The 486814-nt window shown below is 43.0% G+C and overlaps 6 protein-coding genes across 34 annotated transcripts; 2 read left to right on the forward strand and 4 right to left on the reverse strand.

Moving 5' to 3' along the window:
- Positions 1 to 46990: 46990 nt before the first annotated feature.
- On the reverse strand, positions 46991 to 150541 carry LOC115143988 (transcription factor 7-like 2). Of its 26 annotated transcripts, none has more exons than XM_065002403.1 (15): positions 149900 to 150530; positions 149688 to 149754; positions 149422 to 149546; positions 110594 to 110695; positions 102147 to 102206; positions 65270 to 65402; positions 62434 to 62536; positions 60967 to 61053; positions 56495 to 56617; positions 56167 to 56353; positions 55858 to 55966; positions 55227 to 55289; positions 54418 to 54468; positions 52351 to 52423; positions 46991 to 49276 (listed from the first exon to the last, which is right to left on the reverse strand). In XM_065002403.1, the coding sequence occupies exons 1-15, from the start codon at positions 150086 to 150088 to the stop codon at positions 48814 to 48816; spliced, it is 1935 nt and encodes a 644-aa protein (XP_064858475.1). In that variant the 5' UTR covers positions 150089 to 150530; the 3' UTR covers positions 46991 to 48813. The 26 variants fall into 26 exon arrangements, with proteins under 26 accessions (XP_064858475.1, XP_064858473.1, XP_064858486.1 ...); XM_065002401.1 differs by lacking the exon at positions 52351 to 52423 and adding an exon at positions 52947 to 53019 and having other exon boundaries at positions 56495 to 56632; XM_065002414.1 differs by lacking the exon at positions 52351 to 52423 and adding an exon at positions 52947 to 53019 and having other exon boundaries at positions 56167 to 56329; positions 56495 to 56632; positions 149900 to 150528.
- A 45570-nt stretch (positions 150542 to 196111) lies between these two features.
- Positions 196112 to 370622, reverse strand: LOC115143991 (vesicle transport through interaction with t-SNAREs homolog 1A-like). Of its 2 annotated transcripts, XM_029684546.2 has the most exons (8): positions 370416 to 370622; positions 363508 to 363566; positions 362464 to 362574; positions 332390 to 332467; positions 312080 to 312164; positions 249056 to 249126; positions 246747 to 246808; positions 196112 to 197784 (listed from the first exon to the last, which is right to left on the reverse strand). In XM_029684546.2, the coding sequence occupies exons 1-8, from the start codon at positions 370507 to 370509 to the stop codon at positions 197691 to 197693; spliced, it is 654 nt and encodes a 217-aa protein (XP_029540406.1). In that variant the 5' UTR covers positions 370510 to 370622; the 3' UTR covers positions 196112 to 197690. The 2 variants fall into 2 exon arrangements, with proteins under 2 accessions (XP_029540406.1, XP_064858487.1); XM_065002415.1 differs by lacking the exons at positions 196112 to 197784; positions 246747 to 246808; positions 249056 to 249126 and adding an exon at positions 307887 to 310859 and having other exon boundaries at positions 370416 to 370621.
- A 383-nt stretch (positions 370623 to 371005) lies between these two features.
- On the forward strand, positions 371006 to 375621 carry LOC115144391 (RNA-binding protein with serine-rich domain 1-like). Its single transcript, XM_065002416.1, has 8 exons — positions 371006 to 371078; positions 371947 to 372082; positions 372288 to 372438; positions 372550 to 372720; positions 373018 to 373100; positions 373285 to 373438; positions 373630 to 373715; positions 375048 to 375621. The coding sequence occupies exons 6-8, from the start codon at positions 373327 to 373329 to the stop codon at positions 375168 to 375170; spliced, it is 321 nt and encodes a 106-aa protein (XP_064858488.1). The 5' UTR covers positions 371006 to 371078; positions 371947 to 372082; positions 372288 to 372438; positions 372550 to 372720; positions 373018 to 373100; positions 373285 to 373326; the 3' UTR covers positions 375171 to 375621.
- A 330-nt stretch (positions 375622 to 375951) lies between these two features.
- Positions 375952 to 376878, reverse strand: LOC115143992 (cytochrome c oxidase assembly protein COX19). The gene is made up of 3 exons (XM_029684548.2): positions 376690 to 376878; positions 376335 to 376446; positions 375952 to 376205 (listed from the first exon to the last, which is right to left on the reverse strand). The coding sequence occupies exons 1-3, from the start codon at positions 376769 to 376771 to the stop codon at positions 376118 to 376120; spliced, it is 282 nt and encodes a 93-aa protein (XP_029540408.1). The 5' UTR covers positions 376772 to 376878; the 3' UTR covers positions 375952 to 376117.
- A 1366-nt stretch (positions 376879 to 378244) lies between these two features.
- Positions 378245 to 428807, forward strand: LOC115143995 (arf-GAP with dual PH domain-containing protein 1). 3 transcript variants are annotated; one of them, XM_029684552.2, is made up of 10 exons: positions 378245 to 378647; positions 404502 to 404588; positions 405558 to 405649; positions 415891 to 415973; positions 419440 to 419552; positions 419854 to 420018; positions 423449 to 423532; positions 423621 to 423755; positions 423928 to 424156; positions 428052 to 428807. In XM_029684552.2, the coding sequence occupies exons 1-10, from the start codon at positions 378597 to 378599 to the stop codon at positions 428078 to 428080; spliced, it is 1068 nt and encodes a 355-aa protein (XP_029540412.1). In that variant the 5' UTR covers positions 378245 to 378596; the 3' UTR covers positions 428081 to 428807. The 3 variants fall into 3 exon arrangements, with proteins under 3 accessions (XP_029540412.1, XP_029540410.1, XP_029540411.1); XM_029684550.2 differs by having other exon boundaries at positions 378246 to 378647; positions 404458 to 404588; XM_029684551.2 differs by having other exon boundaries at positions 378248 to 378647; positions 404458 to 404588; positions 419872 to 420018.
- Positions 428808 to 432402: 3595 nt separating this feature from the next.
- LOC115143993 (transcription factor Sox-8-like) lies at positions 432403 to 435827 on the reverse strand. The gene is made up of 3 exons (XM_029684549.1): positions 435197 to 435827; positions 434596 to 434843; positions 432403 to 434379 (listed from the first exon to the last, which is right to left on the reverse strand). The coding sequence occupies exons 1-3, from the start codon at positions 435661 to 435663 to the stop codon at positions 433637 to 433639; spliced, it is 1458 nt and encodes a 485-aa protein (XP_029540409.1). The 5' UTR covers positions 435664 to 435827; the 3' UTR covers positions 432403 to 433636.
- Between the last annotated feature and the right edge of the window lie 50987 nt (positions 435828 to 486814).

The following is a 486814-nucleotide window of genomic DNA, read 5'->3' on the forward strand; positions in this document are numbered from 1 at the left end:
TATGCATAATATGCATAGTCTTTTTGCAATGTGTCATGCATATGAACTCAATATTTTGTATTATTACATTATCATACCCTGTGAATACAAACATAAAACAAGCAGAGGTCTAGGTTCTTGAGAGAGCAGCCTAAGAAGTCCATTCAAACAGCAGCGAGGGTTGAAGAAATAGACTGAATGACACTGAAGGGGTACGTTGACAAACCTGTGCGAAAGAGAGGCTATGATAGAGTAGCAGAGGCACACAGGGTTTAATCTGATGACATGGAGCCTGAGCTTGCTAAACAAGAATGTCAAGATACCACTTTCATGGGCTTAGTAGCCTCAAATGCAGAGAACTTGCCTCCGAATTGGCAAATCGAAGCAACATCCCCTTTCCCAGACAACTGGTCAAGAAATGGAAGGGTAAGTGATATTGAACAGAGAGAGCTATATCTGAATGTAGGCATACATTTAAGATACTGTATACTATATAACATACCCCCAGTCCATGAATTAAACGTTGATCTACCAGCACCATCATCCTCTATCACAGAACACCCACTTACCCTAAAGGTGTCTCAAGACCACTTCTTTTTTTTTGACAAGCTTTGTTTTCAAAACTTTTTATGTTTACATTCATTCAGGTTTATTCCCAGGGATACGCAACGTCATGAAATATATGTAGATATCTTTGTTAGAAAGAATACACTATTTCCCTTGACGTAGTGATGCTGAATGTAAAAAAATGTCTCAACTTACCCCACTCACCCCCTATGTCAAACCGTACCAGTATCTAATCAGGTCATATTATTGTTTTGAATGACCTCACCAGGCTCGTCTTCACCATAATGCTAGCGGTTTTGTAGCCAAGGGTAGCCAGTTAGCAATGGTAAAAAACTGTGTCTGGAAGCATGCACCCCCCCCCCAAAAACAAAAAATGTGAAGGAAAATAATGTGGAGAAAAGGGGTACGATACTGAGGGCCAGACACAGGGCCAGATGCTTGAAGGAGGGCAGAGGCCTGGAATTGGGAAGCCTGAAGAGTCAATATGAAGACATGAGGGAGACAAGAGGAGATGGGGAGACTGGAGGGAGAGACAGCAAGTGATTAAGGCTGGGGAGTGGGAGGAAAGAGTTGGCGAGGTTAGAGAGGGAGGCAGAACAAGGGAGACAGAGTGTCGTAACGTCACTCAAAAAGACCATGTGTCGATACAGCAGATTGCCACAGCGAAATGGCTCTCCCAGACCTGCCTTGAGAAAACAATACCATATGTGCCTGCTTATTTACGAAGTGCTGACACGAGGGCCTGAAAGAATTAATATTCTGTTAGGTAAATGTTTTCCTCTGGGCTCCCCTCTCTGCAACAGCTTACAGATGTTTCAGCCATGCAGAGAGCGTGAGCCTTTCCCCACTACGCTATGAATGAAAAAGCATGTATAAAGTTCTCCCCTGGCCAAATTCTGACTGTGATCTATGACTTATAGCTGCATACACTTCTCTGTACTACCCCCAGCATCAGCATCAGAGTTTTGTCTGTCAGATACAATATTTAGTGCTGCTTCTACAGACCCCATTGCATATTTTTTTATGCCACAAAGTTTTCAAATATTATGTTTAGCTGGCATCTGTCCAACAGCAGATGTGTTGGCAGCGATGCAACAGAGGGAGAAAGAGCTGACACCCCACGGCCCTGTAAACAGAATCCTGCTAGCGCAGGTGACAATGGCGTTTTGAGCTTGGTATGCAACGTAAAATGCTAGGAATGCACCCACCGTCCTGCAGCCTTAGATGGATCTGAAGACGTCAGTAACTGGCAACATGGCTGCTAAACTCTGTTGAGGGCCAAGGGGAATTATGGAGACATAAAGCACTTTTACTATTTTTGTGTTTACACACAAAGGAATTTAGCTGATTGGTAATATTTGGCTTTTTTGTCTGTGACATTGGAGATGGAAGGTACTTTGTAAGTAACAGACACAGGCGCACGCTCACAAACACACACACACACACACACACACACACACACACACACACACACACACACACACACACACACACACACACACACACACACACACACAACACAGAGGAAACGTAAAAGCCAACAACCCAATCTTGTTTATGAGAGTAGCGTTGGTCTTGCCAGACTGCCGGTGAAGAGGCTTGACTCCCATTATTAATAATAACTGAGGGAGTCAGGCAGGGAAAACATTCTTATCAGCAGGCCAGATAAAACCCCTCCAGAGGTACCAGGGATAGAGAGCATGTCTGCCGCTGGCCAAATACAAAGATAATATCTCTTTGCACTGAGCTGAGCCAGTCGGCCAATCAGACCAGCAACACAAAAACGTTCTACCAGGGAGATATATAGAAAGGGAGGCAGAGCCAGCTGACCTAGTCTGGTTTGGAATGGTTTTGGAGGGAAAGTGGATATTGTCGGGCTTTTTGGACACTGTCGAGTGGGACTAGACCAGGTCTGGTTTTAAGACGATATGGAGAGCACATAAACCGGACCTTGCTTTGAGAAGGTTCTAGAGGTGATAGTACTGTAGACCAAGTCTGGCTAAAGAGGTCTTCAAAGAGCATAATGTGGATTGAGTAGTGTTAGCAGGTGGAAGGTATTGATTTAAAGGGGATATACATAGTAAATAGATGTTGATAGAGCAGTTAGAAGCCACCGGGCTATAGCCGATATGGATTGGCTGTAGCCGATATGGATTGGCTGTAGCCGTTTAGTGAGGAGCCACCACAGAGCAAAATCATAAGCATATTGAAATGAGAATAGGCTGTTCAGCCTACAGCATGTAACATAGGGTACAATCTTAGAAAAAAGGGTTCCAGAAGGGTTCTTCAGCTGTCCTCATAGGATAACCCTTTTTGGTTCCAGGTAGAACCCTTTTTGGTTTCAGGTAGAACCCCTTTGGAAAGGTTTTCACATGGAACCCAAAATGTTGTTTTTTTTAACCTGGAACCAAAAAGGGTTCTCTTACAGAGACAGCCGAAGAACCCTTGTCTTATAGGACAAGATGTGGCTTTCAATTTAAGCACCAACACACCCGATCCAGTCCATGCCTTTGGGTAGCTTGCTTGCACCATAAGTCTCACAGTATTCTGCTGCTCCAGTAGTACTTTTCAAGGAGGACTTTTTGCTTCTTGGTTTTTGATAGAATTTGTAAAACGCATAAGGCTTGAATCGTACAACTGTCAAATGTGTGATTCTCTCTCTCTCTCTCTCTTTCTCTCTCTCTCTTTCTCTCTCTCTCTCTCTCTCTCTCTCTTTCTCTCTCTCTCTCTCTCTCTCTCTCTCTCTCTCTCTCTCTTCTCTCTCTCTCTCTCTCTCTCTCTCTCTCTCTCTCTCTCTCTCTCTCTCTCTCTCTCTCTCTCTCTCTCTCTCTCTTTCTCTCTCTCTCTCTCTCTCTCTCTCTTTCTCTCTCTCTCTCTCTCTCTCTCTCTCTCTCTCTCTCTTTCTCTCTCTCTCTCTCTCTCTCTCTCTCTCTCTCTCTCTCTCTCTCTCTCTCTCTCTCTCTCTCTCTCTCTCTCTCTCTCTCTCTCTCTCTCTCTCTCTCTCTCTCTCTCTCTCTCTCTCTCTGTCTCTCTCTGTCTCTCTCTCTCTCTCTCTCTCTCTCTCTCTCTCTCTCTCGGTCTCTCTCTCTCTCTCTCTCTCTCTCTCTCTCTCGGATGTTCGAGTAGTCCCAGATTTTTTTTAATTGACCTTGTCTTTTTCATGGTCCTTGCTGTAATTCGGCACCAGGACTTGACGAAGTGTGATGAGTCAAATGCACACTGTACGGGATGGAGATATATATAAAAAAAAATCCATCTCTCCTCCTCTCAGGGTTCCTGTTGTGTTGTCTAAGTCTATCGCTGTCTGTGCTATTCCTCTTTCTACTTTCCCTCTCCAGGTTATTGTGGTTTGCTTATTTCCACTGCGCTCCCACCTGTCTTTGAGGGTTTGCCAGAGATGAGGGAGGCAAGATGTTCTCTCTCTCCTCATGAAACAATGGGCTTAGTCCTCAGGGTATACCAAGGGAGAGTTAACTGAACAACAGAAAAGACCATTCCACTGCACAGATATCTATGTGTCTGCCTATGTCTCCAACATGCACCGCACAGCGTGATTCATGGTGGTGGTGAGGGGCCAAAAGCCCTCTGACAGACAGGATGCAGGTTTATACGCTGATTTGAGCGATGTGGGGTGAAGAGGCTACACCTGTCATCACTAATCACAATGGCCAGGATTAAAGAGCAGGAAATGTGGAGGCTGAGCAGTACACATGATGAAAACACACAGTCACACGAACACGCGCGAGTACAACACGAATACGTACACGCGCGCAAATAACGCACACGGGCGCACGCACAGGGGGCATTGCCTGTGACAGATGTTGTCAGGAAGAAAGCACTTTCATTTCTTTCCATTCTTTTATTTTGAAATGTCTACAGCCACACACACTGTGGCCATGTCCCTGTATCTTCCTCTTTTTACCTCCTGATGTTAAAAAAAAAAAAAAAAAAAAAAATTGTGAAATTGTGAAATTGAAATGGAATAATTTGTGCCAACCAAGATTAGAAGGGAACTGGTAAAACGGGGGGACATTAGTAAAGATTTTTTTTTTCTCCCAGTAATGAGCTTATTCTGTGTATAGCGCAGGCGAGAGAGGGGGTCTAATGATAATGTTAGTACAGAGAGAAGAATGGACTCTCAGGAGTCCACAGCCAGAAGAACCGCAGCTTTAGTGATCAGCGTCACTCTGTTGCTCTATTTAATTATGCAGATTATCCCATTGGGCTCCCATCGCCTTCACTTTAATGATGACGTGGTGCGTAGACAGACATGCCGTTATTTTTCTTTAGGATTCTTTCTTTCTCTCCCATAGCCTTATTTCCTACTTGTGAGAAAGTTAATTATCTTAGTCGTTAAAAATAGGTTTCACTGTCATGCAACTGACTAAAGGAGAAAGGGAGACTGAGGAGGATATGAAGACACAAACAAGGAGAAAGGTTTATTTTTTGCCTTCTGGGCTGAATCTCTAAAATGCAATCATCACATTTGATGAAGGATAAGAACTCAACTTGCCAAACTCTCATGTGTGCTGTGCAACATGATATCATTGAAAAGCGTCAATCTGGTATGTTTGCAAAAAAACTTACCTTAAAGGAACATGACGCTTATGTGGATACATTGCATTCATTGGGGGGAATATTAGTATCACAATTTTGATGCCTAGAGATAAGCACCAGAGACATGATGCCGAAGTGAATACATTGCATTCAAAGAGATTTACACATAGACATTCATAAAGTCGTTGATACATAAGTCAAGTGCATTCTTGTCTGTCGGTTTTCTCTCTCGCACTCACTCTCCATTCTCTAATCCCCTCTCTCTCTTCTCTCTCTCCCTCTGTCTCTCTCTCTTAACCTCCTCTTTCTCCCCTCTCCTTATCTTCTCTCCCCCGCCCCTTCTTTCACCCCTCCATCCTCTATTCCCGCTCTCTCTTCTTAACGTAACTACTTGAAACTCAGGACATTGTTAAGGAGTGTCCCCAGGAGGCGGTACATTGTGATTACAGGAAGTGACTTAATTGGGTGATCATGGGGACTGTTTTGAAGGGTTGAAAAAGTTAAATCTTCCCAAATAAATGATGACCCTACATAAAAATGTAAAGTAAATCGGCCCAAAATTATTATTCTTTTTTTTAACAGTAAATCTGTCTCTGTCAATCTTTCTGTCTGTAAATGTATCTATGTCTGTGAGTCTGCCTGTCTGTCTGTCTGAGTATTTTTCCAATTGACCCATTTCCACTTTATCACCAACTTTCTTGGCCTCGAATGCAATGTATTGGCATAAGCGTCCAATCAATGGATGCATATATTTTTGCATTGAAAGCAATCTATGGACTTATATGCATAAATATCCAGTCTGTGGAGGTGGGAGAAAAGAGGAAGAGAGAAAAGATACAGAAAGAGACAGAGTCGAGGGGATACGGAAAGAGAAAAAGAGCAAGGGTATTAATAGGAGAGGGGGAGAGAGGGGGGAATGGCTGAAAGAAGTGGGAGGGAGAGAGAAGAAAAAGAAGGGGGGTAAAAGAGGATGTAGAGAGAGAGAGAGAGAAAATAAACTGACAGACATGAATGCAACTGACTTGTGTCAACTACTTGATGCACATCTATCTATGGGTCAATCTAATTGAATGCAATGTATTCACTTAGGCATCATGTCTCTGATCCTTATCTCTAGGCATCAATATTGTGGCACTAATCTTGCCCCCATTGAATGGAATGTATTTACATTAGTACCATATTCCATGAGGTAGAAAACCTACCGGATTGACGCTTTTATGCTGATACCAGGCTATGCAACAACAGACTTGAGCTATTCGGAGAATACGCGGTTTCTCCCTTGTGACCACCGGGTGGCGGTAGAGTACAAGGAACACGCACGCTTTGAAACAGAATCGGCACCAGCGCTCCATCACAAGAGACAATTTATTACTTTGTTTGCCTGGATCTAAGGCATTTACAAAAACTATGCCCGACAGGCACGGCGATTCATTGTTAACTTTTGAACGTAGGCTATAGTAATCTGATGTGATTTCAGATCATATGTTTATGGCGGTAGGTAGTACATTGCAAAGTAGGTCTGCACATTATTAGGCTATTGACCCTTTTGACAAGGACAGGAGCATATTTGGTTTTATAGGTTTATAATGGCATGTTTTTTAATATGCTGGCTAACAGTAATACATATTATAGGTCATATATTCCACCTTGTTTCAGCTTCTTGCCCTAGAGTAAAGTTTATTAAGATGATTTATTAAGGGTGCATTTGCAAATCATTGCAAAACATGCATCAGAAAATGGGTTCCTATACTACGGACCGTTTATAGCCTATAGGCCTATATGTTATAATATACAAATATGTTAGAGTTTAGAGAGGATATTGGTTTGATGACGATTGTGCCTTGTAGTCTATTTAGTGGGCACTGCATGGACCTTATGACTTTGGTCTGTTAAATCAAATCATTCAAAATCAAATAAAAATGACAGCTTCTCATACCGAAGGTTTCCATTTCATAACTAACACAATTTAATTCGTATTGATGTCTAATAACAAGTCAATATTATAATTGTAAATATTATTGTTATGGCCTTATTATTAGGCTATTGTGGTTTTCGGTCAACTATATTGGTTTTATTATTTCATTTTATTTAAATCTTGAGTGAATTTTGAGAGCATATAAATAGGGTAGGGTGTATTTGTCACGGAATTTGCCTAATCCTGACACTTCTGAAATAGCTGTCTGTAGGCCTAATTTCCGAACTGAATAGTTATTATAGTGTTTTAGCTCTGTGTGATATAGAGTATTTTGTGTTGTAACTATTAACATTATTCAGAGAATACACTTTGTTGTGTGCCTTTTGTGCCATTTCATGGTTCTTCTCCCTATATAATATTATGTTGCGCTCTTGTTGATGCTCGCTATTGGTGAAATAACCCAGCTCTTATTTAGGATTCAAATATGGAAGTGTAGGCCGATGTTTGCAGTAAAGGCAATAAGGACAGATCAGTAGCAGCGAGATGACTGCGTCACAGCCTAATTATTTAACTTAATGATGGAGAGAGAATTTAGGCACATTTAATTCAATGCAATGCATTAGTACCGGGGTGTGCCCATGACAGAGCATTGCAAAAATGATTAATATAGGCCTAAATAATTGCCCAGATCTTGTTTTGGCATCATGCATTATCTCAAAGGGCATAATAACTTCCCTCCATAGCCTAATAATTGTAAGTATTTGTGTAGGCTAATTGTCTGTTACTGAATATAATGCAGGTAGGGCCTAACACTGTAGTAAGGCTATGCGGGTTTTAAGTTTAATCTTAAAGTTGAAAACCATTCCAAATTGGCCTATAACATTGAAACATTCTAAAGTTGGCTTATTTCCATTGTATTTCAGTGTATGCTACATCAAATCTGCTTATTTCTGACATGCTGGGGAAATGCGGCTATTTCATCCTTTGGTTGTAGGATTTGTTCCAAATCCAATGCTGTCCTTCAAGTACCCTTTTACATAATGTTTATTCAGAATTGTTACAATGTTGGCATTGTCCCTTACTGTGTCCGGTTTCCTAGACCATTAAAGCAAAATATCATCCGTCAGTTTCCGCAACCCTTCGTTTCCCCATGTGCTGCACGCGATGCCGGACATTGTCTCCATGGAGACCGTAGGACCTACTACAACCAGGCCTACTCATATTAACGAAAAAATTACCCCAAGTTGCCAACATTAAGGTGAAGATAGAGGCAAGGCGTGCTGTCATGTGCGTGTCATCTCATCCAACGATAGGTCAGGTGTCCAGTAAAGTTGCGAGAGGACGCCCTCCTTCCCTCCCTTTCTCAACGTTACTGTACACCTGACCTATCGTTGGATGAGATTCTTACTCCCTTGCGTTGACGTGTGTTGATCGCGATCCATCCCTGAAGTGACAGGGGCCATAGCTCATTCGTTCCGCGCAGCTCGGTGTGCGCAGCGGGAAACGTGCTCTCCCTTCTCTCACTCCTTGCGCAATCGCTCGCGGTCTCTGCGGAGGTGGTGTGCTAATAATTTAAACAGCAAAATCAAAGGAAATAATGTTTCACACGAGGAGAAACAACAACAAAAAAAGCAGAGGAAAGTGGTTATTAGTGTTTGTGAGCCGCAGCGAGAGTGATTGAGTTGAAGGGGACTTTGATTTCGGTCTTTCTGTTTTTACGATGCCAAATGGTTCAGCTGCTAGTCTTCAGGAATCTATGGGTAGCTGTCGTCATGCAATTGGGAAGTTTAAAAAAAAAATGTTTTACCCACATCAAAAATCTCTTTCAGTCGTGGAGGCCTCCCTACCTGTTCAGTTCTTGAGTGGGCACGAAATTGGCTTTTTCAAACATGAGGCTTTGATGTGCGTGGTATTTTTTATTTAGGAATATCATTGTCTTTATCTTCTGTAGTCTCTAGTTTTAGAAAAAGGAGAAAGAACATTTTAATACAATGTTTAATACACATTCAGGTACGGGAGAAAAGTCAATGGGAAAATATCACATCTAAGGAGCGCCGAGTTAAAAATAGCGAGGCCTTATTCACTTCAGTTTTGTTCTTAGACTACATAAAAACACGATCTGAAACCCACATGAGCACACACTCAAACACAGCCCTGAAGATGAATCACCTTGGCTCTTGGAGAGGTTAGTTAATAGACACAGTTTATGTCATGTGGCCCCACTTGTGTTGAAAGGGATTTGTTAGTGTGTTGGTATCACCTCCTGTGCATAAAGCCCCACTTTAAACAATAAACAGCAGAGAGCATATCCAAGCAGCCACAGTTTAACTGTTCCCTTTGATACCTGATACCTATTACTGTGGGGTTTATCTAATGGACTGGCTTCCCACACTATATTCTAGTGCCTTTTTAAAGCACAGACCATTAATATGACTATGTTAATGTGATCAGTGCAATAACTAATAAAGACAGTTGAATGACAGCAATCAAATAGTGAGTTGTGACCTTTGACCTTTTGAGTGATGCCCATTGGGCCTTACTGTTTTTCCTATGGCTGTAGGGCTGGGATTGGGCTGTGTAAATATAGCCATTGTAACTTCTAAATAGATTTCAAGTGGTTTAATTTTTTGGAGTACAAAAACAAAAATGTCGCTGTAAAAAAAAGCGGCCCTTTTACACCGCCTGTTATAGAGGTCCTGGATGGCAGGGAGCTCGGTCCCAGTGATGTACTGGGCTGTCCGCACCACACTCTGTAGAGCCATGTGATTGAGGGGGTGCAGTTGCCATACCAAATAGTGACACAGCCAGTCAAGATGCTCTCACTTTGGTAAAAATTCTAGTTGTTTCAACTAACTATTATTAAGTAACTGGTTCCACAGCCTTTTTAAGTTTACTCAACCTTTCAGTCAACGTGTAACGTGAACATAACATTTTTAGTTCGCCTAAACTTAGCTCCAACTTTGGAAAACATATGCAAAAAATATGTTCATTCAACTACACTGAATAAAAATATAAACGCAACATGTAAAATGTTGTCAATATGTCTCATGAGCTGCAATAAAAGATCCCAGAAATGTTCCATACAGTCAAAAAGAAAAAGCTAATTTCTCTCAAATGTTGTGCACAAATTTGGTTAAATCCCTGTTAGTGATAATTTCTCCTTTGCTATAAGATAATCCATCCACCTGACATGTGTGGCATATCAAGAAGCTGATTAAACAGCATGATCATTACACAGGTGCACCTTGTGCTGGGGACAATAAATGCCCACTCTAAAATGTGCAGTTTTGTCACGCAACACAATGCCACAGATGTCTCAAGTTTTGATGGAGCATGCAATTGGCATTCTGACCGCAGGAATGTCCACCAGAGCTTTTGCTAGAGAATTGAATGTTAATTTCTCTACCATAAGCCACGTCCAACGTCGTTTTACAGAATTTGGCAGTACGTCCAACCGGCCTCACAACCGCAGACCATGTGTAACCATGCCAGCCAAGGACCTTCCCATCCGGGTTCAGGTAATACTTTGATTTAAAAGTTGAGTAAAATAAATAAGAACCGTTACTTAATAATAATTAGTTAAAACAACTAGAATGTTTTACAGTGTAGAACTTTTTGAGGATATGAAGTCCCATGCCAAATAATTTCATCCTCCTGAGGGGAATGAGGCGTTGTCACACTTTCTTCACAACTGTGAGTGGGTGGGCAATTTGAATACTTTGTTATTTGGACACAAATATGTTTTTGTTGAGGTGGCAACAATGCTCTATTGAGCTCTGCTGAATTCCCTGATCACAGAGCACTCCTCTCTTTCTCCCTTCTCTTGTTCCCTCTGTTCTAAAACAGGAGTGGGACAAAACCTAACACACCAAGTTTAGCACCACTCAGTACCGTTGGTCAGCCTAGACTCTACGTTTTGAAGTGCCCGATAAAATAAGAAGGGAAAATTGTTAGTTGGGTTGACAGATTGTGTATTTATTTCAGCATTTCCGCCCTTTTAAAACAGGGCCCAACCAAAATAGCTATGCCATTCAGGTCTGTAGAATGTCTCCATGCTACTGAAATTATATGTAATACAGTATGTCTGAGTCGATGCGTTTGTATGTTTATAATGATATTTTTAGGAGATATATCATTAGTACGTATGGTAATAGCTATAATATACATGTACGGTGCCTTCAGAAAGTATTCATACCCCTTGACTTATTCCACATGTTGTGTTACAGCCTGAATTCAAAATGGATGACATAGATTCTCCATAATACACCATAACGGCAAAGAAATAATATAACATGAATATCTCATTTATATAAACATTCACACCCCTTTGCTATTACACTCCAAATTGAGCTCAGATGCACCCAATGTTCTTTGATCCTCCTTGAGATGTCACTACAACTTGATAGGAGTCCACCTGTGGCTAATTCAATTACATTCTGTCAGAGCAGAAACTATACCATGAAGTCCAAGGAACTGTCCATAGATCTCAGAGAGAAAATTGTGATATAGGCATATATCTGGGGAAGGGTATAAAACAATTTAGAGTGTTGAAAGTTTCCAAGAGCACAGTGGTCAGAAAGACCACAGAAAAAAATGGAATAACACCGACTGGCCATCCGACCAAACTAAGCAACCGGGCAAGACTTGGTCAGGGAGGTGACCAAGAACCCAATGACCACTCTGACGGAACTACAGAGTTCCTTGGCAGGGATGGGAGAACCTGCCAGAAGAACAACTGTCTCTACAGCACTTAACCAATCTGGGATTAATGGGAGAGTGGCCAGACAGAAGCCACTCCTAAGAAAAAGGCACATGACAGCACGCCTGGAGTTTGTAAAAAGGCATGTGAAAGACTCTGCCATCATGAAGGCAAAGATTCTCTGGTCTGATGCGACAAACATTTAACTCTTATGGCCTGGATGGAAGCGCCATGTCTGGAAAAAACCAGGCACAGCTCATCACCCGTCTAACACCATCTCTACCGTGAAGCATGGTGGTGGCAGCATCATGTTATGGGGATGCTTCTCAGCGGCAGTGATTGGGAGACTGATAAGGACAGAGGGAACAATGAATTGAGCCAGATACAGGCAAATCCTTCCTGCAAATCTGCTTCAGAGTGCAACAACCTTAGATTGGGGTGAACATTTCCGTTCCAAAAGGACAATGACACCAAACATACAGCCAAAGCAACACTGGAATGGCAGAACAAGAATGGGAAAGTCCTTGAGTGGTCCAGCCAAAGCCCAGACTTGAATCCCATTGAAAATCTGTGGAGATACTTGAAGATTGCTGTTCATTGGGTTTGAGAAAATCTGCAAGGAAGAATGGGAGAAAATCACCAAATCCAGATGTGCAAAGTTGATACAGATATACCCAAGACGACTCAAAGCTGGAATTACTGCCAAAGGTGCTTCTACGTATTGACTCAGGATTGTGAATCCGTATGTACATTTGATATTATGGGGTATTGTGTGTAGATGGGTGAGAAAAAACATGTATTTAATCCATTTGGAATTCAGGCTGTAACACAACAAAATGTGGAAAAAGTCAAGGGGTATGAACTACTTTCCGAAGGCACTGTAAGCGTGAATGGATGTAAGCTGAGCGAGTGTGTTGACAGTGTGTTTGTGCTCGTATGCCCTCCAGAACTGTAGCAGCGGGCAGCAGAATCCTCAGACAGCACAAACCAAATAGCTCCTGAAGGGCTCGGTTGGACTACAGCTGTTTGTTTATTTAACTCCAACTTGTAATTATGGCTCTGACAGACTGCACCATGGAGAAAGCCCATATCTGTCTCGAGTTTGAACAGGTAGGCATATAACGAAAATGTCTAGCAACCCAAAGGTTGCGTGTTTGAATCTCATCACAGACAACTTTAGCATTTTCTTGCAACTACTCACTACTTTTTAGCTACTTTGCATCTACCTAACATGTTAGCTAACCCTAACCTTAACCCTACCTAGCTAACTTCTAACCTTAACCCTTCTAGTTAACTTCTAACCTTAACCCCTAACCCTAACTCCTAGAGCTAACGTCGCAAGCTAGCCACCTAGCTAACGTTCGTCACAACAAATTGAAAGTCGTAACATATCATACATTTTGCAAATTCGTAACATATTATAAGTTTGGCACATTCATAATATAATGTACAAATTACAATTCGTAACATATCATATTAATTGTAATTCGTAACATATAATGCGAAATGGATGATTGACATCCACAAATGAACACATACCATACGAAACGTAACTTATCACACTAAATGTCTATGGCAGATTTACGTACAGAATAATACAAAATGCTCTGAGACCACCTTGGTTTGAAACCAATCCTCAGAGGCTGTGGTCAATTGCTCTTGATTGCACTTCATTGTTGAACCCATTCCTTCCATGTAACAGGGTCAAGTTGTGTGTTTAACCCATTCCTTCCATGTAACAGGGTCAAGTTGTGTGTTTAACCCATTCCTTCCATGTAACAGGGTCAAGTTGTGTTTTTAACCCGTCCCTGCCATGTAACAGGGTCAGGTTGTGTGTTTAACCCGTCCCTGCCATGTAACAGGGTCAAGTTGTGTGTTTAACCCATCCCTGCCATGTAACAGGGTCAAGTTGTGTGTTTAACCCATCCCTGCCATGTAACAGGGTCAAGTTGTGTGTTTAACCCATCCCTGCCATGTAACAGGGTCAAGTTGTGTGTTTAACCCATCCCTGCCATGTAACAGGGTCAAGTTGTGTTTAACCCATCCCTGCCATGTAACAGGGTCAAGTTGTGAGGCAGCAGATTTTTGTAATGTCAGTTATCAGTTATGCATCCAATATGGCACCGGACTTTTTGATGAATTGTACACTATATACACAAAGGTATGTGGACACCCCTTTAAATTAGTGTATTCGGCTATTTCAGCCATACCCGTTGCTAACAGGTGTATAAAATCAAGCACACCGCCGTGCAATCTCCATAGACAAACATTGGCAGTAGAATGGCCTTACTGAAGAGCTCAGTGAATTTCAACTTGGCACCGTCATAGGATGCCACCCTCCGAACAAGTCAGTTGGTCAAATTTCTGCTCTGCTAGATCTGCTCCGGTTTAACCGTAAGTGCTATTATTGTGAAGTGGAAACGTCTAAGAGCAACAACGGCTCAGCTGCGAAGCTCACAGAACGGGACCACCGAGTGCTGAAACGCGTAGCGAGTATAAATCATTTGTCCTTTGTTGCAACACTTACTACTGAGTTCCAAACTGCCTCTGGAAGCAACATCAGGGAGCTTCATGAAATGGGTTTCCATGGCCAAGCACCCAAACACAAGCCTAAGATCACCATGCGCAATGCCAAGCATTGGCTGTAGTGGTGTAAAGCTCTCCATCAAAAGACTCTGGAGCAGTGGTAACGCTTTTTCTGGAGTGATGAATCATGCTTCACCATCTTGCAGTCCGATGAGCGAATCTGGGTTTGGCGGATGCCAGGAGATCGCTACCTGCTCCAATGCATAGTGCCAACTGTAAAGTTTGGTGGAGGAGGAATAATAGTCTGGGGCTGTTTTTCATGGTGAAGGGAAATCTTAATGCTACAGCATACAATGACATTCTAGATGATTCTGTGCTTCCAACTTTGTGGCAACAGTTTGAGAAAGACCCTTTCCTGTTTCAGCATGATAATTCCCACATCCACAAAGTGAGGTCAATACAGAAATGGTTTGTCGAGATCGGTGTGAAAGAACTCGACTGGCCTGTACAGAGCCCTGACCTCAACCCCATCAAACACATTTGGGATGAATTGGGACGCCAACCTCGAGCCAGGCCTAATCGCCCCCATGTTCGACGAGCAGGTGTCTACATAATTTTGTTCACGTAGTGTAGAATGTCTAAACTTTCAGTGTTATGAGATAGTATAATTGTATTGTGTTAAAGTTTAAATGAGAGAGAGAGAGAGTAATGTTTTATACATCATTATGCAATCAATCCATACTCCATAGATGAAGGTCGATCAGGATTTTGCTTATTAGACAAACTGTGTGTAAATACCAGCTTCAACTGCTGCCATACACATTTCCCTCATTTTCGTGAGTTGTCCTGATGATGAGTTGGCCAATCTGTTTTGCTTTCATTATTAGGCCTATCCATAAGGTGGAGTTGAGACGGAGACGTGTAGTCGACGAAACCACAGACCTCAAAAGGAGCAGGAAGAGAGGGACTATTCTTCACAGCAACGACACAAACCCAACCCAATCGCTCTCTCCTTCCTCACTTTCCCTTTCTTCTCTCTCCTTTTTCCACTGGTTAAAAGTTGTCCTGGCTTTTATTTTCAGAAACATTAATTTGGTTGAGAGTGCGCCGCATCAGAACACACCAAGAAGAAGAAAAGAGATGGAGATGGATAGCAGGGAAAACGGGGGGCGTGGGGGGGGGGCGGCTGTGTGTCTCTCTCTTGACGTTTTGCTGAAGTTTGTACGCCACTTGAGCCCGCCGTTTCCCTCGCTAATGATACCAGCGGAGCCTCTCTGGGGAATGGCGTCCGTCGCGCACCTGGCTTTCACATTTCCAGCACTGGATATTTCGGGAGGCACGAGCGAGGCCTATGAGGTGCATCATTCCAAGAGCTCATCTCGCTCTTTCGATCTCTCTCTCTCTCTCTCTCTCTCTCTCTCTCTCTCTCTCTCTCTCTCTCCCTCTTCCCCCTCCAATTCATTCCCCTCCTCTCCTTCTCTGTTTTGTTGTTGTTGTTGTACTTCTGCACACGCATACATTCTCTTAGTCACTCTCTGTAGGTTTGTCCCCCTATTGCCCTCTCTCAATTTTTTTGTTGATTTTCCGATTGATGAGAATATATAGAGAAGAGGGATAAAAATATGTGCATGGTAAAAAGCCGTATTCATTGTATATAAAATCAATAGTTTTCTTCCTCTCTCCCTGCTCTCTTCTTGGTTAAGGCAAATGAATGTTTAAAGAGGTAATTTACTAGGCCCTGGCAGGATCCACATTGTGCATCATACAAACACACGGGAAACAAATGGAAAATCTAATCTAGACAGTAACACGACGGCACAGAGGATTCTCTGCGGGGGGCCAGATGAATTATACAACAATCTGTGTTCTCCCACATTTCATTTAAAGGTCTGTTTTCAAGGCTTTTGCCGGTTCAACATCAGAGAGGAGGGTTCGCCCGTTGAGGTCAAGCCCATATTGACAAATATGAAGAGGCAAAAAGAGCGCCCAAAACGAAGTTATGAATAAGTAAACGCAAAGATAAGCATAAAGTAACTAGGGAGAGGAGGCTGACACACACACACACACACCAAAATGGGCTTGGGTTTGTATGGATATTGAAAGAAAAGAGATGAAAACAGTGTAAGGTCATTTCTCTTCATAAATAAAAAGAAGTGTTTGACTGTATTGCTTAGCTGTGATGGTTCTGTGCTTTTACCTGTGCCTGTACCTACAAGTAGAATTTACCATTTAGGAATTGGAATTTGATAATATGTACAATCAGAATTAAAAATTGATGATCCATAGCTACATTTGAAGTCGGAAGTTTACATTAACTTAGGTTGGAGTCATTAAAACTTGTTTTCAACCACTCCACAAACTATAGTTTTGGAAAGTCAGTTAGGACATCTACTTTGTGCATGACACAAGTAATTTTTCCAAAAATTGTTTACAGACAGATTATTTCACTTATAATTCACTGTATCACAATTCCAGTGGGTCAGAAGTTTACATACACTAAGTTGACTGTGCCTTTAAACAGCTTGGAAAATTACAGAAAATGATGTCATGGCTTTAGAAGTTTCTGATAGGCTAATTGACATCATTTGAGTCAATTGGAGGTCTACCTGTGGATGTATTTCAAGACCTACCTTCAAACTCAGTGCCTCTTTGCTTGACATCATGGGAAAATCAAAAGAAATCAGCCAAGACCTCAGATAAAGAATTGTCGACCTCCACAAGTCTGGTTCATCCTTGGGAGCAATTTCCAAACGCCTGAACACCACGTTCATCTGTACAAACAATAGTACGCAAGTATAAACACCATAGGACCACACAGCCATACCGTTCAGGAAGGAGACGGGTTCTGTCTCCTTAAGAGATGAACGTACTTTGGTGCGAAAAGTGCAAATCAATTCCAGAACAACAGCAAAGGACCTTGTGAAGATGCCGGAAGAAACAGGTACAAAAGTATCTATATTCACAGTAAAACGAGTCCTATATCGACATAACCTGAAAGGCCACTCAGCAAGGAAGAAGCCACTTTTCCAAAACCGCCATAAAAAGTCAGACTACGGTTTGCAACTGCACATGAGGACAAAGATTGTACTTTTTGGAGAAATGTCCTCTGGTCTGATGAAACAAAAATAGAACTGTTTGGCCATAATGACCATCGTTATGTTTGGAGGAAAAATGTGGAGGTTTGCAAGCCGAAGAACACCATCCCAACCGTGAAGCACGGGGGTATCACCATTATGTTGTGTGGGTGCTTTGCTGCAGGAGGGACTGGTGCACTTCACAAAATACATGGCATCATGAGGAATGAAAATTATGTGGATATATTGAAGAAACATCTCAAGACATCAGTCAGGAAGATTAAAGCTTGGTCGCAAATGGGTCTTCCAAATGGACAATGACCCCAAGCATACTTCCAAAGTTGTGGCAAAACAAAGTCAAGGTATTAGACTGGCCATCACAAAGCCCTGACCTCAATCATATAGAAAATGTGTGGGCAGAACTGAACAAGCGTGTGCGAGCAAGAGGCCTAAAAACCTAACACCAGCTCTGTCGGGAGGAATGGGCCAAAATTCACCCAACTTATTGTGGGAAGCTTGTGGAAGGCTACCCGAAATGTTTGACCCAACAATTTAAAGGCAACGCTATCAAATACTAAGTGAGTGTATGTAAACTTCTGCCCCACTGGGAATGTCATGAAATAAATAAAAGCTGAAATGAATCATTCTCTCTACTATTATTCTGACATTTCACATTCTTAAAATAAGGTGGTGATCCTAACTGACCTAAGACAGGGAATTCTTACTATGATTAAATGTCAGGAATTGTGAAAAACTGAGTTTAAATGGCTAAGGTGTACGTAAACTTCCGACTTCCAACTGTGTGTGATACACTGTCATTAAGAGGATTAGGATGGAACAATATCATAGACCTATATGTAAAACATTTTATATTGATATATCATGAAAGGTTCCATGAAGGTGTCCAGATATAATTCTCAAGGCCAAGAAGTCCTCAGATGAACTCATAATTCCACAAACACGTGTATAAACACACAACGGTAGGAAATCACAAACATTCTCTGCGTCTTGAATCATTGGATAGAGCGAAACTCTTTTTGGCCACACGCCTCTCAGCTATTCACTTTCTCATCCTCCCACCACCTTGCTCTATTGTCTGGTACCTACTTCCACTATCTGTCAGGTTGTCAGCTGGCGACAGAATTACGCGGCCACCCCGAGTCGCCTCGTGTCGCCGCTGATTTCCCTCATAGCTCAATGGAGCCGTGCTCCCGAGCGTCACACTCCATCAAACCGTGGTGAATCAACAGGTCTCGCCCCCTGACCACACCCCGCTGCTCGCCGCCTGTGTCATCTTGACAGGATGAGTTTGACCTCTGACCTCCCGGAGCAGACAGCTCAATTGACTCTTTTTGTGCCACTGGGAGGCTGTGGCAGAGAGCTTAGCAGGGTTTCATCACCGCGTCGGCTCTTTGACAGGAGAGAAGTCTATGTGCCTCTTCTATTTTTCCTTGCTGTTTTATATGCCTCTTTTACACTGTTGACGATCCTTTGACCTTTGGAAAGGATGTGTATGTTGAAATACTTACTCACAATTAGAAATACTTAGAAAGGATGGATATCACTTTGACATATATTCGAAGTAAATTATTATACGTTATTTCCTTCCATTGAAAAACTCGGGGCAGATTTTTGCTTGTTAACTACTTTCATAAGTCCTAACCCTTGCCAATATCATGTACTTGCCTTTGGAAAAAAGCTACATTTGCCCCAAACCTACAGCCGTGCAGCATGCTGGAGCTAAGTTGGTTGCTTATATTCAGAGTTGTACTGTACCACTGATTTAACCTCCTGGGAGAGGAGCGATCATCACACACAGAGGAAGTTTAAGGCCTCTCTCTCCAGAGGACGGCGCCTCTCATCCCTCTTCTCGATCTGTCAAAAAAGGAAGGTAAAGATAAAAAGCACAGTGTGTGTGGGCTTCACACAAGTCTAAAACTGCGTCATCAGCACAAAGATTTAACTGCGTTTCTGTGTGTGAGTCATGTTGGGGGAAGGTGGCTGCCCCGGAGCTAGATTATGAGCAGGAAAGCAGATGGGAGATTTAACGCAGACCCAATGGGGTATTACTGTGGTAGAACTGGCACACAGAACTTTCTCAGAACCGTTCCCAGCCAGAATGGATGCCAGCACTGAGGTTGAATGACAGCGTGTGTGTGTGTGTGTGTGTGTGTGTGCGTGCGTGCGCACGTGTGTGTGTGTACGTGCCTCTCATTGTTCCCTTCACCCTTTATTTCGCTCTTCTTTTTGTGTTTCACATGCTTCCCTTATCACACTCTCTAATCCTCCCATCCTGTTTGACTCCCTTCACTTCTGCTATCTCGTTCGGCCGTTTTTATTCTTCATAAATGTCAAATACACTCTGTGTGAAAGGGAGTCAGGAAAGCTCACCAGTAAAAAAAACACAAAAAAACAAGTACATTTATCCAAATCTAACTGTAATGTGTCCAAATTTAGCCCCTCAAATACTGTCAAAAGAAGCATTATGAGAAATGTAGTACACTTAAAAGCAGCTCTGTATGACTGTCCTTTAACAATACATTACATTTGTGTGTATTTGTTGTATGAAGATGATTGACGTGGAAATGCTCAGTGGGACATCTTTGGAGAAGACAAGTGAGTTGTTTGTCAACCCACAACCCCCTGAAATCCTGATAAAATATACAGACAAATCATACTTATGTGTATGCACACCCACTCAGCCTAGACAAGTATGAATGGTTTAACATCAACCACTATGCAAACAGACAAATGCACAGCACACAGAGTATAAAATGAGTATAGCCTGTACTTAGTTGCTCTATACAGTAATAAAAAAATGTGACAGTACGACCTGGAAAAACCCCGTGCTAATGTGAAAGATCATGTATACTTTGCAACAACAACAAAAAAGATATGTAAACATAGTGGCACTGACTGCACTGAGTTTGCTGATAGCTGCTTTATCGAGGGGAAAATGTACTTTCTACAACTGCGATATGTCTCAACGAGCTATCTTAAGACGAATGCGCTAATGGCAAGTCATTCTGGATAAGTGTCTGCTAAATGATTTTTATTTTTTATTTTTTTATAAATCATTCAACAACAAAACACAAATATTCCAAATATGTACCCAAACACTCATTAATCTACAGTACCAACGCTGAGTCCTAGTTCAGACTCTACATCCAAATCACTGGGGGCCAATATCTGAGTTCAGTAAATCTGCATCTCCCTGTTCTAAAACAGTTGGGGGTTTGAAGAAGCTCGCAGTGAATGAGAAGCACATGTTGCTGCTGGATGGGTGAGGCTGGTGGAGGAGAGGAGGGGAGGGGAGGGTTAATAATGAGGTGAGGGAGAGCTTCTCCAGTCCTGACCTGATTTACTTTCCCCCTGTTTCCCACATTATCAGAGCAATGTTAAGGTCAGGACTGATGACGGAGAGAGTGGGGTTTGTTTTGTCAGTAGCAGTACAGCTGGTATGTATAGTAGAGTACATAGCATCCTTCAGAGAGCTATAGGCCTTGTACGTGAGGCTTACTGGGTACCAAACTGACCCATAAGCCCAGGGTATACAGGCCTCCTTTCTAGCTGAGCGCATTGCTGCACTTTGTTGCTGAGGCCACCCTAATGTTCAGAAGTCTGGGGATTGCTGGTGTCTCTCCGTCCATCTCTGTCTCTCTCCCGTTCCCTCTCACACACACGCACGCCCCTCCTCTCCATACAAACCCTCAAGTATGATTGATGAGGAAATAGCGGGCAAATTGCAGTGTCCATTCTGATGGATGACATCATTTGGCCAATGTGCTGATCACGTATGACAAACAGACCCTGGCTCTCTTCCCTCCCTCCTCCCTACCTCCCTCTTTTTTTTTGTTGCTTACAATTGATCAGTTGGAGTTTGTTTTTGTGTGCACCCGTCTCCTTTGAATTAAATGCATGAGGAAGACCACACGGAAGGGCTCTCTTTCTGCCCATCTCTGGCTATCAGCCGCGGTCCGCACTATCCATCCTTATCTGGGTGGGCGCTGGCCGTGACAGACAAACAGTGGCAGGCCGTTAGTTTGCTTACATTCACTGTTAGACACAAGACTTACGGTGTCTGTTAAATTGGTATTCTACTCTGTTTTGGGTTGATTTTGGTTTGTGGTATAGTTTACTAAGAGAGATGATTTAATACAGAAGCACAGATAAACAAAGTGCTTATAAGTGGTGGTTGATGTCCCTAGACATTTATTTGGAAATTTCTCTCAAGTAGCAGAGGTTCTCAAACTTTTCTTCACACAGACATTTTTTTACAAGGACACACACTACAAATGGAGCAGATGCCTTCGAACCTGAGAAAAAAATACATTTGTTCACAAAAACTTCCTAAATGTATCTCACTTCTTGATAGAAATATATGCTGTGGTATCAGCATGCTATAGAAATTGCGTGTCACTCTGAATAAGAGTTCTAGTTAAATGCCTAGTGCAGTCAAAAACGGGCTTTTCCTGTGTTTTATATACACTGAGTACACCAAACATTAGGAACACCTTCCTAAAATATTGAGATGCCATCAGAACAGCCTCAATTCGATGGGGTGTCGAAAGTGTTCCACAGGGATGCTGGGCCCATGTTGACTCCAATGCTTCCCACAGTTATGTCAAGGTAGCTGGATGTCCGTTGGGTGGTGGATCTTGACACGCACGGGAAACTGTTGAGTGTGAAAAACCCAGCAGCGTTGCCGTTCTTGACACAAACCGCTGCGCCTGGCACCTACTACCATATCCCATTCAAAGGCACTTAAATATTTTGTCTTACCCATTCACCCTCTGAATGGCACACTTACACAATCCATCTCTCAATTGTCTCAAGGCTTAAAAATTATTCTTTAACCTGTCTCTACCCTTCATCTACACTGATTGAAATGGATTTAACAAGTGATAGCTTTCACCCATGTTCACCTGGTCACTCTATGTCATGGAAGGAGCAGGTGTCCTTCATGTTTTGTATTCTCAGTGTATGTTTCCACACTATGACGTTGGAATAATACTGTGAAATTGTGAAAATTATGATAATGTCCTTTTAAACCCCCTCAAACGTCTAAGCCGTTTTGCATTATGTTAAATAAGGTGCTTCAATCTACTCTTAAGGATTAAAGAGCGGGAAGAGCTGTTGGAAAAGACTGGCTGAAATGTCAGTCTTTTTTTGGTGGGATGGAGTTTTGGCCTTCCGTGGTGACATCACCATGTGGTAAGTTAGGCAATAGACCAATAAGAAAGAGTTCCAAACCTTTCTGCCAATAACAGCACATTTTCAGTTTTCCCGTCCCCGCTCAGACCACTCCCGGAGTCCTAGCTAAATTCTTGCTTGAGATATTGCTCTTAGCTAACAAGCTATTTTTGTGTATCTTTGACCATTTTAATTGAAAAAATAGTAGTAAGTAGTAAGGTGAGGGAGAGCTGTTACCCAGAAATGATTTGATATTGAGATAAAAAATGGTTGCATTGGCCCTTTAAGGTGAGAGAAAAAGCTGTCCCATACTTTGAGGGAAGAGGTATGCATACAATATTCCTCAATCAAAATTACAGCCCCTAACACATGTAACTGGTTTGCAAGACCTCATTCTCCCTCCGGCTTATTTGCAGAAGCCATCCAAGCGCCACCTTATTTTCAGATGGGTTGACAGATGAGGAGGGCGGACACGAGTTGATTGATGGGCCGTGCTGTGTGGGTTTATGAGGCAGAGAAAATCTAAATATTGAGAGAGCGTCCGTCGAGTCACATTGCCATATTAATAATTATTTGACAATGCATTATCTTGGAGATCTGTCACACAAAGAGATGAGCGAGGCATCCCCTGTGGCTGAGATGATGGTTTGTGGTGTAGTGAGTAACACCCCTTTTCCAACCTCCCCCATTTCCAATCCTCTGTGGACTATTCCGACACGAGTCCCATTGGTCGGCCACCCCCACTTTCTCAGAATTAGCAACTACCAAAAAGGACATTTTATCATGTATTTCAATATATATATGCATGTATTTCAATATATATATATTTTTTAAAGGTGAGAAAATCGCTGTGCGAAAATCGCTTTCCTGGTTGTTAAAATTTGAATAGTTTGCATAATTTCAGTTTATCTGACAAAACAAGCAATGTATAGTGTAGGGAATCATTGTACCATCTAAACTGTTGTGAAATATATTTCCAATAACCAAAAATATTTTATTTTCACCTGTTAGAAGCTGGTGTACAAAACCGGAAGTAAAAAACGCAAAAATGTAACTTGGGAATGAAATAACAGATTCTTAGATTTGCATTCAACGGGATCGACAGATCTATAAATAAGTCACATTTCCAAAAAGTGACATATTGCAGCTTTAAACCACTGCAGAGGTTTGTTTTAGGATATGAGGCAGCTTATTAGCTCTCATTAAAGAGATTGAATGGGATCTTAAGCACTTGCAAATTCGTAACATATTGTACAAATTGGAATTTGTAACATGTTTTTTTTTTGCAGGATTTAACATATCATATGAAATGGATGATATTGTACACAATTGTGCACAAGTTTGGAGCGTTACTTTCAAAACTGCTGGCTGAAATTATACAATGTATTTTATAACGCATTTTTAATGAGAATGAACTGAAATGTCCCCCAATTAGCACAGAGGTACAATACAGATCCACTCACATTGCGCTGGAAATGTCAAATGTATCTGAAATGTAATTGTAAAAAATGACTTTATGTGAGAGGGGAAAAAAGTGAGTTAAATACAGAAAATGATGCAATAAAAGGTATTTTAAAACTAGATAATAAGGGTTGAATCATAGATGTGACAAAGTTGAATCTTACTTCATCCTGTGCAATATAACATTTGCAAGTGCAGCTATGCATAATATACAGTGTCTTCAGAAAGTATTCTAAATGGATTAAATCTACACACAATATCCCATAATGACAAAGTGAAAAGATGTTTTTTGTATTTTTTGCAAATGTATTGAAAATGAAATACAGAAATATCTAATTTACATAAGTATTCACACCCCTCACACCCCTCAGTCACCTTGGCAAGCGATTACAGCTGAGTCTTTTGGAGTAAGTCTCTAAGAGCTTTGCATACCTGGATTGTACAACATACAATTGTACAATATTCTTTTGAAAATTCTTCAAGCTCTGTCAAGTTGGCTTTTGATCATTGCTAGACAGCCATTTTCAAGTCTTGCCAATTTAAGTCAAAACTGTAACTAGGCCACTCAGGAACATTCAACGTGGTCTTGGCAAGCTTGAGTTATTGTTTGCTGAAAGGTGAACTTGTCTCCCAGTGTCTGTTGGAAAGCAGACTGAACCAGGTTTTCCTCCAGGATTTTGCCTGTGCTTAGCTCTATTATGTTTCTTTTTATCCTAAAAAAAAACCTGTCCTAGTCCTTGCCGATGACAAGCATACCCATAACATTATACAGCCACCCCCATGCTTGAAAATATGAAGAGTGGTGTTCAGTGATGTGTTGGATTTGCCACTAAACATGAGGCTTTGTATTCAGGAAAGAAAGTTAATTTCTTTACCACGTTTTTTGCAGTTTTACTTTAATGCAGTGTTGAAAACAGGATTCGAGTTTTAGAATATTTTTTATTCTGTATAGGCTTCCTTCTTTTCACTCTGTCAATTAGGTTAGTGTTGTATAGTAACAACAATGGTGTTGATTCATCCTCAGTTTTCTCCTACCACAGCCATTAAACATGGTAACTGTCTTTTAAAGTCACCTTTGGCCTCATGGTGAAATCCCTGAGCGGGTTCCTTCCTCTCCAGCAACTGAGTTAGGACGGATGCTTGTATCGCTGTAGTGACTGTGTGTATAGATACACCATCCTAAGTGTGATTAATTAACCATGCTCAAAGGGATATTCAATGTCTCCTTTTTTACCCGTCTACCAATAGGTGCCCTTTGTGAAATATTGGAAAACGTCTAAGGGACCTTACATATGTGTGGGGTACAGAGATGAGGTAGTCATTCAAAGGTCATGTTAAACACTATTATTGCACACAGAGTAAGTCCATGCAACGTATTATGTGACTTGTTAAGCACATGTTTACTCCTGAACTTATTTAGGCGGATGAAAGGGGATGAATACTTAACCGATAACAACAGATAGCTCCAACAACCAGAGTGACATACTGTATGCTATTAACTGAAATTAAGAAAACATTTTCTCCACGTGTAAACACTGATGTAGATGGGTCTTTCTCCAGACGTGGTGTAAATTAGGGGATGCTGGTATAAATCTTGGCCTTGGCTCCTGGATATTGCCTTAGTCTTTGGTTTACAAACCATAGGCAACCCAATTTGAGGAAGACAGTGCTCTCTGATCATTGGCCGATCACTCCCAGCCCATAGGAATCCATACCCAGTTGATTTCTTTTAAATGGTGGAAGCACTCCAAGGCAATGTCTATACTAAAATGAGTTATTTCCATCTAGAGTCCTTTATTGCTGCATCTCTATGATTGACACTTGACACCGAAATGCCTGTTATTTTGTCAAAATAAAGACAGGTAAAGTGATTGTTTAAACAGCAAACAACATCATTGTCACGCCCTGACCATAGTTTGCTTTGTATGTTTCTATGTTTTGTTTGGTCAGGGTGTGATCTGAGTGGGCATTCTATGTTGGATGTCTAGGTTGTCTGTTTCTGTGTTTGGCCTGATATGGTTCTCAATCAGAGGCAGGTGTTAGTCGTTGTCTCTGATTGGGAACCATATTTATGTAGCCTGTTTTGTCATTGTGGGTTGTGGGTGATTGTCTATGTGTAGTGTTTGTGTCAGAACGATTGTTCATTAGCTTCACGGTTGTCACTTTGTTGTTTTGTAGTGTTCAGTTGTTCCCATTAAAATGACGAACACTTACGCCGCATCTTGGTCCTCCTCTCTATCTCCAGACGACATCCGTGACAATCATTAATTATATGCATAAGTAATTCAATCAATCAACAAGTTTCAGGTTTATACAATCAACATTGAACATTTTACAGAGACCAATAGAAATTATAGTTCTCTAAATTCAATTTAAAGGTTTTGAAAATCAGGTAAAAAAAAAAAATGTTTTCACTATTTTGTTAATTTGGTATGTAAAAATATCTTCTAAAATGTACCTGTAGTAGAAGGTTAATCAAAAGGATCACTACTGTTCATGGTTCTTCCTTTGCTGCAACTTTGACACTGTTTATGTTTATGTAGAGACAAATGTAGTAGTGTTAAAGAATTCAGGTAATTATTTAAAATATGCAATAAAAACAAAGTGAGTGAGTAGTATATACAGTGCATTCGGAAAGTATTCAGACCCTTTGACCTTTCCCTAATCAATATTCACACAATACCCCATAATGACCAAGCTAAAACAGGTTTGTAGATTTTTTGGGCAAAAAAACAAAAATATCACTCAGTACTTTGTTGAAGGACGTTTGGCAGCGATTACAGTCTCGAGTCTTCTTGGGTATGACACTACAAGCTTGGCACACCTGCATTTGGGGAGTTTCTCCCATTCTTCTCTGCAGATCCTCTCAAGCTCTGTCAGGTTGGACGGGGAGCAACTATGGGGCAACTATTTTCAGGTCTCTCCAGATATGTTTGATTGGGTTCAAGTCTGGGCTCTGGCTGGGCCACTCAAGGACCTTCAGAGACTTGTCCTGTGCGTTGCCTGGGCTGTTCGCGTAGGGTCATTGTCCTTTAGGAAGGTGAACCTTCACCTCAGTCCGATCTCCTGAGTGCTCTGGAGCAGGTTTTCATCAAGCATCTGTCTGTACTTTGCTCCTCCAGACGTGACACTTGGCATATAGGCCAAAGAGTTCAATCTTGGTTTCATCAGACCAGAGAATCTTGTTTCTCATAGTCTGAGAGTCCTTTAGGTGCCTTTTGGCAAACTCCAAGTTGGCTGTCATGTGCCTTTTACTGAGGAGAGGCTTCCGTCTGGCCACTCTACCATAAAGGCCTGATTGGTGGAGTGCTGCAGAGATGGTTGTCCTCCTGGAAGGTTCTCTTATCTCCACAGAGGAACTCTAGAGCTCTGTCAGAGTGACCATTGGGTTCTTGGTCACCTTCCTGACCAAGGCCCTTCTCCCCCGATTGCTCAGCTTTATGAAGAGTCTTGGTGGTTCCAAACTTCTTCCATTGAAGAATGATGGAGGCCACTGTGTTCTTGGAGAACTTCAATGCTGCAGACATTTTGGGGTACCCTTCCCCAGATCTGTGCCTCGACACAATCCTGTCTCGGAGCTCTACAGACAATGCCTTCGACCTCATGGCTTGGTTTTTGCGCTGCCATGCACTGTCAACTGTGGGATCTTATGTAGACAGGTCTGTGCCTTTCCAAATAATTTCCAATCAATGGAATTTACCATAGGTTGTCTCCAATCAAGTTGTAGAAACATCTCAAGGATGATCAATGGAAACACGATGTACCTGAAAAAAAACCCAGGATGCACCTAATAAATAAATAAATGTATGTTTTTTTCATTTTTTAATTGCAAACATTTCTAAAAAACAAACAGTTTTTGCTTCGTCATTATGCGGTATTGTGTTTAGATTGCTGAGGATTTTTTTATTTTATTTAATCCATTTTAGAATAAGGCTGTAACGTAACAAAATGTGGAAAAAGTCAAGGGGTCTGAATACTTTCCTGAAGGCACTGTGTTGCTATGTAAAACAGTTTTGTTATATTTCAGTCTTCAGTGATGTATATAAAGTGTAATATTGGGATGCAAACTCGAAATTGAATACATTTCAACTCTTTATCTAACATGGTACAGGTGTCTTCTTTTTTCTAAGCCCATAACTATGTGTGTGAGGTGTAGTATACTTCTGTTTCAAAATATATATATTTTTAAGACAACCAAAAATCACTTTGTGTGACCCTGATTTAGCGCACTGCAGTGAAAGGTTAAACAAATGAACAAGCTAGCTAATACATTATCTTGTTAAACTGTTAAATTAGTAGCTAGAAAGCAACAAGTTATTCCAAATAACAGACACATGATGTCTTCTTCAGTGGCACTTGGTTGCGACCAAAATTCAGGGATGATTTTCTCTACACAGATGATCAGTGATACCACTGTTGTAACTAGCTCTGCTGCAATCAATTGTGAGAATTTGATATTGTTACAAGGGCTATGTAGAGTTAAAAATGTATGTCACTGATAATGATGACGGCGCAAGTCAAAAATCCCTACAAAAAGTTACATATACATACCATTACACATTTGTAATAAACCAGTTATTCTCATGTTCATCCAACATTGACGCGCTAATTGCAAAGTAAAAATGCATTTAAGCCCACCTTTACTTGTAAATTACGACATTTTCTATCCTCATGGTGCATTTTGTCCATGTTGCTAGCTAGCTAGGCACAGATTGACGTAGGCACAGATTGACGTAGGCACAGATTGACGTAGGCACAGATTGATGATGCAAACTCTGGCGACTCCTAAGCTTTTGATGTAGTTTTAGCAAATTTTGGGGATTTTGAGCACAAAAAATACCAGAATCATTGCAAAAAAAACAATTGAGAAAATAATGGAAAATATATATAGAATTTTACTTTGTATTTGGCTTTTCATAACAGCTATTTTAATATGATTATCACAGGTTAAGCACTAGTGCCACAGTCATTGTAATACAGTATACATTAAAAAAATAGTTTCCAGGCTAGACATGATTTAAAAGCCCTCACTCTGCGTCTTGTGGTTTCTGCAGAAAGTCGGTACACTGAGACCGTCACAGACCTAATAAGGTCATGGTGTTACGTAATGGGAACCAGAAGGACCTATGACGCTGCTCCCCCCCAGCCCCTCTCAGATGATTAGTCACACATGGGCACGGCTGTTGGGGTCGACTGGGGTGAGATGTGGGGATATTATCATATAGCAAGCTCATCTGTTTGTGTCGTGTCAGCACTTTGGTGATGATTAGCTCAGGAGCTGGGTGGGCCTAGCCTGGGTGATATGATCAGCGCACAGCCATCGTCTTTGATTAGGACTTACTTGTGTGTGTCTCTGTGTCTCTCTCTGCGTGTGTGTGTGGGTGGGTGATCTTGGGGGGACCAGGAACAGAGATGGACAAAGCCAGAAGTCAAACGCTTTCAAGCTGCTGAAAGGAAAGATTTGTAGCTACTAGTGCACAATTTAGATGCCAACGCTCAAAAAAGGAGCCTTCTTGTTTTTCTTCAACGTATGATCTCAAGTACCAGAAAGGGTTTTCTGTGTTGATGTGACTCTTTACCACCACCAGGAGCATATATTGATAGTGGAATCTATCAAGTCTCCTGCACGGAAAACAATATGCTTCGGAAAGGTATTGGCGCCACTCGAACGGGTTGGGGTATACAGCGTTTCCCATATTTTGTTGGTGCGAGCGGTGGAGATTTATGGTTAAGTTAAGACGCAGGAGGAGAGGCGAGAGGGACTTCCACAGAGAGATTGAGGCTCAACCCCCCCACTTCAAAGCTTTGCCCACTGGCGGTGTCTTGTGATATTTATTTATTGAGATGATTTTGCCAGAAACCCACTGCCCTCCCCATGCCCTTCCACTCTTTGATATGCTGCTTCATTCTTAGCTCAGTGTCCTCCGAGAAAGAGGGGTCAGGGGTCGCCAAAGAGACCTCCTGAGTAAAACATGGCTCACACACTTGCACACAGAGATACACACACACACACACACACACACACACACACACACACACACACACACACACACACACACACACACACACACACACACACACACACACACACACACACACACACACCTCAGATGATGCACCGGGAGAGAGCAGGACAATGGGAAATTAGGAATTGATTGTTGTTAAAAGGCCAATCGTCTGTTTCCTCCACCATGTAGAGGCCTGCACCTCACATCTTAATAAACACCAGATTAGCACCTTGAAATCATTACCATGCAACCTCTATTACATCAGCACAGAGTGTCATACTTGAACTAGCTTAATGCTGCAACCCATAGCCACTGGATGAGGCCTTTCACCATAGTGAAACTCAGTAGTGAAACTCAGTTTAACTTTGTGGTTAGGGGTACAAAACACCCCGAGGCCTGATTCCACTCATTTAAAACCTCCATAAAACAGATTGACACCAAAGTAATAAAGTGTCATGACACACAGAAGCTGTACATAGGCACACACACACACACACACACACACACACACACACACACACACACACACACACACACACACACACACACACACACACACACACACACACAATAGTGTATTGAAATCTAGGAACAATGTCACAGAATGAATTCCCCTGACTGATACCAACAATACCACACATATCATCTTCGATATGCAGTAAACCCCTCCCTCTCTGCACTCTCAGACCAGTAGCCTTGATTATGTGAAAGTGGTGCAAAGCAAAATTCTTCATCATGCATATGTGGTCTCTCCTCCAAGAGAATCCAGTTGCGCAACACAATGTATGCATGTTTCGTTTCCAAGGCTACAAACAAATGTTGATTTATGCCCAGTATACTTTATCCACATAAATCTGACTAATTGTATAATGATCCAGGCAATTAACTCTGTAATCTGCTATGAGAGTTAACAATATTGTTAGGGGAGCACCATCGGGGAACAGTTTTGTTTTTACTTTGGAAAATAATTGCCAGTGAAAAACTGAGCAATTTAGTTTCTTCAAGGGAATTTTGTGGCTATTGCTGGCTGTTGCCTCACTCTGTCACAAGGAAGCGACTGTGTGTTTGTTGGTGACCCTGGGGGGATATGGAATGTATTTTTCAAGTGGAAGTACAATCACGCTGGAAACTGGATTTTTGCTGAGACTGATTTGTAATGGATGATAATGGTAGCGGTGGCTTACTGTGTAACAGTGCCTCTTAGAGCAGAACATTTATTTTATACAGGGTATAGTAGTTAGAGTATAGTAGCTAGCATATACCTAAATGGTGTGATGAGTATTGTGTAGTCTTACATGAATTAACATACAGGTATTGAATACATATCAGGAGGCTGATTAAACAGCATGATCATTACACAGGTGCACCTTGTGCTGGGGACAATAAAAAGGCCAGAGCTGTTGCCAGATAATTTAAAGTTAATTTCTCTACCATAAGCCACGTCCAACTCCGTTTTAGAGAATTTGGCAGTACGTCCAACCAGCCTCACAACCGCAGACCACGTGTAACCACACCAGCCCAGGACCTCCACAATCCGGCTTCTTCACCTGCGGGATCATCTCGGACCAGCAACCCGAACGAACAGCTGATGAAACTGAGGAGTATTTCTGTCTGTAATAAATCCCTTTTGTGGGGAAGAACTCATTCTGATTGGTTGGGCCTGGATCCCCAGTGGGTGGGCTAATCTCACAAGTGAGTGAGCCTATGCCCTCCCAGGCCCACCCATGGCTGCACCCCTGCCCAGTCATATGAAATCCATAGATTAGGGCCTAATGCATTTATTTCAATTGACTGATTTCCTTATATGAACTGTAACTCAGTAAAACTGTTGAAATTGTTGCATGTTGTGTTTATATTTTTGTTCAGTAAATATACTGTATGTCTATGGCCATAATGCAACCAGCTGTAAGCCTATATTTGTGCGCATTCTGCCCAAACTGTGGATTTCCCGACTGTAGGCATACCAGTAACTGCCAAAATAAAGGAAACACTCTGGTAAACAAGGGATACCAAGTATATGTTATGGTGTGGGGTTCATTTTCCTGGCATAGTTTAGGTCCACTTGTAGAATCTATGCCAAGGCACATTGAAAGTGTCCTGGCAGCTCACGGTGGGGCAACACCCTTGACACTTTATGTTGTTGCTTCCTTCATTTTGGCAGATACTGTAGCTTATTTTTTATAAACTATTTATCCTCTGTGGCTAAATTGTGCTCTCTGGTGTACTTAAATATATATATTTGTTTGCCTTTTAGGTCCAGTCCCTGACTCACACAATTGACCAGTCGCATTCATCTATTATGCAGTTTATTTTAATCAGTTACTCAATCAAGGCAGGGCCACCCAGTTACCCACAAGGGCCCCATACCTCTTCTTAGCTATCTGATGATGAGCAGAGCAGCAGCAGGGAGCAGCAGGTTGTCTACACTCATTGAGAGCGGGCTCCTGAGTCCTCCTGTGGTTGGCGGTTGTGAAAGAATATAAAATATATACTACATGCAGTACCAGTCCTAAGTTTTGACACAACTACTCATTCCAGGGTTTTTCTTCATTGTAACAGTTGAGAGAATGCCAAGAGTGTGCAAAGCTGTCAAGGCAAAGGGTGGCTACTTTGAAGAATATGAAATGTATTTTTTGGTTAGTACATGATTCCATATGTGTTATTTCATAGTTTTGATGTCTTCACTATAATTCTACAATGTAGAAAATAGTACAAAATAAAGAAAAACCCTTGAATGAGTAGGTGTCCAAAAATTTGACTGGTACTGTATATAATTGATATAAAATATACAGTATATATATTTCCTTAATATTTTTCATTTATTTAGAGCACAGTAAAGAAAAGTCGAGTCGAGTATAGGTCAGTACTGTTCTGTAGAGTAGAGTTTAGTACAGTAGAGCATACTCGAGTGGAGTACAGTATAATTTACTGTATTGTACTGTACGTATTAGAATAGTAACCAATATGAAGAGTAATACCCAAACAATTAAAAGAGGATGTTACGAATCCCTTTTGGCCCGACAGTCTGGGGGGGGGGGGGGGGGGGTAATGAGACCCGTAACATAACTCATGCAAATTATAATAGTGACAAAGTAAAAGTGTGAACGAAATAACCACGACAACTGAAATCTACAATCAAACTCAAGGTTTATTTGTAAACACACAGTAATGGGGGGAGCAGGAAAAGGGGCTGAGCTGGACCCAAGGAAAGAAACAATAAGTATTCAAAAACCTCCTAAGCTAGACTAGCCTACTTTAACAACAGCTAACTAACTAACCAAAAATACAGTGGGTGGTCCACCCAGTTCTAACTAGTGCATTTAACAAAGTCTACCTACGGGTAGTGTATGCCCATGGGCGACTTGTCTTGGTTTCCCCTTTTCCCACCAGCAATCAAACACAAACACCATAACCAAAACAATACTCACAGGTGAGGACAAAGTGCTATGGAGGTGCTCAAACAAAAGATAGGTTAATACACAAAGAGAGAGAACCACAGAGACCTACAGACATGGCATTTACAGAGAGATTGAGCTCTAGAGCAAACAACTGATGGGGTTTTTAAACCAAGGGAAAGGAACTGTGATTGGGTAGGAACCAGGAGGAGGTGTGTCTTCTGATTCATGATTGGATTGGTGACTGGTTGGGGAGTGATGATTTTCACCTGTGAGGGGAGAAGGAGAGAAAACAACACAGGATACATACAGACACACACACACACAGGATACCTGTATCCGTAACAGAGGATATTTCATTTTCCTTTGTGCACCGATTCAGGATAAATCACCATGAAGAGAATGACATTCATAATTATGCATTTCTGTATGGGACAGATCAGGGACCCATGATGTCATTCTGTTACCACCACTCTGTTACCACCACTCTGTTACCACCACTCTGTTACCACCACTCTGTTACCAATAGTTAATCCACTTCACTTACTGTAGTTCAATAACCAAAATATATTTTTTTTCCTTCTCAATCTCAAGGTGTCATTGCTGACACCCCATTCATTCTGCAGACATCTTTTGAAATCTTAGTTCAGAGTAGATATTTAACAGAGTTTTGGGGAAAACATTGACATGTAAAAAAAAAAACGGGAGATTTTACCATCCTTCTATTACCAAACTTTATATCTGCACTGTTCTTGGAGTACATTTTTTGTTGTTGTAAAATGTTCAATAGAAATTGTTAGAGGTAGTCCATATATAGTTGTATGGTTTGTTTAACTTTGCAATCAGTGGTTTAAAGTGGAAAAAGCTGAGTCTCAGCACCATTCTGTTACCGTGGAGTTGGCCATAACTGCTGTTCTTGTGATTCTATGAAGCACAAAAATGGCCATTCCCAGTGTCTATCTACAGTCATAGAAACAGCAAAGAATGGCATATCATTATATTTCTCCCTCTTAACTCAGGTACTGATGAACATGACCGCAGATATGACATCAAGTCATCACTATATTGCAACAGTGTATGCTTTGAAACCCGTTACAAGCCAGTACTAAGCAAGCATCAGCCCTACAGTACATGCGAATGATTTGAAAGGGAAGGTCGGTTTTTAACCAACAGACTGTTATTTTCCTTTCAGCAACAAGAAGCTCCCTTCTCCTATCCCTGTAATGTCACTGTCAGACTGTAAGGTTATCAAGCCGTCCTTTCCATCCTTTCTCATTTAAACACGGTCCCATTCACCGCACCATCACAACACCGCGGACACAAATAAAGCAGGAGGAGGAATAGCCCGGAGGGTGGGGGACATTAAACTCTGTAAGTAGTCAATAACGCTTAGTCCGTCACTAGCTGAGTAGCGGTGGGGGAGTGCAGGCTTGAACATGACTGAGGAGCGCAGTGGAAAACCGCAGGCCCCCAGGGAATATGTTATTGACTGTTGAACAGCCCAAATTAATTTTCGACAGCACTCTACAGTTTGACAATAGCGCTGGATTATGGTTGTAAAGCGCCCTCGCATTGTTAACCCCAGGCCCTCCTCTGTAGATAGCGCTTTCACGTCTCTGTGTGCTTTTTCCGTGAATGGAAACGGTTCTCTGTAGCGATAGCTCTCACATTTGGGGTGGTGATATTTTGTATTACTTACACAACTGACTTACTGGGGTATTGTTGACAGGAAATGTCGTAAATTGCTTTTTGTTTTCACTCAGCTACATCCTTATTCAGAGGACACTAATTGCATTAGATTTATTCTGCGCATGATATAGATATGAATGCGTCTGTTTAGATTGTGTAATGCAGAGGCACCGGGAGGAAGTCAGGAAGCAGGAAGCAGAGTTGAACAAGCTGCATTGTTCATTTGAGCATCCTGGCTTATTAGTTCGGGGTTTGATCTGTTTCAAGTGGTTGGGTGTCATCGCAGCTCTTGTTCCCTCTCCCACTTTGAGTCGTACAAGTGACAAAGCCCCCCCACACACACACACACGGTGGAGTCGGTGTGATCGCTCGCACAAAGAGACACGGGAAATGTCAGCACTAATCTCCTTTAAAATGGCTCTCTTGTCTGCTCCAACACTCACCGTAGCGTGAACGCTGACTCTCTCTAATTATCTCCTCTCTGGTGTACTTTCTGTTGCCATCATAGATTCCTGCTACGCCTCAGTGAAATTACAGCAAATCTACCGCTCTCAACTAAAGAGGAGAGCAACAAAGTGAGAGAAAAAAAAACGTGTGGTTTGTAAGTAACGATAATACGTATCAGATTATGGTTAAGAATAAAAGATATGGCTCTTGGTTAAAGTGACCTGAGCTGAGTTAAAGTGGAACTAGTAATATGACTGATATCGGTAGATGACGGAATAACAGGGTAATAACTGTGTAATAACAGCAGAAATGGTGTAATAACCGATTCACACTGCCTCTGCTTGTTTAATGACACTTATGTGAAGTATTGGTTTTGATGTGAACCAAAACTATGAAACCAGCCCAGATATAAACAAAGTCCCTGAGTAAAACCAGAATCAAACAACTTCTGATGTCTGTCATCATTATTTCCCTGTTTGATCCGGAATAAATTTGATTTTTAATCATCTCCTTTCAGCATATATGACTTTTTTGTTTGTTGCTTTGTCACATTCTCAGGCCCTTGCTCTATTGTACAATGTACTGTACGGTGCATGTTAAAGCCAGAACACATGTTCCGAGGTGACAGTGACATTCATTTGTTACAACAACAGATAGGTCAACGTCGGTGGAGTAGTACAACCTCCTGTCTGACAGAGTAAGGGGGTTGGTGAGGGTAGACAACTCCACCAGTATCTTCTAAGATTAAAAGAACTCTGGCAGTGGAAAACCCTTGTAAATGTCTACTCACAATCCCTAAATGGGGAACTTTTGTTGCGTAGTTCCCAGAGCAGTTGTGACAGATAGGAGAGGAGCCATGTCTGAGGTTTCTCAAGCTCACAGATCAGATGATGAGGAGCAGTACTGGCTCAGTACATCTGGACACTATTATATCACATTGGAATGTGTTCCTCTGTCTCCCCTACTATCTTTGGGGGGGGGGGGGGGGGGCAGACAGACCGGCCGTGTCCAGATACCCGTACTTGCGTCCTCAATAGTAGGCCATTTGGGTATGTGAAAATAGAACGTTTTATAATATGTGACATTTCCAAAATGTAGTATGCTTGAAATGAAGCCTGACGACTCACACTAAATTCTTAGTCAGAGACTCTGCCATCATCGAAGTCATTTGTGGTGATGAGGGGCACAAGAGGCGTTGTACAAAACAAAGCAATGTGATTGGATCGTCTCGAAAACATCAACGACAATGCCGAATTTTCAAACCGCTGCTTTACACACGTGTTCTGGCTCTGGCCCAACACAACAGTTTCTGGCCCAATCAGACGGCCCTGAATGTGTTCACATTCGGGGAAGTGTTGGAAAGGTACTCAGATCCACGTAACCCCCAATACCCCCCCTTTACCCCACGCCCTACCATCTTCCCCATATGCCCTCATCCACACACCCCCCGCCTCACTCGTCTTCAATTTTGCAGATGAAATCAAAGAGACTAGTTTTCGCCTGTACGACTGAAGCTGTGCACTCGACCGTGTGGCTAAGGGGGAAATCAATGTGTCCAAAAGTATAAGATCAAACTTGTACGTTTGGATTGGGCGACAGCGTCTTCATTACAACCAAATAAATCTGTATGTATTTGAGCGGGGCTTGTTCAAGATTTATTTGTGCAGGTTTGTCTGAGATGTATCTAGACTACAACTTACAATAACAAGAAGCTATCTCTATTCCTTCCAGTCTACATTGTGTTCTAGGACACGTGGCACATTTTTGGGTGGTAAATGGCTGAGGTGATTATAGTTTGCAACACCTGATATTACATAATGGCTCACCGTGTCATAATTGCATCATCCACATCTGCAGGACATCGCTAGAAGTGATGGTGTCATGTGATTATAATAACCTCCATTGACCCCAGCCTTATACATTTGTCATTGTGTCCTTAGACTACTTACCACATTTAGTACAAATCAAAGAGGGGTCATTGGTGAAGTGTAAATGAAACATGTGCATGTAACGTATACAAAGAAATTGAATACATTTTTTTGGGGAGTGATTCGAGGTGTTATATCTGGACCTTTTATAGAGATGCACAATTTATTTATTTGTTAAAGTTGGATTTACCCTGAGAATTCTGAAGGTGACAAACAACATATCCATTTTTTTTGTACATTTTGCGAGACGGCCATTCAAAACCACCGCGCCAAGGATTGTATTATACTGTCTCAGAATGTCACAGAGTTCCAACACCTGCTTAATGAGGTAGTGTGGCAAACTTTCAGGCAGCTATGAATTATTTGTCATTGAGAGTGTGTATGTGTTCCTGTCTTTTGAGTGGGCCGGTGTAACACAGGATGAAGGAAGGCCTTGACGGAGAGATGTGGCACTAGCCTGGGGGCTCGCTCCACTGTGAGGGTAGTTAGCTCACTATAGGCTACACACCGCCATCATTAGGGACTGTGGCAGGGAGAGGAAGGTGACACGCACACACATACACAGTCGCATGCGCACACACACACAGGCACCAATACGACGCACAAGCGCAAGCGCACACATTCTGTTTGTGTATATGTTGTGTATGTGTGTGTGCGTGTTTGTGTGTCTGTTTGTCAGTCGAATACTTATCAAATAACACTTTATTGTTGTGCGTATTAACATGTCCTTGTAAAAGACAGACTGTAGGATACTCTGTTCAAGCATTGTGTACTATATTGTTCCAAATCTCCTATTGTCTTGGGCGGTCAGTATTTTCTAGATTGAAAAAGAGTTTTTCAAAATGTAAAAACCTTCTACCATATTCATCTTTTGTGTGCCGCGTGTTTCCCAAAGTTGTAAGACAGTTGCCTCCTTACAAAATACCATAGAATGATTTCTCTTGTCTGAATAGAAGTATCTTTGTTGAGAGCGAAATCTTCAGAAAACATTCAGACACATCCCCACATCACCGTAACAAGAACCAGAACAGTGTAGATACATGAACGAAAACAGATGAAATTCGCACCTAATTTAACATAAGAGAAGACAAAACAGTCCAGTAACCTTCCAATTTAAATAACTGTTCCAATGATGCTCTTCAATTACAGTTGCTCTCAAATGTTTTGGCACCCTTGCACTTTACAATGGAGTAGAATGTTGTTTTCACTTTTCAAAACTGTTTGAAAAGCTATTTTGACCTTGTAAAGCACCTGCAATTTACCACAGGTCAGATCAATTACACAGTAAACAAGAATCACCTGCCTCCAACCAAATTCATTTGAATTCTTCTGAATTCTAAATATTTTAATCTAGGATTTTTAAAGTGAGAGGGGAAAAAAGTGTGGTACTGTGCAGTTGTAAATCAAATGATTTTTTTTTAAGAAGAAGAATAAATAGTGAATTATAAAAAATAAAAATGTTCAAAGGTGGCAACAGACAGTATGTGAGTGCAAATGTAAAGGCCAAGCAAAAGAAAAGTTGTGAGAGAATTTCACATGTTAAAATCTCCAGAAATTATTATAGATTAGATGAAATATATGGAATTAAGATGGGACAGGCACTTCTAATGTTTGTACATTCTAAAGCCCTCACTACCAAACATTCACCCCACCATACACCCACACACACTCCACTAGTGAAGAGTTCTACAGCTGTCACACGATTCCTCAATGGCACAGCAGTTGTCTCCAATCAAAGTCAAGTCTTCTAGGACTCTTGGGCTACCAGCGAAGGCATTGCTCAAATCATTAGAAAGCTACACAGCGTCTCCATGGGATTTCTACCTTGTCTCGTCCTCTCTGTCTTCCATCCTCTTGAGATTCATATTCACTCTCTCTCTCTCTCTCTCTCTCTCTCTCTCTCTCTCACACACACACACACACACACACACACACACACACACACACACACACACACACACACACACACACACACACACACACACACACACACACACACACACACACACACACACACAAAGTAGGATGCAGCCATGATCATACTGTACCTTTCCCTTCACCTTCGTTTCTCATCTTCTTCATTTCTGTTCCCTCTTCATGATCCAGTTGTCATTGATATGGACTAAGGTGCCACCTGTCTACCAGGAAAGCTAAGTGGGTGCAGACTAGGTGAGAAAGTTCACTTTCTCTTTACAACGGCCACAGAAACACACCACTGTCTCTTCCAAGAGTCAGTCAACCTCGATTCTACTGTAACGTTGGAATTCATTAACGATGTAGCAATGTCACAATATGCCACACAACAAGCAACCACATTTTTTGCATTGTCACATCTGCATTGTCAGGGGGTCCAATTAGTTAGCATGAATATCAATATTTGAGACAATCTGTGGTTATATGTGATCCATTTCTCACTTTTGCAGCCATAGAAACACGCACAGCTAGCTACAAGCTTTGCTGTCCCACTTGAATAGGGGTCACACAAGACCCGATTCAGCTCGTTTTAATAACTCAGGACAGACAACAATTCATTTCTCAGTCCCTGTAGGTCAGGGGATATACTTTAGTTAGATTTAAGCAGGCTCTATGCTATTTGTATATTTGCCTGCAGCATGGACCTACCCTACAATGTCAGCCAGTTCTCTCCACACCAGCTTACTTTAAAAGACACCATTTTCTTTACTCGGGTACACCAAGCTTTTTATCCTTTAAATCTAAGTAAACGTCTACACAGATGTGTTAAGTAACTCATTTCAACAAAAAAAACATAATTCTGTCCTGTGGTTGTTTGTCGTTAACTATTATGTGGGCACCTGCAATTTACCACAGGCAAAATCAAAATGTATTTGATAATTAATTTAGTCCAGGCCATTTGACTTTGAAGTGAAACATTTTAATTTCAGTTTAAAAATATATATATATTGGCCCTGTGCAATTGTAAATCAAACAAATACATATGTGAACACACACATTTCTTTCTTTAATGTATTTTAAAACATGCAAGGATGCCGGCATATTTGAACACAACTGTAATCATCTTGATCCACTGAAGTTAGACTGATATTCATATACCAAAGCAGGACAAAAGCATGAAAATAAAAAGCAGTTTTTTTTTACAATATCAATACCAAGAACTGCAATAGTTCAAATAAGGCAAAAAAACGTTGAAATAGCAATGAAAGGAATTGGATAAAATAATAAGAATGAAATCAAAGGTCGAATCAATGGTCCCCTCAAGGTCAAGAGTGAGTTTCAGTCAAGATAAATTCTGAATGGAATGTGAATAATATACACTGAGTCTACAAAACATTAGGAACACCTGCTCTTTCCATGCCATGGACTGACCAGGTAAATCCAGGTGAAAGCTACGATCCCTTATCGATGTTACCGGTTAAATCCACTTCAATCAGGGTAGATGAAGGCAAGGAGACAGTTTATAGAAGGATTTTTAAGCCTTGAGACAATTGAGACACGGATTGTGTGTGTGCCATTCAGAAGGTGAATGGGGAAAAAAAGATTTAAGTGCCTTTGAATGGGGTATGGGAGTAGGTGCCAGGCGCACCGGTTTGAGCGTGTCAAGAACTGCAACACTGCTGGGTTTTTCAAGCTCAACAGTTTCCCGTGTGTATCAAGAATGGTCCACCACCCTAAGGACATCCAGCCGACGGCAGGCCAGTGGTCGAAAATGGATTATTAATGAAAGAGGACAAAGGAGGCTGACACAAATTCGGCAGAGCAACAGACGGGCTACAGATAGTCAACTGACAGTCCAGTACAACATTCGTGCCCAAAGACCATCAAATAGTGCACAACACGACAGCAGACAACCTTACAGAGAGTTCCACTTCTTTCAGCAAAAAACAAGAAACTGCGGTTGGAGTGGGCTAAGGAATAAAAACACTGGACACTGGAGAATTGGGAAAAACATAGCCTGGTCTGATGAATCCCGGTTCATACTGTTTCACGGTGATGGGAGGACAAGGGTATGGAGAGAACCACAGGAGTACATGTACCCATAGTGCCGCGTGTCTCGGTGAGGCTTGTGTTCTCATGGCACACGTTGGGCCATCATTGCCAATCAGGTGCATCCCTTCATGGCAGCAGTGCATCCCTCTGCGAATGGCTTTTTTAATGTCCCAAATGTTTTGTACACTGTGTGTGTGTGTGTGTGTGTGTGTGTGTGTGTGTGTGTGTCTAAAGATACAGTAGTATAATGGCTAGCTAAATTCAGGACATTGTAAATCATTTCAAGGGACAGACAGACTGACAACATACACACAACTCACTAGGTTCTTTCACTTAACCCCCCTCTGCCGCCTCCGCCCTCCATCCCATGCAGCCTTGAAATAGGAACGTTTATTGCAATGACAGAAGGACTGTGACTATGTTAAGTGGCCATGGATGAAGGGGCTTTGTTAACCGGCAAACAGACCACACTCTGAGCCTTTACTTACTGATGAGATACACTCCCCAACGTATGTATTTGGACAGTGAAGCTAAAACTTAACTTGGCTCTATACTCCAGCATTTTGGATTTAAGATTAAATATTTCATATCAGGCGACAGAACAGAATGTCACCTTTTATTTGAGGGTATTTTCGTACCTTATCTTTTTTATCGTTTAGAAATTAAAAGCACTTCATGTATCTAGTCCCCACATTTGAAGGTGTCAGAAGTATTTGGACAAATTCACTTATACAGAGCATTCGGAAAGTATTCAGACCCCTTAACTTCCTCCACATTGTGTTACGTTACAGCCTTATTCTAATATGGATGAAATAAATAAAAATATTGAATCATGTCGACAAATCTCCTGGCAAATCCTTTACAGTCCTTGTCATATGAAGAGAAGATGAAACTTAGCGGTGCTCATCGCCCATTGAACATAAACATCACACAACATGTTGGAAATAGCAAATTCAACAATGAGTGGTTTGGAAGGAATCAGTGGCAAACCATAAATCCAGAGAATGACAGTCTTTGATGACAAAGTTTAATGACAAAATTTGCCCACAAGAAGGAACGTCACACTACCTTTCTGTCCAAAAATGTCTTGTATGCTGCTGCATGAATGATGTAACATGCCAGAGAGATATGTATACTGTAGCTAAGAAATTAATACTAAGTGTAAATTGTGTAGTGAGCTGTTAGTAGCCCATGTGCCTCACCCTCTTTTCCCCCTTCATAACTTAGCCTACTGTTCATTGGTGGTGCACATGTAGCCTATACTAGCCTGTTTTAATGTCATCATCAAATATTGTAAGCGCTGTAATTGTCAGTGACTCAGACTGCTGCACCACTTGGGAGACTGTAGGCCTACACGTAACTAAGTGTTGCAAGTGGTTCTGGTACTGAAAGGAAGTGGAAGGTATAGAGGAAGAGTTGAATGAGAATGTACTTCAGGCGAAAGAAATAAACAAGAGAAACATAACAATATACACCGCTCTTCCTGACATGGTGTGATGTATAATTATTACTGGTACATGGTTTGGGATAGTGTTGTGTATGGGTGCCTAACAAATAAGTACACATACAAAAATGGACCGTTGGACGAACAGTTCAAACTTGGCTTTGTGCACGTCTTTTTAGCTATCACTGAATAAAGCCACTTCCCGAGACTTGGAGGAGAGAATACTGTCTCCGGTGAAAATGTTCTTTGATCCAACTGCGCTAATTCTTTCTTGTCATTTCAAACTGAGCTCAAGGAGTTATCGCCCTTGACCCAAGGTGTCATGGTAAGGGAAGGCAGGCATTGTGACATTTGAGGTGGTTTCATCCAATTCACAATCCATCTGTGTCTCTTTAAGATGCCTTGATGTATTTAATTGTGTCTTTCAAAACATTTCCTCACTGATATATTCTTAAAAGCATTATAAATATTTATGATGGCCTGTCGTTTCTCTTTGCTTATTTCAGCTGTTCCTGCCATAATATGGACTTGGTCTTTTACCAAATATGGCTATCGTCTGTATACCACCCCAAACAAGTCACAACACAACTGATTGGCTCAAGTGCATTAAGAAGAAAATAAATTCCACCAATTAACTTTTAACAAGGCACACCTGTTAATTGAAATGCTGGTTGAGAGAATGCCAAGAGTGTGCAAAGCTGTCATGAAGGCCAAGGGTGGCAACTGAAGAATCTCAAGTATAAAATATATTTTGATTTGTTTTACACTTTTTTGCTTACTGCATGATTCCACATGTGCTACTTCATAGCTTGATGTCTTCACTATTATTCTCCAATGAAGAAAATAGTAAAAATAAAGAAAACCATGGAATGAGTAGGTGTGTCCAAACTTTCAACAGGTACTGTGTATCTTTATATATAAATAAATGTCCCTTTTTCAGGACCCTGTCTTTCATAATTAGTAAAAATCCAAATAACTTCACAGATCTTCATTGTAAAGGGTTTAAACACTGTTTCCCATGCTTGTTCAATGAACCATAAACAATTAAGGAACTTGCACCTGTGGAACGGTCTTTAAGACACCAACAGCTTACAGACAGTAGGCAATTATATTTGCACTGAGTTAAAGGGTAGAGCTGCCGCTTTCAAGTTGCGGGACTCTAACCCGGAAGCTTACAAGAAATCCTGCTATGCCCTGCCACAAACCATCAAACAAGCAAAGCGTCAATACAGGGCTAAGATTGAATCATACTACACCGGCTACGACGCTCGTCGGATGTGGCAGGGCTTGCAAACTATTGCAGACTACAAAATGAAGCACAGCCACGAGCTGCCCAGTGACACGAGCCTACCAGACGAGCTATATCACTTCTATGCTTGCTTCGAGGCAAGCAACACTGAGGCATGCATGAGAGCATCAGCTGTTACGGACAACTGTGTGATCACGCAACCCCTCTTTTTACGGTCCTGCTACTCTCTGTTCATCATATATGCATAGTCACTTTAACGATACCTACATGTACATACTACCTCAATAAGCCTGACTAACAGGTGTCTGTATATAGCCTTGCTACTCTTTTTTCAAATGTCTTTTTACTGTTGCTTTATTTCTTTACACACACACACACACACACACACACACACACACACACACACACCTTTTTCCCCCACACCATTGGTTAGAGCCTGTAAGTAAGCATTTCACTGTAAGGTCTACACCTGTTGTATTCGGCGCACATGACAAATAAACTTTGATTTGATTTCATCTCAATCCCATTGAGCACTTCTGGGACCTGTTGGATCGGAGGGTGAGGGCTAGGGCCATTCCCCCCAGAAATGTCTGGGAACTTGCCTTGGTGGAAGAGTGGGGTAACATCTCACAGCAAGAACTGGCAAATCTGGTGCAGTCCATGAGGAGTAGATGCACTGCAGTACTTAATGCAGCTGGTGGCCAAACCAGATACTGACTGTTACTTTTGATTTTGACCCCCCCTTTGTTCAGGGATACATTATTCCATTTCTGTTAGTCACATGGCTGTGGAACTTGTTCAGTTTATGTCTCACTTGTTGAATCTTGTTATGTTCATACAATTATTTACACAAGTTAAGTTTGCTGAAAATTAACGCAGTTGACAGTACACACTATACACACTACCGTTCATAAGTTTGGGGTTACTTTGAAATGTCCTTGTTTTTTAAAGAAATGCCAATTTTTTGTCCATTAAATAACATCAAATTGATCAGAAATACAGTGTACACACATTGTTAATGTTGTAAATGATTAATGTAGCTGGAAACGGCTGATTTTTTTAATGGAATATCTACATAGGCGAATAGAGGCCTATTATCAGCAACCATCACTCCTGTGTTCCAATGGCACGTTGTGTTAGTATAAATGGTTAATTGATCATTAGAAAACCCTTTTGCAATTATGTTAGCACAATATGTTAGAACTCTAGGCAGATTTCCTCTGTCCAGTGTCTGTGTTCTTTTGCCCATCTTAATCTTTTCTTTTTATTGGTCAGTCTGTGATATGGCTTTTTCTTTGCAACTCTGCCTAGGAGGCCAGCATCCTGGAGTCGCTTCTTCACTGTTGACGTTGAGACTGGTGTTTTGCGGGTACTATTTAATGAAGCTGCCAGTTGAGGACTTGTGAGGTGTCTGTTTCTCAAACTAGACACTCTAATGTACTGCGGTTGTGAGGCCAGTTGGACATACTACCAAATTCTCTAAAACAACGTTGGAGGTAGAGAAATGAAAATTAAATTCTCTGGCAAAAGCTCTGGTAGATATTCTTGCAGTCAGCATGCCAATTGCATGCTCCCTCAACACTTGAGACATCTGTGGCATTGTGTTGTGACACAACTGCACATTTTAGAGTAGCCTTTTATTGTCCCCAGTGCAAGGTGCACCTGTGTAATTATCATGCTGTTTAATCAGCTTATTGATATGCCACACCTGTCAGGTGGATGGATATCTTGGCAAAGGAGAAATGCTCACTAACAGGGATGTAAACAAATATGTGCACAACATTTGAGAGAAATTAACTTTTTGTGCTCATGGAAAACGTCTGTCATTTTTTTGTTCATGAAACATGCAACCAACACTACATGTTGAGTTTATATTTTTTATTCAGTGTAGTTTGGGGGTGGGGGTGCAGCAACTTTTTTGCCGACAGTGGGATGCAGACAAAAATGTTGCCCGTGCTGACGACATCTATATAGGTCCGTTTATATAGGACTAGCACACTTTGGCATTGAATGAGTAGGTTTGTCCAAACTTTGACTGGTACTGTATGTTTTCCAGTTTCTTGAAATACTTTGCAAATGCAACTTATTTCAATGTACAACTGAAATGGTCTATTCATTCCTTTTCCATTTTAGTAGACGCTCTTATCCAGAGCAATTTACAGTAGTGAGTGCATACATTTTCATACTGGTCACCATGTGGTTATCAAACCCACAACCCTAGCATTGCAAGCGCCATGCTTTACCAACTGAGCTACATCATCACAAACCACTTGAGGTCTCAAAGTACCTTTCATGGTGATGGAAAGTCTACAGGTACAAACCTAGATGGCCAGCCTATGTACAATACACTACACTAATGTACTTTGACAATAAGTGATTTGTAAGGATGGCAAATTAAAACTGCACAAAAAGTGGTTGTTTTCCATGTTTTTTGATCAAGAAAAATATTTAATTTGATGTGGATGTTTTGTGTGTTTGTCCATAACTTTGCACCTTTTGATGTAAATGTTTGAGGACAGGGTTTTGTTTGTTCTGGATTCCATTAAAATGACCATTGCAGAGAAAGGGACAGGGCAACAACTCTTACAATTCCAACTATTGAATCCTGCAAGTTACTGTACTTAATTATACTACCTTTTTTTTGCCATAACGGACATGCAAAACAATAAAAAATGGCCCACGCTACAGACGTCTATATTGGTCCACTAATATTAGTAAAGGCCCAGTGCACAAAAAAAAGGTACATTTCTTTATATATTTTTTATTATGATTTTTTAGGGGGTGCTGCTGCACCCTCAGCACCCCTAATTCCCTGCGGCTATGCCTTTACACTACTGCGATCTCTCATTTTGTTGCTGCACTCACATATTCTATCACAAAAGTTAGACACAGATTTATCTGCACATACTAAGTCGCTTTTATTAATACAGAACTGCATGCTACAGAGACTGTACAGCATAAACATTTATTCATTACAAAAACATGGTTTTGGAACCATTTAAAATAACAGGGAAAAAAACAAAAAATTAAACAAAAGATAAGAGCATAAAATAGAACAGGAACATCACAGCCGTTAAGGAAACATTCAAACTATTCATCATTAGCATCTTAATAAACCAGAGAAGAAATCGACAGGTTACAGTCGCGTCATGTCAACTACAATGGTACCGAGTGGATGATTCTCTTGTAGCTTTTTTACAGCCTCTTGCAACATCAACATGCCTATTTTTTCTACCTACCTATATGTAGCTGTGTACTTAAAAGTGGCAGTTTGTCTATTTTTTTGTAGTTATTTCATAGTTTTTTATGAACCTCCTAATATACATAATTTGGCCCTTGTGGGTTTATACAGTATGATGTCCGTCTTTTTAATCAGTTTAAATTGTAATATTTGACAATCTGCTACCAAACACATTTGTTATAGCAACATTTATACTACATACATAGCAATCTATGTAACGTCACAGCAAAGTATGGTTTTAAAAAACAAAAAACAATCAACAACAGAAAAACCCTACAGCGTGGTTAGAGGGGGGAGAGAAAATTATCACAAAATTTGGCACGGAAAATCTGTACACAAATCTACAGTCTGGTAGAGATGAGACTGTGCAATAAAAAAGAAGGGCTTTGACACTTTCCCAAACTACTGAAGACACGGTACCCACTGTCCCTTGTTGTTTCAAGTTTCTTTTCTTCTTTTGTAAAATGGCTTATAGACGCATTTCTTGAAATGAAGTTGTGCATACCTCTGTTCGTGAAATCTACACAGTACATTGGGTGGAATCCAGGTTGTCAACAACAACAAAAAGATTTACCTTTAAAACCTCCTTGTAAAAATGGATCATTTCATATATAAGTTGCTTACGTTAAGAAAAAATATTTATACAATGTATTAAGAAAAGAAAATATTTAAAAAGGGACAACATACAAGATACAACAAGCAATCTCTAAAGCAATAAATACTACTGGTCCTAGCGTTGTGACATTTTGTATTGAATAGCGCAACCCCCCCACCCACCTCAATAGCCCTCCCCTGTCTCCCCTCCAAGTCCAACCACCCCACCTGACTCCACCCCCAAAGGTAAACAACAACAAAAAAGACAACGTAATGGAACAATGCACATTAAAACAATACCCCCCCCCCCCACACACACCAATATTTCTGTACATTTAAAGAAGAACAAGTAACATCACAATTAAAGTTGTTCCTCAGTAAGAGAGGTGTCTCCACGATCCTCATGCCCTCCAGGGTTTGTACGGGTGTCAAATGATTGGTTCGCAAGCTCGTATTTAATACAAATAATGAAGGAGAACCAACTCTTTCAAGAAAAGGGCTCATTGAATAATCATCTAACCTACCTTTTAATATCTGTGATTTAAACATGTTTAAGTGGAACTACATAACAATTTTCTGTTGCACTGTTTAACACTACAAAATAAAAAATAATAAAAAATAAAAAGTTAAGAAAATGTTGGCAAATTCCCAAAGCTATACTCTACAGCTCTTTGTATTATTCATTCATTATAATAATTATATATATTTTTTGATAATGATGGGTCAAATATTGACCAATGAACTTTGATAAAACAATAACTAATTTTCAAAGCCTTATGGCACAGAAATAGACAAAAAGATAGAAAAGAAAGAGGGCCCGAATAGAGGTGTGCAGAGCTAGAAAAATAGGAAGGAAGGACAGGAGTGAATAAGGAGGGAGGCTACTCTATAGACTTGGTCACGAGCGACAGAGGCTGAGGGGCCGTGGAGTTGGGGTGTAGCGAGTGGGAATGACACAGCGATGCTGCCAAGGGCCTGGCCAGGGAGGCGCCTGAGGAGCCCGGTTGCCGCGAGGACGAGACATTGCCGTGGTCATGGGCTCCATTGTGGGCTGCGCCAGGCATTTTACCCGCTGCAGCAGCAGAGTTTTCCAGCAGAACCAAAGATGGCGGAGGAGGATGCCCAGCCAGGAGGTGCGGGTGGTGGAGAGGCTGGTGGGCCGGTTTCATAGTCAGTGAGAGAGGTTGCATTTGTTCAGTCTGAGGTTTGGACTCTTTCGAGGAGGGGGAGGGGGCCACCGAGGAGGGGGAGGATGGGGGGGAGTCTAGTAAGCTTCCGTCCGAAGAGGGAGGACTGGCACAGCTGCCTTCACCTTGGATGTAGCGAATGCACTTTTTTTTTCTCCTGGAGATGGGGGACAGAGAAAGACGCTTTTTAGCATGACATCCCAGAACTGACAGCAATCTGCTGGGCAATAGCTGAGCCTTAGCAGTCAACTTAAATGCACCATCTTGTTTAATTTGCATAATATCAGTGTCTTAAAGATTCAATCTAAAACCTATTTCTGGGCCTTAAATTATTGTTGTTTTCTGGTGCATTTAAGTGGTTGCCACCACTACAGCCTAGCTGAGGATTAAGGCTACAAGTGGCCTTCTCAGATTCCCATATACAGTACATATACAGTACATATACAGTACAACACAGTACACCAAACAGACAGACAGGATCATGAAACAGGAGAAGCAGCAGGATGATGAAAATGATGGATGAGAAATGGATTAAGAATAAAGAAGGATGAAAAATGGTTTTCATGGCAAATCTATAACAGCTCACTTTTCTTTCTTCTATTTTAAAAAGTATTTTAATCTTACAAAAGCTCTGACGAAGGCCTTAAGGCAGATAGGCTTATTAAAGAGCAGAGATACTATCAAGAGCCGTGTGCAGGTTTCTTCTTTTTTCTCAAACGTTTCCTCATAGACTTCTGATCTTGACTGAAACAAAGAGCTGGCCCTGGTGAAGAGCTACCGCCAGGGATCACCCTGCTCTTCTGAAATACTAGTCCTCCCTCCCTCTCTCCTCCCTTCCCTTCACTATCCTGACCTCTCTCTCTCTCCTTTCCTCAGAGGGGAGACTTTGGATGCAGAGGTAAGAGTTCATGAACACTACGCTGCACCTGCCCCTAAGACATATGTGTGAGTATGAAGGGTAACGGCGTCATGTTTGCATTTCTGCTCGGGTTTGGACCCTCCCTTGTCTGGCGTGCCTGCAGCGTGTGTGTGTGTGTGTTTGTATCTGAGATGGCTGTGTGTGTGCTATGTTCAATTGGGGTGGAGGAAGGCTGGGAGGGAGGGGAGCCTCTGCCCACCTCGTCTTACCCTGACCTCTACAACAACTCCTTATCACAAGGACTGTGCTTGCCTGAAGGGCAAATACACTGTGGTTCAGACTGTGTTGCTAGCTCACAGGGACAATGAGCAAGGAGAAAGAACAGAATTCATAGGTGTGGAGGGAGGGAAGGAGAAGGGCAGAAGTGACTGAAAGAAATGATGCTTTGGTTCAGCTAGCCTTTGAGAAATGTCAGCATCTCTGTTCTATTGTTCAATCAAGGTATGGCCTGTTTGTCAAGTCATACCCTGTCTGTACAAACAGTGTGCGAGAGAGAAAGAGATGGAAAAAAGAGAGGGAGATCGATCAGTGAAAACTGATAAAACAGAGGAATGAAGAAAAAGGGAGAATGGGGAAAGAAAAGCAGACATTTGGACAGCCACATATACCTTACACTGATAGCATGCTGAACAAAAAAGGCAAGCACTTCTGTGACTGAACAATTACACAAAGAGGACAGGCACACAACACGGACACACAAGAAAGAAAGAGTGAACCACGGGAAATGTCAACTGAAAAGCAAGGAAAGGGAGTTGGGTTGAGTTGTCTGCTTGGCTGTCAAAGACCCTGTATGAGTATTGTGTGGTATTGACTGTTAGCTACCATCGTAAAATGCTATTATTCTACCAGTGCTAGGCTGTCTCTTCCTCTGTCAAGGCTAAACTGATAACTGCCTGTCAAACCGCTACAAATGAGCTAATATCCATTTTTTAACAGACATATCGATTGATAGTATGTGCCTGTGTAACATATTGATTTCTCAGTCTCCAGGGGAATTACGCCAGATGCATCTTTCAGGAAATGGATCCCAGTGAGGTCTGTTAACCTCTCGGCTCCTTAAACGAAGCAGGAATTATCCCTGGCTATTCCCAAGCCTGGCCCTCTGGCACCCCGTTGCTGCCTCGCTCATCATTTACCCTTGTTATGTTCATGGACTAGATCAGGAAATACTGTGAGAATATCATCCCTTTCTCAATGTGATCAACCGTGTACATCTTAATTAAAATCTACAGTAAAATTACTTGTAACTGTTAAAACTGAGTGTGGAGCATTTCTAAAAGAGTTCAACTGTATTTGTCTTTGTGGATTACTTTAATTGAATGCCATGTGAATTCAACGTTTATAACCACTCATAAAATGTGAGGGGATAAGTGACTCGGTAAGATCACTCAATATCCTGTTTTCTTTGAGGCAATGACAAAATGGCAGAAATATTTCCGGAGTAATAACTCCAGATCAATATTGAAAACAAAATAAGAAAAATGAAATGCGTTGATAGGTCGCATGCCTTGGGTTGACCAGTGATACACAGTACCAAACGGCATGTCACAATGGTCAGTGTAGAGGTGGGGACACAGTGCAAGCCAGACACAGAGAGGGGTATTACTTAGCAGAAACAAATACCTACCATGAAAATATTTCCAATTCAAAGACTGCTTGTGTCAGAACAGAAAGACAACATGTAGGGACTAAGTACGGGTTATCAGAGAGGAGTTTGGAGGAAGAAGAAGAGGAGGAGGAGGAAGAGGGCATAGAAGAAAGTCACTCTGGTGCCCTCTGAGAAGCAGGGCCAAGTCTTAGCATGACAAGGTTATCAAGAGGGCCAATTCAGACAAACACTTAAGACAGTTAGAATGTCAGGCACTTACATACAGCCTGGATAGAAAATGGATTTCAACCTTTCAACTTGACACAAGAATGGTATCAGAAACCATAAATGTGTTTTAAAAAATTACATTACAACAAAAATACCCAAAGGGCTCCTAAATTTGATTGTTTACAATGTTGCAACCGGGACCTTTCTTTACAATGTTATTGTTATTGCCGAGGTAGTGTACAAATAACAATGCTAGCAAATCCATTTTCTGCCACTGGGCTTCTAGTTTTCAAAGAAAATAAGTAAAATGACTTGCTTAGAGAAGCTATAGCAAAAAATTCCACAATCAGGAAAAGGAACAGATAAAAGAAGGCCATCAATTAACACATTGAAGAAAACATAATACATATATTTTCGAGGGATGTCTTGAGAAGACGTAAGAGAAGGAAGTGGTTGTCTATACGGTTGTCCTCCCATAGATACTACAGGGGTATACCTGCATGGTTTGCACCATAAACTCAGCTGGTCAAGCCCGAACAAGGCACGACACTTCTTTGGGGTATTTGCATCTGTTAGCCAAAGAGGTAGACACACAAACAATACAAAAACACAGAAAATGGACACGTCATTGGACAGACAACACATGTAGGCAGGGCTTAGGTTTGGGCTGTCAACACTGGGACTTCCTCCACACAGACCAGGCCATCACGTCTCCAACTCCTCTCAGACCCAGTCTACCATCTGATGAGTCCTGACCCTCATTGTGGCTAATTCCTAAAGAGAATACCCCCTATTGGACCCGCCCAACCCCACATCTATATGTAGAGAATCTAGAGTTATATACAAACACCACTCAAACAAACACACGCACACACATTGACGCATACCCTGTTAACCCTGTTCCCAAACACCAATAAAACTAGTGGATAGAGGCAGGCCAAACTGGCAGGGCTGGGTTGGAGGAAGAATTGTGAGGTGGCGAAAGCCTGGCGAAGGAAGGAGAGAGGGAGTCGGGGAGGGAAGGAGGAAGTCCCAGCTCAGAGAACAGCCGTCACCTGGCCCTGGCGTTCATGCCACACACACCATACACACCTGCACGGGCCACACCAGTTATTCTGCTGATCGAGCCCAAAGCGCGCTCGACACTTCTTAGGAGCGCTCAGGTCTGATGCCACAACAGGGAGGGAAGCCAGCAGAGGAGGAAGAAAAACCAAAAAGGAGGGAAGAGAAAGAGGAGAAAAATAAAGGAGAAAAATCGTAAAACAGTGAGGCTGCGAGTCTCAAAATCGTGGCATATTTAGCTTATTTCCCCCCCTAATTAAAAAGATGCAAGTAATTGTGCAGTATGCCTTTATAGAAAAGGACTGTCAGAAGACACAGTTAGTGTTTCAGACATTAGTCAAATCAAACCACAAGCAAAAAGTAAACAAATGGATAAATGTGCAAGGATTAAGTATAAAAAAGCGAATAAAAAGATAATAGGTATTTGTTTAAGGTAGAGAATACGATGGGGGAAATAATGCAGACATGATTACATTTCTGCAAAGTGCCATTCATAGTTATCTTTTTATCAGCATATTTGAAAAGGAGAGGGTATAGGTGATAGGTGAAAGAGGCAGCAGTATCAGACTGTTAAAATAAGGGAAGGTTTGGGTTAGTCCCTGCCAGCGAAAGCATTAAAGGGTTGAACCCTACTGAATGCAGCAAGGGCACTTCTACTTAGACCTGAATTCAACCACCTGACACAAAGTTTTCCTTTACCTTGACCTGTCAACAAACAATTTGTTGTGTAATCTTCTAGAACTCTACCAGGGGCTCTACACAGCCAGCCCAATTCAGATTCCCCCCCTTCGAATTTTGACCAATCAGATCAGCACTGAATATGTGAAAAAATCTGATGTGGTCAAAAGACCAATTAGTGGGGAAAAAATATCAGAATTTGGCTACCTGTGTAAATGCAGCCATAATGGCTTAATAATCATATGTAGAGCAAAGTTTACACTTGGGTCAAAGGAGGAATCCTGTGGTGAGTTGTTTGAATCCAGGTCCTAGTTTGAGCAGAGACAGCATAGAAGGGGAATAGGCCCAACTCATGCTGGCCCAGGGAAAGGAACAGGTGCAGCTACTGAAGCAAATAGATTAAGGAGGTTTACCCTGACTGACATCAACTCTCTGGGTCATAACTCAACATTAAGATTCTGTAACTTTTACAGTCACTGCTATAAATATATACTACATATTGATTTGGCCAAATGGGGAAGATTGTTCTGGAATGAATTACTTTAACATAGAAGCATCATTAAATAAATGTGTAAGTATATCAAATGAAACATACTTTTGCTAGTATAATAAATAAAATGGTCAAATAAATAAACATAATCAACATTTTAAGAAATAAAGCAGCAAACAAAGTCAATAACATCCTTCAAATATTGTATTTAGCTTAGTAAAACTACTTATAAATAGAATATAATACACACACATAGATAAATAAATACATGATAAACCAAAAAGAGAAAAAAAAAACAAGTTAGTAATTTAAGACTCAAAATGACATTAGCACCTGTAATCGGAGGGAGTGAAAGGCAAGGGTTTGGAAAATATTCTCTGTGTTCTGAAAAAAAGAACAGATAGAGAGGCCTTCAAGAGGGGATCCTTCACGTAAACGAGCGTAAAATACAGTTTAATATGCCGCATTTCTCCTTCTCAACTCACAATATGGATTATCAGAAGAATATGAATAATAAGAATATAAAATGAAGAAATAATAGAATTAGCAAACCTCCTTAATTTCAAGAAGTGGGTGATTTTTGTTTGTTTGTGTGCATGCATGCAGACAAGCAGGGGCAGCCCATGTTACACACACACACACACACACACACACACACACACGCACCCACACACGCACAGACACAGACACACACACAAGCGTACAGTCTATCTGCAGGGCACAGGCATTATAACACACAGACACACACAACACTGGCAAAGTTAATGGCTCTCACAACGCTTAAATTTCACATTCTCAAAACACACATCATAGTATCATAAATGCTGGGGGGCAAAGTGGAGAGGGGTGATGTTGGCGGGGGTGAGGAGGAGGGATGAGGCTGGTGGGGGGGGTCATGCATATTCAATGTTATTAGCTGGGGAAGGCTAGGGGAGGGGATGGGGAATGGAAGGAGGGGGCGAACAAGCAAGTCTACCATTTAAATATTGCATTGGGTAGCATAACTATGTACAAAAAAACGAGCCAGGCACAACAACACAAAAAAAAAAAAAAAACGGGTTAGACTTTTATCTTGTGAGATGTCACACAGTCCTGACACATGATGGGGCTCCTCTAATAGGAGGTAATTGGAGCTCACTTACCATTGCCCTCTCCTGGCTGCTTATCCCTTTTTCTCTTCTTCTTTTTGCCCTGTTGGTTACCCGCCAAAAGAAGAGAAATAGACAGGAACCTTAGTTATTATATTGCAGAAGACCCGAGACATGAAATAAAAACGGGGCCCATATTTCTGTTTATTTATTCATTCATTCTCTCGCTCTCTCTGCCCGCTGGTTTTAACTGCCACTGCAGGCCATAACAGAATTTTCCCTTCTCACTTTTTGTACTTTTTCCCCCTTCTTTTATTTTGCTGCATATAGAGGCTTTGTTGGTTTGTAGTGAGGGAGTCAGATTTGTGCACAATGCTTTGGGTAGGCTGAGAGGAGTCAGAGTTTCACTGGTCAATCTGTACTGCTGGACACACCAACGCTGGGAGAGAAACTTCCTTCAGCATCAGCATTTCAGGGCTTTTAGGCCCTGTTTAAATAGCCCAACATGTCTACTGTAAAGTATATTGGAGATTCCATCGACTAAGGTGTTTAGGGAAACAGACAGCAGGAATTGCTAAGGAGGTGAGCTCTCAGCTCAGACAGAACAGCAAGAGCACTCATCCCAGGGACATGTTCTTGTGAGGGGAGAAATACAGGAAGTACATGTTGAAAACTTAAAAACTTACATAGTTATCTCGTGCTGACCAGCCTGGGTAGAGCTGCATGTGAAGCTGTCGCTCTTTCCGGGCCAGCTCGTAGTATTTCGCCTGCTCCTCTCGTGTTAGGGCATGCCACTATAGACAGACACACAGAAAAAGAGAGAGGGAGGGGAAGAGAGAGGGACAGGACATAATACAAAGAGGTGAGTGCAAGGCGAGAAGACTATAATTGTCAACAGTAAACATGACCATGTTCAGTCAAGAGCCGTGAGAGGTAGAGACAAAATAAGATATAGTGAGTGAGCCTCTGTATAGTGGTGTTGTCTCTCTCTCACCCTTCGTCCCAGGATCTGGTTGATGGCGGCGCTCTCTTTCAACGTGCACTCGGCCACCACCTTGGCCCTCATCTCCTTCATGTAGAGCATGAAGGCGTTCAGCGGCTTCTTTATGTGGGGCTGCTTCTTCTTCTCGTCCTCCTTTTTCGAGTCCTGGTGTTTCCTGTGGAGTGTGTACAGTATAGTACTGTATGGTTGGCAAATACCCAGAATTGGTATTAAACAGATTATTGTAATGGTAGAATTTAGAACAACAAGACCAGTGCCAATTTTGACTACACTGCTGTTTAGTTTACAATGGTGAAAACAACCAGGTATGTGTACTCACGAGCTGTTGAGGCCTATGTCGCTGTGGGAGGACTCCTGCTTGACGTTGGGCGTGACGATGGCAGGGTGGGGGATTCCGGTCTGGTGCAAACTGTGGTGAGGGGGGACCATGTGGTGAGGGAACCTGGAGGACAGAAAACTGTGTAAATCGTCAGAGTGGACACGTGTGAAATGGAAGATGGACACATATTAGACACAAACAGAAACAGAATATGCTCACTCGACATTAATACAGATGTGCATATATACAGGGCCGAATCCTACCTTGAGGTCCGAGCATTAAAGTCCAGATTTTCACGCAAATCTCTCATTGACGTCCAATGCATGACGTAACACAAAAGCTTGAGTTTCGCACGGGTACATCAAGAAAGGATTCGGCCCATAAGTATCACAAAATTTAGATCACAATCACATCGAAACTGTTACACAGCAAACACACGCTACACATCATAATGAGTCATATTTCATACAGTATATTCATTTTAAAAAGAGAGTCCATTTGTGTTGGAGTGGGAAGAGTGTTAAATAGAAAGACAGGGCAGCCATTGCACTGAAGGTTTATCTTTGACAAGCCAAAATGGTCCATACAGACACTTCAACTACACGTGTCCTTGTAATGGATTCTATAAAATCCTCACTTGCTTCCATAACCGAGACAAAATAGTGACTTGGCTCCCCTTTTCTCCAAGGTGAATTCAGTGTTTAGTGCTGCCACCCCTCTCTCCGGAATGTGGATGACAAATACAGGTCCCAGGATGTCTTGCCCTACTTTACAATGTGACAAACTACAGGTCAATGGAGTCTTGTGCCAAACCGCTGTGTGAGCTGATGTCAAATCCCAGTCTCAGTGCACCACTTTATCTTTAACCATTGGCAAGGCACCTTTTTCTGTGCATCACTGTGTTAGGCCTATTCTATCTGTCCTCATGCTTGATCCGAATTATTAATGGTGTTACCATTCTTTATCTCCCCCCTCTAGATCTTCATAATACTGGTGGAATCATTTCATCATCTCCCACAGCTACAGTGATTGAGGGCAATAACCAGCATCTATTGAGCAGTGTGTGTGTGTGTGTGTGTGTGTGTGTGTGTGTGTGTGTGTGTGTGTGAGAGAGAGTAAATGTGTGTGTGTGTGCAAGATTATTTGTATGAGTGTGTCTGTGTCTGTGTGTGCACAGTATATATCTCAGCTATGCATGACCGTTCACAAATCATAGAAAAAGAGTGGAGGATGAAGAAGGGCAAAAAAAGGAGGAATATTATATATTTTTTTTAAACAGCTCATTATCTGGCTATGTCTGGCTGCATGGCTCGGAGCCAGAATATAATGATGAGCATAAACTCGCCAGGAACAACTCGTTTCTGTTGCAGGCGATCTCTGGGGAGTGTTCCCTCTCTCCCTCCTCCCTCTCTCTTGCTCTCTCCTCTCCTCCACTGCTCTTCTCTCTTCCCTTTATCATTGACACGTTTGTGTTTGCGCCATGTCATCTGCTGAGGCGACCGTGGCAGTGGCTGCGGATCACTCATCATTAGCCCGCCACACTTCCTCTACTCTCTCTCTTCCTCTCTCTTTTTCATTCCTTCTCGCCTTCTTTCTCTCTCTCTTGGTGCTCTTGTTAAGTTTCCTCTGTTCCAGCATCCAATTTTTTTCTCTTCTTCCTTCTCTACACTCCTCCTCCTCCTGCTCCCTGTCCCCTTACCACATCCACATTCCCCCTCCCTCGCCCCAGCTGCCACCGCGCGGCCCAGGTTATGGTTTAAACATGACGGCCATCCCTTTGATGTGCGGGGGCATCATCATCTTGCCTCATCAGCACAGAACAGAACAGCGCCTTGGACCAATTTAGCCAACCCCCAGGCTCCTATGTCTCAATCTGAAAGGCAAGGATGGGGGGTGGGTCATTGGCTGCAACGCAGGCCCAGTGTCAGCCAGTGCCATTTAATTGCCAATGTGAGGAAGTACCCCTGTGCCTGGTTAATGTACAGGATAACGAACTCGGCCGGCGCGCTTTCCCTTCCGCAGGAAAAAAGAGGGGTAGTGAGGGAGGAAGGGAGAGAGAGCGATGAGGGGGGAACATATCAAAGCGCAGGCGTTGGGCAGGGGGGCGAGGGGTTTACACTTCTCCCCACCTGTCACATACAGGGCCTACCAGAGATAATGGACCTGTACGGTTCCAATCCCATTATCAAAATAATGTCTCTCATTTGCTCCGTTCGACTGACTCTGCTCTCTCTTGCCTGCCTTTTTTCCTCCTTCCAGAGAATGTATTTTTTAAACAGGACCTAGGTGTAAGGTGCTCATTGAGTGGGTGCAAGGTACGAGAGCCAGACTTGCTCTCTGCATTCTAATTGGGCCGGTATGTGGCACTAGGGGCTAATACTGAAGCACTAGTTCTCTTCTTAAGATCTGGCTAGCCAGTAAAATACAGGATCAGGACATCTCAATGTAATTATTAGACACAGACTGGATGTCCGTGTCTAACTACTGGATGTCTTGTGCCATATTTAAGCAAGAAAAGCCCTTTTAAAGACGAGACAATTTTTTGCTCCCGAAACCCTGTCATATACACGATTATCCAAACCTTCCCACTCTGTGCCATTTCTCTACGCCGTTGACAACCCAATCGGACGTCTTTTATTTTTTTGTCAATTCCCCAGTGGAAGTTATAACAAGGACATGCTAAAGCCCCTTTCTCCAGAGAGATGGAGACCTCCACCTATTCAGCTATGCTAATTCAATTAGGGCTCATCAGAACGCATTAGCTCTCCCCAGCCCCACAGCCCAGCCAATCCCCCATCCAGTAGATTCAATTAGCCTTGCTGGAAATAAGATGATCACAATGTAGAGGCCGTCATTAGGGGTGAATTAGCTGTCACTTAAAACACAGGTCCGCTAGATGCTGCCAGGTCCTGCTTAGTCTGGCTGCCTGTGCTCTACCAGACACCAGACGCACCCTGCCTGTACCTGAGAGCAAGGCAACCAGGGCTAGGATTGGGAGAGGGGGTAGGGCAAGGTCTGCTTCATGGGGGTTGCTAGGGGTGGAAGAGGGACACAATAGGGATAGAGGGGAGAAATTAGCGCCATCTTAACCCTGCTACATAGATGACACCCACATATGGAAAACAAGACTGTGCTACAGTGAACTGTGAAGATGATTGGGTCTGTTCCTAAAGCCACAAGGGAGTCTGGGTCAAGGGGTGGCCAACAATGATATAAACTATCAACCTAAGTATATAGGTCATGTGTATTAATGAAGAATACACGTGAAGGTATATAGTGTCAATGTAAGGCTAACCAAGAAAAAGGACAAACGAAGAGCTATTGGCTCACCTAGCCTCTCTTTTTAACAGAAAGTGTGAAGTCAATCTGCTTTTCTGCTTTTAATTAAAAGAAGTGTACCAAGAGGCCATGTCAGAGTGTGTGTGCGTGTATGTGTGTGTGTGAGGGAGAGAGAGGGTGGGGATAAGGAACCCGAGTACACACGTGTTCAATGTCAAAGTTCTGAGGGTGTCAGGTACTATTTCACAACATTAACCTTTCCATATCCCATTCGAGGCCTCCCTCTCTCTTCTTCCCTTCTTTTGCATTCTCTCTCCTTTCCTCCCTCGCTCACACTTATCCATCAATGTCACAGAGGTCTGAACAGTCGACTCTCAGGAGCTGCTTTTCCAATCAGCACGTAATTAAACTGAAGTTTGGCCTGTTCCCCATACTCCCTAGGCCTCTGCCCCCCACCCCCCGCCCCTCAAAACTATAAACCATCCCCGTTCCAAACTCTCCAGCTGCCTGCAATGAAATGTGAATACTGTTCTGGGCTCAGGGAGAGGGACAGGGGAAAAGGGAAAGGGAGGGGCGGCCATATGGAATTGTTTGTTTTTGTTGTTGTCGTTTTTCGAAAAGACTCTGAACCTACAAATCATAGGGTACTTGTCATCCACAGTTAACTCTTCCCTCTTCCCACACAATGCAGAGAATTAGAGCACAGCCCCCAGGGGAGCCATGCCCAGTTAAAGACACATAATACAACAACAACAAACATATATGTGCCCCCCTGGGTCCACTTGAGTCCAGAGCTCTCCTCTTGAGCTGGACCTTAATGGACCCAACAAAGCATTAGCCAAGTGTCAAGCCCGAGTCTACATCATTCTCTTCTTTTAAGTGTCTATATGTTTATTTATCAATGTGTCTGGTGGCTAAAAACTAGGACATGCCCCGTCCATTACAGATGTGGCTGATATGCAGCTAGGGTAAATGTTCTTCAGGGGCCTCATTAGAAAGTGATAAATATAATTAATATTTCAACACATAGTGGGGACACTGGAGGATTGGCCTTTTGAGCACGGAGACGAGAGTGTGCACTTTCCTTAAGGGATAAGTTTACGCAAACTGTGTGTGACGCCTGTGTGTGCACCCGCGTCATGGCCTCCTCCTGTGTGTGTGTATGCCTGTTTATCTTCCAAGGCTCAACTCACCTTTGCATGGATGCATTGACAGTGAGTGCAGTCGGGTAGGGGTGTCTAAAACCCCCTGTCGTGATTGGGTAAACAGGTTGACCTTGCCTAGGAGAAGGAAAAAGAACAAAGGGAAGAGAGGGAGGTAAAGAAACAGGGTTGATGGAAGGAGAGGAGGTAAAGCCCTCTCCCTCTCTCCCCGATCGCAGGTCTCTTTATTCTCATTTGATCAGGACTAAAATCTAGGGGATTGCAGAGTGCGGATCAAAGGAGAGGCAAACTCCGAACAATTTGAATACCACAAATTTGATAGGAATGGCTAATTAAATTTCATAACCCTTCGCTCGGTGTCGACGGAGAGGGAGCCCCTTCCTCCCCGAGCTGGAACTAGGTGTTTTGTTGTGATAATTAAAGACGAAGCGCGGGACTCTTTAATGGAGCCATCACGCTAATTGAGGTCTACACATCCAAAGACAACCAATAATGAATGTAAATTTATACCAAAATAAAGTGCAGCAAATCAAAGGGTGCCGTGGCTGCGCTCGGGGCCTCTTCCGGTATTTACATCGCGGTGAGAAAACATTCAATTAACAGAGCTTCATTTGTAGCCTTTTGTCATATTAACAAGTGTTGACAAGAGTTACCAGGGGAGAGCCCCCGTGTGGAATTCTGGGTAAAATACGGGCAATCACGGTTCATTAATCTAATTGGACAATACAGAGAAATGCAAAAATGCATTTGCCACAAAGAATCAAGTTGGGGCTGGAGCAAAGGGGAGGGTTAGGAAACCGCAGTGTGCTTCTAAGGCCCAGTAGTTGGTCCATTGCCAGAATGTATAAACTGGAGACAGTGGTCAGCCAGGAGTCAAATCAGTGCTTGATCAAAACTGAGAGGGCCCAGTTTGAGATAAGTGGATACCGAGCGTTCCCTATGTGCTCTGCTTATGATGTTACCAGTCAGGAAAATACAGAAACCAAGCTCTTAGAAAACCCAACAAAACCAGAAGACATTGCCTCTGACGGAGAACCATTTGACATTATAAACTGGATGGTTCTATCCCTGAATGCTGATTGGCTGATAGCAGTGGTATATATACCACGGGTATGACAAAACATTTATTTTTAATACTCTAATTACATTGGTAGCCAGTTTATAATAGCAATAAGGTACCTCAGGGGTTTGTGATATATGGCCAATATACCATGGCTAAGGGCTGTATCCAGGCACTCGCCGTTGCGTCGTGAATAAGAACAGCTGTTAGCTGTGGTATATTGGCCATATACCACACCTCCTCGGGCCTTATTGCTAAATTACATCATCTACATTAGGGATGCTGATTTTATACCGTAACGATATAGTTAATGATCCAAACCGCTAAATAGATCTACATCTAGACATAGTTATAAACATTGTAGCCAGCACATGCGTGGAGCAATAAAAAACATGCTTGATGACAGTGGAGAAAGAGGATAGTAAAATGCTGCTTACTGTGGTACTAACCAGCCTAGCGGATGGGGGAGCTGCCCTACAGAGCCAGGCGATAGAGGGTAATAGGGAGATATGTCTGGGTGTTGTGGAGGCCTTGGAATTCCTGGAGAGAAAGAGAGAGAAAGGGTAGAGAGAGCAAGGGTAGAGGGACAAATAAAGAGGGAGAGAGAGAGATGGACCCCGAAACATCAGTCAGTGTTAAATTCCTCCTTTGTGTGTTTCATAATGAACAGAGTCGACATCACAGGAAGCTGGGTGGGTGGAGAGGAGGAGGAGGAGGAGGAAGAGCAGTTGCGCTCACATGTACACAGTGCTAAATCACACGTCCTGATCAAAGCTGTTTGAGTCTGGCGGTACGGTGTCATAACGTGCTGAGAGAAAGGGGGGGGATAAACAGGGTTCGACTTCATATAAACCTATTAAGTTCTCTTACTGTCATAAGCATGAATGAAGGGATGTTATAAACCGTCTCTGCAAGTTATTAATGGCCAGCTTGTTTCATAGCTAATATACTGGATGACACTACAGTGTTGTATTTGCCTAGCAGTCTTTATCTGACATAGGCTCTTACAAGCATTTCGCTACACCCACAATAACATCTGCTAAATATGTGTATGTGACCAATACAATGTGATTTGATTTATGACTTTCGATAACATCTATGACATGCTTATGACATTGTAAAGTAGGCCTTATAAATAGGGGCCCGTGGGTTTCCAGCTTCTTTTAACCAGAATTAGTTCATCCTATTCCTCCTAACGTTTTTAACAGAGACAGAAATAATGTAGTTTTCTCATCTGATACAGTGACAGAGATGTCCTACAGAGGACACTGCGAAACAATCACACATTTGCCAATGTCGCAATCACTTGCTGTGGCAGTTGATAGGCAAATAAAACATGCAGACAAGCCACCCAAAACATTAGGCCTCCAAAGGTCTGTCGTAAAAAAAGGAGGAATGGCGAAAGCGAGGAAATTATGTATTTTCCATTTTTCTGGTGTTGAGCGTTAAAACATGACAAGGAAGTGTTTGAGTTCCACTGGCAGCCAGCACAGCGGAGGGACTTTTATTTGCTCTGGTGCATTATTTTACAGTGGTCCTGCCTGGCCTGCATATCAGTGCAGCTGTGGAGCAGTTTTTGTTTGGCTAGTGCCAATATGGCCACAGTGGACCCAGGTGAAGAGTACTGCAGAACTAACCCTGGCCCCATGAATCCGTCCACAGCTGTGTTGCTGGTGTGTGTCATACCCACGCCACAGGGCCAAGCCAGGTATTTGAAAATCGGCCCCATGGGAAGGTTTCCATAGACATTGTTCAGTGACAGGTGCCTAAGGAACATTTTGTGCATCCAAGAAGTAGGCACACCCTCACTGAGGTTTGTCTCTCAAAACTGATGCCGAACTAATTGAGAACAATTTTTATAAAAAGTTATAAATTAAGGGTTCCAGGGTTCCAGAGTGGCGCAGCTTTCTACGGCATTGCATCCAAGTGCTAGAGGTGTCACTACAGACCCTGGTTCGTTTTCAGGCTGTATCACAACCGGCCGTAATTGGGAGTCCCATAGGGTGGCGTACAATTGGCACATCGTCAACCGGGTTAGGGTTTGGTCAGGGTAAGCTGTCATTGTAAAGAAGAATTTGTTCTTAACTGACTTGCCTCATTAAATACATGTTTTATTTTTTATTCCACATTTGTAGTTGAGGGTTTCAAAAATGTTGTATGCCCTAGTTCTATAGACATAGCGGCATTGACTGACGCACTCCTCAGAGGCAAGAGTTCCTAACGTTGCTCTCCATTGCCATCCAGTGCTGAAGTCTTAATATAACTTGTTAATTAATTCAACAACACTAAGCTCAATTAAGCAGACCATTAACTGGCACATTAAACAGCAGCTGGGTCATTATCACCCTTTTGTGAGGAAAATCATAATAAGAGACCATTATTACCTCAAAACCCTAACAAAACAACCAGAGACCCTTCAAAGCTATTCAACACTAACTCAATATTATGAACAACATATTGAAAGTGAGTTGACCTGCTAGGTCAAAATGTTTATTGCTGGTGGACATTTAACATGAAGGAATGCTACATTTAAATTAAGTTAGATGGATGGGGAACATGCTGTGTGTGTGTGTGTGTGTGTGTGTGTGTGTGTGTGTGTGTGTGGGAGAGGAGCATTCAGGCATGTGAACTTACACACACACCCACCTCCTCCTGTAGTGTCAGAGGAGAGAGGATATAGTGACCCTCCCCTCCCTGCCAGAGCCAAATCAACAGGCTTACTTCTGCAGGACCAGAGACACAATAGCACAGCCATAAGGAGAGAGAAGCTTTCTGTCTGAGTAGCCCTGACCGTTGTCTGCCCTCAAATACCTCACACCTGGTCAGAGAAAGCAGGCCCTGCAATGCTTTGCTTTGTAAGGGCTATATCTTCCATAAATAAAACTACATTTGATCAGCCAGTCATGTGTGTGTGTGTGTGTGTGTGTGTGTGTGTGTGTGTGTGTGTGTGTGTGTTTGTGGTGGTTGCATAGGCAGCAGTGGTAGCCTTTGTATGTGGACAACAATAAGAATTCTTCTGTGTTCTGTTGAGGAATTCAAAATAAACATTTTTTTTTCTCTTTTGTTGACCTTGGGAGAAGATCTCGTGGCTATTGTATGTAAGTCGCTGGAATATCACTCTTTGGATTTGAGGACTGTGTGTCTTTGGAACATTGGCTGGAGTGTTAACCATTTCCCAACCATTTTTACCATTCCCCAACGGGGCATCAATGTAGTGTAGTGTAGTGTAGCGTAGTGTAGTGTAGTGTAGTGTGTGTATGTTCTCTGTCTTACCTGTTTTGGGGTCCACGTCTCCCTGTAGGTGCGGAGGGGGGTTGCCCGGTGTGAAGTGCTCATTGCTGTAGGTGATCAGAGGCGTGAGCGGGTGCACGTGGTGAGGGTGCTGTACCACTGGGACTTTATTAGACTATAAAGAGAGGAAGAGAGAGGAGGAGGGGAAAGGGGGAGAAAATAAAACAAAAGAAGAGTGTATTAATATTTGGGTTAGGGGTAGAGATGGCAGGCGCCTGCAGAAGAGTTACAACATGGCTCAGAAAGCTCTAGAAAATTGAGAGCCATCAAATGATCAACCCCCTCAGAGCGCCAAACCGCCAGAGCAGAGTGAAAATAGTGTGCTTGGTAATTAAGAACACTTTTGCGGCGACACTCCGCGACTCAGTAATGCTATCTCAGATGCAGGGCTGTCATTTTAGTTTTGGACTGGGGCTGCATGACAAGGTGGCCTCTTACTGGGGGTAGATCGATCATGTGCAGACCACCAAATGTGTAAAATCCACACCCATTATAACAACAGTCAGCAATCCTCTACCATCCAACCCCTCACTTAGTGTTTCACCCTACTGATTCCCTCTCCTCCGTCTGCTATACACCCCTCTACCCCTCCCCTCGCTGTCCCCCCAGGGTCTGGTATTGGAGGGGGGTAGAGGAGGAGGGGAGGTAAAGAGGACAGGGGGGCATTGTAATAATAGAGGGGAGAAAATCCATTTCTACATTTTTACCAAATTAGTTTTAGCTATGTAATCTGCTCTTTGTGCTCCTAAGTGGCCCAGGCCCCTTTTTCAATTACTCAAAGATTACAGTTAAGCTGAGGGGTGCTCCGCCATGGGCCATGTTAACCAGAGCTCAGCCCTCTTCTCCAGGCGCACACACACACGCGCGCGCACACGCACAGTAACCAGATTAGTGTTCTGGTTTAAACCACTGGCGGTGAGCTGGTCTTGCTCTTCAACTCATATTCTGTCCCTCGGCAGTCAAAGAGGCATCACTAATCAGGCTTGTGGTAACATGGCTGATGTATGCTGGGGAAAAGGAGAGTGAGCTAGCTGGTGTGTGTCTCTGTGTGTGTAGAGAGAGGGAGGGAGGGAGTAGGAGCAATGGGGGTGTGGGTAATGTTCCCTTCACAAGTTCAATTTGCACTCTTGCAGTCCAAACACACTCATTTGCAGCCCTAACCATGGCGAGGCACCAACCCAAAACCTGGCTGTGGCAATTTTCCAATAGACTTTGAAATGCATTAAAGTAGGAGAGGGAGGGAGGGATAATGTATGGACTCTATGCTCATTTAACTATACAAATGCAAAGCTGAGGGCCTTAGGCAAGACACGTGTGCAGAGCTTAATGCTGAAAATCCATCATCTCCATAGGCTGAACCAACTGTGAGCAATTTATGAGATACATTTCTGTGTAACTGACAACCAGATTGGTCTGAACTGAACTGTACCAGGCTGGAGTGGGTAAAGTTCCCTTCCAGTGGAGCTGTGAGAGGGGTAGATAGGAGAGGGGAGGGGGAAGGGTAGCGCCAGGCGAGAGAGGGAGGGGGGAGGGGTGGCATTCCACACCGCATGGTCCCAATGAAAGATTAATGAACCCAGTAGAACTACTGGGAAACATGGAGAGACTCTGGGGACTCATTCACAGCCCTGAGCTCAAAATACTGGAGAGTGAGAGGAGAGAGGGAGGAAAGAGAGTGAGAGAAGAAGAGGGGAGGGTGTTGGTTGTGGTACACGACTCGTTAAAATGAATACAAGACACAAATCAACATGTTTCTTCCCCACAGTCCCCATATCTAATCTAAAAATCTTGAACAGAGGGATAAAAAAAGATGCGGAGATGACAGCTGCCAAACACAGCTGACGAGGTAGCCATTGAGCAAAACGCACTGGCTGCCCCAAACGGCCTTCTCTCCTCTACCCCCTTCAGTAATGATGTGAAAGAATGTTGTCAATTCTCCCTCTGCTGAAAGGCTTTAGAGGCCATTTAAATGAGTTATTTTGTCTCCATTGAGAGACTGTTTAAAATGCCCATCCACCAAGTATGCATTAAGAGCGAGAGACAGCGAGAGAGACAGCAAGAGATGACAGAGAGAAAAGGACAGAGAGCGAAAGGGGGAGAGAGAGAGAGACTGTTTGAGCATGATAGAGAGAGCGAAGCTGTGAGAGAGAGAAAGAAAGAGAGAGAGATTGAAAGAGATGTAGAGAGGGATTTACATGGGGCTAACAGGCCTCCATTTCAGAAGCCCCGAGCAGAGCCAGGCAAATAATAGACAACGCAAGTGCTCCAGTTTATATGGCTTCTGGGCCATGCGGACAATACTGCTGTTTGGCTACTGTAGCGGCCAGCCTCTCTCTGTGTGAATGAGGGGAGGATTAGAACCACCCCATGAAGGGGGGAGGAAAGAGGGAGGTGTAATGTCACCCATAAAGAGAAACATTCATCAGCAATGGAGGTTTGCTGCCTTACAGAGAAGGCTAGTCTGTATAAAGACGAAATAATAAATGCATTCTGAAGTATTTTTCAGTGCAGTTATTTTAAAACAACTCTGGAGAATGCCTCAATTCTATGCTCACATGCAGCAAGATGGGTGTGAGAGTGAAACATTCTGTGCAGCTTCCATTTGGGTCAAGTTGACTCACACACACACCTCTACATGCCCTAGAGTCCAGACGTCACTGACAAGTCCATGAGTTAAGCTTTTGCACTTTCACAGAGAGAACAGGTGAGTCATACCAGATTCCAACACCTACAGTGCAGAGCCCATATGGACTGTAACACACGCACAGAACTTAAGTAGAACAGCCATGGAGAGAGGCGGGATGATTTTTTGTTTTACTGATATGAGCCCAATCACACCTGAAGTTCAGGCCTTTGCAGAAAACACAGACTAGGTTCACACCATATCAACAATACAGTTTAGTCCCCCCCCCCCCCCCCAAAAAAAAATAAGATATAGCCTACACTGCGTGTGCACACACACACACACACACACACACACACACACACACACACACACACTCCGTCCATTAAAATGAAGCCTCGCACCTGCTTTTTCCCCCCATTAAAATGAAAGTAGGCCTAGGTGCAGCACCTGCTTTTAACACCCTCGGACAACAGGCGCTGACGGAATCACACCACAGCTACTCAAACAAGTGGCGCATTAAACAAAGCACACATGCTAAACAAAGGAACTACGTGGGAGTATTTTCTGTTTCTCTACAAAGGAAGGAGCAAAGCCGACTTCCTGGCCCTGTTGCCATCACTCCCACCACTTTCAGTATTACTATAGACAGAAATATACCAGGAGACTAATCACGAGAGAGCTGTTCAAGAAAGTGTACACACGCTCAAACGGGTACACAATCAACACACAATTGTATGAATTTGTATACACTACTGTTCCTTGACCTTGATTAACCATTTCAAAGAAAGTGTCCCACAGAAATTCCAACTGCTGAATGGCTAAACCCTTTACAGAAGCTCTGTAGTACTACAGCATGTGCATACACCTCTGCACACACACTGTAGCGCACTTTATAAATATATATACATACAAAGACTCACACTGCCAAGAAAGACAACTGAGAGAGTGTGTCTGTGAGAGCGTACATGTTCACATGAGTGTATGCGTGCGTACGCTGAACCCCCTTGGTGCGAGTGACAGTCGCAGTATCAGGGTCTTGACCCCTGGTGGTGATCTCACTAGTGTCTGGGCTATGTGGATGGAGAGAGGGCCTGTGTGTTTGTGTGCACGCCCTCTGGTTGCCACGGAGAGGCCGTGTCACACTCACTCAGCATCATTGTCCGACCCCTGACCCCTAGGCATTCCCATCAGCCACTCATGCAATGGGGCTGATGTAGGGTGGACACAACTTGTCCGAGTTGGTTAGGTATCCTCTTTCTTTATGGTTCAACTGACCATGGTTTTGGATCTGAAAATAAAGCGTGACCTTTATCAAGTGGTATTTCACGTTCCAATGGTACATAACTTGGTTTTTACAATATTGCTTATCATTTAGTCTACGAAACAAATCAAACTTTGTCAAATCACTTTTGAGCTGCTTCACCACAGGCATGTGGTATTGACAGTTACAAGAGGATAACCTGTGAGAGACAGAAACAAAGAGGAGGGGGACAGACAGAGAGAGAAAAGCAGGACAGGGAAAAGCTGTTGGCCTTGCATTTCCGCCTGGTGGCACCTTGCAGGGCAATTTCAAGACTAAATGTGAAGGTGGCGACCTTGTGGCCCCTGGGGGGCCCTACACGTCTCTCCATGCTTTATCTCATGATATGATGAGTTGTCACAACGCCTTGCAGGCTCTAATGAGCTGTAGTGGGGTTGAGTGAGGGGGGCAGGGGGACCAGGGGGGCTGACAGCGTATTGATGGATAGGGGTCCTCGCAGGCCCACAAATTCCAGAGCAAGCATAAAAAGCTGCCAGGGCACTGATCCCCTCCCAAAACGTGCCTGTGGCCCGCATCCAAACACACACACAGAGACACCATGCAGAAAACACACACTGTGCAAGAGGAGTGGGAGGGAGGGAGGGAGAGAAAGAAAGAAAGAGAAAAAGAGAGAGAGGGAGGGAATGATTGGAGCTTGTGTTTGTGTGTAGACTTTTACATTATCTGATAAGTGCAAAAACAAAACACATGGCAACATCAAAATTATTGTCCACGATCACAATAGGTTTTATTGGCGTGATAGGATTTATTTTCATAAAACATTCAAGTTTACCTCTAAGGCGTTAAGAGTGCCCGCTCCAGGCAAAATATTATCGTCTCCAAGCGACACCCATATCACATCTCTGTTGCCAGTAACTACATTTTCCCTCTCACTGTAGCAGTGATGGAGATCAAAGTGAACATTCACAAAGATACAGATCGCAAGCTACACATCAAATCCTAGTAACGATGCCATATTTTCATTAATGCAACACCTTGGGGCCAAACGAGCAGAGAAACACATTACATACCATTTTGTGTTGGTTTCTTTACCAATACAATATCTTAAAGCGTAATCTTCTATGAACATACTGTATATACACTCTTAGAAAAAAGTGTTCCAAAAGGGTTATTTGGCTGTACCCATAGGAGAAACCTTTTTGTTTCCAGGTAGAACCTTTTTGGTTTCAGGTGGAACCCAAAAGGGTTCTACCTGGAACCAAAAAGGGTTCTTCAAAGGGATATCCTGTGGGGACAACCGAAGAACCCTTTTAGGTTCTAGATAGCACCTTTATTTTCTAAGAGTGTACAGTGTCAGAATAAAAATACACACACTAACTTAGATCACCATATTTGAGTTAAAACTGGACAATTTCTGCAGCATTAAATACATCAATATTTTCCATATTTAGATGTGGAAACAACCCTCACTGTTGTGTTTGCACTAAAATACTAATACTATAAAATACTATCTCAATGCTGTGTTGGAAAAAAATGAAAGAATTTAGGAAAGTGCCAGGTGATCAGTATTGCTATTCCAGACAGGGAGAAAAAAAATCAGCCCACTCCAAGGGCATCTTGCTCTAGAGACCGAGTCAGTATATTTAAAAGTTAATCTATTCACTTTGCTTCTGTGACATGCTTGCTGCTGATCACAGGACCTAACAAAAAATGTATCTGGGCCAAAGCCTTTGCTCTCACTCTCCATCTCTCTTCATTCATTCATACATATTGAAGTCTGTCATTTGTCAAATTTACATTTTGCAATATATCTTCCATATAACTTTGTCAATGTGATTTTAATAAATAATTGTCTAAAATATATTTCATATTGAGTTTTATACAAGAGCAATGTGCTGTGTGTTTACACTTCCCCATTAGAATGTAATCATCTCTTGAGCTTTCCTACCCGAGTTGAAGTGGTGTCTAGAAGCAGTGATACTACAGTGCAGGAGCTACACTGAGTTCTGTCATCAGCTTTTGAAATGCAATCAGCGTTTTACATTTTCAGTTGAAAGAGGCAATTATAATTTTGAATTAGACGGCAAAATTAAGAGAGGAATATGTTAATTTGTGGGTTATTTCAATTATATTTTCCATTTCATGGTTAGACGCGAGCATGATCAAATAATGCTTTGTCTAGGAATTACTATTCAGTTGGATAATAAGGTATGATCTTTTGATAAATAATACAAAGTAATACTGAACTAACTATTTTCATTTTAATTCATGAGTAAATAACTGTTTATAGATTTGAATAGCAATTTAAAACAAAATGGCAAATGCTGCTTTCTGTCTTTGGCCTGTTTCTGTAAATGTACACTGCTCATTAGCATATCCCCACACACACCTCCCAAACACACGCCAAGATCAAGAACACCCCCTCCCCGCACATAAACATACACAGCCACCTAAAAAATAAATAGAAGCAGAAAGGAATATTTGAAAGGAAAAAGCTTTAAAGCAGATGACCACCAGCCTGCACTTACAGGAGAGGGAATACCCACCCGTCTGGGTCCCCCTTAATCACAACAACCATCATCTGAACCTCAAAGTTCAACGGTAACATAATCAAAAAGTAATGGAGAACAGGAATTGAGAGAAAGGGAGATGAAGAGAGACAGAGAAAGGAGATAGGGGAGTGTGGTTTACTCACCCAGCCACTGAGATTCAGATGCCAGCAGCCGATCTGCTGGAGGAGGGGGAGCCCGGAGGCAAGGACTCCTCCTTTGGCTCCCCTCTCCTCCGGCCCCGCTAAAACGCCCTCACTCGGGTACATGACCCCCCGCTTACTTTTCACCTGCCCCCCACTTCTCCTCCCTCACTACAGAGTTCAAAACCACTGGCCTTCCCTTTCTTCTTCACACACTTTTTCCTCCTCCACTTCTTCTTCTTTGTCTTTTCTTAGCCCTCACTTCTTCTTCACCCAAAGTGCTGAAGTGTGTGCGGCTGGGCATGTGTGTGTCCCTCAAACCGAGGCATCCTCATTGCGACACGAGTGGCCCATTGTTCCCAGGATTTTATGATTGGAGTATCCACAGACATTTGTGTCTGAGGATCCACAGATGTGGTTCAGGGTCTGGGGCCTAGCCTGCCCCCCTACCTCCCCCAAAACAGCATGAGGATCCCCCAGCTTCCTCCACCACTCTCAGCACCTCCTCACAGCTTCCTCTCTCAGGAAAGTTTGTGCCGTCACAAGAAATGAAAGCGAAAAAACTAACCGAGAAAAAAAATATAAAGTGCTGCTTCTCAGTGCAGAGAAATCTTCCCACAAGCAACAAACGAGAAAAAAATACACAACAAAAATATTGTTATTACAAAACTCCCAGATTGCACACTTGTATATGTGTGTGTATGTGTGTGTGGGCTCTGCAGTCCCTCCAGGATGCCCAGAGTCGAACTGGCAGCTTGAAAAGCTTTGGCTACAACAAGGTAAAGTGAGCAAGGAAAGAGACAAAGAGAGAGGGGGAGAAAAAAGAACAAGACACAACATCCACAAAGGGAGGGCAGGCTCAGCAAAGTGTAGCGAACAGTCACTTATCCATGTGATACTGACAGTCCCCTCTCCAACCCAACTTTCCAGGGGGGGGAAGGAGGAAACGAGAAAGAAATGTATTTGTCTTCATTTTGACATGGACGTGACATCTATCTTCTTTCTGTTTTTCCTTTTCTGTTATTTTTCTGACCAATAATACTGAAGATGGGAGGGTGGAGGATTCCACTGTTAAATCCTCCTGACCGCTCTGTGTGAGAAGATCAACTACGCAAGGCCTAAAGCCTCCATATCCCCTACTGCTCTCTCTGTCCTCCGCCTCTGAAACATTATTATCTTGAGATCATTTCCTCTGAATATTCGGGCCCCACAACCATGCTCCTGTCCCTAGCGCTTTCCAGGCTCTTACCACTTCCAGGGCCTTAGAGCAGGGCAAGCAAATGCAGGACATGTGCCTTTCACCAATTAACAAGTAGGGTTATTAACTAATTGCACAAGAACTTGCTTCACCATGGTTTAATTTGATATTTTGAATGTAAAAGGAAATATACAATTGTGGTTTTTAATAAATCTATCATTTCAATATGATTTAGTGACAAAAAAAAGTAGGTAGAGTTGACCGATGGTATATTCCAAACACATTGTCGCCTAATTTTACCTGGTGACAATGAATCAAAAATATATTTGCAAAAAAGGGGTGGCAGGTAGCCTAGTGGTTAGAGCGTTGGGCCAGTAACTGAAGGGTTGCTGGATCGAATCCCCGAGCTGACAAGGTAAAAATGTGTCGTTCTGCCCCTGAACAAGGCAGTTAACCCACTGTTTGACGGTAGGCCGTCATTGTAAATAAGAATTTGTTTTTAACTGACTTGCCTAATTAAATACAAAAATATATTTAAAAAATGGGCAACTGAAAAGGCGGAGCAGCATATTTTAATATCTGAGCAACAATAAGATGTAGAAAAATGACAACAACGGAAGCAACAAAAACCTAACGCATGGCTTTTTCCTCAATATTTTATTTCAATCTTCTTTTTTATGCCCTGCTCTTCTCTAGTATTCACCAGAGGCCCTTAATGCCAAAACAAAGCCCTGGGAATGTCCTTTACATGTCTCCCACAAAAGCAACGAGGCTCCGGCTTGACAAGTAAAAGAGCCCCAACAACGTGGCGGCTAATTGCCTTCCCTCCCTCCATTCAGCTCGGCCGCCACACTCCCGCGACCTCCTTTGTCCCACGTGCACTTTCTTAAGTAAACTGCCAGTTCGCCCGCAAATGATGGACAGCTCCCAATCAGCCGGCCACAATGGCAACAGTGCGACCAACAGGAGAAACGACCCCTCTGAAAAAAGAGAGAAATAAAAGACCCTCTATCCCACTCCACTGTCTCCGGTGTACACACTAGACCAAAAAGTGTGCAAGAAAAGAAACGAAAGAGAGGAAACCGGAATGGACAACAATGGATGGCGACCGTTACAAATCCTGCTCTTTTGGACTTAACTTTGAGGAATACAAGACTGGACACAAAATGTAAATGATTGGCATACACTCAAAGAGATGCCCCTAATCCAGGCACATTGTTTTGTGATAACATACCATGATAATTGATTTAATAGAATATTTACAGATAATACAAATTGAGTTATGATTTAAAATTCTTTTTTTTTTTTTTAAAACTATTTCAAAATAACAAAAATTAAAATGTAATTAAAAAAACAATACATTAGAAGAAACTGAATAAAAAATACCTGATATTTAGTTATTAATAGTACAATGCACTTCACTATTTTCATTACCTTAATCATAATTGATATGATTTATGATCAATATATTATTACAAAATAATAAATATAATTTTAAATTAAAGTTGACCATGTCAGACTGTCAGACAAAGCAATCAAACACTGCCTTTCAACCTGTCACTTAGCAACTAAACTATTAGAAATTGCCAAATGGAAGACATACAATAATGTCAACAAACTCCAATAAAAAATCATATTTACAGCCAAACAAACCAACTTACATTAGTTGAACAATAAAGCACAGGAGGTAATAAATAATGTTGAAGTCTTACCATTTAAAAGAGCTGTATTTGGGATGCTGCTCGGTTCCTGGTTAAAACAAGCATGCTGGCGCTCATGGTAGCACACAGACTTCAACAAGACGCCCATCACCATGTCATCCACTAATCCACTGGGGGGCAGCACTTCATCTACGGCAGCCCCTCGCAAACCAAACGCCTGATCGGCTGAGTCGATAACACACCAGCCCAAAGAAGAGGGAAAAGGACCGGTGGAGCACCAGCCAGCGATGGCAAGCCCATCCAGGTCCGACAGAGGAGAGCGAGCGAGCGGCCAAACTGGGCTGTTCACACTCAGCCCCCTCATTCATTCACACACACACTCTCAGGCAGCGTTGCTCTCCTCCACGTTTGACCAGGAGTCCCTCTCTCTCCCCCTCGCCCATCTTCATATCCCCCCTAATAAGCTCCTTTGTGTCCATCTCTCTTTCTTTGATAAGTTGAAAGGACAACAAAAAGAATTGAGAGAAAGAAGTGAGGGAGAGGGAGAGAGAGGCTATCCTTCCGCGGCTTGGTAGACATAAAGGTACTCGAGTCTTCTATAGGAGTTTCCCTAACTTGGCTAAACTCAAGCAGTGGGGTGTCCCTCGTCATGTCATTAATCCTCAACGCTAGCTACGCTCCATTCACTAGGAGTAGGACGGAATAAAACGCAAAATCAAAAAACACAACACAGGGCAAAAATACATGTTTTTAAAAAGCCAAAGAAAGTAATCCGATCGGGCAGCGAGTGTGTGGTGTTATGGCCAAATTGCCCCCTGGTCCTGCCTGCCGGTAGCCACAGATTTTGATGAAGGGACCCCGTAAAATACGATACCAAAAAGACCAACCAGACATTTATTAACAAAAGAGCCAGCCGCACTGTTAAAGCTTTGCAAACTCCACTAATCTCTAAAGACAACAGAAAAGAAAAATCAGCCCCGACTCCAAAGTCAAACAAAGCCAGAAGACAAGCCAACAACAGCAGTTAACAATAACAAAAATACTACTAAATTGAAACAAGCCGGTATGGTTCCTACCGAACTTGCAATAGGAAATTAAGCCCGGACAACTGGTGGCTTGAAGAGAGGAAGCCCACTCTTAAAGCCGTGATCCGACCATCCACCATACCACCGCTGTGAGCCTTTTAACCATAGCAGAAAAAAATTACTATTGATCTTCAAATGGCGATAATTTAAAAGATCAAAAAGATTAAACAAAATCAAGAATGTGCTGACTTACCATGTTACTCTTTTTTTTTGGTTGCAACTTTTATTAAAAAAAATATATATATTTGCTCAAAGATGAGGCATCGGAGGTGTCAAATTTTTGTAGCCGTCTCTTGATCGTATTACTTCTGCAGTCCTGGTTTCCAATGCGTGTGAACTTTTTCCGTTTCTCTTTTATTTTGTTTGTGGTACCTAGCTTTTTTTCCTTCCTTAAGACTTTAAAAGCCTTCAGCTCAGTAAACCAGCACAAATTATCTTGCCACCTTGCGCAGCTCTGATGCTTTGGCCGCTAACTTTGGAAGGCCCTTTACTACTGCATCAAAATTAGCATTGTCAAAGCAGTTAATGAATATTAATATTGTATTTGTCATTGGAGCTGGCCCATTGCTGAACTCCAAGTCATCCATCAGGGACAAGATTAAGCACACAATTATTTCTGACTGACAGGGACCAAATCTGGGAGATTTTTTTCTCTCCAACAATTTAAAGAAAAAGACAAAACATCATCTTAAGGTGCCTCCCTGGAGACAAGAGACAAGATTAATACACTTTTAATGAAGCAAGATTTCATTGTGCGTGAGCTGGAGGAACGTCAGAAAAAAAGGACGTAAGAAATATTCTGACTCACGATTTTAACCGTTTTTACTAAAAAGGACTGAAACCACAAATTACTAATATTTTCTGTGACAGCAGTCAAAAATTATGATTCAAGTACTATTATAATTTTTTTGATAGAATCTGAATTCTAATTAACGTTTCTCCCTCCTTCTGGAATACTTTTTCCTCAGGGCTTTCTAACATGAGTTGGAATGAAGAGGAATGAGAGATATAAACACGGAATAGTAAATAATTCCTGCACAAATTTGACATGAAACGTTAATCAGAAACCTGGACCTCCAGCGCTCTACGTGGAGCCCGACACAGTGCCGATCACCATGGACCACACAGGCAGTCTTCCACTACCACCCGCTACCACCATTTCAACTAAAACCTGTGAAACCCTTTCCCTACACCATCAGAACAACCCGCTTACACCATTACAGTTCAAACTAAGGAACCTTTTCCCAATAATCTGAAATACAGTACCTACAACCCGGACGTATATCAAACAACATGTCTGAAAAATCACATATTTTCTAATCGAGACTGGCCAGCATAAATTCAAGTCGTAATAACATATATACATTTTTAAATACAGTGCCTTAATCAACAGCATTCTTACCTGCACCTGACTCGCTGAGAAATTAGCCAGGTGACATGCCATTTAGTTCAGTCCTACTCTTAATCCAATATCCATTGAAATTGCTTTTGCATGTTTTTGAAGAGCAAAAAAGCACAGATCACACACATTTTTATTTTTTTAGTCTTCTCACGCTTGAGGCTTAAGATTTTGAACAAACTCTACAGTGCGATACCGGTTCTTTTCACCATTCACCGCTTTCCCTTTTCCTTTCCCGTTATCCGTCAGGGGTCGACCCAAATAGGAACCTTTTTTAGGGCACGTTTGGAATTTCTTTCGATCTTTTCATGGAAAATACCACTTTGAAATATAGTAAAAAGGCGCCAAGGGGGTGTACGAAAAATGACAGATGTGGGGCATTAATGCCACCGGCCCTGTGAATTGGTGCAGGTCGGGGGTCAAGCTATGGGCACACCTTGGGGTGTCGGGCCCCTGTCGACCACCCTGCAGGACCCCTAATACCATTAGCAACCCTTAGATGAACATAAAAAATTGGGCTTTTGTTCTCAAGGTGCTGATCCGACTCCAACAGCCCAGCGGCACTACCACCCCATAATACAGATCGGAGTGTCTTCTATTGAACTGAAGAAAGCAGCATAGGACCGCTCAATATCAACATTTTACAGCGCCTCAAAAAGCCGCAGGCATCGATGTGATTGTTTTCAGGTGTTTTTATTTTTTAGATAACTTTGCAGTATATACCTTTCATTTTTATAAGAGCTTGATTATATTTGACCTCACAATGAGTTTAAAATATCATATTTTGATATTGTAAGCTTTAAAAATGTATGATCATGGTCAATAAAAAAATGCTATACCAAAATACCAAATGCTATATTTAGAGTTTTAATTTACCGTGGGTTGTAATTGAGTTGTAAAATATAACCTATTTAGTAATATTAAATGAAGATATGGTTAATATTACAAATACAATTGTGTGTTCCTCACAATGCATTTGGCAATTTGAGATTGACAAATGCTGGTCTATATGTCTACTTGAGCAAACATTCATAATAATAATTATAATAATAATAGTAATAATAATAGCAGCAATTATAATTATAATTTTAGCAATTACATGAACACAGACACACAGCCCAATTAATTAGGTGTTCACTGGAGCTTGTCTTTAAGAGTAAACAGTAAGTAGAAAACCCCTCCATGTCTTAATGCATGTTGAGAGTCTATAACAGGTCCAATCTAGGTGAGTAGAAGGAAAGAGGAAAGGAGGAGAGCAGGCAGCTCTGTGGCCCAGCGTGATCACATCAGCACTAGTATCAAATTAACTCTCAGACTTTGAAACTTATTGATCTGCTATTAAGACACTAGTGAACTTGATGAAGTGAGTGCTGTAGGTGACTCGGGGACTTCAAAGTCTCACGCGAGCCACATAAAACAAGCCACTTTGATCCCCCTTGCCTCGGATCTGGAGAGGGGCTTCTGAGGAACCCCCAATTCGTCTCCTCTCTCTTCTACTCTCCTCTCTCCCACTCACCCGAGGCCCGGGCTTCAGTACCGGCTCTCTCTTTCTCTCCATTCCTCTCTGGCAGCCTGGAGAACTGGCACAGCACTACTGTACAACCACACACTGTTAATTGCACATATTCAAGGGAATGATTAACATGGAGAATACAGTAGCTTTTACAGTGGTGCAGATCTCCTGTCTGATTCACACAAACACTTACATGAAAACACACACAGTTTGACTGCATGATACGATGCATCAAAAATACACATTCACATCGGCTACACTGCCGGTTCTAAAGATGTCACCATTAAAATTCACTGCTGATAAAGAGGGGAGTCTCCTGACCGAATTTACAGTATTTATTATTGTAAGGATAAGAGGAACAATGCAGAGTGCTAGATATAGCATTGCTATTGTGTGGCGAACCCCCCCCAAGGAAAATCTTCACTTCCATATTAGAAACTGCAGAATGCCAATCATACCTGGGATTTTCTTTTCTCCTTTTGTGCCACTGGGTGGAGGTAGTAGTTAATGTTTTCAGTTCATGCTAAATTACAATTACATTTTGAGATATAAACAAATCCAGACATGCCCACGGAACACCATATTTTCCGGGCCAACTCTCTATAGAGCCTACTTTAAATAACATAACACAAAAAGCAGTGTCTAACTCACTCACTAGAAGCTCTATCTGCTGTCTCTCTCCATTCCACTATTAGAACGGCTGGAAAATGGTTTTAAAAAACCCCACTGGTTCTGCCTCCACTCCTCCACTAACCCACAAGGGCCGATTAAAGTAAATATGAATGGCTAAATGAAGGACCGGACAGTGTTTGCGCTTAGGCTCCGGTGCTCAAAAGGTGTGTGTGTGTGTATAAGTGTGTGTGTGGCTGCGCTTGGAGTGCCAGGGCTAAGCTGTGTCTGTTTAATTAAGAGGTGTAAACAGATGACAAATGTGAGACAGTTAAACATTTCATGTGTGTTTATCTCTCCCCTCTCGCACTCATTTATTTAGTTCAGAGAAGATTCTAGAGTGGGTGGTGTTAAAGACTGATGGGAGAGACGGCGTCGGATTAAAACGCAGCCACAACGCTACCGTGACAGTCAGCAGGCAACAGAGAGAAATTTCCTGACAATTGTTTTGACATTTTTTACTGCTCAACTAAATTCTGTTTGATAAAAAAAAAAAGATTGGGATTATACAATTAATTGAATAAATTCAAATACTTATGCTGCTATGCAGCTGTTGTTAGAGGCAATAATTACATTGGTTTCAATTTTGATGACATTATGACATTGAATGACAAAACATTGGAATTAGATTTTCCATTTCAAATAGTATCAAGTGAATTGACAATATAAAAGTTCAATTAATATTGCTATAACGTTCATGACCGCATTCTCCTTGCAAGTAAGATCACCTGACAATGTTTTTATGCTTCCTATCTCGCATTGATGTATATTGCCAAGAGTCAATGTCAAATCGGAGCTGCGCAACACCCGCAGTAAATGCAGAACGAACAACGCCTGCGGCACACGCATCCTTTTCTTAACCCACTTGCAATATATAGCTCAAAGTTATCATTTCCATTGTGACAATGTTAAAGTCAAAAAAATATGTTTGGGGGGTGGATAGGGGAAGGAGAGGCATGAGAGGCAGGAGAGAAAAAGCAAAAGAAGAAGGAGAGGGAGAAAAAGAAGAAGAGGAGCAGGAGGAGGAGGGGAAAAAAGAGCCCTGTGCCACGAGCATATATAAGAGAACTTTCACCAATTAGTGGGGAGAAACGGGAGAGGGAGCTGCCGCAGAGCCGGCACTCAAAGAGCCAGGCCTCGCGGCGGAGCTGTCATGTCGGCAGGATTGATCAACAGGCCTGCTATTTCTAATGGCATGTTGTCATGAAGCCGCAGCCATGGGGAGCCACCTGCCTCAGTCCTCCTAGACAGCAAAGTGTGTGTGTGTGTACGTGTGCGTGTGTGTGTGTGTGTATATGTGGATTTGAGATTGGGTTGGGGGGTATTGCAGCAACCATATATACCTATTCCGTGCCAGTATATCTTTAACTAACAATTTGAGAAGGGCCTCAATTCCTCCTCCCCTCTCTTCCTTCCTACCTTAACCATCCCTGAAGTGTTCAAATGTGACAGGTGCACCTGTACTGTTTTAATCTCACCTAGTCCAGCCAGACAAAGCATGTGTCAGTGCAATGACTGCAAACAGGAAAATGCATAATATTGTTTTAATTTCTATTTCCATTGATAATAATAATACATTAAATCAATTTAAACCTCTCAGCTGTTCAACTTGTATTGTTAATAGGAGCGAAATTAAAATACAATAAATAGAAGATGAATTTCTGCTAAGAAGCTATTTTTTATTCCATTTTCATAACAAATCAGAAGTACCCATTTCATTGAGCTATAAATGATTGTCTCAATCAAGAGGCTATGATAAGCTGCATTAAGTATGCAAAAAAATGATATACTATAAAGCATCTTATTTGATTAAAGCTCATTTACTGAAAATCTAGCCAATTTTAAAACATTTTTGTATAATTTAAAACGGTTCTGGGAGAAACGACGCAATCAAACAAAGGAAATCGCCCAATAAAAAATGTGTCACGTTGCTCCGTTTTTCAGTAATGCGGCAACAGTAACTAGAAGCCTTGCTTAATTTCTAGCCTCCACTGCAACACAAGTGTGGCCTCACTAACAATAAAAAGTCAAATAAAAGTTACAGAACAAGTTCAAGGTAGCGCTAGCTACTTGGAGTGTATGTCACGTACAGGTAACCTTTTTATCGGGCCTGCCTCTGGTCTCATCAGTCGATTAAATTCTCTGCCGGCGGCAGTGGCTTAGCCGAGGGACACGGACCAATAGAAAAATATTTCATTGTGTTAGCATTTCAAATGGCGAGTTGAGGGAGGGGGTGGTTTGGAGAGGTGGGGGGAAGAAGCGCAAACCGATCATTGCCAGTGGAATTAATTGGCTATTCCGAGAATAATGTCCCTTACCCATGATCCTCGGAGGGCCGAACGCCAGCGGAGGCCACTTTTTTTGTTCGGTGTCTTCAAAAAGAGGACTGCTTGGGGGTACCGACCGTATTAGGGTTTTAGCTCAGACCCCTAAAGGCCGGGTGAAATAATCAGAGGCGCTGAACCAAACTCGGCTAATCCGCACCCTAATTAAAAACTCAGAACCCCATTACACCTCACCGTAATGCCAATCGAAAAATAAATACTTTTAAAGAAATAAAATGGAGTGAAAATAAAATTCGGAACATAAAGAGAAAGAATAAAACAACGATATATGCAGAGAGAATTTTAGAACAATGGACTGCACTAGGTTTTTAGCCAACGCTCAATAAATGGCTCAAGATGGAGCTACCATGGTGGTGCTTCTATCCTTTTATTCAAGGGGATTTGGGTTTGAGCTCTGTTACACATCGCCCAAGCATATGCAATGACCCTAACTGATATCGGTGCATCTTTTAACCATATCTTAATCTAACCTTTTTAAAGCTCTGTGGCTTTTCAGACTCAAAACAGCATTAAGAATGAGCATTGTTTGGAGCATGGGGGAGGCAGCCCTAGGAGACGATTCCACAGAATTGTTGGGCCTGGTCCGGGGCAGGAGCCCTCTGGATAAACAGCTGCTTATGCGCACGAATCATCAACTCTATAGAGCAAAGTGGGAAAACAACCCCCCCCCCCCAAAAAAAAGATACAGATTAGGGTGGGGGATCATCCCAAATGCTCCATCTCTCCATATCGACCACTTTGGGTCTATAGTACGCAGTTTGTCGATTTTATCCCCCCCAAAGACGGACGGGCGAATTCGCAGTGGTCCCCATTACACGCCTCTCCTTCGCTCATTGTGAATTCAGTCAACGAAGTCAATCTTATTAACTTCCGCACTGGTTCACACATGACATTTTCTTCAATTTTCTCGGCAACATCAAAAACATCAATTAGCAGCTGGAAAATGGGAAGGAGCGAATGACAGAGTCCGATAACAGACTTATTTGAAGCTGAGGGTAAATCTATTCTCCGGTTTCTGAATGTGTTCATTACAATTGCATTTTCAAAGAAGACCTCCAAATAGCAAAGAAATTAAACGTATCTTCTAGAAATGTCCAGAAATTGTTTTTTGTGTGTTTTTTTAATCCTGTGTCTATCTCCCGGCCTCAGTGGGCAACACAAAGCATAGTGGTGCCGCATTTTCCGTCTCTCATTATAACAGCTCACAACTTCCTCCACAGAACTTGAAACCCTGTAATGCCAAATCCAACCCGGAAAATAACCATTTTAAAGAAATGTAACATTTTCCTATGATGGATGGAGACCCAGATAAAAATAACCCTTTAACCGACCTATTGTCAAAAAAATATATAGACCGACTGTATGATGATTTAACACCTACTTTTATTTTAAAATAGTGATTAAATACACCAGATATCATATCACATGGCAAATCTGAGGGAAAAATATGTTTATTGAGTATTATTTAGTTGGTTTTTACCCTTATCCTATCTTTAATTAAAGTCTAAATAAGTGAAGACTTCAATATCCAAAATCCACTGTACTGAGAAGTAGTCTTGCAATGTATGTGGCATGGTATCACACCCCCTCATAGTTTAACCTTGCTTTTAAATGCAATATTTCCTTCCCCTTACTGGATCCTGGATACTTGAAATGCTATTAAAAAAAATATAAAAAATAACATATTAAATATCATACTCATTTCAATTGATAATTTCCTGCTTTTTACATCACATGACAGTGTGTCAAAATATGAACCTGCATATAAAAAAAACATTTCTTTGCTCAACTTTTCCCCTTTCGCAACATTGATGAACATGTAACCCAGTAAACTAAGTAAAAGGCTATTTTTTGCTGATATCCAAACATCGTCAGACGGCTTCCTCATGCTTGAGTTACATCTCCGAGGGGGTGAACAAAAGCAACTTTAGTGGCTGCGGAAAGACACTCGTAATGCTATGGCGGAGAGGGCCGATCACATACAGAGATGCGCGGATCAGGTTCCTCCGGCCCATTGATTTCTGATCTTTTGACATTATTTAGTTGCTTTTTATTTTCTTGCCCGTCTTTCTTCCACGTCACAAAAGACAGGGATGTCCAAACAAGCGACGGTGGGGATATCTACTATCTGTCAAAAGAGCAGGCTTTTCCCGGCACTGAAGCAGTGGAGTGCTCTGACAGTGCCGAGAACCATCGGGATGAAAATATCACTCTTTATAATGGGGCTAATCAGATTTCGGATGCTATTTGCCTTCTAGCCAAGGGGAGACGGGTGGCGTAGAGCAAAAGGGCTGTAACCAATACACTTCCCCTAGTCCATCAGAGTCACTATCTGTCCGCACCTCAAAAAGAAGGCCTTTAATGAGGTTAGATCCATTTGAGGTGTAGCTATAGGCTATAAATCACACCAATACGGAAGAACACAACTTTAAATGTATGGTGACACATCTACCTGAATTTCTATGTACAACATTGGAAATATGGCTAAAACAAACAAGCTGGCTAAATGCAGAATGAAATGAGTAGAGGTGCATTTGTAATACCTCTGCTCGATGAATACTGAACATACAGAAGTGATCATTTCCATTAAGCAGGGATTAGATCATCTTTCCCATGTGCTTTCACAGGCCTGTTGCAGATTAGATCACTGTGAAAATGGTCAAATGGTTCTGTTTATCTCCCTGTAATTATTCTGATGCAGATGACAGAGATTGTTTGTGCGGCTGTGTGTAAGGCTTGATGACGCGCACAACACACACACACACACACACACACACACACACACACACACAGACAGTGAGATAAAGACCTCTGCATGGACAAAGCTGAGTGGCGCCTCTAAATACCATTAACCCATTAGATTGTTTTAATAAAAACCTTACAAAAGGACCCATAGTAAGTGATTTGTAATACTGTTTTAGGTAAAGGAGCAGGTCCAAGCACACACAATTACTATATTCAAGTCAAGTAATGACTGGCAGTAATGTTCTTGTGACGTGACACAAATTGACTTTCAATGAGGTAGAAAAACAGACAAACTGGGCGACCACAGCATGGCGTTTGCTATGCTAGCAGACAGTGCTTCAATCAGGGCCACCCGCACATCTCCCACGGCATCAATTGTAAGGGAGAATTCATATTGGTTGTTCTTCACAAAACATGACTATCAACCACTATCAAGTCAAACAATTTTTTGAAGAGATCTCCATCATATTTTTCCCATTACCTGTACATTGACAGTTTAAAAGAGCAATTACAAGGTTAAAAATAATAACTGTCCTTCGCCAGGGCAAGGCATTGTCAGTAACCCAGATGTAAATAATGCTGTCTTTTTATACTAACATATTTTATTAGCCTAAGGAATTATTAAAACATGTTGCAATAATAGAGGACCATGGCATTCTGTTATTTTCATTCAATTCCATGCATTTTACAAGCAAGCAATTCAGCTTTCTTTTGTGTGGCGCAATTGGTGATACTGTACCTTAAACAGTACACTCCCATCATGTCAATTGCTTTGTAAATAAGGATGCATTATGAAAGGAAAATTACATGGGCAAGAGACTGTAGTAATAGTTTTCCTCTTCGGGACTATAATACATGGCATCCAGGTCAGGATAACCAATAATATACACAAAGCACTAACCCTGACTCTCGTTTTTTAAGTGTTCATAGGTCTAGGTCTATATATTCCTGGTGTTTTTTTAACAAACATTGCTTATTTTATTTAAACGCCCTTCACAGACTGTGCTTATTTGAGACCAAAACTAGCGATCAATTGTAGAGTCGTGACTCTTTATAATCACTTCTATTTCCAGTCCATTAAAGTTTGGCCGTGTCACTTGATTACTACCTTTTGTATTTACCTTTCCAATTACTTTTAGAGTTTGGGATTTACAAATGTGCACTTTCATGTCCCGTGTTAGCAGATAAGTTGCTGCTCCTTGCCATGAAAGAAGCGTTTTAATGAGCTGCACTAGGGTTAATTGGTTCGCTAAGATCCCAGAGTCATGTGTCTCAATATGAAATTAAGCCATTTCTTGGAGTTTCCACAACTTATTTAATTACAAACACTTCAGCCCAATTTCTATTTCTCACAGAGTTGAAAAAACAGCTCTGTTGATCAGACCGTGTCTGCTTGTTTGTTTATGCTGGTTGGTCTTACCCTGCCTTCCCATGATTCCTGACGCCATCATATGTTCTTCATAGATAGCCCATGGTGTACTTTCAGATAGGCAAATAAACATGATCCAGTGTAATGCGTAGGTGCATAAGTGTGGTGGTCAGAAAATGGCACGAGTCACCAATATGATTGGTCGATTTAGTATTTGTCCTAGAATTTGGTAGCTACTGTTTATAATTATGTTTACTTTTTGGAAGAAAAAAATAACTTCTCTCACACCTTTCCACTCTCTCCATCTTACCACACACACAGAGTCCCCCCCCCCCCCCCCACACACACACACAACCAGCTAATCCCCCCTAAAAGACTGTTCCAGTCACTTGCTATTAGGAACTACATGAGGTGAATCTGCCCGTATAAAATGCCTTGTAATTAACACTGGTGCAAACGTGTTAAGGTTACCCTCTGGTAGAAGGGGTTCAGTACTCTTGGTAATAATAACTCTCAGTGTAATTACGGGTTCCCCACAACGCACCAACCATCTCACTTAACATCGCTAATTCAATCCATCTTCATTTCCCCAGCACCACCCATCTCATTGATGGATAGCTATCATTAGAGGGTGACAAAGCACTGAAATGACTGAGGCGTGTGTGTGTGTTGGGCCTAATGTCGGGGTGCCGTGCAGGAGGACGCATCCTCTCAGTATTGCTTTCTAACAGTGGACCTACACATTACCAAGGGGTGTGGAGAGATGGGACAGAGCGAATGCTTTTGGGTCAGAGAGGAGGACACATACTGGAAACACATACATAAAAATCACACGTATATTTGAGTATACGCACACCACTTGGCTGCCAGTGACCCCAACACACAGAGAGGCTATGGTTCTGCTCTGCACCCTTTTATAACATGCTGCTCAGACAGCAGACACACAGACACACGTCTCGTGTTCGAAGCAGTCCAACACTAACCACAGGCCCTGATTGAGGGAGACTGGTCTGGTGGTACTCTATATTTTCAGTCTATATATTCAGCCCCAGCCTGGCTGTATATCTTAATTATGTGCTCTGTTTCTTTGTGGAGTGGCGGAGAACAGTCTCCTAGTCATCCCAGTGCAGCAGAAGGTCTCTGTCATGAGGCTATGTTAGACTTTATGGGCTCTGTCATACCCACTGCATCATTACACAACTCACAACCAGCCGGCCCGAATGCCTCTCTAAACAGTGTGTCGCACTCAAACAGGCAATTGTGCGCACACTGTACAAGACCAACAGCTTCACATGAAGCGACGCTTGTTTGTAAAATCTTTAAAATAATCATTCATTTGAACATAATTAAGGTCCTACATACTTGTTTAATGACCCGCAGTAGGCCTATCTCTTATTACACATGGGCATCTGAAAATCAACAACCCATTCGGGCTACAATGTGGGATAAAAGAGAATAAACAACTGAGAAGGAGGTGAAGAGGAACAAATGCCCAGAAGAGCGAGCCCAGCTGACGTGTGGCTATAGCAGCCAGGCAGCCCTGCGCTCAGCTCAATGTGATTATCTCCTTTCTGGCTGCAGGTTTCGGGGTCAACGGTGCCACACACACAAGCCTGGCCTTGCCATTTCAATGATTGAATTGAATCCGGAGCTCTCAATCAATTGTGTTCAGTGACCCCAGAGACGCCACTGTGGAGAATGCCCACCACCGTCTCACCGTCCTGGGGAGGGAGCCTAGGCCTACAACAATCCCCTATCCATTAACCAGGATCCGGTGCCACCGGGTTGAGTAGCTCAAAATGGCTGCCACACCAGGCAGCGGTGCTTCATGTTTTTACCCGGAGACGTGGGGTCTACTGTGGGAGGTTTGTTTCGTTTTTTCTATTAGCAGGGATTTAAAAGGCATTTTGACACCTGGAGTTGTAGGCACTTCCACAAAAGACACAGACACTCTGTTTTACTGTCAAACTCTATTTAACAGTGAAGAGGACACAGAGGTTCACATTCAGGTGATGCTACCTGGCTGAATGTGGGAGATTCTCAGGCTTGTGCTCTCTTGTTTTGTTGGCTTGTTGTGAGGGAGGAATGTGTTGCTACAGCCTCCAAACTCAGCATTCACACAAATACAGCACAGACACACACAACCTATTGCTCACACTCACATACGCACTCAGACACACCTTGCATCCATACACTCCCACTATTAAATCACCCTCAGACAACTCCGACAATCATGCAAATACACACTAGTACATCAACGAAACCCATGCAGGCACTCATATACTCACAGCAACACACAGACACAGACACACACACACACACACACACACAAATAGATGTAGGCCTATGTACTGTATTCCAGTGCAGGCTGCTGAGAGGAGAATTACTCATAACAATGACTGGAATGGAGTGAATGGAATGGTATCAAACACGTGGTTTTCATGTGTTTGATACCATTCCATTCAGTCTATTCCAGCCATTATACTCCATTCCAGACATTATTATGAGCCGCCCTCCCCTCAGCAGCCTCCACTGCTGTATTCCCTGATACACTCCCATAGACTTCGGTGCTGGCCTGCCTGCAGATCCTGCAGTTTGTTTAGCAACACTCCATTTGACGACACCCAAAGGGTGCAATTAAGTCCAATTAGAGCCTGTCGGTTTTATTAAGAGGCAAAAGCTAGCCAGGCTTGGGGGCAGCGAGGGGAGCAGGGGGAGCTACAACAGCACCAAACTGCTGCACTGAGGAGAATAGAGCCATTACTCCGGGGAGAAGGGCAAATGCCAGTAGATGTCAGGAAAAAAAAACAGACAACTGAAAGACGACTAAACGACTCGGCTGCCAATGTAAACAGTGGAGGTGTGGAATAAATGTTCACCAGGTATTCACTGTCAGTCAAGACTCGTCTTTAACCAGCCCGGGGTCAGCGTGTGAGCTGACCTCAGATGCTCTGGTGATTACATCATCAGGGTAAGACCCCGTTTGGCACATTGAGAGAGATTAGTACTGTAAACAGCTGCTCTATCCTTGAGGTGAGATAGGTCGGACTAGCAGTCAGGTGGTACTGTGCGCCAGGCTCAGCTATACTGTAATGATGAGTTATCAAACTATAAATAACTTAAAATTGAATAATTAAACTGTATTTTTACGACAGATGATTTATCAATTCGATCAATACATGATAAAAGTAGTAGTCTGTAAATGCTGAAATCTGACAGCAAAAACGCCTGAAATGCAGATGTCACAAGCCAAATTGGGAGGGGGTCCATACAGGACTTATGTGGCAATGCCCTGGGATACTTGTGTTTAAATAGCTAAATACTACAGCTGTGATGGAACAAAACACTGGCGCAGCTTTCATCGGATCAAAAACATTTTCCACGTTTACGTCTGACCCCTCCTCAGGGATGTTTACAGATCGCTATCGTTCCGTCTTCGTCACGTTTTTCTCTTGGACCGGTTTCAAAAGACGAGGGCTTTTTATCTCGCCTCTTGCTGTGAAGAAATCTGCTCTTAATTGCTTTCAAAACAGGAAGCCCAACAACAAAAACTGGAAAGTGAGCATGCTTCCCTACCAGCCCCTTCAGTAGGCATCCTTCCCAGTGTTGGGGTATAGTATTCTGATGTGTCAGTCACAATGACCTTCACCTGACAGCACAACTTAATATTCCTGATCGATATCAAATTAAAGTCTGTAGTATACTGTTTATGGCATTCTTAGGCATTTACTGTTGTGTATCCACAACCCAATCCCGTGCCTCCTCTATGGAATCCATGCCCACTGAGTGCCCTGGACATGCCATGAGTAGATTTTCTGTGGCCCAATAAAGAGACCTGAAAGACAGCTAGCTACACACGCTTCCTCACAGTTGGATAAAACAAACCTTAACCGCACAACTCAACCTCACCAAATAACTGATTTTGATATCCTGAAGTTGTTTTTACTACCCTCCTCTCTCTCTCTGGGTAAAAAAAAGTAGATAATTTTGAGGGGAAAAAGAAGAAAAAAAGATATCCTTTCTCACTCCCTGTGTGCTGTTTCCGTGTGTGGAAGTGTTCCCTTCCATTGATTTTTCCCAGCCGGGGCCCTTCCCAACACTAGGCGCTTCCTTGACGGTGTCATCTTCAGCACCATTCTTCCTTTTAACTGTGCTTTACTCAAGTGGTGTAGTGTACTAAACCACCAGAGAGGAGGGGGGGAAGAAAGGAGGAGAAAAACTGATACATGCGCTTCAAAGTTTCATCTATTGATTTCTGTTTGATGCAGATTGGGGGAGGAGAAAGAAAGAAAGAACAGTTCACAGCTGAGGAGATTATTTTTTGATCACCGCTACAGTGGTGGTGTTTGGTAGTAGGAGTAGTAGTTATAGTAGACAGAGATGTGCGTCTGTCTGGGAATTCCTTTGTTCTGCGCTGTGTAGAGTTCATACCCAGATTCCATGCGGACAGTGGGCTCATTAAACGTAGTGACCAACGGCAAGTAGCGTAATTACACGCTGATAGGAGATCATCAGAATGTGCCAGCACGTGACCTACGCTGCCTATCCCTATGGAGTTTAACGGTAGACAAAGGTGAATACATTCACACTCTGGATGGTACAAAACTGCAGACACACGGAAAAGCATAAAAGAAGAGCACAACTATTCAACAAATCATGAGTGCAGGGAGCTGGAGATGATAAGATATGGAGAGACAGGGAGAGATTGACAGCAGAGGGAGAAAGAGAGGAACGGAGGGAGTCTTTGCAGCGTCCATTTATTTTCCCCCCATCATGAAGCAAGATACAGAGAGCCATGGAAACAGAGAAAAAAGACAGCATGGGCAGAACGATGGGTAAGGTAGAGACTAGAGAGAGAGAGAGGGGAAAAGAGAGATGGTGGGTGTCTGCCGTCTCCATTCATTCCCATGATTAGCAGAGCTGTAGACTCTTATCCAGTGCTCCCCACTCTGCCAGTCCTCTCTGTGATGTGCATCTGTGTCCACTGGGGGCTACAATTAGCCCATCAAACTCATTCCAGCCGGGACTCGGTGCCGCCTCTCAAACCCCCTCACTCTCAGGAGCCTACTCCTCCAAAGAGACGGGCAACTTGTAAGACTGGGGGAGGTAGCCTTTGAAGTCCCAGGCGTTGCCGAGGCCTCCCTTTTTGCTCATATCAAGGGTGAGGAGATATAACAATTAAAACAGCAAGAGAGGCAGGCCCACACCACGGCGCGCATGCATGCACAGCACACAGGCTTGTGCAGATGCAGGAGAGCTCGTGGGCATCAAGCACGTTCTCTCAGAAGAAGGTGGGCCACAATAGAGGAGACAAGCGAGCCGTTGGCATGGCGGCTAACGGATCACCACCGGCCGTGGTACAAGTGATGGAGGAATTTGACACATATTTCCTAGCGTCTTTTCCAACCTTCTATCCATCCCAATTTCCTCTCCTTTACTTCTCGGTCATTATCTCCCTTTCTTCAACTGGTACAAAACAGGAGTTATCGGTCTTACTGCTAGTTACTCAAGCTCAGATGGGCATTAGTGTAAGTGACCCCACATTGCATAAGACACAGCTTTACTCCTCTCTGCTCCAGTGGGGCTCAGTGGCAACCTTCCAGGTAATTACACAGCCCTGACTACCAGCCCAGAGAGATAGCCTACACACACACACACACACACACACACACACACACACACACACACGCACACCGGCAGAATCAGTCTCACACACAGCCAGACACAAACCCACATCATTTTAAGGAGGATTACAATGACTTCAATCTGAGCCTGTTCTTCAAGCCCCCTATATACGGCGATACTCCCCTGTCAACTCCTTTGCCTTTAGCGTATTGTACTATATGTATAGTAGGACTGGCTCTGTACGGTGCAGGGTCATCTGTAGTTTAAACATGTGTGCGTATGCAGATGCAACGGAGCATGTGGTCCGCATTAGCTACAGCAAGGAGCAGTAGCCAAAAAGAGCTAAACCAGCGTTTTAGCAGCCGTCTAGTCTAGCATGTCAAAAGGGTCTCTTATTATTTATTCGGAGTCTGCCCTTTTAGCAGTTTATCAACAAACTGTATCATAGTGATAGAGCAAAACAAATTGCTAATGCATACTTTTGCATTTAATTGCAAGCATAAATTGGATACCAGTTTTGAGTACATTGCACTGCAAAACAAAAGAAAAGAAAGAGTCATGCTTAATAAAACTAAGAAGCGTTCTTTCTTTTGTCTGTTATTTTAGACTCTTCTCTAAAGAAAGAATCCCATAAAAAAAAACACAAAACGGCTATGGTCTCAATGAATACCAGTGAGAATCAAATAGGCTATTCAGGCTGCCAGTTGATTTATCCATGCCTCGCTACACACCAATCAGCTCGCCCGCCGGCCACACCAACAGCCAGTCACTTGTCTGCCATTTCAACGCAAGATGGAGACAGTGCCAAAAGTTCCAATTAAAATCTCCCAAATGCTGGGCTTTCCAACCAAGTCTAGGAAAACACAAAAAAAGCTGCCGAATGCTACGGACAAGCCGCATCTTCTCGGTTTCTGCCGAGCACAAAATAAATAAGCATGAAGAGGAGGAGGAAGAGGGGGGACGTCTTGTTACGGAGGAACAGAGCATGTAACAGATAACAGAGCGACAGTGTTCAAAGAAGAAGGCAGGCCCGTAAAACTTGCGCAGATTCGACATCATTGCCTCACTGTCCCTTAATGAGCCAGTAAAGAAGAGCCTGTCGTGTGTCCGCAAAACCATGCCTGTCTCACTCCAATCACAATGCCTCAGATTCAAATCTCTCTCTCACACACACACACACACACACACACACACACACACACACACACACACACACACACACTGTCACACAGCCACTCTACATCTGTGCTGTTTATTTTGCTCAGAAAGGATGTTAACAAGACAAATGAATGAATAAATGCACAAATAATGCATTTAGATCATGTTAATAATGTATGAAAAGTAAGCTGCTTTTTTTGCTTTTTGACAGCTATCCCAATGCTGAGGACTTAGCAGACTTTGGTGGTGGGTTCATTATTTTGATCTATTTCCCGAGTTGCAACTCTTGAGCTTTTGTGCTTTTATTGACAGTCTGGCCAGTGCCTGGTGCACATGGCAGATCTGTTGATCCATCACCAGACATAAGTGTATCCACTAACTATATTATCTATTAACAGATTTTTCATAACAACGTGCCCATATTTAAATGAAATTGGGCAATGTTTCCCAGACATGTATGGCAAAATTAAAAATGTTTCTCCTTCACCTTGATTGATTTAAATGGAATGTTAATAAGCCATTTAATCAGAGATGATTTTTAGAGGGCTGGAAAAACAACTAAATAAAAAAGCATGTGCACGCACACCTGCAGAGGTATGCACATACATGCAAATACAAATCACCTGCCTCGGTGTGAGCTGTTCCGGATTTTCACAACTATTAGAAAAAAAACACCTAAGAGAGAAACTGACTTGGAAGAAAAATAGTCTCAAGTCTAATTGTATCGCTTTTTTTGAGGATTCAGACGAGACAAAAGAAGAGCCCGGGACTCAGTCATCATTGACTACACTGACTGTGGAAGAAAACATAAGAAACACAGCCAAACAAATAAAGAAAGTTCAGAGATGTCTTCACTGAAACCGCTGAGAAGAACAAAATAAAAATAAATTGGGGGTTAGTCTCGCTCAGGTTGAGCTGACACATGTGAAAACAATATAAAAGAGGTTTGAGGAAAGAGAAGGAGGAGGACAATGCAAAACTATTCAGGAATTAGATACCGAGTGTTCTTAACTAATCCCCCTGACCCGCTCTCCTGCCGTACGAGCAGGGAAACTAAACCTAATTCAGGGCAGCTTAAGGGCTCCCTGGAAACTGTCAGCATTCCACCGGCCAACACACACACACACACACACACACACACACACACACACACACACACACACACACACACACACACACACACACACACACACACACACACACACACACACACACACACACACACACACACACACACACACACACACCACACACACACACACACACAGAGGGAGAAGGAGGTGTTAAACTTTAACGGCCACAGTGCATTCAACTGTAGCAATAAATTGCTCTTTGGGGATGTGGGGTTCATTGCCTCTCCATACACCCCCAGTGCGCCCTACCCCTCTCCAAAATCCACCCAAAAATCTCTCACCCCAAAGTGTGGCCACCGCAGTCAGGCAAACAACCAGCCAGGGGATGGGTGCTCCAACACAAGGGGCGCTGTGCCAGTCCAAACAGTGGATTAGCAGGCGAGAGCGTGCTGAGGGTCTGACGGTGATTCAAGAGGACAGCAGACTGTAGCACTATATACGTAGGCCTGTGTGATGGGCTTTGCAGTAGAATGTTAGAGTTGTGCAGCCAGGGGCTCCACTGCTATTTGACCCTAACCTACGGATGAATCATTGGATATTACTGCATTGTCGCACAAGCATTCTGCTACACTCGCATTAACATCTGCTAACCATGGCCTGTTCCTTGGCCTGTAAGCAGTATATGGACAAGGTGTGACAGCAATCCATGCTATGGTTTAGTTTCCCTGGCACGGTTTCCAAATGCTAAGGTTTTAGCTAAGGTTTTAGCATTTGTGACACATTTCCCCTGCAAGTCATCAAACCAATATCAGCGTTCTTCATGCATCATGTTCAAATCATTTGTTGAGCTTCACAATCAATCTTAGATACTTTCGGATGACTTGGATATGATGAACGAAATATGCTAATATCGGTCCCATGACTCGAATGGGATTTGTGACACAAATGCTAATATGGAAACAGTGCCAGGGAAGCCAAAACATGGATTGCAGTCATACCTTGTCCATTGATTGCTTACAGGGTAAGGAAACCAATATGTGATTTTGTCATTTGGGTGAACAATCCCTTCAATGAGTGCGGTTACATATACACAATAAAGCGTTTATTGTGGATAGTCAGATTGATATAATCGATTAAAACGTTTGTATGCTTTGCAAAAATAACAATTTCCCTAATAATCATGTTTAAATGGACACATCTGAAATCAGGCTACCTGATGGCACTCTGATAAATGTAGAAAATCACCAATCAATATAGACATTCTACCACAGCGAACATGTTCTTTTTGGGAAACATATTTGATTCTGGGTACGGGCATAAATTGTGAAAACTACTTCTAAGACACATTCATTCAGTTGTTTCCGAACACACTTCACTCGCACTAAAGAGGGAGGCTCGATCGGCTGGTGCTGGCACATGCACAGATCAAAAACACCGCTGGAGATCGATTAAGGTGTTTACATGTCCTAATAGTATGAAAGATTGCTTAGAAAACTAGATGTTTTAATTGGAATATGCTTACTTAGACTTTGACCTTACGCCAATTAAGACAAATAGAGTAAGGTGTTCATGTGACTTTTGTATAACCTGCCCACTGCCATAATCAGTTTAATATAGAAGTATTAGCGTGCATGTCAATGTACTCAATGAGAAATCTTTACGACATTATTTCTAGAGGGTTCATCACTTTTGTCTTTATTTACGTTTTTTTTCCTTTAACTTTCTGACCAAGTAAGCACCCGCAGTGATTTCATAGAGACACTACACCAGAGTCATGATGGACACACAAACACATACTGTACTCTGGAGCCAAACATTGCTCTAAATTCTACTGGCGACTCTAGGGATATTCTCTAAATCACTTCACCCTACTCTCCAACGTTCATGTAAAAACTTCCTGGAAAAGGGACAGGCTGTTCTGAAGGTAAAACAAAGAGTTTCAGAAAGTTACACCTCTGTCTATAATCCCACACAATTCAGCCTAGTAAGAAAGTGAGAACAGAGGAGGAAGATTTCTATAAAAACTAATCATTGGTTCGGGAGCGGATGTGTGTAAAAACACTCTCCAACGAAGTCAATACATTTACATTTACATTTAAGTCATTTAGCAGACGCTCTTATCCAGAGCGACTTACAAATTGGTGCATTCACCTTATGACATACAGTGGAACAGTAGTGCATCTAAATCTTTTAAGGTGGGGGGGGGGTGAGAGGGATTACTTTATCCTATCCTAGGTATTCCTTAAAGAGGTGGGGTTTCAGGTGTCTCCGGAAGGTGGTGATTGACTCCGCTGTCCTGGCGTCGTGAGGGAGTTTGTTCCACCATTGGGGGGGCCAATACATTGTGTACTGTGGCCCACTTGTGATAGCGTAAATCAAATCATCTCAATTTTGCAGTAACATTGACAAAAACTAACTGACAGAGCAAAATAAGAAAAAATGCCATCCTTTTTTGGCAGTATCAGGATGGACTATAGGCCACTTGTTAAGTTAAAGCCTAAGCCTCCTTTTCCTCCTCCTCCTCATTTGCCTCCTTCACACCGCCCATCCTATTTCTTCTCCTCTTTGTCACTCAGCTGAAACCTGTCATTCCATTCCTCCGCTGGGAAAAGGAGGTCACGTATCGACTTGCTCAGCGTCCCTCTCTCTCTCCAGCCACAAGACCCTCCAAAAGACCCCCTTTCTTCTTCCTCCTCCTCCCCCATCTCAGTCCATCACTCTCCCCAACCCAGGAACATCCCATCCCACCTCTCCATTTCAATTCTTCCATACTTACCCTTCCCTCTGCTCCCGGTCCCCCCTTCCCACCCCAACCATGCCCTCAGCCCAATACTAATTGGTAAATCTGTTGAACCATAGCAGTTCCAACAATGAGACACCTGGAGTTCTGTCAAAACAAATTTCCCTGTGAAACGGCCTCAAGTACTAATACAGTACACGCTCACAGCCCAGCCACAGAATCAGATGTGGGACTTGGGCAGAGGAGGCAGGAGAGAGGATTGGTCAAGCAGGGGGATATAGAAAATATAGTCAATTATCATTATTTGGAAAATAAATAGTGGGATGAGGTGGGATATTTTTTAAGTTTCTTAAAAACCAATATGACAAATGAACTCTGTCTGCACATTGTACCATGATTTAGGGTCACATTTTGATGAGACATTTTTGCATCCAACTGCAAAACTAAGCTGCTATTTTTAAAAGATCAGTGCGACCATCACTGTCTTTCATTTGATATTTTCCTCTCAAGTGCGCACGCACGCACGCACGCACACACGCACGCACGCACGCACGCACGCACACACACACACACACACACACACACTTGTTTTACTATCCTTATGGGGACAAAACAATTGATTCCCATTCAAAATCATATTTTCCCTAACCTTAACCCTAAAGGCTCGCACACATCGCACCGGTTGTGGGTCTAGCATTCGCCTGTCTATCGTTCAGTGCGCTGCTTTAGGCACCACCCGCTGTAGACGTATGACTGACTAAATGTTTTACTTGATTCTACATGTAAAATCAGTGTGCACTCGGTTCGCAAATTACGTTCAGGGGTGCTAAGTACTCTTGGCCAGCAAACACTATTGGTGTGACTGAGCCCTAACCCTAACCCTAACCTTAACCCTAATTGTAACCCTAAACGTAACCCCTAAGCCTAAAATAGCTTTTTTTCTTGTGGGGACCCGCGAAATGTCCCCATTTGTCCAAATTCACCTTGTTTTACTATATTTGTGAGGACTGCTGGTCCCCACAAGGATAGTAAAACCAAAAACACACACACGCACAACTGTGCTTGACAACCTTACTTGACCTGACTGAGACTGCTTATCTAGCACACAAACATACACACACACCTACATTGGATTTGGCACACATACATCTACACCTTAGAGAGACACGGACACTAAAGAATATGCAGACAAACACATATTTAAGACGCACTCACACAGAAACACAGACATAGACACACCCAACAGAGCTCCTGCCCTACCTAGTCAAACAGGTTCTAGCAGACACCTTTTAGAGAAAGGAGGGAGGGAGGGAAAACTAGAAGGAGGAAAATCTCTCTCCACTTGACATTTAAGGTTGTTGTTTCCGAAAGTGTTTTTTCCAAGTGCAACGACTTTATTACCAAAACGGTCTTGATGGAGCATGGAAATTCAACAAGCAATTGATAAGCCGCATCGATTCAAGCAGGCAACTCAAGAGTCCGGGGGTCCATTCAAAGGATACAAAAATGTGTTTTCTTCTTGGCTCCTCAATGACACCCCATGTCCCGCCATTCCTGTCACTCCCTTCATCAGGCTAACCATGCAACCGTGAGCTATAATCTAGCCTAACACCCACTGATCTGGCAGTAGTTATCTCTGCAGACCAAGGCTAACCATTATGTCCCCATCCATTCAAACCCTGAATGTTTGGGTTCGTCAAGTAGGACACCATAGTTAAATGAGACACTGGGTAGTAATATAAAAATACGAAACAAAGCATTCATGGTCCTTGGATGGCTCTAAGCACCTTCTGACAACAGCAGAACAATTCAGAAAAGCTAGACAGCCTTGTCTCGTCCGAGTCCCTTGTCTTCAACATCGACCTCCCCCCGCAAACATAAATACATAGGCAGACACACACAGTCACTCACTTAGACCACACACACACACACACACACTGCATTTTCTAGTTAACTTCTTGCTGGCACACATCCAACCACAGATGTCGATAATATAGAGAATCCTCTTCAAGACAACTGTAGATAAAAAAATAGAACAGGAAGAGTATCTCTCCTGGATGGTAATTCAAACACAAAAACTAATTTGTATGTATACAGAGTACAGTCCTCCAGTAAAAGACTGTAAAACGAGTCACATCTCATAATGTGTGACAAATGTTTACCAAGAACCTCAGAACTGATGGAGATTTAGATCAACAAATACATTATCCATTAGAATTCAATCACTTTTTCACAGCACTCCTTTTGATTTGAACCAAACCTTCAATACATGTTTGCCCATTGAAGAAGTGCTCAGAAAGTGATGTTTTGGACCTGAATGCCAAGACAAAGGTGCTCAAAGTTGAGCTATTTTGCATACCATGAGACAATGTCCATCCCTGGAAAATATATTGATATTTATTGCTAATTATTGATATAATTTAAAGCTTACAAACAGGGTTGTCAAAACATTTCATAATTCATTTTTTTATAACCTTTTTTTGGTACTTTTTTCGTCAATTGTCTAAAAATGTGTAGATGCCAATTTTTATCATGTTGTAGCTTAGACCCTACTTTACATTATCTGAGGTTTTTGTGATGTGCCGCCATCGGTTGAGACACAACATGCTCTTGGATGCAGGGTAGGTGTCATGTTTTGGCTGAAAAATATATTAAAATGGGAATAAAACTGAAACGTCAAATTTCAAACATTACCACAAAGATGGTTGGATTCAGCCACAATGTTGACTTAAACGGGAATATATGTTGTTTTAATTATACTGTCAATCCTCCATAGGAAACCTATTGAAATCATATAAATATAGATAATAGAATAGACATGACCATTAAAGTTAACATTCAATGGTGGGTAGACCGGCGGCCATCTTTGTGATAGCAATTAGAATCTAAATTGTCAGTTAAATGGAAATGGTGTACCAGCTAAATTGCAGTGGTCTGAAGGGATAAGTCCATTCTATGAATTCTAGTTCTGTGTTTGAAATGACACCCACCCTGTATTCAAGAGCATTTTGTGTCTCAACCAATTATGTAAAGTAGGGTCTAAGCTACAACATATGCCAGGAATAGGCAGATTTTTTTCAACACTGCAAATTGACCACAATCAAGCCCAAAAATAGATTGGATTTAAAAATAATAATAATCTCATACTTTCATTACATTGAGACACGGTCACATGTCTCTTTTTTAATTTGTGGGACTACTTGGTGAACAGATATCCTAAATAAAATTCATTTTTAGCTGAATTCCTGGTGATGCTTGTCTCGCTTGCGGGCCGGTTTTGGCCCCTGTTGCCGACCCCTGACATACAGTACCAGTCAAACGTTTGGACACACCTACTCATTCAAGGGTTTTCTTTATTTTACTATGAAGACATCAAAGGAGCTCCCACATATGCTGAACACTTGTTGGCTGCTTTTCCTTCACTCTGCGGTTCAACTCATCCCAAACCATCTCAATTGGGTTGAGGTCGTGTGATTGTGGAGGCCAGGTCATCTGATACAGCACTCCATCACTCTCCTTCTTGGTCAAACAGCCCTTACACAGCCTGGAGGTGTGTTGGGTCATTGTCCTGTTGAAAAACAAATGATAGTCCCACTAAGCGCAAACCAGATGGGATGGCGTTTCGCTGCAGAATGCTGTAGTAGCCATGCTGGTTAAGTGTGCCTTGAATTCTAAATAAATTACAGACAGTGTTACCAGCAAAACACCCCCACACCAACACACCTCCTCCTCCATGCTTCACAGTGGGAATCACACATGCGGAGATCATCGGTTCACCTACTCTGTGTCTCACAAAGGCATGGCGGTTGGAACCAAAAATCTCAAATTTGGACTCATCAAACCGAAGGACAGATTTCCACCGGTCTAATGTCCATTGCTCATGTTTCTTGGCCCAAGCAAGTCTCTTCTTCTGATTGGTGTCCTTCAGTTTCTTTGCAGCAAGTCGACCATGAAGGCCTGACTCACGCAGTCTCCTCTGAACAGTTGATGTTGAGATGTGACTGTTACTTGAACTCTGTGAAGCATTTATTTGGGCTGCAATCTGAGGTGCAGTTAACTGTAATGAACTTATCCTCTGCAGCAGAGGTAACTCTGGGTCTTTCTTTCCTGTGGCGGTCCTCATGAGAGACAGTTTCATCATTGTGTTTCATGATTTTTGCGACTGCAATTGAACACATTTTTAAAGTTCTTGACATTTTCCGTATTGAATGATTTTCATGTCTTAAAGTAATGATGGACTCTTGTTTCTCTTTGCTTATTTGAGCTGTTCTTGTCATAATATGGACTTGGTCTTTAACCAAATAGGGCTTTCTTCTGTATAACACCCCTACCTTGTCACAACACAATTGATTGGCTCAAATGCATTAAGAAGGAAATCAATTCCACAAATTAACTTTTAACAAGACAACCTGTTAATTTAATTGCATTTCAGGTGACTACCTCATGAAGCTAGTTGAGAGGGTGGCTACTTTGAAAAATCAAAACAATATATTGTGTTTTGTTTAACACTTTTTTGGTTACTACATGAATGCATATATGTTATTATTCTACAATGTAGAAAATAGTACAAATAAAGAACAACCCTTGAATGAGTAGGTGTGTCCATACATTTGACTGGTAGTGTATGAAATTATTAGTTTTTCTCGTTTATGCGTTCTTAGATAATCAACCTTAAAACGTTTTTTAAAGTATTATATTTTAATATAAAAAAAACGTTTTTTTCCCAAGACATTGTTAAATAGTTTGACAACCCTGTTTGCAAGCTTTTAAATTATATCAAACTCAACCGTTTATCTTTTCCAATGATGAAGACATGGATGTCTAATGGATATTCCATGAAAAATCCATGTCTTCATCACTGGAAAAGATAAACGACTGAGTTGAGATGTGCGAAATGGGTCAACTTGGAACACCTTTACCGCCTAAATGTTTTGGCATTCAGGTTGAAAAAGTCCCTTTCTGACCACTTCTTTCGTGGGCAAAATGTATGCAAAGTTTTGTTTAAATCAAAAAGGATGCTGTCAAAAGTGATTGAATTCAAATGGATTTAACCTATATTGTTTGACAGAAACCTTTATGGACCTGAAAGCATCATTCTATACCATGTTCAAACAGCAGAGACTTAAATCAATAGACACTTTGGCACTGTTGTAAAGCCAAAGGGCACAATCCCTATCGATGGAGACCGTAATGCTACCTTAAGAATAAACATTCTAAACCATCTGATGTTAGCTACACCAGAGACAAAGCACAGTCAGCAACCTGAGCTGGGCTACACCAAGTATCACAACACTAGTGGGTTACAAGCCAATTACTTACAGACCACAGTTCACAGTCTTTTAAAAGCATCTCGGGAAATCAGGATTGTCAGAGAACTAGGAATGTATGTGTTGCACAAGACATGAGTACATATTTAGTGTGAAAACCATGGCTAAAAGGTCAGTAGGTTAAGGCTGTCAAAAGTATTCAAGACATATCTGCACCAGCTGCCATTTCAGAGCAACAAAGCAAGTCAACAACACAGCAGTAGCAGCACTGAATCAGTAGCAAACACAACATAGCATGATTAGGCTATCATTAGGATTATGGTTGTTATTATTACTTTTTATTTAATTTTTTATCAACATCATCATAATTTGTCAGTTGTTATTTTGGCATCATCAACCAGCTAACAAGATACTTGGAATTCAAAGTTCTCACCAACTGAAATTGGTGAAGGCTCAGATCTGACTGTCCGGGGAATTCCAAGCAGAAGGGCCCCTGAAAGGCAAAGACGGACGTTCCCGAGTCACACAATTATATCAGCTCACACACACATCATCCTAGCCTACCAGGAACATGAATGTAAAGCAGTGTGTTTTCACTTCCCAAAAGAAATAGGCCTAATGCTTTTTTTCACTAGCTAGGCTATTCATTTATTTAACCTTCTATTTCCTTTCCTTATGGCTACCTCAGCTTTCTCCAGGGTGCCATGCCTATCCATATACACACACATTACACAGATAATATGAGAACATGGGTTGGCTTTGGGTTGGTTACATGGCAGTTATACTGTTATACACTGGAGTTTCTCAGCTGTTCTCGCTGCTGGTTCAAAGACATTGCCTTATTTGGCTCTTAAGTAAATGCAGCTTGCACTAGGGTGAACATGGGGAGATGTAATTCCTGTATTCCTGTGCATTAGGTAGGTGTGCAGCTATCATGTTTTACATCACTCTAAGATCAGGAGAGGAAGGGCATGGAAAGAAAGAGGGAAGAAAAAATAGGAAAAGGGAAAAGAAACAGGGAAGGAGATGAAGAGTTCATGTATCATTTTACAAAAAAACTCACACACACAATCATTCAGACACAAACACACAGACCCCAAAAAACTACTGAACCACATAAGTTAGTTATGACAAAGTGTTTTCACCATATACAGTACTGAAACCTCACACATAACGTTACTGTACTGTACAGGTTAGCCTACTCTGCACAAAAGTCAATAAGTCTTGTGTGCTTGACCCTATGACTGCTTGACCCTGTGGGAGACAGATTTCTCTCAACAGGATTACAGTATATACAGTGGTTATCGGTGTGACTGCTTGCACGCACACAAACACAGTCTAGATCTGCCCATTACCCAGGGTGGCCTAAGTCTACAGGGGTTAGCCTACATAATGGCTAAATACCACCCAAAGGTAAAAAGGACAAATGATCTCTCAACTATTCATGTGCGTATAAAAGCCGCTATTCACATTTCTTCCTGCAATCAGATGACAACTAATGGTGGCGTGCGCTAGGCCTAGAGTGCATTCTTGAGGAAAAAATATCGAACAATAAAGGAAAAGGTACAACAAAATAGGCTACGCACTATTACAGGTCAGAATCTGGATGGAATTTTTCCTCTATAAATCCCTATAAATTCCACTATCGCTTGCTCAGTCATTCCTTTGTTGGCTGCTCAGCAGACACTGACTGTCATTGGGAAGTCTGTAAACAACTGAACATTCAGTGTTGTAGAGAAACAAGGACTTTGTCTAGATTGGGTTTCACTGAGTGAAACAGCAAACCCCTATTACCCACTCTTGTCACAGTTCCCATGATTGACACACGTCTCAGCTGGTCTCACATTTGGCCCCCAAGATGGTCATGATGTCAGCATGACAGTGCAACGTCTGGTTTGAGACAATGGACAGGGCCAAGGCCTGTTGGGTGGCCAGAAGAGGCACAAAGCCCCCTGTCTAAGGGTGAGGCCATGTCTCCTACCAACAGAAGAGCCGAAGGGGCTCTGGTCTAGAGCACTACTGCCATAACAACAGACAGCATTGCATTCTTCTGTGATAATGCTACCACTGACTTTGCTCAGTCTACCCAGAGCTTGCAGACTGAAGTAAGGATGATTATCTGAGCAAGGTAGAGGAACAGAGAGAGAGCGAGGGGGAGAGAGATAGAGAGAGCGAGGGGGAGAAGGAGAGAGAGGTCTCCCCTCGTAAACAGTGAGGGCAGTGTGTCTCCAGTCTGTGACCCTGGGGGCGCTCATTAACAGTGAGCCCAGGCTCTCCCACCAGGGCTTCCAACCCACAGAGCTATTGTCTGTACAGCCCAGGTGGACTGCAATTCATAGGGAGGAGACTTGTCTTTATTTAACATTTCTCAACATACAAAGATGTACGTGGAGTGGACAAGAGACCACTGGCCATGTCTTTTCTAAGGATGACCGGCCAAGCTGTTTAGCCACAGTGGGGGACTGAGAAGTCATTGTGGGCATTTCCTGAACAAATCTATTCTTTTTCAAAAAATTGGGAAGGAGACTTATTTTCAAGCCAACTCCCACTCCCATTCCGTAGCTCTTGTTCTAGTGCACTTTTCTATGGAGAGACAAATTGGCCTAAAACGTGAAAGCCAAGTGTTCATTGGTTCAGGTGGGAGGTCTTGCCACACATAGATGTAATGGTCAGATTCCATCACTTACTCAACGCTCATTATCATACACTTGGAGTGGGCACACAACCGGACACTATACTCCCTCAAGTTTCATTCTTCACTGCTCATGACACACACACATGGACACACACTACACTGAGGCCTGGTTGGGAAATGGTTAACACTCCAGCCGTCCCCTGCTGCCAGTGAAAGCCCAGAAAACAATGGAGACATTGTCCAGCCTGAACAGACTCTGAGGAAAGGACTAGTGTGGTGTGGAGTGTGTGTGTATGTGTATTTGTTTGTGTGTGTGTATGCGCACACTCTCTCGCTCTCAAACATATTTCTGCCCCAGTTCCCAGCATGTCAATTTAAGAAACATTGTCAAAAATGTTTGACTTGCACCACAATAGTAACTCTAAAGTGGCCTCTAATTTAGGTTATTCATCACTTAACCCACGGGTGGGCAGAAATTATGGCTCGAGGGCCACATTGGGATTTCAAAATTCTGAACTAATTTGTTCATCAAAAGCTATTTGCGGGCCAGAAGAAGGACAGTTATTTGAAAATGTAAAAAAAAAAAAATGTAAAGGTCCAGTATAATTACTACATACATCTATCTAGTTTTAGACCTCAAGAGTGGCCTGGAGGTTTTTTTTAACCCCCCCACAAAAAAAACTGACAGCCTACCATTTACGTTGTCCGATGACTGAGTTAGACAATGACTCAATATTTTAAAGCCAACAACAAGTGACGTACCCTTTCTTACATTCCCTTATACAATTCTTGCCTTACAGAGTTGAAATGTAAAGTACTCTTCTCAACTTGAATGTGTAAAGAAATGGCATGACCAGAACACCACCATGTTATGCTACTGGGACACAGCTATGTCCTGCTTGAGTAGCAGCAGTTGCCAGCTGTGATGTGGGGGCACACACACACGAAACAGATCCCGTAACAAATCAAAAATCTGTCACGTGGCTCAAAACAAATCCTATTTCGAGCACCTCTAAGCTACTAGGAAAATGGCATAATACATCAGCCGATGTAGGCCTACTGTATTTGGTGCACCAACAATTTAACAAGAAAGGATAACCTTCAGTTTTTTTTATAGATGACTGTCAACTCATTGTGTTTTGAGAATTGACTGTGCTAATGTGTGTATGAAAATGAGTCAAATGAAGATACTGTAGCATACGACTCTACGAACTGAGTGCTATTCTATACAAAATTCTCTCAGACTGTTGACTATGTGAAGCACAAGACAAAAATGTCTCTCCCTGGGTTTCTTTCTGAAAAAAATACACATCAATAGACATAAATAAATAATAACTTTCAGCCAATGGTCTAAAAGTTCAGCGGCAGCGGTTTGGAGGCTGCCCCGCGGCGCGGTCAGACACATCAAAGGGCCAGGCGTGCCCCCTTTGCGGGCATGGAGGAGAGGGGCACGCCCTCGTAACGACAAGCCCCTGTGAGGTCACTTCCTCCTTTCCCTTCATGGCTGACCCTCAAGAGTTCCACCTACTTCTGCCCCTGAAACTGACCTATCCATAGATTCTACACAAGACAGTATGTTTTTGTTTGATTCTATGTGTATCTGCCCATATGTATTTTTCCATCTCTTTGTCTATCTGTCCATCAGTCCTTCTCCATATCTCATTGCTCAATTTAGCATTTGTATGTATGTCTCAGACTTGATATTTTTGTCTTATTTAGTATTTCACTCTCTCTGACTTTCTGAAGTTGCTGAAGGGTCAGTTAAACTTCGGATCGCTCTCTCCATATCGCTGGTGCCTATCGGTTGGTTTTTATCGCTACGGTGCAGATGGCACATTTCAAGCCAAAGATCGGTCAATGTGCCCAGGTGTTTTTCCCATTTGAAAGCAAAAAGAAACGACTGTTTACGGCCACATTTTTTTATAAGGGGATTACGTAAAGCGGGATCATCGACTAGATTCAGCCAAAGGTCGATTTGTAGAATGAAAATTGACCGCAAGAAGCCCAAACAGATACAGTGAAAAAAAGTATTTGATCCCCTGCTGACTTTGTACGTTTGCCCACTGACATAGAAATGATCAGTCTACAATTTTAATGGTAGGTTTATTGAACAGTGAGAGACAGAATAACAACAAAAAAATCCAGAGAAACACATGTCAAAAATGTTATAAATTGAATTGCATTTTAATGAGGGAAATAAGTATTTGACCCCTCTGCAAAACATGACTTAGTACTTGGTGGCAAAACCCTTGTTGGCAATCCCAGAGGTCAGACGTTTCTTGTAGCTGGCCACCAGGTTTGCACACATCTCAGGAGGGATTTTGTCCCACTCCTCTTTGCAGATCTTCTCCAAGTCATTAAGGTTGAGGCTGAGGTTTGGCAACTCGAACCTTCAGCTCCCTCCACAGATTTTCTATGGGATTAAGGTCTGGAGACTGGCTAGGCCACTCCAGGACCTTAATGTGCTTCTTCTTGAGCCACTCCTTTGTTGCCTTGGCTGTGTGTTTTGGGTCATTGTCATGCTGGAATAACCATCCACAACCCATTTTCAATGCCCTGGCTGAGGGAAGGAGGTTCTCACCCAAGATTTGACGGTACATGGCCCCGTCCATCGTCCCTTTGATGCGGTGAAGTTGTCCTGTCCCCTTAGCAGAAAAACACCCCCAAAGCATAATGTTTCCACCTCCATATTTGATGGTGGCGATGGTGTTCTTGAGGTCATAGGCAGCATTCCTCCTCCTCCAAACACAGCGAGTTGAGTTGATGCCAAAGAGCTTCATTTTGGTCTCATCTGACCACAACATTTTCACCCAGTTGTCCTCTGAATCATTCAGATGTTCATTTGCAAACTTCAGACGGGCATGTATATGTGCTTTCTTGAGCAGGGGGACCTTGCGGGCGCTGCAGGATTTCAGTCCTTCACGGCGTAGTGTGTTAGCAATTGTTTTCTTGGTGACTATGGTCCCAGCTGCCTTGAGATCATTGACAAGATCCTCCGTGTAGTTCTGGGCTGATTCTTCACCGTTCTCATGATCATTGCAACCCCACAAGGTGAGAGTTTGGAATCTGATTGATTGATTGCTTCTGTGGACAGGTGTCTTTTATACAGGTAACAAGATGAGATTATGAGCACTCCCTTTAAGAGTGTGCTCCTAATCTCAGCTCGTTACCTGTATAAAAGACACCTGGGAACCAGAAATCTTTCTGATTGAGAGGGGGTCAAATACTTATTTCCCTCATTAAAATGCAAATCAATTCATAACATTTTTGAGATGCGTTTTTCTGGATTTTTTTGTTGTTATTCTGTCTCTCACTGTTCAAATAAACCTAGCATTAAAATGATAGACGGATCATTTCTTTGTCAGTGGGCAAATGTACAAAATCAGCAGGGGATCAAATACTTTATTCCCTCACTGTATGATATTTGACTAAAACATACTAATTTTAAACCTTGCTTACATTTGTATACAATCACATATACAGGTAACTGCCAAAATAATGGAAACACTTGAGTAAATGAGGGATACAAAGTACTGTATATTGAAAGCAGGTGCTTCCACACAGGTGTGGTTCCTGAGTTAATTAAGCAATTAACATCCCATCATGCTTAGGGTCATGTATAAAAATGCTGGGCAGGTTATTATTTTGGTCATTATGTTGGCTATCATGGCTATGCCCCCATAGGATAACAATGCCCCCATAGGATAACAATGCCCCCATCCATAGGGCACGAGTGGTCACTGAATCGTTTGATGAGCATGAGAACAATGTAAACCATATGCCATGGTCGTCTCAGTCAACAGATCTCAATCTTAACACTTATGGGAGATTCTGGAGCGCGCCTGAAACAGCGTTTTCCACCACCATCAACAAAACACCAAATTATGGAATTTCCAGTGGAAGAATGGTGTCGCATCCCTCCTCCAGTAGAGTTCCAGACACTTGTAGAATCTATGCCAAGGTGCATTGAAGCTGTTCTGGCCATGGTGGCCCAACGCCCTATTAAGAAACTTTATGTTGGTGTTTCCTTTATTTTGGATTTGGCAGTTACCTGTATCTCTATTATGCTTGGGAATACATTGGAACAGATTTCCATCATTCAAATCACTTGGAGTTGATTTGTTGGTGGTTTTACAGTATTTTATGTCCAACAATAATAATAATATTTATTTATTTTTTACTTTGGAGGGATGATGTAAAGGAACATATAAACCAGTGGCATTGAAACTTTTTCACCTGGGACCCCATTTCTTCCCGCAAGAATTTCTGTGGACAATTCTTTTTGCAAGAATTTCTCATGACCCCAACCAACCAAATCCAAATCTAATGACAACCATAAAACACATTTTTCTAATAAAACTTCCCTCATTTGGAGATAAATGGAGGAGGGCAGGAGGGAGAAGACAATACAAGCTTCATCTCACATTCAATTTGATCACTTACACTAACAGCAAGTGCATTCAGGTGCAGCAACACCTCTGATCTTACAAACTCCTGCGTTTTTTATCAAACAAATAAATAAATAAACAATGAAGATAGACGCGTTTTCTGGAGTAACAAGATGCTAATGCATTCTGACTACAAATCATTTTAACTGTAACCGTGTTTTGGATGTCAAACTCCTCCTAAAGCCCACGGTACGAAGGAGCAATGGAAGATATGAGGTGATAAGTATTTAAAGCCACATGACTCATGGAGGAATAAAAACTGAAGCATTTACCTGCAGCTTAACTGCCTCCTACAAGCTTAATGATTTCAGAGGAAACGGTGTCTCTTAAAATAACCACGCAAGTTGGGCCTCCTGAACTTTACGGTATAAAAATAACACTGGCGTCGCTCTGAGGATAAGGAGGGCTTGTCCTACTGAGTTTGCTTGTTGTGTTCGTTAGAGCACTGTCATCGCCATCTCTTTGTCTTAAGCATAACTTTTGACAGGGTTTCTGCTTTAAAAAACAGACTATTTTAAGCTGTACTTAGAGAAAATAGGCAAAAGACCAAGAGGGCTGGTTTTCCAACTTTTTCTTACTGTTGAACTGGAAACCATTGATGATAGTATTTTTTTATTGTAGCTCATAAAAACTAGCTCTACTTATCAAATACCAACAGTGACTCATGTAGAGACAGTTCCTTAACATCGTTTAAGCCTCTAATTATTCACATCCTTGTGTAAAACTCATGACCTAAACAAATGTTGACTACACATATTCGCTCCATGGGTCAACATGGGGTCGCTATGTGGTTAAGTCTAAATCAATCAGACACTCATATGCACAATGGGTCTATAGTGTAGCCCTAACTAAGTGTATGTCCAATATTATGCCATAGAGACCATGTATGAACTTTAACGTTGGCAATATCTAAACTATCCTAATTACAACTCTAGAAACAATGCTACCCACCATGCCAATACTGTCTCACTTTTAGTCATCTTACTAACACCATCTTTATTCCACACCTTTTTATATTCTTCACTATATACCACTTTTCCATTGGCCAAACATGGACAAATCTGTTAATAATAGAGAACTAGCTTTTAAAATATTGACATGGTCCCTATTAGACTATCACTGTCCAGTCACGTAGCCAGCCCGGACGCAGGGCGGTCATGCTCTTTGGAAAGTGAACCGTGTGGGTTAGTTAACAATATGGCTATAGCTCTTCCTTACTGTGCTCATAGAGTCAGAAGAGTATCCATCTGCAAACTCTACTGTACAGCAAGCACTGGGTTGGACCTTGTGTCGCCACACACACTGCGTCGGGAGCGGCGTGGCCGTCCAAAGAGCAATAGCCATCTGCCACTTTGTCAACTCCACTACAGCTGCCAGCTTATCCCTTTCACAGAGTGAGCTTTCCCTTACAATTGGCTTTACGCAATCAATACAGTCAATATAATGCTTATAATAGGGTTGGGCTCAATTCAGGCTCAATAAGGCAGTCAACTCAGGAAGTGATTCGAATTTAACATTCAGACATTTTTTCAGTTTATTGAAGTCATTGAAAATAAATGCATTTTTTTTCGATTATTGAATTGTAATTTTTGTTTACTTCCTGATTTGACTGCCTTCAATTCGAATTGATCCCAACCCTGGTCTCTAGGTATTTCAGTTAGTCACTGACATCCATTCAACAGATTTTGTGTTAGAAAAAGAGGGTATACAATACAGGATACAGGAGAAGGGTTGTATTTCTGTTTAGGGGCAAAAGGAGGTAGGGAAATGTAAAGGAATAAAGAGGGGGTTACTTACAACAATGTGTGCTGGTGACGGGGACCGGGCATCTTTAAGTGCTTGTCTACTTTGAAGACTTCCGTGGTTAACATCTAGCAAGGGCCATTTCATCTGTAGGTACTGTATGGTGAGAAAGAAACAAAATGGACAAAAAAAGAAATACATGTTACCAATGCATAATGTTAAAAACCAAAACATTAACACAAAGGAATCAACATTGTAAATGTGATCACATGATTTAGAACGTAAAAACAAACTCAAAAGCAAGCAGATGGGGATCCCAAAGCGGGTGACACACATGGTGGGTTTTGCCTCGTAACATTATGTTTTCGGTGTCATATTAGTCCGAAAAAACTACTACAGTAGATTGAAACCATTTATTACAGATATGTTACATAAACATTAAAAAAGAGAACTACATGTCCTAGTAGTTTGAACAGGATACAGTAGTTGTGTTGTAGGGCATCCATTCAAGAATTAGAACCGTTCCAAATCTTAGGTAAGCTAAATCACTGCTTATATGCCTGAGAAGGCTACTGTACGTGGATTATGGGTTTAGAATGATTTGATGCCATAAATGTGACCACTCTGAGATTCCAGGTGACTTGAATGACTTTTATTGGTCAGCCTCATAAAACCGTGCACTGTGGATCCACTGGCCACTATTATGGGTCTGAATCCACCTAGTGACTGTCCCAGTGAATGATTGACTTGTCTTTATTAGGCCTGAGTGACATATACACAGAGAGCGAGATTGCGAGAGCTAGAGAGAGAGAGAGAGAGAGAGAGAGAGGAAGTGGGGGGTGAGAGAGTGAGAGCGGGAGAGAAAGAGGGGGAGCGAGAGAGCATGAGATGAAGAGAGAGAGAGAGAGACTTACACAAGACAGAGCATTTTCTCATAAATTGGGTAGAGCCCTTTAAATCAGATGACATGCCAATTGCTTTGGCGACATAGTCTACCATATTTAGTTTCCTGACGAGGAAGGAAGGAAGGAGGAGGAAGAACAGTTGCTCTGAATTATGAGCTAAGCCACCAGAGAGAGCAAAGTCTAAACCACTGTAAGACAAACTTTACAGGGGCAAAACCATCACAAAGAAGAAGCCTAGCATCTTAAGTATTGTGACCAATATCTTCCTTGTCAACAGGTTATATTGACAAAAGGTACCTTCAAAGGATTCAAGGATACTCATATAATGCAATAACATTATAATGCAAAGCATAATTTCCCCCCGCTCATTCCACAACCCACAGCTGAATGCTTTCCCTGCTGTGCCTGCCCTTTGCTATGGCTAAAGCTCCTACTCCATTCTGACCCAGTGATCCTAGGGGATGACCCTGCTATCGGCTGTGACATAGTCTCCCTAACAAATGTCAAGGCCACCTAGTCGGAGGGGGTACAAACTGAGGTCACCTCAGCTGCCTGCGCTCAGAGAGGGCCCCCAACATTAGTTAAGTTACTGGGGGGTCAACAGGGTGAAACAGGCACTTATTGTACAGTGTGAAAAATAGAACTACTAAATATCAAAGCAGGGCACACTGTGTAAGATCTTTCCATACCACTTACTGCAAGAGAGTACATTCAAATAGGTAAGCAAACAATATGTCCAACAGTGATAGGAGTTCCCTGAATTTGCAGGTAGAGCTGTGCACACACTGATGGGAATGCGGACTGTCCAAATATTGAGGGCAAAATACACTGTCACAAAGAACTATAAAACCCTGTACATTTGATGTACATGTAACATGAACAACAACTAAATATACACAGGGAGAGCAACAGAAAACGAGCGCAACAAGGTCAGATAGGAAAACAGACTCCAAGCCAATAAGACAAAATGAAGAGAGGAAAGAGAAAAAGGAGAGTGAAAGAAATATGGGGTCATTAGTAGAGCCGGGACGATCATTTGTATCATGGCAAGGAAACAAAACACAAAGCAGATTTAACTTCTTAAGGAAAACAGCCCTAATGTTGGAAACAAACATCACTATGTGTCATCCAGAGTCACATTTATTTATTTATTTATTTATAGCACATACATACAACAGGTTTTTAAAGGACCAAAGAGTTTGGTCTGCTTCGTGTTTTTTTTTTACAATACTGGTATCGTCACAGCCCTAGTCATTAGAGTTGGCTAGTAGAAACACAAGAGGGTTACAGACTTGTTCCTTAACCTTGAGACCACAGGCAATGCTCTCTCTAGCGTCAAGGCCGGCGCATCCGTAAAGTATGCCGCCTCATAGCACACTGGGTCCCCCCCAAAGGAAATTTCTGACAAGTCAAGTTGGCCTTGTATCTTGGCCTCTGATGCAATCGGAACATCAACCGCTGGGCTAGCTAGGATTCTGGCCAAAGAACTCATCCAGAGCTAGAATTGGAATGTTGTCATTCCATCTACGTCTGTGTTCCTATCCTTATCCTCTAAATAAAACAATCACAATGGCCCTCCTGCTGCCCTGATATCCAATGACAACAGCTCCTTTCTTGTAGCCTATTCAACTACCTAATCAGAGCAAGTCTCTGTCCTCTAAGTATGGGCCTGTGCTAGAAGAAATCTGTACACTTCTACACTGTTGCTGTGTGCATCTGCCTGTCTGTGGTTGTTACTACATCAGCAAGAGTTTGTGTTTGCGAGCATGTGGCACGTGTGTATTTGTGTGTGTGCTTGTGTGTGTGTCACGACCTTTTCTGAGACCGTGGCTAAATCAGTGGTAATTAGCGGAGAGTTCACCACGGGGTGCATGGCTGTGGCTTGTGCTGGAAGGAGTTATTGACTCCCGTCCTCTGGCTGGCTCCACAACCACTCATTTATGACCCCCACAAGGATTTTACTGCAACTGTCTTTGTTTGCGTTTGTTTGTGCGTCGAAGGGTGGAAAGTACGACTTGTAAAGCTCCAGTGTTGTGGTCTTGTGATTTTTACAGACCACCCATATTGGGTATTAATTGCCATGAAGGGGGGTGGAGTGTTGAGAGTGATGGTACCACTGTTATCTATGAGGTAACTCAAGACAGCCTATACTGGTGCAAGAGGGGCTGGTGGATGGCAGGTTACGAATTCTGATTCCAGTCATGGGAAGGTCTTATCATATACTAGACTTGACAAATGATTGTCCAAGTTGAGCACACAGATGCACACAAATATTCAGACACAACCGCAGGGAGGCCTTCAGTGAGGGGACATCCCTTAAGCCTCTGTCTTGAGGTGGTGGGTGAAAGGTGACACTCCAGAGTGTGGCGCTGAAGCGGAGAGAGGAAGAGAGCACATGCCTAACAGGCGGCTCCACTTCAGCCTGCTATTTCAAATGTTCTCACACGCTAATCCCTCCTGTAGGTTTTACAAGCATGCCAAGGAGAACGGAGCCCCGGCGAGTGCCAAGCTTTCCGACCCCACCTCCACTTCCTCCCCATTTACCCTCCTCCTTCCCTCCAACTCTTACTGACGGATGCTTCGCCTGGGCTTGAGTAGGCCGTGACCCCCGACCCCCCTCGGCCGCCCGGCTCCTCCTCCTCCCACCCATAAAAAACTCTCCCACTATTAGGGCCACCTTGGTAACTCAAGAGCCATTCCAATGTGACAAATTGCTTTGGCGTTCCAGGATAACTCTCGCCCCCCACCTCTTCTTTCTCCCTTTACCCCCATCCCCCATCTCTCGCCCCTAAGAGCCACCCAGAGTACACACTGTACATCAGGGGCTTCCCCCTTCCCTCCCTCTCGCTCCCCCTCTAACCCTCTGCCCCTCCTCGCCTTGCCGGGCCCCACAATGGGAGCTGAATGACTCAATTGTCTCTGATGAAGTAAAAGACAAGGGAGTCCTCTAAATCCTTACAGAGGGATGAACTCTCCCTCTCTCGCCTGGAGATTTCCCATAGTGACAAGCAAACTGGCTAGAAAGGGGGTGAGAGTGAATGATAGAGGGAAAGAGGGTGGTCTTAAAAAATAGCCCCAAGCCCCCACATTTCACTACCAAGGTCCAACTGCTGGACTGTCTGCTCGCCATATTTGAGTGACTGATGCAAAAGTTCAGCTTGGCATGGTATGAGCTGCTGAATGTGACCCAGACACACTAACTTTCATCACAATGCAAAGAAGCTGAGGCTAACCCAGTGCCATCCGTTATACAGAAGGACACAGAGGGAGACAACAGAGTGCATTGTGAGTGCTCACACATCATCCTCACATGTCCACACCATAAGTTGGGTGATAGAACTGAATATTTGACTTGGAATATGAGAGGACTCTTATTTCAAATATATAACAAATAGACTACAAGAACATTTTAACCTGAAATAGTTTGATACATATGTCATTAACACTAGTCTAACGCATAATGTTACTAAAGCACTCCCAAAATGTATTTATTGAAAAATAAGCTAAGCAAATCAAATCCATTAAAATATTCTCATGCACAATTATTAGCTATAAACTATGTATACTGAGTCAGCTACCCTGAATTCTGGAGGTGGTCAATGCTGTGAAACCTGTTCTTGTTGAAACCCCATCTGACGTGTTTATTACAAGCAACCCGAGCCTCGGCACATACCGACTTGTTCATATTGTTTTGGATTAACAGCAGAGGCTTTTCCCCAATCGGACAAATAGGGCTCCTAACGTGCCAAAGTGGCTCGGAACCCCGGGAATATTCCCAGCGGGACTGCGAGAGAAGATGAAGTGAATCACGGTCTCAGGCCGAACGGGGTCCAGAGGAATTCCTGCCACATAAACAATGTTAGGGGGAGATCGACGGAAGAGAGAGAGAGCGGGAAAGAGGGGTGAGCAGCTCGGATTTACAGCCAACATATGGAGCCTGGGTCTTGCTCTGGAGACCTCGGCAGATCCCCGGCGCATCTGTGGCTGTGTGGGCTGCTGCCTCATAGTGCAGTCATGACACAGCCACCACCATCCAGACATACAGTAGTAGCAGTGGGCGTGTACCACACACATTGACATGTAGGCTACAAGGAGCAACACATGTGCATTCACACAGTGACACATGCATGTACACATACTCAAATATTATTTTGCTTTGAAAACAACAGGTTTAGACTAACAATGAAATGCTTACTTACGGGTTATTTTCCAATGATAAAGCTACCTGCATGCACAAAGAGACACACATGTTCACCACACACACACACACACACACACACACACACACACACACACACACACACACACACACATTACTGAACACATGCTCACACACAGGAACACACTGTGGCTAACTGTTCATCATGTTCAATGACACCCTAGGGACAGGGGCCCGGGATCAGAATAACAGCTTGCAGATTACACCAAATCAAACAACAAATTTAAAAGAGCTTTATTTGTGTTTGCTGTGCCCAAAACAAGTGAGAGACCCAATCGAAACAGAGTAAATCCCACTATCCCAGTGTCAAGTCCTATTGGGGTTGAGTTAGACTAAAGGTCTGAGAAAGAGTATTGTTTAGTTAACTTCATGTTCTTCTAAGGACAGCTGCTACATTCAAATAATACTTGAAAATGATGGGCAAATGTGTTTCCTTCTTGACATTTGTGGGTTCCTTTGTCTAGGCCACAGGTGCAGGGGTTAAACATACACCCAATTGTTGGGGTGGGAACAGTAATTTTCTGTAATTGGGGGGGATAATGCAATCCAGATCCTTTGAAATCCCCCAGGTCAAAAGAGAGACCTTTTCCCAATCTATAGGATACACCACACATTTGAGAAGGAAGAAGAACGATATAAGCAGGCAGAAAGTGAGGGGAGTAGAGGGAAGAAAGTCCAACCAAAACTGAGAGAAGGTTAGTCGACGAGAGAGGGCTCTTCATGACTGATTTAGTTCTTCTAATACACATTTTATGAGTAAATAAAAAAAGTCCCACCAGCTCTGATAGCCAGAGGCGTTTTGCAAGCAGGAAAATAAAAGTGGAATGTGGGAAGGCCTGGGGTTTGTGTGCCCTGGGGCGGGGAAAGGGGTCCGCTGGGCCTGTATTTACTCCAAAGCCCGAACCGTTAGGGGATTCCACAAGGCCCTGACAGCGCGGGGCCGTCGACCCACTCCAATCCCCCTTCCCCCCTTCTCGCGCAAGATAAACTCAACCTGACACTTTTATATGGACGTTTTTTTAGGCCCCCGGTCCCGCCTCCTGCATCCTCTAAACATATTCTACGGACTGTCTGAAAACAACGTGGCCAAAGCCAAGCTGGTTTCAAAAGAGTTTGAGACATTGTACTCTTCAATAAAAAATGTTTATTTTGGAATAGATTATTTTCTTTGTTTTCTCAAAATGTGTCCCTGAACCCTTTCCTTATCTGTCCTGTTCTGGACGTTAACTCTGGTCTCAAACACGGGTTCATGAGATATGTGCAGTCTTGCTCCTACACTGTTTACTTAACAGGTGTGGACAAAATGCGCTATTCAAACACCAGCTGATTTGCTGGAAAGTTTCTAAAGATTGCGCAACACATATTCAACTAAACTAAGGAATGAACAAAAATCTATAACAGCAGTAAAATGCTCCATTTGAAAGACAAAAAGCATCTGAACCAATGAGAAACAAAACTGATTGGCTGATGGAGCTGGAGTAATCCAATCCCACTTGGAAGAAGAAAGACCAGTCACAGACATACTGGGGCACTCACATCTTCTCCAAGGATGTGAAATCACCCCAGACTCCAAATTCTTGGTGGATTTACGGCATACAGACTCAGAAAGTAAACAGTGTTGTATTTCTTTGACTCCCCCTGTCTCTGCCTCCATGTCATTAAGGGCATCTCTGGGCCTGTCTATAAATAGAGCTGGGAGGTTAAGGACTGCAGGGCCTGCTGTTCCTCCGACAGACCCGGGACACTAATGAACAGCACAGGCATCTTTAACATCAGGCCTTCCTGGCTGGCTCTGCTCTCAGGTACTGCTTCGATCTCAGCTTCTGTCTCCAGTTCTCTGACTGTTACTTCTCACGTTTCTCCACCGCCCATCTCTCAATGTCTATGTCTGGACCTCTTCCCAGACATATTTCCAGCAAATAGTAAATACACATAATTTGTAAACTATATGTCGCATTGGATGAAAGCATCTGCTTGATGACTGTACCCAGGCCCTGCATGTCCCCAGGTACCCTCATTTGTTAACTTCTGTGAGCGAAAAAGCCTTGGTTTTATGCATGTCAACATCAGAAGCCTCCTCCCTAAGTTTGTTTTACTCACTGCTTTAGCACACTCTGCTAACCCTGATGTCCTTGCCGTGTCTGAATCCTGGCTCAGGAAGGCCACCAAAAATTCAGAGATTTCCATACCCAACTATAACATCTTCCGTCAAGATAGAACTACCAAAGGGGGCGGAGTTGCAGTCTACTGCAGAGATAGCCTGCAAAGTAATGTCATACTTTCCAGGTCCATACCCAAACAGTTCGAACTACTAATTTTGAAAATTACCCTCTCCAGAAATAAGTCTCTCACTGTTGCCGCCTGCTACCGGCCACCCTCAGCTCCCAGCTGTGCCCTGGACACCATTTGTGAATTGATCGCCCCCCATCTAGCTTCAGAGTTTGTTCTGTTAGGTGACCTAAACTGGGATATGCTTAACACCCCGGCAGTCCTACAATGTAAGCTAGATGCCCTCAATCTCACTCAAATCATCAAGGAACCCACCAGGTACAACCCTAACTCTGTAAACAAGGGCACCCTCATAGACGTCATCCTGACCAACTGGCCCTCCAAATACACCTCCGCTGTCTTCAACCAGGATCTCAGCGATCACTGCCTCATTGCCTGTATCCGCCACGGAGCCGCAGTCAAACGACCATCCCTCATCACTGTCAAACGCTCCCTAAAACACTTCTGTGAGCAGGCCTTTCTAATCGACCTGGCCCGGGTATCCTGGAAGGACATTGACCTCATCCCGTCAGTTGAGGATGCCTGGTCATTCTTTAAAAGTAACTTCCTCACCATTTTAGATAAGCATGCTCCGTTCAAAAATGCAGAACCAAGAACAGATACAGCCCTTGGTTCACTCCAGACCTGACTGCCCTCGACCAGCACAAAAACATCCTGTGGCGGACTGCAATAGCATCGAATAGCCCCGTGATATGCAACTGTTCAGGGAAGTCAGGAACCAATACACGCAGTCAGTCAGGAAAGCTAAGGCCAGCTTCTTCAGGCAGAAGTTTGCATCCTGTAGCTCCAACTCCAAAAGTTCTTGGACACTGTGAAGTCCATGGAGAACAAGAGCACCTCCTCCCAGCTGCCCACTGCACTGAGGCTAGGTAACACGGTCTCCACCGATAAATCCACGATTATTGAAAGCTTCAATAAGCACTTCTCAACGGCTGGCCATGCCTTCCGCCTGGCTACTCCAACCTCGGCCAACAGCTCCGCCCCCGTAGCTCCTCGCCCAAGCCTCTCCAGGTTCTCCTTACCCAAATCCAGATAGCAGATGTTCTGAAAGAGCTGCAAAACCTAGACCCGTACAAATCAGCTGGGCTTGACAATCTGGACCCTCTATTTCTGAAACTATCTGCCGCCATTGTCGCAACCCCTATTACCAGCCTGTTCAACCTCTCTTTCATATCGTCTGAGATCCCCAAGGATTGAAAGCTGCCGCAGTCATCCCCCTCTTCAAAGGGGAGACACCCTGGACCCAAACTGCTATAGACCTATATCCATCCTGCCCTGCCTATCTAAGGTCTTCGAAAGCCAAGTCAACAAACAGGTCACTGACCATCTCGAATCCCACCGTACCTTCTCCGCTGTGCAATCTGGTTTCCGAGCCGGTCACGGGTGCACCTCAGCCACGCTCAAGGTACTAAACGATATCATAACCGCCATCGATAAAAGACAGTACTGTGCAGCCGTCTTCATCGACCTCGCCAAGGCTTTCGACTCTGTCAATCATCATATTCTTATCGGCAGACTCAATAGCCTCGGTTTCTCGGATGACTGCCTTGCCTGGTTCACCAATTACTTTGCAGACAGAGTTCAGTGTGTCAAATCGGAGGGCATGCTGTCCGGTCCTCTGGCAGTCTCTATGGGGGTGCCACAGGGTTCAATTCTCGGGCCGACTCTTTTCTCTGTATATATCAATGATGTTGCTCTTGCTGCGGGCGATTCCCTGATCCACCTCTACGCAGACGACACCATTCTATATACTTTCGGCCCGTCATTGGACACTGTGCTATCTAACCTCCAAACGAGCTTCAATGCCATACAGCACTCCTTCCGTGGCCTCCAACTGCTCTTAAACGCGAGTAAAACCAAATGCATGCTTTTCAACCGATCGCTGCCTGCACCCGCATGCCCGACTAGCATCACCACCCTGGATGGTTCCGACCTTGAATATGTGGACATCTATAAGTACCTAGGTGTCTGGCTAGACTGCAAACTCTCCTTCCAGACTCACATCAAACATCTCCAATCGAAAATCAAATCAAGAGTCGGCTTTCTATTCCGCAACAAAGCCTCCTTCACTCACGCCGCCAAGCTTACCCTAGTAAAACTGACTATCAGTGTCATCTACAAAATGGCTTCCAACACTCTACTCAGCAAACTGGATGCAGTCTATCATAGTGCCATCCGTTTTGTCACCAAAGCACCTTATACCACCCACCACTGAGCCTTGTATGCTCTAGTCGGCTGGCCCTCGCTACATATTCGTCGCCAGACCCACTGGCTCCAGGTCATCTACAAGTCCATGCTAGGTAAAGCTCCACCTTATCTCAGTTCACTGGTCACGATGGCAACACCCATCCGTAGCACACGCTCCAGCAGGTGTATCTCACTGATCATCCCTAAAGCCAACACCTCATTTGGCCGCCTTTCGTTCCAGTACTCTGCTGCCTGTGACTGGAACGAACTGCAAAAATCGCTGAAGTTGGAGACTTTTATCTCCCTCACCAACTTCAAACATCAGCTATCCGAGCAGCTAACCGATCGCTGCAGCTGTACATAGTCTATTGGTAAATAGCCCACCCATTTTCACCTACCTCATTCCCATACTGTTTTTATACTGTTTTTTATTTTTTATTTTATTATTTACTTTTCTGCTCTTTTGCACACCAATATCTCTACCTGTACATGACCATCTGATCATTTATCACCCCAGTGTTAATCTGCAAAATTGTATTATTCGCCTACCTCATGCCTTTTGCACACATTGTATATAGACTGCCCATTTTTTTCTACTGTGTTATTGACTTGTTAATTGTTTACTCCATGTGTAACTCTGTGTTTTCTGTTCACACTGCTATGCTTTATCTTGGCCAGGTCGCAGTTGCAAATGAGAACTTGTTCTCAACTAGCCTACCTGGTTAAATAAAGGTGAAATAAAAAATTAAAAATAAAAATTGTTGCAACACTAGTCTACAGAAGCCCAGAGTAACATAGTGAGTGTGGGCAGTGAGAGAGTGAAATCAGGGCTGAGATGAGAAGTTCATGTCAGATCCAAGTCCTGCTGCCCGGTGGATTCTCGTACATACTGACCTACTTAGCGGCTACGTGAGCTCAGCAAGCTAGCACAGCAGGTGTGTCTGAGCCCCTTGTGCAAGGAGCTCGCTCTGTGGTAGGAAAAGTTTGGGTAATAGGTGCACATTGTGTGTACATGATTGCCTTTGTTTAGGAGAAGTGGTAATATTAAAAGTATAAAATAAGAAGTTGAAGGTTAAGCCAGAGCCCTGGAACCTCTACTTAAAGCCACCTTGAGTAGGATGATGATGATGATTGGCTTTGTGATGTTGGATGGATATCACCCTGACCTAACAAGAAGGTTACCTGTTTATTCAGGTAACTATTTAGGTATCTATATAGTTCCATGGCCGTCAGGTTGGAGAATAATTATATTGAAACATAAAGGGAAGAATGCAGTTTCCTTTAGAAGAAGCCTACACTCACCTTGTAAAGAAATAACATCCTTCAGATAGAGAACATGCGTACACACACACACACACACACACACACACACACACACACACACACACACACACACACACACACACACACACACACAGTACAGTCGTGGCCAATGACACGTGAGAATGACACAAATATTCATTTTCACAAAGTTTGCTGCTTCAGTGTCTTTAGATATTTTTGTTAGATGTTACTATGGAATACTGAAGTATAATTACAAGCATTTCATTCATGTCAAAGGCTTTTATTGACAATTACATGAAGTTGATGCAGAGTCAATATTTGCAGTGTTGACCCTTCTTTTTCAAGGCCTCTGCAATTCGCCCTGGCATGCTGTCAATTAACTTCTGGGCCACATCCTGACTGATGGCAGCCATTCTTGCATAATCAATGCTTGGAGTTTGTCAGAATTTGTGGGGTTTTGTTTGTCCACCCGCCTCTTGAGGATTGACCACAAGTTCTCAATGGGATTAAAGTCTGGGGAGTTTCTTGGCCATGGACCCAAAATGTCAATGTTTTGTTCCCCGAGCCACTTAGTTATCACTTTTGCCTTATGGCAAGGTGCTCCATCATGCTGGAAAATACATTGTTCGTCACCAAACTGTTCCTGAATGGTTGGGAGAAGTTGCTCTCGGAGGATGGGTTGGTACCATTCTTTATTCATGGCTGTGTTCTTAGGCAAAATTGTGAATGATCTCAGGATGCTTTACTGTTGGCATGACACAGGGCTAATGGTAGCGCTCACCTTGTCTTCTCCAGACAAGCTTTTTTCAGGATGCCCCAAACAATTCATCAGAGACTTTACCCCAGCACTCAGCAGTCCAATCCCTGTACCTTTTGCAGAATATCAGTCTGTCCCTGATGTTTTTCCTGGAGAGAAGTGGCTTCTTTGCTGCCCTTCTTGACACCAGGCCATTCTCCAAAAGTCTTCGCCTCACTGTGTGTGCAGATTCACTCACACCTGCCCGCTGCCATTCCTGAGCAAGCTCTGTACTGGTGGTGCCCCGATCCCGCAGCCAAATCAACTTTAGGAGACGGTCCTGGCGCTTGCTGGACTTTCTTGGGTGCCCTGAAGCCTTCTTCACAACAATTGAACCGCTCTCCTTGAAGTTCTTGATGATCCGATAAATGGTTGATTTAGGTGCAATCTTACTGGCAGCAATGTCCTTGCCTGTGAAGCCCTTTTTGTGCAAAGCAATGATGACGGCACGTGTTTCCTTGCAGGTAACCATGTTTGACAGAGGAAGAACAATGATTTTAAGCACCACCCTCCTTTTGAAGCTTCCAGTCAGTTATTCGAACTCAATCAGCATGACAGAGTGATCTCCAGCCTTGTTCTCGTCAACACTCACCACACACCTGTGTTAACGAGAGAATCACTGACATGATATCAGCTGGTCCTTTTGTGGCAGGGCTGAAATGCAGTGGAAATATTTTTGGGGGATTCAGTTCATTTGCATGGCAATTCATCTGATCACTCTTCATAACATTCTGGAGTACATGCAAATTGCCATCATACAAACTGAGGCAGCAAACTTTGTGAAAATTTATATTTGTGTCATTCTCAAAACTTTTGGCCACAACTGTACATACACACACAAACCGTCAAAGGCGTATACAGTACACACACACACACTAAAACACTCAACCATCACACATCTATACCCTCAACCAACACAATTGAATCACGTACACACACCGTTTCAACACACAACCTACAGAAATGCATTGTACACATTTACACACACACACACACACACACACACACACACACACACACACACACACACACACACACACACACACACACACACACACACACACACACACACACACCTTGGAGCAGTTTAGACTCTATATTCATGAGGCCCATTCCCTATGCAGGCCAGAGACCCATTACCAGGGCTCCAGCTCAAAATCCAGAATGGTTCCAGGACACATGAATGGTTTCAGGACACAGGCATGGAGCCCTACACCTCCAAAACTGTGAAGACAGTTTGCGCTACAGCAGTTGCAATACTCTGTACTACAGTTTTTAACAATCACTTTGGTACTAATTTCAGAACCGTGTGTTCATTTTTCAAAACTCACAGACACAACACTCAAAACGCATTCATATCTTTAAAGAAACCTTGCACTTGCAGAATCATGGGTTCAAATAACTAATTTATCATGAAATACCATAGGAACATTAATTTAGATCACCCATACACAAGATACCAATAGTTTCACTGTGTAGTTGTTCGTACAATCATTACATATTGCAGTACAAAATATGTGATACATGTTTCATTATGCTACTACACGTAAATACATCACTGTAAAAGGACTAGTAGAGAGAATACTACAGACACAGTGGAATCATTGAACAAAATATGAAATTTAGTGATGCAATACAATAAAATCACAACATAGGTTTCTTTGAATCAAAGCAAACATAATTAGCTACAAAAAAAAGAAAAAACAGTTAAAGGTCAACTGCAGTGTTCCTCACCTGGCTTACTGTAAAAAGCAAAATAAAATATTTTTTACTGTATATTTCCATCAACCCTGTCTTGTGGATTTGGCCACAGGTTCTCATCCACATCACAATGGATGTTTTCATTAGCCAAACATCTTGGGAAGAATCTTCAGTCATGGCGAATCCAGGCCTGACACTGGTCTGCCGTGATGTCATTGCATGCGTCATCCATGGCCTGGAGAAGGGTGGCTTGTTCATAAGGGCGCCTACCTTCCAACTCCATTTGGAGAAAAAATTCCTCAATCGGGTTAACCTGTTAGTACTCTAGGGGCAGTATTTCATTTTTGGATAAAAAGACGTGCCCGTTTTAAGCGCAATATTTTGTCGCGAAAAGATGCTCGAATATGCTTGGAATTGATAGTTTTGGAAAGAAGAGACTCTTACGTTTCCAGAACTGCAAAGATTTTCACTGTGAGTCCCTTAGAACAAATGCTTCGGGCAAAACCAAGATGTATGACCGACCAGGAAATGAACAGGATTTTTGAGGCTACGTTTTCCATGATCGCCTTATATGGCTGTGAATGCGACAGGAATAAACAGACTCTTTATCTTGTTTCCCCAAGGTCTCTGCAGCATTGTGACGTATTTGTAGGCATATCATTGGAAGATTGACCATAAGAGACTACAATTGCCAAGTGTCCCGCTTGGTGTCTGCATGGCATTTGGTGCGCAAAAGTCAGCTCCCAGTTTTTTTCCATTCGAATCAGACAACAAAGCAAGCTTCAAGGACGGTGCTTTCAATGGAGAGATATATGCCAAACCACCTTCAGGATTGATTCAAACAACGTTTTCCATGTTTCAGTCGATATTATGGAGTTAATTCGGAAAAAAGTTCGACGTGTAGGTGACTGAATTTTCGGTTAGTTTCGGTAGCCAAATGCATAGTAACAAAAGGGAACGATGTGTCCTACACAAGAATCTTTCAGGAAAAACTGGACATCTGCTATGTAACTGAGAGTCTCCTCATTGAAACATCTGAAGTTCTTCAAAGGTAAATTATTTTATTTGATTCCTTGGCTGGTTTTTGTGAATATGTTGCGTGCTAAATGCTAACGCTAAATGCTAAGCTAGCTATCACCACTCTTACACAAATTATTGATTTTCTCTGGTTCTAAAGCATATTTTGAAAATCTGAGACGACAGGATTGTTAAGAAAAGGATAAGCTTGAGAGCAGGCATATTTATTTCATTTCATTTGCGATTTTTAGAAATCGCTAACGTTGCGTTATGGTAATGAGCTTGAGGTTGTAGTTACGCTCCCGCATACGGGTTTGGGCGGACTATGAGGTTAAGGAAAGGAGAGTATGGGGGTAAGTACAGGGTGGTAAATTGCGGATGGGCCTGAAACCATGCTTGCACCATTTGAGCATGGTGGAACCTGACATTATCCCACACAATGACATAGGTCATGCCATCAGCTCTACAGACCTGATTTAGCTCATCAAGGAAGGTTACATTCGAACAGCGAATCATGTGGCTGCCTGCAACTCAATATGTAGAGTATATAGAGTAGAGAGCTTTAGATGTTGTTCGACCAAACATTAGAACGGGCAAGATGCGTAATCTAAGCAACTTTGACCATGGTATGATTGTTGATGCCACACATGGTGATTCCATCATCTCAGAAACAGCTGCCTTCCTGGGATTTTTACGCAGTACAGTCTCTAGAGTTTACAGAGAATGGTGCGATAAACAAAACACATTCAGTGAGCGGCAGTTCTGTGGGCAAAACACCTTGTTAATGAGAGAGGTCAGAAGAGAATGTCCAGACTCATTCAAGCTAACAGAAAGGCCACAAATGCTCAAATAACAGCTGTTTAAAACAGTGGTGTGCAGAAGGGCATCTCTTAACCTACAACACCGTGAATAATTCAGGCTGTTGTGGAGGCAAAAGTGGTCCTACCCAGTACTAGATAGGTGTACCTAATAAGGTGGCCGGTGAGTGTACAGTAATGTCAAATCTGAAAACATGGTCTGGAAAAGTGGTACATGGGACCATAGAAACAGTGTCTGATAAAGAATGATGATGAAATATTACATCCATAGATAATGTAGTCCAATTGGTTCAAGTTCCACGGTAATTGGTGTCAATGGATCTCGTTATCCTGAAACTTTCATGATCTAAACATGGAATATTGTTTGTCAGTTTCCATAAAACTATGCGTATACATAAAGCTAAGATCGTTTGTTCATTGAACTAAAATCACCTGTTCAAAATGACACAACTTAACATCAAACTATTACCATTTCAAAATTAAATTCACACACTACATCTGAAATGACTGTCCATTCATTTCATTACAATGATCTAACTATCAATTGATACAACTGCTCATGATAAGTGATAAATGATAAGTAACTGTTGGGTATCCAAGCAATTGGAAAAAGTGGTATAGTTTTGAAAAATTGGCATTTTGATCATTGGTTTTGTGGAGTTTTGTGTCTAGAGTTTTGAAAAACGACATCAAGGTTCCGAAATTAGTGCCAAAGTGATTGTAAAAAACTGTAATACAGTATCCTACAGAAAACATCCTCATACCTCCATCAGATTAAGCCTAGTTTAAACACATCGACTAATCTGCCGTTCCTGAGGGCCATATGATCTTACTGACTGTGATACAGGAATAATTATTTTTCATCCATTAAACACACACACACAATATAGCAGTAGGAAACTAGCTCTTCACTGTCGCGGCTTAATAAATAAATAAGTAATAAGGATGTGGTTATTGGAGCTCATTAAAATGGAGGATGCTGCCGTGACAACAGGACCCGGGAGGGTCAGGGAGGCTGCTACTTGGGCCGGGCTGTGTCTGCGTGGGTGTTTCTCCTTCCCGTCTCCTGTCCCTCGGTACCCCACCCAGGCGCCCCCGCCCCTCACCTCCAAATCAACTGCCAATGACTCCCCCCCTTGCACACACACCCCTCTCTGCCTTGTGCACACACACACACACACGGCTAATTACAGCCTTGCTTAATCACTGGGTGATCTGTCTGACTCTGAAGACATTCTCCTTCACCACCGACACAAACATGGGCACAAAAGCCAATTATTGATGAATCTTTAATAAGGTATTTTACCAACTCCCTGTTTGGCTTTGCTACAAATGTCCCTGTTTGGTTTTCCTAGGAGTTATCTCCCCCAGCCAAGGGAAATGTAGTGGAAAGGGAGAAAGATACAGAGGACAGTGTGAGAAAGCCTGCTGTTTGTGACCTCTGCCCTGTATAATTTAAAATAAATAAATAATCTTAAAAATAATTTATTTTTTATTTTTGTCACCAATGAGCTGATATACTGTACATCCGAAAACACTTCGTTACTCCCTTCTTCATACCTCTTCTACGAGCCCCTTAAAAACGGACAGAAATCCCACACCATGATAATACGTCGATAACGAGCTGAGGCCATCTATTGATCAGTTTCATTTTGCATCTATTAGCTGGGGAGGCGCGGCTCCGGGCCAAAGCGGGCGTTACACACACTGACAGCCAGGCTGGATGGAGATCCTAACACTGATGTTCACACGCTGTGATTGACATGGAGATAAGGTAGAGCTCAGCACAACCGCCCGCGTTACAGCAGGCAGGCTAATGACACGTGTGAGTGTGTGTGTGCATGTGTGAGAGAGAGAGGAGAGAGAGCAGTCCACAAGTCTTTACTAATTGGTGCAATGAGACAGAGATTTTTTTTAAAGAGAGGAAAAAATATTTTCCCGTAGCGCCAGAGTCTCACTATATTATACCATTTAGCCCCTATATATCCTATATTCTCACTAGTTTTGTGGTATTTCACATGGCCACATCCAGAATAAGCTAAATTCTGAAATTGTTTTCTCGAAGGGATCATTTTTGAGATACTGATGCTGATAATAAGCTAAGCGTTCATCATTAGATCAGTTATGTGTGGTTTACCAGTGAGTGAACACAATAGTGTGCCTCGCACGCCCATGTAAACACGGGACCTGAAAGGCTGGATGTTCTCCTCCCCTTAACACATTCTGACAGTTCTCAGATAAAAAAAAGATTTAAAAAACAACAGGCAGATGAATACATCTGAAGATGCGTGTAGCAAACAATATGGAGTATTATCCTCTCTTCTGGACCCATCCGCCAACGAGGCCCAGCATTGACGCAACCCACTGCAATATTGGGAGCTGCATGTCATCCACGCATTAAGAAGAAAATGCTTGGTCCTGGCATGGGCAATAATTTACACTGCACACCTTAATACAGAGGCTATGAATAAACCTATATATAAACCTATAGAGATGTAGATACAGATTCATGAGGTGCTTTTTGGTTCTTGTTGTGTTCCAGATAGGTTCCATAAAGGTTAACATGGACTAGAAAAAACCTTGACTACAAACTGTGTGTTTTTGTCAGCTGAGGGAAGCAGTGCAGCGGCGGGAGGAGGAGAGAAAAAAAGCCCTCAGCCAAGCCATCAAGTTGAACATTGAACTTCACAGTAGTAGCTGCCTTTCTATGCCTCTCCTTTTGATGTTACCTCCAAAGCAAAGGATCAAAGGCTTGGAGTGTGGCGTGGGGAAGTCCCAGGCTCTTAGTCTGCCAGCCTGTGATATATGCAAAAGTCTACGCCAAAAAAGAGAGAGCAAGCTAGGCAGAGATAGGGGAGAGAGAGTGCGAGAGTGCGAGAGAGAGAGAGAGAGAGAGAGAGAGAGAGAGAGAGAGGAAGACGGACAGAGAAAGGGGGAGAGGGAGAGACAAAGAGTGGTGTGAGTGAGAGAGCACGAGAGAGCAAGCTTGCAAGGAATGTGGCTAAATAGTATTTTTCGCTTTTAATGAACGGCGGGAGATGATGCAATCGGCTGCTTTCTCTTATGTTGTTTAAGCTACAATGAGAGGTGAAAATAATGTGTGTATGAATCAGAGAATAGGCATTTGTTTGATACTAGGGGGGGGGGGGGGAGTACTGGCAGTGTTTGTTACCCTGCCCCCAATCCCCCAACCAGCCGTGCAGTACCTACCCCCAACCCCCATCGCCTTTCGAACATCAAGGGGGTGAGGCTGTGTCGTCTCTACATAAATATACAGTGTGCTGTTAAAGTGAGGACTACAGCAAACACAGTGGAGATGAAATGCACAGACACACACAATACGGGACATGGACAAACACACACACACAAAATGTGGGCTCAGCTGGGCCAAATACTGTAGCAGGTGTGCTGAAATTGTCAAACCTTTACTAGACACATACACACACCCTTTCCCCAAGGCTATAGGATTAAGAGGTCCAGCTGGCTGACAGCAAACCCTTCGTTCCCACGTATCCCGTCGATCTCCCCCCACAGCCCCTCCACCCCTGGTCTGCCAGCTAGCCAAGTCTGCAAGGAGGACACACCTGAACTTGACATCGATCGGCCCCAAGCTTTTGCTGCACACAGACACACACACTTGCGTGCTCAGACACACACAAAATCTAACCAAAGAAAAAGAGTGGCGAAAGGCAGAGGACACCTCAGGGAGGTGTATGGTTGAGGATGGATGAAAAGCAGGGCTGGGAATCGCCAGGGACCTCATGATACAATATTATCATGATATTTTGGTGCCGATACAATATGTATTGCAATACCCACGATTCTCACAATTCTATATATATTATGATTCAATACTCAATTTTTGTTGCGATTCGATGTTGGAAACATCTTGCTCACCATATGTCTTCCGCAGAGGGACAAGAGCAAGCCATGAGAAAACTCGTTTTGATCAGTCATGGAAATAAAAGTGCTGAAAACAAATTGTCTCCCTATTTTTTTTTTTAAATAGCTTTTTTTGTGCAGGTACAGCCAACTAACGCAAAAATGATAATGCGATATTACCAAAACGATATGATACGATATATCTTACAACATAATATCCTGATCCTTTAGTAAATATTTTCTTAACTCTATTTCTTGAACTGCACTGTTGGTTAAGGGTTTGTAAGTAAGCATTTCACGGTAAGGCCTACACCTGTTGTATTTGGCACGTGACTAATAAAATGTGATTTGATTTTTGATCTGGTTTGATATGTAACTGTATCAATCTTTCCCCCCCCATCACTTTTTCCCTCCTTGATTGGGAGAACAAGGAACCATTCTTGAGAGAACTCTGAGAACCTACTATCCCTGCCATCCATGAACCAACTAGAACACTGCATAGCATACAAACAAACACATCAACAAGCAGTCTTACGCCCAACACACACATCTAAATGCCCAGCCAATATCAATGTCAGTTGTGTTTGTCCATCTACCCTTGGGTCACCGCCACAGCCCTATTCTTCAAGTTACAGATTCCTTAAGAGTCAAGGCCTTGAGAGAGAGTGGAGAAAAAAGACTGGAGGTACAACAGAATGAGCCTGTTGTTGGAGGAATAGGAGAATGTGAGACTGAAAAAGAGAGAGAGAGAGAGAGAGAGCGAGAGAGAGAAGGGGAGAGGGAGGAATATATAACATGGCTGGATCTTGTTTCGCAACAGCTGCCAGGTCAATCTGGACTTTTTGCATTTCCATGTCTTTGTGTGTCTGAGTATGAGTAGGCCTAGGCAATGTGAGTGGCTGAATGTATAGGTTATGATAGAACTACAAATTATTCCCTCGCATCAAGTGCTAAGGTATTGTATGTAAACACAAAACAGATGGGGCACTACCCATTGAAAATGAGTAGTTGAAGGATAAGGCCTTTTTTGCTATTCATTCACATGCAGAACCATTACATACAATCTACAGTATAAGACATTCAGGCTTTCATTGACCTTTAAAAAAAATAGTTAGGTTACGTCATTGAATTTCTTTGGGAAATAGTGCATACAGCAAGAGAGAAATGAAGCACACAAAAGTTAGGCTAGTGCTCAGGCTCTGTAGCCATACTAGAGCATATCTGAGTGATGGCTCAACTGTGGAGAAAATACAGAAATAGGTAGATGCACTAAAAAAATAAAAATAAGGGGACACGTTTGGGGTGTGATCAGGGCTTGTGTTGCTAAAGCTCGGCTTCAGTCTGCCTCGCCGTGATGGATAGCTAATGAGCGAGAGAAAAATCCATCCGATGATACAACAGAATACCATCGACAGGGCAGATCGCTAGCTCCCTCCTTATCAACGACGGGTTAGGGGGAAGAAAAGACAGGAGGATAGACGAGGACAGAGGGGGGAGGGAGAGAATAAGAAAGAGAGAGTGTGAGAGAAAAAAAATCCCAATGATGACATTAAGGATTTACTTTCAAAAGGACTCCCATTGATCTTTTTTGATAGACCTGCAATAAATCAAACCAGATTGACTCACATGAGGACGAAGCCTAATCCTTTAGTCAGATCCAGAAGAACTCCAACCAAACCAGCTGTTAATTTAGGCTTTACAAGATAAAGCAGGAGAAATCCAACCTGATGTACCCTAGGGCATGGGCTTACATCATCTCTGTAAAGCAATCAACTTATTGCCAGTTTCGAGAGGTAATCAGAGCACATACTGTGTGAGATAGGAGGGGGAGAGGGAGGAGAGAGGAAGAGGGAGAGAGTGAAGCAGAGAGAAAGAGAGAGCAGAGAGAAAGAGAAACAGATAGCCTGAGAGGCTAGAATAAATAAGCGCAGAGTACAACAGAACACTGAAATGGGATAAAAAAAAGAAGGACCTCAAATCGAGAAACTTAGCCCATATATTGCTACACTAGAAAGTATGGAGGGTTTTTTCCAAATTGTGAATGTCTAGGCCTACCGCTACACAGGTCTATTGACTGAAACGCTGACTACGTGAAACAAAGTAACTTTGAAAAGATACCTTGAAGGAAGACGCTGTGTATGTGGGAGTACCTTTCTCCAATTATCTCTGGAGCAACAATATGAAACAGTGAGCGGAAAGTGGTAGGAGATGGCAACAGTAGCACTTGGGGATGATAGCTGAAGTGGAGCAGGCGGACTGCTGAAGGGGTAGCAGGCAGTGGAGGCCACCGGCTCTATTTCTTGCCCTGAGCACCCTGTAATTTCCCTGGAGCCTCGCCCAGTCTCGGTCATGGTCCCCTATGGCTGGTGCCACCTCACCCGAGCCTTGCCAGGCACACTGTGGCTGCGCCATAGCAATTAAAACAGTTATTTTTGTTTCGGCCTTATTTTTCTCTCTCCCCCCTGACCGCTCCCAGCGGAAGTATTGCAAGACGCCATCCAGCCCACACTGGTAACATCGTCTAATGTCTTTTTCAGCCATGCATCCTGTGTTTGTATGTGAATGGGAATGTGTGTGTATGTGTAATCATGATATAGTTGTTAAGTTCCTTTTCTGACCTAGGCGTGTTACCACAATGGGGATGCAAAGAATATGCATACCATACACACACACACACACACACACACACACACACACACACACACACACACACACACACACACACACACACACACGCAGAGTTCACCCCTTGTCTCCTTGTCCTGTTTACTACATGCAACAAGATAAAATCTCAAATCCAATTCCGGGTCTTACAGGACCCTTCACTCTGGGATTTCAGAGGGGTGAAAAAAGCAGGCTCTGTAGTCTCTGGACACTGTCCAAGGGAAATTGATCCTCAGGAGTCAAAACAAAACCAGACGTGAAATCAGAGTTAAAACAGCTCCACCCTCGGCCCCCCTCAGCCCCCCCTTCACCTCCCTATCTCTCCGCCCTCTCGTGGTTACACTGGATGCACACAGGGATCACCATGACTTTGTGGGGCTCCTCTCGCCCCTCCAAATTGAAGGAGGTTTTGGGGCTTTGACACGGACCAGTACTTGTGTGTATTAGTGGTGCGCGGGCCAGCTGTTTGTTCACCCGCACCCGCCCGCAACTGCTAATAACCCATCCGCAACTACCTGACTATATGTGATAAATTGAAAATCTGAGGCCCGCACCCGACCCTAACCCGCAAATATAGACAATGCGCTGTAGGCTAAAGTCAGAGACAGCAGAATGTTATTTTGACAGGAGGTGCAGCATTTTTAAATATATTTTTCTGCTTATAATTTCAGACATTTTGGAAGGCTATTTGTTAGTCAACTTGTCTATAATTATATACATGCAGCTTCTCTTCTGTCATTATATGTTGCCCTAGAAGACTAAATAAACCCTTGCTCACTACCCATTCCCAAAAGCATTTGGCGATTGGCGTGTAGGCCATTTGGCACTCGTACAGTTAGGCCCGAAAGCTTAGGCTTATGCACTAATGCCGGATAGCCTAAAATAATGAAAGAAAAACCTCAGTGTAGCCTATAGATAAAAATTGCACAAGAATGATATATATATGGATTTTTAAGGTATTGTTTTCTCTTTATTCAACCAGCCTGCACGCCCACCTGCCCTTGATCCACACAATATTCCATAACCCTAAACCTGCGGATATAACTGCAGGGATTGCAGATTATGAGTAAACCCGCGCATCACTAGTGTGTATACAGGACACATCCGCCCCCCAGCCTGGGCCTGTGGTTCTGACAGCCCATCCTACCACGGCCTCAAGGTCACACTTTTAATTACACAGAAACAGTAATCTCACGAGACAGATGGCAAGCAGGCCGCCTCTCAATTACTTTATGCCCAATTGAATCATTACTGATGTTATTTGCTAAATCATGGCACACAAAAACACCACAAAACAGGATTTGTGCTACAAGTGTGGGGTGGGAGGGAGAAAGCAGATGTGCCTCTTGCCAAGCATCTGTGACGGAGATCAAAATGGAATGAAGAATACAAGCACAGGACAGTGTTAGTTAAAAAAAAACTATAATACTATAATCAGTGCCAGTGAAAATAGACCCTTATTTTTCATGAAGAAAATAATACATGGGCCTATGCAAAACAAGTCGGCTCCCAACAGCCTAGTTTGGTAAACCACATAACAAGGGCAATTTAAAAGTGAGGAAAAGTGTTTGTCTCTTAAAAAGAGAGAGGGAAGAGAGTTTGGTTTACGGGTTCTCTCTGGGCCTGGCAGTTTGTCTTTGGGGAGCATCCTGGGACTCGGCTCCTTTCCTGAAAACTCAGCAGTGAGAGAGCTCCGCTCAGTGTCCGCCCTGCTGATGCTTCGCTCTTCCTGCCAATGGCTTCTGTGAACAATTAGAGGTCGGCTTTCCCAGCATCTCTGACCACAGCTCCCCAAGCATCTCAATCTCTAGCCCATCATTTCGAAGTGTTGGCTACTCAGATGTGCTTCAAACCAACACTGATGCCGACCGATATTGATTCGATATTGACACTATTACAAATGCCAAAGCCAAAACCAATGAAGAAAAACACATCCTGGTTAGTTTAGGCAAGAACTTAATAGCACAAATATTGCTGCACCGATGCTCATAAATACTTGAACTTGAGAGATAAATGCTTGGGTCTGACTGGTTGTAAATCCCCAGGCTGATTGGCTGCTCGTTTGGTCGTTGGGTATATATCTTGTCCTGATTGGTTGCACCCTGGTGTGTCATGTTCTACAACATTTATTTGGAGCCTTGTGCTAATGGGGGGTGCACCCCAACAGGCCAGAGGAGGGCTATAAATCTGTCCTAACCACCGGAGGGACAAAGAAGACATCAATGCAACAGAACATTTCCCCTACCAACAAGAACACTATGGCGATTCCCACCTCTTCTCCTTGATTAGAACAGAGCACCATGGGCTAAATCAGCACAGGAACTTTCAGGGGGATATATGAGACTGACTCGCCAAGTTGAGTAATTTAGACTGGGCCAAGTCTGAATCCATATACAGTATAATGGTTGTGAAAAATATCTGTCCCTCTAATGACCCTAATAAGACTGGCAGCTCCCCACTAAATGAGAACAGTTGCGTCTAGTGGCACGTCCTATGTTGTAAAACGATCCTTAGCATATATAGAAAACTTCCAAGCTGTTTTTTTTTAGTCGGGGTGAGGAATTCTGTTGGCCTACAGAGCGCGACCAGCAGTTGTTCTCCCAAGAGAGTGGTGAGCGACTTGGAAGTAGGGAGGAGGGGGGATTCTGGAAGATGGTTGGATGTTACCAACCACATGGCATGTTGAGAAATTGAGGGATTCTTCCAGAGGGATTCGTAAAATGTGGGGGTCCGCAAAGCGACGCCACAGGCCAAGTTACAGGATGAGGAGGTGTGGGGGTGGTGGGCGGAGGAGGAGAATATAGACAGCATCCCAGGCAAACATAAGGCTGAGAGGAAGTAGTGTGTATGGCCCAATACATCACTGGGGCCAAGCTTTCTGCCATCCAGGACCTATATACTAGGCAGTGTCAGAGGAAAGACCAAAAATGGTCAGAGACCCCAGTCACCCAAGTCATAGACTGTTTTCTCTGCTACCACAAGGCAAGCGGTACCGGAGCGCCAAGTCTAGGACCAAAAGCTCCTTAACAGCTTCTACCCCCAAGCCATAAGACTGCTGAACAATTAATCAAATGGCCACCGGACTATTTACATTGACCTCCCCCATTTGTTTTTTACACTGCTGCTACGCTGTTAATTATCTATGCATAGTGACTTCAGCCCTACCAACATGTACAAATGACCTCGACTAACTTGCACCCCTGCACAGTGATTTGGTACAGGTACCCCCTAGATCTGTATCACGGAGGCCCTCCGCACTGCTAAAGCTAACTCTCTCTCCTCTGCTCTCATCCTTCTAGACCTATCGGCTGCCTTCGATACTGTGAACCATCAGATCCTCCTCTCCACCCTCTCCGAGTTGGGCATCTCCGGCGCGGCCCACGCTTGGATTGCGTCCTACCTGACAGGTCGCTCCTACCAGGTGGCGTGGCGAGAATCTGTCTCCTCACCACGCGCTCTCACCACTGGCGTCCCCCAGGGATCTGTTCTAGGCCCTCTCCTATTCTCGCTATACACCAAGTCACTTGGCTCTGTCATAACCTCACATGGTCTCTCCTATCATTGCTATGCAGACGACACACAATTAATCTTCTCCTTTCCCCCTTCTGATGACCAGGTGGCGAATCGCATCTCTGCATGTCTGGCAGACATATCAGTGTGGATGACGGATCACCACCTCAAGCTGAACCTCGGCAAGACGGAGCTGCTCTTCCTCCCAGGGAAGGACTGCCCATTCCATGATCTCGCCATCACGGTTGACAACTCCATTGTGTCCTCCTCCCAGAGCGCTAAGAACCTTGGCGTGATCCTGGACAACACCCTGTCGTTCTCAACTAACATCAAGGCGGTGGCCCGTTCTTGTAGGTTCATGCTCTACAACATCCGCAGAGTACGACCCTGCCTCACACAGGAAGCAGCGCAGGTCCTAATCCAGGCACTTGTCATCTCCCGTCTGGATTACTGCAACTCGCTGTTGGCTGGGCTCCCTGCCTGTGCCATTAAACCCCTACAACTCATCCAGAACGCCGCAGCCCGTCTGATGTTCAACCTTCCCAAGTTCTCTCACGTCACCCCGCTCCTCCGCTCTCTCCACTGGCTTCCAGTTGAAGCTCGCATCCGCTACAAGACCATGGTGCTTGCCTACGGAGCTGTGAGGGGAACGGCACCTCAGTACCTCCAGGCTCTGATCAGGCCCTACACCCATACAAGGGCACTGCGTTCATCCACCTCTGGCCTGCTCGCCTCCCTACCACTGAGGAAGTACAGTTCCCGCGCAGCCCAGTCAAAACTGTTCGCTGCTCTGGCCCCCCAATGGTGGAACAAACTCCCTCACAACGCCAGGACAGCGGAGTCAATCACCACCTTCCGGAGACACCTGAAACCCCACCTCTTTCAGGAATACCTAGGATAGGATAAAGTAATCCTTCTCACCCCCCTTAAAAGATTTAGATGCACTATTGTAAAGTGGCTGTTCCACTGGATGTCTTAAGGTGAACGCACCAATTTGTAAGTCGCTCTGGATAAGAGCGTCTGCTAAATGACTTAAATGTAATGTAAATGTAGATATATAGCCTCGTTATTGTTATTTTGTTGTGTTACTTTTTATTATTTTTTCCTTTCTGTTGGTTAAGGTCTTGTAAGTAAGCATTTCACGGTAAGGTCATATTCGGCGCATTTGAATAATAAAGTTTCATTCGATTTTTTGATCTCATGCACATCCACTCCATGGCCCTGACAATAAAAGTTTCCTGTTGCAATCTCCAACTCTGCCATAGTTCTGGGGCTAAGGGTTTGGGGAATAGCAGATAGGTTGAGTACGGAAGATTATGCTCTGGCAAGCTGGAAGGACAGGAGTCTACAGCTCCAATCACTAGGCCTATAATGCAAACTAACCCACACCCTTGGATTAAGTAATGAAATGCCAATATTGGTCCACAGTAGTAGCATCTAGCGGCCTGCTAACAACACTAATCCCTGCTGAGATTAGGGCGAAGAATTCCACCCAATACCTTCTCCTAACCCCACACCACAGCCATGGACTCCTGCCCTCCCAGCTGCTGTGTGTGTAGCAGGGTGGGCGCCATGGCAGGCAGCTCTGACACCTGTCTCGAACAAGTGCCAGCATTCACACAGTGACTCTGGTTTCCTGAAGCTCGCTGCCTGGCAGTCAGGTGACAAACACTAACCCACAACTCCTCTGACAGTGCACACACACACAGTAGGCACACACACAGCAACATCTTAACCAAGAGGCACTTAAGTGTGATCAAGACCACTTACAAAGCCTCAATACCATGGCTAGAGAGGCCATACCCTCTCATGTTTCTCAGATATCAAACCCCTGATTCAATCTGTGGCTTGGAGCTATAAACCAACGCTTCCCCCAGTCTCTCGCCCGACCCGCTGTAACCACCATTTTTGCATACCGCTCGACTTGCGTAACTGTTGAGTGGTTTCTCTCCCGGGAGACAATGACTGTGTACAGAGCAGGCCAAATCTTTCAACTTTAAATAGGCTACAGATTGTGAGAGAGACAAAAAGACGTTCGGTCCACTGTATAAAAATAAACATTTCTATGAGTGTTGAGTAATGTTGCTTCTTTAAAGGGGTGCTGAACTTCCTGATTTGGCCTTGGAACTTCCTGATTTCGCCAATTACCATCAGCCGAATGGTGTGCGTCTGTGGCAAAGTTGGTTTGACATTTGATAGCCTACCTCTGGGGCTAGATAGGGACTCTGGGGATAGATAGGGACTGTCAATAAATTACACAATTAAATTAAAATCTCATTAAAATCTTTCAATATACAATATACAAAAGTTTGGGATCACTTAGAAATGTCCTTGTTTTTGAAAGAAAATCACATTTTTGGTCCATTAAAATAACATCACAATGATCAAAAATACAGCGTAGACATTGTTAATGTTGGAAATGACTATTGTAGCTGGAAACGGCTGACTTTTGGGGGGAATATCTACATAGGCGTACAGAGGCCCATTATCAGCAACCATCACTCCTGTGTTCCAATGGCACGTTGTAGAAAACCCTTTTGCAATTATGGTAGCACAGCTGAAAACTTGTCCTGATTTAAAGAAGAAATACAACTGGCCTTCTTATTAAGAAGGCCAGTTTTATTGCTTCTTTAACCAGGACAACAGTTTTCAGCTGTGCTAACATAATTGCAAAAGGGTTTTCTAATGATCAATTAGCCTTTTAAAATGATAAACTTGGATTAGCTAACACAACGTGCCGTTGGAACACAGGAGTGATAGTTGCTGATAATGGGCCTCCGTACGCCCATGTAGATATTCCATAAAAAAATCTGCCATTTCCAGCTACAATAGTCCTTTACAACACGAATAATGTCTACACTGTATTTCTGATAAATTTGATGTTATTTTAATGGACAAAAAATGTGCTTTCCTTTCAAAAACAAGGACATTTCTAAGTGGCCCAAAACTTTTGAACAGTAGTGTATAGTTGTTTGAGGGTTTTTAGTCATTGAAATATTGAGTTATAATTATTTAAAAATAATGTCCCATGTACATGGTGTAATTTACTGCTGGTCCCTAACTAGCCCCATAGGGATATCGATTATCAAACCAAATTGACCATGGGAATTACGATCGGTTCACGTGCAGCTGAGCTCCGAATTGATGATTACTTGGGTGCTGCCAGCTGTGGTCATGATTGAAATAAACCCAACCCAAGGAAAACTCTTACGGTACCCTTCATTCCGCAACATACAATTTTTTCCTTTCATCTAGCAAATCCCTGTTTTTTGGACAAGACTGAATTTATGACCAAAATTATCAATGATTAAATTCAAAACGAGAAGTTGGTTTTGAAGGGCAATCGCCCGTGAAGAGAACAGTGAGAAGGAGATAGCGTGCCTGGAGTAAACATCGGAATCCATGCTGTAATTGTAACTTAATTGTAAACTCCCCTGAGTTCACTGAGAGTATCAGCGTCAAGCTGGGTCAGGGGGGGTATAATTGAGTTGTAGTCCAACAACAGCTAGGCCTACAACTGACACCACTGTAGCCACTTTGAAACATTCTACTATTACTACTACTAGTGCTAGCACTTCTTTATCCATAATATATTTACGCTATATAGTGAGCTTGTCACCACTGTTGCTTGTATGAAAAGTACTCCAGTAGTATACCACTAGTAATGGGGGGGATGTGAGGTCAGGGGTCCAGGCTGAGTGCTGGGGCAGTGGACTGGACCTGATTGAGCGCTGCAGTCTCTGGTATGGAGATGCTGCCGGTGCTCACTCTACCGCCCAGCGGACCACAGCCTCTTTCCCCGCCTCATTTGCACAGCAATCCTGCTTTTCTGCACTCAGTGTATCTTTTTGTCATTTCCCTGCTGAGGGTCCATTTGTATTATCTGCTGAAATGGCAGGCAGAGGGAGAAGGAGGTAGGGAGGTGAAAGGGGGGTCTGGTCCCAAGGAGACTGTGTTTCTTTACAGCAGTGAATCTCAACGGCAACCTCCCCCTGCACACACACAGACTGACACTCAGGCCCAACTCCCCTCCATGACTAATGTGCCCGACACTCATACATCACCCGTAAATTGGCCAAATGAATTAACCACGGCCCCTGTGTAGTGTTACAGACTTTAAATGGATTTTCCCCTCTCCAGGTCTGCCCAATAATTGCATTTATCCATCTTGTTGAAGCGCAGTTTACACACTTGCTAACATCATGCCAATCCCGGCTACATTTTCCGCTCCAATGGTGGGAGATTTGTCATTGGATCATAACAGGTAATTCAAACAACAATTAGTTTGATGACTCAACCATATGTCAATGTCTGGCTGCCCAGTAGGCAAGGCCTTGGTGGAGCAAAGGGCCCTTCTATCAGTCTGTCTGTCTCAACCCCACCCTTTCTCAACTCTCCCCTGTTTTCTGAGATAAAATACAGTCTTGTATTTATTTAATATCAATCATGCAAACCTCCAGGTTGAAGCAACCCATGGCTGTGGTACCTAAGAACTAAATGAGGCCTGTAGGCAACCATGCAAACACACAGAGACAGACAAACGAGGCTATGGCTGTGAACACTGGTGTGGGTGGGGGTCATCGCTACACTTGTGTAGTGTTTGAACAGTAGTGCATTAGACACTCTGGGGCCCACAGGACAATTCAGCTATGTAAACACAGAGGAACTTCCTTCCCTCCGGTCCTTCAGGCCTGCACTAAGACGACCCACTGTTTAAACAGCAGAGAATTCCTCCGCCCGCCTGGCCCTACCAGAGCAGCTGCTCTCCACTGAGGCCTCAGTGCAGGACAGACCAGAGACAGGCTCAGTGTTTAGTCAAAGTGCTCAGGGTAATCCTCCAAAGACAAATAAATATGTACAGACAGACAGAATCTGGACTGAATTGACAATAAAGACTTAGCATGGCCATAAAAGGTGTATTATATTTTTTTACCTCGACTGTAATGTCTGAATGGGTTTTATTTGTTCACAGAAATTATAGACTAGTCACATGGGCAAAGGCAGATTAGCTAACCAGAAGATCAAGAGTTAAAACTGGGAAAATATTCCATCCTGAAATCTTGCCACTCAACATCACCTGTTATGACAACGCCAGTAATATATCTTTATTGATATTTGAAGAATGCTCGACGCATAAAGATACCGGGGCAGTAAATGGTAAGATAAAAAATAAGATGGGGGGGGTAAAGAAACTCCTCGTTCTAAAGGGCACCGTGACAGACGTCACAGAAGCCGGTCACATGATCTTCACCTGTCACCCTCGCAAGATGGACAATCCAGACCCCTTAGTATACTTTCAATATTTTATTAATCACTTAAGTTCAAAGATCTTCATATTTGTTTTCTATAATTATTATGTATAAATCGTTTCAGTTGACTGTCAATCAAACCTGTTATAATACTGTACTAGGCCTAATCTAGAAAATCATCTTTTACTTTCATCCTTTTCCCTGTAGATATTTATCTTAGTACTATATTACTTGCTAACACCATGAACAACAGGTCATTATTTCAACCCATACCTTGGGATGCTGAATTCAATTGTTTTCTACTTCAACAGTGATACATTTCTTCTGCTTGTCAGTTGATTTGGTCCTCATTCCACATCAGTCCCCTCTGGCTGACAGCGAAGGCCACTCATCCCACCTCGGGCCAGTTGTCCAAACAGACACTCAATTCACTTTGACCCCTTGGGGAGCCAATTGACAATTCACTCAGTACTGGGAGTCAATTTCTTCACTTTTGGAATTGACCCCAAACACTGCTGACACCATTCCTCAGTTGAGAGTAGAATGCATTAGGGGCATTTAAACCTATGCTTTTCATACAAACAGCCCTCCCACCCACTCACACACACACACAGACCACAACATACAATATCCCACAACAGTGTCAGATGTGGTATTCAATCTACTCTACTGCCTACTAAGAACACAACATAGCATGTGCCCATGTGACCAGCAATTCTCATGAAATGTTATCTAATGTACACAAAGTGACAGCTGTCTATTTTAAGGGGTAGGCTAATATTATTTTATGTAAATAGATTTCTAACGGGCAGCTAAAGAGCTGACACTGGAAATGTTCTCTTAATCTATTTTTTCCGGACATTGTTGCACAGACCCGTAAAATCTCTCACTATTCCACAGTGTGTGCAAAGGGCTTACATTTCATTAGCCTTGTGCATTTTTACATACAGTAATCTCTGAAACATTTTGTTCTAAATCCTACAATAATCTGGAGATTAGTAGATACATTTCTTCTGCTTTGGCTCTAAAGCTCCCTCACCTTTTCAAGCAGTTATAAATCCAGCACTTTTAACGGCAAACAAGCAGACAATCACCTCATTAGTGCGCTCCCATACACACACAAACCACTCCGCAGAGCTTATCCTCCTGCAATTAAAAATTGAATTAGAAGATTTAAAAAAGACATGGTTCTCCATGATGTGTTTGACATATTACAAAACGGTCCCTCGCATCTGAAAGGTTTTTGTCCAGATTATTTGAACAAAGGGAAAGTTCCAGAATTCAAATGTGCATTCACAAACTAGACAGACAGGATACCAAAATTATCTATGCTCCTTACAAATCCAGAAATCCTTGACATTTGTGAATATCTGAAATACAGCAGATAATCACCATAATAGGACACTCGTCAGACTGCTGCATCTTTTTATGCAGGATTTAATATTGTAATGACAATGTCTTAATATATGCCATCTATTTTCCCTTTGAAGTTTAAAATAGACGGGTAGGTTCACTGTAGCTTATAACAATGGTGAGATGGTATAGGGAAGATTAAGTGCTATAGGGTGGTGGTTCACATATTTTCACCAAACATTGCAGGTGATGATTCATAATCACTTCTCCCAAAAACACTAAGCTCTCCTGAGTGAGATTTCCACACAGTGGAACAATCTAGAGCAATCTGACACATCCATACAAGCCTGGCCTACTACAGGTGTTCCCTGCACATTGGCATGGCTAGTCATTATACAGTCCAACATGATCTTTAAGAGCTATGATAAAGTTACACACCCCCAATGGAAAACTCAAGCACTTTTATCTCTCATCATAATAGGGTTAGAGGAGCAGCTCCTTTCCCAACAGAAAGCATGTCAGCCTCCCTGCACTTTGACCCTCCCCAAACACACTCCAATCCAAACAAGCCCAGCACCACCAAATTCCTCCACCATCAAACAATCCACTCACTCGATGACGCTTTTGGGGTCGACATTTTGATAACGAGGCATGGAAACAGGTGGAGAAGTGGCCAGAATCATTAAGAGGAAAAGCCACACACATGGCCTGTCCACATCAACTGTGGCAATAAACTCGTCCCAACCCCCCCTTCTCTTAGTCTTGCTGTTTTTTTGGAGGGGAAGATAAATGTGAGGCCTGGGGGCACTATTGTTTAGAGATCGAACCAGGAACTGTCGCTGTTCTCATTGCCCCGGCATTTACAGAAATTATGCGCCCTATTCAGACCACACACACACGTCGCTGGACGAATTTCCCGCTTTTCTTAAACCCCACATTCTCTCCCACTCTGCTAAACTCCTTTCGCTGCTGGAGACTCACGGCATAATGAATGAATGGGCTTACAGAAATATGCACACTCAGATGAAAAATAAATATACCTAGTCTTAAATTGAACAAATAAAAGTATCAATAATTATTTACCTAAAAAACATACAGTAACATATCTTACATATGCATTTAAAAAATGCTACATAAACAGTTTTTCACTATAAAAGGTCATTGGTCTAATTATCCTTAAACAGGCAATCAATACTACAGAGCTACATCTTATCTTTCTACTGAATGCAGTGCAAAAGCACAGCTCTATTGTAAAGGAATACAAACCCCTGCTAGCACCTGCTCTAAACTATATTGATCCCATAATTGATGGAAAGAGAAAACAACTTTGAGCTTCAGTAGAATTATAGAATAAAAGGATGAGATTGTCTATCAGTATCATCTAAGGAGTCATTGCCTGCAAGGTAAACCTTGACATCTCGACTAGCAGTCCAGGGCTAACGCAACCAACACTCCCAACACGTGCGTTTGTATTGGAACACTTGATAGATATAAAGACAATAGAGCAAAGAATCCTAAGAACTGCCTCTTGAAATTCAAGGAACATCCATGCATCTTACATACTTCGGATCTAGGGAGCATAGTACATGGAACATAAAACGTGAGTGCACACTGCATGCACATACTATGCCGCACACATATGGTACATAGATGCAAATGCAAACACACAAATAGGATATAATTTGATTTCCATGTTTCAGGGAGCCCCAAGTCCTGTGGGCCGGCAGTAAGACTATATTTAACAGATGACAAAAGTTGCATTCCAGATGTACAGTGAGATCTTTGTGTTGAGCTTTATGGAAATGCATGGGAGAGAGAGAAAATGAGAGAGGGGGTGAGTGGAGGGGAAGGAGAAGAGGGGGCACCAGTGCACAGCTGCTAAGCCAATGCTGTTTTTTGAGACAGAATAGCATAAAGCAGTGTGGCCCAGTGATAGGGAATTGGAAGGTTGGGGGGGGGTTAGTTGTTGCAGTATGGGGGAAAGTGTATTTGTCAGTAGTCTATGCAATGTGCCTTCCCAGCCACAGTTCTATTGAGGAAGAAAAGTTAGATATTTCAGTTATAGGCCTATTTTTATTTTAAAAATGTGCATTCAGCACAACACACATTTGAAATTGAACATGAGATTAGTAGTTCTATTACCCAAAGCTCAATTGCATAGGTTTGATAAATAAATTAAACAAAACCAGGGTTGATTGTGCAGTTGGGCATAAACTACACCAAAAAACTCTGTTCACTACCACCAGGGAACTACTCCCATCACAGTATTTAAAAAACCTCATTAAAAACACACCCATAAACATGTTGGACTGACTGATTTTGTTGTGTGTCGTTTCAAACGAACTGACCGAGAGCCATTTTTGTATGGTTTCACAGCTTAGCCTGCCAACATCATCAGCATAAGACAATTAAGTCCTGCCAGTGAAAGAAAAAAATATCAGTAAATATTTACATCGCAAATCTTTACCAGTCATTCACTAGGCGCTAACAAAACCTTACTGTACTCTCCCTCTCTCCCCCTCCTTCCCCTCTCTCTTTCTCTTTCTTTCTCTACATCTGCGATTCATTGACTTTATAATTTACCACATGTCGAGATGGGAGAGGTCGAGCCTCCATCTGAATCACGACACAAATATGCAAGTGATTTATTGTTTTAAAAACTGTGGGCCGATTTAGTGCAACTCCACTTTTCCTGAGCATTACTCCTATTGGCAGACCATGAACAATTACAGTTTGGACTAATTAAGCTTGGAGAATGTGCAGTGCGCCGCTAATGTCTAGCAGGCCTCGATTTTAGTTTAATGGTGCCAAACTTTACTTCCCAACTTTACTCCCTCAAATCCAAAACAGATTGCACTTTTTATGGGTGTTTATCAAGCTCAAGAAAAATAAGGACCTTTTATTTTCCTTGCATGGGATGAGAAAAATAAAGAAGTGGAAGGGGGGTGAGAAAGAAGAGAAAAGATAGTGGGAAAAAGAGGGCATGAGGGGGAAAGAGAGCGTGTCCTTCACAGCCTAAAAAAAATGTGGAGTGCATTTTGCGAGGAAAGACTAAATGTGGACGCGTAGTGCCATGAACCCCCTGCGGATTGCAATTAAGCCCTATTAACATGTAAAGCCAATTTGATAAGGTGTGGGTCTATCCCCTAAATCCGCATTAAGATATCTTTCCTCACCTCGCAGGGACAAGCCATTCAGAGCTGTACCAGAACACACATAATCCATATGATATACTAGTGTTATGCATATTCTGCTAACATGTTTAAAAAGATACTGTATGTGTCAATTATACCATTTTGGCCATACCAGTACATCTACATACACACAAAGGATTACACTATGTATTACATTTGGGCTAATGTACAAATAACACTGCTGATCTGATCTTGCCACAAATCCAACATTCCCTCCCAAAAATGTCAAAATTGTGTAAGTCATTAATTGTGAAGGCAAGCACCATTCATTTTTAAATAGGTGGGTCTACCGCAATAGAAGAGATACTGCTGCAACAATACAAGTGAAACAAAGAAAATAGGAAAAAGGCTATTGTTTCAATCATACAATGCCTCTTGCCAAGCTTCCTGTGGAATCGCCACGGGTTTCGAGAGTGTCTTTATTTCACTCTAAATAGACCAGGGGATGCTGGGTGTTGCGTTCTCGCTCCCTCTCTCTTTTTTGGTTCTTTTTAAAACTACTCATAATTAGACGTTGAAACCCAAAACCAAAAACCCCAGCCAAAAGTCTCCAGGCCCCAGGAATTATGGGGCCAGGGGTGGCGTCAAATATCTGAACATTCATAAGTCTGAGGCAGTAAATAAACCCGGCGGATTTACAGCCCTGCAGCCCTATGCCAGAGTGCTGGCCGCCCTGCCCCCGCTCCCTCTCTTTCCTCTCTGCATACCTGTTGAGGTGTGATGTTAGCCAGCAGCACTGAAGTTAACCCGTCGCCTTTTCAGAAAGCCCCATGTTAGCATGAGCATCTGCACAATCGCAGAGAGAGAGAGAGGTGCAAGGAACAGCATGGCACCCGGAGTTAGCTGGCCAGGCCACTTCACCAATTCAACCTGTTCCCACTGAACCAGCAGGCCTTTGTGTGAGGTTGAGAAAGGAGGGAGAAGAAGGAATGGAAGGACGAGGGGAAGAAGAGGGCAGGAGGCCTAACATCCTGGGCATAACGTCATGTCAAATTGCTAAATTATCCCAAATTGTACAGCTTTTTAGATTTAGGTGGTTGGAAAAAACAAACTCACGCTCGTTATAGCTGTCTGAGGTCAGACAGATTATAGTAACCTCCACACATTCAAACACACACACACACACACAGACTCACACACAAAAAAAGACATGCAGTAACGGAATCACAGGAAGCATGGAAAGGCATGCCCAAAATGTCAAGATCATGGCCAGTTGGCAAAAAAAAAGAGAAATCAAGTGGCAAGGCTGTAACATCACTAACATCACAATCATATCACATTGGGCCATTATATGTCCAAAAGTATGGAAACAACAAAAAAAGATTGCACGCATGCCAAATCATGAATTCCAAAATAATAGTACTGAACCGTCTGTACCAATGAGACCCAAAATTGATCAAATGAGAAAATTGGATTGAGGAGAAAAAGCAACCGACAAAGCCTGCTTTATCAAAGAACCACACAACAATGGAGTGAGCTAGCCATTTCTAATCACAGACACAGTACCAGTTATATTCTGTAGCCTTCCTTACTAGTTAGGGAGGAAGACAGATAATCAATGCCCAGGTGAATTATTGATGCTATACATTTATGAATACAACAGCCACACAAAAAAAAACACTAATGGGTGGACACACACGGTGCTAAATGTAACCGACCTGAGAGGAGGGTTGGGTTAGTGCACTAGGTAAACCATCATAAGCCAAAAAGGTATGATGTGATCTTGAATAAAGCTGTACTGAACATTTATAGTGCATTTGATCACGTTTGCAACGTCTCCTTGCATTGTAAACCAATTAAACACGGATCACTGGGTTTTTCTAAAATGTTATTTTTGCAGATGATCTTATCTTGCATACAGGGAGGTGGTGGAGTATGGAGTAGACAGAATGACGGAATGACAGTGTGTAACAAAACTGATCAAATAGGCTACTATGAAAACCTTCCAAGTTTGAATTACCTCTGACAACCACTGAACTAATGGGCATAAGGAGGTAGACTGTACACAGACCTGATATCAGATTTGAGACATGTACAGCAGCATCTTCTTACACTGCAAGGGCATTCCATGACTTTGCTCATATCAGTTTGGTATATAAGCATCTAATGTGGAAGTTATGTGCGCAAGCACTGGACCTGGCACTATAGTGAACATGTGCAAAAAGAAAATAACCCATTGAAACAAATAGCCAGCTAAAACCCAGTGTGGGTGTGTGCACTGATGGGAATAAAGGATGACTAGTCCTGCAAATGCACCAGTGTTGTGAACATGAGGGACACACTACTGCGTAATAATGGTAAAGAATGTCAAACGGTCACAAATATGCACAAGACACACATTTAATAAAAACACCAAATCATAAAATATACAAATAGCAAGATAATTCGGTAAGATGTAAATAAAGTGCCATATATGTGCAATTATTTTGTAGACATGTTATAAGACATGCTTAAAATACTTACATGTGTCAGACAGAAAAGGGTGCATTACATTGTCTATCACATGTGTGTTCATTTTCAAGGTGTGTGTGGTGCACTAAATTGAGGAAACAAATATCAGTTTCATTACCCAGAGGTATATGTGGGGGTAAGATCATATTTCCTAATGCCTGGTCTTTGCCTTAACCTTGTAAGATGAGATGACAGGTCCTAAAGCAATGACTTGTAATTGCAACCATTAATTTTCTTTTTTTTTAAGGTTTAGAAAATTATCCGACCTAAGCATTGCTATTGCCCAGTGGGACTAGGAGGTGGCGAGTAAATGAGTAAGTATGCATAATTATAGCTGAGCTGATTGCCTCTAATAAATAACATGAATTTATTTATAAATAACATTTTACATGGCACATGCTTTTAAGAGCGATGGTTTACCCATTACAGGCTAGCGTGGTATACATGGGCTACAACATGTAAAAATCAAACAATTTCCAGCCTATAAATAAATGATTTCAAATGTATTTAAATGTTTGAGGTAAAAATATTAATGTCTGCATATTCAAAGTAACTGTCAATGACAGGCCTCTTTCAGCTAATGTCAATGCAGTTTGACAAATGCAAATTACATAAATAAACTAATTAACACATTGGCTTTGTTTTTATAAGGTCCTTTCTCAATGCTTTTCTGAGTTTCCTGTATGTTGATATATTTATAGAAACTTGTGTTAGGTGTTATTATACTGCCCTAGGATTTAAAAAAAAGTTTAAATGGGTCATGTGTTTTAAGCGTTAAAGAAAAAAAACGTTTTCAATGAGGTTGTAGCGAACATAGCGAAGGCTCAGTATAACATTATATTAGGGGGCGGTATGAAATCAAAGCCAGAGATAGCCTAACAAACACTCACATAATAATACAGTAATAATAATAATAACAATAACAATGCTAATAATAATAACAATAATAATAATAAAATCAAGAAGAGGCAGCATAATGATAATAAATTTCAATTGTCCACTATAAACTGCTATGTTATTATTGAGTACTATTGAGTATATTTTGTACTATAATTTGATCACAGGTGTACAAAAAATAGAATATTCATCATGTGCGCATGACCTTGCATACCATTTGTTTTCTTTGAGGTGATGGAAATGAATTGATTATCCCTATTCCTAGAATGCTACAGAGAAACATGCAGGCACACTGTTGCAAGCGACATGCATGCCATTGTACAGTTCATGAAAAGTTGCGAAACTTCTGTCTACATTTAACAGCTAAACACACCTAGCTGTGGGTGTCAATGCGCGTTTGTTCAAGGCTACGTGGGTCGTGTGTGTCCATTAATGTACGCACATCGGTGTAAATAAATGAACTTACTGTGCGAGCTGTTGGAGAAAGTGATCCATTCGGAAGGTACGGGCTTGTAAGATCGGGGATCATTATAAATGGATAGCCCGGGTACGGTGGGCTCTTGAACAGCCCTCCATCTTGCCTTTTCGCAGCTAACATGGCGGGGGGAAAGAAGAAAAACTTTTATAAGTGCCTTGACAACTTTTATACATCTGAGATTTTAGAAGAAACCCACTCGGTACGCTCATATGCCATTGTGTACAAATCTAAGAGACAGACAAGCAGAAACTCACCCTCCTCTAAACTTTCTCTTGTTTTGTCTCTGAAAGTTTCAGACCTAGGCGGAGGCCGTCTTTCCGCCTTGAAAAACAACGAAACACAGGGGTTGCATTAAAGAAAAACAGGGAAATCATTAATTTTATATACCGTGGTTGCACATTTCGCGCACAATAAGTAAATGTTTGTAAACTACCAATGCCCAATGGATTCCGATTATTTCACTTACCTCCGAATCTGACGAGCTGTTTTGATTTGTTTCTGATTCATTTACAAGAGAAGATTTGACATCTGCTAAATCCCTTTCTGCCGATAAATTCTCCGAAATTTTTTCATCCTGCTCCCCTTCGTCTTTGAAGGAAATCATTTCATCGTTCGCACCCAAATCGTCCCCTCCACCGCCGTTGAGCTGCGGCATTTTCCCGAGCAATTTTGGGGGGCAAAAACACAAAGTTTTAAACCCTTGATCTTGGTGATCTAGAATCCGAGTTAAAGTTTAGAGTCTGTATTGGCGTTTTCCAAGCACTGGCGGTTTATACAAACTAAAAAGAGGGGAACCTTGGCAGAAAAAGAAGCCGGAGATGGAGCTGAGCCGCTCGGATTGAGTGAGTTGAAGTTGGTCGGAGTGGTTTTCAGTTCAAAGGCGGCGCTGATTGACAGATAGAGAGGGATGGAAATAGAGAGAGTCTGGATTCAGGATTATTGACAGGGAGAAACACACAAGAAACTAATGAGATTCAAAAAAGGGAGGGACTTGAAGTGACGTTTTCATAAATAGGGAGAGAGAAAAAGGCTGGAGGAAGACGACGGACGAGTGTGCAGTTCGAAAAGCGGGTGAGGAAAAGGCAATTTTGGTGAGGAGCGCGGGACAGTGAAGCGCCCCTGTTTGCTTTTGTGCTGTTATAGCAAAATATGCGAAAGTCTGGAGTTACTTGTAAATACGGATTCAATATATGGGCGGTCTCCCGCTGAAAATGAGTAGAGAGCACTTCCTTATTTTCTACAGTTTCAATGTAGCAATTTTGAAAAGTCACGACATAGGGGCCAAAAGTTTACCGCGCATGCTTTCCAGAATGAACTTGAATAAGCCTATATCCCATCAACATTTGCTTCGGGTAGGCTATGAAGCAGTATGAATACCATTTTGATCACTATGACAGCTTGAAGCCTTTCCTTCTTTTTTCTTTAACCCTTTTAAAGCAAGCTATAATATATGTCAATTATATTGGACATTTTGTTGTACATTTCTCATATCATATTGCATAATCTTCTATTCTAGACTATATCCTCAATTAGGTTGCATCCATAGCCTATGCATTTTCATTAAAACATGTTGTTCTACTTAATTAAGATAGGCCTATATTTTCATGGAGTGTGAAATATAAAGGACGCGACGATGAAGGTACAGACGTGCTCTAACAGTCTGCACACCGTTGGGAAGACTACAGGCAGGGAGGGTCTAATGAGGCCGGAGATTTAGGACTAACCTGTAGCCTATTCATTATAAAAGAACAGACAGGGGTTTGGTAAATGTGTGCTAGGTTCTTTTCTCCATCTGACAGATTTCTAAAGCCCAGTAAAAAATCAAAAATAATAATAAATGCCACCAAAAAAAACTGTACAGCTCATTTGTGTCATTGGTTCAAATTCTTAACGGCACTCGAAAGAAATGTTTCATTACATTATGGAGCAGGTTTATTTATAATGGTCATCCAGTGGTTTTAATTATAAGTTTGGCTAGACATTTTTAGTACAACAATTTAATGAATGCCACGCTAAAAATCTACTGTTTGTGTAAAAAAAAAAATGAAGCTCTAGGCCCACACCAGGTCACAGTCAGTTGACAGTAGTTTACTACGGTGTAGTGTAGGAATTGCCTATCGTAGTCTTCTTTGGATTTAAATTCTATTGAGTGTATAATAGCCTACCGGAATATGTGACTGCAGTCCTCCATGTTTATCGCAGCATGTTTTCACACCTTCATCTCCCAAATGTTGTTCAAAAACAGCAACCTCTGGAACTCAAAACATGTCATTTATTCTATCAACCTCTTTGGGTTTCGCGCCACAAGTTCCAATCAGGGTCACGCGGACATCAAACGGCAGATGAATCTCATTAATGCGATCAAGCGTTTGAATAAATTAAGGGGAGAAACAAAACGACCGCTTCGGATTTGATCTTCTGCACTATTTTCTTTATTTAGGCTTACCTTAATTCTCAAATTGAATTATTCAATTGTATATCTCTACTTAAGCCTAGGGTTCCTATTTTGATGACCCCCCCCCCCCAAAAAAAAAGGTGTCGGTGGTAGCCTATGAAAAAAGCATTGTGAAAATATAAGCAGTTTAATGAATAGGCTATAGCTGACCCTCACCTCTCACTTGGATGCTCCAGAAAGACCACTGTTTTGTGTGTGTGTGTGTGTGTGTGTGTGTGTGTGTGTGTGTGTGTGTGAGAGTAGTCCACTGGGGCTCCAAAAGCCTGGGAAAGCTATGTTTTATTTAATAATCATAAAAGTGATGTTTAATAAATCATAAAATGTTTTTTCCAGAAAAACAAAATATATAGCTATAGTAACACAATGTTTTTTCAAAAAATGGCATAATATGCTTGTTTTGAGTCTGTCTTCCACTCAGTTGTCAAAATACTGTGTTGACAAACATTTATTTCACATAGACCTACTGCATGACAGAGATAAGGGCTATATAATGAACCTGTAGCCTATATTGACTCACTTAGAACAGGCTTCTTTAAAAGCACATCCTTCTGCAATATGATCACTGATCTGGCATGACTGGATCAGCTGAAAGCAATATGGTGGAAACCTACACAATATTATCAAATTATTGAGTTCCTGTAGCAAAGGAAGGAAGGAAGGATGCATTGGAGGGGCTGGAGGGATTATAAGGATGCTTTTCTTAGGTAATCCTGTATGTCTGTGTAGCTGCAGAGAAGAGGCACCCCACCCCTCCCAGCTCTACAAACCTGGAGCCCACACAGACCAGACCAAAGAAGCGGAGTTCCAAGCTCGCCCCTTCCTGGATTGCCTCAGCAGGTGCCTGAGTTTTATTGGGGTGTGTGGAGTGTTACCGTAATTTTTCTATGGAGGAGTGTTATCAAATCTATAGGATTTATAAATTCTCTTACATTTTCACCACTTCATACAGCAATACACGCTACTGTATTAGATCACCCACTCTTCTTTCCTAGATATTACAGTGAAAATAGTCCTAGTGGTCCTTACAGCCAACCTCGGGAAAGATAGAGTTTAGCATGTGTGCAGAACTTTGTGCAAACGGTTAATTACCCACAATGCCTCCATATTCTGAAATGGCTCTGGTCTCAATTAGCATATTATAGGGTCTGTCTACCTCTTGTTTTCATACTAACAATATGTGCATTTTAAAGCTCTGTTTAATAGTAACTACAGCTTGATTCATGCCATATCCCCTCTGAGCCAGATGAATAAAGCAATATAAAGATGTCTGTCTTTAACAAGTGGAACTTGGCATTTAACCTTTTTTTTTTGCATTTAGTCAATTGCAAATTCCCCCCATTGTATGGAGAGGCGCTGCTAACCATTTCAGCGTTTTTCCCAGTACAGTTCAGATGAATTATATCATATGAATAATGACATGGTTAACCACAATTATGTGTTTCTAATGGCTCTCCACATTGTGTGAAGGACAATAATGGGGAAATTGATTTTAAAATGTATTTGATTATGCAAAGATCCTTTTATGATGTATATTCATCATTATTGTAAAAGCAAATCTGACCACAGAAATAACTTGTTCCAAAAGCTGGTTCAGTGAATGTGGTTATTTAATGTGTCCTGCCAGTGTACAGTACAAACATACAATACAACTCACAAAGCTGAAAAAATACAGAACGTATTAGGCCTACAGAGAAGATAACATAAGTATAACGTGGGAGAGTAAGTAGCATAAATGACCACATATGTCTTATGCAATCAATACTATCGCCATGCCACAATTTCTTTAACAATCTGTTTAACCAAGCATTTGTAGTTTGATTAGATTATTGAACACTATAAATTAATTCCCCAACCTATATACGCACTCTGTACAAAGGATAACATTATATTGGCATTAGAATGTTTCTAAGTAAAAAGCACAATATGAAGAAGAGATGTCTTGTGCAAGTAACAGGTCAGACTAACATGATAAATGGCAACATTCTGGTTTATTAGCTCTACTTCGGTAGGTATTGGCTGCTGGCAACACCTGCCTGTCTCCAACCCGTCCACCGTTACAAAACAGTGCGTCGTGGGAACCGTATTAGAGGAACTAAGTGAACTGCCTCCTTCATCCAAAACAAACAGCAGGCTTTTCAAAAATGAATGTGATAGTCATTAATCAGTGGATGACGCAGACCTGGAGCTCTCTAAACATAGAACCCACCTGAGACAGGACTGCAGGGCCTGGAGCTACAGTACACAGTCAGGGCATGTGTTTGCTGTCCTCAAGCCCTGTGGTCACCTCCAATATGTCAGCCAAGGCACAGCAGCGTACTCCTGTCCGTCAGAGAAATCGTCTCGTTGGACGGCGAGCCAAGTTCTGGCTTGTAAACGTTAGGTAATGGTCAATAGTAGGTCAACAACACAGAAGGTTTGTGTTGGGTGTTATTGTATTTTTATGGTACTGAATGAGAAGTGAAAACCTATGGAGGCCTACATCATAGGTTTATATATGGGTTAGTGCAAAATTTGACGATTCACACCACCACATTCTGGTGGTCTTATTGTCAGCAGTCAGAATATGAGAGTATCATCTTTGCGGGAGTGACTCAAGTTTATTATTAAGTTTGTTGGTTTTGTCTGGTCTTATAACAAATATGTGCAATCATTTATAAAGATGCTGACACGGTTTGTAGCATTAGGCTTCTACTGACAGCAGGTCAGGTGTGGGACTAGACATTACCACAAAGAAAACTGATGGAGAAGCAGCCTTTTTGTCTCTTCTAATCTTTTCACAGATCTCACAAACAACCACGTCCAAAGAGACGAACAAGAGGCATGTGGAAAATAACAGTTATCCTGACCCTCACTTTGTGTTTCGGACAAAAAAGGAAATCCCTCTTGTAATAATGGGCTTGTGTTTTGGACCACACTACCGCTATGGTTTTCTGAGATGAGGACCTTATCTCAGGAGCTTCCTTAGGAAGCAACAGCAGGTCTTTGACCAGGAGGAGAAAACCAGGAACAATGTTTCAATGACATTCAGAAGAATGGCCCATAATTACAACCATACTGAGAGCAATTTTCCCTGTTTGTTGATGACAAGTGTGTACGTATGTGGTGATGGTGGAGGGGGGTCCGATAATGAGATTTCCATACAGAGGGGCTTAATTGAAGATATTTATTCATTGTCCACATCACGTGTTTGCGTTCTCCCTCTTTCGCTCTGTCCCTTTCTCTCTGTCTCTCTCTCGCACTTTGTGGAATTGTTTTCCAATCACATTTGTATATAGAAACATATGATGAACATTAATGGTGCTCTCACATGGGTAGAGGCTGTATAGCTCCCCAGTTGATTGCGTGCAGCCGCTCTTTGAATAGGACATTGCATGTACCAAGAAAAAACAAACGCCATATTATGGATAGGGACAGTTATTTATTACATTTTATTTTGTTGTTTTTATTTTGACCGGTATTTCCAGCATTTTCCACTAGGTTTGTTGCAGGTAGGAAATCCTAGAAAATGTTTTGTGATTTACACAACCTGTCTCCAATCAATCAAATGTGTTGCGTGAGTGTTGACCCTTTTCACGCTAACTCTTTTAACTCATCATATATCCTGCTGCTACTGTTTATTATCTCTCCTGTTGCCTAGTCACTTTATCCTCACCTGTATGTACATACACTACATGACTGAAAGTATCTGGACACCTGCTTGTGCGAACATCTCATTCCAAAATCATTAATATGGAGAAGGCTGGGAAGGCTTTCCTCTAGAAACATTGCTGCAGGACATGCTTCCATTCAGCCACAAGAGCATTAGTGAGGTTGGGCACTGATGTTGGGCGATTAGGCCTGGCTCGCAGTCGACATTCCAATTCATCCCAAGGCGTTCAATGGGGTGAGGTCAGGGCTCTGTGCAGGCTAGTCAAGTTCTTCCACACCAATCTTGACAAACCATTGGACCTTGCTTTGTGCACAGGGGCATTGTCATGCTGAAACAGGAAAGGGCCTTCCCCATACTGTTGCCACAAAGTTGGAATCACAGAATCATCTAGAATGTCATTGTACGCTGTAGAATTCAGATTTCCCTTCACTGGAACTAAGGGGCCTAGCCCGAACCATGAAAAACAGCCCTAGACCATTATTTCTCCTCCATCAAACTTTACAGTTGGTACTATGCATTCAGGCAGATAGCGTTCTCCTGGCATCCGCCAAACCCAGAAATTTGACAAACTTGTTGGATAGGTGGGATCCTATGACGGTGCCACATTGAAAGTCACTGAGCTCTTCAGTAAGGCCATTCTACTGCCAATGTTTGTCTATGAAGATTGTATGCCTGTGTGCTTGATTTTATACACATCAGCTAAAATAGCAGAATCAACTAATCTGAAGGGGTGTCCACATAATTTTGTATATATAATGTATCTACCTCAGTTACCTTGTACCGCTGCACATCGACTCAGTATTGGTACCCCGTGTATATAGCCAAGTTATTTTTACTCATTGTGTATTTACTCCTTGAGTTATTATTTGTCTATTATTTGTATTTTTTCCTCTGCATTGTTGGGAAGGGTCCGTAAGCAAGCATTTCACTGTTAGTCTACACCTGTTGTTTACGAACCATGTGACAAATTCGATTTGATTTGAGTCCTGGGGATACTCCCGAGTTCATGACAATATACTTCCTTGGTGGTTTCATTGACTCTCCCCTTAAACTACCCGGAATTGACACATTTTTAGCTACAATGTCCGAGTCTGTTGGGAAGGATCAGCTTCAGCAAAATAAGATGTAGAATCACTGATTTACAAATGGTAATCCCTGCCTAATGATAGGCTTTGTGCAATTAAGATTCGTAGAGCTATGCCACCCCTGGTTTAGGCGATCCCCACACCAAACACTCAACCAGACATTGAGTGATTAATTGGAGACAGCTTGTGTAAATTAAAGAACACTTCCTAGGATTTTCTACCTGGAGCAAACCTAGTGGATAATGCTGGAAATATTTTTTTTTAAACGGAAGCCCATTACTATGGAAACCTATTTCCGCCATTCCAAATTTTCTGGGGGGGATACTATCAAAAAATGTCATGTTACTATCTCAAAACTTTGAGATACTAAGTCAACATTTAGTGATACGTACAGTAAGTACAAATTTAGAGATACGTTTACATTTTAAAAAAATACTAAGTAAAAAATCTGAGATATGAAAGTCAAAATTTCGACATAATAACTCTAAATGTTTGGATAGTAGACAATACTTAGAGGATATGTTTCTTCATTTGTAAAATGATGTGGTGATTTCATAGGTGACACCACAGGAGTGTTTTCCTGGGGCCCAGAGTTTTCCCTGATCTGGTAGGCTACCTAACCAGGCAAACTCCAGACCCTAGTTATAAGCTGTAAAACAGTTTTATGGGCTATGATGGGACCAGATTCTTTCTAATCAGGTCATATGGTTTTAAAAAACTAGACAACAACTCCAATTTGACAATCCACCTAACAGGGCTGAGTTTGTTTTATAAAGCACTGCAACGTGGATATATGGAAATAAATCGCCACATAATGCTACAAATTAAGAAACATATCTTACATTAATGTTCTACTCTCAAAAAATGTGGAGTTAGTACCTCGACATTTCCAGTTAAGTATCTTTTTTTTTTAAACTTACTTTACTTTTCAAAAGTTTGGGGTCACTTAGAAAGATCCTTGTTTTTGAAAGAAAAGCACATTTTTGGTCCAATAAAATGACATCAAATTGATCAAAAATATAGTGTAGATATTGTTGATGTTGTAAATGACTATTGTAGCTGGAAACGGCAGATTTTTTATGGAATATCTACATAGGCGTCCAGAGGCCCATTATCAGCAACCATCACTCCTGTGTTCCAATGGAACGTTGTGTTAGCTAATCCAAGTTTATAATTTTAAAAGGCTAATTGATCATTAGAAAACTATTTTGAAATTATGCTAGCACAGCTGAAAACTGTTGTCCTGATTAAAGAAGCAATAAAACTGGCCTTCTTAAGACTAGTTGAGTATCTGGAGCATCAGAATTTGTGGGTTCGATTACAGGCTCAAAATGGCCAGAAACAAAGAACTTTCTTCTGAAACTCGTCAGTCTATTCTTGTTCTGAGAAATTAAGGCTATTCCATGTGAGAAATTGCCAAGAAACTGAAGATCTCGTACAACGCTGTGTACTACTCCCTTCACAGAACAGCGCAAACTGTCTCTAACCAGAATAGAATGAGGAGTGGGAGGCCCCGGTGCACAACTGAGCAAGAGGACAAGTACATTAGAGTGTCTAGTTTGAGAAACTGATGCCTCACAAGTCGTCAACTGGCAGCTTCATTAAATAGTCCCTGCAAAACACCAGTCTCAAAGTCAACAGTGGCATTCTAGGCAGAGTTGCAAAGTAAAAGCCATATCTCAGACTGGCCAATAAAAATAAAAGATTAAGATGGGCAAAAGAACACAGACACTGGACAGAGGAACTCTGCCTAGAAGGCCAGCAACCCGGAGTAGCCTCTTCACTGTTGATGTTGAGTAGTATCTCAACATTTTTCAATGGTATCTCAAAATGTTGACTCATGATTCTCAACATTTTTAGATAGTATTAACATGTAAAAAAAATAAAAAATTGTGTCGGCAATGTGCTTCCATACTACTTTGAAGCACAAAATGTTTTAATAGACTTAGGAATGTTCCCTAGAATGTTCAAGACACCGTATAGAATGAACTTGAAAAAGGTTAAGTAATAAGCCTGTATTCTCTTGGCCTTTTTTTATATAACGAATTCAAATGTAGAGGCAACAATTAAAACACCAGCAACAGGATTCAGCACTGAGGCCATGGCATTATGATTGTTGCTCTACATTTCAATTACTGCTATAGAAATGCCAAGATAATAAAGGCCTTTTAATTAACCTAAAACTTTCTATCGCCATAACACAATATTTTTGTTTTACGAAGTGATGGCTGCAGCCATCAAAAAACATGTTTTTCTCTCTCTGTTTTTTTAATATCGGTAATTGCTTTGGCAGAGGGCACGATTGTGCATTATGCTGTACATTCACTAGGCATTCAATACCGCCACAATGGCATAGCGACTTTGGGTCAAATAAGATGCTTCACAATGCAAATGAAATCATTTTCTCATCAATTACTTGTGACTATCACCGGTTTGTGTTTGTTCAGTGTGTCTTTTCATAAACAGCAGGTGGGTGAAGAGATACAGATGAATGCAAGATCAGAGCCTATACACACTGGTGGAGGCAGAGAATGGTTTCGAGGTTAAGGGCGCAGGGTTATGGTTGATGCCTGGCAAACCACAAGATGAATGCAGCAGACACATTAGCTAGTCTTTATCTACACAGTGACAGTTTGGCATAGGGATCTGATAGGTGAAATGAGGTAGCCCTCACCACCTGTGACCATTGGATCATTACCATTAGAATCACTCGCAATGGGTGAGGTGATGTATTTTTTACATGCAAATCGTGAAATACAAAATACACGGCTTTAAATTGACAGTAAATGTACTCTTTAGTCATTATACAGGCTCTCCTATCCAGATTGACTCACAGTGCATACAGTCAGGGAGCTAAAAATAAGCACACATACAATACAGCTAAACAAAAGAACAAAACTCTTCAAAATGATGGATTATGTGACATATGCAGAGTTTAGAGAGTTCTGGCGGGATGTAAACTATTATCATGGGAATTAGTTTAAGGGCATGATGATTTGCAATATTGATTACTTCTGCCCTAGGTCAAAATATGTTATTTTCCTGAAAGTATATCAAAATTATCCATATCAAAATGGCTGTATATATATCTATTTTAACCAGGTTTGTTTATTGTATTCTGGTTTACTGTTTTGAATTGCTCCCCCATCCTCCAAATGCCCTCTTTTCCAAGTGTTTAAACTCAGCATCCCTCATGGTTGCCATACCAGGACTCTAATTAAGAAATTAATGCAGGAAAATCAATTGGCCTCAAGTTTGTGTCCAATATATTCATGATGGCTTCAAGCTCACACCAATCAATGCTTTTCACAAGGGTGGATGAAACTGCCTCTCTTTTGTTTTGAAAGCTATAGCTGAAGGATTTTTATGTGAATTAAATAAATAAATAAATTCTACACGTTCATGATGTTGTAAGGTGTATTGCATATATTCAAGGGCGTAAAGTATTTTTTGATCACTACTTATCTGTATCGCTTATCCCGGTTAAAATTGCCAGTAAGGTTTCTCATGTGTTTCGCTGTATGTTTGATAACTGGTTTGCTTACTGTCTACTTACACGTTTGAACGTGCCCCTACCGATTTACAGTTCAAATGTGCATTCAGTGATTTGTGATATTCTCCCTGTATTGTGTCAGTGGATGAATCGTGTTCAAGCCTATAGAGGACAAAAGCTCATTTGGGTGGTTCGGCAAAAGCTAATTTGGGAGGGTTGAGTTGTGCACTCCATCAAAATGGTTTCAATTGGCAACAACCTTGAATTTCCTTTGATGCAATTGACTTTAGCATATAGCAATTTGTTACCTGAACCAAAACAGGGCAAAAAGAGAGAACAAAATCCCCACACAATCATTGTCTTTTGAAGCCACAGGTTAACGCTTTGCCCAGTGCTCACCAACTACAGTCAGGCCTCATAAACCACAGCACAGATAGTGTTATATTTTGGCCAGTGTAGTTAATGATAATGAAATGGAGACCCTTGTTCCATCAGGGTCTGTGCTTTTTATCCACTTCAGGGAAATTAGTCCCATGTTCTATTTCTGTTCATTAACCAAACTCCCAAATGCATCATAAGCCCAGAGATCAGATCACAGTATATTTTATCAATATTAATAAGGATAGGCAAACTCCTCTGGTAATTAAGAGAGTCCCTGGGCTTTGATTTAGACCATTACCAACGCCTCTGCATCTTTAGATTAAAAAACCGACCTCTTTTATTTAATAACATTAAATCCCGACATGTATCTTCTAAAATCTTTAATAAAGACAAAGATAAGATTTGCATCCCCATACAAGTGTCTTTTTCAATTGATTATGAAGCCGCCATTGATGTGTGAGAAATGGATGTTTTCCTCTGTTCTTAAGGGGTTCTAATAGAAGAGGAGGAGACTTTGCCACTTTGATCTTCAATCAGTAAAAATTCCCACTTCTTCTTTGTCAGACTATATTTGGTAAATAACGGTGACAATCCATGTGCTTTATTAATAAGATGAAATAGAGAGGGGGGGGGATGGATGGCGAGAGAAAGGGGTAAAAGAAAAAGAGAGAGAGTGCACAATGGCGAGATAGCGAGGGTGAGAGGGAGATGGGAAGAGAGGGATGAAGAGAAAGAGAGATGGAGAGACGGGGTGGTAATTCACACATTTGTATTTCAGATGCTCTATATCTGCTCTCCATGGCACGGGCACCTTATGTGGCACACACACACACACACACACACACACACACACACACACACACACAGCTACCCTTTCAATGGCAATCTGGACACTAAAAAAATAGGACAACTCTGGACTGATCTCTCACACTGGCACTGGTGTCAGAAAAAATATTCTGGTTTATTTGTTTATGGGTGAATGATATTTCACAGTACTGTCCCCATGCTTGTGTGAATTAGGCGTTGCTGTGACACATTACTTTGTTTATTCCAAACAACAATCCACATCATCACAGTCTGTCCAGTCCCTCTTTTAACGCTGTCACGCCTGGCCCACACCACTCATGTTGTCTGGGTCACTCAACCCATAAAGTGAAGCTTTCTGGTAACTATGGGAGGAATACAAACCACAGGCACCACCAATGCCAATTGTAGAACCATGTATTTGGAGTTTAGATTCAGGCAATGTCCATTGCTGTGCCATGTATACTGAAGATTGTATTCACTTAGAAGATTCACTAGAAACAAAGATTCACAAAGCAAGTCTGCACAGCATCAGGTGGATTTGACTCACAGATAAAAACAAGGATATTGTTAACAAACAAGGATGCCACAAGTCATGTATATTGGAACACTTCTAAAACAGCGGAGCAGCTTTTATGCTCTAACATCTTCAGCTGGGCATCCCAACCTCTCTCCACATAAAAGGGACCATAGAAAGTGTGCTTTGTTAGAGCATGGCGGAGGCTAGGGCACCTTAGAGGACTCATTAGCATGCTATTTAGTCCCCCCATTAAAAGGGGAAAGTGCAAGTGAAAATGTTGAAATACAGGAAGTAATGTCATGTAAGAGGCCCGAGTGTAGAAAAGGAAGCTTTTCTTTCCATTTTGTCCTGTCAACAGTTCACCAGCTGACACAAAGGGACACATAGAGAGACTGAGAGAAAACAAAAAAGAGGTGTAGAAACATTAAGAGATAAACAAATAGGTATAGGTCAGTCCGATGGACTGAGGAGTAAGGTCAAAGGAAGAGATGGACAGGTGGCTAGAAAGAAAGAAGGATAGGTAGATGGAGCGAGAATAGGTTAGATGGGAAGAGGACAACAAAGGGAATAGGAGGAGAGACGAAAAGGTATTAAAAGGGATGGCAAGAGGTAGTTGGAGATGGAGATGGAGAGAGAGAGCACAGCAGAGGAGCTAGGGGCTGGCTCCAGCCAGGGGGAGAGCATGGGAGGATTTAGAGAGCAGATCAACCATAGACACACTCGATAAACCCCCACGGACAGGAGGAAACCTGACACCGCTCGACACATGTGAGCATTCATTTACAAATGTTTACATCCTTTAAAAGGAACAGAAAAAGACTCGTCAACGCCGTTCGATATCTGCAAATACTGTAGCATTGGGTCCAAATACTGTAGCATTGGGTCCAAATACTGTAGCATTGGGTCCAAATACTGTAGCATTGGGTCCAAATACTGTAGCATTGGGTCCAAATACTGTAGCATTGGGTCCAAATACTGTAGCATTGGGTCCAAATACTGTAGCATTGAGTCCAAATACTGTAGCATTGGGTCCAAATACTGTAGCATTGGGTCTCTTAATTTGTAAGTCGCTCTGGATAAGAGCGTCTGCTAAATGACTTAAATGTAAATGTAAATGTCCAAATACTGTAGCATTGGGTCCAAATACTGTAGCATTGGGTCCAATTTGTAAGTCGCTCTGGATAAGAGCGTCTGCTAAATGACTTAAATGTAAATGTAAATGTCCAAATACTGTAGCATTGGGTCCAAATACTGTAGCATTGGGATAGCACATAGTGCAGAGGGGGTTTGTTGGGTTGGTTTTGACCAAAGCCTCCGTTTTACAGAGGGTCTCGTGAAGTTCTAAACAGTGGAAAAGGAGACAAGATATTTATAAAGAGTGTTTATGTATCCAGATCCATAGAAAAAGATAAACAGCAATTGTTTTACACAACGTTATAGTGTACATGCAATGTGAGGCACAAAGAAATTATATGATTTATGGGCTACATTAGAACATAACACAGAACCTAAACACACATGTAACAATTAACCGGTCTGAAATGTAATCACTGAACCCTGTAGGCAAGATTTATAAACAGAAAGCAGACAGCAATATTTTTTTTTTTAAATCATCAGTATTTTTAAGTGAGCAAATATTAAATATATATATATAAATATATATATAAATATGAACCTCAGTATTGTGCTGTTTAAACAGAGGAGGTACAGTTGTGTGAGGGTAGTGGTTCAGGAGATGGGTTTTTGACCAGATACATATAACCAGGTACCAGGTAGATCCCCGGTGCATTTCTCAGGCCTAAAATAACGGCCCTAAATCTAATACAGCTTAAGTACAGTATATAACTACACATACAAACAGTATAGCAACATGACAAAAAAAGATACATTGCTACAGTACAGTATAGTGTGTTACTGGAATCGACTAAGTACAATCATAGTGTGTTTTTGAAATTCATGATGTACCTTACATTTTTAAGTGAAATAATTGTCATTAAAATGTTTCCTTCAATTTGGCTCTGTTTTTCTAACAAATCCAGGACAGCAAAATGTGTTTTCCTAGACAACTCAGAGCTAAGTGGGTCAGAACAGAGCCATAGTTGCTCCTAAATAGCCTGTGCGGACTGAGGGCTCGTGTAGTGGTTACCGGCTCAGTGAAGCCTCAGTCGAGCAACCACCAGCCTCTCAAAAGTAACTCAACCCAAAAGTGAACATAAGAGGTCCTTTCTTTCACTCTTGTTAGAGACAGCCACATCCATAAAAAGATCCTCTGGTCAACTGGTCTAAAGATGGCCACCTACTCCAAACACCTCAAACCAAACTAGTAAAACCTAAGAAAAACCTGTTTGACTGAGTTTAAATATATTCAAAGTCATGTGTCTTAGGGGAACACAGGGACACAGGGGACACAGCGTAGGAGCGACTCTGACATGGGGGTGGGGGGCATGTTGCTACTGAGAGAGCATGTTGCTAATGTTTTTTGAAACGCAGGTTTTAAATGCTAATTTCTAATGACTTTTCAGAAAAGGATACAGACAAATCTTAACTTATAAATGGGCAAATTTACAAGACTAAGGGGGGCTTTGCCATGGCCATTCATACTGTACTGAATACAAGTGTGACTGTTAATGTGGTTATATTCAATTAAACAACCATTTTGTACTATGCTACTGTATGATTGATGTCCTTGTTCTCACTTCCCCTATGCTATGTGGTTACTTCTGCTGCTCTACATACTATATGGTTTGAAACATAACGTTATATTTTCTGCTTAAAATATAGTTTTGTACTGTAATAATAACCAGCAATATACACAGTTAAAAACTGATTTAATAAAAAAAAGGTAAAACTGAAATGAATCAAACTCCACTACATAATTACCAAAAGTAAAATCATGGCTGCCTGTCTACTGCATGAAGTAAACACATGCAATACACCATCTAGACTTCATTTCATCAGATATCAGATCAACACAGAGGGCGTTATTTAATGTAAGCCTCTCCAACATAATCCAGGTAGAATCAGGAATTCCCCAGGACAGCTGTCTAGGCCACTTACTTTTTTTCAATCTTTACTAACGACATGCCACTGGCTTTGAGTAAAGTCAGTGTGCCTATGTATGCAGATGACACTATACACATCAGCTACTACAGTGACTGAAATGAATGCAAAACTTAACAAAAAGCTGCAGTTAGTTTCAGAATGGGTGTCAAGGAATAAGTTAGCCGTAAATATTTCAAAAACTAAAAGCATTGTATTTGGGACAAATCATTTACTAAACCCTAAACCTCAACTAAATCTTGTAAGGAATAATATGGAAATTTAGCAAGTTGAGGTGACTAAACTGCTTGGAGTAACCTTGGATTGTAAACTGTCATCATAACATATTGATCAGTGGAGGCTCCTCAGGGAATTTCATTTAAAAAATTGTAAAACATTGGAAAAGTTGTCCCTTTTAGATAAAACTACACTAAATATATTCATGTCACCAAATAATTGATTAAAACACACAGTTTTGCAATGAAGGTCTACGGTAGCCTCAACAGCACTCTGTAGGGTAGCACCATGGTGTAGCCGGAGGACGGAGCCGGAGCCGTCCTCATCTTGGTACATTGACTTAGGAGGCCTAGGAGGCTCTTGGTTCTCACCCCCTTCCATAAGACTTACACAGTAAATATCTCTCTCGACATGTATGCACCTGCGTTGTAAACTTTCATTCATAGGCTAGGTTGTAGCAACCTCATGATGGGTATAGGGAAAATTTGAGTATCATGTATTAGCCTAAACCTGTCGATGTTATGTTGAACTGGGTGAATGGAATATGAATGACAGTCATCCAATATACTGTAATAGAAATAAGACCATGCTTATGGAAAAAAACATTTCCTCCCTCATCATAAACGGCACTGACCGACACTGATATTCATACAACAGTGGGGAGAAGTCTGTCTATAATAAAGCGCTGCTCTGCCTTCTTAACAACTCTATCAACAAGGCAGGTTCTACAGGCCCCAGTTTTGTCGCACCTGGACTACTGTTCAGTCAGAACGGCTGGCCCTTTAATGTACACAGGGAGCTAACGTTAATGATAAGCATGTCAATCACTCATGGCTCAAAATGGAGGACAGATGGACTTCATCACTACTTGTTTTTGTAAGAAGTGTTGACCAGCAGAATGCACCGAGCAGTTTGTTTAAACTACTAGCCCACAGCTCGGATGCATACCCCACAAGACATGCCACCAGAGGTCTCTTCACAATCCCCAAGTCCAGAACAGACTATGGGAGGCGCACAGTACTACATAGAGCCATGACTACATGGAACTCTATTCCACATCAGGTTACTGATGCAAGCAAAAAAACATCTTATGGAACAGCGAGGACTGTGAAGAGACACATCCAAACAGGTACAGACGCATACACACACACACGCACTCTACACACAGGTACATTGTAATGTTGTTGTATGGTGGTATACAGCTAATGGGGATCCCTAATAAATACACACACAATTTTTTTTTTTTATCAAATTTGCCAGCTAGTTTGCCAGGGGTGGTGTTTGGGCAGTTTCCAAGAATTCTACTTTGAAAAAAAAGGTCCTCTATTTTCACTCTTCTTGACTTGTGGCACATCCATTGCTAACTTGCTGAACCTATGTTGAAGACTAAGACAGTAATTATGTAAAATTCACTATCAGTTTTTCACACAGCCAGAACTACCCAGTGTTAGATGAAACCTGACACAGCTAAAAAAAAATACTCAACTGTAAATGTCAATCTGACTACTGTAGCTACTAGCCAGGAGAAAGCATATAGTTGCTCAAAATGAACTTTGTTGTTGCCAACAATGACTTTCCTCGGTTCGGTGAGTAATGATGGTGGTGGTGCACAGTGCTTTTTCTCTGACTCACACACTGCCACACTGCTTGTAACAACCAAGAGTGAGAACAAAGCAGTCAGTAGGGGCGGGGGGAAGGGACACACATTGCAGCAGAGGCCGCCTTTTCAAAACAACGTCTCTCAACGAATCTGGGGACACATTTAAAATACATATATATTATATTTTTGAAATGATACTTTCCAAAAAAACATTTATTGGGGGGGACCATTTCAAGTTCTAATGTCACGTGTACAAGTTACAGTGAAATGCCTTTCTTGTACGCTCCAAACCCAATAATGCAGTAATCAATATCAATGTAGGGTAGCACTAAAAATAACATAAGTTACAATAAAAACACACAATAAATAAAAATAAGAAATAGGAAGAGCACAAGAAAGTAAGACACTACACTGAACAAAAATATACATGCAACATGCAACAATTTCAAAGATTTTACTGAGTTATAGTTCATATAAGGAAATCAGTCAATTGAAAATTCATTAGGCCCTAATCTATGGATTTCACATGTCTGAGAATACAGATATGCATCTGTTGGTCACATATACTTTTTTTTAAAAAGGCAGGGGAGTGGATCAGAAAATCAGTCAGTATCTGGTGTGACCACCATTTGCCTCATGCAGCACGACACATCACCTTTACAGAATTGATCAGGCTGTTGATTGTGGCCTGTGGAATGTTGTCCCAGACTATAAATTGCTGGATATTGGCGGGAACTGGAACATGCTGTTGAACACGTCAATCCAGAGTATCCCAAACATTCTCAATGGGTGACTGTAGGCTGTCTCATCATTGCCGGTGATCAGGCCTACCAACATTGTGTCGTCAGCCCACTTGATGATGTTGGAGTCGTGCGTAGCCATGCAGTCATGGGTGACTAGGGAGTACAGAAGGGAACTAAGCACACACCCCTGCGGAGCCCCTGTGTTGAGGCTCAGTGTGTGGAGGTGATGTTGCCTACCCTCACCACTTGGTGTTGCCTATCAGGAAGTCCAGGATCCAGTTTCAGGGTCCTAAGCTTGGTGATGAGCTTGTAGTGGACAAAGGTGTTGAACGCTGAGCTGTAGTCAATGAACAGCATTCTCACAAAAGTATTCCTCTTGTCGAGGCGGGTGAGGGCAGTGTGGACTGCATTTGAGATTGCGTCGTCTATGGATCTGTTGGGGCTGTATGCAAATTGGAGTGGATCTAGTTTGTCTGGTATGATGGAGTTGATGTGTGACGTAACAAGCCTTTAACGCACTTCATGATTACATATGTGAGTGCAACAGGGTGGTAATAATTGTGGCATGAAGTCTTAGAGTTCTTGGGAAAAGGAATGATGGAAGTCATCTTAAGAAATGTAGGGATTACAAACTAGGATAAGGAGAGATTGAAAATTACAGTGAATATGCCTGAAAGCTGATCTGCGCATGCTTTGAGAATGTGCCCTGGAATACCATCTGGCCCCGCGTCCTTGCGAGTGTTGACCTGATTAAATACCTTACTCATGTCGGCCTCGGAGAGGAAGATCACCCAGTCCTCTAGGCGGGTGGGGGCCCTCACACATGGTACGGTGTTGTTATTGTCGAAGCGTGCATAAAATGCATTGAGCTTGTCTGGAAGAGAGGCATCGTCGGGCAGATCACGGCTAGGTCTTTCTTTGTAATCCGTAATGGACCTGCCACAGGCAGCGGACATCAGAGCCTGTGTAGTATGATTCCACTTTATTCCTATATTGTCCTTTTGCTCGTTTGATGACTCTGCGGAAATCGTAGCGGGACTTCTTGTACTTGTTCCTGTCCTCAGCTGTAGCCTCAGGGTTGTCTGTGGTAGCCCCGTGTGCTGTAACCCTGTCCTTTATTTAGAGCCAACTTCAGTGTTAATCCAGGGCTTTTGACTGGGGAAGCAGCGAACCTTCACTGTGAGGGCAACGCCGCCAATGTATTTCCTTATGAAGCCAGAGGTGGTTAAACTCGTTGATGTTATCAGTGGAGTCACGGAACATATTCCAATCCACGCTAGCAAAGCAGTCCTGTAGCAGAATCTCTGATTCTGATGACCATTTCTCAACGGAGCGAGTCACATGTTGTTCCTTTTTGAGGTTCTGCTTGTAATAAGGAAGCAGAAGAATGGAGTCATGATCTGATTTGCCAAATTGTGGCCAAATGAGGGCTTTGTATGCTTGCTTGTGGGTAGAGTAACAGTGGTCTAGGACTTAATGAGGTAGAATTAAAATCGCAGCGACAAGAAAGGCATCCTCCGGATGTTCGTTTCTGCTTGTTTTTTTAGCCTCGTACAGTTTGTTAAGTGCCAGATTGTTATATTTATTGTCCTGAGGTGAAATCTACGGTGCATTCAGAAAGTATTCAGACCCCTTGACTTTTTCCACATTTTGTTACGTTACAGCCTTATTCATAAATGTATTACATGTTTTTTCCCTCATCAATCTGCCCACAATACACCATAAAGAAAAAGAAAAAACAGTTTTTTAGCCATTTTTGCTAATTTATTAAAAATAATCAACTGAAATATTACATTTACATAAGTATTCAGACCCTTTAATCAGAAATGTATTGATGCACCTTTGGCAGCGATTACAGCCTCGAGTCTTCTTGGGTATGACGCTACAAGCTTGGCACACCTTTATTTGGGGAGTTTCTCCCATTCTTCTATGCAAATCCTCTCAAGCTGTCAGGTTGGATGGGAAGTGTCGCTGCACAGCTATTTTCAGGTCTCTCCAGAGATGTTCAATCGAGTTCAAGTCCAGGTTCTGGCTGGGCCACTCAAGGACATTCAGAGACTTACCCCAAAGCCACTCCTGTGTTGTCTTGGCTGTGTGCTTGGGGTTGTTGTCCTGTTGGAAGGTAAACATTCGCTCCAGTCTGAGGTCCTGAGTGCTCTGGAAAGATCTCTCTGTACTTTGCTCTGTTCATCTTTCCCTCGATCATGACTAGTCTCCCAATCCCTGCCGCAGAAAAACATTCCCACAGCATGATGCTGCCACCACCATGCTTCACTGTGGTGCCAGGTTTCCTCCAGACGGCATTCAGGCCAAAGAGTTCAATCTTGGTTTCATCAAACCAGGGAATCTTGTTTCTCATGTTCTGAGAGTCTTTAGGTGCCTTTCGGAAAACACCAAGCGGGCTGTCAAGTGCCTTTTACTGAAGAGTGGCTTCCGTCTGGCCACTCTACCATAAGGCCTGATTGGTGGAGTGCTGCAGAGATGGTTGTCCTTCTGGAAGGTTCTCCCATCTCCACAGAGGAACTCTGGCGTACTGTCAGAGTGACCATCGTGTTCTTGGTCACCTCCCTGAGAAAGGCTCTTCTCCCCAGATTGCTCAGTTTGGCCAGGAGGCCAGCTCTAGGAAGAGTCTTGGTCGTTCCAAACCTCTTCCATTTAAGATTGATGGAGGCCACTGTATTCTTGGGGACCTTCAATCCTGCAGAAATGTTTTGGTATCCTTTCCAAGATCTGTGCCTCAACAAAACCCTGTCTCGGAGCTCTACAGATAATTCCTTCAACCTCATGGCTTGGTTTTGCTCTGACATGCACTGGTAACTCTGGGACTTTATATAGACAGGTGTGTGGCTTTAAAAAAAACATGTCCAATCAAACAAATTTACCACAGGTGGATTCCAATCAGGTTGTAGAAAGATCTCAAGGATGGTGAATGGAAACAGGATGCACCTGAGCTCAAATTCAAAGGGTCTGAATATACTTCAGTTTTTTCTATTTGCTATAAAAATAAAAATAAAGATTTGTCATTGTCGGGTATTGTGTGTACATTGATGAGGAAAATGTTTTGTTTAATCAATTTTAGAATAAGGCTGTAATGTTACAAAATGTGTAGAAAGTGAAGGGGTCTGAATACTTTCAAAATAACAGCTGAAAACTCCATCGGGAGGTAGAAGGGTTGACATTTGACCATAAGGTATTCCAAGACGGGTGAACAATGGGTTGAGACTACCACTGCACTCGAGTCAGTCCACCATTTGTGGTTGATGAAGTTGCAAACCTCTTCACTGCTCGATTTCCCTGACTCTACTTTCCTGTCCTCTCAGTAAATGGTAAATTAGTACGTTTTCTAATTAAAACTTCTTTTTTTGACAGGGAAGTCATACTGAGTCTAGGGTCTCTGTTTCAGATGAGCCCTGCATAAATACATCAAACATATACTGAACAAACATTTTAAAAATCAACATTCAACAGAGTTACAGCTCATATAAGGAAATCAGTCAATTGAAATAAATTCATTAGGCCCTAATCTATAGATTTCACATGACTGGGAATACAGATATCCATCTGTTGGTCACAGATACCTTAAAAAAAGGCAGGGGCGTGAATCAGAAAACCAGTCAGTATCTGGTGTGACCACCATTTTCTTCATGCTGCATGACACACCTCCGAGTTGATCAGGCTGTTGAATGTGGCCTGTGGAATGTTGTCCCACTCCTCTTCAATGGCTGGAAATAGGAGATAAAGGGCTGTGAGACAGGTTTATCCTAGACACATGAAAAGTGGGATGTATACAGAGGGTAGGGGGCAACAGAAGACGAACAGCAGAATGGCTAAGAAACTTGGAGATGGGGAAGGGCCAATAAAAAGGGGGGGAATGTTTGCGGGACTCTACCCGGAGGGGTACATCCCGAGTGAACAGCCATGCCCTCTGCCCAAGACAATAGCGGGGAGCTGGGGTCCGTTGGCGGTCCTCCTGTCGACGACACCTAGAGGTGGTATTGAGAAGAGCGGACCGAGCTCTCTTCCAGGTATGCCGACAATGCAGACGAACATCTGGGGAGAGGGTTTGTTGACGTCTTCCTCTTTCTCCGGGAAGAGAGGAGTCTGATAACTCACGGAGCACTCGAAGTGCGAGAGCCCAGTGGCCGAACAGGGAAGGGTGTACCGGGCATACTCCACCCACACGAGTTGCTGGCTCCTGGTGGTGGGGTATGCCGAGGCGAGGCACAGAAGAGTCGTCTCCAGGTCCTGATTGGCACACTCCGACTGACCTTTGGATTGGGGATGAAACCCGGTGGACAGGCTGGCCGACGACCCAATGAGTGTGCAGAATACCTTCCAGAACTGGGACGAGAAATGAGGACTACGATCTGAAACCATGTCCACCGGAAGTCGTTCTGGATCCGGAAGACGTGCTGCACCATGAGCTGGGCCGTCTCCTTGGTAGAAGGAACCATGGTGGGCCACCAAAAGCGTTGTCGCATAAAGGCCAGGCTTCAAACGGGAGCCAGGGTGGCAGGCAAGCCTGGAGGAATGAGCCCATTCCAAGATCGGGGAGCGGGCAGCATCTAGTGCGAATGGCCCAGTACATCACTGGGGCACGAGCTTCATGCCATCCAGGACCTCTATACCAGGCGGTGTCAGAGGAAGGCCCTAAAAGTTGTCAAAGACTCCAGTCACCCTAGTCATAGACTGTTTTCTCTGCTACCGCATGGCAAGAGGAGCACCAAGTCTAGGTCCAAGAGGCTTCTAAACAGCTTCTAACCCAAAGCCATAAGACTCCTCAACATCTAGTCAAATAGCTAACCAGACTATTTGAATTGCCCCCCCCCCCCCACCACCACTGCCACTCTCTGTTGTGATCTATAGTCACTTTAATAACTCTACCTACTACATGTATATACTACCTCAACTAACCGGTGCCCCCGCACATTGACTCCGTACCGGTGCCCCCCTGTATATATTGTTATTTTTTACTACTGCTCTTTAATTACTTGTTACTTTTATCTCTTATTCTTATCCATACTTTTTTTAAAACTGCACTGTTGGTTAGGGGCTCGTAAGTATGCATTTCACTGTAAGGTCTTGTATTTGGCGCATGTGACTAATAAAATGTGATTTGATATCCCGGAGAACGTCATTAACCAGGGCCAGGAACACAGCAGGAGCATTGGTCAAACCGAATGGCATCACTAGGTATTCATAGTGTCCGCTAGCAGTGTTGAAGGCTGTCTTCTACTCGTGACCTTCCCATCACCTTCCCTTATACGTACCAGGTGGTAGCCATCCCCGGGGTGGTGTAGTGCCCGGGAGAAGGTCGATCCCGCAGTCATAGGGTTGATACAGAGGAAGCGAAGTGGCCCGGGCCTTGCTGAAAACCTCCCGGAGATCCTGGTACTCATCGGGAACGGCGGAGAGGTCCAAGACTTCTTCGAAGCCCACATGAAGACATCCCAGGGCAGGCTGCGACAACTTCAGCCAATGGGCATGGTAGAATTGGATCCAGCATACGAGAGTACCAGCAGTCCAGTTGATAAGGGGATTGTGGTGCTGGAGCCAAGAAAACCCCAATACCACGGGAACCTGAGGAGACTTGATGAGTATAAACTGTATAGACTCACTGTGGTTCCCTGACACACGCAGGTGGACACGAGTAGTATTGTGTTTGACCCTGCCTATAGAGCGCCCATCCAGTGCTCTAACATCCAGAGGGCTGGAGAGGGGCTGAGTAGGGATGCCCAGCTCAGAGACCAGGGTGGCGTCCATGAAACTGTCATCGGCCCCAGAGTCAATGAGAACCCAGAGAGATGGATACTGGTCACCCCACAGCAGGATGGCATGGAGAGGGGTGTGAGTGAGAGGAGAGTAAGAATTCTCTATATGGCCCACCAGAGTACTCGTACCTACTGATGAGCCTGGTATCTTTAAAGGACAGGTAAACACATAATGACCGGGAGTTCCGCAATACAGACAACTCTGGGTGTTAAGTCTGTGTAAGCGTTCGGCTGTAGACAGCCTAGCTCTGCTGATTTGCATCTGCTCCAGAAAAGGCGAGTAGGCAGACCTCGGAGACTCTTGGAGGAACTTCGGTAAGCTTGGATCCTGTCGGGGACATAGACACCAGGGTCTTCCGGAGATCCTTGGAGACAAGGTGGTATCCTTGTGCGAGCAATTGGGACCGGAATCAGACATCTACTCCCTCCTACCTTTCTGTAGCCGCCCATCGATCCAGATGGTCAAGGTGATGAGCAAATTGAGATCCGTAGGCAGCTCCCGGGCTGCGAGCTCGTCCTTAACCTCCTACGATAATCCATGAAGGAATGTGTCAAACAGGGATTCTGGGTTCCAGGCACTCTCGGCAGCCAACGTGTGGAAATCAACCTCATAATCAGCCACAGTGCGGGGGTCTTGGCGAAGCTGCTTACAAGATGGCGCCGATAGAGATGGCAGCTCGCATCTAGTCCTTAGGAAACTGTGCAGTATTTAGTATTTAGACCGCACGACCCTCTGGAGAGCCTTGCGGTTGTGGGCGATGCAGTTGCAGTACCAGGCGGTGATACAGCCCGACAGGATGCTCTCAATTTTGCACCTGTAAAAGTTAGTGAATGTTTTCGGTGACAAGCCACATTTTTTCAGCCTCCTGAGGTTGAAGAGGCTTGGCCAAGCAATGGAATTTAAAGCTGTATCATCTGCAAAAAAATGAATATTATACGTTTTTTAGAGCATTACCAATGTTATTTATATAGATTTTAATAGTATCAACCTTGGGGCACCCCTTTATGTAACTAAAGGAACTCAGATTTGACGTCATCTACCTTGGCTCCATGGCCTGAGTTCTGTCATTGAGATACTGTCATTCTGAAACCATTGGCAAGCATCAGTATCCAACTCTATCGAAGACAGTTTATTCTAAAGAATAACATGGTGTACAGTATCAAAAGCTTTTGAAAAGTCTACAAACATGGCAGCACATTTCTTTCTATCGGGCATTTGCAATATAATTTGCCACAAGCATGGTAGCCATAGTGGTGCTATGTTTAGGTCTGAATCCAGATGGATTAACATTAAGAATACCATTTACAGATAGTAAATAACGTAGCTGTTTGTTGAACAGTGATTCTAGGATTTTCACAAGAGAAGGGAGCCTGGAAATGGGTCGATAATTATCGAGATGATAATGATGACTAACAGCATCACAAATCTGAACTTATTCAGTAATGATGCAGGAGTCTAAAACTACTTGCTTAGGCAGGGAAGTAGAGGAATTTTCCCCCTTCGGTGAAGTAACGGTTTTCCAGAAACTAACATAGGATCACTAACTGTTTAAACGAGGCAGTGCTCCTCCTATAGCTTCCAATCAGCTGACGAGACAGTTTGTCTAGCCTTGGCCCAAGCTTGATTTCTTATCAAGGGGAGGTACAGAAGAGTACCATGGATTAGTTCGGTTTTTGACTCTGAGCTGCTTGAAAGGGGCATGTTGATCAGCCAGAGGTAAAAAGGAAGGAGAAAAAACAGTGCCAAAACAGGGTCTGGTATGCAGCTCGCAGAAAAAAGCTCTGAATAATAATATAGATCATGAACAAACGCCAGGGACGAGGGTTCAAGTTTTTCATGTTGGTATCTCTAATGCAAGCAATTGGGCAGTGATCGCTGATACAGTATCATTTGCAAAAACACCACTAGCCAAATACTTATGGGTACGGTTAGTCAGGATAAGGTCAATCAATGAGGAGTTTGCTCGTTTTTTTTGTTGCATTAATCCGAGTGGGTTTCATTATCAATTGAGTCAAGTTGAACTCAAGACAGATATTCTTAAACTGATTTGAGGCATATTGGATATCCATGGGGGGTATTTGTCCGAAAGCAATGTTTCAGAAAAGCAGTGGACATTGCAGCTACGAAAGTCTCGTTGGTAGCAAATCCGCAATTGGAGGTCATCCATCTTATTAGCAAGTGATTGGCCAATAGAATGGTGGGAACAGGCGGCCGCTTTTCCGTTCACCTGAATCTCTCCAGGATTCCCCCTCTCCTGCCTCTTGCATATCCCCAAAATTGGGTTGGAATTACAGAAAGAGCCCAGGACAGATGAGTCGAAGTTGAAGCCAGCATTGAGGTAAGTAACCACTGATCTGATGTTCAAAAGTTCCTGTCGGTTCTAAGAAATTATAGTGGATACATTGTGAAAAAAAAGGTAAAGATGAACACCAAAAGAATCACAAAATAGCAAAGTTGGGTCGGAGAGTTCAAAACGGCGGCCATCGAATACGCCTCCATCTTTAAAGACCCCTTCAGGTAAGTACCCCATTTACCCGCTTCCTCTCTGTCCTGCCTGTCTCCTACGCCCTTGGGGGACAGGTGTGTGTCATTGAACTGTAAATAACCTTTGATCGTTAGAGGCCCCCTTATTTAAATTCTCTGAACTCTCTTGCATTTTAAACACACCCCAAGTAAAGTAAGAGAAGGACAAAGAAGGGGGGAAAAAGTTTCTCATTGTCATTTGCAGAGAACGAACATTTCAGAAGGGCTGTTGCTCCCACGCCTCACTCTGTGCACTAATATCCAGAGTCCCCGTGATCGGAGAAACCTGTGTCAAAAAGTCTGTTTTCTAACGGTGTCTCATTTGCATGTTTGAATAATACATGCCGCTTATAAGCATATTAAATGGCATATAGCTGCACGTCATTTTGAAGGATGATATTAGACCTTCCGAGTTAATTATAAAGATGTCAAATGTCAGCCGGTGAACCCGAGCCCCCGAGGTCGCACCCTTTAGTTTAGTGATTATATGCCCAAACTACAGATAAAGTGTTATCATACAGGCTATTAGGGCTCTCAGTGGTGAAGAGACACTTCCCAGGCTTTATTACTATGCTGCATCAGTAAGGTACCTGGGCCACACACTCTCAGTGCTTCAACTAACTCTTATCTCCCTCCTGTATCTCCCACACTTACAGACAGAGATGAATAACAACTAAAGAAAGATTGTTAAAAAAAGATTACAGTGATATGCATTGCAGTTTAGTTTAGCCCCACTTCTGTTTTTCAAGCTTATAGTCTCTATACATACTGGAAAACTTTAAATAATAGCCCGGGTGTTTATTTGCTTAAATCACTGAACAAAACAGTCAATTATTAGAGACAGACTTCTATTTCTTAATGCACACAGTTTTTTATTTTACATTAGCATAGTGAATTGCATTCACTGCAAACGTTTTAATCAATTTCTTAATTTCCTGCACTAAGGTGTTATCATTTACATACTGTGTCACATTTATTTTGTGTAAGTATGCGTCTATAAAGAAAATGATTAAAAAAACTTTTCCTTGACAGAATAATTATTCTCCTCTGATTGTGCAGTTCTTTCTTTCGCCTTTATCAAATCAAATCAAATGTTATTTGTCACATGCGCAAACAGGTGTAAGGTCTACAACAGGTGTAGACCTTACAGTGAAATGCTTACTTACAAGCACTTAACTAGTTTTAAGAAAAATAAGTGTTAAAGTATTTACTAAAATAAACTGAAGTAATAAATACAGAAAAAAAAATGAAGGAGCAACAGTAAAATAACAGTAGCGAGGCTATATACATGGGGTAACGGTACAGAGTCAATGTGGAGGCTATATACATGGGGTAACGGTACAGAGTCAATGTGGAGGCTATATATACATGGGGCTATATACGGTACAGAGTCAATGTGGAGGCTATATACATGGGGTAACGGTACAGAGTCAATGTGGAGGCTATATACATGGGGTAACGGTACAGAGTCAATGTGGAGGCTATATACATGGGGTAACGGTACAGAGTCAATGTGGAGGCTATATACATGGGGTAACGGTACAGAGTCAATGTGGAGGCTATATACATGGGGTAACGGTACAGAGTCAATGTGGAGGCTATATACATGGGGTAACGGTACAGAGTCAATGTGGAGGCTATATACATGGGGTAACGGTACAGAGTCAATGTGTGGGGGCACCGGTTAGTCCAGGTAACTGTGATAATATGTACATGTAGGTAAAGGTAAAGTGACTATGCATGGGTAATAAACAGAGAGTAGCAGCAGCGTAAAAATGGGGGTGGGGACAATGCAAATAGTCCAGGTAGCCATTTGATTAGCTGTTTAGGAGTCTTATGGCTTGGGGGTAGAAGCTGTTTTGGATCTAGATTTGGCGCTCTGGTACCGCTTGCCGTGCGGTAGCAGAGAGAACAGACTATGACAAGGGTGGATGGAGTCCTTGTAAACTTTTAAGGCCTTCCTCTGACACCGCCAGGTATAGAGGTCCTGGATGGCAGGAAGCTTGGACCCAGTGATGTACTGGGCTGTACGCACTACCCTCTGTAGTGCCTTGCGGTCGGAAACCGAGCAGTTGCAACCAGTTGCAACCAGCATGCTCTCGATGGTGCAACTGTATAATTTTTTGAGGATCTGAGAACCCATGCCAAATCTTTTCAGTCTCCTGAGGGGGAATAGATGTTGCCGTGCCCTCTTCACGACTGTCTTAGTGTGTTTGGACCATGATAGTTTGTTGTTGATGTGGACACCAAGGAATTTGAAGCTCTCAACCTGCTCCACTACAGCCCCGTCGATGAGAATTGGGGCGTACTCAGTCCTCCTTTTCCTTCATCTGACCACTTCCTTATTGAGCGAGTCACTGATACTTCCTTCTTTGGTTTTTGCTTGTAAGCAGGTATCAGGAGGGCGAGGGAGAGTTTTGTACGCGTCTCTGCGTGTGGAGTAAAGGTGGTCAAGATTTTATTTAAACGGGTGTAAGTTTCCCTGCATTAAAGTCTCTGGCCACTAGGAGCGCCGCCTCTGGATGAGCATTTTCTTGTTTGCTGCTGGCATTATACAGCTCGTTGAATGTCATCTTAGTGCCAGCATCAGCTTGTGGTAGTAAATAGACAGCTACAGAAAATATAGATGAAAACTCTCTTGGTTTAAAAGTGTGGTCTACAGCTTATCATGAGATACTCTACCTCAGGCGAGCAAAACCTTGAGACTTCCTTAATATTAGATTTTGTGCACCAGCTGTTATTTATTAAAAGACACAGACCACCACCCCTTCTCTTACCGGAGGCAGCTGTTCTATCTTTCCGATGGACCGAAAACCCAGCCAGCTATGTTATCCATGTCATTGTTCAGCTACGACTCGGTGAAACATAAATTATTACAGTTTGTAATGTCTCGTTGGTAGGATAGAGGGCGATCAGACGATTTCTGGGGGTCTGTACTCCCAAAGTTGTTGACTGTTTATGTGCTTTTCCAGTTAGCTAGCAGTTCTCAGCTGTTTACCAGCCAATGGCTAGCAGTTTCTTACTGGAAATAAAAACTGATTATTGTCATAATTCTTTCGAGTCATTACTGGATTATTCAATGCAACAAATCAAACAAACAATTCATGGTAACATCGTCTAAACTTAATTTAGACTGCATTTAATTTACATTTTATGGTTTGTGCTTGTGTGGGGGGGGACCAAGGACTGTTTGCTTCGGTCTGGTCATTACTGTACCATTAAGACCAAATCAACTCAGGGAGGCAGGGAGTGGAACGGAGTGTAGGGGAGCGCCTCTGGGTGCACTTTGACAGGGCCGCCAGTCAAACGGGCTGGCTCTCTCTGTGTTCCTGTCAATCTCCCCCCTCTGAAGTTCATTTAAAGGGAGGAGGGACGCCTCACTAGCTCCTAACAGGTAAGAGAACCCATATTATCAGCCCTCAGAGAAAGCAGTAGAAATCTGATGTGTTCTTTCAACTGTACTAAACTGAGCCAGGCTCACTGACTACAGGCAGGCCACTGTCAGCTGATTAAGAATGAGGGAGAGACCGAGGGATAGACAGAGAGAGGAGGTGAGAAAGGAGATAAAGGGAGGGATATGCATATGATATGAGAGTTGGAAAAGCGTAAAGAAATGTATAGATTAAGGGGGTGGGAATGAGCAGAGCACAATTAAATCTATGGGAGCTAAATATGTACGTGTATGAGAGAGGGTGTTGAGGACAGTAGGAAAACACACACACACTTGTACAACTAGCCTTGTGGGGACACAAAATTCAATCCCATTCAAAATCCTATTTACCCTAACCTTAACCCTAAAACTAACCCTAGCTCCTAACTCTAACCATAAACCCCCTAGAAATATCATTTGACCTTGTGGGGATTAACAAAATGTCCCCAGTTTGTCAAATGTTTGTTCATTTCCTATTCCTGTGGGCCCCACAAGTATAGTTAAACAAGTCCACAGCTTTCTCAATATTTCATACAGCCCCGACGGAGCACAAACCTGGAACACGGGCTCCATGGTTCCCCATAACCAACTATAAAAAAAAACACAGTTACCTCCAATTTGCAACAATCTGACAGACTGTATTTTCACCCAAAACACAATATAATGACTTATGCTTAACCAACCATTGAGGCTTCAGGTTCACACAACTTCAACAGAATTTGAGTATAATTGTACACCATGGTATGCATTGATAACTGTCCATATTATTAGGTGTTTAGAGCAATTAAACAGTTCAATATTCTGAGTGTTGTTGTGTTTGAGCAGATGGCTTTGATTTAGTAAACCAACAGGGAACTACAGTATACAGTAGCCTACTGTGTGGTGATATTTTCTGTCTACTGGGATAAATAGTGACTGACCTCATCAATATGAGACGTGAAGGTGAGGATGAAGATGATTGTAAGTACCTTTACTGTACGTTTCATGAAAAAGAGAACATGGTAACCATCTGTTTTGGCCCAATTTCTCGCTTTGAGCCCCCTCTCAAACCGAATATCGAATCAAACACACAATTCTCGCCACTCTGTTTTGTTTTGTCTGGTATTTTCTTCAAGCTGGGTGTCATCGGAGAGTAAATTATGTGTACGTTTTCAGCTCTTTGAGTTTTTTCCCCCTCTCTCTCCACGTGTGTGTGTGTGAGTGAGTGTGTGTTTGCGAGCGAACGTGTGCTGGCTTTGTTTTTCTTTTAGAAAATCCCTTTGATGTGCCCTGTTTGTTTATTTATTTAGTTGCCGCGAAGGCCTTTTTGCCGGTTAGGGCTACGGTGGGTACGGCGGTGCTCGGAGTGCCATCCATCAACGAGGAGCCTCTTTGACGGATGATCCGCTGACCTCGCCTTCCCAGCATTCTCTGGTTTTGCTACAGTACGGAAAAAGTGGGGCCTTTTTTTTTTTTTTTAATGAGACGCAATGCACTCAGGAAGGTTTCATCCCTTCCTCATCTGTCTGAGTATCAATGTGTGTCAGAGTGTGCATAAACTCATACTGTATCCCATTTCTAAATATGAACATATTATTCTGACTTGGTTTAAAATAGAATCTTTCCATCCCTTGGTAAAGATAACCTTGGTAACTAAGGGCTCCCTACTGTGTGGATGACACGTGATTTCATGCTGTTGATATATTGCAGCAATGATTCATGATATGAACAAGGTTTGATTGTAAAAAAAAAAAAGTTCTTCATACATATTATTACATGTTAGTAATACCTTCCTGTATTTGAATGTACAGTGCCTTCAGAAAGTATTCATACCCGTTGACTTATTCAACATTTTCTTATGTTACAGCCAGAATTTAATATTTTCTAACCCATCTACACATAATGACAAAGTGAAAAAATGTTTTTGGAATTACTTGCTAATTTATTGATAATGAAATACAGAAGTCTCACTTACACAAGTATTCACACCCCTGACTTAATACTTTGTAGAAACACCTTGGGCAGTGATTACAGCTGAGAGTCTTTCTGAGTAAGTCTGTAAGAGATTTCTACACTTGGATTGTGCAACATTTACCCATTATTATTTTCAAAATTCTTCAAGCTCTGTCGAATTGGTCGTTGATCATTGCTAGACAACCATTTTCATGTATTGCCATAGATTTAAGTAAAAACTGCCACTCAGGAAAAATTATTGTCTTCTTGTTAAGCAACCCCAGAGTAGATTTGGGCTTGTGTTTAGGTTATTGTCCTGCTGAAAGGTGAATTCATCTCCCAGTGTCTGGTGGAAAGCAGACTGAACAAGATTTTCCTCTAGGATTTTGCCTGTGCTTCGCTCCTGTAACGGCGTTCTTCGTTTGTCGAAAGAGAGGACCGAAATGCAGCGTGGTGGTTACTCATGTCTTTAATGAAGAAATGACGATAATGAAATAACTTATAAATACAAAACAACAAACGGAACGAAACCTAATTACAGCCTATCTGGTGAAACTACACAGAGACAGGAACAATCACCCACGAAATACAAAGTGAAACCCAGGCTACCTAAATACGGTTCCCCATCAGAGACAACAAGAATCACCTGACTCTGATTGAGAACCGCCTCAGGCAGCCAAGCCTATACTAGACACACCCCTAATCAACCACAATCCCAATGCCTACAAAAACCCCAATACGACAATACAATAACCCCATGTCACACCCTGGCCTGAACAAATAATTAAAGAAAACACAAAATACTAAGACCAAGGCGTGACAGCTCCATTCCATTTCTTTTTTTATCATGAAAAAACTTCCCAGTCCTTAAAGATTGGAAGCATACCCATAACATAATGTAGCCACCACTATTCTTGAAAATGGAGCGAGGTACTCAGTAATGTGTTGTATTGGATTTGCCACAAACATAACACTTTGCGTTCAGGACAAAAAGATAATTGCTTTGTCACATTTTTTGCAGTTGTACTGTAGTGCCTTGTTGCAAACAGAATACATGTTCTGGAATATTTGTATTATATAGAGTTTAAATGTATTTCATTTTAAGTTTCCATCCCAATATTACACTTTATATGACATAGAAACGCCGGAGAAAAAAAAGGGTATTAATTATGAAATATATTCATAACATTCCATCCATGAGGTCACTGGAGGCTGATTTGCTCATTTGATTGCAGGAAAGGGCTACACACTCTGTTAAAGTCACCTTTGGCCTCATGGTGAAATCCATGAGCGATTTTCTTCCTCTCCGGCAACTGAGTTAGGAAGGACACCTGTATCTTTGTAGTGACTGGGTGTATTGATACATCATTCAAAGTGTATTATATATAATATTACCATGCTTAAAGGGATATTCAATGTCTGCTTTTTGAATTTTACCCATCTAACAATAAGTGCCGTTCTTTGCGAGGCATTGGAAAACCTCCCTGGTCTTTGTGGTCGAATCTGTGTTTCAAATTCACTGCTGCTCAACTGAAGGACCTTTCAGATAATTGTATGTGTGGTGTACAGAGACGAGGTAGTCATTCAAAAATCATCTTAAACACTATTATTGCACACAGAGTGAGTCCATGCAATTTATTGAGTTACTTGTCAAGCACATTTTTACTCCTGAACTTATTTAGGCTTGCCATAACAAATAGGTTGAAGACATTTCAACTTTTTATTTGTAATTCATTTGAAATATATGTCTATTTGTGTGTAGCTTAAATTCATAGACAGAGCTATGGAGCTATGGATACAAGCACTGACCATCCATGATATCAAAATGATAGTTTTAACCATGCAGTGTTTGATCAGAAACAAAGGGGTAAAAAAACTTATATTTTGGTTTCTGATGGGGTAAGACAGTTGAACTAAGCTCATAAGTTATATTTATGAAGAATCAAGGAGTACATACATGTATCATGAATTTAAAAGTAAAAAAATTTATGTAGCAACCGCAGATTGCCCATTTAAACACAATGAGAGCCGGATGCATACTATAGGCTATTTACTACTCATAACCACCATACAAGTGGATGAGGACTCAAGGCTATAGCAGAATTGTTGAACCACAAACACTGAAGGCTCTAGGCATCCCCAGGCATTTCCATTTCCATTGTTTTTATTAGTACCGTTCAAGAGGGAATTCATTTAGAATGAAAATGTTGTATTCATGGTGAGGGAACAATAGTAAAAGATTACTAGTTTGTTTAAACAAATGCTATTTTCTTTCCTTCATGACCTATTGTTGCCTACTGCCTAAGGAGAGGCATTTCTCACTCTTAGTGAACTTTCCGATTCATTCTTACTGAAGAAAGTGTGTATCACAGCCATTAAACTAGTTGCATAGAGCTATAAGAACATTTTCTCGCTTGACCTTCAACCACAAGAAGTACTTCAGCAGTTGTGGAGATTTTAATGGCCTCATTTATACCTGGTTCTAACATGCATCCTGTATCTTGATGTTGTCCACATTCTGATTGTGTCTGCATTTTCAGACGTGTCTAAACATGGTGTAAAAATGTGAATTTTATCCGTCCACTGTCTGCACTGTGACCAGATTTCCTTGTCCCTCCCTATATGCAAATTATTAGACAGATATTCTTTCAAAATAATATACATTTACTTTAATACTCATATTGATGGCATTAAGTCAATGGTGCCAGTTGTCAATGATTTTAGAGGGCGGGATAATGATGATTTGAATGGTTTCACTGTCCAGATCCATATACACTAGCTCCGGAGGTGGGCAGGAAGATCTGATCACATTTAGATCACAATGCGTCTTTCAATCGTCTACACCTGTCTTAAAATGTGGACACAATCAGAATGTGGATAAGATTAGGACAAAGGACGCATGTTAGCACCAGGTATAAACATGGCTAATGGTTCTCCATTCCCAGTTAAAAAGAAAACGAATACATATTCATGAAATAGATATTCAATTAAAAAAACTAAATCAATATCCTTGACAAGTTATATGGCACATGATATTCAGAGGTGAGTGCTATAGAGGATACATTGACTGTTTCACAATGTAATGCATCACTGTAGGCTGTATCCCTGTTTCTTTCTCTCACTATCCATATATCTATTCCTCTTTCATCGCGCTGGCTTGTCCGCTGGGTCCCCCCCCCTGACAGAACCCCCCAGATGGAAACCATGGGGATTAATGATTCATAAGCTGCTATATACACACAATTATTATTATTCTAATGTGTAGTAATGGCTCATGAGAATCTGATGCACACATGGCATGAATGGATTAATCTCCTTCCAACCACAACAGAAATAAACAACTAAATATTATTTGGTCATTTTGTGCAATTCTATATCTCATGCCCTTTTGGTAACGAGAACCGGTGTTCAACTTACTGAAGTGTCTTGCTGTCGATGGCAAATCTCTAGTTGATGCTGTTGTTTGGAGTTTGGCGGTTGGCTAAAGGTCACTGGTATTTCTCAGAGGGAGTCAGTCTGTGAATTCAGCGTTTTAATCCCAGAGTGTAATTGAGCGTCTCGTAGTCTTCTGAACACACTGAGGGATAGAGCTCCGGTCAATCACCCTCTATGGACAGTCCATAAAGTCAAGCTCAACTACATGTTGGTTGTATGGGCCCAGCCTTCGCACCTGTGCAATATGCTCAACTAATAAGGTTGTATTTTTTCTGTCCAACTTTTTATTTGGTTTCTCTTTTCCCTGTGAGGGGCTCAACATTTCTTTTGATTGAGAATGAACACTAGGGTCATTAAATTCTGGACAACTTCTGGACAATTCCGGTGACCTAGCAAAGCCAGTAAAACTCCCCCAAATATCTTTGTTTGGGGGAGTTAAAGTATGTGTTTTCAATGAAATGCAAACACATGTACAGTACGTACAGTACCAGTCAAAAGTTTGGACACAGCTACTCATTCAAGGGTTTTTCTTTATTTTTACTATTTTCTACATTGTAGAATAATAGTGAAGACATCAAAACTATGAATGACACATGTGTAATCATGTAGTAACCAAACAAGTGTTAAACAAATCAAACCCTTTGCCTTGACAGCTTTGCACACTCTTGGCATTCTCTCAACCGGCTTCATGAGGTTGTCACCTGGAGTGCATTTTTTTTAACAGGTGTGCCTTGTTAAAAGTGAATTTGTGGAATTTAATTCCTTCTTAATACGTTTGAGCCAATCATTTGGGTTGTGACAAGGTAGGGGTGGTATACAGAAGATAGCCCTATTTGGTAAAAGACCAAGTCCATATTATGGAAAGAACAGCTCAAATAAGCAAAGAGAAACGACAGTCCATCATTACTTTAAGACATCGTCGGTCAAGCCGGAACATTTCAGGAACTTTGAAAGTTTCTTCAAGTGCAGTCGCAAAAACCATCAAGCCTATGATGAAACTGTCTCTCATGAGGATTGGAACGGGAAAGGAAGACCCAGAGTTACCTCTGCTGCAGAGGATAAATTCATTAGAACTAACTGCACCTCAGATTGCATCCCAAATAAATGCTTCACAGAGTTCAAGTAACAGATACATCTCAACAACAACTGTTCAGAGGAGACTGTGTGAATCAAGCCTTCATGGTCTGGATTTCATGCAAAGAAACCACTACTAAAAGACACCAATAATAAGAAGAGACTTGCTTGGGCCAAGAAACACGAGCAATGGACATTAGACCAGTGGAAATCTGTCCTTTGGCCTGATGAGTCCAAATTTGAGATTTTTGGTTCTAACTGCTGTGTCTTTGTGAGACACAGAGTAGGTGAATGGATGATCTCCCCCCTCCTTCCTCTCTGCAGATGACTTCGTCAACCATTTTGAAAAGAAGGTCGACGACATCCGATCCTCGTTTGCTAAGTCAAACGACACCGCTGGTTCTGCTCACACTGCCCTACCCTGTGCTCTGACCTCTTTCTCCCCTCTCTCTCCAGATGAAATCTCGCGTCTTGTGACGGCCGGCCGCCCAACAACCTGCCCGCTTGACCCTATTCCCTCCTCTCTTCTCCAGACCATTTCCGGAGACCTTCTCCCTTACCTCACCTCGCTCATCAACTCATCCCTGACCGCTGGCTACGTCCCTTCTGTCTTCAAGAGAGCGAGAGTTGCACCCCTTCTGAAAAAACCTACACTCGATCCCTCCGATGTCAACAACTACAGACCAGTATCCCTTCTTTCTTTTCTCTCCAAAACTCTTGAACGTGCCGTCCTTGGCCAGCTCTCCCGCTATCTCTCTCAGAATGACCTTCTTGATCCAAATCAGTCAGGTTTCAAGACTAGTCATTCAACTGAGACTGCTCTTCTCTGTATCACGGAGGCCCTCCGCACTGCTAAAGCTAACTCTCTCTCCTCTGCTCTCATCCTTCTAGACCTATCGGCTGCCTTCGATACTGTGAACCATCAGATCCTCCTCTCCACCCTCTCCGAGTTGTGCATCTCCGGCGCGGCCCACGCTTGGATTGCGTCCTACCTGACAGGTCGCTCCTACCAGGTGGCGTGGCGAGAATCTGTCTCCTCACCACGCGCTCTCACCACTGGCGTCCCCCAGGGCTCTGTTCTAGGCCCTCTCCTATTCTCGCTATACACCAAGTCACTTGGCTCTGTCATAACCTCACATGGTCTCTCCTATCATTGCTATGCAGAAGACACACAATTAATCTTCTCCTTTCCCCCTTCTGATGACCAGGTGGCGAATCGCATCTCTGCATGTCTGGCAGACATATCAGTGTGGATGACGGATCACCACCTCAAGCTGAACCTCGGCAAGACGGAGCTGCTCTTCCTCCCGGGGAAGGACTGCCCGTTCCATGATCTCGCCATCACGGTTGACAACTCCATTGTGTCCTCCTCCCAGAGCGCTAAGAACCTTGGCGTGATCCTGGACAACACCCTGTCGTTCTCAACTAACATCAAGGCGGTGGCCCGTTCTTGTAGGTTCATGCTCTACAACATCCGCAGAGTACGACCCTGCCTCACACAGGAAGCAGCGCAGGTCCTAATCCAGGCACTTGTCATCTCCCGTCTGGATTACTGCAACTCGCTGTTGGCTGGGCTCCCTGCCTGTGCCATTAAACCCCTACAACTCATCCAGAACGCCGCAGCCCGTCTGGTGTTCAACCTTCCCAAGTTCTCTCACGTCACCCCGCTCCTCCGCTCTCTCCACTGGCTTCCAGTTGAAGCTCGCATCCGCTACAAGACCATGGTGCTTGCCTACGGAGCTGTGAGGGGAACGGCACCTCAGTACCTCCAGGCTCTGATCAGGCCCTACACCCAAACAAGGGCACTGCGTTCATCCACCTCTGGCCTGCTCGCCTCCCTACCACTGAGGAAGTACAGTTCCCGCGCAGCCCAGTCAAAACTGTTCGCTGCTCTGGCCCCCCAATGGTGGAACAAACTCCCTCACGACGCCAGGACAGCGGAGTCAATCACCACCTTCCGGAGACACCTGAAACCCCACCTCTTTCAGGAATACCTAGGATAGGATAAAGTAATCCTTCTCACCCCCCTTAAAAGATTTAGATGCACTATTGTAAAGTGGCTGTTCCACTGGATGTCTTAAGGTGAACGCACCAATTTGTAAGTCGCTCTGGATAAGAGCGTCTGCTAAATGACTTAAATGTTAAATGTAAATGTAAATCTCCGCATGTGTGGTTCCCACCGTGAAGCATGGATGAGGAGGTGTGTAGGTGTGGGGTGCTTTGGTGGTGACACTGTCTGTAATTTATTTAGAATTCAAGGCACACTTAACCAGTATGGCTAACACAGCATTCGGCAGCAATACGCCATCCCATCTGGTTTGCGCTTCGTGGGACTATCATTTGTTTTTCAACAGGACAATGACCCAACACACCTACAGGCTGTGTAAGGGCTATTTGAACATGAAGGAGAGTGATGGAGTGCTGCATCAGATGACCTGGCCTCCACAATCACCCGAAATCAACACAATTGAGATGGTTTGGGATGAGTTGGACCGCAGAGTGAAGTAAAAGCAACCAAAAAGTGCTCAGCATATGTGGGAACTCCTTCAAGACTGTTGGAAAAGCATTCCTCATGAAGCTGGTTGAGAGAATGCCAAGAGTGTGCAAAGCTGTCATCAAGGCAAAGGGTGGCTTCTTCTAATAATCTAAAATCTATAATATATTTTAATTTGCTTTACACTTTTTTGGTTACTACATGATTCCCATATGTGTTATTTCATAGTGTTGATGTCTTCACTATTATTCTACAATGTAGAAAATAGTAAAAAATAAAGAAAAACCCTTGAATGAGTAGGTGAGTCCACACTTTCAACTGGCACTGTATATAAAACAATGCAGAATCGCCCTCAGAGGTTTTCTTGGCCAGCCATGGTTCTAACTTCCATGTTGACATATGGCATAATTAATATATCCTGACCCCCACATCAATTGGTCAAGTGAAGGCATCCAGCGGCCAGAAGGTTTGTCTTGTTTACCATTAATGAGTGCATTTTTTTTAAATACCTGGAGACACAATTATTTGGCTGTGTGTTTGGTTGACATGGCAGGTTAAGACAGCGTTGGCCTATTGAAGACCTTTAGCTAAAAGGGACCATCATATTGGCAGCATCATCATGAGTAATAAGTTTGTGACTATATATATGTGTGTGTGTGTGTGTGTGTGTGTGTTTGTGTGTATGTGTGTGCCAGTGGAACTTTGCAGGGCCCACCCACAAGATCTGGGAAACCCTCTATGGAAAGTCCATAAGGTCAAGCTCAACTACAGTTCTACTTGTTGGTTGTAAGGGTTCAGCCTTCACATTTGTGCAATAACCATTTAAAAAACACACAAACTTCCTACAATTCTACACATTTTGCCATGAGTCTGGAAAAAAAGTTGCTGTTCTAATGCTAATGTCCTGCAATTCTACACATTTTGCCATGGGGCAGAGAAGAAAATGTTCATTTTTACAGCTAATTTCATACTATCCTACACATTCTGCAATGAGGCTGAGAGAATTTAGCATTTGTAAAGCTAATTTACTGCTATTCCACACATTTTGCCACGAGACAGAGAACATTTGGCAGTTTTACAGCTAATTTCCTGTCATTCTAATATGTTTTTGTCATGGTTTATTAAGTGTTCATATCCTATCTGGGGAGAGGGGCTACCATAGAGATCCTATTAAATTACTAGAGGGGCTATGTCATAAACCCTTGAAGTTCCAGAATGGGTTGAAAATGGCAGCCATATTGGTCAGGGAGAAATCCAAACCAGTCTAATTGGAATGAATGGCAGTAGAGCCATAATCCTGATTTTACTTATGGAGGAAAATAAAACAAAGGCAAGTGATATATCGGAAATTGTGTAATAGAATTACTGCCGCTGAGCTGGCGGGATGTTTCTGTCTGCTTCTGTCTATTGGAACACACTCTCTCTGTGTTCTGTTGAGCCATCCCTCTCTCCCACTGTCTCTTTCTTTCTGTTAATCACTCTGTTTACCTCTTCCCTCTCTCCTCCTTCTCACCCCCCCTTAAAAGATTTAGATGCACTATTGTAAAGTGGCTGTTCCACTGGATGTCATAAGGTGAATGCACCAATTTGTAAGTCGCTCTGGATAAGAGCGTCTGCTAAATGACTTAAATGTAATGTAAATGTAAATATTGTCATATATCATAAATACAATTTATTGTTGATCAACAAGACTGCATTGAATGTTCCTGAATGGCCTAGTTACAGTTTGAGTGAAATCTACAGCAAGACTTGAAAATCGCTGTCTAGCAATGATCAACAACCAACTTGATAGAGCTTGAAGAATAAAAAAAAAAGAATAATGCAAATATTGTAAAATCCAGGTGTGTAAAGCTCGTAGAGAGTTACCTAGAAATACCAATATTGTGGGCATTCCTGTTCCTTTATGAACACCCACCCCCTCGAGCATCCCATTGGTTCCTGCATGAGAAAAACGTGCCCTCACAGGCGAGGGCGAAGAAAACTGTCGTCCCTGCTTCCCGATAGCACAGCAGATGGGAGGCTATGGCGACTAATTTGTTAGTTAGCTAGTACACAGTGTCGCCCGCGCTCCTGCCTGCTGTGTACTGGAGTCCTCCTTAGGACTAACTGGCTAAGCTAGCACGCAGTGCCATTCGCTCCCGCCTGCTGAACACCTGCACTCGCCGTCGTTAACGGAACATCGGGAAAACAATGCCTGACAGGTGGGGGAGAAGGACGCTGTCTACCCGTTTACGGCTAGCTAGCTACTGTTGTCGCCCCCGCCCCTTCTTCTGTGGGGTTTTTCGTTGACTGGAATCCAACGTTATTGTGCATTAAAACCACCTACTGTACTGGAGCGTCCCCGCCTCCAGCCTGTCCTAAATAAAAAATGGGCCAATAGAAGTATAAAGAAGGTTTCCTGCAGATGCAGGAATGCCCACATTCAGGAAAGCCCCGAATTGCGGGTCACAATTACACTTCTCAAAAAGACTCACAGCTGTAATTGCTGCCAAAATGTGATTCTAGCATGTATTGACTTGGATACTTATTTAATCAAGTAGAATTTTTTATTGACATTAGAGTATCTTGTGTAGATTGTTGTAAAAAAAAGTACAATTAAATCCACTTTGTAACAACAAAATGTGAAAAAAGTCAAGGGGTGTCAATACTTCCTGAAGGCACTCAATATCATTATTCTCTCGAAAAACACTCAATATCATTATTCTCTCGAAAAACCCTCAATATCCTTATTCTTTCGAAAAACCCTCAATATCCTTATTCTTTCGAAAAACCCTCAATATCATTATTCTCTCGAAAAACACTCAATATAATTATTCTTTCTAAAAAAGCTTTAACCCACCACCACCCGCTGTTATCTAGAACCTTCCAGTGTATTGTTGATGAGTGAGATTAAGGTTTGGTCCTCTCTTTTTCTTTCTCTCCCTCAAGACTTGGCCAGTAAGATTCCAAAGATACCCTTTATTCATAATCCCCACGGACTCCTTTCCCTTTCTCTCACCTGATTAGAATTTCTGCCGTGGCCTCTGGGATTGGACAATTTGAACATATTTTATTTAACCGCTTTTGTAAGGCCTAATATTCAACAGCTGTGATCTATAGAATAATTTAATTCTCAGGGTCAAGGAGGGATTCTGCCATGGAAGGGGAGTGTACAATCACTCTTTAGAAAATAGGAGTGATAGAGAGATGAGAAAAGGGGAAGAATCACACGAGTTGTCTTTAAAAATGAATGAGAAAATGGGTAATCACAGTCACTGCATGGCAAGGAGAAAAATCAATATGGGCTCTCGGTTCATCGGGGCAGTCCGAAAATCCTTGAGATGAACAAAACTTGTGCATTTTGTTGCCTTCGCCGTACAACTCAACACAGGTATGTATGTGCCTGTGTTTCTGTGTGTTTAATAAAAGCATGTGTGTTCCTGTGTGTGCGTGCGTGAGTGACTGACAGAATGTGTGGGTCTATGTGTTCAGTGAAAGTGCATTGAATGATGTCTGTTGGAGTTAGTAACTGAAAAACACCCACAGTTTGAAACCAAATATTGTTCTGCATTCTACAACACTGATAAACGAGCATGATATCCATATAAAAGCAAGCCGGCCGGTATTCCTTACTGTGTTAGATGTCTCCTATTGTATGAATGAGGGAAGGGTGGTTGGGGACATAAGAGGACATCAAATAGATTCTGGTACTGCTGAACTCCCCATTCAATTGACCCCTCATGCCAACCTGCAGGGTCCCCCCTCACTAGAATCCAATTCAACTTCCTGCCCTGTGTAGAAAGACCGTCAGACGAGCTCTCTGATTGGACACAACATGAATATTTAATCACCACCCTCCATCTAAGGCGGAGGTAGCATGGAGGGGGATAGAGGACAGGGAGAGGAGGGTTCGATTGCCCTTTTCTAGGGTTGCGCGTAACATTCAGACAATACCTTTCTCTCATCCCCACCATCCTATCTTCCTCATCTCCATCCATCCATAGTATATTTATGAGCTTATGTTTATGTTTGGACAATCATGCATATGAAATGCCTCAATGCTTCAATTCGACCCCCATCGCCATCCCCGCATCCCTAATCTCCCCCCATCCCTTCTTTTGCCATGCTGCCATGCTAAGCGATGCCCCCCCCCCCCCCAGTTCATTAGCGAGCTCTTCAGTAGCCTGTCATAGAGGATGTGCTCCATCAAAGCTGATCGACTCCCCGTTCTCCAGAAAGATGTCGTGGGTTATCACCGTTTGCTCAGATCTCCGGCTACGGGGAACATGAATGGCAGGCCGTTGTTTGAAGACAGTGATTTCTCCACTGATGCCTCCCAGTTGGAAATTTAGAATCTTGTCTGGTAAGACACCATATGCAAAGTAAAGTACTGTACAGCATGGAACTAGCTCAACAGTCAGGGCCTGCCTTCCAGGCTTCCAGCAACCTAGTCTGATCCATCCATCTATCCCTCTATTTTTACCTCTCTGTCAGTCCCTCTCTAGCTCAACCCATCTCTACATTACACTCTGTCTCAGGGTTGAGCAGAAGAAGAATATTAGTCTCTGAAAAGTGAACAGACAACGTTCCCATTGACCACTGATTTCAATTTGTCACCATGCTTCTGGGAAATGACATTCACTGTACCACCAAACATATATTTAAATAATGGACCATAACAAATGACCTCATTTAAATATGTTGCAAAAGCATCTTAAACATTTACTGCACTACATTATATATTCATATAATAGCTATTAGGACCCTAATTAAATTATAAGCATTTTGCTTAACAAAATGAGAGGCTAAAAGTAAGCAAATATTTAAGAGACATAATACTGTGTCTACTGGGTCCATTATATTAAGTCTCCATTATCATGCAAATGGGAGCGCTGGTTACAACTGTATTCCTTTGTAGTGGTAAAGCGTTAATTTTAGCTCAAAGGATATGCCAGTATACTACAGGGAAAGTGATGAGAGAGAAAGAGAACGAGGGAGAGGGAGAGGAGGAGAACGTGCAGTAGTTTAAGTCCACTTCAGTCTGACCTGGTCTGTGAGTTTCCATGTTCATATTGCATGACTAGTTCGTCTGGGTTGGGACTTTCTCTGTGCAAGTTTGAGGTGTGCCTCTGCCACACACAACAGCCAAATGGACGGTAATACAGACATGGGATTTGACTGTGGCTTTAGCGGTGGGTGAAACGTAAACTCGCAGGCGCCGCCTTCTCTCCTTGCCGAAGTGTCAGGTTGAACGACAGAAAGAGAGGGTGGCGGAGGGTAGAAGACAGGAACTCATGACAGGGCACCTTGGTTGTCCCAATACAATACTGCTTTAATGACGACAAAAGCAGTCTTCCCATCTACAGAAATCCGAAAACGTCTCGGAAAAACTAAAACAGCCCCCCCCCCCAAAAAAGGATGAAGCGCGTACAGCTCAGCTACGGATGAAGGGTAAAATGGACCTGATCATCAAGACTTACGCTACGGGTGGACATGTTGGACAGACGGACAGACAGACACGCGCACACAATGCACACACACGCCGACAACTGCGCCCAACAGGACTTCGCCCCCATTGTGCTGACCATGCTGGCTACATCCCCTCACTGAATCAATGAACACGTGTACATGCGTACTCGCGCAAGGGGAGGCCCGTGACTTCCACAGAGAATAGGGTCATTGTCATGTCCTCGTGAGCATAAACACCATGAAAATGAACAACAGCGTTCGTGGTGGTAAAGAATGAAAGCCATTCTACTTGGACTGGTGGTGTGTACAAAGGGGGGACATATCTCTCTCTCTACTGCCTAACAATAAAAGGGGGATGATGGGAAGGGGGGTTAGTCCAGCACGTGTGATAGTGGAGATGCCTGTGTGTGTAATGCGTCTATGGATGTGTGTGGACAGTCGAAACAGAGGTAAGATTCATTCGTATTGTCAATTGTGGATTTCTGCTCCGTGGCATGCGTCCCTTGTAGCGGGACACTGAGACTCACAGAAACTCTCTGGGAGATAAACCCGTCTGCCTCCCATCGCGATCCCACTGTTGGAGCTGTTTATCCCGTTTAAGGCTCACCCTTCAGAGGAAGAACTGCTCAAACGCTCCTTGTCACAATCCCTGTCCGCCCTAAACGGCTGACAAACGGCAGGATTTTGTACTGGAAGGGAGCGCCGCCGAGAGGTTGGCTTGCCTGGGGAACAATTTGCCCCCATTCACCGGTTTTAGAAGCACATCTTACAAATCTTCAGAAGAATAGCCCTGGTTTGCGCATCAAACACCAGGAGTTGTAAGCTTAACTTAACCTGCATTGTGGTTGAGAGGGCCCTTGGTAGGCACATACGGCCTATATGGTATTGTGCTACAATCAACGATGCACATGGCCAAGAACATACGGCTCCAAAACAAGGACATGACGACGCACCAGATACGCAGACAATGTTCATATAACCATGGCCAAGGACACCCAAAGACTAGCCTGTCTGGCGAATCAGAGGCTTTGAAAATGCTTTAGACATCAAATGACTCATCACTCACACACCCCCCTCTCCCTGTCTGTATGGAGCCCCCACACCTCCAGTCACTTAAGGAGGGTTAACACGGGGCTTAATGAAATATTAAAAGGTGTCTGTACCTGCTGCTATTGTTGCCCCTTGGAATAAGATATAACCTATCTCTTGACAAGTTTTCATCCCCCTCTCCGTGGCGAGACGCTCGTCGAAAACCCCAAAAACAGTCACAAAGAGGAGAAGGGGGTAATGGATCATCTATTTCATATTCCAAAGGCGCCCGCTGCTCTGAGGGAAAGAGGGAGGGAAGGAGAGGGAAGGAAGGAAAGAGAGGGGGATGGATGGATAGGGAGACGTGGGAGATGAGGAGAGAGAGGCGTAGGGAGGCATGTAGAGATACTGTATTAGAGGGATGGGGAAAAAAGGAGACTAGGATGGGCAGAGAAAACGGAGAGAATGAGAGAAAGAATGAGAGGAGAAGGAGAAAGCTGGCAGATGATACCAGGCGTCTGCCAAGCCATTACATACGACAGGCTTCCTGTTGAAATAACCCCCCCACCCTAAATAAATTGTCCCCCCCCCCATATCTAAAGTTGTTTAATGCAATTTCTTAATGAACATAATAGCCAGAAATAATAATGAAAGAAAATAAAAACATCTAAACGGAGCCCAGGCAGAGTTGTCGCCGGCGCTCAATTATTTCCCTGTCAAGTGGGTCTGTTTTTAATGAGGCCCTGTGGGACTGATGGCTGTCAGTCAGCCCTGACTTTTTGACACCGTTACAACTTCAAATAGAGCCGTGCTCGTTGCCTGCCGCAGCCACGCTTGCACGGCGGAAGGGAGGCTGCAGCAGCGCTACAACTCAGCTCATCCTGACAGGCTGGGAGAGAGACGGAGGAAGAGACAGAGGGAGGAGTGGTGGTGTGAGGGGGGGGGAGCGCACGCAGGCACACACATAGGTGAACAGCAGACAGATACATACAATATTACGTTATTTTGCTCATATACACCGGCCTCCATGTATAGACTCTCACACAGACCTCCACACACACACCAGTTTCTCCTTTTGATGGAAAAACCAATTGCACAGGTGCTTATCTGATGAGGTTTGTCAAACTGGCAGGGATTTCTCCTCCCTCACTCAACCTCCTTATTTCCACTTCTGCTTCTTCTCCCCTTCGTTCGTTATTCCTCAACTTAATGATAACTCTCCACGGGCTGGCCTCTCTCTCGTGCGCGAGCTCGTTCTGCAACACCGAGGCAGGTTGGCCGTCTGGTCTGAGCCAGGCAGAGACCACCGGTCTCGTGTCTGTCTATGAGTCTGTCTGTGTGTTCGAAGGAGGTGGACGTGGGGGGTACCGGTGAAGGTTTTAGAGAGAGTATGTTTCTGTGTGAGTGTAATATGTGTGACACATAAGAGCATAATTCAGCCCTCAGGACTGCACACTGGAATCCCCCTCAACAGTCCAACATTTGCCTTGCCTCTGATTATACACATAAAATCCAACAATATTAACCTGCCCACAAACAGTAGAATGGCTTTTAACTACAAAACAAGGACTTAAACACACACAGTATTGTGAGTTGGTAAAAAGAGCATGGAACATCATTGTCAGCTTGAAGACTTTTGGGTAAAAGGCTCTATGTAAAAGTACTGCATTATTATTGTCATCATTTCAACTCGACAAAAAGTAAAGAAAGAAGAAATACAATCATTTAGACAGGACAACAGAGCAATTTCACACCTATTAAAAATGGCTTAAGTCTGAACTCACACACAATCAAAGCAATCCATGTTTCAATTGGTCCTGGACTATACAATACTATACATGTCATGTGGGGTGGCAGGGTAGCCTAGTGGTTAGAGCGTTGGACTAGTAACCGGAAGGTTGCAAGTTCAAACCCCCGAGCTGACAAGGTACAAATCTGTTGTTCTGCCTCTGAACAGGCAGTTTTAACCCACTGTTCCGAGGCATTGAAAATAAGAATTTGTTCTTAACTGACTTGCCTAGTTAAATAAAGGTTAAAAAAAATATATATAATAAAAAATGTGATTCGCCGGCCAAAGACGATTGGTCACATAATCTTTAACGCTAAACACAAAAATCTATCATCAATTCTAAAACAATGTTTATAAATACATATAATTGCTGTTGAAACCCCCCCCCCAAAAAAAACATGATTTTTCTACAACAGTATGTACACCTGTTTAGAACAGTATGTTGCCTACTATTATCAATTCTCCATTAATGTCTTGTGTGTAAAAACAAAATGGAGTCTGGACACTATTAAGATCCCTTACAGTTAGATAACAGTGATAGGAGTCAGTAATGTGACGAGGGTGGATAAAAGGGGGGATTTTCCTTCCTTGAGCTAAAACAGAAGCAAACTTGTTCATGCATTTTCTATGGGTTGTATATATCTTCCATATCTCACATTCGGGCCCAACCGTGCCCCCCCCCAAAAAAGGTGACTCTGAAAACCACCTCTTATTTGAAGGCACTGTCCTTTGTGCTGTATGTTCCGTTCATAAAAGAGGATAGCTAGGAGCTACATGTCAGTAGGCTGGGTACATTCATATAGTAGGCCCCCATGTTAATCTGTTAATCTTGCACACAAAGAGTTGAGTCGAGCGCTTAATAGACTAGACGTGTTGAAAGTTGGTCTGATAGAGGGAGAGAAAAGCTCCGCGTACAGATATACACACACACACAGAAATGGGACCCGCAAACACCTTAGGTCAGACCATGGACGTGGCGAATGAACAACAGTAGGAAGTTGTACATATTTGAACCCGTCTAGACTTTTTGAATCCCCTACAGGCCCTCTCTACCCAGGGAAAAGATAGATCTCCAACGCTAAACGCAGTCCAGTGACGACGACACCATGAATATTATCAATAGCAATAAAAGACACAGAGGGGGGCTGTCTCAGAGAGAAAGCGAGTGAGAGACCCCTGTCAGGGCCCAGAAAGAGTGATTCATGGGCACCATTTGTTCTAATTACTCCAGAGCAAACACTTTTGTCGCTATTAATCATGCGGGTGCGTGTTTTGTGTGTGTGTGTGACGGAGTGCGTGTGTGTGTGTGAGAGCATTGGGGGAGATCAGTGCCCTCGCACATTGAAATAGATGGCCAGAATGATGGTGAGGAGGATGGTGGCACCGAGGACGAAGACCAGGACTCGGTTCTGGATGATTCTGCAGCGAGAGAGAGAACGAAAGAGAGGTAGAGAGAGAGAGAGGTAGAGAGAGAGAGGTAGAGAGAGAGAGGTAGAGAGAGAGAGAGGTAGAGAGAGAGGTAGAGAGAGAGAGAGAGAGAGAGAGAGAGAGAGAGAGAGAGAAAAATAGGTAAAGACAGGGTTAGCCAGGGGTTACAGTAGCCTGTCTGAATCCACAGAGACATTTGAAACACACCCAAACTTTTATGCATTTATGTGTAACAAAATGACCGGCCCTTAACTCCGAGGTTATCATGTTTAATGGGTACCATGAGGGCCTCATACAAGGGTATTTACTGTTCACAGTGTTCCTACTGTCAAGACTGCTGTCCAAAAGCGACAACACACACACACACACACGCACACACACACGCTAGCACAAATACGCATGCACACACACAATTGCTTGTTCCAGCATCTCCCAAACACAGACTCGTAAACACACATCCAATCACACAAAACTGCAGACAGGCTTTAAAAACATTATTTTCATAATAAAGTGGAAAATGTGGCTCACAAGTTTCCTGGAGGTAATAAAATCAGTGAATTACTGATGGAATGTGCCATAAAACGCCTCGCTCTTTTTGCACATTTAAATTTTCTCACTGTTGCCTAAGTAGACTTGACAAAAAATGTACTTTGAACAAAAAAATTATACAAAGAGAGGTAGTGAGGAGAATGAGACACAATTAATGTGTTAGTTTGTGTGTGTGTGTGTGTTCACGTGTATCTATCGCTGTGTGTGTGTGTCCGTAGTCCCAGAAGTAGTCTCCAGTGCCTCTCCCCACACACTTCCCCACCCTCCGTCACTCCTGACAAATGACAGAATTATCACATTTGCTGACATGTGGAGGGGGAGTGGAAAGGGAATGGAGGGGGAGGTGGGCCAGTGTCCACTGCTCTAAGCAGGAGATGAATGGCCCATGCTCCAGCCATTCATCACTGGGGCTGTGGAGCTGCAACTCAGGCCTGCTCACTCACCCCCTACCTACCCCTTCCCCAGCCCCAGCATCTATCCTGGCCTGAGGATAGTAGCAGTGTGCTTTTAACTCCAGTTGTAGACCTGCTCTTGCCTCTAGCCTGTGTCCTGATCTTCTTTAGTCAGACACTTATTCCAGCCTGAGTTTCAGCTTCTTACACCTTCTTCTATGGCCCCCTCTTGTACATTCCCCTTTGCCCCCTGTCCACTCCCCTTTGCCCCCTGTCCACTCCCCTTTGCCCCCTGTCCACTCCCCTTTGCCCCCTGTCCACTCCCCTTCGCCCCCTGTCCCCTTCGCCCCCTGTCCACTCCCCTTCGCCCCCTGTCCACTTCCCTTCGCCCCCTTTCCACTCCCCTTTGCCCCCTGTCCATTCCTCGCCCCCTGTCCACTCCCCTCGCCCCTGTCCACTCCCCTTCGCCCCCTGTCCACTCCCCTTCGCCCCCCTGTCCACTCCCCTTCGCCCCCTGTCCACTCCCCTTCGCCCCCTGTCCACTACCCTTCGCACCCTGTCCACTCCCCTTTGCCTCCTGTCCACTCCCCTTTTCCCCCTGTCCACTCCCCTTCGCCCCCTGTCCACCTTCCAGCTACACCCTCTAAACTCCTCCCCATGTCTCAGTCCTTGCTGTCTATACTCCTTTCCCAGCCTCCAGAATGATCCTCTTCCCCCCCTGTCCTACTCTCACAATCCCCCTCAGTTATGACTCCTATCTCCATCCCCTAGCCCACAGCCTGAACCTATGCTACCCGAGCTCCAGTCCCAGCCTGACATAGAGAGAGTCTCCAGGGGCCCGAGCCATCAGCCTGGAAACAGCTCGGCAGCCCTGAGAGCCCCAGCCTACGCACCAAGACAACACTTGTCTCTACATGCACCGGCATGAGCCTTTACCTGTACCCGTGCCTGTGTCTGTATAGAGTTTAAGTGTGTCGGAGCGTGTGTCGTGAGTGATTTTACGAGCGCCTGCCTATGAGCAAAAGTGCGCAAGCATGTTTGTACAGTACACACTGGTTGCGTTTGTGCGCGCACGCAGGCTACGCACGCAAGGGCGAGAAAAGACGTTCCGCAATGAGAGTGAAGTAATTTCTGACATAACACTCCCCCTGACGCACCGAGTATACCCATTCGCAATGTTTATCAGAGATTGATTTGAATAAATGGGCCTCGTCTCCGTGGCTCTGGCCTCTCCTGATAGGGTCCTGGCGCTGCAGCACTTGCATAATGCAGAGCCGATTGGGGGGGGGGGGGAAACATTAATCAGTGCGTGTTTAGCTAGGCCACATCTCCCCCATGTCTCCCTTTAATTGCCATTCATTATTCAGCATGATTATTTACCCGCAAACGCCCCAACAGAGATGCTAGCGTGTTACTGTATGTGATGTGTTTTGGGGATCCTGCTGCAAGTTCATTTTACAGCTGTGGAGGAGGGGTTGAGTTGAAGGGGGGGGGGTTGTGGGAAATTAGTTTTGGGCTGGCGAAAACTTGGTTAGGGGGATAGGGAAGTACCACCTTAAAATAAGTTGTATTTAATAAGCTTAATAAACTATTTATAAGTAGTGTAGCTATCGGCCTATACTGCTGATAAATTAGTCTTCTAGCTTTCATAACCATTCATTAACAAGGCATGTATTATAAAATGACTAAATTAGCATTTATTATAATTTAGAAAGCATTTATAAAGTATAATGGGGCATCCTATAGAGTGATTTTTTATATATTTTTAACACTACACCAAAAAAAAGACATACTCTCCTTAAAAAACGAGACCCGTCATTTAGTCCAGCCAGACTTCCAGTCATTGACTGACTTCCAGCCAGACCTCCAGTCATTGACTGACTTCCAGCAAGACTTCCAGTCATTGACTGACTTCCAGCCAGACTTCCAGTCATTGACTGACTTCCAGCCAGACCTCCAGTCATTGACTGACTTCCAGCCAGACTTCCAGTCATTGGCTGACTTCCAGCCAGACTTCTAGTCATTGACTGACTTCCAGCCAGACTTCCAGTCATTGACTGACTTCCAGCCAGACTTCCAGTCATTGACTGACTTCCAGCCAGACTTCCAGTCATTGACTGACTTCCAGCCAGACTTCCAGTCATTGACTGACTTCCAGCCAGACCTCCAGTCATTGACTGACTTCCAGCCAGACTTCCAGTCATTGGCTGACTTCCAGCCAGACTTCCAGTCATTGGCTGACTTCCAGCCAGACTTCTAGTCATTGACTGACTTCCAGCCAGACTTCCAGTCATTGACTGACTTCCAGCCAGACTTCCAGTCATTGACTGACTTCCAGCCAGACTTCCAGTCATTGACTGACTTCCAGCCAGACTTCCAGTCATTGACTGACTTCCAGCCAGACTTCCAGTCATTGACTGACTTCCAGCCAGACTTCCAGTCATTGACTGACTTCCAGCCAGACTTCCAGTCATTGACTGACTTCCAGCCAGACTTCCAGTCATTGGGCTAACGCTAGTCAGCATTGGCTTGCAAAAACTAACTTCCCTCAAACTGCACGCAGTTTACATAATTAATGGTGTCCATGAGGTCATCAGACTCCGGGTAAGTAGAAAAACGGCTCGATTGCGTGAATCTCTCCGTATCCCCTTACCACTTAGCCTAGGGAAGAGGCGGTCCATTTCTCTCAAGCCCTATTTCTCCTCATATTTTTAGACTTCATATCCGCGTTTACATAAGAACACAATATGCATATATTGCAATCCCTAACTGGGGGTGTCTAGTTCATTGGATATGGGAAATGCCTCCTTAATAACACCGGGAAAGTGGATTGGAGAGAAGGAGAAGACCGAGGGCTGGTCTGTTTGATGCCAACCAGGTCATTTGAATGAATGAGTAAAATGCATGGGACGGGGGGGCTCTCTCCTGCCTACAGTCATGTAGATTAATATACCGGAGATTAGGCGCCTCTGAAAACACCCTCCGAGGGGGAGGAATAGGCCCCCAGGCTGCCAAACGGGGAGGAGGAGAGGAGAGTCCAGAGTGGAGGAGAGGAGCGAGGGATTAGAACGGAGTCATAATTCACTTAAGCCATGTTTCAAACCATTTACTAAACAGTGTCTGTGACACTTTAAAGAGCGTACGCCCTGCCCTCTGACAGCCAGTGAAATGAACCCTGGAACCCCCACGACAGAGCGAGAAGCTAGAGGTGTGAAAGGAGGAATATTCCATTGGTTTGGCTAGTTATCCGACTGATGATCTCAGTAATCTACATGTGAGTCACTCAAAAAAAAAAAAGGATCACCTATCTGTGTCATGTGTTCATTTGAATTGTTCACTACAGTCCATCATAAAGTGTATGAATGAAATCAAATCAGAGTTTATTTGTCACGTGCACCGAATACAACCGGTGTAGACTTTACAGTGAAATGCTTACCTAACCAAAAGTGTGATTTTTAAGTAAAAAATAGGTATTAGGTGAACAATAGGTAAGTAAAGAAATAAAAACAACAGTAAAAAGACTGTAAAAAAGAACAGTAGCGAGGCTATATACAGGCACTGGTTAGTCGGGCTAATTGAGGTAGTATGTACATGTAGGTATGGTTAAAGTGACTATACATATATGATAAACAGAGAGTAGCAGCAGCGTAAAAGAGGGGTGGGCAATGTGAATCGTCTGGGGAGTCACTTGTTCAGGAGTCTTATGGCTTAGGGGGTAAAAGCTGTTAAGTAGCCTTTTGGTCACAGACTTGGTGCTCTGGTAATGCTTGCCATCCGGTAGCAGACAATTTTTAGGGCCTTCCTCTGACACCGCCTGGTGTAGAGGTCCTGGATGGCAGGGAGCTTAGCCCCAGTGATGTACTGGGCCGAACGCACTACCCTCTGTAGTGCCTTGCGGTCGGAGGCCGAGCAATTGACGTTCCAGGCAGTGATGCAACCGGTCAGGATGCTCTCGATGTTGCAGCTGTAGAACTTTTTGAGGATCTGAGGACCCATGTTAAATCTTTTTAGTTTCCTGAGGGGGAATAGGTTATGTCGTGTCCTCTTCACGACTGTCTTGGTGTTTTTGGACCATGTTCGTTTTTTGGTGAAGTGGACGCCAAGGAACTTGAAGCTCTCAACCTGCTCTACTACAGCCCAGTCGATGAGAACGGGGGTGTACTTGGTCCTCCTTTTCCTGTAGTCCACAATCAAAACCCAGATCAGTCAGCGATAGCACTGTCCCCCTTAATATAATCCAATTGACCTAATTTGCAATGATACCTTTAGCTACAAAGTTGTCCATCTAACAGATATCTACACTGCAAAGATGATATGTCACACAAAGAGATTCATTTCAGTCTACCAGACACACACGATTACAAGCCTTATTTATTCAAATGAAGTCACATAATGCCATCGTAAAATTCTCCAAACATATCTTTGACCAGAGAGTTTCAGTTTGAAAAACATGGTTTATTCTACCTTATAGCAGATCCAGCTCTGAGACATCACATCTCCAGACAGAACAGAACTTATCAAACCGGATCCATCCTCTGTGTTTGACACTTGACATAAGAGAAAAGAATGGGAGGGGTGGAGAGGTGACTTGGGATAAGCCTTATACACCCCCCGCGCACCTTCTCATGAGGCCCTTCTGTGATCCCCCAACATTCTCTCTCTCTCTCTCTCTCCTCTCCTTTCTCTCTTCTCTTTCTTCTCTCTCTCCAACAAACAACCAAGCAGTTCACTAAAGAGCAAAGCAGCTGTGGCACTGCCCAAAGACCGGTGATGCTGTACATGCATGCAAGTGAGGGAGAGAGGGGCAAGAGGAGGGAGAAGTATAAGAGAGATGGGGGGGGGGGGGTAGGAGAATGAAAACGAGAGAGAAGCAGCAGAGAGCGCAGAAACCCTAGAAGAGTCCGTTTACCCAGAGAAGAAGGCTGGAAGAGAGTCTCCTCAGAGACAGATGAAAATAATGAGGACTTTTCTGTCAGGAAAGATTTACAAAATCTTACCCATGTTATTAAAATTTAAAATCTCTATTTTTTTTCTCTCTTTTCCCTCTCCCTTAGTGTATTTTCTTCACAGCATACCCTTATTACCAGTCCTAATGAGGCCAGGGATACACCTCTATGGTGTGAGAGTCAGTGAGACTGTGGGTGTGCGCGTGCGTGTGTGTGTGCCCTAAAGCCCCACACACACCCCCTCTCTGCTGGCTCTCTGAGGTGGACTTGTGGACATACAGACACACATTCAGACAGACAGACGGACACAGCACATCACTACTACCTTAGAAAACAAACTTAACACCCAGAGACCCCCCCCCCCTCCTTTCCACTACTAGGCCAATAAAACTAAAATCAATGTCTGTCTGACCAATTCTGGTTCTTTCTCTCTAAATCCTGGGAATATGCAGCATGGGACAGGAGTGGAGGAGAGGATAGAAAAGAAGGGAGGGAACAAGGGAGGGGAAAAGAGGGAGGGAGGGGTGCCGGAAGGCTCAATGTGTTCACAAATAGTGAGAGTAATGGAAATGGTGCAGAAAGCTGGAAAGGGGGGGGCGAGCCCTGACTAACGCGTTTGCTTGTGATCGTGAACTAATACAAATAAATATTTGATTCTATTGCCCGTCTTCACACCCCTCCTCCTCACTCACACTCACGTCAAAGTACTCTGTTTAAATTGACCGATTCAATGGAAAGAGCTGTAAGAACTGGCCTTGTTTCAATCTAATGAATGAAACAGATCTAGTAAAAGGAGTCAAATCAGCGGCAACAGCGTACTGTACAAAATACACGTGTTAAGACGTAAATTGTGTGCGAAGAACCACATGAAAAAACACAAACATGAAACTATTTGAGATGCTGGGTTAACAGCTTGGACAATAGGCTGACCTGAAGTAGTGCAATGTTACCCCTCTATATGCATGTTCTGCCCACACACACACACACACACACACACACACACACACACACACACACACACACACACACACACACACACACACACAGGGCTGAAAAAAATAGAGCTCTTTAATTGCATATTATTTACTTTAAAAAGTCCCCGACATCATGTAATTCCCGAAAGAAAAACAGTACTTATGCACACATACATACTATCACACCCTAGCCAGAACTGAATGCTGTATCTCAATAAGAACCTGAACGTTATTATACATACTATCACACCCTAGCCAGTACTGAATGCTGTATCTCAATAAGAACCTGAACGTTATTATACATACTATCACACTCTAGCCAGTACTGAATGCTGTATCTCAATAGGAACCTGAATGTTATTATACATACTATCACACTCTAGCCAGTACTGAAATCTGTATCGCAATAAGAACCTGAATGTTATTATACATACTATCACACTCTAGCCAGTACTGAATGCTGTATCTCAATAGGAACCTGAATGTTATTATACATACTATCACACTCTAGCCAGTACTGAATGTTGTATCTCAATAGGAACCTGAATGTTATTATACATACTATCACACTCTAGCCAGTACTGAATGCTGTATCTCAATAGGAACCTGAATGTTATTATACATACTATCACACTCTAGCCAGTACTGAAATCTGTATCGCAATAAGAACCTGAATGTTATTATACATACTATTACACTCTAGCCAGTACTGAATGCTGTATCTCAATAGGAACCTGAATGTGTGTATACATACTATCACACTCTAGCCAGTACTGAATGCTGTATCTCAATAGGAACCTGAATGTGTGTATACATACTATCACACTCTAGCCAGTACTGAATGCTGTATCTCAATAGGAACCTGAATGTGTTTATACATCATTTACACAAGGGCTTATTAGTCAAATTCCAGTGTAATTACCCACTGGATCTCTTCATGAAAGTAGGAGTGATTTTTTTGGGGGGGGGTTACTAGTACATGCTCATATACACCACAATGAGGACTCTCTTTTCCTTCCCACACGCGCCCTCCGACAGGCTTGTTCAATCTCTAGCTCTATTTGTTGTATTCTACATTCTGTGCCACGGTTGGGAGGGAGTCTGTCTCCGTTTGGAGTCCGTGGTCTGAGAGAGGCGCACAGCCGCTCCATGACGGAGCACCCTTTCTTTCTTTTTTTTAACGAGCTTCGCACCGACGCATGAGAGCAGCACCGGGGCTCTACAAGTTCATCCATTTTTTATTTGGCGGCTAACAACCCAGCCAGCAGCCGAGGCTGGGACTTGGACCTCTACCTGGAAATGTGTTGGAGGGAGGAGGGAGATGGAAAGTGTGGTATGGAGGGAGGATGAGATGCAGAAAGGGAGAGAATGAGAGAGAGGAGTTGGGCACTGAGTGTGTGTGTGTGTGTGTGTGTGTGTGTGTGTGTGTGTGTGTGTGTGTGTGTGTGTGCGTGTAAAAGAGAGCCAGGCAAAGAAAGTGAGAGAGGAGAGCGAATGAGGGGGAAAAAAATAAGGGGAGAGAAAATACCTTTTTTGCAACTGTTTCTGGAATTTTCAAGAACTTTTGCCTGTAGTGGTTTCAGGCAGCTGCAGCCTCCTGTCCCGGTGAAATGTACAGGTGGCTTTTTGAGGCTCTCTCTTATTTTTATAGGTACACAGATCACTTCCCTAGCTGGCAGCCTGACGGAAAAGTAGCTCTCTTTCCTTCCCTCCCTTTCTCTACAATCTCTCTCCCCCTCACCCGATCCCCCCGCTCCCTTTCCTCCCTTCATGTTCTCCTTTTCTGTTTTCGACTTACCTTCCTCTCTATTTTTTAGTTGAACCACTTTCTCCTTACCTCCACATGATCTCTCCCACCCTACTTACCTTTCGGTCCCCCTTTGTCTTTTCTTGCGTCCCTTATTCCACCCTCTCCCCTATTCTCTTTTCACTCCCCCTCCTTTTAATATGTGGATAATATGTGCATTGTGTGTCCTGCATACTTCACTTATCTCCCATAGGCATCTCGGGAACAAACAAATAGCTGGAGAAAGGACAGAGGACATCTTTCGAATATGTCCACAATGGGGCTTCTTCTTCTAATATAGTGGCATTTAATTAGGTATTTTTCAGAGGAAGGCCCCCCCAAAAAATTGTTGAAGACTCCAGCCACAGACTGTTGTCTCTGCTACCGCACTGCAAGTCTGGAACCGACAGGACCCTGAACAGCTTCTACCGCCAAGCCATAAGACTAAACAAGACTGCTAAACAACTAATCAAATGGCTACCCTAAATACCCGGAATAGCCGCATTGAACCTTTTTTGCACTAACTTACTAACTTTTCTGCACATATGCTGCTGCTGTCTACCCATCCTGTTGTCTCGTCACTTTACCCCTACCATATGTACGTAGCTACCTCCATTACTTCGTACCCCTGCACACCGACTCTGTACCGGTACTCCCTGTATTTAGCCATGTTCTTTTTTTCACTCGTTATTCGCTGTGTATTTATTCCTCGTGTCACTATTTAAATGTTTTATTATGTTTTGCCTTATCTCTGACTCTGCATTGTTGGAAGAGGACTCGTAGGTAAGGATTTCACTGTTATTCGACACCTGTTGTCCACGAAGCATGTGACAAATTAAATGTGATTTTGACCCCTACGATGCTCAAGTGTGCCTACACAGGATTCTTAGAAGAGCCTCGACTTGGAGGGCAAGGTTATATTGCTGTGCAAATGCCACACGACTGAGTATGTAGGCCATACATGGATGTTGCATGTAAAGAATAACACAAAAAAAGACTTCTATACCTTAATCTTTACAGTACAATGTATTATTACAAAAACATACTGTATGCAATGATATATGGGGTTGAATTAAGTGGTTGGAAAAGCAATAGGGTAGACTTGACCTAACTTGCTGTTCAAGCATTAACCCCTGACGGGTCCCACCGCTGCACCCAACTGCTGTTGTGACTGATGCTATGTATTCTGGGAAGGTGGCTGGGCAGAGCGGGACATTGAGATGGGAATCCCTCCAGCCTGGAGGTTGATAGTGAATAGTACAGCGTTTATACAGCACCCGATAAATTACTTTTCTCACCATTTCGTCTCGCTTGCTAAGATTTCCGAACACAAAACCTCTCGGCCGCATTCCACGGGAGGGCCAGCTGCGCATCGGATTAACAGGGCCTGCTGTAAGGGCGTGACATTAGCCATGGAGCCACAGGCCTCCAAAACTATGATGCACATACATTTTTATTGTTTGTTCAGTATTGAAATCTCATTAGGCCACATAAATCATCCTTATGGGCTCTGTCCATTCGCTTTCACTGAGACGGTGGGGAGGAAAAGGAGAAGGGGGGGGGGGGTTGAGCAGGGATGCGCTGAGCATTCTAGAGCAGACCCGGGGCAATGGTTTATGATGTCACACAATACCCGCCACAGACAGAGTGAAAAGAGAAAGATAGATGGGGTTTCAGTGGATTCGTTCACATGGCTGTCTCGTTAAAGACTTTCAGGAAAGTTACGACGTCAGTTCTATAGGTGCATGTTGTGCTGCTTTTCTACGTAGAAGTATTGGGTCCGACAATGGTAGTAGGAATACAGCCAGAATTGACATTTGACACCAAATTCCTTTTTTCATGGAATTTGGCAACTTGAAGCCATTGGATCAGGAATAGATAAGAGATTTGAAAAGCTGTTTGGAATTGCAGCATTACAGAAAAGGATGGGGGGGGGGGGAACAAACAGAAATGACAAACAATGTTTATGGAAGCGTCGCCAAGAGTTTTTTGCCATGTTTGTTGTATCTTAAAACATTCAATAACTTGACATCATGGCACCACGTGACATTGTTTGCTGAAGCAAGCAGCCAGAGTCCTGTCTCTGCTCCAAACAATGCTTTAAAACTAATTACGTCGTAAAATAGGGGCTGTCTAGGATTCCACGGAGGAGAAGTAATGAGGAAACGTGTGTTTATGTCTGCGTCTTTTTTCAAATTAAATAGTGTGGAGACTATTTTTGTGTTTGTTTGCCGTTTCGAATAAAGTCTCCAAATATTTGCTTAAAACCCCCTGTGGCTTCATTCAGCATTCTGTGTCTCCAGATATGGGTAATGTTGACATAGTGATCTCAACCCCAAAATACACACACACACACACACACACACACACACACACACGACAGAGTATTGCCTACTCAGTTATCGCACAAATAGTTCACTCAGAGCACGAGGAAGTACACCTTTCTTCTGAAATGAAAGGCATTTCTTCTGTAAAGAAATGTTTTCAGCAAAGTTTTTTTACAAAAGCTATTTTTGAATAAGTATAGTAATTAAACACAACGTGAGCATTTAACGTTTGTTCTGACACGGAGTCACGCAGAGACCAAGGTCTCTTTTACAGATGAGCCATCAAGTACCATTGACCATTGTGTGTGCTTAACCACAAACACACTCAAGCAGGACCTTGGTTGCACAAAGCGGAATAACTGAAAAATGATGGCAAGACTGAATCAACATTTTGCATTTCATTCATTTAGCAGATGCTCTTATCCAGAGGGACTTACAGTTAGTACATTCATCTTAAGATACCTAGGTGGGACAACCACATATCTCAGTCATAGTAAGTCAAATTTTCCTCAAAGTAGCTATCAGAAAAGTCTGTGTTTAGTAGGGGGGAGGGGCGAGTGCAATGGGATTATTTAAGATACTCTTTGAAGAGGTAGCGTTTCAGAAGTTTTTGGAAGATGGGCATGGACTCTGTCTGGGCCAGCGACGGTGGGTTTGTGTCCATAGGCGATGTTGTTGCCGGTGATGTCTGGTGAGGACCTGCCTTAGAACAGGCCTACAAGCCCTCAGTCCAGCCTCTCTCAGCCTATTGCAGACAGTCTGAGCACTGATGGAGGGATTGTGCGTTCCTGCCTTTTTGGCCTGCCTTTGACATTGGGTGCTGTAGGTGTCCTGGAGGGCAGGTAGTTTGCGTTGGGCAGACCGCACCACCCTCTGGAGAGCCTTGCGGTTGCGGGCGGTGCAGTTGCCGTACCAGTGGGAGATGCAGCCCGACAGGATGTTCTCAATTGTGCTTCTGTAAAAGTGTGTGAGGGTTTTAGGTACCAAGCCAAATTTCTTTAGCCTCCTGAGGTTGAAGAGGCGCTGTTGCGCATTCTTCACCACACTGTCTGTGTGGGTGGACCATTTCAGCTTGTCAGTGATGTGTACGCAGAGGAACTTTCCACCTTCTCCACTGCGGTCCCATCGATGTGGACAGGGGGGTGTTCCCTCTGCTGTTCCCTGAAGTCCATGATCATCTCCTTTGTTTTGTTGACGTTGAGTGAGAGGTTATTTTCTCGGCACCACACTCGCAGAGCCCTCACCTCCTTCCTTAAGCCTTAAGGTAGGGAGGGGCAGTTCCTCTCGCTGCTCCATAGGCAAGTACACCATGGAGAGGCGGGGCGACACGTGTTTGGCGCACGCAAACCACTCGACAGAACACTCCTCTGTGGCACACAGCCTTAGCGACCTATGGAAACAATGGCTGTGACAGTTAGCAGCCTCGCACTTCAAAACTAGCGCTTAGGAAAAAACAAAGAGCTCTTTCCTTCTACCTCAGGCCATTCACCTGGTTTGAATAGTCTGTCATACACTAGCAGTACAGCTACAGTTCTATGGACAGGCCAACACACAGGGTGATGGTGACTGACTGGAAACTAGCAAGAAAAAAACGGCCTCTGACTCATGTCTTGATTTCTAAAGTTTCATTGTTTGGGCCAGTCTGAACAGACTGTGTTTACAGGTTAAAGTTGAGCCAGGTTATTTAGTGGTGTGGATAAAAATTTGCTCCAGCAAGAGAGGTCAGAGGTCAAGCCCACAGGCTTCAGGGCAGCAGGCCTGTCTTAGAGTTAACCCTGCGACCTCCGGGGTTATGGACACACTACGCTACGTGGCCGGGAGGCAGAAGCACAGGAGATGAACTGAGGTCCACCGTGTGTGTGTGTGTGTGTGTGTGTGTGTGTGTGTGTGTGTGTGTGTCAGTGTATGAGAGTTTGTGTACGTGCATGTTCGCATTACGAGGGCGTAGTGGAAAAGTGGAAAAGTGGAAAACTACAGGAGTGCAACTGACGAGTCCGTGTGAAATAACCATCGGATTACACAAGAAGCCTCAACAGAATCTGGGTTTGTGATTCATCGGTTGTTGGATAACCACTTGTTTGGGCCTTGTGTTTCTTCTCAAAGCCGACCAGCTCCATTCTGTGGATAAACGGGCGGAAGCTCCAAGCTGGTTGGTCAGTCCAGTAAGAGGGGAAAAAAAATGATAATGTCATCTACCGTTTGACACTACAAGGGAGGTTTTAGTCAGTCTAAATAATCCATGCCGATGCATTAAATTTGCAGACCCACCTTCCTTCTCCTTCTCCAGTACAATCCCAGTCTCAGCTGTGAGAGAGGAGGAGGGCTAGTGGAGAGTGAGAGGGGGGATAGTGGGGATGATGAGAGAGAGAGAGAGACACCTAAGATGTGAGCGAGTGGAGAAAAACAATGTCCTAGAGGAAGAGGAAAGAGAGAGCGAGAAAGAGGGGCCCAATCCAGCAAGAGAGAGGAGGGGAGAGAGAAAGAGAAAGTGAGAAAAAGGAGAGGTGAGGGGATAGGAGGGGAAGAAGCCCCGAGTGACACTGATTCCCTGATTCCCTCATGATTGACCCCCCCCCCCCCTCCGCAGTTAAAAAAATAACAATTTGAGGATGGGGCCAGCAGTGAGACGGGTTTGTTGCATTAACTGGGTTATTGACATGATGCTCTGGCTCCATTTGCTTAGTGCCCTGGAGGCTGGAATCCATAGACTCCGCTCTCAACTAATCAAGGCCCGCAGCCACACAGGGTCAGGCTGAAGAAAACGCAGAAAAAAATCTATAGGAAACTTTGCGATGGAACGACAGGGAGGAAAGCGGGAGAGAGAGAGAGAGTAGGGGTTCAGAAAGTCCTCTCTAAGCACAAATGAATTTACTACACTTTCCTACTTTCTTGCATTTATTGCCATCTCTGAATGTACGGAGTGGTGGAGTGTGCTTGAGAGACGCAGATTGCTAGTTCACCTCTCCATCCCTAACGAGTCAGGGTTGAAAGGTAAGGGGTTGTCAGGGCTGCTTGGGGACTCCCTCTACGAAACGGAAGTCAAGAGATGAAGTCCCAATAACAATCTGCTATGAGTTTAGTTCCAGCTGGAGACTTTCTTGTGGACACGTAACTCACACAGCATAATGCTCCGCCCACTCTTTACCCCTTCTCTCTCCTTAACAAACCCTCAAAACCTTTGAGCTAATAGTGAAAGAGATTTCTTTCCAAATCGGAAAAAAAAGGTTGGGGTGCAAAGTGACGCGGTGCACATCTTGAATGCGAGCGCAATTGATCAAAACCAGTAATAAATGGTAACGGTTATATTGGGCTCAATTTCTGAGAGTTGAAAGACATCTTTGGCAGTATTATAAAAAACTTCAAATATCTGGTGTCTAGTAGGCTACAAAAGTAGAGATAAGGACCTATTCTTTCTCTGAATCTCCCAAATCTTGAAGGATCCAAATGTCCCGTCGATGACTCTCCAAATACAGTATCGCACTCAGTGTAGACACGCGTGACATGTCCAAAACATCCCTTACACTCGGTCATCTACATACAGTAAGGCTTGACCCTGTCCTAGGCGTCGAGTCCCTTCTCAGACACTCTCCATTTCCATCACCATACATTCAAAACATCATAGGCTAACCAAAGGAACCAGAGTTACACAATGGAAAATTCATGGGGAACCATCATCCATTATTAATACTGAAGACTTCGATTTTTCACACACAGAGAGAGAAAGTGCGAGAGAGGAGAGATAGTTTTCTACCAGGACACAACCCTGTTTGGGTTTGTCCCTTCACACTGAAGGAGAGTAGGTTTATGCTATCAAAAGGGATTTTTCTTCACTTGCTGGTCTATTTATCCACAGTCGATTAGAGGTTGGGGAAGGGGGTCTGGGATAAGGCAGATGATTGGCTGTAGGCTAAGAATTGTGGCTAAAACCTCAGACAGGCAGATCCAGGGAGAGGCAAATTAACTAAAGTAAAGCGTGGTTTTATTTTGAAGACAGAAAGATAGGTGTGGTGAAGATCTATTTCGAGTATGCAAATTACATAGTAGCAAATAAGAGAAACCACACACACAATGCCAAAAAAATGCAGCCATGTTTTTTTTTTATACCTGGGAACACTATTAGATCTAGAAATCCATATATTACCAATTGGATAATTTTATAGTACATCTTCTTTGAATAACAAAGGCCGATTCTCCTTCGCTCCGCTAATAGACGTTAACTTGTGTCTTTGCTGCTAACCTCCAACGGCTAACGCCCACCCTCCAACGGCTAACGCCCACCCTCCAATGGCTAACGCTCACCCTCCAACGGCTAACGCCCACCCTCCAACGGCTAACGCCCACCCTCCAATGGCTAACGCTCACCCTCCAACGGCTAACGCCCACCCTCCAACGGCTAACGCCCACCCTCCAAAGGCTAACGCCCACCCTCCAAAGGCTAACGCCCACCCTCCAAAGGCTAACGCCCACCCTCCAACGGCTAACGCCCACCCTCCAACGGCTAACGCCCACCCTCCAAAGGCTAACGCCCACCCTCCAACGGCTAACGCCCACCCTCCAACGGCTAACGCCCACCCTCCAACGGCTAACGCCCACCCTCCAATGGCTAACGCTCACCCTCCAACGGCTAACGCCCACCCTCCAACGGCTAACGCCCAACTTCCCCAGTTAGGGGGAAGTGCAGATCAGCAGCCCCCCGCCATCGTGGCGTCCCTGATATTCTAGATATTCTTATAATTAGCCCTTATGAACCCCATAGGATCTTCCTGCCTTCATCCTCTATCTATCCCATTCTGGTTGCTGTGGAACAATGATGCTTGGATACATTAAAACACCTGCCCCGTGATCAAACGAACAAATACCTCCCGGGTCAGCGGAGGGCTACCCAACGTCAGTTAACAATGAAGCTTTTAAAACATCAGTCGTATGCAAAGCGGCTGGTACACAGGAGAGACAGGGGCGGCAGAGCAGAGCCAGAGAGCTCGAGCCTGGCCTTCTCGATCATTTACATTTTACATTGTAGCCATTTATTTTTACACTTTCATTTGTACTGGTCCCCCATGGGAATCGAACCCACAACCCCGGCGTTGCAGGCGCAAGGCTCGACCAACTGAGCCACACGGGAGCTATCAGAGAATGGGGGGCCTTTCCTAAAGAAATCAAGCTATTTATCACACAACTATGTCAGTTGATCCCCCAAACAGCATGACTATGGGAAAGAGGGTTTTGAGACTGTATCAGCTACAACATAGGATTTACTGCAGGAGAGTTTACGCGCAAAGGCGGGCTTGTGTTAGTTATGTGGTCCAACACAGGCACACATCCACAACATACACCAGGAGTCAAGATTGCCATTGAACTGTGAACATCTGTCCATACAAAAGCCCAGATCCTTGTTTTCTGACGAGCAGCAGACACATTTCAAACATGCGTAAAGGCCTAGAGTCGTATCTCCTCTTTACCTCCCTTTTGACAAAAACACAACAAACCAAAAATACCAAATGACCCAAATACCCAAAATTACACTTCAATTGGTTTGACAAACGTGATTTTTTTGGAAATAGTGTGTGATTGCAGCCCGCAATTCGGCGTTTTCCAGCATGTGGGCATTCCGAGCTTGCTAACTACCTATCCACCTGTTGTGTACTGGTGTCCTACCTAGCACACGTTGTCCTTTCCTTACACCTGCCGAACACCTGCCCCTGCCTCGTGAACAGAACTGCAGGAAAGCAGTGCCCGACAGGCGGGTGCGAAGGACACTGTCTACCTGGGTCCTAGCTAGGAAGCTATCGTTGTCACCCCCATCTCTTCTTCTTCTGGGTTACTATACTGAAGCGCCCACAATTACACCCTTCTCCTTTTTGGTGGAGAGGCTGTTTTTTTTAAGCCAAGGGGGTGAGGTGGCGGCGAAAAGGTTTTTTCTTCTCTTCTCCCCCCTGACTCTCAACTGCTTGGTTAACCAACTGACCTGCTGTCAAAGGAGCCTTTGTGAGCGCGCTCTGGCAGCGGGCCAATCAGATCCTCCGGCTTGTCTGTCTCCGGGTGGAAAATGGTGCCCCTGGTATGTGATCTGCGGCAAAATGCGCAGACAGGCTGACTGCAGACAGGAGCGGGCAGGCTCTGACTCTAGGCCTTCCAAAATATGCCAGGGGGGGGGGGGGGGGTGACCTGTTTTGGCACTCAGCCAAAGTGACACTGCACTATGGGGTTCTGTGGTTATTTACCTACTTATTATCTTATTCTTTATCACTCTTCCTTCCTCAGGGCCTGAGTGAGCTGCTTGCCAGGTAAAACAGGTGCACGGTGGAATAGGGACACCAACGTGATGTAATGACAAAGTCCCTGGTCTCATTACATACAGTATAAACATCTCATGACGCAACCGTAGGTCTTTCTAAAACCATATGTCTAGTCGGAGGAAAAAATAGAACAGACTGAGCCACTAGGCTCACGTGGTGCAAGTATGTGTGTGTGTGTGTGTGTCACATCAAATTAGATTCCTCACATGGTTCCTAAACAACAGGTTTAGACTAACAGTCAAATGCGGGTCCTTTTCCAATGCAGAGTTCAAGATAAAGATAACCGAAAATGTATAATACTAGAAATAGTGACACAAGGAATAATACACAGGGAATAACGAATAACAATAATGATTAGAAACTGCATGGCCAAATACAGGGAGCACCAATACTGAGTCGATGTGCAGGGATAGAGGTAGCTATGTCCATATGGTAGGGCTAAAGTGACTAGGCAACAGGATAGATAATAGACAGACGCAGCAGTGTTTATGGGGAGTGTGAAAGTGTGAGTGGCGTCAGTATGCATGTGTGCGTATGTTATGGACAGGTGAAGTCGGAAGTTTACATACACCTTAGCCAAATATATATGAACTCAGTTTTGGACAATTCCTGACATTTAATCCTAGTAAAAAATCCCTGTCTTAGGTCAGTAAGGATCACCACTTTATTTTAAGAATGTGAAATGTTAGAATAATAGTAGAGAGAATTATTTATTTCAGCTTTTATTTCTTTCATCACATTCCCAGCGGGTCAGAAGCTTATTTACACTCAATTAGTATTTGGTAGCGGTTTTGGAGCAGTAGCTTCTTCCTTGCTGAGCGGCCTTTCAGGTTATATAGGACTCGTTTTACTGTGGATATATACTTTTGTACCTGTTTCCTCCAGCATCTTTACGAGGTCCTTCGCTGTTGTTCTGGGATTGATTTTCACTTTTCACACCAAAGTACGTTCATCTCTAGGAGACAGAACGCGTCTCCTTCCTGAGCAGTATGATGGCTGCGTGGTCCCATGGTGTTTATACTTGCGTACTATTGTTTGTAGCGGTCGGCCGATTAATCGGAATGGCCGATTAATTAGGGCCGATTTCATGTTTTCATAACAATCGTAATCGGTATTTTTGGACACCGATTGTGGCCGATTAAAAAAAAAACAACACCTTTATTTAACTAGGCAAGTCAGTTAAAAACACATTCTTATTTTCAATGAAGGCCTAGGAACGGTGGGTTAACTGCCTTGTTCAGGGGCAGAACGACAGCTTTTTACCTGGTCAGCTCGGGGATTCATTTTTGCAACCTTCCGGCTACTAGTCCAATGCTCTAACCACCTGCCTTACATTGCACTCCACGAGGAGCCTGCGTGGCAAGCTGACTACCTGTTATGTGAGGGCAGCAAGAAAACATATCTTATAAAAAACAATCAATCTTAACATAATCGCGAGTTAACTACACATGGTTGATATTACTAGGTTAACTAGCTTGTCCTGCGTTGCATATAATGAATGCGGTGCCAGTTAATTTGTCATCGAATCACAGCCTATTTCGCCAAACGGGTGATGATTTTATTTATTTATTTCACCTTTATTTAACCAGGTAGGCAAGTTGAAAACAAGTTCTCATTTACAATTGCGACCTGGCCAAGATAAAACAAAGCAGTTCGACACATACAACGACAGAGTTACACATGGAGTAAAACAAACATACAGTCAATTATACAGTATAAACAAGTCTATATACGATGTGAGCAAATGAGGTGAGATAAGGGAGGTAAAGGCAAAAAAAGGCCATGGTGGCAAAGTAAATACAATATAGCAAGTAAAACACTGGAATGGTAGATTTGCAGTGGAAGAATGTGCAAGGTAGAGATACAAATAATGGGGTGCAAAGGAGCAAAATAAATAAATAAATAAAATAAATAAATACAGTTGGGAAAGAGGTAGTTGTTTGGGCTAAATTATAGGTGGGCTATGTACAGGTGCAGTAATATGTGAGCTGCTGGTTGGTGCTTAAAGCTAGTGAGGGAGATAAGTGTTTCCAGTTTCAGAGATTTAACAACCGCATTCGCGAAAAAAGCACTGTCGTTGCACCGATGTGTACCTAACCATAAACATCAATGCCTTTCTTTAAAATCAATACACAAGTATATATTTTTAAACCTGCATATTTAGTTAATATTGCCTGCTAACATGAATTTCTTATAACTAGGGAAATTGTGTCATTTCTCTTGCGTTCCGTGCAAGCAGTCAGGGTATATGCAGCAGTTTGGGCCGCCTGGCTCGTTGCGAACTGTGTGAAGTCCATTTAATCCTAACAAAGGCCGTAATTAATTTGCCAGAATTTTACATAATTATGACATAACATTGAAGGTTGTACAATGTAACAGCAAAATTTAGATGTAGGGATGCTATCCATTAGTTAGTTAGATAAAATACGGAACGGTTCCGTATTTCACTGAAATGATAGTTTCCGGAATCGACCATATTAATGACCAAAGGCTCGTATTTCTGTGTGTTATTATGTTATAATTAATTCTATCATTTGATATTTGATAGAGCAGTCTGACTGAGTGATGGTGGGCAGCAGCAGGCTCATAAGCATTCATTCAAACAGCACTTTTGTGCGTTTGCCAGCAGCTCTTTGCTGTGCTTCAAGCATTGAGCGGTTTATGACTTCAAGCCTATCAACTCCCGAGATTAGGCTGGTGTAACCGATGTGAAATGGCTAGCTAGTTAGCGGGGTGTGCGCTAATAGCGTTTCAATCGGTGTCGTCACTTGCTCTGCAAGGGCCGCAGCTTTTGTGGAGCGATGGGTAACGATGCTTCGAGGGTGGCTGTTGTCGATGTGTTCCTGGTTCGAGCCCAGGTAGGGGATGAGGAGAGGGACGGAAGCTATACTGTTACACTGGCAATACTAAAGTGCCTATAAGAATATCCAATAGTCAAAGGTACAGGAAATACAAAAGGTATAGAGAGAAATAGTCCTATAATTCCTATAATAACTACAACCTAAAACTTCTTAACTCATGCTAAAAGGAACCACCAGCCTCCAGGTCGAAAGCCATGCGTCCTCCGAAACACAACCCAACTAAGCCGCACTGCTTCTTAACACAGCGCGCCTCCAACCCGGAAGCCAGCCGCACCAATGTGTCGGAGGAAACACCATGCACCTGGCTACCTTGGTTAGCGTGCACTGCGCCCGGCCCGCCACAGGAGTCGCTGGTGCGCGATGAGACAAGGATATCCCTACCAGCCAAACCCTCCATAGCCCGGACGACGCTAGGCCAATTGTGCGTCGCCCCACGGACCTCCCGGTCGCGGCCGGCTGCGACAGAGCCTGGGCGCGAACCCAGAGCGATGTACTATATTAAGTTAAATTGTCATTGTAATTGTCATTATTACAAATAAATAAATAAATAAAATCGGCATTGGCTTTTTTTGGTCCGCCAATAATCGGTATCGGCGCTGAAAAATCATAATCGGTCGACCTCTAATTGTTTGTACAGATAAACGTGGTACCTTCAGGCGCACTGTCGTACCCTCTTCACAACTGCATGGGTGTGTGTGGATCATGTTAATTCCTTAGTGATGTGGACACTGAGGAAATTTAAGCTCTCGACCCGCTCCACTACAGGCCCATCGATGATGATGGGCGCGAGCTCGTCCCTCCGTTTCCTGCAGTCCACGATCTGCTCCTTTGTATGTGTGTGTGCGTGTGTGTGTGTGCGTGCGTGTGAGAGAGAGCGAAAATATGAGGGTGGGGGGGTAGGGTAATCTTGAAAGATAATAGGGACTGTTCCCTGAAACAAACAAAACAAAGTTAGAAAATATGGCAATGTGCCCTTGAGCAAGGCACTTAACCCTAATAGGTTCCGTAAGTCGTTCTGGATAAGAGAGTCTGCTAAATAATTTCAACGTAAATCATTTCAACACGGTTTACACACAAAAATAGCCCAAGTTCTCACAAAAACGTATTGAACGATTACAGGAAAAGACAACCGAATACGAAAAAACTCCTGCTTTGACACCTCCCTTCGTGATACAAGTATTTATGCTTTTAACTTCAGAACCAACTTGTGAACGCAGGAAATTATGAAATGTGAGGGAGCCAAATATCTCTCTGACTGAGAACCAGTTGAACCAGCCTAGAGCATGCCCTCTCTCCTCCCAAAAGAAAGAGATGAGAGAGGGAGAGACAGAGAAAGAGAGACAGCGGGGGAGAAAGAGAAGGGTGCTGAAATGTGTTCATACTTGCAGTGTCAAACGCCACCGAGCAAACATCAGCCCCTCCTATCGTTTACCTGCTATTGACAGACAGGATGAGAGGGAGACTGTGTGTGTGTGTGTGTGCGCATACACAGGGCTGAAATACACATATTCACACAGAAGAATGCTGGCACTAATGCACACACAACCTCATGGACGCACGCACACACACACCTTCCATTGTTTGTAGAGTGAGAGTCAGGAAAGTTGGGACATGCTCATTTCACACCACAGGGCGAGCCGAGGAGGAGTAACAGAATCCTGTCGTAAAACATGGGGTGGGGTGGTATGGGATGGTATAGTATGGCTCCCCTTCTCTGCCTTTCTCACAGTTATCAATTATCATAATCCCGTCTCTCTCTGCACGCCTGTCACACTAAGCCTGCAGTTGGCTTTTTTTCCATTACAGAAGCACTCGGGTCAACCTCTGTTGACATAAACAAACTTTGCAAGCCATGGTTGCAAATAGAGCAGAATTCATACTGTGTTTGTTAAAAACTATCATGGAATGAAAAGGAAGAAAATATTACAAACAATAATTTCACAAATGCAAACAGGACAAACAGCGAAATGTATGTTTTAGGATCATCCGGGTACAGTATATTTCATGTTAGATCTCTCCTTACTACGCTTCCTCAGAACCACCACACAGTTTATGAGTTAACCCCTTCAGCTCCGGAGCTAAATCAAAGGCTCCTGCTCTCAGAAGGGGGTCCGCAACCTCAAACGGCAACAGTGTCGACTGGAATAACCCTCATCCTCGTCTCCACCTTCATTTGGGTTTAAGTGTCTCCGCTTCACACTGCCCACGCACCCAGAGATTGACGGAGAGAGCGAGGGGGGACGAAGGAGGGAGAGAGACGGGGGAGGTGGGAAAAGATGGATAAGGTTTGCGATATGCCAGATGCAACCTTCTCGCCAACAGCCGAATGTCGAAATTAGTCAGGAACTCTCATAAAACGCACATAGGCGGAACATTTTTAAAGTAAGCAGGCTTGATATTTATATTAGCACTGTCAGCGTTTGCTAAACTTATTTCTTTGGGGTACAAAAATTGGATTTGTTAGCGTACAGTATTTGTAGCGAGCGTATGGCCCCTAGGAATGACCACATCAGAGCGGATTTCTCGGGAAGTTCTATTTCGGGATTCGGGCCGCAGTGGTGTGTCAAATGAGAGGGAATGTTGTGTTTTGGGAAATCTAATTTGAGTCTGTTCTTTGTTTCACTGGCCTCATTTTGCAACGGCGGAGGCGGGAGGCGAACTTCCAAGCTCTAACGTCTCTCTGCCATCCATCGCAAAACAAGAAGAATGTCCAACGTTCTACTTCCAGCAACAACCTCACCAAGAAAAGGTTGTGGAGAGTTGACTGAAACGAGCTCCACTGTCCAATCCACACCGACAAAAATGTCTCTATTTCATGAAACACAAACTCTCTCCGTTTTACCACTGAATCCATTGAATTAGGCAAATAATTAATTGCAAGGTTATTCTCCGGTGTCACTGCGACATATGTACGCGTACATACATATACACATATTTTAAAAAACAAATATTAGCAGCCATCTCCTGCCGCTAATTGCGACTGACTCCCAGTAGGAGGAGAGAGGGGTCCTTGGTCGATAATTAATCCTCGTTTGGAAAAATAAATGACATTCATTAGCAGGGAATGGGGCCAAGTGCCATTATTTACATGGTAATAATCTGGAGCATTCTGGCAGCGCTCTTTTAAGGTTACGGAAATAACTCAGGGAAGAGGATGAGTACAATCACTCCTCTCCCTTTTCCTGTCTTCACACCCAGAACAATTAGGCCTGTGCGAACAGATGGGGACGCTTCTGACTGAAAAAGCCTTCTGAACGGCTTCTCATCTTGTTCTTATCTCACACACACACACACACACACACACACACACACACACACACACACACACACACACACACACACACGCGCGCTCATGCCCTCACGCAAACACAACGGCGTGCACACACAGACAACAATGTAACACAGTGAAGACATGTTGAGGCACTCGTGGAAACGCACTGAAGGAAACGGTGAACGTACATACTCGTGCACCCACAAACCTACACTACTCATCTCCACGCAAGCGCATATTCTGAAAACACATCATGAAAAGTGAGGGCATACAAATGCGAGCTTCCTGGCAAAACAGTTCCTGGATAATTTTTTTTTTTTTTAAAAACACCCTAAACATTGGTGATGGAAATACAAAAAGCAGACAAACGTTTACTCAGAGTTCACTGGTTGTAACATCGGACTTGACGTGCTTCATCGGTGACAATAATCAATAGCACGTACAGTGCCTTGCGAAAGTATTCGGCCCTCTTGAACTTTGCAACCTTTTGCCACATTTCAGTCTTCAAACATAAAGATATAAAACTGTATTTTTTGTGAAGAATCAACAACAAGTGAGACACAATCATGAAGTGGAACGACATTTATTGGATATTTCAAACTTTTTTAACAAATCAAAAACTGAAAAATTGGGCGTGCACAATTATTCAGCCCCCTTAAGTTAATACTTTGTAGCGCCACCTTTTGCTGCGATTACAGCTGTAAGTCGCTTGGGGTATGTCTCTTATCAGTTTTGCACATCGAGAGACTGAATTTTTTTCCCATTCCTCCTTGCAAAACAGCTAGAGCTCAGTGAGGTTGGATGGAGAGCATTTGTGAACAGCAGTTTTCAGTTCTTTCCACAGATTCTCGTTTGGATTCAGGTCTGGACTTTGACTTGGCCATTCTAACACCTGGATATGTTTATTTTTGAACCATTCCATTGTAGATTTTGCTTTATGTTTTGGATCATTGTCTTGTTGGAAGACAAATCTCCGTCCCAGTCTCAGGTCTTTTGCAGACTCCATCAGGTTTTCTTCCAGAATGGTCCTGTATTTGGCTCCATCCATCTTCCCATCAATTTTAACCATCTTCCCTGTCCCTGCTGAAGAAAAGCAGGCCCAAACCATGATGCTGCCACCACCATGTTTGACAGTGGGGATGGTGTGTTCAGGGTGAAGCTGTGTTGCTTTTACGCCAAACATAACGTTTTGCATTGTTGCCAAAAAGTTCAATTTTGGTTTCATCTGACCAGAGCACCTTCTTCCACATGTTTGGTGTGTCTCCCAGGTGGCTTGTGGCAAACTTTAAACGACACTTTTTATGGATATCTTTAAGAAATGGCTTTCTTCTTGCCACTCTTCCATAAAGGCCAGATTTGTGCAATATACGACTGATTGTTGTCCTATAGACAGAGTCTCCCATCTCAGGTGTAGATCTCTGCAGGTCATCCAGAGTGATCATGGGCCTCTTGGCTGCATCTCTGATCAGTCTTCTCTTTGTATGAGCTGAATGTTTAGAGGGACGGCCAGGTCTTGGTAGATTTGCAGTGGTCTGATACTCCTTCCATTTCAATATTATCGCTTGCACAGTGCTCCTTGGGATGTTTAAAGCTTGGGAAATCTTTTTGTATCCAAATCCGGCTTTAAACTTCTTCACAACAGTATCTCGGACCTGCCTGGTGTGTTCCTTGTTCTTCATGATGCTCTCTGCGCTTTTAACGGACCTCTGAGACTATCACAGTGCAGGTGCATTTATACGGAGACTTGATTACACACAGGTGGATTGTATTTATCATCATTAGTCATTTAGGTCAACATTGGATCATTCAGAGATCCTCACTGAACTTCTGGAGAGAGTTTGCTGCACTGAAAGTAAAGGGGCTGAATAATTTTGCACGCCCAATTTTTCAGTTTTTGATTTGTTAAAAAAGTTTGAAATATCCAATAAATGTCGTCCCACTTCATGATTGTGTCCCACTTGTTGTTGATTCTTCACAAAAATACAGTTTTATATCTTTATGTTTGAAGCCTGAAATGTGGCAAAAGGTCGCAAAGTTCAAGGGGGACGAATACTTTCGCAAGGCACTGTACATTACATTCCGTGAAGTAGTACATTCCATATTGTTTAGCTAGAAAACTATACCAGCTAGCTTTAGAACTCTGCATGAACTACTGTACTACAATCCTCATCTGAAAACACATCCACACTTTGTATTTACACATCCGCAAATGATCACACAATAAACAATGGGCGCGTTAGCGTTGCCCAAGCCGGTGTAACAATCCGAAAAATTACATAATAGAGCATTTGTTGTGCAACACCAGTTTGTTCACAACGGTGCCTTGGTCTCTTGATATTGTACTGATACGACACACAGGGAAAATAATCAGAGAAATGCATATAGACTGAGCTAGCCGTGAGAAGTAGTACCACACGGTTTAGCACGAAAGCCTTTAACGGGACCGCTTTCAGTTCGAGACTCTCTCTTTCAGTAATGAGTTATTGACTTACTTAAGCGTAGTTCCCACAGTCACAGTCGGCTATGACAGAATAAAGAGGACTTTGTGATGGAGGGTTCAAGTAAATGTCAATGTTCTCCTAAGCGGATGACATCTGGTCTGGTGTGATGCAAAGGCAATGTTCTCTCTTATTATGTGACTGTATTTGCTTTATATTTCTTGTATATTCTTTTATATTTGTGTTTTAACATAGTTTCTATCACTTGGGTAGCCCTCCAAGCCATAAACTATGTCCACATGTCCTATTTCTTCTGCCTATCTTGCCCTCCACCTTTAAATGTGCATTCCTCTATTCCTCCTTCAACTCACAGACCTTCGCCCTTTCTTGCTCCCCGCGTTATATAGACACTAGGCTGTGATGGAAGAGTCAAAAGGTCGCAAATCCTTGAAAAGGTGAGACACTCAAACACGCAAAACACACATTGATTTAAAGGTATCATTTGAGAAGATATGTGGTAAAAGAGCACGGTTGTCTTTGTATGACACAGTCTCTGACACTACTACTGACAATTCTCCCCCCTTACCTCATCCCCTCCCTCCTCTCTAGTACAGTATCAACAGCTCCAGTGGCCTGGATCCTGGGGGCCTTTCCACTTTGTCCCTTGTCAGGCACTGGGTCACAGCGGCGAAAACCGAGACGACAGCAATTGTCCTGCCTGTTACAGATCTTTGTCCCACTAAGTACAATGACTAAGGTATCAATCCTTTGGGAACAGCTCAGCGCAACAGAAATACCCTGACTGACAGCTTCTAGGAGTGAGTGCCATCTCCACCTCCTTCCTCTCTGGTTGTCCAGCCTCCCAACGCACCACCCCTGAGAAGGGTAATCCCAGGCCCTGTGGCGACGCTATGCGTTGAGGACAGGACGAGGAGAGGATGGGGAGAGTCCTCTCGGCATGGTGAGTCCCCACCGGGCCGGACCCCGGAGTCCTACTCTCAGAGACACCTCCAAAACAATAGATCCTAACAAAAGGACAAACCGCAGCTCAGGTTAGAGGCTGAAAGAGGTGGCGATTGTGTCTTCTTTCACACCTCTTGTATACAAAGGGATAATTATACCATAGTTGTTATGAAGGCACAGTAGACAGATGTTATGCGTCATTATTGTGATGTTCATCTAACACTGAAGAGTCATGGATGTCAAACCGGTCACCAACCTTCTTCCCTCTTCTCTGAAGCAGACTATTTAATGAAAGAGCGACCTTTTTCTGAGCTTCCAAGTCAAAACTTCCCAGAGAAATCCGATAAAACCCTGGGCCTGGCTGGCGCCGCCACTCATTTGCTCGTTCGCTTGTCGAGCTTCCTGTGACCTCATTCCACCAGCCCTCCAATCGATCAGCTTATCTCCGAGATCAAAGGCGCGCGCCGCCGCTGTACATTTAACCCCAGCCGGGTCCTCCCACGTCATGTCTAAATATTAATGATAATAAAGTCTAAAAACCCATCCTGTGTCAAGCCATTACAGCCCACATCGATCCTACAGCTCTCCTGGCCAATTAGAAGTCGGCCGTCGTAATGCGTCTCGGCACATCAAAGGACCAGAACCATTGATCCGCTCCTGGATCTTAACGTTTACCATTAAAAAAAAGCAATATTCGGAAGAGGGAAAAAAATCATTTTATTCACCGGGTCGGATGGAGAAGCGCTCAAACCCAGAAGGGAGGGATAGAGAGAGAGAAAGGGCAGCTCAATAATGGCCACTCTGACAGTTTAAAGGGCATCAGGCACATCCGTCCCCTGGACTAGATCCCATGAACAGCCCTGGGGCTGGACGGGGAAAGTATCCTGTCCCATGTTACCAACAGCAGCACTGTAATTCTGCTTGTCATGAGCCCTAACGGTTCTCCAACCCAGTTCTATTTTCAAACACTGACTGAACATAAAAAAGAAAGTTTAAACAAACTCTGTGGTTCCCAATTTAAATGGCCCAAATGCTAAGATGGCGTTGCAAGCCCCATCGCTCCTGAGAGTTGGTGGGTTTCCATAAAGTGACAGATTCATTGCGAAGCCTGTTAGACTGAGAACATTTGCGGGACTGGGCTCTTCAGGATCTTGTGAACATTTTGAAAAGCAAGGCCTTGAGCCTGAACTGTCCAGAGGACTTTATAGAGGAGGTCTCAGTAAGAGCACATGTTGACTGTTACCTCCCATTAACAGTAGACTAGTATGTATGGCTTTAGGCAAGCTAGCGTGTACATCTACCCTGGTCGACTCATGTCACAGAACATGACTTCAGGTAAGGTACAACTTTTGTCAGTTCAAATGTTAACATTAAAGTTTGAGCTCCACACGCAGTAAAGCAATACTTTGCACAAACTATACATCAGTTAGCACTCCATGAAGAGCAGTAACGCAACACAATAAAAAGGGGGGATGCACATCGTTCATAAACCAGAAACATTCCTCACACAAAAGATGCCAAACAAGCCCACCGCTGACACTACTACGCGACAGCATCTGTTTGTGTGGCCTTTATCTGCTGGAGCTGACATCTCTCATAGCCCTGGCCTAGAGGCGACCTCACTGCTGTCATTGTACTAAAGCCTGGAGGGGGAGGGGGGTGTGTGTTCAATGTCCAGGGCTACAATGACCTTCTTCATATGCGCCATAATACACCAGGACACAGATCAACGAGACTGCAGCCTCTTAAGAGGTTTTAGTTCTTCAATATATTTGACCATGACTGACTGGCACGAAGCTATTCACAACGTGGGAGAGGATTGGTACGGATTCGACTGTTTACTGAAGCAATTAGAGACAAATAACACAATGGACACCGTTTAAGTGAGTTGACTTGTTTTGCGAGAATGAAGAGAGGCCTGAATGGCAACTAGGCCAATGAAGATGGATTCACTTGTCCCATTGAGTAGGGTCGGAATACAATGGACGAGACGACAACAAAAGCTTCCACTGTAGTGACAGCTAACGAAGAGACGTTTATCCGACCTCAGATGGAGTAGTTCAATAACAGCGGAGAAGGACGACACCGAGCTCTTCTCAGAAAGCCTCCTCGACAACTAATTCGACCTGGAGAAATACTGAAGCTTTCCGAGGCTACATTGGTCAGCCTTAAAATCCTCTCTCAACTCCCAGGACCACCAACACATTCAGTTTCCCATCCACGTCTCCTCAGTATGTGATCGTGCTCCTCTCCCAACTGTCCCCTGTGGTAACCCTCATTATTATATGCTTTGGTCGCAAGGTCGCTTCGCCATAAACTCTGCGCTTTGGACTACACCAAAATATGTAATTAAAGATTTGTGAAAGGAAACCAGTGTTTAGAATGGTTTATGTCAAGTTTGTCCTGAAATGCTCCACCACAGGGAAGCTTTTTGATGGGACTGGTCTGCGTCGACAGCGTCGGCCCAAATAGAGGCAGGCATAAATGTACAGGGACAGCTTTCTCTCTGTCTGCCAGGCCAGAGGACAAACCTCCACACAATGGTGGTGCAACATTGTAGCAACGCTGGTCCTGGCTTATAATACAGCTCCTCACATGTGTATGATGCTGGGGGACGGGGAAGTGTACGCACTACGCAGGTCAGCTGAGGTTGGGGATTCACAGGCTCTGCAAACAGGCTGGGTAACTGACACAAGACTGCTAGGCCGAGACGCCAATGTAATCGCAACCTCGCCGTAACGTCTTAGCAGTGTTGGCCCCGGCGCCACCGGAGCTGGGGGTTTAGGACCGTAGGCCAGCAGACAGGAAGCAGCGGAGTGACCCAGAACACATTGGGACAAATAAACAAACTGGCCGAGTGACTCAACTTGAGAAGTTGTGGATTTGAAGGGGTTTCCGTGCAGATTCAGTGCTCCTTGTATGGAAGCATGGCAGGCGTGTTTGTATATGCACACAACCACAATGCATCGATAAACATTCGAAACACAAATACAAGCTTGAGTACATACACGTTTGAGTCCTCTGTAGCTCAGCTGGTAGAGCATGGCACTTGTAACGCCAGGACAGCGGGTACGATTCCCGGGATAGAAGCATCTGATATATCATTACAACTGTGAAGATGAATAGGGCTGTCTGAACGGCTGACAAGGAATCATTACTAACAATCAGGCTCTGAATTCTGTGTGTGCCCTGATCCAAGGACATGTCATTATTTCCTGGAAGTAGGGGTCAATTAGAGGTCAGAGTACCTCAAGCCACTCCTGCCAATAGGCCGCATTGGTAGCAGACACCTAATTCTGGTGCCATTATGGATGATAAATTGGGTTAAGCAGTCTTTTCACCCCACTTTAAAAAACTTCCTCTCTTTCACTGTTCTCTACTTTTCTGCCCTATCGATGAATGTTTGTAGATTTAAAAAAAATATATATATTAAATATATATATAATGTATATAATGTAAATAGAAGTCAAAAAATGAGGGGGAGTGGAGGAATATCATTTTAGATGTTCCTCCTGTAAGCTTATTAGATACAGTAGCCACTGAGATCTGCAAGAGAAACAAGTCCATCAAATTGTCACAATTCCATGACAAAGTATCAGTCATACAAAAAAAACATAGACAAAAATAGATAGTGGTGTTCAATCAAGATAATGACATTTCAAAAAGGAGGTACAGTAAACAGCTTTGAAAAAGTGATGTGGGTTAAAAACGTACTGTGTAATTTACAGCGAGGCTAGCGGGTTTCTGCGAGGCCGGGCCCGTCCCAACTGGGACAGGTAGCGACAGGATGATGTTGACCCTGGAGGTGTAAAACCAACCTCCTTGTCGCCACGGAGACGATGGGTGCCCAGGTTGAGCCGAGTCGAGGAGTCTGCCGTTCAGTTGGCATGGGGCCTGGGCTAGCACTGGGGTGCCCTGCCAAATACCCCCCTGCCTGCCTGATTGGCTCAAACCTTAACCCATCGGCCAGGGGAAGGTGAGTTGCAGCTGGGCCAGCACTTCACCGTCGAGCACCACTCCCCAAACAAACAACCCAACGGGCCAGAAGCCACGGCAGCATGGAACCGGTCATTACTGACTGAGTTGCATGCCTCGTCAAGGCCAGCCCTGCTCTGCCCTGAATTTGTCGAGAGCTGTCCCAGAGCAAGAATATACCAATAATTCTCTGCTGCAGAATGTCTTTTTACCCTACAAATAACAAGAAGTTGAGCACCTTATGACCTGAGGTTAATATCAATAACATCCTAATAAAAATAGGTGGATAAGTAATGTGAAAAGCCGTTTAGGCCCTATGGCACAGACATACAAGTGCATGTGAATGAGATGCTCTATAACGAGACTCAGCCTCAGCCTTGGTTACTCACTCTCAGGCATTTTCTGCATTGATCAAGGGTTATCCAGACATCCAAAGTCTACTCTGCTTTGTCATTGTACTTTAGCAGGCCTCAGAGAGGAAACAAGCATGAAAATAGAATTCTAGAATTTACTCCCATAACAAGACGACAAGCAGAGGGTCATTAGAGTTTATGAAATGTCTAACCAGAGTTTTGCCAAAGCATTCAGTTTCTTCAAAACGTATCCAGGGGAAATGCAGATAAACAAACAAAATGAGCTGAGTCACAGACTGATGGCAGTGTTTGAGATATAAGGAATTAGCCTAGTGTGGAAGCAGCATAACTCAATCTCCCATCTAATCTCCACAACATACTTTTCAGCGTTCATGCTCAAGTCATCTTCAAGCAGCAGAAATACCAATATTGAAGGTACTCTGAGGCCGTCGTGTTTTTCTCTCTGTCCTTGGCCTGCACTCAAAAAGTGTCTCAGAGTAGAAGTTCTCATCTTGGATCAGGTCCCAGTCTTATTCATTATGATTTAAACAGCAAAACTGATCCTAGATCAGCACTCCTACTGTGTGCCACTCTGTGAATATGGGCCAAGGTAGCACAGCACTGAAGAATGGAAAAACTTCCCAGCAAGTCAAACAAACACCATTCCCCAAGATGCATTATGTTTATGATTCTTTAAAGAGGTCACATTATCATGAAATATCCCTTATGTAAAAGGATAAATATGTCAACATATTTTGAGACACATTGTTGAAGTCGGAAGTTTACATACACCTAAGCCAAATATATTTAAACTCCGTTTTTCACAACTCCTGACATTTAATCCTAGTAAAAATGTCTTAGGTCAGTTAGGATCACCACTTTATTTTAAGAATGTGAAATGTCAGAATAATGGGTAGAGAGAATGATTTATTTCAGCTTTTATTTAATTCATCACATTCCAAGTGGGTCAGAAGTTTACATACACTCAATTAGTATTTGGTAGCATTGCCTTTAAATTGTTTAACTTGGGTCAAACGTTTCAGGTAGCCTTCCACAAGCTTCCCACAATAAGTTGGGTAAATTTTGGCCCATTCCTCCTGACAGAGTTGGTGTAACTGAGTAAGGTTTGTAGGCCTCCTTGCTCATACACGCTTTTTCAGTTCTGACCACAAGTATTCTATAGGATTGAGGTCAGTGCTTTGTGATGGCCACTCCAATACCTTGACTTTGTTGTCACAACTTTGGAAGTATGCTTGGGATCATTGTCCATTTGGAAAACCCATTTGCGACCAAGCTTTAACTTCCTGACATGTTTTCAGATGTTGCTTCAATATATCCACATAATTTTAATTCCTCATGACGCCATCTATTTTGTGCAGTGCCCCAGTCCCTCCTGCAGCAAAGCACCCCCACAACATGATGCTGCCACCCCGTGCTTCACGGTTGGGATTGTGTTCTTCGACTTGCAAGCCTCCCCCTTTTTCCTCCAAACATAACGATGATCATTATGGCCAAACAGTTCTATTTTTGTTTCACCAGACCAGAGGACATTTCTCCAAAAAGTATGATCTTTGTCCCCATGTGCAGTTGCAAACCGTAGTCTGGCTTTTCTATGGTGGTTTGGAGAAATGGCTTCTTCCTTGCTGAGCGACCTTTCAGGTTATGTCGACATAGGACTCTGTGGATACAGATACTTTTGTACCAATTTCCTCCTGCATCTTCACAGGGTCCTTTGCTGTTGTTCTGGGATTGATTTGCACTTTTCGCAAAGTACGTTCATCTCTAGGAGACAGAACGCATCTCCTTCCTGAGCAGTATGACGGCTGCGTGGTCCCATGGTGTTTATACGTGCGTACTACTGTTTGTACAGATGCACGTGATACCTTCAGGCATTTGGAAATTGCTCCCAAGGATGAACCAGACTTGTGGAGGTCTACAATTTATTTCCTGAGGTATTGGCTGATTTATTTTAATTTTACCATGATGTCAAGCAAAGAGGCATGGAGTTTGAAGGTAGGTCTTGAAATACATCCACAGGTACACCTCAAATTGACTCAAATTATGTTAATTAGCCTACCAGAAGCTTCTTCTTTAAGAGGCTCCTCTGTCCTCCACTCGTTACCTGTATTAATGGCACCTGTTTGAACTTGTCCACAACCTCAAACAGTCACACTCCAAACTCCACTATGGCCAAGAACAAATAGCTGTCAAAGGACAGCAGAAACAAAATTGTAGACCTGTCTGGGAAGACTGAATCTGCAATAGGTAAGCAGCTTGGTTTGAAGAAAACAACTGTGGGAGCAATTATTAGGAAATGGAAGACATACAAGACCACTGATAATCTCCCTCGATCTGGGGCTCCACGCAAGATCTCACCCCGTGGGGTCAAAATGATCACAAGAACGGTGAGCAGAACCACACGGGGGGACCGAGTGAATGACCTGCAGAGAGCTGGGACCAAAGTAACAAAGCCTACCATCAGTAACACACTATGCCGCCAGGGACTCAAATCCTGCAGTGCCAGACGTGTTCCCCTGCTTAAGCCAGTACATGTCCAGGCCCATCTGAAGTTTGCTAGAGAGCATTTGGATGATCCAGAAGAAGATTGGGAGAATGTCATATGGTCAGATGAAACCAAAATATAACTTTTTGGTAAAAACTAAACTCGTCGTGTTTGGAGGACAAAGAATGCTGAGTTGCATCCAAAGAACACCATACCTACTGTGAAGCATGGGGGTGGAAACATCATGCTTTGGGGCTGTTTTTCGGCAAAGGGACCAGGACGACTGATCCGTGTAAAGGAAAGTAAGAATGGGGCCATGTATCGTAAGATTTTGAGTGAAAACCTCCTTCCATCAGCAAGGGCATTGAAGATGAAACGTGGCTGGGTCTTTCAGCATGACAATGATCCCAAACACACCGCCCGGGCAACGAAGGAGTGGCTTCGTAAGAAGCATTTCAAGGTCCTGGAGTGGCCTAGCCAGTCTCCAGATCTCAACCCCATAGAAAATCTTTGGAGGGAGTTGAAAGTTGCCCAGCAACAGCCCCAAAACATCACTGCTCTAGAGGAGATCTGCATGGAGGAATGGGCCAAAATACCAGCAACAGTGTGTGAAAACCTTGTGAAGACTTACAGAAAACATTTGACCTCTGTCATTGACAACAAAGGATATATAACAAAGTATTGAGATAAACTTTTGTTATTGACCATTTACTTATTTTCCACCATAATTTGCAAATAAAATCATAAAAGATCCTACAATGTGATTTTCTGGATTTTTTTTCTCATTTTGTCTGTCATAGTTGAAGTGTACCTATGATGAAAATTACAGGCCTCTCTCATCTTTTTAAGTGGGAGAACTTGCACAATTGGTGGCTGACTAAATACTTTGTTGCCCCACTGTACGTGACATAGGTGAAGCTAACTGATCAATAAGTAACTATTCAATCAGATTTGCTGGAGACCAAATCAAAACAAAGTATTTTATAGAGACTTTTAGGTAAGCCACAAAGAGTTACCTATCTAACAGACAATTCAAGGCTGGACCAGAAGACTCACAGGTAAGCAAAGTGACACTGAACGCTCTCTCAAGTTGGTTATTAAATTAAAACACCAAAAATGTATTGGGGAAAAAAAGAAAGAAAGGGGGAGGGTGAAAATAAAATACATTGACAGGACATAAAATCTTCTGCCATGTGTGAGGGAGAAAGAATGGCATTGAAAGGCAAGAGATTGAGGGAGAGAGAGCGATGTGTTCAAATAAAACGAGAGGACAAGTGGCAGCTGTGTGTCTTTATCTTGGAGAGACTGAGTAAATTGAATCACCAGCGGTGCACACGCACGGCTTGAGACTTCGGTTTGGTGCATTCACACACACACACACACACACACACACACACACACACACACACACACACACACACACACACACACACACACACACACACACACACACACACACACACACACACACACACACACACACACACACACACACACACACACAGCGCTTAATTAAGATGAGCCAATTAGAATATCAGAGTTTTATCGGTGAGCTTCAATAAGGGAGTGGGTGATTGTATAGCTCCCTCTCTCCCCTCACATTTCACTGCAACCGACACTAAACGCTCCTCTCATGGTCCCAGAAACAAAGCGGCACGTATGGAGAAGTATAGGAGCTCACAGACTGCATCAACACACACACACAAACACTGTAGGTTGTGTGCTGGCGGTATAAAAGAACAAAACATCGCCCAATAGCTGCTTTCCACAGATGTGTCATCAAGCGAACGTGATGTCATGAACCCTGTCCAGCCTGGACATCAGTCACTTCCTGAAGGGTCGTTGGCCACGCTGATGTGGGTCAAAGAGTCCAAGACACTTTGCTGTGATTTACTGAGGAGGACCTGAGTGAGGCCTACACTGATTCGTGCACACTATGTTTTCTATAGAGGCAAGAGGTGTGTTGTTCCAATGGCTGACATACAATACAGATAAAGAACAATTGAATACTAAGGCTGGGATTCAATTAATTACAGAGAGGACCATACACATGTTATTAACTGTTCATCTGATTAATGAAATGTTCTGCCATCATACTTGATGTGCTAGAGGAAATAGTGTCACGAACAAAAATATAAACCATTTTAAAGATTTTACTGAGTTACAGTTCATATAATGAAATCAGTCAACTGTAAGAAATGCATTAGGCCCTAATCAATGGATTTCACATGACTGGGCAGGGGTGCAGCCATGGGTGGGCCTTGGAGAGCAAAGGCCCACCCACTTGGGAGCAAGGCCCGACCAATCAGAACAAGTCCCCCCCCCCCCGCAAAAGGGCTTCATTACAGACAGAAATACTCCTCAGCAAAATGACGATCCCGCAAGTGAAGAAGCCGGATGGGGAGGCGCTGGACTGGCGTGGTTACACGTGGTCTGTGGTTGTGAGGCCGGTTGGACATACTCTCTAAAACAATGTTGGAGAAAGCTTATGGTAGAGAAATGAACATCCAATTCTTTGGCAACAGCTCTGGTGGACATTCCTGCAGTCTGCATGCCAATTGCACGCTTCCTCAAAACCTGAGACATCTGTGGCATTGTGTTGCGTGACAAAACTGAACATTTTAAAGTGGCCTTTTATTGTCCACAGCAAATGGTCCACCTGTGTAACGATCATGCTGTTTAATCAGCTTCTTGATATGCCACACCTGTCAGGTGGATGGATTATTATTTGGCAAAGGAGAAATGCTCACTAACAGGGATGTAAACACATTTCTGCACAACATTTGAGAGAAATAAAATTTTTGTGCATGTGGAAAATGTCAAGGATTTTTTGTTTCAGCTCATGAAACACGGGACCAACAATTTACATGTTGCGTTTAGATTATTGTTCAGTGTATATTGAACTGCTTTAACTTATATTCAGCTTGAATTGTACATTTAACACATCCCACTACCATGGCAATATTTTTAGACAGCTGAAGCAAGCACACAAATTCTCTTCAGGAAATGTACCTTTTTTAGTTTGGTCATTATCTTACTTTAGAAGTGTTTACTGTGCAGGATGAAGATTGAAGTGCAACATCTCATAAATTGAATGCCCAAATCAACTTTAAAGTATCTACAAAATAAGTTTTCCTTGTATTGTTTGCAATTCTTTTTTTTCCGAAAAAATGTGAAGCTGGGCATCTGATTGTATGGCCTCTGCCCTAATGGATCTCCAGATCACACTTTCAGAGGTGTAGTGGATTTTCACAGCAGTGTGTCCGGAATGGAGGGATTTAACACTTGATACAAAAACAACCAACATCATCTTGTTGCTGTGGTGGGAAAAATAAAAAACGATCTGGTGGAACTCTAGGCCGTGTGCTAACTTTTTGGTTGCAATTATAATCAGAATAACCTTTATTCAAAGCACATTTGCATATACAGTACCTACAATTTGACTTGGTGAAATGGTGCTGCCAGCAATACATAAAATAGACAGACAGAATATAGACAGAGGAATTACAATCTACATACAGTATCTACAATCAGGATATGGACAATATGGATGACACACAAGTCCTTTCAAAGTGAGCGAACAGCGATAGGAGTCTTCTCTTCTGTGGTCTGTTTTTCAGACCTCGATTGTCCAAAGCGCTATCATTGTGTTAATCATAAAAGCTCTCAAGGCTGGAAGCTTTGAAAAAGACGAGGGACTGAATCTCTTGAGAAGTGGCATGACGGGAGCCCCTCTCAACTCTCCATAGCCAACAAAGCCCAGGCTTGATGGGAGTGACGCTACAATCTCTTCAGCTTCTTCAAAATGTGGTCCTGTTTTTATTTTCCTACCACTGGGATAAAAGGGAACCTTTTATGCTATCTGCAACACGAGTGTCAACATCTCAAAACGAGTAGGCTTGCATTGTGTTCTCCATACCCCCCCGTACCCCTCCACCCTCGAAATGCACCCACACACACTGCTAGGGTGGGTTAGGAGAGAGAGGCAGAGAGACAGACAAGACAGGGAGACGTTATTAAAAAGGATGGAAGAGAAACAATTTAAAGGAGGGAAAAAAATGAACTTCAACATTTTGTAAATATTTCACGCTTTTACACCCAGCCAAAGAGAGATCAGAGATGCAACAACAACAGCAACGTTTCAGCTTAACCATCCAACCAGATGTCAAAAAACATAGTCAAAGGTGATGTTTCTTCATGTGTTTTATCAATGCAATTGTCTACAAACGCTACATAAGGATCCCCCTCAAAGACATGATATACATTCACTCTAGTCTGATAAGTCAACAGATATTGTATTTGTATATTCCTTTGACTGAAAGCTTCATCAGTAACTGCAGTAAATCTGACAGACAATGTCTTATTCCTATTAAGAGGGCACTACAACATTGAAGGCTAGAGAGTAGTGGTGATCCAATGAATTATTACACTCCGTGGCAAAGGGCAGAATATTTAAAGTAGATAAACGCTCATTGAGTATTTGTAAAATGAGTAAAACAAAAATTGGGAAAGTGTGTGTGGGGGGGGGGGGGACTGTACCAAGTCTCCCTGAAGCAAGTCTCCCTGAAGCAAGTCTCCCTGTAGCAAGTCTCCCTGTACCAAGTCTCCCTGTAGCAAGTCTCCCTGTACCAAGTCTCCCTGTAGCAAGTCTCCCTGTAGCAAGTCTCCCTGTAGCAAGTCTCCCTGTAGCAAGTCTCCCTGTACCAAGTCTCCCTGTACCAAGTCTCCCTGTAGCATGTCTCCCTGTAGCAAGTCTCCCTGTAGCAAGTCTCCCTGTACCAAGTCTCCCTGTACATTTACATTTAAGTCATTTAGCAGACGCTCTTATCCAGAGCGACTTACAAATTGGTGCATTCACCTTATGACATCCAGTGGAACAGCCACTTTACAATAGTGCATCTAAATCTTTTAAGGGGGGTGAGAAGGATTACTTTATCCTATCCTAGGTATTCCTTAAAGAGGTGGGGTTTCAGGTGTCTCCGGAAGGTGGTGATTGACTCCGCTGTCCTGGCGTCGTGAGGGAGTTTGTTCCACCATTGGGGGCCAGAGCAGCGAACAGTTTTGACTGGGCTGAGCGGGAACTGTACTTCCTCAGTGGTAGGGAGGCGAGCAGGCCAGAGGTGGATGAACGCAGTGCCCTTGTTTGGGTGTAGGGCCTGATCAGAGCCTGGAGGTACTGAGGTGCCGTTCCCCTCACAGCTCCGTAGGCAAGCACCATGGTCTTGTAGCGGATGCGAGCTTCAACTGGAAGCCAGTGGAGAGAGCGGAGGAGCGGGGTGACGTGAGAGAACTTGGGAAGGTTGAACACCAGACGGGCTGCGGCGTTCTGGATGAGTTGTAGGGGTTTAATGGCACAGGCAGGGAGCCCAGCCAACAGCGAGTTGCAGTAATCCAGACGGGAGATGACAAGTGCCTGGATTAGGACCTGCGCCGCTTCCTGTGTGAGGCAGGGTCGTACTCTGCGGATGTTGTAGAGCATGAACCTACAGGAACGGGCCACCGCCTTGATGTTATTTGAGAACGACAGGGTGTTGTCCAGGATCACGCCAAGGTTCTTAGCGCTCTGGGAGGACACAATGGAGTTGTCAACCGTGATGGCGAGATCATGGAACGGGCAGTCCTTCCCCGGGAGGAAGAGCAGCTCCGTCTTGCCGAGGTTCAGCTTGAGGTGGTGATCCGTCATCCACACTGATATGTCTGCCAGACATGCAGAGATGCGATTCGCCACCTGGTCATCAGAAGGGGGAAAGGAGAAGATTAATTGTGTGTCGTCTGCATAGCAATGATAGGAGAGACCATGTGAGGTTATGACAGAGCCAAGTGACTTGGTGTATAGCGAGAATAGGAGAGGGCCTAGAACGGAGCCCTGGGGGACACCAGTGGTGAGAGCACGTGGTGAGGAGACAGATTCTCGCCACGCCACCTGGTAGGAGCGACCTGTCAGGTAGGACGCAATCCAAGCGTGGGCCGCGCCGGAGATGCCCAACTCGGAGAGGGTGGAGAGGAGGATCTGATGGTTCACAGTATCGAAGGCAGCCGATAGGTCTAGTCTCCCTGTACCAAGTCTCCCTGTACCAAGTCTCCATGTACCAAGTCTCCCTGTACCAAGTCTCCCTGTACCAAGTCTCCCTGTACCAAGTCTTCCTGTAGCAAGTCTCCCTGTAGCAAGTCTCCCTGTAGCAAGTCTCCCTGTAGCAAGTCTCCCTGTACCAAGTCTCCCTGTACCAAGTCTCCCTGTACCAAGTCTCCCTGTACCAAGTCTCCCTGTAGCAAGTCTCCCTGTAGCAAGTCTCCCTGTAGCAAGTCTCCCTGTACCAAGTCTCCCTGTACCAAGTCTCCCTGTAGCAAGTCTCCCTGTACCAAGTCTCCATGTACCAAGTCTCCCTGTACCAAGTCTCCCTGTACCAAGTCTCCATGTACCAAGTCTCCCTGTACCAAGTCTCCCTGTACCAAGTCTCCATGTACCAAGTCTCCCTGTACCAAGTCTCCCTGTACCAAGTCTCCCTGCAGCAAAAATGTAAGGTCAAGTATTGATCCCCTTTTTAGTCACCAGAAACCAATGTGTCTATATACAGTATGAGGGAGGGGTAGACAAAGACTGAATGAAAGAAGTTAGCCCATTTAGCTACAGCGGGTTCATCCTGGCAGCCATTGCACTACAGACGAAGACAGGCTAAAACATCCCAGCACAGAACAACTTGGCATGGCACAGTGATGGCATGTCCTGGCATGGCATTCTGCCCAACCCAACGTGGGTCAGTACGGCTCTAAAACATGGCGACAAACCAGGCCTCTCTTCCACATACATACCTAGTGTCCACGTCTGCAGTGGCATTCTGCATTCTCTGAGGCAGCTGTTCAAAGGAGCGCAGAGCCAAGATGTAAAACACACACACACACACACACACACACACACACACACACACACACACACACACACACACACACACACACACACACACACACACACGACAGCCAGGGGAGGAACAGTGTGATAGGTTCTAATTGCTTCAGAATGTCCAAAATAAGGCCCCCTATTATGGCAAATTGGTTGATAATGGTAGGCTGGGAGGGTGGAAGAGGAGGGGGGTGGCGGATGAGACCCAGGCGAAGGGGAGAGGAGTTTCTCCGTGTCGCCTCATTATTTTCGTCTTGACGGACGCCCGCGCTCAACCCCTGGATGAACAGGCCGCGCTGAATAAGTTATCACGAGCCACACAAAAGGGAGAGTGGGTCCCGCAAACAACAACGAGAAGCGTCTCTCTCTCTCTTTCTCTTTCTTTCGCCAGACGAAAGGATGGTCCCGCCACAGTTTGGGAGCTCACCTGTAATTTCAGCAAAAACAGTAGGTGGAAAAGAAAGGAATGAAGGAAACAGGGAATGAAAGAGAGGAAGTGCAGACGTCTGTGTCTGCACAGATATCCACAGAACATTCCCTCCTTTCCGTTTGATCCGTTTCGTCCTCTGCATACTAGCTCTTCTTTCATTCCTCCAGAAGGCAGGGACAGCATCGAAGATGTTTGAGGAGTGGGGGCGTTTTTTGCACTTCGTACGACAAGGCTTCGAATGAGATCACTGCGTCAACCAGTTTTTCAATGTTTATTTTGTCTCCTTTTTGGTGTTGTCGCTGTTTTGTGTTTTGTCTGGGTCTGGAGAAACATATGGAAGAAGTCACACCTTCACGCTGTCTTCTTATACAGTGAGGGGAATGAAGGTTTCACCCAGTGGCTCCTCTCAAGAGTTAAGTATTCAAGCCAGTATTCAGACCAGTTCGTCCTAACTGTCACCACAACACGTCAATACCACTGCCACCAAGCTTCCCTTGCCACCACTCAAAAGTAGTGGCAGAACTTTTGGACGTCTGACGGGCGAATCAGAGGGTGCTGCAGCCCGACGGCAGATCAAACGGGGCAGGTACCCTTGGAGTGACACCTGGAACTACTTCAAGGGGGGGCGCGCCACTGATCTCCAGTCAGCTCGTCGGAACGGCCTGTCAATGTCAGAGGGGAATAGCGCCTCAACCGGAACACAACCAGAGAGGGCGAATAAAACCATCACCTCAATGTCACACGGGGTTGACCTCACGGTGTTGGGAAAAGTACGACAGTAAAAGTCCCTCTTCCAGGGTGGAAAACGAGTTGATTGATAGGATGCTGTGGCTGCACCTGCTCATCGTCTTTAAAAGGTTACATGGCCATGTGCAGCACTAACCTTATCTGGAATTGAAATCAATTGGAAGCATTGCACAGGACTGCAAACTTCGGGCAACTTACATGCATCTTCCAAGACAATCCAAAAGTAGGGAAATGACAGACTGATACCACATATTAGAACGATATCACATATTAGACTGATATCACATATTAGACGGATATCACATTAGAACGATATCAGATATTAGACTGACCACATATTAGACTGACATCCCATTAGAACGATATCACATATTAGACTGGCATCACATATTAGCACTGTATATATAGTAAGTCAAATATCTCAACAAAACCTAGAAAAACACAAGCAGTATCTGACCCCCAATAAGGCCTAGAGGCATTGCAACTATAGGTGTGGTACAGCTAATGATGCAGAGAAGAGAAAGCCAGAGCTAGTCAGTAAACAGTCGCGTCCCTCAATAGACAAAGGCATTCCTTATATAAAACATGAGCCCATCTTTGCCCTTGTAAACAACCCCGTTCTCTGCAGCCCAGGCTTGTTTGTGTCTTTCTCCTTTCCCCAAAAGCGTCCCATCAGCATTCTCTAACGGGGGAGAGAGAAAGAGAGAGAGAGAGAGAGAGAGAGAGAGAGAGAGAGAGAGAGCGAAAAAGAGAGAGAGAAAGAGAGATAGGTGGCAGTGCTGCTTGTTTGGCTCGGAGCGGCTGGTAATGAGGCTCAGGCGCACCCTGTCATTGTCCCAGCAGCCAGACACACACGTGTGCGTAAACACACACACACTAGTGGAAACACACACACTAGCGGAAACACACACACGTACCTATCTCACTAAACTGAATGTACTGTAAAAGAACACACGCAACAACAATAAAAATCCTTCAAGTACATGGAAAAGCTATTGTTTCTCACACCAAAAGTTTTCTGCCAGCCAGTAGGCCCACTTACAACTCCACAAACTCAAAGAGGAACGCTGTAGTGGAATACACAAGACTGTCCATTTCTCCTGTTTTTAAATTTTTTTTTTTTAAAGTGTACTGAGCAGCACCGACTATCTCTGTGCTTGACACTAGCTGGAGCTCCTCCCAGTCTGCCATTGCTTCCATAGCTACACAATCAACGTATTTATGTAGATTGGTGATGAAGCCCCTCTGTACACGGATCTAGTCTAGATAAAGGTCTCCAATCCACAGAGGCCTGCTCTCATAAAGTCTTTCAGCATTGTACACTTGGCACTGAGCTCTAAAACGCTGTCCCTACTGTACCACTGTATCCCCTACTGAACGCTCGTGTACCGCAAACACACACACATACACACGAACAAAAGCCAGCTGCCTTCACCAGCGATGGGCGAAAGAGGTAGCCAGCTACGGTTCACGCTTTGGTCCTTCACTCGTTTGCCAGGGAAACAGAAGAGTAAAACATGAGAAGTTCACAGAGGGAGCAGATAGGCTGACCCAGAGGGAGGAAAAGCAAACGCCAAAGTGATATCAGCCATGCTGAATAAAATCGAGAGACGAGAGGGAACGGAGTACAAATTACCCGCCGCAACACGGAAGAACAGATCAGAGGCATCCGTTGGGATTGGTCCGTCACCCTCGGGATAGGCGATATGCGCTAGGCTATGGCTATTCCAGCCTGTTTGGCTTGAAGAAATGAGTTCAACTGGAAATATTACCCAATGGAAAACGGGGGGGGGGGGGTATTTTTTTTTTACATGACCTTTGATCAAACATGTTCCTTTAAACTATCGAAACCAAACCTCTTCAGACTCATCAAACGTTGACTTTGTTAGACGTTCGACAGACGGTCATCACGTGGATGTGACTCGTCCTAATGAGCAGGCTAATAAAAAAGGCTTGTTGGCCCAAAGACCAAGCTGAGGTGATTCGGATAGTCAGAGTTGGAAGAGATGAACATCACATCATCAGAATCGTAGCGGACAGGTGAGGTCCAACGGCAGCTCTCATTACAGAGTTGGTCGGGATGCGGAGACGCGAGTAAAGTCTACCCTGGTGTGCCGGACCTGGGACGGCAGTGCGAGTACTCAGGCCCCAGTATGACCAGAATACTTCGGCGACAGGAATAGGAAATCCATTATATGTCTTCCGCAAAAGATCATTGTGATTTTTCCAGAGGTATTATGGAGCACGCCTGGGTGAAAACTCGATAGCAGGTTATCGCCTTCACCCAGCTGAAAATGAAATAGACTGATTGTACTCGTTCTAGTGAGGGATTGTGTGTGTGTACATTAGGCGATGTGTGCAGTTCCTGTGTGTGTGTGTGTGTGTGTGCACGCGAAGAGGGAGAAGATGCCGTGCCCCCTCCGCCACTGCTCCACCCAAGCCTCTCTCGCACTCCCCCGACTCTCGCATCTTAACAAGGCTTTTCCTCCGCTCCTCCTCCAAAAAGGCAAACCAAATCAATAAAAGAACAGGGGAAAAAAAGGACTAAAGTGGAGGAACGAGAAGAGAGAAGGAAAAAAAACACATACTGAACTATAATTTGTTCTGTCTTTCAGCTTCAATTACAAAAAATATCAAATATTTTTGTTTGACTTCACAGCAAGACTTCAAGAGGGCCCCCAAGACTTCCTTCCATTTGCATCCAGCCACAGCCCACTGGTGGAGCTGAATTCCATTAATTATATGACCTATATATCACATAGTTAATATTGCAGCACTGGGAAAGAGAGAAACTCAGCCAATACTGGAGGAACGGGTCTAAATTTGGAGATCTTCAGGACATCAGAGCTCCCTTCTCCCAGCGCTTTTCTGAGGCGGCGCTCTTTGATCTCCTTCCCTCCTGACATTGTTTGCAAATGTCACTTTAATGGGACTGGCAAACACGCGAACGAACGCAGCCTCGCTCTTTTCTCTTTCTCCTCTTCTTCTTCTTCTTTCTCTCGAAAGCCCATCGTTGCAACTCCACTTTCCAGTGAATCAAAAAGGGAGAGAGGCCTGTCTCCAGCTGCTTTCCTGAAGGGAGCGGGTGTGAACGCGTGCATGTGTGGACAAAATGTCCTAACAACCCAGGGTTTCTTTAACTGTCGTTGCATGTACTAGCAATAATAACAATCGATTTGGACATTTTATTAACAAAACGAGACATACTGTATATACACGTAAGGTTATCCTGGTCAGGATGCATGTAAGCCTGAACAGAATTGTTAGCTCTACCGCAGCACTGGTAGTCCAGTTTGCAGTGTATAAGCCCTGGCTCAAGTGAGCTAGCCCAGGTTGAGGGCTACTAGTGTAGTATAGCATTCAGTATAATATTAGTATAGAATATTGGCCAGGATGGAGAAAGTTAGCGAATGGGCTAAGGTGCGCTGCTCTTGCACACTGTCGGTCATTGGTGGGTTCTCTGGAGCTGAAGGGAGTTAGCATGCTGGGTCTAGCGTCACCAGGCCAAGTGCTGATCTCTTAATCAGTGTCCAGAGCGACCAGAGCCCTCCTCTGAAGGCTGGGGCCCCTGCCTGCCTCTGCCAGCCCTGCTAACGCCATGAATATGGAGCCCTTCTGCGGCCGGGGCTTGCTTATGTTTTCTGTCTGATATCTCGGCCCCATTCCCATTTCAAAGAGAGGTCCACCCAGGGGTTTGACTTTTTGATCTGCTTGGCGACTGACTCGACCACCTGCATGTGGGATCAGCCGCGAGCGAGAACAAGACCAATCCCTCCTACCCTGCCTCCCTTGCCCTTCACACTGCCTCCCCATCCAGCCCCACCTTCCCAGAACCCTCCAGAACCCCAGCGGTCATAAACTGGGTTTGGAGCTGCATCTTAACTCTCCGACCGCTCTGTTCTGCTGTGTGCTGTGGCTGGGAGGAGATGCTGGACATGATTGCCGTAGCAGCAGGAGTCGGCTCCGTTCCCACCACAGACAGTCCACCTCTGTCGGGCAAAGTCATGGGAGCCATTTTGTGACCGCAGTGTGAGGGCTGTAATGTCAGGGCCCCATGGCACTGAGATAACTGAGGAGAGAGCTGGGGCCTGTGGCTCCTCTAATCAGCCATGGCTTCCACCACCAGCCGATCCTTACACCCCTCAGAGGCCAGTGGTACCACCAACAAAGACCTCAAAACACAGAGACACTACTGCCTACTGCTCAGGTCTTACTGCCAGCATTCCTCTTCCCAAGGTCTAGCACGGGAAGGTTCAGCTTCCATCTGACAGCTTCCATCTGTCATTGAGGATATACGCAGTGTGATAATATGCAATCCTCTTAATGAATTGATATGATTCCGCAAGTTTATCGATATGACTCGACTGATATGGGTCGATGACTCAATCACGGGTCACTATTCCTGGATACCTCTTAAACACGACATTTGCAGATCTCCTGGCAGCTCGTCTTTGAAAAGAACTGCAGCTTACCAGCACCAGTGGCCATTGATAACGGGGAGCGTTCTAATTGTGCACGATCAATTTCATACCGCTTAACTCCTGATGAGTATCATTGACATTACTACTTAAAAAAAAAATATATATATATATATATATATATATATATATATATTAGCATTCAACGTTAATGAGATCACCATGACCATATTAATTAAAACCCTCAGGAGCCCAGATGATTGGATGAATAATTTAAGGGTGTGCTGAGGAAGAAGCCCTCCACCAGCCGACACTAGGCTAAGTAATTGAGGGACTATGACATGCCAGGGCATGTACTGTCGAGGAGGACTAGCATAGGACAGGGTTTAGTCAACTCCAGTCCTGTAGATTCAGGGTTTCATTTCAACCAATTAGTATCGTGGACATTAACTTATGCCGTTACAGAAATACTATTCGACTGTGTCACTAGACCAACAGCTAACTCAGAGGTGTGGATCTTAAAGAGTATTTCTTAGAGAAGTGAGGTTTCTATCTAAGTTTCATTCAGTTAATTAGCTGCCTTGAACCAAAAGAACAGATCTACTAATGAGTGTGTAATTGATGCGCAGCTGGAGTGATACCCAGCATTCATAGTTGCTGTCCTCTCCTCCGGATCAACCAGGAGAAACAGAGAAAGGAGAGGTGGAAAGACCAACGTCTCAACTTAAATCTGCTATGACGTTATCTTACCCTCTCTCTCGCTGAGCAATCCTGTCCTTTTTCACTCACTTTTTAATATCCAAGCAATTTCAGTATTGATCAAACTACATTACACATATTGCATTAAACTGTCAATAAAAAAATAAAAAAAGATTTATTGTCCCATACACCAGATAGGCACAGTGAAATGTTTTTTTTTAGCAGGGTCAATATGAGGTAAGGCACCCTCAAACAGTTAAGTTAGAAAGAGTATCAGTATTAAAAGTTGAAAAGGAGAGTAGCACATGAATACCAGAAGCTAATTTGCGCAGCACAGCTGAAGTTGCATAGCAGTAGAGGTTCCCCTACTGGCCTCATTCACATATAACAATATAACTCTTTTGCACACTTCTGGCAAGCTTAAAACACAAAACACAGCAAGCCGCCTAAATGAAGGTCGCCAACACCAACCCCCCCCCCCCCCCCCAAAACAGCACAACATTTTACATGACTAATAAAAATACAACAATCAAATGTGTGAAACCTACAGGAGTAAGTAACGAAATTCACAAAAACGGTAGACGGTCTTAATATCAAAACTACACCATGTGACACTTTTGTTTCTTTGTCCCCTTTCCTGGTTATAAATGACTTTTAGAGATGCAAAAAAACGTAAACAAAACCGTACAACCAAAGACTTTCTTTTCTCTAAACGCTAAAGGAAAGAGGAGTAAAAATGCTTGGTATTTGTCAAAAGAAGAATGGGAAGCCCCGTGAAGCAGAAAGCAAGACAGCGGTTGGGAAGAGGTTGGGGGTCCAACCAGCTTTAGAAAGACCTAATAAATCCTGATTTGAGAGTCGGGGCTAACCAGAGAAAGACGCAAGCCTGCGAGCGCTAGGCAGGCGCTACCGCTCTTAAATGCTACGTTTGATTAAGTCTTCCCATTAGGTGACAGCTGAACTTTAACATTAATATGATAATATTGAAATAAGTGGGTGTTATTTACTTTAGCGCCCGGGTGGAGGCGGTAGGGGGAGGAGGGGCAGCGGGGGTGGACAAGGGAAAGGAGGCAGGATGATGAATGATTTCTGGACAGCTCTGGGTGACACCAGGCGAGCCCAGGCCTCCTCTAATCAGACTTGACAAAATGGAGACCTATGCAGAAATATTGGTTACAGTCGGCGTCACAGCCCTGCCTGGTCTCCTGCTAGCACTCCCACACCGCCCGCGCCGGCCCCTGATTGTCTAAAGCCACTGAAGCATCTATTTCAATTGGCACTTCCTTCCTAGCACAGGGATTTTAAATTTAGCTGGTGTCATTTACATATTACTCTTAATCAAAAAACCACACTGGGAAATAAAAAAATAAAAAAAGAGAAAAGAAACAAAACCGTGGCGTCACGGTTCAGGGGTAGGCGCAGAGGCACTTTATAAAATGGAGATGTGACAAGACATTAAGCTGAGTGTGTGTGTGTGCGTGCGTGTGTGAGAGAGGGCGAGGGAGAGAGGGGGGGGGGTAGTATGCTTGTTAGTGCACGGATGTGGGTAAGAGTAAGGAAGAAAGAAGGAGAGAGACAGAGAGAGAGACAGAGAGCGCGAGTTGGCTAGGGGTGGTGGTATGTGTGTTTGTGAAAATTACGGACAATTTCGAAAATTGCCGGAGTGTACTGCGTACAGCTTGTGTTTTTCTTGTTCTTCGAAAAAGCATCAGGTATTGGTTGTCGGACAGCTCTTATACAGTATCATTCTGCATTAGACTGATGGAACTATACCATAGTTAACCGCAGAAAAGAGTTGTCTACATCACACACAACGTATGGGGACTTCGCATACTGTGCGCTCATAAGACAAGAGTCTTCGAACACATGGACATACTTTCCCCACTAGGATTATGGAGAACCACAGTACAGTATGCATTCAGGATGAATAAGATGTGGGTTTGAGTGCGCATGAGTTTCTGTACGTGCTTTATGACGCATGTACTTGCCACCTGTCTACACCGTATGACTGCCTATTAGGCCCTTCTCGAGTGCACTTGGGTCTAAATGAGCGGACGTGGCTGATGACACAGGTGGAGACATCTGCAGAGAGGTGCGTTAGAATCAAGGTCCCTACCTGCCTCTTACCTTCTCAGCATTCCCGTTAGGATGCGGGAGCTCTTGCCCAGGTTGGCGTCGGTCTCTCTCAGCTAGAAGCAGGGGGGGAGAAAGGACAGGTGTGACACAGAGACATACACAGTCCATGTAGGAGGTTGAGGGGGTTGAGGGGTGAGTGAGACTGGGGGAGAGTCTCTGGGGAAGAATGATGGAAATGCAGAGAATAAAACTGGGATAAAAATGAGAGACAGAAAAAGATTCAGAGAGACAAACAAAGAACGAGAGAAGGGCCCGTAAATTGAAAGATAAACATGTACGGTGGAAGGAACACACAGTGACTGAACACATTGTATATAAGGCATTGTGCAGGATTGGAGCCTTCAGGTTCGCTGTGGTTTCGGATTATTCCTACTTTCACATCTACACACTAATGGCACAATTGGATCCATCGGCAAAATGTTACTCTTTTCATTATTGTGACTGGTTCTTGTCCCCCCCCCCACAACTGCTTGCTTCGTACAAACAGCTAAGGGGTCGAGGTAAAAAGCAACATGGAGAAATGTCTCGACCGACGTCCGTGCTGTGTTGTACTGAACAGTACCTACGATGTCCCGTGCGCAATAATGAATATCCTTCAGTATCTCTTTTATCTTTCGCTCTCTTTTTGGGGGTCACATTTCTGTTTTTGTTTTCAGCCTCTGTGACACAAGGAGCGTGACGGACACCACCAGTCAAACGTTTGGACACACAGACTCATTCGAGGGTTTTTCTTTACTTGTACTGTTTTCTACATTGTAGAATAATAGTGAAACCATCAACACTATGGAATAACACATACGGAATCGTGTCGTAACCCAAACAAGTTCTGGTTACTACTCTCCTTTCGTTCGCTCTCTCGACGTGAGGGTTGTTCTGGCATGCTGTTTGGAGGACCGTGCTGGTTGCCAGGCTGAGCAGGCTCAGATGTGGTTCTGGGCGGGTTCGGGCGCTGGCTCTGACACCAGCCCCACAGCCGCCCGATGTCTCTCTCAAACCCCATGGATGGATCGCTCCCCAGAGACTTCCCACTTTTCTCCCAAAATACCACACTCTCTCTCTCTGAATCAATCTCACACTCTTTCCTTCCACTCTGTCTTTCTCTCACTTTCTGAATCAATCTCACACTCTGGCTGTTCTCTCATTCTCTCTCTCTCAGCCATATCAAAGGGCCCATTTATGAGATATAGCTTAAGATTGATGAGGCAATAAGGCAAACAATACATTGTAATGAAGTATTTAAGGAGCTAATATACTGTGAGGATTGGTGACGGGGCCTCAGTGGGTGAAGTTAAAAAAGGACGCCTACTTTTGTCCCCAAGTTCAAGGGTCTGCTGTCGACCTCCATTGATACCTGAAAAAAATCATTTCAATAAACTTTCACACCTGCTTTGACTGTAGGGAAAAGCTATGTCTCCTGCTGTGTGTGTGTGTGCGCCACTGCTTGTGAATGCAAGTGTGCGTCTCTGCATTTATGCTTAAACGATGCCCCCCAAACGCCTTCATCCTCTGTCTTTTTCATGCGAGAACGACGTTTACCGATCCATCCATCCTATGTGTCTTCACATCATGTTTTTCTTCTCCTATCCCCCCCTCCCTCTTTTTTTTTACCCCACAAACTGTCTTTAAAAGGAAGAGGGGGGCCTGTGCAGGCTCATGGGAAAGAGAAAACGAAGGAGAGAAAGCGAGGGACTATCCTCCTTAGCGGCAGGCAGACCTTTTGAAAGGAAATGTTTGATTTCCTTTGAAATCGCCTGCGAGGCCCACTGCCATGTTGTGATCTTAAAGCATTCTCCGTAGAGGGTGCCGTCAGAGGGCCCCTCCCCGTGCTGGGGCTCTCTCTGCTCTACCTGTCTGTCTGACTGTCTGTCTGTCTGGGGAGGGGGGGAGAGAGGGTCAGAGTCTAAAGCTCTAAGTGTGATAGAGATGAGAGAAGAAGAGGAGAAAGTGAGAGAGAGATGCAAGGCCTAATACTCAGTTCTTTATGCAGTCAGTGTGTGTGAGTGTTTGTCCGTCCGTGCATGTGTGTGCGCGCGTTTCTGTGTGTGGATGCTTGTGTGTTCAATTAGACAGTCTTACATCATCTTACATGGGACACACAATGCCTTCATGAGCACAGCGGTGGAGGTGGTGAACGTCCCTAACCAACCACAACGCCTTGTTGTCATCAGCCCTTTGTCCTTGCCTTCAATCCCACTGTCCTTCTAGCGCAGGCCTTTACACACTCGTTAGATTATGAAGGTAGCAGCTCGTGTCCTACGTGTGCGCGCGTGTCCTGCGTGTGCGCGCGCAACTGTTCTCACCCGGTCTCTGGATCTCTGGATCTTCTCGCGGTCACTGTGCAAGTTAGCCAGGATCTCTTGGCCCACTTGTTCTGAAAGACAAAAGAGAGGAGAAGCACAGTATAGGTAAGCATGGGTACGCTGTGCCTGGGATGCACCAGTCTTCCCTTTGATTCCTAACTGAACCTTTTCTGAGAGAAGTTGAAGCTAAGTGCCTTACTTAAGGACATGACAGCACTAAGCCCCGAACTTGAACCAGTGATTTAAGTCCATTTCTTAAGTGCTCTGCTTCTGTTGCCAAATAGTCTAGTCCACAGCTAAAGCGGATAGGCATTGAGGTGTGCATTAAGACCCACAGTATGTGCGAGGTGTTTGTGTGTGTAAGCTATTGTAGCAGACACCTGGCTTCAGCTTAACCAGCCCACTAACCTTAGAACATTAGAGAACATTGGGCCAAAAACCCATGTCTGGCCTAGCTAAGCCTTACTTAGCACAGCTAAAGTGAGCCTGGATCAGCTGTGCAACAGAACTATCAGCTTCGCCACCACTAGCAATGAATCCTAATGTAATGCCATATTCTTAGAATAGATATGGGCGGCTACACGTCAGGAAGGCCCGGAAATATTTTTCGGGGCATCTCAGACTGTTCTGGCAATTTGAAGATAGAAACGTCATTGGGAAGAAGGATGTTTGATATTCCTTTTACAGTTGTGTCACAAACCATTTTAGGGGTAATGATGATGAAAGTGGCCATTTTGGGTCCTTTTTAAACCTATACATGCCTCCTGTAAGACCCTATGATCTGTGAACCATGGATGATACAGACAACATCTGGGTGTGACTATACTCCTTCTAGTGTGCTCTAACATAATGTATGTCTAGATTCTGAAATAGAAATGTTCACAGTCATTTATTCAACGTTAAAAGTGGAAGATATGACCCATTTAATACAGTGCCTTCAGAAAGTATTCACACCCCTTGACCTTTTCAACATTTTGTTGTGTTACAGCCTGAATTCAATTAAATATATATTTTTTCTTGCAAAACAATACCCCATAATGACAAAGTGAAAATAAGTGGATACATTTTTGCACATTTATTGAAGATGAAATACAGAAATATCTTATTGTTCATACTGTACATTGGAGAAAGACTACCACTGAAGTATTGTGCTCAGTTTCTATTACCTTGTAAATGAAATTCAAATATACACCCCAGAGAAGTTTCTGATGCCCTCCCAATCACCCCGTCCCAATCCCTTGGATAGAGCCCCTCTCCACTCTCACCAATAACCACCATGGAATCTGAGCTATAAAGACATACAAGGAATAACTATTTTTATTTGATTTATTTTACCTTTATTTAACTAGGAAAGTCAGTTAAGAACTAATTCTTATTTTCAATGACGGCTTAGGAACAGTTGGTTAACTGCCTTGTTCAGGGGCAGAACCACAGCCCGGGTATTCAATCTTCCAACCTTTCGGTTACTAGTCCAACTGCCGCACCAAATACTTGACATATCCTAATCTGTCCAGAACTCATTCATATTACAGCAGGTTTGCAAATCACAAAAATACAAAAAAATGACATTGTTGTATAGTTAAATCCTTCCTTCTCTCTCCCAAGCCAAACCCATCCCTCCCTCTTCACCTCCCCGGTTTCTCCCCCCTTTACCCCACCCAAGCTTTCCCCAACCTCCCATCCTTGCCCACCCAAGCTAAGCTTGTCCCAACCTCCCATCCAACCTCCCATCCTTGCCCACCCAAGCTAAGCTTGTCCCTACCTCCCATCCTTGCCCACCCAAGCCAAGCTTGTCCCTACCTCCCATCCTACCTCCCATCCTTGCCCACCTAAGCCAAGCTTGTACCTACCTCCCATCCTTGCCCACCCAAGCCAAGCTTGTCCCTACCTCCCATCCTTGCCCACCCAAGCCAAGCTTATCCAAACCTCCCATCCTTGCCCACCCAAGCCAAGCTTGTCCAAACCTCCCATCCAACCTCCCATCCTTGCCCACCCAAGCCACGCTTGTCCCTACCTCCCATCCTTGTCCACCCAAGCCAAGCTTGTCCAAACCTCCCTACCTCTCAGACACACTAAAGGTTTCCGCATGCTTCAGATCGACTGGCGCCTAGCTGAACTCTGCTAGCCGAACCAAATGAGTGTGCTCGCATACTCCCTTAAAAGATCTTTGCTTGAGAAACGAGAGCAAATTGGCAGTGGTACCTTTTGTCCTTTTTGAGACACCATAGCCAGTATACACTTCCTCAAAATAGTTAGAATTGATCTAATCTGTCATTAATTCGGATGTTTTTGCAGAGGAGATCTTAGTCATGCAATTTTACATTAACATGATTGGAGCAGTATTTTTCAATTAAGAAATTTGCTTGAAAACGAGTCATCACTCACTGAATGACAACAAAGACTATTGTTATAACCTCAACCCGGCACAGCCAGAAGAAGACTGGCCACCCCTCAGAGCCTGGTTCCTCTAGGTTTCTTCCTAGGTTCCTACCTTTCTATGGAGTTTTTCCTAGCCACCGTGCTGCTACATCTGCATTGCTTGCTGTCTGGGGTTTTAGACTGGGTTTCTGTATAGCACTTTGTGACATCGGCTGATGTAAAAAGGGCTTTATAAATACATTTGACTGATTGGTCAACAGTAGGGATTCTTCAATCAATCACCAACAAAGGGGCGTAGACTCCGGCTACGAAGTCCAAAACAAACAAAAACGTCAGAAAACAGTGTCATAATATATGCACGAACTCTAACGAACTGAATCAGCTGGGAAGCCTTCACACCCATCTATCGACTTACTCATCCATTTCCGCCCAACATATACTGTACCCCATGCATCCACACACCTATTCTCTCCCACCCTCATACACATATTCACCATCCCATTCTCTCTCTCTCTCTCACACACACACACACACACACACACACACACACACACACACACACACACACACACAATTAGCTATGTACACACACGGCCTTCCGCAGAGGGGTAAAGGGGATCACCCTTTACCCATCTCTATCTCCCACTGTTCCATCTTTACTTCCGTCTCTCTCTCACCACGCACACTACGTTTGTTAAAGTACATTTCCATCTACAGTACCTGACTCTCTCACCTGACCACAGTCACATTATTGACAGTTATTGAATGCTATTTTCAGTGTCTATGTAGTCCATTGGCATAGGCCACTTCTATCGTTACTTCATAGAGAAGAACAGTTATTTGAGGAAAGTAGATTATGTTGGGGGGAGGGGGAAAGGATATGGTCTCAATTTACGATAAACTCAGTGCTCCTCTATAAAAACAAAGTAGCCTATCGCTGGCCCAGATTCACACACTGAGGCAAAAAAAAATGGATCAAAGCGGAAAGAAAGTGGGCTCTTCACGGAATAGCAATGTGGGCATTCATTTCCTGATTCCGCTTTGTTCAAGTTTATTTGCTGCTAATCTGTGAATCTTTGAGTGACAGTAGGTTGTTTGAGATTTGCACAGATTGGAAACGTTGCAAGTTGTCAAATGAGGGTTTGTAAGTATTGAAAAATTCCAAACTTTTTGTTAATGTCATTCATGAAAGCACACTTTTAAACAAGATAAATTCATTCATAAAACATTTTTAAAAACGACTTATCAGCCATTAACGGAATGACCCTTGTATCTGTGGTGCTGCGTGTGTGCCAGTGAGAGTGGGCCGTTGTTGCTCGAGGAGAGAGAGAGAGCGACATTTCAGCAGCAGGTTCAAAATAATCACAGGCAGATTAACTAGATCACCAATTGAAAACATAACCAAGCGAGAGAACTGCTACAAGTTAACTATAGCTAACTAAGCATTCATTTTGTTGTTGCCTTTCCACCTGCACTATAGAGCCTAAATAAATCTGCACCTTTGGAAAGCTGGGATTCCCCGCTATTAAACAATAGCCATGTCATTGTGACAACATTAAACATATTCTAATAGCCTAATTGACAAATTACTTAATGCGCATAGATCTCCCCCAAAACATGAATATTTGGGCCTTATATATAAACATGTCTAGTCAGATACCTTGCTTTGAAACAGCCTACCTTCTCAATTTGATTTCGGACTTATTGAATGAAGGAATCATTTTATAAAGACAAACGTATTTGGTTGTAATGTTGAAAAAGCCAGTCCTGCACACCTAGGAGCTCTCCAGATCGAGGGTTGACCACATGTTGATAACATGTGACTAACAGTACAGTTCTATGTGGGGGGCTAAGTGCCTTGATCAAGGGCACAACGGCAGGAGGTGGTAGGTCTACATGGGATCAGACAAAGCAGCTTTCCAGGTTTAATAATGCTTACTTTTTCCATGTAGACTATATTAATAGTCATGAACATATGCGTTAAAAGTCATAGAGAAGTCATGGAAAATGTGTATAAACCATTAACAGTGAATAATCAGGTCGTGTCTATAGCATAATGCCATTTGTGAGTTTCGGTGAACATAGTCTAATGGACAGTTCCTGCACTTCTTCCATCAATACCCCATAATGCCAAAGTGGAATTATGTTTTTCAAAATGTTTACAAATTAATAAGAAATGTATAACTGAAATGTGTTGAGTAAATATGTATTAAACCACTTTGTTATGGAACACATAAATAAATTCAGGAGTAAAAAGATTTCTCAATGACTACCTCATCTCTGTACCCCACAATATACAAATATCTATAAGGCCCCTCAGTCGAGCAGTGAATTTCAAACAGAGATTCAAACACAAAGAACAGGGAGTTTAATGGCTGTGATAGGAGATAAATGAGGATGGATCAATAACATTGTAGTTCCTCCACAATACTAACCTAATTGGCAGAGTGAACAGAATATAAATATTCCAAAACATGCATCCTGTTTGCAATGAGGCACTAAAGTAAAACAGCAACACATTTGTGGAAGAAATGTACTTTGTGTTTAGGGCAAATCCAACAAAACACATCACTGAGTACCACTCTTCATATTTTCAAGCATGGTGGTGCCTGCATCATGTTATGGGTATGCTTGTCATCGGCAAGGACTAGGGAGGTTTTTTAGGATAAAAAGAAACGGAATAGAGCTAAGCACAGGCAAAATGCTAGAGGGAAACCTGGTTCAGTCTGCTTTCCAACAGACATTGGGAGACAAATGCATCTTTCAGTAGGACAATAACCTACATCACAAGGCCAAATATGCACTGCAGTTGTTTACCAAGACGACATTGAATGTTCCTGAGTGGCCTAGTAACAGCTTGAAACTCTATGGCAAGACATGAAAATAGCCATCTATCAATGTTCAAAAACCAACTTGACAGGAATTGAATCATTTTGAAATGAATAATGTGCATTGAACAATCCAGGTGTGCAAAGCTCTTAAGAGACTTACTCAGAAAAACTCACAGCTGTAATTGCTGCCAAAGGTGTCATTATGGGGTAATCACTCTGTCATTATGGGGTATTGTGTATCGATGGGCGAGATACATTTTTTAGGTATTTATTTTGAATTCAGGCTGTGGAATAAGTAAAATAGTATGAATACTTTCTAAAGGCAATGTAGGTCTGAAAAGGGCCTAAAATGTCCACTTTCTCAAAAACAGTTTGTGATACAAATGTAAAAAGCATATCAAACATCCTTCCTTCCAACAAAAAGTTTTATGTGAGAATTGCCAGAACAATCTGATACAAAATAAATATTCCTGGCGTGGAATTGCCCATATATAGAGTGCATTCGGAAAGTATTCAGACCCTTTGACTTTTCCACATTTTGTTACATTACAGCTTTACTATAAAATGTATTAAATAAATATTTTTCCTCATCAATCTACACACAACCCCATAATGACAAAGCGAAAACAGGTTTATAGAAATGTTTTCAAATTTATAAAAAAAATATGGAAACACCTTATTTACATAAGTATTCAGCCCATTTGCTATGTCCCTCGAAATTGAGCTCAGGTGCATCCTGTTTCCATTGATAATCCTTGAGATGTTTCTACAACTTGATTGGAGTCCACCTGTGGTAAATTAAATTGATTGGACATGATTTGGAAAGGCACACCTGTCTATATAAAGTCCCACATTTGACAGTGCATGTCAGAGCAAAAACCTGAAAATAGCTGTGCAATGACACTCCCCATCCAACCTGACAGCACTTGAGAGGATCTGCAGGGAAGAATGGGAGAAACTCCCCAAATACAGGTGTGCCAAGCCTATAGAGTCATACCCAAGAAGACTTGACGGTGTAATCAATGCAAAATGTGCTTCAAGGGTTAGAAGACTTATGTAAATGTGATTTTTTTTCTTCAAATGTTTAAAAAATAAGCTTTTGCTTCTTCATTAATGGGTATTGTTTGTATGATGATTAAAAACATGATTTAATCCATTTTCAAATAAGGCTGTAAGGTAACAAAATGTGGAAAATGTCAAAGGGTCTGCGCATACTTTTCGAATGCACTGTACTTAGAATAAAACAGAACTACATGCAATTCTAGGAATTTTATCCAACAATTGCAGAGGGTGAATTGTATGCATTTTAAATGAGGTAATATAGGTAAATATTTTCATTTAACATTTTTAACAATTGCTTTAATAATGGCTTAATTTGTATTTGTAATGTATCCCCAAATCCATGTGTATGTGTGTATAGTGCGTATGTTTGTGTTGCTTCACAGTCCCTGCTGTTCCATAAGGTGTATTTTTATCTGTTTTTTTTAAATCAAATTTGACTGCTTTCATCAATTACATGATGTGGGATAGAGTTCCATGTAGTCATGACTCTATGTAGTACTGTGTTCTGGACTTGGGGACTGTGAAGAGACCTCTGGTGCATGGGTGCCAGTAGTTCAAACAGACAGCTCGGTGCATTCAACATGTCAATGCCTCTCATAAATACAAGTAGTGATTAAGTCAATCTCTCACACACTTTGAGCCAAGAGAGATAAGACATGCATATTATTAATGTTAGCTCTCTGTGTACATCCAAGGGCCAGCCGTGCTGCCCTGTTCTGAACCAATTGCAAAGTCCCTTTTTGTGGCACCTGACCACACGAATAGTCGTCCAGGTGCGACAAAACTAGGGCCTGTAGGACCTGCCTTGTTGATAGTGTTAATAAGAAGGTAGAGCCGCGCTTTATTATGGACAGACCATCTTAGCTACTGTTGTATCAATATGTTTTGACCATGACAGTTTACAATCCTGGGTTATTTATTTTAATTTAAATTTATTTAACCTTTAACCCCAGTTAAGAACAAATTCTTATTTTACAATGACGGCCTACCCCGGCCAAACCCTCCCCTAACCCGGACGACACTGAATCCTATGGGATTCCCGATCACAGCCCAGGATCGAACCAGGGTCTGTAGTGATGCCTCTAGCACTACGATGCAGTGCCGTGGACCTCTGCAACTAAACTGGGCTCTTATATCACTTTAATTCCAGCTCTCACAACAGTATCTCAGGCAGTACAACTACATCCTGCTACTGGACTCCAATCAGCAGATGCAATATTCATATAAAACCACTTTCTTTGAAATGCTGCTCTTCTATCATGGATGTAAACACATTAAGCACACTTAGAAAACATTGCCAACAAGGCGCCTGACAAGCTCGTCAGTGGTCACTGTCATTTCCTGGTCCCTTGGGTTAGACGGAGAGAGAGAAAAAAAACACACCAAACAAACAAACCTAAAAAAAAGCTCCCACCGCTGCCACCAACTGTAAGCAGGTACTGTATTGGGGTAAAAAAAAATGAGGGCGGGAGAAAAAAAGAGAAGTGAGGAATCTTTGCGCGGATCAAAGACGACCTTTCAAACACACCAAACAATCCGGCGTAAACAACGCACTGCTGAGTAGATTACACTACACAGGTGCGGCACTGTGGGGAAACGCCGCAAAAAAAGGGCTACATCTGGCAGCTAAACAAGATAGAAAGGAGAGAGCGCAAAGAGAGGAGGAAGAGAAAAAAAACGGTCGGTGGGGTGTGTGTGTGGGGGGGGGGTACGCTGTCGAATGAGTGACGCTTGTACTCCCTTTCCTCTCCCTTCTATTCCACCCAACGCGCGCACAATGTCTCTTTTTGCCTTCATTAATTTCTAATCAGGGACGAGACAGATTGAAGGATACACAGATTAAACAGTGCAGTCAGACAGTCACATGTGACAAATAGGGCAGATTAAAAGACTGAATACAGGTATTAATAACCATAATAATACAAGCACCCCCCCCCCCATCCCTCCCCATGTCCCCTCCAAAAAGAACAAGGAATAAACAGGGAAAGGAGGTGTGGCAGGAAATCTTCTGTAAAGACAACTAAGCGCCTCTATCCGTCTCTGTCCGGGATGGGGCTTAAAACAAATGAGGGTGACAGTGCTATACAAGTCTTTGGCGTGGAGGAAGACCGAGAGCGCATTATTGGTAAAGCACACACTCCAACTGAGAAGATGGATGAGGTCGTTGCAGAAGAATAGGGCCCAATGGCATCCTGCTGTAAAGACTCTGCTGCTGGAGCGGTGCTGAGTTGACATTAAGTCCTTGGTTGTAGTGTACAGGGCCTCGCTCTGAATGATACACATGTAATGAAATGTTTAACGGAGTCCCCTCTCTCAGAAATGTAAAAGTTGTACTGAAGAATTTGCCTGATTATAAACACAAATAATGCCCTTGAGCTTTCAGTAAACAGATACACAACTTTCGGATTATGGTTGAACTATGCCTCTTGTAGCTTCCCCAAGAGGCTAAAACCTCTTGATTAGGGCCGCAATGTGTTGAACCAAATCTAATCAAAATCAAATCATATTTGTCACATACTTTGTAAACAATCAGTGCAGACTAACAGTGAAATGCTTACTTACAGGTCCTTTTCCAACAATGCAGAGTTAAAGATAAAACATTTAAATAGCTAAACAAGGAATAAATACCCAGTGAATAACGAATAATAACATGGCTAAATACAGGGAGTACCAGTACAGAGTCGATGTGCAGGGGTACGAAGTAATGGAGGTTAGCTACGTACATATGGTAGGGGTAAAGTGACGAGACAACAGGAGAGATAATAGACCGGTAGCAGCAGCGTGTGTGGTGAGTGTGAAAGTGTGTGTGGTGTCAGTATGAATGTGTGCGTATGCTGTGCATGTGTGTGGGTGTATGTGTAAGTATGTGTGGGTAGAGTCCAGTGTGTGTGGCGTCAGCATGCATGTGTGCGTATGCTGTGCATGTGTGTGGGTGTATGTGTAAGTATGTGTGGGTAGAGTCCAGTGTGTGTGGCGTCAGCATGCATGTGTGCGTATGCTGTGCATGTGTGTGGGTGTATGTGTAAGTATGTGTGGGTAGAGTCCAGTGTGTGTGGGTGTATGTGTAAGTATGTGTGGGTAGAGTCCAGTGTGTGTGCGTGTATGTGTAAGTATGTGTGGGTAGAGTCCAGTGTGTGTGGGTGTATGTGTAAGTATGTGTGGGTAGAGTCCAGTGTGTGTGGGTGTATGTGTAAGTATGTGTGGGTAGAGTCCAGTGTGTGTGGGTAGAGTCCAGTGTGTGTGGGTGTATGTGTAAGTATGTGTGGGTAGAGTCCAGTGTGTGTGGGTGTATGTGTAAGTATGTGTGGGTAGAGTCCAGTGTGTGTGCGTGTATGTGTAAGTATGTGTGGGTAGAGTCCAGTGTGTGTGTGGGTGTATGTGTAAGTATGTGTGGGTAGAGTCCAGTGTGTGTGGGTGTATGTGTAAGTATGTGTGGGTAGAGTCCAGTGTGTGTGGGTAGAGTCCAGTGTGTGTGGGTGTATGTGTAAGTATGTGTGGGTAGAGTCCAGTGTGTGTGCATAGTCAGTGCAAAAAAGGATCAATGCAATTATTCCAGGTAGCCGTTGAACAGACCTACTTAGCGGGGGGGGGCCCTTCCTCGGACACCGCCTGGTATAGAGGTCCTGGGCGGCAGGTACCTCGGCCCCAGTGATTCACTAAGGCTGCTATAGTATCTTAACAAGAGGGTCTCCTTTCTTATCTTTTTCTTCTTTACAAAAACAAAACAATCCGCTCGCCTCACTTTTCAAACAATGAAACCGGTTAAGCATTCGATATAATGTGCATGGCCTAACAGAGACGCATAAACACACAAAGAGAGCGAAAGACAACCGCCCAGGCGCATTTCAGTGGCTAAGAATGGGCCTTGTGGATTCAGGTTTCTTTCCATTCTATTGGCAGTGCTGCTGAGAGGAGCCGTGCGCCTGTCTCTCTATGAGAGGCGGGCGGAGTCAAGGTTTCCGAGAGCGCGCCAGCTATCTAACGCAGAGCACCACCATTGTGCACCTTTAGAGGATGTTAAATCAAGGTCGTCACTGGCGGTGCGTTTATCCTTGAGAGAGGCAGACAATGACAAAATGAGGATGAATTACTCCATATGGAAAGTCAAAAGCGTATCAATTTCCACGAAGGGTTCAAATGAAATGCTTCCACTTTAAACGTCTAGGTCAGCTAGGCTACATGTACCACAGCCACCAAAATGGATTAAGTGCCATCGCTTCTATGACTGCTAACACAACTACTCATCCTCCAACCACTACTGATGAAGGTCATAAGCACTGCACCAACAATGGTGTAGACAGCATCTCCCCCTGGATAGGTATGTTGTACATTCATTTAATTGCCGGGCCTCTGTGCTGTAAAATCCGTCGCAGTTTGATGAAGTGTCCCCAGAGCCGACAGACTGTAGAACACATTAAAGAATCTCAGCAGCCAGGTCCACAAACTCAAAGATAAATATTTCCCTTAGCTATGGGACATTCCCATTAAGAAATCCCTCACCATACACACACACAGACCATTAGCTATGTACACACACGGCCTTCCCCAGACGGGAAAAGGGGATCACCCTTTACCCCTCTCTCTCTCTCTCTCTCTCTCTCTCTCTCTCTCACCACGCACACTAAGTTTGTTAAAGTACATGTCCATCTACAGTACCTGACTCTCTCACCTGACCACAGTCACTTTCAGAGAGTTAGGGTAATGTTCACAAATTGACAAATCTGTTACCTGGAAAAGGGAGCTCTCATATCGGCTAAATGTTGAATTCGGCTTTAGAAAACCAACAAAGCTACTGTGGAGGAGGATGAGAGATGGCTTTTCTAATAAGCATATTTTCCCCTAATGGCATTCCGTCCTGCAATCAGTAATAAAATAAAGACCCCCCCCACCCCCCAAATCCATTTCCATGTAGCCTGTACTTAAGCTCTATCAATACGCAAATAGGTCACGTTAAAACTGCTGTATTAGATACTATCACCTGCATCTGTAAATCTCTGATGAGGTTTTGACTCGACAGATCGTCAGCAGGCTTCCAACCCACACTGGTTCGTTACACTACAGACGGCACTGTGTCAACGCGCGTCAGAGTTCACGACAGCGAAATATCCAACGTGGATTCACATCTAGGTTACGGTGCGTTAAGGCACCATCATAAACAGCTGGCGTAGACAAGGCGTGAAAGAGAGCGTCAGAGTGAGAAGTGTAAAATAGAGATTGGATCAGAGTGAATTAACAGACCGTTCGAAAAAGGATCACAGAAAAGTACGATTCAAAATAACTCCACATGTATAATAGACATTTTTGTCAACATCAGCTACTATTTATGAAAAGTCACGACCTCAACAAAATGGCGCGAATTGAACACTGAGCTAAAGAAAATCCACGTCAAATTCAGAATCACTAAAACGTCTCTCTACGCTCAACCACCAGACAGAACAACCCTAGGTTATCCAAAACACAGGAAATGATCATTTCCTGCTGACGATCCGGACTTGTTGCTCGTTAGCATATAAAATATTCCCCTCCCGTTTGAACGGCTATTAACTATTTAAATGACCCTGGCGCTAAGGCCTTGCTCAGACTCGCTTGCTAAACATCCATATCTCCCAAAGGTCCATTTAACAAGTCTATTACTCTTCTCACATTATAAATCACACCACCACTAGAGAGCAGGACTTTATATATTAACTCACCCTCTCAACAAGAGATTAGCAGAAGTCATCATTGTAGAGGGTACAAATAGAGGTACTAGATAAGACCCAATGGTGTGCTGACTGAGTTTGCCTCAATCAGATACTGAGACAAATCAACTGAGCAGTATCCAGATCCATCCTTCCACCTTCCCTTTGGTTCTATGGCCTAGTGTCGGTGAGATGCATTGGGTCTCACCACATCATCACACGGTTGTCCACATCATACTTCTATGGAGCAATGGGAGAGAGAAAGGCCAGTGTAGGCCAGTATAGATAATTGTAGCCCAGGCCAAAGAAGCCCAGTCAAGGTAATTACCATAAGGTTAGAAGTCTACTTCCCAGCCAGTCCATCCCATCCCAAGACAACCCACCCCAGCCACCATTCCAGGGGCCCCTCCCACTCCTCCCTCCACAGGCACACACATAATTGGACACATCATCAATTTTACAGGAGCAGTTTTTAGAGCAGTTCCACCGTGAGATGTCTGGGGCCCCTTTTTCTTTCTCTCCTTTTCTATCTTTCCTCTGCTCTGGTCCCTCTCTCCCCTGAGCTGAAAGGGTACAAGCCCTGACAGCGGTAACACTCTGAGGCTCAGCACAGCTCTGTTTCATTAGCTGGTTGAAACCACTTTTTAAAGGTTACCACACAAACCTCTATCCGGACACAATCCACACAGACAAAGGAGTGAAAACGACCCGAGGGAGTTGTGAAGGTAGGTGGAGTCTGCCACTGTCTCACATGCAAGCACAGACTGACACACACAAGCCCCCCCACACACACAAGCACAGACTGACACACACAAGCCCCCCCCCCCCACCACACACACACACAAAATGACAAATTCTGCATCCACTAAACTCTTTGGCTGGAATACCTGGGGAACAAGTTAGCTTTCTTTGTACACCGTCTGGAATATTTTCCTTACACTCATCGAAGTTGTTCACACCACTTTCTGTTTCAAATGCCGAGCCCACAGGCCATGTGTCCAGTCTTGGTCATATCGGCTGACAAAGTGAAGTAGGTAAGAACCAGGTCATTGGGGGTGATGCAGCATCTGGACAATCTCCAGTGTTGTGACAACTAACTAAGGTGAAAGCACCAATTTGTAAGTCGCTCTGGATAAGAGCGTCTGCTAAATGACTTAAATGTAAATGTAAAACTAACAATAAGAAGGAGCTATATTCACCTTCACCTCAGTACACTGCATCCCCTGAGTATGACCCCTATTGTGTGTAGTCAGCATTTCCCTTAAACAGCAGCGGAGGGATAAGGTGTATTCTGAGCTGGCAGCCCATCTGAGGGGCCTTTTCTTGAACGAGTTTCCATAGACGTGAGCAGACAAGGGTGTACACACCAAGCAGGCTGACCAGCCCTGCTGTGGGCCTTCGTCTGCACGTGGATGTTTGCTATGAGCAGCGGTGTGGTAGGCAGCCAGTCAGGACATATTTCTGGGGGCCTTTCTTCACTCCGCGCCGGGCCGTGTTTTATTCATCGCCTGCGCCCTGACCCCGCAGATCTCCTGTTCTGACAAATTACTTCTGATTAAGACAGATCTCTATTAGTCAGCCACTCAACTTAGCCTATTCATCATCCCACCCTTTCCCCTGCTCCCCCTCCCTCCCTCGCCCGTCCGTCAGACCGGAGCAAGACGCAAAGGAAATGTTCCGCCGCGGTTTTAAATGGCTGATTACGGACAATTGGCGGATGGAGAGATGTAAGGGAGTCTTATGGGTGATAAGACGCAGGTTTAATGGGTATAAATGACCAGGCTGACTAGGAGGACCAGCTGGTAATAGAACCATTTGTTTCAGGCAGAAAATGGGCAGGGAGAAAAATGAAGGCTGTTTTTCTTCAATTGAACTCCCTCGCTGCCTCGAGTTCAAACACTCCTGTTCCCGAATGGACTTTTAACAGTGAGGTCCCTCTCACTCGCCATGAATGAGAATAGATGAGGCTCGAGAGCGGTGCGGTTGTTTTACATTTATGAAATTACTCCGTCAAGCACACACAGATGCTGATGTGGACATGGCCACAGACCAGACATGTACACACAGTCAAATACTCAGGCACAAAGCAATGCACCAGCTTACAAATAAAAACCAATATTAAAATGTGAGGGAACTTTAACGTACATTATAAACCGGGTAGTTTGGGTCCTGGATGCTGATTGGCTGAAACAGAATTTCAGGTGTGTGTATATCAGACAATATACCATGTGTATAATATTTTACTATTCTATTTTATATTGGTAAGCAGTTTATAATAGCAATACGGCACCTCTGGGATTTATGGCATATGGCCAATATAGCACAGCTACGGGCTGTATCCAGACACTCCGTATCGTGCTGAAGAACAGGCCTTAGCCATGGTATATTGTTCATATACCATACCTCCTCGGGCCTTATTGCTTAAAGATGCACTATGCAGAAATTGCTAAAATTTGAACAGTTCGCCTAATTTCAGTTTATGTGACAAAACAAGCAAGTATAGTGTAGAGAATCATTGTACCATCTAAACTGCTGTGAAATATATTTTCCATAAACAAAAATATTATATTTTCAGCTGGTGTACAAAACCGAAAATAAAAGACGAAAAAACTAAACTTAAGGGAAGCATAGAAATAGTACTTCTTAGACATTCTTTCAATGAGAATGACATATCTATATCACACATTTCTATGTGAATCTGGTTAGGTCGCCCAAAAAGTTACATATTGCAGCTTTAAGTATCCCAATACACTACTTGTAATGTAAAAACTTAAAAACACGTTGTACTGAAGACAACTTGAGGTAAAACTTCTGAAATCATAAACTCCTAAGTTAAAACAGAGCAAATACATAAAGCAGCTCAATAGCTGTAAAGTCCTATTGTTTAAATCCCAAAACATACTGACTAAATTAACCTGAACCACAATAATGGGTAACAGGGGGAGGAGAAGGAGGAGGGGGTTGCTGTCAGCAAATTGCCTGGAGTTAATCAACCCAGTCTTCCTGAACCATCCAAATGAAAACTAATGGACTTTGGGCCACGCTGTGATTGCCTCAACACACTTACAGAAGTAAGATGGGAACGACGCCTTACAGGGCCTTCAATTAAAAATGTTGAATTTCCACAGACGGCTGGTCAGGCCATACATCTACTGTATCCACGCAGCCACGAAGGTCAATTCTATGGATCAAATGGACTTGACTGATTAATTCCATTTCCACTGCTGCCGGAATTATTTGCACGCATTGATTAAGGTTGTGGTCAGAATGCGTAGAAAATGCATGAAGTGTGGAATTAAAAGCAACCTACAAATAAGATTAAATTGCGTAAATATTATTAACAGTGCTGGTACTCTTATCTTACAATGAACAAAAATATAAACAACATGTAAAGTGGTGGTCCCATATTTCATGAGATGAAATAAAAGACCACATACATTTTCCATATGCACAAAAAGCTTATTTCTCAAATGTTGTGCACACATTTGTTTACATCCCTGTTTGTGAGCATTTCTCCTTTGCCAAGATAATCCATCCACCTGATTGAAGTGGCATATCAAGAAGCTGATTAAACAGCATGATCATTACACAGGTGCACTTTGTGCTGGGGACAATAAAAGGCCACTCTAAAATGTGCAGTTCTCACAACACAATGCCACATATGTCTCAAGTTTTGAGGGAGTGTGCATTTGGCATGCTGACTGGAGGAATGTCCACCAGAGCATTTGCCAGGGAATTGAATGTTTATTTCTCTACCATAAGCCACCTGCAACATCATTTTAGAACATTTGGAAGTATGTCCAAAGTATGTCAGAAACAGTCTTAGGGAAGCTCGTTGTCCTCACCAGGGTCTTGACCAGACTGCAGTTCGGCGTCGTAACTGACATCAGTAGGCAAATGCTCACCTTCGATGGCCACTCGCACGCTGGTGAAGTGTGCTTTTCACAGATGAATCCCGGTTTCAAGTGAACCGAGTAGATGGCAGACAGCATGTATGGCATCATATGGGCGAACGGTTTGCTGATGTCAACGTTGCGAACAGATCGCCCCATGGTGGTGGTGGAGTTATGGTATGAGCAGGCATAAGCAAAGGACAATGAACACAATTGCATTTTATTGATGGCAATTTGAATGCACAGAGAGATACCGTGACGAGATCCTGAGGCCCATTGTTGTACCATTCATCCGCTGCCATCACCTCATGTTTCAGCATGATATCGCAAAGCCCCATGTCGCAAGGATCTATACACAATTCCTGGAAGCTGAAAATGTCCCAGTTCTTCCATGGCCTGCATACTCACCAGACATGTCACCCATTGAGCATGTTTGGGATGCTCTGGATTGACTTGTAGCAACTTCGCACAGCAATTGAAGAGGCGTAGGACAACATTCCACAGGCCACAATCAACAGCTTGATCAATGCAAAGGATGTATTGCGCTGCAAGAGGCAAATGGTGGTCACATCAGATACTGACTGGTTTTCCGATCCACGTCACAACTTTAAACATTTTTTTTTTTTAAGTATCTGACTGGGAATACAGATGCATATCTGTATTCCCAGTCATATGAAATCCTAATGAATTTAATTAAATTGTCAAAATATAAAATGTAAAATCTTTGAAACTGCTGCATGTTGTGTTTCCATTTTTATTCAGTGTATATACACACACAAGCAGCATCACAGACAACATAACAAACAACCGCATCAGACTCCTTTCAGCCCATTGTTGGTAGTGAGGAAATAACTAAGACATAGCCTATGAAAGTAAAGGTGCCTTTACAATAAGCTTTACAGCTAATTACTTTCAGTATGTGGTTGGGAATAAATTAAAGATGGTCATTTGTGTAGTGGACAATAGAAATGACTATCACAGTACAAACTACTGACATAACACAATAACCATCTCACAGCTGACAAATAGTCTCAATGTGGAAAGACGACGAAAGAAAAAACCTACGAGGAAGACTGGAGAAGACGAATACATATGAAACAAGGATAAATACTCCTAAACTTGGAAGCAGCAGAGGGAGGTATACCCGCAATTAAAAACCCCAAACATCTCAATTCCTCCTAATCAAACGCAGCATCCCTTCTACCCTCCTCGGGCGGAACACACAGTGGAGGAAAGAAGTTTGTCAGTTTCGCGAAACGGACTTGAAGAAAATACATGAGGGGAAGAAGAAACTTGACGTTACGCCGTTGCCATGTCCACAGTTTAGGAACGTTAATAATCGCTTTACTCTTGATTAAAGGCTTTTATGTCTCTAATCAGAAAGTTGACAGACAGATCAAAGCGTGCAACACTATTTTTCTTTGCCTTTTAATTATCTATAAAACACCACACCTCGGGCTGCTCTTCCCTGCCTATCTCCTCAAACTCTCGGCGAAAGACGGCAAAGGAAGATCTAACACTTCTTAACAGTTCATTATCCAATAAAAAGGGGGGAAACAACGAACACACTCCACACACACACACCAGGCACAACCATTTTGAAGAGCTTTAAAGCAATCTTCACAATTAGCGAAGACCTGGGGAGGCCTGTGTTCCTCTCTTTATTGGCGCGTCCCAATTTGAAACGCCTTAATTGTGTTTGTCAAAACGGACGCGCCGTCACCCTCATTTGCATGTTTTGACAGGGCCTGTCGTGATTCAAGCACCACCCCCCCCCCCATCGGAGCTCAGGGAGTATTTAGCAAATTTCAACACCTACTGATTATTCTGTTAATAACTCATTAATTTGTGCTTTGTTACAGATCCTTTCCCCCTCCCCAATCGTCGGAGAGTTAGAGTAAAAGTGAGGCAAACGATACGTTTAGTTGTGCAATAACTCGTCGCTATGTGGCCATCCTGATTGAATGTTTATATATATATTTTGTAACCTTCATTTAACTGGGCAAGTCAGTTAAGAACAATATCTTAGTTACACCGGCCAAACCCGGCAATTGTGCGCCACCCTATGGGAACTCCCAACCACGGCCGGTTGTGATACAGCCTGGATTCGAACCAGGGTGTCTGTAGTGACGCCTCTAGCACTGAGATGCAGTGCCTTAGACCGCTGCGCCACTCGGGAGCCCAATGATGATGATGCTGTTAACCGTTTCTTGTTGTGATCAACATGATTCAACTCTGTATCGCTGTCTGTTTCTGATTGACTGTTCTTAAAGGGATTTACATAACACCAGAAGCTCTTTGGTCTTTTACACCCTAAGGCAAGAGCCAGGGCCCACTCTTTCAAGGTTTTGAACTGACCTCAATGTTCCTCATCCCATTCATACAGGCAATGCCAAGAAGCACCCAGACTCGTAATCCAGTTCTAATCAAATGAAAGGCAAATCGACAAAGAACATTCCATTCCCCCCTCATCAACAAACTCGCTAAATAAACATAGCACCACGTCAACGATATGTAAAACAAGTGTGCTCGGAAAAACAAACAAACAATCTACAGGGACGTAGGACTGTCGGCGGTAATTTAACGAAGGAGGAAAAGGAGGGCGTGAAAGCAAGACATCAAACATTAGCCTGAATGGAAAGCACAAGACGATAAGCGTCAGAGCGCTGACAGAAGCTGACAGTTATTAACACTTAAGGATTCTTTTCTCAAACTTTGAATTCATTAATACTCATGAGAGCAGTGGAGTGTGTTCCCAGAACACAGAGAGGGCTTTGGTTGGACATAGTTCATAGTCAGCTGGAAAATGACACAGTGAGAACTGCAAAGGCCAACAAAGTCTTTGTTCAATAGCAAAGACCTTCCTCTATTGTGTGCTCTCCAACGTTGCTTTGAAAACCTACTCATACAAATGGATTATGATTTGACAAAAAATAAAAAGGAAAATGGTGCCCAAAGAAAACACTGAAGTTTAGAGTTAAACAATTTGTCGTGGTGACGTAATGGCAAAAAAAAAAAAAACATGACAGAGACACGAAACCCATTTCACCCAACAGAATGATGAATTTCTAAATGCTTACACATGTATTTAATGGTAAAGGTTGTACATCCGTTATCCTGGTGCCTGGTCACCTTACCCCTTCACATGTCTACCTCTATCACTCCAGTATCCCTCCACATTGTAAACACGACCCTGTATATACTACGCTTACTTACTTTCTCGTGTTTTTGTTCTACCTTGTTATGCTTAGTACTGCATTGTTATTGATTACTGCATTGTTGGGTTTAAAGAAATTTCACTGTACTTGTGCACGTGACATTACAACTTGAAACTTTATCAATGACCACTAGCTAAATGACAAAAAGGTTTGCCCCCATGTCAGTGGCTATTACAAATTCCTTTAGGCTACGCTTGTTTATCACTGTACCTAAGCTTACATAGTTCATGAAGTGATCGACGGTGACCTTTCTGTGGCCTTCGTTGGCCATGAGGTTGCACAACAGTTTAAGGTGACCGTGGCTATTTGTTCCACCAAGCAACAGCAACGCTTATGACTTGGTCAGAACACTAGATCTTTGTGGCCGCTCACAACAGCAAGTTTGTCTCTCGCTTTGGGGTTAACACACTTCCCTACTCTTGTGAGAGCCCAATAATACAGCTATTATCAGAAGGATATGGGGCATAGAGGGGGCTCACAAGAGAGAGATGCATCATGTGCCTCATTTAACAATGAGCACAGCCACGGATATGAAGGACAATTATTGTCATTGGCCATTATTGTTATTTTTCTCCTGAATGAAATGGCACACAAGTTTATAAGTAAAAGCGCATTGTCAACGTAATCCAGAGCAAAACAATTGAAAATGTACAATGTGTTGTACATTATGAACTGGTTGGTTCGAGCCCTGAATACTGATTGGCTGACAGCCGTGGTATATCAGATCGTATACCATGGATATGACAAAACATTTATTTATACTGCTCCAATTACTTTGGTAACAAGTTTATAATAGCAATAAGGCACGTCAGGAGTTTGTGGTATATGGTCAATATACCATGGCTAAGGGCTGTGTCCAGGCACTCCGCTTTGCGTCGTGCATAAGAACAGCCCTTAGCCGTGGTATAATGGCCATATACCACACCCCATCGTGCCCTATTGCTTAAATATACCACGGTGTGAATGATAACTGTATGCATTATATTCAGTATATTTGCGCTGTAACTACTTCACTGAGTGGATAAGATCGTGGAGAGAAAAAAAAGTAAAAAGTAAAATATGTAACAATAAAAGTAATAATAGATACACAATGAGTAACAATAACTTGGCTATACACAGTACAAGGGGTCAGATGAAGCAGATTCTAAACTACAGGACTGTTTTGCTAGCACAGACTGGAATAAATGCCGGTATTCTTCAGATGACATTGAGGAATACACCACATCAGTCACTGGCTTCATCAATAAGTGCATCGATGACGTTGTCCCCACAGTGACTGTACGTACATACCCTAACCAGAAGCCATGGATTACAGGCAACATCCGCACTGAGCTAAAGGGTAGAGCTGCCGTTTTCAAGGAGCGGGACTCTAACCTGGAAGCGTATAAGAAATCCCACTATGCCCTCCGATGAACAATCAAACAGGAAAAGCTTCAATACAGGACTAAGATTGAAACATACTACACCGGCTCCGACACTCGTCAAATGTGGCAGGGCTTGCAAACTATTACAGACTACAAAGGAGAAGCACAGCAGTGAGCTGCCCAGTGACACGGGCCTACCAGAGGAGATTAACTACTTATATGCTCGCTTCAAGGCAAGTAACCCTGAAACATGCATGAGAGCATCAGCTGTTCCAGACGACTGTGTGATCACGCTCTCCGTAGCCGATGTAAGACCTTTAAACATGTCAACATTCACAAGGCCAAACGGATTACCAAGACGTGTACTCCGAGCATGCGCTGACCAACTGGCAAGTGTCTTCAATGACAATTTCAACCTGTCCCTGTCTGAGTCTGTAATACCAACATGTTTCAAGCAGACCAAAATAGTCCCTGTGCCCAAGAACACTAAGGTAACCTGCCTAAATGACTACCGACCCGTAGCACTCACATCTGTAGCCATGATGTGCTTTGAAAGGCTGGTCATGGCTCACATTACCACCATTATCCCAGAAACCGTAGACCCACTCCAATTTGCATACCGCCTCAACAGATCCACAGATGATGCAATTTCTATTGCACTCAACACTGCCCTTTCCCACCTGGACAAAAGGAACACCTATGTGGAAATGCTATTCATTGACTACCGCTCAGCTTTGCCCTCAAAGCACATCACTAAGCTATGGACCCTGGGATTAAACACCTCCCTCCGCAACTGGATCCTGAACTTCCTGACGGGCCACCCCCAGGTGGTAAGGGTAGGTAACAACACATCCGTCACGCTGATCCTCAACACAGGTGCCCCTCAGGGGTGCGTGCTTAGTTGCCTCCTGTACACCCTGTTCACGCATGACTGCATGGCCAGGCACGACTCCAACACCATCATCAAGTTTAACGATGACAGTGGTAGGCCTGATCACCGACAACAATGAGACAGCCTATAGGAAGGCGGTCAGAGATCTGGCCGTGTGGTGCCAGGACAACAACCTCTCCCTCAATGTGATCAAGACAGAGGAGATGATTGTGGACTACAGGAAAAGGAGAACCGAGTACACCCCCATTCTCATCAATGGGACTGTAGTGGAGCAGTTGAGAGCTTAAATTTCCTTGGTTTCCACATCACCAACAAACTATCATGGTCTAAACACACTAAGACATTCGTGAAGAGGGCATGACAAAGCCTATTCCCCCCTCAGGAGACTGATAAGATTTGACATGGGTCGTCAGATCCTCAAAAGGTTCTACCATCGAGAGCGTCCTGAAATTCCTCGGCCTCCGACCGCAAGGCACTATAGAGGGTAGTTCGTACGGCCCAGTACATCACTGGGGCCAAGCTTCCTGCCATCTAGGACCTCTATACGAGGTAGTGTGAGAGGAAGGCCCTAAAAATTGTCAAAGACTCCAGCTACCCTTGTCATACACTGTTCTCTCTGCTACCACACGGCAAGCATTACCGGAGCGTCAAGTCCAGGTCCAAAAGGCTTCTTAACAGCTTCTACCCTCAAGCCGTAAGACTGCTGAACAGCTAATCAAAGGGCTACCCAGACACCTCTTTTACGCTGCTGCTGCTCTCATTTTATTATCAATGCATATTCACTTTAACTCTACCTACATGTACATAATTACCTGAACTAACCGCACATTGACTCTGTACCTGTACCCCCTGTATATAGCCTCCACATTGACTCTGTACCTGTACCCCCTGTATATAGCCTCCACATTGACTCTGTACCTGTACCCCATGTATATAGCCTCCACATTGACTCTGTACCTGTACCCCCTGTATATAGCCTCCACATTGACTCTGTACCTGTACCCCCTGTATATAGCCTCCACATTGACTCTGTACCGGTACCCCCTGTATATAGCCTCCACATTGACTCTGTACCGGTACCCCTGTATATAGCCTCCACATTGACTCTGTACCCCTGTATATAGCCTCCACATGGACTCTGTACCTGTACCCCCTGTATATAGCCTCCACATTGACTCTGTACCTGTACCCCCTGTATATAGCCTCCACATTGACTCTGTACCCCCCTGTATATAGCCTCCACATTGACTCTGTACCTGTACCCCCTGTATATAGCCTCCACATTGACTCTGTACCTGTACCCCATGTATATAGCCTCCACATTGACTCTGTACCTGTACCCCCTGTATATAGCCTCCACATTGACTCTGTACCTGTACCCCTGTATATAGCCTCCACATTGACTCTGTACCGGTACCCCCTGTATATAGCCTCCACATTGACTCTGTGTACCCCTGTATATAGCCTCCACATTGACTCTGTACCTGTACCCCTGTATATAGCCTCCACATTGACTCTGTACCCCCTGTATATAGCCTCCACATTGACTCTGTACCCCCTGTATATAGCCTCCACATGGACTCTGTACCTGTACCCCCTGTATATAGCCTCCACATTGACTCTGTACCTGTACCCCCTGTATATAGCCTCCACATTGACTCTGTACCTGTACCCCCCTGTATATAGCCTCCACATTGACTCTGTACCGGTACCCCCTGTATATAGCCTCCACATTGACTCTGTACCTGTACCCCTGTATATAGCCTCCACATTGACTCTGTACCTGTACCCCCTGTATATAGCCTCCACATAGACTCTGTACCTGTACCCCTGTATATAGCCTCCACATTGACTCTGTACCTGTACCCCTGTATATAGCCTCCACATTGACTCTGTACCTGTACCCCCTGTATATAGCCTCCACATTGACTCTGTACCTGTACCCCCTGTATATAGCCTCCACATTGACTCTGTACCGGTACCCCCTGTATATAGCCTCCACATTGACTCTGTACCTGTACCCCTGTATATAGCCTCCACATTGACTCTGTACCTGTACCCCCTGTATATAGCCTCCACATTGACTCTGTACCTGTACCCCCTGTATATAGCCTCCACATTGACTCTGTACCGGTACCCCCTGTATATAGCCTCCACATTGACTCTGTACCTGTACCCCCTGTATATAGCCTCCACATTGACTCTGTACCTGTACCCCCTGTATATAGCCTCCACATTGACTCTGTACCTGTACCCCCTGTATATAGCCTCCACATTGACTCTGTACCGGTACCCCCTGTATATAGCCTCCACATTGACTCTGTACCTGTACCCCTGTATATAGCCTCCACATTGACTTAGTACCGGTACCCCCTGTATATAGCCTCCACATTGACTCTGTACCTGTACCCCCTGTATATAGCCTCCACATTGACTTAGTACCGGTACCCCCTGTATATAGCCTCCACATTGACTCTGTACCTGTACCCCCTGTATATAGCCTCCACATTGACTTAGTACCGGTACCCCCTGTATATTGCCTCCACATTGACTTAGTACCGGTACCCCCTGTATATAGCCTCCACATTGACTTAGTACCGGTACCCCCTGTATATTGCCTCCACATTGACTCTGTACCTGTACCCCCTGTATATAGCCTCCACATTGACTTAGTACCGGTACCCCCTGTATATAGCCACGCTATTGTTATTTTACTGCTGCCGTTTTATTATTTGATACTTTTATTGGACATTTTTTACTAAACTATTTTTTACTTAACACTTATTTGTCTTAAACTGCATTGTTGGTGAAGGGCTTGTAAGTAAGCAGTTCACTGTAAGGTCTACTACACTACACCTGCTGTATTCGGCGAATGTGACAAATCAAATTGAATTTGATTTGCGTACCGAGTCGTTGTGTAGGGGTACGAAGTAATTGAGTTAGATATGTACAGGAATAAAGTAACAGATAGTGAACAGCAGTTGGGCAACTGGTGGGCAAACTAGAACAAACTAACAATTGCTGATACTTAAATAATGTCTCATAGAATTTTGTGGCAGCCCGCAGGCTGTGCTGCAGTACGATGCAAATTTTAAAGGAAGAACCACAGTGTGTGATGAGTCAAAAGAGTTAGAGCAAAAAGGGTCAATGCAGATAGTCCGGGTAGCTAATTGGCGAACTAACAAACCATAGACTACACACCATTCTGAATTGCTATACATAAAGCACTAATGAGAAAAAAGGATAATACCTGTCTGAAATGTTTAAAATAACCTATCCTGACAGAACACTCGGATAGGCCTACAACCACTTTCAAAAAGGGGAAGCAATGCATCTCATTCAAAATAGCAAATTCTCTAAATACAGTTGAAGTCGGAAGTTTACATACACTTAGGTTGGAGTCATTAAATCTCGTTTTTCAACAACTCCACAAATTTCTTGTTAACAAACTATAGTTTTGGCAAGTCGGTTTGGACATCTACTTCGTGCATGACACAATACATTTTTCCAACAATTGTTTACAGACAGATTATTTCACTTATAACTCACTGTATCACAATTCCAGTGTGTCAGAAGTTTACATACACTAAGATGACTGTGCCTTTAAACAGCTTGGAAAATTCCAGAAAATGATATCATGGCTTTAGAAGCTTCTGATAGGCTAATTGAGTAAATTGGAGGTGTACCTGTGGATGTATTTCATTGCCTACCTTCAAACCCAGTGCCTTTTTGTTTGACATCATGGGAAAATCAAAAGAAATCAGCCAAGACATCAGAAAAATAATTGTAGACCTCCACAAGTCTGGTTCATCCTTAGAAGCAATTTCCAAACTCCTGAAGGTACCACAATCATCTGTACAAATAATAGTATGCAAGTATAAACACAATGGGCCCAGGCAGCCGTCATACGGGTCAGGAAGGAGACGTGTTCTGTATCCTAGAGATGAACATACTTTATTGCGAAAAGTGCAAATCAATCCCAGAACAACAGCAAAGGACCTTGTGAAGATGCTGAAGGAAACAGGTACAAAAGTATCTATATCCACAGTAAAACGAGTCCTATATCGACATTAACTGAAAGGCCGCTCAGCAAGGAAGAAGCCACTGCTACAAAACCACCATAAAAAAGCCAGACTATGGTTTGCAACTGCACATGGGGTTAAAGATGGTACTTTTTGGAGAAATGTCATCTGATATGAAGAAACAAAAATAGAACTGTTTGGCCATAATGACCATCGTTATGTTTGGAGGAAAAAGGGGGATGCTTGCAACCATGAAGCACGGGGGTGGCAGCATCATGCTGTGGGAGGTGCTTTGCTGCAGGAGGGACTGGTGCACTTCACAAAATAGATGGCTTCATGAGGAATTAAAATTATGTGGATATATTGAAGCAACATCAGTTAAAGTTAAAGCGTGGTCGTAAATGGGTCTTCCAAATGGACAATTACCCTAAACATACTTCCAAAGTTGTGGCATAATGGCTTAAGGACAACAAAGTCAAGGTATTGGAGTGGCCATCACAAAGCCCTGACCTGAAAAAGTGTGTGCGAGCAAGGAGGCCTAAAAACCTGACTCAGTTATACCAGCTCAGGAGGAATGGGCCAAAATCCACCCAACTTATTGTGGGAAGCTTGTGGAAGGCTACCCAAAACATTTGACCCAAGTTAAACAATTTTAAGGCAATGCTACCAAATACTAATTGAGTGTATGTAAACTTCTGACCCACTGGGAATGTGATGAAAGAAATAGAAACTGAAATAAATCATTCTCTCTACTATTATTCTGACATTTCACATTCTTAAAATAAAGTGGTGATCCTAACTGACCTAAGACTTTCTTTTTACTAGGATTAAATGTCAGGAGTTGTGAGAAACAGTTTAAATGTACTTGGCTAAGGTGTATGTAAACGTCTGACTGTATCACTAGCAGAAACAAGTCGTCTCGTGTTCTAGTTAATTAAGTAAAACTTCCCCACTATAATTAAGCATAACAAAAATTTTACGACAAACCAGAACGAATTGAATCTAACTTCTGAGGGCCTCGTGCCATCAAATCCATTATTCATAAAGGACATGATATAATAACTAAGTTGTCAACTTGGTTTTATTCTTTATTATCCCGTCTGTCGTTCCTCTATCGTCTTAGGCTTTTTTCTTTTTTCTGCAAGTCCCAGCTTTTAATCTAGAACTGAGCGGTACACATTGTCATGGTCGCCGCCGAACAAAATCATTTGCTTTTTGAAGTTGGTCGGTGGTATGCGGGCGGGGAAGGGGTCGGTAGCGATTGGCGCGGCTCCCCGTGGGTTTGTGCAGTGCGCCGGCGGGGCCAGCTCCAGAAAAGGAGAAGAGGCTCGGCGTCGGTAATAACACAACCCCAATACCTTTCTATCCCCTCATGAATAAAACATGGCATCTGTTCGAGCCCACCTTGTCTCAATGTTGTTTAGATGCGGCGGGCGCTGCATGCGGAGGTGGCGGGCGCCGGGACGAGTTCCATTTTACACACAGCGGCCCGTCGGCCGGCGTAGCGCTGTCGTTTCTTCTCCTGGGGGCGGGGGGGGTGGAATGTCACCCCGGAATGACTGACAGACACAGCAGTGGTTGACTGGGCTATGGCGCCCTGACGGCAAAGACCCTCTTCCTATTCCACACACAGGTAACTAACAGAGAGAAGCTCAACATGTAGATGACACTTGCACATAGCAATAATATGGGTTTTTGGATTGGAGCAGTATGTGGTACCACCAGGCAATCTATCAAGAAATCAATCAAGCAATTGGCTCATATCTCTCTGTCAAGTCAACAGATACATCAAAATGTTACATGACCGAGTATCCAAGTACAAATTACACCTAATGCATGAGTACACAAATTAAAGTAATAAGTAATTATAAATTTTTGTGAACAATAATAGACTGTCACAAGCTTCTTGGGAAATTCCAAACTGTCTAGAAACATGAAATGGACTTTCATCAATGCCTCCCCCCCAGTCACGCACACACACAGGGAGTCGCACACACACAAAGAGAAGGTTCTCAATGCTCTTCACTTGTCACTTACATGTAGCATCCAGTGGCTTCACACTTGATTTCAAATGCTGTTTCCTTGCTAATGATTCTAAAGTGCTGTACAGACTGAGAATGACAAGAATGTCACCTGCTTCCTGTCGGCTAAATAAAAAAATGGACAAAGTGAAACTATTATTAATAAGCATATCCAACAGATAACACCGTGTGTGTGTGTGTGTGTGTGTGTGTGTGTGTGTGTGTGTGTGTGTGTGTGTCTCATTCAAGTACACCCATATGCAAGACATTTTAGTGACTGTGTTTTTTTGTGGTCCCTAAGAATGATGATTCGTTCATTCACAGTGCTTTGGGTACAGTAGACTTTTTATCACTGTGAAAGTTTATCACTGGGACACCTCTACAAAATGCATGTGTCAAATCACCCGCTCGCCACTATGTAACAAAGTGAAAAGAAAATAGAGATTCCCTTAGCAGTAGTGGAGGTGGGGGGGTTAAACACAGGTAGTATTCCATATCTCCCCAGCTAGTCAGCCAGGATAGAGAAATACAGTACGGTTATACTGTAGCATTAACATTAGCATTAGCGCTGGTGGTGGCGTGTTGTCATCTGATTGTAATTGAGGCTGACGAGTGACATCCCCCTGTACGGAGCCCGGCACTGACCCAGGGCACGGGCACGCTGACAGGGGGTACGAGGAGGGAGGCACGGGTTCCCGGCTTTGGCATGGTCATGGCATAGCACCCCCGGGGCCACCCAACCTTCCCCAAGCCCCCACCTCATCCCCGTCAGCAGGTGTCAGCGAGGCTAACGAGGGGGCAGACGAGGCTGCTTAAGAATTCCGCCACCTCCGTTGGCGAGGCGAGCTCTTTTTTCTTCCTCCATGTTCTTTGTGCGCTCCGAGACCTTTGGTGCGGTAGCTACGTGTCTGCAGTCCTGAGGAGACGCTGCTCATCAACAGTGGAGCCTGAGAGGTGCAATAATGGCTGTGGATGACAGCCCTCGTCGTCAAATGAGCTTCGTTCTTACGGAAAACGATAAAGGACAAGGAGACAGGATTCGACAAGTTAGGGATATACCACTTGCATTTGTATTGGCCAACTTTCTGTTGATTACATAACAGGTGATGGCTGTCATCTTAACTACTAGCCGTGTAATTTTCCTGTCATATAAAATGAGACTGTGACAGATCTAACAAAAGAGAGAGGTGGAGAAAGAGAGGGAAGAGATACAGTGCCTTCAGAAAGCATTCACATCCCTTGACTTTTCTCCACATTTTGTTGTGTTACAACCTGAATAACATTTTTGGGGAAATAAGAAATTAAGTACCCAACCCCTTTGTTACGGCAGGCCTAAATACGTTTAGTAGTAAAAATGTGCTTAACAAGTCACATAATAAGTTGCATGGACTCACACTGTGTGCAATAATCGTGTTTAACATGATTTTTATTTATTTTTATAACTACCTCATCTCTGTACCTCACAAATACTGTCTTCAGAAAGTATTCCTCCCTTTACTTGTTCTACATTTTGTTGTGTTACAAAGTGGGATTCAAATAGATTTAATTGTCATTTTTTGTGTCAACGATCTACACACAATTATTTGTGAAAAATCTTTTAAAAAATATAACAATATATCTTGATTAGATAAGTATTCAACCCCCTGAGACAGTACATGTTAAAACAACATTTGGCAGCAATTACAGCTGTGAGTCTTTCTGGGTAAGTCTCTAAGAGCTTTGCCCACCTGGAGTTGATCAAGTTAATTGTTGATGGTTGCTGAACAGCCATTTTCAAGTCATGGCATAGCTTTTCAAGACGATTTAAGTCAAAACTGTAACTAGGCCACTTAGGAACATTCAACGTCTTCTTGGTAAGCAACTCCAGTTTATATTTGGCCTTGTGTTTTAGGTTATTGTCCTGCTGAAAGGTGAACTTGTGATTTCTTTTGGCAGTTTCACTTTAGTGCCTTATTGCAAACAGGATGCATTGCTGCCAAAGGTGATTCTAACATGCATTGACTCAGGAGTGTGAATACTTATGTAAATGAGATATTTCTGTATTTAATTTTCAATAACGAGTTGCTCGAATAAAAAATAAAATAATAATAACTTTGTCATTATGGGGAATTGTGTGTAGATGGGAAAAAAAAGAAATCTATTTTGAATTCAGGCTGTAACACAACAAAATGTGGGATAAATCAAGGGGTATGAATACTTTCTGAAGGCACCGTATGCTGAGATGGACAGAGAGCAATGGAATGAAGGCACGAGAGGCTGGGTAAAAGTCTCTCCACCAGGACTTGATACTGGAAATGAAACTTTAGTTTCACAACAGGTAGAAGTGGGAGACTACAGGGTTCCCAGTACCCAGTCCAAGATGTAAAACTCTAAGAACTGGATGTTATTATCAGAGTTTCCATTAGGCAAAGTTAACTCATTCTCCCAAAAGGATTAAGGATGCCTTGAACTTAAGCGAAGACTGGCTCATCTTATCGGTTGCTTTCCTTCCACCCTGGACAACACACTCGGCTGTACTATACTGCAGTAGCATTTATTCCCATTTCAGACCTCAGAAGAAAAATTAAAAGCACCAAGGACACATGGATACATGGACTCATTTTTTCTTCTTCCTCACCCAACTTCCAGGGCTTAAATTAGCTGGGATTTTTAAGATCAGGGACTGTTTTTTAGGGTATAAAAAATGGATTAAATGAAGTGGAAGTGTTGGCTAATGAGCTCCCTGGGCTATGGAGCAGCAGGGACTGAGAGGAGAGCAGGGAGACGGGGGCTTTGAGGAAGACTGGCTGTGGCCATGCCTGCAGTGTGCCAGCTTAGTTGGCGTGAATGGTACCTGGGTACAAGCCCAGGCAGTGGGCATCGTGGTCCATGCCAAGAAGGGCATCGCCACGTGCTTACTGTCTACCTGTAAACCTGCACCAAAACTTTTTTCCCCTACAAACTTTTTGTCTGCCAGTCTGAAGTAAGCGAAGGTATCTTTCCTTCAGGGAAAAAGGGATACTTCCTGATTACTCCTAAAAAGTGTAATTCACCACACTGTAAGAGAATTACCAACACTTTTCTGAGCAATCAGTTCACATCACATAGTGTATCCGTGGACACGGCAGCTTCCACAAAGTCAAAGTGGTGTGCGTGTTTGTTTTTCTGACGCTTACGGTTTCTCTCCTCTCAAATGTCGCCCTAGGGATTTATGTTTGTAAGGGATTCAGACTCCTCCCTTTTGTTACCCGCGCCGTGACAAATGACCGCAGGAGGCACCACATTAAACAAAATGTAGCCGAATCTCTGTTCTCCTACCACCAAGACCCAGTCATAAGACCTGAACTGATGTTATCTTCATGGTCTGGCAAGAGCCACGAGATCCTTTCAATGCAGGCTTTGCTGCCTGTAATAATTCAAAACAGGTCCATGTCAACCTGTCCACAGTCCCCGAGGGAGTCTGTGTCGTGGTGCAAGGACATTAGATCTGCTGCGGTTTCACCGGTCTGAGGAGGAATACCATCATCACGCTCTCCTGGCCTTGTTGGCTGGGTGTCTTTAATAAATCAGGGCATGCACCGTACATGTTGGTATAAATGTAGATCATGCCCCCCTGTTCCATCTGAACGCGACAACAAAAAAACAAGGCTAAATTGAGTAACTTATTTTAGCGTGAACAGTATTTTTTAAAATTGTTTTGAGTAAAACAGCCCTTGATTGCCTTGAGTCTTTCTACTGAGTAAAACATTAATATTGCTGCTTAATTTACTTGTTAGTGGCTCTTCTGGTGATCCCACTGATCCCCCTACCCTCCTGGCAAGGGATTCAGCTACAGTGCTTACATACACAACACTGATCAAAGATTGAGATCATACTCACAGGAGCTATCAACCATCACAACTCCTCCATCACAACTCCTCCTGCGGTTATGTCTACTACTTTAATCACATTACTGTGTCTGGATAAGCCCCTGCGTACAGGCAGTCACAATGACCTGCCCATCCCCTGAAGCCAAGTGTGGGCCAAGGGAGGACTGCATGGATAAACTACACAACCAACCCCCACTTTCATATGAGACTTGCCCCCCCCCCCCCCTCCATATCTTCCCCGTTCCTGTCGACAATGCGCCTCCCCCACCTCTTTCTGTTCATGCCCCTCACCAGACAGACAGACAGCTGTGACGAGGCTGAGCGCCGATGACAATGCGGAGAGCAAAAGCGGGCCTTTTCCCTGAGGGAATGTCAACAACTGTCCACAGGTTGGGAGGAGAGGGGGACTGATACTGGAAGGGAGGGGAAGGTGGCCTTACAGTGGCCTTGGACATGAGCCAAATAGACAGATAGGGCGTTGGCACCATCTTCAGCTACTTTTCCTGTCAGCGATTAGCACCTGTCAGAGCCTCTCCACCTCTACTCCACGGTGGAGGAGCGCAGTCATTACAAATAGCCCGGATTAAAATACCAAGCTACTGAGACCCAGGCCCAGCCACACGGGACATGTGTCTACTACTCTGACCAGAGAGGCTAGGGTGCCAGGAAGTGAGGATCAGGGCACAGGCCCATGCCAACAGACCGAGGGAGAGTGGGATTGAGAGTTAGAGAATGTTATGCTTGTTCACAACCTTTCTTTTTTTCTCTCCGTTAGTCGACAATTAGTTCCCGAAAAAGCAACTCATTGTTGCTAAGATTTTCCTCAATCCGAAAGCTGTTTTGCTGACAGAAAATGTGAGCCTATTGGTCTAATTAGGCTACCAATGAAGATTAAAGAACATTAAGTCAATTACACTTTGAATTTCGCTAACAGAAGTGCATATTGTTCCTCCATAAAGGATCCGTGCACTAACTAACAGGTCTATACGGAGAAGCCATACGCAAAGGGAGAATTATGCAAACATGTGTGGGATCAATCTGGTGCCAGAGTGAATCTTCTATCCTGACAATGAAAAATGACCGGGCTCCCCAAGATGCTGCGTGTGTGTGTGACAGTCTGCAGCACCACACTGACAGCCAGGTACAGCCCCGGAGAATGGTGTCATTAGTATCTCTTGCACACACACACACACACGTTTTACTATCCTTGTGGGGGCCAAACAATTGATTTCCATTCAAAATCCAATTTTCCTTTAACCCTAACCCTCAACCCTAACCCCAATTCTAACCCTAACCCCAACCCTAACCCTTAACTTAACCCTAACCCTCAACCCTAACCCTTAACTTAACCCTAACCCTAACCCTTAACTTAACCCTAACCCTTAACTTAACCCTCAACCCTTAACTTAACCCTAACCCCTCAACCCTAACCCTTAACTTAACCCTAACCCCTCAACCCTAACCCTTAACTTAACCCTAACCCTCAACCCTAACCCTTAACTTAACCCTAACCCCAACCCTAACCCTTAACTTAACCCTAACCCTCAACCCTTAACTTAACCCTAACCCTCAACCCTAAACTTAACCCTAACCCCTCAACCCTAACCCTTAACTTAACCCTAACCCCTCAACCCTAACCCTTAACTTAACCCTAACCCTCAACCCTAACCCTTAACTTAACCCTAACCCTCAACCCTAAACTTAACCCTAACCCCTCAACCCTAACCCTTAACTTAACCCTAACCCCAACCCTAACCCTTAACTTAACCCTAACCCTCAACCCTAACCCTTAACTTAACCCTAACCCCAACCCTTAACTTAACCCTAACCCTTAACTTAACCCTAACCCCAACCCTAACCCTTAACTTAACCCTAACCTCAACCCTAACCCTTAACTTAACCCTAACCCTTAACTTAACCCTAACCTCAACCCTAACCCTTAACTTAACCCTAACCCCTCAACCCTAACCCCTCAACCCTAACCCTTAACTTAACCCTAACCCCAACCCTTAACTTAACCCTAACCCTCAACCCTAACCCTTAACTTAACCCTAACCCCAACCCTTAACTTAACCCTAACCCCAACCCTAACCCTTAACTTAACCCTAACCTCAACCCTAACCCTTAACTTAACCCTAACCCCTCAGCCGATATAGCACTTTTCCTTGTGGCGACTGGCGAAATGTCCCCACTTGTCCAAATGTTCCTTGTTTTACTATACTTGCGAGAACTTCTGGTCTCCACAAGGATAGTAAAACCAAACACACACACACCCTAGGCTATGAGTGACTGTGTGCAGGTGTGAGCATGCGTATGTGAAAGTGTATTTGTGAGTTTGAGTCTGAAGTGTGAGCTCGTCTTCGCATAAATGCAATTTGACCTTTCCAGATAGATAAAAAGGCAAGCGTTTTCAGCTAATTACTATAGCTCCCGTCTTGGGCCAATCAGCGTCATTTTGTAAATGCCGGATCTCTATGGCAAGACGCACCATTCACCCTAGTTTCATCAACACCGGGCCAGTGCTGTCTGCGATATCGCGTGTGACTAACGCACGAACAGGCAGACGGACGGACGGACAGAGACAGATCCATAGTCCCCTCCCCAATTTCATTGTGGGGGACAATCAAAGTGAGCCAGTGTTGGGGGAATGACAGAACGTCTGCTCTAAACAGAGCATGAAGCTGTTGGCCGTATAGACATGTCACCCTATAAATACCTTACACACACACACACACAAACACACACCTACCATGGCCAACACAATAAATATAACAGGCTACTAAGGCATGACAATGAATAAAAACAGAACTGTATAGAGCATGGCTTAGTTACAGACCAGCTAAATATAACCTGGTGGAGTATCGCAGGGAAACAAAATGGGATGCCAGCGGACCCAAACAATATTAGGTTTACAGATAATCCCCAAATTAACTGACAGAACGTTACGGCTACAAATCACTGCCACCGTCAGGCTATACAGTGTGGTAACAGGCAATACAGGGGGGGCGAGATGGTCTCAGCTCAAAATCAAATCAATGGGCATATTCATATCCAACCGAGCCCAAACAATCTGAACAACTCCACAGGTTATTACTTGCATGAATGTATTCTTTATTATCCTGACCTGAGCATTGAAAATTATTGAAGTTTCTTTTTCAATTACTTTCATTCTCAGTTATTTTACTTTCGACCTCAGCAGAGAGGTGCCTCTCCAGGATAGAATGTTGTCTATGAAAAGATGTGCTTGACAATGGGTTGATTATCGGTCATAGACAACACATTTTCACCCACAGAGGTATATATACTAAGACAATCAGTGTTTCCCCTATATGCCCCCCCCCAAAAAAAAAACGTCAGAAACAAAATCCTAGGGGAACCACTGCAGGCAATAGTTGATAGTACTGATAGATAATAGGACCTTGTATTCCAATGGAGAAACAAATGTGTTGAAGAGAACAATGCGCGGAAGGACAAACAGGCGCATAAACCTTGGTGCTTTTAGAAGGACGTTGGTAAAAACGTAGTACTTCCAGAGGCATGTTGCTATGCTGCCATGTGTTGTCACAAAGAATCATGGGCCAGCTTCAGTTTCTCCCCCTGTTGACCGTTCTGCACTCACCATTAGACAGAGAGGGTGTGACAGACAGATGGAGGGAAGATCGGAGGGAGGGAGATACTGACCTCCTCAACCATTCTGCGTTTACCATTAGACAGAGAGGGTGTGACAGACGGAGGGAGGGATGGATGGCGACACGGACCTCTTCTGACATGCTGAGACAAACACCATCAGTGTTACGTTGCTACAGTTACAGTACGGCACAGCACAGGTGTCTGGGGAGTCAAAACAACACCAGAGATGTTCTCTACGTGGGCAAGATATCACTGTATAATTCAAATAATATAAGCCATTTAGAAAACACTTTTATCCACAAGAGACTTACAGTCATGCATGCATATATTTTACGTATGGGTGTCCCCGGGAATTGACACCACAATCCTGACGTTGCAAGCACCGCCTCTACCAACTGAGCCATACTCGGCCACTTATGTGAAAGACTGTGATGAACACAGAGCAAGGTTGTCTAGCCCGTCCCTAGAGCTAGACCCAGAATTTTTCCCTTGTCTGACCAAATAGTTTGGATTTCCTACGCAAAGAAAGGAATGAGGATATCAACATGCCAAAAGCCATGCTCCTGGCAAATGACGTCAAAGAGTCTTCATAACGTCGGATTAAAAAAGGGGAACGAGGTCGCAACAAAGGGCTACATCTTGCATTGATGTCTCCCATCTTGGCTCCCCCATCTCCGTCGCCAAGTCAACTAAACCTACCGAGTGGTCATAACAAGCCTTAGTGACATCAGCCCCACTCCACCACCGACATACACCCCTTGCCTTAATTAAAATAACACAAAATCCCCCATCCGCACATTATTCATACTGTATATGATATCATACCTTGTTGCTACATCTCTATAATGTATAATGTATAGTGTGCACCCTACACATGCGAAAATATGTACATATTCCAAAACAATGAGGTGAGTGGCGAGCTATTGAGGCGAGCTAGGAGATACTCCTGGTAGTGACCCCTGTGCCTCATCTCCAGGGTATAAATAAACATGTGTGTGTGCTGGTGGATCCTAATCAGAGGTAAAGAGAATCAAATGTATTCGGGTCATTAATATTTCAGGGCTATACTGTAGGCCATGTGAGAGAGACATGAATGATTAATTTAGACATCACCTCTGTCACAATCCCTTACCCGGCCCGGTCCGTGATCCACCTTTGAGAATAACAAACAAAAGACGGTTTCTGCTTTTTTTTGGGGGGGGGTCTGGGGGTTTGGTGTTAATGTCTGGTTTTGGGGGTGGCGGGTGTGTGTGTGTGTGCGCGTGAGAGAGTACCAGAAAAAAGAGACAGTGGGCTTGTTGTGAAGTTCGGCTGTTGACACAGTACTCGCTCGAACTACTTTGGGATTCCACACAATGTTCATCATTATCACAATAATTTGGGAAATTCCAATTCAAATGCCAAAATCACACCTCGCTATCAAGTTAGGGCTGGGAATCACCGGGGATCTCACGATAATTAGGTGCCGATATGTTATCTATTGCGATTCTCATGATTCTATATGTATTGCGATTTGATACTTTGATTTTATTCGCGATTTAGATTTTCCAAACATATTGCTCACCATAGGTCTTCTGCAGTGGGACAAGAGAGATGAGAAAACTTGTTTTGATCAGCCTGGGAAATTAAAAGTGCGGAAAACAAATTGTCTCCCTACTTTAAAAAGATGGAGAACAAACTACGAAAACACTGGAATGTTGGTGCAGATACAGCCAACTAAAGCAAAAACGATCTTGTGATATTGTCAAAACGACACGATATCTCGTCAAAAAGAAAATCCCGATACGTAACTGTATACATTCCCCCCCCCCCCCCCCCATCACTACTATCTGCTAAATAATTAAATATCAACACAAAAAAAGCATCAGTCTCCACATTTACTGTGTACACCGACAGACAACACATGCTGCAAACACATTGACAGCCCTCCTTTAATACGAGTTGGTTCATTTCATGTCAAAACGGTACACCACTCACTCACTGATGGATATGAGGGCTCCAATGAGACCTTTACAACCGACATGTGCTCCAGCCGTGTTTTTGATTGTGTTTGGCTGTATGTGGCACTTGTCTGACAAGTCGATACCACAGCTAGATGAGATCACCATCATGCCACTCCTGCCATCTCAAGAGGCTAAGGGTGTGGGCGATGAGCGCGTGTGTATGTGTGTGTGCGCATGCGAGTGTGTGTGAGAGTGAGTTTCTCCCAGATGTGTGTCTGTCTGTCTGCGTGTGTGTGTGTGTGTGTGTGTGTGTGTGTGTGTGTGTGTGTCTGTCTGTCTGCGTGTGTGTGTGTCTGTGTGTGTGTGTGTGTGTGTTGTACCTGTCGAGAGCTGCTGTGTCGTGGGGAGAGGAGGGGAGCGGATGACACTGATGTGATGCGTTGGCATGTGCCCTCGGGTGGTTTTTGGTGTGGTTGTCATTTTGTTGTTTGTTTGGTTTCCTTCTCGATCCCCACATTATTCAAATAACACCCAATATGAATAAATAATGGGCTCAAACGAGGGGATTGATGAGTAGTGAAGGGGAGGCATCAGGCATTTGGACAAACGGTGAGATTTGACAGACAGTTCTCTCCGGGGAGTTTGAGCCAATCAACAAAAAGGAACATTGTGTGAGAAGAGAGGTGTGTGTCAAGGAACCATTTTTACACAGTGTGTGTTCCTAAATGTACCAACAGCTTCTATTCTGATAGTACACTGTCCATTACTTGTGCATGGTACAACACTGTATGTGACCCATTGCAAAGCACATCTCCTAATACAAGTAAATGTAAATTAAATGCAAAGTAAACTAAATCAAAAACATGACACTGTACAGCGCCAGTCACACATTCTAAACTATCTAAATAACAATGTACCGAAATACATATAGGAAACACACAAGTGGAAATTAACATGTCATTAACATGTCAGAAGGAAAAACAAACAATATAATTGATGGAACCTGAAAAGGTCAAAGAACCTTCATCTTAAACATCCCAGCTACCCCCAGAAATGTGTGGGACTTAAAAGAAGGGAACACGAAGAGCTTCTCCACAGAAGCTCCACTAAAGCGAATCTGGATCAATATGATATACACTACAACTACAGGAACCTTTGCCAGAGGTTAGCCTCCTATCTGTCTCTCTCTCTCTATTCCAAACAGGCAGAGGAGGAAGAGTAGAGGGAAAGAACAAGGGAGGGAAAAGAGGAAGATTAGGTAGAGGAAGATTTTTTTTTTTTTTTTAAAGGGTGTTTTCAGCGTTAGCGGTGTTGCTAATAGGTTTTGACGGAGCGCCGTCGGGCCAGAGGAAGAAAAAAAGAAGGTTGGGGGTTGAGTCGATAGCGGTGCGCGGTGAGCAGCGGCTAGGCGAAACCCCTGGCACTGGCATATGGGGCTGACCAGTGATCATTAGAAAGTCAATGAGTCCTCCAGCGCTCCGAGCTACGCTAGCTTTCCCAGGGAGCCAGACCAGGGCCAGGCGCTAGCTAGTCGGGCGTACACACACCACCTGTGTATCTGACCCATGCTTTACGAATGCATGCCGATGTACCAATACGCATTTGAAATAAAATAAAAACATGATATATAGGCACACGACACACAGAAACACAGCTATGCTTACCGTATTTTTAAGGTTGGGAGGGCAAGTTGTACAAGCAAATATATAGTAGTGCTAACGATGGAACGGTTTTTCCGATATATATATATATGTATACACTCACACAATTCTACAGTCACAATCAACAACCGTCAAAAAAAGCCTCTCACATAGCCATACAGGCATAAGCAACACCGACACACACATTAAAGCGCATCACTAACATTTAGACACTCACGCACAGACACACGTATTTGACTGTATGCCATGACAGACAGTGGCATAGAGGACACGTCTTTAATGCCATGCCTCTTCTACATTATTGAGCACGTCCCATCTCCTGGTCCAACGCAGCAGACAGAGGGTCCCCTGGGACGGCAGCACTGGCTGATCACAGGTCAGTTTAGGGCCCGGAGCCCTGCCTGGACGCCATGCATTTTTAACTGCCTCCAACTGATCCCGTCACACCTCCACTTGACATTAAGCTGAGTGTTTTCGTAACGGTAACACACGCACACCTTTAAAGACGAGCGAAGACCACAAATACTCCTTGTGCGGGGCCCTAATCAGTACAGGGCCAAATCAAATAAAAAAATACGCTATGAAGTATATCAAAAACAACGCTTTTGATTATTCCAGCGTCTCGTGTCCTATACCTAGCCATCAGGTCGTCTGAGGCAGAGACCTGTTGGATGTGTTGAGGATGAGCTTTAGAGAAGCTGTGTGTGTGTGTGTTTTACCACTTATTAAACCCAGGGCCAGCGGGGGTCTACCCCAGCATTCAGGGTTAATGGGCTGGTTAAATGACAGCGAGATACAAGGGAACACTTTCACAGAGTCGGGGAGGGAAAGGAGAGTGACATTTCTTAAGAATGTGCGTTTTAAGTTTACAACTTAAGCGCGACATCTACAGCACTACTAATTTAGGCATGTTTTCATTCCAATTTGAGGTTAGTGAAAAGGCAGGAGAGATGTGAATGGTGTTGGGGTTAAAGGGTCTTGATTTCATTTACTGAAAGAAAGTCTGTTGTAGTACCATATCTATTTTGTCGGGGCTCAAAGGCTGATTCTCGTCATCGGTGCCTTTGTATGAGGCACTATGTTAATATTGCTGTAAAGGAAACTGAAAAGAAAAGCTGTACACTTAATAATTCAATGTATTTTATGAAGCCCCTTTTACCTACGTCAAATGCCCCCATGACTAGGTCCAACATTTTTTTGTTGCCAAATTTAGCAATAACTTTAGTTATTCTTTGCACATTTTAGTGCTCAAACTTTTAAGTACTTCTGTCTCTAGGCAGTATGTTTCAAGGCAGTATTTGCTTTGATTTGTAGTAATAGTTTCTTAGAATTCATTTCAGTTTCAGGTTTATGAGGAAACTATGCTCCATTCTGTCACCCCCCCCAAAAAACGGACCAAAAACTCATCAGTGTCTATAGGCTACTTCAACCTACACCACTGGAAAGAGCCTGAGTCGTCCAAGAGATCAAACAGCTTCAGCTTGGACCCCAGGGTGCTGTCCAATGCCCTCTCCTGGGCTCTGGCTGTACTGCAGCTCGGTGGGGACTAAGTGCAAAGACGGGGCTGGTCCCTCAATACGGACAGCAACACAAGAATCCCGTGAGTGTTGGAACAGCTCTTACAGTCTTTGACTTGACATATGTATTGCCTGTGTCGTGTGTGTGTGTTGGTCTTTGTGGGCCCCACTCTGGTCCTAAGGCTGTGTAATTGAGGTTCAGACGACAGTGAGAGGTAGAGAGAGAGAGAACGAGGGCGAAAGAGAGAGGGACTGAGGGATAGAGCGAGAGGGGAAGACAGAAAGAGGGGGAGATAGAAAGAAAGGGAAAGGGACCGACACAGAGAGAGGAGAGATGGAAAGAGAAAGGGAGAGGGAAGGCTAGCGTGGGTGGAGCAGCCAGCGCCGAGGCTAACGGGGGATTCATGTTCACTCAGGCTCCACTGATGCGCCGACAGCCCTTTGAAGGGATTATTAACACGTTTTGATTACTCTGGTCCAGTTGTCATAGAAAATATAACCTCCATCAGAGTATAAAACGGACTGCCTTTTTCTTCTCCCTCGCCGTTGCAGCCCCCTTGCTCGCACCTCCGCACACCCCCTCCGCCCCCAGCCCGCCCCGCTCAAAGCAAGCCACTAATTACGGTTTCAGAGATCTTGGAGAATGGACTCATACAGTATTAGCCCGATAGAGAAATTAGTCAACCCCTCTGATGGCGTCTGAATGAGAGAGAGAAAAAAACTTGACGGTTATTTCCCCAATGAACCGAGTGGAGTGTCACTTCGACTTAAGTTTTAAAAACACGTACTTGCAAAGAATGCTTTCCAGAAACTTATCAGCAGACGGGCCCCCGTTTCGCTTTCACAGACAAAGGGAGAGAAATAGCTATGTTCATAATATGTATTAAATATGGATGGGGAAACACACAAACCAATATTAAGAGGGGTTGAATTGCATTAGATAGGATTAATTGTAACTAATGGAACAATTAGAGTCATGGACCATAACGTTGACAGAGGATTCTACTTGACAGAAAACGCTAATTGCTAAAATAGTAACTTAACTTTCCAGTCAAAAACAGCAAGTGAAAGAAGGCAGTGTTCTAGGCCTAAATGTCATAGGTGCAAGTAACAGTACCCATACAATCAGGGTATATCTAGAAACATGTTATTTTTCACGACATACAAGAACATTCAGCATAAGTGTGTTGTCCCCCCCCCAGGTCTACTATACCGTATGGTTAACCTCACATTGGATAGAAAGGAAGTAGAGAGATACAGTGCATCCTGTATATTGTTGGGTTACCCAGACAACTGGTGTCACCACTGGTTCGCGCCCGCCCTGGCTTTAAATCCTGAGGAGCTGCGTTAGTCCATTTGGATCAATTAGGAGCTAGCATGAACGATAACAGCAACAGTCACTTTCAACATGTCAGCAGGAAGCAGATGGGGTTAGCCGTTTGTCTCTGTGCAGACAGGCCGCAGTGGGAAGGTTCGAATAGCACGTTAGAGTAGGCAGGCTTTCTCCGGGTGGTAAGCAGTGTCAGCAGGTCTGTCACCAAAAGATGGCTAACTCTAGCAGGGCTTGCTACAGGGCCAGGCATAGCTAAAGCCAGGAAAAAAAGGGTTGCAAATGCTTGTTAGAGTTTTAAAGGGAAACTTTATAAATCAGTTCAAGTCATTTAGTGACACAATGTCTATCAGCTATCTAATCCCATCAAACACACTATGTAAACTTATCAAGTGTGATAGCGCCGATAAACACATCCAAAACACAACATACACACTAGAGGTTAATCGGCATGGCCTATTTCAAGTTTTCATAACAATCGGTAATCGTCATTTTTGGACGCCGATTATGGCCGATTACATTGCACTCCACAAGGAGACTGCGTGGCAGGCTGACCAGCTGTCACACGAGTGCAGCAAGGAGCCAAGGTAAGTTGCTAGCAAGCATTACACTTATCTTATAAAAAAACAAATCAATCTTAACATAATCACTTGTTAACTACACATGGTTGATGATATTACTAGGTTAACTAGCTTGTCCTGTGTTGCATATAATCAATGCAGTGCCTGTTAATTTATCATCAAATCACAGGGTACTTCGCCAAACGGGTGATGATTTAACAAGCGCATTCACGAGAAAAGCACTGTAATTGCACTAATGTACCTAACCATAAACATCAATGCCTTCCTTAAAAATCAATACACAATAATATGTATTTTTAAACCTGCATATTTAGTTAAAAGAAATTCATGTCAGCGGGCAATATTAACTAGAGAAATTGTGTCACTTCTCTTGCGTTCTGTGCAAGCAGAGTCAGGGAATATGCAGCAGTTTGAGCCGCCTGGCTCGTTGCGAACTGTGTGAAGACTATTACTTCCTAACAAAGACCGGAATTAATTTGCCAGAATTTTACAGAATTATGACATAACATTGAAGGTTGTGCAATGTAACAGGAATATTTAGACTGAGGGATGCCACCTGTTCGATAAAATACTTAATGGTTCCGTATTTCACTGAAAAAATAAACGTTTTGTTTTCGAAATGTTGGTTCCGGATTTGACCATATTAATGACCTAAGGCTTGTATTTCTGTGTGTTTATTATATTATAATTAAGTCTATGATTTGATATTTGATATAGCAGTCTGACTGAGCAGTGGCAGCAGCAGGCTCGTAAGCATTCATTCAAACAGGACTTTCCTGCGTTTGCCAGCAGCAGCTCTTCGCAATGCTTGAAACATAGCGCTGTTTATGACTTCAAGCCAACTCCTGAGACACCTCCTCCCAGCTGCCCACTGCACTGAAGATAGGAAACACTGTCACCACTGATAAATCCACCATAATTGAGAATTTCAATAAGCATTTTTCTACGGCTGGCCATGCTTTCCACCTGGCAACTCCTACCCCGGTCAACAGCTCTGCACCCCCAACAGCAACTCGCCCAAGCCTTCCCCATTTCTCCTTCTCCCAAATCCATTCAGCTGAAGTTCTGAAAGAGCTGAAAAATCTGGACCCCTACAAATCAGCCGGGCTAGACAATCTGGACCCTTTCTTTCTAAAATTATCTGCCGAAATTGTTGCCACCCCTATTACTAGCCTGTTCAACCTCTCTTTCGTGTCATCTGAGATTCCCAAAGATTGGAAAGCAGCTGCGGTCATCCCCCTCTTCAAAGGGGGGGACACTCTTGACCCAAACTGTTACAGACCTATATCTATCCTACCATGCCTTTCTAAGGTCTTGAAAGCCAAGTCAACAAACAGATTACAGACCATTTCGAATCTCACCATACCTTCTCTGCTATGCAATCTGGTTTCAGAGCTGGTCATGGGTGCACCTCAGCCACGCTCAAGGTCCTAAACGATATCTTAACCGCCATCGATATGAAACATTACTGTGCAGCCGTATTCATTGATCTGGCCAAGGCTTTCGACTCTGTCAACCACCGCATCCTCATCGGCAGACTCGACAGCCTTGGTTTCTCAAATGATTGCCTCGCCTGGTTCACCAACTACTTCTCTGATAGAGTTCAGTGTGTCAAATCGGAGGGTCTGCTGTCCGGACCTCTGGCAGTCTCTATGGGGGTGCCACAGGGTTCAATTCTTGGACCGACTCTCTTCTCTGTATACATCAATGAGGTCGCTCTTGCTACTGGTGAGTCTCTGATCCACCTCTACGCAGACGACACCATTCTGTATACTTCCGGCCCTTCTTTGGACACTGTGTTAACAACCCTCCAGGCAAGCTTCAATGCCATACAACTCTCCTTCCGTGGCCTCCAATGGCTCTTAAATACAAGTAAAACTAAATGCATGCTCTTCAACCGATCGCTACCTGCACCTACCCGCCTGTCCAACATCACTACTCTGGACGGCTCTGACTTAGAATACGTGGACAACTACAAATACTTAGGTGTCTGGTTAGACTGTAAACTCTCCTTCCAGACCCATATCAAACATCTCCAATCCAAAGTTAAATCTAGAATTGGCTTCCTATTTCGCAACAAAGCATCCTTCACTCATGCTGCCAAACATACCCTTGTAAAATTGACCATCCTACCAATCCTCGACTTTGGCGATGTCATTTACAAAATAGCCTCCAATACCCTACTCAACAAATTGGATGCAGTCTATCACAGTGCTATCCGTTTTGTCACCAAAGCCCCATATACTACCCACCATTGCGACCTGTACGCTCTCGTTGGCTGGCCCTCGCTTCATACTCGTCGCCAAACCCACTGGCTCCATGTCATCTACAAGACCCTGCTAGGTAAAGTCCCCCTTATCTCAGCTCGCTGGTCACCATAGCATCTCCCACCTGTAGCACACGCTCCAGCAGGTATATCTCTCTAGTCACCCCCAAAACCAATTCTTTCTTTGGCCGCCTCTCCTTCCAGTTCTCTGCTGCCAATGACTGGAACGAACTACAAAAATCTCTTAAATTGGAAACACTTATCTCCCTCACTAGCTTTAAGCACCAACTGTCAGAGCATCTTACAGATTACTGCACCTGTACATAGCCCACCTATAATTTAGCCCAAACAACTACCTCTTTCCCAACTGTATTTAATTTATTTATTTATTTTGCTCCTTTGCACCCCATTATTTTTATTTCTACTTTGCACATTCTTCCATTGCAAAACTACCATTCCAGTGTTTTACTTGCTATATTGTATTTACTTTGCCACCATGGCCTTTTTTGCCTTTACCTCCCTTCTCACCTAATTTGCTCACATTGTATATAGACTTGTTTTTTTACTGTATTATTGACTGTATGTTTGTTTTACTCCATGTGTAACTCTGTGTCGTTGTATGTGTCGAACTGCTTTGCTTTATCTTGGCCAGGTCGCAATTGTAAATGAGAACTTGTTCTCAACTTGCTTACCTGGTTAAATAAAGGTGAAATAAAAAAAAATAAAAAAATTAGGCTGGCAATACCATAGTGACTATAAGAACATCCAATAGTCAAAGGTAAATGAAATACAAAGGGTATAGAGAGAAATAGTCCTATAATTCCAATAATAACTACAACATAAAACTTCTTAACTAGAAATATTGAAGACTCATGAAGACTCATGAAAGGAACCACCAGCTTTCCACCAGTTCTCATGTTCTGAGCAAGGAACTTAAAAGTTTGCTTTTTTACATGGCACATATTGCACTTTTACTTTCTTCTCCAACACGGTGTTTTTGCATTTAAACCAAATTGAACATGTTTCACAATTTATTTGAGACTAAATTGATTTTATGTATTAAAATAAAAGTGTTCATTCAGTATTGTTGTAATTGTCATTATTACAAATATATATATATATAAAAATCGGCCGATTAATCAGTATCGGCTTTTTTTGGGGGGGGTCCTCCAATAATCGGTATCGGCCTTGAAAAATCATAATCGGTCGAACTCTAATACACACACAGTCAGCTGGTGGTATTCCCTAAACCCCAGCAGTGGCAGAGCAACACAGTAAAACAAAGCACCTGACTTAGCTTCTGACTTGTTGGAGACATACAGTTGAAGTTGGAAGTTAACAAAAAAAAAAAAAAAAAAACTAGTTGGTTAACTTCTTGCTAACCAACTATAGTTTTGGCAAGTCGGTTAGGACATCTACTTTGTACATGACAAGTAATTTTTCCAACAATTGTTTACGGACAGATTATTTCACTTATAATTCACTGTATCACAATTACAGTGGGTCAGGAGTTTACATACCGCTGTACAAACAATAGTACGTAAGTATAAACACCATGGGACCATGCAGCCATCATACCGCTCAGGAAGGAGACGCGTTCTGTCTCCTAGAGATGAACATTATTTGGTGTGAAAAGTGCAAATCAACCCCAGAACAACAGCAAAGGACCTTGTGAAGATGCTGTAGGAAACAGGCACAAAAGTATCTATATACACATTAGGAGAAATGTCCTCTGGTCTGATGAAACAAAAATAGAACTGTTGGCCATAATGACCATTGTTATGTTTGGAGGAAAAAGGGGGAGGCTTGCAAGCCGAAGAACACCATCCCAACCGTGAAGCACAGGGATGGCAGCATCATGTTGTGGGGGTGCTTTGCTGCAGGAGGGACTGGTGCGCTCCACAAAATGGATGGGATCATGAGGCAGGAAAATTATGTGGATATATTGAAGCAACATCTCAAGACATCAGTCTTAAAGCTTGGTCGCAAATGGGTCTTCCAAATGGACAATGACCCTAAGCATACTTCCAAAGTTGTGGCAAAATGGCTTAAGGACAACAAAGTCAAGGTATTGGAGTGGCAATTACAAAGCCCTGACCTCAATCCTATAGAAAGTGTGGGGACAGAACTTAAAAAGCATGTGCGAGCAAGGAGGCCTACAAACCTGACTCAGTTACACCAGCTCTGTCAGGAGGAATGGGCCAAAATTCACCCAACTTATTGTGGGAAGTTTGTGGAAGGCTACCCGAAACGTTTGACCAAAGTTAAACAATTGAAAGGCAATGCTGCCAAACACTAATTGAGTGTATGTACACTTCTGACCAACTGGGAATGTGATGAAATAATTAAAAGATGAAATAAATAATTCTCTCATATTATTCTGACATTTCACATTCTTAAAATAAAGTGGTGATACTAACTGACCTAAGACAGGACATTTTTTACTAGGATTAAATGTCAGGAATTGTGAAAAACTGAGTTGGAATGTACTTGGCTAAGGTGTATGTAAACTTCCGACTTCAACTGTATACTGCTTCCGTGGCTTCTCACCCTGTCACTTCAAGATATAATAAATGCCAACAGACAGCCAAAAACACGTTTCCTCAACAACAAAAAACTGACTTTCTTTTCAAGGAATTAAGTCAAGAGATGCCATGAGCCTTAGTCACTGTTACTTGTTGGCTACCACTCGGGAACTCTGCCATGCAGAGACTGCTTTGCCCCATGTACATAGTCATTGAACACTGGTCACTTTAATAATGTTTACATGTTGTTTTACCCACTTAAGTATACTGTATTCTTGTCATGGTTCATCCTACATACCTACTGCTGTACAAACCTTTTCTATTCACATACTGTCCATACACTCCATTATATACACTCATTGGCCAGTTTATTATTATCTATACTGAACAAAAATACAAACACAACATTTAAAGAGATGGTCCCATGTTTAATGAGCTGAAATAAAAGATCCCAGAAATGTTCCATGAACACAAACAGCTTCTCTCTCTCAAATCGTGTGCACACATTTGTTTACATCCCTGTTAGTGAGCATTTCTCATTTGCCAAGATAATCCATCCACCTGACAGGTGTGGCATATCAAAAAGCTGATTAAACAGCATGATCATTACGCAAGTGCAATAAAAGGCCACTCTAAAATGTGCAGTTTTGTCAGACAACACAATGCCACAGATGTCTCAAATTTTGAGGGAGCGTGCAATTGGCATGATTATTGCAGGAATGTCCACCAAAGCTGTTGCCAGATAATTTAATGGCCATTTCTCTACCATAAGCAGCCTCCAAAGTCATTTTAGAGAATTTGGCAGTACGTCTAACCAGCCTCACAACTGCCGACCATGTATAATCACGCCAGCCCTCCTTATTTGACTTCTTCACGTGCATTCGTCTGAGACCAGCCACCTGGACAGCTGATGAAACTGTGGGTTTGCACAAACAAAGAATTTCTGTCAGAAGTCATCTCAGGGAAGCAAATCTGCGTGCTTGTTGTCCTCACCAGGGTCTTGACCTGACAGCAGTTTGTCGTCGTTACTGACTTCAGTGGGTAAATGCTCATCTTCGATGGCCACTGGAGAAGTGTGCTCTTCATGGATGAAACCCGGTTTAAACTGTACTGGGCAGAAGGCAGACAGCGTATATGGCATCGTGTGGGGGAGTGGTTTGCTGATGTCAACATTGTGAACAGAGTGCCCCATGGTGGTGGTGGGGTCATGGTATGAGCAGGCATAAGCTACAGACAACGAACACAATTGCATTGTATCAATGGCAATTTGAATGCACAGAGAAACCGTGATGAATTCCTGAGGTCCATTGTTGTGCTCTTGCGGCCCCATGTCGCAAGGGTCTGATTTTCTGATCCAGGCCCCTACCTTTTTTGTTAAGGTATCTGTGACCAACAGACGCATATCTGTATTCCCAGACATGTGAAATCCATATATTAGTGCCTAAGGAATTTATTCAAACTGACTGATTTCCTTATATGAACTATAACTCTGTAAAATCTTTGAAATTGTTGCGCGTTAAGTTTATATTTCTGTACGAGGTCGGACCCCCCTTTGCCTCCAGAACAGCTTGAATGGTTCATGGCATGGAAAACGTTGCTCAATTTGTATCAAGGGACCTAACGTATGCCAGGAGAACATTCCCCACACTATTACACCACCAGCCTGTACCGGTAACACCAGGCAGGATGGGGCCATGGACCCATGTGGCTTACTCCAAATCCTGACTCTGCCATCAGCATGACACAAACAGGAACCGGGATTCGTTAAATCCAGGCAATGTTTTTCAACTTTTCAATTGTCCAGTGTCGATGATCGTGTGCTCACCGGAGCCACTTGTTGTTTTTAGCTGATCAGAGTGGGACCCGCTGTGGTTGTCTGCTGCAGATGGACAAGCTGTGTGTCCGAGATGCCGTGGAACTGTTGTGCTGCGCCATTATTTGTCTGTCTGCTTGCTAGCTTGCACGATTCTTGCCATTCTCCTTCGACCTCTCTCATCAATGAGCTGTTTTTTTGCCCACAGGACTGCGGCTTACTGGATGTTTTTTGTTTGTAGCACCATTCTTGGTAAAAACCTTAGACACTGTTGTGCTTGAAAAGCCCAGGAGGGTGGCGGATTCTGAGATACTGGATCCGGCGTGCCTGGCACCAACAATCATACCATACTCAAAGTCGCTTAGATCACTCGTTTTGCCCATTCTAACGTTCAATCGAACAGTAACTGAATGCCTCAAAGCCTGTTTTGCCTGCTTTATATAGCAAGCCACAGCCACGTGACCTACTGTCTCTGCAGGAACAGAGATTATTTTTCGTGAATGGGATGGTGTACCTAATAAACTGGCAACAGAGTGTACATTTATATTCCGGACTCTGACAATGCTCGATCTGATATTTCGTAATTTTGGGATTACGTGCTTATTGATTTGTATTGTTAGGCATTATTACTGCATGGTCGGGGCTAGAAACACAAGCACATTGCGACACCTGCGATAACATTTGCAAATCTGTGTACGCAACCAATAAACAATTACTTGAGTTGAGATACTTATGAAAAACATCAACGAAAGAACGCGGAAACCGGCGTCGACTGCGAACAAGACATACAGTGCCTATACCACAGTGGAATTCACTCTCAACCTTAGGCATAGTCAATCTGGTTACATACAGTGGGCTGAGAAAGTCCAGTGACCATTTACTAAATATCTGTGTTTTGAAATGTATATACATCAACACACTAAGCATGAAGGGAGAGGCTGTTTGTGAAACGTACACATGATCTGTGGACGGGGTAAAGTGGCAGACATCAAAGGGGTCCGGAGAGAAAGATAAAAGTAGATCAGGTCATGGCCATAGAGAGAGAAGGAGAGCGGCATGGAGGTAGAAATGGAGAGAGAGAAGGGGGGTGATAGGGCTTGACAGAGGTGATAATGCTGAGGACAGTGGATGAGGGGATGGATGGATGGTTGGATGGAGGGAGGGAGGAGGGAAAAGTTCAGCCAGTCCCAGGCTGGGAGCGAGCTCAGGTGTGAGTTCTGAGGAGACACCTTCTGTTCGTCGATCTGCAGCCATGTGTGGACAGGAGACTGGGCCCCCAGATGGACATGGGCCTCTTCTTTGGCCCGATTAAATCCAGGTGGGCCAGGCACAACACCCCCCCGTCATTGTGTTAATAAACAGCCTTGCCCCAGATTCACCAAAAATCACCCCTCATGAAAGAAACAGGATAGGTGAACATTGCAATGGGCATTAAGAAACGATGCCCATTTGAGTGTTTACAGTAGGGTTTCCCACAACACGTTTTGGTTTTTGCCGTAGCACTACACAGCCGTTTCAAATAATCAACTAATCATCAAGCTTTGGTCGTTTGAATCGGCTGTGTAGTGTTACGGCAAAAAAACTCAACGTGCACCACCCCTTGGGGTCCCGAGGACAGAGTTTGGGAAACGCTGGTTTACAGGGGTGTTAAAGAGGATCCACTCTGAATTCTAATCAAACCTGCATCGTAATGCAGAACTTCGAGAGAACATAAAACTGCCATAGACTAATGAAGTTGCAGAAACGCTTTGGGTCATTTTGTATATGTGCACAAACACACAAAAGGGTCGACAGACTCGTGCACGCCATCTTACTTGGCTTGACTGAAACGTGGATGTGGTTGTCCAGATTGAAATATTGCATTGGCTTGTAACAGGCCACCTTCCAACAGGTTGCACTGGCTCCCTTTGAGTTGTGTTTTACGCTGACATTTCAAACCGCTTTAAAACAAGCTGTCCATTGCAGATGGGAGAGGCAGAGGCTGCAGTGTTGCCATTTCCCGATGTGGATACGTACGCACAAGGCCTCCCTACTGACCAAGTAAATGTGAGCACTTGGGTCTCAGCAGATTTCTGTGGTTCAGGCTGAGATAACAAAGGCAAAATGAGCATGTTTAGTCTTAAAAAAATATATAATAATATATGTATATATATATATATATATATATATATATATATATATATATATATAAAAATGTCCTCGATTAGAGCTCTTACCTCCTGAGGTTTTTTGAACTCCTATTGAACTTCAATTGGCAAAGTTTATCGGAAGCCTGATAAGTCAAATTGATACCATCAAAGTCAATTATGCCATTCCTTACCATGCAACGATGGGAAAAATCGTATTTTCTTATTTTTCTAGATAACGACCTAGAATCACAACAATAATCACCAGGAGAATGAACCACTCCAGAAAAATATAGTGAAAATAAATGCTGAAAACGCTCAAATGCATTTACATCACAGACCAAGTTCTTATATCGGAGCATGTTAAGTTACCTTTAACAATATAGATACAGTCGTGACGGCGAAGGCACTGTTGTCACTGCCATTTCAGTGTCACTGTGGAAATTACAAGTGAAGGCGTCCCCTGGAGAGGAGGGTGAACCTGTCAGACTGGGGAGCAGACATACATTCAAAACACCACCAGAACAACACACAGCATCTCCATATGTGTAAGATCTTAACCATCACCTGTCCCTGTGTGTGTGTGTGTGTGTGTGTGTGTGTGTGTGTTCAACAAAAGAGCTTACCAATGCATTAAAGAAGGGATCCTGGCATATAATTATTCTAAAGAAAAACACACACACACACACACCTCCCCCTTCTCATCGCCCACATTCGCATTAAGTCCATATGTCTGAATTCAGAAACACTAACGATTATTGTATGCATTAAGTAAGCAGTTACAATGAGCCTTCCACCTTTCAGCCATTAGTCTATAAAGCAGCTGATAAAAATGACACAAAAACTTACTAAAATCATGCAATAAACATTTTATTCAGTGTCAATGTGATAAATCCTGTGTATGACTGAATGCCTATGATGACCAATGATTGAAAGATGGCTATATAACATTGTATCACTCGCGTGTGAATATCCTATACAGGAAGTTTCAACTTTGTAAGCTGTACTATTGAGTGAACTGACCTTCTCAATATCTTCTGAGTCATGTGGTTAGACAAAAAAAAAAAAAAACATTGAAAACAGTGTAACTCATTCTTATTTAGCGATATGAGTTCAATGCTATGATCCCAAACAGGGGTAAAAAAAAGAGTTTAATCTAGCCCGGCACAATGACGACAAGTTCTGGGATCGATAGATGTCTGACTGAAAAGACAAAAGGTTAAGGGCTGTATTAAAACGAGTTCCATGAAAATATCTGACAAAAGCACAAGGACAACAATCCAAGTCAACCCGCTCCTACCGAGCGGAGCCTTTCAATAGTGTTTTCAAATGAAGCGAACATGTTTCCCCCACAGCTATTAACGAGGGGAGAGGTCAGGGAAAATAGTCTTGTAATATTTAGCATCACCTGATTAACTTAATATTTACTGGCATTGTCTTGTACTTGTATTCTTTAATTGTGTTGCATAAATGCCTAAAAAACACTTTCATGCATTATAGAACATTATATTCAGATATGGTTTGATGTGTTAATAAAATAAAATGGTTGCGAGAGAACGAGGCCGAGAAAGGCTACAACTGTTCTCGGTGAGTGAAGAGAAATCAATCTCGACGCCGCATCACACCTGACTTGTAAACAAACTAGCTCAACCGACATTGTACTGCACATTACATATCGTAATGTTAGGCTATATAAACACTGACATTCTACAGTTGTTGGAAATCAGGGGCTCATGTTGGGATATTTCAGTCCTTACATAGACCTAACCAGAGCTCTCCTAACAGGAGAAGTTTGAACACAGTTCCCCAAGCCTACACGGCTTTACGTCGTATAGTGGGACTGAGAAATGTGAGGAAAGACTTCATTGTTCATTCTTTCTATGTACCATCCTGATTTGACTAACATAATTACAAGACGAGCTTGACAACACACTGGGGGAAAAAATCATGGAATTTAACTGAGGGCAATATAACTGACGGCAAACAGAAAACACACAAACAAACAGATTTTCTCAGAAAGCATGACAACAAAAAAACTCAGTGATAAATACATAACCATTTCTTGTGCGTTGCCGCTTGTCTCTTTTCAGGAAGTATTTTCAGTCCAAATACTTTAACACAGCACGTCTGTGTGTGTAGAGGCCCCGCTGTTACCTTCTGCAGACTCAGAAGAACCCAAAACCCGGGCTTACAGAACCTCCTACGGTGGCTCAAGGGCGCAGCCTATCTGCCGTACAGCAGAATGCACGTGGAAAAACCCTCCCGTGCAGAACCAGCCACCCATCCACTCACACACACACACGCATGTTCGTTACTGTGGGAGTCAAACTGTTTGTACTGTCAAGGTTATGTTCTTTAACGGGAGGACGGAAAGACCAGACTGAAGTTCTGCAACTTGAAATTCATTTCAGACGAGTGCCAACTGTGATTTACATAAAAAAGGAAAGTCATATTTTGATTGAGACCAATTAAGTTAGTGTATTCGGTAGGACAATCTTTTTCACACATCTACGTCCCTCAAAAACTGTACTGCATTGTCATTCAAATTCACATAAATGACAAAGAACGGAGTATCCAAACTGGAAAACGTTTGTTGGTGTACTTATCACAGCTATAGGAGGTGACATTCTGCTGTTCTTCATACAGTGTGTATGAGCCAGAAACCAACAGACATATTGACAATAGAACGCACTTCCATTACAGGAATTTGGCAGTGTCGCAAACAACAAAACAACGACCCACACTAGTCATAACCTATTTTGTGTCTAGTTTCCAGCACTATGCTCCCATCTTACTATCCCTATCTCAGCTAGACACACGGTGGTGGTGGCTGTTTGCACTTCAACGTCAACCCCGCCCTCCCCCTCCCATCCCGACCCTACTTGTCTCCATAACCCCCCCCCCCCAGACAAAAGCCTTGCTGTCCCACTGATTGGCAGATGGGGCAACCAGCTGACATCCCGGGCTGGGCCGTTTCATGTTCCCCGGGCGTCCTAAACGCGCGGGCGCCCTGTCCGTGGGCATCGGGTGGCCGAGGAGGAAGCTCTTTTGAGGGGCCGAGGGGGGAAGCGTGGGGACCCGCTCCTCAGGGCGACCAGGAGGAGAGCAAACAGAGGGGACAGACGGCGATGCCTAATCATGTGTTTCTGAGGGTTAATGTGTTTAAAGTATTTGTACGTGTGTGGGTGTGTGTATCGTTGTGTGTATGTGTGTGTATCGGTGTGTGTATGTGTGTGTGTGTGAGTGTTATAGGTAGAGAGGGGCAAATAACAGTGTTTAGGCCTGGTATCTGTTCTTACACCCAGCCACCGAGAGTGGGGGTTACGTGACTGCATTCTACACTAGCCTTCACATACAATAAACACACATCAAACCTACTGCACTAAAGCAAAGCTTGTTGGTTCCATATCATAGAAGATGCTCTCCACTGACCCACAGGAGTAAAGGGGTAGGAGGGCAAGATGCTAATTGGTATATATTGAATTAATCAATACATAAAATAACAGGTATAAATATCCTGATCGCATTGTCTCTCACTCCCCATGCATAGCTCTTTAAAAAATGTATTTCCTACTCTTTTCACTGGCATCAATTGTCTGTCATCAATGTGTCATTGTCATCAGAGGACTAGTATTGACGAGGTGGCACACTTCTCCCTCTCTGCCTCTCCTTTAGTTAATTTCACTTCCCCCCCCTTCTCTTTTTTTATTTTGTATATTTCAGTGCCTCAGATGTAGCAGCTCTTTAAAGCGCCCATGGGGGCCCAGAGTCCTCGCTTTTGTCTCCCATTTCCTTCTGAAACAGTTCATTTTAACGCAATCCCGCTCATCCCTTTTCTGAGCTCTCTCTCTTCCTCACTCTGTGTGTCACTCCGAGGTCAGTGCTGCACTTTCTGCTGTGCGTACAGGGGGGGGGGGGGTATCTTGTGGTTGTGGTTGTAACCTCGAAATAACAGAAAAGAAGCTGGTTTGTGGTTTGAAATAAAATGTCTACCTTTTTAAATGTGCTTTTGAAAATGTGAGATAAGGCTACATTATGAACAGCTATTACTATAAAATCAATATGTTTTACAAACAATTACTCATTGTGAAGTGTAATATGAGCACCTAGTTTTTTTTTCTTCTCATAAATATTTGTTTTGTTTAAGTGGCCTTGTGTATCATTTATATCAACGTAATAATGAACGACACTGCTGAATGAAACATCGATCAGAATGGGTCTTTATACATAGTTGTATTATTAAACTGCCTCCCAATGTATTCATGCTTACATCAATCCAATGGGTGACTTGTTGACCTTCCGTGGGTTTTATCCTTCTTTTGGTAATGTTGCCTTCTATACTTGAAGGGGGAAACCTTTCCTATTACAATGCTGCACTAAGAAGAAGAAATGCTCAGAGGTCTTTCCTCCCAGTCTAAGCTTCGTAGGCTAATCATTACTTTTAAGACTCTAGTTATGTCGATAGGAAGCCTGCTCTTTGTTGAAGCTTATCATTCTCCTAAAAAGTCTAATTACTGTAGATCCACCACTTTCTCTTAACACCGTTGATCCTTGTTAGCATCCACCGTGCAGACTAAATGGGCTGCTAACAGGATGCTATGCTAGCAGTAATAATGGAACTTCACTGGAGCAGGAAGTATCCTGTTCACTCCTGAATTCTGGATGAGCTACATATGACGACTGGTCACTTTCATTTCCCACAAACATCTCCCTAGCTTCATTCTGATATGGCCGCCTCGACGAGTCCACTTAACGTGAGCTAACGTCGCAAGTCGGATTCTTGCGAAAAAACACCTGCGGACCAACAGACAGACAGACAAGCAAACACACAGATGAACCCCACACACACTCAAGTCTGTTGGTTGAGCTCATGCATTGAGGGGTCTGTATGCTGGCTGGCCATTGTGTCGAGTCGGGCCTTTGTCTGTGCAGGCTGAAGCCAGCGATTGCACCTTAGCTACCACAGTTCAAGCGTAAACACTTTTTGTGTGCCACAATATACACTGTTGCCAGTGGACCCCTAAATCCTTGGAACAGCTGAGTCCTAGGGTGTCAAAGATAATGGCGATTTATTTCAATGTGAGGTTCTCATTGCCCCCCCCCAAAAAAAGTTTTCCTCCCCTCCTCCTCCCTCAAACCGATTAAAATTAAGCCGTAAACATGTGAGGCAGGAATTAGCACATTTAGCGAGTCTCCTCTTCCCACATCGCATTTTCGTTCTGGAGCGGCTGACACCCGCAGCCAAACGCGGGTGCAATTTTAATGACTCGCGTCGTTTTTGAAGTCCACAAGAAAAAAGCGGCGCTCGCCGTTTGTGGCAGCGCTAGATATGGCGAGGCCACGGCCGGCCATGATTGGGGGGGAGGGGGGTGGGGGGGACACACGCCTCCGACTCGGACTCGGGCTCTCGATAGGATCGGTGTCATTTTCCTCTCCACGATAAGACGCCTCGCTGACAAGACCCGATTAGGAGAGAAAAAAATCATTATTACGAGGCCTTTCATCCGCCGGGGGGAGTTTACCGATAAACAGCTTACCCGTGGGTAGATTTACTGAAAGCAAAATGTTGGGCTATACGTTAAGGCATATATGTCGGAAATACAGTTTCGGGCTATATTCCGTCTATATTTCTTAGAATTGATTTCTTTCCTTGAGACAAAAGACAAATACATTTCCCCCTTAAAAAATATTTAATAAAAGGTCTCCTTTCTGCCTAACTGCAAACTCAAGCTGTGAAATATTTTAATCCCATCTCTCAGTGCCATGAATCAAACAATTATCAAATAACTTCCTATTCTTTTTGAAACACCACAGCATTCAGATTTTATCAGACTACAAAAAACGAAAGTTATTGAATATGCTATACCTCGAGGAAATCCACTTTAGCAAACTGTCCTTATAAAAGACAAATGAACAAGAACATACTGAAATATTAAAATGACACTGTGCCACAGAATGAATAACCTGAAGCAGAAGTGGAGATAGAGCCTACATTCCTAAGAAAGGGATCTACAATGGGTATATCTCAACGTAGACGCCACAACGTATGTGCAAATGATCTAAATACATTTGTATTAATCAATTCACTACTTCTTGGATAAACATCGCTCTATTATTTGGATGTGACACGCAAAATATTTAGTCTTAATACCTTTTGTAAATAGAAAATCTACCCCACCCTAGACCATGTGAAACACTTTGTTAATTTAGCTTTACATTTTTTTATTACAAAAACAATGTACCACAGCGCCTCTCCTCTATATAAAGATGTCATATAACTGTACTGATGATAAATATATGAATATGCATATATGAAGTGTAAATAGTTTCTTGGTGTCTTGACAATGTATTGCTTTGTATTTTTCTGTCATGTCTTTTGCTGTTCTTGTCTCTAACTGTTCTGTACTCTGTCATGCATTTGTATGTTTGATGTGGACCCCAGGAAGAGTAGCTGCTGCATGTGCAGTAGCTAATGGGGATCCTAATAAAGGGAACTTCCTTCAAACAACGACAGAGGACCACGTAAACAACAGCACAATGTAAGCTATTTGAATTGAAATCAACAGATGAACAGATTCATAAACTTACATTTTCACTATTATCAACATTATGAGGATAGAGAATATTAGACTTAAGTATACTATTTTGTGACTGACGAGATTCTCTGATAAATGACAAATGATACCAGTTAGCAGAATATGACCTTTTATCCTCTTCCCTTATTTTCCTCTTTGCTCGAGACCCAATGTAGCTGGATTTGATACAATGACGCTAAATGGTATTGACAGATAGTTTGATTTATTGTTAGATCTTGTCCTCTCTGTTACCAAATAGCACAAAACAGTTATAAATGTGTTGTCTCATAAGAAGAGAACAAGAAAAGAAAATTCAAGGTTGAAAGCCAGTTCCTAAACAATATTTCTGGGTATTGCTAAATATAGCTTGTTATGTCATTTGCTAAGTGTTTAGCCAAAAAGGATTTGAAGCGCAAGCATCACTTTGGTGGCTAAACACCAAAATAATGATAAAGTCTGATCTTAAGACAGAACGGGGAGAAATTAAGAGAGTGAGAAAGAGAAACGGAGAAAGAAAGGACTAAGATGGAGGGGGGGAGATCGTGCAAGCCGGGGACAAGCGTGAGCCATGTTACTGAGGCACTCCAGCACCCATGGACTCACAGCAAGTCTCAAAGCCATGCTTTGCTTCAAACGAGCGCCGACGACTTAAAAAAAAAAATGTTTACAAAACATATTTATTTATTTCTCCACCCCATCATGTATCTATTTAGTTATCTGTGTCCCCAACACCCTGTGCTCTGCCGCTGGAGTCATGTTCCATGACGACAATCAATGCTCTCTCCCTCCCTCTCCTCCCCTCGACTTTTAATACCGCTGCAGTTGGAAATCAAACTGCTCTAAAACAAATTGATCTAATCTGTAATATAGTTGTCACATCATCACAGGGTCCCTGCATGGTCCGCCTTGGTGACAACTGCAGGGCTGCTTAGCTTAGCCCACGATGTCTGCCTACTGCTTTGTTGGTCGCTTCAATGATTTATCATAAAAAACGAGGGAGATTGAGAGTGGGAGGGAGAGAGAGGGGGGAAGAAAAGGGAGAAAAAGAAAGGCCGGGGCTGTCGATTGAGTCATTGGCACCTTTGATTGACAAGGTCTAATCAGCTTATCTCAGTGCTAATAAAGTTGATGGCCTGCGGTGCTGCTCTCTGCCTGGCACAGAGTGAACTTTGGGCTGCCGAAGGGCCACCAGGGGCCCGGGCCCCGACCCTCTCTGCTTATCTAAACAGGTCTGAAATCAATCCCTAATGAGCTGATTTCATTTTCCCCCATCGATCAGAGCACTGACACCGGGGCCGCGAGCCGAGGAGCGATCTCGGCTTCATCGCTGGCCCCTTGAGTTTCTCTTTTATTCGTTTTGTCCACTTTGTGGTTTGTTTCAGTTGCTTTGCTTTGTTTTCGACCGCTGAGCTTTAAAAAGAGGAAAATGGGGTTGACATTTTGGTGGAGCCAAGATTAGAGGCCTCTGTTTTTTCTAATGATTAATATTCAATACATGTACAATAATATGCCTGTCAAATCATAGATGGGAAAAAAATATTACTTCAAAACACTAACGTGTGCCATCTAACAAACATACACCAACCGGTACAGGCTAAACAAAACAAATTACTCCCAGAAGCATCTTAAGTTGAAACAGAGTGATTGTATTTCTCTTTATTTTCTCAAAAAGTATGATTTTAGGTCAATAATCAATTGAGTACAGTATGCACGTGTGTATAGTGTTCAGATATACTGTAGGTGTATGCACTTCAAAGGAAGCCAGTATTGTATTAATCGCCCCTCAGCAAACAAAACCAACTCTACCCTCTACCTCTCCAATTGATTCTAATCAAGGGGAGAGAGCACTTCAGTACATCTACAAAATGGAATCTGACATGCCATCCATCTCTAAACATGTCTAATCAGACCCCTCTCACATCTTCACAAAGTCAAATTGTGCCTCAGAATCTGACCTCTTTGATTTGGAGTCAGTCTAGCTAGCCTCCTCACATTTTGGGCTTGCAGACACCCTTGATTCAAATGCGTTTAAATTGGCTAACTACATGCCCTCCTCCTGTACTTAGGGCTGTCTTTAAAACAGGCTAGGCCTCCGTCTGCATGTTCATATGCGCGCCTTTTAAGTCTGTGCCCTCCACTAATGAAGTTCTATACTTTATTTATGAGACAAACAGAGGCTGGTTCTTAAGGGTGTGTGTGGTAAATAGCTTGGGATGTCCACAGAGCCTTCTCAATATCCCTCAAAGGGCTTTCAGTGCTCTTGGCAAGCCGGCGCTTTCCAAAATACACTGGAGAGTGTGAAATAGAGAAAAAAAACAGTGCTCAAATAAATTCTCTAAAATGATATTCTGTGAAGACTCACCATTTCAAAGAACTGAGAGGACGTCTTTTTTTATAAAGTGACCTTATGGTACCCTGGCTTTCTTGATTTGTGGTCATTAAGTGGAATGTTATCGATGCCAAAGTAAATGGGGGGGGGGGGGGCAAAGCAGTAGTTGGAGCTCCATCTTTTTTTTCCGCCTTTGTTCAGGATCTCTCTCTCTTTGAAAGAAAAGAGAAACTGTCTTTAAATATGTTTTCTCCCCATTGGTCAATTACAGTACTTATGGGGCATAATTATATATTGTGTGGATTTGGAGGGTGACTTAGAATTATTGTAAAATAGCTACACTAACTGTTCTTCACTAAGGATGCTTTAATTTTCCATCTTAATAAGAGTTTGTTTTTCGTGTAACAGCGTATTTATGACCAGAGGAAGTCTTTGATTGGACAAACACAACACAGATGACTATTGTTTCACCCTTTTAAAACAATATCCATCCCGACATTCAACATTTCAAAGCATATCCTTTATCCATTTTAAGCAATCTTAAAAATGTAGAAATGTTTATGCTTCAGAACGATGAATAAAAGCCCGGTACATACTCATATCATTATCTCTTTTAGTTTGAAAGTGAGATAACTGAATGGGGCATTTGTTAGGCCAAACAAGTGAATTGAGCACTTGCACAAAATAAAATCTTTCAAAAATCTTTTGTGAATTCTGTCAACACTAAAATACAATGAAAAACATTCAACAGAATGACTACAAAACCAAAAAGATCCATTAGCTGGATTTCACAGAATTTCATGTCTTCTCGTGGTGCTGTGATTGTCCACCGATGTAAATATACAGTACAGGTTGTTGAAACAGCATTGGAATGACCACTAGTCAACGTTTGTGTTCTCAGTGCCTTCAGAAAGTATTCATACCCATTGACTTAATCCACATTTTGTTGTGTTACAGCCTGAATTCAAAAATGTATTAAAATTATAATAATTAAAATACATAATACCCTATAATGACAAAGTGAAAACAAGGTTTACACATTTTTGCTAATTTCTTGAAAATTAAAAAAACAGAAATATCTCATGTACATAAGCATTCCCAACCCTAGGTCAACACATGTTAGAATCACCTTTGGCAGGGATTACAGCTCTGCCAAAGGTGACTCTTTTTGAGTAAGTCTCTAAGAGCTTTGCACACCTGGACTGTACAATATTTGCATATTATTACTTGAACAATTCTGTAAGCTCTGTCAAGTTGGTTGTTGACCATCACTACATAGCCATTTTCAAGTCTTGCCATTGATTTTCAAGACGATTTAAGTCAAAACTGCAACTAGGCCACATAGGAACATTTAATGTCTTCTTGGTAAGAAACTCCAGTGTATATTTGGCCTTGTGTTTTTGGTCATTTTCCTGCTGAAAGGTGAATTTGTCCCCCAGTGTCTGTTGGAAAGCAGACTGAACCAGGTTTTCCTCTAGGATTATATCTATTCAGTTTCTTTTTATTCTAAAGAACTCCTGAGTACTTGCCGATGACAAGCATACCCATAACATGATGCACCCACCATCATGCTTGAAAATATAAAGATATGGTACTAAATATAAAGAGTGGTACTCAGTGATGTGTTGTATTTGCCCCAAACATAACGCTTTTTATTCAGGACTTAAAGTCAATTTCTTTGCCACATTTTTTGCAGTTTTACATCAGTGCTTTGATGCAAACAGGATGCATGTTTTAGAATATTTTTATTTTGTATTATTGTTACCAATCTACACTTCTTTGCGAGGCATTGGAAAACCTCACTGGTCTTTGTGGTTCAATCTGTGTTTGAAATGAACTGCACGACCGAGGGAACTTACAGATAATTGCATGTGTGGGGTACAGAGATGACATTGTCATTCAAAAATCATGCTATGTAAGCACATTTTTACTCCTGAACTTATTTAGGTTTGCCATAAGAAAGAGTTTGACTCAAGACATTTCCGCTTTTCAGTTTTGATTAATTTCTAAAAACACAATTCCACTTTGACATTATGGAGTACAGTGTGTAGACCAGTGACACAAAATGTCAATTTAATACATGTTTAATTCAGGCTGTAAATACAACAACATTTTGAAAAAGTCGAGGGGTGCGAATACTTTTTGAAGGCACTGCATTTCTCACACGTCTGGGGTCTCAACACATTTGAGTTCTAAGATTGTTTGTTGTCTGTGGTCTGACAGTGTTCCCAACGTGACTCGGCTGTTGCCTCTCAGCGTTGGTTCTCCCTGAGCATTTGTCGTTTCAGCTTGTGCATCTGAGCGGAGGGCCGGAACCGACAGGAGGGTGAGGGGGGGGGGATCACAGATTAAACACGAGGTGACAAAGGCTCACACCCCACCAAACCCCAAACAACTCACTGCTGGTGTAGACTTGAGCAGTGAGCAGTGTGTGTGGGACCAGGATAAACAACCATTGTTCTCAGTTAGCCGCACAAACAGGGCAGATGAGGGTTCAGAGGGCGCATGACTAGCCCTTACTGTGGAAAGTAATAGGCCCGGGAGGTAGAGCACACGGGTAGAACACGGACCATTTCTTTAACACCAACCAACACACTAGACAAACCATCAAAAAGAGCCATTCAACTGAAATACGTGACTGAATGGAATCAAAATAGGGTCTGCCACAGAGTTCGACACGGGGAAAACAAGAATAATATAAGTCTCGGAGATCATCAGAGAATCATATGAAACAACATTTTTAAGCAGAGAATGCAGATTGTATTTATGAATTTGTGAGTTCTACTTACTGAACATCAAAAGGCAGTGGTCTGTGCACCCCTTTCTCGACGTGAATGATTAAATCTGTCAATGTCACACGCGCGCCATTCCTCCATTATAGTGTAAATGAACAAAACTTTTTCAAAACTACTGCGGAAGCCACAGAAAGCCAGTTGATACTTCAAGAATGAGCTTTGATATCTCTCTAAGGAATACACTGTGACTCAATAATGTTGTGACTGTCAGGAGGAGAAAAAACGAATAACTGGTTTAATCTATTTCAAATCCAAATGAGATAATTTCTCCATATTTAAAGATTTAAAAAACAAAACTAACCTTGGTAATGAGGAAAACACATGACTTTCTGTTCGAGATGGCCATATATTCAGTGATGTTTATTGTGCTTTGTTTGGGTCTCTAAATTAAGAACTAGTGGAGGAAACGCTGACGTTGTTTATTTCAGTAGACCCCTGTCTTTTTGGCGCTATAAAAAACAACTCACACACACACACACACACACGCAGATGCAGGGGAGAAGAGCGTGTGTTTTTCCCAGGAGCCAAACGAGGAGCAGCGGCGCCTGCTCTGTCGCCCGTACACCTCTCTCCCCCTTGCTTGCCTTTGATGTGCTCCTGAAAATGTCACCAGTCGTCAAGGAGTTTTTTCCTCTCTCTCTCTATCCACCTCACGTACGAGCGAGACAATTTGCTGTCGCTCACTCACACCCCCCCCCCTTCCATCCAAACAGAATGCATACCGGTTTCCACTGCTATCTGGTAGCCAGCTTCCAGCCTCCGAGATGACCTTTCCAGCTTCTCTGTGTTGTCCAACAGATGTGCTCTCTAAAACAAATTGGAGAAAAACGAGACAGAAAAATTATGATTGAGAGGGCTGGGAAGCGTTTCAGAGAAACATCTCAACACTGCCATCAAAACACAGACCACCACAACAGCAATGGCCAGTTCCAATATTCTTCATTAACAAACACTTGTAGCAGGTGAAATATCGGTAACATGCATGTTGAGTTGGGGGGGCATATCGCACAGTTGTTACTGCAAAAAGAAAGAAAACTACAAGTACAATAAAGTATCTATTCTTATTCAATATTAAAATAAGTATCACCAGAAGGTTCTTCTCTTTTTTTATTTTTTTCCCCCCTCCTCGTCTTGTTCAGTCTACTGCAAGTAATTACTTCACATTTAGCGCGGAGGGCAAAGTTGATGGAGGGAGGAAGAGCTAATTGAGATGTAATAAATTATCATTTGCAGCTTTCAAGTTCAAAAAAAAAAAAAAACCTGTCAAGGCGATGGCTCTGGAATTAAGGAGGAAAGCCTCATTAAAGTGGAAATCAAACACATTTACTCTCCTAATGTATTTGGTTATGGAACATAAGAAAGATATTGCTTTCTCGAAATTTCTACTGGTGTGGCAAATGGATGATGACAGACCAAGTAGACCACTTCAGGAGGTGACCATAGGACCATATCATGCCAATCAATTTGGAAGTGTGTTACGTAAAAGAGTGAGTACTGAAATGCAACATTAGCCTAACATAATTACCGAAGGCTGAGTAAACAGAAAGCACCAAAATACACAACACACACATCAGCGACATGTACCATGCAATCATATAAACCAGGACCAGTGACAGTTACATCCTAAACAAATGGACACAGAGATATATTGACAATAATGGATTATAGGTACTCTTAAACGGCATGTGCAAACATGACATGTTTAGCAGACCTATACCGGTGCTGACCAGTTAGTATTAGCCACTTACTATACTAGATTATCCTTGTATAGACTAAGAGCAATCCTTACAACCACGAGTTCCAGTTCCAGAATACATCTTCACAACCGCATATCAAGCCTTGTACACAGAGTGCACTGTATGTTGACATACTCAGAGGTATCAACAACTGACAAGGCTGCCCACGATGTACAGCTGTTCTAAAAGGGTTATTCAAGGTACTTTGTGTTTCTTAAATAAGCAAGTGATTGATTGGATCATTTTTCAAAGAGAGAGGTGTTTTCTTTATCTAGACACTGGTAGGAGTTGTAATAGAATATTACATTTGGCATCAACAACGTCAGTGAATGACATGGCCAACATCCACCCCGAGCCGTTCTCTTCTGAAAGACAGGTCGTTCCGTTTGATTTCCATCCCTGTTTTGACCGCACCCTTTTCCATTTGAACAAAACGTTCCATACATATTGGCCCCTGTTAGAAGTGGTTGAGTAGTGAGCCATAAACAACCAAAAATGTGATTTGCAAATACAGAATGCAACATTTAAATAAAAATCCCAGTCTGTAAATATGCCCGTGTAGTTTCACAAACATATGCCATGATCAAAAAGCATACGAGTCATCGTTAACAAAAAACAAATTATGCTTAGCAAATACGTTCGTTGGATTTTAGAAATGGGACAACATTTGTGATGCCATGGATTACATTTATGACCTGCATTTTATGTACACTGAACAAAAATATAAACGCAACATGTAAAGTGTTGGTCCAATGTTCCATGATTTGAAATAAAAGATCCCAGACATTTTCCATACGTACAAAAGCTGTCTCTCAAATTGTGTGCACAAATTTGTTTCTGTCCATGTTAGTGAGCCTTTCTCATTTGCCAAGATAATCCATCTACTTGACAGGTGTGACATATCAAGAAGCTGATTAAACAGCATGATCATTACACAGGTGCACCTCGTGCTGGGGACAATAAAATGCGCAGTTTTGTTGCATAACACAATGCCACAGATGTCTCACGTTTTGAGGGAGTGCAATTGGCATGCTGACTGCAGGAATGTCCACCAGAGATGTTGTCAGATAATTGAATGCTCATTTCTCTACCATTTCTCTACCATAAGCTGCCTCCAACGTTGTTTTAGAGAATTCGGCGTCCAACCGGCCTCACAACAGCAGACCACGTGTATGACGTCGTGGTTTGCTGATGTCAACGTTGTGAACACATTGCGCCATGGTGGCGATGGGGTTATGGTATGGGCAGGCATAAGCTACAGACAATGAGGACAATTGCATTTTATCAATGGAAATTTGAATGCAGAGAGATACCGTGATGAGATCCTGAGGCCCATTGTTGTGCCATTCATCCGTCTCCATCACCTCATATTTCAGCATGATAATGCATGGCCCCATGTTGCAAGGATCTGTACACAATTTCTGTTAGCTGAAAATGTCCCAGTTCTTCCATGGCCTGCATGGCAGACATGTCACCCATTGAGCACGTTTGGAATGCTGTGGATCGACATGTACGACAGCTTGTTCCAGTTCCCAACAATATCCAGCAACTTCACACAGCCATTGAAGATAAGTGGGACAACATTCCATAGGCAACAAATCAACAGCCTGATCAACTCTCTGCGAAGGAGACGTGTCACGCTGCATGAGGCAAATGGTGGTCACACCAGACACAGACTGGTTTTCTGATCCACGCCCATACATTTTCTTTGTGACCAACAGATGCATATTTGCATTCCCAGTCATGTGAAATCCATAGATTAGGACTTTATTTATTTCAATTGACAGATTTCCTTAAATGAACTGTAACGCATTTATATTTTTGTTCAGTATATTTACATTTGTGAGTTGCCCCACATATTTGTGAGTTGCATTTTATGGATCAGTTTGTGCATATTAATGAAACAGCATCAAGATTAGGAGATCTTCAGTTCTCTTAAAAATATCATAAAAACAAATATATCACATACTTACTTTTAGAAATGCATCCATTTGGTATCCTAGCTTCCTTTCCTTCTTTTCTTTCCTAATTTCCTTTACTTGATACATTTCCTTCCTTTCCTCTCCCTTTGTTTCCTAACTCTCTTTCCTCCCATCTTAGCTTACTTTCCTCATTTCCTGGCTCACTTTCCTTCTCTAGCCTTTTACCATTCTCCCTTTCCCTCGTATTCTATAATTTCCTAGCTTCCCCCCATTTCCTTTCCTTGTTTCCTTTCCTAGCCCCATTTATTTTCCGCCTTTCATAGATTCCTTTCCTCATTTGCTAGGAAAGGGAGTTAGGAAAAGAGGAAAGGAAATGGTGCTAGGAAAGCTAAGGAGAGGAGGAAAGGAAGGAAAGGGAGAAAGGAAATAGGCTAAGAAAGGAGAAAAGGGGAAAAGGAGGTGAGGAAAGGGTGCTAAGGAAGGAAAGGGAGCAAGGAAAGGAGGAAAGAAAGCTAGGATTTAAACAATAACATTTTTAAAGATAATTGAAGATCTCCAAATCTGGTTCCCAGATCATTAACCTGCACAAATTGACCATAAAACACAACTCACAAATGTAAAGAAAGACATAAATGCGTAAAATGCTGATCACAAATGTAATTAATCCGTGGAGTCACAAATGTTTTCACATTCACAAAAACATATTTAACCACTGTCGTGTTCGCAAAGCTAGAAATATGTTTTGTAAAATGAGCCGCGTTAATATACATGTAATTTTTGCTAATCACCACATTCAATGTCATTGTATTATTACATTATAAATGGCCCTAACAAGCCATTCAGATAGATATGCAGAAAAGTCACAGTCAAGGGTTGTGCCATCTTTTATAATAACCTGAACTCAATTATACATCTAGGCCTACATATAGGTAATTTGCCTTGGGATTCTCCAGTCTTTCAGTAGTCATGTCTTTACTGAACCTACATGTGTGACGTTTTAAACCCTTTTAACACGAGTTATGTTACGCAAGCCCAACAAGGCTACCATAGACATACCATAGATCCACCACTCAGATGAATGGTAACTCTCTCTGTAAGGGGTTTCCACCCATTTTGAAAGAGGGAGAGGAGCGCTGGAATCTCTAGTTCTAGTTAACCTGTCAAAAATGTGTACCAGCTAATCACTCCAAGGAAATAAAATAGATAAAATAAGACGACATCCCACTTTTCAAACTTTGACAATCAGAGGGATGGGAACAGAGAAGAGAAAAAATGCCTCCATTTTTGATTTACCCGTCTTCTCCTTGCTGGTTGACAGATGTCATTTAAAACTGCAGAAATACTTTTAATAGTTAAAGGGAGGGAGGGGCAGAGGATGTTGGTGGGAGAGAGTGAGGTGGAGAGGAGGGAGAGAGAGAAGGGAGCTGGCGGGTGGTGGGTGGCTGGGTGTGCAGAGTGACGGTGGTGTGCCGATGCGCGCCGTGCGGGGAGAGAGAAGGGAGTCAGCTCGGCTTAATGAGCCCCTATGGATCAGCGGAGATGGAGGGGACGTATTGACATGCAACGCTTAAGCTAATACACCTAGACCATGGCTGTGCCTGTGTGCCTCGGAGCACAAGGAAGCCGGGGATACTGACAGAGGAGCTCACTCCCCCGTTCTTCAAAGAGCTCAAGTGATTAGTATGTTATCATTACCATTCGAAACGTGATTTTCCTATTCCCTCTCGGCAAAGGTGACACGTCTCGGGGAGACGGCCAGCAGACTTGCTGCGGTGAAAAGCCACTTCAAAGCATTTCCCTGAATTTCTTTCTCCCGCTATCTCTCTCTCCCTCGTTCTGTCTACTTTTCGGTGGGGGGTTATTCGGGGATGTGCTGGTGGTAGCGGTTGTGGGGTGGGGTGGGGGTCATTAGAATAATGCGCACAGCCAGGTTTGACGTTGACGTAACCTGAAGGAAGGGTTGAGAGTGCAGCCCAGCCGGCACAGATCCAGTAACGACACCGCAACACCGGTCATATAACGACTTCAGCCAGAGAAATAAACCAACCAACAGGGAAGTAACCAAAAGTATGTGGACACCTGCTAGTCGAACACCTCAATCCAAAATCACAGGCATTAATATGGCGTGGGTCCCACCTTCGCTGCTGTAAGGGAAGGCTTTCCACTAGATGTTGGAACAGTGCTGCAGGGACTTGCTTCCATTCAGCCACAAGAGCATTTATGAGGTCTGGCACTGATGTTATGCCCGGCTTGGTGTTCCAATGTAATGGGGTTGAGGTCAGGGCTCCGTGCAGGCCAGTCAAGTTCTTCCACACCGATCTCAACAAACGATTTCTGTATGGACTTCGCTTTGTGCACGGGGGCAGTCATGCTGACACAGGAAAGGGTCTTTCCCCACAAAGTTGGAAGGACAGAATCGTCTAGAATGTCATTGAATGCTGTAGCATTAAGACTTTGCTTCACTGAGCCTCCCGAGTGGCGCACTGCATCCCAGTGCTAGAGGCGTTACTACAGACCCGGGTTCATTCCCGGGCTGTGCCACAACTGGCCGTGGCCGGGAGTCCCATAGGAGGGCGCACAATTGGCCCAGCATCGTCCAGGTTAGGGGAGGGTTTGGCCGGTGGGGCTTTACTTGGCTCCTTGTGGCAGGCTGGGGGCCTGCAGGCTGACTCCGGTCACCAGTTGAGCGGTGTTTACTCCAACACATTGGTGCGGCTGGCTTCCGGGTTAGGCTGACAGGTGTTAAGGAGCGTAGTTAGGCGGGTCATGTTTCGGAGGAAGAATGACTCCACCTTTGCCTCTCCTGAGCCTGTTGGGGAGTTGCAACGATGAGACAAGATCGGAAATTGGGGAGGAAAAGGGGGGTATTATACAAACAAAAAAATTCCTTTACTGGAACGAAGAGGCCTAAACCATGAAAATCAGCCACAGACCATTATTCCACCACCAGACTTTACAGTGGACACTACTCATTTGGCAGGTACTGTAGCGTTCTCATTGCATCCGCCAAACCCAGAATTGTCCGTCGGACTGCCAGATGTGAAGCATCACTCCAGAGAATGCGTTTCCACTGCTCCAGAGTCCAATGGCAGCGAGATTTACACCACTCCAGCCAACACTTGGCATTGCGCATGGTGATCTTAAGCTCCTGACGAACAGTTTTTGTGCTGAAGTTGCTTCCAGAAGCAGTTTGGAACTCGGGAGTGAGTGTTGCAACAGAGGACAGACGATTGTTACATGCTACGCACATCAGCACTGGCGGTCCCGTTCTGTGAGCTTGTGTGGCCTACCACTTTGCAGTTGAGCCGTTGTTGCACCAAGACATTTCCACTTCACAGTAACAGCACTGACAGTTGACCCGGGGCAGCTCTAGCCGGTCAGAAATTTGACAAACTGACTTGTTGAAAAGGTGGCATCCTATGACGGTGCTACGTTGAAAGCCACTGAGCTTTTCAGTAAGGCCATTCTACTGCCAATGTTTGTCCTTGGAGATTGCATGGCTCTGTGCTCGATGTTATACACCTGTCAGCAACGGGTGTGGCTGAAACAGCCAAATCTACTCATTTGAAGGGATGTCCACATACTTTTGTATATATAGCAAACTAGGCGGCAAACTAGGGTGGTCCTCGTACACGAAACAGGTATCAAATGCATTTGTAGGTATGAGTACTAAACAGGTCCCAAATCCATAACCTAATACCTACATTAGAAAACAACATAAACAACAACAAAACATATATATATTTTTTTACCTGTACAACAATCTCTCTACTTGTGCAATGGGACAAGAGGACGGACTAAGGGCAGAATTTCTCCCTTCAGAAATGTGATTGTGCATTTCCCTAAGCCACCCAGTCAGTGTCAGAATCTTCCCTGCTACTCATTTAAATAAAGTGCCAAGTTGCTGGCCACTCCTGGTGAGCTACAACAGACAATATCAAGCCTTTACCCCTGTGGCTTTGACAGAGGAGCCGAGTCACCAAAACATCACAAGAATAAACACACAAACACGTGCAGTCATACACGCAGACACACACAGGGATGCATATATACAGGCGCATACACATTGACCTATAAATAAATACCTTCCATATACCGTACCTCCAAAAGAAATAATGGCCTGTTATCGAAATAATTGTTCTTCTCATGCAGCTAAACATCAAATGATTTAAAAACAGTCCATGATAAATATTGTGCGTCTGCGAGTGCATTGGTGCACTTCCCCATTGCCGCATATGCCTTTTTATCTGACACCTACATTTGAAACAAAGACCTTCTTAGGAACTATAAAAATTGGATTTGTTTTTGTTGTCCCCCCCCCGTTGGAGAACTGCACTTCAGTCGTACGTTATTAACAGACAGCCCCAGAACAATGCAGCTGCAGCTCAAAAGAATGTCTTCCTTCCATTTTCTGCTGCCTTTTATTAAATATCAAACACCAGCAGTTACTATCACCATTTTCCAAAGTTCAGATGATTCCTTATTATTTCAATAAGGGGGGGGGGGAGTCGAAGTGAATACTGATGACAGCTGTGATTCAGACTGACTGTGTGATCTTCTCTGCGGTTTGTTTGGGACTTGTAAGACGAGGAATTACAAGTGTCAAACAGCTGTGAATATGGGTGCTAAATATTTAAACATGTTTTCCAGCTGGGGAAAAAGTATAGTTTTTAAAAGGGGGCTTAAGTGTGTATAAGCTGCGCCAGCCTTTGATTCAAAAGCAGGAAGAACGGGAGGGAAAAGGAGTAGACAGAAGGGTTGTGATGGTGAAGAGGGCGCGAATCAAACCAAATGAAATAGCAGTGCGTTCCAAAGGGGAAGAACAGGTGAGGTAACGAAAGGTGTCTCCTGACCGGGGGCAACTGGGAAAAGCACTGTGTGGAAAAGCACTGTGTCAAGGTGGAGGGAAGGGGAAACAAAAGCAAATGAAAAGAAGTCTGGAGAGAACAGTAGTGATGGTTCTAAATTATGAATGGACGTGAATGGATGCTTTGATAGAAATTGTATGAAAAACAACAAAAACATTCACAAATGCTAAGAATCCTGCATATGCACATTCACAGACACCCTTAAAACACAAGCACACACAAGCTCAGACAACATCCTCTCCCTCAATGATAGCAAGACAAAGGAGCTGTTAGGGGACTACAGGAAACGGAGTTCCCGTTCACATTGATGGGACTGTAGTGGAGTGGGTTGAGAGCTTCAAGTTCCTCGGTGTCCACATCACTAAGGATCTATTGTGGTCCACACACACCAACACAGTCATGAAGAGGGCATGACAACACCTCTTCCCCCTCAGGAGGCTGAAAAGATTTGGCATGGGACCTCAGATCCTCAAAAAGTTCTACAGCTGCACCATTGAGAGCATCGTGACTTGCTGCATCACCGCATGGTATGGCATCTGCTTGGCATCCGACCGCAAGGCACTACAGAGGGTAGCGCATATCGATTGTGCATTTGTTCTATTCAGAGGGTGAATGGGCAAGACAAAATATTTGTCTGTGAGCGGGGTATGGTAGTGGGTGCCAGGCACACAGGTTTGAGTGTGTCAAGAACTGCAACGCTGCTAGGTTTTTTCACGCTCAACAGTTTCCTGTGTGTATCAAGAATGGTCCACCACCCAAAAGGACATCCAGACAACTTGACACAACAGTGGGGAAGCATTGGGGTCAACATGGGCCAGCATCCCTGTGGAACGCATGACACATTGTAGAGTCCATGCCCCGACGAATGGAGGCTGTTCTGAGGGCAAAAGGGAGGTGCAACTCAATATTAGGAAGGCGTTTCTAATGTTTTGTACACGCAGTGTATATCGCTACTAAACCTACATCAGAAGAAACAACCGCCGTTTGTGGTCTGTTTGAATATAAATGGTGAATGCAACGTTTGAGTGTACCAAACTGAACTCCAATCAGGTTATATATTACATCTCATGTCAGCCCATGTGGTCTTTCACCAGCTATCAAGCAGCCCATGGCCACCAACCATGCTCACACCCAGCCAGTGTTCATTTGGGTTCAAACCAGACGGGACAAATCAATCCCATCTACTGTCAGTCTCATCATATAAAACCAAGCACTCTGCCAATTCAACGGTATCCTATAAGAAACGTATTGAACGGCGGAGTAGCAATGGTGGGGGGCGGCATCAAGGGGTCCTGCCGACGGTGCTAGATTGTTGAGCGAGGATTGCAGATAGGAGATCCTCTCTATGATCACATTACAGTGAGAAAGCTTCCACAGGCCACATGTTACACAAAACCACAATACAAAAGTCAAAGATATGTACTGTGCAGGCCAACATAAACACAAAAGCTGGAGGATAGAAAACTTTGAGGCAAGATCATTTTGAGCCTTCAAAAAATCAAAATCAAACCAAATTGTATTCGTCACATGCTCAGTCAACAGCAGGTGAGGACTAACAGTGAAATGCTTACTTACGGGACCCTCCCACCAAAAACAGAGAGAAAAATAGAAAAATAATAACAGTAGGAATAAATACTCAATGAGTAACGATAACCTTGGCTATATACACGGGGCACCAGTACCGAGTCGATGTGCAGGGGTACGAGGTAGACATGTACATATAGGTAGGGATAAAGTGACTAGGCAACAGGATAGATAATAAACAGTAACAGCAGCGTATGTGATGAGTCAAAGGGGAGTGCAAAAAGGGTCAATGCAGATAGTTAAATAGTTAACCAATAGCTACCCGGACTATTTAGCAGTTTTGTGGATTAGAAGCTGTTAGAAGCTGTTTAGGGTTCTGTTGGTTCCAGACTTGGTGCATCAGTACCGCTTGCCGTGCGGTAGAAGAGAGAAAAGTATTTGACTTGGGAGGCTGGAGTCTTAGAAAATGTTTGACACCACCAGGTAAAGAGGTCCTGGATGGCAAGGGAGCTCGGCCCCAGTTATGTACTGTGCTGTACGCACTACTCTCCGTAGCACCTTGCGGGCAGATTCCAAGCAGTTGCCGTACCAAGCGGTGATGCAGCCAGTCAAGATGATCTCATTGGTGCAGCTGGAGAACTTTTGAAAGATCTGAGGGCCCCTGCTGAATATTTTCAGCCTCCTGAAGGGGAAGCGGCATTGTCGTGCCCTCTTTAGGACTGTATTCGTCTTGTGTGGACCATGATGATTCCCTTAGTGAGGTGGACACCGAGGAACTTGAAGCTCCCGGCCTGCTCCACTACAGTCCCGTCGATGTGGATGTTGGCGTGCTTGGCCCTGCATTTCGTGTCGTCCACGATCTTTGACCACCTCCCTGTAGGCCATTTCATCCTCGTCAAAGTCTCATTAGATGCAGTATTGTTATATGAACGTCTCTTGCCATTAATGAAGTGATCAAATAAGCCAGAAAAAAGCCCCCATCCAGAATGTAGTCATTGTTTGCATTGACATATCGTAAAGAAGGTATCTAACTAATATATTAATTATACTGATAACCGGGGGTGAAAGTAGATTTAAAAATCAGTGAATATGTACACTCATCGGGGACATGGCCAACGCTGTCCACTGGTACCAGTAAGATAACTTAATTGAGCGAACAGTAGCCTAAGAATTTTGATAACTTAAAGACATATTGGAGTCTTTTCCTTTGTAATCTCAATACAGCAATAGCCATTTGCATTCCAAACAGTTTTCCCACAATTGTATTTTTAAATATTGCAATATGCCTGGCTGGGTTTCTGCTTTTCACTGACAGTCGCAATTTAACAATCTATTTGGTATTTGCGGTGCGTGCTGCCCAAATTGCGGGCCCTCCCTCCCTCCCTCCCTCCCTCCCTCCCTCCCGACCGACCGTAGGTTACACCATTTAAAACAATCCACAGCTTTTGCTTTTTAATAAGCTAATGATCCTCTGTGGACAAATCATGCTTTCTGGTGTAGTAGCCTATTTTGAATGTTTTGTATTTATTTCCGTATAGACAGGAGTAAGCTAATTAGGCTATATCATTATGGCCCCTAGAGATGATCATAGAGATGCCGCCTATGCCTTTTAATGTGGCATAAACACAACCAGTTATGTTTTCATCCGATTGTCAAACAATCACTTAACAAAGGCGCTCCTGTAGGCTACCCGCGCACATTTGTTCACTCACAAAATAATTTCAGCACCCGAACACCAACAGTGCACTGTGCACCCGCAATTTGATGAATGAAAGATACATCAGTTACAAAACACCTACAATACCAGTCAAAAGTTTGGACACCTACTCATTCAAGGGTTTTTCTTTATTTGTACTATTTTCAACATTGTATAATAATAGTGAAGACATCAAAACTATGAAATAACACATACGGAATCATGTAGAAACCAAAACAATGACTTAAAGAAATCAAAATATAATTTAAATTCTTCAAAGTAGCCACCCTTTGCCTTGATGACAGCTTTGCACACTATTGGCATTCTCTCAACCAGCTTCTCCTGGAATGCTTTTCCAAAAGTTTTTAAGAAGTTCTCACATATGCTGAGCACTTGTTGGCTGCTTTTCCTTCACTCTGCAACTCCAACTCATCCCAAACCTTCTCAATTGGGTTGAGGTCGGGTGATTGTGGAGGCCAGGTCATCAGATGCTGCCCTCCATCACTCTACTTCTTGGTCAAATAGCCCTTACACAGCCTGAAGGTGTGTTGGGTCATTGTCCTGTTGAAAAACAAATGATAGTCCCACTAAGCGCAAACCAGATGGGATGGCATGTCGCTGCAGAATGCTGTGATAACCATTATGGCTAAGTATGCCTTGAAATCTAATTAATCACCAACAGTGTCACTAGCAATGCACCCCCACACCTCCTCCATGCTTTACGGTGGGAACCACAAATGTGGAGATCATCCATTCACCTACTCTGCATCTCACAAAGACACGGCGATTGGAACCAAAAATAATAATAATTTGGACTCATCAGACCGATTTCCACTTGGCCAAAGCAAGTTCTTATTGGTGTATTTCAGTAGTGGTTTCTTTACAGCAATTCGACCATGAAGGTTTGATTCACACAGTCTCCTCTGAACAGTTGATGTTGAGATGTGTCTGTTACCTGAACTCTGTGCAGCATTTATTTGGTCTGCAATTTCTGAGGCTGGTAACTCTAATGAACATATCCTCTGCAGCAGAGTCAACTCTGGGTCTTCCTTTCCTGTGGCGTTCCTCATGAGAGTCTGTTTCATAGCGCTTGATGGTTTTGCGACTGCACTTGAAGACACTTTCAAAGTTCTTGAAATTTTCTGTAATGACTGACCTTCATGTCTTTAAGTAATGATTGACTGTTGTTTCTCTTTGCTTATTTGAGCTGTTCTTGCCATAATATGGACTTCGTATTTTACCAAATAGGGCTATCTTCTGTATACCACCCATACCTTGTCACAACACAACTGATTGTCTCAAACACATTAAGAAGGAAAGAAATTCCACAATTTAACTTTTAACAAGGCACACCTGTTAAATGAAATTCATTCCAGGTGACTACCTCATGAAGCTGGTTGAGAGAAGGCCAAGAGTATGCAAAGCAGTCATCAAGGAAAAGTGTGGCTACTTTGAAGAATATAAAATATAAACTCAGCAAAAAAAGAAACGTCCCTTTTTCAGGACCCTGTCTTTCAAAGATAATTCGTAAAAATCCAAATAACTTCACAGATCTTCATTGAAAATGGTTTAAACACTGTTTACCATACTTGTTTAAATGACCCATAAACAATTAATGAACCTGTGGAACGGTCGTTAAGACACTAAAAGCTTACAGACGGTAGGCAATTAAGGCCACAGTTATGAAAACTTAGGACACTAAAGAGGCCTTGATACTGACTCTGAAAAACACCAAATGAAAGATGCCCAGGGTCCCTGCTCATCTGCATGAATGTTCCTGAGGCATGCTGCAAGGAGGCATGAGGATTGCAGATGTGGCCAGGGCAATAAATTGCAATGTCCATACTGTGAGACGCCTAAGACAGCGCTACAGGGAGACATGACGGACAGCTGATCGTCCTCGCAGTGGCAGACCACGTGTAACAACACCTGCACAGGATTGGTACATCTGAACATCACACCTGTGGGACAGGTACAGGATGGCAACAACTGCCCTAGTTACACCAGGAACGCACAATCCCTCCATCAGTGCTCAGCCTGTCGGCAATAGGCTGAGAGAGGCTGGACTGAGGGCTTGTAGGCCTATTGTAAGGCAGGTAGGTCCTCACCAGACATCACCGGCAACAACGTCACCTATGGGCACAAACCCACCGTCGCTGTACCAGACAGGACTGGCAAAAAGTGCTCTTCACTGACGAGTCACGGTTTTGTCTCACCAGTGGTGATGGTCGGATTCGCGTTTATCGTTGTAGGAATGAGCGTTACACCGAGGCCGGTACAATGGAGCGGGATCAATTTGGAGATGGAGGATCCGTCATGGTCTGGGGTGGTGTGTCACAGCATCATCGGACTGAGAATGTTGTCATTGCAGGAAATCTCAACGCTGTGAGTTACAGGGAAGACATCCTCCTCCCTCATGTGGTACCCTTCCTGCAGGCTCATCCTGACATGACCCTCCAGCATGACAACGCTGTGTGTTACAGGGAAGACATCCTCCTCCCTCATGTGGTACCCTTCCTGCGGGCTCATCCTGACATGACCCTCCAGCATGACAACGCTGTGCCTTACAGGGAAGACATCCTCCTCCCTCATGTGGTACCCTTCCTGCGGGCTCATCCTGACATGACCCTCCAGCATGACAACGCTGTGTGTTACAGGGAAGACATCCTCCTCCCTCATGTGGTACCCTTCCTGCAGGCTCATCCTGACATGACCCTCCAGCATGACACTGCCACCAGCCATACTGCTCGTTCTGTGCGTGATTTCCTGCAAGACAGGAATGTCTGTTCTGCCATGGCCAGTGAAGAGCCGGATCTTAATCCCATTGAGCACGTCTGGGACCTGTTGGATCGGAGGGTGAGGGCTAGGGCCATTCCCCCCAGAAATGTCCGGGAAATTGCAGGTGCCTTGGTGGAAGAGTGGGGTAACATCTCACAGCAAGAATGGGCAAATCTGGTGCAGTTTATGAGGAGGAGATGCACTGCAGTACTAAATGCAGCAGGTGGCCACACCAGATACTGACTGTTACTTATGATTTTAACCCCCCCTTTGTTCAGGGACACATTATTCCATTTCTGTTAGTCACATGTCTGTGGAACTTGTTCAGTTTATGTCTCAGTTGTTGAATCTTGTTATGTTCATACAAATATTTACATATGTTAAGTTTGCTGAAAATAAAACACAGTTGACAGTGAGAGAACGTTAAATTTTTTTGCTGAGTTTATTTCAATTTGTTTAACACTTTTTGGGTTACTACACGATTCCATGTGTTATTTCATAGTTTTGATGTCTTCATTATTATTCTACAATGTAGAATATAGTGAAAATAAAGAAAACCCTTGAATGAGTAGCTGGATACCACCCGGTTTCCAGTCAATTTGCTAATTTGTCATGTGGCATGTTGTATAAATTGTGAAAGGCTCACATTTCACCGGTACAGCATACCCCCACTCTTTGTTTTACAGGGACGCCGTACCAGACCGTACCGCCTTACTTTCACCCCTTCTGATAACTGACCACACCACCTCCTTTATTGCTATAACAAATACAAAACCACAACAAATGGCATTACGACTACACCTGACTTTACAAGACTTACAGTTAGTTCTAAATGAAAGTAACAAGGGCAAAATACGGAATCCACTAATTAGGCATGATACTGAACAACCATGATTGCCGAGCATAAAGATGTTGATGGTTTTCTGATAAAACAGGGTTGCCCCCTGTAGCACTGTCTTGATGTGTACTTTATGCCAGCCTTTTCCTCATGCTTGTTTTGAAAAGAGTGTGCTATCGGAAAAAACTATCTTCCTTTTCAGATTTTTACAGAAAATGGATTTCATTGAATTCATCCCCATAAAGGCTCATAAGAGCCTCACCAATAGCCTTGGCCTTATGGCTGCAGAGATGAGGGCACAGAAATTCAGACGGAAAGGAATCTAAAAACAGGAAAGGCAGAGAGGCACTCACCTCTTCACTTAACTTCATCAACTGCCACGCGAAAGCAAGAGAGAGAGAGAGAGAGAGAGAGAGAGAGAGAGAGAGAGAAAAATATCAAAAAGAAAAGACATGGCAGGAAGCAGATCAGTCATGTGGCTGGGTTCCCGAATTAACCTTGACGATTTATACGTTTGCACGTTTAGCATTTAGAAATCACAGACAAACACATTAAACGAAGCTAAACACGAGACTCGTGCAGACCTTTTTTTGAACAAACAAAGATCAAGTTCCCGCGCTGTCACACGAGACAAAAGAGAGGGAATGGATTGCTCGACTCGCGGTGTCTAAACTAGCACCATCAAGGAAGTCACATCACAACACTTGATGTGTCAAAAAGGGAGAAGAAAATAGATCCCACTCTGTACAGTAGGAAAATACAGTTTGGATACAGTATGCATAGAAGCTTGATAGAGGGAATATCTCTATTTTATATATCCCGGTGCAAAATAGCAACAAAAAAAAAAAAAAAATGTATAGATTGTGAAATGTAGAGCCAATCCATTGTTTCCAATGTGTCCATCATTGGTGACACATTGTCAATATTTCATGTTCCTTATGTATTGCAATACAGATGCCTGCTGTGTATACATAAAGGCAGAGTCTATTATTAGGACAACTGGGAGTCGTGTTTGATGAAAAGAGAGTGTCAAATTCAAGCAGAGTAAAATAGAAAACATCCCCATATCCTACTGTTGTTACCTTATCTTTAATAGAAACACAGACATTGGAGGAGAGCAACGGTTCAATTCGAGCTTAATCAAGCTTAAATCACTATTACAAAAGGATGCTTCTGCCACAACCTGTTCTTTTTGTAGGGGAAAGACATGGAGAACACAACATCATTTAGTACAGGAGGGGAAGGACAGGTTTCTTCATTTGTCATCCGTTGCAGGTGATTTTTTAAATATTTTTTAAAATCTCAATTTCTTGAATGAGATTAAAAGGTTAGCAGATCTGAAGGGAGGCTCAGGGCCACTATTACTCTCCTCTAATCTCACTTTGTATGTGGTGGTCATTTTGAATTTTGCTAGTTTGAAATCATTTGCTATCAGAAAAGAGGCAGGAGGACTTGGATCATAAATTATACAACGGGATTGTCGAGAAGAAAGAAGAGGCTCGGTGGTGGGATTGATGTTAAACTATTGGTTGTCGTGGCCACAGTCGTCAGGAACGACAGGCTAGGCTCCTCCACGGTTAAGCGTTTTCTGAAAGGTGCTCGCGCCGAAGAGTTAAAGACGCAGCCACCCAGTCGGTAAAAATGTATGAGCAATTTAAGCACAATTATGTTGGTGTAACTGTAATGTTACATTCTACTCTGATGGATGTCTAATAGGATTTGAGAGAGCGAGAGGAAATATACACAGCCATATCTGGAGTGGCTCCATCAGTATTATTGTCTCTGTTCAATAATAACAATATATATATATATATATATATTTTTTTTAATAGCTAATATATGGCTATATACAATTGTAGAAAAACATTCTTAAAAAAAGTTCTTACCACCTTAATTCAAAGTAAAATGTCCAATCGTTGTTTAAATACTTGTGTGTACTTTATTCAGCTTTCCCCAATTAAATTAGGAAAGGATTTTCAATAACAAATATATCATAATTTATTATTGTAATTCTGTAAACGGAGTTTAAAAAAGGAAAACACGAAAATGTCCAAAAAGTCAGAGAATAAATGTATTCCAGCCCGCTATCAAAGCCATTTTGTATCTCAGATGCGTGATAGAATGAAAGAAAAGGAGTTGAAGAAAATATGCAAAAGTAAAACAGCTTAATGTTTGTCTGCTGAGAGCTTCATTTCAGTGAGCCACTGGCCTTGAGGAACTTGGCAGCGACAGGGTAACAAAATGGAGGAGAAAAAAACAACGATTTTCTTCACTCTTTCCTTCGGTGAGAAAAAAAGGCCACTTTGCAGACTGGAAACGGTCCTTTATTTCGAAGGTCACAGCCCCCTGCGTTGAACGCATTATTGAGGAGGCCGAAGTTTAAAACTACGCTACATATGTGGCTATTTTATGGTTTGAACAGGCCAGCCAGAGCTGCCGATCACTCGGCGCAGCCCTTCCCTCCAATTCAATGAGAACCAAACAAAACTTGTTCCATCTTATTTGTGCTGCTTGGTCGATTGTAAGTCCTCGTGGAGGATTTGCTGAAACTATATATGAAGGGTTTTGTGCTTGGCATTCTCTTTTTTTCATCAATCTTTACCATTCTTTTCAACGTAACCCACAACGCTAGCTTTGCTTGAGAGAAATAAAGTGTTAAACACAGAAAACTGTAAATGTTATAATTACGGCTCCATGACCGCCTTTCCCTGTGTTTTTGTAATGCCAGCCAGTATTCAAAATTGCACTGCTGCAATTTTTCTGTTATGATAATCAGCAGATTTTTCAAACAAAGATTTTTTTATTCAATACGGAATTCGATACAAGTGGTAATCGGCTTCCTTTGTAGCCTGTAAAATCTGGTCCATGCCGGCTCAAACCAGCACAATCTCTTGTGGCCAAGCCTTCTGCTGTGACTGAAATCGAAACTATTCCGTAGAGTGTTCGTGTGTGGTAGGGTGTTTGTGTGTGTCTGAGTGTGTGAGTTGCATGCTGAGTGAGAAAAGGGAGGGGAAAAAAGTGCAACGGTAGACTACCACGTTATAAAAAATAAAAAAAAGAAGAGTGATAGCGCCATTTCAGTCTCTGTCCGCATACAGATAACGAATAAATGCCCAACTCTATTAAATCGTTCTTTAGCCATTATCGCAGGGCCAACACTCAATTTTCAGAACTCCCTATTTACTTAGCTATAAATCCTTGCCATGTAACAAATAGATTTGTGACTGGTAATGATCCGTTTAGCCAGAGCTATATGAAATGATCCTGAACTCTTTCAGATCGTCAGGAATTAAATTGACCGACTTGCCCAAGCTCCCCCATCCTCTCTATCGCTCCCGTCTTGTTCGATCCCCCCCCCAAAAAACTGAAGTTCCGAGCACTCCACTCACAGCAAGACCAAGTCTTATCTCCAAAAGTTTTTAAAATGGAAATGAGGTAAATATGGCACCATGGTAAATAGAAAAACGGTGTGTGTGTGTGAGACAACGTCTGTTTTACAATGTACACACATTAGAATTCTGATATTGACTCAACTTATAGTACAAATGTTATGCTTTGAGTATTCAAGACTCTGAAGCAACTACTTAAGGAATAGGTATACACCAAACCACAGGTCTATGGTTACTGAGCAATACAAGGGTTTAATAAAGATGCCATAAGTTTGTTCTAGATCTATAAATACCCATTTATTTTTTGAATAACTGTTGTATTGTGTATTTCATTTTTATTTGCTTATACATGTTTACTAAATTTGTCTTACTAAATGTGGACTTTCTTCTTTGGTTCAGGGACAATTTGCCTCCCCGTGCTCTCCATTCGTCCTTGAGGGTTATTAAATCACTTGAGAAAATACAAGGTTTTGTGCGAACCATGGAGGATATTGACTTTATGGCTGAATGACAAAACATAGACAAGTGTATTATAATTAAACAACAACAATATTCCTTGACATGTTAGCCCTCTACAAATAAAAATGGTATTACTTGAAGGCGGGACAAATTAATTATCTTAAAATGTACTTCAAGAAACATTCACTCAGAGATTTAATAGGAGGGAGGTGATGTCCTTCCAAATAATGATATAATTTTTCAACAAAGCAGCATAACAGACTAAAAACAACTTAAAATGCATGCATCTTAATATTGTCCGTCTAGATGAGCTCATCAGGGTGGTTCCATTGTTTAAACAAATTATTATCCTATGAAAAATATTCTTAGGTCTATGAATAATTATTTCAATAATGGGGTTCATCATCAATTGTTTTTAATGAAAGGGAAATATATATATATTTGAAATGTGGGTCATAATTCTTTTTTTCTTTTCCCTTTGACAAGATTTTGATAGGAACCATCACCGTCTTGAATGTGACAGTTCTGGCAGCAAATCCACTTCCAACTTCTGTACAAAATGTCAGAGTCACTTCTGTGTCTCACTAATTTGCAGGGAATATGCATATCAATTACACATCTCGGCTAGCGATACATATGTTTGCAAGATGTGCAGTGCATGGGTCATCATTGAAATGGTAATAAGGGAGCTATCAAAATAAAAAAGACGAGACAACTTTATTTAGCTCCGCTCAACTGCCGACCATCTCACTGTACTTTTACAAAGTACTGAGGGACTAAATGTGCATATTTCTCCCTCTGTCTTTGTGTGTGACTGAGACACACACAGCAACTACTGCAAAGTTGACAGGATAATTTAAGGCAATATATAAATGAGTCAAAGGACGCTGGTCAGAGTTGTGAGTGTCTGTTTGTGAGCGGCAGCTGTGCAGGTGAGATGTAGGCACCACGTCAAGTGTTAAAAAGATGGTGGGTTTTGTTTTGATGCAGCACTTCAGACATAATGCAAAACAATCACAGTTTAAAGAACATGTGCCATATTTTGGGCAATTAAGATCACTATTTAAGATGTTTGCTTTTGTTTTTCCTTTCTCATATTCAATATGACTGAATCAATAGTTTTTGAAGGCATTGTTCATTTCCCATGTCTTATAATTTTGTGACAATGGAAGAAATATGGCTAATTGGCTTTTTATCTGCTGTTTGTAATCCATTGTATTGAACTCCATCACAGTTTAAATAAAACGTTAAATTGCATTTTCATTGCAAAATTCACCATACATCTTTTCATGAATTTGAATACATTTTCAACAGTAATTGCATAGAATTATAATATAAAATTATACAATTTTCAATATCACTTGCAACAAACTACAACGAGTAAAATATAAAAACTGTCAGTGACTTTTTGATACTAATGCTTATAAACATTGAACCTGAGAATCCTATTCATCCTGAGTGTCTGCATTGTGTGGTTTCGCCACCCCTGGTGTTTAAAGGAGTGTGAAAGACACCGTTTGTGGGGAGGAGGTTGGTTGTGTGTGGCTGATAGTGTGTTGGTGGAGGATAAGTACACCGACGGCTGGAGAACAGCTGTGGGGGGGTTGCCCCAATCTGGCGTTGCCCAGATGCTGGGCCCAGGCCTGGAGCCCATTCAGACCCTGGGCAGCTTTGCATTAAACAGTGTTCCTTCCGCATGACTTAGTGCCAATGCTGCGGTGGCCCTGGTGGCCCTAGGAGGTGCCCCGGGAGGCCCTGACCCTTTCACACCCAGGGCCAGCCACCCACACTGGGGACCGGAGGGGCTTGATTAGCACCTTACCTGACTCTCCGAGGAGCCAGCGTCTTCCCCCAGGAGCTCGTTCCGCACGTCATCACTGTAGGCGATACGTGACCTTTTCTGCAGGGGGAGGAGGAAGAGGAAGGAGAAAAAGATGAAGAAGAGAGAACAGAAGAGGGGAGAAAGAGAAAACAGCGGGGGGGGAATAAGCCTTAGTGGAGTTGTCTTGGAAAAACATAACAGGCATTTCTTAAGCACGAGAGCCCCCTAATGGACCCGACTGTCAAAAAAAGGCAATGCACCTGCGGTTGTGTGTGTGCACACTTGCGAAGTGATCTAGCACCACTGAAATTGTAGAGATGTCCCCCTTTCCCACTTAAATAAACACAATCTGAAGAATAAAACCAACTACGGAGGGCTCTGGCACAGGGGCAGGGGCGGGAGATGTACAAGGAAAGTATCACTCGTCAGCGCTAAATCTTTTCTGGGGGCTGTCACTGCTGTCAGCACAGTGCAGTGGCAGGCTCTGTGATAATGCCGATACTGGGACTTAGACAGGGAATAATTCATCACCCATTGGCGTTCCATCAGATTTGGGATCCCTCTCCATCTCCTCTTCAGAAGGGGTGGGAGAGGGAATGCCATGTCCCCCAAAAAAAAAAAAAAAAATGACAAACACTCTTCAGTGTGCCACCTCCGATGCTGAAGGAGCAGGCCCTGTGTAGAGCTTGTTTACAGACACCAACAGAAAAAGCGCCCGCTTCAAATGCCCTCCAAACTAAATACACAACAGCGGAGAAAGAGAAACTGTTTACTAAGCCTCCTCGTCTTTTCTTCTCTTTCTGCCTTGAAAGGACTTCTGTGTGGGCAGTGTGGGGAGAGCCAAATCACCGGGAAATATGGGCCTAAAAATTGGTACATCTATCCTAAGATCTTTCGAGACTCCTGCTTTTGCCAAATATTTTGTCTATTTCCTGTTTAGAATTTGTAGTTAGATGTTCAATTTAAAAATCACATTGTTTAACAAATATAGTAACAGTGCTACAGTATTTTTGAAGAAATAAGAATCAAATCTCTAATCATTCATTGAAATAAAGCAGAGAAAAATATATAAATATCTGTCACCACGTTTTTTTTTTTTTTTCTTCCCCCGTAAAATTGACCAGTGAGTGGAAAGCCATCAGGGAAGTGATTTGTGTTGTTATTGTGACAGTGAGGGACACAGCCACAAGAGTAATTACCGAGTTGTCTGGGAAGCTGATTGACCAGGGCGACAAGTGAAAAACCATTAGACAAAGAGAAGCCCCCAAACAACACACTTTACAGGCATCAACTGAGCCACGGGGACCTGTGCTAACCACCGAAGAAGGAATGACTGTGGGGAACAGCGGAATTCACAATGACCCAAATCAAAAACACAGCACCGCCATAGAACACGCACAAATACAATCGAATGCCTTCACAATCCAAATGACAACATTTGCATCATGAAGTGTTAATACCTTTTTTTGCGAGCATCAACTGTACTCCCCCTTTGAACAATCCATTTTTGCAAACAAAATTATTCAAATACATCATCAAGAAATTTTGGACAGGATTAATTCTACTCCTAACTGGAAGTACAATTAGCCTTTCTTCCAAATGTGCAGGTTATGACAAAGTTAAGGCATGCTGTTAGTGTGAGTACAAAGACAAACATCAATCTGGAACAGGCAGACAGCGTAGAGTCATGTTTTGCCGGGATAACACCCACATCTCATTTGAGTGGAGCGTCATCTTAAAGAGCCGCAGTGTAACTTAGGGGAAAGACGGGTTGCCAGTAATTGAGACTAGAAGCCAGGAAGAAGGCTTGATTTTGAGTATGCAGAGCCTGACGTCTTCTTCAAACCCGCACAGTTTTTTGGTATTTCTAAATAGCTGTTTGTTACTGCCAAGAGTATCAACAGTTTCCACGATGAACGCAGCACAAATAAGAGAGAAAATAAAAAGAACTGCAAATGCGACTGAACCAAAGACTACTGCTCCCTACCCATTTACTTTTTTGGTTTGAATTCCCCCCCCCCCTCCAGAAACCCCCCCATAACCCTTAGAGTGATTATTCCCTTTTCATTTGATGTAAAACAAGAGCAGCTGTGCAATATTGACTGCCTCACCCATTGATAGACTTTGATTACCGGTTGGGGTGTTATGCAAATAAGTGCACCTCAAACAGCTATCTTCATTTGATAATGTTTTGTCATGTGTGACTTTTGAGATCACACCAGTGAGCATCATTTATTGAGAAATATCTATATATTTGATCAGGGTATATCATGGGCTATAATTACTAAGGTTGTTCCAAAAATCGCACACAAAAAAGGTCTAAATAGTAGTTATTTCAAAGAAAAAAGAAAACCCCCAAAAGAACTGTTCAGAAAGACAATGTCGAAAGTTTCTCATCCTAGTTAGTGTGTTGAAGATGGAGCGGGAAATGTTTTAAATGACTAAAAGGAACATGAAACCAGGCGACGAGGCTTTGTAATCTAAAAAGAATGAGCACGTTCATAAGATACCTTATTGCCATAGAAAATACATCTTTCTTTATCCTTTCGAAAAGGTCTTTCTTTTGTCACTTTTTCTAATCTTGGGTGAGACTTTGCTTCTATTCCCGGAAGCACAAAAGTACAAAGATACATCTTTATGCAAAGTGACCGTCTTCTTAAAAAAAAAAAAAAACTCCACACATAATTCGTCAAATGCCATACGGAGGTTTTGGTGTCCTGTCAAAAAACACACACGTGTCTAACCTCTGTTGACATCGATGGGAGAAGAAAGAGTTTCTTCAACTCATCCAAACATAATTATATATGCATGCATAATAACTCATACTGTAAGATATGCTAATCAAGAACAATATCAGAGCTGGAAATTATATTCATGCAATTATGACACAAATATAAAAGTGTTTTTATACCATTTCTGTTTACATACCTGCATGAGTGACTAGATATATACATATCATTACTTTTAAGTAAAATAGTAATTCTAAACAAACAAATCACAACCATTACTTCACTTACATGAACATTAGGCTGAAGTGGACAATAATTTCAACACCCTTGGTTTATACACCCAATTGACATTAGTCGCCTTTAAAAATGTTTTCAAAAGTTCTCCTCTTAAAACTATCAGAACCATTTCAACCAAATAAACTGATCTTCATTGGTAAACAAGGTTTTTTTTTGGGGGGGGGGGGCCCAACTAGCCTCCCTCTCTCTATACCCGTTGCAACAAGCGACACAAGTGCGTGCAAATAATTGTGGTGCCTGGAAAGCTGAAAAACGTAAACAGTTCATTAGAAGGGATATAAAAGGCGTAAAAATACCCAGGGGCAGGGTGTAATGAGGGGCCCTGAAGTTACTCTGCAGACGCTTTTCCCTCCACTTTTCCACTCATTCTTTTCATCCCGAGCACACGGCTGGTGGCGTGGCGTGGCGTGAAGAGTAATTAACCATATTGAATTGACAAAAAGTGTGTTTCATTACATCTTTCTCACCAGTGGGAGAGCGGCAGGCCATTTACAACAACAACAAAAAAAGTACTTAAATGGCACTTTTTCCACGACTCGGTGTCAGCTTCAAATGGTAATTTAACCTTTCATTTGCTGCTAATCAGCTCCACATACTGTTGAAGAGGAATCGGCATAGAATAGAAACCCTTTCGAAAAAGTGGAACATTTACTACAAAATATCCATCAACAATAACACTCAATCATTATGACTGTATTGTTATCATTAATACCACTACTATCCTATCAAAAACCGTAGTAAAACATGGACACAAAGTCGACAAAAAGAAAAACCACAAGCGCACAAAAACTGAAAACGCGACATCACTTCCTGGTTCCTATTATTGTGTCCCTGTGATATGTTCTCAGGTGATAGTGGCTCTGTTCTAGTTCCCCAGAAGTGGGGCAGAGGTGGCGCGGCGTTAAAAAGGAAGCAGAGATCTTTAAGCAGACAGAAGTATCACAACAGCGTCTTCAATAATGCATCTCATCCTGGCAGGGGGTTTAACACTCCACTGGCACAAAGAACAGCTCACACACACACACACACACACACACACACACACACACACTTGTTGTTTTTGTGTCACCTCCTCTCCTTTAAGACAAACAAATTGGCAGAGGTTGTTCAATTAAGTAAGTGCTTCTTTTTGGTGCATTTGCTACATTATCAGATAAAGGCAAGCGGCAACAATTGAGATTGTCACAGGAGGGGTTTTCTGTGCCTTTGTTTTGATTTGGGGTTTCATCAAATCACTACTCCTGTCTATCATCAGAGGGAGTGTGTACTTGTGTGTATGTGTTTATGTGGAATAAAGGGCCTTGCAAGCTTGTGTGTGTGCGTGCGTGTGTGTATGAGAAACCTCCTTCAGAAATTGCATGTGTGTGCACGTTGTGTGTGTGTGTGTGTGTGTGTGTGTGTGAGCGCGCACTGGCCTGTGTGTTTTCTTAATATGACTGCAGCAGTAGTAGGGAACCTAAGCCGTAGATATCAGCACGGGGCCTCATTAGCGCACAGGTTGGTGCTTTTGTGGCTTTAACACACAAGGCATTGTGTTTCACAGCCATGAAAAGACTAAATGAATCTCACCCACGCTACAACAGAAACACAACTAAACTCAAATGACCAAGGAAAACAATAGCAGAGAAGCTATTAACACATTTAAACTGGGCTGAGGGTGGAGGAATTGTCCCATATGACAACGTGCACTCAATCCATTTCAAAAGGGCCTTCATGTCATTTCAGCAGGAAATAATATTACGTATGTCCATAAATACTAAGTACATACAAGAAACAGATAACGAAATGGGTCAGACTTGCACTTTCAACGTTTAAATGTATTACATTGAAAAAAATGTGTACTTTAACCAGGCAACATTGCACAATATTTATATAATATAATATTACATCATATTATGTTACAATATGTCATATCATGTCATATTGTGTTGTAAAAATGTGATGTTAGGCGATAGCCTTTGTTTAATGGTATATTGTTATGACGGGGGTCTTTTACTCTTCCACCACTGTAATATGTGCGCTAGATTTTCCTGTCAAAGTCGTTTCTATTGTTTAAGTAGAGCCGAGATCAGTCAATAAGCCTAACGACTGTACCCGCAAAGCAAGAGGGTGAGCGAGAGAGGAGGAAAAAAACGATCGCAACTGAACTCTAAACAAAAGAGCAAATTCAAGGGGCTTTGATTGAAGAAACGGCATATACTTTTTGAAGGCCGGGGAATCGTCTCACAATGGTTATTTCTTTAAGGCATGAGGGCCGATTAAACCCAATATTAAAATACGGAAGCAGTTCTAATGAAAAATCAAAAGCCTGGCTTCATACCCCCCCCCCCCGTTCTTTCTCTCTGGCTCTCTCTTTCTCCTCTTCTCTCAATACATGAATCCCGGGTTTTATGAGGGAAGAGGGAGAGGAGAGTCAGGCCCGGGCGTCGGTGGTGCAAACACACAGACAGCGGTGCAGAAATCAATAGAGGAGAGCCGTCGGGGAGGCAGCCGGGCGAGAGGAACCAGAGCGGGGCCCGTTCGGATCACAACGCTGGCTTCTGGCGTGCAGTGGGGAATAAAAGTGGGCCTCCCCGGGTCAGCGCCAGAGAAAAAGGTGAGATTAGAGGGGAATGGATGAGGGATTTCGGGGGCACACGGTACGGGATACCTGGCGAGCCAGGGACCAATCGGCCCATTAGCCTGTGGCTACCTACATATGGTTCACTGAACCCTCCACTGAGAATATTTTTTATTTTCTTTTGCGTGAATCGGTCTTTCTTTTCTTTTCTTTTTTTAAAAAGAAGACCTTCACTTTTAACCCTTTCTCCGAATTGGAGAGTGTTCTCTTTTGACCTCGATTTATGATTCATCGTTGTTTGATGTCTATTCTCTGAGTGTTATCTAAAAAAGGTAGAAAGGTAGACACAAAGGAAGAGATGTGGGCCCATATATCGTTGGACTGCTATTGTTTGTGCGTGCGCGCCCAACTGCATCCGTCTATGAAAATGCACAGAAGACTTCCTCTGTCCCTCGCCTTTCTTCGGAGTAACGTGGCCATTGTCTGGACTGAATGGCTCCAGGCTCCCTTATTACCATAAGAATACAGCAGCACGCATAGGGGCTTAGTCACATCATTAACTCTATATATCTATGTATACTGTCTTATTCCACTGATCAAACCACATTCAAATGCAGATGAGGTCCGTAGGTCCCTTCCAGCAGAGCCATTCCAACATGTGCCCTTGTGAACTTCCCTACACATTTCCCGGCTCGATGGGAATCCACCGATTTTGTGGCGGAATTCAGACCAGTTGTCCGAACTATGAGAAATGGCCAATTGAGGGTTGATGGGGGTCTTGTTCACCTCTTTCACATCGATTTCAACAATCCATAGAAAGGACACAGCCAACAACGTCAGATACTTATCCTAAGAGTAAGTGTGCAGTTAAGTTCGCCAGGGCATTGGGCTAGTCTAAGGGCACATTCATATTATAAACACAGTGCAAGCAATATGCATGTGAATACCTGTCTCATTAATGTTTGGAGTAACTGCTACAGGTTGGCAGGTGCCCAATGCAGTAATTCCATATGGATATACTCACTTCATCTATTCCGCATGTATTACAACACATAGGAAACCATTTTAGCACTAGGTTTTTAACTACTCACATGAGTATGAAATTCTTTCTAAGCTTAAGAGTTGAACCAAAACCTATAAACCACTGAAATCAAATGACAAGATATGAAGTGATTTACCGATTAGGCTATACTTTATTTTACAGTCCACTTTTCACCAGGCATTTAGCTTAGCAATTACAATGACCTAATAATCGCATTTTTGGTTCCCTTGGAATTATAAACAAACAGCCCTTTGTACCATTTACTATTGGGAGTTGAAATGTTTTGTACCAACAAGTATATATGATCAAATATCTTCTTACCAAGTAAATACCAGCTGAAGCAAGACTGTGAAATGAAGGGAAACCCTGAATTCTGACTTAAATCACAATTCCAATTTTATCTATCTACCATGTGATGTCAATAAATTGTGTTAAAGATGTAAACACAAAAAAGTACAAATAAGTGCATCAGAAGCCAAATAAAACAGAAGTGTTTAGCTTCACTGTGGGTGCGAGTTGATGCTCTGATGGCGACAAACCTCTGGGATAAATGAACAAATCCTTAATTCATCCTCTACAGTGTAATTTTGATCAAGGCCACAGCGAGATTCCTCCGCAGGCTTCAAAACCAGCCGAGAAACGACAAAATTGTCGGTCGCAAAGACCAAACGCTGTTTCTTTTTCTTTTGTATGCTCCCCATTAGAAGCACTTAAGCAAGAGCAAGAGAAATGCAATTCGATGGGGGAAACTTTGTTTCCATTAACAGATTTCATCACAGGGTAAACACATTGAGCTAACTGGGAAAACCCACTGAGTGTCAAGGAAAACTGTAGATGTCAAAGTTCTCCCTTTCTTTCCCGCTCTCTCTCCAGACTCGTTTCTTAAAGAACCCCCCCCCCCCTCCAAAAAAGAGGAAAAACACAAGCCTACTAGATGCATTCATAATGCATTTCATTAAAATTTCATGACTTTTACATACTTAAGCCAGTCTGGAAAAAATATAATAATCTGTCACCTTTTCAAGGCCCTCTTGTCAGTGCATCACTTGGGTGTGGGTGTCACGTGTCAATTCAGGTTTACACTGGTGCGTGGAACAGGTTTGAGGCCCTGAAACAAGGGCAAGGACAGTACTGGGATGATTGGGGAGTGGATGGGAGGGGGGGTGATATTATATCCCCATGTTTTTATGTTTCCCCCTTATTATCTTTAGTCCCCTCTCAGTCAAGTCACTCAATCAAATAAGCCCCGAGGACAGAGAGGACCTGCGAGGCCCTTACTCCAGGCAGACATGTCTAACAGCACTGATCACTGTCAGTGGGAGGGTGACTTTCTCTGCTTTGGAGAGGACCCCAAGATAAGCGAAAGGAAATGCTCGCTTCAATGAATAATACAAACTACAAGACACATTCACACACACATACAAATGTAGGATCTTAATTTGAGCGAGTTTGATACAGCAGGAAAATAACCTAGCATCAATAGGAAAAGTGAATTATAATGAGGACTGTAATTAATGGGCATTTTTGAAGGGGTTGATAGATTTTTAATAAGGGAAAATCAAGTCTGAAATTTCAGTGGAAATTAACTTCAGAAGCCTTTTTAAATCTCAAATACACTACAAGTTTTAATGCAACAGAGTGATCAAATTAAGATCCTACATCTGTAATACAGTGCCTTCAGAAAGTATTATATCCCTTGACGAATTCCACATTTTGTTGTGTTAAAGCCTGAATTCAAAATGGATTTAATTGTTTAGTTTTTTTCCTCTCACCCAAATCGACACACAATCCCCCATAATGACAAAGCAAAGGCAAGTTTAGACATTTTTGCACATTTATTGAAAATTATATACAGAAATATCTAAATTTACATAAGTATTCACACCCTTCTGCTATAACATGCCAAATTTAGCTCAGGTGCATCCAATTTCCTTTGATCATCCTTGAGATGTCACTACAACTTGGAGACATTTCAATTGTTTGGACATGATTTAGAAAGAAACACCTATATTTAGGTCTCACTGTTGACTATAACCATGCTGTCCAAGGAACTGTCTATAGATCTCCGAGATTTGTGATGAGGCATAGATCATAGGGAAGTGTATACAAATATTTCTAGAGCATTGAAAGTTTCCAAGAGCATAAAAAATATATATTGAACCATCCAGACTCAAAGTAATGATGGACTGTCGTTTCTTTTTGCTTATTTGAGCTGTTCTTGCCATAATATGGACTAGGTCTTTTACCAAATAGGGCTATCTTCTGTATACCACCCCTACCTTGTGACAACACAACTAATTGGCTCAAACGCATTAAGGAAAGAAATTCCACAAATGAACTTTTAACAAGGCACACCTGTTAATTGAAATGCATGCCAGGTGACTACCTCATGAAGCTGGTTGAGAGAATTCCAAGAGTGTGCAAAGCTGTCATCAAAGCAAAGGGTGGCTCCTTTGAAGGATCTAAAACACATTTTGATTTGTTACACTTTTTTGGTTACTACATGATTCCATATGTGTTATTTCATAGTTTTGAGGTCTTCACTATTATTCTACAATGTAGAAAATAGTAAAAATAAAGAAAAACCCTTGAGTAGGTGTGTGAACTTGGCCGGAGCTGTATATTTACCCATTTTGAATTCCAACTAACTACAAAATGTGGAATAACTCAAGGGGTATGAATACTTTGACGGCGCTGTACATACCATTGAAGACAAATATGTGCAAGAGAATGTAGTAATTGATGTACCAACAGTGCATTATTCACACATCATTGACAAATGAAAACTGATTTATTACAATCATGAATTGTTATATCGCTTTGACCACAGCAATTGGCTGATTATCACACTGACAGAGAACACTGTACTGCAATTTCTCAATGCTTCAGTTCCTCATGTGTCCCGGGTAAGAGAACCATCACAACACTGTTGGAGGAACCAGGACTCTTCTCCCCTTCTGGTGACTCAGTCCTTCACCCTTCCACCACCACCATAAACACTCTCCCAACAGGGAGACTGTAGAGGTTGGTCTATTAGAGACTTGCAAGCCCCATCTTTGTGTCTAAAAAAGTATTTTTACTCCGTCAATCCACAAGAAGCTCGGGAAGAGCTGCTGTGTAGAACAGCTTCGAAAATGAAAGGCAGAATTCATAAGCAGAGAAAAATATTGATTGTTTACATCTTAAATCTGCACTGGGCTCTGAGGAAAGAGAGAAAAATCCCCTCAAATCCGGGCAATTTCCAAGAAATATGATATTTTTAATCAGGATGTGTGGCCGGACTTTGGCGCTATTGATGACTTGTTAAATACGGAACACATAAATACTAATCTGTATTAACACAACGAAGACTGAAATGTTTTAGGGAGGACAAGCTCAGACGAGCCAATTTAAGGGGATTTATAGTGTCTAACATCCAACTAATGTTGGTCTGTCATGTTCTGTTTGTAGAAGTCGCTGTAATGGAGGATTGGGTACAAATGACACAGAACCTCCCAGCTGGATTACAAGGACGTTGTGCCATGACCAGCTAAGTACAGTGCTTGTTCAATATCCCGTCAAACCTATATGTAATACCATAATTATTAAGCATCTTCGATTTAAGTGAAGAATTCTGGATGACGCTTAAACTAGATATATTTTGAGAAAGGACAGCAGGACATTCCAATAAAGTGGCTTTACAAACCTTTGGTGACAGTTTTTTCTCCGTTACATTCCTAACAGAGCCCATCAAGATAGTTCTCCTGAAGTTAAGTACCAAAGTTCTACAGTCTCCTTGACCATGAACGAAGATCTCATTAATACACTAGTAAATGTACCATGGACAAGTTGGTATGTTTTTCCTTCTTCAATCCCCCATATTGAAAAAAAAGAAGGAATGAGCCAGTTCTATGCAGGCTATAGATATAATTAAACACAAAAACAAATGTTTTAAGTGAGAAGCTGGTCTGAAGCCGAACACTTTTTCATGAGCACCACAATGCCTACTTCGCCCATGCTCTACCAAGGTTTTCTAGCACACATTTTTGACATTCTACTGCAGCTACAGTCAGGTCCAAAATGATTGGGACCCTTGATAAATAATGAGCAAAAAAAACCTATGAAAAAAAATGACAAAATATTGAGCTGTGTGTGACTCGTTTCCAAGAAACTAGGCATATTTTGCACGTCACTACTTCACAGGAGAGCCATTTGAATGTAACTTTTATTTATCAAAATTATATTTTTGCCAGAAATGCCTTCTGGAACATGTGAACTTTCATGTGCCTTAATAACAAACTTGTATGCCATCTGTTAATACGAATAAAACATTCTACATTTTCGAGCATAGTTGGTTTAACCACAGAAAAAGACAGCAACCAATCCACGAGCCATGATTGGCTGCAATAATGAGTGGGCTGGACATGCCGAGAAATTAGTTTGGTCTGCCATGTAGCACGCTTCTGTCTATAACATGAGCTGGTCAGTATGTGTAGGTAATCCTTTCTAACGTGGCTTTATTGAAATATATCGTGTAGTAGAACTGCATAAGTGTTGCTCTCCACTTTCTGGAAGACCGAGTATTGAAATGAGGTGTCACGGTCTGACCATCGTTCGTATGTGTTTTCCTTGTTTTAGTGTTGGTCAGGACGTGAGCTGGGTGGGCATTCTATGTTGTGTGTCTGGTTTGTCTATTTCTATGTTTGGCCTGATATGGTTCTCAATCAGAGGCAGGTGTTAGTTATTGTCTCTGATTGGGAACCATATTTAGGTAGCCTGTTTTGTGTTGGGTTTTGTGGGTGATTGTCCTTAGTGTCTTTGTTCCTGTCTCTGTGTTAGTTGACACAAGTATAGGCTGTTTTCGGTTTTCGTTTCGTTCATTACGTTCTTTGTTTTGTAGTGTTTGTATTGATTTGTGTTTACGTTTGTTGATTAAACATGGATCGCAATCTACACGCTGCATTTTGGTCCGACTCTCCTTCACAAGAGAACCGTTACATGAGGAATGCACAGTGCATATAGAGAATGATATGTTTGATTGCAAATATGCAGACGGAGTCGAAAAGAGACAACGTCAGGCTTGTTGTATAAAACACCTGTCTCCGGATTACATCTTCAAACTAAGGGCAACCATAGTATCCGTGACAGAGAGGGAAAAGTGTCCATCCAAGTACATAACCAGTCAAAAGTTGACACCTACTCTATTTTTTACATTGTATTTTTTACATTGTAGAAAAATAGTAATGACATCAAAACTATGAAATAACACATATGGAATCATGTAGTAACCAAAAAAGTGTTTAACAAATCTACATTTATTTTATATTTAAGGTCCTTCAAAGTAGCCATCCTTTACCATGATGACAGTTTTGCACACCCTTGGCATTCTCTCAACCAGCTTCATGAGGTAGTGACCTGGAATGCATTTGCTTTGCGCTCACTCTGGTACTCCTGATTAAATTCACGAACGCACCCGTAATATAAACCAGCCTTTAGTCTTGAACTCTTTGGTTGTTTAATACATGGCCTCAAATGTGAATCCTTAAAGAGATGGGTGTGGCTAAGGCTTTAGAGGGTGTGAACAATGCTGGCAAAGCTCTCCAGTAGGTTAACCAAAACATTCAAAAAGGGCCATTTTCTCAAAAGTGAGGTTACAAGTTTATCAACTTTCAAAGCAGAATACTTTCCCATTGTTCCTCAACTGCAATGTATGATATACAATTTATTTTTAGGCTCTGAGTTTCTACTTTAATCCAATGTAGAAAAAAAACACTTCAACTTTTGCTACATAAGATCGAATCGAGCTGGTCGGTCACATATTGTATGCTCCAAAACACTTATACATTTGCTCAGATAAAAAGATTCCATTTAACAATACATTTTTTTCAAACAAAGATATGGGTCAAAATTATTGCCACCCGTTTTCAATACCTCACCCTGTGAGGATAACGGCACTGAACCATTTCTAAAAACTTTTATAAGATTGGAGAACACATTAGACCATTCCTCCATACAGAATCTTTCCAGATCCCTGATATCATTCATCTGCGCTTAGAAATGGTCAGTTAACCATTTATGTATGGATTTTGTGTGCTTGGGGTTATTGGGGTTATAGTCTTGTTGGAAGATCCAAGTTCATGATGCCGTTGACCTTAACAAGGGCCCCAGGACCAGTGGAAGCAAAATATAATTCTTAATTTCTTAACTCATCAACATGCTTTTAGTCTATCCAGATTCCCAGATATTTCTAAGCGTGTATACCAGGGGTCCCCAAACTTTTTCCTGTGAGGGCCACATAACTTTTCCCTTCTCTGATGGGGGGCCGGTGTCAGTTTGTAACAGAAAAAGTGTGACGATCGTAGGGGAGCTTAAAAAATTTATTGTTTTCCAGAAAGCCACACATAACCAAATAACCCTTTCCAGGTTCTTTACAGAAAAAAAGTCAGGAAACAAATAATAACACTATTAATGAAATAAATAATAACTAAATAACCCTCTCTGAGTTCTTCACAGAAAAAACAGGAAATAAATAATAACTAAATAACTCTCTCTGGGTTCTTCATAGAAAAAAAAGCCATGGAACATTAACTTTCTGTCGTGCCATGCACAATCTTAACAGATAAAAGTTCAGCTCAGTTGTCAGAGCAGAATCTCTCTGACACATATGAGCAGTCTCTTAAAGTTCTTGTGTTCCTTCCTTATAATCCTTTTGTAGGTTCCAGTAGGCTTGTAGACACCGCTGTTTGCAGCTCTCTCTCATCAACTTCCCTGTGAAAACCACAAAAGAAGCAGGTTGAGAAACTGAACTAAGTGATACAGCACCTACACAGCACAATACATTTCACTACCAGTATGGTTGTAAAGATGGATTTTATCCCAGTAGATTTTATTATGATTATATTTGTTTATGCTCAGAATGACTCATTCAAGTCAGAAAAGTGAGCTTACCTATGTATGTTCATCAGTGTGAACTGTGGGCCTGCATCTGGCTGGTGAGAAGTTGAATATCAGGTTCCATTCTAGTTACAGCCAGTCTCAAGCACTGATGCAAATGTTCATCTGTCAATCTTGATCTCATCGGGGTTTTCAGCAGTTTCATGCGAGAAAAGGTTTTCTCGCAGATATACGTGCTGCCAAAAACTGTGGACATTTTCATTGCGTGTTTTTTGATGTTTGGATATGTGTCGTTTGGGAGGGCGGCATAGAAGTCAATGAGACTGTTGGGCTTGAATGCGTCTTTCAGAACATCACAGTTCTGTAACTCAGCCAACTCAAACTGATATGAAGGCTGGGCTTCATCAATGTCGGCAACAAAGGGGTTCTGAAAAAGACGGATTTCTTTTGCATGAACATGTAGTTCACTGAATCGCACACCGAACTCCGCCTTCAGCATTTCCAGTGCTTCCACGCACTTTACAGCTGGGAACGGGACCGCTGGGTTCTCTGTCGACAGGTTTTGGGTAGCAGGAAGATGGACGAAGTTGCGCTTTTTCACTTGTTCCAAAAGCAGCGCTAATTTCACCTCAAATGCTTTTATGTGTGAATACATGTCGCAAATGAGTTTCCCCTCGCCTTGTAGCTGAAAGTTAAGGCTGTTAAGTATTTCTGTCACGTCTGTTAAAAATGCGAGGTGCCATTTCCATTCTGGGTCGATCAGCTCTGGGACCGTTTTGTCTTTTAAATGAAGAAATGCGTTAATTTCGGGTAGCAGCTCGTAAAAACGCCTCAAAACTCTGCCCCGGCTCAGCCATCGGACCTCTGTGTAGTACAGCACATCTCCGTGCGTAGACTCCAGTTCAGACAGGAATTCTTGGAACTGCCTGTGTTTAAGTCCCTTTGCTCTGATGAAGTTTATGCACGACACCACAACCTTCATTACAGAATCCCACTTCAACACTTTGCAGCACAGTGCTTGCTGGTGAATTAGGCAGTGGACTCGTAGCGGGGCGGTGAGACCCCTTTTTTCCAACTCCCGGTTCATGCGTCCTATTAGACCGCGAGTTTCGCCCACCATGCTAGGAGCCCCGTCAGTCGTGATGCTAGCTAGCTTTGACCAGTCCAGGTCCAACTTCTCCATGGTTTGGCACACTTTGTCAAAAATATCCTCTCCCGTTGTAGTCCCTTTGAGACTTTGGAGGGCTGCCAGCTCCTCGCATATCTCAAAGTTTGCGCTAACTCCACGAATAAAAATGAGCAGTTGCGCTGTGTCTTGCACGTCCGTGCTCTCATCCAGTGCTAATGAAAAAAGTCAAATTCTTTCGTCTTCTGCTGCAGCTGGGCATATACATTACTCCCGATTTCTTCAACGCGTCTGGTGATTGTACTCGCCGACAGACTTACGGCATTAAATGCATCTTTCTTCTCGGGACACACCTCCTCCGCGACAGCATCCATACATTTCTTAACAAACTCTCCGTCAGTGAAAGGCTTACCGCTTCTTGCTATCAGTTTAGCAACCCGAAAGCTGGCCCGAACGGATGCCTGGTTCAGCTGAGCTTGGCGTACAAATGTATTCTGCTGAGATAGTAGTCCACTTTTTAGCTTTGAGAGTTTGTCTGCTCGTATTTGGCCTTGCAAGCTATCGTACTTGTCTTTGTGACGGGATTCATAGTGTCGGCGAAGATTGTATTCTTTGAATACCGCCACCGTCTCTTGACAGATGAGACAAACAGCCTTTTCTTTGCATTGAACAAAAAAAAAATTGTTTGTCCACTGCAGGTTAAATACCCTGCATTCTGAATCAATTTTTCTCTTACCTAACCTTTTCGCCATTATTCCGTTCTCTCTTTGACAGGGCCGGGCCTAGGATTTTTTTTCTGGAGGCCAAATAGGAAAAAAATTCGATAGCGTCTCTGGTATTGTTCAGAGGGCCGGGCCAAATGTGCTGACGGGCCGTATCCGGCCCGCGGGCCGGAGTTTGGTGACCACTGGTGTATACGATCAATTATTTTTTAAATATTTAAACTTTATTTAACTAGGCAAGTCAGTTAAGATCAAATTCTTATTTACAATGACGGTCTACACCGGCCAAACCCAGACGACGCTGGGCCAATTGTGCGCCGCCCTATGGGACTCTCAATCATGGCCGGATGTGATACAGCCTGGATTCGAACCAGGGACTGTAGTGACGCCTCTTGCACTGAGATGCAGTGCCTTAGACCGCGGTGCCACTCGCGAACCCTCCAAAGTACGTATGCATAAATCATCAGATACATGATTTGGAAAATAACATATACTTGGTTTTACTTGCATTAAGTACCAATTTCAGTTTTTCCCTGTTTTCTACAGGGAAACAGACGTTGGTCAGCTGTGGGGGCAATAGCATATACCACAGTGTCATCTGCATATAGGTGAAAGCATACATTTTCTTAAACAGATAAAGCAATATTTCTAACGGAAATAGTGAAAAGAAACACCCTTAGTCGTGTCCAGAAAACCTGATTCAAAGTCATCAGTAAATACACACTGCATTCTGTCCTTTAAATAACTTTCAAACAAGCTACACACAGCTTGGTCCAGGGCAATTTATGAAAGCCTTTGAATAAGTAATGAGTAATGTTTTAGATAGCTCAATAAAAAGGGGTGCAAAGTGTTTCTTACTATCCAAACAATTAAGAACATAATTTAAAACCAAAGAAGAAGCAGAGATGGTGCTATGACCTGGTCTGGCATGACTGATGTACATTTAGAATACATTTCGTAGTTAAAAAGGATCTAAAATGTGTATTTTACAAGGATTCTTGAATTTGGAAATGGGGTAAAATGTACTTTGGTCACACGGATCTACACATTTGTTAAGGGGGAGTATATGGGCCATATTCCAGACCCTGGGGAAAGTGCCAGAAAAAATTGTAAGGTAAAAAAAAATGAGTAAAAAAAAAATTCTGCAAATCTGAAAAGCTGCAGGAAGTAAGGATCATGCAAATTAGCCCCAGTGGATTATTATACAAATATCTATCTATATACACACACATTCATATATATACACACACACATACAATTGAAGTCGGAAGTTAACATACAACTTAGCCAAATACATTTAAACTCAGTTTCACAATTCCTGACATATAATCCAAGTAAAAATTCGCCACTTTATTTTAAGAATGTGAAATGTCAGAATAATAGTAGAGAGAATTATTTCAGCTTTTATTTATTTTATTTACATTCCATAGTCAGGTTTGTAAGGCCTCATTGCTCACGCACTTTTTCAGTTCTGCCCACAAATTTTCTATGGGATTGAGGCCAGGGCTTTGGGATGGCAACTCCAATACCTAGACTTCGTTGTCCTTAAGCCATTTTGCCACAACTTTGGAAGTAAGCTTGTGGTCATTGTCCATTTGGAAGACCCATTTGCGACCAAGCTTTAACTTCCTGACTGATGTCTTGAGATATTGCTTCAATATAGCCTCATCATTTTAATTCCTCATGACGACATTTATTTTGTGAAGTGCATCAGTCCCTCCTGCAGCAAAGCACCCCCACAACATGATGCTGCCACAAATGTGATTCACGGTTGGGATTGTGTTCTTCGGCTTGAAAGCCTTCCCCTTTTTACTCCAAACCTGATGGTCATTATGGCCAAACAGTTCTATTTCTGTTCCATCAGGCCAGATGACATTTCTCCAAAAAGTATGATCTTTGTCCCCATGTGCAGTTGCAAAAAGTAGTCTGACCTTTTTATGGCGGTTTTGGAGCAGTGGCTTCTTCCTTGCTGAGCGGCCTTTCAGGTTATGTCAATATAGGACTCGTTTTACTGTGGATATAGATACTTTTGTTCCGGTTTCCTCCAGCATCTTCACAAGGTCCTTTGCAAGGTCCTTTGTCCTTTGTACTGGGATTGATTTGCACATTTTGCACCAAAGTACATTCATCTCTAGGACACAGCGCGTCTCCTTCCTGAGCGGTATGACGGCTGCGTGGTCCCATGGTGTTTATACTTACGTACTATTGTTTGTACAGATGAACGTGGTACCTTTAGGCATTGGGAAATTGCTCCCAAGGATGAACCAGACTTGTGGAGGTCTACAATTTTTTGATGAGGTCTTGGCTGATTTCTTTAGATTTTGCCATGATATCAAGCAAAGAGTCACTGAGTTTGAAGGTAGGCCTTGAAATACATCCCCAAAGTAGATGTCCTAACCGACTTGCCAAAACTATAGTTTGTTAAAAATACATTTGTGCAGTGGTTGAAAAACAAGTTTCAATGACTCTAACCTAAGTGTATGTAAACTTCCGACTTCAACTGTATGTATGTATATATATTTTTTTTTACATCAATCTTGCTCAAGACGTCTAGTACATCACAAGAGAAAGTTCTTGAAATTAAATCAAAGATTCACCAGAAATTGACGGAACTTCAATCGAGCAACTATAGGCTGGGAGAGGGGAAGCAGCTGACTGATTGGCCTGGGTCAATTAAAACACTATTTCTTTCAAATAAAACAAAACTGTATATATTTTTTTTTGCAAATGCAGATTTTTTTAACGCAAAACCACTGTTGTGTGACTAAAGAGCTAATATATATATACACATACACACATACACGTCATCTGACCATAGCACCGGTTCCAATTCCATTTACCAGGCATTTATATTTGTTGGATGACATGAAAATAGAGCTCTTTGGCCACACACACACCAGTGGTGGGTTTTGCGTCGAAATTATTATACATATGCATAAAAATAACCCCATACCTACTGTAACATATGGTGGTGGATGGTTCATTTTATGAGGCTATTTTGATACCACTGGTCCTGGTGCCATGGTTAAGGTCAACTGAACTGTACCCAGTACCAGGACATGTTTGCCAAAAACCTGGTTGCCTCTGCCAGGAGATTGAAACTTGGCAGCATTGGATCTTCCAGCAAGACAACCACAAGCATACATTGACATTTCACAAAGAAACTTAATTGGGCACAAAATCAAAATTCTCAGTCTCCGGACATGAACCCAATTGAAAACATGCGGTTTGAATTGAAGAGGGCAGGTCATAAGCGCAGACAAAGGATATCAAGGATCTGGAAAGTTTCTTTATGGAGGAACAGTCTAAGATCCCTCCCAATGTGTTCTCCAATCTCATACAACATTTTAGAAAAAGGCTCAATGCCATTATCCTCGCAAGGTGAGGTATTGAAAACAGGGGTGCCAATAATTGACCCCTACCTTTTTTTTTGGGGGGGGGGGGAAATTATATATATCTGAGCAAATGTATTAGTATAAAATATACATTGTAAAACAATTGTGAGCATACAATATAGCTCTGTATTTGTATTACTTAATTTAATCTTTTTTGCTTAGCATTCAAACATTCTCAAACGTCTGCAGGCTGACCTTGGTCGTCGGGTGAAAGGCGTTTCCTCTGACACATTGGTACAGATGGCTTCCGGGTTAAGCGGGTGAGTGTTATGAAGCGCGGTTTGGTGGGTCATGTTTAGGAAGGATGCACAACTTGACCTTCGCCTCCCGAGCAGGTTGGGGAGTTGCAGCGATGAGACAAGATCGAAATTGGGGAGAAAAAGGGGTAACAAATTTACACTGAACAAAAATATAAAACGCAACATGTAAAGTGTTGGTCCTATATTTCATGAGCTGAATAAAGATCCCAGAAATATCCAAATGCACAAAATTCGTATTTCTCTCAAATGTGTTGACATCCCTGTTAGTAAGCATTTCTCCTTTGCCAAGATAATCCATTCCCCTGACAGGTGTGGCATATCAGGAAGTTGATTAAACAGCATGATCATTACACAGGTGCACCTTGTGCTGGGGAAAATAAAAAGGCCACTCTAAACTGTGCAGTTATATCACACAACACAATGCCACAGCTGCCTCAAGTTGGAGTGTGCAATTGGCATGCTGACTGCAGGAATGTCCACGAGAGCTATTGCCAGATCATTTTGTTAATTTCTCTACCATAAGCCGCCTCCGTTGTTTTAGAGTATGTGGCAGTACATCCAACCGGCCTCAACTGCAGACCACGAGTAACCAGGCCAGCCCAGGAACTCCATATCTGGCTTCTTCACCTGCGGGATCGTCTGAGACCAGCCACCCAGAAAAACTACAGGTTTGCATGACCAAATAATTTCTGCACAAATTGTCAGAAACCATTTCAGGGAAGCTCATTTGCATGCTTGTCGTCCTCACCATGGTCTTGATCTGAATGCAGTTCGGCGTCATAACTGATTTCAGTGGGAAAATGCTCACCACTGGCACACTGGAAAAGTGTTCTCTTCACGGATGAATCCCGGTTTCAACTGTACCGAGCAGACGACAGACGTATGGAATGGTGAGAGCAAGCAGTTTGTTCACAAGGTTGACATCAGCAGAGGGCCCCATGGTGGAGGTGGAGTTATGGTGTGGGCAGGCATAAGCTACAGACAATGAACGCAATTACATTTTATTGATGGCAATTTGAATGCACAGTGATAGCGTGACAAGATCGAGGCCCATTGTCATACCATTAATCCACCACCATCACCTCATGTTTCAGCATGATAATGCACGGCACCATGTCACAAGGATCTGGACATAATTTATGGACGCTGAAAATGACAGTTCTTCAATGGCCTGCATACTCACCAGACTTCACCCACTGAGCATGTTTGGGATGCTCTGGATCGACGTGTACGACAGCGTGTTCCAGTTCCCGCCAATATCCAGCAACTATGCACAATCAACAGCCTGATCAACTCGAAGCAAAGATGATATGTCGCACTGCATAAGGAAAATGGTGGTCACACCAGATACTGACTGGTTTTCAGATCCACGCCCTTACTTTTTTTTTTGACCAACAGATGCATATATCTATTCTCAGTCATGAGAACTCCATAGATTATGGCCTAATGAATATATTTCAATTAACTGATTTCCTTATAAGAACTAACTCAGTAAAATCTTTTTGTATATATATATATATATATATATATATATATATATATATATATATATATATATTACACACACACATACATATACACACACACATACATATATACATATACACACACTGCTCAAAAAAATAAAGGGAACACTAAAATAACACATCCTAGATCTGAATGAATGAAATATTCTTATTAAATACTTTTTTTCTTTACATAGTTGAATGTGCTGACAACAAAATCACACAAAAATTATCAATGGAAATCAAATGTATCAACCCATGGAGGTCTGGATTTGGAGTCACACTCAAAATTAAAGTGGAAAAACACACTACAGGCTGATCCAACTTTGATGTAATGTCCTTAAAACAAGTCAAAATGAGGCTCAGTAGTGTGTGTGGCTTCCACGTGCCTGTGAGACCTCCCTACAATGCCTGGGCATGCTCCTGATGAGGTGTCGGATGGTCTCCTGAGGGATCTCCTCCCAGACCTGGACTAAAGCATCCGCCAACTCCTGGACAGTCTGTGGTGCAACGTGGCGTTGGTGGATGGCGCGAGACATGATGTCCCAGATGTGCTCAATTGGATTCAGGTCTGGGGAACGGACGGGCCAGTCCATAGCATCAATGCCTTCCTCTTGCAGGAACTGCTGACACATGAGGTCTAGCATTGTCTTGCATTAGGAGGAACCCAGGGCCAACCGCACCAGCATATGGTCTCACAAGGGGTCTGAGGATCTCATCTCGGTACCTAATGGCAGTCAGGCTACCTCTGGCGAGCACATGGAGGGCTGTGCGGCCCCCCAAAGAAATGCCACACCACACCATGACTGACCCACCGCCAAACCGGTCATGCTGGAGGATGTTGCAGGCAGCAGAACGTTCTCCACGGCGTCTCCAGACTGTCACATGTGCTCAGTGTGAACCTGCTTTCATCTGTGAAGAGCACATGGCGCCAGTGGCAAATTTGCCAATCTTGGTGTTCTCTGGCAAATGCCAAACGTCCTGCACGGTGTTGGGCTGTAAGCACAACCCCCACCTGTGGACGTCAGGCCCTCATACCACCCTCATGGAGTCTGTTTCTGACCGTTTGAGCAGACACATGCACATTTGTGGCCTGCTGGAGGTCATTTTGCAGGGATATTCAGAGTCCTGTTGGTTCCAGACGTGGTGCATCGGTACCGATTGTCGTGCGGTTTCAAAAGAGAACAGTCTATGATGACTTGGGTGGCTGGAGTCTGAACATTTTTAAGGCCTTCCTCTGACACCGCCTGGTATAGAGGTCCTGGATGATTGGGAGCTCGGCCCCAGTGATGTACTGGGCCGTACGCACTACCTTCTGTAGCACCTTGCGGTCAAATGCCAAGCAGTTGCCATACCAAGCGGTGATGCAGCCAGTGCTCTCAATGGTGCAGCTGTAGAACCTTCTGAGGGTCGAATCTTTTCAGCCTCCTGAGGGAGAAGAGGTGTTGTCGTGCCCTCTTCACAACTGTCTTGGTGTGTGGAACATGATAATTCCTTACTGATGTGGAACTTGACGCTCTAGACCCGCTCCACTACAGCCCTGTCGATATGGACCGGTGCGCTCTCGGTTGGTGTTTACTGCAGTCCATGATCAGTTCCTTTGTCTTGGTTTGGAACTGAAGTAAAAGAAACCTATAGCTTATGTCTCCTTATACAAGATATCAGCGTAGAGCCCTGGGTAACTTCAGGCAGACCTGATTCTGTCCAATCACACCAATCGAGATGTCCTGAAATACGCTCACTGATACACAATGGACAGTACAGACCTTTACAGAATATACAAAAGGGCCCAAGATGCTTACTGCATAAGTACGGAATTCAATAGTTTCCCTAACATAGAACACATTTTCATTGAATTATTAATATTTCCACTTGAAGGTCATTAATAATCACTTAAGAGACGGTGAAATATGAAGAAAAAAAGGCTGTTACACAGATGGGATCGGTGCAGAAGAACGCTTTTTATTCCATTCATCTGACTGTATCAGGTGATTCAATTGTTCATTATTTCAAGGCTGGTTGACTCCGTAAAAGCTTCAGACATACATGAATTATCTCCCTGGATAGAGAGACTTGAAGCCATTCAGCCTAAAAAAAAAAAAATGTTTAAGTGTTTGTCAGTGCCATAAACTGGACGAGAAAATGAGATCGTCTTGACTCCTCAATGTAAAATCCACCGTGAAGGGACTGTTGAACTTCTGGATGGTTCAAACTCTGCAGAGCAGCACAAACATCAAAAGATTAGTGAACATCGAAAAGAAAATCTCTTAATTTCCTCACAAAAACAGGTGAAGTATTATGACGCTTAAATTAATACACTTTCTAGTATGAAAAATGCGTGATTCATTCTGTAATTGACAATTGTTAACAGCGGTTGTTCAACCAAGGTCAACTTTACAAATGGATATTTTGTAAACCAAAGAGATTTAATTACTTTTACGACACCTACCATTTGAACCAGAATCCTTCCATTTCACTACTGTAATATAACTTACACATTTTATTTTACAATTAAAAAGGCGAAATATAAAGCACTGACATTCTAAGAACAGAAAATAAATTAGGAAAATGTAAGCGGCCAAGGTCAGGAAATACCATTTTTCAAAGTTTGGACTGACAATTTCATAAGGGGTGAAATACACTCGCACACATCCACAAACAAACACACAGTTCTGTCCGAAGTACTTCGAAGTATAAGGCCTGCAAGTCAACAAACTATTCTCGACTTCCATCTCCCAAGTTTCACAGAAGAGACAAGGTCAGAGGCAACCACAGTGATAAGAAGCTGTTTTGCAGGTCTCCATATATCCAGGAAAAACATCAGTATCACCTCAACCAGATAATTCAACGAGGGCCGAATTCTTTGAGCAACATCGCCATCTGGTGTCCGCAAAAAGGGAAGACAGCTCCTCTAGTAAGTTCTAGTTGGACACTATGGCACACTGAAATCCCAAAAAAGGTCTAAAATCTACATTCTCAATGTATATTCTCAAACCTAAAGTCTTGTAAATGTGGCACTCAAGCATTGTCAAGCTTGTTATTGGTCCGCTTATAGGCTACCCACTGAGGCATTTTAGATCATAGCCACTTTAAGGGAAAACACTATGCTCAACATTCACATATCTACGGTTTATAAATGTATTATGCCCATCTCTCAGTTGTCAACTACAGTCCATGCATTCTGAGCTCAGCCAAAATAGATGTCGAGTGCATTTAGAGGGACTCAGATGTCTGTGGACATAGCCTCCCGATGGTGGAAAAAAACTTTGGCGGTACCTTTGAAGATGGAGGGTCTGTTTACCCAATAGGTTTCATTAAATTAAGCCTCCATTAGGCCTCTCTTCTGCTTGATCAAAGGCATCGCTAAGAGGCCTGGCATTCTGCTTTCCCCGACTTAAACGCATCTCCTCTATCAAACTGTTTTTTTTGTCTGTGTGGGGGGGGTTGGTTGTGCCAGCATCCCCTTTGGCTGATGCAAGGCCCATCTGCAGGGGTCCTCTGGCTTTTAAGACCCCTTGTCTCTCTATTAACAAAATGAAGCTGTCAACCAGCAAACAAATTGCAAATGCACCTCCGGGATGTCCGTCTGATAACGTGTGCTCTTTTTTTTTTCTTTTTTTTTGCATCAGTCTGGAAAAATGGCCAGGTTATTGAGGTCAGGCTTTCCCCAGTCTGGCATAAAAGAACGGGGCTCAATCTGGCGCGCTGGTGGCGTGAACACTTCAAACCGCAGGCGAATGAGAGGATGAGAGAGGGGGGTTAAGGGGGAAGACACCCTAGGGAGCCAGTAGTGGGAGAAGAGGTTGAGACCTTTATTTCCAGGGGAAGCACAACAAAGACTGCTTTTTTTATGAAAAAGAGAGGAGATGGCCTTTTTTCGCAGGCTGGCACCCTTTTAGAGCTGGGTGTCCTGTGCTTATCTGAAGTGGGAGCACCAGCTTTGGGAGACCTCATCAGCTTTAGCAGGAACTAGAAATGGAGCCTGAGTGAAAGTGAGATATCCTGCTACAAATGCACCCCCTCCCCAAAAAACTAACTTTTAGAGCAGATTGTTTTATCAACAGAACAGGGTTTCAAACAGGCTGGGGAGGACACAGCTCTCCAATAGTAAGTGCACAAAGTTGAAAAGCAATACTAAAAATGGGTTTGATCTAGTTTATCCACAATTATTAAAAACAGCACATAAATGACACAATGTTGCGCTGGGTGTAAGGCCACCCTTAAATCGGACTCCACTGTCAAACCAACGTTTACTTTTACTAGTAGTATTGTTGTTTCACACACATCTTTATTTGCAAGAAGGGTATGTGACTAGGCCTATATATTCTTGTGAGAAGGGTATGTGACTAGGCCTATATATTCTTGTGAGAAGGGTATGTGACTAGGCCTATATATTCTTGTGAGAAGGGTATGTGACTAGGCCTATATATTTTTGTGAGAAGGGTATGTGACTAGGCCTATATATTTGTTGTCTTAAGGGTATGTGACTAAGAACAATTTGGAATCCACTGACCTAGACTTACTCTCTTCTCCTTCACACTTAACATATGAGAATGTTGGCTCTAAAAAGGTGACAAAAAAGGGCTCTCCTCGCATCTAATAGCATATGCTCAAAAGAGCATAACAGACAACAAAAAAACTGAGGACTGCGAATTAGCCGTAATATCCGACACAGCAGGTGCTAATTGCTTGATAATTAACCACGGCTAGTGTCGAGAGAGAAGCTAAAGATTAATCATCAGCCAATTAAAATGCCCACGGCGAGGAAAGCGAGCCCTCTCAAAAGACTGGAGATCTCTTCTGTGATCTGAGAGCGACCAGACTTTCAGAAGCAGAGCAACAGATCACTAGCACCTGATATTTCTCAGTTTTGCGTGCTTGTTTGTTTAATACTTCGGATCGTGTTTGGTAGGTGCTTTTACCAAGAAGCAATTGATACCGCATACCCTCCTGTTCAGTTTCACATTTGAAATCCACCTCTTGGAAAATGAAAGGCTAAATATCCTCACAAGTATCAAGAGGAACGATCCGGACAGAAGTTGCAGTTAAATGAAACCACAAGGAAGCTGAGAACGTTCGGAAGAACCGTACACAAAGCAACACAATCCCCAAATGTAAACCTGGGGATCTTAACCTTGATTTAGGGGGCCAAGAGGGCACCCTCATACAATACTTGCATCTAATGGGAGTAATGTCAGAAAGTAAAATAGGGAGCCTAAAATACGAGTTAAAGTTAAAACACTTGGCTCCTCATTAAAGGTTTCATATGCGTCGGGTGGGGTTCGAGACGGACAGGTTGCGGTTTATGAATTACTAACCAAGGCCATGTTCTGTAGCATCGACACAAGCCTGCTCTCTACGGATGATACTTGGGCTTTCAAAAACAGAGAGAGCGGAGAAAAAAAATAAAAAATAAAAAATAAAAGATCCACAGTGGACAAGCCACTGACCTTCAGTTTCAGTCCGAGTGTGGTGCGCGTGTGTCTGTTTGAGAAAGTGTGAGCGTTTGTGAGAAGGTGTAAGTATGCTCACAACTTGGCCTGTTTATAATGAATGTGCAAGTTCCTGAATTCACTTCCTGTACACACACACACACATTATAAACTTCAATTAAATGTCTCAAATAGCCACCTGTCCCTTTTGATAGCCGGGCATCGGCACACATTTGAGCAAATAAACACCTGTTTCAAACAAACAACGGGTCTGAATGAACTGGTTACGAGTGATCTTCAGTGACTACTGTAAATATTGAGCAGAAGAAGATAAAGGAGAGCAACATCATTTCCTTGGATGAGACGTTGTGGTTTGACATGGTCGGCTCAAGTACCAACAAGATCTCATGGTCTCACTTCAGTATTCGACGTTTGTCTGGAGGGAAATTAGGCTTCGGCGGTATACCGGGTCATTTGGAGAGAAAAAAAAATCGACTGGATGGGTTTTCAAGACAGTCAATATGTTCAAAACTCTTTCTTTTAAGTTTTTCAACAAATGTTCATATTTTTTGCCACTTAAATGAATGCCTGCAGTCAACTTGAGCAATACATTAGGAGAGAAAGCAGATTGCGTTCTTAAATTCACCTGTGACAAGATTTTAAATTGAGCAAAAATAGAAAACGCAACATGCAACAATTTCAAAGATTTTACTGAGTGAGTTACAGTTCATATACGGAAATCAGTCAATTGAAATGAATTAATTAGGCCCTAATCAATGGATTTAACATGACACATATGCATCTGTTGGTCATAGATTAAAAAATATATATATATATAAGTAGAAACGTGGATAAGAAAACCAGTCAGTATCTGGTGACCACCATGCTGCACAACATCTCCTTCACCTAGAGTTGATCAGGCTTTTGATTGTGGCGTGTTGTCCCACTTCCCTTCAATGGTTGTGCAAAGTTGCTGGATATTGGCGGGAACTGGAACACGCTGCCGATCCAGAGCATCCCAAATGTGCTCAATGGGTGACATGTCTGGTGAGTGTGCAGGCCATGGAAGAACTGGGACATTTTCAGAGTCCAGGAATTGTGTACAGATCCTTGTGACATGGTACCATGCATTATCATGCTGAAACATGAAGTGATGGTGGTGGATTAATGGCACGACAATGGGCCTCAGGATCTCGTCACGGTATCTCCGTGAATTCAAATTGCCATCAATAAAAATGCAAATTGTGTTTGTTGTCCTTAGCTTATGCCTTCCCATACCATAACTCCACCATGGGGCACTCTGTTCACAACATTGACATCAGCAAACCGCTTGCCCACACAACACCATACTGCCAACTGCCCGGTACAGTTGAAACCGGGTTTCAGCCGTGAAGAGCAAACTTCTCCAGTGTGCCAGTGGACATCGAAGGTGAGCATTTGCCCACTGAAGCCGAAATGCAGTCAGATCAACACCCTGGTGAGTACGACAAGCACACAAGCACACTGTTTCTGACAGTTTGTACAGAAATTATTCAGTTGTGCAAACCCACAGTTTCATCAGCTCTCTGGGTGGCTGGTCTCAGACAATCCCGCAGATGAAGAAACCAGATGTAGTGGTCCTAGGATGGCATGGTTACACATGGTCAACAGTTGGATGTACTACAATATTCTCGAAAACAACGTTGGAGGCGGCTTATAGTAGAGAAATGACCATTCAATTATCTGGCAACAGCTCTGTGGGACATTCCTGCAGTCAGCATGCCAATTGAATGCTTCCTAAAAACTTGACATCTGTGGCATTGTGTTGTGGGACAAAACTGCACATTTTAGAGTGGCCTTCTATTGTCCCCAGCACAATGTGCACTTGTGTCATGATCATGCTGTTTAGTCAGCTTCTTAATATGCTACACCTGTCAGGTGGATGGTTTGTCTTGGCATAGGAGAAATGCTTACGAACAGGGATATAAACACATTTGTGCACAACATTTGAGAGAAATAAGCTTTCTGGTATCATTTATTTCAGCTCATGAAACATTGGAACAACACTTTACATGCATTTATATTTTTGCTCAGTGTACATTATGAAGATTATCGTAGTTTCCCAGAACAGTTGAAACAGTCACGTGTTTATTTCTAAAAAGCATAATGGTAGAAAGCCGGAGCTTGTGAGTCCAGCTGTGCATTTGGTTTAACTTGCTAGTTAACTAGATAAGTGGTTGAATTAATAAGGAGATGGGGCATCATGATGATGATAGCTTTCTGACGTATTTGAGAAGTCAAAGTGCTTTGGATGAGTTCTGTACAGCTGCCATCTTGATTTCCGTGCGTTCATTTTTTTCTCCTCACCCCTATTCTCTGAGCAGAGAAAGCAGGAACATTGCCCTAGCAACTCCACACAGACGCAGCATGTACACATGCTGCTTCAGAGCCAGTTCTCTTCCTCCTTCAGACAGGCATGCGTCAAAACTGTTCATTTGCACGTCTCTCGTCCAAACTCACCAAAAATTGCATTTCGGTAGCCACTACCTATATTTGTAATTCCGTTTGCGCTCGTTAGCATATTTAGCTAGCAGATTATATTGAAACTCGCTATTAGTTTGTGCAACGTCGAACACAGTCTATCTGCAACTGAGGGGGTACAAGGCGCAAGGAGGCGCAACAAGTGAGAGAATGGTGCTGAAGCGAATGATAGGCAACCTAATCTTTTTTTTTCTTCACCTATTTAACCAGGTAGGCTAGTTGAGAACAAGTTCTCATTTACAACTGCGACCTGGCCAAGATAAAGCAAAGCCACAGAGTTACACATGGAATAAACAAAAATACAGTCAATAATACATTAGAGAAAGTCTATATACAGTGTGTGCAAATGAGGTAGGATAAGTGGGGGGGGGGGGGGGGGGGGGTCAGGCAATAAATAGGCCAATATGGCGAAATTATTACAGTATGGCAAATTAAACACGGGGGTGATAGATGTGCAGAAGATGAGTGCGCAAGTAGCGGTACTGGGGTGAGTCATTGCAAGTCTGATCTGTGATGGATTTGTTATCATAAATGTTTATACTGGTCATTATAAACAGTGTAGTATATTGAACATTTTATTGAGTAAAAGCTGTGTACATTAAGGAAATAGACGCCTGGCTTAAATAGAATCCTGTCTCTAATATACGCTGGTTGTGTTCATTGATTGAAGCAAATAAAAACCTGGGATATTAATTGAAGTTTTATGGGTACATGTTACAATTTGGCAAATTTCTGCCCTGCTATAGCTGCCCCGGTCAACTGTAAGAGCCATTATTGTGAAGTGGAAACGTCTAGGAGCAACAATGGCTCAGCCGCGAAGTGGTAGGCCACACAAGCTCACAGAATGGGACCGCAGAGTGCTGAAGCACCTAGCGCATAAAAATAGTCTGTCCTTGGTTGAAACACTCACGAACGAGTTCCAACTGCCTCTGGAAGCAAAGTCAGCACAATAACTGTTAGTCGGGAGCTTCATGAAATGGGTTTCCATAGCCGAGCAGCCGCACACAAGCCTAAGATCACCATGCGCAATGTCATTCTAGACGATTCTCTGCTTCCAACTTTGTGGCAACAGTTTGGGCAAGGCCCTTTCATGTTTCAGCGTGACAATGCCCCTGTGCACAAAGCGAGGTCCATAAAGAAATGGTTTGTTGAGATCGGTGTGGAAGAACTTGACTGGCATGCACAGAGCCCTGACCTCACCCCCATCGAACACTTTTGGGATGAATTGGAATGTCGACTGCGAGCCAGGCCTAATCGCCCAACATTAGTGCCCAACCTCACTAATGCTCTTGTGGCTGAATGAAAACAAGTCCCCGCAGCAATATTCGAACATCTAGTGGAAATCCTTCCCAGAAGAGTGGAGGCTGTTACAGCAGCAAAGGGGGGACCAACTCTATATTAATGCCCATGATTTCTGAATGTAAGGTGTCCACATACTTTTGGTCATGTAGTGCATCACTAACCCTATTCTACAGCTGGAGGGAAGACTAAACATGTAAGTTGGGATTTGCGTTATGGATACCACAGGGCATTATGCACTCGTATAGACTGTGTGTGTATGCGTAGCTATATACCAAGATGAATGAGGTATTACAATAAGGTGGGGTACTCACAAAGTCTTTCTCCAGCTTCTCCATCTCCCCCTTGTAGCTCTTCAGTCTGCTCTGGTACATGCCTCTGCCCAGGATGGGGATCTCACGCACCTCCAGATCCATCTGCTCCATCTAGGTCCAGCAATCAACTATTTATTTCACCATTTAAATGATTAAAACAGACATTATATTGGCTAAAATGGCTACAACAACGTAGATGTAAACTGTGTAATTATTCTATCATTATTCTGGAAATATGTCAAAACAAAATGTACAATACGAGACTTGTTAAACTGAACTTACCACACACTAAACTGTTGCGAATGTATATGTTTAGTATGTAGTGACTACACTGTGAATTAAATGAGTGTTGAAATGAAATGTATATTTACACACAAACACACACACGATGTAATGAAATTATACCAAAAATAGTGTTGCGCAAGAGTCTTTTGATCAAGAAATTCTGAAGATTTAAACTAAAATCAACGCCTGTAAAACATTTTAACATGAGGTACTTCAGCAGCCTTAACTTTAATCTGTTTCAGAATTGATTCGTTGAAACATTGACTGCTCCTCTTCGTGTCATTCATCAATGATGAAAAAAAGTTATGACAGAAAGGCAGTTTGGCAAATAAATATGATACAATCCATTTGAAAACCCTTCATTTTAAATAGAGAGTACATTAGGAGGTACACGGAGACAAGACTTTCTGAGGTGAATTTGTAGAAGCCTAATCAAGACGACATAATAACACAACTACGTCTAGCATTTACACGTTAGTTCACTTCCTTCATATTTTTAAACATGACGTGAAGACTCCTTCCAAATAACTGCTTGAAATGTGTCACCGGTATGTCACTTAAAAGCGAATTATCATTAATGTGATCACGCCATTATCACGCTGAGCAGCCATCCGCCACGTGAAGTGCTTGTGTGTCAAGTCACCGTTAGGATTACACAGGTGTCATTGTCTGCGTTCGCCAGTGAAATTGTCTCGTTTCCTTTTCCAAATTCATTATTTAGAAAATGGGAAGAGCGGAAATTACTGATCAAAGACGTACCAATTCTCTGACTTCTTCAAGCTGTTTGTCGACATTTAGAACCAGCTGTGTCTTCTCCTCTGAAAGGGAAACAGTAGCAACATATTGATCAGTCGACAAGAGGAGCAGTGCTTTATGACAACCCAACTCCCCCGCAACGGGGGGGGGAGATAACAACACACACCAGAATGCATTTGAAGATATATTTACACATTCTCTCCACACGCCGATCCACATTAGATGTCTCTTGTTTATCCATGTGTAAAAGGCCTTTGTTGGCAATGAGACACCTCTTGCCAACTCAAAAAAGAAAAGGAGGTGTCAGCTTTACTAGGTTGCCAAATTTTCTAACTTTGAGAATTACTCAAATGAATTACTAAAATGCTCCATGCTCACCTGGTGGCATCTATTGCACATCATTACTTGAAGCTCATTTGGCCTCAAGAGTTTAATGTGGAACCTTGTAAATTATTGTGTGATCTCAAAATTCTGGCTGAACTAATTATGTTTTGTGGCAAATAGAGATGGGCATTAGACATCATTTCTATGTTCGAGTACATGCTACATAAAATAATTTTGATGACTCGCATGTTAGCGTGAAACGGGTCTGAAGACAGAAAAAGTTTGCTGAATGCTTTCGGTTTTTTCCAATTACTGGTTCTGATACACAACTGAAAACTAAATATTTCCACTGCATTTGACAAACTCCACAAACAAAATCTTCGTGTCTCACATTCGGTCAGTGCTTATAAAATGTAACCTGCTCAATAGTTGCATTTGTACATTTCGAGCAATCGAATACAAATCTTGAATCGAGAACTCGCACCCATCCACAACAGCAGCAGTTAAATATTCCTAATATTCTCCATTCCGGACATATATTTGCTTTTTCAAAAGTAAACTGATACTTTGATGGCCCAGAGTTGAAAACAACATCTAAGAAGTCAAGGATCATTATAAAGACCCGGGCCTGCTGTGGTAACAAAGTTTGTTAAATAGGCTAGACCTAAATTGGCCATATTTTCAATAATTGAAAAGTGGGGCCCAGACTTCCAAAGAACTTCCAGCTCAAAAGCAATCCACAAGGCTAGCCTATCAGTGATGGAACAGAAGTGTGAAAACCAAGTGAAGATAAAAAAAATGTTTGCCCTATGGGTCTGCACTGCCCTTTGCCAGTCATCAAATCCATTTTTAAAACCTATGTACAACCTCACAGCCTACACAAGTAAACAGCCAGAGGCGATTCTCCACAAGATAAGGTATAGACCGCGCCAGGCACTGTACATGGCAAAGAGGAGCCTGAAATATACATGGCAATTTACTATGAGTACCGCAGACCGACGGGCGGACGAGTAGTTTTGGAAAATGCAGCAGCAAAGCAAAAAAAAAGTTGGAGCTCGGAGAGCCTCTTCATCTCTGCTCAATATTTAATCGCTAGTGACTGACAGGCCTTCAGCTTTCCATAAACACTGTTAAGGGAGAAAAAGAAAAAAACATTTATGTTTAATGGAACTAGACCTTGCATTACATTGTATTGTATTCTTATTCAAAACTCAATCCCAAGTTTTTCCAGACGGAAACGAAGCAAAACAAAAACACATCATCCATTTGATTCTCGCGTGAATGCTGAAGGCTTGGCCAAGACACCGTCAAGGACGTTTCTTAGCATGCCACAACCATTATCAGTAACTGTACATATGTGACATCCAGCAGCGGCAACAAAAGGTCTTTGTCAAAACTATTGTCGACATATGAAACGGAGGGCTGTCAGCCAATGGGCACAATTCAGGCACTCGAGGGGGAGGAAAATAAATGAGAAATGGTCTTCGTGAGTAGGAATGGAATTGAAATTCAAGTGCAAACTGTTCTGGTAGGAGAAGAGGACACAGAACAATTACCACTGGGTGTGATGGGCTTCCGCCTTTGTTCGTATTTGTAGAGGCTTATTTTAACACGCGCCACATAGGGTGGTGGGAAACATGGCGACATTACACTGTGAAAGATGCATTGTTTCTGCCAAGAAGCCAATTCAAAACATTGACCATTCAAATCAGATGAAAATTCCCATCAGCTAGAGCATAGCAAAATAAACAAGCAATAGACCCTCGAAAAATATGAGCTAAGGAAAAGAAAACGTTCAGTGGGTGAACCTGTGAACCTGTGCCCCGTGAATAGGTAGACAGCCTTTGGTTTGTAAATAAAGTGTTCACTTAACAATTAGACCAGAACAGGTACATTTAGTCATGGTACACGATTTTAGGCTCTCAAGTCTCTCTATTGGTTTCAGTTAGCCTAGAGGGAATTCAAAAAAAGGTGAAATTATTAAAAACGGGGACTGTGACAGAAAAGTTTGCAATATAAGTAGATTGCACATTTTTTGCCACATGCTTCGTTAACATGTGTAGACAAACAATGAGATGCTTACAGGCCCTTTCCAAAGTCCACCTGTGTGCAATGTAACTAATTATGTGACTTCTGAAGGTAATTTGTTGCACCAGATCTTATTTAGGGGCTTCATAGCAAAGGGAGTGAATACATATGCACACATCACTTTTCCATAGTTATTTAAATTTAAGTCTGGTCAGGATGCCAGCTCGGCTGCCTTTCTTGCACCGTCGCTTCCTTTTCGAGTACATGGGATTAGGGTCAGGCCCGGAGTAAGCAGAACTTCCAGAGCAATTATGTCAAAGAAATTGTCCGTAGAGCTCCGAGACAGGATTGTGTTGAGGCACAGATCTGACCGCCCGGTCAAACTGAGCAATCGGGGAGAAGGGCCTTGGTCAGGGAGGTGAACAAGAACTCCTGACAGAGCTCCAGATTTCCTCTGTGGAGACGGGAGAACCTTCCAGAAAGACAACCATCTCTACAGCACTTCACCAATTATGACTTTATGGTAGAGTGGCCAGACGGACACAAAGTTCATAGAGATCTTTGATGAAGTCCTGAGCGCTCTGGAGCAGGTTCTCAGACTGGGGCAAAGGTTCACCTTCCAACAGGACAACAACCCTAAGCGCACAGCCAAGACAACGCAAGAGTGGCTTCGGGACAAGTCTCAATGTCCTTGAGAGGCCTAGCCAGAGCCCAGTCTAGAACCCAATCGAACATATCTGGAGAGACCTGAAAATAGCTGTGCAGCAACGCTCCCCATCCAACCTAATAGAGCTTGAGAGGATCTGCAGAGAATAATGGGAGAAACTCCCCAAATACAGGCGCACCAAGCTTGTAACGTCATATCCAGAAAGACTTGAGGCTGTAATCGCTGCCAAAGGTGCTTCAAAAGTACTGAGTAAAGGGTCTGAAAACATATGTAAATTTTATATTTCAGTTCTTTTTTAATACCTTTTCAAAAATGTCTAAAAACCCGTTTTTGCTTTGTCATTATGGGGTGTGTAGATTGATGAGGGGAAAATGTTTCAGAATAACATGAACGTAACAAAAAGTTAAGGGGTCCGAATAGTTTCCGAATGCACCGTACGTACAAAAGATCAGAATAAAATACCAACAAAAAAAAACACAAAATAGCTGCTATCCACTGCAGTGCCATCTTTAGTCATGCATAACTGTATTGATTAGGGCTGTGAGAGTCATGGATCTTTGGATGTTCACCCCGGTCACCGTAATAAGCATTCGATTAGCAAAGAAAAACTCCTCTGCTGACTGCATGTGCTGCCATTGAAATAGAATGGGCCCCATTAAAGTCAATGACAGCATAATGGGTGGACTGGCGGAAATTGAGAGTGTACCTATAACAGGGTTACCAGATATCTCTAAAATTTCCTGTCCAATAACCCCTTAAAACCCATCCACAAAGCCTGAAAAAAAAATTAGCACAGCAAGAGAGGAGTTGCCACATGATAGAGAAGAATGTAGCTAGCTAGTGCTGTTAGTTCATTGTACAACTCCGATCGATTGCTGGTCACAGTGAAAAAGTTATTCTTTCAATGCATTTTTTTTTGTTGCAAAAGGTGGGTAAACTGTTAGCGTTTATCCTCTAAGGGAATTTGAATGTTTGTGCTTTTCTTACAACTAATTTCTGTGTTCTATTCATGCGCTGTTCTATCAACCAATTTCTGTGTTCATGCAAGAGGCTGACTGTACAATTCCTCACTGTCAGTAGCTGCAATTTGGCAGTACGCCCAGACCTTGTTTTGAGAACGAACAAAAGATATCTCAGTTTCAACGTCTCAGCTCAGAGAGAAGAAGCCTCGTGAGGTATTGGTCTGTCACATGAATGAAACAAAACAGTAATATTTCACTAATTATGCTAAATCACGCAAATATAACTTGTCTGTGTATAGCTGTATATAAGACAACTACTGGGACTGCCCAGGGAGAGCTCCTGATTGACATGTGTACTATGGTGAATCGAGTTGGTTGGAATCTCTCCCAATGCACTGACAATAAACAATTATTAATTTAAGATTGACTTAGTGTCCCTATGTAAGAACCTCCACTACACCATTGCTTGTAAAGACTTTCCCACGTTCTACCACTGCTCTCCTCTCGCTCTCTCAACACACACACACGCCCCTCCCTTATCAGTGGGATTAGTGAAATTAATAGTTGTTTTTTTTGCCATGGTGGCCACAGTGATATTTAGAAGTATCCCAATACCCTGCAACCAATACATTTTCACACATGGCATTATTTTCAAAGTAACCACATTTTGCAGGAAAACCACAGACATGTCAAAGCCCATTCTATGTGTGCTTCTGCTACATTGGGGGGGACCGGGGAGGGGGGGGCTCGTTTGCTTGTTTCAGCAAGGAGCAAACCATTTTAATCACATTGTTGAGAGTCCACGTTCGGGCAGAAACGGACTCAACCCGCATGAATGACAGGCCGTCCCGTTCAGTCAGCTGTTTGTACCACACCAAAAAAAAATTGGGGGGAAAACTTTTCACCAGTTATTTTATTTTCATGGCGGTCTTCATCCAAACTATCGGTTACCCAGTTATACGGTAATTGTGCCACCCCTAGCATTGATACCAAATGTCCTCTTCTTAGACCCATTCCCCTTCAGTTGAGTCACCCTCACTTTTCTTGTAAGGAAAGGTGCCCATCACTGGCAGAGGGACAAGCAGTCTAGCGAGGTGTACATGGACCTTGGAATAATTAGTCATCCTCTGAAGAATAGTCTAATCAGCTATCTGCAACAGAAGTAAGACAATTGCACAAGGAGAGTTAAGCTAGGCCAGGCCTATATCATGTTTATCTGTTTAGCTACAGTGAGCATTCACAATTTGCGCTCATAATAAAGAACTGCAGCAGGTCATCTGATGCAGCCCTCTATCAAACCCCTTCTTGGTCAAATAGCCCTTATACAGCCTGGAGGTGTGTTGGGCCATTGTCCTGTCAAAAATCAAATGATAGTGGACCTATGCGCAAACCAGATGGGATGGTGTATCAGATGGTGTAGCAGAATGCGGTGGTAGCCATGCTGGTTGAGTATGCCTTGAATTCAAAATAAATCACTGGCAGTTTCACCATCAATGCACCACCACACCATCAGACCTCCTCAAATGTGTTTATTTAACTAGGCAAGTCAGTTAAGAATACATTTGTATTTACAATGATGGCCTACTCGGTACTGCAGTGACGCCTCTTGCACTGAGATGCAGTGTCATAGACTACTGCGCCAGTCGGGAGCCCAAAATGCTTCACGGTGGGAACTACACATGCAGAGATCATCTGTTCACCTACTCTGCGTCTCACAAAAAAAACATGGCGGTTGGAACCAAAAATCTCAATTTTGTACTCAGACCAAAGGACAGATTTCCACCGGTCTAAATGTCCATTGCTCGGGTTTCTTGGCCCAAACAAGTCTCTTATTATTGGTGTCCTTTAGTAGTCGTTTCTTCACAGCAATTCAACCATGAAGGTTTGATTCACACAGTCTCATCTGAACAGCTGATGTTGAGATGTGTGTTACTTGAACTCTGAAGCATTTATTTGGGCTGAAATTTCTGAGGATGGTAACTAATGAACTTATCCTCTTATCCTTATCCTCTAAAAAGGGTCTTCCTTTCCTGTGCGGTCCTCATGAGAGCCAATTTCATCAATAGCACTGATGGTTTTTGCAACTGCACTTTCAAAGTTCTTGAAATGTTCCACATTGACTGACCATGTCTTAAAGTAATGATGGACTTTCGTTTCTCTTTGCTTTATTTGAACTTTGGTTGCCCTAATATGAACTTTGTATTTTACCGAATAGGGCTATCTTCTGTATACCAACACCACCTTGTCACAACCCAACTGATTGTCTCAAATGCATTAAGGAAAGAAATTCCACACCTGTTAACACCTGTTAATTGAAAAGCATTCCTGGTGACAACATCATGAAGCTGGTTGAGAGAATGCCAAGAGTGTGAAAAGCTGTTAAGGCAAAGGGTGGCTACTTTGAAGAATCTCAAATATATTTTGATTTGTTTAACACTATTGTGGTTACTAAATGTGTTATTTCATAGTTAGTGGGTCTTCACTATTATTCTAAAATGTAGAAAATAGTAAATATTAAATAAAAAACTGGAATGAGTAGGTGTGTCCAAACTTTTGACTGGTACTGTAGGTCCTGACCATTCAGATGCTGTGCTGACAAGTACAACGTAATTGTTCAAGTTTAGATATGTTCCTGAAGGGAGATTGAATCCTGGTGCAATGTCCATAGGTTGTCCTGCTTTTAGGATTGGCAGTTACTAGGATAGTTAGCAAGCTAGCTGGATAGGTAACGTCCTTATTTCACTAACACAAAGTGAATATAATGACATTTTCGTAAAATACGTGTCATGTGAAACTAACTAGCTAGCTGCAATATTCATTTGTTGACATTATAGCAAAGATATTTATAACTAAACCCTGTCTGAGATGACAGCTTGAAAGCTAGCTAACTACTATAGTCAAACCAGTAAATAGAGCTTAACGTGACTTACTTCCACCTAATTTGGGAATCCTTCCAATTTTGTTTATGATTTCTGCTGTCAGGGTTCCAAAGTCCTGTTCGTAGGCTTCAAAGTCTGAAGACATTTTGAAGTTTGAGTGTGAAAGAGGTGTCTACTTGGCTGAAAGTTAGCTGAAGATGAAGCAAAACAACGCTTTCTGCGAATGCGAGCCGTCACTTCCGTGTTGGGTTACAACACATTTTACCCGGTAAGAAAACAGCAACTGTTAATTAATTGGTTCTTCCAATGTGAACTGTCGAAACTTTCACTCTGCGAGGATAGAAAAAAAACATACTCGTATTTAGAAATTAAAGACATCGTATTAGCTACAGTTCATGAATTAAACATTTATTTACAGCTTTATCACATTGAAATAGAAGAAAACATTTGTTTTTAAGAGGACATAGCACATTTTTAAAGAATAAAGAATGTTGCTACAATTTTAAATAGACATACACATTTATAATCTTTACTAATCCCACATTTTGTTTAAAAAATATAAAAAGATGTTACACATCATCCATACCTACCCAAATAATGTCCTATTCCAATAAGCAACACCAGAGGGAGCTGTGCGTCTTGTGAAATACCACGTCCCCTCAATTTTGCAACGTCATCTCTCTGCGACTTGTATCTGCAACCACCACGAACGATGTAAAGTTGCCTTTTTAAGCTACTTCAATCATTTATTTAACGAATATATATTATGTTGTTGTTATAGGGAACACAGTTTGACTCGAGTGTATATTTCACCTATCTGTGTTGAATTAGCTAAATAGAATGTAGCTAGCTAAAACTAACTGTATGGGCAGGTCAGCATTGAAAAACACGTCTTGAGATATGAAGACATCAAATTAGTGTAAATTAGTTGGCTAACATTTTTTGGTAAACTTTCCAAATTTCGATTTAATAAAATACGCTAGACAGGGTGGGATCTTTTTGTGTCGGTAAAATTAATTATGCGACAAATGTAGGGAACACGCTTTTATGATCAAATATTGATGTAATAACTTTTATATCGAAGTAAACTTGTATCTCGATGACATGCTGTGCGGTCCTCCCACGGCATTAGTTTTTTTTCTGCCGGGGGTGATTATGTGCATTAGCACAAATAACCACATCTGTAATTTAATTCCCGTCCGAATTGACAATGTCAGTCATTTTAGAGGCAAGTGTGCTGTTTAGCTCACAGCTGCAGGCTTGGGCATTTAGGATTGATTCTACTACGGATCGCTAAAATAATGATTATGATTACACTTCCTCAATTCAAATATTATGGCGACACCATACCAAAGATGGTTTAAAATTTTGGGAGCCAAGATCGAGTTATCAGTGTAGCCTGGACATCTTCAGGCATAAAATAAACACATCCAGTCCGCCGTTATACCGGTCAATTTATCTAGGAAAGAAGAATTGTTACAGGGGGGTAGTTTGGGAGAAAAAAAACGAATTTCGTCCAAATCACCTCACAAAATATGGATATTCTGGTGTAATAATTACATAACCAACTTTCTCTCTGTAGGTTGTTATTGATGCTCCTTGACAATATTGAGGATCTTGTTCTGGTGACATGCTCATCTTTGCTTGGCTGCTGTTGACAAATAATCGTATCATGTAGGCCAGGGATCTCCAACCCGGTTCCTGGATAGAGCTAACCTGTAAGTTTTCGCTCCAACCCCATTTGTAACTCACCTGTTATGTAATCTGAAGCCTAGTAAACTGCATGCTTTCTCTGACTAGATGTAGTGGGAGGACCACACAGCATGTCATCTCGTGACTTCAAGTTTACTTCGATGTGATGGTTATATCAATATTTGTGCATAAGTGTTAGTGACACATCATTATTCTACTATCAATCTACAGGGCGCTTTCTCCAGTCCAGAGAAAGGAGCATATGAAAGACAAGGCCAAAGAGCGAGTGAAGGGAGAAATAGGGTCCCACAAAGGAAGAGGCTGAGCGGGGCAGGGAGAAGGAGAAGGGACGCAAAGGACGTAGCTCCACTGGGAGCAGCAGGTTAGACACAATTTGAGTGACCGCTCCTTTCCCATCTCTCAGCCACAACGCACCTCTGCTGAATCAGACCACTTATCTCAGCAGTCACTGCTTTCTGATCTGTCCCCACAGTAAGGCCCTCTCCCTGTCAGAACGTAACTCTGGCTCCAGTTCTTCCAGCGGCTCCAGTTCCTCCTCTGCCTCGAACCGCTCCAGGTCTTCCAGCTCCCGATCCTACAGCTCCTCGGGGTCACCCAACCTCATTCGCCGCCACAACAACAACCACCAATGCTCGCAGTCCAAGTATGTGTGACCCGTAATGCAGTGGTCCAGCCCTTAGTTAAAGTCCGTGCAGGCTAAATACTTTCAATTCACCTAATGGTTTAACATTCAAGAACATCATTAGTTGAATTCAGTATGTTAGTGCTGGGCTGTCAAAAAAACCTGCAAACTCCATAACTCTGCAGGACCAGGGGTCAGTGTACACTCCGGAAAAAACAAATCCAGAGACTGAAGGAGAGGGATCGTTGAGCTTGGAGGTGTGACCTTTTTTGGGGAGTGGAGGAATAAAGAGTAAGAGCTCTTCCATTTGTCCTGTAGATCCAAGGAGAGGCGTAGGAGGAGCCCCAGCCCCTGACCCACCAAGGTGTACCTGGGCCGACCTCACCAGAAACGTAATCAAGGTGAGTAAAGATGACTGCTCAGTCTCCAAGTGTATGTGCACATCAATGGGATTCAATATAGCCTATTTGAATGCATTTTTAGTGTCAAGCTGCAGACTGTGTGTTGAAGGCATTGGAGGTTTCTGGGCGTAGGGAGCAATATCTCTAGAGGTTGGGTTTTGACTAAAGTCTCTTCTCTTTTCAGGGACACATCCAGGAGATCTTCGGCACATATGGCAAGATCAAAATGATTGACATGCCTGTGGACAGGCTCCACCCACACCTGTTGAAAGGTTACACCTACATGGAGTTTGAGATGGTCGTTGAGGCAGAGAAGGGTCTCAAACACATTGATGGAGGTTGGTAGAGACCAATGGTTCTGAGTCTACATGCAGTTAGCATCTATAGTTTGAATGCATGGTAATACTACTCTGTTGGACTCTCTGTCCATAACCTATCCTCAGTTTTTACTTTACTCAAACTATTAGACCATCATCAAAAACAATCTGGTTTCCTCCATACCGTTATTTTTCATCTGTGACGTCTGCAGGTCAGATTGATGGACAGGAGATCATAGCCCCCCTCACAGGATGCCTCCACAATGTGGTGACGCACCCCATCCCGCATAAGGAGAAGGTCAGTCTCCAATAGTGTTAACGTCTTTGCGTGTGTGGAGTTCTGTCAGTCACTAATGAGGTTTCACAGTACATTTCTGTAAATACATACAGTACCAGTCAAAAGTTCACACACCTACTCATTAAAGGGTTTTTCTTTATTTTTACTAATTTCTACATTGTAGAATAATAGTGAAGACGTTAAAACTATGAAATAACACATGGTCAAATAGCCCTTACATAGCCTGGAGGTGTGTTGGGTCAATGTCCTGTTGAAAAACAAATTATAGTCCCACTATGTGCAAACCAGATAGGATGGCGTATCGCTGCACAATTCTAAATAAATCAGACCGTGTCACCAGCAAAGCACCTCTTCCATGCTTCACGGTAGGAACTACACATGCAGAGATCATTCGTTCACTTACTCTGCGTCTCACAATTACACGGAGGTTGGAACCAAAAACTCAGCAAACCAAAGGACAGATTTCCACCGGTCTAATGTCCATTGCTTGTGTTTCTTGGTCTCTTCTTCTTATTGGTGTCCATTAGTAGTGGTTTCTTTGCAGCAATTCTACCATGAAGGCCTGATTCACGTAGTCTCCTCTGAACAGTTGATGTTGAGATGTTTGTTACTTGAACTCTGAAGCATTTATTTGGGCTGCAATTTCTGAGGCTGGTAACTCTAATGAACTTATTCTGTGCAGCAGAGGTAACTCTGGGTCTTCCTTTCCTGTGGTGGTCCTCATGAGAGCCAGTTTCATCATAGCGCTTGATGGTTTTTGCGACTGCACTTGAAGAAACTTAAAGTTCTTGAAATTTTCCCCATTGACTGACCATGTCTTAAAAGTAATGATGGGACTGTCATTTGTCTTTGCTTATTTGAGCTGTTCTTGCCATAATATGGTCTTGGGTCTTTTACCAAGTAGGGCTATATTCTGTATACCATCCCTACCTTGTCACAACAACTGATGAACTTTTAACAAGGCCCACATGTTAATTGAAATCACTTCTAAGGGTGACTACCTCATGAAGCTGGTTAAGAGAATCCAAAGACTGTGCAAAGCTATCATCATGGCAAAGGGTGGCTACTTTGAAGGATCTAAAATATATTCTGATTTGTTTGTACAAATTTTACCCCTATTTACTATTGTAAGAGTCTTATGGCTTACATCTGTATCCTGTAATTAGATTGATATTCTTTCTAGATATTTTTTTCTCTTGTGCATCCTTGATTACAGAATGAATGGCAGTTGACCATGTATCCCCTCAAGTGTGAAGATAAAGACCATTTGTCATTTCCCTGGCAAATAAGTCTCCTAACCTTTTGTTTACATCCCCCTCTGTGCCTCTTAAGGTCTCGGTCACCACGGAGACGCTCTCCGGTTCGCCGCAGAACTCGCTTGCTCCCCCGGTTGCAGACGCCACAGCTCACGCGCCAGCTCGAACTCCTCCAGGTAGAGCTGCCTGGAACCCCTGACCTCACAGCTCCCCTCCTCCCTCATTTTCCATTTCTTCACTGGAAAAGTTTGTATCTGAAGTTCTACCCAGCTTCCTATCAGTGTGTCCTTCCCTCTAATGATCACTGACCTCACAGGAAAAAACATGACTATTGAGACAGCCTTTCTCTCACCATAGTATATTTTTATTGGTCTGTAAGCATAATAATAGTTGCTAGGATACATCTGAGGCAAGCTAGCACTGTCAAGAGGAGTGAAATGACCCCCGACCCTCCTCTCAAGCCCTTGTGATTTATCCTAAAGAGCTAAATGGTGGTTGACAGAATTCAAATTTTTGTGGAACTTTTATAGTTTTGTACATTGAGTGTTTTTTGTTTTCATATGCAACTGTTTTTAGTTTGAGGCCAGCTTGACATGTGCGGCCTGATTTTTATTTGTCTTGACAATAAAACGAATGAGGCTCGGAAACAATTTATGACTGGGTTTCCGTCAGACTCATTCACACCACCATACTACAACATTCCATAGTACGTTGAGTGGTTAGTAAGGCCCTTTGATGAAACGTAGTAAAGCATGTATTCAAACGTTTCCTTATTCATAATGCATACTTATTCATAATGCATACTTATTCATAATGCATACTTATTCATAATGCATACTTATTCATAATGCGTGGGCTTGCTAGACTGGGGGACGATCTTTTGTGTACCGTGTGGACACAAGTTTGAAACATACCACTTTGAGAACTGAGAAGCCACCTCAAATCATTTGTCAAGATTCCAAACGCAAAACAAAGCATGGTTCATTTACCAAAAAATATTTATATACACACACACACACAACACTTGAAACACTGCCCCCAATATATTACATTGTAATTTTATATACAAGACGTGGACGAGAGAAGCTATCGTCGTGTCTAATATCACTCAAGCATGACAGCATCCATCTGTGTAGGAAGGAAAGTTTATGGTTTAGCCTCGTTCTCCTGGCTGGGTTTGTCCATCAGGTCTTTGAACCCTAGCTTCTCCAGAGGTTCCTTGGCCATCAGCTGACTTAAATAGCAGAAAATAGTTTCACATTGGTGATCAGAGAAGTCAAATTCTAGTCAATGGTGTGTGTGTATACCTAGTCATCTCATTCTCAACAGGAAAGTAGCAACTAAAAGAACAGTCAATACTCACTTATCCATCCGGCATTCAAGGTAGTCTTTGGACTGTACTCGACACAAGGAGTTATCATAGCTGTTGTCTTTCAAGCACTTCATGAATTTCTCTTTGAATGCTTTACACTCTCCTGCAATGACAAACAGCAGATGCAATGGTGCATTGTCTTTCAATCACTAAACAACTACAGGGGAAAGCTAAAGCAGTTTAACTGTCATTCATTGCTGTATGCCTGTCATTTCACAGATCGCATACATCGGAGGTCAAACATCTCTTTCCTATACAGCTGGAAACTACAGGAGCTTGGCACGTCACAGCTATTGCTGGAACTAACGAGTCAGTTACTCAACAAGGAGTGGTTTATTTTTCTTACCGAAATGATCCAGAGGGAAGGATCCTTTGTCTGGAGCACGGGGCCGAAAAGACTTACTGCTAAAGTTCATTGCGGTCGACATGATTACTTTTTGTAAAGAGACGTATCAAAAATAAAAACAAGACCTTCGCGATTATTTCAAGCAATAGCGCAGTTCAGTCGCAGCACAGTTATGACGTAGACACACGTTCTGAGCTAGACGTGAATAATCAACCCACAGATAACATCGATTACGTTTTCGACCATGGAGATCCTACTCAATTACTTGAGGGGCTAAGTCATAAACCTTCAAAGTTCCAGAATGGTGGGGAATTCCAGCCATATTGGTCAGGTGTGTTCGTAAATTTAATATTGAGTGTTCAAGTATGCTCTGGGCATTTGTAAAATCAGAGCATTTTCACATTGGCCATTTGTAAATTCAGCGAGTTTTCACTCTCAGAGCACACACTGGACGCTCTGACTGAGGAGTATGGTTGATCCAAGTTCTGACCTCACAATGTCAGTCAAGCACCCAAGCAAACTGGCTAACCTTGGCTAGCTTGCTAGCTACTTCCAGGTACAAATGAGAGAACACCTCACTCTGACCATTTTACTCGCCCTTGCAGAGCTGGTTAGGCAGTTTGTTATCCCGATCGTAGGTGACTAACTGTGCTGCTGGCAACAATTTTATTATGTTTTTATTATGTTATCAACACAGGTGTTGAACGTTCGTAAATTCTTCAGATATTCTGCGCTCTGGCACACTTGACGAGAGTGCTCTGAAAACGGAGCAGATGGCCAGAGTGAATTTACGAACGCACCCCAAACAAGTCTAATTGGAATGAATGGCAGTAAAGGAGTTCAGAGCACACACTGGACGCTCTGTGGCTGAGGAGTAGGGTTGATCCAAGCGTTCTAACCAACGGTAGTCAGGCACCCAAGCTAACTGGCCTATCTTTCTAACTACTTCCATATACAAATGAGAGAATACCTCACTGACCATTTTACTTGACCTAGCAGAGTTGGTTATGCTGTTTTCATGTTATCCAGAGAGTTGGTGACTGGAACTGTGTTGCTGGCAACAATTTAATTACGCTTTTTTTCAGACGTTTACTTGCACCGGCCATATTCAACTGGTGCTGATCATTCGTAAATTCATCAGTCATTCTTCACTCTGGCACACGCAGATAAAAGTTCTCTGAAATCGGAGGAGATGGCCAGAGTGATTTACGAACGCACCCAATTTCTTATCACAGCACTGGCAAACCATGGTTGACCCCTCCCTGACCAAAATGGCTGCCCCTTAGCCCATAATAAGAGTGTTAAATACCTTCTAGTATTCCAATTTCTAAATCGATGTTTTCGACAATCTACTAACTTTTAAAGGGACAGAAGAAAGTGGAAGTAAAGGCAACTACAAATACATCATATTTGCCAGTGAAATGTATGGACAGTGCACATTTTGTAGAAAATAAAATAGTCCTTATAAAAACTTTCACAATATGTTGGCTGTCAGTGTCAGAACGAAAGAATTAGGCTACACAGGTAGTAAAAAAAAAACAAGTAATGATCATCATACCACTGGAGGTCTCACTGCGACTGCAGACACATGAGTTGGAGGAGAATGAGGGGATGACACAGACTTCAGATAATGCAGTCAGCAAGACTTCGTAATAGAGCTGTAGTTTACAAGATAGAGACTTGTCAAACCTTCAAATCATCTCATCCAAGTGGATTTCTAATAGGCTTTTCATTTGCTTTTTTTGTTCAAAACCTGGAGCATTTTTTGTTCAGTATTTCGAGTAGCCTACAAGGTCACAATTGCATTTTTGCTTTATCCCAGTGAACGTGCTTTGTATTGAAGTCTTTCGGATTGGGTGGAGATCAAACGGCGATGGAGTCGGAGAGGAATAAACGGCTCTTGCAAGATGTCCTGGCCAGACCTGGAAACGATGTATGTGCAGACTGCGGCAATGCAGGTAGGAAACGAATGGTTGATAAAATAGAAGCGCCAAATCGTTTATGGTCCCTAATCATGCATGTGTGCGACGCGCGTGTCATAGCCTAGTGTAGAATGCACCTGCCAGTTAACCTTAAATAGCCTATACTGTTTTATTTTGTTATTGTTGTGACAGCTTGTCAGTCAGTGCTATCCCTATCTGCGATTCAACCAAGAATTGCCTTTTGTTCATTGTTCTGGAATGTCAAAATACAATTATTGGTTAAATCGGAGTCCCTATCTAATGAATGTCTCTATTTTATGCAATGTCATTATTTCTAGTGCACTTTAAAGTCAATAGTTGTGGAAACAGGAAATAATGTGAATTGCGTTTGTGAGACACACCTTATAGCCAGTGCTAAAGCATTGGCAGCCAGCGCCTACTGAGGAGCATTGCTGGACTATGGGACCTTGTAGGGCTGTAGGGTATAGGGGAAACTGCCAAATGTGTTGAGACATGCAGACCTTGTAAAAACAAAACAACAAAAAAACATTCATATACTTTCCTGAATACCTTCCATAATGTATGCCATTGTCTGTCACTCGAACCTACACTGTCATTCTGACAGACAAGAAAATTAGTGGTTAAACCAGTGGCGTCAGTTCAGCTACATTTAGGGTATGGCAAAACTCCGAAATTATACTTGGAGAAAAATAAATAAAAAAATGAGCCCAGCCACTGCTCAACCTCATCATAAATTGACTGATTTACTTGTGGAATGGCGCGTACCTGTACAGTGCAACATGAAATATATGCATAATAAACGCTATCAATTCACAAGCCCGACTTCAAATGCCGACATCAATGTGGAAGTAACCAGTGCATAAAACAGCTGACCGCGAATGCAAACGATGCCATACAAATCATACACATGCATTGAAATGAAAAGGCATAGGCCTACATCGAAGGACATACTTATGCCTACAATCAACAAGAACGCATGAAGACAAACCACCCACATGGCAAAAACTGGTTGAATCAACATTGTGTCTACATCATTTGAACCAAAAAAATACGTATGTGATGACGTAATTTGTAAAAAGTAATCAATGTCATGGAATGTTATATTTCTTTCACCCAAGTCTTAACCTAAATCCAATGACAGGGTGACGTTTTGGGTTGACTTCACATTGAATTCATGTTAGTTGACAACTCAACCAAATGTAAATCAAAACTAGATGTTGAATTGACTTCTGTGCCAGGTGGGAAACTCCACCAAAGAACGACCAAAATCACGAAATACAAAAGGAAAATCTAAACATGTCTTTTTAAGGGAGCAAAGGTCCCTTTACTATGGAGCACCAAAGCTGCCTTAATGAGAATAAAATACACACATAAATAGCTAAATAAACACACATAAAACAAATACATTGATTAATAATTGCACACATACATAGATACATAATTTAAATAATGAATCCCACTTTCTTTCATTTTATTCATTCATATTATTTCTGCATTTACTTTTATATTTATTCCTCCAGTATGACAATGAGGGGGTGTCAAGCAAACGTATATGGGTGATATTGATTGGTTGATCAATACCACTGCATGTTGATCTATTATATTTGTCACTTTTTTGGGGGTTGTAAATATGTGATATGCTGCTGTTCCACACACGCACCATAAAAACACTCAAAAAGAACAAATGGAACATTGCCCTTGCTTGACATAGAAACAGGTGAACAGTTTTGGAACACTGAGCCATTGACTACCTGCCTGCACCAGGTTGCTGTGTTAGGAGTGGGTCGCTTTTGACAGTAAGGCAAAGGACTATAGCCATATAGGTTTGAACCTAGAGGAAGACCAAGAGACGGGAGTAGGCAAGAAGGAATCGACCGGGATGGGCGAGAGGAATGTCAAGTTTGGCCAGAAAAGCATGGTAAGATAACGTTACCATAAACTAGTATCAAGCTAGCTTGGCTATAACTGATTAATTCGAGTTGGTTAGCTAACGTTAGCTGGGTTTTACAGCCTGACTCAGTTTTACACTTAGCTAGCTAGCTAGCGAACTAACTGTAAGTATCATAAACCATTATCTAGCTATGGTAGATAACATATTTGTCAGATATAAAGCAAGCAGGATCGTGGCATGTCAAAAGCAAAGCATGGTTGGCTAGCTCACATTAACTATATCACTTATTAAGCAATACTTAATTCATAAGCTAGCAGCTAGCTAACTACAGTGAGTCAAATGAGGAGCATGATGGAATAAATCACCTATGTGAAGCTAGCCACAATAATTGAATTTGCTGTTCCCCATAGTAATTGTTAGTGAGATGAGACATTGTGCCATAATATAAATAATATTTTATCTAGCTATAAATTCACATGTATGCCATGTAATTTGTCATAGCTGTTATCACAAAATGGCATGCATGCTTTTAATCAGATATGGTCATTTATTCATGTGAAATAGGCAAAGTCAGGGGCGCAACTTTGGTTTTAGATGTGGGGAGACATCAATTTTTTTATCCAGTCAGATTAACACTCGAAACAGCCTACCGCTCGGAGGAGTCATGGTCCTAAAGCACACTGTTGCCTTGTTTTGTATCACATTCCAATGATAAAACTGGAGGGCACAAAAATTCAATTTCAGAATGTCCCCCCGTCCCCAGTGAAAGTTGCGCCCCTGAGCAAAGTGACAAATGTATTGTGAAAAAAGGTACCATTTTCTTTTGTTAATCTCTGAAGGTCTACTTCCGGCGCCGACAGAGATGGCCGCCTCGCTTCGCGTTCCTAGGAAACTATGCAGTTTTTTGTTTTTTTTTACGTGTTATTTCTTACATTAGTACCCCAGATCATCTTAGGTTTCATTACATACAGTCGAGAAGAACTACTGAATATAAGAGCAGCGTCAACTCACCATCAGTACGACCAAGAATATGACTTTCGTGAAGCGGATCCTGTGTTCTGCCTTTCACCCAGGACAAAGGAATGGATCCCAGCCGGCGACCCAAAAAAACGACTTCGTAAAAGAGGGAAACGAAGCAGTCTTCTGGTCAGACTCCGGAGACGGGCACATCGTGCACCACTCCCCAGTATACTTCTCGCCAATGTCCAGTCTCTTGACAACAAGGTTGATGAAATCCGAGCAAGGGTAGCATTCCAGAGGGACATCAGAGACTGTAACGTTCTTTGCTTCACGGAAACATGGCTCACTGGAGAGACTCTATCGGAGTCGGTGCAGCCAGCTGGTTTCTCCACGCATCGCGCCGACAGAAACAAACATCTTTCTGGTAAGAAGAGGGGCGGGGGCGTATGCCTTATGGCTAACAAGATGTGGTGTGGCCACAACAATATACAGGAACTCAAGTCCTTCTGTTCACCTGATTTAGAATTCCTCACAATCAAATGTCGACCGCATTATCTACCAAGAGAATTCTCTCCGATTATAATCACAGCCGTATATATTCCCCCCCAAGCAGACACGTCGATGGCTCTGAACGAACTTTATTTGACTCTTTTCAAACTGGAATCCACACATCCTGAAGCTGCATTCATTGTAGCTGGGGATTTTAACAAGGCTAATCTGAAAACAAGACTCCCTAAATTGTATCAGCATATCGATTGCGCAACCAGGGCTGGCAAAACCTTGGATCATTGCTATTCCAACTTCCGCGACGCATATAAGGCCCTGCCCCGCCCTCCTTTCGGAAAAGCTGACCACGACTCCATTTTGTTGATCCCTGCCTACAGACAGAAACTAAAACAAGAAGCTCCCACGCTGAGGTCTGTCCAATGCTGGTCCGACCAATCTGATTCCACACTCCAAGACTGCTTCCATCACATGGACTGGGATATGTTTCGTATTGCGTCAGACAACAACATTGACGAATACGCTGATTCAGTGTGAGAGTTCATTAGAACGTGCGTTGAAGATGTTGTTCCCATAGCAACGATTAAAACATTCCCAAACCAGAAACCGTGGATTGATGGCAGCATTCGCGTGAAACTGAAAGCGCGAACCACTGCTTTTAATCAGGGCAAGCTGACCGGAAACATGACCGAATACAAACAGTGTAGCTATTCCCTCCGCAAGGCAATCAAACAAGCTAAGCGTCAGTATAGAGACAAAGTAGAATCTCAATTCAACGGCTCAGACACAAGAGGTATGTGGCAGGGTCTACAGTCAATCACGGATTACAAAAAGACAACCAGCCCCGTCACGGACCAGGATGTCTTGCTCCCAGGCAGACCAAATAACTTTTTTGCCCGCTTTGAGGACAATATAGTGCCACTGACACGGTCTGCAACCAAAACATGCGGCCTCTCCTTCACTGCAGCCGAGGTGAGTAAAACATTTAAACGTGTTAACCCTCGCAAGGTTGCAGGCCCAGACGGCATCCCCAGCCGCGCCCTCAGAGCATGCGCAGACCAGCTGGCTGGTGTGTTTACGGACATATTCAATCAATCCCTATCCCAGTCTGCTGTTCCCACATGCTTCAAGAGGGCCACCATTGTTCCTGTTCCCAAGAAAGCTAAGGTAACTGAGATAAACGACTACCGCCCCGTAGCACTCACTTCCGTCATCATGAAGTGCTTTGAGAGACTAGTCAAGGACCATATCACCTCCACCCTACCTGACACCCTAGACCCACTCCAATTTGCTTACCGCCCAAATAGGTCCACAGACGATGCAATCTCAACCACACTGCACACTGCCCTAACCCATCTGGACAAGAGAAATACCTATGTGAGAATGCTGTTCATCGACTACAGCTCGGCATTTAACACCATAGTACCCTCCAAGCTCGTCATCAAGCTCGAGACCCTGGGTCTCGACCCCGCCCTGTGCAACTGGGTACTGGACTTCCTGACGGGCCGCCCCCAGGTGGTGAGGGTAGGCAACAACATCTCCACCCCGCTGATCCTCAACACTGGGGCCCCACAAGGGTGCGTTCTGAGCCCTCTCCTGTACTCCCTGTTCACCCACGACTGCGTGGCCATGCACGCCTCCAACTCAATCATCAAGTTTGCGGACGACACAACAGTGGTAGGCTTGATTACCAACAACGACGAGACGGCCTACAGGGAGGAGGTGAGGGCCCTCGGAGTGTGGTGTCAGGAAAATAACCTCACACTCAACGTCAACAAAACTAAGGAGATGATTGTGGACTTCAGGAAACAGCAGAGGGAACACCCCCCTATCCACATCGATGGAACAGTAGTGGAGAGGGTAGCACGTTTTAAGTTCCTCGGCATACACATCACAGACAAACTGAATTGGTCCACCCACACAGACACCATCGTGAAGAAGGCGCAGCAGCGCCTCTTCAACCTCAGGAGGCTGAAGAAATTCGGCTTGTCACCAAAAGCACTCACAAACTTCTACAGATGCACAATCGAGAGCATCCTGGCGGGCTGTATCACCGCCTGGTACGGCAACTGCTCCGCTCACAACCGTAAGGCTCTCCAGAGGGTAGTGAGGTCTGCACAACGCATCACCGGGGGCAAACTACCTGCCCTCCAGGACACCTACACCACCCGATGTTACAGGAAGGCCATAAAGATCATCAAGGACAACAACCACCCGAGCCACTGCCTGTTCACCCCGCTATCATCCAGAAGGCAAGGTTGGTACAGGTGCATCAAAGCTGGGACCGAGAGACTGAAAAACAGCTTCTATCTCAAGGCCATCAGACTGTTAAACAGCCACCACCAACATTGAGTGGCTGCTGCCAACACACTGATTCAACTCCAGCCACTTTAATAATGGGAATTGATGGGAAATGATGTAAAATATATCACTAGCCACTTTAAACAATGCTACCTAATATAATGTTTACATACCCTACATTATTCATCTCATATGTATACGTATATACTGTACTCTATATCATCTACTGCATCTTTATGTAATACATGTATCACTAGCCACTTTAACTATGCCACTTTGTTTACATACTCATCTCATATGTATATACTGTACTCGATACCATCTACTGTATCTTGCCTATGCCGCTCTGTACCATCACTCATTCATATATCTTTATGTACATATTCTTTATCCCCCTACACTTGTGTGTATAAGACAGTAGTTTTGGAATTGTTAGTTAGATTACTTGTTGGTTATTACTGCATTGTCGGAACTAGAAGCACAAGCATTTCGCTACGCTCGCATTAACATCTGCTAACCATGTGTATGTGACAAATAAAATTTGATTTGATCTGATTTCTTGGAGCCTGAGCAGGAGACTCTGGGCCAATGGGAGATCAGGGGTGAGGGCTCTCTCTTTCTAGCACTCACTACATCCATTGAGCTCTCTCCAGGTGCTACAGAGACAGAATGGTCTAAGGCCTTCTGACCAACAACCTCTCCAGAGCACAGAGAAGCTAAACTAAACTCATAATAGTATACATGATGCGCTATGTAATCCTCCTTCGCTGTGGCAGTCTGCCTGTGTGATGACATAGCATATTATCCAAAGCCACTGGTTGGATTGGATTTTTTTGTACTCACGCCGAAACTCACACTCTCTCCTCCCTGTCTCCCAGGCATTTATCAAAACTAACATGTGTCCATCCCCCTATCCCCAGGTGAGTCTGCTGGGCTATGGAACTCTAGAGCAGCACATCAAAAGACCTGCCACCCTGTTGTCAGCTATGTGAAGGATGCAACTATCAAGGCTTTCAAAGGCCACATTTTTGGGGATGAGCAAATGCAATCAAGTTTTGCATAAACTCATACATTTTGTTACATTATAATACAAATACTTTTCCTACTTCCTGTGGTAACAAACACAACACTTGGAGCTTACGATTCAAAATGTCTAAAGTGAATGCTAAATAGATTTGTATTAATGCATATTAGACATAACACAGGTGTTTCAACTAAAGTATACTGTATATCTCAGACAAGATTGAAGAATGGGACAAAGTGAAAATAAGTCAATGCTTGTGTCCTTAGCTGTTGGTATGAATTTAAGTGGTTACATACAATACATGTTGACAGAATGGCTGTGAGACAGCGAGAGAGACTGTTGCTGTACTCCCAGGTAAGGCTTTTGGTTCCGGTACCACTGAAGGCCAAAGTTTTCAGTCAGGCAGCTTGAAGATGTGTCCTCATCCAGGCCCATGTCACAGCATGCAGTGTTCTGATAGGTAGATGACAATAAATGCATTATGTTCCTTCCATCACTGTCTCTAGCCTGGTCCAAGACCTGTTTAACCCTTCAGAGTAAACTGGCACACATGTCACTTCCTGTTGAATGAGGGAGAGCGCGGTTTGTTGTTTTGAAAGTGTTATTGGAAAGTTTCTTAGTAGCTAGCTAACTTTTTAGTTTGGATCCCACAACGCAGTTGGCATCAGTTGCTGGGACAGGCTAGTCTCCAGTGATCCTGCTGACCAAGGCCGGGTCTGAGGAGCTATTTGGAGTAGCAGCTAGCTAGCTGCCTATCAAGGTAGCAGGGTTTTCTTGAGGGCTTGAACGCAACCCCCTGATGCAGTTAGCCATTGTGGATGGGACAGCTGTTTGTCTCGGCTTTGTGGCTGTCAAGATCCCTGCTCTTAGTTGTTTTCAATCTTCCCTGTGACCTGCCCTGTCTGGAACTGCAAGGAGTAACAGCGTAACCTATGTTGCTACCTACCATGACAAAGACCAAAGACGGCGGGTGTACCGTTGAGGACAGTAGTGTCTCTGAATCACACGTGAAGGATCTTTTAAACGAACAAAAAGAGTTCTACAAGCAGTTGTTACAACAAGAAAATAGCTTCAAGTGTGTTGTCCAAATACTGGTGGATCCAACTACTAAAATAATGGACAACCTCACCAGAGGGGACCTGAAGAACAGTTTGCAGTTCTCCCAAGGTCAGCTCAATGAATTGAAACAGGAGAATGGAAAGATGACAAATCTGTAAGTCATTGAGAGTGGACATTAATTCTGTGTGTGAATCCATGATAACAATGACAGATAAATCGGAATGGAGGGACAATCAAGGCGAAACAACATGGTTGTGGACAGAATTGCAGAATCTCCACATGAGACCTGGATGGAGTCTGAGGACAAAGTGAGGGAAATGATCTCTGAGAAACAACAATTAATGGACTGCTGAATGTACTGTTTATTTTTTTATCTAGCTTTTGTTTGCTCTTATTATGTCTATCTCTAATAAGCTATCCAGGGATGGGCTGAAAATAGCCCACATTAATATGTAGCCATAGAAATAAGGTTCTTTGAAATCAATAACTTGCTAACGTCAGATATTCATATATTAGCATTTAAAAATAAATAAATTAGATAACTAATTTGATGATACAGCAGTAGCAATACAAGGGAAACACATCTGTAGAAGAGACGGAAATGCTTATGGGGAGGTGTTGCTGTGATATGTATATATATATATATATATATATATATATATACACATACACACACACACAGTTGAAGTCGGAAGTTTACATACACCTTAGCCAAATACATTTAAACTAAGTTTTTCACAATTCCTGACATTTAATCCGAGTAAAAATTCCCTGTCTTAGGTCAGTTAGGATCACCACTTTATTTTAAGAATGTGAAATGTCAGAATAATAGTAGAATTATTTATTTCAGCACTTATTCTTTCATCACATTCCCAGTGGGTCAGAAGTTTACATACACTCAATTAGTATTTGGTAGCATTGCCATTACATTTTTTAACTTGTGTCAAACGTTTCGGGTAGCCTTCCACAAGCTTCCCTCAAAAATTGGGGCGGCAGGTAGCCTAGTGGTTAGAGCGTTGGACTAATAACCAAAAGGTTGTAAGTTCAAATCTCCGAGCTGACAAGGTACAAATTCTGCCCCTGAACAGGCAGTTAACCCACTGTTTATAGGCAGTCATTGAAAATAAAAATGTGTTAACTGACTTACCTTGTTTAAAAAAAAAAGAAAGTTGGGCGGATTTTGGCAGAGCTGGTGTAACTGAGTCAGGTTTGTAGGCTTTTTCAGTTCTGCCCACAAATTTTCTATAGGATTGAGGTCAGGGCTTTGATGGCCCCTCCAATACCTAGACTTTGTTGTCCTAAAGCCATTTTGCCACAACTTTGGAAGTATGCTTGGGGTCATTGTCCATTTGGAAGGCCCATTTGCGACCAAGCTTTAACTTCCTGACTGATGTCTTGAGATGTTGCTTCAATATATCCACATAATTTTCATTCCTCATGATGCCATCTATTTTGTGAAGTGCACCAGTCCCTCCTGCAGCAAAGCACCCCCACAGCATGATGCTGCCAACCCCGTGCTTCATGTTTGGGATGGTATTCTTCGGCTTGCAAGTTTCCCCTTTTTCCTCCAAACATAACGATGATCATTATGGCCAAACAGAACAGAGGACATTTCTCCAAAAAGTACGATCTTTGTCCCCATGTGCAGTTGCAAACTGTAGTCTGCCTTTTTTATGGTGGTTTTGGAGCAGTGGCTTCTTCCTTGCTGAGCAGCCTTTTCAGGTTATGTCGATATAGGACTCGTTTTACTGTGGCTATAGATACTTTTGTACCCGTTTCCTCCAGCATCTTCACAAGGTCCTTGCTGCTGTTCCGGGATTGATTTGCACTTATCGCACCAAAGTACGTTAATCTCTAGGAGACAGCGTGGTCCCATGGTGTTTATACTTGCGTGGTATTGTTTGTACAGATGAACGTGGTACCTTCAGGCGTTTGGGAATTGCTCCCAAGGATGACCCAGACTTGTGGAGGTCTACAATTCTTTCTCTGAGGTCTTGGCTTATTTATTTAGATTTTCCCATGATGTCAAGCAAAGAGGAACAGAGTTTGAAGGTAGGCCTTGAAATACATCCACAGGTACACCTCCAATTGACTCAAGTAATGTCCTAACCAACTTGCCAAACTATAGTTTGTTAACAAGAAATTTGTGGAGTGGTTAAAAAACGAGATTTAATGACTCCAACCTAAGTATATGTAAACTTCTGACTTCAACTGTATAAATACAATGGCAAGAAAAAGTATGTGAACCCTTTGGAATTACCTGGATTTCTGCATAAATTGGTCATCAAATTTGATCTGGTCTTCATCTAAGTCACAACAATAGACAAACACAGTGTGCTTAAACTAATAACACACAAAGAATTAGACGTTGTCATGTCTTTATTGAACACACTGTGTAAACATTCACAGTGCAGGGTGGGAAAAGTATGTGAACCCTTGGATCTATAACTTGTTGACCCTCCTTTGGCAGCAAAAACCTAAAAAAAAACATTTTCTGTAGTTGCCGTTGAGAGTTGAACAACGGTCAGGAGGAATTTTGGACAACTCTTTACAAAACAGTTTCAGTTCAGCAATATTCTTGGGATGTCTGGTGTGAACCGTTCTCTCATGCCACAGCATTTTAAATCGGGTTTAGGTCAGGACTCTGACTGGGCTGCTCCAGAAGGCTATTTTCTTCTGTTGAACCATTCTTTTGTTGATTTATTTCTGTGTTTTGGGTAGTTGTCTTGTTGCTTCACCCAACTTCTGTTGAGCTTCAATTGGTCGGAGCCTTACATTCTCCTGCAAAATGTCTTGATAAACTTGGGAATTCAGTAAGCTATCCAGGCCCTGAGGCAGCAAAGCAGCCCCAAACCAGGATGCTCCCTCCACCATACTTCACAGTTGGGGTGAGGTTTTGATGTTCTGTGCTTATTTTCTCCACACATTGTGTTGCGTGTTCCTTCCAAACAACTCAACTTTAATTTAATCTGTCCACAGAATATTTTGCCAGTAACGTTGTGGAACATCCAGGTGCTCTTCAGACGTGCAGAATTGTTTTTTTTTGGACAGCTGCGGCTTCTTCCGTGGTGTCCTCCCATGAACACCATTCTTGCTTAGTGTTTTATGTATCGTAGACTCGTCAGAGATGTTATAGCATGTTCCAGAGATTTCTGGAAGTCTTTAGCTGACACTCTAGGATTCTTCTTAACCTCATTGAGCATTCTGCGCTGTGCTCTTGCAGTCATCTTTGTAGGATGGCTACTCCTAGGGAGAGTAGCAACAGTGCTGAACTTTCTCCATTTATAGACCATTTGTCTTACTGTGGACTGATGAACATCAAGGCTTTTAGAGATACTTTTGTAACCCTTTTCAGCTTTATGCAAGTCAACAATTCTTCTGTGATCTCTTTTGTTTGAGGCATGATTCACATCAGGCAATGCTTCTTGAAAATAGAAAACTCAAATGTTGTGTTTTTTATAGGGTAGTGCAGCTTTAACCAACATCTCGTCTCATTGATTGGACTCCAGGTTAGGTAGCTCCTGACTCCAATTAGCTTTTGGAGAAGTCATTAGCCTAGGGGGTTCACATAATTATTCCAACCTACACTGTTGAATGTTTAAATGATGTATTCAATATAGACAAGAAAAATACAATACTTTGTGTTATTAGTTTAAGCACACTGTGTTTGTCTATTGTTGTGACTTTGATGAAGATCAGATCAAATGTGATGACAAATTTATGCAGAAATCCAGCTAATTCCAAAGGGTTCACATACTTTTTCTTGCCAATGTATATTCAGAGCCATATCCCTGTAATGCTTAGAGAAGATCTTATGTCAATAGTTATTGAAGTGTTGTGGTAGCAGTTTCACTTGGCACATCTATTCTAAAACCTTTTCTTTTGGGGTGTTGCTGTAGGCCACCAAGTGCTTACAGTCAGTATCTAAATAATGTGTGGGAAATGCTGGATAGTTAGTCTATGTGATTTAAACAGAGGTCAAATTTCTTGGGGACCCGAATATTGATTGGTTTTTCATCAAGTAGTCTGGTCAAGAGGAAGCTTCTCACTGTAACCAGTGCCTGTAATCTGGTTCAGGTTATTAATCAACCTACCGTGGTGTTTACAGTACAAACACTACATGGACAAGATCATCCACATGATTCGATCACATTTGAACTAATACTGTAGAACTTTGTTCTTAAGCTGTATCGTGCCCATTTTTTTGCTCTGACTCTTATGTGGATGACGTTACAAATATTTGTTAGTCTGATGTGATTTAATGAGGAGCATCCAGACGCTGCACTTGGTGAATTTATGAAATTGCTTCTTCCAATTATTGATAAACATGCACCTGTTATTAAGAAACGGACTGTTAAGAACAGTTAAGGCTCCATGTATTGATGAGGAAATGTAAAACTATATGGTTGAAAGAGATGGGGGCAAAGGGAATGGCTAATAAATCTGGCTGCGCATCTGCCTGGCTGACTTAGTGCAAATTGAGAAATTAAGTGACTAAACTCAACAATAAAGAAGAAGCTGTATTATGAAGCCAAGATCAACGATGCCCTTAAAGAGGTGCAGTCTGTTTTGGAATGGGTGGCCAGTAATAAACTGGTCCTGAACATCTCTAAAACTAAGAGCATTGTATTTGGTACAAATCATTCCCTAAGTTCTAGACCTTCGCTGAACCTGGTATTGTCACGTTCTGACCTTAGTTCCTTTGTTTTGTCTTTGTTTTAGTATGGTCAGGGTGTGAGTTGGGGTGGGCAGTCTGTTTGTTTTTCTATGTTGGTTTTTGAGTTTGGCCTGGTATGGTTCTCAATCAGAGGCAGGTGTCGTTAGTTGTCTCTGATTGAGACTCACTTAGGTAGCCTTTTTCCACCTGTGTTTCGTGGGGGTTTATTTTCCGTGTCAGTGTTTTGTTTTTTTCACGTTGTCGTTTTATTGTTTTTGTTCAGTGTTCTTATTAAAAAACCAAGATGAACACTTACCACGCTGTGTATTGGTCCGATCCTTGCTACTCCTCCTCCTCAGAAGAAGATGAAAGCCGTTACAGAAACCCCCACCACAACCGGACCAAGCAGCGTGGTACCCAGGAGCAGCGGGTTAAAGACTCCTGGACTTGGGAGGAGATCTTGGATGGAAAGGGACCCTGGGTACAGCCGGGATAATATCGCCGCCCCAAGGCAGAGCTGGAGGCAGCGAAAGCCGAGAGGCGGCGTTATGAGAAGGCAGCACGGCAGCGCTGCTGGAAGCCCGAGAGACAGCCCCAAAAAATTATTGGGGGGAGGCACACGGGGAGTGTGGCGAAGTCAGGTAGGAGACCTGCGCCAAACTCCCCGTGCTTACCGTGGAGAGAGAGGGACCGGGCAGGCACCGTGTTTAGCCGTGAGGCGCACGGGGTCCCCGGTGCGCAGGCATAGCCCGGTGCGTTACAGCGCAGCACCTCGTATCGGCCGGGCTAGGTTGGGCATCGAGCCAGGTGCCATGAAGCCGGCTCAGCGCATCTGGTCTCCAGTTCGTCTCCTCGGGCCAGGGTACATGGCACCAGCCTTACGCATGGTGTCCCCGGTTCGCCAGCACAGCCCAGTGCGGGCTATTCCACCTCGCCGCACTGGCCTGGCTACAGGGAGCATTCAACCAGGTAAGGTTGGGCAGGCTCGGTGCTCGAGACCTCCAGTGCGCCTTCACGGTCCAGTCTATCCGGTGCCACCTATACGCACCAGCCCTCCAGTGGCAGCCCCCCCGTCTCCTCCCTACAGGTGCTCCCGTCTGTCCTGAGCTGCCAGAGTCTCCCGTCTGTCCTGAGCTGCCAGAGTCTCCCGTCTGTCCTGAGCTGCCAGAGTCTCCCGTCTGTCCTGAGCTGCCAGAGTCTCCCGTCTGTCCTGAGCTGCCAGAGTCTCCCGTCTGTCCTGAGCTGCCAGAGCCATCAGTCAGCCAGGAGCTGCCAGAGCCGTCAGTCACTATAGGTTCAGGTTTTGCCTGAGTCCGCACCTTTGGGGGGGGGGGGTGTACTGTTTTTGAGTTTGGCCTGGTATGGTTCTCAATCAGAGGCAGGTGTCGTTAATTGTCTCCGATTGAGAATCATACTTCGGTAGCCTTTTTCCACCTGTGTTTCGTGGGGGTTTATTTTCCGTGTCAGTGTTTGTTTCCACACGGAACTGTTTTGGTTTTTTCACGTTGTCGTTTATTGTTTTTGTTCAGTGTTCTTATTAAAAAACCAAGATGAACACTTACCATGCTGCGTATTGGTCTGATCCTTGCTACTCCTCCTCCTCCTCCTCAGAAGAGGAAAGCCGTTACAGGTATTAAATAGTGTGGCTGTTGAACACGTTGAGGTGTTACCTTAGATTGTAAACTGTCATGGTCAAAACATACATATTCAATGGTTGTAAAGATGGGGAGAGGTCTGTCCGTAATATAAAGAGATGATCTGCTTTTTTTGACACCACACTCCACAAAGCAAGTCCTGCAGGCTCTAGTTTGGTCTTACCTTGATTATTGTCCAGTTGTGTGGTCGAGTGCTGCAAGGAAATACCTAGTTAAGCTGCAGCTGGCCCAGAACAGTGGCACATCTTGCACTTCATTGTAATCAGAGGGCTGATATAAATACGATGCATTCCAGTCTCTCTTGGCTAAGAGTTGAGGAGAGACTGACTGCATCACTTATTTTCACAAGAAATATTAATGTATTGTAAATCATAAACTGTTTGCATAGTCAACCTACACAAAGCTCTGACACACACACCCACACTTAGCCCACCAGACATACCAGCAGGGGTCTTTTCACAGTCCCCTAATCGAGAACAAATTCAAGAAAGTGTACAGTATAATATACAGCCATTATTGCATGGCACTTTTTTTAAACAGATAAAGCAACACCTTACAGCACAACGCCTCGCCCCTATTTGACCTAGATAGTTCATGTATATGTATTGATATGTAGGCTACGTGTGCCTTTAAAAAAATAAATGTACGTCGTTCTGTCCTTAAGTTGTTTTTGTCTATTAAGGTTCTGTATTATGTAATGTTTTGTGTGGTGTCATTGATATATGGAAATTCATATTCAATATTCATAAGCATTGACTAACTCCTCTAGGGAAGGGGAAGTGCCACAGGCACAATGTTTTGATTTAACTGACCTGGAAGACCAGGTGTGTTGAATTTAGGCAATCACTGAACTGATCAATTAGCTCAGTTGGTCAGCGCTGCATTCAGTACATTCAAATGTAATGGAATGTTTAATTGAACAGAAACGGTGCTGTACTGAGGGACACGTTGAAAAATGGGAAGGGGTTGTGGGGGTACAAAATGCACCACTGCCCTTTAAATACTTCACTCATTGCTTCAAGCCACACCCACCGAACGGAGCAAACGTATCTCCAAGTCTGATCAAGAATGTTTTGGGAAAGTGAACTGAACAAACCCCTCCTGTGGTGCCTAGTTGAAACAAAATCTTGCAGTACTCCTAGAACCAAGTTGCCTACTCCTGCTCTAGGATCCTGTGGTGAAAGGACTGCTGTGCAAGGTATTTCTTCCAAGGCCCATAATCACATAGCGTCTCAGCATAGGGATAGTGATCTAGGATAACCTCCCCCTTGTGTGCAATTGTACTCGGTGTGTATGCAAAACTTATCCTAAAATCAGTACTACTCAGATTCTTTGAATATGCATGCAGGCCTGTCAGCAATACCACTCCACCTTAAATGCAACTACAACAGGAATAAGAATTAGCTTAGTCAGTCAGTAACTTAGCTAACTAGCTAATGAAACACTAATGTAAATGTGCACAAGCTTCTTAAAATCAGCCAAATTGTATAAAAACAGCCTATTTGCAGTAACATTAGGAGTGTCTTGTCAACTTTGTCACAAAGGCATCAATAATCCGTCAGGGAAACAAAGTAGTTTGACCAAAACATTCAAATACACAGTAACTAGCTAGTCTTTAAAATATAGCTATGAATTATATAGCAGCTAGCTGACCCAAGATTTCGATGCATGCCTCCACACAGAAAAACAGGTCATCTGGATTTGCGTCATTCTTCTTTAAGGTTTTATTGGCAGACTACATCCCAAAAGGTGTATTGCTGCCACTACTGGGTTGGGTAAAAACAGAGAAGAAAAAATGGATTATTTAAAAAATATATTTTCTCGTCATCTAATGTACTCAGATCCTTACACAGGCTTTGGGGCCTGAAAGGGGGAAGCATCTTCAGACAGTATTCCCAGTATTCCCTGCAATATTTGAGTCATGAAATCTTGGAGATCCAAGAACCTTTTAGCTGCTTTCACAATGATTTCCAGTTTTTTTTTGTGTTTTTTTTTGTAATGTACAATTCATCACCTCTGCAATAAACGCAAAAACGAAACAACCTTCTACACGACTGGTGTTTCAGGATCTCTCAACTGACTGACGTCCACAGACTGTTGTGCATCCACTGCCATAGCGTCATCATCTCTACTCACTGCTTCAACAATTTTCACTGCCTCTGCGTAGGAGACCTTCGACAGCCCTGATCCTTCCTGCTTTGACCTTCTTCACCTTAACAGGGCACTCAGGGAACGTGATTCCCATCACAATTGCAACACCGTGCCTCCTCAGACTCTTCAACAATGGTATTCAGTTGGCCAGACTTTTTACATTTATGACATTGAAGTGGCTTTTTTTTTTACATAAGCTTGCACTGCATATCTCATATCCCAGCTTAAAATGGGCCAGGGGAAATTCTTCATCAAACATCAAGAATACAGAAAGGCTTTCCTCCTTCCCGTTCACAGTGCAGATTAAGTGACGTGAATAAGTGACGTGAATCAACTATTCCTTGCATGTTCATCTTAAACCATGAAGCCTCAGTATCCATCGAGATGCCAGATATGACACCATTTATCGGTGCCCTACTCCGAAAATCATAGCATGTCACTTCAGTTTGGCATGTTGTTATATATATGTTCAATAAAAGACCATTTTTTTATTTGACAAAAAGGACAAATCAGTTGTAATCGCACTGTGGATGTATTGTACTTCATAATTGCATTGGGGGCATACTAATATTTCACTTAACAGCCTTACTTATGGATTGTGGATCAATTATCAGCCTACTCGGTGACACCCACAGAATACAACTGTGAAGATTTCACACAAATATTAGTGTTGTAGCTCTTATTGCAGGACTTTGACTGTGGGAAATCACCTCACCTCTTGTGCATATTGGACATTCATATTGCAATGTACAGCTGTGTTTTTTGTAAAGCTCTACATTGCATCATGAATGTTCAATACGCAAAATAACCTGAGTAGTTAAGTCATTTCCCACAGTTTAAGTCCTGCAATAAGAGCTATGACCCTAATATTTGTGTAAACTCTTCACTGTGAACATTTCATTGACCCAAGTTCCATAGCCAAGGCTGTACAGTCATGGCCAAAAGTTTTGAGAATGACACAAATATACATTTTCCCAAAGTCTGTTGCCTCAGTTTGTATGATGGCAATTTGCATATACTCCAGAATGTTATGAAGAGTGATCAGATGAATTGCAATTAATTGCAAAGTCCCTCTTTGCCATGCAAATGAACTGAATCCCAAAAAACATTTCCACTGCATTTCAGCCCTGCCACAAAAGGACCAGCTGACATCATGTCAGTGATTCTCTCGTTAACACAGGTGTGAGTGTTGACGAGGACAAGGCTGGAGATCACTCTGTCATGCTGATTGAGTTCGAATAACAGACTGGAAGCTTCAAAAGGAGGGTGGTGCTTGGAATCATTGTTCTTCCTCTGTCAATCATGGTTAACTGCAAGGAAACACGTGCCGTCATCGTTGCTTTGCACAAAAAGGGCTTCACAGGCAAGGATATTGCTGCCAGTAAGATTGCACCTAAATCAACCATTTATCGGATCATCAAGAACTTCACGAAGAGTGGTTCAATTGTTGTGAAGAAGGCTTCAGGGCGCCCAAGCGCCAGGACCTTCTCCTAAAGTTGATTCTGCTGCGGGATCGGGGCACCACCAGTACAGAGCTTGCTCAGGAATGGCAGCAGGCAGGTGTGAGTGCATCTGCACGCACAGTGAGGCAAAGACTTTTGGAGGATGGCCTGGTGTCAAGAAGGGCAGCAAAGAAGCCACTTCTCTCCAGGAAAAACATCAGGGACAGACTGATATTCTGCAAAAGGTACAGGGATTGGACTGCTGAGGACTGGGGTAAAGTCATTTTCTCTGATGAATCCCCTTTCCGATTGTTTGGGGCATCCGGAAAAAAGCTTGTCCGGAGAAGACAAGTTGAGCGCTACCATCAGTCGTGTCATGCCAACAGTAAAGCATCCTGAGACCATTCATGTGTGGGGTTGCTTCTCAGTCAAGGAAGTGGGTTCACTCACAATTTTGCCTAAGAACACAGCCATGAATAAAGAATGGTATCAGCACATCCTCCGAGAGAAACTTCTCCCAACCATCCAGGAACAGCCTTTTCCAGCATGATGGAGCACCTTGCCATAAGGCAAGAGTGATAAGTGGCTCGGGGAACAAAACATCGATATTTTGGGTCCATGGCCAGGAAACTCCCCAGACCTTAATCCCATTGAGAACTTGTGGTCAATCCTCAAGAGGCGGGTGGACAAACAAAAACCCACAAATTCTGACAAACTCCAAGCATTGATTATGCAAGAATGGGCTGCCATCAGTCAGGATGTGGCCCAGAAGTTAATTGACAGCATGCCAGGGCGGATTGCAGAGTTCTTGAAAAAGAAGGGTCAACACTGCAAATATTGACTTATTGCATCAACTTCATGTAATTGTCAATAAAAGACTGATACTTATGAAATGCTTGTAATTATACTTCAGTATTCCATAATAACATCTGACAAAAATATCTAAAGACACTGAAGCAGCAAACTTTGTGAAAATTTAAATGTGTGTTAATTCTCAAAACTTTTGGCCACGACTGTAGAATGGATTCAGTCTGCCCCCAATGCAATTCTGAAGTCGAATACATCCACAGTGTGATTTCAACTGATTAAAATTTGAGGCAAATTAACTAATTGTTGACTTTATATAACAACATTCCAAACTTAAGCATTATCCAGTTCAAATATGGCATGATTCCACTATTTGTATCTGTTTGCATCAGTTTCAATGCAGGTCTTTTATTTTGAAGGTGAACTGCAAATTCCACTATTGTGGCTAGCTTCAGATAGGTGGTGCAAAAGCAGGCAAAACTAGTCGAGCAATGCACTGTGACATTAATCAACCAATGGTGTGTTAGATACAGATGTTTGACACCCCCCCATTATAATATTGGAGGAAGAAATAAATAAATAAATAAATGAATACATATATACATTTATTAAAGTTTGAGTAATTAGATAATACATAGATAAATAATTAAATACATACAGATATGTAGATACAGTACCAGTCAAAAGTTTGGACACACCTACTCATTCAAGGGTTTTTCTTTATTTGTTTACTATTTTCTACATTGTAGAATAATAGTGAAGATATCAAAACTATGAAATAACACACATGGAATCATGTCGTAACCAAAAATGTATTAAACAAATCCAAATATATTTTATATTTGAGATTCTTCAAGGTAGCCACCCTTTGCCTTGATGACCGCTTTGGCATCCAGCCAACACAACTGTGGGAAGCATTGGAATCAACATGGGCCAGCATTTTTGTGGAATGCTATTGGCACCTTGTAGAATCCATGCCCTGATGAATTGACGCTGTTCTGAGGGAAAAAGGGGGCGCAACTCAATATTAGGAAGGTGTTCCTAATGTTTTGTACAATCAATGTATATTTGACATTTGTATCTAAAAGCATATTTGAGAAATAATTCATCAAAGTTGGCATATTCACATATTTATGACATTTTGGCCTTACCCTTTAAGACTGTAATGTTTAATCTATAGACGCTACAAAGCAAAAATTGGTGTCATATTCATCTTTAATGCTTGCTCTGTAATATGAGTAGTATTTTGATTTCAATATTATTCTTTTTACACCAATTTATGAATATAGAAAAATATAAACAGGAATATGAACAATGTACCGTTTTTAATTTGGCAAATGATTCAATATACTGTTGAACATTAATATACTCTAAGGGCATATCAAAGTTCCAGAGAGGGATCTCTGCTAGTTTTAAAGTTAAGGCCCATTTTATACGGAGAAATTGGCATAATAGGCAATGTAACCAATCACAGCCTTCCTTTTACTTTGATCATTGCATTTCCTGAAAAATCACCCGCAGAAGGCGGTGTTGTAGTACTCGATTCCAGGACTCACGTCCCGATTTTCAAGACTTGTGACTTGACTTGGACTCGACCCTTGGTGACTCGAACTCACCTTCTCGTGACTTGCATTTGCACTTGGACTGGATAGGCTACTGTGCTAAGCAGAATATTAGCAGAAATGGTTGCGCAGAGCAGCGAGGGTTCTGTTCTCGAGCAGTGAGAAGGATGCGCCAAACCCGGCACACGCAGCCTACATCAGCTGGTGAGCTGAGGTGGAGCAAGCGATGATTATGGGCAGGCAGATTCCGCTCTGGCTCCACCTCTGATCATAGGCTACATATCACGCAAGCGACTCTCTTGCTTTCCCATAACCACCAGTCACCAACCTACTATTAATGAATTAATTCAAATAAAATGATTTAACCTGTATTTAATTAGGCAAGTCAGTTAAGAACAAATTCTTATTTACGGCCTACCCCGGCCAAACCCGGACGACGCTGGGCCAATTGTGCGCCGCCCTATGGGACTCCCAATCACGGCCGGTTGTGATACAGCCTGAAATTGAACCAGGGTTTCTGTAGTGACGCCTCTGGCACTGAGATGTTCAGTGAGGAATTAGTGTATATCACCAGTGATGTACTGTACCACTGTCAGAGGGATAGCCATTTGCTTCCACACGTTGATGATAACATACAGTATTATGCTAATGTTCAGAATGTCTCCCCTGTGTGGTCCTACTGATATAAGGCCAGATATTGTAGGCCCACACACAAACTCAACTCTCTTATCAGGATGCTTCCCTTCAATGGCCACAGCCCACAGAGAATGACTGCCATTTTCTTTTCCCACACGGGAATTTGTCTGTACCCTCCATGAAGGGCAATATCCAAATGCTGAGGCAGAGAGAAACTGTTAAGCTGTACTAGTCCCTGACCTACCTCGTCTAGTGGAGCGCAGAGTAAGAACGAATAAGCCATCAAACACAGAACCCCCAGGTGCGGACACACATGCACGTGAACACACACACACACACACACCACAGTCTTGTATAACTAACCTTGTGGGGACACACAATTCAGTCCCATTCAAAATCCTATTTTCCCTAACCACTAAACCTAACCTTAACAATGAAACCTAACCTTAACCCTAAATCTAACCTTAACCCTAAATCTAACCTTAACACTAATTCTAACCTTAACCACCTAGAAATAGCATTTCACCTTGTGGGGACTAACAAAATGTCCCCAGTTGGTCAAATTTTTGTTTGTTTACTATAGTTAAACACGTCCACAACCACAGGGCACGATAACAATGCGTAGCTCAGCTCTCTGTCTAGTGCCCAGAGAAGCAGGAAGAGAATGTGGTGAAAGCTGCTGAAGCAATCTAACTAATGTATGCCATGGTGATGAAGGGGTTAAAACATCAGCCATTCTAGGGAACGTGAGAGGGTAGGCATAAGGCGGCCAATTAATGAATCAATTAATAGTTGTTATCTCGTTCTGACTAATTAAACACGCCCCCCACTGTCTGTACTGTGCCACTGCTTTGCACACAAACTTGTGTGCACACGCAGACACACACACACAGGGGGAATCCAATGTGTGTTAACGAAGATGTGTTTTCCACCTTACCGATACTAACAGTCATGTCAAGTGGGAAATCCCAGTGACAGAAGCACATGTGTTTTCTGTTGGTGGTCAGTTTGATTTCCTCCGCTCTCTGATTCACACACCTAGTGACCCCACCTCTGGCTATAGAAGGAGGCCAGTTCTGATGGGGATATCGTTTCCATAGAGATGGAGTCATTGTTTACGGACATGAGGCCACACCCTGATTACATGTTCTGGGCACTCAGAGCTAAGGGATACAGTGGAGAAAGGGGACAAAGTCAACACAAAGCAGATCCCTCTTTGGATCTCTCTTTGGTACTTGCCCCAGCACTTAAAAAGGGGCTGTATCTCCATCTGAGCTTTCTCTGCATCCCAAGAGTACATGGAAATGCAAGAATAGACTCTATCCTTACCGCTTAGCTCTCAACTGACTCTCGAGTCGTACACTCTAACTGTGTGTGTGTGTGTGTGTGTGTGTGTGTGTGTGTGTGTGTGGAGCATAAGGCTGCAGTGTGTTTGGGAGGGGCTTTCCAATGTGTGTTAATGTGGTTTGTTAGAACTGGGTGTCAGAGCAGAATTATCTGCAAAGAGGGTGGTCTTGCCAGCTGTGCAAACTGCCTCTAAACTTCATGGGAGGTTTCAATGCCTCAGGACCTATTAACCTGTTGCTTCTACTCGGGACGCTTGCGTCCCAACTAGAGCTCTGGAAATGCAAATGCGCTACGCTAAATGCTAATAGTATTAGTTAAAACTCAAAAGTTCATTAAAATACACATGCAGGGTATCGAATTAAAGCTACACTCGTTGTGAATCCAGGCAACAAGTCAGATTTTTAAAATGCTTTTCGGCGAAAGCATGAGAAGCTATTATCTGATAGCATGCAACACCCCAAAAGACCCACCGGGGACGTAAACAAAATAATTAGCATTTCGGCGTTACACAAACCGCACAATAAAATAGAAAACATTCATTACCTTTCACCATCTTCTTTGTTGGCACTCCTAGATGTCCCATAAACACTATTTGGGTCTTTATTTCGATTAAATCGGTCCATATAAAGCCTAGATATCGTTATATGTAGACTGTGTGATAAACGAAAAAAACATCGTTTCAAAACGTAACGTCATTTTTTAAAATTCAAAAAGTCGACGATAAACTTTCACAAAACACTTCGAAATACGTTTGTAATGCAACTTTAGGTATTAGTAAACGTTAATAAGCGATAAAATTCATCAGGAGGCGATGTAAAGATCATTAGCTGTCCGTCTGGAAAAATGTCCGGCTAGAAACTCAACGAAAATATCCGGTCCTAGACCGGAGGAGATACGGTGTCCTGCATGTGTTTGACCAAGAAAAAACTCGAAGGGAAATGACAAGACTCTAGACACCGTGTGGAAGCTGTAGGTACTGCAACCTCAGTCAATTAATTGTGGTTCACCTTTATCAATGGGATCAAGTAGCGCATGGATATATTTTCCCATTTTCAGTGATCAGTTTTTCCTGTGCTTTTTGATGTAAATGCCGTTCTGGTAAAGCCACAGCAGTGATTTAACCAGTTTTTTAAACGTCTGAGTGTTTTCTATCCACACAGACTAAGCAAATGCATATACTATATTCCTGGCATGAGTAGCAGGGCGCTGAAATGTTGCGCGATTTTTAACAGAATGTTCAAAAAAGTAGAGGGTCGACTTAAGAGGTTAAACTGAGTAGAAACATTGAGCCGAAATAAGCTAAAATGATATTCAACACAAATCATTTACAAACACAAACGTATGCACATGCAAATTTGCATGCATACAGTTGAAGTCAGAAGTTTACATACACTTAGGTTGGAGTTATTAAAACTAGTTTTTCAACCACTCCACAAATTTCTTGTTTACAAACTATAGTTTTGGCAAGTCTGTTAGGACATCTACTTTGTAGTCATTTTCCCAACAATTGTTTACAGACAGATTATTTCACTTATAATTCACTGTATCACAATTCCAGTGTGTCAGAAGTTTACATACACCAAGTTGACAGTGCCTTTAAACAGCTTGGAAAATTCCATAAAATTATGTCATGGCTTCTGATAGGCTAATTGACATCATTTGAGTCATTTGGAGGTGTACCTGTAGATGTATTTCAAGGCCTACCTTCAAACTCAATGCCTCTTTGCTTGACATCATGGGAAAATCAAAAGAAATCAGCCAAGACCTCCACAAGTCTGGTTCATCCTTGGAGTAATTTCTAAACGGCTGAAGGTACCACGTTCATCTGTACAAACAATAGTACGCACGTATAAACACCATGGGAACACACAGCCGCCATATCGCTCACTAAGGAGACGCGTTCTATCTCCTAGAGATGAACGTACTTTGGTGCGAAAAGTGCAAATCAATCCCAGTTCAACAGCAAAAGACCTTGTGAAGATACTGGAGGAAACGGGTACAAAGGTATAAATCCACAGTAAAACGAGTCCTATATCGACATAACCTGAAAGGCCGCTCAGCAAGGAAGAAGCCACTGCTCCAAAACCGCCATAAAAAAGCCAGACTACGGTTTGCTACTGCACATGGGTACAAAGATCATACTTTTTGGAGTAATGTCCTCTGGTCTGATGAAACAAAAGTAGAACTGTTTGGCCATAATTACCATTGTTATGTTTGGAGGAAAAAGGGGGATGCTTGCAAGCTCCATCCCAACCGTGAAGCACGGGGATGGCAGCATCATGCTGTGGGGGTGCTTTGCTGCAGGAGGGACTGGTGCACTTCACAAAATAGATGGCATCACGAGGCAGGAAAATTATGTGGATATATTGAAGCAACATCTCAAGACATCAGTCTTGTTAAATATTGGTTGCAAATGGGTCTTCCAAATGGACAATGACCCGAAGCATACTTCCTAATTGTGGCAAAATGACTTAAGGAGAACAAGTCTAGGTATTGGAGGGGCCATCACAAAGCCCTAACCTCAATCCCATAGGAAATGTGTGGGCAGAACTGAAAAGGCGTGTGCGAGAAAGTAGGCCTACAAACCTGACTCAGTTACACCAGCTCTGTCAGGAGGAATGGGCCAAAATTCACCCAACTTTTTGTGGGAAGCTTGTGGAAGGCTATCTCAAACGTTTGACCCAAGTTAAACAATTTAAAGGCAATGCTACCAAATACTAATTGAGTGTATGTAAACTTCTGTCCAACTGGGAATGTGGTGAAAGAAATAAAAGCTGAAATAAATAAATCTCTCTACTATTATTCTGACATTTCACATTCTTAAAATGAAGTAGTGATCCTAACTGACCTAAGACAGGGGATTTGTACTAGGATTAAATTGTGAAACTGAAACTGAATTGTGAAACTGAGTTTAAATGTATTTGGCCAAGGTGTATGTACTTCAACTGTGTGTGTGTATACACATAATAGGTATCGGCTGATTGGGCTACATTCACATTGTCAAGTGTTTCGAAAGCCTTGAATACGCTCATGCATTGACTAGAAAGAGAGCACTCATCCAGGAATTGCACAAAGGTCATTCAGTCAGCCAATTTCTCTCTCAGAATAGCGTGTGTATGTGCGTGCATGTGTTCGTGTGTGTGTGTGTAATGCATGCATTATCACAGTAGAGAGATAACATCTCTCATATCTTCAGGACACCCATCCTTATAAACATGAATATCTCTTTGTTGTGTCCCAAAAAGGGCCAAGTGCAGGCCTATTCATGTTTGTGGCAGATGCAATTTGACAGTTTATTCTTTCCATAGCACAGTGCTTTCTGCAGGGTTCTGTCATGTGTTTGCCTGTCACAGCTTTGTAGTCGCTGTGTGTGCGGGAACGTGCGTACATGCTTGCATGTGTGTGATAGAGTGTAGCGATGTCCTGGAGGTCTGTTGAACAGTGCTCTAATACTCTCTGTGGATTTTGATCAGTGAATAAATGCAGTATCTAGCTCATTTCCTGTGTCGAAGCCTAAATATGTTTTCCACTAATCCGATTCTGCAGCTCTGCTGTCTTTGGTCCACACACAAACACACTCCCCATCTCTTTCTCTCTCCATGCAGCTCTATCCAGTTATACTGGGTTTGCTTCATGTACCTATTACCTTTCAGAACTGCAGGTTTCAGCACTTTTAGTATTTATAGTTTGGACCTTGAGCTCATATCCCTTCTGTTGCACCGCATTTATGATGCGCTCTCCCCCCTTTGGTTCCTCTCTCCCTTTCTCCCTCCATATCTCTCCATCCCCACTGTTCTCTCCCTCCCTCTCTTCCCCCCCTTCTCCTCAGAGCCAGACTGGGCTTCAGTGACTCTGGGTGTGTTTGTGTGCCAGGGCTGTTCCCTCCTCCACAGAGGCATCCCCCACATCAGCAGGGTCAAGTCTGTTCAGCAGGAGATATGGGACGCCTCAGAGGTTGAGGTCAGTAACCCCCTGCCATAGAGGGAAGCAGGAGAGCAAGATACTGGGACCATGTACATTATATTGTGTTGCATTACATTGGTACAAGTACATTTATTACATGTCACAACCTGATTTGAGATCAGATCTTGCCATCCAAGTTCTTAAGTTGGCTCATGTTAGAACAAGCCAAAACCTGACCCGCAGTCAGTTCCAGTAGTGTGTCTGATAGGGATGCGCAGGTCAGCTGTTTATTCACCCACATCCACCCGCAATTGCTTATATCACCTTCCGCAACCACCTGACTATATGTGATAAAGGGAACATCTGAGGCCCACACCTGACAGTAACCCGCAAATATAGAAAATGTGCTGTACAGTTCCCTTTTTTCTCTTGAACATGTGTATATATATATATATATATATTCAGTTTTTCACTATTTCTGACATTTAATCCTAGTAAAAAAAATCCCTGTTTTAGGTCAGTTAGGTTCACCACTTTATTTTAAGAATGTGAAATGTCAGAATAATACTAGAGAAATATTTTTTTCAGCTTTTATTTCTTTCATCACATTTCCAGTGGGTCAGAAGTCAACATACACTCAATTAGTATTTGGTAGCATTGCCTTTAAATTGTTTAACTTGGGTTAATACATACTTTTAAAATTATATTATGTGAGCTAAACATTTAAAATAATTAAAACATGTTTTGTTCTTAGAGTATGATTTTTGGAGATTACTAATATTACTGTCCCCACTACAACAACAAAATACTTAAATATATGTCATTTTGTACTGTAGAATTCCATTCATTCCTATGGAAGACTGCTCCTACTTGGGATTGCCAATATGGCTGACCGGTGGCTTCAAAGCCTTTCAATGGCCAGTACATAGCATCAGCAATCCAGGGTTTATATACATCATTGGTTGTCAATGCATTAATTGATTTGTATTAAAACCGAGAAACCTTTATTGTTCCGTCTGTCCTCAGCTAATGGCTGCCATGGGTAATGAACCAGCCAAAGCCAAGTATGAACAGAAGGTTCCAGCATTCTACTACAGACCCAAACACACAGACTGCAAGTAAGTCACCCACATGACTGAGTTATAATGATGTGCTGACAAAGTCTGGTCGATTAGTATGTAGACACTTAGTGGTATACGAAGATATCACTGCTGTGTCAAGTGTTGTTACTCTAAAACGCTTACTGTTTCACACCCGTACTGAAATGTAACACGCTGCAGTACTTCTTCTTCCTTTGTGTGTGTGTGTGTTTGTGCATGTGTGGTGGGTGGTGTATGTGTGCACGTGTGTGCGTACGTCAGTGCGTTTGCCTGTGAAAGAAAGAGGGAGGGAGGGAGGGAGAGAGAAAGAGCACGAGAGAGAGAGAGACGCAAAAGTGTGAAGTGTTGTAACGGTTTTGACTTGAGGTTATTATTTATAGGGGTGCCAGGTCTGTTGTGCCTACCAGAGAAAACATTGGTTTCTCCTTTTGGTTTGGGAGGGAATGAGTCCCATCTGGTCCGTCAAATCTACACCAATACAAAAGGACTTATGTAAAAGTCAGGATGGAAATAAACTTTTCATGAACCCTTAAAACATTGGAAAGAACTTCAAAAACACCTATATTCTTTTGCGTGGGTTGTATTAGCAACATCAATGATTACACACACATATAATAATATAACACAATGAGTTCTGGTTCCTCCAGAAATGTCCTGTACCTCGGGCCTAAAGAGTCCAGCCCGGTAAAGGAGTTCAGGGAACTCCAGTGACCTTTGTCACGCAATGTTTGTCCGTTCATTCAAGTGTAGCGTAAACCCAGTATTAATCATACAATCAATATAACAATTATTTTACCACAGAACTTTAAAGCGTGTCAACACTTACTAAGTCCTCAACTAACTACATAAATCATCACCGTATACATGACATCAAAACAAATGAAATACCGTATACAATAAGGTTGTAGTCAGTCGGTCAGTCAGACAATCCAATCCGCCAACAGATCTCCAGCTGAGTTAGGCCATGAAGAACGGAGAGGTGTAGTGGATCCGATCCTGGGTAAACTCTATTAGGCTACAAAACACACGTTTAACGGCAACAAAACAAACGGAATAGAGAAGCTTCGGGAACTCAGGGTTGAACACATCCTCATTCAGGTCTCCATCACAACCCTTTTTTGCGCAGCTGATGCTGGCTATTTAATTGGGAATTAAAGGGAAAGCGCCCTATTGGAAGGAGAAGCACTGAGACGGTTCAGAAAAATTCAGGGCCGTCACACACCCCCTCCCTGGAAAAAGCCGACCATTGCACTGGAAGGCACATCTTGGTCGGGGAAACCGAGGAAGGTCTCGTCATCACTTTCCTCTACAAAAATATTCATGACTTTTTGGAGCTCACGATCCTCAGCTGAGGGGTCACAGGCCTTAAGGTGTGAGACTTCTGGGTCTGGGAATCCGAGAAAAGTCTCCTCACTTTCCTCTTCAAAGATATCCAGGACCTTGCGGCGCTCAATCGCCTCCAATTCCTCAGCTGAGGGGTAACAGGCCTTAAGGCGTGAGACATGGACAACGCGCATATCTTCACTTGTGTCCTCTTTCACCACTCGGTAGTTCAAAGGGCCCATCTGCTCCACAATCCTATATGGTCCTTGCCATTTAGGAGCGAGCTTGGCCGAGAAGAATTGTTCAGCTTTCGAGTAAGGATGAAAGCGAAGCCACACCCGATCATGAAGCTGGAACTGCATGTCTCGTCTGTTCTTATCATAATTTCTCTTCTGCTTGAGTCGAGCCTGGATCATGTTCTTTGAGACAAGAGCTCTCAAGTCATGGAGATGGACTACCTGGTCATAGCAAGCAGCGTCTGGAGTAAGCTGCTGGGGCTGTAGCACCATATCCAAGGGTCCTCGGAGGGGACGACTTAGGTTCTGCTCTGCAGGTGTGACTCCAGTGGTCTCTTGCACAGCAGAATTCAGGGCAAATCGAAACTCGTGAAGGTGCTTGTCCCAGTATTTGTGCTGGGTCCCTACATAGGAAGCAATCATTGTCTTCAAGGTTCGATTTACCCTCTCAGTAAGGTTGGTCTGTGGGTGATAGGCCGTGGTCAACTTCTGTCTTAGGTTCCATCTTTGGCAGGTCTCCTCAAAGAGATCAGAGACAAATTGGTAACCTCGATCAGACAGGATGTAATCAGGCACTCCCCAGCGAGTCAGGATCTCTTTCCTAAGGATGTTAGAGACGGTCCTTGTTGTGGCCTGACGCAGGGAAAAGAGCTCCACCCACTTTGAATAGTACAAGCATGTACACATTCTGATTGGAGCTTCTAGGAAATGGACCCATCAAATCCACTCCTAACATTTCCCAAGATCAGGTAACCACCGTTTGCTGCAACTTGCCAGCAGGCTTTCTACCTTCTGGTTTGTACATTTGACAAACCTGACAGTTTCGGATGTGTGACCTCACATCCATGCTCAGTTGTGGCCAGTACAGTAACGCTTGCAACCACTTGTAGGTTTTGAACCTGCCCAAATGACCAGCTAATGGGTCTTCATGGAAATGTTGAAGCAGTTGTAGGCGTAGAGTTTCAGGTATGTACAATCGGTAGAGGATTCTGTGAGGTAGTTGTACAACACGGTAGACTTTGTCTTCCATGATGGTCAGCTTTGTGGTAGGATTGACCATCTTTTCTCCATCTTCCAGGATAGTCTGGTACAAAGCCTGTACTTCTGGATCATCCTGTTGGGCTTTCCATATGGCCTCATCAGAGATGGGAAAGTCCGTTTTGGGCGAGTCTCGACTGCTTGACAGGACAGTAGCACATGTAAGATGAGGGCCACCGTTACCACAAGCAGGAGCTCTGGATAAGGCATCTGGAACAGTGTTGTATTTTCCTTTCCTGTATTCTACTGCAAAGGTGAACTCTTGCAACCGTAGAGCCCATCTTATGAGCCTGGTACTTGGTTTGTTGGTCTTGAACACCCACACAAGGGAGGAATGGTCAGTGACCACAGTGAAGTGTCTTCCCTCCAGGTAGTACCTCCACTTTTCCAAAGCCCAGACAACTGCAAGGCACTCTTGCTCAGTTGTGGAGTAGTTCCGTTCTGCTCCATTCAATGTCCGACTGGCGAACGCTAGCACCTCTTCAGTGCCAAGTCCAACATCACTTGCATCAGTGTAAACAACAAAAGGGCAATCAAAGTTGGGATGACCTAAAATGGGAGGTGTGACGAGGTGTCGTTTCAGGGTTCCAAAGGAGGTCTGGCACTCTGCCGTCCATTGGAATTTCGCTCCTTTTCGCTTCAACGCTTTGAGGGGTTCTGCCACCTGGGAGAAGTTCGACACAAACAGATGGTACCATCCAGCCATACCAAGGAACCGTTGAAGGGCCTTGAGTGTGGTTGGCACAGGGAAGTCTTGTACAGCCTTTGTCTTTTCAGGATCCACATGAATACCGTCAAAAGACACAATATGGCCAAGGAACTTCAGGGAGGTTTGGCAGAAGTTGCTCTTCTTCATATTCAAGGTCAGACCAGCTTCTCTTAGCTTGTCCAACACTGCTTGAAGATCTTGAAAGTGTCTTTCTCTGTTCTGAGAGTAGATAATTATATCGTCCAGGTAGACGAAACAGATCTTCCCTTTGAGCTCACCTAACGCAATCTCCATGAGTCTTTGGAAAGTGGAAGGTGCATTCTTTAATCCAAAAGGCATCACCTTAAAGGAAAACAAGCCCTCAGCACAGACAAAAGCAGCCTTGTCCTTACTTTCCTGGTCCATCTCAACCTGCCAATAACCACTATTGAGGTCAAGGGTAGTGAACACAACAGCGCCAGACAATGACTCCAGGATCTCGTGGATGGTAGGAAGAGGATAGGCATCAGTCTGGGAAACATTGTTGGTATTCCTATAGTCCACACAAAATCTAAGACCACCAGTCTTTTTTGGGATGAGGACAACAGGAGCAGCCCAGGGAGAGGAGGAACGTTCTATTATATCTTGTGTTAACATATCATTAATGAGTCCCTTTTGGATGATTAGCTTCGCTGGGGACAAACGATATGGCTTTTGCTTGATCGGCATTTCCTGTGTAAGGAATATTTTGTGCATCAGGAGCCCGGTGCGTCCTAGCTTTGAAGTACATACATCAGAATTATTCTGCAGCTGTTCCAACAGCCTTAACTCCTCTGGCTGTTCCAGCTGAGCTCTTCTCACAGCCTGTAAAAGGAGATCGTCAGAAGGATTATCAAGGGTTAGTGGTACTGGAGCAACGGCAGAGAAGAGTGCCACATTTGAACCCCAATCATGTAACTTTGTAGCTTCTGATTGGAAGAAATGCTTCTTGCTCGGATTGTATGGAAACCAGTAGCAATTGTGTGCGATATCAATCTGGACACCACAGAAGTATATGAAATCAATTCCCAACACGACAGGAAAAGCAATGTTCTTGGTTTGTAGGATAACAGAAGGGATCATATAGGAGCGGTTACACAGGCGGAACTCTACCTCACTCCATCCAAGTGGTCGTTTAGCCTCACCATCAGCCAAATAGAGTGGACCTTCTGTCCACGGCTTCAAGTTGTATTGTGGATCTTTAACCTCCTTCCACAGTTTCTCATTGAGCAGTGTGTAGGATGACCCGGTATCCAAGCTGGCTCTTCCTGTCCATGGGCCTATGGACAGGGGTAACACCAGTTGGTGTGGTATTAACTGAAAGGAAGGGGATGTCAATGGGGGGGCGTAGGCAGTGACTCTTGGAGTTTCAGCTCTGGTTAAAGCACCCAGAGTAGGATGGTCATTCCTGCGAAGAGAGTTAGGTGTGTTGGCCTGTTGTGATTTGTGGTTTCTGGAAGGGTTTACTTGATACAGTCTTGGACATGTAGCTGAAGAATGTCCCTTTTGGCTACATCTCCAAAAGAACATGAGAGGGGTCTTGGCTGGAGACTCTAGCTGTTGTTGATAGTCTGTCTTGGGTAACTGTTTGGGTGTCTTTTTTTTCTCTGGTCATATTGCTGTTGGCATTCTCTATCCTTCTCAAACTGCTGTCCCAAGCGAACCAGTCCATCGACAGTGGTGACTCGTTCTCGGAGTTGACTGGCTAGTAGTGGGTTGATGTTCTTCAAGATCAATTTAATGACCTCTTCCTCCTCAATGCCAGGTTTCCACCTTCTGCACAGGGAGTGGTAACCGTATGCAAAGTCACGGATACTCTTTCTCTCTTTGTACTCGATTTCTGACTCTGTCTGCCAACTCATCTGTGTAGTCCTCAGACAGAAATGCAGAGGAAAACTTGGCCTCAAAGTCAGCCCAGGAGGTAGTGGTGAGACGTGCCACATCCCACCAGTCTCGAGCTGTCCCATGCAACACATTCCTCAATGTGGCAAGGAATTCGTCATCAGCCAGGGGATTGAGGGCAAGAAAGTCCCGACATCTTTCCAGACATATTGGTGCATCAAGACTGTCATATTTCTTCCCAAAGGTGGGAAATTGCAATTTAATGGGCATCGCCCCCACATGACGTCTACTCATATCACCATGAACAAAAGAGCTAGGAGGGATTGAGGAAGTAGAGGGGGAGGGAGTTATCGGACCATGAAAATGAACACCAGGATGCATGGTGGATTGCATCCTGCAAGGGGTGGCTGTAGCATGGCCTGGTCTTGGCTGTTCAGAGGTGCCAGCTTGGCCCTCAGTGGTCTGAACAGAAGTGGACACCAGAGAAACTCTGTGTAAGGAGTTGTGCCTAATGGAGGCCATGTCCACAGACACGTCATCCAACATTTTAACACAATTCGAGAGCTCTGTCTGCAAGTGGTCTACATTGTTAACCATGGGAGAAAAAAACAGAATTAACGTCCTTGAGGACCTCAGTGTGATGATGTTGCAGGCACCATTGGAGAGTGGCAGGGAGTTAAACTGCCTGTCCATGGCACCAGTAATTTCCCGTCTTCCACTCTCACTGAGCTCTGTCAGCGTGTGGGTTAGAGTGCTCAGTGAGTTTCTGAATTCCATGGCACTCTGTTGTTGCTCTTCCCTCAGACATTTTAATGTATGGTGGATAAGAGTTTGGAGATGTTGTTGAGTCCGACGAATATCAAGGATGTCACCTTGAAGTTGTAAGACTACAACCTCTGGAGATAAACCAGACAATGGAGGAAGGTTGGGTGTCAGAGGGAGGGCTAGCTCAGTACTGCCACACCGATCCATGTCAATAAGTGAGTAACTTGTTAGACCTCCTGTGGCCTGTGGTCCAGACCGAGCATTCAGATTCCCAGGGCTCTGGCCCAAATCAACTCCATTATCTCCATTCACATTATGATTTGTGTTGTCAGCTTGATGGTCAGAATGGCCCTGTGTATTCCCATTGACAGGTATGACATGGATGAGCACATTATCTTGGGGTGAATCCATTGTTTTAATTCCACACAAAAGATTTGCTTTGGTTAGTTCTCAATGTTGAGCTGTCCTATTTGGGGTGCCATTTTTTATGGAACGGTTTTGACTTGAGGTTATTATTTATAGGGGTGCCAGGTATGTTGTGCCTACCAGAGAAAACATTGGTTTCTCCTTTTGGTTTGGGAGGGAATGAGTCCCATCTGGTCCATCAAGTCTACACCAATATAAAGGACTTATGTAAAAGTCAGGATGGAAATAAACTTTTCATAAACCCTTAAAACATTGGAAAGAACTTCAAACACAACTATATTCTTTTGCGTGGGTTGTATTAGCAACATCAATGATTACACACACACAATGAGTTCTGGTTCCTCCAGAAATGTCCTGTACCTCGGGCCTAAAAAGAGTCCAGCCCGGTAAAGGAGTTCAAGGAACTCCAGTGACCTTTGTCACGCAATGTTTGTCAGTTCATTCAAGTGTAGCGTAAACCCAGTATTAATCATACAATCAATATAACAATTATTTTACCACAGAACTTTAAAGCGTATCAACTCTTACGAAGTCCTCAACTACAACTAACTACATAAATCATCACCGTATACATGACATCAAAACAAATGAAATACCGTACACAAAAAGGTTGTAGTCAGTCGGTCAGTCAGACAATCCAATCCGCGAACAGATCTCCAGCAGAGAAAGGCCACGAAGAACAGAGAGGTGTAGTCCATGGACGCAAAGAGTGGATCCGATCCTGGGTAAACTCTATTAGGCTACAAAACACACGTTTAACGGCAACAAAACAAACGGAATAGAGAAGCTTCGGAACTGAGGGTTGAATACATCCTCATTCACGTCTCCATCACAACCCTTTTTGCGCAGCTGATGCTGGCTATTTAATTGGGAATTAAAGGGAAAGCGCCCTATTGGAAGGAGAAGCACTGAGACGGTTCAGAAAAATTCAGGGCCGTCACAGTGTGACTTCTACAATGACAGCGCCGTGTTGTGCCTGTGCCATTACGTTTCTCTGTGGGTGCCAACTAGAGGTCGACCGATGATGATTTTTCAACACCATACCGATACCGAATATTGGAGGACAAAAAAAGCCGATACTGATTAATCGGCCGTTTTTTTTTTTTTTTTACATTTAAAATTTTTAATTAAAAAAAAAATATATATATATATATATATATATATTTAAAAAGTGTTTTTGTAATAACGACAAATGAACACTTATTTTAACTTAATATAAGACATCAATAAAATCAATTTAGCCTCAAGTAAATAATGAAACCTGTTCAATTTGGTTTAAATAATGCAAAAACAAAGTGTTGGAGAAGAAAGTAAAAGTGCAATATGTGCTATGTAAGAAAGCTAATGTTTCAGTTACTTGCTCAGAACATGAGAACATATGAAAGCTGGTGGTTACTTTTAACTTGTTATGGAAGCGCTTCCCCATTGGGAATCGAATTTTCTGAAATTTCAAGTGCACCACGCATAGTTTATGATAAAAATCAAAATGTCATAAAAATTGACATCCAACATACCAAATTAAAGCTACACTCGTTGTGAATCTATCCACCAAGTCAGATTTGTAAAATGCTTTTCGGGGAAAGCATGAGACGCTATTATCTGTACCATGCAGCCTCACATACTGCCAACATCACAAAAACGACAGATTTTTCGTTAGCGCTCGCAAACGAAAAGGCTGAAATAAAATATAAAACATTCCTTACCTTTGACGAGCTTCATTCTTGGCACTCCTAGATGTCCCATAAACATCATTTAGGGTCTTTTTTCGATTAAATCGGTCCATATATAGCCTAGATATCGAGCTAGGAATACCTTGGAATTGGAGGAAAAAATTAGCATTTTATAACGTAACGTCATTTTTTAAAATGCCAAAAGTCGACGATAAACTTTCACAAAACACTTCGAAATACTTTTGTAATGCAACTTTAGGTATTAGTACACGTTAATAAGCGATAAAATACCTCAGGAGGCGGTGTGAAATCGTTAGCTGGTCCGTGGAGAAAAATATGTTTGAAAATGGTCGCTCCAAAATCTGGGCGGTGGCAGTAGGAAAGTAGTTCCCTTGTTTGGGTTAGACCAAGAATCAATTGCGAAACTAATGACGTAACTCTAGACAGCATGGGGAAGCTGTAGCCAATGAACTCGGCTCTATTTAATTCTGTTCTCTGTAAACAATTGCCTGCAGGCGCGGAAGAATATATTTTTACATTTTCAGTGAACAGATTTTCATGCACTATTCGACCGAAACGCACGTTCTGTAAATGGCACAGGCGTGATTTAAACAGTTTTGGAAAGGTCTGACTGTTTTCTAGCCACACACACTAACCAAATGAACGTACCATATTCCTGGCATGAATAGCAGGGCGCTGAAATGTTGCGCGATTTTTTTTTAAAGACTGCGAAAATTCGCATGCTCCATAACAAGTTTTAACATGAGTCTTCAATATTTCCAGGTAAGAAGTTTTAGGTTGTAGTTATTATAGGAATTATAGGACTATTTCCCTCTATACCATTTGTATTTCATTAACCTTTGACTATTGGATGTTCTTATAAGCACTTTAGTATTGCCAGTGTAACAGTATATAGCTTCCGCTCCTCCCTGGGCTCGAACCAGCAACACATCGACAACAGCCACCATCGAAGCAGCGTTACCCATGCAGAGCAAGGGGAACAACTACTAGAAGGCTCAGAGCAAGTGACGTTTGAAACGCTATTAGCGCGCGCTAACTAGCTAGCCATATCACTTCGGTTACACCAGCCTCATCTCGGGAGTTGATAGGCTTGAAGTCATAAACAGCGCAATGCTTGACGCACAACAAAGAACTGCTGGCAAAACGCACTAAAGTGCTGTTTGAATGCATGTTTAGTGCCTGCTTCAACATACCACCGCTCAGTCAGATACTTGTATGCTCAGTCAAATCATATGCAACACAGGACACGCTAGATAATATCTAGTAATATCATCAACCATGTTTAGTTAACTAGTGATTATGATTGATTGCTTTTTATAAGATAAGTTTATGCTAGCTAGCAACTTACCTTTGCTTACTGCATTACGTACCAGGCAGTCTCCTTGTGGAGTGCAACGAGAGAGAGGCAGGTCGTTATTGCGTTGGACTAGTTTAAGGTTGCAAGATTGGATCCCCCGAGCTGACAAGGTGAAAATCTCTGTCGTTCTGCCGTCATTGAAAATAAGAACGTGTTCTTAACTGACTTGCCTAGTTAAATAAAGGTATATATAAAAAAAAATGGCAAATCGGCTCCCAAAAATACCGATTTCCGATTGTTATGAAAACTTGAAATCATCCCTAATGAATCCCCATTCCGATTAATTGGTCGACCTCTAGTGCCAACCCAATAATGTGAGAGAGGGAATCGTCAGAGACAGATTTGGTTTTGTGTCAATTGAATGGATTACTTTAATCTGAATAATCTGATGTTTGTTCTGAAAAGATGCCAAATGCGAGCTGACCGTACTGACATGATTATTATAAGAGACACCGAAAAAAGATAGGAACATCTAAAATAGACCTGCATACAGTTTGAAAACGTCTATCAGAGAGAGAGAGAGAGAGAGGGGAGAGGCTGCTGTTGTCATAGTGAGGTTCACTCCTCTACACACACAACCAAAATAGATAATCTGTTATTAATCTGTTTACTCATGCTAATCAATCTCTTTGTCCTGGTGTAAAGGAGTGTGTGCGTGCGTGTGTGTGCGTGCCTGTTGGCAATGAAGATGAAAGGAAAGGAGAATCTGTCACAGCGAGATAAGTAGAAATGTGGCCTGTGTCCCAACCTCCCAGCTTGTTAGGTCATCATTCATTCACATAGCAGCGTGGCACCTGTGCTATAGAGAAAGGTGAGAGAAGGTGAAACCCATCCATTGCTTCATTGTGTTCCAGGCTACTGCGGGAGCAGTGGATCCGAGCCAGGTACGAGAGGAACGAGTTTGAGTTCATCGAGAAACAGGAGCCATACTCTGCAGGTGAGCTGGCACACACACACACACAAGGTTTGCCTATGCAAAGCTATGGATGCAGAGCTATGCAAAATCAAACCACCAAATAGTCCTCTGAAAATAAACAAAATCCTTTCCCAAGCATCAAGTCAGAACTTTTGTTAAAATCCATTGCACTCAACAGTGGCCACATAAATGCTTTTTGTGAACTATGAATTTGAAGAACGGATGACGTTGAGGCGTAGAATGAAGGCAGAGTGAATATGTCTGGCCTTGTATTCTTCCTTGGTGGTTGTTTGTGTTCTTACTAAGCTGAGGCAGACAGTATAAGTGTCAATGTCAGTGAATGACTCATGCTCTTTTTTTATTGCATGAAAGCACTCTCGCTCTTATTGGAGCCAGACTGGACTCTCATTGATTAAAGATGACCTCATCTGTTTACTATGAGATTCAACTTCCTCCTTGGGCACACACGCACACAGTAGTGATTCGCGGGTTGACTCATAACCCGCAGTTATATCCTCAGGGTGGTCAGGTTTAGGGTTATGCAATATTGTGTGGATGAAGGGCTTAGGAGGTGCAATAAAAATCCATGAATGTAGTATTCTTGTGCAATTCATATCTATAGGCTACTTTGAGGTTGTTGTTTTTTTGATCAGGCATTAGCTTTAGGGCCTAACTGTATGCGCACCAAATGCATGCCATTTTTTTTGTTCCAGCAGAACATGACTAGGCTACTCTGTTAAGGTATCACGGGATCTGGCAGTCTAATTTAGGAGGTTTTCAGCACCAGAGAACAACCAGTATTCAAATTAGGAACAAAGGTTGTATTTACATCTTCTTTTGATTTATTTGCTGTCCAGTAAAATTAGTGCAGGTGAATATTTACAACAGCAGTCCTCCTGATACCTGTAAAGGGCTCATATACCCACAATACCCCGGCACGCCCGATTGTAGAGAGACCATACCAATGCGCACTTAAAGCTGATACATGAATAGACCATCGCTATAGGCACTAAAAGGAAATCAAATAGACAGACCTCACCTCATCTTAATTACACACACACACACACACACACACACACACACACACACACACACACACACACACACACACACACACACACACACACACACACAGCTATATTTTTGTGATACATAGGGATGCATTGGGCAGGAGATTTGTATTTGTCTATTTGCATCACATAATATTTTAATATTATTTGCATCATCCAGGGTTAACCCAGGGTTAAAATTAATAGATCCATAGGTCCTACCCTCATCCAGTCATCTGTCGCCTCGCTACCCTCTTTAAGGCCTTATATGTTCTGTTACCTTTCAGTACCTGTCAAAAGTTTGGACACAACTACTCATTCAAGGTTTTTTGATTATTCAATGTGAAGACAATAAAACTATGAAATAACACATGTGGGATCATGTAGTAACCACGAGGTATATTTGAGGTTCTTCAAATAGCCACCCTTTGCCTTGATGACAGCTTTGCACACTCTTGGCATTCTCTCAACCAGCTTCATGAGGTAGTCACCTGGAATACATTTCAATAAACAGGTGTGCCTTGTTAAAAGTTCATTTGTGGAATTTCTTTCCTTCTTAATGCGTTTGAGCCAATCAGTTGTATTGTGACAAGGTAGGGTGGTATACAGAAGATAGCCCTATTTGGTAAAATACCAAGTCCATATTATGGCAAGAACAGTTCAAATAAGCAAAGAGAAACAACAGTCCATCATTACTTTAAGACATGAAGGTCAGTCAATCTGGAAAATGTCAAGAACTTTGAAAGTTTCTTCAAGTGAAGTCGTAAAAACCATCAAGTGTTATGATGAAACTGGCTCTCATGAGGACCGCCACAGGAAAGGAAGACCCAGAGACACCTCTGCTGCAGAGGATAAGTTCGTTAGAGTTAACTGCACCTCAGATTGCAGGCCAAATAAATGCTTCACAGAGTTCAAGTAACAGACACATCACAACATCAATTGTGCAGAGGAGACTGCGTGAATCAGGCCTTCATGGTCGAATTGCTGCAAAGAAACCACTACTAAAGTACACCAATAAGAAGAAGAGACTTGCTTGGGCCAAGAAACACGAGCAATGGACATTCGACCATTGAAAATCTGTCCTTTGTTCTGATGAGTCCAAATTTTAGATATCTGGTTCCAACCGCTGTGTCTTTGTGAGACGCAGAGTAGGTAAACGGATGATCTCCGCATGTGTGGTTCCCACCGTGAAGCATGGAGGAGGAGGTGTGATGGTGTGGGGTGCTTTGCTGGTCACACGGTCTGTGATTTATTTAGAATGAAAGGCACACTTAACCAGCATGACCTCAACCCAATTGAAATGGTTTGGGATGAGTTGGACCCCAGAGTGAAGAAAAAGCAGCCAACAAGTACTCAACATAAGTGGGTACTCCTTTAAGACTGTTGGAAAAGCTTTCCTCATGAAGCTGGTTGAGAGAATGCCAAGAGTGTGCAAAGCTGTCAAGGCAAAGGGTGGCTACTTTAAAGAATCTCAAATCTAAAATATATTTTGATTTGTTTAACACTTTTTTTTGTTTACTACATGGTTTCATATGTGTTATTTAATCGTTTTGATGTCTTCACTATTATTCTACAATGTAGAAAATAGTCAAATAAAGAAAAACCCTTCAATGAGTAGGCGTGTCCAAACTTTTGACTGGTACTGTGTATCCTTCTGTAGGTGCAGGGAGGGTGGTGGTAAACTAGACTCCCAGTGCTCAATGGCTGTATTGATTCTGCATGCAGAGAAAAGGGAGGAGTGGGGGTTGTTATTGATCGATGGTGAATAAATCACGATTAACTGGGAAAAAGAGAGATGCCAACCTCTGTCACCAGGGGACGGAGAGAGGGAGGAGAAAACAGGGGGACAGATGAGGAAGGAGAGACGTTGGGGGATTATGGGACTTGAGGGGTGTTGGATGGGATTAGTAGTTTGGCATGCATTGATACAGTATATGCGAGTGTGTATGAGATAGATAGATGGGGATACAGTGAACAGAGATTTGTGGGAGGGAGGAGAAAGGAAAATGGAGAAGTGAAGAGAGAAAATGGAGGGGGAGGAGGGAGAAAGAGAGAATATGAGAGAGTAAGAGAGAGTTGAAGAGCGTGTGTAGTCTGTAATGGATCATACACCGTGCTCTGTACTGCCACTTAATTAAACCACTTCCTGTCTGTAAGAGGTCCAGAAATAGACTGGAAGGACTAGAGTGCTGTGTCATTGACATGTAAAAGAATGTACAGTACTTTACCATCAGTAAGGTTATTTTTTTCTTCCTTCATTCTGTTTTATGACTTCTTCTCTCATATACTCTTTCACCTAAAGCCCCTCTCTCTGTCTCTTCATCCCTCTCTTTCTGTCTCCCTTTCACCCTCCCTTCATACGCTTTGGTATTTCTTGATTACACCAGAGAGTTATTTCAGTTTGTCTGAGTTTGTCTGGTGTGTTTCTATCTGCCCAGGGTACAGAGAGGGGTTTCTATGGAAACGCGGGCGAGACAACGGCCAGTTCCTCAGCCGGAAATTCATCCTGTCAGAACGAGAGGGGGCGCTCAAGTATTTCAACAAGCAGGACGTAAGGCTGGAGTCGACACGTAGTCACATCTGCACATGCTCTCACACATAAATACAAGCATGTTCCTGGGAAACGTAATCTCCAGCTAATTTATGCTACTAGCTTTCAGGTTAATCATCTCTTTCAAGTTAATCATGAATACCTGTATAGCACGCTATGTATATGTGTCCACAAGGAAACTAAAACAAATACCTCAACAGACTTAATCTCCTTACCTATTTTTTTGTGTTTACTGTAAACATACAGTATGTATTATTCGATGTAACAATTTATACGTATACTGTATTTATGTACCGTACAGTTTGTGTATCTCCCCCAGGCGCGGGACCCCAAGGCAGTGATGAAGATCGAGACTCTCAATGCCACGTTCCAGCCGGCTAAGATAGGCAACCCCTACGGCCTGCAGATTACTTACCTGAGAGACAACAGCACCAGGAACATCTTTGTCTACCACAGCGATTCTAAGGTGAGGCATTATGGGTGACTGTGACAAAAAGGACTCTGCGGCTTTGTATCCTGGTCCCAGATCTGTTTATACTGGTATAGCCAACTCCTATTGTAATATGTGTAAATGCACGGAATTCTTAGAGATATGATGCATGATGAATCATCAATTCAATGGTACACCTAATATGGCTGCTGTTACTCATATCAAGGAACACTGATTTACAGCGGTTGCGCCACTAAAAGTTTTGCGATTGTGCTGCGGGACTTAGAGGTAATTTGTGGTTTAGTATGGTACTCTGCGTCATCACTTCATTGCTCCAGACCAGCGCAAGGGGGAGTTAGAGCACTGATTATGCTTTTGGGTCCTCCTGTGTCTCTAACTGGCAATGAATGTGCGACATAAACCTAAATAGTAACTGATAATTGACTGACGACTTCAGTATTACCTACTAAAACTGTTTTTATTATTTTATTTTGCTCTTATGATGTACTGTATGCCACTCCTGACCAGTCACGTTGTACAGCGCCTGAGTGGTGCAACATTCTAAGACACTGCAAGCTGGTTTACAACGGATGCTGGTTCAATACCTGTGCCAGCCTCGGCTGGGAGACCCATTTGTTGATTGTGGGTTTTTCTCCCTCTAAAAACAGAAATAAATCATTCTAAATAACAAACTGGCTTTATTTACAAATTAGTAACAATGTCTCACCCCATGTTCAAGAATGGCCTTTTTCTCTCTCATTTTACTGTAATGAACACGAGGGGAGGCAGAGAGCTGGTTTCAAGTGCAGGGCGCAGCAGGTGTTTATTGCAAAGGACCACAGGAGGAGGCAGGTAGATGGGTCCAGGGGCAGGCAGAAGGTCATACACAGGGGGTCCAAAAGGGCAACAGTACAGGCAGGGAAAAGGCTAGTAACATAGTCCTAGAGATCAGGCAATATGTAGATAACAGGAAATCCAATAGGCTAAAGTACAGGCAGGGAATAGGCAAAAGGCGTCGTTAGTGAGGCAGGCAGAAACTATCCAACACGGGAGGAGTAACTCACCGGAAAACCAGCTCTCTGAAAGACGTGTGTCACAAAACAAACGATACCTCACAGTGATGCGGTGCAAAGAACTGAACTAAATAGTGTGTGATAATGACATACAGGTGTGTGAACAGGTGATCACAATTCAGGTGATTGGGATTTGGAGAGTGAGCTGCGTTCAAGGGATCTAGGTATTTGAGGGTGTGAGTTGAAAGCAGACGTTACATTACGTTATTTGAAAACAAAATCATCTCCAAAATATTGCGATTATTATTAATTGACAATTATATAAAAGCCTGTTGGATATTCTCACAGATATATTATTAACCCTGTTATTAGCAGGACAATATATATTGGTCATGGCTCCTGAGTGGCGCACAATGAGATTGCCTTGCAGTTCTCTAGCTGTATCCACTGAAAGTGTGCAAGGTTCAAGGCACGAGGGTAGGGGGCACGGGATGGGCCGCAGAGCCGCACACAGAAGGCCGACCTAGCCCATGGGGAAGGGAGGAGGAGGGGTGTGGACCCCCACCCCGCCAGACTGGCAACACTAAGGGGCATTGCACTAATAATGGCGCTGACTAGGGAAACGTTCCCGCTGTTCTGTTCTTAGTGCCAGTCTGCACGTTCAAACTAAAACAATGTAACTAATAATGGCATCTTTATGCTTTCATTAATAAAATAATGATAAAATACTCTTTCAAAATGCTGATGTTTATTTAGTTATGGATCCATTACTATGGGAATAAATATCACTGAATTACAGCAATATCCTTCAATCCTCTACATGTAATTATTGGTGGAGAGTCACGTCATATTTTTCGATATACTGTAGGCTTACCGTAGGCGACATGACATAGTGTTGAGTAATGTACTGTTAAAAGTGGTGTAGGTCTTATTTATTTAAAGAGCATATTGAAGTTAGAAGCAATTGGATTTGAAGCAATAGCCTACAACTATTTCAGCACCGTTTCCCGCTGCTCTGAGACAAGCATGGGGACTGGTCTTGATAAATCAATGAGATTCTTATTTTCACTGAATCTCTGTTTGGGTATATGTTAGACTTATGTTCTTAGTGTAACCTTTATTTAACTAGGCAAGTCAGTTTTAAGAACAAATTCTTATTTTCAATGACAGCCTAGGAACAGTGGGTTAACTGTGTTGTTCAGGGGCAGAACGACAGATTTTTACCTTGTCAGCTCGGGGATTCGAGTCCAACGCTCTAACCACTAGGCTACCTGCCGTCCCAGGTAGCCTATTTCCCCTGTGTTCGTTTCTCACTTGGTCTCATCAGCTTCCTATTTAGTTCAGTTCTTTCTGTTTGTATGGTGGTGAGGTATTTTTTGTTTTTGACTACCTACCTGTGTTTGACCATTGCCTGCCTGCCTGTGATCACGATTCCTGCTTTCTGCGAAGGCTTAATAAACATCTGCCACACTCTGCGTGTGAATCTACACATTTTTCAGGTCTCCCACGTGCCCGCATTCTTTTGTACAGCTACTATTGAAGGCTATCAAATGCTCCTCTGGTGGTCAAACTAGCACTAACTAGCATTAATGGTACCAGTGGCTCACACTTATACAATTCTGAGGCCCCATACAAGCTGTGCCGCAGTATACTGCAACTTCTAAAGGACGAACCACTGTAGTCTGTTCAACTAAATTTGAGTCTCTACACTCTTATAAAAAAAAGGGTTCCAAAAAAGGTCCTTGGGTTTACCCATAGGAAAACACTTTTCATTTCCAGGTGGAACTCTTTTGGGTTCCATGTAAAAACCCTCTGGGGAAAGGATTCTACAAGGAACCCAATATGATTCTACCTGAAACCAAAAAGGTTTCTTCAAAGGGTTCTCCTTTGGGGACAGCCGAAGAACCCTTTTAAGCTCTAGATAGCACCTTTTTCTTCTAAGAGTCTCTAGTAAATATGGGCTGTTCTGGATAACAGAGGGAGAGTGGAAATAAACATGTATAGATATCTATTTCATCAGTAGACGTGTTCTTCACTGTGACAGCAGTACTCGTCATCCTACTGTGTAATCTGGCCAGTGGAGCTGGCTAAAGGAATTTGGAGGGGGTTGCCGTCACACACAGAGTTGCTGGCTGCCGGGCTGTTTTTCTCTGAGGGTTTACTGCTGTGCACACAGGTGACCATCTCTCTCAGTAGCAAGTCACCCTTGTCTGTGGGTTAGGATGAAAGGCACAGCATGTACAGCCTCCTCAGCTGGTTAACAGACAATATGGCAAGCTTGAACAGAACAGTACTATTAAAGCTGTTTTGTCGTGAAATAATACCTTGATCACGTCTCGTAATGTTCCATACTGTAGCAGGTTTACGGTCTTCTCATTGCAGGGATGACTCTGAATAAGGCATGTATCTGACTAGCTCTGACCAGGATGCTTTTGTGTCTTTTGTTTTGGTAGGAAATGGTGGACTGGTTCAACGCTATCAGAGCTGCCAGGTTCCATTACCTTCAGGTGGCCTTCCCTGGAGCCAGTGATGAAGAGGTGAGGCCACAATATATATTTAGCAATGAGTATTACCACAATTTAACACAATTAAACAAACACTTTTCTCTCTTGTCTTTGCCTTCAGCTGGTGCCCAAACTGACACGTAGCTTCATGAAAGAGGGCTTCATGGAGAAGACAGGCCCAAAACACACAGAGGGCTTTAAGAAAAGGTGGTTCACCATGGACGACAGGAGACTCATGTACTTCAAAGATCCTCTGGTGAGGAGTCAGACACACCCTGCCCTAAAACAACTGATCCATTCTGAATGAACCCTTACTTGTCATAACTTTCAATTCTGTGGCGTACAGCATACTTTATTCTCTGATATCTCTCTCTGATCTCTCTCACGCTCTCTTTCCCCCCCGCCGCCTCTCCCCCCTCCTCTCTCAGGACGCCTATGCAAGGGGAGAGGTGTTCATCGGCAGTAAAGAGAACAGCTACACCGTGCTCCCAGGCCTTCCCCCCTCAACACAGGGCTACCACTGGAACCATGGCATCACCATAGTAACGCCAGACAGGAAGTTCCTGTTTGCCTGCGAGACGGAGGCGGAGCAGAGGGACTGGATCGCTGCCTTCCAGAGGGTCATCAACAGACCCATGAGACCACAAGAGTACGCAGGTAAGTCATGAGGCTGAATTACACCGGCGTGCTCGAGTATGCTCTACATTAAGTGTACTCTTGAGTAGGGCTGTTACATTGACCGTATTACTGCCGCACCGGTGGTCACAAGTCATGATGGCAGTCAAATTCCACATGACCGTTTAGTCACGGTAATTAGGATTCTCCCAGCTCTGATGCTGCTGCTGGTCATTAGTAGCTTACCAAACTTGCTAACTGCCTGGTACTCGGCACTCTATTGTCCCTCTAATCACTCTGACATCAATGCAAATGTAATCGAAAATCTCATGGTGAGTGCTCATGTTGCGCAACATTTCTGCAAGAGGTTTTAATGGCCAATATTAAAAAGAGAATCCCATTAGCATTCTATAGGCTAGGCCTACAACATTTTATTTATCAACTTTCCTAATATTAAGCACATTGATTCCCTTCAACACAGGAGTATAGCCTATCTGGCTGGCATGAAAATGAACCATGGAGCCTCCCGGGTGGCGCAGTGGTTAAGGGCGCTGTACTGCAGCGCCAGCTGTGCCATCAGAGACTCTGGGTTCGCGCCCAGGCTCTGTCGTAACCGGCCGCGACCGGGAGGTCCGTGGGGCGACACACAATTGGCCTAGCGTCGTCCGGGTTAGGGAGGGCTTGGCCGGTAGGGATGTCCTTGTCTCATCGCGCACCAGCGACTCCTGTGGCGGGCTGTGCTCGGTTGCCAGGTGCACGGTGTTTCCTCCGACACATTGGTTGGATGCGCGCTGTGTTAAGAAGCAGTGCAGCTTGGTTTGGTTGTGTATCGGAGGATGCATGACTTTCAACCTTCGTCTCTCCCGAGCCCGTACCGGAGTTGTAGCGATGAGACAAGATAGTAGCTACTAAAACAATTGGATACCACGAAATTGGAGAGAAAAAGGGGTAAGAAAAAAAAGAAAAGAGAAAAAAGAAAATGAACCATGGGAACTGAACCATGGGAAATGAACCATGGGAAATGCGTCCTCCATTCGCTATTGTATAGATGACGTGTATTTTTCCCCCGTGCTCCTGTTTCCGAGACAGGTGCATGAGGTCCATTCTAAATCAAACCTCATTTCACACACATATTATACGTAAAGACAACATTTAAATTAAGAATAGTCTGATGGGTGACAATATTAGACTATCACTTGTGAATGATGCCCAGCTTGTGCATTAAGGCAAGAAGCGCATACCTTTTCAAATCATAGTCCCCTGCATGTATCCTAGACCATAGGTCTATATGTTTTGATAAGGATTGTAATTGCAACTAAAGTGGCCAAACAACTTGTTAAAATGAAGCACATGAATCTTCTTTATAATCGGTGTAGAGCCTAACTGGTATGTATACATAAGCAGTGCGTGAGTTTCAAGTTTGGGGAAGATCATTTTCACCATAAAAACGCACCTTTATAATAAAGCATTACACCCATAATCACATTTGCCATCACTTTTGAGAACAGTGTTTTCTTCTAATTGATTGCATTTTGGAACATTCGCGCTTAAACGATCAGCTTCATATACAAGTGGTTGTATTCATTTGGGATCTACCGCATCCCACAACTGTCTCAGAGTATGTTTGGAATATTTATTTATTGCACAGAAGCACAAGTTGACCAATAACAATAGGCCAACATTTGTACTATGGGGGATAGTAGATTGATATAGGCTAGTGCTTTTGCTGTTCGTCAGGCCTACTCATCTTGTTGGCTGATGAAATGTAGGATAAATGTGGACAGTTCTAACATCTTCAATATGCGCCTCGGAATTCAATAAGAGGGAAGCGCACAGATGCGTCCCAGATGTGTCTGACTCCATTCACTTGAAGCCTACTACTTAGCTGAAATGCCTGTGAAAAGGACACGATCACGGGCATTAGCTACAGTTGTCTGGAAGTTTATATACACTTAGGTTGGAGTCATTTCAACCACTCCACACATTTATTGTTAACAAACTATAGTTTGGGCAAGTCGGTTAGGACATAATAGTAGTAGTAATAATAATAATAATAATAATAATAATAGTACTTTTTCCAACAATTGTTTACATACAGATAATTTCACCTATAATTCACTGTATCACAATTCCAGTGGGTCAGAAGTTTACATACACTAAGTTGACTATGCCTTTAAACAGCTTGTAAAATTCCATAAAATGATGTCATGGCTTTAGAAGCTTCTGATAGGCTAATTGAATTTATTTTTTAAATTTTTTTTTACCCCTTTTTCTCCCCAATTTCGTGGTATCTAATTGTTTAGTAGCTACTATCTTGTCTCATCGCTACAACTCCCGTACGGGCTCGTGAGAGACGAAGGTTGAAAGTCATGCGTCCTCCGATACACAACCCAACCAAGCCGCCCTGCTTTTTAACACAGCGCCATCCAACCCGGAAGCCAGCCGCACCAATGTGTCAGAGGAAACACCGTGCACCTGGCAACCTTAGTTAGCACGCACTGTGCCCGGCCCGCCACAGGAGTCGCTGGTGCGCGGTGAGACAAGGATTTCCCTACCGGGAAGGAGATGAGACAAGGATTTCCCAAAGTCTCTGGTGGTACAGCTGGCGCTGCAGTACAGCGCCCTTAACCACTGCGCCACCCGGGAGACCAAGACAGGGAATTTTTACTGGGATTAAATGTCAGGAATTGTGAAAAACTGAGTTGAAATGTATTTGGCTAAGGTGTATGTACACTTCTGACTTCGACTGGACATCTCAGAGAGCCATGTGAGTGAGAGGTGCTTCGGAGCACGCAGCTGGGAGAAGGGAATTATAATTAGCTTATTTTATTCAGCCCAAGGGGACAATGGCCACGGATTTTTTAGGGGGCATTACCGCCACACAAGGGGGATGCCACCTGGAAATTCGAGGCCTGGTGAGAATATTATCAAGTGTTCGTCAAATTGTGAATGAGAGAATGATGAAATGAGTGAAGCTTGTGGCTTTTTTCAAATCATCACTCGAGTCCCATCATGCAGCCTTAGAATGTATTAAAAATCTTAACATATAGGCCAACGTTTGTATCACAACTAAAGTTGCATAAAAAGCATATAGGACTGGTTTCTTTGTGAACCGCTCAATACAGAATAGCCACATGTACGCACTTCCATTGAAATCGTTTAGAGAAAATATTCTTTCTATTTTATGTTCAATTATATTATTCATACTTTAAAATAATTTAAGAAATTATGCCACAGAATTCTAAGCAAATCTTGTCTGCTAAATGAACGGGTGTAGCCCACAGCCAAATGGCATAGCCATGTCAGGGCCCAACATAAGAACAACTCTGAGTATGCTATTCTGTTCATTTTAAATGCTATTCTGTTCATTTTTTCATATGATTTTTCTTAAGACCTGTCAAAAATAAATTATAAATAAATGGATTTATTATTTTAAAAAACAAATGTAGATGTTCTAAAGATCTGCATCCATGGCTTGGAGGCTATGCGTGGAAGCCAGGAGAAGCTAAATGTGTTTATGCTCATTAACGGTCGATTACCGTGAGCCCGGGCAGTTCTTTTCATGACAATCACCGGCTGCCACAGCCTTACTCTTGAGGAGTATGCATGTATGCAGATATTGCATCTTTGCAATAATATTTGCAGGCTATGTACAACCCCCAATTGAACTAGTCAAGGTCTCACAAGCAGTTGCTTGGCTGAAGCCAATGTTTTATGGCAGGGCTAAAACAAAAACCTGCACACCGGGTAACTCCATAGCACCAGCATTGGTATTAATCACTATAATTATAGATTGATGGTATGTTTTTAGAGGCAGTCCAAAGTAGGGTAATGAGTGATTGCCTGTTTATGTACTGTACTGTGCCTATATGCCTTTCTGTGATTGTATCTCTATGTTGTGGTAACACTTACTGGTTTTCTGCTGTTCACTGTGCAGTGGAGGCCCATTTCAAACACAAGCCCTGAGACTGGAGCTAGAGCTGTCACTCTACTGGTCAGCTCAAGTCCCACCAAGAACAGAACAGACAGGATTTCTCTGCAGAGACCCCAGAATAACACACTCTACTGTACCTGGAGCGAAGGAACGAGATGATAGAGATGGAAGAAATATATCAGAGAGGAGAGAGAAAAACAATAAAAGGTCTTACATCTCAACCTCTTCTGAACCTGATGCCTAAACCGGGGGTTAGAGGTCAGGGGTCAGGCGATTTGAGAGGAGAGAAAATAACACTGAAATATCAATTCCCCTGCTGCCGCTCTCCACATAGACTCTTCCACACTGCACCCCCGCTCTTAGTGTTGTGAGTGGTTCCTCCCTTGTTGTGTACTAATGAGTCATGTTCACTCTGTTTGTTGAGAGCAGAACTGTAAATGTAATTTATTGATTGGACAGTTTTGATGACAGTGGATTTATGCAATTTCTCTGATTGTTCTAAACGTATGCTTTTAGGCAGGGTTATACACATCTCGTGGCTGTTTATTTTGAAATATAAATGTGAATGTAAATATTTTGTTACTTCATGCAACAGGGTTGTAATTGATTTAATATTAACTGATTCAATCAAATTGTGTTTATCATTGAAAGACACTAGATGGCACTCTAGGCCATTGTAATACATCACCCATGATGTCCATTGTCATTATATTGGTCTGCCGCTGTAATAAACTCGACAGGGATCCAAGCTGAGAACAATCCCGCTGACCGTGTCTCCTTTACTTCGGATTGTTATTATCAAATAAGTAATGCATTTGGTTTTCATCAACCGCTGGGCTCCCTCTCTCTCTCTGTCAAGTTTATCTTTACTCTCTCTCGCGCGCATGGGGTCCCAAAATGGTTCCGCACAAATTGACGCTAGAAAATGAAGGGAACTCCACTTTATACCCTGTGTTCGTATTCACTCAATTTAAGGTCCAGCAGGGCTGTCCCTACGCATAATTACATCAAAGTGCATTTTAATAGTGTAAAAGGCCCTTATTTGACACTCAAATGTTGTATTATACATCATACCCATTTGAAGAGAGAACAATTAATTTGTTTGATCAAATTTGAACCCAGTTTAATTTCAGGGTTCGGAAACCACTACTCTAGTAGTCTCTTGCCTGTGTTTGTTTGTGCGCCCGTGTGTGTTCTCGTAGTATGCATGCGTGTTCTCGTAGTATGCATGCGTGCAGAACGGATATGGGCCACCCTCCGAAGCTGTGTGCTTCTCTGTGCTAACTGATGCGGGGACAGAGACAGACACACAGCTGCCGTTAGAGGTGGCGGTTGGAGAGCTCAGACAGCTGTTGGAATTCCACCCAGAGAGAGTTCTAGTGTTAAGCCTGGGCTGGATGGACACTCTGAGGCAGACAGTTGTGAAGTGTGGAGGACCATATCAATATGGGCTGGAGTGTGTTGACCGTATGCACAAACACCCACACGAGGAGCATGATAAATGCTGTGCAGCTTACACATGCCCACAGACCTGGTATTGTGTGTAATTAAAAGTTCACAACAGTTCAATTATGTAATAAATAGTTATGGTAATGGTGAGATGTGGTAGAGCGTTGATTCTTGTCAATTGATGTGTCTGTGCGGGCATGTGATTATCTCTGTTTATTTGTTTGCGTAACTATAAGGACATGCTCCCGTCATGTCTCCATACATACAGTATGTGTCTGTTCTGTGAACTGCGTGCCTTTCCTGTGAACTTCCAGTAAGTTGAACCACATTCACATCTCGGGTTCCACATGGCGGGAAATCCTTGAGGGATACTCCTCCGTGTGTGTGTCTGTGTGTCTGTTGGGAGGTTAGGATTAAGAGCTTCAGAGGGGGTCAGGCTCATGGCGCTGCAGCCCAATCGTCATAGCAACAGCTGGGACACAGTCGCACATGCTACCTTCACTCTTTCCTTCCCTCTCTCTTTCTGACACCTTTTTCTCCCTCCCTCCCTCAGTTTTCTGTAATCTCACTGACTTTAGGGTTCACATCTGCTTCTGCCATCAAGGCGAAGTAAATTAACATCTTTATCTATTGGTAATACAGTATATTTTCTTATTTAAACACTTCGATTTTATTCATATGAAATAGTATGCTGCAAATGTACATGTACTGAATATATATAAAGCGGGTATAGAATATGAGTGAGTTGGCAGATTTTTTTTGTCAGGCATCGAGACAGGCCATCCCTCTGTCTGCGAGATGGGGACTACATGCTTTTCCCAAGGACTGGCGCCAAAGCAACGTGCTGTGGTTGACCTCGGTCACCGCGGTGGAGTTTCACGGTTGCTCTGTTTCTGGCATTGTGAACCATCGCAGACCACTCCAGACCACTCCAAGGCAAAGTTCTTTCTCTTTTATAGGGATCAGAGTGGTCCAACCGGCCAACACGACGGGGGATTGAAGAACAGTTGATACACCCCAAAGGGTCAAAGGGCACTATTTTTGGTTGAAATGAGGTGTACAATATCTGTGGGAACATCAATGTATTGGAACCTCCTTAGTCTTTCTATTGATGAATTTGTAGAAAATAGAAGCCATTACTTAGATTGAACAATAGAAATGGGCCTGCAGTTCGAACAACTGTTATTCATCCCTTTGTCATTGTTGCACTGCACAGGAACAACTTGCCAGTAGCATCCTGTTATTTTGAGACAAGGAATACCACATAGACAAGATCAGGGAGAAACGTGTACCTCATCACTTGCGTCAGTAGAGGTTTTAGGTCTAATTGACTGTTGTAAGTCTATTACATTGCTGCCCCAGTCTGTTTCAAGTTAGAGGTAATAATTTAGTGATGAGTCTAACCCAATCAGCTAGTGTCTCATGTTGGTAAAGCCTAAAGGACGGCTACAGAGAAGGCACAAATCTAATGAAAAGTCCCTGGATAAACCCACACACACAAGGGATCCCTTTCACTGCTTAAAATTGTATGAACCACTTATAAGCTTTAACTTCTAATAGCTGTAAATGAAAATGAGAAAGATATCAGTAACTTTATAAACATGTTTCAAAATAATTAAGGAGACTAATTGAACAAAACTTAACGTGAACAGAACTTGACTTGGAAGGAAATTAGATAACATACGAAGCTGCTGTTTGAAAGGTGTAACTAGGATTTGTAGGTGATTGAACAGTAACCCAAAATTGGTCGATTTTCCCATGCATAGTCTAAGGAGAATTTCAATTGCCTCTGTGTGTTTTTACCAATCCAAATGAGGTGGAACTGCCTTCCCACCTGTACAGTATGTATGACCATTTGAGTGGCGAATCACAGTGCGAGTCAGATCTCCTGATGTGTCCCTCCACCCTGGCTCCCTGGCATCATGGGTAAGTCAATGTTAGTTCTGTCTGGCAGCTTGTTGTTGTTGGCGCCCCGGCAGGCCAGGCTAACTCCAGTAGACACTAACTCAGTGAAACTCACCAGATATTTTCACCATTCAGGAAGTAATTAAAAGTGTCTGGAACCCCAAATCCTCAGCCATCATTTCTGTAGTGAAGCCCAGGGGCAGAAACATAGGGCATTTAGCATGGCCTGAGAGTAAATATAGCAATCTATGAGCCAGGTACAGCATACTGTATCTGTTAAAACATTTTTTTAAAGAAGTTTGTTAATAGTTAATAGCTATGTTGTTCTAGGTATAGTGTCTGTTATTCACTGGATGATCAATCTATTCCAGTTGGACAGGTGATGGTGGTGATTCATGCATAATTTGTATAGCCAAACTCCTGTTATTATACAATGCATCCTGATTAATTCTGTCAGTAACTCTTAACACTCTGTCTCTATTCTCTATCCTCATCCCTATCTCTCTAGTTGAGTTTCTGCTAAAATGTCCTGGCAAACAATAGGCAGGACAGTCTGAGTTACAGCATACTGGTGGCTATACATTTAAATCTGTTCTCACAACAACAACAAAAAGAGCATTCCGCTCACAAGCCACCCACATCCCATCTGTTCTGATCAGCTTCCCTGCCATGAATTCTTCTTATACCCTGTTGCTTGTTGGTGCCTTTGTTAATGATGCAGTTTTTATTTCTCAGTCCAATTAATTTCTCTCTTTCCCCAGATGAAGGGAGACAAAGGATCTTTCAACAAAGTAATTGCTCATTAAAATTCCGAGCTTTTTGTCTGTGTCACGCGTTCACACGCAAGCACACACTCGCAAACCCACACACGCACGCTTCTCACTCATGCATGCACACACTCACACGCACACACAAACACACTTGGTAGTATGCCCACTCTCAGTAACTGCATGGCAAGCATCCATCTTGTCTTCAATAAACTGCCCAACTACTTATAAACATTAAGTTTATATGTCATTTGCAAAAATATTCTTAACAGCAAGAAACAGGTGTGTGGGCCAACGTATTTAACGGCTCTGCATGAGTACAAACAGCGGGGTTTGACCAGAGGCAGCGCCTCCTCTTGACAACGCTTTGCTCCGCTTGAAATTTGCACGAAGTAGAGAAGAGCTGAACTTTTTCTACCACTCCGCTAGCAGGGTTTCGCCGCTCACCTTCCCACAATCCCTCGCAAATTTCTCTGCGTGCCCTTGTTGAAAATGAATGAGGGAGGAACTTCTCCTAACCAAATTCGTTGTTGGTGAAAACACTCTGCAATGCAGTTATTTAATCGTAAAGGTAAATATAAAACAGCATAAATGCGTGGTCATGCGCACTAAATTCATCAAGCATTTACAAGCATATTAGCTGGTTTTCATAGAGCCAGCATACAAATAATCTAGTCGACATATCAAGTATAAAGTCCAATAACCAAACATGGATTGCCCTTTGGGCAGTCTCTCCATGTTTTTTTTTGCAGTTGCCTTTTCAGAAAGACAAGCCATTTTGGCCTTCATCCGCACAGAACTGCTGTGCTGGAATGGACATGTCAACCTTTGAAGAAGACAAGTGCAGCAGATGCTCAGGGCTTAGCGGTCCATGCTATATGACGAGCATGGTGGTTCCTGTCCTCAGGCCAGCTGTCCAGTCAATCACAGCATATGGTATATCATTTTACTCATTTCCTTCAACCCTGAAATCTTGTCATCTCGATTTGTAGGAAACAGAACTGAACACCTGTTGCCTTGAGTGAAAGTCCCTGGCGCTTTTTCTGACAAGGAATGGAACTGCACTGGAGTGATGAACAGTAACTAAGAAGTGGAATTACTATTCATTTGGTGCATTTGTTAAGCCGGAATGTGCATTCCAATATAAAACATGTTAATATAAAACATAAATACAAACAATAATTATTAAATCTGAGATAAAGAGTTGAACATCAGAAAGGCACATAAAAAGGTAATCTAGAATTGTATTCATTTGTGATTTCGTGGTCAAAACAGAAGTGTGTTCCACATTTTTCCCACAGAAGATTCATGCATGAATGTGGGTAGAGATTCTCTGTCCATTCTGACAAAACCAGCAGGCAGTTGTTCTTAGATCGTGTCCAACCTTGAGCCTTGTGTCATGTCCTCACTAACACAGCAAAAACAGAAGAAAGCCATATCAGGCACCATAGGCTGTCAATGCTGAGTCTAAGGCCTGGTGAGTGTGGTATAGACCGGCTGCTCCCAATTTGAGGTGGGGCTGTGGGGCGGAGGGATGGCTACGCTGTTGATGAGCGGTTTGCCGTAGGGGTGGCGAGAGGAGTGGAAGTAGGGGTACTGATAGAGACCTGCGGGGTAGCTGGAGTAGGCACTGTAGTAGCTGGGGCTCTGGAGGTCTGCATAGTCACACTGGGGGCTGGGCAGGGAGGAGGGGGCTGCAGAGGAGGGGCCGCCTCCAGAGCTGAGGGGGGTGTAGTCGGGGTGGGAGCTGTGGGAGTGCTGGCTGCTGTAGTGGCTGGGACTCAACTGCTCCGTTTTGATCGGCGTTCTGTGGTGAAGGCCATCACTGTTACTAGAAGACGAGGAGGAAGAGGGGAGTGCCGCCTCCGCTCCCGCCCCTTTTGGACCCCAAGGCAAGGCATTGCTGTGGGAGTGGCCGTAGGAGGAGCTGAGGGACCCAGAGGGGGGGTTGGATCCATGACCCCCGTGCCCATGGTTCGGAGGCGCCGGGGCGGAGCTGTGCTTGTTGAGTGACAGGTACTGGTCGAACTCATGGACGTCAAAGGCATCCATGTTGCTGATGACATCGGTGCTCAGCTCAGAGATGTCCAAGTTGCTGAAGTCGATGTTCTGCCGTCCCCCATCCAGGGGGCGCCGGCCCTCATGTTTCAGCCCAAGATACAGCTCTGTCTTGGGGGTGGTGGGGGGTGTGGGGGGACCATGTGGATGGCCTTCAGAAAAGACACAACAGATGCCTAAACATTAGCTATGGCGTACTGACAAAAGAATGTGTCGGAACACCTGAACCCAGGAGAGATAAGTGTTCATACAAGATCTCAATCAGTAAAAAAAAGACCTGGTGACTGACAAACTGCGTGTTGCTATTGAGTATGGATTGTTCTACATTCTTGCACAAATGTATCAAATATGCTGGGAGATCCACTCACCTGTCCGCTCTGGATGATTATGCCCATTCCCCATGGAGATCAGTCTGGCCAGACTAGGTTCAGCCTTGTACATCTGGCCTGGGTGGAATTGGGCCAGCTCAGCCCTGGAGTCGGAGTTACACTGACCTGGCTTGGTGCTCTTCCTTCTCCGGGGTTGGTATTTGTAGTCAGGGTAGTCTTTCTTGTGTTGCACCCTCAGTCTCTCTGCCTCCTCCATAAATGGCCTCTTCTCGCTTTCAGAGAGCAGGCTGGAAATTGATGACAGGTTGGGTTGAGTTGTGGACTATTATAAGATGCACAATGCTGGATGTCACAGTGAATATCATTACCATCATCATTCTAAACATGCCATGTAAAATTTGGTTAATCATTATGAAAAGGCAAAGTTGTGCACACATTTTCATGAAACAATACTAGAAAATAAATGAATAATAAGTATTTTGTAACTTGTCAACAATGAACATCTTCAATGCAGATTTTTGGGTTTGGCGCAAAACACATTTCCATAGTACATCTGTGCCATGTTCTATGCGGCACATTAGGTACGCAAATGTGTACTATACCCCCCATTAAATATATACATTCGGTTATCTCTACTGACCGCCAGAGCTTCCCCAAGGTCTTGCTGAGTTCGGCGTTGTGGAGATGCGGGTACTGGTCAGCTAGTTTCCTGCGCGCCGCCTGCGCCCACACCATGAACGCGTTCATCGGCCGCTTCACATGGGGTTTGTTTTTCAGAGACCGGTCTCCTCGTGTAGGCATCGGTACGAGCGACCAGTCGTATCCGTTAAGCACCTGAGACACTGCGTCTCGGATGCACGCGGGAAACCGTTTATCTTCCTCGCTGGTGTCCATTTTTGGGGTTATCCCGTTGCCGGGCGCCTGTCCATCGGAGCCGGTTGGAGAGGACGGGACGTCCGAATCCGAGTCGTCCTGCGACATCGAGCTGGCGGTTCCCGTTGGACTACATGGATGGTCGCTGAATAACTTACTCTTTTCCTCAGTCATGTTCAGTGAAAAATTGCTTTGGTCTATATTAGCTGCCTGTTGATTGTGCCAAATGCGCATTTTACGCACGGAGCCCTGAGTGAGGAACAATTCAAATGTAAAATCCCAAACGCTTGTCGTGATGTTAATTCTTACCTATCACCCTGTTGTAAATTGTCATATTGGTTATAAATGTCCAAACTCTGAAATCTCAGTTTGATACTGACACATTTTGTTGTGCTAAGAGAATGTTGTTGGAATCTGGTTGCGTCCTCTCACTCCACCCCTCATATCTTATTGGTTTGTACATACACTGTAGCTCCACTGATTCCTCCCATTTGTGGGAAATATGAACCAGTGATTTGAAATGTCTGTTATATACATTCTAATAATTAGTTTTGCTGTATAGCCAATGTAAAATTGCTTATATCATTCAGACATTAAAACAGGATACTCGTAGACAAAATGAACATGGTCAGAATTCCAGCTTTATATTCAGATACATTAACTGTGGAAGCATATGTGCAAGGCATGAACTCTATGGACTTGCAACCTCATAGCATAGCTGTTCTGAGCCCCACTTTTCTAGCTAAAAAAATAAATATGGGGTGATGCCTGTTTTGCATGTTATTTTGGCATTAATTCGTGTCAGATATCAGTTTGAAAACAATGTTAATAAAGCCGCATACAAACGTGGTTTCTTTTTTGCTTTCTCGAGTAATGCAGCTCTAAAATGCAGGTGTTTCAGCCTAGCTCAGTGGTTTCTATGGTGGTGGAGCAGCCAGCTGAAAATACGGAGTGTAGGGGTTGGTAATGTTCTCTTGTGTTGTCATTGGCTCAGTGTTCTGTCACTCATGGGGACACTACGTCACCACCAAATCTAAGGTTAGAGCTAAAAAGACCCTTGGGTGCTGCCATAGAGTTACATTAGAAGTGCCCATCCAAGAAGGCTCAAGGTAAATTGGCCACAGATATAATGACATCTTATCTACAGTAGCTTTGTTGGGATTTTATTTAACCTTTATTTAACTAGGCAAGTCAGTCAAGAACAAATTATTATTACAATCTACTGGCAAATCCTTTTTAATCCTATTCATGTGAAGAGAAATAATGAAAATAAATTATAGATAAAACGTATCGGTGCTCATCGGCCATTGGACATAAACATTACACAACAAGATGGAAATCACAAATTCAACAATGAGTGGTTTGGAAGGAATCAGTGGCTAACTGCAAGCATTGCAACGCAATCACCAGCCTTCTTTTCACTTGAGTGGGTGTGTGGTCCCAAGTCTGGGATTAACGGTCTATTTTTCAAATTGAATAGGATAAACATTCAACATTGGCCATTGTGTCAATCCAGCATGACTTTTGCAGAGCTCAAAACAACTGGAATCTCAAAACTGGGAAATCTGATTTCAGTGAGTTCAAGACAACTGGAAACGAGCTCCAACTGGGAAAATATGTTTTGAACAGTCATCCAACTCGGAATTGCAAGTCGGGAACTCGGGCCTCTTTCTAGAGCTCCGACCTGAAGATCACTGATGTCATCATGATTCAACCTTGTTTTTTCAGAGTTGTCTTGAATGCCCCATAAATCCAAAGAATGACAGACTTTGATGACAAAGTTCGATGACAGAATTTGCTCACAAACGACCGCCGCACCACCTTCATGTTCAAGTGAGCACAACACAACAAGGTGAGTCCAAAAATGTCTTGTATGCTGTTGTATAAATTATGTAATATGCTAGGGAGCTATGTACTGTAGCTAAGAAAGAAATACTAAGTGTGTGTTGTGTAGTAAGCTGTTATTAGCTCATGTGCCCCACTAATAATTTGGTCTTGTTTCCCCTCCTAATTTTGCCTACTGATCTAACTTGGTGGTGCACATGTAGCCTATATCCTGTTTTAGAGAAATGTAATCATCTAATATTGTAAGAGCTTTCATTGTCTGCTTATATCCCCTACGCTTCTGACTTGGTGTACAGGGAGAATAGTGAAAGAATGGCCATGTTCTGAATTCTGTCGCTGTACATTTCAAAAGTGCTGAACAAATACTTACAGTATATTGTCCGTCCTAGCTCACACATTAATGTCATAATCGAAATTAGATTTTGAAAAAAGATCAAGGTGCCTTGCAAGGATCAGGCAACGAGTGGCTAATCTGCCCTTGCCTTCCGTTCCGCTAGCTAATGTTCATTCGCTGGAAAATAAATTGGACGAGCTGAATGACGTATATCCTACCAACGAGACATTAAAAACTGTAATATCTCATGTTTCACTGAGTCGTGGATCAACGACGAAATTAAGAACATACAGCTGGCGGGTTGTACACTCAATCAGCAAGACAGAACAGCAGCCTCTGGTAAGACACGGGGTGGGGGCCTATGCATATATGTGAACAACAGCTGGTTCCAAACATCTAAGGAAGTCTCGAGGTTTTGCTCGCCTGAGGAAGAGTACCTCATGATAAGCTGTAGACCACACTATCTACCTAGAAAGTTTTCATCTGTTTTTTTTTTGTAGCTGTCTACATACCACCACAGACTGATGCTGGCAATAAAACCGAGCTCAATGAGCTGTATACCGCCATAAGCAAACATGAAACCGCTCAACCAGAGGAAAAACATGTCTAGATCACCTTTATTCCACACACAGAGATGCGTACAATGCTCGCCCTCCATTTGGGAAATCTGACCATAATTCTATCCTCCTGGTTCCTGCTTACAAGCAAAAATTAAATCAGGAAGCACCATTGACTCGGTCTATAAAAAAAGTGGTCAAATGAAGCAGATGCTAAACTACAGGACTGCTTTGTTAGCACAGGCTGGAATATGTTCTGGGATTCTTCCCCTGACATTGAGGAGTACACAACATCAGTCACTGGCTTTATCAATAAGTGCATTGAGGAAGTCGTCCCCACAGTGACTGCACGTACATACCCCAACCACAAGCCATGGATTACAGGCAACATTCGCACTGAGCTAAAGGGTAGAGCTGCCGCTTTCAAGGAGCGGGACTCTAACCCAGAAGCTTATAAAAAAATCCCGCTATGCCCTCCGACGAACCATTAAACAGGCAAAGCGTTAATACAGGACTAAGATCGAATCGTACTACACCGGCTCTGATGCTCACTGGATGTGGCAGGGCTTGCAAACTATAACAGACTACAAAGGGAAGCACAGCTGAGAGCTGCCAAGTGACACAAGCCTACCAGACGAGCTGAATAACTTCTATGCTCGCTTCAAAGCAAGTAACACTGAAACATGCATGAGAGCATCAGCTGTTCCGGATGACTGTGTGATCACGCTCTCCGCAGTAGCAGGGCCAGACGAATTACCAGGACGTGTACTCTGAGCATGCGCTGACCAACTGGCAAGTGTCTTCACTGACATTTTCAACCTCTCCCTGTGTGAGTCTGTAATACCAACATGTTTCAAGCAGACCACCATAGTCCCTGTGCCCATGAACACTAAGGTAATCTGCCTAAATGACTACCAACCCGTAGCACTCACGTCTATAGCCATGAAATGCTTTCGAAAGGCTGGTCATGGCTCACATCAACACCATAATCCCAGAAACCCTAGACCCACCTCACCAACAGATCCACAGATGATGCAATCTCTATTGCACTCCACACTGCCCTTTCACACCTGGACAAAAGGAACACCTATGTGAGAATGCTATTCATTGACTACTGCTCAGCGTTCAACACCATAGTGCCCTCAAAGCTCATCACTAAGTTAAGGACCCTGGGAATAAACACCTCCCTCTGCAACTGGATCCGAGACTTCCTGACGGGCCGCCCTCAGGTGGTAAGGGTAGGCAACAACACATCCGCCACGCTGATCCTCAACATGTGGGCCCCTCAGGGGTGCGTGCTCAGCCCTCCTGTACTTCCTGTTCACTCATGACTGCATGGCCAGGCACGACTCCAACACCATCATCAAGTTTGCTGATGACACAACAGTGGTAGGCCTGATCACCGACAACAATGAGACAGCCTATAGGGAGACCTGACCGTGTGGTGCAAGGACAACAATCTTTCCCTCAATGTGATCAAGACAAAGGAGATGATTGTGGACTACAGGAAAAGGAGGACCAAGCACCCCCCCATTCTCATCGACGGGGCTGTAGTGGAGCAGGTTGAGAGCTTCAAGTTCCTTGGTGTCAGCATCACCAACAAACTAACATGGTCCAAGCACACCAATTAGTCGTGAAGAGGACACGACAAAACCTATTCCCCCTCAAGATTTGGCATGGGTCCTCAGATCTTCAAAACGTTTTACAGCTGAACCATCGTCGGCATCCTGACGGGTTGTATCACTGCCTAGTATGGCAACTGCTCGGCCTCCGACCGCAAGGCACTAGAGAGGGTAGTGCTTTACAGCCCAATACATCACCGGGGCCAAGACCTCTATACCGGTGTCAGAGGAAGACCCTAAAAATTGTCCAAGACTCCAGCCACCTTAGTCATAGACTGTTCTCTCTGCTACCGCATGACAAGCGGTACCGGAGCGCCAAGTCTAGGTTCAAGAGGCTCCTAAATAGCTTTTATCCCCAAGCCATAAGACTCCTGAACAGCAAATAAATGGCTACTATTTGCATATAGAACAGTCTATGACTTCAGAGGCTGGAGTCTGACAATTTTAGGGTCTTCCACTAACACAGCCTGGTATAGAGGTTCTAAATGGCAGGAAGCTCGGCCCCAGTGATGTACTGGGCCATCCACAGTACCCTCTGTTCCGCCTTGCGGTTCGATGCCAAGCAGTTGCCAAACCAAGCGGTGATATAGCCAGTCAAGATGCTCTCAATGGTGCAGATGTGTAACTTTTTGAGAACCTTAGGGCCCATGCCAAATCTTTTAACCCTCCTGAGGGGGTAGCGGTGTTTACGTGCCCGCTTCATGACTGTGTTGGTGTGTTTGGACTAGGCCTGTGGCGGTCATGAAATTGTCAGCAAATAACTGCCGGTCTCACGGTAATTGACTGTTAATTAGCACATTTGGCATCTCCTGGCTTCCACGCATAGCTTACAAGCCACTGATGCATTCCTTTTGATACATAGAAAATGTTGTGTATTTCAGAAGAACAGAATAGCATACTCTGAGTTGTCCTTATGTTAGGCCCTAATCTCGCTATGGATGTGGGCTACACTATTAATTTAGCAGACAGGATTAGCTTAGAACTTCATGGAATTATTTTATAGTATGAAGAATACAATTGAACATAGCTGAATAAAATAGAACGGATATGTTCTCCAAATGATTTGAGGGCGCACATGCGGCTATTCAGTGTTGAGCGGTTAACCAAGAAACGATACTCCTATATGCTTAATTGAGTTGATGTAACTTTACATTTACATTACATTTAAGTCATTTAGCAGACGCTCTTATCCAGAGCGACTTACAAATTGGATTTAGTTGTGATACTAATGTTGGGCTATACAGTGCATTATGATTAATGGAAACAGGATGCACCTGAGCTCAATTGAATACTTATGTAAATGTGATTTTAATAAAAAAATATATATTTAGTAATTTCAACCTTTTTTTGCTTTGTCATTATGATCTATTGTGTGTAGATTGAGGGGAAAACAATTGAATACATTTTAGAATGAGGCTGTAACGAGTAGTCTACAGACGAGAAAATAAACTGTTGTATTATTCAAAGTGTAATTTTATTTGAATAGTCTATGCTTACTGGCTACTGGTCAATTTTCAGCTGCGGACCAAGAATGTCTCTTTGCCATCCGCAACGAATGGTAAGGCAAGGATGTAATGTGAGTTGAAAAGTAGAATTCTCTTTTGCCACCCCACTCAGACTCTCCTTCATTTCTCATAAAGGGAATAGGGCCAAAGACAGTCTTTGTAACCCTGGCCCAGTGGACATGCAACTACTGTGTAATGATCAGGCCATAGATGGATTTGCAGTACAGAGGGAATGAAAAAGAGCGATGTAGAGACAGAAATATGGATGGACACAGTCTGTAGTTGAACACAAGTCCTACAACTGAAGGAGAGGAGGGTACCAATTCATTCTTGGTTCTGTTTTCATTTCATTTATCTAATACTGTACAAACCAGGGGAGGCTGCTGAGGGGAAGATGGCTCATAATGTCTGGAATGGAATGGCATCAAATCCTGTGTTTGATACCATTCTGCTCCAGCCACTACCATAAACCCATCCTCCCCAATTAAGGTGCCACCAACCTCCTGTGGTACCTACAGCGTTTGATTTCCTCGATAAGCGGGTCTTCTGTATAATGAAAAAGAGAAAAAAGGAGACCACAGAACCTGACCACAGCCATCCAGCATCCAAAGTGTCATTAACCAATCAGAGAAGTCAAATTGACCTGGGCTCTTATCTGAACTAGTGGCCTACATCCAGAACTACTTATCCTCACCCCTGCAGCGATGAGATTTTACACCATAACTGCGTTTGAAAGATTAGATGCCCCACGTACCATAAAACCTCAGTCGGATTGAATTGAGCGAGCTGAGTTTTTGGGATGACAACTGAGGAATCCTTTTCAGGCAACAAAGACCAGCTGAATCAGCCACATCTGCTAACCCTGCTTTCCAATGTTCTGGGCCCGTATTCACAAAGCTTCTCAGAGTAGCAGTGCTTATTTATATAGGAACAACCCCCCCCCCTGTTATACAGTATATAATCATATTTATCATGATTTAAAAGACAAAACGGATCCTATACAAGCTCTTACTCTAAGACACATTTTGAATACAGACCCACCCATGGCTAGATGTTTAAGGGGGGTTTGGGTGGGATGATACACTAACTCTGATCTCTCTGCCAGTAGGCACATTTTCCAGTACAGACCAGTGAGCGGCATTAAATCATGTCAGCTGAGACACCTGGCTGGTGTTGACGACCCCAAACCACCAGGGCAATGAGATTATGCATTGACATCAAATGTAATCATCCCAAACCTCTGGCTATGGCCCAGACCCAGATCATATTAACACTGATCTGAATGTGATCGCTTCACCTAAGCCTAGGGAATGGGGATAACAAGGGCTCTGTTATAGTTGTGGGAAGGTTCTACAGACAAGGAGTTTGTGGACTAACAAATAGCAGGCTGTTAAGGTCCAGGTGCAGATTGATGCTGTAGTCATACATGTAATTGAAGGTAACTTACCAAACGAATACCTGTAAGGAGAGAAAAAGAATAGACCAGCATAAAAATGTATATTTTGATTTGGTTACAGAGTTGGCCTACCCTACATACTGTATTTGTATTCATTAAGAATCCCCATTAGAATCTTCCTGGGGTACAAACAAGATTAAGGCAATTACAGTGGCAGGGCTTGTAAACTATCACAGATTATAAAGGGAAACTCAGCAGTGAGCTGCCCAGTGACGCGAGCCTACCAGATGAGCTAAATGCCTTCTATGCTCGCTTTGAAGCAAGCAACACTAAACCATGTGTGAGAGCACCAGCTGTTCCGGATGACTGTGATCACGCTCTCCGTAGCCAAGGTGAGCAAGATCTTTAAACAGGTCAACATTCACAAGGCCGCAGGGCCAGACGGATTATCAGGACGTGTACTCAAAGCATGTGCTGACCAGCTGGCAAGTGTCTTCACTGACATTTTCAACCTTTCCCTGACCGTCTGTAATACCTACATGTTTCAAGCAGACCACCAAGGTACGTAACATGCCTAAATGACTACCGACCCGTAGCACTCACGTCTGTAGCCGTGAAGTGCTTTGAAAGGCTGGTCATGGCTCACATCAACACCCTTATTCCAGGAATCCTAGACACACTGAACACCTTCCTCTGCAACTGGATCCTGGACTGCCTGATGGGATGCCCCCGGTGGTGAGGGTAGGCAACACAACCGCCACACTGACTCTCAACATGGGGTGGGGCCCTCAGGGGTGCGTGCTTAGTCCCCTCATGTACTTCCCGTTCACCCACGACTATGGCCGTGCACGACTCCAACACCATCAAGTTTGCAGACGAGACGACGGTGGTAGGCCTGATCACCGATGAGACAGCCTATAGGGAGGAGGTCAGAGAACTCAATGTCAGCAAGACAAAGGAGCTGACTCTGGACTACAGGAAAGAGAGGGCCGAGCATGCCCCCATTTACATCAACGGGCTGTAATGGAGAAGGTCGAGACCTTCAAGTTCCTGTGTCCACATCATTAAGGATCTATCATGGTCCGAACTAGCACTGTTACGGTGACTGTATTACCACCATACCAGTGGTCACGAGTCATGATGGCAGTCAAATTCCATGTGACCGTTTAGTCACCTTAATTGGGCTTCTCCAAGCTCCGATGCTGCTTAGAGTCATTAGTAGCCTACCAAAGTTGCTAACTGCCTGGTACTCAGCACTCTATTGTCCCTCTAATCACTCTGACATCAATGCAAATGTATTTGCAAATCAAATCAAAGACTTCATGAGAGCCCACGCGCTCACGTTGCACATCATTTCTATAGGCTATCCAATTGGGTGAGACAAGGATCTATAAATTAGGCTTACTATAAGCTAGGCTTACTATATTTATTTCTCAACTTTCCTAATATTAAGCACATTGCTTCTCTTTACAAGTAGGAGTATAGCCTACCTGTCTGATATGAAAATGAACCACGGGAAAAGCATCCTCCATTTGCTATTTAAGTGCGTAGATTACATTTTTCACGTTGGCCCAGTTTCTAGACAGGTGCATGAAAATGATCCATTCTAAATCAAAACACATTTCACACATATTTAGTATATGTAAAGACCAGATTAAATCAAGAATAGTGTGATGAGTGACAATCTTATCACTTGACAATGATGCCCTGCATAAGGCAGGAAACGCCATATGCTTTTTTTGCAAGCTTAGGCCCATATGTCTATGTTTTGATAAGGTTTGTATCAAAACTAGTGTCAAAATAACTTCTTAAAAATGAAGCACATTAATCTGCTGTACAATGGGTGTAGAGCCTAACTGGCCTACATAAGCAGCGCGTGAGTTTCAAGTTTGGGGAAGATCATTTTCAACATAAAAACGCACCTTTATAATAAAGCATTACACCCATAATCACATTTACATGCACAATCACGCTTTTGATAATGGTGTTTTCCTGCTAATGGAACATTTGTTCTTTGAGCCTATTGCCATGTTTGCATTGCTGCACTTATAATGTGAATAAATAGCCTAATAGTTTATCGACATTTTAAGCTAAACGTTCTGATCTTTTGCGTCAGCCTCATTGCGTAACAGTTTTTTGATCCTAGTGGTTGTATTCAATAGGGACCTATCACATCCCACACCTGTCCCAGACTATGTTTGGAATATTTATTTCTCACACAGAATATAATAGGTCAACTTGTGTACTATGGGGGATAGTAGAGGGACATAGGCTAATGCTTATGACGAAAGTAAATGTGGACAGTTCTTCCAATATGCACCTCGGAATTGTGTTGTGCACCTCGGAATTGACGTGCTCAGTTGCGTCCCTTACGTGTCTGTCTTCACTTGTAGCCTGTGAGAAAGACCCGATCACCTGATGGAGAGCCATGTGAGTGGGGTGCTTCGGCATGTGCAGCACTCAGGGAGCTGGGCACAACGCAGCACTCCGGGCCAAGGGCACAAAAGGCATGGATTACAGCCACACAAAGGGGATGCCGCCATGAATTCGAGGTATTATCAAAGTGCTTGTCAAATTGTGAATGGGAGACTGCTAGTGTGTACAGCCTTTGCAAAAAAGAAAGCAGAACTCATGCCTTTCAAGATACTTTTTTTTCACATCATCAACCTCGTCATGCAGCCTTACAATGTATTAAATCGGAAAAAATCTTTACAAAATACAACTTTTACATTACCCTGCAGTTTACCAATAAAATGGGCTGAAGGTGAAGTAGACATACTTGGTATTCATATCACAAAATATATAAATAAGCTCTCCACAATGAATTTCAATAGAAAACTTGTAAAAATAGACAAGATCCTGCAACCATAAAGAGGTAAATACCTGTCTATTTATGGAAAAATTGCCCTGATTAACTCCATAGTCATATCTCAGTTTACTCACTTACTCATGGCGCTGCCTACTCCTGATGATTCGTTTTTCAAATCATATGAGCAAAGAATATTTCACTTTATCTGGGACGCTAAATCAGACAAAATAAAGCGTGACTATCTATATAATGAATATGAATTGGGTGGGTTGAGATGATTAAATATAAAAGCACTAAACCTCTCTCTAAAACCTTCACTTTTTCAAAAGTTTTACTTGAACACTAAATGAGAGATACTTCTCAAGTAGATTAATAAGAAAAGCTCATCCATTGTTTAAAAATAGTTTTTTTGTCTTTGTGCAGATTGCCATGTCTCAGTTTTCGATTAATTGAAAATTATACTTTTTTCAAAGTATCTCTCAAAGTATCTCTCTTTTTCAAACAAGCATTGAAGAGCTGGCTACAATTTAATTTTCATCCCCCTGAAAAGATACAACAAATATTATGGCTTAACTCAAATGTGCTGGTTGATAAAATACCTGTATTTATGGGAAAGATGTTTGAAAAGGGTATTTTGTTCTTGAATGATATTTTAAATTGGAATGTCAGAGTTATGTCTTTCACAACTTGAGTTATCAGAATTGTACAGGAAGGTCTGCTCAATGCCAGAGTACAACCAATTGATTACAGCATTACCCCAAAAATGGAGGAGGCAGGTGGCAGCAGGAGGAGGTAGGGTGCTGGTCTGTCTGCCCAATATAAAGGATCAAAACTGGCGGAGGAATAAAAATAGCATAAATAGGAAAGTATACCAGTTTCATTTGAGGACCAGGATGTTGACAACTGTGCCATACAGATTGCAAAATAGTTGGGTAAAGATTTTTGATTTACCAATTTCACAGTACAGGGTGTATGAGTTGATATATAAAACAACGCAAGTTTCAAGACTTCTTGCTTTTCAACTAAAATTATTACATACAATTCTTGCCACCAACAAAATGTTGAATATTTGGGGCATAAAATCATCTAAGCTTTGCAGATTTTGTAGTGACGATATAGAATCAATAGACCATTTATTTTGGTATTGCCCTCTGGTAGCCTGTTTCTGGTCTCAGGTTCAGGAATGGCTGAAAATGCATAACATTGATCTAAAATTTACCCTAGAAATAGTACTGTTAGGAGATCTGGAGAGACCGGGTCAGTCAATTACTAATATATTTATCTTCAACTCGCAACCTGTGGATTCTATTCAATTAGATACATTGAAATTGTACATTAAACATTGCAGCATAGTTGAAAGATATATGTTGCATAGAAATCCGAAGAGGGTGGCCAGCAGAGATAGGTGGGATGGGCTGAGGGAAGCTGAGGGTTGGGATGTGGAATTGGAGACAAATGGGAGGGGAGTTGCTGGGCAGGGGGTAGAATGATGGTCAAAGATAAAAGTATTAAAAATAAAGTCAAAATTAAACATAATAAAAAGTCAGTTTGAATGACACTGAGGGGCAGTGTTTTTACAGCTAATGCCTGTTTGCCTGAGGCTGATGCCGTGCAGGTGTTTGTACACATGCATATACACACACTCTCATTCAAATACACACATACATGGACACACACACATGTAAATAGTGCCAGACATGTACTCAAACATATAGAGTTGACCTTGCTGTTATAATTTTAGTTGTCCTTGATGTCCTTTGTTTTTTGCAATGTTGTTTTCTGTGTTTTCTTTGTCTTTTTCTTTTTTCTCTTCAGTTCTTTTTTTGGGGTTGTTGGTGCATTGAGGGGGTTCCTGGGGGTGGGGAATGGAATTAATGTATTATTATTTTATTATTATTTTTTTAAAATGTAAATCTTGGGGGGGATTGTGGGAGGGGTCTCGGACGGTTGAGGGGCAGCTTTTGGGGAACTGTGGGGGGGATTCTGGGAGGGTTCGGGTCCCCGTTTCTGTCCTTGGGGGAGATCTGTAGACATGCCCTTGAGCAGGGCATTGACCCTGGATACATCTTTGTTTCGCTCTTAATGGGAGTTTGTTGGATGACTGGTGTGGTGTAGTTGTTGAGCGGCTTCACTACAAGTATATTGCATGTTTTGGATTAAAAAAACTGAAGTTACATACACTACCATTCAAAAGTTTGGGGTCACTTAGGAATGTCCTTGTTTTTGAAAGAAAAGCACATTTTTTTGTCCATTAAAATAACATCAAATTGATCAGAAATACAGCGTAGACATTGTTCATGTGGTAAATGACTATTGTAGCAGGAAACGGCTGATTTTTTATGGAATATCTACATAGGCGTTACAGAGGCCCATTATCAGCAACCATCACACCTGTGTTCCAATGGCACGTTGTGTTAGCTAATCCAAGGTTATACTTTTTAAAGGCTAATTGATCATTAGAAAGCCCTTTTGCAATTATGTTAGCACAGCTGAAAACTGTTGTCCTGATTAAAGAAGCAATAAAACTGTCAATCTTTAGACTAGTTGAGTATCTGGAGCATCAGCATTTGTGGGTTTGATTACAGGCTTAAAATGGCCGGACACAAAGTTCTTTCTTTTGAAACTCGTCAGTCTATTCTTGTTCTGAGAAACTCAATTAAGCATGTAGGAGGAGTACCTATTTCTTTGTTAACTGCTCAACACTGAATAGCCGCATGTGCGGACTCCCTCAAATTGTTTGGGGAAAATATTTGTTCTATTTTATTCGCTTTCAATTGTATTCATACTATAAAATAATGTCACAGAATTTTAAGCAAATCTTGTCTGGCAAATCTTGTCTGCTAAATGAACTAGCGTAGCCCACAGCCAGTTGGATAGCCAGATCAGGGCCTAACACAAGGACAACTCGAAGTATGCTATTCTGTTCTTCTGAAAGACTACATTGTTTCTTTAGACCTGTCTAAAATAAATCATGTATTTATTGTGAAGGTGTAGCATATATTACATGTATTTATTGTGAAGGTGTAGCATATATTACATGTATTTATTGTGAAGGTGTAGCATATATTACATGAATTTATTGTGAAGGTGTAGCATATATTACATGGATTTAATAGACTTTTTAAAATGTAGATGTTCCAAAGGTCTGCATCAGTGGCTTGTAGTCTATGTGGAAGTCAGGAGATGTTAAATGTGTTTGTCAATTAACGTCAATTACCGTGAGATGACAGTTATTTGCTTGACAATCACCGGCCCTATATATGATATACATTTGACATGCTTTTGGTGATGGGCTTACATAGTTTAATATGGCTCAGTGCAGCTACTGCGACAATTTCAGGAATGTAACAGGCTGTTACTCTAATTTCTGGTATACTCAATATAACGAGTCTCAAACATTAGGAAAATGTCAAAAATTTCAGCTGTTTCAAAAACATTTCTCTGCTATTACCCTTTATACTGTAGGAGTGTTGGCTCACGAGACAATTCTGTTTACACTGCCCATCTTCAAGGTGGGCAACTGTCAGCGAGTGTCGTGAGCTACCTCCAGAGGTAGCAGTCGAGACGTAGAAAGGACACAAGTTTACGTGTGTAACTGAAGGTATTTCTACAAAAAGTGTAGTAAGTGTGAAGATGCTCTTAGTTAGGAGGGGTGAACAGGCTGGATTTAGATGAAGGGAGAAGGTAAACCTTCCACTAGAGCACTCTGCTGCTTTCACATTAGGCCAGTCTGTGGAATTAGACTTTTATACATGTGTGCATCCTCACACACGCGGTGTCACATGCGCACCAGTCATATATACTATATATACAAAAGTATGTGGACACCCCTTCAAATTAGTGGATTCGGTTATTTAAGCCACACCTGTTGCTGACAGGTGTATAAAATCGAGCACACAGCCATGCAATCTCCTGAGACAAACATTGGCAGTAGAATGGCCTTACTGAAGAGCTTAATGAGATTCAACGTGGCACCGTCATAGAATGCCACCTTTCCAACAAGTCAGTTCGTAAAATCTCTGCCCTGCTAGAGCTGCCCCATCACCTATAAGTGCTGTTATTGTGAAGTGGAAACGTCTAGGAGCAACAACGACTCAGCCACGAAGTGGTAGGCCACACAGGTTCACAGAACGGGACCGCCGAATGCTGAAGCATAGCGCATAAAAATCATCTGTCTTCAGTTGCAGCCCTCACTACAGAGTTCCAAACTGTCTCTGGAAGCAATGTCAGCACAATAACTGTTTGTCGGGAGCTTCTTGAAACGGGTTTCCATGGCCGAGCAGCCACACACAAGCCTAAGATCAACATGTGCAATGCCAAGTGTCGGCTGGAGTGGTGTAAAGCCCGCCGCCAATGGACTCTGGAGCAGGGGAAACGCGTTCCCTGGAGTGATGAATCACTCTTTACCATTGGCAGTCTGACGGACGAATCTGGGTTTGGCGGATGCCAGGAGATCGCTACCAGCCGCAATGCATAAAGCCAACTGTTAAGTTTGGAGGAGGAAAAATGGTCTGGGGCTGTTTTTCATGGTTCGGGTCTAGTCCCCGTAGATCCAGTGAAGGGAAATCTTAACACTACAGCATACAATGGCATTCTAGACGATTCTGCGCTTCCAACTTTTGGGCAAACGTTTGGAAGGCCTCTTCCTGTTTCAGCATGACAATGCCCCGTGCGCAAAGTGAGGTCCATACAGAAATGGTTTGAGATCGGTGTGGAAGAATTTTACTGGCCTGCACAGAGCCCTGACCTCTACCCCATCTAACAACTTTGGGATGAATTGGAATGCCGACTTGTGGCTGAATGGAAGTAAGTCCCTGCAGCAATGTTCCAACATCGAGTGGAAAGCCTTCCCAGGAGAGTGGAGGCTGTTATAGCAGCAAAGGAGTGACCAACTCCATATTAATTCCCATGATTTTGGAATGAGATTTTCGAGCAGGTGTCCACATACTTTTGGTCAAGTGTGTGTGCGTGTGCATGTGTGTGTGTGTCTACAGTGAATTTGGCTGTCATGCCACCGCCGTTATTCACAACATTGGTGCTTCTACACCTGCATTGCTTGCTGTTTGGGGTTTTAGGCTGGGTTTCTGTACAGCACTTTGAGATAGATAAGCTGATGTAAGAAGGGCTTTATAAATACATTTGATTTGATTTTGATTTGATTTGATGTTGCAATACGAGAGTGCATCCAGTTCCCTATGAAATGACTCCCCGTAAACAAGCAAAACAGATCAGCGCGCTTAAGACATTTTTATTGATTAACATTCGGGATCATACGTAATATGTAGCCAAGTCTGTACCCTCTGGTGTCGACAAATTGCGTATCTGCTTTCACTGGACATCTTCATAGGTTTTAAACTATCAGACAGAAAAAGCACATTGCGGAAGTGTTAGTTATCACTTAGCAGTGGCTATGGAGGAGAACAGAACTCTTGGAACTTTCAGACATATCGCATTGGCCCAACTCTCTATGTACACTAAGTGTACAAAACATTAGGAACACCTGCTCTTTCCATGACATAGATTGACCTGGTTAAAACTATGATCCCTTATTGAAGTGCCTTTGAACGGGGTATGGTAGTAGGTACCAGGCGCACCGGTTTTGAGTGTGTCAAGAACTGCAACACTCTTGGGTTTTCCACACTCTACAGTTTCCCGTGGGTATCAAGAATGGTCCAGCCAAAGGACATCCAGCCAACTTGGCACAACTGTGGGTGGCATTGGAGTCAACATGGGCTAGCATACCTTTGGAACGCTTTTATCACCTTGTAGAGTCCATGCCCCAACAAATGGAGGCTGTTCTGAAGGGGGTACAACTCAATATTAGGAATGTATTCCTAATGTTTTGCACATTCTCTGATGTGCACTACCTCTGAACCTTTTCACTTTACATTTATGAACAAGCCTGCTGTGTATGCCACTCAAGACATATATACACACACACACACACACACACGCTTCTACACATAGCCAGAGGAGGATCTGGGATCATCACTGCAGAATTAAGCAATAAGTCCCGAGGGAGGTGTGGTATTATATGGCCTATATATCACAAACCCCTGAGGTGCCTTATTGCTATTATAAACTGGTTACGAAAGTAAAAGTAAAACTAATTGTTTTGTCATACCTGTGTTATACGGTCTGAAAAACCACAGCTTTCAGCATTCAGGGCTCGAACCACCCAAATTATAATGACTGATAGAGATCGTTCCAGAACAGTGATTTTTTGCATATTCAGCAGGAAAACGAACCCTATGTCACTTCTCCCATTACAGCTGGCCATATTTGGTTATTTAAAGCATCCTCGCCTGCTCTCATTGCTTTAACTGTAAACAAAGCTTCAGAACTGTGAGGTCAGCTCAGACGTCGTTGTTTATTTTTTTAAAGCAAAAACGGAATTAGCATTTTTTGTTTCCCTCTTTTAACTCTCCCCCTTTTCACTACTTCATCACAGACGTCGTAACTGAGTAACTTCCCGAACGTACCAATGCCTTATTTCACTTGCTGAGAAATGTGTTCACATTTTTACCTTTGCCACACTTGTCCTTTAGCAATACCATCTGTCCTTTTCTCTCATATCCCATTTCTTCATCTCTCATGCCCCTTAGTCATCTCATCCCATATCTTGGTCAATCACATTCTCCTTCCACACTATATTCCCCCCACATCTGACCACTAGTCATTCCCCTGTTCTTTTTCTGTAATCCCTCTCTCCTGTACTCTCTCCCTGTTGTTCTTTCTCTGACTGTTCTCTCTCTTCCCTCTCTCCTTCTTTGCCTTCCCTCCCAGGTTGGGAGAGTCAGTTTTTGGAGACACGCTTCCTGGGGATATGCCTGTGTGGTGTCTGTCCCTGCCCCCTCGCTCATCTCCATCTGGACATCATCGTCCGCATAATTCTGGGCGCCGGGATTAATACACACACACTCACACACACACACACACACACACACACACACACACACACACACACACACACACACACACACACACACACACACACACACACACACACACACACACACACACACACACACACACACACACACACACACACACACACACAATCACAGGCAAACAGGAAGACTCACACAGGCACAGACTCATACGCACACATGTACACATCTATTACACTGACACACATATCGCCAGTCCTTCACATTTGTAAGGGCAAAGTGAGGCAAATGGACACTCGCCCGAATTCACCTCAAAGTCGGTGGAAAAACACAGAATTTCTAGTGATTTGTCATTCACTGTGTTGATATTAAAAGTGTACTGGGCTATGGATAAAAACATCACCCCTTAGAAAAAATGACATGGATTGTAAATGCAAATATGGAACCAGTCAGGCAACTTTTGTGACTCTCTTATGGTTTCCATAGTGGAGAGATGGAACACCGAACCCAGACTAACCCAGCACAGTTGTCTGCCAGAGCTTGGGGGTTGAAACTTGCCACAATGCTCAGTGTTTTTTCAATTAGGCCCATAAAGAGGACAGAGCAACGAGGGGACTATATGTTCATTCAGCTAACCTCAGTTTCGAGAGTATGATTGACTTGAAACACTTACTTGAACTAATTTCCCCTAGACAGAAAGTTATTACAACACATTTATTAAAAGCAAAGCACTTTAGGTCCCCTTAGACACAGCTGAGGCCTAACCAATAAACAGCCTATTAATTGTGGGATAATCAATTTTATTGTGGTTGGGGTAGGATACAAATGTTTTTTTTAAATATAATTGAAACCATATAGTTTTGATCTTTAGATCTTTAAAGCTTAAACCTTTTTGGAAATGATAGACAAAATCTGAAGTTCCTTAGATTGACACTGGCAGTGTAAATACAGTGTAGTACAGTTCAAAGCCCATGCTACAGTCACTCAGTGTTGGTTCTGTAAGTGTTGGTTAGACTAGGTCAGGGTAATCTATCCCTTGGTTGACCTCTGTTAGACTGCTGTTGAGAACCCTTAAGTGAAGTGGGTGTAACCAGTAAGATTCAAAGGAACCCTAAGTAAGAAACTCGATCCAGAGCGGTTTCATGTTTGGATTTCGAACGCGTCAGATCATAACCCAGTTCATTGATTTGGATGTCTTATTTCTCAATGTCTAATATCTTATCCAAACTGCTCCGTATGCTATCAAATTATTCCAAATTTAATAATTGTGCTATTGAGGACATAACAAAAATATATTTGATCATTTCCTTCAGCAGATTCATCTAAACAGATTCTACATTTTTCATGACTTTAGAAATAAGGCCCTCCCTCACATGCTTAAAATATCCCTCCTGGCAACACACTACTTTCTCTTACCCTGTTCCTTAATGGTTCCACTTTTGCCTTCACGTCCTAAGCTAAGTTTGTGCGTGCGTAAGCATCTCCTTCAATTTGCTATCCAGGCTGTTAGCATCAGAGTTTAAGTCCAGGCGGTTAGCTAAGTGGTGTTAATGGGATCTGATGCACAGGGCAGTGTCTGTTTAAGCTGTGAAATATAATCATAGTAATCATGGTTCCAGTGGGCCGGTGTGGTGCCCAATGACTGGGTGTGATATAGTTTGGACCTGGCCAGTTAACTAGCTGTCTCACAGCCACACCATGACGTGTCACATCTCACACTCTTGCAGGAGGAGCGGTAGGAAGAGTGCACCAGGCAATGATAGAGAGCATTTGCACATAAATGATCTTCAGCCAACAGAATTCAGTCTTACATTGTTCCTCTCTGTAGCTTGTTTCTGCATTATATTGTGCCTCTCCCCTCAGGCTCATGTTGATTTGAAGAAGTCCAGTAAAGTTCATGTCTGGTTGGACCGTGCCATTCTACTTAGGGGTGATTAGAGACAGCAGTGGGGTCAAACTGTGGACCCCAGTTCCTACCTTTGAACATAAAAATGGATTTGATCAAACAAAACTATGCTAGATTTTATCTCTCGGGTCCTCAGGATGACAAATCAGAACAAGATTACTGAATGTAAGAACATTATTTACCTTGAGGTGAATGTGTCAAACCAGTTGCCGTGATAAAAGTTTTTTGTTAACGTGCACTCTCCTCAAACAATAGCATGGAATTCTTTTCACTGTAATAGCTACTGTTAATTGGACACTGCAGTTAGATTAACAATAATTTAAGCTGTCTGCCCATATAAGACATGTCTATGTCCCAGAAAGTTGGCTGTTGTATACAGTCATTCTAGTCACATTAGCGCAAGGTAGCAACAACCATCCCAGTTTCGGGACACCCATCCCGTAGAGGTTAACCTGTTACTCCTACCCCCTACTTTTTCGAACATTCTGTTAAAAATCGCGCAACATTTCAGTGCCCTGCTACTCATGCCAGGAATATAGTATATGCATATGATTAGTATGTGTGGATAGAAAACACTCAGACGTTTATAAAACTGGTTAAATCATGGCTGTGACTATAACAGAACGTGCGTTTCATCGAAAAGTGCAGGAAAATCTGATCACTGAAAATGGGAAAATATATCCATGCGCCACTTGAACCCATTGATAAACATGAACCACATTAAATGGGGCCGAGGTTGCAATACCTACAGCTTCCACACGATGTCAACAGTCTTGTCATTTGCCTACGATTTGTTTCTTGGTCAAACGGACACGAGGCAGCGCCTTTCTTCCGGTCTCCGACCGGATATTTTGGTTGAGATTTACCCGGACATTATTTCCAGACGTACAGCTATAGAATATACATCGCCTCGTGATCAATTTGATCGCTTATTAACGTTTACTAATACCTAAAGTTGCATTACAAAAGTATTTCGAAGTGTTTTGTGAAAGTTTATCGTCGACTTTTTTTATTTTAAAAAATGACGTTACGTTATAAAACGCAATTTTTTCCCTTGATCACACAGTCTTCATAGATCGATATCTAGGCTATATATGGACCGATTTAATAAAAAAAAGACCCAATAGTGATGTTTATGGGACATCTAGGAGTGCCAACAAAGAAGATGGTCAAAGGTAATGAATGTTTTATATTTTATTTGTGCGTTTTCTGTAGCGCCGACTATGCTAATTATTTTGTTTACGTCCCCTGCGGGTCTTTTGGGGTGTTACATGCTATCAGATAATAGCTTCTCATGCTTTCGCCGAAAAGCATTTTAAAAATCTGACTTGTTGCCTGGATTCACAACGAGTGTAGCTTTAATTCAGTACCCTGCATGTGTATCTTAATGAACGTTTGAGTTTTAACGAGTGCTATTAGCATTTAGCGTAGCGCATTTGCATTTCCAGATGTCTAGATGGGACACCTGCGTGTCGGGTAGGAGCAAGAGGAGCCATTAACCAACAATGCAGTTCAATAAATAGAGTTAAGAAAATATTTACTAAATAATCGAAAGTAAAAAATAAAATGAAAATTAACACGATAAAATAACAATAACGAGGCTATATTAAGGGGGTGCCGGTACCACGTCGCTGTGTGGGTGTTTTAGGTTAGTCGAGGTAATTTGTATATGTAGGTAGGGGTAAAGTCACTATGCATAGATAATAAACAGCGAGTTGTCAATGTAAATAGTCCGGGTGGCCATTGAATTAATTGTTCAGCAGTCGTATGGCTTGGGGGTAGAAGCTGTTAAGGAGTCTTTTGGACCTAGACTTGGCACTCCGGTACTGATTGCCATGCGGTAGCAGAGAACAGTCTATGACTTGGGTGACTGGAGTCCTTGACAATTTTTTGGGGGCCTCCTTCTGACACCGCCTAGTATATAGGTCCTGGATGTCAGGAAGCTTGGCCTCTGTGATGTACTGTGCCGTATGTACTACCCTCTGTAGCGCCTTACGGTTGGATGCCGAGTAGCTGATGTACCAGGCAGTGATACAACTGGTCAGGATGCTCTCGATGGTGCAGTCGTAGAACTTTTTGAGGATCTGGGGACCCATGCCAAATCTTTTCAGTATCCTGAGGGGGAAAAGGGGTTGTCGTACCCTGTTCACGACTGTCTTAGTGTGTTTGGACCGTGATAGTTTGTTGGTGACATGCACACCAAGGAATTGAAACTCTCAACCCACTCCACTACACTACAGCCTCGTCGATGTTAATGGGGACCTGTTCGGCTCTTCTTTTCCTATAGTCCTCGATCAGCTCCTTTGTCTTGGAGACAGGTTATTGTCCTGGCACCACACTCATCTCATCGTTGTCAGTGATTAGGCCTACCACTGTTGTGTCGTCAGCAAACTTAATGATGGCGTTGGAGTTGTGGGTGAACAGGGAGTACAGGAGGGGACAAAGCATGCCCCCCTGAGGGGCCCCCATGTTGAGGATCAGCGTAGCAGATGTGCTGTTGCCTACCCTTACAGCCGGTCCATCAGGAAGTCCAGGATCCAGAGAGAGGTGTTTAGTCCCAGGGTCATTAGCTTAGTGATGAGCTTTGTGGGCACTATGGTGTTGAACACTGAGCTGTAGTCAATGTTCTCACATAGGTGTTCCTTTTGTCCAGGTGGGAAAGGGCGGTGTGGAGTGCGATGGAGATTGAGTCATCTGTTGGGGCGGTATGTGAATTGGAGTGGGTCAAGGGTTTTCTGGATGATGGCATTGATGAGAGCCATGACAGCCTTTGAAAGCACTTCATGGCTACCGACATGAGCACTACACAGCGGTAGTCATTTAGGCAGGTTACATTCGCACTTTTGGTCTGCTTGAAATATGTAGGTATTGCAGACTGGGTCAGGTACAGGTTGAAAATGTCAGTGAAGACAATTGCCAGTTGGTCCACGCATGCTCTTAGTATAAGTCCTGGTAATCCGTCTGGCCCCGCAGCCTTGTGAATGTTGACCTGTTTAAAGGTCTTGCTCACATCGGCTACGGAGAGCGTGATCACACAGACGTGTGGAACAGCTGGTGCTCTCCTGCATATTTCAGTGTTGATTGCCTCAGAGCATAAAAAGCAATTTAGCTTGTCTGGTAGGCCCGTGTTACTGGGCAGCACGCGGCTGGGTTTCCCTTTTGTAGTCAGACCAGAGAATCTTGTTTATCATGGTACCTTTCAGTTCCATTTGGCAAACTCCAAGAAGGTTGTCATGTGCCTTTTACTGATGAGTGGCTTTCGTCTGGCCACTCTATCATAAAGGCCTGATTGGTGGAGTGCGGCAGAGATGGTTGTCCTTCTGGAGGGTTATCCCATCTCCACAGAAGAACTCTGGAGGTCTGTCAGTGACCATCATGTTTTCGGTCACCTCCCTTCATCGCCGATTTCTTGGTACCCTTCCCCAGATCTGTGCCTTGACACAATCCTGTCTCGGAGCTCTACGGACAATTCCTTCGGCCTCATGACTTGGTTTTTGCAATGATATGCACTGTCAACTGTGGGACCTTATATAGACCGGTGTGTGCCTTTCCAAATCATGTCCAATCAATTTGTAGAAACATCTGAAGGATGCACAATGGGATCAGTTTGCACCCAAGCTTAATTTCGAGTCTCATAGCAAAGGCTCTGAAAACTTATGTAATTAAGGTATTTCTGTTTTTTATTTGTAAGAAATTTGCAAAAAAAAATATGGGTATTGTGTGTAGCTTGATGATATTCTTTATTTAATACATTTTAGAATAAGGCTCTAGTAACAAAATGTGGGAAAAGTCAAGGGGTCTGAGTACTTTCCGAATACACTGTATGTTAAAACTGTATGCATTACAAATAGTATTTAATGTATTTCAAAATACATTAAAGAATATAGTTTAGAATATATTTTGTGTATTTACCGATATGTTTAGGCAAAATATATTTCAACATGCATGTAAATGTATTTTTAACTAATATATTTTTTAATTAAAGAGTAGGTAGCATAAACTTAACAAATGGATTTGCATTACTATATGCATCAAATGTTCCAAAGCAAGGTTAAACCTCACTTCTCAATTTTTCTAGTTATTACATGAAACCGATCAGAAAATGTTTTTGCCGAGTGTGACGTAATATGGATGACTGGGTAAGCCAGTAACTTCAAATGTGTAACTTTAAATTAAACCAATCATTTGTACTAGTTTCAATTGAATTTTCAGCCAACTTACAAGCAAAGACTTTATGAATGTATTGTTAAAAATCAGCTTGCAAGGTTCCTAACCAACTAACCTGCTAATGTTAGCCCTGCTGTGGAAATGATCACAACAGTAGCTTGCTAGTACAAAGCCAAGGTTGACAAACTCTGGTAGACTACACAAAGAACACAAAGAACAGGTCATGCAGCCTGTGTGATTCCCATGTGTGGGGAATCTGATTGGTTGCTGATTGGTTGTTTACATCACACCTCCTCCTGAATGGTTGGTGGCTAACATTAGCCATCTTGAGCTAGCTAATGCAGAGTTGATGGGTAGTTTAGAAGATATCCGGAAAATAAGTTTAAATATGTAAAAGACTCAACATAACTGTTTGTTGTAGGTAACCAGATCCTAGCTACACATAACCCACTGGGCATATAGGTTGAATCAATGTTTCAACTTAATTTGTCAACGTATTGTGATGTGAAATCTAGGCGGATAATATATTGGATTTGAAAAAAGTCAACTGTTTTGAGGGTGACATTTCAACCACAGGATTATGTCATTGTAACCAATTTTCAACAGCCAAACCTTGAAGAAAATATGTTGAATTTGTACCTTTGAAACAACGTCAGATCTTCAACGTTATAAAAACGTTCACTAAAAAAACAATAGGCTAGGCAGCAAGTCCTATTGCAGAGTTGCTTTACAGCTATTCATTTGGTCTCCCATCCAGGGTTCTAAACAAGCCCAGCTTTTACATTCGTCACTGACTACTACCAATGTGCTATTATGAGAATGATTATTGAAAGACCTCTTAATAACTAAATATCTTCAATGTTAATAAATGTAACCATACTTTATAAGTCACATATCCTCAACAACACTATTTAGGCCTATATAGCATTTGCAAAGTCGTCAACAGCAATTGTTCCAATTCAACCTGGGAACTAAAAATACACAATAAATATAGGCATTTGGTTTCAAGCTTTGTTTGATTTTTTCGATCTCAACAAAAATCAAAGTTTAAGAATAGGACAAAATCAAACTTAGTTGAAGTGCATTTAAAGTTTTGATTGTTTTCGATTTAGTACTATTCATTAACTTTGATTTTTGGTTTAGATGGAGACGTGAATCCCAACATATAAATTATTAATTTGTAGACAAACTGGAACTTGTTGACAATTCAATACCACTTTTAAAACAGTAAATGGCCTATTCACAAGTTAACAAATAATGTTGGATTCAAGTCGCCAACTAAATCAAAAATAAAAGTTAAAGAATAGGATTTAGCTAGTGGCTTGGATAAAACTATCCAAGCATTAAACGGCTTTCTTCCGCTGAAGGAGAGTAGGACCAAAATGCAGCGTGGTTAGTGTTCAACATTAATATCGACAAAAAACGAGAACACTACAAAATACAAAAACAACAAAAGTGAAAACCGAAACAGTCCTATCTGGTGCAATGACAGGAAACAATCACCCACAAAATACCCAAAGAACATGGCTGCCTAAATATGGTTCCCAATCAGAGACAACGATAAACACCTGCCTCTAATTGAGAACCAATCTAGGCAACCACAGACTTACATAAATCCCTAGACGAGTTAACACCCCATAAACATACAAAACCCCTAGACCAGACTAAACACAAATAGCCCATGTCACACCCTGACCTAACCAAAATAATAAAGAAAACAAAGATAACTAAGGCCAGGGCGTGACAAGATATTCTTTATATGGTGATATTTGGTTGGGTTATCAACCAAACACAATTCAGTAATATTTTGGTAACACAGCAAGTGCCTAAAATTAAGGCTCTTACAAACGAATATAACAGTATTTATTCAACCTTAAAACCTCTTAAGGATCTGGCCCTTTTTTTCAATTTTTGCCTGAAATGACATACCCAAATCTAACTTCCTGTAGCTCAGGCTCTGAAGCAAGGATATGCATATTCTTGGTAACATTTGAAAGGAAACACTTTGAGGTTTGTGGAAATGTGAAATAAATGTAGGAGAATATAACACAATAGATCTGGTAAAAGATAATACAAAGAAAAAAAACATCCGTTCTCTTGTATTTTTTTGTACCATCATCTTTGAAATACAAGAGAAAGGTCATAATGTATTATTCCAGCCCAGGTCCAGCAGTGTATGTGCAAAGTTTTAGACTGATCCAATGAACCATTGCATTTCTGTTCAAAAATGTGTATCAAGACTGCCCAAATATGGCAATTATTTTTATTAATAACTTTTTATGTTCAAAATTGTGCACTCTAATCAAACAATAAGATGCTATTATTTCCCTGTAATAGACACTGTAAATTGTACAGTGCAGTTAGATTAACAAGAATTTAAGCTATGTCCTGAGAAATTTTCTTGTTACTTACAACCTCGCATTAGCCTATGTTAGCTCGACCGTCCCTCAAAAGGGACACCGATCCCGAAGAAGTTTTAAATAGTAACACATCCATGGAAATGTTTTGAGGTTAGCCTACTATGACTATACATGTATTCTGTAATCATAAAGTATGCATGTTCAAGATAGCATGCAAAGGTCTCAGGGTTGTAGAGCTCTTCATAATTGCTGTAATCTGCTGGAGTCTAGAACAGCATTGATCACTTACACTATGTACTTTGAATGTAATCTCAAATGCAATCCAGGTCATTTAGTTGTGCTATTAGATGAAGCGCAGTGCTAACACTAAGTTGTTTGAATGAAAAATATCTGACATTGTTGGACCTTTGTTGTGCTTTTAAATGGTTGAATGTGCAGGGATAACACATTGGGAATTCAACAAACTTCTGCCTGTCTTTCTGAGCTGGTGAATGAAGGTTGAAATCTCATTGGTCAATGTCTCAACCAAATATTACCTGCATTTCCACATTGAAATGACGGGTTGTGCCCTGTGGGCACACTGTTCTTACTTTGGTGAGTAAAAACTCATGTTTCCTGACCTTTAAAATATTGGCCAAATCATATTGAATCATATTCAACTATGTGTCTGTCTATCCCTGTTCTCTCCTCTCTGCACAGACCATACAAACGCTCCACACCGCGTGGCCGCGGCCACTCTAATCTGGTGGTCCCAGCGCGCACGACCCACGTGGAGTTCCAGGTCTCCGGTAGCCTCTGGAACTGCCGCTCTGCGGCCAACAAGGCAGAGTTCATCTCAGCCTATGCCTCCCTCCAGTCCCTCGACTTCTTGGCACTGACGGAAACATGGATCACCACAGATAACACTGCTACTCCTACTGCTCTCTCTTCGTCCGCCCACGTGTTCTCGCACACCCCGAGAGCTTCTGGTCAGCGGGGTGGTGGCACCGGGATCCTCATCTCTCCCAAGTGGTCATTCTCTCTTTCTCCCCTTACCCATCTGTCTATCGCCTCCTTTGAATTCCATGCTGTCACAGTTACCAGCCCTTTCAAGCTTAACATCCTTATCATTTATCGCCCTCCAGGTTCCCTCGGAGAGTTCATCAATGAGCTTGATGCCTTGATAAGCTCCTTTCCTGAGGATGGCTCACCTCTCACAGTTCTGGGCGACTTTAACCTCCCCACGTCTACCTTTGACTCATTCCTCTCTGCCTCCTTCTTTCCACTCCTCTCCTCTTTTGACCTCACCCTCTCACCTTCCCCTCTACTCACAAGGCAGGCAATACGCTCGACCTCATCTTTACTAGATGCTGTTCTTCCACTAACCTCACTGCAACTCCCCTCCAAGTCTCCGACCACTACCTTGTATCCTTTTCCCTCTTGCTCTCATCCAACACTTCCCACACTGCCCCTACTCGGATGGTATCGCGCCGTCCCAATCTTCGCTCTCTCTCCCCCGCTACTCTCTCCTCTTCCATCCTATCATCTCTTCCCTCTGCTCAAACCTTCTCCAACCTATCTCCTGATTCTGCCTCCTCAACCCTCCTCTCCTCCCTTTCTGCATCCCTTGATTCTCTATGTCCCCTATCCTCCAGGCCGGCTCGGTCCTCCCCTCCTGCTCCGTGGCTCGACGACTCATTGCGAGCTCACAGAACAGGGCTCCGGGCAACCGAGCGGAAATGGAGGAAAACTCGCCTCCCTGCGGACCTGGCATCCTTTCACTCCCTCCTCTCTACATTTTCCTCTTCTGTCTCTGCTGCTAAAGCCACTTTCTACCACTCTAAAGTCCTAGCATCTGCCTCTAACCCTAGGAAGCTCTTTGCCACCTTCTCCTCCCTCCTGAATCCTCCTCCCCCCCTCCTCCCTCTCTGCAGATGACTTCGTCAACCATTTTGAAAAGAAGGTCGACGACATCCGATCCTCGTTTGCTAAGTCAAACGACACCGCTGGTTCTGCTCACACTGCCCTACCCTGTGCTCTGACCTCTTTCTCCCCTCTCTCTCCAGATGAAATCTCGCGTCTTGTGACGGCCGGCCGCCCAACAACCTGCCCTCTTGACCCTATCCCCTCCTCTCTTCTCCAGACCATTTCCGGAGACCTTCTCCCTTACCTCACCTCGCTCATCAACTCATCCCTGACCGCTGGCTACGTCCCTTCTGTCTTCAAGAGAGTGAGAGTTGCACCCCTTCTGAAAAAACCTACACTCGATCCCTCCGATGTCAACAACTACAGACCAGTATCCCTTCTTTCTTTTCTCTCCAAAACTCTTGAACGTGCCCTCCTTGGCCAGCTCTCCCGCTATCTCTCTCAGAATGACCTTCTTGATCCAAATCAGTCAGGTTTCAAGACTAGTCATTCAACTGAGACTGCTCTTCTCTGTATCACGGAGGCCCTCCGCACTGCTAAAGCTAACTCTCTCTCCTCTGCTCTCATCCTTCTAGACCTATCGGCTGCCTTCGATACTGTGAACCATCAGATCCTCCTCTCCACCCTCTCCGAGTTGGGCATCTCCGGCGCGGCCCACGCTTGGATTGCGTCCTACCTGACAGGTCGCTCCTACCAGGTGGCGTGGCGAGAATCTGTCTCCTCACCACGCGCTCTCACCACTGGCGTCCCCCAGGGCTCTGTTCTAGGCCCTCTCCTATTCTCGCTATACACCAAGTCACTTGGCTCTGTCATAACCTCACATGGTCTCTCCTATCATTGCTATGCAGACGACACACAATTAATCTTCTCCTTTCCCCCTTCTGATGACCAGGTGGCGAATCGCATCTCTGCATGTCTGGCAGACATATCAGTGTGGATGACGGATCACCACCTCAAGCTGAACCTCGGCAAGACGGAGCTGCTCTTCCTCCCGGGGAAGGACTGCCCGTTCCATGATCTCGCCATCACGGTTGACAACTCCATTGTGTCCTCCTCCCAGAGCGCTAAGAACCTTGGCGTGATCCTGGACAACACCCTGTCGTTCTCAACTAACATCAAGGCGGTGGCCCGTTCTTGTAGGTTCATGCTCTACAACATCCGCAGAGTACGACCCTGCCTCACACAGGAAGCAGCGCAGGTCCTAATCCAGGCACTTGTCATCTCCCGTCTGGATTACTGCAACTCGCTGTTGGCTGGGCTCCCTGCCTGTGCCATTAAACCCCTACAACTCATCCAGAACGCCGCAGCCCGTCTGGTGTTCAACCTTCCCAAGTTCTCTCACGTCACCCCGCTCCTCCGCTCTCTCCACTGGCTTCCAGTTGAAGCTCGCATCCGCTAAAAGACCATGGTGCTTGCCTACGGAGCTGTGAGGGGAACGGCACCTCAGTACCTCCAGGCTCTGATCAGGCCCTACACCCAAACAAGGGCACTGCGTTCATCCACCTCTGGCCTGCTCGCCTCCCTACCACTGAGGAAGTACAGTTCCCGCGCAGCCCAGTCAAAACTGTTCGCTGCTCTGGCCCCCCAATGGTGGAACAAACTCCCTCACGACGCCAGGACAGCGGAGTCAATCACCACCTTCCGGAGACACCTGAAACCCCACCTCTTTCAGGAATACCTAGGATAGGATAAAGTAATCCTTCTCACCCCCCTTAAAAGATTTAGATGCACTATTGTAAAGTGGCTGTTCCACTGGATGTCTTAAGGTGAACGCACCAATTTGTAAGTCGCTCTGGATAAGAGCGTCTGCTAAATGACTTAAATATATATATAAATATATATTGGAAAGAAATGGTGACTGTCTTAACAGCGTAACTCTTTGGCATCACATGCACTTATGTCAGTCTCATTAATACTGCAGAACTGGCAGTGTACAAGCTTAACCTATAATCACAGAACAAACCATAACATTAACTGGCATGACAATCTGTGTTATGTGAGCCAAATAAGCACTATGACAAAGCCACACCCCCAAGTTATCTAATAGGCTGCCGCTGCTACAGTATGCATTTTTATTGTACTTGACACATAACAAAAGCACACTAAAAACCCTAAAATGAATCAAAATGACTGCAAATGTCTTTCATGTGCGTATGACAAATAAACAGACAAACTTGATGAGAGTCCAACGGACAGAACTTGTACTAGGTCGTTTCACGAAATGAACGCTTTTTGCACACCATTATTTTACCCTTTGTGTGTGTACTTTACTGTATGTATACTTGGGATATTGCTTTTCAACAGTAAAAGTTAAACAATTGCTGGTGGACTTTTTTAAGTGGAAATGATGCACCAACATTGCATTTTAAAATCCTGCTTGAAGTGCCCTTTTAATATATACTACCTGGATAATTCAATAAATGACATTTTCAATATGAATAAGACTTGCTTAAGTGCCAAATTCTGCATTTTATTTAGCACCTTTCTACCAACTGAGGTACTCAAAACGCTTTACATAAACTCAGCAAAAAAATAAACATCCTTTCACTGTCAACTGCATTCATTTTCAGCAAACTTAACATGTGTAAATATTTGTATGAGCATAACAAGATTCAACAATTGAGACATAAACTGTACAAGTTCCACAGACATGTTACTAACAGAAATTGAACAATGTGTCCCTGACCAAAGGGGGGAGGTCCAAATCAAAAGTAACCGTTCTTCGCTGGCCATGGCAGAACACTGACATTCCTGTCATGCAGGAAATCATGCACAGAACGAGCAGTATGGCTGGTAGCATTGTCATGCTCGAGGGTCATGTCAGGATGATCCTGCAGGAAGGGTACCATGTGATGGAGGAGGATGTCTTCCCTGTAACGCACAGCGTTGAGATTGCCTGCAATGACAACAAGCTCAGTCCGATGATGCTGTGACACACCGCCACAGACCATGATGGACCCTCCACCTCCAAATCGATCCCGCTCCAGAGTACAGGCCTCAGTGTAACGCTCATTCCTTAGACGATAATCGTTCCTACGACGATAAACGTGAATCTGACCGTGTTACGGATACAAGACCGTCACCCCTGGTAAAACAAAACCGCGACTCGTCAGTGAAGAGCACTTTTGCCAGTCCTGTCTGGTCCAGCGAAGGTGGGTTTGTGAGGACCTGCCTTACAACAGGCCAACAAGCCCTCAGTCCAGCCTCTCTCAGCCTATTGCGGACAGTCTGAGCACTGATGGAGGGATTGTGCGTTCCTGGTGTAACTCGGGCAGTTGTTGTTGCCATCCTGTACCTGTTCCGCAGGTGTGATGTTCAGATGTACCGATCCTGTGCAGGTGTTGTTACACATGGTCTGCCACTTCGAGGACGATCAGCTGTCCGTCCTGTCTCCCTGTAGCACTGTCTTAGGCGTCTCACAGGACGGACATTTCAATTTATTGCTCTGGCCACATCTGCAGTCCTCATGCCTCCTTGCAGCATGCCTAAGGCTCATTCCCGCAGATGAGCAGGGACCCTGGGCATCTTTCTTTAGGTGTTTTTCAGAGTCAGTAGAAAGGACTCTTTAGTGCCCTACGTTTTCATAACTGTGACCTTAATTGCCTACCGTCTGTAAGCTGTTAGCGTCTTAACGGCCGTTCCACAGGTGCATGTTCATTAATTGTTTGTGGGAAACAGAGTTTAAACTCTTTACAATGAAGATCTTTGAAGTTATTTGGATTTTTACGAATTATCTTTAAAAGACAGGGTCCTGAAAAAGGAACATTTCTTTGGTTGCTGAGTTTAGCAGGGGGAAACTCACCTCATCCACCACCAATGTGTAGCACCCATCTCAGTGATTTTTGTGCCAGAACGCTCACCACACATTAGCTGTCATAGGTGATGTATGCCTATAAGGAGTTGGATTCGGTGGCCGTGACACCAGGGTTAACACCCCTACTTTTACGATAAGAGCCATGGGATTTTTAATGACCACAGTCAGGACAACCGTTTTAACCTCCCATCTGAAAGACAGAACCCTATGCAGGGCAATGTGCCTTTCATTGTCCTGGGGATCTCCTTAGACCAGAGGGAAGAGTGCCTTCTACTGGTCCTCTTACACCACTTCCAGCAGCATCTGGTCTTCCATCCAGGGACCAACCCTGCTTAGCGTCAGAGGCAAGCCAGCAGTGGGATGCGGGGTGGTATGCTACTGGCAAAAGAAACATACAATCCCTTCGTGCACCCTCTGTGACTTCGAGGAAGATTTTAACCCACTAACCCCCCAAAATACTCCCACGTTTTCACCATCATTATAAAGCCCTAGTTATTTTGTTCCTTTGTCAAAGTTCTTTCTGAAGATCATTATTTAATGCGATTAATTTACGAATGTCCCTCATTTTAAGGTCAACCCTGTTATTTGAACTGAAATCTTGTTTTAATGTTGTGAAACTATTCCTTTTAATGAATTTATTTCGAAAGAAATATTGAACGTCTAATAGACAAATCATAGTTTAAAAGTAGGTGAGCTGTTTTTGTGGTGTAACGCGCCAACCCTGTTAACCATAGACAGGCTAGGACTGTTTTTGAATCTTTTGTGAATCTTGAATTCAATTACCCTTCCCTGTTGCACACAAGCTTCCATTCCCCCTGTCACAAGGGTATTCATGGCTGACTTTAAGTAGTAATTACCAGTTGGAGGTCCGTTCAAGTGGATTTTTCCCAGATGTGGTAAATTCTCGCTTTCCACATGGTTATGAACACACCATAATTCCGTGAACCATCCACTGTAGCGCTGTATAATGCCACTCATTGGAAGCACAAGACCTAGAACTACACTTTTACATATTGTGGAGCGTTGTACGATGTAAGGTTTCTGTTATAATTCGATAAAAATACATATAAAACCGCCTAGTGCCTGATATCGGGCACAATTTTTCCCCGTTATTTATTTAAGCCGAAGAGGCACTTATATAGTCTTTATTTTCTATATATACGTATTATATTGTTAAAATTCCATAGGTATGACTGTTCTCAATTGACGCAAGGCCATACGCGAGTCTTTCACAAGACACTGCCACTGGCCATTGTCATGTGTGATGGCATATCACTACACATTAAATAAACTGGAATGACACACTCACTCACAGTTGCACAAACAGAGCTGTGAGCAAACCACTCCCCAAAACATTTGAATGAGCCGCCTCCCCTACATTTTAATTGTCACTAAAAGAGAAGAAAAAATCTTGTGAACTGTAAACAACCATTTTGAAGAGCTCAAAGGGTGATTTGAGTCATTATGAATTCACATAGAACCATCAGCCTTGAGGAACCCCCATGTCATAGCCATGCATTTCTGGAATTTTGTCAGGCATTACATGTATTTGAAATACATTTTATGTGAGTTATGTTTCGTATGAGTGAAATTGAAACCAAACCCCTATCCCGTTTGTTTTTTCATGTCCTTCTTGTATGTGCAGTGTATTGTGACAGTTATCAGCCATACAGTACATGCATTATGCCATTAGCGTATCACCAGACAGTGTAGCCTGTATGTTTGAATGTAGGCTAGCAGGGAGTGTTTTTACAAGTGTCCCATGTCGACCTGCTTGCTCTGGGTCTGGGTAGTGCTAATGATATCCTCAGGGCCTGCTTCCCTCAGGCTGCCCAGACTCTATCTCTCTCTCTCTCTCTCTCGTCCCTGACTTACAGCCATCCAAACCAGCCGTGACACTTGAACCATTCTCTCTCTTTTCCACCATCCCCTACTTTTGTTGGGAGACAGAATAAATCTCAGTGCAACACCCAAACAGAAAATGGAGGGACTTGCTCGCTGTCGTTTGCACATTTGTGAAGGGCTCCAACCAATGTACATCTGGAGGGCAAGAGTTCTGTTGTTCGGTGTGTGGATGGACGGAGCCCAGCACTGCGGAATAAAACACTCCAAAAGGTGTTTTCGTCGACTCAATTTTGTCATGACCGGGATATTTTTTTTATGGTGACAAATTCGTGGGATAATGGCTGTGGCACCCGCTCTCTCTTTTATGCCTGTTCAAGAAGTATAACTGTTCTCATATTCTCACTTGTGGTGTTAACAATGCAAAGCAGTGCCACAGCGACAACCCCATCATATAAAAGAAGGAAACGTTTGATGGCTTCAAATAGTTTTGTGATGCTCAATATTTGATAAACCTGTTTACACGTCATTGATTCATTCCTACATTTCGTCAGAATTCCAATATCATTAAAGGCCATTCCGTTAAACAGTTTTTCAAAATGACGTTGCAGTAGAGCCTCCAAGGTTCTCTGGGTAACTGTTTACCTCCATGTTTAGAATATGGCAATTGATAATACTAAGATCCTCGCGACTGAATTGGATGTTGGGCATGTCAACAGTCAACTCCCAATGAGTTATTAACAAAATCCAATGTCCTGATAATTCCAATTTGGCCCCATGATAGGCAGACGTGTCAATGTCGACAGTCTCATGTCCTGGCTGCACTCTCAAAGCGCATCACTGCTTATTTATTTGGCACAATTTTTTTTACATTTTTAAAATTAAGGACAGAAGTTTGCTCGTATCCCTGCTGCTTTTTTTCTGGAGTTGCAGTCTCAGTACCTTTCATTGACTGCCCACTGGGCCCACCGGAAGTACATGGCGCAACTGATCAGTGTCATTTGAGATTCTGCACAGGTTATTACGGAAATTGTGAAGATCTCCACAGCCCTGCAATGACCTATGCTTGCTATCTTGAACACGCACGCCTTATATGATTACATAAGGAGACATTTTTCTTTTTTTTACAACAACCTCAAAGTGGCCATGGATGTGTTACTCATTTTAAGGTTTGTTACAGTAGTTTGTAGTTAAAGAATAGGACTAAATCAAATCATACTTTAAATGCACTTCAAATAAAGTTTGATTTGATTTAGTCCTATTCTTTAACGTCGATTTTTGGTTGAGATGGAGTGAATCTGTTTAGTTTTAACGTGGAGATCTCGCAACAGTCATTCTCACGAGAGCTCATCGGTAATAGTCTGAAAGGACAAATATATAGTAACGCTGGGCTTGGTTAAAACCCTGGATGGAAGTCAAAATAGTAGCTGTAGATCCATTCTCCAGCAGTAGGTTGGTGCCTTTAAGTTTTTTTTTCTGATAGTGGATATCACGTTAAAGATCTGATGTTGTTTCAAAGGTACAAATTCAACATTTTATTCAAGGTTTTTCTATGTTGAAATTTGGTTACCATGATGACATAATCCTGTGCTTGAAATTTCACCCACAAAACAATGCATTTTCCTTGTAGATTCACGAGACAATACGTTGACAAATTACGTTGAAACAATGTTGATTCAACCAGTTTGTGCCCAGTGGGTGTAGTCTTCTCTGTCGAAATAAGGCTTTAAAGCTCTTGACCTCCAAGGGCTGTCTGCAGTTGTAGTCGATTATGCATTGCCAAGACAGACTAGTGCTTCAAACAGTCGTATGGTATACATTTTGATCCTGGGGTTTTCCCTCCACAACTGTGCCATATGAAGTTTATTTCATATGCCCTTTCATTTCATAGGAACATTTTTGATATAATTTCCTGCAGATATCATAATGTCTTATATCAAACACTGCGGTTTGCCATTCCAAGGCCCTCTTTCAGTCAGTGCCATTCAACCCCTCACTTTGACTAGGACTGCTCTCTCTTCCGACTTTATTCTGGGGATTAAATTGCAGTTGTTGCACAACAGTGAGTTATTACCCCATAAGAACTGTTGTTAAGATTTGTCATGGTCCTCCAAGCCTTTCATTCATCTTCTCTTTTGGCTTTGTGTGTAGGAACAGAACACAACAGAACAACACTATTATTGAAGTGCAGCATGGCACATTGTTAGCACGGGTCACATCTGCTAATGTTTAAGTAGAACAGTCATGATGGCCCTCTGTTGCTGTAGCTAGAAAACAATCCTGTATAAAATGGCATTAGGACAGCAGGCAGACGGCAGAAGCAGACAACTAAATGTATCCTCGTTAGGTTTATAGCCCAGCTGAGAGGTGGAGGGGACTAGAAGAGGGGGTTGACAGTCATTTTCAAATTAGTGGAATCAAATTTTTTCTCTGAGAGAAAATACATTGCCGGCTCCTTTATTAAATGATGTGTAATGTCATAGATGCAAGAATGCTGATGAATAGCAAAGGATGAATTAGGCCCCCACCGTCAGTGAGGGGCCGCATTTACCCTGCTAACCCTCTATCCCTGCTCCCCCAGGGGTATATCAGCTTGCAATATGCAGCCTGATTACACTAATCAGCCTCTATTGCATTAGTGGAGAGGGAGGGGATGCATTTGGGACTGGTCTGTGGTGCATGAGACCATTTGAGGAGAATGTTACTGTGGGGGAGCTAACCTTTGCATGAGCTCTGACTGAGCCATGTGTGTGGCTGAAAGCACTGGTAACTGCATTGGTTCATAGCTTTCTGCAAAGAAGAGATTGAGTTGTGCCTTTTTGAGTTCTCTGAGGAGGACACACAATTCAGACAACAAGTAAAGACTACTTTATCCCCCTTTACTTTATTCTGAGTCAGTCGTAATGCTCTGGTCTTTTGATGGACCACCGAAGAGAACTAGAACTAGCTTTTTATTTTATTTCCATGTATTTCTTTTCCCTTGCTGTCTTTTTTAGTGCTGCTTTTATGTCCTATAATTGGAGATTAAATCAGAGACAAATAGCTTAAAGGTTGCACGATATACACCTGCTCTTTTCATGACAGACTGACCAGGTGAATCCAGGTGAACGCTATGATCCCTTATTGATGTCACTTGTTAAATCCACTTCAGTGTAAATTAAGGGGAGGAGACAGGTTAAAGAATGATTTTTGAGACATGGATTGTGTATGTGTGCCATTCAGAGGGCGAATGTGCAAGGCAAAAGATTTAAGTGCGTTTGAATGGGATATGGTAGTAGAGCCAGGTGCACCAGTTTGTCAAGATCAGTAGACAACAAAGATCTAAGTGCACCAGTCCATGCAAAACGAACTGGCACACTCAGATCAAGCATGGTGTGGGGATCGAGCAAGCAAGCAAGCTACAACCACTCCATTAACACTAAGTGATAATATTTTATATAATATCATATTTTTTCGCTGAGACGGAATAAAGAAATCACAGGATATGGTCAGGTAATAAATTACCTTCATTCAGAGTAACACATTTTTTTAGGTCTCTATATGATGTTGGTCTTTACTGTCTTTTGTGGACAGTGGATCCACTCCTGCTGTGTGTAACTCACTTGTGCGTTCATCTCTTGACGTCACATTTCCGAACGCTTTTCCGGCATGACTTCGATCAAATTCGGAAAAAATATTAATTTCTCCCAAAATGTAAAGTGATACAGTATGTCGTAATGGGACTTTTAGTTGGGAGGATAAAACCAATCACAATGTTTAACAGCAACCTAATTTTGCAATCTTCCCTTTAATCACACAAGTCAGCTCTTTTTGCTCATTTACCTCACTTGTCCTTCCTTGTTTTTCTCTTAATTTAATTTGTTGATTTATTTTAATGTGATTATGCACATTAAATCCAGCTTCATATCTATCAATGCATAGGCAGAAATCCCTCTCTCTCTCGGCTCATTAAACTGCTTTAGTAATTGAGAAGATGGTTTTAGGATTCGTCACAAAATTGGCTGCACACTCTCTGGACATGCAGTTTGTCAGCTTGTCTCAGGTCTTCCTATCTAAAAGTCCCTTGTTTTGTTAGTGAATATCATGGAGGCCTAACATATAATATATTGTAACATACTGTATATTATTCACTTTGATTGACATGCAGGGCCAATACAGGGTGTGCCTTAATACCAGTCTTAGATCTAAGCAAAAACATATTATTAACAACTAGAGACCAACAAAGTTTGTAATTAAGGACTTGGTGGACTGTATATTCTTAGGTTTGGTATTGCTTAATGTATTCACTCCCAGGTGCTGATCCGAACACAGACGAGACAGGTAAATTACAGTTGAGGTGGGTTTAATGAAGATGAGGATTCACACATTATTGGGCACGATGGCATAGGACCGTGTAGGATGTAGCATGGTGTAACGGTATTTGTCGTCTGAAGAAGAGGAATCATCAGAACAAAGCGCAGCGTGGTAAGTGTTCATGCTTTCTTTATTAACACTATAACAAAATAACAAAGGGAATAACCAAAACAGTCCCGAAAGGTGCAAAACACTAAACAGAAATGTACTACCCACAAAAACCCTGTGTGGAAAAGCTACCCAAGTATGGTTCCCAATCAGAGACAACGATAGACAGCTGTCCCTGATTGAGAACCATACCCAGCCAAAACAAAGAAATATAAAAACATAGAATAAGAACATAGAATGCCCACCTAAATCACACCCTGACCAAACCAAAATAGAGACATAAAAAGCTAGTAGGCACTTCAATGATAGGGCTTGATTGACAGCTTGTATTAACCAACTTGTTTGAGTGTAGTTCTGAACGTAAAGGGTACAATAGTGAATGACAAACATGAGCTACAGAGCCTTCAGAAAGTATTCACACCTAGGGCTGTTGTGGTGACCGTATTACCGCAACGCCGCCGTTCACGAGTCACGAAGGCAGTCAAATTCCACGTGACCGTTTAGTCACGGCAATTAGGATTCTCCCAGCTCTGATGCTGCTGCTGGTCATTTGTAGCCTACCAAACTTGCTAACTGCCTGGTACTCAGCACTCTTTTGTCCCTCTAATCACTCTGACGTCAATGCAAATGTTATCGAAAATCTCATGATGAGTGCTCATGTTGCGCAACATTTCTGCAATTGCATGAGAAAACAGAGGTTTGATGGCCAATATTAAAAAGAGAATCCCATTAGTATTCTATAGGCTAGGCCTACAACATTTTATTTCTCAACTTTCCTAATATTAAGCACATTGATTCCCTTTAACACAGGAGCATAGCCTATCTGGCTGGCATGAAAATGAACCATGGAACCTCCCGGGTGGCGCAGTGGTTAAGGGCGCTGTACTGCAACTTTCCTAAAATTAAGCACACCTTTAAGCATATCTTTACAACAGGAGTATAGCCTACCTGGCTGGCATGAAAATGAACCACGGGAAAAGTGTCCTCCATTTGCTATTTAAGTGCAGAGATGCATATATATATATATATATATATATACATATAGTGGCGTACAGCAGGTCAGCCACCAGGGGGAGACTCGTCGAGGCCTGGTGACAGATGGAGTCCACATCACGAGCGATGTCTCCCTCTGCTGGACATGCCAGGTCTAGACAGGCTCTCCGGCCAGTACTAATTGGGGCTGATTGTGGTTGGTGAGTAATCAAGGGGCTGATTGCTCACCAGCTGGACGAGGCCCATAAAACTGCCAGAAGGGCGGCACACAGGAGAGGGGACTGGGGGAAGAGAGGTTACTCCCATATAGTCGTGCTCAGTCCCAGGGATAATGGAGAGATCTTAGTTCTGTTCCCCACAGGAAACAGCCAGACCCGGAGCCCAGAAGACGGTGTCCTGGAGAAGGTTTCCTGGTGGAGACCTATTTTTTTATATTTTTGTTTATTATTTTAAATAAACACCCTTGAAACCGAGGTAATCCAACTCTGTCCGTGTCTGATCTATGTAAACGTCTTGACCAATCCCCCTGGTCTGCCACAAGTGGTGGAGAATGCGGGAATTCTGATAACGTGGTCAGATCAGGGTTGACGTTTACACAGCATCAGCATGGATGAGTTGATACTGTAGCTCAGTTTGTCCAGGCCCAACAAGCACAACTGGCGGTTCAGGAATGAACGCTGGAGGAACAGCGGCTACAAAATGCCCACCTCGTTGAGGAAATCAGGAAGCTACAAGGAGGAGTGCCTACTGAATCGCATCCAAACCCGTTTTTAATCAAGCTAACAGAAGACGACCACATCAAAACATACCTCTGCACATTTGAAAGGACTGCATTACGGATGGCCAATGCCAAAGTGGGCAAGTCTGCTGGCCCCATTCCTCTACGGGAACACCCAAAAGGCGTATTGGGACCTTAACGACGAACAGGCGGCTAACTACGATGGACTCAAACGGGAGATACTCAGCCGCTATGGGTACAGCCTGGCCCAACTGTTCCACAACTGGACGTTTGTGACCGACGCATCTCCCTGAGCCTAGATGAGCAATCTACTGCGCGTCACCAGGGCATGGCTCCTAACCAACGTATCCAGCCTCTCCATTCTAGACAAAGTGGTCCTGGATAGCTTCTTACAGGTGCTACCCCACGACATGAAGAGGGCAGCGAGTCTATGCACGCCCCAGACATTGGAATGCCTTCTGGAAGCAGTGGAGATGCATTAGAACACTGAAGCCCTGCTGAGAGGGAGCCGGGCCGAGTCGGCGATCCGTTCAAGGGGACGGAAGGACAGCCCCATTGCTGTATACCCCGAACCGACAGTCGGCAGGGCCAGAGTGCTGCAGATCCATGGACAGACGGCTGGGGGAGAGGCGACCAGCCACCGACGACCCCAGGTTGATGGAGACCAAAGGAGGTGTTTTGAGTGTGGCGCCGGGGGAACCTTGCCTGGATTTGCCCGGCTTGAGAGGAGTTGATGCCATCAGCAAGCCCCGGAGGCAAGTTGGGCCACGCAGTGAACTACGTCGCCTCCTGTTAGGCGCAACATGAACCAATGGCACCCATGGTCCCATCGAAGGTCGACGGACACAACACAGAAGCTCTATTAGACTCCGGAAGTATAGTTCCGCTCGTAACCACGAGCTATCTGAACTAGGGGACCGAACGTGGTAGAGAGATGTCCATTTCCTGTGGCCACGGTACCACAAAGTGGTATCCAACCGTACGGGCCAATATCGTGACGCCACAAGGATTTTCCGGTACCCCTCCTCGTGGGACGAGATTGTCCGCTGTTTGCGGTACTGTGGAGGCATGAGCTGAGGAGAAAGGCACGAGCTGTCCGAAGACGAGAGAGTGGAGGATCCGTCACCTCTGCGGCCCGGAAGAAAGCGGTTGACAAACCCGTATATACGAGTCTGGAGTCGGGGGAGTCAGAACCCGACCCCCTCCAAGGGAACTACTGGAGGAGGAGCCCATCCCCTCCCCCCTCGATTTCAAGGGACCAGTAGAGACACCCACTGAGGGTCAACTGAGGGGACAATTTAGGCCTGCCCAGTGAGAGTATCCGAACTTGAAAGCCGCCGCAGCCCAAGTGATAGCTGTGGACAGACAGCTACTTCCGAGGGTGAGTGACTAACGATACGCCCATTTCCAAATCAAGAATAACCTTTTGTGTCAGGTGTCGTGCCAACAGGGGTAACTTTGAGAGGTACTGTTGCTGCCCCAAAGATATGTGGGAACCATTCTTCAGCTGGCTCACACCAACCTGTTGGGGGTGCACCTGGGAATGGAGAAGATCCGGATCGCCGCCCGGTTCCACTGGCCCGGAATGAGGAGGGCCGTGAAAGGCTATTGTCGCAGCTGCCCAGAGTGCAAAATCACTGCCCCAAAAGCACACTTCCGAAACCCTGCCCCAAATGATCATCGGGGTTCCCTTTGAACGCATCGCCATGGACATAGTGGGACCCCTGGTAAAAACAGCACGAGGACACCGGTACATCCTGGCAACATGGCTCGGGCAGTTCGGGGTGATAGAGAAGCTGGGACCGTCAATTACTGTGTATGGCAGCAGGGGATTTGGAAACCCCAACAGATTTACCATGTGAACCTGTTGAAGAAGTGGACGGGAGGACAGCCTTGGCTGTGTTATGGTCAGGACCCAGGACGTCCCGAGCAATGAGGACCTCGACCCGGCCCAGGAGCAAGCGCTCAGGGAGCTCGTTGATCGGAACACGCGCGGTGTTCTCCGAGAAGCCGGGCCTCACAACCCTCATTGAACACCACGTCTGCACCCGGTCTGGAGTAACAGCAGGAAAGAGGCCACATTGGATTCCTGAGGCGCGAAGGTAGGCCGTAAAGCAAGAAGTAGAGGCTATGCTGAGGATGGGGTTTGTCGAAGAATCCCACAGCGCATGGTGCAGCCCCATCGTGTAGATGCCCAAACCGGGCGGTAGCCTACGCTTCTGTAATGATTTCCAGGGTGTGGACGACATCAGCTTATTTGACGCCTACCCCCATGCTGAGGGTAGACGAGCTCATCGCCCAATTGTGAAAGGCCAGGTACATCAGCACCCTCGACTTGAACAAAGGATTTTGGCAGATACCTTTGGCAGCCTCCTCCCGGGAGAAGACTGCGTTTTCGACACAGGATGGATTATATCAGTACCGGATGGTCAGTAACAGTCAAACGTTTGGACACCAACCTAAGGTTTCTTTATCTTAACTTTTTTCTACATTGGAGAATAATATATGACATCAAAACTATGAAATAACACATATGGAATCATGTCGTAACCAAATCAAAAATTGATTTCATATTTGAGATTTTTCAAAATAGCCACCCTTTGCCTTGTGTCACGAATTACTAAGGTGGGTGGAATCAGGCGCAGAGAGCAGGTTTCAGTTATTTGCCAGTTTATTCTCCGGTGCACAAACAACGGTCACGCCAACACACAGGGCGAATAAAATACCCAGCCCTAACACAGGACCAAAATAGTCCGGAGAATAAAACACACGAAAAACCACCATATAACAGGATAACAAAAACAATAAACCAATGACAACCGTGAAGCTACAAATGAGACCTGTGCTGATACAAGCCACTAACATAGACAATCACCCACAAACAAACAGTGCAACCCAGGCTACCTAAGTATGATTCTCAATCAGAGACAACTAATGACACCGGCCGAAACATAGAAATCCCAAATCATAGAAAATCAAACATAGACTGCCCACCCAACTCACGCCCTGACCATACTAAATAAATACAAAACAAAGGAAATAAAGGTCAGAACGTGACACCTTGACAGCTTTGCACACTCTTGGCATTCTCTCAACCAGCTTCATGAGGTAGTCACCAGGAATACATTTCAATTAACAGGTGTGCCTTGTTAAGTTAATTTGTGCAATTTCTTTCCTTCTTAGTGCGTTTGAGCCAATTAGTTGTTGTGAGGAGGTATGGGTGGAATACCAAAGATAGCCATATTTGGTAAAAGACCAAGTCCAGTTCGATTCCCGGGACCATCATTACATAAAATGTCAGCTACATTAAATATTATTATCACCTTATCAAGTCATTCACAGTGCTTTATTAAAACGTGTAATAGACTGCTGAGATGGTATTAGATAAATAAGTTGTTTCATCTTTCCTATCGTGATTCAAAATATTGTAATGTTCAACCTAAACCAGCTATTTTCATGCATTTTGGATACACAAAATTGGGCTCTAGAATGTTCAGATATTTTTTGTTCAATAGAGATGAATTTGCCTGACTCTTTATGTGCTCTAATATCATAAGCTAATTTATTTGGGATTAATTCACCACCTGATTAAGTGGAAACTCAAAAAACATTAGCTAGATCGCTAGCTCTAAATATAATACCCACTGCTAGTAGTCACATATTAACCTAACGCTAAATGCAATGTCCCAAAATACGTTGCAGCCTACCGCCCAATGGGGCCTATGCACTCACAATGGCCAATGTGCAATTTGCATGCTCAATATCTCGAAGCCATATCAAATATCTTGTTTGTAAAATAGTTGCTATTGAACTCAAATTGAGAGTTTAGAAATAAAAAAGTATACCTACAGAAAGCTGAGAACCTCCAACTGTGACAACAGGGTAGCTCTATTTTCCCCAATTGGATTTTAAAATGTTATAAAATCCAAATAAATATTTGCCCCTGGGAAAGTAGATCGTTAGTGGCTTGCTTGACACAGCAGCAGTCGCCAGCAACGCAGGCACAGGGGTGGCAGGCAGACACTTTCACGAGGATAATGTACTTTACTGTTTGACCAAATCATGGCTCTAGCCTCCTAAAAAACACATGTTGAGGTAACCATGTAGAACGTGACCAATACATTTTTTTAAAAGGCCGCTAAAGGTTAAATGGTCGGATTCTGGAGCCCTGTGATGAACTTCTACTTAACGATATGATAACTAGCAGCTGTTCAAGTGATTTAGACACAGCGCAACAGTTTTCATTCTCAGTAGGGTTACCATAGATGGACTGAACTAATTTCTATAGCCCTGCGTTTTCATCTAGCCAGCCACACACACACACACACACACTGTGATGACGCGGTGTGATTTGTGTTGTAAAAGTGTTGTTGTACCTCAACAGATGGATAGAGGGATACAAATGAGAAGTAGTGGAAATGACATTTGTGCAGTATAATCTTGCTTTCCTCTCATCTTTTCAATCCAATAAACCTTCTCCTCAAGTACACCGACAATACTGCCATTTATAAAAGGTTTGAAAAGTGACTGTATATTGAAACATGGCAAACTGATTTTTGTCAGAGCTGTATGCAAATGTTTATTCTGCCAGAAATTACAAGCAGAAATAACCTTTATGCAACAGGTTGTTTTCCATATCACTGTTCTTCTGACATTGTTTTGAGGGCTTCTGTGTGAATAGCCATGCTCTGACTATCAGCTAGCCATTGACGCTCCAGAGTTAGCTGCTTGCTAGCTGCTAGTGATAGCTAGTTACCAGCACATGTAAGCTGCAGCTTTGTCCAGCATGAGGGAGATTGGTTGAATATGAAGTCCCTCTTGTCTAATAAACACAAACTGTTTAATGCCAGCCCATTGACGTACATCTTGTAATCATTCAGAATTGTTTCCATTTGAAATAGATTTGGTTGTGATTCACACACCCTTCTGCTGGCATGGGTTCCTATTGAATGATCACTGAAAACACTAGGCTTGATTATATAGTTTATTGACATGCTAATAGGCCTGAAGTTCTGGTTTCATGGTAATTTATAGGATGATAAATTACCCTGACCAAAAATATAAATGTAAATTCTTGGTCTCGTGTATCATGAGCCGAAATAAAAGATCCCAGAAATGTTCCATATGCACAAACATGCGACCTGTCAATCATTGAGTTCAACTCAAATTGACATTTTAAAGGTGCAGGAAAAAAAACAGTACTTAAAATGGGACCCTGCATCCTTATCTGGCCGGTGGTTCTGTCCAGGTGTGTTAGTTTGATGTTTGTGGATAGCATATCATTGGGACATACTGAGCATTTCGCCTTTGCCAAGATAATCCATCCACCTTACAGGTGTGGCATATCCAGAAGCTGATTAATCAGCATTATCATTACACAGGTGCACCTTGTGCTGGGGACAATAAAAGACCACTCTAAAATGTGTCATTTTGTCACAAACACAATGACACAGATGTCTCAAGTTTTGAGGAAGCATGCAATTGGCATGCTGACTGCAGGAATGTTCACCAGAGCTGTTTGCCAGATAATTGAATGTTAATTATTTTTCTACCATAAGTCTCCAATGTCGCTTTGGAGAATTTCTCAGTACGTCCCGCAAACCATGTGTATGGCGATGTGTGGGTGAGTGGTTTGCTGATGTCAACGTTGTGAACAGAGTGCCCCATGGTGTCTTTGGAGTTATGGCATAGGCAGGCATAAGCTACGGACAATAATAGCAATTTGAATGCCCAAAAATAATGCAACGAGATCCTGAGGCTCATTGTGAGGCCCATTTCTTTTACGGTATCTGTGACCAACAGATCCATATCTGTATTCCCAGTCATGTGAAATCCATAGATTATGACCTAATGAATGTACTTCAATTGATTGATTACTTTATGACCTGCAACTCCGTCAAATATTTGAAATTGTTGCATGTTGCGTTTGATAGTTTTGTTCAGTGTAGATACTGACCGATCCAATACAGAAAATATACTGATCCTTTACAGACTCTAGATCAATTGGAGCAGGAAATGTTATTATAGTATGTCCCAATGATATGCTACCCACAAACTAACACACCTGGACAGAACCATCGGCCAGGTAAAGATGGTGTCCCATTGTAAGTACTGTTTTTTTCCTGCACCTTTAAAATGTCACCTTGAGTTGAGCTCAATAATTGACAGGTCTTCCTCTTCTCTGCAGGGGCTAATCAAGATGCTGGAGGGACCTGACGTGCATGGACTACCACTACGAGGTGTGTGCGTGGGATTCTTGAGTCTGTATGTGTGTGTTTGTGTGGGCTCGGTGCAATACAGTTACCGCAATGCTTGTGGGCAGTGCTTGTCGTTGGCGTCAGTGCTTTCCCATGGCCTGTCCTGTGCTGGGTCGTCCTGAGAGATCAGGCCAAGGCTGATGATCTTTATCAATCGCCTGCCATCCCTAACTGGATTAAACAAAACTACCTTATTATCTATCTTCCCTTACCTCCTGTGCCACGCCATTGGATCGACTGCTCTTGTCTGGCTGGCTGTGGACAGACCAGTGCTTCCTCAAGCTAGATATTCTCCTTAGACGGGGCTCCCCAGGACAAACAATAAGCTACACACACCTAAACGTTCAATTGAAACCAATTGAGGTCATGGTTTAAGACGTAGCCCTGGCTAAGAAATATTGCTTTTGTTAACTTAGTGGGCGCCAAGACATTTCGTAAAGCACATGATGGGACACAGCTCTGAAGAACCTACTGTATTGGGAACCACAGTCTGCCTCAATGTTTGAATAAATCATCCCTATAGGAGAGGACACCACAATACTGTGTCATCTCCAGACTAACCCACACAGCTTGGAGTATCTCGTCTAATGACAGAGACCAGGAATACACAATGTCTCTCTGGAGACTGAATGGTCTGGCTGACTGTGGCTTTTTATTGCCTTGGAAAAAGTCCCTGAATGGTTGGTCTACTGTAGTTGGGCTTGACAAACTCTACTGATGCATGCATACTTACTGTACTGACATGCTGTTGGTAGAACTTACCCTCATACACAGATCTAGGATCAGCTTCCCCTCACCAAATACTAACCCTAACCATCAAGGGGAGGACACAGTAAGCTGACATTGGATCAGTGCCTAGGGGCTACTTCATCTTACACCACTCTGACAAGCTACAAAGATTTTTCCGAGACTAAATATTGAAACTAGGAACCTCACTACCTTGGACAGGAACTTGTCTGGTACAGTACAGTAGGTTCCCTTCACTGGACTATACAGGTTTTGGCAGATGACAAACCCATTCTCAGTCTGTTAGCCCTGGCCATCAGTACTCTGCTTTGGGCTGTTCGCCTGCTGGGTGGATTACCCATTAAATGGGAAACATGTTTATTTTCTTTGGTCAACATGACTTTGAAGATGCTGCTGTATCAAGTTATAGGCCATAGAGTCATGATATAAGGCACAGACCAGCTGAACCTGCTACAGTTGATTTGAGTTAACTTTGTGGTCAATGGCTTAATTTGCTGTCCTATAAGGTGGACAGGGGTCAGTGAAACATTGAACATACATCAAAATGTCATGGCTAAATTTAAGTATGATGACTACCTGGTCTGATTTGTGGGATTGATTTTCTGGTTTATGTTCCAATCTGTCGTGTAAAGTTCCCCATTCTTATTTGTGGGTTAGTGTTGTTTTTGTGTGTTTGTTCATATGTTTTTTTAAGTGGATAAGTGTGTCCATGGACATTTGTGTTACTGCTCTACCCTATCATTATTGTCATACTAGTCCATGACCCAGACCCCCAAATTTGGGCCGTCGGGCTCACTTGGAAGGTCTATGTCCCTAGAGTTGGAAAATATGTGATAGCAGTGCATCAATTGAAGCTTTCTCTGGCTATCACCCCCCCCACCCCCTCAAATATGCCCCCACCCCCATCCCAGCAACCACCCTTACACCAGGCTGGTTCTCTCATGGGATTCCCTAGGTGTGAGGTGTGGAGGGATGCCTGGCACCTCACAAAACCCCCTTACCACCCCCCTGTCTATGCCCTATTAACTCAAAGGAACCTCTGTCTGTGGACCCTCACACCTATCTGAAAGTCTGATGTCGGGGACAAACAGGGGTCTATTTCAGGCCCATTGAGCCCCTGGGGCAAGCCCCCTGTTATAGATTCATCAGCCTACATTATATAAACTCTGTCAGGGCTTCACTTGGAGGCTAATGGGTTTCTGGCAATAGTGGTCAGCCAAGTGAAGCTGTATGGATCAGAGACCGTAAATGAACGCCTTGTAGAATTTGACAAAAAGTGTTCAAAAAAGAAAGGAAACATTTGTGTTTAAACTGGATTTCCGTGTGTAACATGGGTTTATGTAAAATCATATATGGGAGCCTGAGGACTCCATGCAGGCAGTCAGACTCATATCCCCATCTAAACATTGACCTGCCAGCTCCAAACCTGTCAACACCCCCAGGGGTAAAGCAGATTTACACCCCCCCCCTACCGGACTCTGATACACTGCTCCCTTTCAGCCTCCAAACTCCTGGCAGGGCCACCGAGCGCAATGCATCTTAGGTAGGAAGACTGCTGAGGCTATAAGAGGCTGGCTGAGTGGGTTGGTGGGTGGTGTGTTTGTTGGTTTGTTTGCTGTGTACACGCTGGGGTTGTTTGGTTATCTGAGGTTGCCGGCTAGGTACACTAGGCTGTCTGGGGGTGTGCTGGAACACACACACACACACACACACACACACACACACACACACACACACACACACACACAAACTCCAGCCCAGTCTGGCCCTGCACTGAAACAGCCCTCTCAGGACATTTCTATAAGAGGCACCAAATTGACTTAGCTCAGGAAACCACCCTGAAGGTGTGGTATTATAAAAATAAACCATGTTGTTTCCCCACACCATTCTGTCCCGTGGTTTTATGCCAGAACAATGAGGGAAAAAAACAACTTTTGAGCTATTTTGCGTTTAAGCTCAGATACGTTTCATGTTTGTCACGCAGGTTGGCATTTATTGTCATGAGGTCTGCAGAGTGGTCACTAACTGGCCACAAAGTAATTCAATCAGATTTGAATCTTAACCCTAACCTTAACCACACTGCTAACCCTAATGCCTAACTTTAAATTTAAGACCAAAAATATAATTTAGGATTTTATACATTTTTACATATACAGTGGTTCCTCCTTTCAAAGTTGTGAGCTTACACAGCGGGACTTAGAGGTACCCAGCGTCACATCTTCATTACTCCAGACCACCACAAGGGGGAGTTAGGGCAGTCATTACGCATTTGGGTCCCAAGGTTTTTATATGACCGATCATATCGAGTGGTTCCAATGGCGAATTTGACGCAAGCCACACGTCCCTGGTGACCTTCTTCAGCAAAGATGGCTGACAAAACATTACGGTGGAAGCAAATGTAAGTAGTTATAACGTCATAACGAGTCAAGCAAAAAATGTACAATTGAGAGGAATATGTTAGTTAATGTAGAGACAAACCATTGTGCATATTTCTTTTGTCATAGAGTTCATTTAAGAAAATCGATATTTAGCAAGTTTTTTTCAGTCATATCCAACTCCATTCTTTGAATGATGCTGTGTCTGCATGTATGTATTACAATTATACACTTCAACAGTGTTTACCACTCCTGCTCCTGGGACATCAATGATTACACATTGTAACTATGCAATAGACTATAAACATGATTTAAGTAAAGCCTGATTTTGTAATTCATACTGTATATACAGAATAAAAAACAGTACATCCTGCCAGCATGCCCACAAGCGTGCTGAATGACGCGTGGAAGAGAGCGAGGAACCAGGTGGGGAGTAACAATTTGCTCTGAGACCGGCATAATAATATGAAGAAACAAGCAGGGAGCAGGTGTCGAACCCTCAACATTCTAGCCTGAAGTCCAGCACGCTATCGACTGTGCCCAAATGTATTAATTGGGATTGCGGCCGATTGTGGCTAAAAACACTTCATCAATTGGAATCTTTAACATGTGGAAAGAGGAAAAGTACTATTATTCGTTTTTCACAAGCGTAGCAGGATGGGCTATTAGCTGAACAATAGACTATTCAACCTCTACTAAAGAATTGTCTAATAGACATTTACATTTACATTTAAGTCATTTAGCAGACGCTCTTATCCAGAGTGACTTACAAATTGGTGCGTTCACCTTAAGACATCCAGTGGAACAGCCACTTTACAATAGTGCATCTAGGTCTTTTAAGGGGGGGAGAAGGATTACTTTATCCTATCCTAGGTATTCCTTAAAGAGGTGGGGTTTCAGGTGTCTCCGGAAGGTGGTGATTGACTCCGCTGTCCTGGCGTCGTGAGGGAGTTTGTTCCACCATTGGGGGGCCAGAGCAGCGAACAGTTTTGACTGGGCTGAGCGGGAACTGTACTTCCTCAGTGGTAGGGAGGCGAGCAGGCCAGAGGTGGATGAACGCAGTGCCCTTGTTTGGGTGTAGGGCCTGATCAGAGCCTGGAGGTACTGAGGTGCCGTTCCCCTCACAGCTCCGTAGGCAAGCACCATGGTCTTGTAGCGGATGCGAGCTTCAACTGGAAGCCAGTGGAGGGAGCGGAGGAGCGGGGTGACGTGAGAGAACTTGGGAAGGTTGAACACCAGACGGGCTGCGGCGTTCTGGATGAGTTGTAGGGGTTTAATGGCACAGGCAGGGAGCCCAGCCAACAGCGAGTTGCAGTAATCCAGACGGGAGATGACAAGTGCCTGGATTAGCCGAGCTAGGTGTGAACCCCCCCCCCAACTTGCAACAAATTTGTATCTATCTTTCCACATCTAACAACACACGTATCTACCTACAAATGGTTAATGTTCTGATAAAAACAATTTATATATATCACGGTAGGCCTTCATTGTAAATAAGAATCTGTTCTTTCCTGACTTGCCTAGTAAAGGTTCAATTTAAAAAACCGCAGTGCAATCAATAGGAGGTGAACAGTGGCTGGTGCTGAAAATATATCTAACTTGTTATGCAAGTGTTGCACAGCAACAGATGGAGAAAACATACACCAGTCAAGCAATTCATTTCAACTATAATCTTCATTTTATTTTGACTTTACAAACAACAAGAGGGCTTAATTGGAGTCTATTTCTTCAGAGCCTAGACCTATATAAAATAACTTAACTGGCTGAGGTAGGCTCTGAGGCTTAACAGCCTGATAGAAGTAGGATTTTTTTTTATTAGGCCTACTTACAATTGCATCTGGTCAAAAATGGAGCATCCTACATAAAATAATAATTTAAAGAAAAGAAGTCTGCACGCTCGAACTAAAACAGTGTAACTAATAATTAAATGAGCACATTTGTAAATCCACAAACTCTAAAAGTAATTGTATAGGTAGATACAAATTATGTGTGACACAATAAAGAATGTTAACAAGATGCTGTGTTTTTATTTACAGTAATGATGGACAAGTGGAGGCATTTTGAAAACAGGGTTTCAAACACTTGTTTTTCATCGCTGTAGCAGGTGTAGCCCATTATGCAAATGTTTCCTATTAGCAGGACAATAGACTTATTGTTATGAAAATCCTTCAACTTGCAATGTATTTGATGCTTAAGTACTCTAAAGTGTTACATTTCTAACTCAAAACAGCAGTACAGTATTTATTAAACATATTTATGTTGTCGTTAATAAAATGAAATAATGAGAAAAAAGACATTCAAATGCAAATGTTTATATAAACTACATTTTATTTGCACTTCCACCAAGCAACAGGACCACGGGTAAAACCTTGCTGAGATGATCAATGTATTTGTTGCATTGTTGTATCGTCAATTTCTCAAAACATATGGATGACCTTGACCAGTTCATCTTTGCTTGTCGGCTTGGCAGAGTTACAGATGAATGTTTTCAGTTGATGCCGAACATGTTTGATCGGGTTTAAATCAGGAGACCTACATGTAGAGATGAAAAAAGTATTTTTCGATATACTGGTATGCCTATCGAAGGTGTTGTAGGTATTTGAAATATATATAAAACATTTCCACAAGTCCACGCACGTTTCTTCAACTGTCTTCTGACTGCAATTAGAGCGATGTTGATGTCGTGCCTAAGCCCCTTAGATATTCTCAGAAATTCTCACAGATCCTAACGGAAAATGCCCCTTAGATATTAATTTAGAGTCCTCCAATTCTTTAAATGTAATTATTTAAAGAGCATTTTAAAGTTAGATGCAAAAGCCTGCAACTATTTTACCACTTTTTCGTGCTGCCCCCAAGCAGAG

Source organism: Oncorhynchus nerka, linkage group LG16 (genome assembly GCF_034236695.1).
Source record: "Oncorhynchus nerka isolate Pitt River linkage group LG16, Oner_Uvic_2.0, whole genome shotgun sequence".
Classification (NCBI taxonomy): domain Eukaryota; kingdom Metazoa; phylum Chordata; class Actinopteri; order Salmoniformes; family Salmonidae; genus Oncorhynchus; species Oncorhynchus nerka.

Excerpts from the sequence above, each read along its gene's own strand:
- LOC115143991 (XM_029684546.2), bottom strand. The coding sequence starts at position 370,509 with ATGTCTTCAGACTTTGAAGCCTACGAACAGGACTTTGGAACCCTGACA. Across the intron at positions 362,575-363,507 it reads TTGAAGAAGTCAGAGAATTG|ATGGAGCAGATGGATCTGGA; the intron begins GTACGTCTTTGA and ends TGCTGGACCTAG. Across the intron at positions 197,785-246,746 it reads CTAACGGGAATGCTGAGAAG|AATCATCCAGAACCGAGTCC; the intron begins GTAAGAGGCAGG and ends CTCTCGCTGCAG.
- LOC115143988 (XM_065002401.1), bottom strand. The coding sequence starts at position 150,088 with ATGCCGCAGCTCAACGGCGGTGGAGGGGACGATTTGGGTGCGAACGAT. Across the intron at positions 102,207-110,593 it reads CGTCACCAGCACACATTGTT|GGGCCCTTCTGCTTGGAATT; the intron begins GTAAGTAACCCC and ends TTTGCCTTTCAG. Across the intron at positions 56,633-60,966 it reads GTCAATGCATCCATGCAAAG|TTTTCTGTCCTCCAGGTTCC; the intron begins GTGAGTTGAGCC and ends CGATTTACACAG.
- LOC115143992 (XM_029684548.2), bottom strand. The coding sequence starts at position 376,771 with ATGTCGACCGCAATGAACTTTAGCAGTAAGTCTTTTCGGCCCCGTGCT. Across the intron at positions 376,447-376,689 it reads CTTCCCTCTGGATCATTTCG|GAGAGTGTAAAGCATTCAAA; the intron begins GTAAGAAAAATA and ends TTGTCATTGCAG. Across the intron at positions 376,206-376,334 it reads CTTGAATGCCGGATGGATAA|TCAGCTGATGGCCAAGGAAC; the intron begins GTGAGTATTGAC and ends CTGCTATTTAAG.
- LOC115143993 (XM_029684549.1), bottom strand. The coding sequence starts at position 435,663 with ATGCGCATTTGGCACAATCAACAGGCAGCTAATATAGACCAAAGCAAT. Across the intron at positions 434,844-435,196 it reads ACCTTGGGGAAGCTCTGGCG|CCTGCTCTCTGAAAGCGAGA; the intron begins GTCAGTAGAGAT and ends ATCAATTTCCAG. Across the intron at positions 434,380-434,595 it reads TAATCATCCAGAGCGGACAG|GCCATCCACATGGTCCCCCC; the intron begins GTGAGTGGATCT and ends TCTTTTCTGAAG.
- LOC115144391 (XM_065002416.1), top strand. The coding sequence starts at position 373,327 with ATGATTGACATGCCTGTGGACAGGCTCCACCCACACCTGTTGAAAGGT. Across the intron at positions 373,439-373,629 it reads TCTCAAACACATTGATGGAG|GTCAGATTGATGGACAGGAG; the intron begins GTTGGTAGAGAC and ends TGACGTCTGCAG. Across the intron at positions 373,716-375,047 it reads CCATCCCGCATAAGGAGAAG|GTCTCGGTCACCACGGAGAC; the intron begins GTCAGTCTCCAA and ends GTGCCTCTTAAG.
- LOC115143995 (XM_029684550.2), top strand. The coding sequence starts at position 378,563 with ATGGAGTCGGAGAGGAATAAACGGCTCTTGCAAGATGTCCTGGCCAGA. Across the intron at positions 378,648-404,457 it reads TGCAGACTGCGGCAATGCAG|AGCCAGACTGGGCTTCAGTG; the intron begins GTAGGAAACGAA and ends CCTTCTCCTCAG. Across the intron at positions 420,019-423,448 it reads TCTACCACAGCGATTCTAAG|GAAATGGTGGACTGGTTCAA; the intron begins GTGAGGCATTAT and ends TTGTTTTGGTAG.